The 576,716-nt window shown below is 40.7% G+C and overlaps 1 long non-coding RNA gene across 1 annotated transcript; it reads right to left on the reverse strand.

Annotated features, from left to right (window-relative positions):
• Positions 1-17,701: 17,701 nt before the first annotated feature.
• Positions 17,702-22,049, reverse strand: LOC140128964 (uncharacterized). The gene is made up of 3 exons (XR_011855215.1): positions 21,953-22,049; positions 19,488-19,592; positions 17,702-18,608 (listed from the first exon to the last, which is right to left on the reverse strand). It is a non-coding gene; the product is annotated as an uncharacterized lncRNA (long non-coding RNA).
• Between the last annotated feature and the right edge of the window lie 554,667 nt (positions 22,050-576,716).

Consider the following 576,716-nt stretch of genomic DNA (forward strand, 5'->3'; position numbering starts at 1 on the left):
ACATCCTTGTACTGCCCATTCAGGTCTTTTTTCTGAGGTGAATAACCCCAAGTTCAGTAATCTATCATTGTTCTCCCATTCCCCTAATAATCCTGGTTGCTCTCCTCTGCACCCGTTCCAGCTCTACTATGTCCTTTGTATACTCTGGTGCCCAAAATTGTACACAATATTCCATGTGTGGTCAGACCAGGGATTTGTGTAAGGGCAAAACTATGGGGCACATTTACTAAGAGTGGTGAAAACTGCACTAAAAGTGGGTTTGCCTATGTATAATGCAAGGTTCCCCAGATTAAGGAAGAATGGGTGCCAGAAATCATTAATCTGGCGCTTTCTGCACTGGCCCGAGAGAGTTCTCCAACCTTTTTGTGGTGCACCTTTAACATAGGGCTTGTAACATACATATGTCTAAATTAGCATGATAAATCTGGCACATGGTCACAATAAGCTCTGGAATGCCCTTAATTTGTGTCTCAAGTGCAGCTGTGACACAAAATGGTCATGTGCGATACAAAAGTGTCTCAGACACTTCTTATATACCTGTGCGAGCAGTTTGCACTAGAAAGAATGTGCAAGGTCAGATAGAGGCCATTAGTAAATGTGCCCCTATGTCCTTAATCATGAGAATCTATCCCTCTCTTGATACATACCATAATCACGATGTCTGCAATTTTTCTAATAGAATATTGAGTCACAATGGAATACCCCCCACAAACCACGCACTGTACCTTTTAGATGTCAATGCATGTTACACTGATCTCTTTATCCATGGGATTAGATCCACCATTCTTCTTTTATGGATTATTGATCTAAGTCTGTAGTGTGAACAAGTAGGGGCACATTTACTAAGGCCAGTTTTCTGTCGGACTTTGAATGTTCATTCTAGTGCAAACTGCTTGCACAGCTATTTAGGAAGTGTCTGCACCACATTTGTGTCAAACATGATGCTTTTGTGCCACAGCTGCACTAGTCTTCATGAAACACAACACAAATTTCTTCACTCAAATTGGCATTCCGGTGCTCAGAAGAACTGTGCACCAGATTTGATTTGCAAAGTCTGACAGAATTCACCAAAGGTTCACCCCCCCAAAAAAGGAGTGCTGGGGCAGTGCAGTGGGTGCACGATTCATGCAGAACGTGCACCAGAAATACGGTATCTGGTGCTCTCTGCACACTACACAGGCATACTGCACATAGCACAGTTTGAACTGTTCTTAGTAAATGTGCCCTGAAGTGTGTATTTTCCAAACTAAAGTTATACATGTTATAACTGGTATTGCATAGCTACAAAGGCATTATCACCCTAAGTTTGTATACTTATTACTTATTACTGATTATTTCTTAATTGCTGAGTGTTGTTGGGGCACTGGGTTTCCTACCCCAGGCCATTTAAAGATTCTTAGCCAATTCTTAATCTTTCCATTATTCTTCTACCCTATACCAGTGGTGGCGAATCTATGGCATGGGTGCCAGAGGTGGCACTCAGAGTCCTCTCTAAGGGCACCCATGTCTCCAGGCACCCTCAGCATAGAGTTTATAAGAAAGGACCCATTGCCTCCTTCTGCAGTCCAAGCCCAAAAAGGACATTGTGCACTCAGTACTATTTTAAACCAACACCTTGGCTGCCTACAACTGAAAAGATGTGCACAGGGCTGGATTATAATTTAAGCTCCTGCCATGGGCCCTGCAATTCTTCCTGTACAGTGGACCCTGGAGGGAAGCTACAATAATAATCTTAATTTCTCCGCTTTCTGTTGTATTGATGTCCTCAGGACCCCAATGCGATTGAAAGATTTGAAAAAGCAGTAAGCAATAAGTTGTTGTGTAAATTGCCATGTTGGCACTTAGAAATAAAAAAACGAGTTTTTTTGTTGTAGTTTGGGCACTTGCTCTCTAAAAGGTTCGCCATCACTGCCCTATACTTATTGTCTGAATATTTGTATTGCAATATAGTCTGTTTAACCCCTTAACGCCAACCCCTTTTCACATCCCTGTGTGTGGGCTTGTTTTCTGTGTAATAAATTGTGCTTCATAGTGACAGTATTTAATATTCTATACCTTGTACTGGGAAGCAGGAAAAATAATTCAAATTCAGTAAAATTGGTGTATAAAATACATTTGCGCCATTTTCTTGTGGGATTGGATTTTACGGCTTTCATTGTGCACCCCAAATTACATGTCTTCTTTATTCTTTGAGTTGGTACAATCATGGGGATACAAAATTTATACAGGTTTTATGCTTTCATATATTAACCAAAATTAAAACCTCCTATACAAAAGCAGAATTCTTCATTTTGCCACATTCTGGGGATAATAACTTTTTCATACTTCATTGTACAGAGATGTGGGTGGTGTCATTTTTTTGCAAGATAAAATGCTTTAGATCACTTTTTATTACATTTTTAGAAAGATGAAAAAGTTATTTGAATTTTTAATTGTATAATGGCTGTACTTGGAAATATCTTATGGTCTATGGGTTGCTAATAAAGTTTGATTAGATGATGATGACATTTTTTTTGTGCACTATTTAGAACTGAAAGTGTACTTAAGTGGGGGAAAATACATTGGAAACTTCAAACTGTATTATTTGCAGAGAAGGTCCTTTTTTATTTTTTTATTATATAACTATAAGAATACTATAGAGGTTGCTTTATGATGAATATTCACAGATTTTTTTTGTTTGCATATTGTTCTAATGAACACATAATCACTGATTCAATGCTAAAGTTTTTATTCAGTATTTTTTTAAAATTACATCTTGACATATACATATTACTTTATATAAAAGTAAATCAATGGATGACCTTCAATGTCTGATACTTTCATTTGGAATTGTATTTTTTAAGTGCCATTAGTGTACTTTTTACTTTGTTTTATGCTGATCCAACTACAAATACTATAATTGGTCTTTCTAAACTCTTACATGCATACCATTAAAAGGTGTAAACTTCCATCTGACATTTTTATCTTCTTATTGTAAATAAATGAATCACAATAGGTTTAATTAGTCTGTTTTATATTGTTCAGTCTAAAAACAAAATGCAAGATGTAATTGTGAAAAGAAATCTCTACAAAGTGATCAGAATTCATTAAAACTATCAAATACTAATTAATTAAAAGCTTTCAGCTTCACCTCAGATCACTACACTTAATTTTCACTCTAAATCATCAGAAGAGCCAATGGGGTCATGTTTTTTTGCGGAGGGGGTGGGTTGAGCTTGTTTAAGTTATCTTGGAGGGCAATAAATTAGCCATTTGGGTTTGTTCCTTTTTTCTAACTTTTTAAAAACATATTTGACTTAATAGTACTGCATGGGGGAGGTTCGTTCTCGCATTTTGCAATACTATTACATCATGCTTCTAACGCAGTAGCTCAGTGTGTTACATAACACAGTTTAATGCATCTGTATTACACTGTGTTAGGTGAAGAAGAGCTTGATCAGAGGATCACTTGTTCAAGGCAAACTGTAAAAGTAAAGAAAAAAAGTTAAAAACACTTAATAAAAACCCTTTTTAATAAAAAGAATTAATGAAATGAAGTTAAAGTCCCCTAAACATAAACATTCCCTATACACATCTAATAAAAAAAACAGAAAATCGCCAAAAAAACCCCACATATTTGGTACCACTGAAAGACAACTCAACACATAACAAATGAGCCCTAAACCAGCTCTGTCAACCAAAAAATATTAAAGTATAAAGATGAAGATAAAGAAAAGATGACGATACAAAAACAAATGAGATTCTCTTTATATTAGTTTTTCCAGTAAAAGTTTAAAAATATAGAAAAAAACTATATTATTAGAAATACCACTGGTGCTTCAGGAGAGTATGGTAGACCATGACTAAGCTTTCATAAGCAAAACACGTAGGTCGATCTCCTGGGATGCCGTGTCTTGTACACCTATGCACTATGTCATAATGGAAAGATATGCTTTTACTGGAATATAATAAAGAAGGAATTTTGCTGCACCATACTCTCCTGAAGCGCCTGTGGTATTTCTAACAGTTCATGTTCGTGCCTGGAGTCTGTGGGGCTTTTCCGATCCGAGCAAGGGGGTGAATTGGCATGGAGGTGAGCTGATCTTTGGACTTTTGCTTTCTTATTAGTAAAAACGATATAAATGAGATCTCACCATAATCATAGTGATCTATAGAATAAAGATAATATAGTATTTAGTATATCGTATAATATAATATAGCTAATGACCCACTAAAATGAAGTATTTGTAAAGTGCATCTCATGTCGCAAAAAATAAGCCCTTATATGTCCAAATTGCCAAAAAATAAAGATTGTATAGCCTTTATAAAGGGACAATGCATAATCTGCTGTGAATGGGGCAGCTTCCCTTCAATGCCCTGGCATGTGCACATACGGCAGGGTACCACCACATGTGGGGTATTATTATACTCGGGAGAGATTGGGTATCAAACTTCGTGGAGCATTTTGGTATTTTATTCACTGAGAACATTTAGCCAAAAAAAATGTAATTTCAAAATTGCATCCGATTTTGTTTTAACCCTGTAAAACAATTGAAGGGTTAACAAACTTTACAAAAGTTGTTATACGTTCCTTGAGGGGTGTCGTCTCTATAATGGGGTGATTTATGGGGTTTAAATTTTATTTAGGCCTCTCAAAGTTGAAACCTGAGCAGATACCTCAATACACATGATTTTGCATTTTTTATGAAAATGTGAAAAATCGCACCTAACGTTCAAAGCCCCATATCATACTACAAAAATGAGAGAATGAATACACTCACATGCTCAATACCTACCCCTGGTATCGAGGGTAAAAACTAAATCAAATAAGTGAATAAATAAAATAGTAAAGCACCTATTGAGAGTACCAAAAAAGTATTTAGTAAAACAACAATAAAGAGAATAAAAGATACTGGCAATGCTGCATCGCATATAATTATATTAAATATAGAGTGTATAGAATATACATCATAATTCCTGAGGATATATGGTAAAGGATATCCATATACATGACATTTTAGTATTGTAACCTTTACAACATATCGTATTTGTAATACTCCAATACCATGACACCTTTCTGATAACATGAAATACTAGTATTCATTCAAGTACCCTTGCTAAAATAAAAATTGAAAATCGGATAAAAAAACTTGTCCTGTAGAAGTATGGGTATATGCAGTCTTAATAATAAAAGTTGTCAGCGCTCCAACTTTATATACAATGAAAATGATATTGAAAGGTTACTCACCGTACTGATGGTATCTTTCAGTTGTCACAAGCCAACTTGATAAACTAACCCCAATTTTTACCTCTTTGTAGAGCTCCAACCACTCTTTACTTCTCCATTATAATTTCAGACCTGCATGTAGGCCTCATGTCTCTCCAACAGTAGTGCTCATATGAGAAGAATAAGTGTATAATTTCCCTGTTTTGTATTTTATAAGCAGTGATTTCCTTAAGTAAATTGCACATTATAGCATTTTCAATTATTATGGGCTCTATGGTATGTAATATGATGCCATTAATTTTCTCTTTTAGTAATACATATGACTACAGTGGGTTTCCATTAAGTCCCTACAAAAATAGCCTGCAGCACCACAACATTATAGTATGCAATGGTGCACAAAGGGGTTAAAAATAATTGACACCAGTTTGGGATCTTTATCTGGTGTCTTTGTCAATTTTTTTGTAGCAATAGGTTGATCTTGAGGATCCACTGTACTTACTTTTTCCAGGAGAATGTCTGGCAGTACCACATTGGCGTCTTTCTGATTTGGAACCTATTTAATCAAATGAAATAAATGATAGTGGCCATTGCACTTCTTGGGGGTCTAAGGAAACATTTACACCGGTTTTGGATGTTTATTAGAATTCATATTATTTGAATGGATGGTCTGTCTGCTTATGCCTCTACTATCAAGAATTGAGCCTGAAGTTTCTGTATGATGTGTCTGAGTAGGTTCCATTCAATTTCATATTTAACGTTACAAAAATGAGTGAGTTGATGGCTTCTGCAATTATCAGAAACCTAACCTAGCCATATGCACTAAGGTAGTGTAGCAGTAGTATCTTAAGAGTAGTAATGAGCAGGTTGTTCAAAGTTTGGTTTGACAGATTCGTCCGAATTTCAAGTTGAATTTCAACACAAACCCCAGTGAAGTCGAAAAGGATTCGGATTTAAACACACAAAAAGAATAATAATAATAACAATGATTCTTTATATAGCACCTACAGATTATGCAGCGCTCCACAGAGCTTGCCAAATCAAAATGGCTGTAAAATGTTTGTAGTAAATGCTAGAGAGCTAAAAAATGGAGGGAGTAAAAGGGCAGTTACCCTGCCCAAAATAGGCTAAGTAAAGCATTTAAAATAATAATAAAAAAAATTATAAAAGAAAAAATAAAAAAAGAATATTATAAAAGGAAACCTAACATTTGTTTTCATGCGTTGTGAACAAAACATATCTTGATAATGCTGTAGCTACAATGATACAGAAACATATCTTGTTTTAATTCTAAATTGAGTGATTTTGCTGAAAAAACTATTTTAAAATGATAATGAGGCTATGTCTCTACTGTGGCTGGCTCAGGGCTTCCCCTCTTACACTAAATATGCACTGCTCAAGAGAATGATGTAATCACTCTGTTGACAGGAAGAAGTAATCAATCACTGAACCAACCCCCAGCTGCTATGAGTCATCGAACTCAGGTCGATTAGTCCTGTCTGGACAGTTCAGGAAGCTCAGTGTAATGTGTTTGCGAACGGCAGCCAGAATGCAACCCAGCTTTCCCAAGGTCCTCAATTTTATAATAGTTTTTTGAGCAAAATAAACACGGATCAGAGCTTAAACAACATATGTTTGGTCAGTGTAGCTACAGCATTCTCTAGGTATGTTTGGTCTCACAGTGCATGTAAACAAATGGTAGAGTTGCTTTAAATACTATTTCACATAGGTTGAAGGTGCTCTCAGTGTTCCAACCCAGTTATTTACATAGAGGATTAAAGAAGTAATGTAACAAACTTACTCTCATTGCAGGCAGGTCTGTATAGTTATCCAGAAAACTTTACACCACCAAATAAAGCACAAGTGCAATACATGTGACTGCATCAACTTGACTCGGCTTAAAGCGGCTACAAAGTTTCAGCCAGTGTCACACACAACCTTCCCAAGTTTGAGGTTCATTGGCAGCAACCACTACTCTTCCTACTTCTGGATTCCAGTCCACAGCTCCCTGTTAGTTTGTCCTCTTTTGCCCAGACAGATGAGGTGCTGTGCTTACTGGATAATGAAGTGGGAGAGGAGGAAGTTGACTAGGAGGCAACTGGAGGCATGGTATGTTGTCTGGAAATTCTCGGTTGGGGCGGAATGTGAGTCAGAGCACCTCCTGTCTTGGGATCAGCCACCGCTACATTAACCCAGTGGGTAGATGCAACACCTCTGACCGTGCCCACTGGTCCACATGTAAGTATTGAGGTGCATGTCGGGAATAATAGCATTGAAAAGTGCACATTAGATTTTGTCCTTAATCTTTTGGTGAAGGGCAAGTTATGCCTGCCGGAAAAGGTAGTGATTGCTAGGAACTTCATATTGTGTGAAAGCTGCAGCCATCAGATCTCTAAAGCTGTCCATCTCCGCCAGACAGACTGGGTGCATTGAAAAGGCCAGCAATTTGGAATGGAACTTTTGCTCTCTCTCCATTATTTAGGGAATGGAGAGATGAACAGATGGTGTAGACAGGCATGATGATGGAGGTGCTCAGATTAAGGCAATAGCCACGCTTTATGGAATGGTGACACAGCATGCAAATTACACATTTTCAGTCTTCTGCATTATGTGAAAAAATGGAAAGTTGCAAACATCCTGTGGGATGGCCTGGGTCACTGGGAGGAGGCAGTGGCAGTCAAAAACTTGGCTATGGACTGACCACTGTGCCTTGGCACCCTTTTACTTTATCTATCGACTGCCAGTGGATTCTTGGCCAGCACCTCTTCCTCAAAAGTATCACCAACTTCTACCATTGTTGGTCCTACCAGGTGTAGGACCTCATCAGCACTCCTCACTTTCTCTAGCACTTAGCCCTCACCAATACCCTCCGCCTCCGTCTGTACATGGCAGAAAGTCAATCATTGGTTTCATTATCATTATATGTCTCTCCTGAAAGTTGGGAATCTTGGAACTCTAGCTCTGCTACTGGGGCAGGTGGATAAGCTTTGGAATTCCAGCAAGTAGAGTCATTGTACAGCAGTCTACTGTGGAGAGGGCATTTATTATATAATACATTTTTAGATACTTACCATGCAGGTGTTTTCATTATACAACTGAAAAACTTGATGTGGCAGCAACATTTTGTGCTATATAGTTTCCATTTTTGCAATACATCTCTGCATTGCATAATTTCTATTAGTATACCTCTTTGGGAGGACTGATGTCTATATTATGCCATGATTAGCACGTGCTGAAGGAAAAGAGCTGGGAAGAGATGCATTCAGCTGCCCACATGATACAGGTGATATTGGTTTGGAAGATGAGTGCTACACACGGAACACAACTGATGTGATTCACCCCTTCTACTGTTTGCTCCTGGACATCAACATATCACTGTACTATTATCTTGCTTGTATTAGCACATTGGAGGTCTCCCTTGTTTTTTAGAATTGTATATTGTTCATCATGTCATTTGTGATCATCAGGTAGTTGCTTCTTTCTATCCACTTATTCTAACATTATGTGGGATGTTTATTTGTAGTTTTTGTCTTCTAGTTAACAAATTCAATAAAAAATGCTTGATTTAAAAAAGGAAAATTTCAACCAAATATTAATGATTGTTTTGAGTTTTGGGTGAACTTTGAATTTCAGGATACATAATTCAGTGTAATATTAATCTCTTAAAGACTTGGATCTTTTCTCTTGTCGCATTTCTGTTTTCGACTTTCTACCTTCTACTTGTTATCAAAGGTACACTTTTTACTTTCTAGGCACCATTAAATATTCAGTGAAACATACAATGAAACTGGAAATATTTCATATATAGCAGAAAAAAAGGTGTGCCATTATCTTACTGTTCTAACAATTTTTTATTATGCACCTTAATACTTTTGGTCAGTATGATCATGAAGATACCGATTTTTGTTATGCATTATTTTTTTTTTCAAAAATAAAAAAAAAATTGTTAAAATTATTATTTTCCATATTTTGACATTTTATATACCTGTGTATGGAGCTTTGTAAGTTGTCATTTTTTTACAAGCCATGCTATAGCTTGATATACTTAATTGATATACTTTTGGGGAATATATAAACATTTTCTCACTTTTTGTGCAATTTGCATAAGTAACAAGATGTTGTAGAAGCCACAATTCAAACATTTTGACTTTAAACATATGGAATATTTCATATTCATTAGATTTGATGTATGTTCAGATGCTGGATAACTAATATATCAGAACCTCTGAGATGTGCCTGCTGCCCCCATTGAGGCTCAGCTTTAGTATGTTAATGCTATGTTAATGTCTGCGATGGATTTGCTGAAAAGTCGCATTAAAGGGACTATTTTTTTCGTATTCAGGGAAAATTTGTGCCAAATTACATTTTAAAAACCTATTAAAAACATGCATATTCACTTGATAAATCAGGTGTACCTAGCAAAATGTGAAATGTGTGGTAGGTTGACCAATGTCACTAATTTTTCACAAATTGACAGTTTAGATAACTCGAATACATTTGTGTAGCAAAAAACTGATATAACTACAAAGATAAATATCTCCTCGGGTGTCTGGAAAGGGCTCAGCTCCCAATTGTACATGTTGTTAAGTAGTTCATTTTAGTGTATTGCAATATATCCCTTTTAATAAGTAAGTCTCGCTAAGTATGAATAATACTGATGAGAAAATAATAATGTCCTTTTAAATATCAAACAGATGTGTCTTGCATTGAGCCCTCCAGGTTAAGAACCTCTAGATAACTATTTCTATTCTGGGGCACAGAGATGGGTCATCATTAAAAATGCTTAATATATTGTTTAATATATTGTACACCCTGCCCCCAAATCTACTGGGTATTCTACTATTAAAAAGCTTGAGTAATTTACTGATGTCCAAAGGACAAACAGTGCCAAAACTGCTGAACTTTTTTGCTAAACTTAAGCATCAACTTAATTATGAGACACAAACCATACAGTAAAATAACACATACCATACAGTAAATGAAACACATTCTCACATGAAATGCATTTTCAAGCTATTTTCTGCACAAATTAGCCATGAGTTTCTAGATGTAAGACAAGTTATTTAATTGAATCAAAAATACCCAAGAGAAACACAAGGTGGAAAAGAGGGAAATCCACTTCATCTACAAAAGCGTCTCTTTTGATTCTTCGTTTGACTAAACAAATTGAAATCTTTTTCATTAATTACTCACCTTGTTCCCACCGCATTCCTCTTGATTTGCCCTTCAGATGCTTTTAAATGCAGCCCTGAAATATCATTTTATGTTTAATAATGAAAATGGTAGATACAATCTTTAATAAAGCAGAGGTATCAAAAGGTGACCCACGTGTATTCATAGAACTTCATAGAACTTTTGGACATTCGTTTTTTCCATATTACATTTTATTTTGAGATCTTAACAATTATATTAGTTGTTTAATGTTACAACTGGCTTAATTCTATAATAAAACATTTATAATGTTAGTAATACTAAAAGCACGACTAACTTTTCAACAGACTTCACATAAGTTATTAGAACAGTGTGTGAGAAATGATACCATTAGAGCATGTAAATTTAGATTTTTCATGCTCTAGAATTCTTAGTTGTCGCAGAAATTGTAGTTGGTGAATAGATGTTATAGCTTCCATACTGTACATGGGACATACTACATAGAGTGGAATTTACTAATTCAGATCACACTTTCATTTTGAGACATTATCAGTTTAATATTTAACATTCAGTAGAAGTAGTGGACAACATTGAGAAAAGCACATGGAATAAAAAGTTTCCTATTAGCGCAATAGCCTTTTTGTCCATTTTGGTGGCCCTGTGACTTTCAGCTTAGAACCAAGCTAGGAGGCCATGAACTTCCTCTTCCCAGATGTGAATCGTTGGTCAGCAGCCACTATATTATTTTTATCTGTGATCCACATATAGATGAAACTAAGGAGGGTACTTATCGGGATTTTTTTGCCACAAAAGTGGCAGGCTACTACACCACAAAAGTGCACGCCAGATACATTAAGAGACCATACACCAGCACATGAGTGCTAACCATGATAAATAACCCTATAGTCTTCATATTATGCCAGGACAGCTTTTCTTAGCACTGTGACCCATTAGTTTAGTGCTCAAATCGGCTAGTGCAGGCAAATCTAGTACTAAGCATCAATTGTCTTAAACCCTTATCTGCGTTCCTGTTTTACATGTTGATGTCCAGGACATTTTTCAGCTTCTTGCGTCATTGTCATCACCAAACTATAACTTTTGTATTTTGTCACTTTGGTTGCATGTAGTCTTGTTTTTGGGGACAAAATGTCATTTTTAATTGTTTTTCTACCTTTATCATTGCACATAAATAACCTTAAAAAATAGGTATCTGGGTTAATACGCATGCAGCAATACAAATTTATAGGGTTTTTTTTTTAATAACCTTCCTTTGCAAAATGAAATACTTTTGGGTAGAAAAAAAATATTTTGCATTGCTACATTCCAAGTGGCATAACTTTTGAAGCTTTTTCTCAGTGGGGCTTTGTGAGGGCTTATTTTTTGCAAAAAAAAAAAACCTTTACATCTTATTTGACATACAAGGGGTTCATAAAGTATTTTGATTGCAATAAATATAATTTTTTTGTGAGAAGGATGACTAAAAAATGTGAATTCGAGCATTGTTTTTTGTTTAATGGTAAACATCCCATATAACATAAAATAGTTTTGTAGCCTCGGTTGAAACAGGTATGAAGGTACAAAATGTACATAATTTTACTTATGTAGTGCTGTGCATTATATTCTATCTAACAAGGGGACACTCACAATCTCTTATATAATGCACTGCACTATTTATGCAGTTCATTATATTATACCTAACAGGTTTCTGGTTTGCCTTAAAAGTTTACTATTCTGAGCAGCCCTGGGGTCTTCAACTGAACCCCTGGCTGCTGTGAAACACCTTCGGCACCCTGCACAGTGTGCTCCATCTTCAGCCAGTTAGACAGTTGGTCCATTTTCAACCATGGTGTTTAAGGGGTGAAACACCCGGAATACGATCCTGGGTATTAATGCCAGGTTAACACATAACCTCCTACTAAATTATATTGTATACAATTACCCCCTTAAATGATTAATGCTCTATATAGAGCCCTGTTTGAAATTATGAAGGGAAGATATTGTGAACAGTAGGAAAAATATTATATTCAATGCACCCCATTTAATGACAATAATAGCTTTAACATATCTATGGTATTTTAACCCCTTAACGCTCTGCGCCGTAGCTCTATGGCGCAGAGGTATAAGGGATGTATGAAGAGGGCTCACGCGCTGAGTCCTCTTCATACAAAGGTGGGGGTTTTTGCATAATGCATAAAACCCCCACCGCGGCATTTAAAAGACGGCAGCGCGCGGCGATCGGTTGCCATGGTAGCCTCATGTCTTCTTTTGACACGAGGCTATCTGGCATCTGCAGATTCATTACAATGAGCCACTGGCTGCAAAAATGTGCTGCAAAAATGCCATATATTGCAATACAGAAGTATTGCAGTATATGGTAGCAGCGATCTGACCATCTAGGGTTAATGTACCCTAGATGGTCTAAAAGATAGTGAAAAAAAAAAGAAAAAAAAGTTTAAAAAATAAAAAAAATTAATAAAATATTAAAAATTCAAATCACCCCCCTTTCCCTAGAACTGATATAAAACATAATAAACAGTAAAAATCACAAACATATTAGGTATCGCCGCGTCTCAAAATGCCCGATCTATCAAAATATAAAAACGGTTACAGCCGGCGGTGACCTCCGAGGCGGGAAATGGCGCCCAAATGTCCGAAATGCGACTTTTACACCTTTTTACATAACATAAAAAATGAAATAAAAAATTATAAAAATGTCGAACAGACCTCAAAATGGTAGCAATGAAAACGTCGCTTCATTTCGCAAAAAATGACCCCTCACACATTTCCGTGCGCCAAAGTATGAAAAAGTTATTAGCGTCAGAAGATGGCAAAAATTTTTTTTTCTTTTTTGTACACATTCGTTTAATTTTTGAAAATGTATTAAAACACAATAAAACCTATATAAATTTGGTATCACCGCGATCACACCGAACCAAAGAATAAAGTAGGCATGTTATTTGGAGCGAAGAGTGAAAGTCGTAAAAACTGAGCCCACAAGAACGTGACGCACGTGCGTTTTTTTTTTCAGCTTCGCAGTACATGGCATGTTAAAATAAATAACATTACAGGAAAGTAAAATTTGTTACGCACAAAATAAGCCCTCACACAGGTCTGTACACGGAAAAATTAAAAAGTTATGGATTTTTGAAGTTGGAGAGCGAGAAATGAGCCGAAAAACCCTCCGTCCTTAAGGGGTTAAGATTGTTTTCTTGTGACATATTTTAACTTCAAAGTAGTTGAAAAATTTGGATGATATCTTTTGTGTTTAGCTATAAAAAAATGAAAATGAGGCAGAAATTTCTGAAAAATTCTTCATTTTCAAAGTTCTACAATTTTTATTTTTCAGGCAGATAGTCACCTGCAGTGAAATTGGTAATTTTTTACGATTTTTACTGTGCACCCAAAATGACATGTCTACCTTATTCTTTGGGTCGGTGCCAAATTTGTATAGTTTTCATAATGATTTCATACATTTACAAAAATTAAAACCTCCTGTACAAAAAAATTCATCAATTGATCCTACCATTTAATGGTATACTACTATATGGCAGTTTATTGGGATTTTCCTCTTTCTCCATTACAATGTGCTCCTCGATTGTGTCATAGAGCAGCGATCTTCACAAAGATGGCGGCGCCCAGGGCATGGACGGGATAACATCGGGTTAACACAGATGGCGGGTGTTACTGGTAAGTGTTTGCTGCAATATGCAGCAAAGACTTACCGGCTATGGAAAGTGAGCCCTCTCCATTCACCCGTACCCAACGCATTGCATAGTAGTACGTCACGTGTTGGTAAGGCGTTAAAAATCTTTTTCACAGCATTCATCATATGGTTCCAATTATAATTTCATTTCATTCTATGGTTTTTACAGATGTGGTGATACCCAATATGTAGTGTTTTGTGGTGATTTTTACATTTTGTATGTAAAATTTGATTTGTATATTTCATGGGGCATTAGAAGATCTTTATTATTTTAAAAAAATATGTTTGGACTGTTTTACATTGTCCCAGTATGGGCATGAATAAGGGATCATTTCATGACTTGTTCAATGTAATATACTCCAATACTAATGTATTACAGTATATTACTTTCGAGATCCTATGCATTCTGCATAGCCTAATAGGCACAGTGTTAGATTGTTTTGAAAGCACAATCTAACAGGCACCTACTGTTGACAGTCCTGAGGACCTTCATAGGACCCCAGGGCTGCTATGAAAGCAGTCGGCAGCTAAGTGCTTTACACGAAAGATGCAGAGCGGCTGGTAGAGCAACCAGAACTGCCCAATAGACGTCGCAGTCACCATGATCACAGCCTCTGTAGGGTTATACTTTTTTATTTATGATGGTTTTAAAGATACCAAATATATAGACTGCTATAGAGCACACCAATCAGGACACAGAATTAAAATCAAAATGAATTAGATAGAACTACTGCTAGTAGTTCTAGGGAGTATTACGAATAATAAAGGTCTGTTTTTGTTTTGTAACTAAGTAAGCTTTGTTGATGTGTGGAGAAAATTCAAGGGTACAATCCCACCATTTTCATGTTATATTAGAACCCACAAATCCTCATCATGTATAGATATAGTATTAGCTAATAGGTTTTTTTGTTGATCATATTATAAGGTATGATAATAGAAAAATCTGACCACCCTCTAGTGGTTATAGACTTTAGAGTTACCCTTTTTATTAAGAATGCATGGCAGGGATGGAAACTTAATCCACACTAGCTTGGGCTTATTGGAAACAAAGATAAAATTATTTGCGAACTTAAGGAATTTGTCGATAGGAATGTTTTCTATTCAAATCCTTTGATGATTTGGGATTCTGTAAAATCTTTTCTTAGGGGCATTCTTTCAAAGCAAATATTCACTACTCGTAAGAGGTTCCATGCAAAAGAACTTTGCTAAAACTTATAGTGGAGGAAAAATAAATGGTGTTAGGTTAAAGGATCCATTTTACCACCTAGAAATTTAGAAAGCTCAATTAGCATATGAAGCTCAACAGAAGTTATTCGCTATTTAACTATTAATCCCACTGTGAGAATAACACAGCAAGAGAAAATAAGAATAGATACGATTTATAATGATAAAGGAGAAGTAATAAGACATATGAAAGGTGTGTACACATATACCATTTTGGACTATACTCTTTGAATCTTGTGGCCACTGACAATGATATTTGATCATATCTAAATACAATGGAATCTTCAAGTATCTGTATGGTAGATAGGGAGAAGTTGCAAGCTCCCCTACATTTCTCAGAACTGTAAAAGACAGTTCATTTGTCTAGTATTGGCACCTCTCCCTGAAAAGATGGACTGCCATTGGACATATATAAGAGATTTGGGAAAGTATTGCTTCCTCTATTAGTTAAAGTCTGGAAAAGGTTTCAAGATATTGGTGTATTTCCTAGTTCCCTGTATGAGACTGATATATATTTTAATAATGAAAAAGAATAAAGATTCATTGGGAAAATAGAGTTACTGCCCGATCACATTCAGATGTGAAAATTTTGGCTAAGGCTATTGCACATCAGATGAAGAAAATTATACCAGAGCTTATTCATATAGATCAATAGTTTCATACAGGGTCGAAATACTAGGATGAACCTGTAATGGCTTTTTGCTAATACCATTGGACCACTACATTCTTTCTATAGATGCCTTAAAGGCATTCGACAGGGTGGAGTGGATCTTCCTCTGGGAAATACTTAAGAGATTTGGACTAGGAGATAGATTTGTGGAGGGGTTAAAGATATTATGTGGTGATCTAAGAGCTTGTACTAAGATTAATGGAGAATTTCCTTTGTCCCAGGGGACCAGACAGGGCTATCCCCTATCACCTCTGCTGTTTGATCCTAATAACCAAAGGTTCGATAAAAAACACAAACAGGGATAGTGGGTAGTGGCTGTGGGCAACCCCGGGACAAGATGATGTTGTACGCAATTGATATTCTGCTATGCTTAAGGGAATCTCGGTCCCCAAGGCTATTAATGTTATAAAGGAGTTTGGTGCTCTGTCAGAGACAGAAATAAACTGCCAAGTGTCAATTATTTGCCCTATTGATAGTTGTGAATCACTGAAAGTGCAGGATTTTTACATTTTAGAAAGGGGCCGAACCTTTAAATATCTGGTGATAACCACAAATACAAAAGTAGGAGATTACACTAAATTAAATATTGATACTTTAATTGGGAAAATTAGACCAAAAATAAATATTTGAATTAGATTACCCTTGTCAAAGGATAAAAGAATGTTATGGAAAATGATAATTTAACCACAATATTTATATGTACTATCTTAATATATAGAGCTAAAAAAGATGCAAGTCCTTCAAATTCAAATTTTAAGAATTAAACAAAAGTTCTTTCCCCATTAACCTGTGATGTTTTTGCTCTCCAGAAAGGCATCCAGGCCTCTTTTAAACATGTATAAAGTAGCCGCCGTAACAACCTCCTTCCATAGTCTCACTGCTCTCACATTAATGAACCTTTGTCTATGGTGATGGTAGAAGTGCCTCTCCATCAGGCGTAAAGGAATTGCCACTTGTCCTGATAACAGTCCTAGATATAAAAATATCTTTGGAGAGATACTTGTATTGTCCGGTCAGGAGGTATTTGTACATTGAAAACTTCCCAACAGTCTGAAGATGTATCCGGAGTTCAATGTGTCATTGCTCAAACCATTTAATGAAAACCCCTTTTCAAGAAGAAATAAGCCACCTTCAACCAGAAAATAACATTCATGCCCCTATGCTTAAAAATAGTTTTCATCCGAGAAATCCAGAAAAAACATCCCAATAGATGTCCAGAGGAAATCATGGAAGGAGGAGACTACAGTCAGACTACTGGATAGATCCTGTCCTGAACTTTAGCCTAGTTCCTGATCCTCCAGTTTTCAGTTCCTGTTACCCTGTTTTGCTTTACCCCTTCCTTTATTCAACACCTAGACTTAAACCCAGACTTGTACTTTCTTTCTTGCAAGATTATTGTTGTCCCAGCCTGTAATGTAGCTTGTGTCTCCTCCCCTTCTGCTATTGACTTCTATTGTGCAATGAGTACTGGCTTCTTCCTGACTCCAATATCTGCCTCCTTCCCGAAAACTGACACCGTTCTTCTATACAACAACCACTGACTTCCTCCTGACTACCATACCCTCCTTTGAAACCAAGCTCCTCATGTGTACAGACTAACCTATGACTACTGACCACGTTTCCTGTCTGCCATTACCCAAGTAAGGAGTTGCAATTCTAGAAAACCCTCCATAGAACCCAGTAAGTCAGCTCTAGACCGTTGTTGCCTATGGGTGCCACAATGTATATAAATGCTGTTACTAGAGCACAAACAAGATGGCAGCCCCCAGGATAGTGGTCAGAAAACAAATTTAAATAAGGATCTATTTAAGTGGTATAAATAAGACAAAACAAACAATGATGACATGTGTCCTTTAAAACAATAACATTCTGGTTGGAAGACTAATTGGGGTGTGGGTGGGGACTTTAATCTATACCATTTACACTGTTAACTTCACAAAATGTGTAACTTCTGAAAAATACTTTAGAAAGAGGTTTTAGTTTTGTTCCACTTCATTTAAAAACTTGATATAAATAGATATGAACCACTGTTTGAATTCTCATCCTCATCATCTTAATGAAAGAAATTTAGTTAATTCTTGTACTTGCAGTTATCTATGATTTGCATTTGAATTACGCTGGATATTCATCAGCAGTAAAATAACAGTAATCTATAAGGTACATGTCAATAAAATCTGAATAGTTAAGTTAGAATTCTGCAGACATTATACCACTAGGTATTTTCCTCCATATACAACGGTTCTGGGCATTACTTTAATTAGCACTTTAAATACGTCATGCCTTCTGCACATTCTAACTACCAACCTAAATTTCTATTAAAATACAGTTATTAATCTGATTGTGAAAATTGCTTTCAAGCTCAATTAATCCAATCAACTAAAACTAAAGTTGAAGTGATAGCAACTGTTCAGCAACTGGTAAAATCAATACGCAGAATTGACAAATATCATATCATGTTCATTTTCCTTCAGCTAATCACTTTCTTTAAGCTGTTGGGTGGCAAAGCTATAGTGATAAGTAACAAAATAGATGAAAGCTTTGAAACTCCTTTTGTGCTTCTTGTAATTTGGCATTGACAAGTCTCATATGTAAATATACGTTGAACATCCATGTCAAACAGCTTCCACTATTCCTTTCATTGGAATCTTTTGGAATGCCTATTAGAAAAAAACATTTAATACCTGGCAAGCACTGGTAGAGGGAATATTTTGTAAATTATTATTTTATTGTACATTGGGTTAATACTGTACATTAAATGTACATACTGTAAAATAGGTGATGAACTTATACTAGAAAGATGCCACTTGAGCACTGGATTTGGTTACCTTGTACTAAATATAAAAAAATATCTGAACAACAATCCACAATCTTTACACACTATTTAATAACACACAAAGAACCCAAGATCAATAAGGTTTAATATAATATTTGAAATCAAGCCAAATGCAATGGGCTTTAGCACTTGGTTAAAACATTCCCTCCCTTTAAAGGGCGCATTTTTTACACTTATAAGAAAAAAACAATTGTTTAATCTTATAGTTTGGATTGATGGATCTGTGTTTTTTTCCAACCTTATATTCTATGATACTATTAACACAGGCCCCTTGAAGATTATAATTGGTTGCAAGGCAAGTCTAACCTCCATAACACTTCAATCACACTTACCCCATTGCTTACTTCAATTCAGCTGAATCCAATGGATATTGAATTTAGTGGTGCCCTTTCCCAATGAAGCTTTACAGTTCTATATTGATCACTGGTCAGGACTTGGCAGAGACCATATTTATAACTAATGTAGCTGGGAAGAATCCCTCATCACATGCCTCTGCAGCACCTGTGGCTATGCTGTATGCCAGCTTCTGTCACAAGATCTTTTTTTTTTTTTAAATAATTTACAAACCTTGAGTTCCGCTCAAATTTAGCATACAGCACAATTATAATTGTGGGTGCTTTTACATGCAAGAAGGTAGCATAAGTAAGTTATCATTGTCAAAATTATGTAAGTTTGAGGTAAGGAAAGAAAGAGCGGCACTCACCATTACGTGTGGGAATCCTTTATTGTAGGTGCATAGTACAGGGAAGGAGCGGGGCCTGGAGACAGTCCGTTACGCGCTTCCTAGCGCTTTCTCAAGCCGTTGACGCTGGCGGATGTCGTCAAGGAAACAGTGTAAATATATCAACATACAACGTGCGATATATCTGAACACATTAAAATCGTAATCAGTGCAGAATAAAAACAACAACAGCAGATTACATCCAGGGAACATCTATCAATATATGTATTAATGATGACATTACTAAGCATATGGTACCGGTTTGTTTCACATATTTACCTACATCGATCTAATAGACTTAATAACCAAGGGAGGGAAATATTCAAAGAAAAACATTCAATCCCAGATACCCTGTTCCATCAAATCCCGATTCCTGTCTCCTCCAAGGGGATCCATTTTGACCTGTTGGATCCCGGCAAACCTCAACACCTCAGGGTTCCCTTCATGACAACTTCTGACATGTTCAATGAGTTGGGGACAGCCATGTCCTGAACTGATAGATTTAAAATGCTCCCTAAATCTAATATATAGTCTGCGTGTGGTCCTCCCAATGTAAAAAAATCTACAGGGGAAAACACCATGTGCACTACATAAGTTGATTTACAGGAGATAGAGGAGTCTACTTTTTGTGTCACTCCACCAAACTGGATAAATTTGAGTTGACTATTATATGTATAAAATTTAGGGAACTGGTTACGAAACACCCTTGTGTGTCATTTAGACGTTGCCTTACAGTCAGAAAGAGCATTAATACAGAGCAGATTCTCCACTCCACACTCGACTTGGTTGGACAAGGGTGTCCCTAAATGCAACTTTAAATGCGGAGCATGTAAATTTTGAACATATAATAGTCAAGTCAAATTTAACCAGTTTGGTGGTGTGAAATTTTTTTCAAATTAGGGCATTTGTAGAATTGGATTAATTCCTCCATTCTATGTTCTTTTAGTTTGATGCAAGAATCGTAATATAAAATGTAATTGTGTCATAAACTTTATGTATCACCAATACTAGAAAGGAAATACAAATAATAAAGTAGAATAAGACAGTATAATAAAGTTTATATATTTAATTAATATAATCAAAGGATCTTTTGGTGTTATACTATCTCTATATATAATATCTGCTACATGTGAAAAGTGTAGATTTAATATTCTAATTGATGAATCTTCAAAATGAAAACTAAAAAGGCTATGAGGCTAAATTGTGTAATCTCTTGAGTCTTTTGAGTACTTTATACTGCTGACTGTCTCCTTGTAAACATTTCAAGCCCCCAAAATTATTCAAAATATTAATTTGAAAAAGAAATTGTGAAGTGATTTTAGTAACTGACGCAGACTGACCAACTTCAAAGATTTTTTCAAAAGGGAAATACTTTGTGATGGAAATATCTTCCCTTTGGGGGTTTTCAATCGCATTTGATATTTTCAAATAGTTTTCCCTAAATGTTTTGTCTGTCAAATTAACAGCTTTATTGCTGTGAATTTATTCTGAGTGGAATTAAATTATTACAACTAAATTATATCTTTCGGAATATAATTTTGTCTAAGTTTAAAATAAAATCTGTATTAATACCAATGGATCTTTAACATCTCAAATGACAAATCAACTTTATTGTAGAGGGTCAGTATATTCATGGAGATTTGAAATTTATACAGATTTGTTGTGTCTTTTTTTTTACAGGAGGCATTTTCAATTAACCGCTATGGAACCAGGAGCCCCTTAGGCTCATTTGCATAATTTGAAAGCATATTTTTTGTAATAACAAGGGTATAAGAAGCTAAAAAAAGAGAGGATCCTGCCAGAGGGGGCACACACCAGTATGTCAGCTTGCTTGGTTTACAATCCTTGATCCTAGTGGTAGATTTCCTTAAATCTTAAAAAAAAATACTGTTTTGAACTGTCACTTTTAAATTGTTATGGATGACAAAACGGCTTTCTAAGTATGAGCTAAACTGTAACATTTTTACAGTTTGTAGTTTTTGATATTAAATATCAAATATATCAAATATGATCTCGATTTTATTTATATTTACATGTCTTCAGGTAACTGGGAAAGGTATTTTCCTTTTTTATTTTTTTCCTTTAATTTAAAGTTTATTAAATTTTTTGCACTTTACGAAACCTTTAAAAGAACTCAAGTGACCATTATAGCAACCTCTATGCAAAAATACATAAGTGTCCAGCAGTCAATAGCATTACAGCAGACACCTGCATTTTTAACAGTACCAGATATACAGTTATAGTGTGTCATTTAAAGGGTAAGAAAAAAATCTAGGTTTTGCTTAATTTTACAATCACAGTTAGGGCCATGCAAAGTATATAAAAATCAGGGAAGCTGTACAAAAGAAACACAATAGTTTTTCTCTGAATTTCTATCTACATTGCAAATACATGAGGGGTTCAAAAATATGGAAAACAAATTTCTACAGTACTTCTTTAAAGGATACTTCACCTGTGTACCTCAGATCAACTTGCCTTTTAATTTATTCACTCCCCCTTATGATACAGGTCCTGCCATCCACAGGGCATAGAGCAGGTGATGCCAGTGACCTATATCATGAGAAAACCCATACACTTGAGATCAGATCTGTGTGAGTGAATTGGTCTTGAGCGTTGATACAGACCAAGACCAAGAATCTATCAACAGGATCTAGAAAGCAACCATCCATAATCATCAGTACTTTAGGGTTCAAAGCTACTTGATGAAACTTTGTTTCTGGTGTTGAATCCTAACAAAAACAGACCCAAGACTAGACATAAAATATATACCTGTACCCCAACTTTCCTCACAACAGCTCTAGAAGCCATGCTGTAGTGATGTGTTTGGAGCAATCGAGGATTGGGGAGCAATGAATATTGGCCACACACATTAATTGCTCCTGTTTCACCCATCGTTCACATAGTTATGGGAGACCCTATTGGCTACTATTGACAATAAGAATGTTATTTGAGTTGTGTCCAGGAGACTTAGTGGGAAGGGGTTCTAAAGAGGACTTTTGTATCAGGAAACAAGTCTTACAAATGATCCATCACAGTTGAGGGCCTGATTGGTAAGAACGTTGTGTGCTAAAATTGGTGGGAGCACATGCTGCTTGTGAATAGTGCAGTAAAGGATGTACAGTATGAGATGGTTTTAAACATTCCTACAGGTTTCATAAAGTGCTCTTTGCTGAATGATAAATTACTTAACTATTGGAATGGTTAATACCCAAAAGAAGCAGTTACCCTTCTTGACCCCTTATTTGTCAAGTTCAAAGTAGTTAAATTAAAAGTTCAAGTTTTTTATATGGTTGTATGATAATGTATTTTTTGTTCAAATGTGCAAAATGGTCAAATCAATAATTCTGTAATAATTTGCAACATACCTTATGTACTGGCACAGCTACATAAATGAAATGCCAGTGTGATGTGATAATATGTATAGAGCGTAAAAGAAAAACAAAATGGTATCTTTCTGTAAGAAGAACAAAGCTAAAGAGAGAAAAAAACTACTTAACAAGACAACTATTTTTTTTTCTCTTACTAAATCTCCAGGGAAATTAGACAGTCTAAAGTGATGTTCTCTGAATGTGTAAGTGTACAGTAGTTAGAAGATGACTGACTATGCAGAAAAGATGTAATTTGGACCAATTAGTTTCTTCGAAACTACCGTCCCAGATCAGAAGCATGAAACATCAAAAAGGAATGGATTTGCAATATCACAAATAGTACAGAATTACCCATTGTTACTTCAACATTGTTTCTTAACAAAAGGATCTTTGTAAGGGCTGAACATTATTGGCAAAAGTTGATTTTTTTTAATGAAAAAAATGAATCTTACAGTGTAAACTAACTTTGTGTTGTAGTAAAAAAGGAAACTGTTATGGCAATTTGGGAAAGTAACCCAAACATAGGTCCTTAGGGACCAGTGGTTTAGTGTCCCAAATCGCCCTGTGTGATTTTTTTTTCAAGCAGGCGTTACAAAACCAATTATCCCAGCCTCACTTGCAGCATCATGAGTGCTGGCATGGGATTTTAAGATGTGAGTTTGATGTGCCTAATTAGATTCACAAGTAGGTGAGTATAAAGGTTCGTTTTTTTTTAAGTTCCTTCCTCCTACAGATCGATCTGGGATTCTAAACCCCAGGGTAGGTATTCCAGGGTTTTCTCAATTCTGAAACTACAAACACAGTCTGCAGCTCCCTTAACCGAAAGAGGAAAGTTCCGGTTCCCAACACGGTGGGCTGGTTGCGTATAAGACTTAAAAATACAGACTATAACTTGGGCGTTGACCACCGGATTAGAGTATCCACGACAGAAGGCACTGGCTCAACTCCAAAAAAGAATAAGTTTATTTATTTACATACAATGGGTAAGATTGTCCACAGGGGGTGAGTTTTCCACTGCTTATGCATTCTGACAGCTTGCACCGAGTTTGGTTATGGTTGCATTGCTTGATGGACAGGTATCTGATAATAATAGTGCCTTTAAATAAAAAAATAAAATAGTGACAAATTGTTAAAAAAAAAAAAGAAGTTTAATTTCATTGGTCATAAGACAGGGATTCAAGAAATATATCTATTATGTTCACCTTGTGCATTTAACAATATATAAATAATTAGTTATGTCTTCAAAGTGCATAGAAGACAAACCTAAAAACTTTGCATGCCCATAAAGAAGCAAACCACGTTTCCTCTATTAGTTCTTTGTAGATGACACATGATGTCCAGCTTCAGTACGCTTGCCTTTGAAGCATAGTTGAGAGGAATTCAGCTCATACAATCTCAGCAGGTTTTAAAACTAGAAGATTCACAATAACAATGAATTCTCCTTGCAAGTATTTTATAAAATGAAAAGTATCAGACTGGATAAATACCAATAGTTACTGGCTTTCCCACAGTAAACAAAAATTATTTTTAATGTTCCCTTCCTTAGCTTCTCAATGTGTGTGCATTATCCAGCATTGCAGTAAATTATATTTGTATATCTTAAGCAACTCTTTCTCTTCATGGATTTGTGTAAGCCCCAGTAATTACTATTATTTCATTTTTGAATGCTAAATACATTTTCTCATAGCTTAGTTTAAATAATGTTTGCCTTTTGACTTCAAAACTCACCAACCATAGTTTCCATTCTCTAAAACACAGAGTTCAATTATCATTTTAGTAAATGCTTATCTCTCTGAAAGCTGCTTTACATTGCTTGGTTTGATTTGAAACTTTAATGTCATGATAGTTAGAGCTACAGTAAATCTCTATTCTTCTGTAAATATGTATGCATGTATAAAGAATGTGGATTAAATTTCTCTACTAAGTGAGTAAATTGAGGGCAATTTTAGAAGAAATTAAAACTGGGGGCATTTAAGTAATATCCATTACCTACTTATTTTGTGGCATTCAGGGAATGCTCATTTTTTAAATCATAGCAGTATGGTAAATAATATACAGCATAGGAAACAAATTGGTTTCTGAACTCTCATGTCAAAGAAACCTTGGTAATCTAAGTTAGGCCTTATGTACACGACTTTTCAATTTTCAGTCTCTGGTATCAAGAGTTGATATGAAAAATCCAGGCAGGAAGACAAGCTATAATTTTCACTACGGTCAACTGGTATGTTCACAGTGTGGTAAGATAGTGCATTACACTGTGAACTTGCACAATACAAATGCAGGCAGTCTGCAGGTTACGTACAAGATAGTTTCTTTAGGTTTGTACTTAAGTTGAATTTCTAAGTAAGTCGGAACAAGTATATTTTCTTATTGTAACTGCAGACAAATTTTTTTATTTTTGACCCAGTTGTATTTTCAAAATTTTGTGCTGTCATGGGACAAAGGATTATCAATAAAACTTCATTGCAGACACCTTATTTTATTGATCCCCAGGTGAGAAATTGATTTGAACTAGTAGTCCATGTAAGATTATCGCAGCCTCAGACTAAAGTAAAGCAACTAGAGAGCTTCACCAGAGGTCACAGTGGGCAGATAGGTCTGTCTATAACTAGGGGTTGTCTGTAAGTCAGGTGTCCTTAAATTGAGGACTGCCTGTACATTGTCCAATGAATTAGCTGGCTAATTCCATAAGTATCTTTTTCTATTATTTCAATACTTAACTATTTACAAGGTGATAGTTAAAGACAATTCAACATACAGCACTCACTTTGGTATATATTAGCCAGAAATTAGCCAGAAGTCCTCAATCCACATAAGAAAATATTCACCACAACTTCAAGCTACTTAGAAAAATTCTTATTCACATTTATTTGGAATCCTTCATTTAGTACAAACAACAATAAAAGCTGAAGTAGTACCTATCTTAAGTCATCTTGACCAGCATTTCAGTGTTCATTTCTGTAGACACACATGTAAGTCTTTCACTGAGAATTCAGCATCCTGTGACATTTTGGAGGTCACGCCTCCTGTTTCCAAATCACACATTGTAGTAGATGGGCTAAAATGAGACAGCCTCGGGTGTCATTTCATTTGTGTTTATTGGTTTGTCTTAAATTGTCACAACATCAGGATGCTTTGTTAAAAACTTGTAATACAAATATCTGGTTTTGTCCAGAATAACACATCTCCACTGCACTACATGTCCAATGCTTTACAATGCAAACTGCACATGTAAGTAAAGAGACTCCATGACTAAGCAAGCCAAGGTTACATGAAGCATATGCCAGTTCTGGTTGTAGCACTTTTAAGATAATACAATTATTGTGTAGAAAATGGTAATGGGAACTACACTATGTAATCCTTAGAGCTTGTTCACATGTTTACACAGAGCTGTATTTTAATGTAAATTGATGGAAATACAAAATAGTAACCTAAAAGAATGCTCTTGCACCAAGCATTACATTGGAAGGACAATTAAAACACTGGAAGAAAGAGTGGGAGATCCCCTATGAAACATCAAAAATGGTGTTGAAAGCCTCTCTTTATTCAATCAATTTCTGGTAAAGCATAACAAAGATTCCTGGCAGCTCCTTTTTACCAGTAACCAACATTTAACAGAAAATTTACTACTCATTTTGCTCAATTGAAAATTTTAGGGTCAGTGTTGCAGTAATTTTTTCTAATTCAATGGCCTATTTCTATGATATACAGCATCTGTGGGGACAAAATGCTCACTATAATAATTATAATTCCTTATATAGTGCACACAGACTTTACAGCGCTACATAGAGCTTGCCAAATCAGTTTCTGTCCCCATGGAGCCCACAATCTAATCAATCTACCAGTATGTTTTGGAGTGCGGGACTAAAGCGGAGGACCCGGAGAAAACTCAAGCAAACCTTGTTTAATTCCTACTTGTGAGTAGTTTACAAAGTTGTGTCACTTGTTGAGGGGTTTTCATTCTCCTGAGACCTCAGGGGCTTCTCATATAGATCCAGGCACCAGAAAACTATTTCAGCATCCCAAAAGCAAAATGGTGCGCAATATATGGTGGCATATGTGGGGGCTAAATACTTCATAAAAGTGTAAATAAATGAAAAATATTTTGAGGGGTGCAGTTTCAAAAGTGAGGTGATATATTAGGGTTTTCTACTACATAGACCTTTCAAGGTCACTTCTAACCAAAGTACTCCCTTAGCTTAACATTTAGAAGGTGAGGGTCAAAAAAATGACAAAAAGTTCTGGACACTCAACACAAAAACAATATTACAATGGTTGTTTAGGGGTTAAGCACAATTTCTATTTCGAAATATGAAGACTATATATGCTTAATTGTATGAAACCTAATTTTATTAATCTATTACCACACATACTTCTATTGAGCTTCTCTGTATGCGGCAAGCTAGTATTAAAAACCAGAGCGCACAAATTGCAAATCAAAATTGGAGATATAGTCTCCAGAAGCCAATTTAAAAAGAACAAGCATGTCCAATTATTACATGTCCAACTGTTCTTGAAAATTCTGTGAGGGCTTTGCTTTGCACCGGCATGAGAGCATTGGGACTTTGCAATTCCTTTTTTAATTGCTCACCATAAGGCAAATTAAACTTTACGATTTAATATATGAGAAATTATCTATGTAATGAAGTTGTTTATTTTATGTTCATTTTCAGTTTATCCTTGAACATACAGTAATTTGCCTACAGGAACATTCAAGGCCACATATTGCACATTGCTGGAAGGTTATGAAAAGGAGCACGGGAACTGTAGCTAGATATTGTGAACCACCTAATGCATTCCTCTCTCGGTATTTTAAATAAACAAGCATTTTCTTTTAGATTTTTGTATAATTCTCAAATAGATGAATAGAAGGAGTGCTTTTACTTTTTGATTGCATTCTATTAACAACCGTAGGAACTCTATTCTCTGCTTACTGCTGTTCTCTACTAACTGATCTTCAATTATTGAATAATTGATTTACCTCTCTAGACATGTAGTCTTTTCTACATGAATCAAAAGCAGAACATAACAGACTCTAAAGGGGTCCAGTAAAATAATAAATGTTTACTCACCACTTCACAATAACTGATGCTCTTGGACCATGCTGCACTTGACTTCCTGAATTTCTCCTGACACCACTCAGCAATTCAGAGACAGGTCACCTCCAGACACTAATTACCTAAGCATCTACTTGGACTTCCCCCCATACTTGAAGGTTTAAAAACCTGTAAAGGTACGAAACCCAGACCCTAATCAGTGACACCTGTGATCATTGCTGGCAAAGTCACCAGCACTATTGAAAGTATTGCAGCCACCATAAGCTGCTATTTTGATACTCCTGATCAGGGTGCGACAAACCTCCCCAAATGGTGCCACCCTGCGATTTTGCCAGGCCGATATAAAGAGTTTACCACTCAACACTAACAGCCAGAGTTAAAAGGGATTTTCTGGGACTTAAAAAGATGGCTGCTTTCTTTAAAAAAAAACAGCAACACATATGATAATGGATAGTGCATATTAGGGTGGAATACTTAGTAATAGAGTTGAGTGAGCACTAAAATGCTCAAGTGCTTGTTACTCAAGTCAAACTTTTCCCGATGCTCGAGTGCTCGTATCGAATAACGAACCCCATTGAAGTCAATGGGAGACTCGAGCATTTTTCAAGGGGACCAAGGCTCTGCAATAAAATGTGTAATTTTATTGAGAAATAAGGAAGTCAGTCCTGTTTCTTCATTTTTTTTATTCAATGGAATATTCATGGAACTTCAAAAAGGAGAATGACCCATGTTAAACATCTGCAATGTCTTCTTTACACATATTGTTCTTCACATACTAATGTGAAGAATACCGTTCGGCACTAATGTCTTCTGATAAGTTAACAGATGTACGGAAACATCTGCAATGTGTTCTTCACACATATTGTTCTTCACATACTAATGTGAAGAACACCGTTCAGCATGCGTGTCTTCGATAAGTTAGCAGATGTACGGAAACATCTGCAATGTGTTCTTCACTTAAATGATCCTGTGTTCACTGTGTTCACTGTTTCACCATGTTCTTCACTGTTCTTTACTGTGTTTCCTTAAGTAAAAGCTCGATCTCAAGCAGGCTAAATACTCGTCCGAGCAACGAGCCATTTCGAGTACGCTAATACTCGAACGAGGATCAAGCTCGGATGAGTATGCTCACTCATCTCTACTTAGTAGTGTTGAATTTATCTTTAATTTGTATCCCTTAATTAAGTAAAAACCATAAGCATAGGGGATGTGGCTTCACTGCCTGACTGAATAAGCACGTAGAGAGCTATCTGCGGCACTGACCTTTTCATAAAGCAACTAACACCACAGAAGACCCATAGCTGCCCCCCACCACTGACTTCAAATATAAAAAAGAAAGAACATCTGAATCCCTGTAAATTTATTTAGATGACTTGATTTCACATGTCTGTCCCGAAGTTTTATACAATCAAAGATTTCTACCAATGCCTTATCAGGATATATTGTACAAAGACCTATTTACTGCAACACTGAGTCTGAGACATCAAATGCAAACTGTAACAACGGTGCTCAGTGAAAACAAATCACCTGTTAAAGGGGATTCCCAGTAAAGTTCCTAATAACGTGCAATGGTAATGCACAGAGAAAAGGGCTATCATTGTTCTCAATGTCCATTGTCTTATAACATCTGGACTGATAACCAAGTGTCTGAACTGTTAACAATACTCCAAATTGTCATGGTGCAAGGGGTGTGAACCCACTGTGCCCCGAGATCTGCCTCCTCAGATGGCAATATCTAAGTAGATATTCTTCACAGAGCTCCTGATGGCAGAGATGACTGAGCCAAGGGGAACACTAGGTGCACCTCCAAGAATAAAGGATCCATTACACAGCTGATCCAGGTGGACTAGCAGACACCAAAACTGATGCAAGGTGCATATTACCATAAGTAAATTTGATTTGCCGAGTTTACAGAATTAGAAAATTTGATTCGGCCCAAATTGAATCATGATGAGTTTAAGATTAAGTTAAAAAACAGGTATTCCCTTCCTGCAGAGAGCCTGGATGTTGTAGAACATTGTGCCATGCATAGGGAGCATGGTTTGGTCTTCAAACAATGCTGTGTTTTAGTATGACACACACATGACAGCTGCCACTATTAGAATGTCTTCACTCTTCAATTCCATGAGCACTTACAGGGCCAACTTCCCCAAATAAGCAAAGCGGGAACGCAGCCTGACAAGGTAACGTCTGTGCCAGCTCGAAAGAACTAAGCTGGGGCCAAGATACCACTATAACATAGTTCACTCTTTTTCCAGGGACATCAAATGATTCCATAGGTGACGAGAGAACCTTTTCTCTTAAACGTGGATACATGTAGAACCCCCCAAAAAAGAGTGCAGAGGTTGTCGACAGTAACTTTGCAGCGCTGTCATTGATCATTTTGCCCTTCTTTTCATCTGTCAGTGTCCGCTTTCGGTCACTAATCCATCAGTATTGCTAAAGCGGATCCAGAACAGAGATGAACAGTAAATGTGATATTTGCATGTCCTCTGTGTTCTGTATCCCCTCCTGCTTTTGGCTTTCAATCCTGAAGCTTTTAATTCCTTCTGACCGATGAAATGAAGGGGAAACCAAACATAGTGGCATAGTGGCACTCCCTGGAGTGTTCCAGGGAGACAGCGGTCAGTTGGCAGCAGCATGAGTAGGCCAAAATTAACACATTATGAAGGTGGCAGCAACATCGTAGGACACAGGGTGGCAAAATGAATTTGAAGTTGAAATTTTTAATTTAAATTGGAAGATTAGAGATGCCACATGCATCATCCATTACAATTTCCCTGAAAATATTATGTTTTTGCCAAAAAAAAGAACTTCAAAGGTGACAGTGGCAGCAGAAACAGCTGCGGCATGAGGTCAGAGAGTGGCACGATGACAAATTTTTTAGGTGGCAGCAACATGGTAGGCCACAGTGTGGCATAATGTTAGAGTGTGGTGGCGGCAATGGCAGCAGCAGCATCATGAGGTCAGAGAATGGCACAATAAAAAATTCGGGAGGTGGCAGCAACATGGTAGTTCACAGTGTGGCACAATGTTAGAGCGTGCAGGTGGCAGTGGCAGCAGCAGCATGAGGTCAGAGAGTGGCACAATAAAAATTTGTGAGGTAGCAGCAACATGGTAGGCCACAGTGTAGCACAATGTTAGGAGTGTGGAGGCGGCAGTGGCAGCAGGAGGTCAGAGAGTGGCACAATGACACATTCTAGAAAGTAGCAGCAACATGGTAGGCCACAGAGTGGCAAAATAATAGACTGTGGAAATGCCAGAAGCAGCAGGAGGAGGTTAGAAAGTAGTACAATGACAGAGTGTGGAGGTGGTTGACAATTACAGTCCCTAGTAAAGATGGTGGGAGGCAGATGGAGCAACTGGCAGAAGATGTGTGGCATCAAGCTGTTGGCAGCATCAGAATAGTTGCCAAGGCAGGTAGTTAGAATCCAGACTCATTTCTCACCGTTTGGGGGAGGCGTCATGGCTGATCTAATCTGCCGCATAAGGCATTGGTGTGTTGAAATCCTGGACGATCCACGCCTGATTTATCGTGTCAAAGGTCAATCTCTCCACATTACGGGTGTACAAGAGGGTTCTCCTTGGGGTAATGATGGCCCCCGCTGCACTGAACACCCACTCTGATTTCCACTACTGGACGGGCAGGACAGCTTCTCTGATGCAAGTTGCGGCCAAACATCAAGTTTGGCTGCCCAGTAGTCCAGGGGAGACTCTACCTGGGTTGGTAGAGTACTGTACAAGTAGGCCACCACCTGCTGGGGCAGGGTCTGCTCCATGTTCTGCTGCTCCTGCTGGTGGTGGCCACCCTCCTCACTAGAAGGGTGAAGAAAGCTGCTTATTAAGGACTCCAGACTTAAGCTGCTGCTGATGGAGCTGCTACTGCTCGTACCCCCCAATCTCCCCACAGCCGCTGGTTGCTTGAAATTTGGGTTTGACAGGCTTGTCGTGACAATATTCACTTCTTGGCCCTGACTTTGGGCAGCTAAACTTTGACCAGAACATGAACCCCATTAAATGGCTGTAAAATGGGAGTAGGTAATAAAAAAACAAAAAAAAAATATATATATCATATATGTCACAGTGGTAAAAGGCGATTTGGTGGTTTAGACCCAATTATTCTCTCTGCAGTAAAAAGAGAAAATCATAAACCATTCCTCTTACTTTGGATAAAGGTGCTTTGGATGTTTAGACCCTGTTATTCTCTCTGTGATAAATGATGTAATGGAAAACCACAAACCCTTCCTCTGGTTGAAGATGCTCTTGGTGTTCAGACTTAAGGATTTCCTCCTCATGCTGTCAATTGATTCTCAATGTGGGATGGGAACTCATCCAGTAGTGCCTGCAATAAGTGCGTCTGAAAGACTCTACACAACTTATACGAGAGATCACTACTATCAAGTGATCTCTCACGCATGATCCTGCATGATTTTGCCCTACAAGCTATTTCTGGCTCCCTAAAGAGAGACACGACTTTACCAGACAACCAATTAGAATTCCTCCTGAAATCTATACACTTCATTTTAACCCACAAAGTGTTCACCTTTGAAGGAAAATACTTTTAATAATTATGGGAGATGGCAATGGGAACACACTTTGCAAATCTTTTTATGCACTCATTCAAAGCCATTTACGTCAGTGTGGACATCCCCTTCAAAAATCATGTTGTGTATTACAATCACATCAATGATTTGTTTCTTATATGGTATGCAAGCAAAACAGAGGCTGAAAAATTAATATAATTTTTGAATTAAAAAAAAAAAAATCTTTCCTTAAACCACACCATCTCTGTTAAAAAAGTTGACTACCTGGACCAAGTCATTTATAAAACAAGCAAAGAGATCAAAATAAAAACTCACTTCAAAAAGGTCGACACCAACAGTTACATCAATTTCAGAAGTGCACATAGCAAACCCTGGCTCACAAACATACCATTCAACCAATTCTTAAGACTAGAAAAAACTGCACAAACACAGAAGACTTCAAGGACCAATCCAAGGTACTAAGAGACAGCTTCGAGCTAAAAGGCTATCGTCCTAAACTACTAGAAGAATCTTTGAAGAAAAAAAAACAAATCTACTTGCACAAAAAAATTTAGTGAACCCACTGACCTCAGCAAAGACCAAAAGAAAAGAAACAAAAAACTGCAATTTCATTACTCAATACAATGCAGCACATCCCCAGATCTGCCATATACTAGCCGTGCATTGGCACATTTTATAGGCCGAGCCGAACCTCCTGAACTTACCACCAAGACCACAGATCACATACAGAAGAAACAAAAATCTCAATACCTTTCTTGCACCAAGTAGGCTTAAAGGGGTATTCCCATCTGGCCATTTACATTTAATTAAATTCATTTGCCTTATGTAAATATTTCTTCAATTGGATGTTAATTAAAAAAAATGTTCCTGTGTGAAGATAATTTCTCATAAATGTACTCATGTTGTCCCTTAGAAACCAGATGGCTTCCTCGGATACGACCACGTCACACTCTGGCAGCGTTGGCCGGACTTGCGCTATAGAGTCCTGCCTGACCACCAGGATTCAGCAATCATTACCACTGGACGGCTGTGCGACATGTAGTAACTCCCAGACATTTTATATACAATAACCTTTTGTTTCTTGGTACACTCAATCCATCAGAGGTGGCCGTATCCGAGGAACCAATCTCGTTTCTAAGGGACCATATCACTACGTATATGAGAAATTATCTTCACACAGGAACATTTTTTTTAATAACATCTAATTAAAGAAATATTTACATATGGCAGATTAATGAAACTGAATGTAAGTGCCCAGATGAGAATATCCCTTTAAGGGGACAAAAAAAACCTTAATGGGAGTAAACCTGAGAAAAATTTGAAAACACTATAGATGCTCCAACAAATGCCTTTGTTGCTTAGACCTAACTCATGGAACGAAGGAGGTACAAAGTAATATAACAGGGGGAGGTCTTCGGAATCAAAAACCACATGACCTATGTCATTTACCCACTTAAAGGATCCGTGTGGCATCCAGTATAGGGGAAGAATTATACAAATGCTATCACAGAATCCTACTGGATTTATAAATTCAAAATTCTGATCCCCCCAGGTCTGGATTAAATGGTTGAATCTATCACTTAACCCATTCTATCTTTTCCTCCCCCATATGCATTTTCAAAAATCAAACCTCACACCATGGCCCTAAGCAACCATACCAAACACACTCCTTCCAGCTCCATCAAAGACTACTCACCTTATAATTACATCCATAAACACACAGCTTTATCAATCATCCTACTAACACTACATATACAAACAATATACACCATACACCTCCATCCAATCCACAAAACATATTTGAACAATGACTAAATATTCCTAAATTCCATTCAACACTAAATTATATCCTCTATTTTTCAACATCCCATCCTACAATCCCTACCCAATTGTAATTTAGTCCTTTCCCAACAATATATAACCCCATATATGCTAACAATCAATCCTCAATCAATCTACCCCACTCACTGAAATATAATATTTTTTCCAAGAACAGTAATTTGCCAACATGGCAACAGACGTAATCCTTGAATCCCCACATCAATTCAATTATCAATATATAGCACACATATAAACAAGCATTCCCCAAATTCAAGCAATTCCATATAAACACCTATCCATACCTCCAAAATAAAACCTTAGATTTTATCATCAACTTACCAAGCAGCCAACAAATCTCCATCAAAACATAATTTCACATTACAAAGAATCCTGGCCAATTTTCAGCACCACAGCCTTGGACAGCTCACCCGAGCCGCCCAGTCTCTGCATTTAATCAGCTCACTCTGATGCCAACAGCACCATCCTTGAAGCAAGTGCAATTCACCATTGCGCCTCTTCCCTGAATCTCCTGCGCAACCAGACATTAAATTCCTGGGAACTAGGAGCAAACACTGACTGTCCACCCCCACAGCAGCACTCCAGCTTCTGGAGAGCAAGTAAAACAATAAATTACACATTCAGCAAACTACTGGACCAAGAGCTAACATTTATTTAATTGTTCCTTTTTTTCATTCATCTATTTGTCATTTATTGAATTATTCCTTAATTTGCTATCAAGTTATCCATGGTTTTGTTTATTTAATCATTATTTTATATTTACTTATCTATTCCTCACTATTGCAAACTATTATATACCAGAAAAACTTGTTACATTTATCTCTACTGCCACCAAGTGGCATTTGACTGCCCCCCCCCCTTTAACTAATATTTATATTTATTATTTGTCATTTAATGTGTGTCCTCTTATTTTATTTTTGTATTATTATTTTTATGTGATGTTTTATAATTATTTTTAAAGCATACTATAACCTTGCATTATAACTTTAGATCTGCAAAACGTGTCTTCCTAATAAACTAACTTTAACCAAACAAGCTATTGTGTGGACTCAGTTTATATTTCCTATGATCCCTTGGTGCTGTTCCAGCCACAATTCACTGGCACTCTCAACACTGAACCCAACCAAAGACTGTTGGTCAGCTGTTTCAAGGTGACGATGGTATAGTATTTTATACGTTGGTCTACATTAGAGGGCGCTTCCTTGCTTTGGATTTTCTATTTACCTAGTTGGTATATCATTTATGAGGCAGTAAGTCAGTAGGTATTGTGAAAACAACATGTTAACCAAGCCTAAGTAGGTATTCGGAGACTGATCCATAGATTATTCTGTGTTGACAGTTAAACACCAATTGGCATCTGAAGATACATATTATGTATACAATTAATGTATATACTCATATCATAATCATAAGGCGGGTTTTTCAGCACAAAAAAATGTCCTGAAAAACTCAAACTCGGCTTATACTCGAGTGGGAAAAAAAAGAAATCAGTATCTTTCCTACACCCCCCACCCCAGGTACTTTTCTTTCTTCCAGCAGCGGCAGGTAAATGCATGCTGGTGGCATACACACTATGACGTCAGCGGCTACTGACATCTAGTGTGTGTGCAGCCAGCGCAAGAGCTATCATGGCCAGCACACACACTATGATGTAAGCAAATGGCTGTCAGTGTGTACCAACCTGCCGCTACTGGAGCACAGGAAGAAAGAATAGGACCCTTTGTTGGAAAGGTTAGTATTGAGTTTACATTTTTTATGTACTGGCTGACAACATATTGGGGTCAGGCTGGCTATACTGTAAAATGGGGTAAGCTGGATGGCTATATACTTGGGGAAGGCTGGATAGTTATATTGTAATAGCAGGACACAAACAAGAACGGTGAGCCCTGACACTGAGACCCCCAATCTATCCCTACCTACTTATTGGGTCCCCCGCTAAATGGAGGCCAATAGCTGAGCGACATTCCCTCCCTGGGTAAGGTGTGAACAAGTAACAATACAGACAAACACAATAAGGCAAGGTATACAATCCGAGTTGGCAGCAGCGAGGAATAACAATGACCAAATCACAATCCAAATAGAGTAGTCGAGACACAAGCAAGAAATCAGAAACCAGAAATCAGAGAATACAGGAGAAGCTAGTGAACACAGCAAGATAGCAGTTTGACCAGCAAGAAGTCAAAGCTAAGCTGGACACTTATAGGGAACCTGCCACAGGTGGAAGGAGTAAGCAATTACAGGTCCACAGTGTTAACCGTTGCAAGACAGAATTAGAGAAGGGTGTGGCAAACATCAGGTCAGACAGCCATAGAACCTAATTCAGACTGCAGGAAGATGACAGACTCAGTGTCTCCTAATCCTACCAGCACGGAAAGAGGAGCGAGCAGGCGCAGACATGACATATATACTGAGGGCTGGCTGACTAGTTATAGACTGGGGGTTGACTGACAAGCTATATACTGGAGGCTGGATGACTACTGGGGGCCAGATGACTGTCTAATTATTGGGGGCCGGCTAACTGTTATACTGGGGGCTGGCTAACTGGGTATATACTGTGGGTTGGGTGACTAGCCATATACTGGGGCTGGCAGGATATATACTGGGGGCAGGTAGGCTGGCAGGCTATATACTGGTGGCAGGGTGCTGGCTGCCTATTTACTGGGGCAGCGACCGGCTTTTTACTGAGACTGGCTGGCTATATACTAGGAGGCAGGGGGCTGGATGGCTATGTACTGGGGGCAGGCTGGCTGGCTATATAGTGGGGGCGGGTTGAATAGCTGAATACTGGGGGTGGGTTGAATAGCTATATACTGGGGTGGGCTTAATAGCTGTGGGCTGGTAGACTATATACTGGTGGCAGGTAGGCTGGGTGATGGCTTATATTCGAGTCAATAGGTTTTCCCTGTTTTTTTTTTTTTTTTTAATAAAATTAGGAACCTTCGGCTTATACTTGAGTATATATGATTAGTGTTTCTACATGCTGGAAGTTATGATTCAGTTATCAACATTAGTGCACATTACTATGAAATTACATTCAAAGAAAAGAAAGAAGAAACTGCACACTCAAGAAGCTATTTTTATTTATTTTTTTCACAGTGTTTCTCCATTGTATCTAATAGTAAGATTTTATAGCCACTGTGTATTCATTTAATCACTGCTTGTATCCCTTGACTATTTCACATTCTTAATTTTCCACTTTCACAGAACCTGCTGTATTTAGTTGTTTTAATTGGATTACTCTTCTGTTTAAAAATTGAAGGAATTAGCATTTATTTTCAACTCTTTTTGAATTACTGATGTGTCCAATATGTACTTTGTCTCATTCTATAACAAAATCCAAGTTCATTTGCATGTAGTGGTTGATTTTCATTTGTAATTTAAGCAGATTGACAAATAAGCATTAATAGCTTATAATACAAGATGGAAGCATATTATTTAGGCATCTGTGTTTGTGTAAAGTGAATCAATTTTCTAGCAATGTAATGGATTTTTTCATCCTCAATCAAAGGCAGGCTTGTTCTAAATTTTGAATATAGCTACAATAATTCTGCAACGGCAATTCTTTTTTCATTTATAGCTATTGTTTTTTTAAAGCATGAACATAATACAGTATTTGCTCATATAAAGCATATTGAAAGATTAGTAAAAATAATATGAACAGGATCTAAATAGACAATGTTGAGGCGAATAACTGCACTAGTTTTTTAATATTCTGACACATATCAAAAATTTACTGCATAATCACCTAAGTAAGGGGTATTTTATTCTAGGCCAAAATTACTCTCTTGATCAACAATATCAGAATATGAGGGATCAAACACCCATTCAGCTGCCCTCAGCAGCTGATAGACAGGGAATGGAACACAAAGCAGATGGTTCTGTTTTTTTTGAGTTGGTGTCATTGAGTCACTGCAGCTTAGTTGCCTGTAAAATGAATGTGAACTTACCTGCAGTAACCTGGTTTGACCACTTCACAGTAAATGGAGATATCTACTTCCTGTTTCATTCTCTGATTTGGAGATGCTTAGAACAGCTGATTTGTGGTGGTACTGGGCGCTTACCCCCCCCCCCATTCTGCTTTGATAGCAAAAGAAGTCAGAATTAGAGATGAGCGAGCACTAAAATGCTCATGTACTCAATATTCGAGACAAACTTTTCCCATTTTTCAAGGGGACCAAGGATCTGCACAGGGAAGCTTGGCCAAGCACCTGGGAACCTCAGAAAAGGATGGAAACACCACGGAAATGGACAGGAAAAAGCACCAAAACTATGGGCAACAGCATGGCAATGACAGAGTGACCGAATGAGGCTAGATAGCATCTAAAACATCCAATAATTGACCCTGACACTATAGGGGACTATGCAGAGGCAGCGGCAGCAGCGGCAGGCAAGAGAGTGTCTTGGCAACATACCCCAAATGGACTCAGGTTTAAAACCAATGGGTGGCAGAGAGGAACCAAAGGAGGTAAAATGATAAAATCGGTAAATGATAAAAGTTTGCCAGTATATTTTGTGGATTACACAGCAGGGTGGCGACAAAGTTAACAAGTTTGATGAGGAAGCCATGAAAACAACCCAAAATTCTGCCCGACACAGCTCGTTTGATTAGGGGACCATGTATGGAGGCAGTGAACTAGTAGTAGATTAAAGGTGCTGCAGTTAAAACTATGTTAGTTGGATTTTGGGATGGAGCTGGCGCTCCGCTGCCAGGCGAGCTTTCGCCAATCCAAGCCCCTGTCTCTAGGCTACTCCCCAAACAGCACTTCTAAGAACCTTTTGTATAAGATCAAGTGTGGTAGCGTTCTTATAAGTTTAGGATATGGCGGGTGAGGGGAATGTAAACAGATGCGCAAGAAGCGCTGAAATAATATTGGTAAATGATAAAAGTTTGCCAGTATATTTTGTGGATTACACAGCAGGGTGGCGACAAAGTTAACATGGAAGCCATGAAAACAACCCAAAATTCTGCCTGACACAGCTCGTTTGATAAGGGGACCATGTATGGAGGCAGCTATATGGACTACTTTTGGAGGCAGCTATGGCGATGACGTGTGGAGGTAGCAATGGAGACAACGTGTGAAGGCAGCTAAAAAGACGATGTGTGGAGGCTGCTATGGAGACAATTTAATTTGGATAGTGCCTGTATGTGGCAGTCCAAAAAGTTTTCAAACCAGAGGAGCAGGTAGCTGGTCCTCCAGAAAAATTACATAGATTGAGTGCCTGTATGTGGCAGTCCAAAAAAGTTTTCAAACCAGAGGAGCAGGTAGCTGGTCCTCCAAAAAGATTAAATAAATTGAGTGCCTATATGTGGCAGTCCAAAAAAGTTTTCAAACCAGAGGAGCAGGTAGCTGGTCCTCCAGAAAAATATTATATAGATTGTGTGCCTGTATGTGGCACTCCCAAAAATTGTTTAAAACAGAGGACAGGGTAGTTGGCCCTCCAGAAAAATTAAATGCATAGAGTACTATAGCCAGAGCCAGTTGGCCCTGGCAAAAAAATAGCCAGTTTCCTCTGCTTTAGTGTACAAAGAGGAGGAGAAGGAGGACAATGAGGAGGAGGAGTGCATATATTATTCAGGTTCAGCTTCTTTCACCTGGTGGAGAATGGAAATGCGGGGAAATCCAGGCTTTATTCATCTTGATAAGCGTCAGCCTGTCAGCGCTGTCAGTCGACAGGCGTGTACGCTTATCGGTGATGATGCCACCAGCTGCACTAAAAACCCGCTCGGACAACACGCTAGCGGCAGGGCAGGCAAGAACCTCCAAGGCGTACAGCGCCAGTTCGTGCCACATGTCCAGCTTTGTAACCCAGTAGTTGTAGGGAGCTGTGTGATCATTTAGGACGATGGTATGGTCAGCTACGTACTCCCTCACCATCTTTCTGTAAAGATCAGCCCTACTCTGCCGAGACTGGGGACAGGTGACAGTGTCTTGCTGGGGTGACATAAAAATGGCAAAGGCCTTGTAAAGCGTACCCCTGCCAGTGCTGGACAAGCTGCCTGGTCGCCTACTCTCCCTCGCTACTTGTCCCGCAGAACTACGCACTCTGCCGCTAGCGCTGTCAGAAGGGAAATACTGTTTCAGCTTGTGCACCAGGGCCTGCTGGTATTCATGCATTCTCACACTCCTTTCCTCTCCAGGGATGAGAGTGGAAAGATTTTGCTTGTACCGTGGGTCCAGGAGAGTGAATACCCAGTAATCGGTGCTGGAATAAATTCTTTGAACGCGAGGTTCACGGGATAGGCAGCTTAGCATGAAATCTGCCATATGCGCCAGAGTCCCAATGCGCAAGAATTCACTCCCCTCACTGGCCTGACTGTCCATTTGCTCCTCCTCCAACTCCTCCAACTCCTCTTCTTCTGCCCATACACGCTGAACAGTGAAGGACTGAACAAAGGTCCCCTCTTCTGTCTCGCCAACATTCTCCTCCTCATCCTCCTCCACCTCCTCCGATATGCACTGAGAAACAGACCTAAGGGTGCTTTGGCTATCAACAAGGGAATCTTCTTCCCCCGTCTATTGTGACAAGCGCAAAGCTTCCGACTTCATGCTGACCAGAGAGTTTTTCAACAGGCCAAGCAGCGGGATGGTGAGGCTGATGATGGCGGCATCACCACTGACCATCTGTGTTGACTCCTCAAAGTTACTCAGCACCTGACAGATATCAGACATCCATGTCCACTCCTCATTGTAGACTTGAGGAAGCTGACTGACCTGACTACCAGTTCTGGTGGAAGTTGACATCTGGCAGTCTACAATCGCTCTGCGCTGCTGGTAAACTCTGGATAACATGGTTAGTGTTGAATTCCACCTCGTGGGCACGTCGCACAATAGTCGGTGAGCGGGCAGTTGGAGGCGGTGCTGCGCTGCCCTGAGAGTGGCAGCATCTGTGCTGGACTTCCTGAAATGCGCACAGATGCGGCGCACCTTGAGCTATGTCCTTGAGGTATGTCTTGAGTAAACGCTGAACTATGAGATCTAACACATGGGCCAGGCATGGCACATGTGTCAGTCTGCCGAGTTGCAGAGCCGCCACCAGGTTACGGCCATTGTCACACACAACCATGCCTGGCTTCAGGTTCAGCGGTGCCAGCCACAGATCAGTCTGCGCCGTGATGCCCTGTAATAACTCTTGGGCGGCGTGCCTTTTATCGCCTAGGCTCAGCAGTTTGAGCACCGCCTGCTGTCGCTTAGCAATGGCACTGCTGCTGTGCCTAGAGCTACCGACTGATGGCGCCATGCCCACGGATGGTAATTCAGAGGAGGAGGTGGAGGAGGGGTGGGAGGAGGAGGAGGCATAGTAGGCCTCTGAGACCTGGACCGAGGTAGGCCCCGCAATCCTCGGCGTCGGCAGTATATGACCAGCCCCAGGGTCAGACTCGGTCCCAGCCTCCACCAAGTTAACCCAATGTGCCGTCAGCGATATATAGTGGCCCTTCCCGGCAGCACTCGTCCACGTGTCCGTGGTCTGGTGGACCTTGTCAGAAACGGCGTTGGTCAGGGCACGGAGGATGTTCTCTGACACGTGCTTGTGCAGGGCTGGGACGGCACATCGGGAAAAGTAGTGGCGGCTGGGGACCGAATACCGAGGGGCGGCCGCCGCCATGAGGTTTCGAAAGGCCTCGGTCTCTACCAGCCTATAGGGCAGCATCTCCAGGCTAAGCAACTTGGAGATGTGGACGTTGAGGGCTTGGGAGTGTGGGTGGGTTGCGCTATACCTCCTTTTGCGCTCCAGCGTCTGGGGTATAAAGAGCTGAACGCTGGTGGATGCTTTGGAGGATCGTGGAGGCGAAGATGGGGTTTTCGCACGGGAGGTGTTTGGGCCGGGGTCCTGGGCAGGGGGCTGACTAGCAGATGACACAGGGGAAGGAGCAGTGGTGTGCCCAGCCAGAGGTGAACGGGCTTGGTGCCATTGAGTGGGGTGTTTAGCATTCAGATGCCTGCGCATACTGATGGTAGTTAAGCTAGTAGTGGTGGAACCCCTGCTGATCCTGGTTTGGCAAAGGTTGCACACCACAGTCCGTCGGTCATCCGGTGTTTCTTTAAAGAACCTCCAGACTTCTGAAAATCTAGCCCTCGCCACGGGAGCTTGACTACGGGCAACATTTGGCGCTGATGCACCAGCTCTGGCCCTGCCTCTGCGTCTTCCAACCTGTTCTGCTATAGGACTCGCCTCCGTCTCAGAAGCACTGTGTTCACCCGGCCTATCAACCCAGCTTGGGTCTGTCACCTCATCATCCTCCAATCCCTCAGTCTGCTCCCCCCTCGGACTTCCTGCCCTGACAACAACTTCACCACTGTCTGACAACTGTGTCTCCTCATTGTCCGACACCTCTTTACACACTTCTTCCACTACGTGAATAATGTCATCATCACCCACAGACTGCGACTGGTGGAAAACCTGGGCATCGGAAAATAGCTCAGCAGCAGCAGGACAAGTGGTTTGTGACTGTGGGAAGGGTCCAGAAAACAGTTCCTCAGAGTATGCCGGTTCAAATGCCAAATTTTGGTGGGAGGGGGCAGACTGGGGGGAAGGAGGCTGAGGTGGAGGAGCTGGAGGAGTGCCGATTTCGGTGACATGGGTGGACTGCGTGGAAGACTGACTGGTGGACAAATGGCTAGAAGCATTGTCCGCAATCCACGACATCACCTCTTCGCACTGTTCTGGCCTCAACAGTGCTCTACCACGAGTCCCAGTAACTTGAGACATGATGAACCTAGGGAGTGTACCTCTGCGGCGTTCCCCTGCTCCCCCATCAGCAGGTGGTGTCTCACCCCGCCCAGGACCACGGCCTCTGACCCCTGCAGTAGTTGGACGCCCACGTCCACGCCCTCGTCCTCTACCCCTAGCCCTCGGGTTAAACATTTTTTTTTTACAAAACGATGCTATCCTATTGCTATGGCTAGTTTCTAACCTACACTGACAACACACAACTGGATTTTGTGCTTTGAAAGATGAGTTTGAGCTATAAAATGAAATAAAGGTAAAAAAAATAAAATAAATCAGCAGGCTCTGCCTAATTCTAATCAAACCCCTAATAAATTGTCCCACTTCCGTGTTTGAGGTGGATATGCGTGTCACTAAGAGCTAAACACAACGGTCGCAGGTCTCCCAGCAAATTCCTCACAGTATGGTACTAGCTGCACTACTAGTGCCAGCAAGCCCAGCCACAAGCAAACAAAAAAAAGGAAAATATAACGCTATTGTAGGTCTAAGTAAGCCGTTGAGGTTCTCCTATGGCTATTTTGTAGCCTACAATGAGAGCACACTGCTTTGCAAGAGGAGTTTGAGCTATAAAATGAAATACAGAAAAAAAAAAAAAAATCAGCAGACTCTGCCTAATTCTACTCAAACCCCTAATAAATTGTCCCACTTTGGTGTTTGAGGTGGATATGCGTGTCACTAAGAGCTAAACACAACGGTCGCAGGTCTCCCAGCAAATTCCTCACAGTATGGTACTAGCTGCACTACTAGTGCCAGCAAGCCCAGCCACAAGCAAACAAAAAAAAGGAAAATATAACGCTATTGTAGGTCTAAGTAAGCAGTTGGGGTTCTCCTATGGCTATTTTGTAGCCTACAATGAGAGCACACTACTTTGCAAGATGAGTTTGAGCTATAAAATGAAATAAAGGTAAAAAAAAAATAAATCAGCAGAATCTGCCTAATTCTAATCAAACCCCTAATAAATTGTCCCACTTTGGTGTTTGAGGTGGATATGCGTGTCACTAAGAGCTAAACACAACGGTCACAGGTCTCCCAGCAAATTCCTCACAATATGCTACTAGCTGCACTAATTGTGCCAGCAAGCCCAGCCACAAGCAAATTAAAAAAAAAAAAGTATAACGTTATTGTAGCCCTAAGAAGGGCTGTTGGGTTCTTGTAGAATCACTCCTGCCTAACACTTTTAGGTTAAAGGAAAACTTTGCTTCTTACTTTCTTTACCTATGTCCAGCAGTTGCTTTGCATTCTCCGGATGCATTCTCCTGTAGTGGCAGTTCTCTACGGTCTAAAAGACATAAGCAGCACAGTCAGAGAGTTTAGACAAGAATCTGGACAGATTTTTTTTAGTGCTGGAGGGGTGGGGCTGCTGATGTTCTCTAAGGGTGGTGCTATATTTTTCAGTGGGATGTAAGTTTGTGGTGCAAGAGATTAATAAATTGGCAAATGGACTAAAGAGTGCACCAAAAAACAAGCCACAAACAAACGGCGCCCAAATTTTAAACCTCAAAAAAGTTGAGAACGTTGGAAAACACCAATATTGTGGCACTGATACTTCACCAATTTAGGAACAAGAGGCTAAGAAAGGAAAAAGAGAAAAAAAGACACTGCTAGTTTTCTGTTTGAAAGGCCATAATGAATTGACTCCTTATATTTGTAGCTAGAAAAAGAGCCTTGTGCCTGTCCATGGATGCAGTAGACTCCTATACAGAATAGTGAGATACAAGATCTCCCCTTTTCCATACCAGTCGATACCATCTCCGTCTGTGATGCTGTATAGCTTTATCTGTCTCTCCCTAAACCTTCTCTGCCCCCACACACCCAGCTTCTTCACAGGGAGTCTGTTAACCCTTAGTGCTCACACAACACAGACTACTTCATGAAACTGTTTCACTGCTAGTTTCTTATGCTTATTATAGGGTACATGCTCCTGCATTTGATGAAAGCTGCTAGACTAGTCACTATAAAGATCCAGTACCATACTGTGCAGTGTTTAGTGGATTTACATGTTAGAGTCTTACTGGATTTGGTAATATGTTCATTCCTGACAGAGCATAAAATATCCTTTTACATGCCCTCATTTATGTGAAATGTAGCGCTTAAAGCTTTTAGCACTTCAACCTCTTAGACCTAGTTGTTAACTCTTCTATTTCCTTTGGCTGCATTTAAAAGACAGTGGCACTTGGGTGTCGCCATCTCTTTTGCGATCCTCGATTGGGCAGCAGAGACTGGTTTCTGAACATTTATTTTAGAGATACTGTCAGTTAAATGGGTGGGAACTGGATTGATCTTAGTGGTGAGATTTTTATCTAAGACATGAGTATCTGAAGTGATACTCCTTCTTCAGCCTCTAAATTAAACTATTCTCAGATAAAATATAACTTTCTATACTGATTTTCACATGACTTTGGCGGAGATTTAAAGGTAAATGGGTGAAACCTTGCACAAATGAAGGAATTCTAGGAAAGATATTTCATACCTTACCTGAGGGTACAAGTAGTTTAATGGGGTAAAATTATATGATCGATAGATTACAAATATTTTCAATTTAATTAAAAAAAAGGAAAGATGTGATGCTGAAAAATATGATATTGAGAAATAGAAGTAAGTTAGAATTTTGATGCATTTATACTAATGAAATCTTAAAAAAAAATACTAAAAATACCATTTGTTGTGATTTGACCCTCAAATCTAGAAATTGAATTAATAATTGAAGGTAGAAAATTAGTCACCTTTGTCTAATTTCTCAAATCATAAAAGGAGGACTCCTCATGACAGTGATAGCACACATGCAGCTCTGCAATTATAGGGAATTCAAAAGAAAATGATCACATGCAAATCACATGAAAATAGGCTCCATTGTCTCAGAGATCCCGTTGAAGGTCAAGCTGCTAGAAAGGCAATTTTCATCAGTCCTTTCAGAACTTTTCACTAATTCAAAACAAAGTGACAAACTAAATGATCAAAATGTTTAGCTTCTGTACTGCAGAAGGAAAATATTATACTGTAAGTTACATAGACAGATGATGTGTACAGTTTTTGAATTCTCTGATTTAAAGTATCAGGACAACACAACAAAAATGCAACAGATTCCACTGTGCCATTATTTAACAGGACCCAATTTATTAAAACATTTGTGCCAGTTTTCTGTCTGACTGTGCACATTTGTGTTACGGATGTACTATGCCCGTCGCAACACAAAATTCGGCACATAAAGGGACGCTCCTGTGCACAGTTGAACCGTGTGCCACATTTAGCATGCAGTGTTTTGCATGCCCTATGTTAAAGGTGGACCAAAAAAAGTTGGCACACTCTGTCGGAGCAGTGCAGGGGGCGCCATATTCATAAAGAACATACACCACAATGCCTGAATCTGACGCTACCCGCACACACCAAAGGCAATTTGCATAGTTTGCAGTATTTTTGATAAATCTGGGCCAATGTCTAATAATATTACATCTATTCTCATTTACATATCCGCTTTGGACACAATTAAAGATTTGCAGAATTATGACATCTATATCTGTATGTGTACGTGTAAAACTGAATTTAACATAGCAAAACACAATGCAAAGATAATTTCAAGCTGTAATATGCAAATATGTATTCACATCAACAAGTGTAAAGAATGAATTCGAAAGAATGTAATTAACAACACACAAATTTATGGTAGTTTTAGATTATTTTTCAGGGCTTTGTTTTACATCCCATCATTCCAGGTCATTTATAATACATTTACAGTACTCAAATTATGTATTTGGTGCCAATCGCCACTATGTTATGAATAGTGCAGACGTAGATGTACAGTGGGTATTAGTTATATCTATAGATAGATAGATAATAAATTTCAAGAAGATTAAAAACTTGTTTAATGCTTTATATTTAAAGTTTTTGGTCCGGCCTTCATTACATTTTTTTTTAACGTTAAGATAGATGTGCAACTAAACTTGCCTCAACAGAGGTTTCCTTAGGCCCAGAAAGTAGAAAGTTGGGTGACAGCATAATGACACATTATGGAGAGACACGGGAGCAATTGTTGTGCATATGTTTAGCAATATATTTCATCCATGACATGCAGTAGGTTGTGAGGTTGTAGGTTTGTTTCAGTTACTAATACTTTTGGTTGTATATAAAACAATTAAAGATTTAACTCAACATTTGTCAATTTCACAGTTCTCAGGATATTCACCTGCTGTCATTGATAGGAACTATTTACTTCCAGAGCATTAAAATATATCTTGTTCATGTGTTGGACATACAAGTACTCTTTATCCCTTGGAATTAGACCATGAAAAAGAAATCTTAACTATACCAACATTTGGAGAGTGAAAGATCAAAACCGAGCATCCAACCATTATAAAATGATCTATTGCCGGTAAGCAGCATTGACAAAATGAAGTCAAGGTTCTTAAATTACATTTTAATCAAATTGCATAAGCCCTCAATTTAGTGGGTCCCTACACCATTGGTTGCAGCATCATATGGTGTCCACCCTCACTGCCACCACACCAACAGAGCAGCAGGAGGGACCAGAGACCCAGCAGCTCCCCAGCACCCAGGTCCTCATCAGAACCGCACCACAGAAAGAACAGATCCTGAACTGATCCTGTGTGAGCAGGTCTTGAATGCTTACCATGCCATGTGGTCTCTATTTGAGAGCAAATTGGTGACCATTATATGTAGTGTCCTGCAAATTATACTCACCTGTATTTTCATTGATTGCTAAATTTCCAACTTTTGTCTGGTTTTTTTTAGCTATTTTCTTGTTTGTTGATTGTGTACCTCATCTCCACCTTGATTCTTACCAGTTTGTTTGATATTGCCTTTGTTGTCTGTCTTTATCATTGTGCAAGTGCAGTACTCAGCTATCAATGACAATGAATGAAGGGATGATTTTTCTAGTGCTCCATTCAGATTCATTACACATTACTCTCTTTGCAAATCCCTGTTCTGGTATTCAAAGGAACACTCTACTAAAGGCTAGAGCCTGCTCCTCTGTTCATGTGCTGCACAATATATAATTCAAAGAATCAGTTGTGACTGGAGTGTTCCTTTATAGAGAACCTGTCACCAGTTTTTACTCCATTTAATTACTAACACTACCAGATACTGAATGAAATGTCCTTTCTAGAATTCCCTTTTTCATTGCATTTAAAAATGTGATGAGAAGAGTCATATTTGCCTGACTTTGGGGGAGATTTGTTTAGAGGTTAACAGTTGAGATTTAATATAAAAGAATTAATTCTAGAAAAAATATCTCATAGGACACATAGTTTAAGTGGGGTAAAACCTGGGATAGTAACAGGTTAAACAGTGTTTAAACATTTCTGGGTAGAATGAATAATGTACCTGTACAACAAGAGTTCACCCCTTTTGGAATCCTATTAGCGGAAGTGGGCTTATCTGATATTTGGCGGCTGCAGCACCCAGAGGACCGGGTGTACTCTTGTTGCTCCTCCACTTACTCTTCCTTGTCCAGGATAGACCTAGCCCTAGGTAACTCGGGTATCCTACCTTGGGTAAGGGAAATAGAATATCTTGCTAGATCCCTGTCTGATCACTCTCCACTAGTTGTCCCACTTAAAATATATGAGGACCCACGGGCTCAGAATAGAATATGGAAACTTAATCCTTTTTGGCTAGCGACACCAGCAGTGGCCACAGGGGTGGAAATAGCGCGGACACGGCAGTACACTTGGAAATGAGGCAAGCGGAGGAGGCGTTTATTAATAATCCCACTCCACAGACTCAGAACCGTATACATAAAGCTCAAAACACATTGAACTCTCACCTGTTAGAGGTGGCGAATAGAAAGAGGGCATTCGCTAAAGGGCGCTATTTTGAGGAAGGGGAAAAAGTTGGATACCTGTTGTCAGTAATTACTAAAGCCCAGCAAGGGACCTCACATATCCCAATGTTGAAAGATAATGGGGGGCAACAGAGGTTAGATACAGATGGTATACTGGAAGTCTTGGAGGACTTCTATTCCTCACTATACAAGTCCCACGCAAATCCGTCAGATGACGAGATACTAGAGTTTATATCTGAATTAGACCTGCCAAGGTTATCAGAGACTGACAGAATTGCACTAGATGCCCCATTGACGGTAGAGGAATTAGAAGAGGCGGTAGGGTCAATGGCTAATGAGAAGGCTCCCGGGATAGACGGATTGCCAGCTGAAATATATAAAAAGTATAGTGATGTACTCCTTCCTGAACTGTTACAGGTATTCACAGACTCCTTAGAAAAGGGGATATTACCCCCCACGATGCGGGAGGCCACCATAGTGGTAATCCCAAAGGAAGACAAAGATCCCACATCACCGGATTCATACAGACCCATATCCCTTGTTCCTGCAGATGTGAAGATCCTCGCTAAGGCCCTCTCAAACCGATTAGTGAAGGTCATAACGTCCATCATACACTCGGACCAGACGGGTTTTATGCCCAAAAAGTCCACTTCCATCAATATTAGACGGCTCTTTCTGAGTCTCCAGATTCCCTCTGACAATACCGGAAATAGGGCTATATTGTCGTTCGACACAGCCAAGGCGTTCGACAGCACAGAATGGCATTTTTTATGGCTTACAATGCAGAGTATGGGTTTTGGCCATGGTTTTATATCATGGGTCAAGGTACTATATTCTAACCCTATGGCTCGTGTGCAGGCAAATGGGGCACTGACAAAACCATTCAGGCTATACCGTGGGACAAGGCAGGGATACCCCCTGTCGCCATTGCTATTTGCAATAGCTGTCGAACCCTTGACTGCAGCGATATGCATCGAGCCTGATGTGGTGGGTTTTAAGTATGGTGTACTGCACAGTAAAATTGCACTACATGCGGGTGACGCCTTGTTGTTTCTAGGAGACACAGGTCCATCTCTACGTGCAGTACTGCAATTGTTGAAGAGATTCGGGAGTCTGTCTGGGCTCACCATAAACTGGCATAAGTCGGCTATCTTACCTGTGGATCCGTTGGAGGGGGCCTTGGAGGAGAATCTTTCAGTTATCCCTGTGGTTCGTCAGTTTTGGTACCTAGGCATACAGGTTACAGCTAAGGTTGGGGACTTTGAGGAATTAAACCTTTCCCCCCTGGTTCAAAAATTTAAGTCTAAAATTGTAGCTTGGTGTAAACTTTCTATAACAGTAATAGGCCGTACAAACCTAATTAAAATGGTAGCAATGCCACAACTGTTGTATATACTACACAACTCCCCGGTTTGGTTTCCGCTTGCCAGATTCCATAGGATCAATGCCCTGTTTAGAGATTTGATTTGGGGAAAGGGACAACCAAGGATCAGGCTGGAGACTCTGCAGAGGCCCAAAACAGATGGGGGGTTGGCACTCCCAAACCCATGGTTGTACTATTTAGCAGCCCAGGGACAACACCTCCAAGGATGGGGCGAAGATGGGGCACGGTCTATTGCAGCCGGTATGATAGGTCACCATTTGAGTGCTGGGAACCTGCTGTTGGCATTGGAGGGTGGTAAATTTAAGAGAGGACAAAACCTTATTCCTACACTCTCCATGATATATAATGTCTGGGGGAAGGTGAAACAATTGAGGGGGGTTCAAGGACTCACTGAATATTCACCCCTGTGGCACAACCCCTCTCTAAAAGAGTTCCAAAACTTAGAAGGGTTGGTCTTTTGGGAAAGAGTAGGTATGGTACGAGTGACCCAACTAATATCTGAAGCCATAAAGTCCTTTCAACAAATTCAAGAGGACATCCCAGTGGGGAACAGAGATTTCTTTAGATATCTACAGCTAAAACATGCTTTTGAAAAGCAGTCCCAATCTGTTGTTATGACACCTCAAAGGGATGCACTATTACTGAACATAGCTAAGAATGATTATGCGACTGGGCTCATTTCGTTATTGTACCAATTACTGCTGTGTAAATTTCTTGATGGCTTTCCGCTTCGGGTTCGCAATAGGTGGACCACAGATATAGGAGATATTTCTGATGAGCAATGGCAATCAGTGCTTGAGGCTATTCCACAATGCTCTCTAGGGAAGCAACATGGCTGTCACAAGTTTATATTGTGCACAGGGTGTACAGGACACCCAAATTCTTATGTAAAATAGGGGCACGCCAGGAAGCGGAATGCCCCAAGTGTAGAGAGGAACTGGCGGATATGCTCCATATGATGTGGACATGTCCAAGGATTCAAGGGTTCTGGGCAACCGTTCTAGACATTATTGACAGAGTGTATGAGGTAACACTTCCCCGAAATGCTTTAGTCTGCATCCTGGGGTGTATGGATGAGATGCCGATGATGGGGCGGGGAAATTAGCGGTACATAGGCTCCTCTATATGGCACGCAAAACAATAGCAGCAAGGTGGATACAGCCGATAGCCCCTACCAGGAAAGAATTCCTAAATATAGTAGAAGGATGCTATTAAACGAGAATGTGGTTTACACGCGGCGCAACACAGCGGTTAAGTTTGAAAATGGGAGTTGTGGGTGTGCGTTGTTTGTTTTTGAAAAACCCCAATAAAAAAAGATCTGATTTAAAAAAAAATTTCTGGGTGATTCAGACTTTTTTTCTATTTCAAATTATTACTGTCCTAGTGAAAGAAGCCAACACATGTAAAAATACTAAAATGGATACCTTTTAAGGGCTAAAATAAGCTCTGAATTTAAGACAAAAAGATGCAGTTTACAGATAATATAATTCACTGTATATACTTGAATATAAGCCAACCAGAGTATAAGTCGAGGCACCCATATTTACCAAAAAAACTAGGAAAACATATTGGATCAAGTATAAGCCTCGGATGGTAAATGCAGCCGCTAATCTTTAATAAAATATTCATTAGTAGCCTCCTTCACTAATAAGAAGTACAGCAGCCTCCCCTCATCAATGAAATGTCCAGAAGCCTCCACTCATTAGTAAAATGTCCAGCAGAGCCCCCTCAATAATGAAATGCCCTGCAGCCATGGCCCTCTCAATAATGAAATGCCCAACAGCCATGGCCCCCCACACTATTGAATTGCCCTGCAGGCATGACCCCCACACTAATGAAATGCACAGCAGCCATGCCTCTGCACTAATAAAATGCCCAATAGCTATGGACCTCACACTGATGAAATACCCAACAGCTATGCCCCAGTAAAATTATAAACATATATACTTTCCTGCGTCGCACTCTGCAGCTCCTCTTCTCCTCCTGGCAATGTGGACCAAGATACTTCTATGTGCTCTGCCTGCACACACATTATGACCTGGTGGTGGCGACTCCTGCTAACATTATAGTCATGGACGGGTCTCTACCCGCACTGCCGAGAGGAGCTAGGAGATGCCAGGATGCTTTGTTCTGTACAAAGTTGAATGTGCTGTTAACAAAATCACAAAAAAATCATCAATGGAAATCAAATATAACCAATGGTGTCTGGATTTTGAGTCACCCACGAAATTGAAGTAGAAAAACACACTTCAGGCTGATGATTAGTGATGTAATGTCTATAAAGGCAAAATGAGACTCAGTATTGTGTGTGGCGTCCACATGCCAAAAGTGCCACGCCGTGCTCCTGATAAGGTTGACGGTATCCTGAGGGATCTCCTCCCAGACCTGGACTAAAGCATCCATTAACTTCTGGAAAGTCTGTAGTGCAATGAAGCAACACATGATGTCCCAGATGTGCTTATTTGTATTCAGCTCTTGGGAGCGAGTGGGCCAGTCTATAGCTGCAGTGCCTTCATCTTGCAGGAACTGATGACACACTCCAACCACATGAGGTCTAGCAATGTCCTCCACTAGTAGGAACCCAGGGCCAATTGCACCAGAATTTGGTCTCACAAGGGGTCTGAGGATCTCATCTTGGTATCTAATGATACTCAGGCTACCTCTGGCAAGCTCATGGAGGGCTTTACGGCCCTCCAAAGAAATGCCACCCCACACCATTACTGATCCACTGGCAAGCCAGTTATCCTGAAGGATATTGCAGGCAGCAGATTGCTCACCATGGCGTCTACATACTCTGTTTTGTCTGTCACATGTGCTCAGTGTGAACCTACTTTAATCTGTGAAGGGTACAGGGTGCCAGTGGCAAATTTGCCAATCCTAGTGTTCTCTGGCAAATGCTAAGCATGGTCCTGCATGGTGTTGGGCTGTGAGCACAACCCCAATTTGTTGATGTGGGGCCCTCATACCATCCTCATGGAGTCGGTTTCTAACCGTGCAGACACATGCACATAAGTGGCCTGCTTGAGGTCATTTTGCAGGGCTCTGGCGGTGCTGTTCCTCCTTGCACAAAGGCAGAGGTAGCGGTTTTACTGTTGGGTAGTTGCCCTCCTATATTTCATTCATTCAGATCTAGGATGTGTTATTTCAGTGTTCCCTTCATTTTTTTGAGCAGTGTATATAAGTTTATATACCAGTGGGGCTTTTTTAGTACAAAAATTGTGCTGAAAAACTCAACCTATACACAAGTCTATACAGTACTTTGATTTAGCATTCATGTGAACAAATGAATATATACTTTTTCAACACAGATTTCCATACCTATTGAAAGAACAAATAAGGATTCCAAATATGCTCTATTCTGTATGGTATTTGTTTATAATTTGACTAAAATTTAGTTGTGTTCTTTATTTTATTTAGTTTTCTTTAATGTAACAGTGAAGCAAATTGGTAGGGATTTTCTTAACTAATTGGTCCACAACATTGATACAGCTCCTGCAGAGCTTTTGGTCTTTGCTATTGGCCAGTCTGTGACCGACTACTACAGCAAATTGCAAGACCCTAATATCAGAAAAAATAATGCTGATGGTGAAACTGAAAAATGGGCAATTTAGATTATTTTTAAAAAGTAAAGATACTTTCTGCAGTCCAGGATTTCCTTGCAAAATACTCTGTATAGTTGTATACCTGAGGAGTTTTTGCAGCTGTAAAGGTTAAGAAATTTTTAAAATATGGGCTTACAAAACTCTTTGAGAGGAAGGCTGCTATTTGTAGCAATATTTTTTCTAGTTCATAGCTAAGCTAATCTGAAATTTTGCATTATTTCATAGTTTTGTACTTTCAAGAGATGCAAATAAAATGCTCCTCTGACACAACTAGGACCCGTTATAACAGGATGCATATTTCAATAGTTTTTCTTTTTTCTTTTTATCTTAATAAAGTGTACAAAGTCATAGGGAACTATAAAGAAAGTGCTGTATTTAATGCTATAATCTCTGGATTCTCTATTGACTATTAATAGTTTAGAAAGACAATAGCGATTTTGTTTATGACATTGGTAGAGTTGCCTTGGGCAAAATACCAAGCTTTAATTCCAGCAGGTAGTTCACAGCGGAATCTAGATTTACATCAGAGTTAGACATTGATACAGAATTACAGATGCCTCATGAAAGAGATCAAAATGTTGTCAGCTGCTATAACGAAAGGAAATGCAAGCTACCAGATAGACTTGACTTTTCACTTGACCTTTTCTTTTTCGTTATTCTGCAGTTTTTTTGTTGTAAAGGTTTCATCTCCGGCTTATAGACAATTGACTATGATAAGAGTAAAGAAAAATAAAATGTCTATCACCAAGAATGAATCCCGGTTTGTTAGAATGGTTAAGCTTATCATTTGATTATTTTCTCTCTTGATTTTTATTCAAAAATCTTTACATACAATTTTTTTCAATGCTCACAATAAAAGCCTTAATATTCATAGGTCAATACTTTCCTTCAGAAACATATGACTTTAGAAAAATGACAAGTACCTATGATATATATTTATAATTCCATTTAAAGTACAAAATATATAATGATCTCTTTTGTGATAGAATATTGTCGGATGTGTCTGACCTGTGGTAACAATGAATCCTTCCACTTCCTCTGAATGAGATGAATTTGTGTTATCTGTTATCTGAATTACATTCGGCCATTGTTGGTCCTACCATTAATTGTGATTATTAACCTTGTCAAAATCTGCAACATACATGTCTGGCGCAGAGGTGTGGAGGGTATATGGAGAAGAGATCAGGGGCTGAGCCCTTTTCATACCTCGTCAGACCCGAGGCTCTCTTGTTTCTGCAGTTTCATTACAATGAGCCAGTGTACAAAAATGCCAGCATTGGAGTAGTATTGCAATATTGCAACATATGGTAGGAACAATCAGATCCTTTAGGGTTAAAGTACCCTACAGGGTCTAAGAAATTGTAAATAAAAAAAAAAGTTTTTAAAAAGTAAAAAAAAATACAAAAACTAAAAACTCTAATGACTCTCCTATCACTTGAACTGATATAAAATGTAACAAACCAGGTCTCAAAATGGGCAATCTATCAAAATATAAAAATGGATATTGGCGGCAATGAACTCCATAATGGAAAATATCACCAAAATGCCAGAAACGCCACTTTAACACCATTTTACGTCACATAAAAAAATGTAATGAAGGTGATCAAAATGTTACTTCACACAAGTCAGAACACCAAAGTATCAGAAAATATCAAGAAGATGCCGGATTATTTTTTTCCGTACACATTCGTTTAATTTTTGAACATGCCATTTTTAACCCTTACCCTTTGCTCAGAATTGAGTAGTGGCACCTTTTAAGCTTATACAGCCATAAGTCTTCTTGGGAATGATGCATAAAGTATTTCACACCTAGGTTTAGGGATCATCTGCCATTATTCCTTGCACATACTCTCCAGTTCCCTCAGGTTTGATGGTGAACATTGGTGGAAGCCATTTTCAAGTCTCACCAGCGATGCTCAATTGGGGTTAGTTCAGGGCTCTGGTTGAGCCAGTCAAGAATGGTCACAGAGTTGTTCTGAAGCCACTGTTTTGTTATTTTCGCCTGGTGTTTAGTGTGCTTAGGGTCATTGTCTTGTTGGAAGATGAATCCTCAGCCTAGGTTCAGAGGTCCATAGAAAATCTGAAAGAGGTTTTCATCCAGGATAGCTCTGTACTTGGCAACCAGTCATCCTGTCCATACAGCTGAAAAACAACCCCATAGCATGACGCTGATACCACCATGTTTCACTGTTAGGGTTGTTTTTGGTGATCATATCACTTATAATTAACACCAAAAAGTTCAATCTTTCTCTTATCAGACTAGACAATGTTATTTCTTATAGTCTGGAAGTCTTTTTATGTGTTTTTTGCAAACTGTATGCAGGCATTCATATGTCTTGCACTTGGCATAGGCTTCTGTCACCACACTGTGCTATAAATCTCTGACTGGTGGAGAGCTGCGGTGAGAATTAACTTCGGGGAACTTTTTCCCATCTCACTGGTACATCTCTGGAGTTCTGCCACAGTGATCTTGGGGTTCTTCTTTACCTCTCTCACCAAGGTTCTTCTCCAATTATTTCTTAGTTTGGCTGGACTGCCAGGTCAAAAAGTTCTGGAGGCCTCATTGCCCTTAGGTACCCTGAGGTCAGAAGTTATCCTTTTGTACCCTTGGGCAGATCTGTGCATTGTCTCAATTCTGTCTCTGAGCTCCTTGGGCAGTTCCTTAGACCTCATGTGCACTGTGAGTTGTGGGGTTTTATATAGACTGGTGTGTTCCTTTCATAATTAAGTCCATTCAGTTAAATTAAACACAGCTGGACTCCAATAAAGGAGTAGAACCATCTCATGGAGGATCAGAAGGAAATGGACAACATATGTGTTAAATATAAGTATATTTCAGCTTTCCTTGTCTAATAAATTAGCAAACACATCTACATTTCTGTAGATAGAAATGTCAGGATAGAGTGTACATTAATGAGCAAAAAAAGAACTGCTTTTATCTTACCTACTGGCTGCAATGAAACAAAGAGTGTAAAATTTAAAGGGGTCTGAATATTTTCTATATCTACTGTAGGTGGGTTTGATTCTCACCCTTATGTTCCTCTGATTGTAAAACCTTTCAATGTATTAAGCTTTGTTGGTATCCTATGGCTGTCCTATGTCCTAATGGAGAACAGTGTAGTTTGCACTGTTTTTAGTAAAATGTGCCACAGTGTGATAAATCCACACTAGGGTTAAATAAATATTACACAAGCTAAACCCATTTCCATCCCCATCTTAAGTGGCAATAGTGTTTATTGAAGTGTATATTGAAATGAAGTAAAATGATATAATCATGTTAGTGGCACACAATTGTGGAATTCTTTAAAGGAAAAAGATATCAATAACACTCCCAAATTACCAAAACATTTCTCTTACAGAGAAAGAATCAGGGTATGCTAAAGTTATGATAATGATGCTAATTTACTCAAAGCATTGTACCTAACAATGTACAGTATGTATGGATCTTCAGAATTTTATGTGTACATAATTGAGTGCCATATAAATGCTCTCATTCCTACCTCGACCTTGTACCCAATGTCTTGTTTGTTACGTTGGAAAAACGTGGGGAGGTGTTTACAAGAGGTGACAAGCACATTTTCGTTAACATTGTGTACATAGAACAAACCTTTAGGCACTTGTCATCTTGACTCCAAATGTTCTACTGATTTAAGGCACGGCTGCAGATGTGACGTCCTGAATTAGCTTTATTTAAAAAATGTTTGTGTTCCTTGTCAAATGTAATAAAACACAGGTTCTGCTTAAAGAGGCAAAAAAATTGAGATGCTCCAACATGAGCGCAGTAGATTTCAGCCTAATGCATTTGTCAGGAGAGTAATGCATTCACATTAAATTTAAATCGAATAACATGCTTTGTGATCTTTGTGTAGTAGCAAAAAAGATGAAACTGTTGTGTTAGAACTGATCATTTATGGAATTTCATTTCAATGCAATTTAATATTTCTTATGTATTTCTATTAATACCCACACAGGAAAATGAGCCGCATAAGTCACCTGTGACTTGTTCATTGTTCAGATTATCACTTATTTCCTACTAGGTTTTCAGTAAAATTAAGATCTGTGTTGGGAAACTACTGGAAAGCAACTTAATAAATTGGGTATAATAAAGGAGATTAGAAGGTTTACAATTTAGGCATGGAGTCACCTGACTTTTTTAATAAATTCATTTTCAAATAACTTTTGGATTGTGAATTTAAAAGATGTAATGTGAGAATTTTATATTTGTCTCTGGGCAGATTTTGTTTTTAAAATTTAATGTGCTCCTGTGAAGGACATACTTAAGGAAAGGCTTGATGGTTAGCACCACATGCAGCACCGATGCTGTAGGTACAATTAAGTGCAAAGGGAAGATATGCATACATTTTCTGGGGCACTTGTAAACTTTTTTTCTTGCCTCTTTCTTTATTTTTGTGACTTTTCAAGGGGCATGTGGTAATTTGAGAATTTTCTTTTAAAATGTTGCGCATTCACTAATCATCACGTATATCATTAGGGAAAAACTGCTAAAATACATCTGACCCCCCCCCCTCCCAAAAAAAAATAAAGGGACCAAGTCAGACTTATGATAATGTACCCCTCTCTATTTTGCCCATGTTTCTGTGGGATTCTATTACCCCATTAATATCAGAAATGTTACCAGAATATTTTACACTGTTCGACATATCTGACGTGTCCTAGTGCTGACTTTTAACTTCATCCGTGACCTTTGGAAAAAGATGATGTTTAGTTCTAAGTCATGTCTAGGGCAAAGCTTTTATGGGAAACTCAAGTTGAGTGGCATGTTGAGTGACTAAACTGAAATACATAAGGATTTTGTGAAATACAAATAGTGAGTAGACTAAAATGAAAGCTATTATTTTAAATCTACAGGCTATGCTATGTGCTCCTGTTAAATTTTAAGCTAAAGAAGATTTAAAGGATAAAAGAAGAAAACGCATGATTGCCTGAATGGTGGCCTGCTTTCTGCAATTTATCTTGGTGTTGGAACCATTATGCAAAAGCTTGGAAAGAGAATTGTTGGATATTTGAGCTGCAGTATTGAAGTTCTATTTCTTCATCTTCTGCAATACATCACTGTGACCCTTTGTATCAGGCCAAAAACTGCCATGAGCTCCGCCAAACGGTACCGGAAGTGCATATACTGATATATTTATTCTTAAGTCATATTGTGTTATGGGGTTAATTATTTAAAGTACAAACAATCTTGCATTATATAATTTATTATAACTTTACCATCATTATTTTGGCATAGGCTACAGACCTACAATGACCAACAGACCTGCAATGGAGTATTTCCATTCCTTAAGGGAACAAGGATAAGGGATTCAATACTTTTATTATATATTGAGTACTATTCATGTATTGGGTGAAGGCTACTGATTTGAAGCAATCTTTTGAGTGGGAGCACTAAGAGGAACTATTACTTAAATGGGTTGTCCCAACTTATGAAGTTATCCCCAATCCACAGTATAGGGCATAACTTCCTAATAAGTGAGTGTCTAACACTGATCACGAGGATGACACCCATGAAACAGGAAAACAGGGATCCCATTCCCACTAATGTGCCCTGTCACTCCATTCAATTGAGAGCGGCAAAAGGTTGCTGAGCACAGCATTGAGGGCACAGCTTTTGAAGCTTCTCCGATTCAGAAGTTACTCCCTATGCTTTTAATTGAGGATAACTTCTGATGTCTGGACAGCCCCTTCAATTCATGAGTGAGGGAACAAGGCATAACTATTACTAAGTGGGGCACACTATAACTGGTTGATGGTATCTAATTGGGGGCCCAAAATGCTCAGGCATGTAGTTTTCACAAGGACTAAGAGTGGGCTATTTATGTGTGAGAGGGCATAGATAGCACTGTTAGTGTATTAGATCACACATAAATATGGTTGGGGGGATAATCATGTGCAATTGTTACTCTGTAGTTCCAAATAAATATGTAAGGTAAGTTATAAATGTCAGGTCATTCTGTAGGGGCTGCTACACAGATTCACGGGCACTTTGAATTTTCCTTCTAGTCCACACGGTTCCGGAGTTATTAGTCCCGAGATCTGATGATTATAATCTATGTTTTGTCAGAGAGGAGGAGTTGGGGCTGGGGGGCGTGTGTTATGCTAATCTTGTCTCATACTGTCAGTAGTGAGATGTAATTTCTCTATGTGCATCTAAAGGCTTTGTTCACACACATTCTAATATTCTGTTGACATTGCGTTGTAACAAAATGACAAATTGCAACACGCATTGTAAACACGCATGCAATATAAACGCAAACGCTATTTAAACGTAAGTGCAAACAAGACATTAATTCATATACCACATAAGCGTAAAAGTGATGCAAACAAGACATAAATGCAAACGGCATGTAAATGTAAGTGTAAATGCAAATGTGATGGACAGGGAAGTGTAAATCCACTGTAAACGCAAGCGCCATTTATGTAAGCATAAACACTATTCAAACTCAACATAAACACAAATGCTGCATAAGCGTAAACATGACGCAAAGGCAAATATCACTTAAGCTTAAACACAATGCAACAACTCGACATATAAAGAGTTTGAGGTGTATTTACGCATACACAGATTTTCTGTTTAAGTATAAACGTGCCACAAATGGTGCAAACATAAATGTAAATGTGAGGCAAGTGAATGCAACGCAAATGTAAAAGTGTAATACAAATGCTGCAAAAGTGTAACACAAACACTGTACAAGCATAAACTTCAATCAAATGCAGCGAAAATGCTGCGTAAACATACATTTGATGCAAATCCGCAAAAGCGTAACGCAAGCGCTGCATAAATGTAACTATGAAGCAAATTCCATGCAAGCGTCAATGTGACACAAACGCCATGGAAGCGTCAGTGTGAAGCTAACACGACAAAAGCAAACACCACATAAGTGCAAATTCAATTCAAATGGCCCAAAACTCTATACAAACACCATGTAAAATGCAAATGACACATAAATGTGATATTAGCACAAACACCATGTAAAGGTTACTTTTAAATCATGTTTTATGTTTGCATTTACATTGCGTCTATGGCATTTGCTATCAAAACTTATTTGCGATGTAAACGGAATGTCCACGCAATGTGAATGCATTGAGATTATGTAAACGCAGTGTCAACAGAATATTAGCAGAATGTGTGTAAACACAGATGAACATGGAAAAAAATTGCAGCTCTGACATAATAGCTTTTCTGACATTTCCTGCCACTGATTGGACAGTATGAGAGATAAGTAGCATAACACACGCCCCCAGCCCCAGCTCCTCCTCTTTGACCAAACACAGATTAAAATGGTCAGAAACTGGGAATAAACGAATAGCATCCAGGAAGGGTGCGTTGCTCTCCTATTTGGAACGTTTTTAAAGGAATCGGCGCTGGCTTGCTCAAAAGACCTCTATATATTCTAAGACTGTATATACAATCACATGAATCTGATGAAGCGCTCAGAACGCGTCATTCCTTTTATTGTTTTAATTTTTTTATATTTTATTGCCATAATTGGCTTAAATAAAAGAAACTTTTAAAAAAAAAAAAACGTCCTTTTTGAGCAAGCCAGCGCCGATTCCTTTACAAACGTTCCAAATAGGAGAGCAACGCACCCTTCCTGGATGCTATTTTATTCTTCAAGTTTATTCTTCAAGTTACTGCACATGGACCTTTGGGGAGCCAGCAGCGGAACGAGGCAGCGGCATTGAGTCTCATACCAAGCATCAATAGGAGTTGTGCCCTACCTGCACAACTCCAAAAGGTGAGTGTATCACTACATCACAATAAATCCAAATATAATGAGGGTAACACACTATTGGAGTGCTCTTTTGTCTCTCCTAGAAGGATGGTATGATAATCTTCACATGTGCAATATGGTGAAAGGTCCTCTTTAAGAATTTTCTGTTACCTATTCATTTAATTATTAATTTGACATATTTTACAGAGTCAGAAGTTTCACTTATGATGGTAACATCATTTGGTAATAAAATGTTCTTAAACGAGGAGTGTCAAGGATGAAAAACGGCTATACATACTGAACAGATATTGCCTCAGCTTCCTTAATTGGATGTGAGTGATATCAATACACTGCAATGTCAAAGTGCTGTTTAAAGTTGGTCTGGCCGGCTCATCTAACAGTTTTATATCACTTTGATGTTGTGGGTGTCTGCTGGCCCAGTATTCCTAGCATACTCTGTTGAAGCCGCTCTGAATTTACACTAATGGGGATACAAAGAAGGGAAATGAGAAATGAAGCAAATAACTTAACAGAAGATATAACTTGTTCGGATGCAGCTGCAAATCATTCAAACTTGTTCAAAATGCCACATATTAATATGCATTTTATTACATTTTAAATCAAAATCTTTTATGATGTCTTCATATCTCAAGAAGGGATGCTGCTTATAAGATGAAGTATTGTTAACATTTTAAACTGATCGCTTTCTTGAAGGTGGTTTCAGGGGCACATACGGAATTAGAGAGACCTTTTGTGAATTAATTCAATGTCATAGTGTTGTTTTTTAGTAAACATATATCTTCTCATTATGTTACTACTTTAGTTAGTGTTCAGAACTGTTCATAAGCAAGGCAAACAAGATTTTGATTTTAACTAAGACATGAAAAGGAGATAGGTGAAGTGAATATCACTGGGTAAAAGAAGATCATTTAAAAAATGGGGTAAGGAGTAATTTTTGTAATGCCTGACCATGAGAGTGATAATTAAGGTGGTCATACACATTAAAGGAAATTCACCATCAAAATCAACCATTATAAAACACAAAGATCTAAAGGCATTTCAACCATAAAATACTTCCACTATGGGAAAATTTAATCTAAAATTAGATTATGGTAGCTCGTAATAATATTATGCACTAGCAACAACAACTATAGTCTTAACCCCTTAAGGTCACTGTTATTTTCTAACTTAATGCTAAGCCCCTTTTTTGGTAATCTTACATCTGTCACTTTGAACTTTTGAATACTTTAACTTACCAAAGTGATTTTGGTAATTAAAACATACTGGAAGTGAAATTTTGAATGGTCTCATGGACTCATTTTTCCAGTAGTATATTCATTTACCCATACACATTCACAAAAGAAAAAACCCTCGTAAAATGTGACATTTTTTAGTGAGTACGGGGATATATAGGCACACAGCAAAGCCCATAAGGAAAGGGAAGTTTTACCCTACAGGATTGGGTGGCTTTTAATTTTTTTTTCAATGGGTACTTTTGTGAGCTATAAAGTATTTTTCTGTCAATCTGGCCATTTGTAGTCTTATTTTTTATGGGATGGAATCTTTTTTGCGGAGATACTATTTTGGGGTAGCTGCACCTTATTGATAGAAATGTATTAACTTTTTGGGGACACTTATTGATTTTTGACATTTTGTTTTTATGTTCAATGTATAGTCAAAGGAACATTTATCCTTCTATGTGTCAGATTATGCCAATATAAATTTCTATGTTTTATTAATTTTGCAGAATAAACTTAAAGAACATCTATAGGTAGAGTGTCATAATCAGACTTCTTTAACACCTTTTCTGTCTTCTTTATTAATGAAATAATAGCTTTTTAAAACAGCCTGACGCGCTCATGCTTATGGCGCTCAAGCGCCTCTCAGCTTGCCCGGCTTTTAATTTGTGTTTGCTGCTGCAAGCCTCCTCCTGCTTCTGTCTGGGAAATTAAGATCCGGCCGGTGACATCAGAGGGCATGGAGATAACAGGGCTCGTGCTCTTTCCTATTTCTCCGGCCAGGAGCAGGCGGAGGCTTGCAGTGGGGGTGTGCAGAAAATAAAAGTCTTCATCAGCCTGGGCACCACCGACTGTCATGAAAAGTTATTATTTTGTTAATAAGGAATTCAGAAAACATGCAAACAATGGTCCCCCAAAGCCCTAGACTGAACGAGCATTCTAATTGGGGCACTCTACCACCAGTAAACTGTAGGAAAAAATAATTTTTGCATCACTACCTTCCAAGAGGCATAACACTTTTATTTTTTTGTTCATTGAGCTGGTTGTGGGCTTGTTTGCTGTGAGACATAATGTACTTTACACAAGTGCCAATTTGGAACAATACATTATTTTGATCATTTTTGACCATAGGGCATTTTATTGATTTATTTCTTTTCTTTTTATTTTAAATTTTTTTGGGAGGGGGAGCTATGCCTTATTGATAAAAATGTATTAATGTTTTGGGGACACTGTTATTGATTTTTGACATTTTGTTTTGCTGTTCAACATATAGTCAAAGGAACATTTTATCCTTTTTCTATGGGTCAGTAAGACTATGTCAATATATTTTTTCTATAATTCTTGTGTTTTATTAATTTGGAAGAATAAATGTTAATGTAGGGAAAAAAATATTTTTTTATCACTACCTTCCAGGTGGCATAACAGATTATTTTTTTTGTACATGGACCTGGTTGTGGGCTTGTTTGCTGTCAAACATAATGGGGCAGATTTATCAAGCTGTCTGAAAGTCATAATATTTCTAGTTGCCCATGGCAACCACACAGCACAGCTTTCATGAATCATGAATATTTTAAAGGGGAGCTGTGATCGGTTGCCATCGGCAACTAGAAATATTCTGACTTTCAGACAGCTTGATAAATCTGCCCCAATGTACTTTACACCAGTGCCATGTTGGAACAGATGCATTCTTTTGATCACTTTTTATTGCTTTTTATGTGGGATGAAATGGTAATAAATATAATTTTTAGTGTTTTTTAATTATTTTTACATTATTCAATGTGCAGGTTCAATAATGATTTAATTTTTGCTGCAGATTCAGCAATAGCATTTATGTGGAGTTTGTATGGGGATTTTTACTTTATGTCATTGTATGACCGTTTTATGATGTAAAAACTCTTATCTTTATCTTAATTCCACTTTGAAATGTAGTTGTTGTATATGAATGGCTACTTTTCAGTTAGGTCTACTTTAGTTAAAATTTCTTATTTGTCCAACATACAAAAGAACCAAGAATAGAACTCGGATAGCATAATAAATATAACGATGTCTCACGGTAATTGCATTCTTTTTTGTGAAGAATAATTCATTTGTAATGGACTTAGGTCTTAGGAACCCCTATATTTTCTCGATAAGGAAACATTTTTCCCCCTTTTTTCATAGGGAGAGTTAGGTAATATGTGTTTAAATCACAATATTTTTTGCAATGACCCTTACACTTAATTGCATTTTCCAATCTTTTCCATAAAACACTTTAACAATTATGCAAGATTATGCAAATTTAACTGACCACAAGAATTTCATTGGTCTCATGCCCTTAGCTGGTGGGCAAAGGCAGTTTCATACAAAATAAGACAAAGCAGTGAGTTACCTGTGGGTGCTTTTCTGTTTATAAACCTCTGTGGATTTTACAAGAAACAGAACCACCCACAAATACCACAAGACTAAAGACTTTAAAGAAATATAATAATAATTCCTTTATTTATTTAGCGTACACAGATTACTCAGTGCTGCACATAGCATGCAAAATCAGCCCCTGTCCCCAATGGGGCTCACAACCTAACCAACCTACCAGCATGTTTTGGAGTGTGTGAGTAAATTGGAGGACACGGAGGAACCCCATGAAGACACAGAGAGAACATACAATCTCTTTGAAGATGTTGACCTGGATGGGACTTGAACCCAGGACCCCAGCGCTGCAAGACTGTAGTGCTAACCACTTAGCCGCCCATGTTTTGCTCATATCTACCATTTTATGTTGGATTAAGGTGAAATTATTTTGAAAGAAGAATAAAAGATCATATTAGCAACAAATCCGAAGTAAAATCAAATATTATGTTAATTTTAATGCATGGATTGTGAAAAGCCCATCTTTAACTAAAACTGTTTTCTCACAACATAAAAGAAGTTACACATTAGAAAGAAAAGAATAAAAGGATCAAAGTAGCAAGGCAATGTTGGGCCTCCGAAAAGAGATAATTGGGAAGTATGCAGTTACTGTATATCAATGCGAGATGATTAGACAAGAAGCATTTTCAAGTAGTTTGTATACCTTGACAGTTAAATCAATGTTGTTAAGAAACATGGTGCTACTTTTTGCATGATTTCTTTTGTGAAGGCAATTATAACAGCTGGATTTCTGTGGAACATTCTTAATGCGAATGTTTTCTAGTAGCGCTTTTTGTGATTAAACTGGAATTTACAAAGCCATTAATTTCTTCATGAAAACATTTGCCAAGGTAACAGATGGACTCTATAACTCAGCCACCTTGACCTTATGGTCTCCCATGCTGTCAGTCAGATTGTCTGTTTCATCTTAAAAGAGAAAAGCCTATCTCAAAACCTGTTCAAAAGAGGTATATCTCACATAAGACACATATTGTGTACAGGACATGTAAATGATCTATTCAGAGATGTTATATCAAATAAAATAGACACTGTCAATCGGTTAAATATACCTGAAGTCTAGTCCTGTCTGACCATTTTCTATTCTATAAGACGTGGTTTTTGTTAGAATTTCTTCCATACTAATTATATTCAACCTCAAAACAATACAAAGAACTTATCAAAGGCTATTATTTTCTAAATTTTACCACTAGTTTCTGTTACCATCACAAGTTGAAGCCTGCAATCACTATAGTAACACTTCTGCTTGATTTATTATATGCATGAATATGAAAATGGAACACATTATCTGTTGACTAAAATGAGAAATAAATGAAAGAAAAAATGATTGTCTTATGAGTATCTTAGATTTCATTAGATATCCAAAACATGAAAATATATCCCTATACCAATCTCTCTCTATTTATCTCTGATTATTCTTTCAATTGAAAATAAACTTGAAATTAAAAAGTCCAATTAACATTTACTTTTCTCCTTGGTCCCTCCCTACTGACGTCCCACAATGCCATCTTTCCGTTCCATGTAAACAAACGTTCAGTTACGCTCAGCTTCCAGCCGGCCAAGGTGGCCCGTCCCTATTCCCAGCATTGCATATGCAGGATGGGAGGGTATTATATGCTTTATTTATAAAAAAGAATTTATCTATTAAAACCATAATGTGAATAGTGTCCAAAGTTGTGTGATGCATAGTGGGTTAATGTGCAGTTAAAGATGCCCAAATCTAGACTCTAGACGTTTCTTCAGCATATAGTAAATGGCACACCGCCATGCAGCCATGGTGTTCCTCTCCCCCATTTGCTCCTGTATAACAGACACAGGCAGTAAATGAGAGATAGTGGAATGATGTGTGTGTAGCAACAGTCCTTTCCTATTTACCATGTGTGTACGGCTATTACTAAGAATTGCACATCAGTGTGACATCATTTGGTCTTCCGTCCCTAGACCATTTATTAGCACTTGCGGGGGGGGAGGTTGTGAGACAGTAGACACTATACCTACGTGTCTCTGTAACGGAGAGCCCTCATTCAATATTTTGTGTCCAAACATGACACCCACCATCAGAGTGCTTCTCCTATATACACCTCCCACTTAGGTTACACAGTCACTTGACCTCAAGGGATTAGTGACTATATGATGACCAGAGGAGCTGAACACCATGGTGTGGACACAGCATATAAAAATACTCAAAAAAAACCAACAAACCAATGACATGCCAGAAAAATATTCATATTATATGGAGAATGCTTCCGGCCAGTGGGAATTTTCTCAGGCATAGGACAGGAATGGCGCAATCGCAAAATAATTCTAATTTCTTGCAGTGCAATTATTTTGTTGTACCTACGCCAGAGAACTGTTGTAGAAGCACTGATAAATGTCCAAGACAAACTACAGGTTCAGGCATAGAAAATGAGAAAGACTAATATTTTATACTATTTAAACTACATTTTGTACTTAAAAAGATTCTCCTAGCCCAACTTTGTACGTTCTTTCATAGGATGTTAAGATTAAAGATGAAATTATGGGATGTTTCCTATAAACCACTGAAGTTGTTTCATATCAAGAGTTTCATCTTGTATATACATAGAAATAATTACACTTTTAACTGAAACTATAACTGTACAGTATCTACCTATATTTAGGCATATTAAAAGACTTAAGTTGAAAGCAGGCCAAAGCTATTATAATATTCATTGCTGACAAGCTAATTCATGTTAAGCACAAGGTCCTTTTTTGTTTCTCGAAATTATTTTCATTTTGTTCTTGGAAATGACAGACTAAGAAATAGTATCACATAAAAGGTTCCGCTGATATCTTTCCTTAAATATTGTAAATTGGGAAAGGTCTATAACAAAATGTGTGTCATATATATATATATAATCTTCCAAAAAAACGGCAGCACTCCAAAGGCTTGTGTAAAAAGAAGTGTAGTTTATTCCAACATGTGCCAAGCTACGTTTCGGCTCCCATGGCCTGGAGCCTTTCTCAAGCCATGAGAAGGGCTCCAGGCCATGGGAGCCGAAACGTAGCTTGGCACATGTTGGAATAAACTACACTTCTTTTTACACAAGCCTTTGGAGTGCTGCCGTTTTTTTGGAAGATTAAGTATTTTTGGGACCTCTCGTCCTGGCCCCTGGATGTGCACCCATACCTAAAATTTATTTGAGTGCTGCGACTATTTCTTCTATACTTATATATATATATATATATATTGTGAGACAGTGACTGGTAGAAATCATATAGGCTGCCAAGGGATTTTGGTACATCCTTTTTTCAGGATCCTGGATTTTTGGAATGATTGGCAGGCTGTAACCAGTGGGGATGGTCATTTCCTTCCTGTTGAAGAATTTCTGCAGAATTCAAGGTTTTTTAAGAGCACAGTGGCCTCCATAATCCATGAATGGAAGGAGCCTTGATGAGAAATGTAAAGAAGAACCCCAAGATCACTATGGCAGAGCTCCACAGATGCAGGAGGAGATGGGAAAAAGTTTCACAAAGTCAACTATCACTGCAGCCCTCCACCAGTCAGGGATTTATGGCAGAGTGTGCCAACAGAAACCTCTACTCAGTGCAAGACACTTGCAAGCCAGCATTCCGTTTGTGAAAAAAAAAACAAAACAAAAAAAAAAAAACATGAAGGACTCCCAGACTATGATAAATAAGATTCTCTGATGAAATGAAACTTTTTTGTATCAATTTTAAGTGATATGTGTGGAGAAAATAAGGCACTGCTCCTCACCTGCCAAATACAATCCCAATCATGGTGGTTGCAGCATTTTGCTATGAGGGTGTTTTTTTGGCTGCAGGGACAGGATGAATGGTTGCAATTGAAGGAAAGATGAATGTGGCCAAGTACAGAAATATCCCGGATAAAAACCTCTTTTAGAGTGCTCTAGACCTCTAAACCTGGACTGAAGGTTCACCTTCCACCAAGACAATGACACTAAGGACACAGCTAAAATAACAAAGCATTGGCTTCAGAACAACCCAGGCCCAGGCAGAACCCTGACCTAAACGCAAATAAGCATCTCTATAGAGACATGAAAATGGCTTCCACCAATGTCCACCATCAAGCCTGAGGGAACTGGAGAGGATCTGCAAGGAAGTATGGCATAGGATCCCCAAATCTAGGTGTGAAACACTTGCTGCATCATTTCCAAGACGACTCATGGCTGTACTAGCTCAAAAGGTGCTTCTACTCAATACTGCACAAAGATTCATGTGATATGATATAATATGATGATATGATCATGTGATCTTCCGGTTTCTCTTGTTTGACCCCTAAGTAACCAAGCTCATTTGCGCCTTGATGACCAAGGCCTATTTTTCAAAACCAGCATGTGCCACTTTATCAGGTTATAAATTTAAAAGGCTTTAATTTACCCAAGTGTTTTTGAGTTTTCTTTCCGTTACATTTTGTTCTTCAAAATAGTTGGAAATTTTGGTTCATATATTTAACATTTATTTATGACAAAAGGTGAATTCGGTAAACCTTTTGAAAAAAATTTGCTATTTTCAAACTTCAAAATGTTCTGTTTTTCTTTTTTAGAGAAATCAGATGTGGTTTTACCAGATGTGGTTCTGCGCTGCTGGTCGGGTAAAGCTTTGTAAAACGAACATATATTCTATTATACACAATCAAGTGTGTGTCAATACATAAAACACTGATTTTTAGCAAACATTTATTGATCAGTGCATATGTTAGGTACAGGTCAACAGTATAGGGACAACGCGTTTCGGGAAGGATTTCCCCTTCTTCGGGTTTAAAAATAAAATTCTGAAAGTGCGTAAAAATAGTGTGTAAGTATGAGGTAAGCATAGTGATCAGCTTATAAAACCATGCATTACAGGGTACATTGATAAATGCACATATTCAAACAATACTTGTCATAAGAAACTATTCATAAAATACATTCAAAACAGTGGCCATGTGTGGTCCATTTACTTTTAAATGAACAGCAACAATGAATGTAATGCTTTTTGATGGAATGATTTACACAGCCATGTTTTTATCAGTATGTGGGAATGTTTTGGTAAAAAGTAGAACACATACATGTTTAAACCAATTTTTAAGAATGTCTCTTGGGGGGTATTCCTTTCCCCTCCTTCCATGCCGAATTTGAGTTTCTGATATTGTAAATAAACAATATTCGAAAAATCACACACTTGGAACAAACAACTTCTCTTGCTATGGTTGATTAGGTCACCACTTTCGCATTCTTTTGAACAACCTGGAATTTTCATGCATGGCATTACATAAAAAGAGTCCTGATCCATACCCAATATATTTCTATATATTATTCTTTGTGACCAAATTATGGCCAAGAAACCCAAAACAGTCACAGAACTGTAGAAGTGCCTGGAAGAAGAGAGGACAAAAATCGCACCAGAGCAGTGGGAGAGACCACTGATGTCCTGTGGCTGACGTCATTCAAAGCAGAAGCCTGAATGCAGCCATCAACACTCAATTTGACCTGTCTCCCCAAAATGGCAGCACATTGGTGCCTGTGCACATGCGCAGCATCGATTTGAGTGACGCTATTGACTTTGCCAATGCCATTTAAACACTTAACACCCACTATATTTGATGCTAGCACTGATTGCAGCTGTTACTGGGGGTGTGCTCCTGCTCCAGGTCAGGGTTCTAGTAGCATTGTGTACCCCTTACAAAATATCCTTCAAATGTTGATCAATGGAGTTTACATTAATTCTTAAAAAAAAAAAAATTATCATAAAAAGTTATCATTCATTGTTCATTTATTTTGATCTCCAGTGTGTGTATGTATATTTAATGTATGTGTGTATATACATATATAATCTGTGTCCACACTATGTTTCATGAGGTCCCTCTATATCCTATATTCAGTCAATAGATCTGTATGGTTTATTTTACAACACTGTAAAATATTTATTAAGCTAAAATATTACCACAAATATCCCCTTCTATATCTGTGAATACAAATTCTGGGAATCTTAGGGCTCACCTCATGTGTTACCCTCATTACCTGATGCAGATTCTGTCCATTACCATAAACCTTTATTTTAGCAATCAATGTAAGAGAAAATTGCTTTTACCAGTAAGGATAATTCATATTTAAAATGAGTTATGTTCTTTTCCCTGCACTGAAATGAATTATAAATCATGCTTCTTTTGGTGATATTGTACAACTACTTGATGGAGTAAGAAGTCTCATTTTAAAACTTTTCTTTGTTTAATGACAGGGAATATTTATATGGGAAGCCGTAAATCATCACCTAAAACAATAAACTATGTAATAAGAAATTGCATTGAATAATTTAATAATTACCCCAATTCACATCAGACAGGCAGAAGATTGTGACCTTGTGAACGTCACTATTTCAGTTGCATACGTAAGGCATTACTCTTTACTTTTCTGTAACTGGGACTGTAAAATATTAAGCAAGTAATGTTGTAGCCATGTCATTGCAATGAAGAACCCTGTGACTACTATAACATATTTCTTGCTTACAGGTAAGTGTAGACTTACAGTTTAGTACTTTGGAATGTCAGAGTCGGATGACTACATTCATTTATAAACACTGCATCTAAAGTATTTACTAGTGCATTCTTGCAACAGCAGGGGCGTAAATAGAAGTGGCTGGGCCCCATAGCAGATTTCTGCATGTCACCCTCATTATCCTTAAAAAATATATACATATTTGTAGACACATGTTCAGACAATCACACAGATTTATACACTCATATATACACACATGTACATACTTACACAAAGCTCTAAACATACATACATGTACACACTCATATGCACACATTTAAGTACATTTAAACACTGTTCTAGTATATAAGAACTCTTACAGTATATACACATCATAAACACACATACTGTATACACATTATATACATACATATAGTATGCATATGTCATACACTTAGACATGCTGTATACACTCACCATATATACACACATACAGACCTAGGGGGATGTTTATCATACGCTGGCGCTCGTGCGCCAGCATATGATCGCACCGCCGCTGCGAACTCGCAGCCCGATACGTCAAGAGGCTTCTGCCTCTTGATGTATCGGGATGGCATTTGCGCAGCGTTTATCCTACGCCAGGCAGGGCGTAGAAAAAAAACGCAGCCGGTGACTTCTCACCTATGAAAAGTCGCCGACAGCAGCGAGTGCGCAGGCACGGGGACAGTAACGCCCCACGCCGGCCCACTCCCGTCCGGCCGCGCCTCCCGCTCGGCCGGCCGCGCCCCCCCCTTCACGCCCCACTGGCGTGAAGGTGGCGGATTGGGGAAAATAATCGCAAAAGCTAGCAATAAGCTAGCATTTGCGATTATTTCAGGGCCTCTGCGCCACTGGCGGTGCGCAGAGGTCCTGATAAATATGCCCCATACAGTATATACAGCTTATACACACAAACGGCAAACAAACACATACAGTATATACTACATATACACACATACAACAAATATGCATACTATACATACATATAAAGGTATGTGCTTTTTGGGTGGACGACTGTGTGGGTATGTGGCAGGGCAGGTGGTCGGGCATCTGTGCTGGCAAACTGAGCCTACAAGAAAGTAATGCAAATGCATTTTTTCACCACTTTCATCACATTTGGAATTTTTTTCCAGCTTCCCAGAACATGGCATGGAATAATAAATAATGTCACTGCAAAGTACAATTTGTTAAGCCAAAAATATGCCCTCACACAGCTCTCTACATAGAAAAGTGAATAAGATTTTTGATGATGGGGAGCAAAATATGACCAAAAAAGTCTACAAAGCGAGAGGATTGAAAAAAAAAAAAAAAAGAGCCCAAACTGTGACCCAAAACACACTTAATTATTACAAAGTGGCAACTACAACAACAGAGCCAATGATGTGATTGTATAAAATAGTGCTCAGTGTGCCAATTCCTAGGCTTCCTGGGGTGCTGGACAATATCTTGACTAGTAAATCTTGTGTTGGAGCAACAGCCGTTGGCCAACAGTGAGGGCTTGAGTGCCATAGGTTCACCATCAGTGACCTATGACATCCTCGATTGTCAGTGATTTTACTATAGGATATTTATAGTGACACTAAAAATGTTTGTAAACAACAAAAATATGTATATATGCACATTCCTATAATATAAAGCATTCTAATTCTAATTCTGAATCTGTTATATATGTTATTACATATAATATAAATCCCTTCCATGGTCCAGTTTATCTAAAAAAAAAATTTAAAAATGTAATTATGCTAATGAACCAGAGGGGCTCTAGGGTGCATCACCAGTATTGCTTCGGACTCTGTTGTCTAATAATTATTCAAGCCCCTAGCAAGCTTAGTCCCTGCCTCCATTTTTCTTCAAGCCAGCCAGAGAGCTGTAGATAACCATATCCTCTTGTCAGTAATGATGCCACCAGCAGTGGGGAACCCAGAAATTAAATGGGCCCATCCTTCAGTATGAGGAGACCTGTGAACAGAGAATCTTCCCCCCATGCTAGTCACAGTGTGCCTCCTGGTACTACATGCCATATTGGATGTTGGTGGAGGTGAAGAGATTTGAACATGACAATCATCATTGTGGTCATGCTCACTCTCCATGCTTGTGTTACTGTTGCATTCCTGTTTCATCAGATGAGAGCTCTGTCCAGTAGTGCCTGCATCAATGTGTGCTGGTGCTTTCAATACTAGTGGAATAAAGGATGATCTGCTGTAGCATGGATTCAGCATGGTGTCATTGCGCAGGCACTGGAGAATATGGTGGCTCATGTGGGCCAGACTTCCCAGAGGCAAGGACAAGCTGTCCTCAGTGGGAGGTCTCTCCTTATCCTCCTCCTCCGATATACTGAATATCTCCAGCCAGGGTCTATTGAGACCAGAAAGCTACTCCAAGTTTCACCCTACTCTGAGGAAAACTCTCCCTCATCATCCTCCTCTTCCTCCTTCAAAAGCATCCTCTAGCTGGTCACTGCCGTGTCTGACGACTGGTCCAGCAACCCAAGTGGAGGGCCACATGTGGATTGGTCAGACACTTGTTCCTTTTCTTCTTTCTCCTGTGCCACCATTAGATTCTCTCTTATGGTCAGAAGAGCATTTTAGAGCAGGTGAAAGATAGGGATAGTAGTGATGATGATGGTGTCATCAGCACTGACCATTTTAGTGGCACAGGTTAAATCAAAAGACATGGGGCTATTCTTCCGTCAGGCCCCTTATAGCAGCCCAGGCATCGGTGCTGTTGGTCACTACTTTTACTCACCCAGGCATTCTGGATCGGGAAATCAACAATTGGCTGCTGCTTACACACCATTTTCAGCATAAGCAAAATGAAATTTCACTTATAAAATAGTGTCTGTTTGTTCCTATCTAATCCCTGTTCACAGCTCTTGTGTGGTCTTTAGCCCAGCGTTTCAACATGACTTGCAATAGTAGAGAAATCGAATAGAACTCACCCCTTTGTAGTTTCTTCCCTAAAGTGACATTTATTTAAAACATTCTTACATACAAGAATATACCGTATATACTCGAGTATAAGCCAAGTTATTCAGCACAAAAAATGTGCTGAAAAACTAAAACTTGGCTTAACTCGAGACAAGAAAAAAAAAAAATAGTCAATAAACTCTTTGGCAATCTGTACACTATTCTCTATGTCCTGATGACAGGTTCCCTTTAAGGAGAAGTAGCATGCCCAGCCTCAGTAATCTTAGTGTTGCATAGTGCACACCTGATTTTTTCTAAAACCTGTTGTTGCAGGGTGAGAATGACCTGCTGGGAAATCTATTGGTGGCTGGGAACTTCATACTGAGGGACAGCTGCCATGATTCAATATTTAAATCTGTCCATCTCCCCCAGACTGAATGGGAACATTTCAAAGGCCAGCAACTTGGAAATGCTCTTATTCAGGACCACAACTTGAGCTTAAATAAATAACATGAATTTCACAGCACTCCTTGTGTAGTAGATAGTGCCAAACTAGGGTCCCAGCCCCATTCATGCATAAATAATGGAAGATGGCACTCAATCAAATTTGAATAAAAATTGCTTTTTATTTTTGTACAAATCCACAGAATAGCATGACGTTTCGGTCAAAAATGACCTGATTCAGATGCTGTGAATAATACAGACAGTATGATTACTAAGTGTACAAAGATTAGACATGGTACAATATGATCAGATATGTAAATACAGGAAATACAAAGGGTGTCAAAAAACATAGGAAAATAATCTTGTTCAAATGTGCAGAAAGGACTTCTTTGTAGACATCTGATGTCCTATGAGATTAGCACTGTGCAAAATAGTTGTTTGCATCACATAGGCAGAAACTGAAAACATAAATACAGAGTGGTTAATCATCTAGTAATGGTAGATAGGAGGATACAGATATGTAGCAGTGGTTAGTTACCCTCTGTCTGGGAGCTGATCTAAGTCTGATATATGCTATATAGGTAGGAGGCAGCAAGCTACTATAAGTCTCTGGGTCTACCAGAAAAGACTTACCAGATTGTACTTGTAAAAAGTGCTTGTTAGGTTGGAGGAGAGGACCTCAGCTGTATGGCATCCACGTTCTGGTCTCAGTGTGAGACTCAGACATGGCTCCAGTTATGGCTATGTTATCTATCTAATAAAATGTCCTTGCGGTCTCGCCTACGTCGGGGAAACTACCCAGCACGTACGCAAATGCATCTCAAAACATAACTCCACCATACGGACATCAAACCTCTGGTTGCCCGTCCCCGCCCACTTTGCAAGCACCGGACATTCAGTCAATCAACTGAAATTCCAGGTGATTGACAGAGTGGACACCCCAAGGCGAGGGGGTGATCGCATCACCCTACTGAAGAAGAAATAATCCTTCTTGATTCACACTCTACAGACTCTGGCCCCTGATGGTTTGAACATCATACAGCATGAATTGAACATAAATATGTCAAAGGCTCACCTCAGGTCAAAGTAATGCGTCAAGGCTTTGACGTCAGAAGCTAAAAAGGAAGTGTATAGCTTTGGCACTTGGTGTAGAATAGAACACTAATTGAAAAACTGTTGGGGCATCGTGATTCATACAGTACACTCTCAGGAGATCCAACTGTTCCTTATTCTAAACTCAAGTTTTGGAAGATGGGGTGGCTTTGGGTGTAATTTCACAAAAAACTTAGAAATATCTTAAAATATCACATCCTAGCTTCCCTATACTCGCACCTTATCAAAAATACATAAATGTATGGTTCCAACCCCAATGAGCCCCATTATATTGGGTATATAGTCGATTAATGTGGGAGCCTGTGAATGGCTAGAGGACACCTGGTTACCTACAATATCCCGCGGATATCCTCAGGTCTATGGATACAATGACCTGGTCATCTAATTTTAGATGGATAGGATGTGATGCAACATCTTTATATACTAGTATTCCACACACAGTAGCAATTGAGATGCTGTATTATAATTTAAACTAAAACACAAAGAAAAAGGACATATGGGAACACATTGTTACATGCTTGTAGCTCCCACCCAAACCACACGATCAAAGCTATCCCCGTGGGGGAATTAACTAGGGCCAAAAAAAACTGCAGCAACCCCCATGATTACAATATAAAAGTAAACAGAATTGTATAACGCTTAGAGAGGAAATATCCAAATTGGACAACATAATTGACAAAAAGGAGAGAGATGTGCTCCTGTATAAAAATAAACATAAAAATAAGAACAAAAGTCCCCTGACAGAGATAAAAAAATAAACAAAAGATCAAAGCTCCTCAGATTAAAACCATTGTAGAAAAATACTTACCAATTCTTATAGAGGACAAAAAATTAGCTAACATCCTACAAAATGGTTGTAAAATAGTGTCTAAGAAACTGCCCACGATAGGCAACCTTATTTCTCCCAGTGTGTTTCTGAATAAATCTGAACACAGAATTACATGGTTTACTACCAAGGGATTATTCACATGTGGTACTCATCTGTGCATTATTACATTGTTTACTTTATTTGCTGAAAAATCTGTAAATGAATGTATGTGGGTTGCACCATACATAAATTCAAAGAACATTTAACTGAACATCTTAGAGACATTGCTAATAGCAAAAAAAGAAGGATTTAATAAGAGGAATGTATCTGGAGCAGTAAAACATTTTTGTGGAGATACATAATTGCAATGTTTCTAGCTTTAAAACATATGCAATAGAACAGGTGTATACAGATAAAAGAGGGGAAAATAAACAAGCAGTGTTACGAAACAGGGAGGCATTTTGGATCTTCCATCTAAATACAAGAATTCCAAATGCCCTCAACTATAAACATGAATTCTTATTTCATTGTTAAAGCCCCTTCGTGCATAATTTGGAAATACTAAATATAACATTGAATGCAATTAGAGATGAGCGAGTATACTCGTCCGAGCTTGATGCTCGTTCGAGTATTAAGGTACTCGTAACGGCTCGTTGCTCGGACGAGTATTTCTCCTGCTCGAGATCGAGCATTTAATTAAAAAAACACAGTGAAGAACAATGAAGAATAGAATAAAAACAGTGAACACAGTGACCACAGGATCATTTAAGTGAAAAACAAAGTGAAAAACACAGTGAAGAATAGATTACAGATGTTCGGCACATCTGCTTACTTGTCGGGAGATACGCGCGGAACGGTGCGAACAAAATAGTGTGTGAAGAACAATATATGTGTGTGAAGAACACATTGCAGAACACGGTGAGCAGGACAGAGACAACGAGGAGCAGCACAGAGACACCGGGGAGCAGCACAGAGACACCGTGGAGCAGCACGGAGACATGGGGCAGCGGCAGCACGAAGACATGGGGCAGCGGCAGCATGGAGACATCAGGCAGCGGCACGGAGCGGCACGGAGACATCGGGGCACGGAGACATCGGGGCACGGAGACATCAGGGCACGGAGACATCAGGGCACGGAGACAGCGGGGCACGGAGACATCGGGGCACGGAGACAGCGGGGCACGGAGACAGCGGGGCACGGAGACAGCGGGGCACGGAGACAGCGGGGCACAGAGACAGCGGGGCACGGAGACAGCGGGGCACGGAGACAGCGGGGCACGGAGACAGCGGAGCACGGAGACATCGGGGAGCGGCGGGGAGCCGCACGGAGACATCGTTGCACGGAGACATCGGGGAGCGGCACGGAGCGGCACGGAGACATCGGGGCACGGAGACATCGGGGCACGGAGACATCAGGGCACGGAGACAGCGGGGCACGGAGACAGCGGGGCACGGAGACAGCGGGGCACGGAGACAGCGGGGCACGGAGACATCGGGGCACGGAGACAGCGGGGCACGGAGACAGCGGGGCACGGAGACAGCGGGGCACGGAGACAGCGGGGCACGGAGACAGCGTATCTCCCGACAAGTAAGCAGATGTGCCGAACATCTGCAATCTATTCTTCACTGTGTTTTTCACTTAAATGATCCTGTGTTCACTGTTCTTCACATCTGCTAACTTGTCGGGAGATAATATACGCGCGGAACAGTGAAGAATAGATTGCAGATGTTTGCATACATCTGCTAACTTATCAGAAGACATTCTTTTTCAATTAATTAACACATTTTATTCCCGAACCATGGTCCCTTTGAAAAATGCTTGAGTCTCCCATTGACTTCAATGGGGCTCGTTATTCGAGACGAGCACTCGAGCATCTGGAAAAGTTCGTCTCGAATAACGAGCACCCGAGCATTTTAGTGCTCGCTCATCTCTAAATGCAATATATAAGTTAACCCTTCACCCTAAAGTAACGCAATATGAAAGCAGCCCATGTCTCACTACAAAATTGGAGACAGGGAATGCTGAAACCTGTAGTTAACATAGCATCCCAAATACACATATCGTGCTGTTTGTTTTTTCTTACTATGAATGTGGAATGGTGTTTCCAATGCCGCACATGCACAAACTTGCTTTGATATGAAGGCGCTGAACAGATAACAGATAGTAGCGTCTGTGTTTACACCTAGGTCTCAATATGCAGGCAGACTTAATTGTGTTCTTTGTATAGTAACAACAGTATACTGCAAAATATATATATTTCTGTATATGAAATTGTCTATTTTCATATATATATATCTAAACTTATTTAGATGTATTTGTATTTTATTGCTTTTATTGATCATGACAACATTACGGTTAAATCCTGTAGATTTTTTGCATGGTTGTTCCCTGAAAAACACATTCCACATCAACCTCCCCACTAATATATGCTCTTCATGCCATGACTAAGAGTGTTAAGTACACTCTAAACAATTAAAAAAATTTCCATCACCACCATCACCAGCAGCAGCACCAAGGCCATGTCCCTGTCGGTTTTCTTCCTACACCATAGCACTCTAAAGTAGCTTAATGAAGTTCTTTACAGTGTCCTAAAATGGGTAATTATTTCAGATTTCCACAGCTCCCTAATCACAGCCAGCTCCTACTGCATCTGAGCGGCATGGTGAATTATTATGCCAGCCTCCGTGGCATGTGTTCCTAATTGCTTCTACTTACCAGGTGTGTATTACGTCTGCCATTGGTTCTCCTGTCTTTTTATATCTGTGACTATGTGTTAGCCCTTTCCCCATGGAAGAAGCAGTTTATCCTAATCTTTCCATTCTCCTGAACGCCATATTGGTCATAGCACCACATTCTTCTCATATCTTCCCATATGTACATTGCAACCTGTTAAGTATAGCCCATATCATATGTCTGATCCTCCTTCTACAATATAATTATCTGTTCCTGTATATGAAAAATATTTTTCATATCTAGTCTGTATCCTGGTTTCTTCATGCATAATGTATGCATATACTCACAATTTCTCCGGGATGTCACGAGTTGGTCCTGTTAAAAATAGATCCTGCTTTCTATATGTATTTGGATTTATCCACTGGGCATTGTTGAAGAGCCTTTGGACCCACATGAAAATACCAATATTATCACAGCATTCCAGATACTTACTGTCCTTGTTCCCCTGGTTTGTAACACCTACCTCTGTTTTCTTTGCAACTTTACCGCCAAATCAATAGCAATACATGTTCATTTGCAGCTACATGAATACTACCAAACCAGCTGATTGTTCATGTCACTGTATACCTGTGCATCACATTATTGGCCTTTAATTTATATTAAGTATTTGTTGTCTTTGTTTAGTGCCTAATGAAGGTCTGATTTGTTAAAGACCGCAATGTTGCATATACTATTTGGATTGCTACACTATTTTCACCTGAAAAAAAAGAGATAATACTCCAATCTTCTCTCTTACGGAGTACCAACTTTTTTCTACATGAATAAGTATGTTGTGGTAGCCTACTTGGGCTCCCAATTTTACTAATGCCGAGTGACAAGTATTTTACATTTTTTCCAGTCTGGCTGACCCTATGTAGAGCAACAACCTCTCCCTAGCTCTGTCTCCTTTCTGAAATGGTGTCTGGACATGTGACTCTGCTCTTATACATCACAGTCACATATGCCTTCTGGACATTAACAGCCGTGCCCACAGAGGAAATACTTGTGGTTGTTTAGGGGCTGAGAACTGGCTGCTCAGTATTCAATCAACCAGCTTGGTTATTTTTCCCAAAACACGATCCCACAGCACAAATGGTGACCGCTATTCAGCTTCAGGGGTCGTGGCACCAAATTCAGTACTGACCCAAGTTTGGCAGTTTTAACCCACTCAACACTACTTATGATGTAACCTGGCTCTCAGCAATCCCCCCACATGCGCGGTTGTTCATTCAATATGCAGCTGGCTGCACTCCAATGTAGCGACAGCTTGGATGCTGTTAAACACGCAAAGAAGGATTAGCTTCAATCCTAGGGTATACACAATGATACCTACTGCATTATTGTCCTGTGCAGTAACAATAGGTAGAAAATGATTGCCTGGGCTCATTGAACAGGGGTAGAATCAATGCTACTATAGACTGTAGTGCAAATTGAAAGACATGATCTTGCTAATAGAGAATCACCCGAGAATATTTCCAGAAGAATCAATCTGAAAATGCTCAATAAACAAGGGCTATTTTCTGGTAACGGGTTGCTGTATACAAATACTGTAATTTATGTTTAACCCCTTAAGGACGGAGGGTTTTTCGGCTCATTTCTCGCTCTCCAACTTCAAAAATCCATAACTTTTTCATTTTTCCGTGTACAGACCTGTGTGAGGGCTTATTTTGTGCGTAACAAATTTTAGTTTCCCGTAATGTTATTTATTTTAACATGCCGTGTACTGCGAAGCTGAAAAAAAATTCCAAATGTGGAAAAATTGAAAAAAAACCGCACGTGCGTCACGTTCTTGTGGGCTCAGTTTTTACGACTTTCACTCTTCGCTCCAAATAACACGCCTACTTTATTCTTTGGTTTGGTGCGATCGCGGTGATACCAAATTTGTATAGGTTTTATTGTGTTTTAATACATTTTCAAAAATTAAACGAATGTGTACAAAAAAGAAAAAAAATTTTTTGCCATCTTCTAACGCTAATAACTTTTTCATACTTTGGCGCACGGAAATATGTGAGGGGTCATTTTTTGCGAAATGAAGCGACGTTTTCATTGCTACCATTTTGAGGTCTGTGCGACATTTTGATCATTTTTTATTTCATTTTTTATGTGATGTAAAAAGGTGTAAAAGTCGCATTTCGGACATTTGGGCGCCATTTCCCGCCTCGGAGGTCACCGCCGGCCATAACCGTTTTTATATTTTGATAGATCGGGCATTTTGGGACGCGTTGATACCTAATATGTTTGTGATTTTTACTGTTTATTATGTTTTATATCAGTTCTAGGGAAAGGGGGGTGATTTGAACTTTTAATATTTTATTAATTTTTTTTATTTTTTAAACTTTTTTTTTTTATTTTTTTTTTCACTGTCTTTTAGACCATCTAGGGTACATTAACCCTAGATGGTCAGATCGCTGCTACCATATACTGCAATACTTCTGTATTGCAATATATGGCATTTTTGCAGCACATTCATTACAATGAGCCACTGGCTCATTGTAACGAATCTGCAGCTGCCAGATAGCCTTGTGTCAAAAGAAGACACGAGGCTACCATGGTAACCGATCACCGCCCCCCGATGACGTTCGGGGGCGTGGCGATCGAAAAAAAGATGGCGGCGCCCGCGCGCCGCCGTCTTTTAAATGCCGCCGGCAAAGTCGGGGGGGGGGGGGTTAATAGCCGCGATCGGTGCTAGCACCGACCGCGGTTATTAGCGGTGGGGGTTTTATGCATTATGCAAAAGCCCGTGAGCCCTCAGCCCGTGAGCCCTCTTCATACATCCCTTATACCTCTGCGCCGTAGAGCTACGGCGCAGAGCGTTAAGGGGTTAAAAACATAAACACATTTGACATCAGTGGTGAAAATGTGATAGAATGATCCACACTCAAAACTATATGTACCCTTTATACATAAACCGATATGTACCATTTACTGGGATATAAAACGTCAACTTAATGTAATCTTTAATCCAGTGGAATCACACATAAAGAGAAATACATCATTAAAAAAACCTATAAGTAATCTGTCAACTTAGATTTTCTTGGTAAATGCCATTTTTGCAAATGTTTGTCATGCAATCACTAACACATATTTTATATAACTGTCATATTAACTGTGTAAACATGTCAGTCTCACTCTGAAACTAGTAATTTGCTGAACTGATGCTGAAGTTAATGTCAAGAAAAATAATGCACTAGAATGACAGGTCTCTTATTTATTATTACTTTTTTTTATTTGGTTTCTTGTTTACTTTTAGAACTTATGATTCTTTCTTCTACTCGTGATCTATTTTACAATACACCTAGGTATCATAATTGATTACAGCTGTATATTTTTTTAGCCTTAAGTTGTGATAACATAAATAGTATGACGAGATACAATAAGCTGTTTGTTTATTTTTTTTCTATTTAGAGACACTTTATATATTGTGAATGCAGTGCTCAAATTCTTTTTATGTCTCTATATTTAAAAAACAAAGTAAAAAAAAAACTATTTTTACATTAGCCAATGAACTTAACGATAGGCCAATCCTAATATTATGTTCGAAGTTACACAACAAAAATGTAGAAAATTGTACATCTGTATAGTTTTTCTTAAAAGTAGTTTGTTTGAAATGAGTTTAGGGTTGGTCTGGTTTCACATGGAATAGATTAGAAATTTTTTGATTGCATTTATAATTAGAAACAAAGACATTCTCCTTAGGTTGCCAGACTTCCAAGTCACCTGTGTCGTCCCAACTGGCCTAGAGCACGCCAGCCTGCCTGCCAATTTTTAAAGGGCTACTTTGCATCATTAATAAACTTCCCCAGACAACTCTGTACTTCCCACTGTGACCTACTGTTTGAACTGAAACAAAACTTTTCTAAAACTCTTCTTGCTCTTGCATGAATTTCCTGAACATTCTTTGTAAAACTCTGTGCTGTTTATGTACCAGTACCTCTACACCGACCTTCAGCTGCTACCTAAGTATAACACACTTACTCAAAAGGGAAGTAACCTGCAAAGCAATGTCGAGTTATAGGGGGTTAAACTAATTCGCTTGGACAACACTTTGGAGTGGCACTAAGCTAAGTGATTTTGGTGACACGGTGGGTCTAAAAACCTTTGCCCATTGAAATTATGATGTAAAGGTTCTGCTTGTGCTACCAGAATAGATTGAACTATTGGACTGAAAATACCCTCTTAAGATATTTAGATGTAGATTTACAAGTTTTAAATAGGGTTGCTTATACATCCTACTGCCTAGAAAGGACCCATTGCGGCAGAAAGTAATTGGCACTTACAGAACTTCACTTATGAGTGGTGACGAAATAATGACGAAATAATGTCTACATGTTCAATGCATAATTTAAGATTTTGAAGTTTAAAAGACAAAAATTACATTAATAGTTAATGGTATTATTAGAATAACCTCTTTTAGTAGTGGCAACAATCAGATAAGAATATACACGATTGTAGAGAATTTTAAACTGGATACAGTTAGAAAAATTGTAAAACTGTTAAGATGAAACTGTCTCCAAATGGTTGGTTCTGGTTTGGCTGACTACCCAAGTCATGTTTCAAGTTGTCTATCTATATGTAAAATAAGGTGGATTGGTTTGTATTATATTTGTATTTATAAGTATATACTTTAGAATTTTGCTTTTCCCTTTACCAACATGAAATTTTAAGATATGCTTTGAAGAGATGGAAGAAAGGAAAAAAAATAAAACAACAAAATGAAGGTCTTAGCCAAGGATCTAAAAGTTAGAGAAATGCATTGTGAACATTGTGTTCAATTATTGTTCTGGCAGCTAAGCTTTGAACGAGCTGTAATCTGTGCAGGCCTCCTTCTGGCAAATCTGCCAACAGTAATTTAAAGAATTCAAGCCAAAATAAAATAAGTATTAGAAAGACCAACTTTGCTACTGCCGGTTGCTATCTGCAATCCTGAAATACTGCTTGTACTTATTTGTACATAATTATTTGTGTAAATATTCTGTTCACATTCTAAATAAAAATAAAAAGCCAAGAATTCCATATAAACTAGAAACCATGTTCATCTTTCATATCGGTGCGCATTGAATTGTTAGGGTTACGGACTTTAAAGTTTTCATGCCTGAGAAACATAAAGGCACAGTATTTGTGCGTTAGTTGCTTAGTAACATGAATGCTATGAGTCAGTGAACTTGGAAATGGCAACATTTAATGACTTACAGACAGAAAATTACATTAAATGGTTTTTATACCACAGGTACAGTGCTAGGTTTTTAACAAGCTTGTTTAGCTTGCTTTCTTGTTACCTACGGTATATTGATACAATTAAATGATCCATGGTAGAAATGTAGAGTTCATATCAGGTAGTTGCAAAAAATACTTTTTTAAAATCCCAATGCCAAAAAGTTACTTTTTTAAAATTGATATGAATTATTTATATAAAAAAATTACTTTTTTATGAATTTAAGGGCAAGTTCACATCTTCCTTATGTCCTCAGTTATTTTCTTCAGTTACTTTAAGCTAAATCCAGGAGAGGTCAAATACACAAAGCAGGTGCTTTCCAGTGATTTTTGGTTCTGTGTGTTTGACAGCACCTGCTTTTGGCTCTAAAACAAACTTAAGGAAATAACAGAAGTCCTATCAGAGATGTGAGATGTCCCTAACAAGTTTTAATTTACCATATAAGATATATAAAGAGCAATCTTAGTGAGTACAGTATATTGGAGAACCAATTAATAGTTTGGTGATTTAGTGATAAATACAATGGTAGAAAGGTCAAATGGGATCAACCATTTAGGAAAAACATTTTTTTCCATATTAGTGATATCATAGGTGAAGCCATTGGAGAAAGGAGTAGATGTATTACAGTTATACATACATGGGGTGTTAGATAGCAGACATTCCAGGACTGAGGAGGCCAACCTTAATATTCCCTATGACAAAAGCTATTGAACCCTAAAGGCCTCAACTTGGAGCCTCAGCCCAAAATGGCCACTATATATATAAATGGGGGGAACATGATCCAGGCAGTTATGCTTGAGGCCCTAAACTTATGGATTTGGGCAGTTGAAAGGAACATAGACTTAAGAGCTCATTATGTTCCAGGAAAATCCAATTAGATTGCAGACACCTTCTCCAGACACAATTATCGCTAGCAACAATAGCACTCACTCCCAATACTCAGAAATGATCCATCAGTTGAGTCAGAAGTGTTTGCAGAGAGAATGTGTTCTCCAAGGGCATTGAAAGTGTATGCACTATCCTTTCTGGGGCAGGGTCTCCGGGACCTATATGTCTTCCCTCACTCAAACTTAATTCCACAAATACTACAAAGATACATTCGTAAAGCATTATTGCGGTGTTTCCTAATCTACCAATTAGCTGGTGCTGGGTGGCTGCCTCCCGAAAAACAAAGCTCAGTGTGCAGGAATCTCTGCATTTGTTTTAGGGAATAGGTCAGCCACCCAGCAACAGCTCCAACCCTCCCATCCCTATAGAAGTTTAAGATATAAAGTAGTGTCTCTGAGGGAACATAATCATTAAAATTCCATTCCAATGGTAAAATCATTCAGAAATCATCTTCGCAACTGGATGCAACAGAAGTTAATAAATAACCTTGCGAGAGCAGAGTAGCAAGCATCCATCTCTTCTGTGACTGGACTTTGTATCAGTTCCAGTTATATGTTGCTGTTCCTTAAAAAAAAAAAAAACATACATCAAGTAGAGTGATGACAAGTGGAATGCTTGAAAACTCAGTAAAGAGATATTGCATGAGATTTTGCAATCTTGATTTCTTTACCCCCCAAAAAACGGAAAGGGTGACAGAAAGAAACAAACACTTCTATGCCTCTCGTGACGGTATGCAGGTCTGACAAGTCTTAGTATCTGAAACATGTTCTTAGGGAAAACGTTAGGCCACCGAGCCTTCTGGGAAAAAATTCTGAGGTGGAGCGTGCATGAGTAGAGAGCTCACTTTTTAGTTCACCGACAGAATTTACAGAAGGCAGCCGCTAGCACCCATTAGTTGTTGCTGGGTGGCTGACCCATTCCCTAGAACATATACAGTTTACAATTCGTAGATTCCTACAAACTGAGCTTTTAGCTGTGTTTTTATCATTGCATTTTAGCTCCTTTGTAAACCACACAAAATCATTCCTAAATCTACGTTGATGCCACATCTAACCCTTTATAACTTTTCAGGGCATTTATACTAGCATTTTTCTTTATATACCATAACTTTAAAATACACAACTTGCTTAGCTCAACGCATTTCCAAATAATACCTAAAAATGAGCTAATTAGCATTCATACATGTCTATGCATTTAGTCCCTATTTATAAAAGCTATTCTGTTATTCACAAACAAAAATGAAATGCAGCTGTTTAACAAATTGATCATTTTCATTAGTTCTAAAGAGCCTCAATAGAATTTCACATTTCTTTCATTATGCTTCAATAATGTTGGGCATATGAACTGAAGGTGACCTTAACTCTCTTTTTTTATTGATGAAAGGGGAAGAAATGCAAAGTAAAGGGAAATGATATAAAGACTCAAAGAATAATACACAATAAAATGCATTGAAAATGAGTGATTAGAAAATAAAGAGCATGTTGTACTGTAAAAAACCTCAATAAAGACATCTGGAACTAATCTTAGCAAGGGGATTCTGGATCTTAAACGTTAATCATGGTTTAATTACCAATTATCTGGAGTTTTAACATAGCCATATTCTTCATGTCTATCATACACAATGTGACTATAATAAGCCAGCTCTTAAAACTCCCCAGCAAATTTGATTCCTACTATAAATGTGACCACTCATAAAAAGGAAATTCAAAGGAATAAACTAGATTTGCTTCTTTGTGAAATGAATAAAGCTTGATAGTGATCTATTGCCACTGAATGCAATCAGTCTGTTTGTCCTTTGTTTTAAGGTTAAATCATTTTACTTCTTAGCCTATTCCAATCTACACTACATAAAACTGATAAATTTATGCAAATAGGTAAGAATAAAGCTTTAACCTACAAGACGTGTGACTGCAATTCAACTTCTCTGCTGACTTCATGCATATCACTTTGTGATGCACATTGTTTGGTCTTTTCTGCTTTTTGTTCCTCTTTAATAGTCTTTTCTGTAAGTATAAATAAACCATTGACAAGAATAATGGTATTTAATTACCTCCATGCCTATCCTCATGATAATATTATTGCTGTCTAATTGTAAAGTGCTCTCTTTTACAAAGGTTACTTTGAATGTTTTTAACCTTTCTTTTGTATCTTGTACACTAGAAATGTTTTAAAACTCAATTTACTGCATATAAATGAAAGTTTAAACGGATATAATTTGTTAGATTAATGAGTGTAATGAATTTAAATGATGTGTCCTTATGTATCCTTATCATGGTAACGGCTGTTTTTACAAGAGTAGTTTGTCATTTTAAAATGAAAGAGACACACTGGCCCATACTTATTAATGTGTCTGCGCCAGTTTTCTGTCTGACTTTGCACTGAAAAGAAAGTACAAACTGCTTGTACATGTATTTGTAAAGTGTCTGCGCCAAAAAGTGCACCTAACGGGGTGTTTTAGTGCTTAGTTGAAGTTTGCGCCACATTTATTACTGACGTGCATTACAATTCTGTCTGTGGCACAATTCTGCAACATGAACACAGTCACAATCATCCAAATTCAATGGCTGAGGTCCACATTCATAGACCCAAACCATCAATGTTCAGGCCCGCTTATCACTAGCCATGGTGCCTTAAAGAGAACCTACCACCACGAATCTACCTATAAAGGTAGATCGGGTGGTAGGTGGATGTAAGGGACGTGAGGAGAGCTCTTTTTAGAGCTAATCCTCACGTCCCCGCTAACTTTTGGGAAACTTTATTAACCTAATATGTAAATTTAGTTATGCGGCTACTGGGGCGTGGAGTAGCCGGTACGAGGCTACACAGCGCGGCTACTCCACGCCCCAGTAGCCACATTACTCCTCCTACCCTGTTGTGTCCGGCGCGCAGCTCCTCGTAGCTGCGCGCCCTCGTCCGATATGATGGCGTTCTGCGCATGCGCAGAACGCCGGCTGAGCAGTCCCAGATCCGAGGCCGGAGCTACTGCGCATGCGCATTAGCTGGCTTGTCAGACGAGGGCGTGCAGCTACGAGGAGCTGCGCGCCGCACACAACAGGGTAGGCGGAGTAATATGGCGAGCGGCGGCGTGGAGTAGCCGCGCTGTGTAGCTTCGTGCCGGCTACTCCACGCCCAAGTAGCCGCATAACTAAATTTACATATTAGGTTAATAAAGTTTCCCAAAAGTTAGCGGGGACGTGAGGATTAGCTCTAAAAAGAGCTCTCCTCACGTCCCTTACATCCACCTACCACCCGATCTACCTTTATAGGTAGATTCGTGGTGGTAGGTTCCCTTTAAGGGATTAATTATACAATTATGAAACAGTACCACTTCACATGCAACCAATTCAAATACTGTGGTTAAAACACACACAAGATTATCAAACAAACCACCTTGAAATGGACAGATAATGCTACCACGTCATGATCCCATGTTACCACCACATGGTAAGTATATGTTACAGAATTTAAAAAATTCCAAAAAGTCATATGTAGGTTATGTAAGTGTTTACAGTTCCTTTCAATCTATTGATACTTTTGTATTCATTACCAGGAATACTTTCTCTAGCCAGAATTTGCCATTTTTGTTTCCCATAACTTCTACACTTGGCTCATACAGTGGCACATCCTGTCACTGCAATCATTGTCACTGCAATTGTATAGGGCACATGTAGCACCTTATAATATTTTTAATGTATTTTACGTATCTATGACCTAAGTATATAAATTTATAGTGTAGATGTTAAAATAAACTTTTGTCTGGATGACCTACATTTTAATACATGGGGAACAGAATGAATCATGGGAAATGAACAATTAAAATACACTGTTAACAATTTTATAAAATTTAATCCCTTTTGCTTCAGAACCAGGCTATGAGTGATAACAATTATAATTATCTGGAGATGAACTAATTGATTCTACATACTTTGCTACAAATTAAACCATTCCTTGCATTTCCAAAAATCAAAAATTAAAATATTACTGACTTGACAATAATTGTAAGAGTCGTGAATTTACTATGTGACAGATTTATGATTAGTATCAAAGAACCACTCGGACACTTTCTCTTTTATAACAAGTAATGTCCTCTGGTCTGAGAAGGCCAGAACCCATGGATTTTTGCCAATGTTATGTTGAGGTGTCGAGGATCAGAGTGATTAGAGGACTTGGTAAGATGCAAGAGCAGGAAACTATATTTTTCTTTTTGGCCCCTCTGCCCAGTCCCACACTGGAATTTTTCACAATTCATTGAGAATCCCTTTAAATTATTTCACACGAGATATGCTTTACATTTTTTTCATTATGCTTATGATATAGAATATAACATTTTTACATTGTAAGCTACAAACATATAGTAGTTACAGTTGTAAAAGTTGTACCTTAAAGTTTTCCCCTGTTGCAATACCATAAATATCTGTAAGCCCTGCAGATACAGTAGTACACGGACTCACTCAAGCTAAGCCTATCAAGGACATTGGGGCTCATTTACTAAGGGTCCGCAGTTCGCACTATTATCAGAATACCTGACGATTTCCGAGGTGCACTGCATTTAGAAAGGGTTTTTGGCAAATGCGAACAGATTTTGGCGCCTCAGGGCCGGCTTTCACACAACACAAAACATGGGGCGGGCCATTGGACGATCCGACGGATTCGGACTACGCGCGGGTTTTAACAAAGCAATTTGTGTCGCAAGCCATGCACTTACATGCACCGGGAAGAAGAAGGTGAACTCCGGTGGACCTCAGCGGGGAAGTGACACATGCAGGAACTCGGGCGCACGATCTTCATGAATAGCAGCAGATGCAGACAACGCACCTCCGGGATTGTGCAGGGACCAGGTAAGTAAATGTGCCCCATTGTCTTACACCCAAAAACAACAAAACTTCATGAAGATTCTAAAAGGGAATAGAAACTATCAACAAAACTTTCCTTTTTGCCTGCTTGTTTTAAATAATTTTTTCAACTGAAGTCAAAGTATAAAAGAAGGAATAATATACAAGAAATATAAAGAGAAGTAAGCTGACCTTATTATATTATATTTTCCGGGCCCTTTTGCAGTTATTTGTAGTTGCAATCACATTTGAAAATTCACACAAAATTTCAAGACAAAGAATTAATCAATTAATTCCCAGTATATCAAGCTAAACATTTTATCACACACAAATCTGTTACGTCTAAAGCCAAAGGATACATGTTATTGGTGTGCCACAATTTTTTTTTTCTGTAGAGGGATTGTTGTGATAGAAATTTTCACTGCATGTCAAGCCAAATCCATAAAATACTTCATAGTGTTCCCAACCATTTATAGAGTTATGACAGCATTCTTGTTACATTATTATTTCTTTGAGTTTGCCAGTTATTAAACATTAGGAATATGGTACAATATGTACAATAAAATTCTTTTTAACATCTAATGGAAAGAGATTTTCCCTATTGTCATAGAAGGATTCTTTAATGTAAGAGGGGTAAGACTTTGAAATTCTCTGTCATAGCAAACACAGTAAAAAATAAAAAAAATAAAAAACAGATTCCTCTCTTGAAAGTAATAATGATACAAGTATTAGTTATAAGAATTTTGAAGACACTTTGTCAATCTAAGTAGTTAAACATTCTCATGTCCTTTTCACCAAATTTATTAAGCGCATTAGACACTTTTCTGACTAGTATGGCAAAGAGAAGCATTTATTGGGGGAAATTTATCTTTATTTTTCTTTCAAACTTTTCCATATTTGCACTACAACTTATGGTGCAAAGCTTTTGGGTGGATTCACAATTTTTGCAGCTTTTTTGGGCAAAAATTAGCAACTTTTTATTTTTTAAAAAAGTCTCATCCTCCACACTAGGCAGATATGTTAGACTGAGGAAGATCCAACTAAGACAAATTTGACTGATAAAAAAGACAAAAAAGAAATAAGACTGTCTTGAAAAGCAGAAAGAGAGAATATAAATCTCCCCAATGGTTTCAAAGATGAAGCAATTGTTTAAAGGACATCTTTAATCAGATTTACTGATGGTAAATGTCTCAAACTTACCTGCTCGCCCCAGGGGCGTTGCTAGGGTGGAAAAAAATCCGGGGCACGGGCCCCAATGCATGTGTATCAGACTTTTAGTAATGCCCCCCCTGTACATAACCCCCTCACATGTGCTTGTGCCAATAACAACCTGACAGTGTATACAGCTACAGAAACCACAGGAGAAACCCCTACTTTTTCCCTCCAGTGACTGCAGGTGACACGTCCTCCATCTTCTCCATTAGACATCACCACATCTTATGTTCCCCATTGTCCCTACATCTTGGACAGTGTTATCCTGCTGCTGCCCCCAACAATCTCCCCCAAATACTGTAAGGCTTGCATTTAAACCCCAGGAGCTTGTTACCCATCACACTGGTCTCACTAGAAACGCAAATGAGATCAAACTGAGGCCTGTTCTAGTGCCACGTGTGAACACGCCCCAAGAAATGTCCCCCACACAGCCACAAAGCAATGACCCCCATACATCTACCACCCCCAAAATGTTCTCCACACAGCTACCCTCAGTAGCTAATGTGCCCCCACACAGCTACCCTCAGTAGCTAATGTGCCCCCACACAGCTACCCTCAGTAGCTAATGTGCCCCCACACAGCTACCCTCAGTAGCTAATGTGCCCCCACACAGCTACCCTCAGTAGCTAATGTGCCCCCACACAGCTACCCTCAGTAGCTAATGTGCCCCCACACAGCTACCCTCAGTAGCTAATTTGCCCCCACACAGCTACCCTCAGTAGCTAATGTGCCCCCACACAGCTACCCTCAGTAGCTAATGTGCCCCCACACAGCTACCCTCAGTAGCTAATGTGCCCCCACACAGCCACCCCAGTAGGTAATGTCCCCCACACAGCCCCCCAGTAGCTAATGTCCCCCACTCAGCCCCCCCCCCCAGTAAGTAATGTGCCCACACACAGCCCCCCCCCCAGTAAGTAATGTGCCCACACACAGCCCCCCCCCCAGTAAGTAATGTCTCCCACACAGGACCCACAGTAAGTAATGTCCCCCACACAGCCCCCCCCCAGTAAGTAATGTCTCCCACAAAGCCCCCACAGTAGCTAATGTGCCCCCACACAGCCCCCCCCTTGTAGGTAATGTCCCCCACACAGCCCCACTTACCTCAATGATGCAGGTCTATGTGTTCACTGTGTGTTTCCCCGGCAGGTCATGTGACCATAACATCATCACAGGTCCTTCAGAGTATTATTCCTCCAGAGGCTGCAGCCCCTGCTGGGGAAAACAGTGACTGCACTCCTTCTCATCACGATCTGTGGAGATCGTGATGAGAGAGAGGAGGATGCGCAGGGGAGATCCGGGGCTCGAGCCAAAAGATCCGGGGCAACTTTTGACCTAGCGACGCCCCTAGCTCGCCCCATCTGACTGCAAAGATAAGGTATGATGAAAATATTTGCATATGCTCTTAGTTTTTTTAACCCACTTCTGGAATTTACTCACCATAGCCAATGCAAATCACTGACCAAAACAAAGTCCTAATTTTAGGTCCTATTCACTCAGAAGATTTCAAGATGGTAAAATCCTGCAAGAACTTTGTTTTTATCTAGCTGATTTTTCTTCTTCTTTAAGAGAAGTAACACAACCTATACAGTATTCTAATACTAATAGAATACTGGATTATGTGCGCTCATACACACAGTTCAAATTGGCTCCACTTTTTCTTCTCAAAAAAATTCTCCATGTGAGCATAAAAATATGTGTTTTACTTTAACATGTAGAAAAAGACATGTCATGGTTGAGTTTTGCTCAAATCTGTGCAGCTTCTGCACAATATTGTGTTTTTTTGTTTAAAGATGAATATATATTGAAAAGTGCTATTATTGTTTTTATATAAATGTATTTCTTTTAGTTCATAACATGTCGGATATATTAAGCCTTTGTAACATTGCAAAACATTGAAGTATAAAGAAATAAATTTGTTCTATGGGCTTGACTTACTTTGAAAAACATTCTGAAAGCTTTATAACATACTTTTACCTATTTATTGAAATGCCTTTTGAAAATAGCACGTGCTGTAAGACTGCATTCACATTGACATTTCAATACTTGAATTACCCATAGTTTAACCTGCCTCATAAAAATATGTTTGCAGAGGTTTCTGCCCTTTTGTTGACATATTTGCAATCTAGCTGTCTTATTGAGACATTACAGAGAAGACTGGTTACGCTTCAACATATGCTTTACTTATTATTTTTATTTTCTTTCTGACACTTGTATTGAGCTTGCATTACATGTGTCTTAGTTTTAAGATATTAGCATTTCTTTCTATTATTCAAAAGCTTTACATTTTAATACAATGCTGCATAATCATTGAAAGGGAATCTACCATCAAAATCAAGCATGAATAAAGTAGGAGCACTTACTCATATTCCCATGCATTGTGACAGTGGTAATCTTCTTATATTTGTTATACATGGCGTCCTTCCTTCTAAAATCAACTTTTATAATAATGCTAATGAGCCAGAAGGACTCTGGTTGGCATTACCAGAGCCTCTCATTGCTGTAGTTTCACAGGCTGTTACACTACACATTCTCCCCCCCCCAACCACCATGTGAAAGTACAAAAAGAACAGAGAGGAGGAAGTCCCGAGGCACCAGAGAGAGGGTGATATGTGCTCCTGCACAGTGTAACATCCTGTGAAGCTACAGCATGGAGATGGTATGGTAACCACCACAGGGCGCTGTCCTTGAAACCCTGCTCTTCACCACCTACACCTCTGGCCTGGGACACCTAATTATGTCCCATGGCTTCCAATACCATTCTTATGCAGACGACACACACAGATCTATATTTCTGGTACACATAACTCCTCTCTTCCAGCAAGAATTCCAGATTGTCTGTCAGCCATAACCTCCTTTTTCTCTTCCCATTTTCTAAAACTTATGGACAAAACAATAAAAACAACAATTTTTGAAACAACAGGTTGGTTGCAAAATACACTATGACAGCGCAAGAGAAGGGGGCAAATGGAATAGAGGTCCAATATTCCATTTTAGTCAAGAATATACTACAAGGTTTTTTTTCTCTGCATCCACGTCCTTCAGAAGTACTCTCGATATATAAAACAGTCAATGAGAACAGTACCTTTCTATCTCACAGGTCATGCACCTAGGTCGAGGTAGAAGACTTTTCTGTGTGCCTGTTCCCACGGTGTATCGTTCCGGCAGGTGGACTTGCTGGTTTGATCGCGCAGTGCTAGGCAGATAGCAGTGCAGGTCTCCGGGCTTCCGGCTCGGAAACCACACTGCTTCACTATCGTTCCGCTTGAATCCACACGTACACCAATAGGAAACAGGGAAAAAGGGGAAAAGATTAGACAGAGAGATCTTTCAATTAAAGACGTTACTTTTGGCCTCAATGCAGACTTTGAAATCAAATGTTTTCTATAGCAATTCCATAAAAATCATCACTTGATTAAGACTGTAAGTATACAGTAGGAAATTAGCGGGGAATAAAATAGATCCAAATATTGAAGGACATGGAGACATAATTACGTACCGTATATACTCGAGTATAAGCCGACCCGAGTATAAGCCAAGACCCCTAATTTTACCTTATGACTCGAGTATAATCCGAGGGAGGGAAATGCATTGGTCACAGACCACCCTAGTATATAGCCAGCAAGTCCCCAGTAGTATATAGCCAACCCCCTATAGTATACAGCCAACCCAGCCTGTCCCCAGTAGTATACAGCCAGCAGCCTGTAGTATACAGCCTTCCCCCTGTAGTATTCAGCCAGCCCAGCCTGCCCCCTGTAGTATACCGCCAGCGCAGCTTGCCCCTTGTAGTATACAGCAAGCCCAGCCTTCCTCCTGTTGTATACAGCCAGCCCAGCCTGCCCTCTGTAGTATACCGCCAGCGCAGCTTGCCCCTTGTAGTATACAGCAAGCCCAGCCTTCCTCCTGTTGTATACAGCCAGCCCAGCCTGCCCTCTGTAGTATAAAGCCAGCCCAGCCTGCACCCTGTAGTATCCAGCCAGTCCAGCCTGCCCCCTGTAGTATACAGCCAGCCAAGCTAGCCCCCTGTAGTATACAGCCAGCCCAGCCTGCCCCGTGTAGTATACAGCCAGCCCAGCCTGCCCTCAGTGGTATACAGCCAGCTCAGCCGGCCCCCAGTAGTATACAGCCAGCCCAGCCTGCCCTGTGTAGTATACAGCCAGCGCAGCTTGCCCCCAGTAGTATACAGCCAGCCCAGCACTAAAAAAAAAAAAAACTTATATACTCACCATCCGGCAGCCCCGATGCGCAGGGCGGCTCCCCAGATGTCAGTGCGGCTGCTCTTCTGTCTTCCTTGCCTGTCTTCTTTCTTCTGTATCAGGCTGCAGAGCGCGGCCATGTTTGTTCCCGGACGGCAGGCACATACTATGACGTGGCCGCTGCTGACGTCATACTCTGCACTGGCCGAGAAGAAACATGGCCACGCCCTGCAGCCTGATGCAGAAGAAAGAAGACAGGCGCAGAAGACAGAAGAGGAGCTGCGCTGACATCGGGGCCACCGGAGGGTGAGTATATAAGTTTTTTTTTTAGTACTGGGCTCGTGTGTTGACTCGTGTATAAGCGGAGTTGAGGATTTTCAGTACATTTTTTTGTACTGAAAAACTCGGCTTAAACATGTTTGGTTTTTTTTCTATGTTTTTTTGTTATTATTTTTATTTTTATTGTCATCTCTATGGATATTTCTTTCAAATAAACATAATATAAATTTGATATAGCCAGGTTTTATAAGTAACATGAAGTATGATGTCGTAGGGGTTAATTATAGGTTGAATGGAGCTATAAAAAGTGATACTGTATGCATGTTGAAAAGCCCCGGAAGCGCCGGACGTGCAAATCTTTGTTTTTACGAGGCCTATTTTAAATAGAATTTTTGTGAGTATGTCCATTAAAAAGATTTTTTAATAGTTTAAAAAACCCTGTTGCACTATTTGCCCTTTGTCTGTTTCCTATTGGGGTCCATGTGGATTTGAGCGGAACGATAGTGGAGCAGTGTGGTTTCCGAGCCTGAAGACCAGAAACCTGCACTGCAATCCACCTAGCACTGCGCGATCAAACCAGCAAGTCCATCCTGCCAGAACGCTACACCGTGGGAACACTGTGAGAACAGGCACGCAGAAAAGTCTTCTACCTTGACGTAGGTGAGATAGAAAGGTACTGTTCTCATTGTCTGTTTGATATATTGAGAGTACTTCTAAAGGACGTGGATGCAAGGAGGAAAACCCTTGTTCTATATTATTGACAAAATAGAATTTATAATCTTTCCTCCACCTAACACATCCCTCCCACCTGACTTAACCATCACAATTCATGGCTCCACACTCTCCCCGTTCCCTAAAGTCTGTTGCCTTGGAGAAGGGTCGGATTATAGGGGGGGGGGGAAGCCCTGTGCCCCCACCACATTGCCCTTTAAAGGGGCCCCCTGGGCCATATCCAGCCGATGTGCCCCGACTTAAGTCTACAACAGAACGAGGGAACAATATGTTCCCTGCTCTGCCATAGACGATGGGAGGTATGCAAAGATGGTGGCACCCTGCTGCTGCTGCCGCCATCTTGGTACGCCTCCAGTCGGCGCACATCGGGGGTATGATGAAAGTTGAGTACAATTTTATTATTTTACCTAGGACTGTATATAGTTATTATAGAGGGATTGTATATATATCTATCTATATATATATATAATAGGAGTCTGTAAATAGTTATCATAAGGAGGCTATAAATAGTTATTAAAGGGGGACTTTATATAGTTATAGGGGGCTGTATATAGTTATCATAGGGAGGCTCTATAAAGTTATTATAGGGGACTGTATATAGTTATTGTAGGGGAACAGTACATAGTTATAGGGAGGCTGTATATAATTTTTATAGGGGAGTTGTATATAGATAATATTGGGGGGTTCTATATAGGTATTGCTGGGGGACTGTATACAGCAATTGCTGGGGGAGCTGTATATAGTCGTTTCCGGGGAGGCTGTATATATTGGTTACTGGGAGTTGTATACAGGGATTGCTGGGAGAGCTGTATATAGGTAATGTTGGGGGCTGTATATAGTGATTGCTGGGGGAGCTGTATATAGTAATTACTTGGAGCTGTATATAGTGAATACTGGGCGCTGTATATAGTGAATACTAGGCGCTGAATATAGGGAACACTCTGTGCTGTATATAGTGATTGCTGGGAAGCAGTATATAGTGATTGCTGTTCACTGTCTGGACTACATTCAATGGGGGCCCCCACTATATTTTGCACCAACCTTAATCTGGCCCTGCCTTGGAGCCACCGTTGACTCTGCCCTATCCTTTAAGCCTCACACATGGTCCCTTAATATAACCTGCCACCTCCATCTCTAGAACATCTCTCGCATTTGACCCTTCCTCAATCCAGAGTCTACAAAATTACTAGTCCATGCCCTAATCTTCTCTCGCTTGGACTACTGCAATACTCTTCTCTGTGGTCTCCAAGCTAACTCTCTAATAACCCTCCTATCCTTTACTCTGCAGCCCGGCTAATCCATCTGTCTCCTTGAATTTCCTCTGCATCTGCATCTCTCTCTGCGCAGCTAATTCAATTTAAAATACTAACCATGACCTGCAAAGGCATCCACAGCATGTCCCCTCCATATATCTCTGAACTCATCAGGCAATAACACCCCACACGTAATATCTGTTCCTCACGGGACCTTCAGCTTCACTCCATCACCATCTGCTCTTCTCACAACAGCATCCAGGACATCTCCCTCGCATCTCCCATACTCTGCAACTCTCTAGCAAAATGTGTCAGATTGCTCCCCCTTTCCAAACGTAACCTGAAAACCCACCAGTTCAAGTTCCCTTACAATGCACATTAACTGCACTGCTCCCTTACCTCATGTCTCCACCCTCATGGGCAGGATCCTCATCCATCTTGTCTCCTGATCAATGTAGTTTTGTATTTTGTACCTGTTTTTGTCTTAATGTATTGTATGTGAACCCCTTACTGATTGTACAACACCCCTGGAATTAACCCCTTCCTGCTCCACGGCGGATATATCCGCCACTGTGGACAGTGACTTAGTGCTCAGCGGTTGATATATCTGACTCGGAGCTGTTGCTGGCTCAGCTCGAGATCGAACCGAGGCGGCATTGGGATACATTGGATGTCAGCTGGAGCCAGTAGCAGATAACGCATTGTAATACCCGCGGTTGGATTGGGCTCCGATCGCAGGAGTTTAATTCACATGCCAGGGGTCTTTCCTTCAAGATCGGCCCCACGCACCATCTGGGGGGCCATCACTCCTATGGCAGGTCCTGAGGTCGGATCACCCATCTGATGAAGTAGCTGATGAGAAATGAGTAAACAAAAATCCTGGCAGCTGCAGGGCCCTCCCTCCCTCCCTTCTGCGCCTCACTGTGTGCCCTTAAAACAAGTAACGGCCCTGTACTCAGGAGAAATTATAGAACAAATTTTTAAGATTCATTTTTCTCTTTTATCTTTTGGAAATGTGTACATTTTAGGGTTAAATGGACATATGACCAACAAAATATGACCATTCTAAATTTGACCTTAATTTTGATTTAATTACTATGAAGACCTCAAGCGGTTCAAAATCTTCCTAAAAGTTGTTTCTGATAGCTTGAGGGATGCAGATTTGAAAATGGGTTGATATATTAAAGGTTTTTTAATGCTAATTTTTTTTAAAATTTCATTCAAAATAGTAATTATCCCCAAAATAGTAAATTCGAAAAATACAAAAAACCAATATTAAATTTGTAAGCCACATGACATCAAAATTATTCTGACATTTCAAAAATTATGAAAATGAAAATTAAACATATGGGAAATTGTCACAGGTGCCCCTGAGACCCAAATCGTCACAGACACACGTTAAATGTGCCTTGCAGTGCCCCAGCTCTCCCAGCTCCAGCGGTGGTCTCCTCGCTCCCCGCAGTCCGGCATGCATGATCCAATCTCCTAGGGCACATGTGCCAGCTCTGTAAGATTTAAAGGACTAGTGCATCGATAATTGGCGCCGAAAAAAAAGGCAAAACTTGAATCATATGTCTTCAAAGAGATGCTGATTTTATATTTTGAAAGGCCTATTTTAATGCTCATTTTGTGAGTAGAATAAAAAAACTTTTCTTTTAAAATTTCTCTTTTGGCGGTATCACACTGTTGCAGTTTTATTTCTAACAGTGCTGAATACCTGACCAAGTGGACCTTCCTAGGTTGATCATTGTTTCCTGAAGGTATCCTGATGTGGATGCACCAAGGCTGGGATTGCAAGGAAGAATTTCAGCTGTCTGTGTTCGTTGCTGCTCTGTGAAGCACACATTGGGGCACATTTACTTACCTGTCCTGTTGCGATCCCCGAGGTGAGTTGTCCAACGAGAATTTGGAGCTGCCGCGATTCATTAAGATTTGTGCGTCCAATTTCCTGCATGTGTCGCTCCCCGGTCAGGTCCACCATCTTCTTCCCGGTGCATGTAAGTGCCTGGCTTGTAACACAATTTTTAATGTTAAATCCGGTGCTTAGTCCGAATCAGTCGTGTTGTCCGACGGCCACGCCCCTGATTTGTGTCGCGAAATAACACAATAACACAATAAGAGAAAAATCTTATTTGTGATATTGTTTCTTAAATTTTCCATTTTAGTTTAGATTTGGTTTTAACAAGGATATTTTGTAGCCCATATCACCATGTTATTCATTAAATTGCTATAAAGTGCATCAAAATCTATTGCCATAAAATGATTGTAAAAATAAGAAACATTTTAATTGCAAATAAAAAAATAAATCATAAGTAAAATAGTCCAATGTTTAACTGGAACCACATACTAAAGTGGGTCTATTACTGCATAGCATAGATCACTTTGATCCTTTAAACTCTGAGTAAACAAGTCACTAGTGAAAAGCTCATAATTTGGCTCTGCCAGTTCTATGTTTTGTCTCTCCATTATGCTGAGATTCACATTAAAGATAAGTATTTTCATACAAAAAATTCATCATACAGCAATGCTACCTCATCTGTATAGAGATGTATGCACTTATATGTGTATACACATATTCAAATAGAAATATATGTATATATGAAAAATGTTTAAATTGAAATCCCTTAACTAGATGACTGATGCTGTATTTAACAATGATATTAAAAATAATAAGCTTGTTTTCTTCTGCACAGAGGATATGTTTGTTCAAAAAGAGATGAATAAACAGAAAGCTTGCCAAATTGTATTATTTTGACAAACATGTTTTTAGAGAGATAAGGGTAATGGTGTAGTATAACATTGTGAATTTTTTCTCAATTTCAAACATTGGCAAGTTTTCAGATGAAACAGAAGGAACCTTACATTTAAGTTAACATTAGAATAATTGTACACTGGCCATAAATATATGCCATTATAAAAAACATAAAAAGCTTAGGGTTTATAAATTTAAATCCAAAATAATATCTTTTTGCTGTAAAAGAGCCAGAGACATGAGAGATAAATAAATATGCTCGAAATAGATGGATCGATAGCTAGATAGATCCAGGTGATCTGAGCCTCAATGTTAAAATAAACTCACTGAATGGGAACCTGTCCCCAGCGTGCTGTTGTTATCAACGGACAGGTTTCTATAGACAAAGTACTGTATATGCCAAATATGTTTTCAATGGTGTTTGAAATAAATTATGTGAAACCTTACCTAGCTCAAAGGCAAATTCTTCAGCCGAGTCCAAAAGAGGAAAATATCAAATGATAACTTCCGGCTGCTCTATAATATATTCACTGCTCTGCTTGTAACTCCTAGATCCTGCCCCTCCATTCCCCTGATGATGTATCATCTCACTGCAGACAATCTCTCCCTTTGGCATCTCGCTGCCAGCAAAGGATATGGGGGAAGGGGGGTGCAGGAGCCAGGAGTCCAGTGAATATATTACAAAGCAGACAAAAGTTGTCTATTTTATAACTTATTTGATATATACAGTGGTTTATCTAAAGCAACCTGTCTCCTGATAAATATAGCATTCGGGTGACAGGTTCCCTTTAAAGTAGATCTGTGAGACCTACTGCAAGATAAGCTCTGTAGATTAGTTCTCTGGGCTGAGAAGGTGAAGGCTCTGTGGGTGATAAGTCAGTAATCTCTCTCTCACAAGTCCCAGTTAGAGTGATGGATGTCCAAACAAAGCACCTCCCGGGGCTTCATCCAGGCACTGCATAAATACTCACCTGTGATGAAATGTTGTGCCTGTTAATTAGTTTGTCTTTCTGGCTTGTGTGATTCTGATATATGTTGTTGTATATTGCTGAGATTCTGACCTTTTGCCTAAACCTTACCATTAGTCTGCCTTAGTTGTCTGTACATTGCCACAATCTTTACCCAGCTTGTCTGAATTTTCCCAATTGTCTGTCTTATGTTTATTTGTCTCTCCTACTCTTCTTTGTATGTACCTAGAGTAAGAAACAGTGTTTGGTTGTAGCCTACAATTTTGCGCTTGCCCAGCAAGTAGGCAGGGAAAGAGGACTTTTCAACATTTCTATGACAATTCTCAGGGGTTAGGTGGGTTGGAGGGCAAAATTGAAACTGCATACATTTGGTCTCAGATCTTACAGATTGAAAATCTAAAGGTAATCTGTTATTTGATATGTATATGCAAGGAAATGTGTAAATAGTCCAATTTTTCCTGCAGACGACAAGCCCTAATTTATTTCGGTAAATGAAAAAAAGTTATGTTTTAGTAGGTTGGAAGTAATGCAAAGATCGGAAAAAAGGCATCAGCGCTAACCTTTTCATGACTGATTTACTCATCATTAAGAGTATATAGAAAGGCTGTGTTTTACAGCAAGCAACTGTTGCAACAGCACTGACCTTGTCTCCAGTGACATCATTGGTGGCTGCGGGTCAGCTGACATGACAGCTGGGAGCCTGTAAGAGTCTCCCATGCCTGTTAATTGGTAGTCTCTACAGTCAATTACATGCCTTGTACAGTATACATGTCCTAATCATTTGACACCAAGCAGTTTCTCAAGCAAGTCCATGTTAATGTATTTTATTCATGTAAGATTGTGGTCCTCTACAAATTTAAAGTCCTTCTAACATACTGTATATACTGGCAGCCAAGACATATTTCCAAGTCGGACAAGAAAAGGAGTCTTAAGATGACATGAAAGCCATAAGCATGTAGCCGAGGGATATCCACTTGCACATATAGTATCAGACAATCTGGTATTCTCTCCAACAGAATTATGTAATATTTCACCTGAGATTTATCACTTTTTCCTTTTGCTCTAGGAGTGTATCTTAAGAGCGAAGTATAATGGAAAAAGGAATCTAAACAAATAACAGGCTTATACTCCTTTTTAATTTAATTTTATTAAAGATCAAAATGCACTTCCCATAGGCACATTAAGTCTATAGACATGTATTAAGGAGAAAGCCTTGCCCCTGAACTCTCTTATATTGCTCCCTTTAGGATTACTGTTTTTTACAGAAAACAAGATTTCAGTGTTGAGCTGTGACCCCATCGGGACTCCTAGCACCACATATGAGATTTTAGGTACCTGTGCAGTCTAGTAAACACACCTATGGCATATGCTCCTACATACCATGCAAAGAGGGCATTGGAAGATTTAATGATTGAAAATATTGCCCAAAAGATCAGCATTGGAATACACATGAATATAGGCAAATGTCTCATAGCATAGGGGAAATGCATTAAACTGCTGCAAATACAAAATTACCCCCCCCCCCTAGAACTTTTTAGGTACATTCCTGACTATAGACAACTATGTAAATGCTACAAAATTTTAGTACAGTTTCCTGCCGGAAAGCAAATAATAGGAGATGCTAAGTATGACTCCACAGCCTTATACTACATCAGAGTGTCTAGTCTAACTTTGCTCTTTCTAGATCTCCGCCAGTATGCCAGGTCATAACTGAAAAATCAAAACCAGGATTAGAGAATGCACAGACATAAGGGGTAATTATCAGATTTGCACCTGTTTTGTGTTTTTAACCCAGAGGGGGAGACATGGGATGGAAGTGGTGTTAATATCTACAAGAAAAATTTAGCAGGGGATTCCGTTTAACGTTGCTGTGGCAAATACCATCCAAAAGTGGCTGATGGTTTCTGCTATATTTATCACTGCTGATAGGCCACAGACTTAAACTCTTGCTTTGGAAACTTTCTGCAGTAAATTATTTGTTGCTGGCTTTAAACTTTGATCACTGGAACTTGTAGATGTAGATAAAATTTTTAGCAAACCAATCTCAGGTACTAGACTGGTAATTTACATGCCCCACTTTTCTGCAGCCTTATCATAGAACTTGTGGAACATTTCAGTTCTTCATGGCGGTCCCATGTGGACATCCCTGTAGACCAGCTTCACACAACAGAAATAGATGCTGCACAGCCGGCCTCCCAATTCAGCCTCTTGATGCTGAATCGGAGGGGTCGCAACATTATCATGGAGCAGCAAATACCAAACATCACATAAATAGGCGCTAATGCTTTTGTTTAATGATTGTGCTTTAAGACATACAAGGCATGTTCTATGGCCGTCTTCAGCTTCTCTGATGTTCTGGCAGGTCTACAGTCTGGTTAAGCATGTCACGTCTCTGAGGACTAGAAAAACCTGTGCCACCATTGGCAAGAAGACTTCCTCTGCTGTTCAGTTTCACAATTATGGGGAGCTTATCTTTCCTATTCAATCTTATGGTGATTATTTCATTGCACAACTATTTCTGAGTAACATGCTGACTTTTTGTCTTTTTGGAAGTGATTTGCTTTCAGTTCTGAATGTTATTCCTTAATGTATTGGTAGGTATCGCTTATCTTTCTCAGTCTTCCCATGTCTGTCTTTTTCTGACTGTGAGGTATTTGTTGCAGAGTATCAAATAATAATAATAAAAAAGATATGTATTCTGTAGCTCTAATCACTACTAATCCTGTTTGAAATGAGAAAGATGATACACTCATCGGCCACTTTATTAGGTACACCATGCTAGTAACGGGTTGAACACCCTTTTGCCTTCAGAACTGCCTCAATTCTTCGTGGCATAGATTCAACAAGGTGCTGGAAGCATTCCTCAGAGATTTTGGTCCATATTGACATGATGGCATTACACAGTTGCGGCAGATTTGTCGGCTGCACATCCATGATGCAAATCTCCCGTTCCACCACATCCCAAAGATGCTCTATTGGATTGAGATCTGGTGACTGTGGAGGCCATTTGAGTACAGTGAACTCATTGTCATGTTCAAGAAACCAGTCTGAGATGATTCCAGCTTTATGACATGGCGCATTATCCTGCTGAAAGTAGCCATCAGATGTTGGGTACATTGTGGTCATAAAGGGATGGACATGGTCAGCAACAATACTCAGATAGGCTGTGGCGTTGTAACGATACTCAATTGGTACCAAGGGGCCCAAAGAGTGCCAAGAAAATATTCCCAACACCATGACACCACCACCACCAGCCTGAACTGTTGATACAAGGCAGGATAGATCCATGCTTTCATGTTGTTGATGCCAAATTCTGACCCTACCATCCGAATGTCGCAGCAGAAATCGAGACTCATCAGACCAGGCAACGTTTTTCCAATCTTCTACTGTCCAATTTCGATGAGCTTGTGCAAATTGTAGCCTCAGTTTCCTGTTCTTAGCTGAAAGGAGTGGCACCCGGTGTGGTCTTCTGCTGCTGTAGCCCATCTGCCTCAAAGTTGGACATACTGTGCTTTCAGAGATGCTCTTCTGCCTACCTTGGTTGTAACGGGTGGCGATTTGAGTCACTGTTGCCTTTCTATCAGCTCAAACCAGTCTGCCCATTCTCCTCTGACCTCTGGCATCAACAAGGCATTTCCACCCACAGAACTGCCACTCACTGGATGTTTTTTCTTTTTTGGACCATTCTCTGTAAACCCTAGAGATGGTTGTGCGTGAAAATCCCAGTAGATCAGCAGTTTCTGAAATACTCAGACCAGCCCTTCTGGCACCAACAACCATGCCATAGTTCATAGTTTGAGTTCAAAGGCACTCAAATCACCTTTCTTCCCCATACTGATGCTCGGTTTGAACTGCAGGAGATTGTCTTGACCATGTCTACATGCCTAAATGCACTGAGTTGCCGCCATGTGATTGGCTGATTAGAAATTAAATGTTAACGAGCAGTTGGACAGGTGTACCTAATAAAGTGGCCGGTGAGTGTATATAAGTTGAAAGTCTCAATTTGTTGGAAAAATCATCTTTAGAAATCTTAAAAACAGCTGAAATGTATGAATGTACTACTCCAGTGGACGATTTCATCACTTACTATTTATGTACAGATAAAAGGGCATTCAGTAAATTTAAAAATATATAAACCCTTTAATACTGCCAACATAGCTTTGGGGCAGCAGGTGACAAATGCCTACAGCTATGGAAGATTGCAGTCCCAACTCAGCAGGACTCTTGTCCCACTGCCCGGGCAGGTCACTCCATGCTCACCTCTATCTGTATCTGAGTACGTCAGCTCTGTGCACACCTGAATAGAGCACATTAATGTCATTACACTGCACCTCCTGCTCAAAGCAGATTGGTACAGCTGCCGGGAGCAGGAGGCCCGGTATAATGTGGTTACCACCCTATCCTGCACACAGAAAAGAGGAGAAGAGGCAAAAATGAAAAGGAATGACAGTTGAGTATTGGTGTTTATTTTTTTTTTTACATTGTGAGAGGTAAAGCACAGAGCAAATCGGACTGTGGATGTGGGTCACATTTTATATGCTGGAGGCTATGGGGGAAGAACTTACTGGGGGCTGTGAGGGACATTATATGTGAGGGGCTGTGGCTCAGAATACTTACTGGGAGCTGTGGGGGCATCATATACTAGTGAGTGACATTATACACTAGTGTTGTGGGGAATTTACTTACTGGGAGCTGTAGGGACATTGCTGGGGGTTGTGGGGGCATTATACACTGGGGAGACTTAAGTAGTATGGGAGAATTATTCAGTAGGGGAGGCATTATTTAGTAGGACCTAGAATGGGGGGCTGGGGCTTTTGATACATGTTATTCGATGAAGCATTCATTATTTGTGTATTTTCAGGAGGACTTTCTGTGTAGGTCTATTAAAGAATTTGGTGGAGAGTGTTAGAACAAGCAGAAGGATAACATTTTTATGGAATCAAGATCTAGGGTCAATGAAGAACATAAAATGTCTGTATGGTAAACACTAGAGGGAAGACACATGGCTGGAAGAGGACACATGGCGATGCTGGGTCTAATGGAGGAGATAGAGTACAACTTCTATCTGAGAACACATTGGGGCTCATTTACTAAGGGTCTGCACAGCGCATTTTCACCAAGTTTCCGGCGATTTCTGTTTGCATGCGACAGAAATCTGGGGGGGAGTGTGGCCGTTGGACAACCCGACTAATTCGGACTACACGCAAGATTTGACATTTAGAATTGTGTCGCAAGACACACACTTACAAGCACCGGGAACAAGAAGGTGAACTCCGGCAGACCTCGGCGCGGAAGCGTCACATTCAGGAAATTGGACGCACGACCTTAATGAATCGCAGACCCGAATCCTCGTCAGACAATGCAGTGCGGGATCGCGACAGGACCTGGTAAGTAAATTTGCCCCAGTCATTTGATGGAGTATGTAGAGTTTTATCCTGTGTTTTCTGTAGTTGTATAATTGTTTTTGGCATAAGCATGTGTTAGGGGGGTTTTGTACAGAAGTGGAAACTACTGAAAATGCAGTACATATGCATTTGAACCTGTGCCTTGGATCTTGAACAACCCTAGCAATGCCCCTGGCTATACTTGGGAAAGAGAAACAAAATCTTGCTCCTGTCACATTCCAGTAAATAGCTCCAAGTGTGTAGATTTAAAGGGAACATAGAAATTGACCTTATAACCACTACCAGCATGTTGTCAAACAGCTTAACATCTTCCAGATTATGTTACTTTCATAGCCCAGCATGGTTGCATCATCCAAAGTGGTGGATACGTTTTAATATATCTGCTTTGTGCTGTCTTGCTTTGCACTAGATCTCTGTACAAGCAGTAACACTAATTCTGTGTTTTGAGAGGCTGTGCTGCTTGTGCACATTCACGTGCATGCCCTCATTGCTCTGGCCTCAATGCTCTTGGCTGATGTCACAACCAGGAAGTGCCCGGCCACTTCAATAGAAGGAGAGAGGATTTTATATAGAATCAGGCTATATCTCACGATAGGAAGCATGATATAAGTATTGTTGAAATTGTTGTCAAAGGCTATGTCCAGCTGTACTAAAACTATTTTTTGTCATGTAACTTTACAGTTACACATTAAGTTCTGAGTTTAAATGCTAAACTCTCTGTCTCACTTTATGTCTATATAGTTAAAGCATATATTTTTTAATTATTTTCCTGGTATTAGAGTTTGTTGGTCAGGACAGAATTTATATTAAAGAGTACATGTCATACTCTATATTTACCATTATGAGTTTTTAAGAAGAAAGTCACTCAAACATTGTGCACTCTATTAGTTTGATGCACTCCATGGCAATGTACACTGCAGTAACACTGATTTATCCTGATTTTGGTCATTTAATAATTCTGTTACATCACTTGCAGCAGAATTATTTTCTAGACTTCAGCTTTAACCTGTGCTGGTTTTCTGGTACAGTTTATAATAAATCGAACAGAATGTGGCATTCTGTCCTGGTCCACCTTGTTTTCACATGTCCCACAATTTTTCCTATGATCCAATTTTTTTCTACAGCACAGAAACCCAAATAAACCACTTTTTTTTAGCACCAGTAATTAAAGTTTCTTTTTTAATCATGGACTCTGATTCTCTTGCCCAATTATCTTATATCACCAGCAATTAGATTTGGCTCATAACTTTAGGAGTAAGACACCTTTTTTATTGACCATACTTCTTTACTGAACCAGCCCTATCCTGTAGCAGAAATAAATATTCAAACTGATATATAAGATTGTTAATAATTGTTGACCAGCTGTCATAAAAACTAAGCGAGGTAATCCTCGCTTCTCAGTGTTATGCCTTTTGCCCACAAGTTAGTGCAGTCAGTGAAAATCTACCAACCCCCGACCTCTGATCACAGGATTGAACTCAGCATGTCTGTTAATTCCAGTGATCTGAAGTTTGGGTCAAAAGATCCCTTCTGCACATGAAGCGATTTTTGCACTCGCTCATGGGCAAGAAGTCTTAAGCTACATATCTTTCTATTTTTGTATATGTTCTTGTCTTAATATAATGTTCAGCACCATTGAATTAATTGTGCTCTATAAATAAATAATAATAACAAAGTGTCAGAAAATGGTCTAAAACTTTTTATAAATACACAAGGCATTTCAGATATTATTGCAGATTACTCCAGAATTCTGGTTTAGACAGCTTGATACATCTAAATCTGTTGCCTGTTAATGGATTGTGTTGATTATGTTGCACAATGAAACATGCACATGTGATAACATAATATACTGTACATGGTTAAGCTCTATTTCACCATGTCATGTGCTTGGTGCATGTGTGTGTCTGTGTGTGAGTAGGCGGCTATATATGGTCAGCAACTAAACTGGATCCTTGTGACTACATTCCATATACTTTTATATTAATCAGAATTCTTCTATAAAACATAATTTTTACAGTGGAAATTTACAGAGTCTGTACAGAGGCGCCTCAGGTTATATCCTATATATTACAGTGCATTGTATAATGCTACCTTTCCAATTGCATTATATGCCTATTTTTATACAGTAGCATATCTGAAAATGAGCCTACTAAAAGAGTGAGATGTAAACATTTTTAACGGTAAAAAGAGACCCATTCAGCATTGTGAGGTTTAATGAAATATGAAGGAGCTCCGAAAGGAAATGCAGCAAAAACACTAAATTTCAAGTCTCTGCAGATTATGGCCTTAGTTGTTGATGGTGATTGATAAACAAAATACTAATGCCTAGATATATATGCTAGTTATGAAGGGGCTACAATAAAAACAAAATAAACCTAAAAAGTTTCTATGTTAATCTTTATAAATATATTTCTGTAAAGACTAAAAAATTTTAATGCTAAGATTGTTACTTATTCTTACATGACCTTTAAAAAAACGGAATTGGAAATTTAGCACCAAGTTGGATGTAACAAAGTCTGACAGCTGTAAAGCTAAAGATTTTTTTTTCTGGCTTTTCACCAAACTCTCAAACAATGTGCATATCCTTTGAGTATTAGACTGGATGTCAGCCAAAAGAAAATTCTGAATTTTGATCAGCACTTAACTAAGGCAACAGTGTTCATTCTGAATTTTCTAACAATTCACTCTACTGAAAACTATGTCCTGTATTTGTCAATGAGTCAATCCATATTATTAAGCCATGCAAAATGATAACATTATTGTGCAATTGGAAATATTTCCATTTGGGTCAAAAGAAACAGTTAAGTATGCTGTAGTAGGAGCAAGGCCAGACTAAAATGAAACACTGGCACAACTACCAGGAAACACCCACAAGCATGAACAATTGCAAAATCTTGTACAATGTCCTTGTCGAGATAGATTACAATAATACACTAAAAGATAACACAACTATAGAAAACACCATCCATAATTGACAATTTTTTGTCACAGGCAGCCCCTCTCCGCTGCCCCAGCCCCGCTCCTATCATTCTGTGGATCTTCAAGCCATTTCCCTGAAGAGAAAGCCCTCCTGTGTATCCTGCGTTCCTGTGTATCCTGCGTTCCTGTGTGTCCGGCATTCTTGTGTATCCTGCGTTCCAGTCCATTCCTGTGTTCCTGATCTGTGTGCCAGCTCCTGTGATTCCTGATGTGAGTCCTTGTGTGAGTCTTCCGCCATCACCCTGGGTACAGACAGTCGCCTGAATTACTATCTTGGCTGCCACCGTGGGCTAGTCGCACCTGTGAAACAACCTGGTGGCACCCGTGTCTCTCCCCTGGCAGCGCTTACCTCCCCTGGCTCCAGTGACGATATCCGCTGCTCCCGTGGCTCGGGGCGCGCCAGCTCGCTAAGATTTAAAGGGCCAGCGCGCCAATAATTGGCGCTGGCCTGATATAAATTCCTGCTTCTTCCTGTGACCCTTGATGGATCTTCAAACTTCCCCTGAAGAGAAAGCTCCCTTGTGATTCCTGTGATTCTTGCGTCCTGCGATTTCTGCGTTCCTGTGTGCCAGTCTGTTCCTGTGTTTCTGCACGACTGTGTGCCAGTCCATTCCTGTGTTCCTGCATTCCTGTGTGCCAATCCGTTCCTATCCTGCGTTCCTGTGTGCCAGTCCATTCCTGTGTTCCTGATCTGTGTGCCAGCTCCTGCGATTCCTGACGTGAATCCTAGTGTGTCTTCCTGTGCTATTCTCCTGCCGTCACACCGGGTACAGACTGTCTCCTGTATTACTACCTTGGCAGCCACCACGGGCTAGTCGCACCTGTGGAACAACCTGGTGGTATCCCGCCGCAGCAAGCCCATCCCGCTTTGCGGCGGGCTCTGGTGAAGACCAAGTGCCGCTTAGACTCCGGTCCCAGGTGCTAGTACAATCTCCCACAGTGGTCCAGAGGGTCCACAGACTGACAGCCCTGACAGTAAGATCCAGCCCTATGAACTGTGACAGTAAGATCCGGCCATGGACCCCGCCAAGGAGCCATGTCAGATACTGGCTGAACTTTTCAGTGTTGTCGCCTGGCAGTCGCAGCAGATTGAGGCCCAAGGAGAACTATTAGGCCTCATCCTCAGGCTCCTGTGACCACTCCTGTGGCAGTTCCAGCATCTACCCCTGCGACTTCTCCTGTCATCCTGGCTTGTTCATCGGCACCAGAACCTTGGCTCTATATATGCCTGATAAGTACTCCTCTGTGGGACAGGAACGATCCAGTTACGGCCACCCAAACTACTTTCCTGGCTGAGTTCTGGTCCGTGTTTGAGGAACCCGCATGTGCCTCCACAGCAGAATTGGCGCAACTGAACCTATATACCAAAGAGACTCATCTGTGCGTGAATACATGGTCAAGTTCTGCACCTTGGCATCTGAACTTTCTTGGAATGACGCGGCCTTATCTGCAACCTTTAAAAAGGGACTGTCTTCACAGGTCAAAGATACATTGGCCGCCCGTGAGCTGCCGGCTACTCTGAGTGGTCTTATACTCTGCGCTCCAAATAACACATCTGATTTATTCTTTGGTTTGGTAAGATTTGGTTTGATACCAAATTTATATATTAAATACATTTTCAAAAATTAAACAAATGTTGTAATGGCAGGACACAAACAAGGACAGTGAGCCCTGACACTGAGACCCCCAATCTGTCCCTACCTACTTATTGGGTCCCCCCTAAACGGAGGCCAATAACTGGGCGATGTTCCCTCCCTGGGTAAGGTGTGAACACGTAACAATACAGACAAACAAACACAATAAGGCGAGGTAAACAATCCGAATCGGCAACAGCGGGAATATCAATAACCAAATCACAATCCAAATAGACTAGTCAATAAACAGGCAATAATTCAGAAACCAGAAGTCAGAAATACAAGAGAGCTAGAAATACAGCAAGATAGCAGTTTGACCAGCAAGGAGTCAAAGCAACACTGGAGACTTATAGGGAACTTAGCCCTGCCACAGGTGGAAGGAGCAACAATTACAGATCACAGTATTAACTCTTGCAAGACAGACTCAGTGAGGGGAGTGGCAGACATCAGGTCAGACAGCATAGGACCTAGTTCACTCTGCAGAATGATGATAAACTCAGTGTCTCCTAATCCTACCAGCACGGTTAGAGGAGACAGCAGGCGCAGACGTGACACATGTGTACAAAAAGGAAAAATTTGTCATCTTCTGATGCTAATAACTTTTTCATACTTTGGTGTACAGAGCTGCATGATATGTAATTTTTTGCAAAATTAGCTGATGTTTTCATTGCTACCATTTTGAGGACTGTGATAACTTTTTATTACATTTTATATGTCATGTAAAGGGAAAGGGGGGTGATTTGAATTTTTAATATTCATAATTTTTTTTTTTACTGTTTTTTTTAGACCCTCTAGGGTACATTAACCCTGGATTGTCAGATCCTTCCTACCATATACTGCAATATAACTGTATCATACTCTCCTCCAGAGGTTTCTTGGGACCAAGAAGAAGAGGAGGAGGCCTACTGGGGAGGGGGGTACTGTCACGGGCACCCCTGCGATCCATACCTTGGATCGTGGGTGCACCCTTGCCCCTCTCGACTGCCCCAACCCCGCTCCCGTGGACTCACCTCTCCACGCTCCTGCTCACATCCAGACTAGGGCGTGCTTGCAGCAGTACTGCAAGATTTAAAAGGCCAGCGCACCTTTGATTGCTGCTGGCCACTTCCGGGGCTGCATTTAATCCGGTGGCTCCCATCATTCCCCGCCGGATCTTCAAACCATTTCCCTAAAGAGAAAGCCCTCCTGTGTATCCTGTGTTCCTGTGTATCCTGTGTTCCTGTGTATTCTGTGTTCCTGTGTTCCTGTGTATCCTGCATTCCTGTGTATCCTGCGTTCCAGTCCGTTCCTTTGTTCCAACCTGAGGAGATTTTTGAGGGACGACAGTCGATCAGAAAAATTCATGTGGTGAATGGTTAGATGCCACAAAAGTATTTAGCAAAACGTCATGTGCATTCCTTGCCCAGCGTGGGTTTAGCAATGTCTTTCAAGATTTTATAAAATTGACCCACGATTAGGCTTCCACTGTGCTAACTATTAATGGCATGAACAACCCTTCGACTGCTATCTTCAGGGGGAGAAACAGGGCTGCTATAATTTGCCTCTGACCTATTACTTCACCATCTAGCCAACTTTCCAATTTTTAAGGGTTTCTGGATTTATAAAGAGGAGAGTAAGGTGTTGGAATCCCTGGACTCACCTTAGCACCCCTACAACGATTGAAAAAAGATTTGGATAGTGGGATTTATTATTAAGGTCTCTCCCATTAGAGAGCCACACAAACCTATCTGGGCTACAGAAATTCCCCTAAATTGGTAACCTTAGTCTATATATTACCTGGAAATCATATTCACACGCTATACTTCACAATTATATAACAAGAATTTGTCTCCTTATACATTAAGCTGGAAAACAGTCTGAATTTAAGGAAAAAATCAACCCTGACTTTCCTGGGCAGAGCCCATTTATTGAAGGTGGTGGAGATATAACACTTGGTATACCTTCTCCTGAACTTAACCTCCATAGACAAATGCACAGTAGACTTACCACTAAACTAGCAAAATAACCCTATTTACAGCACCCCCCCTCTATTGCGGCCTAAATTCCCCAAAACTAATGGCCCTTACAGGGATTGAATCAGTCTTGGTAAGGAAATCCTCACACCAAACAAACCACAGGATTTCTTTATCTTCTTTCTTTGGATTACTTGATTGTACGCAATCAGGATCTAAAATATTATTCCATAAAACTGTATTAAGGTTATTAACATTCTTCTGTTGAAGAGATTTAGCTAATACAAGTTTCCAAGCCTGGATAACATAGTTCGGGAGATTTATGCCACCTCCACCCAAGTGGGCTTCAAGGGGCATTGAGTAGGGCATGCTGGACTTTGTAGTGGGCTGGCGGAGGACATTCCAGGCCCATGCCGCTGCACTTGCTATTATTTTTCAATTCTATGTATCGATAGGCTAGTGCCTATTGATTAATCTGGTGCAATGGAAAGCACAGAAGTAGACATCAAGCACTGGCGCCAGCGCTTAATAAATCTCCCCCGGTATGTTTTTCTAAACATAATGCAGAGCTTATTGAGGAAAATCTTATGTTAGTTTTATAAAGTACAACTTTCAAAAAGTAGGCACAAATCCACCCCATTCCCTCAGCAGCATAGGAAAAATCTTTAGTTAGTTGAAACAAATGTGTGCCTTTTTAGTTTAAATCTTTAGTTAATATCCACACCAAGCAATAAAACCTCATGTGCCACATTTATGAAGCTGTCACTATGATCGATCTAAAATGCACAAGACCTCTAAAAAGCTTATGATGCTAATGTGCCTAATGATAAATATGCCCCATTATGTAAAGTGTTTCATCACATGACTGTAAAAAGAACAACTGAACAAAATATTCTGATAACATTTTATTATTACTACTGTAGAGCATTAATATAATTGTACCTTTACATTTACAGGCTGAAAAAAATCAATAGAACCATCATTTTAATCTGTTTGGGTTTTCTAAGGGTCTTGAGTGTGCAAAAATCTAAATAAAAATATCAATCAAAAACAATGATAGCATGTTTTACATATAACATATATTAACATGTCCATTTTTAGCTGATATTTGTTTTTAACATTTTAACTTATCTGCTGTATTTTTATATGGTTTCTACACCTTGCAAAGTACTATTTTGTCAAAATGTTTTACCAAAACACTTTATTTTCGAAGACTTTTCAGAGATTATCAAAGAAAATAGCTATAATCAACCTCAAATAACTATCTTTAAAGAAAACTGTTAGGTTTGGACTCCAAATACTGGATGAATTACAAGAGTGGATTAGCTGAGTCGTCAGAACTCACAGTTCTTTCACTAGAATATGTAGATAAGTGTGTACATAAATCAAATACAAAGACCAGATCCAGAAAAACTAGGAGAATGGGTTAGGAAATGGTAGAATATACTTTCAGGGTTCATGTTTAATGATATATAAGAAGTATTTCTCAATCGATAGACCAAAGTACCAGAATGTTGAGCTTCACTTCATGCTGTTGACATCAATATCCTCGGTCTGCATTGTTCCATTGTTGTTGAAATGAATGCAAGATGATCTCTTGTTCTGTACTGCACAGATTATAAGCAAAGTTTTTACTTCCTTACTGGATCCTCATTGGATCCTCACATTTGTTTTTTTCCCTTTATTTACTTCTTTTTGTGGAATAGAGAGTTACCAAATCATATATTAAGGGATGCCTGGCTTGCTGATATGGTTATGCTGCATCCAAATTCCAGAATTTCTAAATTGTCAAAGTTTAACTAATAACTACACAGAAACAGAAGGCAACAATACATTATGCAGAGGATGGGTAAGGAACAAGACACAGGCAGTTCTATACATGGTTTATGAGATTTTGAGATCCAAGCCTTTCTACTGCTTACTACTGTCCCTGTAGATATACCACAAACATGCCGTTGGATGGATTTAAGTTAGACTCGAACCACAAAGTTTGGGTCAAATTTTGTCTCAACTTCCCTGCCAATCATCAAAAGTTGGGTCTGGATTGGCTCAACAACCTTACCTGTTAGAGATGTCACTGATCGCGGGCATTAAATCAAATCAATGTTGCATGTGTCCATTTTGGTGATGATTGTCACTCCCTGATGACATTACCGGGAACAACAAGCCTCCCAAACATGGCGGCAGTTAGTGCCACTGTCATATTAAAGCCAGTGCACAGGCATTACATGGACTAAAATAAAGCTGGTGGCTTTGCCAACAGTATTTAAAAAGTTAACACCAGCGATCGGTGCCAGCACTGATCATGGTGCTACTTGTGGGGGTTCAGGTCAGTGTCTGATCATCACTACTGTTGAATTTACCCCAGAGCCCACAAGTAAAATGAGCAAGAATATATGTGAACATGGTGCTTGAAGAAACGATGTGCAAATATTGGAACACATACTTAAATTTGCTTTTATGACATCCGACATGGCCAGATAAAGAAGCATGCTTTGCCATTTTACAGAACACGTTGCCACTCTAGAGTCCAGTGGTGGCATCTTAAGTTGACATCTTGGTGCTTGGTGATGTCCTGTAAGATTTGCACACAGATGTTTGGACATTGAATGGTATTTGTGTTTATGCACCTTCAGAATTAACCCCTTCAGGACTATTTTAGCCTCAAGGACATGGCCCCATTTTTCAAATCTGTCCTGTGTCACTATAAGTGGTTATAGCTTTGGGACACTATTACAAATTCAGGGGATTTTGAGATTGTTTTCCCATGTGGCTTTTTTATGTTGGCATGTTTTTTTTTATAAGATTCCACATATTTCACTAGAATGTTATGAGGCTTAGTATTTGGCTACCATTTTCCACATTGCCAAAACTTGTATTTATAGGGACATGACAAACTTTCTATTGACTACGAAAGGCCTAAATAATAGCATGACTCGTAAATTACCCCATTATGGAAACTACACCCCTCAACGTATGAAGTTGTTAACTCTTAAGGTGTTTTATAGGGGTCAAAACAAAATGGAGGCCTGGTCTATAAATTGTAATATTTTTGGACAAAATATTAATTTTGGATGGAAAATTAGATATTCACAATGGATTGAATGACAAAAAACTCCACAAAGTTTGATACCCAATTCCTCCTGAAAGTACCTATACCCTATATGTGGTGGTAAACTGCTTTATTTTACCACCCATGACATACTAAGTGTCCATAAGCTGTTCCCTCCATATACCTCTGAGCTCATCAGTCAATACAGCCCCACATATAATCTTGCAGATCGTACAACACCATGAAATTAATGGTGCTCTATAAATTAATAATAATAATTTGTTATTTATATTCTGTGGGTTGCCACGATTACAGACATACTGCACTTATATGGCTTTTTAAAAAAAAATTCTTCACAATTTTACTTAATATAAAATAATTTGGAGACAATCTTTTATTTTAAATCTTTTAAAATTGTATTATCTTTTCACTGAGGGGAGATACAGGGAGTATAGATTGGTTAAAACTTAACCTTTATTAAATTAGATTATTAAAATGTTAATGTTAAAGATACATAGATAGTGTAACCACAGTGTTAACCTGACACCATTGAGTGTACAAAACAGGCGAAATTTAAAAACCCAGACTGCAGGTAAATAGTCACTGTTCCAGTCTGGGACCAGTTAGATATGCAGAGGAGGCTGCAAACTTGTGGATAATATGGGTAGTCTGAGTTGCCAACCTAACAGTCCATTAGTATTTTCATGTCTGGACTGTATAGTGCTGCTCTGATAGACTAACTATCTCTCCTATAAACAATTTATTTGATCCGACGCGTTTCCTGATTACATTCAACAGGGATCATGATACACTAAGTTAATAGTAGACTAGACTAAGATATTCATGTTCAGTCAGTCTATCTAAACACTGATACAGGGTCTCCCCGCATTGATGACAGATGGCCGCTGACATGAAAATACTAATGGACTGTTAGGTTGGTGTCAGGGTCCGTGAGGTTGTGGATCCTCTGAACCACTGCAGACGATGGCACAAGCCACTACCTGGGACCAAAGTCTAAGTGGTACCCGGTTTTCACCAGAGCCCGCCGCAAAGCGGGTTAGACAAGCTGCGGCGTGGTACCACCAGGTCGTTCCACAGGCGTGAATTGTCCGCAGTGGCAGCCAAGGTCGAGGTACAGAAACGACAGGCAATCTCGTAGTCGGGGACAGGCAGGAGGTCAGGACAGGCAGCACAGGTTCGGAGTCAGAGACGTAGCAACAGGTCAGGGCAGGCGGCAAAGGAGCAATGTCAGAAACGGAACCAGGGTCACAACGGGAATTCACAAGAAGAGCATAAGGCATCAGAAAAGCTTTCTCTAGGGCGCTAGGCACGAAGATCCGGCAGGGGCTAGCAGGAAGAGGCAGGCTTAAATAGATTCTGCAAAATGGCCAGCGCCAATTAATGGCGCGCTGGCCCTTTAAATTTTGAGAAGTTACCGCGCGCCCTAGCATAAATATTTAAAAATATAAACTTTGGAAAATAAAATATTTATGAAAAAATGGAAATTTAGCAAAATTGATGCCATTTCCAAAATTGGAAATTGCTGCTTTCAAGACAGCGATACCACCCCAATCAATAAAAAAATTTAAAATTATCATATGATTTGTGTTAACATAATTTTTAAAACATCCTTTAAATTTTAGGGTGTTAGAAGTGTTATAATGAATGTTACTGAGAAGTTTGGATTCAGCCAAACCCAAACTTGAAAATTCTGTATGGGTCTTTGTTTGTACTAGAACCTCTGTCAGCAGTGATCGCAGGCATCAAGCCACAAAATGGCATTTAGTCTTCGCCGGTGCATGTGAGCTGTCATTTTGGGGAGGATCATTGCTCCTCATGACAATCTTCCCCAAAATGGTAGTGTGTATATGTCGCACCATTTGTAGCAGCAGTTGAGGGTTTTATTTGCAGGGTATATAAGCTGCACCTAGATCCGAAATTCTGACTTGAGTTTCAGTTGTGTGTGCTCTATGTGAACATATTGCACCAGTCACATGTATGTTTAACATCTGCTCAATTTTTGCGATGTTTTTGCACATTAAATTTTCAGATAACTCAAACATAATATTTGAGCAAAAACTTTGAAATTGAGCAAAAACTTAAAATTGTGCAAGTTTGAGATAGACCCACATGCACCACCTCCTATGTGGTGTAGTTTTGCAATAAAATTTGCTTTATTTTGAAAATTCTCAGTTGATAAATGCGGTGTTGCACACTCTGTGGTGTATTTTTTCCACCATTGCGTGACTTTAGAGTTGCGTTTTTTTGCTTGCAAAAAACCCTGCAAAAACGCTTGCGCAAAAATTTGCGACAATTATACCCCAAGAAGCTACATAGGACTAAAGATAAATCTCCTCCTATAACTTTAAGAGCAATTTGTTAGATTTTCATGAAAATCCCCAAAATCTACTTCTTGAGGGATCAGTGTAGTTGGAAGTGACTTTTGATAGGACTATATAATAAAAAGTCCCCATTATAAACTACTTTTTAGAAACTTTATTTATCAAAATATACAAAACTGCATTTAGGAAGTTAAATAACCCCTAAAGTTTTTCAATGAAAGATATGTTGATGTTATTTCATAAAATAATACAGTCATTTAGTTCCAAAATTTGAACATGGCAAAACCCCAAAGATGGTGGTAAAATGCCACTAGGTTACATTTACAAAACAAACTTGAGAATCTTAGTTCTATTTTGATCAAATTGCATTAGGCCAATAACCATTTCACAGTGACCTCATTCTAGTGGGTCCCTATGTTATTAGGTGCGGTATCACATGGCGTCCACCACCACTGCAACACAACACCAGCAGGGACCAAGACCCAGTTGCCCCCCAGCACCCATACTGGCCGGCATATCCCCTGGGCCCCGGGTCCCCATCAGCAAATGCTCACAATATGTAAACAGGTCTTGAATACTCACTATTCCATGTGGTCAAAGACACTGGCTGAGAGGAAGTAGACGGCCACTATATACAGTTTCCTGCTAATTTAAAAACACGGTGGAATGGGGCAAACAAAAAAGAAAAAAATGAAGGGATACAATAGAACTAAGCCAACATTGGGAGAGAAAAAATAACTGGACAACACATTTTACAATGATTTGTTGTCACTCTTCTACATTTACAAAACAAACTAGAGCTTTTTAGTTACTTTTTGATCAAATTGTTTTTAATTTGCAGTATAATGTATCCTGGAGATCAAAACTGTGCTCCTAAATAACACATACTTCTTAAACCACAACTGACCAAACTGCACCTGCATATATTGACCAATACCATCCCTTTGAATATAAATTATACACTTTAAACTAAAGGTCTATATAATCTGTAATTAATTATACTATCCATTGAATAATTTGAAATATATATAGTTTCCACCAGAGAACCCCTAGTTAATCATGTGATATATGTGCCTCCACACAAATAAATTATAACAGCTTTCACTGTGAGCTCTAAATAACACCTCTACTTTATTCTTTGGGTAAGTATGATCACGAGAATATCAAATTTACATGGGTTTTATAAGGTTTTAATAGATTTTTTAAAAAAATATTAAAACCCTTGAAAGGAAACAAATTTCTGTGTTTCACCTTATTCTGATGCCAATAACATTACTGTAATAGTATACTACTGTATTGTAGTATATTGTAAAATTACTGGATCTTTGAAAGAGTCTGCTAATGGCAGGCTCCTTTACAAATCCTACTATGGCAGCCATGGTACCCTCGATTAGGATTCTGGCTGACATAGCAACAAACAACGAGCTCCCATGTGATGGCATAGGCTGATTGCTATGGCCGCCAGGACCCTAACCAAGGGTTCCATGGCTGTCATAGAAGGATCTGAGATGGCAGCATGCATGTGTGCCATTGCTTATGTGCCACAATCAAGTTTAAATGTGGCAGTAAATAGTTGCCAACACTGATTGTGAGTTTCGGACATGGGTATTACAATAGATGCATAATGTAGCTTTCACCCACTATACATGGAGTGGGCTCATAGACTCATGGTACATCACATGAGACTCCTGGTACATCACATGTCATTAAGGTGCTAAACAAATTGCACCCCCCTCCCCAAATGAATTGTATTATATATAATCTGTGTTTATTTGATGCAGGGGCTGGAGATATAATTCAGCTACTGTACTCTACTTTACATGATTTAGGTTATTCATGTTGTGGCTGTATTATATTTATAAATTAACAAATAAGAGATACTCCACTAGAAATAAAATGATAGACAGGGCCCCCCTTAAAAGAAATATAAAATACGACCAACTAAGAAATTTTATTATAGAAGCCCCCAATGAAATACAATCCTCCCTCAATGAGCTACAGGTCTGGAGGCCAGAATTTTGGGTCAGATAGGAAGTTTGGTTGGCCAGGGAATCCAAACCCTGCTTATCCATTTTATAAAAGTGGTGTTTAAGCCTCCAAAATTTTCAAAACCAGCGGCAAAATACATGCAGAACACAATGGCCTTAACACATACAACTCTAAGCTGTCTGTGTTCATGAATACCTAACAACTGAGATGTATCACTCTTGTTCTTCCTACCCTGGTAATTGGCTTCTTAAAGACAGATGTGTCATTCTTTTATTATGGCCGCTGAGCCAGTCAGAAAGTGAGAAAACACTAAAAAGTGTCAATTTATTAGAGGCGTATTCTCTGCATGGGCAACACTCTCCATCTGCTTTTATGGGAGTTTTAAAAATAGCTAAGTATGATAGAGAGATATATTGCTGCTTATATCTAAAGTAAGCACATGGTCACAATTCAAAAAGATGTTAACACTGCAGGATAAAGGGGAATTGTAGTGATTTTCCAACTAATTAGTTGCTCTTATTAAAAAGAACAAGATAATTGATTTTAGAATACACTACCTCTTATTATGTCCCCATTAAGCTGTATATCAAGACTAATTAAATGGCATTATTCTATATCCTTCTTGTTAAAGAATTGAATAGATTTGGTTGGTGCTTTTATTACGACAAGCCATACAACCAAAGGTTCTTTAGATACTAAATGTGTTGATTATGTTCCTTTTATTTGTGAAACAGATGGCAATGAATTTAGCATTTTGTATTTTATACATTTAACACTGGGAATGTCTTCATGTTTTTTAATTTTCAGTATGTGGTAAGGCAAAGAAAAATAGTTGTCTCTGTTCTAATATTGTAAGTGTATGAAATGCTGCTGTGTTTCAATGCAGGATTCTTTACACACAATCTACTGCTGCTGTTCTGTAATCTGGCTATACATATGACTTAGTTATGAGCCAAATATGTGTTTATTTGACAGATGTGTTCCGTGACTCCCCCACAAACATATACACGGTGATCAACTGAATGTGCACAGAGAGCGTGGGAGGAAACAAGATCTAAGACTTATTCCATGAATTTCTACCTAATGGGGACCTTAACTCTATTCCTGATTTACTCTACTAACTACCACTCTGTCTCCAGCCTCATTGTTTCTTCTAAGGCTTTGTTATGGTTAATTACATTTTTTTCTATTTAAACAAAAATTTGATGTAGTCTTTTACAAAACCTGTCATATATGTGACACCTCCATAAATACCTTTTCCAATATCTGTAAAAGCTATCCTTGTTTAAAGTTAACCCTAGCTGATTCCTGTCCTGAGTGGGACCTTCCAATGATAATCTTACCTTACATTTGTCATAAAAGATTCAAAACAAATTAAGTAGACAGTTCTCTTATAAGACTTCCCATAAAACGTGTTTTTTTTTTCTGCATATCCCTTTTATGCAAATCAAGCAGCAACTATAAGATTAGGGGTTAAGCTTTCTCTGTCCAGGCCAACAGGACTAGGTTGAAGAACCTAGGCTGCTTTTATCTATTATCAAAACCAATCTTGCCTACAGGATTGTTGTGAATCTTTGGAATTCTTTACTGAACATATCAGTCTGCTTATGAAAACACTATAAAATCATAACCTGTAAAAATACAAACTGAAACATTTAATAATTTAGCCAATCTGTTTTTGTAATTCCTTTCATCCCATAACATTCTTTACATTCTAAAAATCCAAAGCAAGAATTCATGAATTCCTTTTCTTCCACCAGGTAAGAGTTAATAAAATCTCATAAATAGTCTCTGTAAAGAGCAACTCGTGCCACAACAAATAAGAACTCAAATATCCAAATTTCCAAAATATAAAGATTGTATTGCATTGTATTGCTCCTAAGGCCTCTTCCACACTTGCGTTTTTTCACGAGCGTGTTCTGCGCATGCTTCTGATGCGCAGAACTTGCATTGCACTCAGACCCATGGTGATCATCAGGCTTTTTCAGACTTGCATTTTTTTCACGCACACACGTGCATTTTTTTAAAGGCGCGTTTAAATCTCAGCATGCTCTACTTTTGCAAGTCACGTGCGTGAAAAACGCACCATACAAGTCTATGGAGATGCATCAAAAACGCATTGCACTCTGAGACACCTGCAAGTCCAACGCAAGTGCAATGCGTTTTTAAAAACTGATTGAACTCTGATGCAAAATGTCAGTTTTTCACTGACCAAACTATGATCACGACTCTGACGTGATCTGCAACGCAATTGTGGAAGGGGCCTAAGGCAGACATAGAACTATCACAAAGAGCCGACCTAATGATAAATCTCCCCCATAGATAGGCTATAATTTTATATGCATAGATGTACAGTAAGCTAGGCTTTAGAATAAATTCAATTATAGATTATTATAGGAATATATGTGTACCGAGCACAAATCTAGTACCGTATATAGAAATGACTTACTCTGTAATCCTCAGCAAGGAATATGATGACATAACTTACTGCATCGGCAATGGACTACAAAAGCAGACATCTGTTGTAGCTGTACATTGTTACACAGAATCTAAAATCATTTTGCCAAGCAAGAAGCTTTTTCAACAATGTTATTTATGATGCCCATGCTGTCATTCCTCAGGATTACCTTGGAGAAGAGTGTCAGCAGGGGATGCACTCTGTAAACCTCTTACATAGATGTTTTTGGTCTGTAGGTCTTTGTTGAATTTGAAAAGAGAAATCACTGGTTGAAGCCATCAGATTTATGACACTTCCCAGGAACCAGAAAAAAATATACGAAAACATCCACACTAAACCTTTACTTTATAAATAGCGAATGCATCAGAAAGAGAGGTAGATTAGTGGATTTATCTGAGTAGTGACAGTTTTCTATACTTCAGAAGTGGCACGATGGAAAGGATTTTTGTAAGGGATTATATTTGAGGAAAGGAACTCCATGTATATTTCATTGGCACACAAAATATTTCCGGGATTTTTACAAAATTCAAATGCACGATTTTGGAAAGAAAATTTTAAGTAAAAAAAAATACATAGTATAGAAAATATATTTGCAGAAAATGTTATAAAGTGAACAAATAAGGTAAATGTAAGATATTTCGTTATGCCATGATCTATAGTACTTGTATCAAATGTAAGGTGAATTTATTATAGAATATCTGCTGTCTGATGATATTATGTGAATATTTTCCCCATAAACATGCACATAGATAAGGCTTTGCACTGTAAGCTTCTCATTTTATATTCTATTTGATGGCTACATATTCATTTCATTCATCATTCGAAGACAGATAATCAGGAAGTCATTACCTTGCCAAGACTGGGCTCCTTATGAATGAGGTGTAATTCAGCACCTCAATATGCAAATATTACAGATAATAAAGTTTAAAATTGTTTGCAGTATTGGACTTGTCCTTTTACTGCATTGTGGTGTCAGATTCAATTAGTGTCAGAAATAGTAAAAGCCTGTTTTGAAGGTCACTTTTTGAAATGTATTTGGAGGATGCTCTGCATACTGGGAATTATCCAAGATCTTGATTTTAATCTACATTAAAAAAAGAGGATGATATTAATGAGATTGTTGAATATGACAGCCATAATTTGCTTGTGTTTAAAAATGGCAGCTTCATTAAGAATTTATAGTAAATAAATAAAACGAGGTCAAATTTTATGATTGCAATGCATTCCCATCATCATAAATTATTTTTACCTTTTTAGAAGAATACATTCATTTTAACTTTTATTTGTTGTAGCCACATATTTGTGAATAAGTTTGAATAATAATGAAGTTCTTGGTAGAGACAAATGGACTTAATGGGGCACATTTACAAGTCAAAGGTGCATCAAAAAAAAAGTTGTGCACTCTGTTGGAGCATTGCAGAGGGCACCTGATTGATGAAGAAAGTGCGCCAGCAATCCTGAATCTGGTGCCCACTGCACATTACACATGCAGTTTGCACTGTTTTTAGTAAATGTGCCCCAATATGTCTGTAAGAACCCGGACATATAATCGGAATGGCTGTAGAACAGCCAATCCAGCATATTAATGCCCCTAGCAAGTGTTCCCTTGGCCAATCACAGCTAAGGCTAGTAGCTAGGAGTGTTAATTTTTCAGATTGGCTGTTCAGTTGACAATCAGGCAATATGTCTGGGTCTTGTGAGCATAACCCAAATGGGAAGTTCAGGTCCGCTCATCTCTACTTTTAAGAATGCTGAAATTAGATTAAAAAAATGATATTTGAAACATAATATTTATTTATAAGTTTGCCAAGATTTATAGACTTAAAGAATTAAAAATAAATTAGAGTGTGTTTACAAATACCTAATGCTTATATTAGTTTTCCTGTGATGTGGGTAAGAAATGCTGAAGGAAAACTGATGCCAGATGGATCCAACATTTTTTTTCTGACAAAGGCTCAGGTATTGAGCCGAAAAACGTAGTGTGAATAAAATAGAGTTTTTAAAGATAAACAGATGCAGTGCCTTCCTTGTGCTGCCCACCATTTCTGTATGTTTGCTCCAGGTTTTTTTTCTGAAACATTCTATCAAGGGCTCCATCACATGTTGTTTGGTACAGATTTATACCATTTCAGAAACAATTTGTGATCAGTAAATATGGGCTACATATATTTATAGATACATGTATAGCACCTGGTCCACTATAAGGTTGTCAGTACCTGTCCAACAACCACGAAACCACAACCAGGCTTGGCACTAGCTGTCAGACTAGGTACATGGGGGTGAACTCACCCTGCAACGTCCCTGCAGGCTAAGGCTCTGCCTGCAGAAGATAAACCACTCTGACAAGGGCGAACCCGCTATCTGGAACCTAACTAAGGGTTCCTGAATTACCCTACAAGAATACAGAGACCTACTTAATCTGGCAAGAACCGCAAGAGCACTAAAGATCACAGGAGACTTCTATCACTCAGACCGCAGCTGCAGACAAAACAAGTTCAAAGACACATCCAGCTTTCCCCAGAGCAGAAATGGAGCTGTCAATCACAGACAGCTCTGGGTGTGGTTTTCCGGCAAAAAAGCCTGAAACCTGATCCCATCAGAACAATTCTGAGAAAGGTTGACAATTGTGTCTAGCTTCTAATTTATATTGTTTTCTTTTCTAATGGTACTAGGTTTTCTAATAACAATTTATTAGTTTTGAGAAACATGACCACACATTTTAGGTGTTAACTACTTTATTCAGACCACAATTTTGTTTGTAGTTACAGCTGGGATGCCCATACCATAGCTGAAATCTGTCAAGCATGGATCCAGTGAGTAGAGAAGAGGCAGTATCTCTGTCTTCCTACAGATTATATGTAAATGAGTCAAAGAAGCAGATTTATCGTGCCTTGTACACCAGTTTTCTGTCATTGACTGAATGAAAAAGTTCTAGGCACATAATGAGGCAGTTGCAACATTTTGATGGTTTACTGCCCCTGACACCAATTTTGTAAAAAGTGGGCAGGGTGGTGCAAAGGAATCTACAATATCTTGTGCAGGTTATATATCTAGAGCAGTTTAATATAGATCAGGTTGATTGCTATAAAACATTTATCAAAAGGCCGAACTTCTACATTTATTTTACTGTCATGTACTAGCGAGGAGAATATTAAGGAAGGCAAATAATTTTTATTTATTTATTTTTTATTCCCCCAAATTAATTTTATGGCTAAAAAGTACTAATAAATTATTTCAGACCTTTAAAAATAGGGCTTTATATCCTGGCTCCTCCTCCTACTGCTGGAGATCATGTGGAGGGAATGGTTCTCTCTACCATATAATGTGGGGTTGCCCTAAGATACAAAGATTTTGGGAGGAGGTATATAAGATTCTAAAACAAATGTTCTCGCATCTGCCTACACTTAATGCAGCGCAAGCCCTTCTCCACCTAGGGATAACAGAATTCCCCTTTCCGGCAAGAATCCTACTATGTAAACTATTTACAATTGCAAGGGTAATTATCACCCGACACTGGAAAGAGGAGGAGCCTCCAAAAATAACCTAAGGGAAATCAACACTATATTCAATTACGAGAAGTGTTTGGCTTATGGCTTATTAAAACACCAGCCAATATCATGCATTTGGGAACCATGGATTTCACACCCATCTTTTGAGACAATAATAATGTAAGGTATATAAGGGATTGGGAATTTGTATCTTAACTCCCTTGCACAGATCTTTAATTCATGTCTACGCTAATTTATACCCAGCACCACAATCATATGAACCCTGTGAAACACTTGTTAATTTATGTTGTTTAGTCTCTGTTGAGACGTGTTAGTAACAGTAAAGACAGAATGCTTAGATACTTTGGTACATCGGTACTACTTGAACGGTAGTCTAATCCGAACGTATTAACAAGTATGGAATATGGATAATTGCATGAACAACATTATATTCAGAGTAGCATGTTTGCATGCAGACGAAATGACTCAAAGACAAATTATAATTGTATTAAAGCATTTATTGAGGGTGAATGGAATGCTACACAACACTATTGTAACATGTAATACCGACTTTATTGCATTACTGGTCATATATGTGTTTAAATTGAAAACCCCAATAAAAATGATTGAAACAAAAATAGGGCTTTATGATAAGATTCAAGACATAAAGTAATGCTATATTACACTTAGATCTCCATAAAGATGTACATCAAATATCCAAATTATGTAACTCCTTTTACACTATCAGGGTTTTTATTATGTTCTGGCTCATGGTGTGTCAGTGTAACATGAAACCTCATCCCTCCTGCAGCAACATATATTTTTATAGGCTCCATCTTCCTCATATATGTGGTGGCCAGCATAATGTCAGGTAATTCTACACCAGGCCCAGCCTATATATAGTGTCTAGGGCAGGAGCAGCCCACAGCTGAGCACTGCCCCTTCATGCATGCCCACTTTGCATGAAGTTAGTGTAAGAGTTAAAATAGTTGCAATTCCTGGTCATGCACCAGGAATTGTGACTATTTAGGACCTTCTATGCTAAAAAAAAATGGATCCCTTTATTGGTTATAACTTGGTAGTGATGTCCACATGTTATCTTAGTGGTTTGATAGAATAGAGCAGATTATTCTGTTCCCTGAATTGTTCTGTAAGATACCATGGCAGCTAGAGGTAAAATAAATGCTATGCAATATGCTTTATAGTATCACACTGCATTATAAAAGCTATCAAATCCCATACTCAACAACTAATACAATGTTTAGTCTAGTCAACGCGTGTCTAGTCTAGTCATCCATGCTGCCAGGATTGGGGCAGTTGACCTGTTAAGCTCCGTAGGCAAAACCCAAACATGACACTTAACAGTGCAGCTCATGGACACTCCTGGTTTTAGGTGATGTAGCCAAACATGACCATGGCATCTACAGGCCTTCCTCACCTGCCCCTGCACGCTAGGTTTCCGAGAGGGGCGTGCATATAGACTCCATGGCAGCCCCAGGGTCTGATCAAGGACCCCCAATCTGTCTTCAACTGTTGAGTGACCAATCATGTTTTCAACAGGATCTGTCACTGTGCATGCCATCCTATGCATCTGCATAGACTGACTACTCTAATACACCACCATACATCAGTATTGAAGTGTATTAGTTTGAACAAGTGATCAGATGATCGCTTGTTCAATGGCAAACACATTTTGCAAGAGATTTTCTCTCCAAATGCTTTCTTATCCTACCAAATATTCAAACATAAAAATGCTATGTAAATAGGATATTTTCGTAATCGTACCAACATAAACATAAATAACATGATATCTACGATATATGATGTATAACAAAATCCACAGTTATCCTAACTGAATGGTATGGGCAACAGATAATAAAATTACCACTAGTTATACACTGTCAGACAGCAAAAAGCTTGGCAAACCACCAGGCAAGTTGTTTGAGGTCTATACGGTGTATAAGACAAAAATAAAAGTAAAAAATCAGCATCAGAATAGATTTGTGTTTGCATTCCCACCAAGGAAGTTAATGTAATCAATGGGGTATAGCCACACCAAAATAGTGTTACTATACTGATGGAGGGGTTAAGTTTTCAAATAGGGTCACTTTTTAGGGGCTTCTCTTGTTCTGGTATATTATAAGCTCAGCAAATGCCACATAGAGCCTGCTATTTGTTTTAGCAAAATTTGCCCTCCAAAAGAATGATAGTGCTCCTTCTCTTCTGCGCACTCTTATGGGACCACTTCCACATGTTTGCCATGTATTGCCATGCTCGAGAGAAACTGCACAACAAAATCTGAGATATGTTTTCTCATTTTGCTTTATATCATGTCGGATGCTTAAACGGTTAGCAAGCTTAACAAGGACTGTTTTGAATAGTTAAAGGGATACAAATTAAAAATTTGGTTCTTTGTGGGGAGTTTATAATAAATAGAGTTTTTAAAACCTCTATAAATATAATTAAGCCTCTAAAATAATGAAATCTTAAATTTTCTAAAATAACATAAAAAAATATGTCAAAATAAAGCAGACACATGGTTAGTGTTGGTTGGTAACATATTTTGGAAGTTAACTGAACTGAATGATGAGTATAACATTGAGAAATCTGAAAGTTGCCAATTTTTCAAAATTTTCCCTCAATTTTTAACTTTCATAAATAAATTCAAAACATTTTAACCAAAATAGAAGTACAACAAGTCACAAAAAACAGAAAAATCTGAAAATCACCTTGGTAAGTTAAAGCGTTCTAAAGTTATGGTTGCATAAAGTGACACATGGCAGATTTGAAAAATCGGACTGGGTCCTTGAGGGGAAATTGTGCTGGGTTCTTAAGGGGTTACTGACTAGAAATATAAAATATTACCTTGTATGGGTGAATGTTCACCAAATTTTGGCAGGAGTTCTAATATCCGATCACACAACATGCTGATGCTACATAAGCTGTGGCTTAGGGAATTCTTGATCCATTGTCTACAGGAATAAATCAGCAAACTGAAGAAGCAATAGCTTTGGGAATAGTGCATACCCATCAAATGCAAAATAGCAAGGTGGCAATGTCACACTGTGTTCTTCATTGACAAGTTCATATTCAGCACATTTACCTCTTTGAAGAAGTATAAATAAACTTTTATGCAAAGCATCACTACGACCAAGCACAATAAACACAGTAGTGTGAGTCAGATCTGCAGTCTAAAAATGTGGATAAATACATCCAAATAAAATTAGTTTTTAAGGTTGTAAATATTTATCTTCATTTAACACAATCTTGGATATTAACAGAGGATTTCATATTTGTTCATATTTCAGTACATCCCAACTGCAGTTTAAAAAGTAAATATTGTGTAATTTTATGATTGTTGCAGTATTATATTCATAAGTGTTTTCCACAAGGAGAAGCTAGGAGCTAACATGGATCCCATTCTATTTGTCAGACTGACAGGCTCTCGTGAGGTATTAGATGCCCTCCTGTGGCATGCTTGCTCTCATAATGTTGTCAGCACAACAATGTGGTAATCCTGTATTGTGCATAGTTACTCGATAGCAGTTTTGAATCTGGGGTACCAACAGGATGTGATATCTGGCACAAGTATGTATCTATTAAGGAGCATTCCCATCAAGGCATACACATGTAAAGTGTACTGCTTAAGTTATAGTGAATTTACTAAATTGGCATTTATTATCCCCTCTTTAAAAACAAATAGAGCAATGCCCATATTGTGTTACTTGCCCTTTCCTTTCCAAAGTATTTTCTATCTCTGATCTTCAAGTGTTCAACAAAAATCTTTCTGTTGAACTAACCTCTTCCTGTATCTGCCCTTAAGTTGAGTCCAATTCTTTCTTCCCAAAGTAACCATGATATTTTGGGGCTCATTTAATAAGGGTCCACGGAGCGCATTTTCCGTTGGGTTTCCCAACGATTTCCGTTTTGCGCCAAATTGCCCCGGGATTTTGTCACACATGATTGGATTTTGGCGCATCGGCGGCAGCTTGCACACAACAGGAATCGGGGGAAGCGATGGATGCAGGAACTCAGGCGCACGATCTTAGTGATTCATGGCAGACCTGAATCCTCATCAGACAATGCACCACGGGATCATGACAGGACCGGATAAGTAAATCTGCCCCATTGTGTTTTCTCAGTTAGCAATTTAGCAGTAAAGCCAGTGAGATCCCTACAAGTAAATCAACTGAACGCTGCACAATGTACATTAACTAGCCTTTCATCACATGGAGGAGCATGGGACATGTAATAAATGGTAGAAATCAGAAGTAAAACAGTTACTTGAAGTGTATAGTCTGTGCTGTGTGTGTTCTATGGGTTAATAGCTTTGATGCACAAAGTGCCAAGTACAAAGTGGGGGAGGGGGATCAGCATGAGGTGAAGAGAGAGAGACAGAGAAAGGTCTGTACAATTACAGACTGGGATGGGGGGAATGATAGGGAACAGGGGAGATCTTTTATCTCACTAATCTATGTAGGAGACATCTGTAGCCACAGCACTGAACACATTCAGCTCTTCTAGATACATAGACAGAGCTTTTTCATATGACCTCACTCTCATTCCCCCTAGATATGACTACCAAAGAACCCAGCAGCGGGTTCTGTACTATAAAATGAGCATTTTTTACTATTTTGGCCTCAGTGCAATGCATATGGATCCTGTCTTTTTTTAGCAGTATTATAACATCATTAATGTTGTGAAGGTACTTACTGATGAGACACTCAGGTCTGTGGCTCTGAAGTTTTGCTTTTTATAGATTACTAGCTTTATAATAGGCTAAAATAGGGACAGTTATGTTAAAGTCCCTCTGTTTTCCCTAACACTAGCCACATCCTGCACAAAACTATTTCCAATAATTTAGGCACACATACTATAGAAACAAGGTGCCAGTAGTACATTTGCATGAAAACACTGTAAAAGAAAAATTAATTTTTCCACTTTCCAATCACATATATAATGTCCCTCTCCCCTTAATTGTGTTGTTATATCCTATGGTACATAGTTGTTCAAAAATAGATACTTAAAAAAGATATCAGGCTAACAGGACCTTTAATATTTTACATTTTTGGCAGGGTTTTTTCCAACTACATTAAGATACAGATGAGATCTGCATCCAGTCAATATCACTGGTTAAGATGCACCCAAAAAAGTGATAGAATATGTGAAGCAGACTACCTCAAACATCCTGTTGGTACTTTAGAAAATGTGTAGTCACAGATCACATCATTTTTCTAAAGGGCGCAAATATGTGGCTGGATATGGTTTGAAGCCCCCGACTTAAATTACAACAAAATAATCAATAGCTTTTGGGGTGTTGATCAACTTTGCACATGCTAAGTGGCTGCAAAGAGCTTGATTGGCAGTCAATCAAGCAGCTTGATACTTTTTCGTCAACTCAGATCTCAACCCACAGCGCTTGTCCATTTTTGCGGGTGCCAAACCCACCAAATTCGGTATGGACCCAAACTGTGAAGTTTGGATTCACACATCACTACTATTAACCCTTAGTGCTTACACAGAACAGACTATAAACTTCATGTAACTATTTCACTCATAGATGGTTTCTACTATTTATTAAATTATCTGTTATCTTCCATGTGATGAAAGCTAACAAGTTACTCACTATTTAAATCCTGTTTGCTCACTATGCAGTGCTCAGTTGATTTGCATGTTGGTTTCTTACTGTATTTACTGCTAAATTACTTAAAACCCAAATCATCCTTTGAAGACTAAATTTAACTAAGCTTTGGGGCAGATACAGGAAGAGTTTAGTCTCCACTCACTTAACTATGGCTGAAGAAGATTTTTGAAACACAAAATTAAATAAATCTGGAAAGGAAAAGATAAGGAACACAATATTGGCTTTGTTCTGGTCATATTTAAAGAGGCAATCATCCCTTTAAAGATGAACAGAACAAAGCCAATATTGTGACACTTTGGTAAAAGTCATTATGACATCCGAGCTATGATTTAACATTATTATTTACTGTTTATTATAACAACTTACATACTTTTTGTACATTTCCATTTATTTTGTTTATAACATATCAAATATATACAAAAATATAAGAATTGGGGAATTTGGCACTTGTTCGAAGCATAAAAACTAAAAGTTAATCATTTATCTGCTATGCTGCATAGTGTACAAATCACTTCAGATAGGATTTAATGTAAATCCCCTTAGTGATGTTTATGACATACTTAACCAGTCGTACAAGAAACTAGAATTATTTCAAATGGACAGAAATACTTATAGCGAGAGAAAAGGATTAAACACATGCTTAAGGATGATAAATGGAAAGTTACATTCAAGTGAATTCTATTTCGAGTTCTGTGTATGTGTGTGTGTGTTATGTATGCCACGGAAAATATGTTTGGCTCCGAGAACATTATTTATAAAACAAATTTTAATGCATAATATGGGGTTTTAGGAATCAGATTGATCTGAAACATAGATGAGCAAAACTCATTTGTCAAAGATACAACAAAAGGATCAGGCTGCGGGCACTTGTGTCTTGCACTGGAAACTTGTTCACTATGTACTAATATGGTAAATTGGGTATTGTTTTACAAAAGCTTATCTGTGACATACAGTAGTTACATAGTATGGTTAAAAAAAAAACAACGTATGTCAAGTTTAACCAAAGAAGACTGGATGTGCTGAGGGAAAGGCATATATAGTACATCTATAGTACATATTTTCACGTTATGTAAAAAGATAACATTCAGTACATATTTTCTAAATTTTTGTTTATAAATGTGCATCATTTTTATGTTGCACAAGAGAATAATCTCTAGTTGACTAGATTGCTGATAAGAAGAAGCATTAGTCATTTGTTGTTATAGAGCTGGGCTCATGTAAGAGCAGACCACATCAGATATCTTCAGTAATTTGGCTATAATCACACTGCTAATTTTAGAAACCTCCCATCATCTTACTATATATGGGCCAATTAGAAAGATTAAAAAAGTTATTTTCCTTTGCTTATTAATGTAGACTCTGCCCCTTGGAGAAAAAAAACAGAAATATAGATATTTTTGCTAATTTATTAAACAAGAAAAACTGAAATATCACATGGTCATAAGTATTCAGACTCTTTGCTCAGTATTAAGAAGAAGAGTCTTCTTGGGATTGATGCTACAAGTTTTTCACACCTTGATTTGGGGATCCTCTGCTATTCTTCTGTGCAAATCTGGGTATTCATCCCAGATATCTCTGTACTTGGCCACATTGACCTTTCCTTCAATTGCAACCAGTCATCCAGCTTAAAAACCTCCCCATAGCATGAAGCTGCCATCACCATGTTTCACTTTTGGGATTGTATTTGGCAGGTGATGAGCAGTGCCTGGTTTTCTCCACAAATACCGCTTAGAATTAACACTAAATGGTTCCATCTCCATCAGATCAGACCAGAGAATCTTATTTCTTGTAGTCTGGGAGTCCTTCATGCGTTTTTTCCCACGCAGAGGCATGGAGTGGGTAGAGAAAATTGAGTGAAAGACGAAGGGGTTATTTGCCAGCATGAGGCACAGTTATCTGCCTGGAGGAGGTGGGGTTGGATGATTGTCATCTGATTGCTTCTCACGAAAGTATAAAAGATTATTTATTGTTTACGGTGCAACATAGAAATTTGTTAAAAATACCTCCAGGGGACATACATATTGTATGAGAAAGTACTGTTTGTGCGCTTGGGTGGGGAGGTTAGTGTGTTGGTATCAAAAAGCAAACGATCTCTGTTAGTAATGAGTTAAGACATGTAGAAAGGGGTAAGGTTGCATGTCAGGGACTTTGCTGTTAGCAAATCTTTACATTCTGCATTACACTTTTAGATATAGATTGGGAGTCTCAAATTATCAAACATCACCATTATTGTATACAATATTTATTTAATTATCACTTAATTATGATCCACATCCACTATGTTTCGTTTTATCAAAAGTACAGCAGTTAAAGTGTTAAGATGCTGTGCAGTTAAGCAATATAAAAATTAGTCTGGAGTCAGGGGAAATACTTTAAACTGACTTGTTCCTATGCGGCCATATGCTGTTCATCTAACCGTGTTCTACATTGTTTAACTAAATCACTTGTTAGATTTGACAGGAGTCAATGTTTACATGAAGTCAAAGCCCAATGCTATATTATGAAGAAGTCTTTAGAGAAATCTTAGCCAAAACTCAATTTCTTAAAAACAAGACTGGAAAGCAAATGCAAGACACTTCTGTCATTTAAATGAGAACAATACAAAGTAACAAGGGGTGTTTGTTTTTATTGATATTTCAGTTTCCACTTTTTTCCAAATTATTCTGAAATGGATACATTTGGAAACAAAAACAAAAAATATAACCTTTAATACGGTTTAAGAAAAGCCATATACATGTGAAATAAATATAATTATAATGGCTGAAAATTATTCTAAATAACTGTTAATTAGCTTAAACATAGATTTTTGTGTTATACAAGCATCTGGAATCTACATTTGTTTTTATTTTTTTTTTATTTTAACAGATGGTTGTTATGAAGTCACGGGTTGCAGGTAGTAGCTCTAATGACTAATGTGCTACAATGTCTTTTCATTGTTATAAAAATATCCCCTAGCATAAAAATAACACCTGCAAATAATTCAGAGAAAATACTTCAGAGAGAACCAAAAAATTAAGCCCCAAAAATGGTTGGCATCTCAATATTAATACCTGAGCACAAAACTTTGATTTACCTGTTTTAAAAAAACTCCTCGAGCTACTTTATGTATATGACCAATTTCTATTTGCATCTATTCTCTGGTTTAAGCACAGGTTCTCAAAGCTTGGCTGAGAAGTCATCAATGCCGGCTTCTGTTTCTAAACAGAGGTCTGTGGTGCTCTCTCACACACGGCTTAGGTAGGAACACCCCCATGGGATGAGCAAAGGGCGAATGGAAGTACAGAGAGAGGGGATTATGAGAGGTTTGTTGTTTTCTACACCCAGTCCCCCAGCCATACATAATTTTTTATTCCTGGACAAATTGGATCTAATCAGGAGTGTCATTTGGTCAAAAGATTTGGGGCACAAGCTCCTGAATGTTGTCTGCTGGCTTTCTCCGCTGTCATCTATTTTTACATTTTTGGATGCTTATAGAAAGGATTACTGTAGTGGGAGTGCTTTTAGCGTTCTGCTCCACTACAGAGCCCACACGGCATTATAAAAGAACAATGAGCGCTGCAAGAAGCAATGGCATTCCAACGTGTCCAACGTGTCTCCTGCTTCAAGCAGCCTGGAGCAGGAGGCGCTGTGCAGATGGAGGAAAAGAGGAAATCACGAGGGAAGAGAGGGAAGTTTTTTTTAACTATACAGTGTGCATATGGGGTTTTGGGGAAAGTGGAGGCTATTTCTGAGTGTTGTCGGGCTATCCCTTAGTAGGTAGAGGCAATAAGTTGCTTATATTACTGAGTGTGTTTGTGGCTATTAGTGAGGGGGCTATGTGGTGTCTTTTAGTGAGTGAAAGGGGACTATCACTGAGTGGGGGAGTTATAAGGTAGTGTGGGGGACTATTTTTAAATGTATGGAGGCTATTAGAAAGTGGAGGGATATTAGCAAGTGGAGAGCTATTACTGAATTTGGGGGGCTATTAGTGTGTAGGGGGCGGTCATTGAGTGTAGAGGATTATTAGCAATTGGAGGGCTACTACTGAGTGTGGGACTCTTATTAAATTTGGGGGCTATTAATGAGTGTGAGGGGTCTATTCTGAATGTGGAGGTGATAAGTGGTTGTTTGGCTATTAGTGGGTGTAGGGGGTTAATAGTGAGGTGGCTATTACTGAATGAGAGACAAATTGTGAGTATGGAAGGGCTATTACTAAGAGTGGGAGCTATTACTAAATGTGGGAAATTGAGTGTGGGGGGCTATTTATAAGTGTGTAGGGGGCTATTAGTGAGTATAGGGAGCACTTACTGTGTGTGGCTCTATTACTAAGAGTGGATGGCATTGTTACATGTAAGCCCATATTTAAGGATCATTATGGGTGACACACTGTGGGGGCTTTATTAAGTGTCACAAGAAATGGGTGTGGACCACAAGAAAGGGGTGTGGAACCCAGTTTGGTGACCTACACTGTGTGGGGCCATCACAATTGTGGCTTAATTGTAAAATGGGTGGTATACAACTGAAGATTTTATAACGTGTTACACTAGGGAGCATTATTTGTGTGTTACTAGATTTTTAGGAGGACTTTATGTGTGGCTCTAATATATTATTTAGTTGAAGAGTTAGGGGACAAAGATTTAGGGACAATATAAAATTGCAGAACATGTCTGTGTGGTAATCTACATTGGGACAGCACATGGCTGGAAGGAGAGAAATAGTGATGGTGGTCTTAATGGAGAATATGAACAACTACTTCTCTGGATATAATAGGTAAGCATTTCTACAGTGTTATGTAGCTGTACAGTTCCGTTTAAGTACAGTTGTTTTAGGGGCAAGTGCATGGGGGGTATGTACAAAAGGGGATGCAACTGAGAATTTGGTATGTATGCATTGGGGTCCGTTCCCCAGATATTTTGTGACCCTAGCAACGCCCCTGGGTATAATATTTACTGATCGCACCCTCATCAGACTCTTACATGATCTGCAACGCAAGTGTGAAAGAGGCCTTAGGCTACATTGACACTGCCGTATGGGGGACGTATATACGGCCGATATATGTCCCCCATAGACAGCAATGGCCGCACGGCGCCGTACCGCTCCATGCCCCGGAAAAAGATAGGACATGTCCTATCTTTCTACGTAGTACGGCGCCGTGCGCCATAACTTCCTATGGAGAGGGGCGGGGGTGAGTCGCGCTCTCCTTCTCTCCCCATGCACTGCCGTTGCCCGGTACGGTACGGCAGGCAACGGCAGTGTGAATGCAGCCTTAGATTGTGTCTCTCACAAGTGGAGTGTTACTATGATAAAATAAAGTTCCAGACCTCTTCTGTGAAATCTGTATCGGCATCTTCCTCTGTCTGTGATTGACAAGACACAAATTTTCTTTGCATTTATTTTGCAATACAAATACCACGTGTGAACACGGCCTTAGACCAGTGGAGGTTTTAGTTTATCTTTACCTGCTCATTTGTTTGTGACTCTTAGGTTTATGCTGGCATTTTGATCTAGGCAATCTAGACCACCCTTTTTCTTCTGCAGGAAGTTTCAGAAAACTTGAAAAAGTGGCAGCCGAAAAACTATGATACAGGTGCCCCACTGTGTACCTACAGTGCTTGTGCAGTGAAGACAGGATGTACTACTCCAGATTCACTGACAGCATCAAGGGCCCCATACCAAGGTGTATATAAACTTTATTTTTAAAATATGGTAACAAACAGTAATTATATAGGGCAATTTGAAACACCAGTCCAAAAAGACTTGTGGGTGACAGGTTCTCTTTAAGTTTACAACAGGGTGTTTTTTGTGAAACACTTCGATTTATATCAATCAACTTAGCTTTTTTATTACTAGTACTGAGATGGGCTCATATATACAGTATAGGGATAGTAGTAATGAGCTGTGCCCATATATAGAGGATATGAATAGTAGTACTGAGCTGTGTCCTTATATACCGGATAGGGGTAGTAGTACTGAGCTGTGCCCATATATACAATATAGGGGTAGTAGTAAGGAGCTGTGCCCATATATACAGGATACAGTTTAAAAAGCTATGTTATGCTCTTGTTTAACTGTATTGCTTTACTACACTTAGTTTCTCCAGTCATGTCATATTTTAAATTTTTTTTTCTGAACTCGATTGCTATGCAACACAATACTAATTCCTAGGATGCTTGAATTAAGACAACACGGCTGGGGAGAGACTCCTTACATTAAAAATATATGATGCAAGGAGTTCCTGTTTCTTCACTAAACAGCAGACATTGTACACATGACTACAGTGTAGGTGCTGCTTGCAGAATCTCCTTGCATTATATATCACAGTTATATATCACCTGTTGCAAAAAAATAGGTTCTATATTCAAGATATGAATGGAGTAATGGGTCATGCAGGAATCAAATTATAGTATTTATGGGAATGCTTAAGCTGCCTAAGCACAGCACTTTACTACTTTTTGTAGAGGCATGTTGGATAAGTAAAGTAGCAGCACTCCTCCATGACTTATTAAAACCCAGTAGTTATTATTGTTTGGGGTTTCAGGAATTGAAGTCTGAATAATCAGCTTTTGTCCCCTTTCCTTTAGATTGCAAAGAGCTTGAGCAATGCTAATTTGAGGTACTTTATATTAATATATTGCAACACAAATATTTGAAGTCATATAGAATCCACCATTTAGAACCAGAAAATAAAACTTCAATTTAAAAAAAAGATGGCCTATCTTTAGTATACGGTAGGTCCTCAATGTTGGATGAATCAGGTTCATAATTTGGCGGCCCAACCGATCATCTGCTCAAAGCAGCAGTAGTGCTTCAGTAAGCCTGTGTTATCACTTCCAATGGTAGCATAGCCTATAAGCAATACAACCTCACTCAATGGGGCACATTTATTTACCCGGCCACTTGAGTTCACGAGGTCCGGAGTGTCCGCCGATCAGGCAGTCTGGTGCGATTCACTAAGATCGTGCGCCCAATATCTTGCATGTGTCGCTCCCCCGCTCTGGTCCGCCGGAGTTCACCATCTTTCTCCTGGTGCATGTCATTGCTTGGCTTACGACACAATTTTGAAGTTAAATCCTGCAGTTTGTCAGAATCCGTCAGACCATTCCACAGCCCGCCCCCCAATTTGTGTCGCATCAAAGCCAGCACAATTGTGACATAATCTGATCACATGCGTCACACAATCACGATCCCCAAAAATCACGTGATCCCCAAAAACATCGGAAAACCCAATGGAAATGTGGCCGCGGGACCCTTAGTAAATAAGCCCTAATGTGTTCCTAGGAATGAATAACCCCATACACATAGCAGCAGCACATCTAATCCTGCATGACACTATAGTACATAAGGGCTCTGTTTCCAACCTTACTAGTTTGTGCTGCTTTGTATGTGATACAGCATGTGTCTTGACCAAACACAATTTTAAAATCAAAAGCAAAATGCTAAATACTCTGCATGTTTAGTGAATACAGAGAAAAGGAAATCTTTGCTTGCCATTTTTGGGAATATTCTATGTATTTTGACCTTGGAAAATCATTTTTGTCACTTAAACACACTGCACCGCTTTCAATTGCAACTATTTCTATAAATATGCCCTATTGTCTTAAAGGGATTAAAGTGTTAATTAAAGCAACACAAATATACAAGTTGGAGGAAAGAAAAAGGAGCAACTGTGAATTTTAATCTTTAGTACAAGAGGGTTAATATCACATTTCTAAAGAGTGCTTGACATCTATTCAAATTTTGTACCAACCTAAAAGTCTTAGATGAGGTGATGAATCATACAGGTAATTGCTGCTAATTTGCAAAATCATTTGTGTCACATGAATGCAAATTTTGCAAACTGGTATGCTAATCCCACCTTGTGCCCTACTCATTTCATCTAAACTGCTCTACCTCCAGACAGTTTTTGCAACTCTAAACTTTGCAAATTCTTTCTTTTCTCAAATATTTTTAATGTATTTATTTAAAAATAAAATATTCTATGCAGTTACATTTTCTCCATCTGATCTGCATTATCCCATATTGTAATAAAACACTGATGGTAAAAAGGAAGGAAGTTATACATTGTTTATTATCTTAAAGTCAACCATGAAGAAAGCAACAATGATGCTTGCATTCCCTGTGAAAGAATCTATCAATGAAACATATGATGAAAATAAATATACAGTAATACTGTAGTGTAATGTTTTTTCTTCAAATACTGTCCAACTTAGTAATTATTGGATGTCTTCTTAAAAAATAGTTTAAAGGAATTTTATTAAATACTGTAGATTAAAAAATTGAAATCTTTAAAATGTATTGCAAATATATTTTTGTATTGTATGCCACCATTATTTTTTTTAAAAATCCTACTTAATCATGCCTTGTAGCAGGGAAAGTCTTCTGCCTTCTCATCTTACAGTCTTCATCTTTCCGATCAATTAAAAATAATAATACTAACTAAAATCTACCATGAAAATCAGGCATGATAAAGAAGGGACACTTACTCATCGATCAAGGCATTGGGACTGTGCTAGTCTTCTTATACCTATCTATGGCCTCCTTACCTCTTTAATGTTAAAATTGTGCTAATGAGCCAGAATAGCCCACTGGAAGATGCTCGAGAGATAAAGTTCTTGGCTTGTCAGTTCTATGCAAAGGAGTGTACTTTGCTTTGAACTTGATTTCTATTGGTGGCTTCGACTTATATTCGGATTAAGATTGGACTCCGCTCCAGTTCACACTTAAACCACCTGCTCCAAGTGAAGTCTATATTTCTGTTAAGAGGGTAAAAGGGTGAACACTTGGGGGAAGGTTACAGGGAAATGCTCTTAGAGGTTGCCCAAGGGGATATCACTTGAATATATGTCTGTAAAACCCACACTTGGGAAAAAATACCAAAACATCAGCCATCAGCACCCTGTAAGAGTGTTGCTTTTGATCCTTATCTCCCTGGCACTTGAATCACTAGCTTCATTGTTCTGTAATTTTAATAGTATGTGCAGCATCTTGTCCTGTCGGCACTAAAGACTCCCCAAGTTCTCTAATCTATTTTTGAGTGTCATTAAATCACATAAGTCATTAATCAGTTCAGAGGGCTTTGGAGCTGTAGTGCAGAATAGGCAGGTGACTGCGCCTTAAATCACTTGCTCCTTGATAATTGCAGGACCAAGATCTAACAGATTTACTAGGGTAATGCCTCTATCGTTTGTTCATCAGTAGAGGGTAAAAACTAGAAGTCAAGGTCTGCAGTATTTGTTTTATAGGAAGGCATTCAAATGTAATGCAACTGTTTAGTGAAAGGAAATCTACAGTAATAGTTACTCATAGATCCAGGCACTGTGACTGTGGTAACTTTCTTGTATTTGTTATTCATTGCCACCTTCTTTCTAAAATCAACTTTTAAAATTAAGCTAATGAGCCAGAAGAGCTATGAGGGATGTTACCAAAGCCCCTGTGTTCTTTAGCTTTACAAGCTTTTACTTCATACTACCACCCCTACACTACCTACCTATGTCTATCCCCACTCCCCCACTACCTAAGAACTTCATTCCCCTCTGTGCCTCCTGCAATACAAAAATTTTGGCATACTTTTTTGTGAATAACTCTATATATTTTTTACAATTACAGCCCAAAATAACAGTTCAGTTTGAATTAGAAATGTAATGAATTACAGTTTCATTTCATCCTAACACGTTCTTCAATATTAAATCACATTTCCAAAACCTCAAAAGGAGTGGTTTGTATTGTCTGATTTAGGTCACTTATTCTTATTCCAAATGTACCCTAACATCCTGTTTTGTGTCTCCAAAATCCCAAAGCAAATTACTTTTTTGATCTTTAATCTATGGAAGATGATAAATGCAATAGGCACAGCAGGATATTCTGTGTTCTACGTTATTATCTTGTTACTCTATGGGCAGATGATCCTGTAACTGTAAGAAATGCTGATCATTGACATTGTAAAGTGGTTTAGAACTTTTTCAAATAGGTTGTGTTGAACATTGTTTCACTATATTGAGCTACGTACTTGAATTAATTTGCTTTCCAGTGGACTTTAATATAAAATTATTTTATATTCTTTTGCTTTATAGAAAGTGAAGACAAAAAGTATGTTTTGTTTCACTCTATGTAAATCATTCCATTTCCAACTATTTTATATTATGGATTTTTATGTTGGCTGACATAATTTACATGTTTTTTATTAGATCAGTAAAAGTATGAATATTTATGCACGGCACTTTAACTGTATTATTTTTTTGTTCAGTAAACTGCAGTGGTGTATATATCAATGAAAGAAAATGGTTTATACTGAGACCTGATTCTCAGCCCCCAAAACTGTCCATGTCTACTTAATGGATCCACCCTTAACAATGGCTAATAACTGGGCATTGTTCCCATTCTGTACCAAGGTGAAAACATGTAACAAGACAAACTAGATGGCAGGTAAAGTACAGAATCGAATAGAAGGGAGAATAGCCAAGGATGTAGCCAGTATAAAAAAAACAGAATGACACAGAATAGCAAAATCACTGAACAGAAGCTAGCAGACAAACAGTTTGACCAGCAAGGGAAGATGGTGCACATAGAGCTTAAATTAGAATGCCCAGAGCGAGGGTTACAGATTTTCAGTAGTCCAAAAATAGAAATGGAGGTCATCTGGCACTGTTAAACATATCCAACTTTATTCTTCAAAAATAAAAACTTTTTTCAAACAGATAAGTGCATGGAGGCCCTTACATGGCCCTTAGTCATAGCATGTGATTTTATGGTAATCAATTAACTAACAAACAAACACAGGTCCCTATTGATAGATTGCATTTCCAATGTATCTGTGACTTATCACTTTACATAATTTGTAAAAATCTTAACTAGAGTTAAAGAAATATTGTAACTGAACTGGACTCTTATACTCATCTCTACTTTTTACATTAAAAAAACATATATGTTATGTTATAATATAGAATTACTTTCTTTAAGTCCCTTCCTCATCCAATACCTTCTGCTTCTTGGTTGAATTTCATAAACATAAACATAAAGCATGTGAGTTAAATATGAGTGTCACAGCAAAGGGTCTGAATGTTTATGTACATGTGATATTTTAGTTATTCTTGTTAGATAAATTAGCAAAAATATCTACATTTCAGTTGTTTCTGTCAAGATGGGTTGCAGAGTGTACATTAATTTATATATTTGTATACATGTATGTATGTATATATATATATAGGTTATTTTGTAAATGAACACAACCTATTATGTAATTTTAATTTTGTTATAAGTTTGTATGATATATCCCAGTCATAAAATATAAAAATAATTCTACATACTGTTTATACATGAATGTAAGTGACATACACTCTTACAGATGTCATTAATCCAAAAAATTGTAGTTGTACATAAAACACAATTTCAATATTCATTTCAAATTATAAAGAGTTGTATGTTTTTTTCCCTTGAATTTGAATGTATTACATTATTTTATGGAGTTGGTTCTTCATTTTCTTGTGCCAGTGATCATTTCTCTATAAACAATCAAAAAGTTATTGCAATTGCTGACACAAATCTTTTTTTTCATGTACTGTAATTGAGAACAAATATGGTCTAATGGATAATAAGTATATAATGCAAATAGAAGTATCACAAGAAAATTATAGTACTGTATTGTAACTAGAGGATTTCTGATATCTTATTCCCATCGATGCTGTGTGTTACATGTCTTTTATGTTAAGCTTAAAGTCAATGATGCTTAAACCCTTTAATTTCAATAGGTTTTTGAGATTTTTTTTTTAAAACAACTTAATAACAATCTAACAATGCATACATTACTGCTTTATATGTTTGTTACAAAACCAGTATCCAACACAAGCTGAGAGTAAGCAGAGACAGCAAATATATGTGTATCTTACACAGTAGGACTTAAAGGAAATCTAGCACCAAACGGCCGCAAGGTATACAAAACCCGTTTCGCAGGTCCAAGTGAGCAGTGGCACAGGGGCTCAGTGAGGCAGCGGCGTTCCTAGTCACTCAGTGCAGTGTAGTCACTCAGTGTGGCATCAGAGCGGGTGTTCTGTGGGGCGGGGCCCTCGTTAACCCAAGGAGAACCCGCTTGTCCACCCGTAATGTGGAGAGGCCGACCTTTGACAAGATGAATCAGGCGTGGATCGGCCCGGGCTTCAACACACCAATGCCTCATGCATCAGATTAGATCAGCCATGACATCTTCCCCAAACATTGAGAAATGAGTCTACAATCTAACCACCTGCCTCAGCCACTATTCTGATTCTGCCACCCACCTGATGCCACACATCTGCTACCAGTTGCTCCATCTGCTTTGCACCATCTTTACCAGGGACTCGAACTGTCACCCACCTCCACAATCTGTCATTGCTACTGCTGCCGTCCACCTACACACACTGTTATTGTGCCACTCTCTGACCTCCTGCTGCTGCCGCCAGCTCCACACTTTGTCAATGTGCCACTCTGTGGCCTACCATGTTGCTGCCACCTCCAGAATTTGTCATTATGCCACTCTCTGACCTCCTGCTGCTGCCACCACCTCCACACTTTGTCATTGTGCCACACTGTGGCCTACCATGTTGCTGACAGCTCCAGAATTTGTCATTGTGCACTCTCTGACCTCATTATGCTGCTGCTGCCACCTCCACTCTCTTTCATTCTGACACTCTGTGGCCTACGATGTTTCTTCCACCTCAATTATTTCTCATTGTGCCACTCATGCTGCTGCCAACTAACTGCTGTCTCCCTGGAACACCCTGTGATTTCCATAATTCTGTTTTCACTCTCCACCACTCTATGATGTTGCCACTAGGTTTTGTTTTCCCCTTCATTTCATCTGTCAGAAGGAATGAAATCCCATCTATGATCAACTCCTGTTTGTTTTTGGCTTTAGCAATACTGATGGATTATTGACCGCTTGAAAGTGGACACTGATGGATGAAAAGAAGGGCAAAATGATCAGCGACATCAATGCAAAATTACTGCCGACACCCTCTACACTCTTTTGGGTATTTCTACATGTCTTGGTGTATAATAGATAGGTTCTGTTGTAATCTATGGAATCATCTGATGTCAGTGTAAAAAGAGTGCACTCCTTGATGCATAGTCAGATCATGGGCCTCAGCTCAGTTCTTTTGAGCTGGCACAGATGTTACGTTGTCAGGCTGTGTTCCCGCTTCACTTTTTTGGTCAAGTTGGCCCTTGTAAATGCCCATTCAATTGAAGAGTGAAGCGATTCTAAGAGTGGCGGCTGTCATGTGCATGTCATACTAAAACACAGCATTGTTTGAAGACCAAACCACACTCCCTATGCAGATTTGAGCATAGCACAACGTTCTACAATACCCTACAAGCTTTCTGCAGCCAGGAAATACCTGGTTTTTAAAGTGATTTGTCATGATTCAGTTCAGGTCGAATCGAATTTAGTCAGAAAATTTGTCAATCTCGTTGAATCGAAAAATTCGCCCATCTCTTCCCATAACATTAATTCAGTATTTTGTATGTCTTGTATATATTACATACATATTTTGTAAATACAATTTTACTGTATATATTTTTTATAGTTTGACAAAGGTAAGAGTTTTGCTGAAACGTTAGAAGATTTTCTGGCCGACACTAATATACAAGCAATTTTTCACCTGATGAAAACCTACGATTACATTCATTAATGGATGGAGTAGGATACCTTCTAGTGCACCTACAGTGAAAGTGCATGTACAGGACCAACTTTTACCCAGAAAGACTGGATCACTGGGCATTCCCACCTTATGTGCAGTAGGTTTCCTATGGCACCACAATTACTCCAGCAAAGATAGGAAGATGAAGTGTATGCCTTCTGGATTTGCTTTTGAGTGCCATATTGGTAAGTTTCAATGTGGAAGATCATGTGATCCGATAGATGTACATAAAAGAGTTTAAGCTCCCTACTTTCTAATGAAACAATAGAGACTAATTTGGCATCAAATTTCACCGAAGTGTGAAAGACAGATATCCCTACTCGAAGTGTTGAAATTAGCACATATTTCAGTGAAAGGACACACAGTACCACCTGAGCACAAATTAGCCGTTGTAGTTATACCCTTCTCCTTCCATTGTAATAACTTATGATCCTCAAGTGCCTGTTCTATAATCTTGATAGGAAGATCTTCTAAATTAGGAGGGAATCAATGCTCACAACGTTTATGTGTAAATTTCCCTTCTGTTAGTGTGGGAAGTGTGATCTTAAGTGAGGTATTCCATATGTTGTTGCGTATTAGTGATTGTTCAGTTTGCACCCATGGGAGTTCAGTATTACCCTGCCACCATTGCACTACTTTAGCAAGGTTTGAAGCCCTATAGTAGTTTCTAATGTCAAGGACCCCCAGCCCTTCAGCCGTCCTGTGTATATAGAGAATCTTTTTTGCCAGCTTGGGTTTTCTGCCTCCCCACACACACAATTTGGGAAACATATTGACACTGTATAAAAAAAAGATATAACAAATTAGATAGAGGCATATCTAGCAGGGCTCTGTAGCAAACTTCTGAATGGGGCCCCCCTTCCTGCTTAAAAATATACATAATACACATCACAAGCAGTCACCTATAATATCAGGTGGCTGGTGAGCTCACCCCCGCTTAAGTCTAGGTCAAGACAAAATAGGGACATATTGGCAACAGATACAGATGTGCAGGTAACAACAAATAGTAGTAAGTAAACCATATAACATCACCAATGTGTTCAGACTGGGGGGAGCCACTGCCCCACGTGTATCACTACCTCTCTGTGGCTTCGACCCCTGACGAGTTGCCATAGCAATGATAATTCCCCTCCCTGAGAACGCTGCAAGGGGTTGTCAATCGGTTGTCAATCTGATCACAGGTGCTAACCTGTTAAATCGCATTTAACAGGTTAGCACCTGTGATCAGAGTTGTTGTTACCCCAGATGTCCAATGTCTCCGGCGATGAGCAGTTTATTGATATTGAGGACTTATCATGTTTATGTGTAAATTTCCAGCTAAAGAGAATAACTTCTGTTAGTGTGGGGAGTGTGATCTTCAGTTTGGTAGTCTATATGTTGTTGCGAATTAGTGATTGTTCAGCAAGTAAAAGATACTTTAGCTCTTAAATATAGTTGATTAGTTATTAGTAGGTAAAATGTTATTGAATATATTCTAGTATTCACCAATGCAATGTTTTAGCTCAACTGTGACTTTCTCCAGCAGAAAGCAATTGGGAAAATGTGCAGAATAAGTATCTCTTAGAAAATGCATAAGGTTATGTGGCAACAGATGTAGGAATGGGCTAAAAATTGATGTGCTGCAAGAAGTGCAAACAAGGGATAGGCTATAATCCACAATATATGTCATAACCCTCTGTTGGCAACATAACCCTCTGTAACCCTCTGTAACCAACCGTTCTGCACGGGTGTCTCCAGAGCAGATCGCAGATGTCCCGGAGACACGCGTGCAGAACGGTGTTCTCCGCAATAGTATTTGAAGAACAATATGTGTGAAGAACAACTTGCAGATGTTTCCAAACATCTGCAAGTTGTTCTTCACACATATTGTTCTTCAAATACTATTGCGGAGAACACTGTTCTGCACGCGTGTCTCCGGAACAGATCGCAGATGTTCCCGAACATCTGCAATCTGTTCTGCACTGTGTTCTTTCACTGTGCTCGTTCAGTTTGTAATTTTACAGAAAAATGCTCTGGTCTCCCATTGATTTCAATGGGGCTCGTTACTCGAAACGAGCACTCGAGCATCAGGAAATGTTCGGCTCGAGTAACGAGCACCCGAGCATTTTAGTGCTCGCTCATCTCTAGTCTTATCTCATTCTGGTGGTTCTTTATCCATATGCTTGCTGTGACCCCTACATAGTAAAAGGGACTCCCTACTCTAAATGGCACTTCTACTCTTCCATAACTACCCGATTTGTGCAGTACCTGACTAACAGATTTTGCCATGTGAGATGTGGACCTATGCAGCTCCTCAAAAAGGTTAGTTAGTGTTCTTCTGTAGTTGGTGCTCTGAAAAAGAAAGTTTAACTCTATGGTGTTAAAAAGAAGATAAAAAAAACTACTGTAGTATAGCGTCATCACATATTAATTAAATTATATAATTATCATACATATTACTTTGCAAGAACCCACTTGTTTTTTTTTCTGCTAATAAATATTTACTAGTATTGTATTGTATATTAAAAGAAAACAGGATAAATGCCATAATGGGCACATAAGGTAGAGCATCAATAGAATGTACTTTTATTTATATATTAGATATACTAGCAGTGCTTTTCAGGCAATAGATTCCAGGAATCAGTACACTGAAAACAGCAAGGCTTAGTAAAATATATGAAAAATGTGAAACGGAGTCTGTCTCCTAAGCAAAGATAAACATATTAAATACAAAGCGATGGCTGAAGAAATACAATTTTAAATCCAGAAAACACTGCCAGAGCTTTGAATTGCCAATGAATATTTTGAGCTTCCAAATGTAAAAACTCTAGAGAGCAATTCCAGTGATATCAAATTATCTTTATATATTACATCAGATCCTAGTGCTTTACTTGACACTGAATCAATTTAAAAATCACATCCATAGGGCGAATGAGATATGAATGCAGTTGTCTGCCAGCTGTAGTCCTAAAGCAACTCTTACATAAAGTGACTAAAATAACTAGTCTCACGGGTTGTTTCACTGTATTTACTGCATGTACAATATTGGACAAATGTGTTTGTCTTCATAACACATCATAATATGATGTGCCATTTTCAAATATTGTAGCAAACTAGGTGGGAAAAGAAGTTAGTAAATGTAACAGTAAAACAAAGCAAATTGGAGAATATACTTTGCCTTGTCTACCAGTTCTCTGGCCTTTCGAACAGTCTTCTTGGAATTCCTCCGGGCATGGCATTTTGGCCAATATTTATCAGTCTTTACCAGAAATCCCATGGTGACTGTAGCTGAACCTCCCCCTTAGGTAAGACCCAGTCTAAACTAGTCTGACCTAGCTTCCAGATCTACTAAGAGGCAGGTGTTTCTTAGTAGATTTGAGCTGCAGAGCGTCGGTGGGAGGAAAATATTAAGACTCGTGTTCAATATATTCCTTCCATTGGATTCATAAGGTTCATCAATAACCACTGTGAGACACTGAAGGGGTTAACTGTGGATGGGCGGTATGTTTCCCCTAGGTTTTGCTATTATGCAAGGCCTTAGTGCTGCGGTTGGGTGTCCAGCACCTTGGACACAGGTGATGGGAGCAGCCCAATCAGTCTTTTTTTTTAAACCGCTCAGCAGAGCTGGAAGTGTTGTCTCTCTCTGGAAGGAGGCTGGAGAGCACACAGCCCTGACCTCTGTGCCTGGAGCAGCCAAGTGATTTTGTTAGTGGTGAGTTAGTGAACACCTGTATAGTTAGCACCCTGACGGGTAGGATTTTGTTTGTTTAATGCCTGAATGTAAAGGCTGTTTTATTTTGCTGCTACAATAAACGCAGGCGAGACCTGTTTTGGACTGTACTTTGGTGTCACTGTCTTGAACTGCATCACAGCACCCCGCTACCACGGTCTCTACTGGGCCAAATCTCCCACATATGGTGCTTCGGATTGCGGGCAGTTCAAAAAGACACACACCTGAAAGGCTCGCTACATCCTGCAACATTGCATGGCCTGGGTGAAAGCAGCAGGCAAATTGCAGGATAAAGCCAAGATGGAGGACTTTATTAAAGCCATGCTCCAGCAGCAGGAGGAGAGATCCCGCCAGCAGCAGGAGGAGGCCAGAGCTTATCGGCAGCAGCAGCAGGAAGAGTCCCAGGCTAATCGACAGCTGCAGCAAGCCATGCTCCAGCAGCAGGAGGAGAGGTCCCGCCAGCAGCAAGCCATGCTCCAGCAGCAGGAGGAGAGGTTCCGCCAGCAGCAAGCCATGCTACAGCAACAGCAGGCAGAGTCCCGAGCCATGTTCCAGCTGATGATGGAGAAGTTTTCTGGCGTTATGGCAGCACAGCAAGCGACGACTACTGAGGGGTCCCATACTGGTTTGCAAGGGTACCCGGTTGTCCAGCGCTCCGCACGGGCTGCAGTGCAGAAGGCTTTACAAAAGATGAGGGCGACCGACGACGTGGAGGCTTATCTCACTGTGTTTGAGCGAGTAGCTGAGCGAGAGGAGTTACCAGCTGAGCAGTGGGCAGATGTCCTGGCACCGTTCCTGACCGGCGAATCGCAGAAGGCCTACTACGACCTGAGTGAAACGGAGGCCCGTGAGTACCCCCAGCTAAAGGCGGAGATTCTGGCTCGTCTTGGGGTCACCGTTCAAGTTCGTTCCAGCCGGGTCCACCAGTGGGCATACTCTGAAAAACTACCCCCGCGCTCCCAAATGCATGACCTGATCCATCTTGTCCAGAAGTGGCTACAACCCGATGACTGCACCCCAGCACAGATGGTCGAGAGAGTGGTTCTTGACAAGTTCACCCGTTCTCTGCCCTCTCGGCTCCAGCGGTGGGTTGGACAGGCCGGTCCCACAAATGCTGAGGAACTCGTGTCCCTAGTAGAGAGATATCGGGCTACGGAGGATCTTCTACTTATCCCTCCCACACGAAGCAGTGCCAGTGACAAGGCCATTAAAACATCTGGTAGGACTGCTACTGCAGAAAAAGGGAAACAGGTCAGGTTGGGAGGGGGTACACTGGGGGGCTTGGATACACAGAAACCCAGTGAGGCTCGTGACCGAGGTCATAGCCGTATCCAGTGCTGGCGATGCCATGAAATGGGCCATATTGCTGCCAACTGTCCCCTGTCAGTGGAGCCAATGGACTGCAACCAGACCCGGCGAATGTCACTGTTTGCCCGGCCGGTTCTGGCTGCCGAGTCAGTCACGGATGCAGAACCCCAAGTGTGTATGGTCACAATCGGTGGTCACACGGTGGAAGCCTTGCTAGACTCAGGGAGTCTGGTTACCCTGGTGCGGGGAACTTTGGTTGATCCTGGACTGTACAGTGGGGGTAAAGTGGGAGTGTTGTGTATACATGGGGACACTCGCGAATATCCCACTGCTGTCATCAACCTACATACACCTTGTGGTACTATTACCCATGAAGTGGGGGTGGTGGGGACCCTGTTTCATGAGGCTATTATCGGCAGAGACTTACCGGTGTTTTGGGACCTCTGGAGACGAAGACCCACCTCAGGTGCTGTTGCAGATAATGGACGTCAGGTATGTCCGGCCTTGGCCCCTGAACCCTTTGAGGCCGATGTACCCACACCAGCAGTAGGGGTGACCCCATGTGATGAATTCTCTCCCCTAGAGGTCCTAGCTGGTGAGGTCGAGGGCCACGAGGAGGTGGCCGACATGCCGGACCTTGAGTTTTCCCGTGAGAATTTTGGGGCTGCACAGCTACAGGACCCTACCTTGTTTAAAGCACGGGAGAATGTTAAGGTGATAAATGGGGTACTCCAAATACCAGGGGCTGACAAAATATACCCCCGAATGGTGATTGTTGGGGAGCTGTTATACAGGGTTGACCAGATACGGGGTGAGGAGGTTGAGCAACTTGTAGTACCCCAATCTCACCGTAGGCTGGTGCTAGAGTTGGCATACAAACATGTGCTGGGAGGGCACTTAGGTGCTGAGAAGACCCGGGAGAGGATCCTGCAGAGATTTTTCTGGCCCAGGGTGTGGGAGGAGGTAAACCGGTATTGTAGCTCCTGCCCTGAGTGTCAACTTACTGCCCCGGGGTGTCCCACTTCAGGAGTCCTTTGGTCCCGCTACCAATCATAGAGGTGCCATTTGAGCGGATTGCAATGGATCTGGTTGGCCCGATAGTCAAATTCTCAAGGGGGCACCAATACATCCTGGTTATCCTGGACTACGCTACGCGGTATCCCGAGGCGATTCCATTAAGGAACACCTCCTCCAAAAATATTGCTAGGGAGCTGTTCCAGGTATTCTCACGCACAGGCCTCCCCAAGGAAATCTTGACTGACCAGGGTACCCCATTCATGTCTAGGGTAATGAAGGAGATGTGTAAGTTACTGCAGGTTAAACAGCTCCGCACCTCTGTGTATCATCCTCAGACAGATGGCCTAGTCGAGAGGTTTAACAAGACCTTGAAGGGGATGCTAAAGAGGGTGGTCAGCAAGGATGGGAAGGACTGGGATTGTTTGTTGCCCTATTTGATGTTTGCCATACGTGAAGTTCCCCAGTCCTCCACGGGTTTCTCACCCTTTGAGCTGTTATATGGCCGTTCCCCACGTGGGCTTTTGGATATAGCCAAGGAGACCTGGGAACAGGAGAGGACCCCCCACCGTAGTGTGATAGAACACGTCTCCCTTATGCAGGACCGCATAGCGGCGGTAATGCCCTTTGTAAAGGAGCACATGACAACGGCACAAGAGGCCCAGTCTAGGGTCTACAATAGGTCAGCCAGACTCAGGACCTTTAACCCAGGCGACAGAGTGCTAGTTCTGGTGCCCACCGTTGAGAGCAAGTTCTTGGCAAAATGGCAAGGACCATATGAGGTCATGGAGAAAGTGGGGGAGGTTAACTACAAGGTATCTCAGCCGGGGAGGAGGAAACCCGAACAGATATACCACGTGAACCTCCTAAAGCCATGGAGGGAAAGAGAGTCCCTGATAGCCGTGGGAGTAGAAAAAGCGTCTGTCCCCAAGAAGGTGACACCGAAGGTAGGTGTACCCGATGCCAAGGTGCCTGAAGTACAGATCCCGGAGTCCCTCTCCAGGGCCCAGATTCAGGAAGCGAAGGAGTTTGTGCTCCGAAATGTGGATGTGTTCTCTAAGTTACCGGGACGTACTTCAGTCATCAAGCATGACATCGTAACCGAACCCCACATCCGGGTACACCAAAAACCCTACCGGGTCCCGGAAGCGCGCCGGAAAGCCATATCCGAAGAAGTCAGGCAGATGTTAGACCTGGGGGTTATCGAGGAGTCTAAAAGTGACTGGTCGAGTCCTATTGTGTTGATTCCCAAACCTGATGGTTCCCTACGGTTCTGCAATGACTTTAGGAAGTTGAACGAGGTGTCCAAATTTGATTCTTATCCCATGCCCAGGGTTGACGAGTTGATAGAACGACTTGGACAGGCTAGGTTCTTCTCCACCCTTGACCTGACGAAAGGGTATTGGCAGGTACCCCTTACTGACAGGGCCAAAGAGAAGACCGCTTTTGTTACCCCTGATGGGCTTTTTCAGTACGTGGTACTCCCCTTTGGGCTACATGGGGCTCCCGCCACATTCCAGAGGTTAATGGATCTCGTGCTAAAACCTCACCGGAGATATGCCTCGGCCTATCTGGATGACATCATAGTTTATAGTAACGATTGGGAGAGTCACCTGGCCAAGGTGCAAGCAGTGGTAGACTCCCTGAGGGCAGCAGGGTTGACAGCGAACCCCCCAAAATGTGCTCTGGGTCTGAAAGAGGCCCGTTACCTGGGGTACCGTATTGGGCGAGGTGTCATCAAACCCCAAGTAAATAAAGTGGAGGCGATCCAGCAGTGGCCACGACCTATGAGCAAGAAGCAAGTGAGGGCTTTCCTAGGCATAGTGGGCTATTATCGCCGATTTATCCCCGATTTTGCTACCATAGCGGCACCCCTGACTGACCTGACCAAGGGTAGCAGGGCGGTGATGGTAAAGTGGAGTGAAGAGGCTGAGGGGGCGTTTCAGCGACTTAAGATGGTTTTGTGCAAGGGACCGGTACTAATCACCCCTGACTTCACCAAGACCTTTATTGTGCAGACTGACGCTTCTGACGTGGGCTTAGGGGCTGTCCTGTCCCAAGTAGTTGAGGGTGAGGAACATCCCGTGACATTCCTGAGCCGCAAGCTCACACCTCCTGAGAAGAACTACAGTATAGTTGAGAGGGAGTGCTTGGCGATCAAATGGGCTCTGGAATCCCTGAGGTATTACTTGATAGGGCGACTGTTTACACTAGTGACCGATCACTCTCCCCTCACCTGGATGAGTCAGGCCAAAGAGAGGAACGCCAGGGTCACAAGGTGGTTCCTAATGTTGCAGAATTTCAAATTCACGGTAGAACATCGGGAAAGCTGCATGGGAATGCCGATGCCCTATCCCGTACCCACTGTCTGATGGCCAAAAGTGTTCGCCCCCACAGGGTCAAACAGAGGGGGAGGGTATGTGAGACACTGAAGGGGTTAACTGTGGATGGGCGGTATGTTTCCCCTAGGTTTTGCTATTATGCAAGGCCTTAGTGCTGCGGTTGGGTGTCCAGCACCTTGGACACAGGTGATGGGAGCAGCCCAATCAGTCTTTTTTTTTAAACCGCTCAGCAGAGCTGGAAGTGTTGTCTCTCTCTGGAAGGAGGCTGGAGAGCACACAGCCCTGACCTCTGTGCCTGGAGCAGCCAAGTGATTTTGTTAGTGGTGAGTTAGTGAACACCTGTATAGTTAGCACCCTGACGGGTAGGATTTTGTTTGTTTAATGCCTGAATGTAAAGGCTGTTTTATTTTGTTCCTGCTACAATAAACGCAGGCGAGACCTGTTTTGGACTGTACTTTGGTGTCACTGTCTTGAACTGCATCACAGCACCCCGCTACCACGGTCTCTACTGGGCCAAATCTCCCACACCACCTATGAATCTAACAGTGTTGACTTAGAGGAAGGGAAAAAAACAAACTTACATGGCTACATTCTTTGGTTTATAAAAAATATAATTAGAAAAGAAAAAGTTACGGTAATTTAAAATTCTAAACTTCCCTTGTCCCTAATTTAAACATAAAATAAAGAAACCTAGACATTGAGGAACAAAAATCTACAGCTGCCCCCAAAAACGAGCCCTTACATGGCTTCATTGATGAGAATGCTGTATAAAAGGTGTCTGAATAAGGCATTCCAAATTACATCATAAGAAATAACTCCATAAATGTCATATTGTTGTACAGTACTCACCCATTATAAAAATGTAGCATTTTATTTTTTTCTGCATTGTGAACACTGTTACAACCCTAACCCCAAAAAACAATTTAATATTTTGCACATTTCTTTTTGACAATTTGTGTTGATATCATTACTTGGGCCTTTGATTGGTTTAGAGGTATCTGCTATGGGGATGTGCCCGATTTAGGAAAGTTCCATTGATATACACCTTTAGCCATTTGAAACGGACCCTTACATTGTTTCGATCCCACAAATTGCACACATTGCCCAGGATGGGAGTCCTTGCAACAAACAGAAATATGATGTGAGGACTCTTTGTCTGGCTGAGGGTGGATTCACACTATTGCATGTCCATTGCGCATCTGGTGCGCCGCACAGCTTCTATGCATCCATATGTCTCTGATGACACAGCTCCCTAATAGAGGGGCTGCAGAAACGCGTCAGACATAGGGTATATTAGGCAGAATAGGCAGGCTAGCATGGTCCACAACAGGACCTAAACCATAACCTTGCATTTATCCTCTTTTTAATGTTCAAGTGCAGTGCCTATCAATTTACAAGGGCGAGAACTTGTTAAACTGTCTATATCCAAGTCTCGCCGATTGCTGCACTAGCTCTGAACATATCACTTTTTCACATCAGCACTTTAGTCCAGTGAGGGGGCAACAACGTGACATAACACTGGGTTTACCAGCCTTAGCAGTAAAAAAATGTATGTGTTATCAGGTTTTTTTGGCATTCCATAGACTTCTATCTCCTTCTGTAATCTGCATCCACAGGTCTCTAAATGTTTTTCACTAATCAGTAGAAAACAACTGGAATGTTAAAGCACACATGGAAAATGATGGCTCAGCAAGGGATATGTGCAAATCACTGAACAACTAGATTCCTAATACAGTATCAATGTTGTCGTTTTACCGGCTCAAGGGAGTCCTTGCATCATATTTCTGGATGATGCAAGCACTTTTTTCCCGTGCAATGTGTGGGATCGGACAAATATATGGATCTGTTTCTACCTGCTGTAGACATTTTTATTATTCATTCAGGCAGTAAGAAAAACAAACTTTTCAATGCTATTAATTAATAGTAATATGATACATTTTTTGCATTATCTTCCCCATTAACCTTAGCCCGAACCAGACAAAAACACAAGTATGCTGTTCCTAAATTCTACATCATATATAGCAAAAAGTAACTACAGCAAATTAGCTCTTTAATTAGTAAAAGTTTAGATTGGTCATTGAGGGACCAAAACCTTGAAAAAATTAAGAATCTATGAGTACATGTCACACCTGTCTACTATCACCTGTGGGGTTATGTAACAGGTGGGATCATCACTAAAAATGCATCACCTGAAATAAATTGTATATATTTTTTACCATTTCAAAACAACGTCCATAAGGTCCAAAGACTTTTTTTTCCTGCAACCTTTACTCTTTCCCCACTGTGAAAGGTTAATTAAGAAGTGACAGGTCTTCATTTGACAGCTGTGACATAAACTGAATGCCTGGAATATTATTTGGCTAAATTATCAGTTGTACTATCGGAATATAAATTAAAACTGAGAAAGTGTATCCAAGGCTTGTTAATATAAGAAACCTGAAACCAGAGTATAAAAATTTTAGAATGCAGGTTTCCTTTAAATTAAATCGTTCTTCACAATCCAGCATGAAAAACCAGGGGCATTTACTTATAGATCCAATTACTATGACTGTAATAATCTTCATATATTTGTTATCCATGGCCTCCTTCTAAAAATCTACTTTTTCATAATGCTAATGAGCCAGAAGTACTATGGGGGACATTGCCTGGCTTCACAGGCTGTTATACTGTCTCACTCTCCCCCCTGCTTTCCCAGCACTTCCCCATCCCATGCCTGCTGTCATCTCATGGGCAGCAAAGGAAGATTCAGCACACCGTTGGGGCGGTGAGCGTAAGCATCATTTTAAAATTTGATTTTAGGAGGAAGGAGGCCGTGAATAACACAAATCAGAATATTACCACAGTCACGGTGACTGGATTTTATGGTAGATGTCTTTCAACTTAAAGGGGTATTCCCTTTAAGTTGCCCACGTTATACTTGCCCACGTTGCCAACTGATTCTTATCCTGACTTTCCTTTTCAAGCTCAATTTTTAGTGTTACAACATCTGCAAAGAGAGATGCTTAACTCCTTATTCTATCCTCAAGATTATTAACCCCTTCGCGCTCCGCGGCGGATATATCCGCCACGGAGCGCAGTGACTTAGCGCTCAGTGGCGGATATATCCGCCACGGCTCCTATGCCGGCTCGGCTCTGGATCAGAGCCGAACCGGCATCGGGAAACACGGGGTGCCGGCTGTAACTAATAGCCGGCACCCCAGTGTAACACCCGCGATCGGAGTTGTCTCCGATCGCGGGTGCTTAACCCGTTAGATGCCGCGGTCAGCGCGACCGCGGCATCTAACAAGTATCTGGGGGGTCTTTCCCCCACGATCGGCCCCCCCGAACCGTTTTCGGGGGGCGCCGATCGTTGCTATAGTAACTCTGGGGTCCGATCTGGACCCCAGAGTTACTAGCAAGAATTGCCAGTAAGATGGCGTCTGTGACGTCATCTTACTGGCAAAGTGCCAGCCTATGCAAGTGCATAGGCTGACACTGATAATACTCTGCAATACATGAGTATTGCAGAATATTATCATGAAGAAGCAATCAGAAGATTGCTTCTTCATGTCCCATGGTATAAAAGTGAAAAAGTAAAAAAAAAAGTTATTCAATAAAAAAATAAAGTCATAAATCACTAAAAATGCCCCAAACCCCCAAAACATATAAAGAGACATATAACTCAAAAAAAAAGTCTAAATCATAACACAAACCCCACATATATAGTATCACCGCGTCCGTAACAACCCGTAGAATAAAAGTAAATCATTATTGAACCCCCACGATAAACGCCGTAAAAAAAAACTGTTATAAACCCTCCAAAAATTATGATTTTTACCTTTTCAATCCCACAAAAAATGATATAAAATGCGACCAAAAAACCATATGTACTCAGACATGATACCGGTGCAAAGTACAACATGTCCCGCAAAAAACAAGCCATCAACCAGCTCCGTAGCCAAAAACGTAACAAAGTTATGCCACTTGGAAGATGGCAATACAAAAATTATAGATTTTTCCCCACATTAGGGTTTTGTTTGACAAATTTAGTAAAACGTAAGAAAATATATTCATGTCTGGTATCCCCGTAATCGTATCAACCCATAGAATAAAGATAACATGACTATTAGTCTATACGGTGAACACCAAAAAAAAAAAAGTCAAAAATCCAGTACAGAATTGATGCTTTTCTACTCCTGCCCTCAAAAAAAGTTCCTAAATTTTCAACAATAGGTGATACCAACCCCAAAATGGTAACAATGGAAAAAGCATCTTATCCCGCAAAAAAAATGCCGTCACATGGCCCCAATAACGCAAAAGCGAAAATTTTATAGCCTTCAAAAGGGGCCAATGAGGAAACTAAAATCCTGGCAGCTGCAGGGCGCTCCTTCCATTCTGCGCCTCGCTGTGCCCCCATAAAACAAGTAACGGCCACATGTGGGGGGTCTTTGTACTCAGGAGAAATTGCAGAACAAATTGTATGGTGGGTTTTCTCTTTTTATATTTTGGAAATGTGTAAATTTTGGTGCTAAATGAACGTATAAGGGAACAATATGACCATTCTAAATTTCACCTCCATTTTGATTCAATTACTATGAAGATCTCAAGGGGTTAACAATCTTCGTAAAAGCTGTTTCTGATAGCTTGAGGGGTGCAGATTTGAAAATGGGTTGGTTATATAGGGGGTTTTGATGCTAAATATGTAAAATTTCATTCAAAACTGTATTTATCCCCAAAATAGTCAATTCTGAAAATCCGGAAAAGCGATATTCTATTTGCAAGCCGCGTGACGTCAAAATAAATTATCCAGACATTTCAGAAATTATGAAAACGTAAAGTAGACAAATGGGAAATGTTATTCAGCAACTTATTTAGCTGGTAAATCTATCTGCCTGAAAACGTGATGATTTAGAATTTCGAAAATGGCAAATTTTTCAAAAAATTCATCACATTTTCTTTTTTTTGTAAATAAACGCAAAACTTATCTGCCAAAATTTACCACTAAAATGAAGTACAACATGTGGGGAAAAAACAATCTCAGAATCGTTTTGATAAGTAACAGTGTTCAAAAGTTATAACCATATAAAGCGAAGCAAGTCAGAATCCAAAAAATCGGGCTGAGCCTTAAGCTGTAAAATGGCTGCGTCCTTAAGGGGTTAACCCCTTAAGGACGCAGCCATTTTGCAGGTTAAGGCTCAGCCCGATTTTTTTGGATTCTGACTTGCGTCGCTTTATATGGTTATAACTTTTGAACACTGTTACTTATCAAAACGATTCTGAGATTGTTTTTTCCCCACATGTTGTACTTCATTTTAGTGGTAAATTTTGGCTGATAAGTTTTGCGTTTATTTACAAAAAAAAAGAAAATATGATAAATTTTTTGAAAAATTTGCCATTTTCGAAATTCAAAATCATTGCGTTTCCAGACAGATAGATTTACCACCTAAATAAGTTGCTGAATAACATTTCCCATTTGTCTACTTTACATTTTCATAATTTTTGAAATGTCTGGATAATTTATTTTGATGTCACGCGGCTTACAAAAAGAATATCGCTTTTCCGGATTTTCAGAATTGACTATTTTGGGGATAAATACAGTTTGGAATGAAATTTTACATATTTAGCATCAAAACCCCCTATATAATCTACCCATTTTCAAATCTGCACCCCTCAAGCTATCAGAAACAGCTTTTACGAAGATTGTTAACCCCTTGAGATCTTCATAGTAATTGAATCAAAATGGAGGTGAAATTTAGAATGGTCAAATTGTTCCCTTATACGTTCATTTAGCCCTAAAATTTACACATTTCCAAAATATAAAAAGAGAAAACCCACCATACAATTTGTTCTGCAATTTCTCCTGAGTACAAAGACCCCCCACATGTGGCCGTTACTTGTTTTATGGGCGCACAGCGAGACGCAGAATGGAAGGAGCGCCCTGCAGCTGCCAGGATTTTAGTTTCCTCATTGGCCCCTTTTGAAGGCTATAAAATTTTCGCTTTTGCGTTATTGGGGCCATGTGATGCCATTTTTTTTGCGCGATGAGATGCTTTTTCCATTGTTACCATTTTGGGGTTGGTATCACCTATTGTTGAAAATTTAGGAACTTTTTTTGAGGGCAGGAGTAGAAAAGCATCAATTCTGTACTGGATTTTTTACTCTTTTTTTTTTGGTGTTCACCGTATAGACTAATAATCATGTTATCTTTATTCTATGGGTCGATACGATTACGGGGATACCAGACTTGAATATATTTTCTTACGTTTTACTAAATTTGTCAAACAAAACCCTAATGTGGGGAAAAATCTATCATTTATGTATTGCCGTCTTCCAAGTGGCATAACATTGTTACTTTTTTGGCTACGGAGCTGGTTGATGGCTTATTTTTTGCGGGACATGTTGTAATTTGCAACAGTATCATGTTGGAGTACACATGGTTTTTTGATCGCATTTTATAGCATTTTTTGTGGGATTGAATAGCTAAAAATCATAATTTTTGGAAGGTTTATAGCAGTTTTTTTTACGGCGTTTATCGTGGGGGTTCAATAATGATTTACTTTTATTCTACGGGTTGTTACGGACGCGGTGATACTATATATGTGGGGTTTGTGTTATGATTTAGACTTTTTTTTTAGTTATATGTCTCTTTATATGTTTTGGGGGTTTGGGGCATTTTTAGTGATTTATTACTTTATTTTTTTATTGAATAACATTTTTTTTTTTACTTTTTCACTTTTATACCATGGGACATGAAGAAGCAATCTTCTGATTGCTTCTTCATGATAATATTCTGCAATACTCATGTATTGCAGAGTATTATCAGTGTCAGCCTATACACTTGCATAGGCTGGCACTGTGCCAGTAAGATGACGTCACAGACGCCATCTTACTGGCAATTCTAGCAAGTAACTCTGGGGTCCAGATCGGACCCCAGAGTTACTATAGCATCGATCGGCGCCCCCCGAAAACGGTTCGGGGGGGCCGATCGTGGGGGAAAGACCCCCCAGAGGCATGTTAGATGCCGCGGTCGCGCTGACCGCGGCATTTAACGGGTTAAGCACCCGCGATCGGAGTCAACTCCGATCGCGGGTGTTACACTGGGGTGCCGGCTATTAGTTACAGCCGGCACCCCGTGTTTCCCGATGCCGGTTCGGCTCAGATCTTGAGCTGAACCGGCATGGGCTCAGCGTCCGATATATCGGACGCTGAGCGCTAAGTCATTGAGCTCAGCGTCCGATATATCGGACGCTGAGCGTTAAGGGGTTAATTAAGGTCATGTAATCTGCCAGGGAACCTTTCATCAAGAACAGGCACAAGAACCTTGCTCACCCCTTCCCCACCCGCCACTGTGCCTTTGTTGAAAAGTGCAGCACACTTTTCTTTGCTTAAATCTTCCACCTCCCTCCAGTAAAATCATTCAAACTTTTTTTCTCCTTTGTCTATGTGGGCTCCACCCACTAGCATGTAGTTCCATCAGCCACCACTTGGCCCTGTGAAATCCTGTGTTTGTGAAATGGTGAGAAGATCTGTACTGTCCGACACAGTGCTCACTGCTAAATGCACCAAGCAAGTGAGAGAGACAGCATTCTGGTAAGGAGAGGAAGGTGGACTTCCTGTCTGCTCAGGTTGAGATTTGAAGACACACTAAGCTGTCAGTCAAAACAAGGAGGCGTGGCTCAATGGCTGCTTGGGAAAAAACTTGTTTATTCTCGTCAAAAGTTGAATTATGTCTACTAATTTGCATATAACACAAAATAAAGGAAAACAAACTATCAATTTTAAACAAATCCATTAAAAAGAAAACATACACAGAAAAAGTCCACCAATGGTCAAATAACTAAATGTCACGGGTGTCCCCACGATCTATGTCGCGGATGACGGGTACACCCGCGCTCTGCTGTGTGGCGTTTCCCCGGCACCCCTGAGGACGCTATCGTCTTGGCAAAACATGTCTGGGGGGGGGGGGGGCTATAATCTAACTTTTTAGATAGCAATGAGATGGCTGTTAGGGATGAGTCTTCCTGTCTTTTATTAGTTAGTAAGTGAGGAGTGTGTACAAAAGACTTTATAGATTGGGAGGTCCTTCCGTTGGGCACCAGCAAGCATTGGCTTTGAATTCTTTCAGCAGTAGTACATTATAGTACCTATGAACACAGTCGCAACAACAATGTTGCAGATTTAATAAGTAATGTTACGGTGTTACATACCTAACACATAGGTGAACTAGAACTATACCTCTGGCGACCCCTGGTGGTTCTCCCTGCATTTGGATTAACACAAAAGCTAACTCCTACTTGGACTTGTTGACAATTAATAATACATTCCAACGCCATTGATTTGTAGAATTTTAAGTGTGTGTCTTTAATAGGTTTAAGCAATCAAATAAAACCTTTTATTGTTCTTTAATAATATTAAAAGTTAAGTTTCAGACCAATGGGTCTCAGTGAGGTCCCTAGGGACCTTTTTTGTAAATAACTTTTCCCCCCTAGCCCGTACTTACTCTCCAGGCTCCAGGGTGTGGTCCCGTCCAGGCCACACGCCTCCTACATCTTGGCTGCGCACTTTCGCTGCAAAGGCGCGTGCACCGACTCCTCCTGACTTAAAGGGCTAGCGCCCTCCTAATTGGCGCTGGCTAATCCGGCGCACCCTTATAATCCGGCAACTCAATACTATATATCAATCCTACAAATCAATACATATCAATATTACAAATCAAGTATAATTCGCTGAAATACCACAGGAGTATTAAAATACATGTAGTTTACAGTAATAGTCTATTAGCGAAAAATTCTACACAATGGCAAAAGCCCTAGCAACCCCTTCCCAACATAGACATAGAACTCTAACTATCTTGGTCGAGTCAAATACATAGAGAATAAAAGTTCAAGGAAGAATAAGTTTGTAAATAAATGATTAAAAAATTAAGCACCTGCACAAATAGAAATACTGCCAGGCAACATACACAACATAATATAAATAAGCTACCCACCATAGAATAAAGAATATTCAGTTACGGAAATCATTGAAAAGAAAGAAGGTCTGGGAGCACCTCTCTAAAACTGCGAAAGTTAAACCCCTTTCTGTCTCGGCCCTTTTTCGTTTTTGCGTTTTCATTTTTCACTCCCCACCTTCAAAAATCTATATTTTTTTAATTTTTCCATTTACAGAGCTCTGTGATAGTTTGTCCTCTGCGTAACAAATTGAACTTCATAGTGGTGGAATTTCGTATTAGATGCCATGTACTGGGAAGCAAGAAAAACAATTCAAATGCAGTGAAATCGGTGTGGGCTTGGATTTTATGGATTCATAAAAAAACATCTATGTATTTTGCCAGCTTCTGGCACTAATAACTTTTTCATACTTTGGTGTATGTAGCTGTGGGTGGTGTCATTTTTTTAGGGTAATACCCAATAGGCACCAGAAATTGAGCTCATGTTTTCTCTCCTATCTCCCCTAATTGTCCTTGGGCATTTTATAATTTGTCATCATCATTTGGCTCACATTGGTGTTTTTATCGGATATAAACAAAAGTTTTATTGGTATTCTGGTGGTATTCTCTGTTTTGTTCTTGTTATTTGGTTTGACCAACTCAAATCTGTGTAAGATTCAGTCTGTCTATTCCTTTCCTTTGCTTATGCACAACCTTCTCCTACAAGCTCCAGTTTGCCAGGATACCCCTTTCCCTCAGCCCACCCCTCCCATGTCACAGATACAGAATGAAGTGATTCTTCCATTTCTTATTCATTCTTAATTTCTTATATTTAAGGTTGTTTTAGTTCAAAGTATGAATAAATAAAACAGTAAAACACTTTTCAATGTGTTATTTTAATTTAAAAATTGTAAAAGTTTCTCGTGCACATCAATTTATCTGCTGTGTACTCCATTAATCAGATTAGCAAGCCATCAATTCTTGGATGTGTAATGTGCGGAAAATTAAATGTATGTTTGTCAGAACAATTGAAAAAAGTCTAGTTGTAAAGATCATCATGACAAGCTAAACTTTTTGAACTAGCTATATGGTAGCTTGACTTCAAAAACAATTAGTAATGACACTGCTTAATTGAGGTACCCAAGGTTCAGTGGGAAATAGTACAGGCTGGCAGTTTTAAGATTAAAAAAGTAATGATTCTGCCATTAAGCCACATTTGTACCAATCAATAGCAGAAATCATCCAGATTTCATTAGATTCACTTAGTAGACAGAAATAGAACACTTTGTTACAGGATAGATTGAACCTAGTTTGCATGTTATTAAATGAGTACATTAAATAAAAATATACGTATTCTACAGAAAACTGCATGCCTGCTTGTCTAGTAAGTCAATTTGTGAAGTTATTCTTAAATCCCACTAAACTACATAAGATAAAGGGTTTTTTTTTTTTCATTTTTTATGATTGCTTGATTTTGTTGCTTGCTTTGGAAACCATTATTTAGGTAATAGGTTGCCAACTGTCTTAAAATTTCTGGATAGTCAATAAAAATAGAATATCAAAGGACATAGATTAACATTTTTTGTTGTTGTTTTCATTGTACTTTTTATCCTTTTACAGGTCATAGTATTTATTGCTAATGTGTTTTTAGATGCACTACCTATAGACTAGTGTTAAAGGGGTTGGCCACTTTTCAATAAATCTGTTCCATTAGACATATTTCTGTATTTGTAGGTATCTTTGCCTAGTTTGAGAGCTTCAGCCTTTTCCTGTTATCACCATACTGTTCTCGTATATCCTGCATAAATGCACAACATCCTGTTTCTCCTTCAGTCTATTGTACTGGCGAGCTCCACTGTGTCTTTTTTTCCCACAATCCATCTCACTGACCTACACAGGGAAAGATGGGAAGCAAGATGCGCAGTCCTGCTGCAGGTCCTTCCTATTTATCAGTGCAGAGACATGTAAACAAAGATTTACTGAACGTTTACAGACAGGACTAAAGTAAATATCAGTGAGGTTGAATCAATTGATGAACATACAGGGATTATTATTAAGGCAGACACGCAATTCATGTTAAATAGTGGCCTAACCATTTAATTACATTCTATATAATTTATTCTGGCTTGTAAAAATATTTAGTGCCTATAATTTTTGGTTAAGTTAAAAAAATATCCTTAGTATATGCGGCCGCATATACTTCCCCATAGACCTCAATGGTGGCCCTGGTGGCGGTACGGTGCCACACCGTACACGGAAAAAAGATAGAGCATTCTCTATCTATCCCCATGTGTGCACCCTATTAAGGGTGGAGGGGTCACCTCCTCGTCCTCTCCAACGCAAGCAGTATGCATGCCCGACTGGAAAGGCGGTGAATGTACCCCTAATTTGTGACATTTATAAACAGAGGTCCTTTGCTGGTGTTCGTAAGATTGGCATATACATACAAGGTCATAATCTTATCATTTGTGATGGGTCCCAACCCCAATCTTGATCCTTGCTGTGGAATAAAAGTCATAATGTCAGCTTTATTCTCTGTTACGTTATATAATTGCAATCTCATTTTATTGAATTTTTTTTGTAACAATGCTTTAATGTCACACATGCCTTTACAACAGCAGTCACACAGATGGGGTTCCTTTTGTTCTTGTGATTGCCAGACAGCTACTCTAACAGCCAGGATCAAAGGAAGATCCTATTCAGGCTGTTTAACCCATTAGATCCTGTTGTCATTGATATTCACTGGGTTCTAAACACATTCTGATGAAGATTGTAGAAACCAACAAAAAATTTTTTTGCATGGTGCTGCACCTTCCCTCTTATGAGCTGTCCTTAACGGTCCTAGATGGATCCAGCAAACATCCACTATTCAATAATCCAGTAGAAGAAACTCTTTTGTGACCGGAGCTCAAAAACGAAAAAGACGATCCATGCAGGTTTCCTCCTTATTTGTGCACCAAACACAAGGGATCACTTTCAGGGATAAGTCACCATCAGACCAGAAACCGTCAATATTTTCACTCCTGTCCTAGTCTCCTCCACTCACTGCATATAAGAGACATATCCAGACATAGTGTAGACAGTTTCAAACTTTTAAAACATTTGTGATATGCGCATTTTTTATCTACATATGTGAGTAGATAACTGGAAATAAAAGTTTTAAAAGTTTGAAACTGTCTACACTATGGGGCACATTTACTTACCCGGTCCAGTCGCGATCCAGCGGCGCGTTCTCTGCTCTGGATTCGGGTCCGGCCGGGATTTATGAATGTAGTTCTTCCGCCGTCCACCAGGTGGCGCTGCTGCGCTGAAAGTCATCTCATCGCGCCAGAATGCACCACCTCGGACCAGGTGAAGGTAAGCGCTCCCCAAGCGACACTTTTTCGGTTTTTAAATGCGGCGGTTTTTCCGAATACGTCGGGTTTCCGTTCGGCCACGCCCCCGATTTCCGTCGCGCGCATGCCGGCGCCGATGCGCCACAATCCGATCGCGTGCGCCACAATCCCTGGGCAATTCAGGTACAATCGGCGCAAATCGGAAATATTCGGGTAACACGTCGGGAAAACGCGAATCGGGCCCTTAGTAAATGACCCCCTATGTCTGGATATGTCTCTCATATGCAGTGAGTGGAGGAGACTAGGACAGGAGTGAAAATATTGACGGTTTCTGGTCTGAATGGTGACTTATCCCTGAAAGTGATCCCTTGTGTTTGGTGCACAAATAAGGAGGAAACCTGCATGGATCGTCTTTTTCGTTTTTGAGCTCCGGTCACAAAAGAGTTTCTTCTACTGGACATTCTGATGAAGATGGCTTCGTTTTTCATCCTATCGGAACCCAAAGATCATGTGTGCCAATAAATTCCATGACAACCACATGATTTTCTACTGCCCCCAGGTCTGCAATATTGCTAAGGCCCTAATTAAGATGACTTGTCTAATAGGCTACCTGTCAGTGATAATACAATGCAATGTAAAAGTATCTCAGTTTATTATGGAAGAGATCAATTTATTGCATGTGAAAGCCACAAATTACAGTAGGTTTAACTTAATGACTATTACAAAGTTACTACCATCATCTGCACTATTCATTCCTCTGTTTAAAAAAATTGTTCCAAAGGTTTACTTATGTGTTAAATATATTTCTCACATACCTCAGTATTCATATTCCACTTAAGTTAATAAGGAGCATTACATTTAGAATTGATATAAATGTCTGGCTGAAAATAAGTCATTCCAAGTAAAGAATAAAATCTACATAGAAAGTAAAGTTCTACAGTATCATGTTCTTCTCTCAGGATTAACTGTGTATTGCATTACATTTTATCTTATCTATTGCCTTTGCACTTATTATTCTTGGCTTAAACTTTAAATACTTTGAAGGTTTGTTAAAGAAATGTACAATATAATGTACTATTACTATAATCATCAAGTCATTCTTCTTGTAAATGTTGCTTGATAAGAAAGAAAAGGATTAAAATTGGAATTTGCTTTCATTAAACATGATACGCTATAAAGTATTATGGAGATTTCCTTCATAATTCTTACTAGCAATGAAAATATCTTGCTACTCAGGCTTCTAAATGGAAATATTATGCTGTTTGATATTTTTAAATGCTCCATATAAAAAGCAACAATAATGCTTTGATATTTCCGCAGTAGACCTCAGTTTTTATTACAATTTGAATAATTTACTCAAGGATAGTGTATGTAGATCAACCATCATGTTACATCTTTGACTTCTTGGTCTTCTGCACCATCCTTTACCCGTAACTTAAGTCAGAAGGTGAGCAGCTGCTGAATGTGATTTTGTAGTAAGTTTTCATTCTGTCCTTCACTAGTCTGAGAAAGTCCTTACTTTTCTCGCTAACATAATTGATTTCCACCACATCTATATGTCTCCTGTTTGGTTTTGTCTCCTGGTTAAGCTATATGTAATGCTTCATCCACTTTTTTTACTCTCCTCTTCTAGTCTGGTTTGTTTGGCAATCAGGGTAACGGTCCAATCACTCTCTGGACTGGGTCTCTGATATCTCATGAGAGAATTATCTGCCCATTTCCCAGTTATTCTCATCCCTGCTTGGTTTATAACCTTCAGTCCGTATCTTGATCCTTTACTACTGTAGATTTTCCTCTTGGGTTTGACCTATACTTGTAAGACTATTCTTCATTTTGTTTGTTTGTCCTGTTCAAAAAGTAGTCACCATCTAGGGTAGGAAAGGCAAACAGGTGGAGACAGCTGGTGGGTCTAGTTTTAGGGATCACCGTCTGTGTGTCCTTTCCATTTCCATATCATCCATTTCCAAAACAGCAGTCTTAAACATCAATGTTTAATGTTGTGTTTTTGAACATATTGCCATTATAGAAGATTTTTGAAAGGTTTTAATGTATTATTGGGTACAGAGTTGACTCCCAGAGGCGATCAATCTATTTTGTCTATATATTTACAAGAGCTAAATAAAGGTAGTAAATAGAGGAAGTAAGAAGTAATTTTGACCAAAAATACTGTCCTAAATGCAGTGTCCCATGTTTTTAATGGCTGTGTACAGTTTTTACACCTTTTTTTTACTACTACCAATTGAAAAGGATGTGATCCTTAAACAGGGGCGTGACTTTTGGCTACAGTGCATAAAAAGTAAAAACAAAAGTAAACTAAGCCAAATTAAAGGAGATTTGAAGTAAGGCTAGACAGTTTTGAACTACTCAAGATTTAGTAACTTTGTCTTTGTTATTTTTCCTCCTACTAAAACATAGAAAGGTGGGGACATGTATTCATAAGGCAGCCACTTTAAATCCGTCAGTGGTTTATTGGGTGGTATCGATGTTGAAGAGCAGGAACTGGGGGAGGGTTGCTGCAAAGGAGTGAGGAGTCTATGATAAAGCTTGAGGTGCATAGAGAGATTGACAGAGAAAATTCTATAGGATAACAGTCTTGGATGGAGGGACTGAGAACAAGGGAGACCTTTTACCTCAATATTATTTAACTTTGACTTTCACCAATCTACACAGACACAAGGCTCTTTACTTAGCTGTACACAGAGAGCAAAATCATGTGACTTTCCCTTTCTACAGAGTGAGTACAGAAAAGTAGTCCCTCCCCTAACCCTAGTTAGAATCTATAGAGTTTCTTGAGTACACAAATTATGGTTTTAAAAGTAGCACAGGCAGAAGAGACAGCTACCGCATGGACATGCTCAACTGAGAACGATAGTAAAGAAACTACTGGGCATATATAATAAACATAATAGAAAAAGTTGGCCTACATCTCAAAAGCTATTGATTTCTGGGAAAAAAATATTATTGGACTTTCACTTTAAATCAAAGAATTGACTCCTAAATGTTTTGGAACACTGAATTGAGGTTTAAATAACTCTATATTCAGAGCTAAAAGAAAATGACATTTTATTATACTGTAGCAACAATGTACAGTACTGTAGTACTCTCAAGGTCCAGAAAAATGCCTTTTTGCATGTGATGCACAAGTTGCAGATTGTCATCTGTGCGATCATCTAGGCACTAAATATACTCTTGACAGTTGAATATATCCATCAACTTTTCTCATTTCACAGTGAAACCGAACCAAAACAGTGAAATTTATAACAGTTTCCAGTTTTGCATATATTTTTATATATTTTTTTAACATTGCAAATCGAAATGTTAAAGCCTAAGATTATCTGTTTTTCCATCGTTGCATTGAAATGGTGCAGTAAACCTAATATAAACATCCAGTTGATTAAAAATATGACACATCCAACCCTCTTAAAGTTCTGCCTGACTGGTTTATGCTAGTCATTAAAGTCAGAATAATGTTTCATGTATAGTTTAACATCTGCTATTTGCAATTCGAAAAGGCCGTCATATTTAAATCATACTAAGTGGAAATGGCCATGCTAGTTATTTGCTTTACCACTAAATGCTAATGTAGCTATTTACTTGCTTCTCTTTAGCATCATTGAGAGGAAATAATTCATGAAATTGTTGTAATGCTCAGTGCCCCAATGGGAAAATAACAAGCAGAGTCAACATTTTTACCACTGTTAATTCCATATTCTACAGATTGGTCGTTACTTTTCTGGACAAAGGACATTAAAATGCTTGGTCAAATAGTATTAATGGTATTATATTACACATTAGTAACCTTTACCTGGACATTTGGAAAACATTTCGATATTGATGGTGCATAAAATCATTAAAAAAATTTTCTTATCCAAGACATTTTACAGTAGATAGCCAAAGATGTTGGGTATCATAATGTGCTTTGGAATATCCACATATTTCCAGTTATAAAACTTGGTTCAGGGACCTGGAAATGAACCAAACTGCAACCCAAATCGAAACCCCATTGAAATCAATGGGACTGGCACTTAAAGACCCAAAAATATTTATATAATGGGAGTAAAAGGGAAACAGGGCTGCAAAATTAGGCTAATAACAGGACAATTGCTCTTCCAGAAATGGGCCAGAGAAAGTACCTTATATACTCGAGTATAAGCCTAATTTTTCAACACAAGATTTGTGCTCAAAAACCCTAACTCGGCTTATACTCGAGTCAACTAAAAAATAAAGTCAAAACTCACCTTTCTGACATCACCTGTAGGTCCTCTTCTGTCTGAGACAGTCTGAGACAGAAGAGGACCTATGGGGGATGTCGGAAAGATGAGTACAGTGTTATTTTTTTCCTACTACAGGGGCTGGGCAGGCTGTATGCTACAGGGGTTGGGCATGCTGTATGCTACAGGTGCTGGCAGACTATATACTGGGAGGCCGTAACCAATGCATTTCCCACCCTCGGCTTATACTCGAGTCAATAGGTTTTCCCATTTTTTTGTGTTGAAATTAGGGGTTTCGGCTTATACTCGGGTCGGCTTATACTCGAGTATATACGGTACTTAATATAGTAGCAAAAAATAATAAAGTAAAGCAATAAGTAATTAAACAATTAAATACAACTAAAATGCTGTTAATGTTACTGTGCTAGAAGACGCTATGGTATCAATACTAAATAATTCTTACTGTGCTATAAGATGCTGTTGGTATCAATACATAGAAATTGTCACTCATTGACAAGTACTTAATATAGTAGCAAAAAATAATAAAGTAAAGCAATAAGTAATTAAACAATTAAATACAACTAAAATGCTGTTAATGTCACTGTGCTAGAAGATGCTATTGGTATCAATACATAGAAATTGTCACTCATTGACAAGACACGCTGGGAAAAAAATATGTCCCTCGTCACACTCACCTTTCCCTGACTGATGCAGTTATTGTCACTGTGGTAGAAGACGCAATGGGAAATTGTATTGATTAAGATGGAGATAGGAGTGTGGAAGAGAGTGAAAAAACATTTTTCTTTTAATCTTAACAATATCTTAAAAGGACACCTACCACCAGGATGAAGGATTGTAAACCAAGCACACTGACATACTAAAAATGTTTTTATTATTTTGTATACAAGTAATACCCACTTGACGACGTTTGTTACTGTCAAGTGACTAGCACGGAGTAGATATGATGCAATACAACTTTATTGATCCCCGTGGTGGGGGAATTATTTTGTACTTAGTGGCCAGCATGTAGTTACATATGTTTGACAATACAATACATTTATAGAACAGACATTTACGAATTACTAGGCTGGCTTGCTGTTTTGTTAGATTCTTCCTTACTTGTTGCTTGTTTCTAAAATGCATGCATAGCTGCATACATGCATATTTGGATTACACAATACAGGGTTTCATACATATTTAGAAAGACCAGCTCTTCAGGAGACAGTCTTAGTATTAAAAATCATCCATTTTATTTGTTCCTCTTAAAAGCATATCACACGGCAGAGTGCACAGAAGTACATGGTAACACGGGGTAAAAAAAATACGCGTTTCGCTCAGATGAGCTTAATAATGGTTCATCTACACAAGAGCTCTTAGCTCTTGAAAACCGCGCTCCCTCACGGCGTGTGACGTCAGGATCACGTGGCAAAGGTCACGGGATAGCAACAGCCACACCCCCAGTGGAGAGCCCTACCGGACTTACATCTAAAAACATGTTTTAATAGCTAAAAACATACCTAAATCGGATCAGCACAGGAGAGACAGGTAAGTAGCAAAATACTTTTGTTCTTAACAGACTTAAGTTTTGAACACATTCCTACAGGGGCATTTAGAAGAAAACCGAAAGGATCATAATTAGCCCATATAATTACTTGAAACATATTGTAATCAATTTTATGTAAAGAAAATGGATACATGGTCCTAAGTGGCATTCTAAAAAAGCAAAACAAACCCTTAACAATGGCAACAATAAGAAACAATGATATCTCAAAACCCTATTGAGATCCCATATTGTACAGTGTACTCACTGGAGAATGTAGCATCACATGTGAGCCAGGCTGCAAAGAGGCAAGGACAAGCTGTTTTTGGTGTTAGGTGTCTTTTCATTTGCGTCGCCCAGAGCCATGTTCCAGTGACACCCTCGAGCTATGTTGAGTGCTACCCTGCTGAAAAGAGAACTCCTCTTCTCTCCTGTGCCCCAATTATATCCTCCTTATGGATTGAAGATTAGGATGGTAGCATTGACAATGGCGTCATCAGTGCTGACCATAATGATGGATTATTGAAAGCCCTGCAGAACGGAATAAATGTCACTTATGGAGGCCCACTCATTGGCAGTGAAGTCTTGATGGTCACTACTTTTGATTCACCCAGGCATTCTATAGCTGGAATTTAACTATTACCTACTTTCTCTCTCACACCCTTTCCAGCATATGTAAAGTGTCATTCCATCTAGACTGTATACAAGGTTGTGGGTGGTTATGTTATTTTCAGTGCAAAAAGGCAATCAGCACCACAAAGATGAGCAAATGGGCCAAGCAAGAGATGTGTATAAATTTGTCTAGGCCCAAGGCTGCTACTAGGTTCCACCCATTGTCACACACCACCTCTATCCGCTCCTGGAACCTTGTCCACAGCTCCTGGGAGGTGGGTGGTCTTTTGCCCAGACAGATGAGTTTTAGTACGACCTAATGCATTTTCCTCATGTATTAAATATTAAGAGTGTGAAAAAAATCAAAAAGGGAGCTACAACAAAATGCCAAGTTCAAAAGCATAACAGTTCAAATTACAGTTTTCTTTGTGTCAAGCTTCAATCTTAGAAGCAGATTAGAAACGGATACGGCAATGGCCTCACCACACTTTTCACAGTTGGGAAAAAAAGTTTTCAAAGAGAGCTTTAAATGTTTGCTATGTTCCCTGGTACACAAAGCTTGAGGCCCATTCACTTTATCACGGGGATCACAAATGTGTTTTCCTCCACTAAAGTATAAAATCACAGCACTTTTCATAAAACATAAAAGTAGTAGACAATACATTAACTCAGTGGGCAGTTAAGAAGATGCCCTCCAAGACAACTTTTTGGGCATCTGCCAACTCTATGTCTGCAACTCGGGCAGGGGCAGATGGATGGTCCACAGAATCCCAGATGAGCGAGTCACCATAGAGCATTAATGACTGCTCCATAATTTGTTGCTGAGACAACCACGCCATTATGAATGGGAGTGAGGTGGAGAGCTGCACGGATGGAGAGGCTTGAAGACATTCTGATTCAACTTGAGGCACTGTTTGCCATGTGATTTACCAATGCAACTACTCCATATGGCCTCTCCATTCTGAAAGTGCTATTGTGGCCTTAAGGATTGCTGCAAACCCTGTATCTGATTGTATCAGAGGAAGTTGTAGCCGGCAAAGATGTGATACTCGCTCTCCCTGCAACACCAGCTCTATCACCAACAGCAAAACCCTGCTCCTTATTTCCTGTTTTACACCTTTTAACACACCTGCAGTTCTTCACACTCTACTTGAAGAGCATATGAATATAGGTAGGCTATAATATAGGTGCATATATAGGAGGATATAGGTACAATTGGTTATAACACTGGCACTCCAACCAGGGGCATCGCTAGGTCCTCAGAGCGATGAGCACTGTAGTGGTTAGGGAGCCATCAGCTCCGTTCCCCACTACATGGAGCAGGAGATGTGATCACACAGCGTCTCCTGCTTCAAGCAACTCACTACAGCTGCCGGGAGACGCAAGGTGATGACGTCAACGCTCCTGTGTCTTACAGTGAACAGGGAGAAGCTAGGAGATCTAGGGGTGAATATAATTGTTTTTTTTTTAATTATGCAAGGGGGGCACACTGAGGGAAGTTGGCATTACTAGTGGCTCTATGGAACATGACAAGGGGTGGTGACATTTGAGGTGGCTCTGTGAGGACATTATTGGGGGCTTAGGGGACATTACTGGGTGCTGTGAATACATAGGAGGAGTTGTTGTGGACATTAAATATGGCTTTAGGGACATTACTGTGGGTTGCAAAACTTTGGGGAGATGTTGGGGACATTACTGGGGGCTGTGGGGGCCATTACAGACGACCATGGGAATATCACTGCCGGCTGTGGGAACATTATTGGGTGCTGTGGGGAACATTACAGGGGGCTGTGAATACTTTTGGGGGACTGTTGGGCACATTACTGGGGGCTGTGGGGAACATTACAGGGGGCTGTGAAGACATTGAGGGGATATGGGGGACATTACAGGGAGTTTTGGGCACAATACTGGTTGCTGTGAAGACTTTTGGGAGGCTGTGGAGACATTAAAGGGGGCTGAGGGAAACATTACAGTGGGCTCTGGGGGTCATTACAGGGGGCTCTGGGGATTATTACAGAGGGCTGTGGCGGACATCGGGGCTGTGAAGACATTTGGGGGGCTGTGAGGACATTTGTAGGGCTATAGAAACATTATTGGGGGCTGAGGGGGACATTACAAGGAGCACTGGGGAGATTACATTGGGCTGTGAGGACATTAGGGGGCTGTGGGGGCATCACTGGGCACTGTGGGGGATTTCTTAGTCAGGGCTGTGGGGAACATTATAGAGGTCTCTGGGGGACTTCTTAATGGGGGCTGTGGGGGATATTACTGGACGCTTTGGGGACTTTACTTAGTGTAGGTATTATTAGGTGAGGAGATTCTTTATGTGGGCATGATTAGGCAAGGCATTACTGGCACTGTATGAAGATAAAGATGAAATTAATACTATCACTGGCCATTCACTGTAGCAGCCTATCAATGTAAACATACAGTTCTTCAGACTGCCCTAAAAGGGCAATTATTTAAGAATTTTAACTGTTCCTCAGTATAGTAGACTTCTACCATCTACCTGCTACCTGTTACCTACTATCTTCTTGCCCTGCAAAGGGTATTTGCTAGTTTTTATGAAGTCCCTGGCTGTCTGACTGCCCTAACTTGAGTGGCCTTTCCCTAGATCTGTCGCTACTCTCTAATGGTATCAAGACATGTCACCCTACCTCTTATACAGGCAGGGTCAGGCCCTCGTCAATCACAGCCATGCTCATAGTGGTCATGTCTGTGGTTGCAAGGGGCTAAATTCTGGCTGATTGGATGCTTAGAAACCCATCACCCAACTTTGGTCGTGAGTCTGTACCTGTCATTTATGGCACAGACCCAAATTTGGCGGTTCAGATTGACTCATTACTAATCAGGAACTAGACTTTATGTTACCAAAATTTTGTCTTTAATTCCAAAAATATTTTAACTTTATAACAAGGAACTGTTCCTTGCATGGGATATTTGAAAGAATATTTGACGATTGTAACTAACAGTACATGAAGCACTGTGGAAGCAAGTTTTATCACTAAATGTATGTTGTGTAAAATGTAAAAGGTTACAGTTTTAAATTGTCTCTTGATATTCTTCAAACACTATGATGGGACAGGATTTTCATAGTCTCTAGTTTAAAAAGTCAATATATGTAACAAAATTTGACTTGATAATATTCCAAAAATAAAGGTATTGCCTAGCTCTGTTTACACTTTGGAAGAGGATTGTACCATTATCTTATCTTTGAAGATCCTTCCTCTCCAGACTATTCACACTAACCGTACTGGAGGCTTTGCCAGGTGCTCAGCAATTCTGTTCATTATCCCAGGATGCAAACATCAAGTGTCTACAATCTGCATTTCTATTTTACTTCAAGCAAACTCTTCTAATTATCAACTGATTTACTTAACTTTCAACTTCTGGCTTTGAATTTTGCACTGCGGTAAATGTACGTAAATGTGTAACTCAACATCTGGGAGTCCTCTTTTAAGGAATTCCTACAGCTGCAATCATAATGACTTATATACCTTCCAAAGGCTTCTTTCTGATGTTAATTGTTAAACCATCTGAGTATCATGAAGTATAAAATATTGACTTATTAATATTATTTTTTTATTAGACATGGAAAAGCCCAACCTCCTGCCAGCGCCGTCACAATGCAAAATATAGGATATTTCCTATATCTCACTGAGCACTGTGTGCGGCAAATGGAACAGCTGCATATTGGTCCCAGTTACGTTCGTGTGAATGAGCGCTTACATGTAGATGCATGGTTTTAAAGCTGATGTGTCCTCAGCATACAAGGATAAAGTTCCATAGCAGGAATTATACCAGCTAATCCTAGTCATTCAGACTCAGGATCATAGATAGTTGTAAACTACTTTAGTACATTTGTTTATGCCAAACTCTGAAGCCTTTGAACATTTGGTAGTGGGAGCGGTCTCCTGGCCGCTGCGCTCACCAGCAACATCAGCAACATACCTGTGATTGCCCATTCACTGCACAATGGAGAAAGTCGGAAGTTTGCCTTAAGATAAAAGGAGGGAAACCATTCTAAGCATCACAAAATACTTGTCTTGTAAAATAAATTATGTTGTTGGATTATAAAATACATTTAAAAGATATCAAAATCATATGAATATCATATGTTAATATTTTAAAAGTAAAGGAAACTATGATTCGACCGAGTGGTGAGCACAGAATACATGAAGACTGCTCTCCTATATGAACCTGGAGCTAGAATGTTCTTACCCTGCCCACTCCACCCATAGCCCTGAGGTTTTTCCTAGGATTCCTGGAAAATCCCTTTAAACTAGGAAGGGACAGAGAATCTCTTTAGCAACAGAACTTGCCACTATACAGTAGAATAATATGTATCATATACAAGCTATGTACAGGCGGTCCCCTACTTAAGAACACCCTACTTACAGACGACCCCTAGTTTCAAACGGCCCTCTGGATATTGATAATTTACTATACTTTAGCCTTAGGATCTAATAAACAGCTATAACAGTTATCAAATGTGTCTGCAATGAACATTTATTGTTAATCCTGGTTCTTATGACAACCCAACATTTTTAAAATCTAATTGTCACATACACCCAAAAAATTTGTCTCGGGTTACAATTATAAAATATACAGTTCCGACTTACTTACAAATTCAACTTAAGAACAAACCTACAGAACCTATCCTGTACGTAACCCGGGGACCGCCTGTATTTGCCAAATCGGAACATGGGATTTCCTTATTGACAATGAATTTTGATCAGCATATTTATTTTCTTTAAAAAAATATTCACATATTAAACCCCAGAAAAATCTTCAGCACTGCCGTGCAGCAGCGTGGATCTTGACTTTATGAGCAGTGCATAAATGTAACCATGTCTGACAAATTCTAACCACTTCAATTTTAAAACTCATTATGTCATAAAATAACTGCCACATAAAGAGGATTTTCATGGCAGCTTAAGAAGGTGCCTGGTAATTATTGTCAACCTGACAGACTTAGTTCTCATCACAGTAACTTTACTGTATGTAGGAATATTGATACACACAGTACATTTTGTAGTTATCACATTTGTTTTTCAGGAGCACAAGGCGTAAGAGAAAAGATTATACAAGAGAAAAACGACAATTTTCCTGAAAATAACAGACATACAACACAAAATAACAACAGCATGAAAATGCGGATAAAAATGGACTAAAAAATAAGAATGGTCAATTTAACATAACAGGCTCTTTATATCATTAAGTCATCATGCACAGGAATATAGAACTAGGAACTGGAAGAGGAAGTAGAACATCTAGAGGTGAACAGAGGCAAATGTCTGCATCAATAATTATTAGACTAGAAGAATGGGGCAACATGACCTGTTTTGTACCGCAAGTTAAACTAGATGTCTCATACCAAACGCTGGAGGGGAGTGATCATATTCATTTCTTTTTTTTTTTGCTATTTTTTGGTGCTCATTTACCACCAGTAGGTTGTATGAGTTTCCCAGTGTTTTGCCTAATATATCTTTAGATTCAAGATGTTGATGATTAAAAATGTCACAAATGTTTTGCCAAAAGTTTCTTTACAAAAAATAACTCCATTCCCCTGCTGGTATAGGATTCGAATGGGTTGATTAACACCTTCATGACTGCCATATGGCTATATATGTCCTATTTGCACATGCCCTGTGCAGAAAGAAGGTTTATAAACATCATGACAGTGACCAAATTCAAACATCCATATTTCCTGAAACTTGGCACCTAGAAACACAATAGTTGTGTCATTTTAAACAGAAGAATCCCCCATTTAATATGGTGTATAGTGCGTGGATGCATGACAGAACCATATCTACCCACCCTTAAAGTTGTACTAAAAAAATGTTTTTTTATATGTACAGCTTTCTATTCCTGATTGTAAGAGTGGATATCACCGATTATTGTAAGCATCCATGCACAATCCATATATGAAAGGGGAGACTCTACTGTTTAATATGACAAAACAATTTTGTTCCTAGTTACAAGGGTTCAGGTGATATAGGCGTTCGTGCCACCTCCAGCCTGTCAGCTGAAGGCAGAATGTAGAAGGAGCAGCTGGAGACTTTCACTTTTACTTTGCACCCTCTGCATCTGTAGCTGTATCTGGGTAAGGGTGATGCTTAACATAATTATAACATATTTTGATAAAAAAATTCAAAAAAGATTCTTTTTTCCTAGTTCTTTTTTCCTAGTTCCTATTGAGAAATTTTATAAAGAAAGGAATAAGTAATTAATAAAGCTATCCTATCACGTTAAAGTCTTACATTTCATGAAAAAAGCTAGGAGAAAATAGTTTTTATATGTAAAGCTTTTCTAGTGATATCATTATTTAAAGAAGCGCATAGCAGAACGTCAAAATCCATGATTATTGGTCACGAAGTGGTTAAAAATGTACAAATTTTTGGTGACTTTTTAGACAAAAGTTGTAAAAAAAACAACATACATAAAGGGGGAGATTTATCAGAAGCGTCTGAGGTAAAACTGTTCTAGTTGACCATGGGAACCAATCAGAGCTCGGCTTTCATTTTATAAACAGCTGTGGGAAAGTAAAAGTTGAGTTCTGCTCACTTTTGATAAGTCTAAACACTCTTTACTAAAAGTTAAACAAGCCCCCCTTCTCCCCCCACCACAAAAAAAAGACAGGTACAAACGAATGACCTTTACTGTCTACACAAACCATTGTAAGGCACTTCACAATATTAATCTATAATCCAGACATCAACCTTCAAGTGTATTATTGACATCTTCTAGCTGTTCTGAACAGTATTATAGTGTAGAGCAAGATGGCAATGGAGGATGTAATGGAGGTCTGTACTCCACAGTGATGAGACTCACTTTTGTCTCAGATAAAATGATAGCCATTAGGGTAGATTTATTAAGCTGTCTTATAAAAAAGAATGGTCTTGATAGAGTTAACTTAGTGGGGAACATTTACTTACCTGTCCGGCAAAGTTCCCCGATAGTGCATTGTCTGACGTTAATGCACAATACCGCGATTCACTAAGGCAGTTCCCTTTCTTCTTTGTGGTGCATGTTAGTGCATTGCCTTGCAACACAATTTGAAAGTTGAATCCCCCTTTCAGTTGAATCATCCAATGGCACGCCCCCGATTTATGTCGCATGAAAGCCAGCCCAGCTGCGCCAAAATCCAATTGCGTGCGACACAATGCTAGTGCAGACCCCTGTTAAATACCTGTCACAGCTGTTCAAAACCCGAATACGTTGGAAAGTCCGTCGAAAGAGCATGCACGGTCCCTTAGTAAATAAGCACCTGTGTGTCTTATTGCCTGCTCCATCCACCTGGGGAAGGCCATGTCCTCCCTATAAATCTGTAAACACAGACTACAATTATTGCTGGTCAAATTTCTGTCCTAGCTTTGTTTTCTTGTGCTATAATATTTGCTGGCCTTCTGGTATCTGATCTCTGATCTGTATTTCTGAATTTTGTCCGTGTTTGATCTGTTGTTGGAGACTCCAAATTATTGTGCTTTTTGTTTGTTTGTCATGTTCTGTGTATTAACTGAGACCTAAGGAAAGATTGTCTTGTTGTTTACCACCTTCCTACTTAGCATGGGCTGGGCAATAAGAAGGGACAGTTGGGACGTGGGTAATTGGGTTTAGTATCAGGGCCCATAGCCATCTGCCCCATCTGCCCCAGGGCCTGTCTTACATGTAAATGTGGCTGCTGATTTTCTTCATTTCTCAGCAAAACAATAAATATACACATCAAGGAATGGTAATATTTTCTTGTGTGGTTTTATTGTACTTGCTTTTGTTTATCCAGAAAAATATAAATTAACATATCTATACATATTAATTTAAACTATACAAACTCTTATAAAATAAATCTGTAAAATATGATTTCAGAGGCATAAAGAAAGAGCCTATTATCACTTTTTATTGTTTCTACTTAGTGACAAAATTGAACTTTTGGGTTTCTTTATTAGGAGACCGTGCTAATCAAAATTAGCTTGCTTTAGGCCTTTTCTTCTCAGCACTTCAGTACTGTAATATGAAATGTGCTAAGCATATACTAAGCATTGGCAGAATATAGAAAACAAAAAAAAAATCCATAATACATTTTTTCATATGGGTATTGGTTATAAACAGAATTTTAGTGGGTGATTATCATGAGGCTACATTGTAAAGTTTGTTATATCTCCAGTACATGGCTCAGCAATCATTTTAATATCCCATGATTTACTCCCCTATAAGTTTTGTGCTGGCTTTAGAAAATAAAATCAATTAAAGTTTCATAGTCTGAATGTATCTGAATTTGGCAGTATTTATTTTGTAATCTCAATAGCATATTTTTAAACATTTAAATATGTTGTACATAATCTTGAGGATATTGTCACAATTGTGACATTGGCTAAACACGATCTCAGTATTGTGCACTGCGGAACACTGTGGGCCATTACTAAGGTTCTTGCACCAGTTTTCAGTCAGACTTTGCACATTCTTTTCTGTGCATATTTAAGAAGTGTCTGCGCTCGCATGCCCATGTTAAAGGTGCACATAAAAAAAAATGCAATCTGTCGGAGCAGTGCAGAGGGCACCAAATTTATGAAGAATGGGTGACAGAAATTCAGAAATACCCAATATGTGGCTGAAACCGCTGTTGGGGCAGTAAGAAGGGAAAGGGCACGACTTGGCTTTTTGCATATTTTACTGTAATAGTTTTCCGGGGCTATGTTGCATTTGCACAGCACCTGAGAAAGTATTGATGAAACCCCCTTAGAGCAACTCTATTTTGAAATATATACCCTTAAAGATGTTTATCAAAGTATATAGTGAGGATACTGCCCCAAAGGTGCTTTCCGAAAATGAATGACAGTTAACATTGCAATTGTTGATTTACATAGGTGTCCTTCATTTGGTTCTAAACTTTTATATGAAAATACTTGGTTCAGAAAGCAAAAGAACAGTATGGGCATTTGAGGTCTAATTTGTTGAATTGCACAACATTTTCTGACAAATACAGAGACTCGGAATATAAATAAAAATATAACACCTCAACAAGTTAACCCATATTACAAACACCGCTAAAGTCATTAAGCAGGGGATATATTCAGCATTATTTACCCCATTATGAAATATACCATTTCGGTGTCCAATATGTTTTGACACACTTGTGCCCACAAAGACGCACACTAAAAATACTGTTACACAGGTTATCCCCAGTGAACACCTCGGACAATTTATCTCAGTTAAAATAAACTGGGGTAACAAATAGGGTACTGAAATTACTTATTCTTGGAAATTGCCATTTTCATTACACTTGCAGCTGTGTTTTCATTACTTGAAATTGAAATTCATACAAATGTATACACATTTTAAAATTCATTCAAATGCTTACCACACCCCTAGGTATAAATTGTAAGGGTGCCGTTTCCAAAATGAGTTACCTTCCAGGTATTCCACTACACTGGTAACTATGAGGTTTTTCAAAAGTGATATGGTATTCACAAACCAAGGCGTTTATGATCCAAAAGCTAAATAGCGTTCCTTCCAATCTGTGTCCTGCTGTGAACCCAAACAATGGTTCATAACACAAGATTTTGCATTAATAGAGTTATCCTGGGTACAAAACTGTCATGTATTTGGGCATTGTCAGCTGTTTGGACTGCCATCAGGGCTCAGATTGTAGGGAGTGTAATCCAGAGGTAAAACAATCCAGCTCAAATTGACCTCCAATCTATACTATTAGAGCAGATATTCTTCCCTGGATGAGAGACCAGTACAAGAGGTAGAAACCCATTAGCCTTGTCGAAGACCACTTAGTGACTAATGTTAAAACATGTATGGATGGTCACTGAGGGGTTAAATTGACACAGGCTTTGGCTTCCTATAAACTTGAATGTTACATACCTGAAGGCTTAAATAATGTAGAAAACCAGTGTTATCTTGAGTCTAAATTTAGGAAACACTCTAAAAAGCAGTGGGTTGTGAACCCACTGTGCTATCCAACTGGTTTGATTTTGGGATACACTCATTAAGGGCATTATTCCAGGACCTCTCCGGTATTCACAGTTTTACCTCTATGCAGGGATCTGGACCTTGCTGTCCGCTATCTCTTGTGGTGGTCCTATTATGGATAGCAGCTGGCCCAGTGGAGACACGGAGACACCAGTACGTGGTACCAGGCAAGGCAAGGTGGGTAGTCAGTAACAGTATGTAGTCAAGACAGGCAGTGTTCAATCAGAATCCAAGGACAGACAGAGGGTCGTAGCAGGCAGCACATGTTCAAGAGACAAGCCGGGGTCGTATGCCAGGGAGCTCAGATCAAATCAGAGTCAGGAACAAGCTGAGGGTCACATACGGCAGTAGACAGAGACAAACACCGTACAGCAGGTCTAGCAGGCTCAGAACTTTTGCTCAGGCATGGAGAACAGGGCATGCTGGGGTATATGGCTGAAGGTGAATGCTGAATGGTGAAGGCTGTGACAGCCTAAATGGGAAACGCTATATTCCTTTAAGAAGGAGAGAGAGATACCGCCCACATTCAAAGGGAGCTGGAGCATGGCTGGACACAATGGCTGAAGGTAAGTCTGTGACGGGGAATGCAACCAAAGGCCGAAACCGTCAGCAGCGTTACACACATAATATTTTGTAAAAAAATAATGCAACTACGATGTTATGTTATTAATTTTAGTGGTTAAGATATACTTCTGTATAGTTAAATTTAAAAAGACTATCAATAAATATGATAATTACTATAAATCCCTCTTAGTATCAGTAGGTTTATAAACAAATACCTCATAACTGTATTATTAGATTTCACTGAAAAAAATAATAATAACTTTGCCCAAAGGAACATATTAAACTATTTAGAACTCTAAGCGTTAATCCAGTTATAAACAGAAATGCATGCAGACCCCATTGGTGTAATCACTGTGTATAATGAAAATACTTTATTATGTTCATTGTAAGTGTATTGCACTCTAACCTCATAATATCAGCACCGGAGCACTGGGGATATATTTTTACTTTAAAAAGGCAGCTTGCTATACAAGTATCGCACTGAGCTACTGTGTATTCATGTCAATTAATGCAATTAATTAGTAATAACCCTTTCATAACTATAGGGAATAGAAATTTACAAGAATTTTAATTTAGACATATGTTCAACTGGGCCTCTGGGCCTCTAAAATAATTACCCCCTTCTTTGGGGAGGGCAAAGATTAAATCAATGAGGGAACTTAAAAAAAGCAAATGTAGCAGAAAAGTGAGAAGGATGAATGGAAAGTGCTATTGTTGCATTGTCAATAGCTGGAAAACATGTTTTGATTTTTCTGTCCATTCAAATAATCAGGAAACCTTGATATACCATTAGTAATTTATTGGAGGGGAACATCAGACATTTAATGTTGGGTGACTTATTTCGTTGTTCTGAATGATTTTCATTCATTTCAATTTAATACAGTTTATAAAGCTATTTAGTCTAATAAATGAACACATTCATCAATAGACAAATGTAATAGACATTGTTTAACTTAAACTTTTACATGAAATTACCAATTTTAACAATGCAACTCAATGGAAGACAAATAATCTAAATAGCTACATTGACTACATCATTACCACTGGCGTAACTTGAAGCTGATGGGCCCCAGTGCAAAGTCTGTGCCAGGGCCCGACTATAATGTATGTTTTATAGTACTAGTTTTATCATATAGGAAAGTGACACCTTATGGGCCCCCAAAGCTTCTTGGGCCCAGTTGCTACCGCACACTCTGCACCCCCTTAAGTTGCACCCCTGATCATTACGATGGCAGCTTCAATGGTGGAATGTTTTAGACTTCAATCAAAAAGTATGTTAGTGAAGGGAATGTATTAGAAGCAGGAAATATGGCTAAGCATAAGGACCAAACCCACTTTAAGAACTAAATGACTTGGTATTAGTACTAAAGTACAGAAACAAAGTGACAATGATTATAGGTTTTTGGATACTCAAGGTTACATGATGCACCTGGAGAGTTAAAGTCAGCATAACTCATTTGACTTGTGGTAATAGCTGCAAAGGCCTTTGCATTGAAGTGTCAGGCAGCACTTTTTTTTGCATACATACTGTAGCTGTAGACTTGCAGTCTAGTTATTGTGCCCATAATGAATCATTTCTTTTACTTAACGCTGCTATAATCATGTACAGTACAGGCAGCATCCTGCCATTTATGTGAATCGGACAAATTGGGCAGGAAAAAATAGCTATAAGTCATCTTGAATAATAAAGATATAAACAGGTATATTTAAAAGAAGAGTGGTCACTGAAAGAAGTAATGAATGTACATGTAATCTAGGTATGTAAGTCCTAGGTGTGCAGCTGCTTAGCTTCCTGAGGAAGGGGCCATAGTGCTATCCCAGGTGCAACATGGAAGTAGTGGAGTAAAAATAAAAGAAAAATGTTGGTACACTTTCCTGTGTGGAACCCAATAAGAAGAACAGTACCAAAGTATAAGTGGATACTGTTTTCTATGGATTGGAGCACCCATATACATATTTAAATACATATGTTGTAGAAACCTTTGATAAATATCTTTTACTAGTTCTCAATGTAAAGACAATAAGGACACTGGAAGTACCACTATAATTTCTATTTTTACACTATAAGTATTCAGGACAGACCCCTTTTCAAAAACAATATAAATGAATATATTTCTAGAAGCATCCACTTTCCTCTTAACATGGATACTGGAGAATAGACATTTTTTTAAATTTCTGAACCTGAATAGGCCTCCAGTGTGAGTCTTTGCTACATTGCAAAATATAACTCTGTGGGGACATGTATCCAACTTTTGGGTGTCTTTTTCTTTAATTTTTCAGCTTTCATTTTACCAGTGCTCATGAATATTTTAAAGGGGAGTTGTGATTGATTGCCATGGGCAACTAGAAATCTTATGACTTTCAGACAGCTTGATAAATCTGCCCCATTGTGTCTTTAGGAGACTTTTGTCATAAAAAGTCCTAAATTCACTAAAGACCATACTCCACATGTATCAATAAGGAAAAAAATAAGCTTTAGGAACAAAAAGGAATTGAAAGTTGGGGTATACAAATCCCCCAAAACGGACTCCCTGGACTTAGAACAAAAATCACTCCATCAGCTACTGCGTACAAGCAGCTAGATGCTAGAGACAGCACATGCAGCGTGAAATGACGGGATTGCAAATGGTCGTCTGTTAATATAGGGCTGTGACATCACATAAGCCTGCTGGTCGCTGATTGACTTACATGTCTGCACATGTGATTGAGAGTGTTCCTTTCTTCTTCCCAGAGTTTTCTGCTCCATGTAATACACAATGTGGCATATTGCTAATAAAGAGAAAAAAAATATTTTTCCTGCAAATCTCAGTAAACTTCAGATTCGTGCAGAACCGACGTTTTCCTTAAATTCTAAATGAATTCCACTTTGTTAGAATTGATTCGCCCATCTCTAATCATAACCTTATATGTAATGAATGAAAATGTAAATATGCAGATATATAGATCCACAAATATGAAATTAAAATGTATACATACATTCCATATATATCAAAACATCTGTAGCCTTAAACGCTCACACCAATTCCTATTGAGCAAATGTTTAAGATCCATCCTGATAGACTTCAATTTACAGCAAATTAATTTACATTTTAGATTAATACTAGAGATAAGTAAGCACTAAAATGCTCGAGTGCTCGTTACTCGAGTCCAACTTTTCCCGCTGCACGAGTGCTCGTATCGAATAACGAACCCCATTGAAGTCAATGGGAGACTCGAGCATTTTTCAAGGGGACCAAGGCTCTGCAATAAAATGTGTCATTTTCTTAAAAAATAAGGAAGTCAGTCCTGTTTCTTCGTTTTTTTTATTCAATGGAATATTCGTGGAACTTCAAAAAAGAGAATGACTCGTGCAAAACATCTGCAATGTGTTCTTCACACATATTGTTCTTCATCTGTCTGCTCTAATTTCTTCTAATAAGTTAGCAGATATATGGAAACATCTGCAATGTGTTCTTCACTGAAGAACACATTGCAGATGTTTCTGTAAATCTGCTAACTTATCCGAAGACACGAGTGCAGAATGGTTTTCTTCACAATAGTATGTGAAGAACAATATGTGTGAAGATTCTTCACACATATTGTTCTTCACATACTATTGTGAAGAACACCGTTCTGCACTAATGTCTTCTGATAAGTTAGCAGATGTACGGAAACATCTGCAATGTGTTCTTCACTGTGTTCTTCACTTAAATGATCCTTAATGATCCTGTGTTCACTGTGCTCACTGTGTTCACTGTGCTCACTGTGTTCTTTGTGTTCTTCAATGTTCTTCACTGTGTTTCCTTAAGTGAAAGCTCGTTATCAAGCAGGTGAAATACTCGTCTGAGCAACGAGCCATTTCAAGTACGCTAATACTCAAACGAGCATCAAGCTGGGACGAGTATACTCGCTCATCTCTAATTAATACAATCTGCCCCACTAGTCCAAAAAAATGTATTGGAGAGGAACTACTTAAAATTCATTCAGCCCCCTTCCCCACGCTCCATAAATGGAGAATGCTTCCTTTTAATTTTATATGAGTGGTATGAATTCTGTATTGAGCACTCATTACATTTTCTCCTAACATATATTTTACTTCCCGTACCCTTTTGGTCTCTGGATTCTGTCATACAATAGTGAATTTCTGTGTGTATCACCAAAATACTATAAAATCTCCCCATAGTTACATCTTTTAATTTGCCAAATTGCCCCTAAACACTCAATCCATCTGCAGGACTTGCTGTCAGAGACACAACTCCTATCAATCCAGAGCAGCAAGCAACTGTACTATGCATGCGCACATTGCCAGCAAGGAGCCCATAGAATGATTGGCTCATTCATTTCACTGTAACTTCCTTCACCAGCCTTACTGAGTACCTGATTTTTTTAAAATTTCCTCCAATGAATTTCAAATATTTTTATTTAATTATTTTAATACTTAAAACAAATTTTCTTATTTAGTTATGGACCTTCTGAATACTTAATTTTTGTTATATTTAAAACATCCATGCCAGCATCTTTTTCTGTCCGCTGAATGCGGCTTAGGATGCTTTGACTTTCCTTTGTGGATTTTGCTTAAAATTCCAGTGTGAGCTGTGGCTTATGTTGCTGATTGTATTAGGACTAAGTGAACCATACCCAGTTCCTCTACAACTGTGCTCTGGTTCAGAAACAGTTAACTTGCTGTGATAGACAGACCTCTGCTCCAGTCATTTGGGGCAGAGGATCTTTGGACACTCCCATAGATTCCATCTACAGCTATTCCCCCGCTGGTTATATTTCTAGCTAGCTTTCCCCTTTGTTATTCACTTGCTATAATTCTGATATTTCTGATATTCTGATCTTGGCTTTGGACTAAAACTTTTGATGCCAATTTTGTGGTATATTTTCTATCTCTATTGTGTCCTGGACCTCTGACCTTTTTTGTTTCATTGTAAACATTAGATACCAAAACTTATGATTTTGCCATATCAATATTTGATCAATACATGAAAAATGCAGTTAATTCACTTTTTTTTACCATTTAAACTAATATGTAGATATCAATCATATGCAGATATGGATCACTATTCCATATATATATTCTATTTATTTTTTGGACTATAAGGCGCACAAAAAATCCTTTGATTTTCTAAGAAATCAAATGTGCGCTTAATAATCCAGTGCGCCTTATACATGAACCCAGACGTTTTAGCAGACATTTTTTGATGGTGCACCTTATAATCCAGTGTGCCTTATAGTCCGGAAAATACTGTATATGTATACTAATTGGACCTGAAGAAAAGTCTGTTCTCGAAACTCGTTCTACAATCTTTCTTCCCTAGTCATCTGTTTTGTCTGTGATTCCTGAAGACTTGCCAGAGACATATTACAGTACATTAAAAATTATAAAATTGCAGCTCTTATCTTAACTACATTACAATCTTTAAAATAACATATTGTATAAGGTGCGCCTTATAGTCCATTGCGCCTTATATATGAACCGCACTTAGAGACAACAGCTGCCTTGAACTGTGAACAGGTCTGCCACCTGCTGGTCATTCATCCGTTATAATCAGGTGCGCTTAATAATCCAGTGTGCCTTATGCATGAACCCAGACGTTTTAGCAGGCATTTATTGATGGTGTGCCATATAATCCGGTGCGCCTTATATTCCTAAAAATACTGTATATGTATACTAATTGGACATGAAGAAAAGTCTGTTCTCGTAACTCGTTCTACAATCTTTCTTCCCCAGTCATTTGTTTTGTCTGTGATTCCTGAAGACTTGCCAGAGACATCTTACAGTACATTAAAAATTATAAAATTGCAGCTCTTATCTTAACTACTTTACAGTCTTTAAAATAACATCTTGTAGAGGATTAGAATGTTATCTTTAGGTTAAATTACTGCATGTCAAGTTAGCACGCCATATTCAATTTAATTTTCAGATATTCTTTTGCTTTTTACAGTATACTGTTATTTTTCTGATACCTTGTTTTCAGGAGGTTAAATAGATGTGCGTCTTATATTATTTGAAATCACGCAATGATATTCTTCTAAAACAATTGATCTTTCACTTTCAGTTTTTTGCTCCCTTCTGCGTGATACTCCACTGTCTTTCTCTAAATATATTAACAACCGGGCCCTTCATTTTTGTATTTCCATTTTTCACTCCCCACCTTCAAGAATCTATCATGTTTGAATTTTTTCCATGTAGAGAGCTCTGTGAGGGCTGGTTTCTGGTTTCTATTCTAAAAAACCTGGCACCTTAAATCACTTCGAAAACTTAGATTCTCTAAGGCTACAAGCAGAAGCTTAGTAAGGTTAAACTACACAGAGGTACAATACACTCATAAAAAATATAGACCTGTCAGATAAGAAGAAGGTTACAAACAATAAACATATAACACATAAATGTGATGAAAATTAAATGGGATATGAAATAGTTAAAAATACTTTTGATTGGAAAATGACATAACCATGCCACTGCTTCCATTCATTGGGGTACCTCACTACCTCTTACCCTATACCATAATTAAGGTGGCTAGGCGTAAATAAGGAGTGTGTCACAATTTGAATGGGTTCCCACCCACTTAGGTTCTTAAAATTTGGGATATGGCACACCTCAACCCCTTAACCCACTCCTGTAAATGAGAACCCATAATGATAAGCTATGTCCACAGTATGGAACAAATATGATTTTCTTTTGTGTCCATTTGTGTTTTGCATGCAAACATTTCCCTCCTTTTATTGCTCAGGAGATGTGCCAGGAAAAGGTGTTACTGTTCACACTGCCCGTACAAACCGCCTGAGGGCAAGGACCCACCGGGTTATCAGGTACCTAATAAAGTATCCTTTCCTAACTACAAAAGGGTCAGTTTATAGCTGCTGTGACTAACAGGGGTTGTAATGGACTGGAGACAGCTGTTTATGGCTAATTTCATATTTTTTACACTAAAACATTGGATTCCACCCATACAATAAAAAGCAAACCCCCTATTATGTAGTAAAAACTAATTTTCTAAATGTTCCAGCGGGAAGGAGGACAGCATGTAGAGCAAAATGGTCAACACCTGTGCTACCCTTCATTGCTCTACTTCAGGCCCCTACAATACTGGTATCTGGCAGTAAACTCATGGTGCATTGAAGCCATCTACAAAATAGGACAGAAAAGTTATGTTTGATCTATTTTACTATATACTGTAAGTTCTATAGTAGTTAAGTTACATTCAAATGTTTTGCCATTTTCTCAGTATTTCCTGTTGTTTCTATAAAGCATGCTGCTGGTTTATCTTATATAGTTTTTCAGATGTGTTATAATTGTACATAACCAGATGCTGTTTTAGCAGGCATTTTGCTTCAAATTCCTCATATTTTTAATACCCCATGTAAGCTTTTTGGCTTTCACAAAAAACAGACCTTGTAAGTGGGAGGAAGGTTTGGAACAATTTAGAAAAGAGAAACATGGCACAGTATGTAGGACAAAATAACAGTTTTTAACATTCTAATTTAATGCAAGCAATGTACACTTGATGGAACAAAGTGATCATTATTGCTTCTGTAATGTAATAAAATAAATTGTAAAAGTTTTCTTGATGGAATATAGTGATTAGTTTGGGTTTGTAACAAAATTAACTGAACTAACACAGGAAAAGTAAAATTTTTGTAACATGGTCAGTTCTGATTAGATCATGTAAGTTAGCTAATTATCACTAATTAATTGTAACCATCCCTCCCTTCCTTAAAAATACAAAACTATATATTTACATTTACTACTCATCCAAAATTAGAAATAGTTGAATATGGTATAAAAGTACCTATCCAGGCAACACTTTTTTTCTTCTTGACTGAAACTATGGTGTGAAGGGAAAGCATGTCTAGAAGCCTGGATATTTGGGGAGGTTTATCATAGGACAGTGCTTCATGCGATGGTGTATAATTAAATCTCACTGGTTACATCAGGAAGTTCGAGTCTCTCGATATATTTGATGTGGTGGCTGTGGCAAATGTGGTCCCTATAAAGAGTGAATCTCAAAACATGTAAAGAAAAATAAACAATAATATATAATGGTAAGTAAAGATCTAAGTAAGAAAAAATTCACACTGTGTGGCTTTTAAATCCAATATGTAGCTGTTATCCAGAATTTATAGTAATCCTAATGTTGATCAAGGTTTGAGCATCGCATTAAAATATTACATAAAAGGGGTTTTCCCATGAAGGAAGTTAAGCCCTATCCACAAGATAGGGCCTAACCTGCTGATTGGTGGGTTCTCAGTGATGGGACCCCCACAGATCCCTAGAAGGGGATCTGATGGAGTCTGATGTACCCCCATTGCACCCATTATAGCACCACCGAGATGTACAGAACAGCCGGTCATGCATGACCTGTTTACCCTTTTCATCTCTATGGAGCAGATGGAGATTGCAGAGTACAGAGGATTTTTTCAGATAAATATATTTCCCTTTTACTTATAACACACACACCTTCTGACTAAGCCGCAGGGTTCAACATGTTTCAATACACTAACAGGAAGATGCAATCCTGATGTCTCATCAGTTGCATTTTGTATCTTTCTATTTTAGGGAGAGACTTAGTTCTAGGATGTTTTTTTTTGTTCTAGGCCCCCTGCGCATTATCTCAGTATTTGTATGTGACTGTATATATAGTCTTTTAGATACATTGGTTTCCATGCAATCTAGTTTATCCTGACACCCAGATGTATATTGCTATTATACAGATAGTTCTGGAGGTATATTTATGGAGACATGTTATATTGCCTCCATTTATTTATTTATACCTTGATCATCACTCAGTAATTGGTTCACGCTTAGGAAGCTTTGTGTCTACCCACTTTTTAGTCGGTCATTATTTTGTTCTTTATATTCTAACTTGTTCTCCATAAATGTCTCACTATTTATTTTGTATTATATTATGATGAATTAAAGTATTTACTTTTATTAAGTTGTTCTGTAGTTGTCATGTACTCTTGCCTTGTTTTGGTGGATATGTATTGACCCTATGGTCGAGTCAGTGGTACAATATTTGGGTACAATTCCCAACTTTTTTGAGGTTTGTGTAGGTCATTAAGAAAGATAAAACCCTTGCTGGTGGCCCAAAGTTAATTAATTGGATAGCACTGGGTTCAAAACCTGCCATTCGTTACATCAAGAAAGTCAGTTTTTACTATGCCCTCATAAGGATCTATAAAGACATTAGTTATTCTCTCATGTATTTTGTTCACACAGCTTTTAATAGATCTGATCACAATGACACAGGTTTTTTATTCAAAGGGGGTAAAGTATCTATAGTCTAGACATGTAGGCCCGTTTTTTATTTTGGGTGGGTTGGGCTTTTTTTTTTACTGATATTAGAGGGTATTTAATCTGGCGTCTTGACACTTAAAGGAAATCTAACATTTAGAAAAGCATGTAGTGCAAGCACACTGTCATGGGTGACCCCGCGATCCATATCTCAGATCGCGGGGGCACCCGTGTCCTGCTGTGCCACACAGCCCCCTGTCTGGTTCTTGTCATGGTTGTCCCCGCGATCCATGTTGCAGATCGCGGGTGCACCCGTGCTCTGCTGTCCTGCCCTGCTCCCCCTCCTCTTCACTCACATCTCCAGGCTCCTGGCTCCGCTCTGGTCCCAGCGTGTGGTCCGTGCATCTCCTTCCTTCCCGGGCCGCACGCTCCCGCTGCTAGGGCCGCGCGCGTGCCTCTTCAAGAATTTAAAGGGCCAGCGTCCTCCTTATTGGCGCTGGCATTCCCAGCTCGGCTATATAGTCTGGCTACTCCAAGCATCCCCTGCCGGATCTTCAGCTCATTCTTCTGAGGAGAAATCCTTCTTGAGCATTTCCAGATGCCTCTGAGTTCCCGTGTTCCTGGTTTCCTGTGTTCCGTAGTGTTCCCTTGTTCCATGTTATCATGTGGCGGTCCTGATATCCTGTGGCAGTCCTGTTATCCTGTGGCGGTCCTGGTATCCTGTGGCGGTCCTGGTATCCTGTGGTGGTCCTGGTATCCTACCAGCCATCCGAGGTTCTGCCAGCCATCCGAGGTCCTGCCAGCCATCCAAGGTCCTGACAGCTATCCGAGGTCCTGCCAGCCATCCGTGGTCCTGCCAGCCATCCGTGGTCCTGCCAGCCATCCGAGGTCCTGCCTGCCATCCGTGGTCCTGCCTGCCATCCGTGGTTCCCGTGTCCCTACCTTGGCTGCCACCACGGGCCTAGTCTCACCCACGGAGAGATCTGGTGACTCCTGCCGCAGGAAGACCATGCCGCTTTGTGGCGGGCTCTGACGAAGACCAGGAGATCACTTAGACTCCGTTCCCGGGTGCGGCTAAGGTTGTTATCTCCCGCGGTGGTCCAGGGAGTCCACTGTTTATCCCCTGAGATTGTGACAGTAAGACCCAGCCATGGACTCCGCCAAGGTCTTGTATCCTGCAAAAGCCATGGACTGTGTCGAGGATCCATACCTGCTACTGGGTGACCTCCCTGGCACCATCGCCTGGCAGTCCCAAGAGATTGCTGTCCAAAAGGAACTCTTGGACAAACTTGCTGCTACTCTTCGGATGATTACCTCCCAGCAGCAGGCTTCCACATCTCCTCCCGTTGTTTGAGTCACCTTGCAATGTTTTTTGGCAGTAGAGACTGGACCCGAAATTTTTTTGCCGGACAAATTTGATGGCAACCCCAAATTGTGTCGGAGATTTATTTCGCAGTGCTCGCAGCACCTTGAACTGTTATCCTCCCAGTACCCCACCCAATGCTGCAAGGTGGTGTTCATCCACTGTCTGTAGAGGCCCTGACCTGGGCTACCCCCCTATTGGATAGTGGTGACCCGGAAATGGTCTCCCATACCAAGTTCCTGGATTAAATCCGGTCCAGGTTTGAACCACCTCAAGTTCGGCAACCTCGCCTGCTCCAGCGACGCCCAAGCCTCCACAGCTTCCCAGAGCTGCTCCAGCGGCGCCCAAGCCTCAGCAGCTTCCCAGAGCTGCTCCAGCGGTGCCCAAGCCTCCACAGCTTCCCGCAACTGCTCCAGTGTCTCCGCAGCTTCCCGCAGCTGCTCCAGTGTCTCTGCAGCTTCCCGTAGCTGCTCCCGTGGCCCCGCAGCCTCCCGCAGCTGCTCCCGTGGCCCCGCAGCCTCCCGCAGCTGCTCCCGTGGCCCTGCAACCTCCCGCAGCTACTCCCGTGGCCCCGCAACCTCCCGCAGCTGCTCCCATGGCCCCGCAGCCTCCCGCAGGTGCTCCCGTGGCCCCCCAGCTCCCCGCAGCTGCTCCAGTGGCTACGCAGCTCCCCACAGTCATGGGTGTCCCCACAGAACCATCCGTGGTTCCCGTGTCCCTACCTTGGCTGCCACCGCGGGCCTAGTCGCACCCGCGGAGCGACCTGGTGACTCCTGTCGCAGCAAGACCATACCGCTTTGCGGCGGGCTCTGGCGAAGACCAGGATATCACTTAGACTCCGGGTGCGGCTAAGGTTGCTATCTCCCGCGGTGGTCCAGGGAGTCCACTGTTTATCTCCCGAGATTTTGACACACACTCACATTTAGCAGTATGCTTGCTGATTCAGGGACTTATCTTCTTTATCCATAAAACAATGTCAATTCATCAAAATGTGTCTTTTGAATGTATACAAATTAGTGCCAGGCGCTCCTGTGCATATCACACAATGTACCCGACGCTTTTCTTCTCTGGAATACAGATCCACCACTGTATGATTTTCACTACACATATTGAGTCTTTTTTTTCTCTCTTTCATAATCCGATTCACTCTTCAAGCTTGTAGAATGTATCTCTATATGACTTTTGTTTTTGCATGATTTTACAGTGCCAATATCTAATATACTTCCTTCCTTTACTGCCAAACTTAGAACAATATTGTATGCCACCAGCATAAAACATCATAATGAAAGTTTCTAGCTTTTCAGTCCCTTCTGTCATACATGCTTCAGAACCGTGTGGACAATAAAATCATTCATCTGGCAGGTGAAAGTTAATCTCTTTGCAGCCATGCCACCCAGATATTAAAATTACATGGACATTTGAAAGCATGCAAATCTGTTGTATTTGCTATGCAGCTCAGCTGAAAAGAGATGGGAAATATAAGCAATCATGATGAATATGGAAATGGCATTTTCCCTTAAGGTTACAACAAGGTCAGGTTTTAAAAAATGATCTATTTTGCCCTCTTTTTTTATTACAGTTTTATTTATTGCTTGAGTTTGAACGTATTTGTGAAGAATAATTATAGAATTTGCATTTTGTTCATAAAACTCACATGCTTCTTTCATTCCTTTCCTGTGAGCACGCAGCTCTCATTGTTAAAATTCAGCTGCCAACTAAAAGTATTCTACCACCATACCTAAAGAATGTCGTGCTTTGTTCATTATAAGACAGAAGTTTTGGGAACCGTAATTCCTTGCTATAAAAGCTAAAACTTGCTTTTATCAAGCTTCTTCTATAGAGAAGATGATGAAAGGAAAGCCAGTTTGATTACTAAGATGTTCAGCAAGTATATTTGAGCTTGATTCATATGATTAATATAAGTCTATATGACCCTCATTGCTAATCAATTTGTAATTTTATCTCTATCAAAGTCATGCAACATTTTACAAAGCAATCTATGAAGTTTTAAAGCGCTTTCATGTATAGTATATGGATGTTCTTTCCACCGACTGGAGAGAAAAATGTACTATATAATTGGCCCAGAATGTGAATTATAAAACCATGCTCAGTATCCAAGGAACCGAGACACTGTGTTCACACATGAGACTTGGCATTGTGAAATTTAGTGCTGTTTCATACTTATTTGACACATGTTGGTCCATCAGGTCTATCGGTTTCATATCTTGCATCTTTAGAAGTGTAAATGGACTCAAATTATGTATTTTATAGATGGACAAATACTTTACAAATTTTATGAATGGTGTATATTTTGAGTTATTGAGTTTTGCTAGAACCTCATCAAAAGAGTATAAAGTTTGCAAAGTTCATTCCACATCCACAGCCATTTAACATTAATCTTAAGCAACATGCAATGGTCAAGGATGCTATACACCATTATCTCTGAGATAATGTTACCTCAATTATCTTAGGAAAGCACCAGTTGCCCAATGTGGTCTAAATCACTTCATTGTGAAGAAATATCTGATCATAAATAAACGTATGCCTAGTCTAGTAGTGGTCATGTTAGATCTGTGCTGCTCAGGCTTCGGAGCGATCCTCGTCCAGGGTATAAAGTATGGTAGAAGATGTCCTGCTGACTGTGATTTTGTACATAGTTAAGACTCTGTCCTGCACTAGTCTATACACTACTTTATGTTACTCCTGTCTTAATTGGCTCTTTTAACCCCTTAATGACCGCCCTATCGTCTTTTTATGGCGGTCATTATGGGTACTTCTTCTGGGGCAACGCCTTTCTACAGTGGCATGTCAGAAGAAGATTCAGGGACACCGGGTCACGCTGGTGCCAGTGTCGGGCTGTGATGTCACAGCCTAGACCCGGCACTAACACCCTGGATTGGAAAAACTCTGATCCTGGGTGTTTAACCCCTTACACACTGCGGTCAAGCATGATCGCGCCATGTAAGTATGCCCCTCGTGGATCGCCCCCCCCTGTGTGTTTTCCGGGGGATCCGATCCCTCCTGCTGCTGCCCTGGGGTCTGGCGAGTGCTCCGAGGCTTCCGGCTTCTCTTCTCACTGGGTTCCGCCTTCCCGGCATGCTCAGTTACTTGCATAGTACACTGCAATACAAGTGTAATGCAGTGTAAGGGCTTGGACAAGCAATCGATTAAATGCTTGTTCAAGCCCAAATATGAAATGTGTGAGAAATGTAAAAAAAAAGTAAAATAATTTTATAATAATAATTAAATAAATAAGTAAAACAAAAGTCCCATTTTCTCCCCAGTTGCACATAAAATGCTAATAAAGTATAGAAATTGCAAAAACACCAAAAAGGTACACATTTGGTATCAAACTGTACAATAAATCGAAATCAATATTGAACCCGCTCCGTGAACGACATAAAAAAAACATTAAAAACTTCCGTAATATACAATTTTTAATCAAACACCATCACAAAAAATGTTCTAAAAAGTGATCAACAAAAAGTTATGCACTTTAATATGATGCAACTGAAAAGAACAACTGTTTTCGCAAAAAAATAAGCCCTCAACCAGATCTGAAAACAGAAAAATACAGAATTTATGGCCCTGAAAAGTTGTCGATAGTAAAAACAATGCGATTTTCTAAAATATTGGTTTTGCTCGGTAAAATTGAGAAAAGATAAGAAAAACTATAAAAACTATATAAATGAGGTATGACCGCAATCGTAGTGAACCAGAGAATAAAGATATAATATTAGTTTTACATTACGATCAGCAGGGGGGAAAAAAGTGCTTAAAAACCAAAATAAAAATGATTTTGTTTGTGTCCCCCTTTTAATAGTTAATAAAATCTCATGAATAAGCTATAGACTCCCAAAATGAATAATTTTTACAAGTGTTTCTCACCCTGCAAATAATAAGCCTAATATGTTCACATTACTAAAAAAATGTAAAATTTATAGCCTGTACAATGTGACAATACAATTCTGCTGTGAATGGCGCTGCTTCTATTCTTTGCCCAGCCTCTCACCAGTACAGAAGTTTATCACCACATATGGGGTATCGCTACACTCAGGAGAACTTTGCATAGTGTTTCATCATTTTATTAATTATTAAACTGTCAGTTTTGACCTAAATTAATGTATTTTCCCCAAAATGTCTAAAGTTTCCAAATCGCAGGTTCATATTGTTAAAACCCATGTGAAACACTTAAAGGGTTAATAGACTTAAAAGAAGTTGTTTTACATACATTGAGGGGTGAAGTTTCTAAAGTGGGGTAATTTATGGGGTTGTACTATTATTTAAGCCTTTCAAAGTCATTTGAAAGCCGAGTTGTCCCTCAAAATGTGAGTTTCATGAAAATGAGAAAATTGCACCTTAACTTCTACGCCTTATAACATCCTAAAAAAAGGAGAGGACGCATAAAATATCATCCCATAATAAAGAAAAAATTCCGTAAATGTTAATTATAAAGCTTTTTGGGTAGTTTTATTTCCTCTCTGGAAAGTGAAACATTTTAAACTTTGAAAATGAAGAATTTTTCCAAACTTTTGGCAATTTTTTTTTCCAGAACGAAACGCAAAACTTATCACTTAAATTTTACAACTAACGTGAAGTACAATCTCAAAATCACCTGGATATGTTAAAGCATTCGGAAGTTCTAACCAATTATCGTGATACATGTCAGATTCGAAAAATTGAGTCTGGTCATTGAGCTGAAAACTAATGTCGGTGATAAGGGGTTAATTGATTTCAACCACACCTATATGTCTTTGTTTATCTTTGTTCTGGGCTGTTCAGATTCCTCCTTTACCCACATTCCTACCCTGCTATTCTGGTTTGTATGGATGTCAGGAGACTGGTCTAATCAAGTTCTGGACTGGGACTTTGATATCCCATAAGAAAAAATTATTTGCCCATTTTCCAGTGCTTGCTTCTTCTGAGGTTTCTAGTGATTTTTTGAACTTCCATAGGTTTTGATCTTCTGATCCAGGAAGGGAACATCAACCAGTTGTCACCTGCTATCTAAGGAAGGAAAGGCAAGTTGGTAGGGACAACTGGGTGGGTCTTGCTTTAGGGCTCACTTTTCGTGTCTCTTTTTGTCTGTTTTAAAGCATCAGAATTGGAAATTGTTATTCTTTTAATTTATTATAATACTCATTTCATTAGCAACAAAACGAATGTAGCAAAATAATTTTCCCTATTTTGAAGTTAATTTTTAACTCACATTGGAATAAAAGTTCTGTTCTCTGGTGCATGGATTGCCAATTAACATGCGTGTGTCAGCAGTATCTTCCAGCAAAACATATGTTTTTCAGATCAGTCTGTTGGAACCATTATAAATAGAAAACTTATTTTACAATGGGCTAGTAAACTTTAAAAAAAAGAAATTGTATTGCAGCACTTTGCAATTTAGGGGACCACACTAATTGTTGCTTAAAATAACAATGAATGCAAATTATTGAAACCATTATGAGGTTTTTAAACATCTATGAAAATTTGAGATCTGATAGAATAGTCTAGAGAGATCTGATAGAAAAATCTAGAGAGTTATTGGTAGAGATGAGCGAGCACTAAAATGCTTGAGTGCTCGTTATTCAAAACAAACTTTTCCCGATGCTCGAGTGCTCATCTCGAATAACGAGCCCCATTGAAGTCAATGGGAGACTCGAGCATTTTTCAAAGGGACCATGGTCCGGGAATAAAATGTGTTATTTAATTGAAAAAGAATGTCTTCTGATAAGTTAGCAGATGTATGCAAACATCTTCAATCTATTCTTCACTGTTCCGCATGTATATTATCTCCCGACAAGTTAGCAGATGTGAAGAACAGTGAAGAATAGAATAAAAACAGTGAAAACAGTGAACACAGGATCATTTAAGTGAAAAACACAGTGAAAAACACAGTGAAGAATAGATTGCAGATATTCGGCACATCTGCTTACTTGTTGAGAGATACGCGCGGAACGGTGCGAACAAAATAGCATGTGAAGAACAATATATATGTGTGTGTAGAACACATTGCAGATGTTTCCATACCTCACCCTCTATGCCCTTCCCCCCTCTCCTGGTGAACCCCTCTTCTAACTTGTCCTGTCATCTCTTATCTGCAACTTTCTCTCTGAGCTTTCAGCAAGTGTCTGAGACCTCAGGATCTTCTCCTGTGAGACCCCCATTCACACACAGCGGATTTACCTGATTGCAGGGTCTGGAGTCTCCCTGATGACTTTGTCCTGTTCCCTGATTTCTCTGTCTTCCTCCCCGATGTCTATGTTCTGTTTCCCGATGTCTCTGTCCCGCTCCCCAATTTCTCTGTGCTGCTCCCCGATGTCTCTGTCCTGTTCCCCGATGTCTCTGTCCTTCTCCCCGATGTCTCTGTGCTGCTCCCCGATGTCTCTCTGCTGCTCCCCGATGTCTCTGTCCTGCTCACCATGTTCTTCTATGTGTTCTTCACACATATATATTGTTCTTCACATACTATTTTGTTTGCACCGTTCTGTGCGTATCTTCCGACAAGTAAGCAGATCTGCCGAACATCTGTAATCTATTCTTCACTGTGTTTTTCACTGTGTTTTTCCCTTAAATGATCCTGTGTTCACTGTTTTTATTCTATTCTTCACTGTTCTTCACTGTGTTTTTTTAATTAAATGCTCGATCTCGAGCCGGCGAAATACTCGTCCTGTATTCGCTCATCTCTAGTTATTGGCTTTTGGAACAAATGTACTGTAATCACAGTATTGACAACATTTGTTACAATTAAGGTTCCCTCTAGAACTGGCATATTCTAATTTATTAATGCCTTAAAGAAACTGCAGTTTTTCAATTTATAGATGTCTGAATCGATTTACAGTGGTGCAAGCCACCAATATTTACCCCTAAAGGATGCAGCCTGTTTGTGCGTTAAGGCTCAGTCCTTTTTTTTTTTTTTTTATTTGACCAGTGTCTCTTCCTGTGGTAATAACTTTTCAACACTTTAAGATATCGCTGTGATTTTGAGTTTGTTTTCTCGTGAGACATTTTAGTTTATGTTAGTATCATCATTTCGGTGATCAGTTTCTTAATTTAGGAAAAATTTGAAAAAATTACAATTTTCAAAGTTTCAAATTTTCAACTTTTTAGACAAAGTAACACCACATTTTTTTTTTATTAGAAACTTTGCTATTGGTCTTATTTTTATTTCCATAATTTGTTTTACGTTTCCATTTTAGAGATTTGAAAAATGCAAAATTTTTGGTGACCAATTTAGTTTGGAAGTGCCCTATAAAGACTTATGTACTATAAACCCCCACAAGTAACACTTTATAAACCTAACATCTCAAACTATTCAAATCAGCATCAGAAGGCTGTAACCCTTTAATTCTTTCTCTGTAAGCAAACAAAAATGTATTGGAAATTTTAACATTTAAATTTTTGATTAAGATTATACTCATTTAGCCCTAAGCTCTGGACACATTCAGAAGGAATTTGAGGTAAATATCCTTCTTCTTCCAAGTACGGCAATTCCAGATATGTGGATGTCAACTGCTGTTTTGTTGCACAGCGGAAGTCCAGAATAGAGTTTGTGCTATTGGATTTTTGGCAGGCCAATTTGGCTGCAAATGTTTTGTGGTGCACATGGAAGAGGCTCAAAAAGGTGTCTGGTGACAGGTTCCCTTTGAGGTAAAAATGAGTAAATCTTTTTCCTGAAACAAAAAATATTTAAAACAATTAAATGGCCAGTCCAGAGTCCTGATCTAAACCCAATGGAGAACCTCTGGAAAATCCTTGTTATAGCCAAGAAACCCATAACAGTAACAGAACTGTGGAAGAGACTAGTAAAAAATTGGATCAAAATCCTCTCAGAGCAGTGTGAGAGACTAGTGACGTCCTGTGGCTGGTGCTGAAGGCATTATGAAGGCCTGTGCATTACCTACTGAATAGTGACTGTTGTGACCTTTAGAAAATGTAATTTTTCTCTGTGCTACATTGTTGTTCTCCGACAATCATCATGTTTGTCGTAAAATAAACATTTTAGGGCACATTACACGTCCTGTTGTGATCCCTGAGGTGCGTTGTCCGACGAGGATTCAGAGCTGCCGCGATTCACTAAGTTCGTGCATCCAATTTCCTGCATGTGTCGCTACCCTCCTGAGGTCCACCGGAGTTCACTTTCTTCTTCCCAGTGCATGTAAGTGCATGTCTTGTGACACAATTTTGAATGTTAAATCCCACGCGTTGTCCGAATCCGTTAGATCGTCCGAAGGCCTGCCCCCCGATTTGTGTCGCATGAAAGCCGCTGCTGATGTGCCAAAATACGATCGTGTGCGACAAAAAGCCCTTCTAAATGCGGCACACATCAGAAATCGTCAGATCCTTAGTAAATGAGCCCCTTTTTTGTTGAAATGCATTAGGTATTTTGTAAAACATTGTTCTAGTGGTATGGTATACCCCTTACACAAAATCTATCAAATGCTGATCAATGAATATTATATAATTTCTGAAAAAAATCAAGTGATCATGCATTGTTCTCTAGTTTTGCTTCCAGTGTATGTCCAATATGCACAGAGAGGGGATGATGAAAACTAGCTAAACAAAGACATGAAAGAAGCCAATAAGAAAGATTTCTCTTTGGTATATAAATCAGTATTGGGAATCGTTTGCTTATTATTTTACTACAAGGTTATTTTTGTAATTTTCAGGTCTGTATCTTTGTTTCATATTTGTTTGCTATTTTCAATAGCTGGTTGCCATCTGGCAATCTTTTCTCAAACATTTTTTTTTTATTTTTTCCTTTGTGGACATCAGATGAATGCTTTCAATAACAGACAGGTTGACAAGAAGAACATGCTAAGAAATTCTGTGTGCATTTTGGTTTTCCTTTAACAACAATCAATTTGTGGGATAGACGAAAACATGCAATCTGATGTATTTTCAGAGATACAGAAAGCATAAAAGTTTTCTCTTTTTTTTTCTGTTATAAGCAAAGCCATTGTTCCAAGAATAATAAGCAGACATTCCCAGCGATACTTTAAAGCCATTTTCTTTTTATCATGAGAGACAAATAAGTTCTGTAATATGCATGCATTTTTCTTCTACTTTTCTGAAAGACTTTATGCATGGAGGAGAAAATATATTGTATTTTAACAATTTGTGATTTATTGAAGCTATTGGTTATATAACAATAACAATTTTCATGTCAGTGTATTAAAAATATAAAAATATTTCTATAAACTATAATTTTTCTGGGATTATTTACCCTTCATTCACAGAATATTACATCATAAGTGTATGATTTCTAGGTCAAACTGCAAAGAAGCTAACAGAGCATCAGATCAAAGGATCCTACAACCATTCTTTAAACCCCTTGCAGCCATTTGACATTTTCCATTTGGTTTTTGCCCCACGCCTTCAAAAATCCATACACAGAGTAGTTTTCCATGTTTTTCCATGCACAGTAGTTTGAGGGCTTGTTTTCTGTGTAAAAATTATACTTCCTAGTGATGGTATTTAATCTTCAATGAGTATGTACAATCATGAGAATACCACATCCCAAGAAGTAGCAAAATGTATTTGTTTCTTAATATTCTTACGTGAAAAGCATTTTCATAGTATAGAATGTGAACTTGTACAAAGCTTTATTTTATGTGGGATGAGCTAAAGTTTTCATTGCTATCATTGTGGAAATTGTAAAACAATTTTATTACTTTTCATTCATATATTTATGTGGGTGTTGGGAAATAGCAATAACAATGTGTGATTTACTATTACAGAGCACGTCGGGAAGGGATTAACATCTGTGATCAGTGCTTGCATTATGCAGCTAACACCCACTGTGGAAGTTCCTGAGTCTGCTCCAAACTCCCTTAATAGACATGTGACGAGCAGTTTGTCACATGTTGTTAATGTGTTAAATGTAGAGGCAATAATCAATGTTTTATTCACTTCTTTGCAACAAGTAGAGACTCATACTCTAACACTCTCCAAAATCACTTAATAGAGTGAAACATATTGCCAGCAATAAAAAAAAATCGCAATACCCTACTCAATCGGGGATCACGCAACACTACCAGTGATACATCTAAAAATGTACTGGTACTTTCTCTCCAGTACAGTTTCCAATTCCGTGATATCAAACAAATAGTTTTAAGACATCTTCCTCTTTTACTCGATGATAATAAGATGGAACACATCCTCAAGGACGGCTGTAAATTTGCTGCACGGAGAGGTTGCACTCTTGGCAACATTCTTTCCCCCTCAATGGTCAGGGAACGATACCCCAAAAAAACTTGGCTACATAATCAGGGTTTCTTTGGTTGTAGTTCAAAAGGCTGCAAATGCTGCACTTACATTAAACCCACTAAAATATTTCATAACACTTCACACAACAATATTTATCACATTAAACAACATCTAAAATGCAATAGTTACAATGTTGTATATGTGATACAATGTAGTGAGTGCAACATTCTCTATGTTGGCTGCACTGTATGCAGACTCAAAACCAGGCTCTTGGAGCACCTGAACGACATCACAGGACCTGATTCCCGCAATATAAGTGGAGCTTCGGCCCATTTCAGAAATACCCATCAAAAACGCACTTGTAATTTCTTAGCGTTTGCAATAGAAAGGGTAACAGTCTCAAGAAGAGGGGGTGATATCAGGAGATTACTGTTGGACCGAGAGGCTTTCTGGATTATGCAATTAAATACTATGTCACCATCTGGTATGAACATCAGGAATGAAATCATGCTACATTACTAACATCTTTATTCCATTTCATGTCCGCTAATGTGATTGTATCGTATCTCAGCATGTAATGATTGTTGTTATTATTATTTACATTACATATGTTTGTTTTAAAACTCTTTCTATATGTATGTATTCATACAATGCATCATTGACCCCGCATCGCATGCGGCAGTTTTGCAATTCAAGCTTGATTATACATACCTTGGTCTTACTTTCTATTGAGACCATAATTACATTTATTTTTACTGCCCATGCGTTTTTCCGTCATTAGATCCTCAAATTGATCTTTGATTTTTTGTATACTTTGGAGCAGCTTCCGGTTGCCGTGGCGACGCTGTCTGGCTTCAGATTTGGCATCCTCAAAACACCCCCTGGAGGTGTTGGTTGGCCGGTCAGCTGCGTGGTGTTGCCATGTCAACCCCAGCTGCTTGTCCAGCTACGCTAAATACACTTCCTCTTCCTATGTAGGAGGGTTTGTTTGTCACATGGAATGTTTTTCTTATTTAAATACTTGGACTGTCAAGTTATTTGTTATCCATGACTAAGGACGCGCTTAGCATCTAAAACGCGTTGGAATTTCTGATGTCTTCCCATGTCTTTTAAAATGGACTAAATAAAGAAGTTATTTTATGCTGTGATCAACTTGGATTCGAGCTGGATCGTTTGCTTGTTCTACTCTCCAAAATCACCAGAATAACAAAATTGTACCATGCTTGTCTTCAAAATAGAGGTGAGCTCTTCATTAACCTCAACAGAGAAGACCGGGTTTCTCCCAGGCAGCATTTGCGATTTCAGGGCTTTATGAGGGCCTTTGATGTTGTGCAGAGGCCCTGATAAATATGCCCCAATGCTTCTCTATAATGAAGACAATTTCAATTATTAAATTACATTTTTTGGTGATTGACAAAGCACGCGCTGGGTATAACATAGTAGACACCGAAATGGCCTCTAAATAGAATTGTAATTTTCACTTTCACTATTTAAAAGTACCTCTGGCGTCAAAATGCTCACTAAATCCCTCAATAAATTCCTAAATAGGGGTTTACAAAATAGGATCACTTGTTTCGTGTTTATTTTTTTACTTTATTTCAGGGCCTCCACATTGGTCAGCCACTGCTGTGTAAGTCAGCAAATTAGACCTTGAATGCACATAGTGCTCATTTTTTATAATAAAATGACATCTAAAAATATGTGAAGTACAACATTTCATATAAAAAGTCTGAAAATTGATTAGGTAATTTAAAGCATATTCAAAGTGATATTCACATATAGTGACAAGTCAGATTTGAAAAATTGGTGTGCTTGTGCTTTGCCCTTAAGGGGTTAGTGCAAAACAAAATAGAAACAAAAATAATTGTGAATGGTTTTCTTTCTTTATACTCTCCTTTCATATATAGAAATGTTACTCGATAAAAGCAAAAAAAAAATCTCTTTTTGATTGATATAAAGTGACTGTCTCACAAATTTTTTATACAATATGCTAAATGTTGCTAAATATCATATGCTACAGTTTATAGCAAAGTTTAGATTTGAAAATCAGTCATTGTTTTACAAAAAAAACTATTTTTCCCTTCTTCATATAATATATTTTAATGTGACTTTTCATTTAATATAGAATTCACATGGAGGATTTTCAAGAGGATTTAATATGTATACAGTAAGTTGTTTCTTATTATACATACTGAAATGCTTCTATTGTTAAAGCACTTTCAATGCTTTAAGTCGATTGCTTTTGATTGCCTTAACAATGCAGTGCTGTCCATAAAGAAATCAAAAGAAGCCATATCTTAAAGATCATATCTTTCTGACAGCTTTGCCTCCCTCTACTGCTCTGTAATGAAAGCTGGCCAACACCTGACAATTGAACTCCAGATAAATATTTCAAATGTATCATGCAAGAAGTTCACCAATCAATCCCCATCTCCAGGAAACCATCAGACTGAGACGGAATGCCATTTTGAATCGGTTCAGCAAAGCAGAACACAGTTCTATATCTTACTTTTTTGTGCTATAGGGAAAAAAAATTGAGTACATTTTAAGACTTTAATCTAAAAATAGTGCTGTGCTTAACAATCTGTTTCATATCATTCGTTGTTTTGAAGTACACATATTCTAAGTGTAAACAGACACATTTGTTATTGTTTTAATAGTAAACCCTTTCTTTCTAATGCTTAGTAAAATTATACATTTTCATGAGATTGTACCTTTAATATTCCACTGCTAGTTTAAAAAACACTCACTTATAAAATAATAAAAATGTAAGTTTAAAAAGATCCTCTTGAAAACCCAAGCAGAATTCATGTCTCATTATAAACATTCCCACAGGGCTGTGAAGTAAAAAAAATACCAACATTTCAACATTTCCTCATGCAAACTGTATACTTGAGTAAAACACAAGGATTAAAAGTGCAATACTTCTGACCACACAACCTTGAAGGTTATATTAAAATAAAATTCTGGTACACAGAGATCTAAGAGCTCTCATACACTAGAATGCAAGGACTCTCTGTTATATAGTCACACAAACGTTGACAAAGTCACAATTCCTGCCGATGCCTCATTTCCCTGTTTATGTGCTCAGATTACTTAGTACCACGGGCCTTGCCTGCCACAACCTCAGCTAAACCACAGGCTACCAATTGGTCAACATTCCTTGTGCTCAGTACAGATGACAAATGAACAGGGAGACAGACAGATATAAGGAAGTCAGGATAACAGTGCCAGAACCAAATGGGCATCGTGGTACAGATTTGTTATCCAGAGAATAGTCAAGAAAATAGCACGGGTCAGAATACATTCCAATATCAGAACAGTAGAAGAACTATGTATAACAAATGCAAGTTCCACCAACACCTAAGTGAAGACAGGAGCAGGTGTATGTGGAGTTCCACCCAAGACGCTGATTGGTTCAGCCATCAATCACTCAACTATACTTGACACATATACTAAGTTGTAACAAGACACCACCCAGCTTTCCACAGAACACAGACCGGAGCTCATCTAAAGGAATAAACTCTGCAGGGCGGGGCAAGCTGTCAATCACAGACTTGCAGAACGAACCCATTTAACCCATGTAACAAAACTGTTACACAGTTTAGTAGTGGTTAATTTTTATGTCTATGGGAGACTAGTATTATTATTTTTAGAATTATTTTTGGAGAAATCTTTACAACATTGTGTTTTGAATAGTAGTGTGTACAAAAAAGAAGGCATTTTAAACTGTGGAATAATTAACTTTGTAATAGACCAACTAGTGAAACATTGAGTTAATGGTACAATGAGAACAAAACAAAATAAAAAAAGAAAAAAGGAAAATACATCTTTTGTAGCTTCTAGATGAACAATAATTTGAAAGGGTTCAGTTCAGAAACAATTTTGCTGTGCAATCGGTCTCACAAAAAGAGTGTTTTTTATAGTATGCTTTTCTTAGAGAAATGTTTGATTGCAGCACTCACAATGCAAGAAGCACATATTTGCAATCCTTTTTGTAGTGAAGTGCTTTAAGAGCTTTCATAGCAACTGTAGAATTTATTTTTTTCTGGCATATCTTCTATGGCAATACTGTTCTGACCAACAGTTTCTGTTTTATATATTTATTTGTCCCGAAATGAAAACCTTCTGTAAACATTGTTAAATAAAAGTGCCATTGCAAATAAATGTAAGAGGTGTATAAAATGCATTACTAATCCGCAAAAATATCAGAAAATATATTGTAAGTCATATGAATAAGCAGCTTTTTTATTGTTCATATCTTACTAATAAACACAAAGAATAAATACTTTAGAATAATAAGTATTTTTTAGGATAAAATGTTAAGTATTTTGTTTACTACCTATGACAAAAATTTCTAATTAAAGAGTTACAGAATACAGGCAGTCACTGACTTAAAAAACATCTATCACGACTAGAGGGATGTTAAACTGTCCTATAACTCATGCTTGTTACCTGTAGGGGATGATCTTGCTTATTTCAGCTAGTTCCCAGGCTCCAGAATCACCAATAAAACAACTTTATAAACTTAGCAAATAGTACTGGAGGCTCTCCTGGTCGCGTCATCTAAGCTCTTCCATTCAGTAATTTATGCACGTCCTCCATCTAATTGATATGCATAACTCCTCTCCTTCGCAGTTCCCTGGCCTCCTGTGACAGCAGCCGGCTTGTAAGAAATCTCCTGCAGGTGCAGGAACATGTCCCTTGAGCAGCTGCGCTGGTGACTGTGCAGGCCGCACAAGGGACAAGTTCTCGCGCCTGCACAAGATTTTCTACAAGCTGGCTGATGTCACGGGAAGCCCAGGAACTATGACGATTTCAGATGCCTAACACCTTGATTGCCTAATTCACCATTGGGCGGGTTGTGTAGAGCTCTTGTACAGAGGGCAAAAAGTTTTGGCTGCAAGAAAGATTTACCTGTCTAGTGGAGGAGAGTTAGGACATAAACTCTGGATGAGAGAGCCGCTTATAGTCCAGAATGGGCAGATCTAATTGCATTCCCACCAAAGATGTACAAGCCTTTACAGCTGAGGCATCTCCAGCATTTGTCTGAGATATTAGCATCATAATGATGTCAGTTACATCAAACGGAGGGGGAGCCAAGGATGCGGGCACTTAACATCAAGTGCAACTGTATAATCCTATGCTCCAATAGCAACAAATCCAAACGCTTTGACCCAAATAAATACTATATACATTAGGTAATTATGAATATTTAATTTATTAAATTTATTATTCACAAATTCATAAAAAGGTAGTTATACAATGGGAACACTAGATTAAAAACAGTGCATAGGCAAAGAATAAAGCAATGTCAAAAGGGAAAAGACAGATTGTGTATGGGACACATAATAGCATGATCTAAATGTAGGATAGCTGTATACAAGCATAAATTGTTACAAAGAATCATAAACCAAGTTTCCATACCAGGGAACAAGGTACACACTGTGTAGCCCCGACACATGTTTCGCCCACTGGCTTTCTCAAGGGGAGTGTCAGGTTTAGAGTGTGCTATCCACCAATAAGAAACTGAAGGTGATTGCAGGACTACCAATCAGATGAGTAGCATCATGAAGGGGAAGAACACGTCTGGATCGCCCTGAGGCGCATCACCACCGGTGATTGCGAGAGCCTCGGGCCACTGCCTATTGCGCACGCGTGCGGCATAAAATAACGGTCGTCGTGAGAGGACGGAGTAAGTCTGTACTGCGCATGTGCGAGGCCATAAGATAGAGTATCAACTATCGCAAGACAGCCGCAGTAAAAAGACAAGGTGGCGCACATGTGCTAGTACATAGAATTAATAGGAAGACGAGGTATATGGGCACCAGGACATGACGTGAGGATAGGACTCAAAACAGAGGGGACAATGATATTAAGAGAAGAGCAGACGGTATCTGGGCAGATAAAATACAGTGAATGAGCAAGAATAACCCGGTGGAACAATTTAAAAATACTGAAGCTCCAATACATATATAAAATGCAAAAAATAATAAATAAGAAATAGGAAATATACAAAACTCATGTATGTGTAATGTACAATATGCAGTTAATTCATAAACAATCCAATAAATAAGCTTACAATAAAGTGCAATGTGCTACTGTGCAAATAATTGCATTATTATGGATTTTCGGGCAAGAGAGTCCAATTGGTGTTCAGAAGCGGATGCTGTCTTTGGTAATAACAATGGTGACACTGAGAACGCACAAACAAGACATAATAAGGAGGTAAGAAATAACCTTAGAAACTTCGGAGAACAAGATTATGATGAAAATCGCCTATCCTTAGAAAACTACATTACAAAGAAATGATCCCAAGGGGATTGCGGATCCAGATAAGTCCCTCTTTTGGTCTGGATGACCTCACCTTTTGCCCCAGATGGGAGGAAATATGTAACAAAAGTTCCTTAGCCCTGATGCCATTAATTGTGGAACAAAATACCAAACAATTGGAGACATTAGACTCAGAAATCAACACTGTTCAGCTGGAAATACAACAATCTTTTCCAAGCACGGAGAGTTTGAACTCCGAACTTGATGAATCCTTTAAAGTCTGGGAAAAACAAATTAAGGGTCAAAAGGCTAAGAAAATCCAAAGAGATACCCAAGATACAGCTCTAGGGAAAGTATACAGAAGAATACAAAAATTCCCTTCCGCAGCCGCATTCTGTCTCTATCATCCCAGGCATCCACAGGTGGACTGTCTCAGACCTCTCTAGATGGTCCAGACACTAGACCGATTCGAGCCAATAAGAGGCGATATGAGCCATACCAGAGATAACAACCGAAACGCTGGGCACGCAGAGACAATGGAGAGGATACAAGGACATCTATACTGAAGGTAATAAACCTAACGGACAAGTTGTTATCCAAAGCTCAAATAGAAGTGTTAAGTTTAGGCTTATCATTTGCACCTGATGATCATTTTAATTGCTTTCTAGCAATAAAGGATCTACACCTCTTTGTTCAAAAATTGGCATTCAAAAAAATCTTTCACGATAAGGAAATACTGAACTCACTTGGAACAAGAACATCTGGCTTTAGAGGCCCTTGAAGATCTTCTGGAAGAACAAGATGGGACAAAGAAAAAAGGTACATAACTAGAGATGAGCGAACACTAAAATGCTCGGGTACTCGTTATTCGAGACGAACTTTTCCCGATGCTCGAGTGCTCGTCTCGAATAACGAACCCCATTGAAGTCAATGGGAGACTCGAGCATTTTTCAAGGGGACCAAGGCTCTGCACAGGGAAGCTTGGCCAAACACCTGGGAACCTCAGAAAAGGATGGAAACACCACGGAAATGGACAGGAAACAGCAGGGGCAGCATGCATGGATGCCTCTGAGGCTGCTTAATCGCACCATTATGCCGAAATTATGGGCAACAGCATGGCCATGACAGAGTGACAGAATGAAGCTAGATAGCATGTAAAACATCCAATAATTGACCCTGACACTATAGGGGACGGCATGCAGAGGCAGAGGCAGCGGCAGCAGGCTAGAGAGTGGCATGGCGACATACCCTAATTGGACTCAGGCTTCAAACCAATGGGTGTCAGAGAGGAACCAAAGGAGGTGAGCAAGAAGCGCTCAAATAATATCGGTACATGATAAAAGTTTGCCAGTATATTTTGTGGATTACACAGCAGGGTGGCGACAAAGTTAACATGGAAGCCATGAAAACAACCCAAAATTCTGCCTGACACAGCTCGTTTGATAAGGGGACCATGTATGCTTACAGTTCATGCCAGTCGCTGCACTGGCTGCCAGTCTCCTTTCGAATACAGTTTAAAATAATAATAACCCTCATCCATAAAGCTCTGTATAATGCTGCACCCCCCTACCTCTCCTCTCTTATCTCAGTCTATCGCCCAACCCGTGCTCTTAGATCCGCCAGTGATCTTAGATTAACCTCTACCCTAGTGCGGACCTCCCACTCGCGTCTCCAAGACTTCTCTAGAGCTGCACCAATTCTATGGAATGCTCTGCCCTGGACTATCAGACTAATACCTAACCTCCAAAGTTTCAAACGTGCTCTTAAAACCCATTTCTTTAGGCAAGCCTATAACACTCATTAACTGCATGAAGTTTTAACTCTTCTACTAACCCGTCCTGTGTCGTCCTCCCATCTGTTATCCAGCAACCAACAGGCACCAGACTTCTCTGCAGTCCCATTCACCCTGGACCTGGTATATAAGATGACGGCTGAGTGGTTCAAGCGACAGCAATTCCATTTATTATATTTTGTTCTATTCCCTAAGAAGAATGGCTTGACCGTTAAATATTCTTTTACCTCGTGTTACCCCATCATCTTCATAAACCGTAAGCTCTGGTGAGCAGGGACCTCACTCCTGTTGTTCCATACAAATGTTGTGCTCTGTTACAATACATTTGTATTTGTTTCCTATGATTTGTAAAGCGCTACGGAATATGATGGCGCTATATAAATAAAGATTATTATTATTATTATTATGGAGGCAGTGAACTAGTAGTAGATTAAAGGTGCTGCAACTATGTTAGTTGGATCTTGGGATGGAGCTGGCGCTCTGCAGCCAGGCGAGCTTTTGCCAATCCAAGCCCCTGTCTCTAGGCTACTCCCCAAACAGCACTTCTAAGAACCTTTTGTATAAGATCAAGTGTAGTAGCGTTCTTATAAGTTTAGGATATGGCGGGTGAGGGGAATGTAAACAGATGCGCAAGAAGCGCTGAAATAATATCCCTAAATGGTAAAAGTTTGCAAGTATATTTTGTGGATTACACAGCAGGGTGGCGACAAAGTTAACAACTTTGATGTGGAATGCCCTGTAATAGCTCTTGGGCGGTGTGCCTTTTATCGCCTAGGCTCAGCAGTTTCAGCACCGCCTGCTGTCGCTTAGCGACGGCACTGCTGCTGTGCCTAGAGCTACCGACTGATGGCGCCATGCCCACGGATGGTAATTCGGAGGAGGAGGAGGTGGAGGAGGGGTGGGAGGAGGTATAGTAGGCCTTTGAGACCTGGACCGAGGTAGGCCCCGCAATTCTCTGCGTCGGCAGTATATGACCAGCCCCAGGGTCAGACTCGGTCCCAGCCTGCACCAAGTTAAGTGTAGTAGCGTTCTTATAAGTTTGGGATATGGCGGGTGAGGGGAATGTAAACAGATGCGCAAGAAGCGCATGATGCGCATGGAGCTGGCGCTCCGCTGCCAGGCGAGCTTTCGCCAATTCAAGCCCCTGTCTCTAGGCTACTCCCCAAACAGCACTTCTAAGAACCTTTTGTATAAGATCAAGTGTAGTAGCGTTCTTATAAGTTTAGGATATGGCGGGTGAGGGGAATGTAAACAGATGCGCAAGAAGCGCTGAAATAATATCCCTAAATGGTAAAAGTTTGCCAGTATATTTTGTGGATAACACAGCAGGGTGGCGACAAAGTTAACAACTTTGATGTGGAATCCATGAAAACAACCCAAATTTCGGCCTGACACACCTCGTTTGATAAAGGGACGATGTATGGAGGCAGCTATATGGACGACTTTTGGAGGTAGCAATGGAGACAACGTGTGGAGGCTGCTATGGAGACAATTTAATTTGGATAGTGCCTGTATGTGGCAGTCCCAAACATTTTTCAAACCAGAGGAGCAGGTAGGTGGCCCTCCAGTAAAATGGAATAGATTGAGTGCCTGTATGTGGCAGTCCCAAACATTTTTCAAACCAGAGGAGCAGGTAGGTGGCCCTCCAGTAAAATGGAATAGATTGAGTGCCTGTATGTGGCAGTCCCAAAAATGTTTCAAACCAGAGGAGCAGGTAGGTGGCCCTGCAGTAAAATGGAATAGATTGAGTGCCTGTATGTGGCAGTCCCAAAAATTTTTCAAACCAGAGGAGCAGGTAGGTGGCCCTCCAGTAAAATGGAATAGATTGAGTGCCTGTATGTGGCAGTCCCAAAAATGTTTCAAACCAGAGGAGCAGGTAGGTGGCCCTGCAGTAAAATGGAATAGATTGAGTGCCTGTATGTGGCAGTCCCAAAAATGTTTCAAACCAGAGGAGCAGGTAGGTGGCCCTGCAGTAAAATGGAATAGATTGAGTGCCTGTATGTGGCAGTCCCAAAAATGTTTCAAACCAGAGGAGCAGGTAGGTGGCCCTGCAGTAAAATGGAATAGATTGAGTGCCTGTATGTGGCAGTCCCAAAAATTTTTCAAACCAGAGGAGCAGGTAGGTGGCCCTCCAGTAAAATGGAATAGATTGAGTGCCTGTATGTGGCAGTCCCAAAAATGTTTCAAACCAGAGGAGCAGGTAGGTGGCCCTGCAGTAAAATGGAATAGATTGAGTGCCTGTATGTGGCAGTCCCAAAAATTTTTCAAACCAGAGGAGCAGGTAGGTGGCCCTCCAGTAAAATGGAATAGATTGAGTGCCTGTATGTGGCAGTCCCAAAAATGTTTCAAACCAGAGGAGCAGGTAGGTGGCCCTGCAGTAAAATGGAATAGATTGAGTGCCTGTATGTGGCACTCACAAAAATTGTTTCAAACAGAGGACCGGGTAGGTGGCCCTCCAGAAAAATTAAATGCATGAAGTACTATAGCAAGAGCCAGTGGGCCCTGTCAAAAAATAGCCATTTTCCTCTGCTTTACTGTACAAAGAGGAGGAGAAGGAGGAAAATGAGGAGGAGGAGGAGTGGATCAATTATTCAGGTTGAGCTTCCTTCACCTGGTGGAGATTGGAAATTCTGAGAAATCCAGCCTTTATTCATTTTAATAAGCGTCAGCCTGTCAGCGCTGTCAGTCGACAGGCGTGTACGCTTATCGGTGATGATGCCACCAGCTGCACTGAAAACCCGCTCGGACAAGACGCTAGCGGCAGGGCAGGCAAGAACCTCCAAGGCGTACAGCGCCAGTTCGTGCCACATGTCCAGCTTTGAAACCCAGTAGTTGTAGGGAGCTGTGTGATCATTTAGGACGATGGTATGGTCAGCTACGTACTCCCTCACCATCTTTCTGTAAAGATCAGCCCTACTCTGCCGAGACTGGGGACAGGTGACAGTGTCTTGCTGGGGTGACATAAAGCTGGCAAAAGCCTTGTAAAGCGTACCCTTGCCAGTGCTGGACAAGCTGCCTGCTCGCCTACTCTCCCTCGCTACTTGTCCCGCAGAACTACGCACTCTGCCGCTAGCGCTGTCAGAAGGGAAATACTGTTTCAGCTTGTGCACCAGGGCCTGCTGGTATTCATGCATTCTCACACTCCTTTCCTCTGCAGGGATGAGAGTGGAAAGATTTTGCTTGTACCGTGGGTCCAGGAGAGTGAACACCCAGTAATCGGTGCTGGAATAAATTCTTTGAACGCGAGGGTCACGGGATAGGCAGCCTAGCATGAAATCTGCCATATGCGCCAGAGTACCAACGCGTAAGAATTCACTCCCCTCACTGGCCTGACTGTCCATTTCCTCCTCCTCCAACTCCTCCAACTCCTCTTCTTCTGCCCATACACGCTGAACAGTAAAGGACTCAACAATGGTCCCCTCTTGTGTCTCACCAACATTCTCCTCCTCTTCCTCCTCATCCACCTCCACCTCCTCCGATATGCGCTGAGAAACAGACCTAAGGGTGCTTTGGCTATCAACAAGGGAATCTTCTTCCCCCGTCTCTTGTGAGGAGCGCAAAGCTTCCGACTTCATGCTGACCAGAGAGTTTTTCAACAGGCCAAGCAGCGGGATGGTGAGGCTGATGATGGCGGCATCGCCACTGACCATCTGTGTTGACTCCTCAAAGTTACTCAGCACCTGACAGATATCAGACATCCACGTCCACTCCTCATTGTAGACTTGAGGAAGCTGACTGACCTGACTACCAGTTCTGGTGGAAGTTGACATCTGGCAGTCTACAATCGCTCTGCGCTGCTGGTAAACTCTGGATAACATGGTCAGTGTTGAATTCCACCTCGTGGGCACGTCGCACAACAGTCGGTGAGCGGGCAGTTGGAGGCGGCGCTGCGCTGCCCTGAGAGTGGCAGCATCTGGGCTGGACTTCCTGAAATGCGCACAGATGCGGCGCACCTTCGTGAGCAAATCAGACAGATTGGGGTATGTCTTGAGGAAACGCTGAACTATCAGATTTAACACATGGGCCAGGCATGGCACATGTGTCAGTCTGCCGAGTTGCAGAGCCGCCACCAGGTTACGGCCGTTGTCACACACAACCATTCCCGGCTTGAGGTTCAGCGGTGCCAGCCACAGATCAGTCTGCGCCGTGATGCCCTGTAATAGCTCTTGGGCGGTGTGCCTTTTGTCGCCTAGGCTCAGCAGTTTGAGCACCGCCTGCTGTCGCTTAGCGACGGCACTGCTGCTGTGCCTAGAGCTACCGACTGATGGCGCCGTGCCCACGGATGGTAGTTCGGAGGAGGAGGTGGAGGAGGGGTGGGAGGAGGAGGAGGCATAGTAGGCCTGAAACACCTGGACCGAGGTAGGCCCCGCAATCCTCGGCGTCGGCAGTATATGAGCAGCCCCAGTGTCAGGCTCGGTCCCAGCCTCCACCAAGTTAACCCAATGTGCCGTCAGCGATATATAGTGGCCCTGCCCGGCAGCACTCGTCCACGTGTCCGTGGTCAGGTGGACCTTGTCAGAAACGGCGTTGGTCAGGGCACGGATGATGTTGTCTGACACGTGCTGGTGCAGGGCTGGGACGGCACATCGGGAAAAGTAGTGGCGGCTGGGGACCGAATACCGAGGGGCGGCCGCCGCCATGAGGTTGCGAAAGGCCTCGGTCTCTACTAGCCTATAGGGCAGCATCTCCAGGCTAAGCAATCTGGAGATGTGCACATTAAGGGCTTGGGCGTGCGGGTGGGTTGCACTATATTTGCGTTTCCGCTCCAGCGTCTGGGGTATGGAGAGCTGAACGCTGGTGGATGCTGTGGAGGATCGTGGAGGCGACGATGGGGTTTTTGTGGCAGGGTCCTGGGCAGGGGGCTGACTAGCAGCTGACACAGGGGAAGGAGCAGTGGTGTGCACGGCCGGAGGTGAACGGGCTTGTTGCCACTGAGTGGGGTGTTTAGCATTCATATGCCTGCGCATACTGGTGGTAGTTAAGCTAGTAGTGGTGGAACCCCTGCTGAGCCTGGTTTGGCAAATGTTGCACACCACAGTCCGTCGGTCATCCGGTGTTTCCTTAAAGAACCTCCAGACTTCTGAAGATCTAGCCCTCGCCGCAGGAGCCCTCGCCACGGGAGCTTCACTAGTTGACACATTTGGCGCTGATGCACCAGCTCTGGCCCTGCCTCTCCGTCTGGCCCCACCACTGCCTCTTCCAACCTGTTCTGGTCGAGGACTCTCCTCCGTCTCAGAAGCACTGTGTTCACCCGGCCTCTCAACCCAGCTTGGGTCTGTCACCTCATCATCCTCCGATCCCTCAGTCTGCTCCCCCCTCGGACTTCCTGCCCTGACAACAACTTCCCCACTGTCTGACAACCGTGTCTCCTCATCGTCGGACACCTCTTTACACACTTCCACTACGTCAAGAAGGTCATCATCACCCACAGACTGTGACTGTTGGAAAACCTGGGCATCGGAAAATTGCTCAGCAGCAACCGGACAAGTGGTTTGTGACTGTGGGAAGGGTCCAGAAAACAGTTCCTCAGAGTATGCCGGTTCAAATGCCAAATTTTCCTGGGAGGGGGCAGACTGGGGGGGAGGAGGCTGAGGTGCAGGAGCTGGAGGAGTGGCGATTTCGGTGACATGGGTGGACTGCGTGGAAGACTGACTGGTGGTGGACAAATTGCTCGAAGCATTGTCAGCAATCCACGACATCACCTGTTCGCACTGTTCTGGCCTCAACAGTGCTCTACCACGAGTCCCAGTAACTTCAGACATGAACCTAGGGAGTGTAGCTCTGCGGCGTTCCCCTGCTCCCTCATCAGCAGGTGGTGTCTCACCCCGCCCAGGACCACGGCCTCTGACCCCTGCAGTAGTTGGACGCCCACGTCCCCGCCCTCGTCCTCTACCCCTAGCCCTCGGGTTAAACATTTTTAAAATGAGAGTTATAACTTTATTTTTTTTTTTACTTTTTTTTGTTTTTTTTTGTGTTTTTTTTTTTTTTTTGTGTTTTTTTTTTTTTTTTGAGTTTTTAAAACCAAACAATGCTATCCTATTGCTATGGCTATTTTCTAGCCAAGTATCAAAGCACACTACTATGCCAGATGAGATGACACTGAGTTAGTGCCTAATTGAAATCCAACCCCTACTAAATTTTCCCACTTCGGTCTTTGCTATGGATATGTGCGTCACTAAGCGCAGAACACAGCGGTCGCAAGTCTCACTACAAATTGCTCAGAATTGGCTAGTACATGCACTGCAGAAAGTACAGCCACCAGCAGATCAACCAGAAATCAAATATATAGAACGCTACTGTATGCGTAAGTAAGCTCTTTGTATTCTCCTATGGCTATTTTCTAGCCAAGTATCAAAGCACACTACTATGCCAGATGAGATGACACTGAGTTAGTGCCTAATTGAAATCCAACCCCTACTAAATTTTCCCACTTCGGTCTTTGCTATGGATATGTGCGTCACTAAGCGCAGAACACAGCGGTCGCAAGTCTCACTACAAATTGCTCAGAATTGGCTAGTACATGCACTGCAGAAAGTACAGCCACCAGCAGATCAACCAGAAATCAAATATATAGAACGCTACTGTATGCGTAAGTAAGCTCTTTGTATTCTCCTATGGCTATTTTCTAGCCAAGTATCAAAGCACACTACTATGCCAGATGAGATGACACTGAGTTAGTGCCTAATTGAAATCCAACCCCTACTAAATTTTCCCACTTCGGTCTTTGCTATGGATATGTGCGTCACTAAGCGCAGAACACAGCGGTCGCAAGTCTCACTACAAATTGCTCAGAATTGGCTAGTACATGCACTGCAGAAAGTACAGCCACCAGCAGATCAACCAGAAATCAAATATATAGAACGCTACTGTATGCGTAAGTAAGCTCTTTGTATTCTCCTATGGCTATTTTCTAGCCAAGTATCAAAGCACACTACTATGCCAGATGAGATGACACTGAGTTAGTGCCTAATTGAAATCCAACCCCTACTAAATTTTCCCACTTCGGTCTTTGCTATGGATATGTGCGTCACTAAGCGCAGAACACAGCGGTCGCAAGTCTCACTACAAATTGCTCAGAATTGGCTAGTACATGCACTGCAGAAAGTACAGCCACCAGCAGATCAACCAGAAATCAAATATATAGAACGCTACTGTATGCGTAAGTAAGCTCTTTGTATTCTCCTATGGCTATTTTCTAGCCAAGTATCAAAGCACACTACTATGCCAGATGAGATGACACTGAGTTAGTGCCTAATTGAAATCCAACCCCTACTAAATTTTCCCACTTCGGTCTTTGCTATGGATATGTGCGTCACTAAGCGCAGAACACAGCGGTCGCAAGTCTCACTACAAATTGCTCAGAATTGGCTAGTACATGCACTGCAGAAAGTACAGCCACCAGCAGATCAACCAGAAATCAAATATATAGAACGCTACTGTATGCGTAAGTAAGCTCTTTGTATTCTCCTATGGCTATTTTCTAGCCAAGTATCAAAGCACACTACTGTCAGATGAGATGACACTGAGTTAGTGCCTAATTGAAATCCAACCCCTACTAAATTTTCCCACTTCGGTCTTTGCTATGGATATGTGCGTCACTAAGCGCAGAACACAGCGGTCGCAAGTCTCACTACAAATTGCTCAGAATTGGCTAGTACATGCACTGCAGAAAGTACAGCCACCAGCAGATCAACCAGAAATCAAATATATAGAACGCTACTGTATGCGTAAGTAAGCTCTTTGTATTCTCCTATGGCTATTTTCTAGCCAAGTATCAAAGCACACTACTGTCAGATGAGATGACACTGAGTTAGTGCCTAATTGAAATCCAACCCCTACTAAATTTTCCCACTTCGGTCTTTGCTATGGATATGTGCGTCACTAAGCGCAGAACACAGCGGTCGCAAGTCTCACTACAAATTGCTCAGAATTGGCTAGTACATGCACTGCAGAAAGTACAGCCACCAGCAGATCAACCAGAAATCAAATATATAGAACGCTACTGTATGCGTAAGTAAGCTCTTTGTATTCTCCTATGGCTATTTTCTAGCCAAGTATCAAAGCACACTACTGTCAGATGAGATGACACTGAGTTAGTGCCTAATTGAAATCCAACCCCTACTAAATTTTCCCACTTCGGTCTTTGCTATGGATATGTGCGTCACTAAGCGCAGAACACAGCGGTCGCAAGTCTCACTACAAATTGCTCAGAATTGGCTAGTACATGCACTGCAGAAAGTACAGCCACCAGCAGATCAACCAGAAATCAAATATATAGAACGCTACTGTATGCGTAAGTAAGCTCTTTGTATTCTCCTATGGCTATTTTCTAGCCAAGTATCAAAGCACACTACTGTCAGATGAGATGACACTGAGTTAGTGCCTAATTGAAATCCAACCCCTACTAAATTTTCCCACTTCGGTCTTTGCTATGGATATGTGTGCCACTAAGAGCTAAACACAACGGTAGCAAGTCCCCCTGCTAATTCCTCACAAAATGGTACTAGATGCAAATTAAAATAAAAAAAGTAGAACGTTATTGTAGCCCTAAGAAGGGCTGTTGGGTTCTTTGAGAATCACTCCTGCCTAACAGTAAGCTAATAGAACACCCTAACGCTTTCCCTGACCAGCAGCAGCTCTCTCCCTAGCGGCATCCAGACACAGAATGATCCGAGCAGCGCGGGCAGCGGCTAGTCTATCCCAGGGTCACCTGATCTGGCCAGCCAACCACTGCTATCGACGTGTAAGGGTACCACGTCATGCTGGGTGGAGTGCAGAGTCTCCTGGCTTGTGATTGGCTCTGTTTCTGGCCGCCAAAAAGCAAAACGGCGGGAGCTGCCATTTTCTCGAGCGGGCGAAGTATTCGTCCGAGCAACGAGCAGTTTCGAGTACCCTAATGCTCGACCGAGCATCAAGCTCGGACGAGCATGTTCGCTCATCTCTATACATAACCTCTTTTTTATTGCCTAAATCGAAGAAATTTCTGATTTTATCTCAATATCCGAATATAGATTTATTTGTAATGCTCATGTCACAAGATCTTAAAAAGGTATCCAGAACTGGACAGATGAATAATAGTACCATAGTCGAACAAAGAGCTATTAGGGAATTAAGTCAAATGAGGGATGTAGTGATTAAACCATCGGATAAGGGGGGGGGGGGGGAATGTGGTGCTGTGCTCCGTAAAGGATTATGAAAAGGAGGCCTTTAGGCAATTACATGTTATTACATGTTATAAAAAAATTGACATTTAATCCTGCACAAAAATTCAAAGATGAATTCATATCTATTCTTTCCACAGCAGTGGACAACAATGTGCTGACAAAAAACCAAATGAACGGCCTTGTACCGAAATCTCCCTGTACCTCCTCTGGGGGGTTGCACAAATGATTGGACAACCCCCCAGGCCGTCCAATCGTATCAGGAATTAACAGATGTGCTGAGGAAATTTGAGGGGCTCCACCTGGATCAGGACATGTATATTGTCACTTGTGATGTAGAATCCCCTTATACCTCCATTCGATGCAAGGATGGCCTCTCAGCGGTAAGATTTTTTCTGGGGTCTTCAGATATCAAACCCAATTTTGCAAATTTATTGGTGCAATTATTGGAGTTCGCCCGCTCTCATAATTTCTTCTTATTTAAGGAGAATTTATTCCTATAGCTCCAGGGAACGGCGATGGGGGCAGCATGTACACCCTCATATGCAAACCTTTTCCTGGGGCTGTGGGAAAGGGAGATTTTAATCAACAATCTAGACAAATATGTAGATAATGTGCAACTCTATGCCAGATACATAGATGACATCATCATGATCTGGAAGGGACAAGAAAATTAATTGCAGGAATTCATTTCACATCTCAACAATAATGATTTAAATATCAAACTGATGTTTAAAATAGGATGCCAGAACATTGAGTTCCTAGACGTAAATTTAATGAAGATAATGATGGCAACATTTCTTCTAATGTATTTAGAAAAGAGACCTCCAGCAACACCCTTCTCCACGCATGATCATCACATTCAAGAAAACTCATTGAAAGTATTCCCATAGGACAATTCTTAAGTATTAGAGCTCCAGTGATCCACTCTTTGAACATCAGGCTAAGGACTTATGACACCGATTTCAGGAACAAGGGTATCCACAACACTCTATACAGAAGGGATACTTAAAAGCCAAAAAAAACAACAGGCAGGACCTCCTTGTAACAAAAGATGTGATAATGCAGATACGGTAAGATTCATTACAACATTCAATTCCCAAAGGGGGAAAATTCTCTCAAGACATTGGCAACTCTTGAGAATTGATAGTACCTTACAACAATTCATACCCCCACATCCATCCATTACTTACCGACAATCCAGAAATCTTTGCAATCACCTAGTGAAACGTATACACAGAGACCAAGTCAATAATGTATTTGGAACAAAAGGCCGCAGATGAGGAAGTCACCCATGCAGGAATTGTGTTGCATGCGAGAATATGGAAACCGTTTTTGTTTTTTTTCAATTCCAACAGGCAGAAGCAGTACCAAATTACTCAGTCAGTCAATCACATGCAACACTACCGTGGTTATTTATTTTGCTGTATGTCCCCGCAGATTAATCTATGTAGGACTGACTACACGAGAACTTCGATGCCGAGTCCATGACCTAGACAACCAATCGAGAACCTTTGGGTTGTTCATCAACACACTGTGGCTAGATTATACCGGCATTTCTGGCCTCACAGAGTCTGCTGCGACGTCCCCTTACTGTGCTGCAACCTTTACCTGCTCCACCTTTCACCTCTCTGACTGACATATTGGTTAATCAACTATGTTGATTTGACACGGATTTCTTGATATCAACTTTTGAAACACAAAAGAATTAATATTTGGGGAATACAGAACCCCAAAAACTGACACCCTAGACTTTGAGAAAAAAAATCACTCCATTAGCTACTGAGTACAAGCAGCTATATAGCACATGCAGTGTGAAATGACAAGATTGCAAATGGTCATCTGTTTTTATAGGGCTGTGACAACACATAAGCCTGACGGTCGCTGATTGGCTTACATGTCTGAACATGTGATTGAGGGTGTTCCTTTCTTCTTCACAGAGTTCCCTGCCCCATGTAACACATTGTGCTCGTGGGCATTTTGCTAATAAAGAGGAAAAAAATTGTTCCTACGAATTGCCATAAGCTTCAAAATTGTGCCAAACCAAAGTTTTCTAGAAATTCTAAACAAATTCCACTTAGTTAGAATCAATTCACCCATCTATAGTCTTTACCTTCCTTAGGAATTACTGTCACTTGGACATACACAACATTAGTTTATATACGTATAACTGATAAGTAGTACTATTATATGGATATTGATGTTTTTCTTATTACCTGAGTAACTATTACTTGTGGTGATCACTCGATTTTGAAGGTGATTAATTCCAGTGTACAGATTGGTTTTGTGAGGCTGGCGGCATTAGACACCAAGCCATTGTGAATGAAAATAAATTAATAAATGAAATATGTATATGAACACAGTTATTGCCATGTGCTGGCTGTCTTTGGTCATTGTACAAGTCTTTGAATGACAGCTGTATCTGGACTCTTTAAGACTCACTCAAGACTATCTTTATAATTAGTTAAACATTCTAACTTTATCATTAGTAGAGATGGACGAATTTGTTAAAATTCGTTTCGTCCCGATTCGCCGAATTTTTCGAAAAAATTCGATTCGACCTGAATTGAATCAAAACGAATCACGTAAAAAAAAACAGGCATTTTCTGGCTGCAGAGAGCCTTAGGGTGTTGTAGAACGTTGTGCCATGCTTAAATAGGGTTTGGTCTTCAAACAATGCTGTGTTTTAGTATGACACACACATGATAGCCGCGGCTCTTAGAATCGCTTCACTCTTCACTTCCATGTGCACTTACATAGGCCAACTTCCCCAAATAAGCGAAGCGGGAACGCAGCCTGACAAGGTAACGTCTGTGCCAGTTCGAAAGGCCGGAGCAGAGGGCCAAGATCCCACTATAACATCAAAGAGTGCACTCTTTTTACACTGACATCAGATGATTCCATAAATTACGACAGAACCTGTTCTGTTAAACGTGGATACATGTGGAAAGCCCCCACGAAAGAGTGCAGAGGATGTCGGCAGTAATTTTGAATTGACGTCACTGATCATTTTACCCTTCTTTTCACGCGTCAGTGTCCTCTTTCAGTGTCCTCGGTCAATAATCCATCAGTATTGCTAAAGCCAAAAACAAACAGGAGTTGATCCAGAATAGACATGAGCAGCAAATGGGATACTTGCATGTCCTCTGTGTTCTGTATCCACTCCTGCTTGTGGCTATCAATCCTGAAGCTTTTCATCCTTCTGACAGATGAAATGAAGGGGAAAACCAAACATAGTGGCAACGTCATAGAGTGAAAACAGCATTATGGAAATCACAGGGTGTTCCAGGGAGACAGTGGTCAGTTGGCAGCAGCATTTGTAGGCTGCAGAGTGGCACAATAACAAATTATGGAGGTGGCGGAAACATGGTAGGCCACAAAGTGGCACAATGATAAGAGTGTGGAGGTGGCGGCAGAAGAAGCAGCAGCAGGAGCCCACAGGTGGCAGAAACATGGTGGAAGCAACAGGGATAGCCACAGAGTGGCACAATGATTTGGTGTGGAGATCGCATCAGCAGCAGGATCCCACAGGTGACAGCAACATGGTGGCAGTAACAGGGAAACCCAGAGTGGCACAATGATATAGTGTGAAAGTGGCATCAGTAGCAGCAGGAGGATCCCGCAGAGTGGCACAATGATATAGTGTGAAGGCGGCATCAGAAGCAGCAGCAGCCCGCAGAGTGGCACAATCATATAGTGTGAAGGTGGCATCAGAAGCAGCAGCAGGAGCCTGCAGAGTGGCACAATGATATAGTGTGAAGGCGGCATCAGAAGCAGCAGCAGCAGGAGCCCGCAGATTGGCACAATGATATAGTGTGAAGGTGGCATCAGAAGCAGCAGGAGCCTGCAGAGTGGCACCATGATATAGTGTAGAGGTGGCGGACAATTCCAGTCCCTGGTAAAGATGGTAGGAGGCAGATGGTGCAGCTAGCAGCAGATGTGTGGCATCAGGCGGGTGGCAGCATCAGAATAGTAGCTGAGGCAGGTAGTTAGAACCCCGACTCATTTCTCAATGTTTGGAGGAGGCGTCATGGCTGATCTAATCTGATGCATTAGGCATTGGTGAGTTGAAATCCTGGCCGATCCAAGCCTGATTCATCTTGACAAAGGTCAGTCTCTCCACATTACAGGTGGACAAGCGGGTACTCCTGGGGGTAATTATGAGCCCGCCGCACTGAACACCCGCTCTGATGCCACACTACTGGCCGGGCAGGACAGCTTCTCTACTGTAAACTCTGCAAGTTGCAGCCACACATCAAGTTTGGCTGCCCAGTAGTCCATGGGATCCTCTATCTCAGGTGGTAAAGTGCTGTCCAAGAAGGCCACCACTTGCTGGTGCAGGGTCTGCTTCATGTTCTGCTGCTGCTGCTGGTGGTGGCTACCCTCCTCACTAGGCAAGTGAAGTAAATTGTTCATTAAAAAAATCCAAACTTAAGCGACTGTTGATGAAACTGCTACTGCTCCTAACCCGCAGCTCCTCATAGCAGCCGTGGTAGTAGTACGTGAGCAATGACTGCCAGGAATCCCCCGGTCAGAACTGACAGAGGATGGACAATGGCGCACATTGCCAGCAGTCAACTGCGTGCTCTGTATTTCTCTATAGTATGTCAGTTGCTCCTTCCTCTCAGCAGCAGGAAAAAAGTCACCCACTTTGGACCGGTAGCGAGGGTCCAAGAGAGTGGAGAGCCAAAAGTCATCCCTATGCCGGATGTTGACTATTCGGCTGTCACTAGTTAGGCAAAGCAGCATGCTGCGGGCCATCTGCACAAGTATCTCTGAGGGATGATGTCAAAGACAAACAGCTCCCTTCGGCAGAAGTGCCTTGACTTGCTGAAACAGCATGTGTGCCACTAGGTGCTGCTGCTGTTGATGGACCACATCTGACACCCGCATGTGTTGGCGCAGGGGCGTGGTACCAAGGTTAGTTCCCTGGCCACACTTCATTTTTTTGCCCACAGATACCCACGCTCGGCTCCTCTGGTGTCTATACAAAAAATGGGCACACCGCTGCGGTGGTAATTTTACCACCAACGCTCTGCACTGAGCGCCTACTACCACGGCTGCCTCACTGAACCCCTGTGCCACTGCTTGTTTGGGCCTGCGAATCAGGATTTTTACCCCGCGGACGTTTGGCTCCCGTCCTCGCACTGCTGCCACCCTGCTGACTCACAGCCACAGTAGCGACTTGCTGTCTGCTCCGCAAGCTGACACTCTCTTCGCCCGACGATGATGAATCCCCTACTACACCCGGCTCCTAAGTGAGATCGGCCACATCATCGTATTTTGTGTTTCCCGGTCACTGCTACTCTCCTCACCATTGTCAGTATGCACAGCCTGCCTACTGCAGGAAGCAGCGGAAGTCTGCCCCACCTCTTCACTGCAAAGCAGCTACTGACTGTCCTCAAACACTTCGTCCTTGCTGAATAGTGGCACTGAGCCCAGACCACCTAGTAGCTTTCTGGCTGCGAGAAAGGAACAGGACAGAGCCTGGTTGAGGACAGGTGAGGGCGCTGACCTGCTCCTGGGCCATGCCAACTAATTGTTGTATCAGAGGAACCCACGGACTCTTGGCTGGGGTTGTCAGATGTTATATTTGAGGAATTGGATGACCTAGTCAACCATTCAACAACCTTTGGGTTGTTGATCAACACACTGCCACTAGATGACAACGGCAGTTCTGGCCTCACAGAGTCACCCCTGCTGCGACATCCCCTTACTGTGCTGCCACCTCTGCCTGCTCCACCTGCCACCTTTCTGTCTGACATAGTGGTTTATAAACTGCGTGGATTTGACACGTAAATCTGGCTGTAAACTAGAGCCCCCAAAAGCTATTGCAATGTGCGTTATACAGATACCCCACAACTGAGAGTGTAATTTCAGCGAAAATCACTGTATAAACTACGTGGATTTGACACGTAAATCTGGCTGTAAACTACAGCCCCCAAAAAGTATTAAAATGTGCGTTATACAGATACCCTACAGCTCACTACTGCAGATGCATGAATGTCAAACAGATTTCTTCCTATTAGATTTTGTCACTAAATAGAACTGCTATTTGGGGTATATAGAACCCCCTTAGAGAGCAGCAAGGGATTGCAGCAAAAATCACAAAGTACAATAGCAGCAGCTGGAAGCTACAACATGAAGTATGAAGTGCCGAGATAGAAAATGGCTGGGTTTTATAGGGCTGTGTGACAATACATAAGCCTGCTGGTCGCTGATTGGCTTACAGGTCTGCAGATGTCATCGGGGGTGTTCCTTTCTCCTTCCCAGAGTTCTCTGCCCCATGTAACACGATGTTCTCATGCCCATTTAGCAGAAACATGAGGGGAAAAAAAACAACTTCGTTCCCGGGAATCAGCATAAACTTCGGCTTTGTGACGAATCAAATTTTTCCTGAAATTCTAACCGAAGTTGGAATCATTAGAATCGATTTGCCCATCTCTAATCATTAGCTTTATGTAAAGGACATATATGGCATCTTGTGTTGTATTATGTCATCAGTCACATGTGTATGTAGATTGTGAGGGGCAGTCCCAGGATTTCACTATAAATAATAAAGTCTATGTGAATGCTGAAGGAATGAGATGGAGCACTAAGCAACCCATGTCTCTGTCTATAACCCCAAGCGAGGGGGGGGGTGGATGTGTTCTCCCTGTGTGTCAGTCTGGCTGTCTGTCAGTCTGTTTGTCTCAATCTCACACCCACAGATAGTTACTGTTAGCCATTGCAAAAACACCATGAATAAGATCATTAATCAAAATGCGTAGGCTTTGTCTGCCTTTGTCTTTTTTTTTGTCAATCCATGCTAGATATATGCTTATGATGGATTTTGGATTTTGAATTTAGCATTTTTTAAGAAGATTTGTCTTTAGAACTGGATATTGCAAACATCAAGTACTTTGCTATAGAATCTCCCTTTGTAGCTTATATTCCAGGAGTTATTAACTTAACCACTTAGACTAACTTAGACTCTGGGCCTGGGTTCCAGCTAGTACCATCATCCCCCGCAGTGGTCCAGAGGGTCCACAGACTCTTCCCATAGACTTTTCCCTACACTTGTCCCCACAAGTGTGACATTAAGATCTTGCCATGAACTCCGCTAAGGTCATGAGTCCTGCCAAAGCCATGGACAGTGCCAAGGATCCATACCAGCTACTGGCAGACCTTCCGAGCAGTATTGCCCAGCAGTGTCAAGCGATTGCTTTCCAAAAAGAACTTCTAGACAAACTCGATGCCACTAGTCGACAGATGATTGCCGGATCTTCAAGTCATTTAACCTGAAATGAAAGCCCTCCTGTGTTTCCAAGTGTTCCATCGTGTTCCAGCGTTTCCAGGATTCCTCTGTGTGTCTATACTCCAGTCCTCCATATTCCTGGGTTTCCTGTGGAGTTTCTGTATCCCTGGGGCCGTCCTGTATCCCTGGGGCCGTCCTGTATCCCTGGGGCCGTCCTGTATCCCTGGGGCCGTCCTGTATCCCTGGGGCCGTCCTGTATCCCTGGGGCCGTCCTGTATCCCTGGGGCCGTCCTGTATCCCTGGGGCCGTCCTGAATCCCTGTGGCCGTCCTGAATCCCTGTGGCCGTCCTGAGGTCCTGCCATCCTACCGAGGTCCTGCCATCCTACCGAGGTCCTGCCATCCTACCGAGGTCCTGCCATCCTGAGGTCTCTTCCTGTGTCCAGCTCTGGTGGTCCTGTGGACCGGTGGTCAGTCCGTGTGTTTCCTACTCCAGTGATCCATTCCTGTGCTACCTTGTGGTTCCTGTTTCATGCTTTCCTACCTTGGCTGCCACCGTGGGCCTAGTCGCACCCATGGAACGACCTGGTAGCATTCTGCCGCAGCAAGACCCTCCCTCTTTACAGGGGGCTCTGGCGAAGACCAGGGGCCACTTAGACTCTAGTTTTGGGTTGGGGATAGTATCATCATCCCCCGCGGTGGTCCAGAGGGTCCACAGACTCTTCCCATAGAGACTTTTCTCTACACTTGTCCCCACCAGTGTGACATACTTCATTACTGTATGTAAACATTATGAAACAGTTCAATTATGCTATAAAAAAGCACAAAAAATATTATTTTAACTTAGCAGTCAACGATTGTTATGTACTGGCTCATATTAAAACACGAATATACATACAGCTACTGGTTTGGGTCTAAAGCTTATTTATGACACACGGTATTACAGGGTCCTGTACATACTGAAATTATTACTTCAATATACAATTTGTATTGTAGATATCACTGTGTGATAAATTAGAACCCCTCCAATTTCATGATAGCAAATGGATTTTACTGCTGATTATATTGCTTTATAATAACTGTTCTATTTGTGAATCTTCCTATGATACAAAATCCTGATAATACAAAATGCTTTTAATTGCATTAGTAAATCATTAATTTAAGCTTCTATATTTAGAAGATTAATTTTCCAATATTTAATAATTAATCTCATTACCTGGAAAGAACAAGTATTAAACATACCTTCCCGCTTAGGGAACTAAGAATGAAATTTAATTGTTTGGTGATATGGTGGAGAATCCACTGAGGAATACTTTATGACTGTTTTAGGAGCATTTTATGTTCTTTAGAGATACAACTGTCTTCCTCTGGAGACTCATTTTATCAGTGCAATGGTTGGGAAAATGTAATCTATTATTTGATTAGCAAGGCTCTTAAAGGGTAATAAAAATCTATCAATCTTAGCATGCAAAAGATATGTATGCATGGATATTTGTACGCATTATGTTTTTTGCTAAAAAAAAGGGGTACTCCCCCAGTTTTACTTATTTTACCTCTGAATGGAAGAGCCAAATGCTGGACAAAGTTTTTACTTGCAAGAAATTTTTTTACAAGTTGTTTTATTTTAGTTGCATGGATAAGAATTGTGTCGATAATAGTGGATACAGCACATGTGTTCATAGGATTATCACTACATATTAAAATAGCAAAGATGTAAAACTGGCAAACATGACTAAAAATGTGTTAAAGGGGTTGCAATTCTTCACATTCAAATTTTGAAAATGCTTCCACACATTCACCAAACTTTCATAGTCCATAAATTCTTTGTGCTGTACTTTTAACATGGAGTGAGCGCGGGATTTAATATTCATATTGCGTCGCATCCAATGCACTTTCATACTCCAGGAAGAAGAAGGTGAACTTAGGCGGACCTGAGTGGTGAAGTGACACAGGCAGGATATCGGCGCACAATCTTTGTGAATCACCGCACAGTGCATTGTCCGAGTGTGCATTGGAGTCGGACAATGCACTTTCAGGATCTCCAGCGGCCGGGTAAGTAAATTTCTCCCATTGTGTTAACATGTCTTGTTTAAGGGTTATGCCAGTCATGCTAACCAATGCTAGATTAGCACATCATGAGACCATGTGGTTCGAAACCCCAGATCGCATCATAATGTACCGCTGCTATTTCAATATGGAGCAATAAAATTGAGATTAAATCCTATGCACAAGTATGTTGGATCCACTGATCAGTTCTTCAATTTACTGGCAAAGCTAAGATGGATCTGCTGTACTGTGATATATAGGCTAAATAGAAACCACGTCAAGTACCAGTGGTGAGCTGACTATTCTATTTTTTTCTATAATTACCATATTCCACATGTGAGCAGGCCGAATATCATCAGTCGAATGGCCAAGATTTCCAGGGATTTCCAAGGCAAGCATCAAAATAAAAATGAAAAAAAAATTATACACTATGTAATAAATGGTTGGGACCAAAATCCATTATGGCAAGAGATAGTGAGTACAATTTTAATTGAGCCTGATCATGTACCATAATATTCTGTTTTCTACATCTTCAAGTGGAGCTCGTAAATCTCATGTCTTATGGACATTATAACAAGCTCAAATATATGTCAGTTGTGGTTTATTATGGCATAGAGGTCTAATAATAATAATAAATATTATTATCATTATTTATTGTCCCCAACAAGAGGAAAAGAAGATGTCAGAACCGGTTTGACAGACAACATAGATATTCAATACAATAAAAACATAAAAAATATAAAAATCAAAACATAAATATAAAATTCGGAAAATAAAAACACTTATAACCAGAACCTGTAACCTGTACCTGGAACCTGTAATAAATACTCTGCAGTATAAAAAACTGCTTAGAAGAGAGAGACAGGTTAGATTTCTCTGAAGAGTCAACATGAGGAGAGAAAAAGAACTGGATCTACTGCCGCTAGGCTAATTATATATAACAAACTCGAGGTTCTTAGTTACATTTTGATCAAATTGTATAAGCCCACCAACCACTTCAAGGTGACCTCTTTTTGGTGGGTCCCTACGCGTCCACCACCACCGCAGCACAGCGCCAGCAGGGACCAAGACCTGGTTGCCCCCCAGCACCCGTACTGGCAGGCATAGCCCCAATGGCTCCAGGCCCAGGTCCATACCAGCACCGCACAACAGAAGCAGCGGACGCCATGCAATACTGCACCATGTGAACAGGAAAAAGGCTCACCATGTGTGAACAGGTGTTGAATACTCACTGTTCCATGTAGTCTCAGGCACTAGCTGAGAAGAAGTAGGTGGCCCCTATATTAAGTCTCCGCTAATTTAAAATCACCTGGGTTGGGTGGGGTGGAGTGCTGGTACCAGGCAAAAAACAAAATAAATGAAGGGATAGAATATACTAAACCAACATGGGGAGAGAAAAAGAACTGGACCGCACATCCACACATCATCTACGGCCGCTAGGCTAAAGAGTTATTCAATTTGCTTGTTGAGCTGTTTAACTTCAGCCTGAACTGCTAAACTGTATAAAACATCTGGGAAGCATCATGCATAAGCCCACTACAGAAAACCAAAAGAGAACTTTGGTGACTTTAGACCATAACATTACACATAATGAAGTCTTTCTAAAAGTTCCTTCTACCCCGCCTGAAGGAGGCCGTCAGTGGGAGCATCGATTCTCTACACCTTGCATATAGCAATAACATTAGTGCGGACAATGCCATTCTTTTCCTTCTCCACAAGAAGTACTTATGTCTGGACGATAATGGTACTACTGTTGGGATCACCTATTTCTGTTTTTTGAGCAAGTCTCATACCATCAACTCTGCTCTAAGGAGGGATAAATTGTCAAATCTGAACAACAATAAATCCTTCACTAGCTGGATATACAACTACCAAACTGTAAGACCTCAATATGTCCTAATGGCCAATGAATAGAGATGAGCGAGCACTAAAATGCTCGGGTACTCGTTATTCGAGACAAACTTTTCCCGATGCTCGAGTGCTCGTTTCGAGTAACGAGCCCCATTGAAGTCAATGGGAGACTCGAGCATTTTTCAAGGGGACCAAGGCTCTGCACAGGGAAGCTTGGCCAAACACCTGGGAACCTCAGAAAAGGATGGAAACACCACGGAAATGGACAGGAAACAGCAGGGGCAGCATGCATGGATGCCTCTGAGGCTGCTTAATCGCACCATTATGGCAAAATTATGGGCAACAGCATGGCCATGACAGAGTGACAGAATGAAGCTAGATAGCATCTAAAACATCCAATAATTGACCCTGACACTATAGGGGACGGCATGCAGAGGCAGCGGCAGCAGCGGCAGGCTAGAGAGTGGCATGGCGACATACCCTAAATGGACTCAGGCTTCCAACCAATGGGTGGCAGAGAGGAACCAAAGGAGGTGAGCAAGAAGCGCTCAAATAATATCGGTACATGATAAAAGTTTGCCAGTATATTTTGTGGATTACACAGCAGGGTGGCGACAAAGTTAACAAGTTTGATGTGGAAGCCATGAAAACAACCCAAAATTCTGCCTGACACAGCTCGTTTGATAAGGGGACCATGTATGGAGGCAGTGAACCAGTAGTAGATTAAAGGTGCTGCAGTTAAAACTATGTTAGTTGGATCTTGGCATGGAGCTGGCGCACCGCTGCCAGGTGAGCTTTCGCCAATCCAAGCCCCTGTCTCTAGGCTACTCCCCAAACAGCACTTCTAAGAACCTTTTGTATAAGATCAAGTGTAGTAGCGTTCTTATAAGTTTGGGATATGGCGGGTGAGGGGAATGTAAACAGATGCGCAAGAAGCGCTGAAATAATATCCGTAAATGAAAAAAGTTTGCCAGTATATTTTGTGGCTTACACAGCACGGTGGCGACAAAGTTAACAAGTTTGATGTGGAATGCCCTGTAATAGCTCTTGGGCGGTGTGCCTTTTATCACCTAGGCTCAGCAGTTTGAGCACCGCCTGCTGTCGCTTAGCGACGGCATTGCTGCTGTGCCTAGAGCTACCGACTGATGGCGCCATGCCCACGGATGGTAATTCGGAGGAGGAGGAGGTGGAGGAGGGGTGGGAGGAGGAGGAGGCATAGTAGGCCTGAAACACCTGGACCGAGGTAGGCCCCGCAATCCTCTGCGTCGGCAGTATATGACCAGCCCCAGGGTCAGACTCGGTCCCAGCCTGCACCAAGTTAAGTGTAGTAGCGTTCTTATAAGTTGGGAATATGGCGGGTGAGGGGAATGTAAACAGATGCGCAAGAAGCGCTGAAATAATATCCGTAAATGGTAAAAGTTTGCCAGTATATTTTGAGGATTACACAGCAGGGTGGCGACAAAGTTAACATGGAAGCCATGAAAACAATCCAAAATTCTGCCTGACACAGCTCGTTTGATAAGGGGACCATGTATGGAGGCAGTGAACTAGTAGTAGATTAAAGGTGCTGCAGTTAAAACTATGTTAGTTGGATCTTGGCATGGAGCTGGCGCTCCGCTGCCAGGCGAGCTTTCGCCAATCCAAGCCCCTGTCTCTAGGCTACTCCCCAAACAGCACTTCTAAGAACCTTTTGTATAAGATCAAGTGTAGTAGCGTTCTTATAAGTTTAGGATATGGCGGGTGAGGGGAATGTAAACAGATGCGCAAGAAGCGCTGAAATAATATCCGTAAATGGTAAAAGTTTGCCAGTGTATTTTGTGGATAACACAGCAGGGTGGCGACAAAGTTAACAACTTTGATGTGGAATCCATGAAAACAACCCAAATTTCGGCCTGACACACCTCGTTTGATAAAGGGACGATGTATGGAGGCAGCTATATGGACGACTTTTGGAGGTAGCAATGGAGACAACGTGTGGAGGCTGCTATGGAGACAATTCAATTTGGATAGTGCCTGTATGTGGCAGTCCAAAAAAGTTTTCAAACCAGAGGAGGAGGTAGGTGGCCCTCCATAAAAATGGAATAGATTGAGTGCCTGTATGTGGCAGTCCAAAAAAGTTTTCAAACCAGAGGAGCAGGTAGGTGGCCCTCCATAAAAATGGAATAGATTGAGTGCCTGTATGTGGCAGTCCAAAAAAGTTTTCAAACCAGAGGAGCAGGTAGGTGGCCCTCCATAAAAATGGAATAGATTGAGTGCCTGTATGTGGCAGTCCAAAAAAGTTTTCAAACCAGAGGAGGAGGTAGGTGGCCCCCCATAAAAATGGAATAGATTGAGTGCCTGTATGTGGCAGTCCAAAAAAGTTTTCAAACCAGAGGAGCAGGTAGGTGGCCCTCCATAAAAATGGAATAGATTGAGTGCCTGTATGTGGCAGTCCAAAAAAGTTTTCAAACCAGAGGAGGAGGTAGGTGGCCCTCCATTAAAATGGAATAGATTGAGTGCCTGTATGTGGCAGTCCAAAAAAGTTTTCAAAACAGAGGAGCAGGTAGGTGGCCCTCCATAAAAATGGAATAGATTGAGTGCCTGTATGTGGCAGTCCAAAAAAGTTTTCAAACCAGAGGAGGAGGTAGGTGGCCCTCCATTAAAATGGAATAGATTGAGTGCCTGTATGTGGCAGTCCAAAAAAGTTTTCAAACCAGAGGAGCAGGTAGGTGGCCCTCCATAAAAATGGAATAGATTGAGTGCCTGTATGTGGCAGTCCAAAAAATTGTTTAAAACAGAGGACCGGGTCGGTGGCCCTCCAGAAAAATTAAATGCATAAAGTACTATAGCTAGAGCCAGTGGGCCCTGTCAAAAAATAGCCAGTTTCCTCTGCTTTACTGTACAAAGAGGAGGAGAAGGAGGAAAATGAGGAGGAGGAGGAGTGGATAAATTATTCAGGTTGAGCTTCCTTCACCTGGTGGAGATTGGAAATTAGGAGAAATCCAGGCTTTATTCATCTTGATAAGCGTCAGCCTGTCAGCGCTGTCAGTCGACAGGCGTGTACGCTTATCGGTGATGATGCCACCAGCTTCACTGAAAACCCGCTCGGACAAGACGCTAGCGGCAGGGCAGGCAAGAACCTCCAAGGCGTACAGCGCCAGTTCGTGCCACATGTCCAGCTTTGAAACCCAGTAGTTGTAGGGAGCTGTGTGATCATTTAGGACAATGGTATGGTCAGCTACGTACTCCCTCACCATCTTTCTGTTAAGATCAGCCCTACTCTGCCGAGACTGGGGACAGGTGACAGTGTCTTGCTGGGGTGACATAAAGCTGGCAAAAGCCTTGTAAAGCGTACCCTTGCCAGTGCTGGACAAGCTGCCTGCTCGCCTACTCTCCCTCGCTACTTGTCCCGCAGAACTACGCACTCTGCCGCTAGCGCTGTCAGAAGGGAAATACTGTTTCAGCTTGTGCACCAGGGCCTGCTGGTATTCATGCATTCTCACACTTCTTTCCTCTCCAGGGATGAGAGTGGAAAGATTTTGCTTGTACCGTGGGTCCAGGAGAGTGAACACCCAGTAATCGGTGCTGGAATAAATTCTTTGAACGCGAGGGTCACGGGATAGGCAGCCTAGCATGAAATCTGCCATATGCGCCAGAGTACCAACGCGTAAGAATTCACTCCCCTCACTGGCCTGACTGTCCATTTCCTCCTCCTCCAACTCCTCCAACTCCTCTTCTTCTGCCCATACACGCTCAACAGTGAAGGACTCAACAATGGTCCCCTCTTGTGTCTCGCCAACATTCTCCTCCTCTTCCTCCTCATCCTCCTCCACCTCCTCCGATATGCGCTGAGAAACAGACCTAAGGGTGCTTTGGCTATCAACAAGGGAATCTTCTTCCCCCGTCTCTTGTGAGGAGCGCAAAGCTTCCGACTTCATGCTGACCAGAGAGTTTTTCAACAGGCCAAGCAGCGGGATGGTGAGGCTGATGATGGCGGCATCGCCACTGACCATCTGTGTTGACTCCTCAAAGTTACTCAGCACCTGACAGATATCAGACATCCACGTCCACTCCTCATTGTAGACTTGAGGAAGCTGACTGACCTGACTACCAGTTCTGGTGGAAGTTGACATCTGGCAGTCTACAATCGCTCGGCGCTGCTGGTAAACTCTGGATAACATGGTCAGTGTTGAATTCCACCTCGTGGGCACGTCGCACAACGTGAGCGGGCAGTTGGAGGCGGCGCTGCGCTGCCCTGAGAGTGGCAGCATCTGTGCTGGACTTCCTGAAATGCGCACAGATGCGGCGCACCTTCGTGAGCAAATCAGACAGATTGGGGTATGTCTTGAGGAAACGCTGAACTATCAGATTTAACACATGGGCCAGGCATGGCACATGTGTCAGTCTGCCGAGTTGCAGAGCCGCCACCAGGTTACGGCCGTTGTCACACACAACCATGCCTGGCTTCAGGTTCAGCGGTGCCAGCCACAGATCAGTCTGCGCCGTGATGCCCTGTAATAGTTCTTGGGCGGTGTGCCTTTTATCGCCTAGGCTCAGCAGTTTCAGCACCGCCTGCTGTCGCTTAGCGACGGCACTGCTGCTGTGCCTAGAGCTACCAACTGATGGCGCCATGCCCACGGATGGTCGTTCGGAGGAGGAGGTGGAGGAGGGGTGGGAGGAGGAGGAGGCATAGTAGGCCTGAAACACCTGGACCGAGGTAGGCCCCGCAATCCTCGGCGTCGGCAGTATATGACCAGCCGCAGGGTCAGACTCGGTCCCAGCCTCCACCAAGTTAACCCAATGTGCCGTCAGCGATATATAGTGGTCCTGCCCGGCAGCACTCGTCCACGTGTCCGTGGTCAGGTGGACCTTGTCAGAAACGGCGTTGGTCAGGGCACGGATTATGTTGTCTGACACGTGCTGGTGCAGGGCTGGGACGGCACATCGGGAAAAGTAGTGGCGGCTGGGGACCGAATACGGAGGGGCGGCCGCCGCCATGAGGCTGCGAAAGGCCTCGGTCTTTACTAGCCTATAGGGCAGCATCTCCAGGCTTAGCAATCTGGAGATGTGCACATTAAGGGCTTGGGCGTACGGGTGGGTTGCACTATATTTGCGTTTCCGCTCCAGCGTCTGGGGTATGGAGAGCTGAACGCTGGTGGATGCTGTGGAGGATCGTGGAGGCGACGATGGGGTTTTTGTGGCAGGGTCCTGGGCAGGGGGCTGACTATCAGCTGACACAGGGGAAGGAGCAGTGGTGTGCACGGCCGGAGGTGAACGCGTTTATTGCCACTGAGTGGGGTGTTTAGCAATCATATGCCTGCGCATACTGGTGGTAGTTAAGCTAGTAGTGGTGGAACCCCTGCTGATCCTGGTTTGGCAAATGTGGCACACCACAGTCCGTCGGTCATCCGGTGTTTCCTTAAAGAACCTCCAGACTTCTGAAAATCTAGCCCTCGCCGCAGGAGCCCTCGCCACGGGAGCTTCACTAGTTAACACATTTGGCGCTGATGCACCAGCTCTGGCCCTGCCTCTCCGTCTGGCCCCACCACTGCCTCTTCCAACCTGTTCTGGTCGAGGACTCTCCTCCGTCTCAGAAGCACTGTGTTCACCCGGCCTCTCAACCCAGCTTGGGTCTGTCACCTCATCATCCTCCGATCCCTCAGTCTGCTCCCCCCTCGGACTTCCTGCCCTGACAACAACTTCCCCACTGTCTGACAACCGTGTCTCCTCATCGTCGGACACCTCTTTACACACTTCTTCCAGTACGTCAACAAGGTCATCATCACCCACAGACTGCGACTGGTGGAAAACCTGGGCATCGGAAAATTGCTCATCAGCAACCGGACAAGTGGTTTGTGACTGTGGGAAGGGTCCAGAAAACAGTTCCTCAGAGTATGCCGGTTCAAATGGCAAATTTTGCTGGGAGGGGGCAGACTGGGGGGGAGGAGGCTGAGGTGCAGGAGCTGGAGGAGTGCCGATTTCGGTGACATGGGTGGACTGCGTGGAAGACTGACTGGTGGACAAATTGCTCGAAGCATTGTCGGCAATCCACGACATCACCTGTTCGCACTGTTCTGGCCTCAACAGTGCTCTACCACGAGTCCCAGTAACTTCAGACATGAACCTAGGGAGTGTAGCTCTGCGGCGTTCCCCTGCTCCCTCATAAGCAGGTGGTGTCTCACCCCGCCCAGGACCACGGCCTCTGACCCCTGCAGTAGTTGGACGCCCACGTCCCCGCCCTCGTCCTCTACCCCTAGCCCTCGGGTTAAACATTTTGAAAATGAGAGTTATAACTTTAATTTTTTTTTTAACTTTTTTTTGTGTTTTTTTTTTGTGTGTGTTTTTTAGTTTTTAAAACCAAACGATGCTATCCTATTGCTATGGCTATTTTCTAGCCAAGTATGAAAGCACACTACTATGCCAGATGAGATGACGCTGAGTTATGAAAAAAATAAACGTAAAATACAAAAGGAAATGGCAGACTGTGCCTAATTGAAATGCAACCCTGGGCCTTAATAAATTTTCCCACTTCGGTCTTTGCGATGGATATGTGCGTCACTAAGCGCAAAACACAGTGGTCGCAAGTCTCACTACAAATTGCTCACAATTTGCTAGTAGATGCACTGCAGCAACTACAGCCACCAGCAGATCAACCAGAAATCAAATATATATAACGCTACTGTAGGCGTAAGTAAGACGTTTGGATTCTCCTATGGCTATTTTCTAGCCAAGTATTAAAGCACACTGCTATGCCAGATGAGATGACGCTGAGTTATGAAAAAAATAAACGTAAAATAAAAAAGGAAATGGCAGACTTTGCCTAATTGAAATACAACCCCGGGCCCTAATAAATTTTCCCACTTCGGTCTTTGCGATGGATATGTGCGTCACTAAGCGCAAAACACAGTGGTCGCAAGTCTCACTACAAATTGCTCACAATTTCCTAGTAGATGCACTGCAGCAACTACAGCCACCAGCAGATCAACCAGAAATCAAATATATATAACGCTACTGTAGGCGTAAGTAAGACGTTTGGATTCTCCTATGGCGATTTTCTAGCCAAGTATGAAAGCACACTACTATGCAAGATGAGATGACGCTGAGTTATGAAAAAAATAAACGTAAAATAAAAAAGGAAATGGCAGACTGTGCCTAATTGAAATACAACCCTGGGCCCAAATAAATTTTCCCACTTCGGTCTTTGCGATGGATATGTGCGTCACTAAGCGCAAAACACAGTGGTCGCAAGTCTCACTACAAATTGCTCACAATTTGCTAGTAGATGCACTGCAGCAACTACAGCCACCAGCAGATCAACCAGAAATCAAATATATATAACACTACTGTAGGCGTAAGTAAGACGTTTGGATTCTCCTATGGCTATTTTCTAGCCAAGTATTAAAGCACACTACTATGCCAGATGAGATGACGCTGAGTTATGAAAAAAATAAACGTAAAATAAAAAAGGAAATGGCAGACTGTGCCTAATTGAAATACAACCCCGGGCCCTAATAAATTTTCCCACTTCGGTCTTTGCGATGGATATGTGCGTCACTAAGCGCAAAACACAGTGGTCGCAAGTCTCACTACAAATTGCTCACAATTTCCTAGTAGATGCACTGCAGCAACTACAGCCACCAGCAGATCAACCAGAAATCAAATATATATAACGCTACTGTAGGCGTAAGTAAGACGTTTGGATTCTCCTATGGCGATTTTCTAGCCAAGTATGAAAGCACACTACTATGCAAGATGAGATGACGCTGAGTTATGAAAAAAATAAACGTAAAATAAAAAAGGAAATGGCAGACTGTGCCTAATTGAAATACAACCCTGGGCCCAAATAAATTTTCCCACTTCGGTCTTTGCGATGGATATGTGCGTCACTAAGCGCAAAACACAGTGGTCGCAAGTCTCACTACAAATTGCTCACAATTTCCTAGTAGATGCACTGCAGCAACTACAGCCACCAGCAGATCAACCAGAAATCAAATATATATAACACTACTGTAGGCGTAAGTAAGACGTTTGGATTCTCCTATGGCTATTTTCTAGCCAAGTATTAAAGCACACTACTATGCCAGATGAAATGACGCTGAGTTATGAAAAAAATAAACGTAAAATAAAAAAGGAAATGGCAGACTGTGCCTAATTGAAATACAACCCCGGGCCCTAATAAATTTTCCCACTTCGGTCTTTGCGATGGATATGTGCGTCACTAAGCGCAAAACACAGTGGTCGCAAGTCTCACTACAAATTGCTCACAATTTCCTAGTAGATGCACTGCAGCAACTACAGCCACCAGCAGATCAACCAGAAATCAAATATATATAACGCTACTGTAGGCGTAAGTAAGACGTTTGGATTCTCCTATGGCTATTTTCTAGCCAAGTATGAAAGCACACTACTATGCAAGATGAGATGACGCTGAGTTATGAAAAAAATAAACGTAAAATAAAAAAGGAAATGGCAGACTGTGCCTAATTGAAATACAACCCCGGGCCCTAATAAATTTTCCCACTTCGGTCTTTGCGGTGGATATGTGCGTCACTAAGCGCAAAACACAGTGGTCGCAAGTCTCACTACAAATTTGCTCACAATTTCCTAGTAGATGCACTGCAGCAACTACAGCCACCAGCAGATCAACCAGAAATCAAATATATATAACGCTACTGTAGGCGTAAGTAAGACGTTTGGATTCTCCTATGGCTATTTTCTAGCCAAGTATTAAAGCACACTACTATGCCAGATGAGATGACGCTCAGTTATGAAAAAAATAAACGTAAAATAAAAAAGGAAATGGCAGACTGTGCCTAATTGAAATACAACCCCTAATAAATTGTCCCACTTTGGTGTTTGAGGTGGATATGTGTGTCACTAAAAGCTAAACACAACGGTAGGAAGTCCCCCTGCTAATTCCTCACAATATGGTACTAGCTTCACTACTAGTGCCAGCAAGCCCAGCCACAAGCAAATAAAAAAAAAAAGTATAACGTTATTGTAGCCCTAAGAAGGGCTGTTGGGTTGTTGTAGAATCACTCCGGCCTAACAGTAAGCTAATAGAACACCCTAACGCTTTCCCTGACCAGCAGCAGCTCTCTCCCTAGCGGCATCCAGACAGAGAATGATCCGAGCAGCGCGGGCAGCGGCTAGTCTATCCCAGGGTCACCTGATCTGGCCAGCCAACCACTGCTATCTACGTGTAAGGGTACCACGTCATGCTGGGTGGAGTGCAGAGTCTCCTGGCTTGTGATTGGCTCTGTTTCTGGCCGCCAAAAAGCAAAACGGCGGGAGCTGCCATTTTCTCGAGCGGGCAAAATACTCGTCCGAGCAACGAGCAGTTACGAGTACGCTAATGTTCGATCGAGCATCAAGCTCGGACGAGTATGTTCGCTCATCTCTACCAATGAACAATCAAAAACTCCAGTCAGTAACCAGGTGACACCATGCTTTCTCCAATATTGTTTACTTTATACACTTCTGATTTCCGCTATCATTTGACACCTGTCAAATTCAGTGACTTTTGGATGATTCAGTCATTGTTAGCTGGATCTGCTAGAGTGATTAAAAAACCTAAAGGGAAGTCACAAACAATTTTTTGGAATGGATAGGAGTTAATTACCCCCTTCTAAATATAGAAAAAAAAACAAAAGAAGTGTCATATACCTACGAATGGAAAAAAACTGCCCAATGTCTAATCTTAATCATAGGTAGGGCCATTGACCAGGCCCATACATTTAAATATGTTTGTGTACTAATCAATGATATGCGAGAATGGACACCAAACAGTAACATGGCACTCAGAATAGCCTCTTATAGAATGTTCTTCCTCAGGATACTTAAGTCATATGCAACAAAATCCTAAACATGTTCTATGAATTTACCTTTGAAGTCATTATATGCTATGCCATTTTAGGGAATCCTACTGGTCTCAAGTCGACCTAAAGGTGTCAAGGGAATTGTTCAACATTGCTGTCAAGTATTCAAAAGTGTGCACCTCCTTCAACTGGAGTTAAAATTTACCTACCAGAGTTTTGTCAGAAGTCAATATATACAAGAACAATTTGGCAGATTTCTTAGTAACAAGATGTGTAGATTTGTAATGGATGGACCCTTAAGCAATTTAAGCAAAGATGCGGATCTGTGTTTGATTGACTATACAGGCAGCCAATCAAGGAGCCTGCAGCCTCTAAGCATCTACAAGCATGTCCTCTGTAGGCATACTTGTGATTGGCAAGGCTTATATGTAATTGTCTTTATTATATTGTATAAGGGTAAGGTCACTTGTCCATTTGCCATTCCGCACAAGAGACAGGGCTAGGGAGAGGTTGCTGCTCAAAAGTAATTAACTGCCCTTTACAGGGTACTTAGGGGTAAAGTGGAGGCTGCTCTTATTGGTGACAGGTAGACATCTGAAGTAATTGCCTTTTTTGGCAATTTAAAGAACTGCATTAGGCTACTTATATCCTTTGAAAGACCAGACAGGAATATTAGCATCTACTGCATCATCTATCAAAATCTTGAAGGTCCTGTCTGTATAGTTTTCAGCTCAAGAAAAATCATAAAGGTGCTCCTGTCAGTGAATATCAAGCATTAATAGCAAGATTGTAAAGATGCTCCTGTTATTATATAGTGTGCACACATACTAAGATTGTGAAGGTGCTCCTGTCAGTGAATAGCAGGCATACTTACCATGATTGTAATGGTGCTTCTGTCAGTGATTAGTGTGCACTAATACCTAGATTGTAAAGCATGAGCTGCAGGGGCTGACACCAAACAATACTGGAAACACCTAAAGCTCCCCCTTATGCTTCAGTTGGCACAGCATGTACCACCACCTTCAAAGCCACAAGGCCTGTCCACACCATCCATTCAGCTCCCCATCCCCCAAATAATGGAGGGAAAGCAGAAGTTTGGACCTTTCGATTGCACAAGCTCTGGTTCTGAATTGGATCATTTCCAGTTAAATGACCTTTGAAATTCTAAAATTCAGGATGGTTGAGATGGACAGCTTTAAAGATCTCAAAGTGGCAGCTGTACCAGAGTATAAAGTTTCCTGAATTTTAACTTGAAATTATGACTTTCCGCAATTTCAGAACTTCAACTTGAATTTTTTTGAATTCTGTTTTTCCTGAACATCAACTTAGAAAATTTCAGTTCTACAATGCTTGAACTTGAACTTAAAATTTTTCAATTCACCATTCCTGAAACTTGAAATGTTGCTTTCCCATATTGTCAGAACTTTAACTTGAAATAATGACAATCTGTATTGCCAGATTTTAAAAACATTGAGCGGGAGGGTGTCTGACATTTCCATTAGCACTTAAATGCTCTTTGAAAATAACTAGGACTGAACACCCAGTGTGCCTTTAACTGCATACAGAGAAGGGGTTTGTGATGTCTCACTGCTTCTTTTACCGCAGAGGCAATAACTGGTTCTGAACACCCAGAGCACTTTTGACTGCAGTGAGAGGAAAGTTTTGTGGTTTTTATATTGCTTAATTTACTGCTGAGAGAATAACTGGGCCTGACTACCCAAAGACTATTATTATTATATTATTTTTTTAGGGTTAAGATCTGAGTTTCCACTCACTTCAATAGGGTTTGTGTTTGGGTCAAAGTACAGCCCAAAGTACAGCCCAAATGTTGTCGAAAAATTCAGACAAACCCATTGAACTCAAATTCCCACCAACCCACTTATCCCTAGCAAAGATAAATTCAGTAGGTAGACCAAGGAAATCAGGGTTTTTCTTGATACACAAGTCACAAGTCAGGAGCCACACTTCCAAAACAGCAGGGGATTTCCTGAAAATTGGATAAGAACAAACTTTTCTGGCCTGGCAATTTCAAAATAAGCAGCAGTTTGATACCAAGTCAATAGATAAGTTGGTTGTTGGTTTTTTACTCCACTCCACCAGACCCATACAAGAAAACATTTCTGAAGAAAAATCAAAAGGTGTCTGAAAGCTTCTATAATGCAGTGTAGAACAGAAAAAGGTCACGGTCCAGCCAAGTATCTCCAACTTCACATATCTTTATTTAGCAAATCTCCATTAAAAAGTTCCAAGACATGGGTAACGTCTACGCGTATCGCATTTTTCATATGTTTGTCATGATTAAGAGCGGGGTCTCCGCTCAAAACGCGTAGACGTTACCCATGTCTTGGAACTTTTTCATGGAGATTTGCTAAATAAAAAGGAAAGGTGAGCTGGTGAATCATTTTTCAGTGTAGAACAGAACTAGAGATGAGCGAACACTAAAATGCTCGGGTACTCGTTATTCGAGACGAACTTTTCCCGATGCTCGAGTGCTCGTCTCGAATAACGAACCCCATTGAAGTCAATGGGAGACTCGAGCATTTTTCAAGGGGACCAAGGCTCTGCACAGGGAAGCTTGGCCAAACACCTGGGAACCTCAGAAAAGGATGGAAACACCACGGAAATGGACAGGAAACAGCAGGGGCAGCATGCATGGATGCCTCTGAGGCTGCATAATCGCACCATTATGCCAAAATTATGGGCAACAGCATGGCCATGACAGAGTGACAGAATGAAGCTAGATAGCATCTAAAACATCCAATAATTGACCCTGACACTATAGGGGACGGCATGCAGAGGCAGCGGCAGCAGGCTAGAGAGTGGCATGGCGACATACCCTAAATGGACTCAGGCTTCAAACCAATGGGTGGCAGAGAGGAACCAAAGGAGGTGAGCAAGAAGCGCTCAAATAATATCGGTACATGATAAAAGTTTGCCAGTATATTTTGTGGATTACACAGCAGGGTGGCGACAAAGTTAACATGGAAGCCATGAAAACAACCCAAAATTCTGCCTGACACAGCTCGTTTGATAAGGGGACCATGTATGGAGGCAGTGAACTAGTAGTAGATTAAAGGTGCTGCAGTTAAAACTATGTTAGTTGGATCTTGGCATGGAGCTGGCGCTCCGCTGCCAGGCGAGCTTTCGCCAATCCAAGCCCCTGTCTCTAGGCTACTCCCCAAACAGCACTTCTAAGAACCTTTTGTATAAGATCAAGTGTAGTAGCGTTCTTATAAGTTTAGGATATGCCGGGTGAGGGGAATGTAAACAGATGCGCAAGAAGCGCTGAAATAATATCCCTAAATGGTAAAAGTTTGCAAGTATATTTTGGGGATTACACAGCAGGGTGGCGACAAAGTTAACAACTTTGATGTGGAATGCCCTGTAATAGCTCTTGGGCGGTGTGCCTTTTATCGCCTAGGCTCAGCAGTTTCAGCACCGCCTGCTGTCGCTTAGCGACGGCACTGCTGCTGTGCCTAGAGCTACCGACTGATGGCGCCATGCCCACGGATGGTAATTCGGAGGAGGAGGAGGTGGAGGAGGGGTGGGAGGAGGTATAGTAGGCCTTTGAGACCTGGACCGAGGTAGGCCCCGCAATTCTCTGCGTCGGCAGTATATGACCAGCCCCAGGGTCAGACTCGGTCCCAGCCTGCACCAAGTTAAGTGTAGTAGCGTTCTTATAAGTTTGGGATATGGCGGGTGAGGGGAATGTAAACAGATGCGCAAGAAGCGCATGATGCGCATGGAGCTGGCGTTCCGCTGCCAGGCGAGCTTTCGCCAATCCAAGCCCCTGTCTCTAGGCTACTCCCCAAACAGCACTTCTAAGAACCTTTTGTATAAGATCAAGTGTAGTAGCGTTCTTATAAGTTTAGGATATGCCGGGTGAGGGGAATGTAAACAGATGCGCAAGAAGCGCTGAAATAATATCCCTAAATGGTAAAAGTTTGCCAGTATATTTTGGGGATTACACAGCAGGGTGGCGACAAAGTTAACAACTTTGATGTGGAATCCATGAAAACAACCCAAATTTCTGCCTGACACACCTCGTTTGATAAAGGGACGATGTATGGAGGCAGCTATATGGACGACTTTTGGAGGTAGCAATGGAGACAACGTGTGGAGGCTGCTATGGAGACAATTTAATTTGGATAGTGCCTGTATGTGGCAGTCCCAAACATTTTTCAAACCAGAGGAGCAGGTAGGTGGCCCTCCAGTAAAATGGGATAGATTGAGTGCCTGTATGTGGCAGTCCCAAAAATGTTTCAAACCAGAGGAGCAGGTAGGTGGCCCTCCAGTAAAATGGAATAGATTGAGTGCCTGTATGTGGCAGTCCCAAAAATTGTTCAAACCAGAGGAGCAGGTAGGTGGCCCTGCAGTAAAATGGAATAGATTGAGTGCCTGTATGTGGCAGTCCCAAAAATTGTTCAAACCAGAGGAGCAGGTAGGTGGCCCTGCAGTAAAATGGAATAGATTGAGTGCCTGTATGTGGCAGTCCCAAAAATTGTTCAAACCAGAGGAGCAGGTAGGTGGCCCTGCAGTAAAATGGAATAGATTGAGTGCCTGTATGTGGCAGTCCCAAAAATTGTTCAAACCAGAGGAGCAGGTAGGTGGCCCTGCAGTAAAATGGAATAGATTGAGTGCCTGTATGTGGCAGTCCCAAAAATGTTTCAAACCAGAGGAGCAGGTAGGTGGCCCTCCAGTAAAATGGAATAGATTGAGTGCCTGTATGTGGCAGTCCCAAAAATTGTTCAAACCAGAGGAGCAGGTAGGTGGCCCTGCAGTAAAATGGAATAGATTGAGTGCCTGTATGTGGCAGTCCCAAAAATGTTTCAAACCAGAGGAGCAGGTAGGTGGCCCTCCAGTAAAATGGAATAGATTGAGTGCCTGTATGTGGCAGTCCCAAAAATTGTTCAAACCAGAGGAGCAGGTAGGTGGCCCTGCAGTAAAATGGAATAGATTGAGTGCCTGTATGTGGCAGTCCCAAAAATGTTTCAAACCAGAGGAGCAGGTAGGTGGCCCTCCAGTAAAATGGAATAGATTGAGTGCCTGTATGTGGCAGTCCCAAAAATTTTTTAAAACAGAGGACCGGGTAGGTGGCCCTCCAGAAAAATGGAATAGATTGAGTGCCTGTATGTGGCACTCACAAAAATTGTTTCAAACAGAGGACCGGGTAGGTGGCCCTCCAGAAAAATTAAATGCATGAAGTACTATAGCAAGAGCCAGTGGGCCCTGTCAAAAAATAGCCATTTTCCTCTGCTTTACTGTACAAAGAGGAGGAGAAGGAGGAAAATGAGGAGGAGGAGGAGGAGTGGATCAATTATTCAGGTTGAGCTTCCTTCACCTGGTGGAGATTGGAAATTCTGAGAAATCCAGCCTTTATTCATTTTAATAAGCGTCAGCCTGTCAGCGCTGTCAGTCGACAGGCGTGTACGCTTATCGGTGATGATGCCACCAGCTGCACTGAAAACCCGCTCGGACAAGACGCTAGCGGCAGGGCAGGCAAGAACCTCCAAGGCGTACAGCGCCAGTTCGTGCCACATGTCCAGCTTTGAAACCCAGTAGTTGTAGGGAGCTGTGTGATCATTTAGGACGATGGTATGGTCAGCTACGTACTCCCTCACCATCTTTCTGTAAAGATCAGCCCTACTCTGCCGAGACTGGGGACAGGTGACAGTGTCTTGCTGGGGTGACATAAAGCTGGCAAAAGCCTTGTAAAGCGTACCCTTGCCAGTGCTGGACAAGCTGCCTGCTCGCCTACTCTCCCTCGCTACTTGTCCCGCAGAACTACGCACTCTGCCGCTAGCGCTGTCAGAAGGGAAATACTGTTTCAGCTTGTGCACCAGGGCCTGCTGGTATTCATGCATTCTCACACTCCTTTCCTCTCCAGGGATGAGAGTGGGAAGATTTTGCTTGTACCGTGGGTCCAGGAGAGTGAACACCCAGTAATCGGTGCTGGAATAAATTCTTTGAACGCGAGGGTCACGGGATAGGCAGCCTAGCATGAAATCTGCCATATGCGCCAGAGTACCAACGCGTAAGAATTCACTCCCCTCACTGGCCTGACTGTCCATTTCCTCCTCCTCCAACTCCTCCAACTCCTCTTCTTCTGCCCATACACGCTGAACAGTGAAGGACTCAACAATGGTCCCCTCTTGTGTCTCGCCAACATTCTCCTCCTCTTCCTCCTCATCCTCCTCCACCTCCACCTCCTCCGATATGCGCTGAGAAACAGACCTCAGGGTGCTTTGGCTATCAACAAGGGAATATTCTTCCCCCGTCTCTTGTGACGAGCGCAAAGCTTCCGACTTCATGCTGACCAGAGAGTTTTTCAACAGGCCAAGCAGCGGGATGGTGAGGCTGATGATGGCGGCATCGCCACTGACCATCTGTGTTGACTCCTCAAAGTTACTCAGCACCTGACAGATATCAGACATCCACGTCCACTCCTCATTGTAGACTTGAGGAAGCTGACTGACCTGACTACCAGTTCTGGTGGAAGTTGACATCTGGCAGTCTACAATCGCTCTGCGCTGCTGGTAAACTCTGGATAACATGGTCAGTGTTGAATTCCACCTCGTGGGCACGTCGCACAACAGTCGGTGAGCGGGCAGTTGGAGGCGGCGCTGCGCTGCCCTGAGAGTGGCAGCATCTGGGCTGGACTTCCTGAAATGCGCACAGATGCGGCGCACCTTCGTGAGCAAATCAGACAGATTGGGGTATGTCTTGAGGAAACGCTGCACTATCAGATTTAACACATGGGCCAGGCATGGCACATGTGTCAGTCTGCCGAGTTGCAGAGCCGCCACCAGGTTACGGCCGTTGTCACACACAACCATTCCCGGCTTGAGGTTCAGCGGTGCCAGCCACAGATCAGTCTGCGCCGTGATGCCCTGTAATAGCTCTTGGGCGGTGTGCCTTTTGTCGCCTAGGCTCAGCAGTTTGAGCACCGCCTGCTGTCGCTTAGCGACGGCACTGCTGCTGTGCCTAGAGCTACCGACTGATGGCGCCGTGCCCACGGATGGTAGTTCGGAGGAGGAGGTGGAGGAGGGGTGGGAGGAGGAGGAGGCATAGTAGGCCTGAAACACCTGGACCGAGGTAGGCCCCGCAATCCTCGGCGTCGGCAGTATATGAGCAGCCCCAGGGTCAGACTCGGTCCCAGCCTCCACCAAGTTAACCCAATGTGCCGTCAGCGATATATAGTGGCCCTGCCCGGCAGCACTCGTCCACGTGTCCGTGGTCAGGTGGACCTTGTCAGAAACGGCGTTGGTCAGGGCACGGATGATGTTGTCTGACACGTGCTGGTGCAGGGCTGGGACGGCACATCGGGAAAAGTAGTGGCGGCTGGGGACCGAATACCGAGGGGCGGCCGCCGCCATGAGGTTGCGAAAGGCCTCGGTCTCTACTAGCCTATAGGGCAGCATCTCCAGGCTAAGCAATCTGGAGATGTGCACATTAAGGGCTTGGGCGTGCGGGTGGGTTGCACTATATTTGCGTTTCCGCTCCAGCGTCTGGGGTATGGAGAGCTGAACGCTGGTGGATGCTGTGGAGGATCGTGGAGGCGACGATGGGGTTTTTGTGCCAGGGTCCTGGGCAGGGGGCTGACTAGCAGCTGACACAGGGGAAGGAGCAGTGGTGTGCACGGCCGGAGGTGAACGGGCTTGTTGCCACTGAGTGGGGTGCTTAGCATTCATATGCCTGCGCATACTGGTGGTAGTTAAGCTAGTAGTGGTGGAACCCCTGCTGAGCCTGGTTTGGCAAATGTTGCACACCACAGTCCGTCGGTCATCCGGTGTTTCCTTAAAGAACCTCCACACTTCTGAAGATCTAGCCCTCGCCGCAAGAGCCCTCACCACGGGAGCTTCACTAGTTGACAGTGGCGCTGATGCACCAGCTCTGGCCCTGCCTCTCCGTCTGGCCCCACCACTGCCTCTTCCAACCTGTTCAGGTCGAGGACTCTCCTCCGTCTCAGAAGCACTGTGTTCACCCGGCCTCTCAACCCAGCTTGGGTCTGTCACCTCATCATCCTCCGATCCCTCAGTCTGCTCCCCCCTCGGACTTCCTGCCCTGACAACAACTTCCCCACTGTCTGACAACCGTGTCTCCTCATCGTCGGACACCTCTTTACACACTTCCACTACGTCAAGAAGGTCATCATCACCCACAGACTGTGACTGGTGGAAAACCTGGGCATCGGAAAATTGCTCAGCAGCAACCGGACAAGTGGTTTGTGACTGTGGGAAGGGTCCAGAAAACAGTTCCTCAGAGTATGCCGGTTCAAATGCCAAATTTTCCTGGGAGGGGGCAGACTGGGGGGGAGGAGGCTGAGGTGCAGGAGCTGGAGGAGTGGCGATTTCGGTGACATGGGTGGACTGCGTGGAAGACTGACTGGTGGTGGACAAATTGCTCGAAGCATTGTCAGCAATCCACGACATCACCTGTTCGCACTGTTCTGGCCTCAACAGTGCTCTACCACGAGTCCCAGTAACTTCAGACATGAACCTAGGGAGTGTAGCTCTGCGGCGTTCCCCTGCTCCCTCATCAGCAGGTGGTGTCTCACCCCGCCCAGGACCACGGCCTCTGACCCCTGCAGTAGTTGGACGCCCACGTCCCCGCCCTCGTCCTCTACCCCTAGCCCTCGGGTTAAACATTTTTAAAATGAGAGTTATAACTTTATTTTTTTTTTTACTTTTTTTTGTTTTTTTTTGTGTTTTTTTTTTTTTTGTGTTTTTTGTTTTTTTTTGAGTTTTTAAAACCAAACAATGCTATCCTATTGCTATGGCTATTTTCTAGCCAAGTATCAAAGCACACTACTATGCCAGATGAGATGACACTGAGTTAGTGCCTAATTGAAATCCAACCCCTACTAAATTTTCCCACTTCGGTCTTTGCTATGGATATGTGCGTCACTAAGCGCAGAACACAGCGGTCGCAAGTCTCACTACAAATTGCTCAGAATTGGCAAGTACATGCACTGCAGAAACTACAGCCACCAGCAGATCAACCAGAAATCAAATATATAGAACGCTACTGTAGGCTTCAAGATCAAGAAGCTGTTTGTATTCTCCTATGGCTATTTTCTAGCCAAGTATCAAAGGAAGCACAGTACTATGCCAGATGAGATGACACTGAGTTATTGCCTAATAGAAATCCAACCCCTACTGAATTTTGCCACTTCAGCCTTTGCTATGGATATGTGCGCCACTAAGCGCAGAACACAGCGGTCGCAAGTCTCACTACAAATTGCTCAGAATTGGCAAGTACATGCACTGCAGAAACTACAGCCACCAGCAGATCAACCAGAAATCAAATATATAGAACGCTACTGTAGGCTTCAAGAAGCTGTTTGTATTCTCCTATGGCTATTTTCTAGCCAAGTATCAAAGGAAGCACAGTACTATGCCAGATGAGATGACACTGAGTTATTGCCTAATAGAAATCCAACCCCTACTGAATTTTGCCACTTCAGCCTTTGCTATGGATATGTGCGCCACTAAGCGCAGAACACAGCGGTCGCAAGTCTCACTACAAATTGCTCAGAATTGGCAAGTACATGCACTGCAGAAACTACAGCCACCAGCAGATCAACCAGAAATCAAATATATAGAACGCTACTGTAGGCTTCAAGAAGCTGTTTGTATTCTCCTATGGCTATTTTCTAGCCAAGTATCAAAGGAAGCACAGTACTATGCCAGATGAGATGACACTGAGTTATTGCCTAATAGAAATCCAACCCCTACTGAATTTTGCCACTTCAGCCTTTGCTATGGATATGTGCGCCACTAAGCGCAGAACACAGCGGTCGCAAGTCTCACTACAAATTGCTCAGAATTGGCAAGTACATGCACTGCAGAAACTACAGCCACCAGCAAATCAACCAGAAATCAAATATATAGAACGCTACTGTAGGCTTCAAGAAGCTGTTTGTATTCTCCTATGGCTATTTTCTAGCCAAGTATCAAAGGAAGCACAGTACTATGCCAGATGAGATGACACTGAGTTATTGCCTAATAGAAATCCAACCCCTACTGAATTTTGCCACTTCAGCCTTTGCTATGGATATGTGCGCCACTAAGCGCAGAACACAGCGGTCGCAAGTCTCACTACAAATTGCTCAGAATTGGCAAGTACATGCACTGCAGAAACTACAGCCACCAGCAGATCAACCAGAAATCAAATATATAGAACGCTACTGTAGGCTTCAAGAAGCTGTTTGTATTCTCCTATGGCTATTTTCTAGCCAAGTATCAAAGGAAACACAGTACAATGCCAGATGAGATGACACTGAGTTATTGCCTAATAGAAATCCAACCCCTACTGAATTTTGCCACTTCAGCCTTTGCTATGGATATGTGCGCCACTAAGCGCAGAACACAGCGGTCGCAAGTCTCACTACAAATTGCTCAGAATTGGCAAGTACATGCACTGCAGAAACTACAGCCACCAGCAGATCAACCAGAAATCAAATATATAGAACGCTACTGTAGGCTTCAAGAAGCTGTTTGTATTCTCCTATGGCTATTTTCTAGCCAAGTATCAAAGGAAGCACAGTACTATGCCAGATGAGATGACACTGAGTTATTGCCTAATAGAAATCCAACCCCTACTGAATTTTCCCACTTCGGTCTTTGCTATGGATATGTGTGCCACTAAGAGCTAAACACAACGGTAGCAAGTCCCCCTGCTAATTCCTCACAAAATGGTAAAATATGCAAATTAAAATAAAAAAGTAGAACGTTATTGTAGCCCTAAGAAGGGCTGTTGGGTTCTTTGAGAATCACTCCTGCCTAACAGTAAGCTAATAGAACACCCTAACGCTTTCCCTGAGCAGCAGCAGCTCTCTCCCTAGCGGCATCCAGAGACAGAATGATCCGAGCAGCGCGGCCAGCGGCTAGTCTATCCCAGGGTCACCTGATCTGGCCAGCCAACCACTGCTATCGACGTGTAAGGGTACCACGTCATGTTGGGTGGAGTGCAGAGTCTCCTGGCTTGTGATTGGCTCTGTTTCTGGCCGCCAAAAAGCAAAACGGCGGGAGCTGCCATTTTCTCGAGCGGGCGAAGTATTCGTCCGAGTAACGAGCAGTTTCGAGTACCCTAATGCTCGACCGAGCATCAAGCTCGGACGAGCATGTTCGCTCATCTCTAAACAGAACCAAGAATCTAACTACAGGCAGTCCCCTACTTAAAGACACCCGACTTACTGACAACCCATAGTTACAGACAGACCCCTCTAACCTCTGATGAAGCTCTCTGAATGCTTTACTATAGTCCCAGATTGCAATTATCAGCTGTAATCTGTCTGTAATGAAGCTTTATTGATAATCCTTGGTCCCATTACAGCAAAAAATGTTTAAACTCCAATTGTCACTGGGGTCAAAAATTTTTTTGTCTGGATCTACAATTATAAAATATACAGTTTCGACTTACATACAAATTTAACTTAAGAACAAACCTCCGGACCCTATCTTGTACGTAACCTGGGGACTGCCGGTATTTAAAAACTTTTTTGAAAATTGGAAAAAATAAAAACATTCTATGGGACTATAGAAGAATATGTACAGTAAATGCAAAAAAAAAAATCCATGATTGCTGCACTTAATGCATTCTGACAATGTGGAGTTCAAAAAGACCAATATTTTAATATGTATACACAGATATACCTTGAAACATGGAGCACAAACACGTGCAAAAACAAGTGCAATTGAAACGTACAAAAAGCCACACTTTTGGGCTCTTTCACCTACAGATTAATAAATTGCCAAGGCAGTATGATTATAAAGTTTATACCCCAAAAAAACGGACATGACATGTTTTGGGATTATAAACCCTTCCTTAGATAATCTGACAGAAGGGTTTGTAAACCTAAAACATGGCATGGTTGTCTTTTCCATTTAATTTAATATGGAATAAACTTCTCATAGGAATGTGTCCATAAGTGCCCTCCCTTTTATTGCACTATTAGTTTGTGAAACAACTATTGACATGGGTAATGTCAGTGGGCCTGCATTCTGATTTAGTGGTGCTATGAGAGGATATTATCAATTGTTATAAAAAATGTCAGCATTTTTGATCAGGTTGTAGATGCTTTTTTAAAAATGTAGAATTTGGGTTACCTTTTGGGTCATTCATAGTGCATTATTATTAACCATAATTATTTTTGTATAAACATTCATACATGTCCCGCCAAACTTACAAAAAATGAAGTAGAAAAAGCTTTAAGCTATTTTGCCAACTGTTATCTCATATTTTTGATTATGAATAAATTCAGCTTGATGAAAATCTGCAATTTTTTATGCGTTGTGAACAAAACATACCTTGAGAACGCTGTAGCCACGCTGATGCAGAAAAATATTTTGTTTAATCCCTGAACCAAGTGATTTTGCTCAAAAACAATAATAATATTCAGGACATTGGGAAAATACATTAAACAAAGCTTCCTGAAATATCCAGACAGAACTAATCAACTTGAGCTGGATGACTCATACACAGCAGCTGGGGAATGATGCAGTGATTGATTACATCTGCCTGTCAGGGACAACACAGTGATAGCATATTCTCGGCTTATGCTGGGCAGGACAAGGCTGGAACAGTGCATAATTAGGGTAAGAGGAGAAACCCGATGCAGCCACAGGAATGACAGAGCCTCATTGTCATAATTTTATAATTTTAAAACCTCTTAGTCCAGGGATTAAACAAGATATGTTTCTGAATCAGTGTAGCTACAGCATTCTCAAGATATGTATGGTTCATCATAATGCATAAAAGCAAATGATAGGCTTCCTTTAATATTCTTTCTTACAAAAAAAATGAGAGTATAGTAAATGAAAATGCAGCTTGGGAGTTAGATAAAAAAATATTTTCTTTACATTCTGATTTACAATTTTTTTTTTGTTAATGAGCCTTCCTCATTACCTAATTTTGCTTTCAAGATAACTAGAATAAGGACAGGCTTAATCGGTATATCTCTACATGCACTGTTATAACAAAATGAACATGAACTCAAACTATTAACATGATACTTTATTTTATATTATGGTCATGTTTTTATTTTGAGATTAAAATTAACCTGCACAGACTTGTCTAAGATATGGGGCCTTAGGGAAATTAGGAAACAAACTGAAAAGATAACTGACTGAACAAATAAATTGTTCTTATAAAGAAACACATCATTTTGCAGTGCTTAAAGAATACTGTACCTCAAGGGAGAGAATGGTGAGTAAATCTCTCAGTAAGGGTATTTAAATGTTGAGTTAAAGAAATTCATTAGGTATGAAATGAAAGCTCTGCAGAATTGTAATCAGAGGATAAATGCTTGTCTTCAGGACACTGGAAAGAGCTAAAGAAAATGAAAATAAATGAAGCAAATAAAAATGTTGTAGTTCAAGAAATCATTTTCTGATATAATTAGATTGTCACTAGTTGGTTTTACATATCAGTATTCAGGTCTTCCCAGCAATTTTGAGCACCTCCCCCTCCCCCCAAATCTCCCACAATAAAATTCACATAGTGTTGTCTTGCCAAAATAAACTATGGCACCAATATATAAAACTATTTTTGACGCAGTCTACTACATTTTGAAACACACGGTACTACACTGATTTTAAGGTGATGAACCACTTGCAAGAATCCAGTCCTGTCTATTGTCAATAAAGATCCAGACAAAGACACAAAATTCAATTAGGCATAAGCCAAAATTTGAACAGATAATGTGAATAATTCTTGCAAAATTTAGGATCAATTATTAATCAATGGATTAATGGTTAGTCTGTACCAGATGTTTAGATGTTTAGAGCATTATCCAAATGATCCTGTTGGTATTCACTCTTCAACCGCCATGCCGGGATCTGGACTTTGCTGTGATAGGATCACAAGGTTACATCCTCTTGATGTCATCTGATACAGACTAGTCATAAGAAACTAGTATTAAGTAGTAGAAAAAATAGTCAGCAAGAGAGTAAGGTCAGGCAGAAATCAGGGTCCAAAGGTCTGGCAATAAAGGATTTGTGTTGGGTCAAGTCAAGGTTTTTGTCAGTTTGCAGAATCAAAAAGTGTAAACAGAGTTGTGGTTTTGAATTCAGGACCCTAACGCTAAATAATGGGCATATTGTATCAAACTTTCATCCAGTATATAAATCTTATGATATTAATAGACACAACATCTGATGACAGACCCCAGTCATGTCCATAACATTTTCTGACAGGATTGATGTATCATAAATCTGTGCTAATGCTAATACGTTTTTGATCATTTTCACTTTGATGATCCAAAGTAATTTCTTTTAGAAATCCTTTAAGCATTTTACTCTCAGAAGAGTTTAACATTATAGGACTATTATACCAGGATTACGCTACATTATATAAAGTCTTATTGAACAGACCAAGTTATTATAGATATTATTAATTATAAATTGAATTGCAAATTAATTTTATATTAACTTCCTATTGTATTGATGTAAAAATGTAATATACTTTATAAAAATTAATTCTAATAATATTGCCATTACATAACCACCACCATGACTCCTACACAATGGCTTGTTTATTTTATCATGCTATAGAAAGAACAATGTAACACCCACACAATGACCCATCTACTATATAATGCAATATTACTGCTACAATCTCAGGCAAGAGATGAACAAGTCAAAATGGACCCTAATAGCCATCCATTAAAGGGATATTCTACCCTATTAATGTTTTTCAATTGCAATTCAAGCAATGTGGTATATTTGCTGAAATATATGTAAGGCAGACCACTCGCCCGCTTAAATTAAAGGAGTATTCTCCTCTGGTCATTCACATTCTGTTTCATTAATGTTTATTAAAAAAAAAAAATTAACCATGTGAAGATAACTTCTCATTAATGTAGTCATAAGGTCCCTTAGAAACAAGACTGAGTCCTTGGATACAGCCACCTCTGCTGGACGGATTGCACAAAGAAACAAAAGTTTTTTGTATATGAAATGTCTGAGAGTTACTGCATGACCCACAGCCATCCTGCGGTAATGATTGCTGAAGCCAGATGGTCAGGCAGAGCTCAAAAGTGAATGTCTGGCCACCGCTGCCAAAATGTGAGGTGCTCGTATCCGAGGAAGCTATCTTGTTTCTAAGGGACAACATGAATACATTTATGAGAAATTATCTTCACACAGGAACATTTTTTTTAATAGCATCCACATACTTAAGTATGTCTGCAAGGTCCATTTGCACGCTTGCTAAATGGAGTTGGTTGCTGTACAGTCTAATGGACATTTGAAGGACTACTAAAGGACTTTAGATTCATGCACAGTATCAGTTTTTGATATGTGTCATTTTGTATACAAATGCTTTGATAAAGAAAGATATTTTGCATCACATACTGTGCTTTTGGTGATATCTGACTATCTGCATGTGTGGTGGAGAAGCGGGAAGGACCTCCTTATCCTATTCTGAATCCACTTTAGTGTCCTATTCATTTGTACAAATACTTTTTTCATTTGCATTTTGTTTTTTTTTAATCTTGTTTCTCTTCAAACATGAGGCTGCTATTTTAACAACAGGCTTGGTAGAATGGGGGTGAGCTGGGCAAATCCTAGATCTCCATACAAACTGGAGCCTCATATTGGATATGTATATAAAGCCATAGAAATCAAAACTATTATTAAAAGTTTTTGGAAACAAATTATATCAAATTACAAAAGCAAAAGGATGAAATTAGAAAAAATAGTTACAGTATTGAGATCTTAAAACTTATATTTCCAGCTTTTTTTTCCACAAAGTAATCCAAATTTAGCACAAATAGTTGTAAGCATTTCAAAGAGCAGTAACAATCTTGCAGAAGTCTCATCAATAGGAAGAATATGGCATCTTATAAGAATCATTTAAAGTTTTAAGAGTACAAGTGTCAGGAACTAATGTTACTGCAAGCAAAACTGTTGGGCCTGCAAGGCTAGCTTACAAACATATGGTCGCACAGCATGATCTGGCAGTTTGGCTTTCTGGAAGGATATACTCAGAGTGTTACAGTTTCTTCAATGGAATATCAAGCCAACACTGATCATTTCAGATGCAAACTAAGCAATGTACAATTTTATTTTTACTTTACAACTTTTGTATTGGTTTTCATAAGATTCCAATGCTCTATTTTATAGTTATACTAATATATTATACAGCTCTGGGACAATGTTATGTGAGGTTTTATTTTCTTTAAAGCCAAACGGGCAATTGTTTGCAAGTGTTAATTGAAACATTGTTTCCTTACCATAATTACACTTCAGTTTATTGACTGATTAATGGATTATTATTAGAGATGAGCGAGCACTAAAATGCTCGAGTGCTCGTTACTCGAGTCGAACTTTTCCCGATGCTTCAGTGCTCGTATCGAATCACTGAAAGAACACATTGAAAGAACACTGAAGAACACATTGCAGATGTTTGCAGATGTTTTCACTGAAAGAACAGTTTGAAAGAACACTGAAAAACACATTGCAGAGGTTTCCATACATCTGCTAACTTATCCGAAGACACACGTGCCGAACGGTAATTCTTCACAATAGTATGTGAAGAACAATATGTGTGAAGAACACATTGCAGATGTTTACATCTTCACATAATATTGTGAAGAACACCGTTCGGCACTCGTGTCTTCGGATAAGTTAGCAGATGTACAGAAACATCTGCAATGTGTTCTTCACTGCTTTCTTCACTGTGTTCTTCACTTAAATGATCCTGTGTTCACTGTGTTCACTGTGTTCACTGTTTTCACTGTGCTCTTCATTGTTCTTCACTGTGTTTCCTTAAGTGAAAGCTCGTTATCGAGCAGGCGAGATACTCGTCCGAACAACGAGCCGTTTCGAGTATGCTAATACTCGAACGAGCATCAAGCTCAGACGCTCATCTCTAATTATCATCAAATATCAATCAAAGAATCCTGGTGAGTTTTTAAATTATGTCATTCTTATTAGTTTGTAAAATATCAGGCTCCAAAGCTCCCTCCTATAGAGGTCCATATTCCAGCCTGAATAGTATATGTGACTATGAGCTTCCATCTAATCTCCCTATGTGTGTTTAGCCCTTTCATGACTGACCAACGTAAATATACATAGGCCAGTCGCGAAGGGGTGTATGGAACCCGGCCGAGCCACCTAAAAGTACTGTATAAGGGTGGCGCCCTTTTGGATGGCCTATTGGTGCCCCTCTGTGAGGTTAATAAATTGTCATCCAGTATTCCAGTCTCTGGGAGAGTAATTGTAATACAGGAGCAGTATATTCACTATATAGTCCAATATAATAATATTACAGTATATAGTGATTTGAATATATTGTGTAAGTGATGTGTCTCTTAAGGTACAAGTACCCTAGGGGCCTGAAGTAATAGTAAAAAAAATAAAAAAATATAGGTTAAAAAAATTCAAATACCCTCCTTTTCTTAGAACACAAATAAAAAAAACAAACATGTAAGGCAGTGATGGCAAACCTTTTAGGGACTGGATGCCGAAACTACAAGCAAAAGCCAGATATTTTTCACAAAGTGCCAAATGCCAATTTAAATTAACTCACAGGTTTCAAAAGTATTGGCGTCTTGAGGACACTGATACAGTAGAAAGAAGGAGAAATTCAGATTATTATTGTACTTTCCCGCTAAGGTTCCCTTAACAGGATGGATCACAGGTCCGGAGAAGGGACTACAATGATAATCCAGCTCTTTCCACACCTAGTGAGTCCTGAATGGTGACCTTTGTATTGGGTGATGGCCTGGGTGCCCACATTGAGGGCTCGGAGTGCCACCTCTGGCACCCATGCCATAGATTCGCCACCACTGATGCAAGGTATCACCACAAATATCTAATCTATCAAAGAAACCAATTATTTATCTTTAACATCTATTAATCTATAAAAACATTAATTCCCAGCAGTGAACCCCATCACGGAAAATAGCTCCCAAATTTCCTAATCACCACTTTTTCACAATTTTTCCTCCAATAAAAAAGGGTGTACCATTTTCAAAATATAAAAGAAAATGTAATTCCATCATGGAAACCATGACACCGTACACAACTCCGTACTGAAGTAGAAAAATGTTACGGGTGGCAACACAAGGAGTTTTTGTAATTGTTTTAAAGGTATTACGACGTAACTAAACTAAATAAATTTGGAATCTTTGAGATCGTACTGATTCAAAGAATAATTGAGAGGTGTCATCTTGACTGTGCTTTGAAAGCTGCAAAAATAAAGCCAAGCAGAATATAGTGAAAGAGTATTAATTTGCCAACTACACCACATTTGGAATTTTGGAATCTTCCTAGTTTATAGCAAATGGTGGCACTAAATCGTACACTTAGCCCTGCAAATAAAAAATACCCTCATATATTTTCATAAATCAAAAAAATATAACGGTTCGGCTTATCAAGGAAAGGAGTAAAAATTGGAAACACAAAAAACTGAAAAACTTGGTTTTGAAAGGGTTTAAAAGCTCTGAGAAAGGAGGATTATCCCACTTTAAGCTTGGTCTTAAAAAAATGCTCATATCATACTACAGCCAAAAATCTACAAAGATAATTACTCTTTAAAGCAGATATGATCAGAATAATACTCTTGTAGTCCATTTCATTCTTATGGGAAGGTTTTAATGGAAAGAGACTTGGATTGAATTTGGATTTGCAAGGCTGTATCAAGAAATTGATCGTTCAAAGATTTATTAATCTTTCATGGCCAGGAGTGTATTGAGACTCCATGACCAAAGGAAAATCCCACCTTCAGAATGATGCAGTTTACTTAGAACAGCATTGCTCACATTTATTAGAACCCCTTAAGCCACCAAGATGTTGGAGAAAGTCATGGTAAGCTTGTATTTCGGCCACCAAGACGTTCCCTATTTTTATGTGGATTGCACAGGCTCAGATCCAGGTCAATCTGCGCAGGAGGCCGGCTGTATAAGATACCCAAGCCTTTGAAAGAGCAGCCAGGATTGAAATAAGTCCCCATAAATGCTCCATATAGTGTAAAACTCCCAAACACAATAAACCGTGAAAATCGCCACACATACAACACATACATTGGGTATTGCCACGTTTGTAACAACTCGTACAAAAAAAATTTAATCACTACTGAATCTGTATGGTGAACACCTTAGAAAACATTAAAAACACAGCAAAAATTAGGATTTTTGTGCATCCAACCAAACAAAAAACCACATAAAAAGTGATCAAAAAGTCAAATTTGCCCCTGCATGATACCATTATAAAATACAAAGAATAAGCCCTAAGACAACTTAATCAGCAATATAATAAAACAGTTATGATGCCTAGTAGACGGCAATGCAAAATCAAGGATTTTTTTTTCTCAAATGAGTTTTTATTCTGTAGTACAAGTCAAACATAAAAGCTATATGAATGGGATATCATACTAACCCATAGAACATAAGAAACATGTTAGCTATGCTATTTGGTGTTAGCTATCTTATTTGGTGTATAAAACACAAAAAAAACTCATACAAATCAATTATAGAATATACATTTTTTGCCCCCCCCCCAAAGAAAAAAAAATGCTAATCAAGGTTAAACAATGGGGTATTGTGCCTCCAAATATAGTGTTACTGCAATCCTTGAGGAGTCTAGATTTTAAAATAGGCTCACTCTTTGAAGGTTAAAATTTCTGTGCAAGTTTTGAGACAAAATAGAAAAAATGGTCACCTAAAGAGTCGTGTTGGTTCTTAATCTGAGTCAGTTGGAATTTGCGCCACATTTATTTTTGTCTGCGCCACAATTTTGCAGCAAGAACAAAGTGCACCAAAAAAATGGTAGGGCGCCAGATTAATAAAGACCATGCCCCTGTTTTGATGAATCTGGTGCACTTAGCACACTTCACAGGCAAACTGCACATAGTACAGACTGCACTAGTATTGATAAATGTGGGCCTATGTGAGGTTTTCTTCTTTATATACCTAAAGGATGAACTGCTTCCAATATTATTAACTTTGCTTTGTCTTTGTCAATTTTTTAGACAGTGGACCACATCTATCAAAGAACCTGGCACTCTCTGCCCTGATGTGACACCAAATTATTTTTTTGTGCCCCTTTAACATAGAGCTGCGACACAATTCTGTCAGACACTGCACGATAAATGTGGTGCACGGTCCGACTGTGCACCGGAACTACTCTTTCAGTGAAGAATTTTGTGTTACGTTAGGTATAGTGCAGCCACAACACTTTATAATTACAGTTTTTACTGAAAAGAATGTGCAAAGTCAGACAAAAAAAAAACTGGTGCAGAGGCTTTAACCCCTTAACATTCTGCGCTGTACATGACAAGCACAGAGATGCAGGGGGGCGTATGAAAAGGGCTCACCCCGTGAGCCCTCTCCATAAAGAGGTGGGGTTTGCTGCATATTGCATATTAACTCTTATAATGCCGCTGGCAAAGCTGCAGGTGGCATTTAAAAGACGGCTTTAGGAGACATCATCGGGGGATGGCAATTGGTTGCTAGGACAGCCTTGGGACTTTGTCTGGTTTCTGCAGCTTCAATACAATGAGCCAGTGGTATTCATACTGTGAATACTGTGCAAAAGTGCCATATACTTCAATACAGTTATACTGCAGTATATGGTAGGAACGATCAGACCACCTAGGGTTAATGTATTCTAGAGGGCCTAAAAAATAGTAAAAAGTTTCAAAAAAGTTTCAAAAATAATAAAAAAGTAAAAAACCTAAAAGTTCAAATCACCCCCTTTTCCTTAGAACTGATATAAAATGTAATAAGCAGTAAAAAAAATCACAAAATCACAGAAACAATAAGTATCACCACTTCTTAAGATGCCTGATCTATGAAAATATAAAAATGGTTATTGCCGGCGGTGACCCCCATACCGAAAAAAGCACCCAAAAATTTTTACACCATTTTACATCACATAAAAAATAAAATAAAAAGCGACCAAAATGTTGCACAGATCTAAAAATGGAAGCAATGAAAACTTTGGCTCATTTCTCACACAGCTCTGTACACCGAAGTATGAAAAAGCTATTAGCGTCAGACTATGGCAAAACATTTTTTCCCTTTTCGTACACATTTGTTTAAATTTTGAAAATGTATTAAAATACAATAAAACCTATATAAATTGTGTATCGCCCTGATCATACCAAACTAAAGAATAAAGCAGAGGTGTTATTTGGGGCGCAGTGAAACAAATGCTTTTTTTTCTTTGTTTTTCAGGTTTACCAGTACAAGACATGGAAAAATAAATAAAACCACGGAAAACTAAAATTTGTTACACACAAAATAAGCATTCTTTGGATTCTTTGCAGATGTTGACCCTGGGGTTTGAACCCCATCGCTGCAAGGCTGTACAGCTAACCACTAAGCCACCATGCTGCCATATACTGCCGGGCATGAGCAGGCTTGCTGTATACTGAGGGGCATAGGATGTCAGGCTTTATACTGTGGGCCTTAGCTGGCAGGTTATATACTGGGGGGCTGGCAGGCTGTGCACTGGGCGGGCATGGGCTGGCTACATACTGGGGGTGCATGAACGGGTTGGCTATATACTGGGGTGCATGGGCAGGCTATATACTGGGGGCATGGACTGGCTGGATATATACTAAAGGGCAGGGGTGTGGTTGGCTATATACTGGGGGTAATTGTCTTGCTATATACTGGGAGCAGCGCATGGCTATATAATAGGGGGTATGGGCTGACTGGCTATATACTAGGGGGCATGGACTGGCTATATACCAGGGGGGGGGGGGCTAGCTGGCTATACACTGGGGTGTCAGGGGGCTATCTAGCTATATACCAGAGGGTATGGGCTGGATGGCTATACACTGGGGAAATTGGTGGGCTAGGGCTGTGAGCATTACATTTCCCACCCTAGAATTATACACGAGTCAATAGGCTTAACAGTTTTTTGGTGTTAAAATAAGATATCTTGGCTTATATATATATGGTATATAAAATATATTGAAAACAATGGAGGTCTTAGTATACAGAGCAGTATTTGTGCCAATAATGCAGTATTTGCGCCAACAATGGCACCTTCAACAGGGTCCAGTGCTGCCCAGGTCTTCCATTGTGTTTATTTCCTGGTGCACAGAAAATGACTGTATGGGCATTGTTAGCTGACTGAGATGTGTAGAAACTGCACCCAGCAGTCAGCTGAATGTTTATTTTATTTCCGGTGGACAGCTAAGGAGAAGTGGAAATGCACAGGCATGGAAATCTGTGAAAGTGGGTGCCATTTTTGTATGTTAACAGCTTTGAATTTGAAGTTTATTTTATTGATAGAAAACCACTAAATTGTGACACAGGGGTGCACCTTTGCTTTGGTGGAAATAAGGCTTTTTCTACATTTTTATTTTTTTATTTTCTTATTTCCTGAAATTATAATTTCAATATAATAGAGCACAGATTAGAAAGAACACATAGGAGGTAGTAGGCGTTTGGACTAGAGGGTATAAGGAGGAAAAGACCAGCGCGAAAAGACTCAAGTACAGGAGTAGGTACAACCAATTTAGTAAAGGAGTAGTAGAATGCTCACCTTTATGATTGAGATAATAGGCATATAAGTAGTATCTTTTTTGCGGTAGGAAGCAGCTCACAGTGGATTTGGAGTAGTCCACAGCTTTAGCCCGTTTGGAGATCAGAGATTTTTTGCAAGAAAGGGTTAAACCACTGTAGAGTGGTTTAACCCTTTCTTGCAAAAAAAACAAACATAGGAGGTAGGTTAGACTTCATTGTCTTAAAAAACAACCAATTTATAAAAGTGGCTAATAATGATAAAGGAGGTAAAAGCTAAAACAAACATAATTTTAATTAACATTTCAGTAAATTGTCCAGTTAATGTATATACTATCATTTACTGTTAACCTGTTCAAAGGGTCTTCATGGCGCCAAGATAATCATATTTTTACTAGAGATGAGCGAACATGCTCGTCCGAGCTTGATGCTCGGTCGAGCATTAGGGTACTCGAAACTGCTCGTTGCTCGGACGAATACTTCGCCCGCTCGAGAAAATGGCAGCTCCCGCCGTTTTGCTTTTTGGCGGCCAGAAACAGAGCCAATCACAAGCCAGGAGACTCTGCACTCCACCCAGCATGACGTGGTACCCTTACACGTCGATAGCAGTGGTTGGCTGGCCAGATCAGGTGACCCTGGGATAGACTAGCCGCTGCCCGCGCTGCTCGGATCATTCTGTGTCTGGATGCCGCTAGGGAGAGAGCTGCTGCTGGTCAGGGAAAGCGTTAGGGTGTTCTATTAGCTTACTGTTAGGCAGGAGTGATTCTCAAAGAACCCAACAGCCCTTCTTAGGGCTACAATAACGTTCTACTTTTTTTATTTTAATTTGCATCTAGTACCATTTTGTGAGGAATTAGCAGGGGGACTTGCTACCGTTGTGTTTAGCTCTTAGTGGCACACATATCCATAGCAAAGACCGAAGTGGGAAAATTTAGTAGGGGTTGGATTTCAATTAGGCACTAACTCAGTGTCATCTCATCTGGCATAGTAGTGTGCTTTGATACTTGGCTAGAAAATAGCCATAGGAGAATACAAAGAGCTTACTTACGCATACAGTAGCGTTCTATATATTTGATTTCTGGTTGATCTGCTGGTGGCTGTACTTTCTGCAGTGCATGTACTAGCCAATTCTGAGCAATTTGTAGTGAGACTTGCGACCGCTGTGTTCTGCGCTTAGTGACGCACATATCCATAGCAAAGACCGAAGTGGGAAAATTTAGTAGGGGTTGGATTTCAATTAGGCACTAACTCAGTGTCATCTCATCTGGCATAGTAGTGTGCTTTGATACTTGGCTAGAAAATAGCCATAGGAGAATACAAAGAGCTTACTTACGCATACAGTAGCGTTCTATATATTTGATTTCTGGTTGATCTTTTATCATGTACCGATATTATTTGAGCGCTTCTTGCTCACCTCCTTTGGTTCCTCTCTGACACCCATTGGTTTGAAGCCTGAGTCCAATTAGGGTATGTCGCCATGCCACTCTCTAGCCTGCTGCCGCTGCCTCTGCCTCTGCATGCCGTCCCCTATAGTGTCAGGGTCAATTATTGGATGTTTTACATGCTATCTAGCTTCATTCTGTCACTCTGTCATGGCCATGCTGTTGCCCATAATTTCGGCATAATGGTGCGATTAAGCAGCCTCAGAGGCATCCATGCATGCTGCCCCTGCTGTTTCCTGTCCATTTCCGTGGTGTTTCCATCCTTTTCTGAGGTTCCCAGGTGTTTGGCCAAGCTTCCCTGTGCAGAGCCTTGGTCCCCTTGAAAAATGCTCGAGTCTCCCATTGACTTCAATGGGGTTCGTTATTCGAGACGAGCACTCGAGCATCGGGAAAAGTTCGTCTCGAATAACGAGTACCCGAGCATTTTAGTGTTCGCTCATCTCTAATTTTTACTAATTTCATAATTTTGATTCGCCACAGTGACGGTATATGAGCCACTAAATTCTTCCTTGAGTCCTCAGACCTTGACCCTGATTTAGTGAAGTTCTTGGTAAAACTTTTGGAATTTGCCCTCTCACATAATTTTTTTACTTTCAAAGGGAATTTTTACCTAGAGCTCCAGGGTACAGCTATGGGGACGCCTTGTGCGCCCTCATATGCTAACTTATTCCTGGGGCTGTGGGAGAGGGAGATATTTTTGACTAACCCCCCTTGCCACATCGACAAAGTTCATCTTTTTGCACGTTATATTGATGATATTGTTATGATTTGGCAGGGGCAAGAGACCGAACTTCGATGGTACTGTGTCATCTGATGTTTTTAGGAAGAAGACCTCAAGTAACACATTTCTTCATGCCAGCTCTTCACATCCACGAAAACTTATTGATAGTATTCCGACAGGCCAGTTCCTCAGAATCCGGCGGATTTGTTCCAAAGAGACAGATTTCGAAAGACAGGCTGCTGATTTACAACAACGCTACATTCTAACCGCTCTATCAAAAATGGATATCTTAGAGCAAAAAGAAGCAAAAGGGAGGATCTACTCACCCCAAAACATGACAAAGAAGCAAGATATGGTAAGGTTTATAACTACCTATAATCCCCAGTGGGATAAAGTGAGAGAAATTCTGGCTAGATAAAGGCCACTGTTGACAAGTGACCACACATTACAACAATACTTACCCAAAAATCCATCCATTACATACCGTAGATCTAAAAATCTGAAAGATCATCTGGTTAGAAGCCTTTACAATGGCAAAACACCACAAGAGACTTTTGGATCTCGAGGTCCGAGATGGGGTAGTCGTCCATGTGGCAACTGCGTCGCCTGTCCCAATGTCGAGAATACTACTACTTTTTTTTAACTCCAACAGGCAACGACAGTATAACATCACTCATACCATCACATGTACTACGATAGGAGTAATCTACTTTGCGACCTGCCCATGTGATTTGATTTACATCGGACTTACCTCCAGAGAGCTTTGCCGCAGAGTGAGAGAGCATGTTTTGGGTATTGAGGCAGCCAAAAATGAGCATGACACAAGCACCTTGAAGACAATTCCATGACATTTCAAAGAGCACCACAACTGTGATGGGTCCAAATTAAAGGTAAGGGGAATAGATAGGGTTCTGGTTGATTCCACTAGAGGGGGAAATTGGAAAAAGAATTTTGCCCAGAGGGAGGCCAGATGGATATACATACTGGATACGGTGGCCCCTAAGGGACTGAATGAGCAAATAAGTTATGCTCCATTCCTATAAATAGCTTGTTATATAAAAATCGGATCTTTTATAAATGTTTTAACTTTTTTGTTGCAGTGTTTGGTATTTATTAACTATGTTCTTTTGTTGTTTTTGTTGTTTTCATCTTTCTTTTTTCCTCCTCCAGTTCCCCCCCCAAAATTTTTCCAGCCATCTCTTCGATTCCTAGGACATATTCCAGGCGAACCTATATCTACTTGCACATAAAGGGCCACCATTTTCTTTGGCCATTACTACGTTGTACATTATTTTCATCACAAATTTTTTTTTTTGTTTCACCTCACTATTTCACGTGTGTTGCACTCTCACTTGCATTTGTTGTCACTTGTCACTTATGATATGTATTTATTTATTTATAAATGCTGCTATTTTTGGGATTTATGCAATATACTCTAGGCAGTTTTAATGGTTTACACATGGGAATTGTGCAATAGACTTGATTGATTATGTTCCAGTTGTTTACACATAAACACATCACTTTTATAGACTTTTTCTGCAATATGTCATTTTTAGGTATTCCTAGATGCTTTAGTATTGGATGGTATTTCAACTTTTGTGCCTTTAGCGCCACCTGCTGTATATAACGTGCACCACATTTTTACGATTTGGTCTGATCGGGTCCCGTGTAACTTTGTTTTCTGGCGCGAGTGGTTTCTTTTACTTCCGGTCTTCGTCATTTCCTGACTGATAAAGCATCTGACGTAGGTAAATTTTCTTACATACTGATTGGCTGTAGGTGGTTTAAATAGGAGGAGAATACTAGGGACCAGACACTCCCCCCAGAGGAAGCTTATTGCGAAACACGTGTCGGGGCTGGCTGGTGTGGTGTCCTATTTACTGGTATGATTTATCCCATTGTTTTCTATGTATGAATTCTGTTGTTATTAGTATAATACAATTAAATTTAGAGTGATTAGGTCTGTTCTGTTGGAATATGCTTTGTACCATATTTATACTTTGGGTTAATTAGTGATATGGATTATAACACACACCTTTTTAATTTTGTTGGCTTTCTTTGCCAATGGCTACATTTTAAACATGTTTTGTGAACTAAATAAAGATTTAAAGTTGAATTATGCTTTTTGGTGTAAATTTTTTTTTTTTTCTGACTTACAAACTTTTGGTTATCAGTTAATGTATATACTATCATTTACTGTTAACCTGTTCAAAGGGTCTTCATGGCGCCAAGATAATCATATTTTTACTAATTTCATAGGGGTGTCCTGTAGTTTTATTTTTTTTTAAATGTCTCTAAGCAATTCATCAACATGAATAACTTCTTTTTCAAACTGTGTATAAATTTAACTAAAGTATTTTGCAGAAAAATGTCAACCTCTTATTTGCATTGGGGGTTTGCCAAGATACTTAACTGACTATTCAGGCATTAAAATAAACACATTGTGCACTTTAAAATACATCTAAATTGCATTTTCTATGCTACAATACCAAACTGTGAATTTGCTGCCAAACATTTTCAGACTTTTCTTTACTCCTAGTAAGTGTTAGTGTGGGCATAACAAAAGTGATTTTAGCACTCCTCTACCAAGAAAAAATGTAAATGTTTTTAACAGGTCTTCTTAGAATGTTCATAAAAATTACATTAATGCATATTAAATATGCATTAAAAATATAGTGTTGATTAACACATCAAGTTCTCTGGCTATACAGGCAGGCCCTGTGTTACGTACAGGTTCTGTAGCTTTGTTCTTAAGTTGAATTTGTATGTAATTATGTGGAAAAAGCCAAATGCCACAGTTACCGTTTAGGTTATCAAGGGCTGTAAGCTGTACCTACCACCAATATGGAATCAATATCTTACAGTAAGGTGGGTAAAATATAACTTTTATTTAAACAATCTTTGAAAAACTCAATGTTCTGTTACAGTATGGACGTATACTATCATTTTATGCTTAAAAACTCTATAACATCAAATTTCATCAGAAGGGATACAGGACATGAAATGATTAAATATCCTGAAATAGTTGGAGAGCTATCTGTACATTATAGGGTCACCAGGTCCAATAGGTGCATTGCATAGTGTTAGTGACACTTAAATGGAGGTGCACCGTGGGTACAATATCAATATGGGCACATACAGTAAGATATAAAATGGCAAGTTCTTACCGTCCGCCAATCTGTGTTTGGAAGGATGAAAAAGGTATAGAGTAATCTTACCAGTTCTTGATGATCTCAAGTAGTCGGCTCCTACAGTTCATGCAGAGACCCTGTATGGCCCTAACACTTAGATTACCCTCAGGGTGCCCAGACTCCCGTCCTAACAAGGACGGTCCACAGCTATCCCTTATCCAATAAATTGCCCTAACTAGATAGTCTCCAAATGGCAACAGTCCCAACGCGTTTCCTCTGCAGTGATGCAGATTCATCAGGGGATAAAGATAAAGATTAAGCTAATCCTTTTCTGAGAAAAGATACACGATGTAGACTAATCTTGGAGAGACAGAGCAGTGGCTCTATTCCAAATGCAGACCGGCATAGTGAATACCGGATGCTCGGCTTGCCGCTTGTAACTAGGGGACGTCTGTTAGTCGGGTGTTCTTAAGTCGGGCACTACCTGTACTAACAAAAGATCTGTCAACACTACTCATGTCCATCATGTAGGAATTTTATTTCACTAGTAAAAAAATAAACATGTACAATAGTGATTCAGATAACATATAATATTGTTAATGGCCAAAACTTAGCATACTCAAAGGGGTTGGTCACTTTACCTCATGTTTTGTGTAATGTGTGTGTAAGTGTGGGGGGGGGGGGGTTATTAGGTAATTTACCAATACACATCTATTAAATGTTCTGCAACGCTTTTTAAATATGTGAAGTGAAGCCTCATGTGTTTTAACTCGTCAGCCAGAGGTTATTTGATCTCTAACTGTCTTATGAATAATATGGACATTTGCTATTTGAGATGCTGGTATCTAGTTTTCTCAAATATTGCAACTGGTTAAAATGGAAAATTTCTATCATTGAAAAAAATTGTGAACAGTGAATTGTAATGTTATATCTGTGTCTTACACGGTCTTCTACTGTTTGGCTATGAATGTGCTGAATTCTATTTAGTGTCTTGCTGTCAGCAGTCTGAACTAGGCTCTGCTGCTGGATTACTGGAAAGCTGCCTCTCCTTCACCTGGTGAATTTTGATTTCAGATATGTTTTCTGCTATTTTCCATTACAGGTCAAAAAGTTTGTCTACCCATCTGTGTTATTCTCTGCTTTTTGTACTCTTCTATTCTTACTCCTCCTGGTTTCTAAGTATTTTCTACATCCTCGACTATCCTACTGTCTATTTGATTCTGTACTGCATTTGCTATCTAGTTGGGACTTGGATTGTTGACCTTCTGTCAGTACCTGTCCACCAACTGTGCAACGACAACCATGCTTGGCGCCATCTGTCAGACTAGGTGACTGACGGTCCCTGAGCGACCCTACAAGACTTACTTCGTCTGGCAGCTGCTGGATGGTGAAGCGGACAGGCAACAGGAATTTTGAGATAGACACAGAATGCACAGAAATCGAGCACAAATCTGAGACAGGAAAGTGGGGTCACATTGGGAAAGACAACAACACTGAGGGACAAACCACAGATACTGACAGGCAAGAGGAGTCAGACGGACCAGGGCCAAGATGGCAGCAAAGGTACAGAATCTTATAGCAAAAAGAATGGTCGGTAGGCAAAGCAGAAGTCAGTACACAGAATAGCAAACAAGATAGCAGGAGCACTAGATACACAGATTAGACTGAATAACCAGCACCCAGTCAAGGAGCTGGGCAGAATATAAGGCAGTAATGGACACTAACTCCAGCACTGACTGGCTCAGCCGTCCATCACTCAAACCGCAGCTGTAGACAAAACGAGTTCAAAGACACACCTAGCTTTCCCAAAATCAGAAATGAAGCTGTCAATCATGGGCAGTTCAGGGTGTGGTTTTCCGGCAAGAAGCCTGAAACCTGATCCCATCAGAACAATTTGTGAGTTCTGACACCTCCCCCTTATGTTTTTTGTCTGTCCTGTTACATAGTCCTACTTGGCATAGGAAGGGAATGTTGTCCAGTTATTGGCCACCATTTAGGGTGGACCTAATGACCAGGCAGGTAAAAGTTTGGGGCTCAGTATAAGGATTCACTGCCCATGTTTGTGTCCTGCTGTTGCAGGCAAGACATACAAGGATGAGATATAAGACCACTGAAATCCTTAGGATTCTGTGTCATTTGCATGTCACTTTAGAAAATTAATTTGAGGCCTTGAAATGGATCTTGCCCACATTTATAGATTTATAGATAGATATTTAGAGATATATGTATTTAATAAGTATTCTTTTACAACAAAAGTCTGTAGCAATTTGCTTTAGAAAACTGTCTAAAATGCTTTTCCCTACCAGCTAGCATAAATTTGCAAATGTATGCAAATATGCCAACCTTTTGGTGCATTTTATGGATGAAACTAAACCAAATAATAGGAGGTGTTAATTTATACTAATTCTAATAATGGGACAGATTTATCCTCCAGTAACTAATTTTCCAAAGTTTAAACTGTGTTTACCAATCCCCCAAATTTTAGACCAAATGGTAAATCTGCCCCATTATTTGTCCTAAGCACAGACTGATTTTGTTATTGTTGCAATTGTGAATTAATCAAAGTAATTATTGTTGGATATAATAAAGTGGTAAATAGCAGTTACAGTAGTTAATGCAAATGGATTACAAATCATTTATATTTATATATTTACTTTGATATATGATGTCAAAGTGACTAAGTGCAATATGTAAGTTTTACTGTATTTTATTTTTGAAGATTGAAAGTTGCACTGTTTACTGAATGTTAACTTTGATATCCATTTCTCCAATAGAATAATGACAAACCCTAAAATGAAAATTCGTTTCATGTGTCTATAACCACCTTAACTGTTTTATTTCAACACTCTATAAAATACTAATTTCAAGCTACATATCCTTTTGCTGTGGCTGAGATCAAAAGTTTGTAGTCCTAATCTAGGAAAATTATTGTACTTCTGTTTGTGAATAGATTTCAATTCAGATCTAGGAAGTGATATAAAACTTGGTCCTGCAGAAAATAACACTTTTTAAATATGAAAGCTGCAAAGTGTCTTTTTATCTTTAGTTGATATCCGTCGTAGAAACTTGAGTTTCTTTTTATTAAAGGGAATGTCTCACCAGAAAATGACCTATATTAAACTCAGTTTTTATGTTTAACATATTATTTCAAGAAATGAATGGTATTTTTAAAAATAATTTTCAAACATAAAACATGTCAGACAGCAATGGAGTAGTTGACACGTAGAACAGTAGTGACCGCATACTGGTGCTCAATGTGGGATTCACAGTCTGCCTTAATCCAAATAGAGAACATGGCACTCACTAGAATTAATTTTTTATGATTTTATTTCAGGGAATATTTCACACGGCATAGCCTTTACCGTAGTATTAAATTAGAAGATCTAGTTAAACCACCATTGGTTTCTCATTACTATCAAAGCTCATGTACACAATTTTTCTAATCAATGACTTATTTATAGATAAAACCATTGCCCTATTAATGTACCCCCTATTGCCAGCATAGATGTACTATAAACTACCCTTCGCATCTCTGCCAAGCTGGAGAACTCTCCCATGGACCTCAATTGATCACCCCTAATTAATTGCTGACTATAACCATGCGGTTATTGTAAAGTGTATCAATTAATAGCAGTTAAAAAATATAGGATTAGATGCATTCAATAACAGTGTACAGAAAAAAATTAAAATATTTAAAAATCAGAAAATACAGAATGGAAAGTCAACAGTCTGACAGATATATAAGGCATTTTATTACAATGTCTGAAGAACTTTTTATGCTGTTTTTTATATGTTATAGGATCATAGTAGAGAAGCTTAAAAATATAGATTAAGGTCTGTCAGTTCCAACCTATAAACATATGGTGTTCCAGAGGAATAGAAAAAACACCCTCAAAATTCTTCTCACCCACAATATGGCATTCAGAATTACTCCCATGATTAACAGCACTCTAATTGCATAACATATGATGTTTTCTTTATCTCTAGACAGGCATCCATGCTACTCTTTCATATGTACAATTGATCATCCATCACAACATCAAGTGGCTTAGACACCTTGATAAATCTGTCACACAGCCAATGGGACCTATTCTGATTTTTCAGTTTCAGCTTTTAACTGCATATTTTTTGAGTCCTATAACCTTTTTTCTGTAAAGTTTTCTGCTTACAGGGTTGGATAAGGACATGTTTTCTACAAGACCAATTGCATTTACTAATGGCTGCATCTTACGTTCTGCACAATTTACAAACAAGCCAGGAAGAAATTCAATAGAATTGGAAAACAGCAGCTTAACCGTTATTCCTTACCTTGTAAAAAAATACCCAATGCCTTCATTCTTCAGGTCACTACATTTATGGTTAAGCCCAATTCATACAGTTGTGTTATGTCTATTACCTAAAAACTATTTTGAGGGGGCATGGCCTGTGCACGCATGAGGACAGAGCTGTAAGCCTGCAGCACCATTGTCTCACCCGCTAATTAGCTATATTAGCATACCTCCACTGGCCTGCTAATGGGCAAAAGTTGACAGAGAAGCCTCATGACACCTACTTCAGGTTATGGACTCTGGTGACAGGCAGTGGTGGTATGGAGCACTTCCTCACACGCTCCACGATGTCAGCATGTGGGCCACCACCATCTCCCCTACCAAGGCGCCCGGCACTCCAGCCTCTCCACAAGCCCTGCAGCAGAGCTCAAATGCCGCAAATAGACTCTTTGTTCAGGAGACACACTTTGACCAGACAGGGACTTTTATATTTGTCTGCCACCATTCCTGCATGCCTATTTAGCCACCCAGGACCGCAAAAGGGGGGAATAGCAATATTGCTAACACGAACCTGCCCCATTACAGCATCCTTGTCCCAATTAGATCCTCAGGGAAGATATGTAATTTTAGAGGGCTCCATGAGGGGACATCCCGTCATTCTATGCACCAGACTGTCTCTATTGGGCAACCCTACCTCTGGCACCTTAGAGCACATGGCAAGGGAATTCTGTAAACTGATAAGGTCCTATTCCTTGTTTGATCTATGATGGGTGGATCACCCAGGCGATAGGTCCTTCTACTTTTTCTCGCACCCACATAGCTGTGACACACGTATTGACTATTGCAACTTCTCCACTCATCAGAGATTGGGTCGATATCTTAGTCAGACCATGCGCCCCTCTCAGTAGCCTTATCACGATCTCTATTGCCAACTAAACTATGCAGATGGAGGCTAAATGAATCCCTTATTAAAGACCCTACACTCCGGGAGAACCTTAGGACTGTGATGCATACCTTCTTCACGAGGGTCCATCTGTCTCCTCAGAAATGGCTTTGTTGGAAGCTCATAAGGTAATGTTAAGAGGTGAGTGTATGGCCCTGTCCTCAGGAGTTAACTTAATCAGCCTACTACCAGAAACTAGCAGCGACAAAACAACTTTGAGAGTGTTGATAGCTGTTTGGCATTTCTTCTTAGCCTAGATGTAGAGAAGGCCTTTGACAGGCTAGATTGGTCTTTTATGTATGAGGCCTTGGAATCATACAGAATTACAGGTCGGTTTTTGACAGCTATACGAAGACTCTACAATACATCTACGGCGGTAGTCTGCCTCCCACTTGCCATGTTCAACCCCCTGCCTATTCTTAATGGCACCAGACAGAGGTGCCCCCTTTCCTCACATATATTTGTCCTCTGCATCAAACAGCTGGTGGCCAAAATACAGATATGACAAGATATTAAGGGAGTTCAGGTTAGGGATAAGCAATTTAAAATCTCAATGTTTGCTGATGATATGCTGCTCACTCTAACCTCCCCACATACTTTCCTCCCAGTCTTGCATACAGTCATTCTGGATTATGGCAGCATGGAAAGCTACAAAGTTAACAACTCCAAAACGGAAGCCATTTCTATAAACGTTCAACAAAGGGAACTGTCCTTGTTCCCTTTTCATTTTCAATGGAAATCTGCTTCTCTCAACTATCTTGGGGTACAGTTAACTGCTTCATACTCCTCGTTATACCCTGTTTAAAGACTTAAAATCTATGTTGCATAGGTGGCAAACTCACCACATATCTTTCCTTGGTCGGGTGGCGGCAGTTAAGATGACCTGGCTATGCTCTTTGCAGGGAGCTAACAAAGGGAGTTAACATTTTTTGTGACAATAGATGTCACAGAATGCCCAAGTCAGTCGTGCTTGTCCCCAAAGCCCAGGGAGGCCTGTCAGTGCCGAATTAAACTTAACATTATTGGGCAACGCATTTGTGCCGCTTGCCATTTTAGAGTGTTTCAGCTGCCTACACAAAATTGGTTGAAATCAATGGCACTGGTTCACCCTAACACATACCTTTGGGGGCCTAAACCCCCTCCCCCAAGCCTTCTACTGTATTACTGGGCCCTATGGCCTTTTTCGCTGTCAGTATGTAAGAAGTGCTTCAATTTATCCTCCCAATGCTCTCCCAACATAAAGGCACCTATGGTGCACAATTGGTCCAGGGCACGGTGTTTCATCTGGCAGAGATGGTGGATCCCCTTATGTTAGAGTTGTGACAGTTTCTATACCTACAGCAAGATTGCTATAGAGGAATGGTACAGGTATTGCCAGGTACAACATTTTTTTATTGAGCAATTTGGGTCTGTTGCAGTATCTAAGCCAACTGAATTTGAAAGACTGTGTAGAGGGGGCAACTCAGCAAAGCACACCATATTTATCAGATTCTATCCACCCTGCCAGAGGAATCTACCTCCTTTCATAAATACATGACAAAGTGGGAGTCGACTCTTAATAGAACAATCACCCCTGACATGTGGCAGATTATATGAAATATAACCAGCAAATCATCTATTTGTACTACTTATAAAGAGACTCAATACAAGGTATTAATGCACTGATACCACAGCACTAGTCTAGACATTTAACCCTACAATACCAGCTACCTGATGAAGGTGCTTACCAGTAGTAGGTATGTTATACCATATATTCTGGACCTGCCCACTTATTACCCCTTTCTGGGAGGAGGTAGCATCCCTCATGGGAGAATAGTTTGGTTCTAAGATACAGCTAGATTCCATCTCATATCTTCTTAATTTACCTCTAGCGAATGTGCAGAAGCATTTGGCTAAACTGTAGCGGCCAAATGCTTGATTTCTAGGGCCTGGAAAAAAATTGCTCCCCCATCCAAAACGGATCGGTTTGTCCGAATATAGGAGATTTACTCTTTGGAGTAGATGACTGCCTCCCTGAACAATACGATAGACACCTTTAGCAGAATCTGTAAACCATGGGATTCTTACTGCATTCGTGTTTCTCCAGGAAATGATCATAGCCTCCTTGGGATGGATAACCACATGCCTCTAATCTTAAAGCAGAGAGATAATCCCATAAAGCCTCTCTTGTTTCCTGTTAGTCTGTTATGTTATGTGTGATGTTATGTCTAGTCTTGTGTTAGATTTTATGTTCTCAAAGTAATATTTCTGTTCTACACCTCTGGACATAATCCTGTGGACTCTCTGTGACGGGTTAGAGTTCTTTCTTTCATGTTTATTGGTTGCCTCATGCAATGGATGCGCAAACACAACTGATGTAGCTCCATAAAAAATATACAACAGGCTAGTTTGTTGCTGGCCTTGGGCCTCCATCTTGGCCTTACAAAGCCTTATAATACAAAAATGAGATTGTATAAATGCTGAGATGTTCATATATTGTCTGTTGTGTCATGAGCCTTACTAATTATTTATTTTTTCTTTCTGTAACAAGTTAAAAATTAATATACATTTACAGTTTAAAAAAATAAATATTTTGGACCAAACAATTCTTGCATCACAATTTCTATAACGGCAGTAGTTTAAGTCATTCATTTTTTGGAGAAAATTTGGAGAGAAAAAATGTAACATTTAGTTTTTTTCTGTTCATTTGTTATTACATAAGATTATTGTACTTATGTTTTAATAATATAGGCATTGTTGTAAGCTACATCAACTAATGGGTTTTAAAAATTTTTTAATGATCTTTGATTATATTTTGTAATTGATGGAAAAAATAGCTTTCTAATTTTATATATTCTTTTTAAAATAACAAACAAAAGTTCAAGGTGCATCGGTAAACATCCACCAAAATCATTTTGGGAACAGTTTCACGGTTGATGTTTACAGCTTACATATGGTGCACCTGGCACTTTTGTTTGTTATCTGTTAAAATGATATAGTATCCTAAATACCCAGGATAGCAACATTGCACATTTGTTTTCCTCCCAAATCCTATGATGACGCCCCACTAGGTATAATTCTACAGCTACATTCATTTTAAAATGTTTTTTGTTTTTCTCTTACCCCACTCCATCTTTAAGGTGACAACATTTGAATTATAAAATTACAACAGATGTTGGTAATGAATTTAGAAATGAATTTTAAAAAGTCTTGTAATAAGTTAAGCGTTATAAAAATGTAGTGATGCCTGTGGAGTTAAAAATACTATTAAGAAAACTATACCTATGTTTTGACTAAAAACACTATTTACCTAATTGTACCATAGACACTTATCAGAGATCTCTGCGTGGATTTTGTAGTGTCCTGGGCTCGAGAGCACACCCTCATATGCTCTGTTTGAGTCTGTGATTGACTCTTTGCTGCCTTGGGGTGTGTTACAGGTGCCTTTTGAAGTGACAGACCATTCAGCTAAGGAGGGCGTGCAGTATCCCCATTAATTCTCTATGGTGTGTTCAATCAGGGCTTTATATTAATTCTTCTGGCTCACTTGAGTTCTCCTGGCCTTAAATTCTGGTTACCTTGTCTTTAGCCTGTTTCTAAACTATTCTCTTGCTTACAAATGTTGTACCTCGCAGCCTTCTTGGTTGTTTGTTGACATTGTTTTTAAGTTGTCTGTCTTGTGTCTGTTTGTATTTCCCTTACTAGTGCAGGGAACTTTCGCCCAGTTTCTCTACCTAAAATTTAACACATGCCCTGGCAAGTAGGCAGAGAGAATCCCCCACACCCCCCATGTCATTATAGAAATAGTGTATTTTAATAAAATAAGTAGTTGTGAAGCCTCTTACACCAGTATATAAATATTTAAATACTTGAAATGGTCACAGCAGAAATAGTTTGGCAGCATAGCATTGTTTAGTTTTTTTCTAAGTTTGCCTGTCACTTCATAATGCATTTTATAAACACAAGTGATATGAAAAGAAGGAAACATGCTGTATGAACAAAACAGCAATTCATCAGTAATTTGAACAATTCAATTGCTTCTAATTTGCCTGAAAGCAGTCTTGGTTTGAAATAAAATCTTTGTCACACAGCCAGCAAAGCAATAACTGAATCTATTGTCAAAACCAATTCATTTATTGGCTCATTCACAGGTAAGTGCTTAAAGTTCTAACAAGAGACTTGACGGTGTTGTTTCAAAAAGTTGCTTGTGGGTAATTTTGTTGGATTACATTTATCTTTCTGCTGATGTAATTTCAAATGATTTAAAGACTTGTTGATGCTTTTTTCTCTTGCATGAAAATAAGCATTTTCAAAATTTGCATGTAGTATGAGTAGCTAAAGACCTCGGTAAAACTTACATAGGTACATAGTTACATTAGATTATGTGTTTAAAAAAAGACACATTTTCATCAAATTCAAGCAAGGAAGGAAAGGGATTGGATGAGGAAGGGATTCAAGGATTAAATTCTATATAACATAACCATCAATGTTATTTAAGAGTAAAAAGCCATCTAGGCCCTTCTTAAAGCTCTCCGCTGTCGCTACTGTGACCAGCACCTGAGGCAGGCTATTCCACAGATTGACAGTTCTTATAGTAAAAAAAGCCTTGTTGCCTCTGGTGATTAAACCTTGTTTTCTCCAGATGCAGATAATGCTCCATTTTCTTTTTATTTGTTTTAACATGAAACAACTTTCCACTATATTCAGTTTTTACCCTTAAAGACATTACTAATATGAAATGAAATACCATTTGTTGAAATACTATATCTAGTCTGTTATATTAAAAAAAATCAACTCCAAAGTGAAATGTAAATGAGCATAGAAGCGTAATTTTTTATGTGATATCAGTCACTTGCAGGTGCAGAAAGAGGAACTTGGGCTTTATAGTACAATATACAAACAAATGGAACAAGTAATTGTGATAATTCTGTGTTTTAGAGGACTAGAGGTGGTTATATACAAATTTATAGAACAATTTGAGCAAACTCAATTCAATCCAGATAGAAACCAAATCTAATGAAAAATTTGACAAAGCTTCCATGAATTGGATTATTCATGCTTTTCTAACTAGCACCAAGGACAGAAAAATGTGAAATATTTGTCAGTAATATAATTCTAGTGGCAAATGACCTATTACTAGTTGGTTCTGTGGATAATTATGTCCTTATAAAAGGTAATATTTACTTTCCATGTTTTCCCAAACTTCTACTCCATATTTTTCCCCTTTTTCTTATTCCTCTATAGTTTTCATAGTTTGTCTAATTACTATGGACAATGTAAATGACAATACAGTTCTGCAGAGATGACATGAAACATCAATACAGTCTGCAGGTGTGTCTCGCCTGCATTATTTGTGCAAGTGCTGGAATTGTCTCGTTATCAGTGAAATATTTGTATAGATGCGCTTCCAAATAGCTGAAAGATGAAGAAAAAATTGTCCATTGTTGAAAATTTTAATGTTTTTGTTTTCATTTCCCTGATTTGGCCCTCACCTTTAACTTCAAAATATTCTTCTTCGTTAAACACTCAGACAATCTATAAAATGAATAGCGCTGATTAGGTTTTTTTTAGGCCGACTGTTTCCTGTTCTTGATTATCACTTTGAAAAAGCAAATAATGAGCTGCTAGTATATCATACACGGTAATTATTGAAATATTCTTTGTAGTGAGACATATTTCTAAACATTGCTGGTTCTTTTCTATATAAGAATAAGAAAATCAGGACAATAATGTAAATACTAGGCAGACTCATTTCCTACAATAATGAGAATTTATACTTTGTTCTTGCTCTATGTGTATAGATATTAATACTTTAAGGTTTAAGTATTTCAGTTGTATGCAGTCAGATAATCCTTGGGACTCAGAAGTTGTTGATTAATTCAGTGAAAATGTATTAATATCTCTGAAATCTATCTATCTATCTAGTTCACAAGAAACCCAAATCAGCAGAGTGAATGCATATAGCAAAAGAAAATCCATACTGTGCAAAGCTGTAAAAGTTCGGGCAATAGGATCCTTTAAGTAGTTTGAAGAAAAGTTAGCACACAAAAAAAGTAAAATTGAAAAAAAAAAAATTTTCAATCCATATATAACAACTTTTCGGCTCTTACAAAAACTGAGTGTCACGGGAGCCCCTGCGACCCATGTCTCTTGTCACAGGTGCACCCGTGTGCCTCTCTGTGCCCCCAGCCTCAGACTCACTTACCTCTCTGCGCTCCAGCGGTGTCTCCAGCGGCTCAGTGCATGCTTCCCTGCCTCCTATGGCACACGCACAAGGGCTCTGTAAAGTTTAAAGGGCCAGTGCGCCACTAATTGGCACTGGTCAACCGCTGACCTATTAAATAACTGGTATCTTCCTGTGACCTCTGCCGTATCTTTGTGCCTCATGCCTTAGTGAAAAGCTGTCTTTCGTTCCCTGTGCCTTTACTGAATTTCTGTTGTGACCCCGATTCCTTTCTTGACTCTGCTCCTCTGCTTGCCAGCCCTGACTTTCTGGTTCACTTTTGACTATGATCCCGCTCTGCCTATACTCGTCTTCTGTCTGTCCCCGACTATGATTCTGCTCTACAACCCTGTACTCTGCCTTGGCCACCACTGCCAGCAAGTCGTGCATGTGCAGCAACCTGGTGGTACCACGTCGCAGCAAGTCGAACCCGCTTTGTGGCAGGCTCTGGTGAAAATTGGGTGCCACTTAGACTCCGCTCCCAGGTCTTGGCTTACATCATCGCTCGCGGTGGTACAATGAGTCCACTGCCCCCTGATCCTGACACTGAGCCTTGCTTAAGGCTATGTTTTTGTAAGAGCCGAAACATCACCTATGGATTTAAAAAAACAGTTTTTTCTTTGTTTAACTTATTTGTGTGCTACCTTTTCTTCTACTATCTATGTATTTATCTTTCATCCATCTTTCTATTTAATTAAAGAGAAGTTCCAAGCAGCACAGAATAGCTTACTCTAACAGCTCCATATGGGTATAGAGAGCCACATGAGTCAGGACAATAGGCCACTTAAAGTATTTCAAGAAAAGGCAGGACAACAAAAAAATTCAAATGCAAAATTGGTGGTTTAATCCATAAGGTGGTGACTTGTCAAAGTGTTGATCCTTAGGGGGTGAAATGTTGCTACCTTATGTTTTAAACCAGCAATTTTGCATTTGAATTTTTTTGGTGTGCTGCCTTTTCTTGAAATTATCATCTATATATCTATTTATCTTAACTACAGATGACCTACCTAACTACTTATATCGTATGTCCATAGTATTCAGCATCACAAATAGGATTTGTCAATTTGTTACAGGAGGAGATGACAGAGGCGGTTAAGGGTTCCTATCACAAGGTACAAAATCCTTTTTTTCTTTTCCTCTAATTAATTTTTTTTGTCTGTATGCCCATTCACAATCTCTAGTCCCCACAATTTATATGTGAATAAGCTTATACTCACCAGATTGGATAACAGTCTTGGAAAAGGGTAAAGGAAAGAGGTATTATCTCTTTACTAAACTCCATTATGCCTCTAAAAAATTACTTAAAATTGTTTCCCTTTCTGTCATGGATAATATGTAGCAGATGCATTGTTTGTTTCACGGAGGTAGGGCCCAAAGTTTGAAGGTACCTGTCAGCACAAATTGACCTAATAGACCACTATCAATTTGTTAACAGGCAGCTTAACACCTTGCAGATGATTTTTCTTTCATGGCCCAGTGTGGTGGCATGATCCATAAAATGAACTTTGAAGTGAGATGTAAAATGATTGTAAAATGTCATGGAGCAATGAAGTCAAGCTCTCCCCTTCTTAGATTGCATCCTCTGCTGCACAAGACTTCTGTAGAGCCTTATAGTGATGTCCATGTAGGCTGGACCATCAAGTACAAAGAAGGGACCATTCTTAGACAGGGAAACCTTTAGACTTTAATGCTAACCTCTCCTTGACTTTATAAACCTATTTACAGTTTACTGGAATGTAGATTTGCCAGATGTCTCCATATTAGCCTGTGAAAGAAACATGACCTGAAAAGGTGTTAACCTGTTTGACCTCACCGGCCACTTTATTAGGTACACCATGCTAGTAATGGGTTGGACCCCCTTTTGCCTTCAGAACTGCCTCAATTCTTCGTGGCATAGATTCAAAAAGGTGCTGGAAGCATTCCTCAGAGATTTTGGTCCATATTGACATGATGGCATCACACAGTTGCCGCAGATTTGTCGGCTGCACATCCATGATGCGAATCTCCCATTCCAATTCTCACATCCCAAAGGTGCTCTATTGGATTGAGATCTGGTGACTGTGGAGGCCATTTGAGTACAGTGAACTCATTGTCATGTTCAAGAAACCAGTCTGAGATGATTCCAGCTTTATGACATGGCGCATTATCCTGCTGAAAGTAGCCATCAGATGTTGGGTACATTGTGGTCATAAAGGGATGGACATGGTCAGCAACAATACTCAGGTAGGCTATGGCGTTGCAACGATTCTCAATTGGTACCAAGGGGCCCAAAGAGTGCCAAGAAAATATTCCCCACACCATGACACCACCACCACCAGCCTGAACCGTTGATACAAGGCAGGATGGATCCATGCTTTCATGTTGTTGACGCCAAATTCTGACCCTACCATCCGAATGTTGCAGCAGAAATCGAGACTCATCAGACCAGGCAATGTTTTTCCATTGTCTACTGTCCAATTTCGATGAGCTTGTGCAAATTGTAGCCTCAGTTTCCTGTTCTTAGCTGAAAGGAGTGGCACCCGGTGTGGTCTTCTGCTGCTGTAGCCCATCTGCCTCAAAGTTCAACGTACTGTGAGTTCAGAGATGCTCTTCTGCCTATCTTGGTTGTAACGGGTGGCGATTTGAGTCACTGTTGCCTTTCTATCAGCTCGAACCAGTCTGCCCATTCTCCTCTTACCTTTGGCATCAACAAGGCCTTTCCGCCCACAGAACTGCCGCTCACTGGATGTGTTTTTTGGACCATTCTCTGTAAACCCTAGAGATGGTTGTGCGTGAAAATCCCAGTAGATCAGCAGTTTCTGAAATACTCAGACCAGCCCTTCTGGCACCAACAACCATGCCACGTTCAAAGGCACTCAAATCACCTTTCTTCCCCATACTGATGCTCGGGTTGAACTGCAGGAGATTGTCTTGACCATGTCTACATGCACTGAGTTGCCGCCATGTGATTGGCTGATTAGAAATTAAGTGTTAACGAGCAGTTGGACAGGTGGACCTAATAAAGTGGCCGGTGAGTGTATATTATATTATATATCTATTTATACAGCACTCATTGAGGCACTTTGGTTTTGAAGTTTAGCTTAGAGACTGTAGTTTTGTTGTTAACTTGATTTATGACCTTCTTTTGCATTTTTTTTATAGTTTGTTTAGTAGATGGAGAAGGGTCATTGGAATCACCCATCCCCCTTTCGTTGGTAAGTACTGTTAGTTTTACTCTAGGTTCCTATATTATGTTATTTTGGTAATTGACTTTAACTCTGTCTACCGAGTGCCAAGACTCACCAAAGCTTGACGTGACTGTATGATTTTGAAACTACTTACCTTCTGTAACCTTCTGATTACAATTTGTCATCCAATGTCCGTGGATGACTACTGCTATCTGTGTCATCACTAGAACACTGTATCTTTTCATCACTGTATGTGATCATTTCCACTTTTTATGTATGTGTGTATGTAATTAAATTAATAAAGGTTGTTGCATTTTTACTATACCTTCGTGTTTTAGTCTTGCCTTTTGTCTCCTCTTTGAGGGGCAAAAATTGGTTCTTTAGATGGAGAAGGGGCTAATTTGTTCATCAATATTCCACCACATTTATTATTTATCACTTTCCACATAATTTTTTGCACAAGACTTCTTCATAAACTAACAAAAATGTGTCAAAGGACTTTGCCTCCTTTGTGCCAATGATCTGCACCGAATGACAATTTATGTAATTTTAATAATAAACTTGCACCTTCTTAATAAATAGCTAACCACTAGAGGCAAAAAATTAACAAAACAATGAAAACATAGGAATAAAATGTTGCAGATGATAAATAGTGCTGAGTTGTAATAAGCCCTCATTGCTTTCTTTGTGTAAATCCACCTGGTAGTGACACTATCTACATGCTTGCAGACTCTATTAACACCTATGACACCCTGGAGCCCCTCAGGCTCATTTGCATATAACCCTTCCTCCTGGTGGTAGATTCCCTTTAACTTGTCAGATAGTAATACAGAAGATACATTTTAAAACAGATACAAAATATTTACAGCATTTTCAGTCTTGGGCCACAGACAGATGAGGTGAGTGGTTGCAATATAGATCAGCCTCCACTTTTTCAATACATTGTGCATAACCCAGCTTCCTGTGTTTGGCCACAGGGCAAGTTCTGGGTTAATCAAAGCTGAATCATTTACAGCTAACCTGCATGGTAACTAGCAGCGTAGAACAAAGGATTTTGGCCTCAAGCAGATGGATGTATATTTTGCTTGTTAGCTAACTGCCATCGTTTACTTACATTATGCATGGTGTATATAGATGGGCGAATCAATAATTCTAACAATTCTAAATTCATTTAGAATTTTAGGAAAACTTCAATACGTCATGAATGCAAAGTTTACAGTGATTTGTGGGATCGAATTTTGTTTTTTTTAAACAAAATAATTAATTTTTTTCCTCTTTTATTAGCAAAATGGCCGCAAGCACTATATGTTACATAGGGCAAAGAACTCTGGGAAGAAGAAAGGAACACAGCGGTCCTGTTCCTCACTGTATGGGGGTAGTGTTCCTCACTGTATGGCTGTATTACTCACTGTGTGGTGGTAGTATTCTTCACTGTTTGGCGGTAGTGTTCCTCACTGTATGGTGGTAGTGTTCCTCACTGTATGGGGGTAGTGTTCCTCACTGTATGGCTGTATTACTCACTGTGTGGTGGTAGTATTCTTCACTGTTTGGCGGTAGTGTTCCTCACTGTATGTGGGTAGTGTTCCTCACTGTATGGCGGTAGCGTTCCTCATTGTATGGTGGTAGTGTTCTTCACTGTATGGCAGTAGTGTTCCTCACTGTATAGGAGTAGTGTTCCTCACGGTATGGCAGTAGTGTTCCTCACTGTATAGGAGTAGTGTTCCTCACGGTATGGCAGTAGTGTTCCTCTCTGTATGGCGGTAGTGTTCTTCAATTTTTGGTGGTAGTGTTCCTCACTGTATGGAGGTAGTGTTCCTCACTGTATGGGGGTACTGTCCCTCACTGTATGGCGGTAGTGTTCCTCACTGTATAGTGGTAGTATTCTTCACTGTATGGCTGTAGTGTCCCTCACTGTATTGCAGTAGTGTTCCTCACTGTATGGCTGTATTCTTCATTGTATAGAGGTAGTGTTCCTTACTGTATGGCGGTAGTATTCTGCACTGTATGGGGGTAGTATTCCTCACTGTATTGGGGTAGTGTGCCTCAATGTATGCCGGTAGTATTTCTCACTGTATGGCGGTAGTGTCCCTCACTGTATGGCGGTAGTGTCCCTCACTGTATGGCGGTAGTGTTCCTCACTGTTTGGCGGTAGTATTCCTCACTGTATGGTGGTAGTGTCCCTCATTGTGTGGCAGTAGTGTTCTTCACTGTATGGCGGTAGTGTCCCTCAATGTATGGCGGTAGTGTTCCTCACTGTATGGTGGAAGTAATCCTCACTGTATGGTGGAAGTAATCCTCACTGTATGGTGGAAGTAATCCTCACTGTATGGTGGAAGTAATCCTCACTGTATGGGGGTAGTATTCCTCACTGTATGGGGGTAGTATTCCTCACTGTATGGTGGTAGTTTTCCTCACTGTATGGTGGAAGTAATCCTCACTGTATGGGGGTAGTGTTCCTCACTGTATGGCGGTAGTATTCCTCACTGTATGGGGGTAGTGTTCCTCACTGTATGGCGGTAGTGTTCCTCACTGTATGGCGGTAGTATTCCTCACTGTATGGGGGTAGTGTTCCTTAATGTATGTCGGTTTTGTCCCTCACTGTATGGCCGTATTTCTCACTGTATGTTGGTAGTGTCCCTCACTGTATGGTGATCGGGATGCAAAATTTGTGTAGGTTTTATAGTGTTTTCATACTTTTTCAAAAATGATATCTTCCTGTACAAAAAAAAACTGTAAGCCGGTAGTTTCCCTCAATGTATGCCGGTAGTATTTCTCACTGTATGGAGGTAGTGTCCCTCACTGTATGGCGGTAGTGTTCCTCACTGTATGGTAGAAGTAATCCTCACTGTATGGTGGAAGTAATCCTCACTGTATGGCGGTAGTATTCCTCACTGTATGGCGGTAGTATTCCTCACTGTATTGTGGTAGTATTCCTCACTGTATGGCGGTAGTGTTCCTCACTGTATGGCGGTAGTATTCCTCACTGTATGGCGGTAGTATTCCTCACTGTATGGCGGTAGTGTTCCTCACTGTATTGGGGTAGTGTTCCTTACTGTATGGCGGTAGTGTCCCTCACTGTATGGGGGTAGTGTTCCTCACTGTATGGCAATAGTGTTCCTCACTTTATAGGGGTAGTGTTCCTCCCTGTATGGGGGTAGTGTTCCTCGCTGTGTGGGGGTAGTGTTTCTCACTGTATGGCGGTAGTTTTCCTCACTGTATGGCTGTATTCTTCACTGTATGGCGGTAGTGTACTTCACTGTATGGCGGTAGTGTACTTCACTGTATGGGGGTAGTGTTCCTCACTGTATTGGGTAGTGTCCCTCACTGTAAGACGGTAGTATTCCTCACTGTATGGCAGTAGTGTTGCTCACGGTATGGATGTATTCTTCACTGTATGGCAGTAGTGTTCCTCACTGTATGGCGGTAGGGTCCCTCACTGTATGGGGGTAGTGTTCCTCGCTGTATGGCAATAATGTTCCTCACTGTATGGGGGTAGTGTTCCTCACTGTATGTCGGTAGTGTCCCTCACTGTATGGCCGTATTTCTCACTGTATGTCGGTAGTGTCCCTCACTGTATGGTGGTCGGGATACAAAATTTGTGTAGGTTTTATAATGTTTTCATACTTTTTCAAAAATGATAACTTCCTGTACAAAAAAAAAAAATTATTTTGCCATCTTCTGCCGCTAATAACTTTTTTATACTTTGCTGTACAGAGCGGTCTATGGTGTCTTTTTCCGCGACTTTTGATGAAGTTTTAATTGCTATCATTTTAAAGACTTTACAACCTTTTCATCACTTTTTATTAAATTTCTTATTTTTTTCAAACTGGCAAAAAAGTGCCATTTTGGTCTTTGGGCGCTGTTTGCCAGGGTTAGACGCAGTGAAAAATTGTTATTATATTTTGATAGTTTGGGCATTTTTGGACGCGGCAATACCTAATGTTTTTATGATTTTTACTGTTTATTTATTTTTATCAGTTCTAGGGAAAGGGGGGTGATTTGAATTTTTGGGTTTTTTTTATTATAATTTCTTTTAACTTTTTTTTAAAGGGGTTAAACCGGGGCAGCCTCGTGTCATCTTTTTGAAGCAGACGGCCATCCGTGGGAAAACACCGATCGTTGGTGTTACCGCTAAGTCTTTGCTGCAATATGCAACAAAGACTTACCGGCTATGGAGAATGCTCAGCCATGACTTACCATTATGTCACATGCCGCGATTCATTTCGAATTTTCTCTGAAAATTCGTCAAACCAGGTCGAATAGAATTTTGATAAATTTGCACATCTCTAATGGTGTCTCGCTGCATCACCCAAGTCTGGTGGCCACAATGCTTTTGAGCAGGTCCCATTCCTGCCCCTATTGAATTGCAATGCAGAATGGAAATTTTGCAATGCAAATGTTGAACTACCCTTAACCCCTTACCGCCAAAGCCACTTTTCACCTTGTTGACACGGCAGATTTTTTCAAATCTGACATGTGTCACTATAAGTGGTTATAACTTCGGAACGCTTTAACATATCCAAGTGATTTTTAAATAGTTTTCTCGTGACACTTTGTACTTCAGTGACACTTTGACACTTTGTCAATTGAAAAATGTTGGTCGTCTTTTATGCATTTATTTAGGAAAAAAACAGATATTTGGTGAAAATTCTTGATTTTCGAAATTCAAAATGTTCTACTTTTATCATACATAGTCATAACAGTAAAAATCTGATAACTAATATTTACTAAATGTTTGCTTTTGTTAACATAGGGCCACATTTATCATTTTTGTGCGCCTAAGTGTAGTAGTTGCGCCTAAATTCTGGCGCACTGTTTTGCCAGATTTATCACAAGCTACAACCATCTGTGATAAGTTAATTTCCTGACTCTTATTATTCACTTTACTTTAACACAGTTTAGGCATAATTTTGGCGCAGTTAAGGTGCAATGTTAGATTCAGGCACTTACATGTGATCCTCCTCTCTGCTTTTCCCACATCCCAGAATGAAGATAATATTCACAGCAGAGCCCAGGTGTGTAACACCCAGCACCCAGTGATCTCATCAGCAGGGGCTTCTCCTAGAGGGGATCCCCCAGTACTGGTCTCCTGCTGCCCCCCTGTAATTCCAGTGTGTCTGAGGGGGATACTGTGCAGAATTACACGGGGGACACTTGCCTGTACTATCTACAACATTCTGCAAATTTCTCAGCTCTTGCTCTGAGCTGAGGATTTTGCAGGATGTTTTGTAAATAGAATATGATGAACTTTAACCCCTTAATGACCGCCCTATCGGGATTCTACGACGGTCATTAAAGGTACTTCTTCTGACGCGACGCCTTTCTACGGCGCCGCGTCAGAAGAAGATTTTGGGACATCGGGTCAGTTTAGTGCCGGTGTCGGGCTGTGATATCACAGCCCAGACCCGGCACTAACACCCGGGATTGGAAAAACTCAGATCCCGGGCGTTTAACCCCTTACACGCCGCGGTCAAGCATGACCGCGGCGTGCAAGTGTGTCCCCCGTGGATCGGACCCCCCCGGTGTGCTTACCGGGGGATCGGATCCCTCCTGCCACTGCAACGGGTCCCGACGAGTGACCCGAGGCTGTCGGCTCCTCTTCTCGCCGGGTCCTGCCTCCCTGGCAGGACCCGGCTGTAAGTAACTGAGCATGCGCAGCATGCTCAGTTACTTACACTATACACTGCAATACAAGTGTATTGCAATGTAAAGGCTTGAATAAGCGATCGGATGATCGCTTATTCAAGCCAAGAAGTAGAAAATGGAAAAAGTTAAAAAAAATTAAAACTTTTTTTAATATAATTAAATAAATAAATAAAATAAAAGTCCCATAATCTCCCCAGTAACACATAAAATGCATATACAGTAAATAAAACACAAAAACATACATATTTTGTATCACCGCATCCGTATTAATCTGTACAATAAATCTAAATCAATATTGAACCCGCTCGGTGAACTACGAAAAAAAAAACTTGGAAAACTTCCCATAATATACAATTTTTCATCAAACGCCATCACAAAAAATGTTCTAAAAAGTGATCAAAAAAAGTTACATTCCCTAATATGATACGACTGAAAAGAACAACTGTTTTCGCAAAAAATAAGCCCTCAACCAGATCTGACAACAGAAAAATACAGAAGTTATGGCCCTGAAAAGTTGTCAATAGTAAAAACAATGCGATTTTCTCCAATATTGGTTTTGCTCAGGAAAATTAAGCAAAAATAAGAAAAACTATATAAATAAGGTATCACCGCAATCGTAGTGAACCAGAGAATAAAGATAAAATATTATTTTTACATTACGGTGAGCGGGGGAAAAAAAATGCTAACAATCCATAATAAAAATTGATGATTTTGTTTGTGTCCCCCTTGAAATAGTTAATAAAATCTCAAGAATAAGCTTTGGACTCCCAAAATAAATTATCTATACATTGTATCTCATCCCATAAAAAATAAGCCCTCATATGTTTGTATTACCAAAAAAAAATAAAAATTTATAAGTCGTACAATGTGACAATACAAATCTGCTGTGAATGGCGCCTCCATTCATTCTATACTTGGCCGTGCGCCTGTACAGAAGTTTACCACCACATATGGGGTATCAGTACACTCGGGAGGAATTGGGCATCAAGCGTTGCAGTGCGTTTCATCATTTAATTTATTCTGAAAATTTCAGTTTTGGCCTAAATGAATGTATTTTCCAAAAAAATTCAATAGTTTCTAAATCGCAGGTCCATATTTTTTAACCCATGTGAAACACTTAAAGGGTTAATAGACTTAATAGAAGTTGTTTTACATACATTGAGGGGTGAAGTTTCTATAGTGAGGTAATTTATGAGGTTTTACTATTATTTAGGCCTCTCAAAGTCACTTGAAAGCTGAGTTGTCCCTCAAAATGTGAGTTTTGCCAATTTTCATGAAAATAAGAAAAATCGCACCTAAAGTTCTGCACCTCATAACATCCTAGAAAAATGACCGGAAGCATAAATTATCATCCCAACATAAAGCAGATATTCTGTAAATGTTAATTATCAAACTTTTTGGGTAGTTTTACATCTTGTCTGAAAACATTCTCAAAATCACCCAGATATGTTAAAGCGTTCCGAAGTTATAACCAATTATCGTGAGACTTGTCAGATTTGAAAAATCGAGTCTGGTCATTGAGCTGAAAACTAGTGTCGGTGATAAGGGGTTAAATAGAGTCTGCAGGGTATGTAGTGTCTGCAGTGTATGTAGTGTCTGTATTATCTGTTCTAGTGTCTGGCTGATCTTTGCTGCTGGGAATTAGCTGCTCTGCAAAGGGGCTCAGTGCTTACTCCTCAGTTTATGCCACCTTCGGGCTGGAGTGTTTTTATGCCCGTTTTTGCGCCTAAATGAAAAGTCGCAAGTGATGAATATCATTAGGCGCAGCAAAACATTTGGATTGGTAGGATAAATGAGGGAAAGCTGGTTATTTTTGCTGCATGGCTAGTTTGACATTTAATCGCAAAAATGGCGCAAAAACAGTCGTTTTGGTTGACGAAGCTGGTTTTGTTTTTAACATGTTGAGTTGTCCTCTTCAGTGGTATGATTTTGGCACACATATCTTTTTTTGATTAATTTTTGGGACATTTTAGGAAAGGGATTTTATGAAAAATTTAAATTTTTTTTGCAAGGTTTTGGGTCTAATATTGTCACTGATTCATTTGAGGGCTTATTCTCTGAGTAACAAATGTAACTTCTCAGTGATGTTGTTTATTACCATATATACTCGAGTATAAGCCTAGTTTTTCAGCACAAAATTTGGCTTGCACAAACTCGGCTTGTACTGGAGTCAACTAAAAAAATAAAGTCAAAACTCAACTTTCTGACATCACCCGTAGCTCCTCGTCTGTCTCCGATGCTCCGGTGCCACATTGGGTCCTTCGGATACTCTTCGGGTTCTTCCGCTCCTCTTCGGCTCCTCTTCGGGAAGTTCCACTCCTCTCCGGGTCCCCTCGCGATACCATCGTCTCGCAAACAAAACATCGGCAAGCGGCTGACGTCATTCTGTGTGCCGGCCGAGCGCAAGAACCGAAGAGGAGTGGAAGAATCCGATGAGGACCGAAGGACCCGAGGCGGCACCGGAGCATCGGAGACAGAAGAGGACCTACAGGAAACGTTGGAAAGGTGAGAACAGTTATTATTTTTCTTACTACAGGGGCTGGGCAGGATGTATACTACAGGGGATGGACATTCTGTATCCTACAGGGGCTGGGCAGGCTGTATGCTACATGGCCTGGGCAGGCTGTACGCTACAGGGGCTTGGCAGGCTGTACGCTACAGGGGCTTGGCAGGCTGTACGCTACAGGGGCTGGGCAGGCTGTATGCTACAGGGACTGGGCAGGCTGTATGCTACAGGGGCTGGGCAGGCTGTATGCTACAGGGGCTTGGCAGACTATATACTGGGAGGCTGTGACCAATGCATTTCCCACCCTCGGCTTATACTCGAGTCAATAGGTTTTCACACTTTTTTGTGTTGAAATTAGTGGTCTCGGCTTATACCCGGGTCTGCTTATACTCGAGTATATACGTTATTTCATGCTGTGTACAGGGAAGCTGGATACAAATTCAAAATGTGGTGAAATTGGCGAAAAAAACACATTTGTGTCACTTTTTTGTGGGCTTCATTTTATTAATTACATTGTGCGCTCCAAATAACACCTCAGATTAATTGTTTAATTCAGTACGATCATGGTGATCTCAAATTTATATAGGTTTTTATGGTGTTTTAATACATTTTTAAAAATGTCTACGAAAAAAAAATAGTTTAGCCATTTTCTGACGCTATGGGCGCTTTTTTCTGTTGTAGGGTTGACTCCCAGGAATTACCTTTTTTATATTTTGATAGATCTGGCATTTTGGGATGCGGCGATACCTAACATGTTTGTGATTTTTACAGTTTATTTAGTTTTATATCAGTTCTAGAGAAAAGGGAGTGATTTGAGTGTTTACTTTTTTAACTTTTTTTTTTCCTATTTTTTTAGTCCATCTAGGGCAGTAGTGGCGAACCTATGGCACGGGTGCCAGAGGCGGAACTCAGAGCCCTTTCTGTGGGCACCCGGGCCATCGTCCCAGCACACCAGACAGGACTCTTCCTGCAGTTCCAAGCAACTTAAAAGATGCTGCTTTCAGTCATATTTTGATACTAACCTCACTACTTGGGACTTTAGGAAGAGGGAGAATGAGTAGAGAGGGCCGAATTATCTTTGGAGGTCCTCCTGGTGGCCCCACGATTTTCACTGCGTACAGAGGGAGAATGGAAAGTAAGGAAATAAGGTGGGCTATGGGTTGCAGTTTGGGCACTCAGCCACTAAAAGGTTTGCCATCACTGATCTAGGGCTTTTTTAACTCTGGATCATCTGATCGTTCCTACCATATACTGCAATACTTTTGTATTGCAGTATATGGTATATTTACATAGGATACATTACAATGGGCTACTGGTGCTTGTAATGAATCTCCAGAAGCCGAACAGCCTTGGGTCTGATGAATACCTGAGGCTGTCAGGGCAATTGATTGCCACTGCCGAACAACATCATGGGGAGCGGCGATCTCAACAGAGATGGTGGCGCCCACGTCTTTTAAATCAAGAGGTTTGCACCCGCAATCAGTGCTACCATCGATCAGGGGTATTAGGGTTGGGCGTTTGCTGCAATATGCAGCAAACCCCACCTCTGTTTGATGAGGGCTCACCTCGTGAGCACTCTTCCTACACCCTTCGTGGCTCTGTGCCGTACATGTATGGTGCAAAGCGTGAAGGAGTTAAATAAGATGCTGCACAGGATAACTTTGGCGCTGCAATTTTTTCATTGAGACAGTCTGAGGCACAAAAAAGAACAGGTCTGTTACTTACTCAAAAAAGTAGCAAAAATTTGAGAAAAAGGAAAATGTAAAGGCTATGATGCTGCAAAAACAAAAGCATTTTGATTTATAAAATCTATTTTTTTTCTATTTCCTTCTAGAACATTTAAATAAAAGTAGGGAAACAAGTACATAAATGTAGTTGGTGTATAACTATATATTACTGTGCAACATATCAGATGCATACAGTTTTCCAGAATCTAGAGCATTTTCAGAAAATTTTTACTGCTTTTTATTTAAAAAATGAACGCCCCAGTCACACTTTATTTAAAGGAAATTGCACTTACAGGAAGACGCATGAGAAGCTTTAGTTTCATTTTTATAAATAACTGTGAGTTGTAGAAAACGTGGCTGTGGCTTTTCAGATGTGACAGACAGAATAATAATATAGGACATTTTGTTTTACACATTATTCTCTATAATCAGGGTGTCATGAGAGGTGGGCAGGAAGTCTCTGAGCTCTTAAGTTTGACAAGGTCATGAGAAGGCGCACAAAACTATTGTTTTGAAACTCCATAGCCGTTATTAAGTGTATGAGCAAGGAAGCACCTATCATCTATCAGAGGAAGACCATGCATTTTATTTCATATATTTCAATATAAGCTGCTTCATGTTGGTTATGTTGATGGCATTTACTATAAATCTTGTTATACATTTTCCTGGCTATGCAGTACAGAGGGTCATAAACTCCCTATATGATACATGCTAAAAGGGCTGTGGACAATTGGTGCAGAGCCTCGCTGGTGAGGGACAGCTATTCCACCAGGCATTCCCAGGACTATGGACATAGAAAACTTCCCATACAAATAAGGTGAAAGAAGCTGGGATGTGTAGGCTATATTTTGAGGTTCTGCATCAGCTGTGTCATGCATTGAGATTATGCTGCAGCTAAGGTTTTCATCATGAGATTTTGCAGCCTAGCTGTGGCGTACATAATGTTCTGCAGAAGCTGAGGTGTGTATTATGAGGTCATGCAGCAACTGTGAGTTTGCCACAGCTCAGGTGTGTGTTATAAGGGGTTGTGTCAGATGAAGTGTGCATTGTGATGTTCTGCAGCTGCTAAGGTATTCTATTGTATAAATTGCAATGGTAAACTCTCCACAGTGTCTCCCAGGTATCAATAGTAGATCCAGTAATATAAACAATAGTAGAGAAAACAAAAAAGCACAAATTTAGTGTAGCAATTTTAAGAAGTTATAAATAAATATAGGTGGGTGCTCAGATGAAATAGTCACAACCAGCTAATTTCATTCTGTTATCTATGGGTCAGCCTATGGTGACCGATGGGCACCTTCAAATAGTCAATTTTTCTTTTTAGAGTGTACATTCACTCTGTAGTTCATTTATATATAAAAATTATAAAACTGTAAACGAGGAAAGTTATCTTGAGTTTAAAAGCACTACTTTATGTAATTTCATGTGGGATTTCATACAGCGTGGAGTTATTTTAAACTTGAGATACCGTATATACTCGAGTATAAGCCGACCCGAGTATAAGTCGAGACCCCTAATTTTAACACAAAAAATGAAAAAAAAAAAAAAAAAACCTATTGACTCGAGTATAAGCCGAGGGTGGAAAATGCATTGGTCACAGCCCCAGTATATAGCTAACCCTCTGTAGTATATAGCTTGCCATATGCCTGCCAGCCCCATGTATCAGCCTGCCAGCCCCCTAGATCAGCCTGCCAGGCCCCTGTATCAGCCTGCCAGCCCCCTGTATCAGCCTGCCAGCCCCCTGTAACAGCCTGCCAGTCCCCTATAACAGCCTGCCAGCCCCCTTTATCTGCCTGCCAGACCCTTGTATCAGCGTGCCAGCCCCCTGTAACAGCCTGCCAGTTCCCTGTTGATGCTTGCCCGTGAAAAAAAAAACTCTGTACTCACCATTCCGATGGCCCGGGCGGTGGCAGGTCCGCGGCAGCTCCTCCTGAAGTGCCTCTCCATACTTCAAGCCGGCGCCAGGTCCGGGACGGCTCCTTGCACATGACCCGACCGGCGCACAACTATGATGTCAGCCGCTGCTGACATCACAGAGTGTGCCGGTTGGGCCGCGCAGGGAGCTGTCCTGGCCTTGGTGCCGGCTTGAAGTAAGAAGAGGCACTGCAGGAGGAGCTGCCACGGACCTGCCGCTGCCCGGGCCGTCGGAATGGTGAGTACAGAGGTTTTTTTTCTTTCTTTTTTAAATATACCCGAGTATAAGCCGAGTGGGGAATTTTCAGCACAAAAATTGTGCTGATAAACTCGGCTTATACTCGAGTATATACGGTAATTCTTCTTGTATAGAGTTTTATTACTTTTATATATAAAGTGTTGAAAAATTTAAGCCAAGGTTTAAGGCTAAAATGGTATTTTTAGAGTGAATCTACGCTCTAAGGCTACATTCACACAATGTGAACCATCGGCGCTGGGGAGAGGAGGAGGGGGTCAGTGCTCCACTCCATAGTGATATAAGGCACACCCATACGGCACTGTGTGCCCATTGTCGTCCATGGGGACTTATATACGATGTATATACGTCGGCCATATATACGCCCCCCCCCCAAAAAAAAAAAAAAAAAAATTGACAATTTGAAGGTATCCATTGAGCCATAAAAATGCTCCAGTTCTGACAAATTTTGAATACTGCCCAAATGTGTCAATGGTATGAATGACCACAAGGAGTTAATGGATGCATCTTCTAGGAAGCTTTCATCAGCATATACTGTTGTCTTCTCATCTTTGTTTCTCCTCCACAGTTCAATGCTAACTTTCTGCTACCTTATATTTAAAAGATGGATGTCATTTGTTCTTGATTCAGCCAAAGGCCTAATTCACACAAACTATGGCCGCAATGGCCGCACAGAGCTATACAGTGCCATACTGCTCCATATATGGGATAGGACATGTCTTCTCTTTCCTCTAGTGCACGTTTGTCACCCATCCTCCTCTCCATTGCGCCAGATGTATGCCCGCCCATCCGTAGTGGGCATAGATTTGTGTAAATGCAGGTTAACACCTTAGGGACATGGCCCTTTTTCATTTTTGCATTTTAATTTTTCACTCCCCACCTTCAAAAATCTGTAACTTTTTTATTTTTCCATGTACAGAGCTCTGTTTAGGCTTGTTTTTGGCGTAACAAATTGCACTTCATAGTAATGGTATTTATCATTCCATGCCGTGTACTGGGAAGCAGTAAAAAAAATCAGAATGAAGTGAAGATGAGGAAAAACCGCATTTGCGCCATTTTTTTGTGGGCCTGGATTTTACAGCTTTCACTGAGCACCCTACATGTCTATTTTATTCTTTGGTTCGGTACGATCTTGAGAATACCAAATGTGTACAGGTTTTATAATGTTTTCATACATTTAAAAAATTTAAACCTTCTGTACAATAAAAATAATCTTCATTTTGCCATGTTCTGGTACTACCGGTAATAACCTTTTCAAACTTTAGTGTACGGAGCTGTGGGTGGTGTCAATTTTTGCATCTTTTGATGACGTTTTTAATGCTATCATTTTGAGGACTGTACAGCCTTTTGATCACTTTTTATAGAATTTTTTATATTTTTCAAAATGGAAAAAAGTGGCATTTTCGACTTTGGGCGCCAATTTCCATTATGAGGTTAAACGCCGGGAAAAATCGCTAATATATTTTGATAGATCGAACATTTTGGGACGCGATGATACCTAAAGTGTTTATGATTTTTACTTTTTATTTATATTTATATCAGTTCTCTGCTGGCTATTAGACCGCGGCAGTGACAGGTGGGTGTTGGCTGTTTAATACAGCCATTACCTGGTGTGTATGGAGAGAGCTCATGAGCTCTTTCCATATACCCTTTGCCACATGAGGATGATATATTTCGTCTGATCGAGCGCCATATTTAACTTGCAAATTGTATCACATACCCTATGTTACCACCTTCCTGATGTGCGGTAAGTAATAGTACAGGCTGAGCCCTCTCCATGGCCAGTAAGTCTGTGCTGCATATTGCTGCAAATCTTCCAAAGACCTGAGGCTCGATTTTACCCATTCATTACATTGTGCAATTTGCACATTTTAATGAATGAGGTAGAAAATACCCATATACTGCCATCCTCTAGTATGGCAGTATATGGTAGGATCGATCAGACAACCTAGGGTTAAAGTACCCTAGGGAGTGTGAAAAATAGTCAAAGTAAAAAGTAAAAAAAAGTAAAAAAAAATATAATAAAAAAAATGCTAAAAATGCAAATCACCCCCCTTTACTTAGAACTGATATAAATATAAATAAGCAGTAAAAATCATAAACACATTAGGTATCAGTGTGTCCAAAAATGCCCGAACCATCAAAATATAATAACGGTTTTTCACTGAGTTTCATCCTGTAACGGAAAATAGCGCCCAAAGTAAAAAAATGGCACTTTTTGGCATTTTGAAAAATATGAAAAAATCAATAAAAAGTGATCAAAAGGTCAAACAGTTCTTAAAATGGTAGCATTGAAAACATCATCAAAAGTCACCCGCAGCTCCATACACCTATATGAAAAAGTTTTTAGCACCAGATGGCAAAATTAAAAAAAATAATAATTTTTGTAAATGTATGAAAATATTATAAAACCTATACAAAATTGTGATCCCTGTTATTGTACCAACCCAAAGAATAAAGTAGACATGTCATTTGGGGTGAAAAGCTGTAAAATCCAAGCCCACAACAAAGCAGCCCAAATAAGTTTTTTCACCATTTTGACTGCAATAGGAATTTTTTCCTGCTTCCCAGCACAAGGCATGGAATATTCTATACCATTACTATGAAGTGCAATTTGTTACACAGCAAACAAGCCTTCATAGAGCTCTTTACATGTAAAAATAAAAAAAAGTTATAGATTTTTGAAGGTGCAGAGTGAAAATTGGAATTAAAAAACAAAAAAGGGCCAGGTCGTCAAGGGTTAAATAAAAAAGTGGTTGTCACGGGTGCTCCCGTGACCCATATTTTGGGTCGCAGGCTCACCCTTGACCCTCTGAAAATGCTATTGCAGCACTCGTGCCTCTTACCAGCCCCTGCTCATGATCCTGGTCTTCGAGCTGTGCCCGCGCGTCAGCTTCAGAAAATTTAAAGGGCCAGTGGACCATTAATTTGGCGCTGGCCATTTTCCAGAATTCTGTATAATTCTGCCTCTTCCTACACACCCTGCCAAATCTTCATGCCTTGCGCCATAGAGAAAGGTTGTCTGATGCCCTGCGCTGTTATCGTGATTTCCCATTGTGACCCTGTTCCATTCCTGACTACACTCCTCCGCTGCCTGCTTGACCTATTGCTACATCCCCGACTCTGATCCTGTGCTGCCCGTCTTGACCTCCTACCTTTCTCAAACTACGATTTTGCTCAACGTCTTTGTACCTCGCCTTGGCTGCCACTGCGGACAAAGTCGCACCTGTGGAACGACCTGGTGCTACCACGCCGCAGCAATCCAATCCGCTTTGTGGCGGGTTCTGGTGAAAACCGGATACCACTTAGATTCCGGTCCCAGTGGCCGGCTTATGTCATCATCCGCGGTGGTCCAGTGTGTCCACTACACCAGTAGCCTGACAATGGTGAACTCTGTCGGATCTGTGCGGGGAAGTGATACATTCATGATTTCTGTCGTACAATTTAAGTGAATCGCCGCACGCAGCATTATAGATGGACAATGCACTATTAGTGAACTCTAGTGACTTTGCAAGTCAATGCGCCCCATTAAATTTACTTTAAATCGATATGAATCAATGAATAGTGCTGCTTCTTTGTTCTGTTCTAAAAAATTATATTCTTAAAAAATTTGAAAGCGACACCCCCTCCCAATTAAGTTAGCATACCCACTTGCTTCCTATGGCTAAACTGGCTGCGGGGAAGGCTACTTCATGTATAAATCGTATCAAAAGATATTCTTTCCTCTAAAATAACTCTACTTTGGTATGACATCCCACAGAAACCAAGTGAAGAGAGAGCTCAAAATATCAGATAAAAAGGTTCATGTTCAGAAAAAAGGTTTGGGGAAACAGTACTCAATTAAATGCCCCATAGTGAGTAGTAGCTGAAAAACAAAGTGATTTAGCAGGTTGGGAGGGATCTGGGAGTACTAGAGTCAAAAAGCCATATCATGTAATGCATTGAAGTAAAATATATTGGCAGCCAGTTTGCCAGTTTCAAAGCAAATATTTCAGTATTCTGTGTCAGGGAAGAAATGAAACAGGATGATCAGATGGTCTAGTTTCTACTTTTAATACATTATTATGTCAGACTACAGTCAGAATATGTATTGTAAGGATGGCAAAAAATCCTGGGAATACATTTTTTTTTGTTGGATTAAGTTGCTTTAAGAAAGACAAGTTTCTTAAATGTACTCAGGAAAACAACATTTTCTAATTCACTGTCATTAAATAAAATGCAGCATTTCACAGATATAATTCCAACCTGCCTCTATCAGTCCTGGTATACACAATTTCAGTTGCCCATGGTTTCTGACCCTGGATCTTCTGACTTTGGGGTCGGCGGACGTCTTGTCTGATGATGCGGAGCTGAGCTCTTCTCTGCTGTCTGCCTCTAGCCCCTCCCCCTGCATTCCAGGACAAGCTCATACACTGACCTCCTGCCAGCAAACAACACATCACAGCAGGAGGACAGCTACAAGCTACAGGCAGATAAGTTCTTTATCTGGTGGAAGGGGGAGGGGGTCACTGCATATCTGATAGTGTGAGAGCAGAGATGTAGCAGAGCTGGAGAGTGTCTGTTCTGAAGTTAAATGAAAGTGTATGTAAACCTGTACCCTGATCTAATCTAAGCACCTTTTCAGCATACTGTATCTCACAGCACTACAGGGATCATAATAATGTTCCTGTTTAGAGAGTCCCCATCCACACTCTGGAATTTTACACTGACCATCACTGAGTGATAGGAGCTAAAACAGCAACAAAACTAAGTAAAATTGTAAATTAAGGGTTTAAAATTATATTTGTTGTATAAATATCACTAGATGATTGAAATTTAACAACTTTCGTGGGCAAAACCCTTTAAGTAGGCTTCAATATGATAATATATTATCTAATAATGTTATCTTATAAAGTGGGAGAACAGGCATATTATGTTTTTTTAAATTCAATTGCAGAACAAAAAACTATTTATGACATAATGTATCATTTATATAAAAACTGGGTTCACAATTTTCTTGTGAATCAAACTAGGGTCGCCAAAAGACTCTTTAGTGAGATTTGCTGAATTCACTGGTGGTTGTAAACTTGATACATATTGGGGCATTTACTTACTCTGCCGAAATACATGGTGTCCGACGATCATGCACGCAGGCGTGATTCACAAAGATGGTGTGCCCGATTTTCTGAATTTGTCGCTTCCCCGCTCAGGTTCACCGGAGTTCACCATCCACCAGAGTTCACCCACCCCCCGCATCTTCTTCCGCATGAAAGCTGGCGTGATTGCGCCAAAATCCAATCGCATCTGCTATAATCCCCTTCTAAATATATATCCCAGCCGTGCGAAACCCGAAAACATTGGAATATCCAACAAAAGTGCGGTCCGCGTACCCTTAGTAAATAAGCCCTATTGTAATGCTTGCGGTGGATTCCGCTGTGTCTGGCCATGCTTCAGCTCCCTTAGGGTTCGGGTGGCGCCTCTTACCCAGCTAGGCAGTCTCAGCCTATCAGCGTGCCCCTGCGGCCACATAGTCCAGCATGTCCTGCTCTCCGCACCTGAGCAAAGGTCTCCCGCTGTATGGTGTTTGTTTCTGCTGCTTTCCTGTGTATGACCTCTGGCTTGTCCTTGACTCTGTTTCTGTTCTGTGCTCCCTGGTATATTGACCCAGTAGAACCTGTGCTGCCTGCCACAATCCTCTGCCTGTTTACGTGTCCGCTTGTTTGCTGCCTGCCTTGACTTCGGACCAACTTTCACTACCTGCTTTGCCTGAACCCTTAGTATCACATGCTGGTGTCTCTTTGCCCGCTGGGCCAGCTGCTATCTATTTTGGAACCATTGCGATCTCTCTGCAGCAAAGTCCAGATCCCTGTATAGGAGTAAAAGTGTGAATACCGGAAAGTTTAAGGGATAATGCCCTTAGTGTGTGGCCCAAGGCCAAACCAGTTAGATAGCACAGTGGGTTCACAACCCAATGTTAATTCTCCAATGAGGACAACATATTAAAGGAAACCTAGCATTATGTATTTATCTTATAAGATGTTCCTCTAACATATTGCAGCCCTAGCCTTTTTTCAGCTAATTATTTAGTGCCCCACCCTCACTCACGCTCACTTGTCTGCAAAGTCGTCTATGCAGTAAGCGCGTTCTTGGCTCTGTGCATAGGCTTATGTCCGGCTTTGCAGATGAGTGGGCCCAGTGCACTGAAGACAGGAGGGTAGGAGGTATTCAAAGAGGCTACTGGGGTGTGGAGTATCCGTAGCTTCTACTCCACAGCACCACTACTCCATGCCCCAGTAGCCTCTTAAGAAAATTTGCATATTGATCAGATAAAAGATTTTTAATATTATGGGGCACTAAATTATAAGCTGAAAAGGGTTACGGCTGCAATATGTTACCTTTCTAGGTATATCTGTAATAGTAGTAACTTTTTCATTGGTCTCATAAATTGTAAGCTCTTGCGAACAGAGCCCTGTATATGTACTCAATGCATATGTACTCAACCCTGCAGAATATGATGACATTATACAGATAAAAATGTATTACTATTAGTTCTGATGTTTTTTTCTTCTTTTATTTTACTTTGCTAAACTAAAGTTATCACAAAAGGATACATTTTAAAATGTCACAGGTTGACACTTACCTCGAGCTGAATATTTATGGAACCGTTGGGTCAGTAGTTCCTTCTTTAAGTATAATGTATATTTCTTTGGTATTTACATGAATTTATCGTCATCAGTATTTCTCTATGTGTTGCAGATCCAAATAAAGAAATATTCTGATTTTGACAATGAGGGTAGAGCATTGACATGAGTATTATTCTTGTATAATGACTGTCATTGTAAGAAACACTTTTCATCTTGTGCTGTGCATACAAAAGAAAAGGTCAAAAGATATCTGCTCATTAAGCCTACAGTTAGATAAGACAGGATCATGCAATTTACAATCCTGTAGGTGGAAGAGATAGTTCATTTACTTTTCCTTTTAATCCTTTTCCTATCCTTGGGATATTGTAGAATCCACTATTAGGGTGTAAATACACAATGCAGCTCATGTGTAAGCATCCACAGTTACGATGAGGCTGGCCACAATCAATTAATTAATTTTGCCAATAATTCATTAAAAAATAATTAGTTAGTGACTAACATATACTGTTAACATGATACAGCCAATAAATAAAAATTTAATAATGAATTATTTGCAAAATTTAAAGTTAACGGGAATCTATCATTTGCTTGTATGCATTATGAAGCAAACATACATGAGAATTCTGTAGCTACACTGATGCAGAAAAATATCTTGTTTAATACCTGAACTGAGTGGTTTTGCTGAAAAAACTATTATAAAATCATAATAATGAGGTTCTGTCGCTACTCTGGCTACCTTGGCGCTTCTCCACTTTCCCTAATTTTACACTGCTCCAGCCTTGTGCTGCCCAGCAAAAAAGCCTAGAATACGTCATCACTGTGGTGTCCCGGACAGGCAGAAGTAATCATTTGCTGCACCGTTCCCCAGCTGCTGTGTATGATTTACCCAGTTCAGGTTGATTAGTCCTGTCTTGACAGTTCAGGAAGCTCCGTGTATTGTGCTTATGTTGGCAGCCTGCATGCAAAACAGATTTCCCAAGGTTCTGAATTTTATCATTGGTTTTTAAACAAAACAACTTGGTTCAGGGATTAAACAAGATATGTTTATGCATCAGTGTCGATATAGCATTCTCAGGGTACGTTTGGTTCACAATGCATTAAACAAATGGTAGATTTCCTTTAGCTGGGTGTGGCTGTTTGCATCACTTTGCAGCAGTTCGCGGGTGTCTTCCGCTAAGTTAGGAGATGTGCACGAACATCTGGAATGTGAAGAATAGTGTTCTTTCAATATTTTCTGCACTTAAATGGTCCTGTGTTCACTGTTTTCACAGTTTTTATTCTATTCTTCACTTTGCAGATGTGTGCGTGGAAGACAAGCGCAAACACCTGCAATGTGAAGAATAAAATAAAAACAGTGAAAACAGTGAACACAGGACCATTTAAGTGCAGAACACATTGAAAGAACACTATTCTTCACATTCCAGATGTGCGCACATCTCCTAACTTAGCGGAATACACGCGAACACCGGCAAAGTGAAGAATAGTGTTATTTCAATGTGTTCTAACAAGGAAAACATCTGTAAACATCTGTAATGTGTTATTCTGCACTGTTCTTTTAATGTTTTTTTTTTTCAGTGAAAAAATGCTCGGGTCTCCCAATGACTTTAATGGGGTTCGTTATTCGATACGAGGACTCGAGCATCGGGAAAAGTTCGTATCGAATAACGAGCACCCAAGCATTTTAGTGCCCGCTCATCTCTAATCTTTGGCTGTACAATGTATTTCTACCCTTAAGGAAAGATTCTCCATTTGTATTTAAACACTTATATTGTGTAAGGAAATCATCTCACAGGTAAAGACTACACTTGAACTGTAGGTCCATCACATCAGGTTATGTGTAATTTAGGGTTTGCCACACCCAAAGGACACTTTAGAAAATGCTTACCTTTTGCCAGTGAGTTTCAGCTGTACGGTCCTACATGTAGATTTCTGTATGTGTAAAAAATTGCAGTATGAATGATCCTACAAAATGAAATCCTGCATGTTTTTTGTGACTGTCATAGTCACATGTATAAAGATATGGCACATATAAGATACAGTAGGGAAATATCAAAAATTACAGTGCAACATTATGGTTGTTCTATTTTCATCTGAAACAATTACATACTTCTATATCTGTTTAAAATAATGTATTAAAATAGATACAGTTTAAATTGAGATTAAATGTGAACATCTTCCTATTTTATAGCTGCAATAACCTACATAATCTGAGAAATGAAAAACACAGTAACACAGAAATTAGAAACAACACATTTTTTTTCATGAAGTTAAAGTATAAAAAGCATGAAGAGAGTTTGCAGCCATCTGTATGGTTCTCATTAATTACTGCAATCTAACTAATCATGTAGTCCACTAGATGTCATTGTTCCTATTTCTTTCAAGTAAAACTTTACCTTAATAACCTTGTAAATGAAGAAGCATTCTGTTTTTGAGACAAGGTCATGTGTATATCAACTGATACAGCCCTTAGATTGTATTAAGAATAAGAGTTATAGACATAGATTGTGTATAATGTCTAAAGAATATATATACATATATACAAAATAAAACCAGTGATCTGTGCTTCATGGCAAAAAATGTTTGCTCTTTGGCATTTACAACCTTAAATGGTTATAGTAAATTAATAGTTCTAAACAAATCTATTTTCAGTAACACAAAAGAAGATTCTGGCAAACTGTACTTTCAGTCACATGTCTTGCAAAATATTGCATTTACTTAGCATTTCAGAGAATATTTTTTGCTCTGTTGGCCAAGTGGGAAAGGACTTTAAAGGGAATATGTCAGCAAAAATTGACAAAAAAATGTTCTCAAGAGGCTGAAGTCCTTCCAGATTGTGTTTCTTTCATGGTCCAGCTTGGTGGCATTTGAAGTGTGATGAAAATTGGTAGCATGAAGTCACGGAGGCGGAGATTACTGAATCAAGCTCTCTTTTCCTCAGAAATCCCCCTTTACTGTAATTAACGGTCCTTCATCCAGAGACATGAATAACCAGATCTCCTGAAGTCCAATGAATGAAGTCAATCATAGAGGAGGAGGTGTTCAGAGCTCCTGACCTGGACTCCAGTGTGGAACTCTCCATCTCCTTGACTTTATACAACCAACTTACATCTCACTTCAAAGTTGATTTTCTGGATGATTCCACCACACTGGACTATGAAAGAAACAAAAACTAGAAGGTGTTACATTGCTTGACAATATTCTCGTAGTGGTTTATTAGGCAAATTGCCTAAAGGTTCCCTATAGAAAAGTTAGCGTCAACCAAATTTATGCCAACACTTTACTGAAGCTAACAAAGCTAACTTATTCCTCAAACTAATACTTTTGTCTTTAAAAATATGATTTGAGTTGCAAGTTTATGTGAAGGTTTTTGCCAAGTTTCAGGTATTTGCGAAAGTCCTGGCTTTATACCACCCAACAAATTGGAGTTATAAAATAACTTGAGAAAATGAAAATTATAATTATGATTCAAATGGTCAATTTCTTGGTAAAACTGATATAGAAAAAGACTTGGGGGTATTGGTGGTTGGCAAACTCAATTTTAGTGACCAGAGCCAGGCAGCTGTTAATAAGGCAAATCAAATTATGGGATGTATCAAGAGAGGAATAGATTCTCATGATAAGGACATATTTTTGCCTCTATATAAATCAATGGTTAGAACACACATCACACAGTGCGTACAGTCTAAAAAGGACATAGTAGAACTAGAATGGTTGAAGGGGAGAAAAAAACAGATTATTAGGTGAATAGGTGGACTATAATACAAAGATAGATTACAAAACTTGGAGTTATTCATCTCTCTGCTACTGGAGGTTGTAATGGCTGATAATTTAAACATGTTCAAGAGACGCCTGGATGCCTTTCTGTAGAGCAACAATATCGCATCTTATGAGAATAAAACTTTCTGTAAGTAGTTTCTTTTAATTTAGGAAGTTATTCTGACCACCATATTTGGGGTCAAGACGGAATTTCCTCTTGCTGTGGGACAATTAACATCATCCTTGCTAGGTTTTTTTTTTTTAGCTTATACACAGTATAGTTTAAAAAAAAAAAAGTTTGGACCCGATGGACTGATGTCTTTTCTCACATTATTTACTATGATAATAAGATGTTTATGATACTGTGATACTTATATATAGTGTCACAGGTGCTTCCGCGATCCATGTCATGGCTGGCTGTTCCCATCATTCCCCACTGGACCTTTGAGCTACCTAGCGATTAGAGAAAGCTTTCCTGTGTGTTCCAGTTCCCTGCGTTTGTTCCTGTCCTATTCTGCCTAGATCTCCTGTTGCTGACCCTGGATCTGAACTCTGACCTTTTCATCTCTGCCACCTGCCCTAATTAATTGCCTGTGTCTGACCTAGAACCTGGACTGTGATTCTGTACTTCTAACTTGGCTGCCACAGCAGGCTAGTCCCACCTATGGCACGACCTGGTGGCATCCTGCCGCAGCATGACCATCCCGCTTTGCGGCAGACTCTGGAGAAGACCAGGTGCCACTTAGATTCCAGTCCCAGGTGTCGGCTAGTACCATCTCCCATGGTAGTCCAGAGGGTCCACTGACCCCGAACCCTGATAGTAAGATTCGGCCATGCACCCACTAAGGTGGCTGATAATTCCAGCGTTGTCGCCCAACAGTCCCAGCAGATTGCTTCACAAGGAGAACTGCATGGGCAAGTTACCACCGTACTGCAACACCCTCTAAGCACCATCATCAGGCTCTAGTGACTACCTCTATGGCAGTTCCTGTGACTTCTCCAGTCACTCAGTCTTGTCTACCAGCTTTAGAACCTAGGCTCAGACTCTCGATGCCTGATAAGTATGATGGCAACCCCAAGCTATGCAGGGGCATCATTAAAGTGCTTGCTGCACATAGAACTGATGCCTTCCCAGTTTGTCACTGAATGCTCCAAGGTGGAATTTATTGTTAGTCTCCTCTCTGGGAAAGCCCTGGCCTGGGCTACCCCTCTATGGGACAGAGGCAGTCCAGTCACGGTCACCCATCCGGCATTCCTGGCTGAATTCCGCTCCGTGTTTGAGGAACCCGCATGAGCCTCCTCAGTTGAAATGGTGCTGCTGAACCTAGGCCAAGGAGACTAATCCGTGGGCGAGTATGCCATCAAGTTCTGTAACCTGTCTTCCGAGCAATCCTGGAACGTTGCAGTGCTGTCTGCAACATTCAAAAAAGGACTGTCTTCTCAGGTCAAAGTCATATTGGCCGCCTGTGAACTGCAAAAGTACGATATCCAGAACAAGGGATTAAAGGTCCAGAAGAGACAATGTCCAGGCATACTCCCAAAAGGCATTGACCGCCAATGTCCTGCTGGCTTCTCTGCGTGGTCTCATCACCCTTGCCGCTCAGATTGATGTACGGGTTATGGAGCATGCTGAGGAGTTGTGTTATGAGCAACTGCAAGTCCGGCTTCCATGTCTACCTCGCTTGTCTCTGGTTTTTCAAAGGCCACTCAGTCTGCAAAAAGGGCCCATATAAGTGGACCGAGCCTGAATCACCATCAAGGAACGTTCCGAACGTTGTCAAGAAAACTTTTACCTGTACTGTGCCAGTCCCAAGTACTTCATTTGGGCTTGTCCTTTCCATCCCCAAAGTCAGGGAAAGGCCAGCACCTAGGGTTCCTGGGAGAAGCATCCTGAGGTGTGGATACAGATTCTCCATGCCTGACAGTTCCTGTGTTCTACAGTGTCGGTACCAGCACTCCAGGCAAGTCTCAGCATACTTGGACTCTGGTTCTGCAGGGAACTTTGTGGATGCCACTCTAGTCTCCTGGCATCCCAGTGAGGTGGCTCCTCTCAAGCAACCTCTAGTCATTTCCTTAGTCAGCGGGCAGCTTCTCTCTAATTCTGTCCAGTACCGCACTGAACCTGTCAGTCTTCAAGTGGAAGCTCTTCACAAAGAAAAACTTTACTTCTTTCTGTTGCCATGTTCAACTTCATCTTTCCTCCTGGGTCTTCCATGGTTGCAACTCCATGCTCCAGTCCTCAACTGGAATATGGGAGAGATCCTGTATTGGGGTCCATAATGTCACTCTTGCTGCATGGTGGTACCTGTCCTCAATTCCTCTGTGACCCCCAAGTCCTTGGAGGGTCTACCTGCATGCTACCAGGAATTTGGGGATGTTTTTTCCAAAAAACAAGCAGTGATTTTGTCACTGCACTGTCCCTATGATTGTCCTGTGGATCTCCTGGCAGGTGCCTACCCTCTTTCCATTCCTCAGATGTCTGCCATGTCCGAGTACATCAAAGAGAACTTGCAGAGAGGTTTCATATGCAAGTCCTCCTATCCAGCTGGCGCTGGGTTCTTTATTGTAACCAAGAAGGACGGCTCCTTGCGACCCTGCATAGACTATTGCGGGCTGAACAAGGTCACGGTTAAAAACCACTACCCCCTGCCATTGATTATTGAACTCTTTGATCGGCTGCACAGTTCCAGGTTGTTCTCCAAGCAGGATCTTCAGGGTGCCTACAATCTCATTCGGATCCACAAAGGTGATGAGTGGAAGACAGTGTTAAACACTCATGACAGGCACTTAGAGTTACTAGTGATGCCCTTTGGACTATGTAATGCTCCAGCTGTCTTCCAGGAGTTCGTGAATAACATTTTCAGGGATCTGCTGTACACTTGTGTCCTGGCCTACCTTGGTGTTTTCCCCAGACCTCGAGACCCATCAGTCCCATGTACAGCAAGCTCTTGGTTGCCTCCGGGCCAACCTTCTCTACGCATAGCTGGAAAAATGTCAGTTTCACCTATATAGCCTTCCTTTCCTTGGCTACATAATCTCCGACAGAGGCCTCCAGATGAATCCTGCTAAACTGTCTGCAGTTCTTCAGTGGCCACATCCAGAAGGTTTCCGAGCCATACAAAGGTTCCTGGGTTTTGCAAATTATTACCGGCAGTCTATCCCATCGTGGCACTCACCATGAAGGGTGTCAATGGCCCCATCTCGCCCTCGGCGGCTGAAGGGGCCTTCCCAAGGTTGAATTCCGCTCTTGTGGTTATTTTCCAGGACTTCTCCTGCAGAGAGAAATAACTCTAGTGGAGTTTGAGAACTGTTAGCCATCAAACTTGCTCTGAAGGAATGGCGATATCTACTGGAAGGAGCCCATCATTCGGTTTGTGTTTATACAGACCATAGGAACCTCCTGTATCTCCAGACAGCTCAGTGCCTGAATCCCAGACAACCCCAATGGTCGTTGTTCTTCTCTCACTTCAACCTGTTGATCCATTTCCATCCAGCGGATAAGAATGTTAAGGCTAATGCTCTGTCCCGTGCTTCTGACATCATTGGAGAAGAGCCGGCCCCTCAGCATATCATCTCTCCTGAACAACTCGTTGTTGCTGCTCAATTAAATCTTTGGCAGCTTCCTCCCGACAAGATGTGTGTTTGACCTCCACTCTGGAAGAGGATTCTGTCTTGGGGACATTCTTTGCGATTGGTTGGGCACCCAGAGGTGCAACGTTCCGTGTCCCTCATCTCCTGCTATTACTGGTGGCCAGATCTGGTCAAAGATGTTCGTGATTTTGTGGGATCCTGCCTGTAACAAAGCCTCTCCTCTAAAACCGGCTGGACTGTTACTTCTGTTGCCAATACCCAGTCGCCCGTGGTCTCACGTGTCTATGGACTTTGTCACTGATCTTCCTCTGTCCTTTGACAATACCGTCATCTGGGTGGTGACTGAATGGTTTTCCAAGATGTCCAATTTTGTTCCCCTGATTGCCAGTTTGTTCTTCCAGCATATCTTCTGGCTGCATGGACTTCCGCAACACATCGAGTCCGACCGAGGGATCCAGTTTGTATCGAAGTTCTGGCGTTCCTTGTGTAACCAGCTGCAAGTTAATCTAGACCCACAGTCGAATGGTCAAATAGAAAGGGTGAATCAGAATTTGGGGTGTTACCTCCGCAACTTCGTCTCTGCCGTCAGGATAACTGGTACAATCTGTTACCATGGGCTGAGTTTTCATATAATTCCCTGGACTATGGGTCTGCTGGGGCTGTTCCTTTCTATGTGGTTTATGGACATATCCTTGTCCTCCGCTTCCTCTGTCCACTCCTTCAGATGTTCCTGTGGTAGAGAGACTAGTACAGGACCTCATATCCACCTGGGAAAAGACCCGTCAGTCTCTTCTCCGGGCCGCTGACCGCACCAAGACCCATGCTGATAAGAAACGTAGGACTCCGCCTGTCTTCTCTCTGGGTGACAAGGTGTGGTTATCCTCCAGCTACGTCCGCCTGAAAATTCCCAGTTGCCAGTTTGGTCCTTGCTTTTTTGGTCCCTTCCAGGTAATTCAGCACATCAATCCTGTGGCATACAAACTCCGCCTTCATACCACTATGCACATCCCGAACTCCTTCCATGTCTTCCTCCTGAAAACCGTTATCTTGAACTGCTTCTCTCAGCAATCTGCTCCTCCTGCTCCTGAGGCTGACTACACTGATATCTACCAGGCTAAGGAGCTACTCACTGTTCCCATCAACCCCCACCAGATCTTTGAGCTCATTACCTTAGTGAAAGTCTCCCAGCATTATTGTTCCTTGTTCTGTTCGTATTCTTCGTTGATCTCATATCGTGATCCCGGACCTGACCTTAGACCTTGCATCTCTGCAGCCTGCCCTGACTGCCTGTTGCTGACCTCAAGGCTCGATTATGACTCTGTACTTCGACCTTGGCTGCCACCACAGGCTGGTCGCACCTGTGGAACTACCCGGTGGCACCACACCGCAGCAAGACCATCCTGCTTTGCGGTGGCCTCTGGTGAAGATTGGGTGCCACTTAGATTCCGGTCCCAGGTGTCGGCTATTGTCATCTCCTGCGGTGGTCAAGGGCGTTCACTGACCCCGAGTACTAACACTCGGCTTATACTCGGGTTGGCTTATATTGGAGTATATAACCCAATTTTATAAAAATCGCATATCATAAATTTGGCATTGCACCAGCAGTGGTTCTATGTTTAAGCCACCATTTATGGAAAATGCCCTTGTGATTTTTTTATTTCAAAAATTGCGAAAAAAATCCTTTACAATATTTTTGTTACTTTTTTTACTCCAAAAGTCAGTGATAAACAACCCCAATGTGTCATAACCCCAGCTGTATTGTAAAGATTTCAAATTGCAACATGAAAACCATTTCCTTTTGCAAAAACATCTGTAAGGGACATAACATACATATAGAAGAAGGAGCTCTGGTAACATTAGACCAGATTAAAGCTTTTTGGTCTCAATGCCAAATGATTTTTGTGAATGAAAGCAGTTAGTCCAGACTGTCAGGATCAGTGGTAGTGGATCCTCTGGACTACCGACGACAATGACGTAAGCCGACAACTGGGACCAGAGCCCGCCGCAAAGCGGGTTGGACTTGCTGCGGCGTGGTACCACCAGGTCGTTCCACAGGCGTGACTTTGTCCAGGGTGGCAGCCAAGGTGAAGTACAGAATTGCGAGGCAGAAACATAGTCAGTGACAGGCAGAAGGTTGAGACAAACATCACAGTATCACATCGGGGATGTAGAGGAAGGTCAGGACGGCCAGCACAGGAGAGAGGTCAGGAACGGAATCGAGGTCACAAGGGGAAATCAGGATAATTGCACAAGGCATCAGGAAAGCTTTCTCTAAGGTTATGAGGCACAAATATCCAGTTTATTAATTGATGAGCACATTTTAATGAAATTTCTAAAAATAGCCCCTCTGCTCTATATTGCATTGTGAGTGGTTATTTAATTTGTTCCCCTGGGTTAGTTCCTATTTCAGTCTTTTGGTGACTTAGTAGATATACAGTAATTTTTTTTTTTACAGATCCTCTTTTTTATCCCTTTTCTTCAAACTTCCTCAGAAATAAAAGGGCTTGTTTTTTCATATATTTTTGATTCTTAGAATTTCATATTTAATTAAATAAACTGATCCTTAGGGATATTACCTAACCATACCGTAACATGGAAATTGGACTTTAATATACATTTGTTACTCTTAATTTACATGGTTTCTCTACAATAGCCTTCTTTTTCAATAAGAAAATATTAGATCAAGAGAATAAGTGCATATTTTAATTAGAATAAATACTGTATTTTGTAAATATGAAAACAATAAAGCTCTATGCATAAAGGGGTTTGAAATTTTCCCTCTACTTCTGCTTTTTTTATTTATATCACCTGTCACCTGTTAGAACTCGCAAATTGTTCTGAATGGGATCAGATTCAGGCTTTTGTACTTGTAACCATGCCCAGAACTGCCTGTGATTGACAGCTAACTTTCTGGTATTTCCTTGGGAAAGCTGTGTGTGTGAGATTGAGCTCATTTTGTCTGCAGCTGTGCTTTGCGCGATGGACAGCTGAACCAGTCAGTGCTGGGGGCAGTGTCCATTACTCCCTTTCTGCCCAGTTCCTTCAGAGAGGGCAGGTTATTCAGCAGGATCCCTGCTGTCTAGTGCTCTTGCTATCTTGTTTGCTATTCTGTCCATGTGCTATTACTGACCATTCTATGACTATGCTATTTTACCTTTGCTGTCACCTTGGTTTTGACTCAGTTCAGACTCTGCTTGTCTGCCTGTAAATGTTGTTTGTCCTTCAGTGTGGCATATGTCTTAGTTCCCAAGACATTCCGCTTCGTTTGACCCAGGTTTGTTTGGTTCTGGCTTGACACCTTTCTGTAGACTTGTGTGAACTCTCAGTATTCTGGTTAGCTGTCCGCTTCATCATCCAGCAGTTGCCAGAGAAAGTCTTCCCTGTCACCTTGTGGGTCACCCGAGACCATTAGCTAGGTTCCTGTCAGCGGGTTCACCTTGTCAGGGTATATTTTTCTGCTGCAGGCAGGGCCCTAGCCTGCATGGACGTTGCAGGGTGAGTTTGCCACCATTAGGATAGTCTGACAGCTAGCGCAAAGTCTGGCCGTGGTTGCACTGTTGTTGGATAGGTTCATAATTAGAGATGAGCGAACATGCTCGTCCGAGCTTGATGCTCGGTCGAGCATTAGGGTACTCGAAACTGCTCGTTACTCGGACGAATACTTCGCCCGCTCGAGAAAATGGCAGCTCCCGCCGTTTTGCTTTTTGGCGGCCAGAAACAGAGCCAATCACAAGCCAGGAGACTCTGCACTCCACCCAGCATGACGTGGTACCCTTACACGTCGATAGCAGTGGTTGGCTGGCCAGATCAGGTGACCCTGGGATAGACTAGCCGCTGGCCGCGCTGCTCGGATCATTCTGTCTCTGGATGCCGCTAGGGAGAGAGCTGCTGCTGCTCAGGGAAAGCGTTAGGGTGTTCTATTAGCTTACTGTTAGGCAGGAGTGATTCTCAAAGAACCCAACAGCCCTTCTTAGGGCTACAATAACGTTCTACTTTTTTTATTTTAATTTGCATCTTTTACCATTTTGTGAGGAATTAGCAGGGGGACTTGCTACCGTTGTGTTTAGCTCTTAGTGGCACACATATCCATAGCAAAGACCGAAGTGGGAAAATTCAGTAGGGGTTGGATTTCTATTAGGCAATAACTCAGTGTCATCTCATCTGGCATAGTACTGTGCTTCCTTTGATACTTGGCTAGAAAATAGCCATAGGAGAATACAAACAGCTTCTTGAAGCCTACAGTAGCGTTCTATATATTTGATTTCTGGTTGATCTGCTGGTGGCTGTAGTTTCTGCAGTGCATGTACTTGCCAATTCTGAGCAATTTGTAGTGAGACTTGCGACCGCTGTGTTCTGCGCTTAGTGGCGCACATATCCATAGCAAAGGCTGAAGTGGCAAAATTCAGTAGGGGTTGGATTTCTATTAGGCAATAACTCAGTGTCATCTCATCTGGCATAGTACTGTGCTTCCTTTGATACTTGGCTAGAAAATAGCCATAGGAGAATACAAACAGCTTCTTGAAGCCTACAGTAGCGTTCTATATATTTGATTTCTGGTTGATCTGCTGGTGGCTGTAGTTTCTGCAGTGCATGTACTTGCCAATTCTGAGCAATTTGTAGTGAGACTTGCGACCGCTGTGTTCTGCGCTTAGTGGCGCACATATCCATAGCAAAGGCTGAAGTGGCAAAATTCAGTAGGGGTTGGATTTCTATTAGGCAATAACTCAGTGTCATCTCATCTGGCATAGTACTGTGCTTCCTTTGATACTTGGCTAGAAAATAGCCATAGGAGAATACAAACAGCTTCTTGAAGCCTACAGTAGCGTTCTATATATTTGATTTCTGGTTGATCTGCTGGTGGCTGTAGTTTCTGCAGTGCATGTACTTGCCAATTCTGAGCAATTTGTAGTGAGACTTGCGACCGCTGTGTTCTGCGCTTAGTGGCGCACATATCCATAGCAAAGGCTGAAGTGGCAAAATTCAGTAGGGGTTGGATTTCTATTAGGCAATAACTCAGTGTCATCTCATCCGGCATAGTACTGTGCTTCCTTTGATACTTGGCTAGAAAATAGCCATAGGAGAATACAAACAGCTTCTTGATCTTGAAGCCTACAGTAGCGTTCTATATATTTGATTTCTGGTTGATCTGCTGGTGGCTGTAGTTTCTGCAGTGCATGTACTTGCCAATTCTGAGCAATTTGTAGTGGGACTTGCGACCGCTGTGTTCTGCGCTTAGTGGCGCACATATCCATAGCAAAGGCCGAAGTGGCAAAATTCAGTAGGGGTTGGATTTCTATTAGGCAATAACTCAGTGTCATCTCATCCGGCATAGTACTGTGCTTCCTTTGATACTTGGCTAGAAAATAGCCATAGGAGAATACAAACAGCTTCTTGAAGCCTACAGTAGCGTTCTATATATTTGATTTCTGGTTGATCTGCTGGTGGCTGTAGTTTCTGCAGTGCATGTACTTGCCAATTCTGAGCAATTTGTAGTGAGACTTGCGACCGCTGTGTTCTGCGCTTAGTGGCGCACATATCCATAGCAAAGGCTGAAGTGGCAAAATTCAGTAGGGGTTGGATTTCTATTAGGCAATAACTCAGTGTCATCTCATCCGGCATAGTACTGTGCTTCCTTTGATACTTGGCTAGAAAATAGCCATAGGAGAATACAAACAGCTTCTTGATCTTGAAGCCTACAGTAGCGTTCTATATATTTGATTTCTGGTTGATCTGCTGGTGGCTGTAGTTTCTGCAGTGCATGTACTTGCCAATTCTGAGCAATTTGTAGTGGGACTTGCGACCGCTGTGTTCTGCGCTTAGTGGCGCACATATCCATAGCAAAGGCCGAAGTGGCAAAATTCAGTAGGGGTTGGATTTCTATTAGGCAATAACTCAGTGTCATCTCATCCGGCATAGTACTGTGCTTCCTTTGATACTTGGCTAGAAAATAGCCATAGGAGAATACAAACAGCTTCTTGAAGCCTACAGTAGCGTTCTATATATTTGATTTCTGGTTGATCTGCTGGTGGCTGTAGTTTCTGCAGTGCATGTACTTGCCAATTCTGAGCAATTTGTAGTGAGACTTGCGACCGCTGTGTTCTGCGCTTAGTGGCGCACATATCCATAGCAAAGGCTGAAGTGGCAAAATTCAGTAGGGGTTGGATTTCTATTAGGCAATAACTCAGTGTCATCTCATCCGGCATAGTACTGTGCTTCCTTTGATACTTGGCTAGAAAATAGCCATAGGAGAATACAAACAGCTTCTTGATCTTGAAGCCTACAGTAGCGTTCTATATATTTGATTTCTGGTTGATCTGCTGGTGGCTGTAGTTTCTGCAGTGCATGTACTTGCCAATTCTGAGCAATTTGTAGTGGGACTTGCGACCGCTGTGTTCTGCGCTTAGTGGCGCACATATCCATAGCAAAGGCCGAAGTGGCAAAATTCAGTAGGGGTTGGATTTCTATTAGGCAATAACTCAGTGTCATCTCATCCGGCATAGTACTGTGCTTCCTTTGATACTTGGCTAGAAAATAGCCATAGGAGAATACAAACAGCTTCTTGATCTTGAAGCCTACAGTAGCGTTCTATATATTTGATTTCTGGTTGATCTGCTGGTGGCTGTAGTTTCTGCAGTGCATGTACTTGCCAATTCTGAGCAATTTGTAGTGGGACTTGCGACCGCTGTGTTCTGCGCTTAGTGGCGCACATATCCATAGCAAAGGCCGAAGTGGCAAAATTCAGTAGGGGTTGGATTTCTATTAGGCAATAACTCAGTGTCATCTCATCTGGCATAGTACTGTGCTTCCTTTGATACTTGGCTAGAAAATAGCCATAGCAATAGGATAGCATTGTTTGGTTTTAAAAACTCAAAAAAAAACAAAAAACACAAAAAAAAAAAAAAAAACACAAAAAAAAACAAAAAAAAGTAAAAAAAAAAATAAAGTTATAACTCTCATTTTAAAAATGTTTAACCCGAGGGCTAGGGGTAGAGGACGAGGGCGGGGACGTGGGCGTCCAACTACTGCAGGGGTCAGAGGCCGTGGTCCTGGGCGGGGTGAGACACCACCTGCTGATGAGGGAGCAGGGGAACGCCGCAGAGCTACACTCCCTAGGTTCATGTCTGAAGTTACTGGGACTCGTGGTAGAGCACTGTTGAGGCCAGAACAGTGCGAACAGGTGATGTCGTGGATTGCTGACAATGCTTCGAGCAATTTGTCCACCACCAGTCAGTCTTCCACGCAGTCCACCCATGTCACCGAAATCGCCACTCCTCCAGCTCCTGCACCTCAGCCTCCTCCCCCCCAGTCTGCCCCCTCCCAGGAAAATTTGGCATTTGAACCGGCATACTCTGAGGAACTGTTTTCTGGACCCTTCCCACAGTCACAAACCACTTGTCCGGTTGCTGCTGAGCAATTTTCCGATGCCCAGGTTTTCCACCAGTCACAGTCTGTGGGTGATGATGACCTTCTTGACGTAGTGGAAGTGTGTAAAGAGGTGTCCGACGATGAGGAGACACGGTTGTCAGACAGTGGGGAAGTTGTTGTCAGGGCAGGAAGTCCGAGGGGGGAGCAGACTGAGGGATCGGAGGATGATGAGGTGACAGACCCAAGCTGGGTTGAGAGGCCGGGTGAACACAGTGCTTCTGAGACGGAGGAGAGTCCTCGACCTGAACAGGTTGGAAGAGGCAGTGGTGGGGCCAGACGGAGAGGCAGGGCCAGAGCTGGTGCATCAGCGCCACTGTCAACTAGTGAAGCTCCCGTGGTGAGGGCTCTTGCGGCGAGGGCTAGATCTTCAGAAGTGTGGAGGTTCTTTAAGGAAACACCGGATGACCGACGGACTGTGGTGTGCAACATTTGCCAAACCAGGCTCAGCAGGGGTTCCACCACTACTAGCTTAACTACCACCAGTATGCGCAGGCATATGAATGCTAAGCACCCCACTCAGTGGCAACAAGCCCGTTCACCTCCGGCCGTGCACACCACTGCTCCTTCCCCTGTGTCAGCTGCTAGTCAGCCCCCTGCCCAGGACCCTGGCACAAAAACCCCATCGTCGCCTCCACGATCCTCCACAGCATCCACCAGCGTTCAGCTCTCCATACCCCAGACGCTGGAGCGGAAACGCAAATATAGTGCAACCCACCCGCACGCCCAAGCCCTTAATGTGCACATCTCCAGATTGCTTAGCCTGGAGATGCTGCCCTATAGGCTAGTAGAGACCGAGGCCTTTCGCAACCTCATGGCGGCGGCCGCCCCTCGGTATTCGGTCCCCAGCCGCCACTACTTTTCCCGATGTGCCGTCCCAGCCCTGCACCAGCACGTGTCAGACAACATCATCCGTGCCCTGACCAACGCCGTTTCTGACAAGGTCCACCTGACCACGGACACGTGGACGAGTGCTGCCGGGCAGGGCCACTATATATCGCTGACGGCACATTGGGTTAACTTGGTGGAGGCTGGGACCGAGTCTGACCCTGGGGCTGCTCATATACTGCCGACGCCGAGGATTGCGGGGCCTACCTCGGTCCAGGTGTTTCAGGCCTACTATGCCTCCTCCTCCTCCCACCCCTCCTCCACCTCCTCCTCCGAACTACCATCCGTGGGCACGGCGCCATCAGTCGGTAGCTCTAGGCACAGCAGCAGTGCCGTCGCTAAGCGACAGCAGGCGGTGCTCAAACTGCTGAGCCTAGGCGACAAAAGGCACACCGCCCAAGAGCTATTACAGGGCATCACGGCGCAGACTGATCTGTGGCTGGCACCGCTGAACCTCAAGCCGGGAATGGTTGTGTGTGACAACGGCCGTAACCTGGTGGCGGCTCTGCAACTCGGCAGACTGACACATGTGCCATGCCTGGCCCATGTGTTAAATCTGATAGTGCAGCGTTTCCTCAAGACATACCCCAATCTGTCTGATTTGCTCACGAAGGTGCGCCGCATCTGTGCGCATTTCAGGAAGTCCAGCCCAGATGCTGCCACTCTCAGGGCAGCGCAGCGCCGCCTCCAACTGCCCGCTCACCGACTGTTGTGCGACGTGCCCACGAGGTGGAATTCAACACTGACCATGTTATCCAGAGTTTACCAGCAGCGCAGAGCGATTGTAGACTGCCAGATGTCAACTTCCACCAGAACTGGTAGTCAGGTCAGTCAGCTTCCTCAAGTCTACAATGAGGAGTGGACGTGGATGTCTGATATCTGTCAGGTGCTGAGTAACTTTGAGGAGTCAACACAGATGGTCAGTGGCGATGCCGCCATCATCAGCCTCACCATCCCGCTGCTTGGCCTGTTGAAAAACTCTCTGGTCAGCATGAAGTCGGAAGCTTTGCGCTCGTCACAAGAGACGGGGGAAGAATATTCCCTTGTTGATAGCCAAAGCACCCTGAGGTCTGTTTCTCAGCGCATATCGGAGGAGGTGGAGGTGGAGGAGGATGAGGAGGAAGAGGAGGAGAATGTTGGCGAGACACAAGAGGGGACCATTGTTGAGTCCTTCACTGTTCAGCGTGTATGGGCAGAAGAAGAGGAGTTGGAGGAGTTGGAGGAGGAGGAAATGGACAGTCAGGCCAGTGAGGGGAGTGAATTCTTACGCGTTGGTACTCTGGCGCATATGGCAGATTTCATGCTAGGCTGCCTATCCCGTGACCCTCGCGTTCAAAGAATTTATTCCAGCACCGATTACTGGGTGTTCACTCTCCTGGACCCACGGTACAAGCAAAATCTTCCCACTCTCATCCCTGGAGAGGAAAGGAGTGTGAGAATGCATGAATACCAGCAGGCCCTGGTGCACAAGCTGAAACAGTATTTCCCTTCTGACAGCGCTAGCGGCAGAGTGCGTAGTTCTGCGGGACAAGTAGCGAGGGAGAGTAGGCGAGCAGGCAGCTTGTCCAGCACTGGCAAGGGTACGCTTTACAAGGCTTTTGCCAGCTTTATGTCACCCCAGCAAGACACTGTCACCTGTCCCCAGTCTCGGCAGAGTAGGGCTGATCTTTACAGAAAGATGGTGAGGGAGTACGTAGCTGACCATACCATCGTCCTAAATGATCACACAGCTCCCTACAACTACTGGGTTTCAAAGCTGGACATGTGGCACGAACTGGCGCTGTACGCCTTGGAGGTTCTTGCCTGCCCTGCCGCTAGCGTCTTGTCCGAGCGGGTTTTCAGTGCAGCTGGTGGCATCATCACCGATAAGCGTACACGCCTGTCGACTGACAGCGCTGACAGGCTGACGCTTATTAAAATGAATAAAGGCTGGATTTCTCAGAATTTCCAATCTCCACCAGGTGAAGGAAGCTCAACCTGAATAATTGATCCACTCCTCCTCCTCCTCCTCATTTTCCTCCTTCTCCTCCTCTTTGTACAGTAAAGCAGAGGAAAATGGCTATTTTTTGACAGGGCCCACTGGCTCTTGCTATAGTACTTCATGCATTTAATTTTTCTGGAGGGCCACCTACCCGGTCCTCTGTTTGAAACAATTTTTGTGAGTGCCACATACAGGCACTCAATCTATTCCATTTTTCTGGAGGGCCACCTACCCGGTCCTCTGTTTTAAAAAATTTTTGGGACTGCCACATACAGGCACTCAATCTATTCCATTTTACTGCAGGGCCACCTACCTGCTCCTCTGGTTTGAACAATTTTTGGGACTGCCACATACAGGCACTCAATCTATTCCATTTTACTGGAGGGCCACCTACCTGCTCCTCTGGTTTGAAACATTTTTGGGACTGCCACATACAGGCACTCAATCTATTCCATTTTACTGCAGGGCCACCTACCTGCTCCTCTGGTTTGAACAATTTTTGGGACTGCCACATACAGGCACTCAATCTATTCCATTTTACTGGAGGGCCACCTACCTGCTCCTCTGGTTTGAAACATTTTTGGGACTGCCACATACAGGCACTCAATCTATTCCATTTTACTGCAGGGCCACCTACCTGCTCCTCTGGTTTGAACAATTTTTGGGACTGCCACATACAGGCACTCAATCTATTCCATTTTACTGGAGGGCCACCTACCTGCTCCTCTGGTTTGAAACATTTTTGGGACTGCCACATACAGGCACTCAATCTATTCCATTTTACTGCAGGGCCACCTACCTGCTCCTCTGGTTTGAACAATTTTTGGGACTGCCACATACAGGCACTCAATCTATTCCATTTTACTGGAGGGCCACCTACCTGCTCCTCTGGTTTGAAACATTTTTGGGACTGCCACATACAGGCACTCAATCTATTCCATTTTACTGCAGGGCCACCTACCTGCTCCTCTGGTTTGAACAATTTTTGGGACTGCCACATACAGGCACTCAATCTATTCCATTTTACTGCAGGGCCACCTACCTGCTCCTCTGGTTTGAACAATTTTTGGGACTGCCACATACAGGCACTCAATCTATTCCATTTTACTGCAGGGCCACCTACCTGCTCCTCTGGTTTGAACAATTTTTGGGACTGCCACATACAGGCACTCAATCTATTCCATTTTACTGCAGGGCCACCTACCTGCTCCTCTGGTTTGAACAATTTTTGGGACTGCCACATACAGGCACTCAATCTATTCCATTTTACTGCAGGGCCACCTACCTGCTCCTCTGGTTTGAACAATTTTTGGGACTGCCACATACAGGCACTCAATCTATTCCATTTTACTGGAGGGCCACCTACCTGCTCCTCTGGTTTGAAACATTTTTGGGACTGCCACATACAGGCACTCAATCTATCCCATTTTACTGGAGGGCCACCTACCTGCTCCTCTGGTTTGAAAAATGTTTGGGACTGCCACATACAGGCACTATCCAAATTAAATTGTCTCCATAGCAGCCTCCACATGTTGTCTCCATTGCTACCTCCAAAAGTCGTCCATATAGCTGCCTCCATACATCGTCCCTTTATCAAACGAGGTGTGTCAGGCAGAAATTTGGGTTGTTTTCATGGATTCCACATCAAAGTTGTTAACTTTGTCACCACCCTGCTGTGTAATCCCCAAAATATACTGGCAAACTTTTACCATTTAGGGATATTATTTCAGCGCTTCTTGCGCATCTGTTTACATTCCCCTCACCCGGCATATCCTAAACTTATAAGAACGCTACTACACTTGATCTTATACAAAAGGTTCTTAGAAGTGCTGTTTGGGGAGTAGCCTAGAGACAGGGGCTTGGATTGGCGAAAGCTCGCCTGGCAGCGGAACGCCAGCTCCATGCGCATCATGCGCTTCTTGCGCATCTGTTTACATTCCCCTCACCCGCCATATCCCAAACTTATAAGAACGCTACTACACTTAACTTGGTGCAGGCTGGGACCGAGTCTGACCCTGGGGCTGGTCATATACTGCCGACGCAGAGAATTGCAGGGCCTACCTCGGTCCAGGTCTCAAAGGCCTACTATACCTCCTCCCACCCCTCCTCCACCTCCTCCTCCTCCGAATTACCATCCGTGGGCATGGCGCCATCAGTCGGTAGCTCTAGGCACAGCAGCAGTGCCGTCGCTAAGCGACAGCAGGCGGTGCTGAAACTGCTGAGCCTAGGCGATAAAAGGCACACCGCCCAAGAGCTATTACAGGGCATTCCACATCAAAGTTGTTAACTTTGTCGCCACCCTGCTGTGTAATCCCCAAAATATACTTGCAAACTTTTACCATTTAGGGATATTATTTCAGCGCTTCTTGCGCATCTGTTTACATTCCCCTCACCCGGCATATCCTAAACTTATAAGAACGCTACTACACTTGATCTTATACAAAAGGTTCTTAGAAGTGCTGTTTGGGGAGTAGCCTAGAGACAGGGGCTTGGATTGGCGAAAGCTCGCCTGGCAGCGGAGCGCCAGCTCCATGCCAAGATCCAACTAACATAGTTTTAACTGCAGCACCTTTAATCTACTACTAGTTCACTGCCTCCATACATGGTCCCCTTATCAAACGAGCTGTGTCAGGCAGAATTTTGGGTTGTTTTCATGGCTTCCATGTTAACTTTGTCGCCACCCTGCTGTGTAATCCACAAAATATACTGGCAAACTTTTATCATGTACCGATATTATTTGAGCGCTTCTTGCTCACCTCCTTTGGTTCCTCTCTGCCACCCATTGGTTTGAAGCCTGAGTCCATTTAGGGTATGTCGCCATGCCACTCTCTAGCCTGCTGCCGCTGCCTCTGCATGCCGTCCCCTATAGTGTCAGGGTCAATTATTGGATGTTTTAGATGCTATCTAGCTTCATTCTGTCACTCTGTCATGGCCATGCTGTTGCCCATAATTTTGGCATAATGGTGCGATTATGCAGCCTCAGAGGCATCCATGCATGCTGCCCCTGCTGTTTCCTGTCCATTTCCGTGGTGTTTCCATCCTTTTCTGAGGTTCCCAGGTGTTTGGCCAAGCTTCCCTGTGCAGAGCCTTGGTCCCCTTGAAAAATGCTCGAGTCTCCCATTGACTTCAATGGGGTTCGTTATTCGAGACGAGCACTCGAGCATCGGGAAAAGTTCGTCTCGAATAACGAGTACCCGAGCATTTTAGTGTTCGCTCATCTCTATTCATAATCCCTGTAAGTTTTTTATTAGAGGCTTACTTGTTCCTTTTTTTTGTTCATACATATAAATGCATCCAAATTTTAATTGTGGGAGTGTTTTTATACAAAAAAAATATATTTTATACATGCTGTGTATTTTATATTCTTAATATTTTTATATTGTTCTTTTGTTTACTTACTAATTCTACCCTCCTCGTGACGGCACTTACCTCATCTATGTCCCCTTTTTATATCCTCACTGCTGTTTTAATCTCTTTTTGCAGTGTTTCAGCTTGTAATGTTGCTGTAACTTATTATTCCTTAAGAAAAAACTGTATAAGCACAATTGTCAGGTATATGGTTTAAGATTTCATGAATAGGGCACAATAGAACAGAGTCAAAAAGCAAATTACTTTGTCACACAACATAATAAGAATGCAGCAGTTTGGCTACTGGGATTTTGAGATTTACTGACCTGAGAGTTACAGGACTTTTTGTTTTTTTGTATTCTTGGATACCGTATATCAAAAAGTGTCTACCATGTCTAAATCATTTGTTATTGTTATTTATCAGGTATTAACAAAAACTTGTTAGACATAATGGGGGTCATTTACTAAGGGCCCGATTCGCGTTTTCCCGACGTGTTACCCGAATATTTCCGATTTGCGCCGATTGTACCTGAATTGCCCCGGGATTGTGGCGCACGCGATCGGATTGTGGCGCATCGGCGCCGGCATGCGCGCGACGGAAATCGGGGGGCGTGGCCGAACGAAAACCCGACGTATTCGGAAAAACCGCCGCATTTAAAAACCGAAAAAGTGTCGCTTGGGGAGCGCTTACCTTCACCTGGTCCGAGGTGGTGCATTCCGGCGCGATGAGATGACTTTCAGCGCAGCAGCGCCACCTGGTGGACGGCGGAAGAACTACATTCATAAATCCCGGCCGGACCCGAATCCAGAGCAGAGAACGCGCCGCTGGATCGCGACTGGACCGGGTAAGTAAATGTGCCCCAATGTGTTTTATAAAAGGTCTTGTCGCTTTGCAGGGTAAGGGCTTTTGCTATATATTTTTTTTAATTACTAGCTCCTGGTTGTGTAAAAATAAGACTGATCTAACCTGGGCCTTACTGCTATTCCTGCAAAGTTCCTGAGTCTTTTTTCAGCTAAATGTTGATACGTTGTACAGTAACTTTAAACTTAATGTTCATTCTTAACTTGAATAGAATGTAAAAGACCATATATTATTGGGAGCCCAATTATACCTAAATAATGCAGAAAAATACTGTATTTCTCAAAATTTCTTTTATTATGAGTTACATTTTAGCTGTTCAGAGAACAAAAAAAGATTGTGTCCTTAAAACTCAGAGCAGAAATTATTTATTGTGGTGTGTGAATTTCAGAACAATAGGGCTAACTGGCATATTTAACATAGCAAAAATGCATATGCTTTGACTTCTGGAAACCGAAAGCCTTGATTGTGTGACAGTTAAGACACTTAAAATGGATAGTAAATGCTGCAATGTCATTTTCCTGTCTTTGAAGTCAAGGCTGAAGCCTGTCTTTTTGTGTTCAGCTTTAAAAGTCTTTTGCAAAAGTCAAATAACCCTAAAAATATCAGAATCTTTAAAGGCTGGATGTCAAAAATAATGAAAAAAAAATGTTTTCCTAAAATGGATGACATGAAGTTTGATTCTGCAAGCACCATTTTGAAATAATAGGTCTTTAGAATGACACACAAAGGACATGTTCAACTTTTCTTTAACTTCCAATTTATTATAAAGAAAAAAGTTTACCCAAGAGAATGTAAAATTGCATTACATTATCCTGGAAAATAAAGGACACAAAAAAACCTTTGTTCCTCTTAACATATGCAGTACAATGCAATGGATTTTGCAAATGAAACCACCAATGTTGAGTTTGGCGGGACCATTAACACAACAAGAGAAGAAAATCACAACGGAAAAAGGAATGACACTGAGCAATGTCCCTTATCAGCTACATTCTTGCAGAAAAGTACTTATGTGGCAAGATTTTATTATTAAAGCCTAAGTATGTTCCACTATTAGCATAGATTTTACTCTAATAAGTATATAATTTACAGCCGGCAAAAAAAGTACTACATTTTTAAATAAATATAATAATAAATATATTTCTAAAGAGGCTACTGATATAACAACTCCTCCAATCCACACTGGCAAAGAAATCAGACCGTAGATTCCATAAATGAACATACAACTCATGAGAAATGATGCAGAGAAACCGTATTGAACGCGCATTACAACATATTAAAATGTATTTAATACTTTGTGGTTGATAGCTTCAATACAACTCATGTTTAGAAAAACTTGTTGCATGCATTGCTTAGGTGGGGTTTTTGTCTCATTCTTCTACGTAAGAAATTATGAAGGTTTAATCGATGCGGTACAAATATGACATTTTTCCAGCACCTAATCTAAATACTCTCTGCTTCACTATAGGAAAATCTTGTAAAATAATGCTTCATTCATCCCAGAGTGAGAGGAACGGCCATAGAAAATTTTTAATAAATCATGCAAAAATTAACTGATCAACATAGGAGTTTCAATGAAAAAGCTGTGTTTTGGGACTAGCAGCTGTTGTATACCAATTTCCAAGACAAATTGGAGCAACATTGTTTCAGACTGAATAAATTACCGTATTTTTCGGACTATAAGGCGCACCAAAAATCCTTTGATTTTCTCAGAAATCAAAGGTGCGCCTTATAGTCCGGTGCGCTTTATATATGAACCGTACTTACAGACAACAGCTGCCTTGAACTGTGCACAGGTCTGCTACCTGCTGGACATTCATCCTTATAATCAGGTGCGCCTTATACTCCGGTGCGCCTTATATATGAACCTAGATGTTTTAGCAGGCATTTATTGATGGTGCGCCTTAAACTCCAGTGCGCCTTACAGTCCGAAAAGTACTGTAGCTCTAAACCAAATCTTTTGAAAATGTTGGCAAAGTTTTCAGGAATCAAATCTTCAATGGTTCACTCATCTCTACTTTTGCCACGTTTTCAAACACGGTGTTACATTCTGCAGTTTGGTTGCAAAAGTGCTGAATTCCATCTAGTGCTTTTCACCTGAATGGTGTTCTAATTGCTTGCTTCTAGCTCTCTGTAAATCTTGCTCTGAGCCAGCAAGGGTTAAAACTTGCATACCTTAAGAGCCCTACTTCTCACCTGGTGCAGGCTGATTTCAACCCCATGTGCACCATCCCTCTTTTCGGCTCTTTTCTGCTAGGTTCCGTTCAGTGGTATTAATATTCTTTGTTAGTCTGTTTTTTTCCATATTGGCTTTTGTTGTTGACTATTCACCCATCCACTTTATTTTGTACTTTAATTTTGTATTTTATTTGTGGTGACCAAGATTTGCAGCCTTACACAGGAAGGGAACGATGTCCAGTTACTGGCTACTTATTATGATGATGCCAGTCAGCAGGCAGGCACAGATTTGGGTTTCAGAATTAGGACTCACTGGGGCACATTTATCAAACTGTGTAGGAGTAAGAATGTCCTTAGTTGCCCATGGCAACCAATTACCTCTCCCCTTTAAAATATTCATGAGAACTGGTTAAATTAAAACTGAGCTTTAATTGGTTGCCATGGGCAACTAAGAACATTCTTACTCTTAGACAGCTTGATGAATCTGCACCACTGTCCTTGTCCTGCCCATACACATGCTCTATATTTTGACATCCAAAGAGTGTGGTGAGGTTGAGTGCATTATTTATTATTTTCTTTTAAATTGTTGCTTTCTCTTTCTGTATCACTCTGCAGGTGGCTATTTACTGTTTGACATTGCTTCTAATAATTGTTTTCACTCCTCTGTGTCAGTATCAATCTTGGTCCATGTTATATACCACTGAGAAGAGTGATTTTTGTTTCTTTACTTTTTTGTTTTCGTTTGTGTGAATGTGGTCTTGGCTTGCTAGATTTTTAGGTGTTTATTGCACCACATCATTCTCCTCCTGCAGTGAGATTAGAGCAAGGGGGTGGGGGGATCAGGTTTCCCATAAGTGTTCTGCTCACATTTACTCTCATGTATCTCTCATTTTCTCTCTCATGTATAGTTTTGCTTAACCTGCTCCTTACCTAATAACTTGGGTAGACCAAGGACGGGTTACTGGAACAGTACTAGTTGGATGGTAATCATTCAGGAAAGGTGCCCACACTTCATAAGCATTAGTTTAAATGTTGCTTTATTGATGACGAGTTTCAGAGACGCAACATCTCCTTCTTCAGATCAATGTGGGTAGGAAGTGTTGCTGTGAGAGGCAGAATGACTTTACCTAATGAGAAAGATTGCCTTTTTTTTCCTATTTATGGTATTTTAACTTGGCTCCCGTTTAGACCACACTCTTGACCACTCTCCTTTAGTGATTTCTCTACTGTATTGCTATCTCTCTTGTGATCTGGATAGTTGACCATTCTTTTGTGCTTGTGTTGTCTGTCCTGTTTCATGTTTGCATTTTGGCTTAGGGAGGAAACATCTTCAAGTTTTCTACCCCCAATAGGAAGGGACATTTTGGAAGTGGGTTACCATTATGGTCTGTGTCACATGTCCATTCCCAGTGCCAGCTTTACACTTTGTCTAAAATGTTGTAAGGAATACCTTATACAGGCGGTCCCCTACTTAAGAACACTCGACTTACATACGACCCATAGTTACAAACGGACCTCTGGATATTGGTAATTTATTGTACTTTAGTCCCAGGCTACAATAAACATCTATAACTGTTATCACAGGTGTCTGTAATGAAGATTTAGTGTTAATATTGATTCTTATGACAACCCAACATTTTTAAAATCAAATTGTCACAGAGACCAAAAAGTTCTGGCTGGGATTACAATGATAAAGTATACAGTTCCGACTTACATACAAATCCAACTTAAGAACAAACCTACAGACCCTATCTTGTATGTAACCTGGGGACTGACTGTATTGCTAATAGTGAAATTGTGGCCTCAATAGTGCTTATTGGAACCTATGTTAGTTTAAAAGTTGTGCTGTTATCCAGGGGCGCACCTGCCATGAGGCGAGTTGAGCATCTCGTCTCAGGCGGCACGCCTCCTGCTCGACGAGGGGGCGGCACCGTGAGTCTGGCAACATGCTCCCCACCGCCGGCGCCACCGTGCTTCCGCCTCCCGGCACAGAACTCCCGCGTTCCTTTTGGTGGGCGACTCTGTCTTCCCACCCGCACTCCCCGCATATCTGTGCTCCCGGCTCAACCCCCCTCTGCTCCTGTCTCCCGTCCGGCACCATGCTCCTGCTCCCGGCTCAACCCGTCCTCCGTGCATCATGCTCCGCGCCAGCAGCGTGCGCCCGCCCCCTCGCTCTCCGGCATCGAACTCCCGCCTGCCGTTTCAGTGCTCCGGCCGGCACCTTGTTCCCACTCCCCACATACCTTCGCTCCTGTCTTCCAGCAAAGGCTCCGGCTCCCAGCCCGACCACAACCCACCCCCGCTCCCAGCCCGACCACAACCCACCCCCGCTCCCAGCCCGACCACAACCCACCCCCGCTCCCAGCCCGACCACAACCCACCCCCGCTCCCAGCCCGACCACAACCCACCCCCGCTCCCAGCCCGACCACAACCCACCCCCGTTCCCAGCCCAACCATAATCCACCCCCGTTCCCAGCCCAACCATAATCCACCCCCGCTCCCGGACCGTCCCGCCCCGCTCCAGGAACGTCCGGCCCCCGCCCCCAACAACGCGCTCCCTGGCCAGCCGCCTCCCCCCACCTCCCTACCGCCGCAGGAGAAGACCAAACTTACCAAGACCCTGAAAGGAAGGTAAGGTTATCTTATGTATGCATATATGTGTGTATGTATATATGTGTGTGTTTATATTTATGTGTGTATATGTATAAATGTATATGTATGTGTGTGTGTATATATATATATATGTGTGTGTGTGTGTGTGTGTGTGTGTATATATATATAGTATGTGTGTGTGTGTGTATATATATATATAGTATGTGTGTGTGTGTATAAACAGTATGTGTGTGTATATATAGTATGTGTGTATATTTGCTGTATGTACAGTGTGTGTATATGGTGTATCTACTGTTTGTATATGTGTACATATATGCTGTATATATATATATATATATATATGCTGTATTTGTGATATTCATAAGAGCTTCTATTTTGTACTATATAGTGGTACACTGTATGCATTTTATACTACATGGCAATCTGCTGTATGCATTTTATACTACATGGCTGTACACTGTATGTATTTTATACTACATGGCGGTACTCTGTATGCATTTTATACTACATGGCAATCTGCTGTATGCATTTTATACTACATGGCTGTACACTGTATGTATTTTATACTATATGGCGGTACGCTGTATGCATTTTATACTACATGGCTGTATGCTGTATGCATTTATACTACATGGCGGTACTCTGTATGCATTTTATACTATATGGCGGTACGCTGTATGTATTTTATACTACATGGCGGTACTTTGTATGTATTTTATACTGCATTGCGGCACGCTGAATATATTTTAGACTACATGGCGGTACTCTGTATGTATTTTAGACTACATGGCGGTACTCTGTATGTATTTTAGACTACATGGCGGTACTCTGTATGCATTTTATACTACATGGCTGTATGCTGTATGCATTTTATACTACATGGCTGTATGCTGTATGCATTTTATACTACATGGCGACACGCTGTATGCATTTTATACTACAAGGTGATAAGCTGTATGCATTTTATACTACATGGCGATACGCTGTATGCATTTTATACTACATGGCGGTACTCTGTATGCATTTTATACTACATGGTGGTACGCTGTATGTATTTTATACTACATGGCGGTACTCTGTATGCATTTTGTACTACATGGTGGTATGCTTTATCTATCTTATACTATATAAGGCACAAAGTAAAGGAAAAGTTGTAGGAGTAGCACAATGGTATACTGGATTAAGATCCGTGTGGGTGCACGCTTCAGGGACTCTGGCTCAAAGAGACCCCTACACAAGTAAATCCAACAGTGAGGAAGCAGCACTCCAAGTTTCAGTAGTGGTATTTATTTCACCAGTGGAAAAAGATACAACGTTTCAGCTATCTCTATGTAGCCATTTTCAAGTACTTGAAAATGGCTACATAGAGATAGCTGAAACGTTGTACTTGAAAATGGCTACATAGAGATAGCTGAAACGTTGTACTTGAAAATGGCTACATAGAGATAGCTGAAACGTTGTACTTGAAAATGGCTACATAGAGATAGCTGAAACGTTGTATCTTTTTCCACTGGTGAAATAAATACCACTACTGAAACTTGGAGTGCTGCTTCCTCGCTGTTGGATTTATCTTATACTATATGGTGGCACGCTGTGTGCATTTTATACTACATGGTGGTGAGGTGTATGCATTTTGCATTGCTTTATTTTCACACCAAACCAATATGAAGGATCTGGTCCTGACACTCCATGATATATTACATATATGTGCACGGGGGGGGGGGGGGGGGCGTCTCTCTATGTCTCGCCTCAGGCAGCAGACAGGCTTGGTACACCCCTGCTGTTATCCTGGAAAAAGGTACCTTGTACACCAATAAGATTGCAAGGTCTTGTTTTTATTCATTATCAGATGTTTGTTGTGTGGCATCTTGTGTCATTTCTCATTATTACATATAACTTAAGTTATAGACATCTATGGTATGATTTCTTTGCCAGTATGGATTGGATGGATGTTCACTGACATCTAGTGAGAATTTCATGTCAAAAGCATTTTTAGAAAATAATTTAATGTAAACTTTAAAAATTCAATACCTATTTTACCTGCTGTATGTACATGCACTTTTTGTGCATTAATTTGGACTATAATGTAAAGGGGTTGTCTGTGGAGAAAAGATAAATATCTGTGGTGTGCTTAAAAAGCAATAAACTACTTATACTCACCTCCTCTGATGTTCCCATTCTTCTACAGCAACACCTTTTACTGCCAAGTGCCTGCTACTATTGTAACAGACAAGCACCAGTGGGCACCACTGCATCGGTAACCTCTGTAAACAGCAGTTGAACCCCGCTCTTCCTCGGTTGTGAGATATTAAATTCCCATAAGACTACCTTTCATTTCTGTGACCCCTGGTGACTCTTCCATCTAAACAGTAGGGAATATGCCTACTTTCCACATGTGCATAGTATATAATTCTATATAATCATATTATTCCACTGATTTTGGATCAGTGTTGCTGCCTCTTAGATTTTGAAAAGAAGAATTTGTAAATTCTCATCCTACCTTATCTCATCCCTGGAGTTTTGGGCAAACGTGAAGTTACACTGGGTGAACTTAATAGACAATAATATAGCAAGCAGTGATGAATGGCCATATATTTACACATGCCTCTAAAAATAAAGCTATATAGTGAAAACACTGCACAATGGCTGCTAGATGGTTCAGCAAGAATACATTAAAAACCCTATGATACATTCTAAGTATGACCTACAAAAGGCCAAATCGCTGTTATTCTCTTTTATGCAAAATGAAACATTCTTTCAATGCCTCAATTTCGGAAGTAGATGCCATAGCATATATCATACATGCTCACATTGAGCACCTATATAAGGCCTCTCCGATAGATGACCTGATGATACATGACTTTTGATTCACATACAATTCGGATTCAGAAACTGAAAAGGAACTTACCCTACCTCCACCACATCACCTAATCCTGTTGAATCAAGATTACAAGCTCCTAGCTAAAATCATTACAAAGCATTTGCAAGTACAGGCGGTCCCCTACTTAAGAACACTCGACTTACATACGATCCATAGTTACAAACGGACCACTGGATATTGATAATTTATTGTACTTTAGTCCTAGGCTACAATGATCAGCTATAACAGTCATCACAGGTGTCTGCAATGAAGCTTTATTGTTAATCCTGATTCTTATGACAACCAAACATTTTTAAAATCCAATTGTCACAGAGACCAAAAAAGTTCTGGCTGGGATTACAATGATAAAATATACAGTTCCGACTTGCATACAAATTCAACTTAAGAACAAACCTACAGACCCTATCTTGTATGTAACCCGGGGACTGCCTGTACTTCTCCATTCACTCCTCACAGCTGCACAACAGGGACCAATAGGCACTTGGTTAATACATATAATATACAGTAGCAGCCACTATCGGTGCCACATACACCTGTAGACTACCCTCCATGCTTTTTAAAACATAAAATGTAATTTTTTTTAAATATTTCATAAGAAAAACTAGATAGGAGAAACAACAAGGGTGAGTTCCGACTGGTAGTCAAAAGGACAAAAAAATAGTAGAAGAGTAGAAAAAATTAGAAAAATATAATGGGTAAAGAGAGGAAAAAGAACTCCAATCCTCACCCAACAAGGGAAAACCACTGAATCAGTAAGTTAGTGACCTGAGTTAGCCACTGAGAGTCACGGTCTTGTTCAGCCACTGAGAGATACAAATGTCTTATAGGCAGCAGATTGTTCCTCATTGATTCTTTGCCTTGATGCAGATGAGGCAGTTGATAAGACATTTTAGTTAAAGTGTCTTGGCCCTTCCTATACCTAACGTTTTAAAATGGAAATCTGGCTCCATGCTCCTGGGGTTCCTTCATTATCACCATAATGCCACTACGGTCCAGACTGTCGATACGATAAACAGCCTACTATCAGATGTGGGGGTTGGGAAAGGTTTGGAAGAAGATCATTTATACACTCTTTTCCGTATTTAAAGGGGTTATCCAGGTTTAAAAAAATTTTTATGGCCGGGCTGGGGAGGGCTATTTAAACATAATAAACATGTACTTACCTCCTCCGGTGTTGCCGATGTCCCTCGCTGCGGCCCGTCTTCTCCGTGCGCCGGTTTCATTAAACCGGCGCACAGGGAGCTTCCGGCCGGTCGGATGCTCCCATGCGCACCATCTCCCAGCGCTTACAACGCTGAGAGATAGGGACGGATGGGAGGAGCCGTCCACAACGCGGACTGGAAGCTCCCTGTGCGCGGCTTCCATGCCCCTGTTTGTTTACAGGGGCACGGATCGAAGTGACCGCGGCGCGGGACATCGGCGGCGCCGGAGGAGGTAAGTCCATGTTTATTATGTTTAACTATCCCTCCCCAGCCCGGCCATAAAAAGATTTTTAAACCCGGATAACCCCTTTAATGTATCTTAGTTTCAATCATTAAATCCACATAATATTAATGTATTGGTACTTCATCAACACATTGGTAAACAAATTGGTAAAGTCCACTTTTGTAGAAAAAGCCATATACTTTTCAAAGCATGCTGGCAAGAGATTCAGTAATTTGCTAGCTTTCTATTCTTCAACACTACTGACAACCCCTTTCAGTTTGACTTAAAACATGCCCTTCCTACAAAGGAATACCTGTAGCTTACAGGGAAACAAATGTAATAGCTTTACAAAAATAATCTTTGGACAGCATTCTATCGGCCCTCTTCAATCTAAAGCAATCTAAAGCATACCCGCTGAAGAAGCGTGTGCGAAACGCGTTGGGAAGTCTGAGAGGCAACCACAGACTGCAAGAAATGGGTCTTTCATTTATAAGCTTAATGTCTAGGTGCACATCTTACATTTACCTTTACTGTGAACTATTGTGGAAATAATACTACCTGTTGATGTGTCACTTAAGGAACAGAGCAACATACCCTATAATGCGGTCATGTGTTTTTGTCTGATCTGACTTATTTTTGGATTTCCTCTGTTACACTAATTATTTCATGACAATACATTTGTGTGTTGTTTTATATATTAAATAAAGATATACATTTTTTGGTTTTACTAAAGAACGCTGCTACTCCGTTTTTTGTGGTAGTATATTCGTTATGGCGGAGTAGTTCTATATTTTGAATGTGGAAGGCTGTATGCCGAGTCCCTAATCTCACCAACATGAAGATAAGGCATTTAAGCATAGAACAAAGTAAGTAGTGGGTCCAAAGGCAAAGTAAAGATGAACTTTTCCAAAGTCAAAAACACTATCTCTTAGGTGTTAAACCAATGGACAAGACTTTATGCAATGATGTCCCAGGGACTTTACATTGTGAACACGTGAGGCATTCAGATTGGCATTCAAAACAATCTGAGGCATTCAGATTGGGATGGGGGGGGGGGGTATTAAACCCATATATTGTTCTGTATATTAACCTAAAATATTACCACATTGGAGGTACACGCAACCCATCCAATATCCCCGATGCAAAGTCTTCTCCCTCTAGAACTCTCTCCCATGGCTGGAAAATACACTGTTCCGCTCATACGTAATGTGGTATATAAGAATGAGCTTGAGTAAGCCATAATTGTGGTAGTAGTAGCATCTATGAAGTTATCTTTTTGTTTTTGAGGCAGACAAGCTCTATAATATTCTAATGCACTTGTTGATATTTTCTGTCTCTACATGAACTGGTTGCTGGTTTTGAACTCATTAGTTTTAGCTACATGAATAGTGGATCCACTGTGCTTTTTAATTTTGTTGTGCACTACCTGCTACACTACTGGTTTACCTATTATTTTACTTTTCAGCCCTTATTTGAATGTGCTAGAAATTGCCAAGGCAGAATGGAGAGTGTTAATGGGCAGCTGCAAGTTTGTGCTAGCACCGATCATAACAGTTAACCTGTTAGGCGCTACAGTCAAATCTGCCCAAATCACCAAAACTACCTACAAAATAAACAATAATAAAAAGTGGGATCTTCAGCCCTGAAATCCTCAAACATGCATGCTACCTTTCAACGCATATGATTACATGATCCCTATTTGAACCTCCAAACAAATTAACCTCATGACTGAAAGTGGACAGAGAGCTTGGACCATTGTACTTTTGGGCAGTAAATATCAAATCATTAACACAAATTGGATTTGTGGGGGCCTTAGAAATTTGAATTTCTCCAATAGTTGCATTGCATAGTTAGATGCAAGAAAGTTGACTTGTGTCTATCACAGTTTATAACTTATATTGTTACTTTATTATAACTGATATTGTAACTGATTATAACTGGCATTCTAGAATAGGTCAACTGTCTCTATCCCCTTCTCTCTCTCCTATAACTATAATGAACATGTTTATTTCTACCTAACTTATGTTTCTATGCATAAAAACATAGGCAGTTTAGTAAGAACTACCGTACAAAGCAAATAAAAGTAGCAGTCAACACCTCAAACTACAGCAGTTTACAAATAATTTGTATTTTTAGAACATACCTTTTAGATCCTAAGGCAGCATTATAGGTTCTACTGAAAGAAATGTTTTATCTTTTCTTTCCTCAGATTTTTCTGAAATACGCAGGATGGTTTGTGGTTTTATTTTCCTTTTACTTAGTTGACAAGTTTTGTTTATCTCTTTTCACTTGTTCATTCCAGTGGAACAAATTGGCTAGATTAGGTGTCCTCATATGACTTCTACAAGAAATACATGTTTGCAGAATGTATTTGGGAAGCTATTCTACAGTTGCTACACTTTACAGTATGACAAAATTGGAAGCTGCAATATCAAGAGGTTAATCAAGAAGTATAGTTTGTTGAGTTTGACAATTAAAATATATATTTAGAATTAGTGTATATACAGTACTGTAATTTTTTAAAACAACCATATATTTTCAATCTCTATTTAACCCCTTGACTCTGCAGCTAGTTTTTGATTTAATGATCATGCCTCATTTTTCATGTGTCTTACAAGTTTCTCATCATCCGCTAATAACTTTGAAACACTTTAACTCATCCAAGTGATTTGAGATTGTTTGTTTGTTTTGTACCTCATGTTTATGATATATTTTAGTTGATATGCTTTGCATTTATTTTTTTTTTAAAACTGAAAACTTGATGAAAACTTTGAGAAAGTTTTCTTAATGTTATGGTTATCATGCAGCTAGTCTATTCACCAAATAGGCTGCACTAGTTTTGAAAATTTTGGGCCAATGGCCCACATTTACTAAGAACAGTGCAAACTGTACTATGTGCAGTTTGCCCGTGTAGTGTGCAGAGGGCACCAGATCCAGGATTTCTGGCGCACGTTCTTCAGGAATCTGGTTCTGCCTCACTGCTCCAGCAGAGTGCACTATTTTCTTGGTGCACATTTAACAAGGGGCGTGCAAAAAACTTCTGTCAGACTCTGCATGTGGTGCACGGTCCAACTGAGCACAGGATATAGTGCGGCTTGCGCCAAAATTGTTTCTTTTGTCTCAAACACATTATTATTACATGTGTAAGTAGTTTGCACTAAAAAGAATGTCAGACAGAAAACTGGTTCTGACTGATCCTAGATTATGAGTGCCATGGTGCATCTGAGATACAAGAACAATGAAAACCCCAAAGAGTGATCGCCTTTTTGGAAACCAAACCCCTCAAGTATTTTATCAAGGTCTATAAGGATAATTTTGAAGTACCATTCATTTATGGTAATCGTTGCAAATTACTCTCCCTACCTGGGCCAGTTTTTCTCTATAGAAAGTGGGTATTTTTTTTTTGGGGGGGGGGGTTGACAGGTGCACTTAACAAGCTAGAATATTTTTATTTCTTTGAAATACTTACCATATGAGGGTTTATTTTTTACAGAATAAGTTTATTTTTACAGGAACACTATTTATGGGGTGGCAATACACCATTGTTTATATTTTGTTAATTATTTTGGGGGGATAATGATTTTTTTTTGTTTTGTAAACTTTATGGTATTGATAACATGTTACCTTTATTCTATGGGGCAGCAAAATAATGATGGTAACCAATTTCTTTTAGCTTGTATGACTTGTTTTGAAAAATAAAAATTCATTTGTGGTGAAAAATAATTGTTTTTGCATACTCTTCTAAGATGCATAAAATTTTTATTTTTTGTTGACGGAGCATGTTTTTGTTTTGGGGCTTGAGTAGTACTTTTTATTGTCAGCGTAAAAGCGACTTTTTAATCACTTTTTATCCTGTTTTGTGCCATTGGAGCGGGGGCTGAAGCAGGCATCACGGAGCGGGCATCAGGTAGCGGAACGGAGGCTGGAGTGGGCATCCCGAAGTGGAGCAGGGGCTGGAGCAGGCATCACGGAATGGGCATCACGGGCAGGAGCTGGCATCACGGAGTGGGCATCAGGTAGCAGAACATAGGCTGGAGCAGGCATCACGGAGCGGGGGCTGGAGCAGACATCACAGAGCAGGCATCACGGAGCAGGCATCATGGAGGAGAGCGGGGGCTGGAGCAGGCATCACGGAGTGGGCATCAGGTAGCGGAACGGGGGCTGGAGCAGGCATCACGGAGGGGGCATGGAGGAGCGGAACGGGCATCAATCACAGAGCGGGGGCTGGAGCAGGAGTCACGGAGGGGGCATGGTGGAGGGGAGCAGGCATCATGAAGCGGAGCGGGGGCTGGAGTGGGCATGGAGGAGGGGGGGCTGGAGCGGGCATGGAGGAGCAGAGCGGGCATCACGGAGCGATGGCTGGAGCGGCATGGGGGAGTGAAGCGGGGGCTGGAGCGGACATGGGGGAGCGGAGCAGGGGCTGGAGCGAAATGGAGCAGCATGGAGGAGAAGAGCGGGGGCTGAAGTGGAGGCTGGAGCGGAGCAGGCTGGAGCAGGACCAACAGCACAGAAAGAACACAGTGAAGAACACATTGCAGATGTTCCGAACATCTGCTAACTTATCGGAAGACACGCGCGCCGAACTGTGTTCTTCACAGTAGTATGTGAAGAACATTATCTGTGAAAAACACATTGCAGATGTGTGGAAACATCTGCAAGGTGTTCTTCACACATATTGTTCTACATATACTATTGTATATCTGCAATGTGTTCTTCACTGTGTTCTTTCAATGTTTTCTTTCAGTGACAACATCTGCAAACATCTGCAATGTGTTCTTCTTTAGTGTTCTTTCAATGTGTCCTTTCAGTGAAAAATGCTTGAGTCTCCCATTGACTTCAATGGGGTTCGTTATTCGATACGAGCACTCGAACATCGGGAAAAGTTTGACCCGAGTAACGAGCTCTCGAGTATTTCAGTGCTCGCTCATCTCTAATCACAGCATCTAAAAACATATTCAGCATAGATCACTAATTATGATCTCAGCTACTAGGGCAGGAGCCCAACTGTCACATACAGCCGTGATCACACGGTGGTAACAAAGGCCCTGCTTTGGAGCCTGTACAGTGATCAGGATGTAACTGTACATCATCAAATGTGTTTTTGTTGAATTTATTTTAAAGAAAAGAAAGAAAAAAGCATGATAACTGATGTTACTGGTGGAGGTTCAAAAAAGAACCCAAACAAAGTTTTTAAGTCTGGGTTTGGCTAACCTTGACTGAACCCACACTTTCTTGGGTCTGATCATCACTACTTAAGAGTGAGGTGGAGACTGGGTGGGACAAATATATATTTCATATGCATGAATCAAAATTTCATGAGAGTAAATCTCAATCTCAACATGGACATTGTAGAACAACATTGTATAATATTTACTTAAATATGACTTAACGAAGGGTAAGAAGTCATAGAGCGGTTCTCACTGTGACATAAATTTTTTAAAAAACAAATAGAATAAGCTTCTAATATTTTGATTGTATTAGTCCTTTCGTTCTTTGAAATGATCTTTTCTTTAACATTCACCTCATGGAACATTCAGTAGAGAAAATGTATGAAAAAGAACAAAAGGTTTCACCTATTCTGTATCACGCAGAAAGTAAAGTAAAGTGAAATTACAGTCAGTAAATTAAAAACAAAAGTTGATTGCTAAAATGATACAAATAACAAGGTCAATGTTGTTTCAGTATTGTAGATGACATTTTTTACTACAGAAATGAGAAAAACATGTCATTAAATATCTAGCATTTAAACTCAATAAAATTAAATATTGAAAGGAACTACAAAGACAACATATTACAGTTATACATTTTAAAATATGTTACCTGTCAAATGACAGGAATCCACTGTGCCATCATGAGGTTAGAATTGTGTTGTGGTCCGTCAGGTATGACCCTGACATGAGTACTCTAAACCTGCCTCCAGATTGCTTTCTTTTGGTGGGAAGATCAATCCCTTAATAATTTACTCATTACTGATTTTGCTAAAAGGGGTTGTCCATAGGTTGAAAAACATGGCTGCTTTCTTCCGAAACACAATGGAATGCAAAGCACAAGAATACCGCCGGAGTCCTGGATAAAAGGCGCTTGAAACTAGCATTAAAAAAGAACCACGCCTCGGGCTGCCCTCTCCATGTATCACGCACAACCCGCTCTGTCCGCATTTTTCATAAGTAAACATTTTACAGGCTCTCCTGTACTGATTTTGTTTAAAGGGGTTGTCCAGAGGCTGAAAAACATGGCTGCCTTCTTCTGAAACACAATGCCACACCTGATGAAAGAAATAAATCAAACTTAACTGTTACCCATGGTCAGGACAGGAGCTGTTTTGAATGTGTTCCAGATCTGGACAACCCCTTCTATGTCCAATTAGCTAAATTGTACTAATCGGAAACTATACAACTCTATAGCAGACGGATTCTTGGTAGTGTGGCTTTGAAAGCAGTCCATGCATCCTTCAACTATGAATAGCCATTTTAGAGTCCACACGGCTAGACAATTACCTATGTTATCGTTTAGTAGAGTATATTTTACATGGTGTAGGTCCCAGAGAGGTGCCTGCGGTTGCAGCAGTGAAGGAATTCTTATTGCTGGGGCATAGATTAAGCTCTCACATGTTTTATTCCATTCCATTGATTGTACCCTCGGCAATCACTTTCAACCTCATCTCTTTATTTCATCTCTTTTTCTGTGTTACTACAACTTATTCAGAGTGGGTTATTATGATTATGTGGTATATGTCACTGCTTCAGTCCTAATGATTAATAAAACGGTAAAGCAGGACCTTGTGTGGCAGATTTATCATTATGAAGGATATTACTCTTTATTACAAATTGGTCACAAATAGTTTGTGGTAAATAAAGATGGGGAAACATCAAAATTATGTCAGTTTGCTGCCTTGAAACCTCTCTACTTCTCTTTAAACTATGCCAGGTTGCTTGTGTCATAAAACCAGCACCAACCAGGTCGTATCAGAAAACCTAATGGTCTAATGAGGTGGGGATGCTATCAACTTTCATTAGGTCAGCAAAATGTGATGAGGTCACACCTAAAAACTCCATCTTGCTATATACATCAAAGAAATATGTAGCATAATTCATATTTCAGCTAGATATTTTCCATGATAACTCCAGCCAAGTCTTTGCTGTTCAAAGGCCACTAAATGGCACCCCAGCAACAGGGAGAAATTAACCCCTTAACAACCTAACCCCTTTTGGTTTTTTTGCATTTCCATTTTTCACTCCCCACCATCAAAAATCTATAACTTTTTTATTTTTACACTTAAAGAGCTATGTGATGGCTTGATTTCTGCATAACAAATTGCACTTAGGGATGGTATTTAACATTCCATGTTGCGTACTGGGAAGCGGGAAAAAAATTCCAAATGCAGTGAAAATGGTGAAAAAATGCATTTGTGCCATTTTCTTCTGGACTTGGATTTTACAGCTTTCACTGGGTGCCCCAAATAACATGTCTATTTTATTATTTGGGTCAGTGAGATCACTGGGATAACAAATTTGTATAGGTTTTATAATCTTTCTTTACATTTACAAAAATTAAAACCTCCTGTACAATTTTTTTTTTTAATTTTGGCATCTTCTGGACCGGAGTGAAGTTGGCCCTCCCACCCTGTTGATTGGTGTCAAACGTTTGTGCTGGTTTGTCCAGTAGAAATTTTGGTTTGTGCAGCTATCATTTCTAAGATATTAACAAAAGTTTACGGAGGTCATCAGAGGTCAACCAGCAGAAATATTTGTTTGAGCCCTCATTGTTTTTAAGATATTAATAAAACAAAACTGGTGCCAATCAACTGTGCTGCTCAAATTTGTGTTTGTGCTGCTTTTGTTTTGAATATACAAAAATTTGAGCAGCACAAACCAGCACAAATGTAGCACAAATGACTGGTACCAGTTTTGTTTGATTTGTGCAATGTGGGGGTGTTGGTTGACCTGAAAACATTTATTAATATCTTAAAAACGATGAGGGCTCAAACAAATATTTCTGCTGCACAAACATAGCACAAACGTTTGACACCAATTTCGTTTGATTTGAACAAGATGGGGGGGGGGGGCAACTTCACACAGGTCCCTCCTGGCACTAATAACTTTTTCTTACTTTGGTGCATGGAGTTGCTGGTGGTGTAATTTTTTGCAACTTTTGTTGATGTTGTCAATGCTACCAATTTTAGCAAGGTACAACCTTTTGATTCATTTTTTTTTTTTATTTTATATTTTCAAAGTGGCAAAAAGTGCCATTTTCAACTTTGGGAGCTATTTTCCATTACGGGGTTAAACTCGGTGAAAAATTATTATATTTTGACAGGTCAGTTAATTTCAGATGTGGCGATACCTAATGTGTTTATGATTTTTACTGTTTATTTATATTTATATGAATTCTAGGGAAAGGGGGCGATTTAATTTTTTTTGTTTTTTTAATATGCCGACCAAGACGAAACCCCTAATTTTAAAACAAAAAAAACTGGAAAAACCTATTGACTTGTATAAGCAGAGGGTGGGAAATGCATTGGTCACATTCTCCCCATTATATAGCCAGCAAACCCCCTGTAGTATATAGCCTGCCAGCTCCCTGAAGTATATAGCCTCCCAGCTCCCTGTAGTATATAGCCTGCCAGCTCCCTGTAGTATATAGCCTGCCAGCCCCCTGTAGTATATAGCCTGCCAGCTCCCTGTAGTATATAGCCTGCCAGCACCCTGTAGTATATAGCCTGTCAGCCCCTGTAGTATATAGCCTGCCAGCCCCTGTAGTATATAGCCTGCCATCTCCTGTAGTATTAAGCCTGCAAGCCCCCTGTAGTATATAGCCTGCCAGCCATTACAATGTGCAAATCAGAACACCGAAGGCTGTCATGGCAACCAATCGCCACCCATCCAATCTTCACCATCTTTTTGAAGTCACCAGTAGTTTTGATTGGAGCGATGGACAGAATAACACCCGCGCAATAAGCATCACAGACGTAATGGCTATGGAGAGGGCTCAGCCCATAAGCCCTCTCCATGCACCCGATGCATGCCATATTATTACAGCGAGCATCCTTAAGGGGTTGAAGAATTCTCAAATTATTACTACATTTTTAGTATGCATGTGTACTGGACATTAAGAGGGTGTAAAACTAAGCTATCAGGATGCCAGCATGACAAGATAACATCATATAAAGATTCTGAGGCATAAAGGTGTATTAAAACACTTGATCACAAAAGGACATTAACATACACCTAGCCTTCCTCATGTTATCAAAGGCTAGAGGGAATGTTGGAAAAGTGTCACCATAGTAAGTTATTGTTATTTGGGATCCTTGGCGGATAGATTTATCACTTATTTCTGCTTCCCCAGGCATAAGACTTATTATTAGAAACAAAAAAAAATCCAACTACAGGGTAAATATTAAATTACTCATCAATTCTGCTCACAGTAAGAAGGACCACAAAAACTGAATGTATCCCTACCAAACCTTCATGAAAGAGCACACATATAAATTGAATCAAAAAAATATCACATCTTTATTTCAAAATTCATATTTCAGTACATCAGAACATATGGTTAAAAGAACCCCATTAAAAAGGACACATTAAAAAGACAAAAATCTCGGACAGTGTGGAAAACACTAAGAGGGCCTGTTGTAACTAGTATATAAATAAAGTTTCAAAAACTGGCAGCACTCCGGATTGGTGTCAAAAAGGTGACGGGGTGTCTTTTATTCCATGTAGTATATAAATAAGTTATGGACGATGGTGAAACTCTTCAAATGCCTCAAAACAAAGTGAGTCCAAGGACAGCATAACACTATATCAAAATATAGACACCAATCATTCCAAGTATAAGTCTCATATAATGAACACCTCAAGGCAACAAATCAATACCCACCAGACACCATTGGACAATACAAATAATGAAATTAATTTTCATGGATGAATGATTTTCTCAAAATCAACAGTTCATTTTCAAATCAAAAAGTTTAAAAGGAAAGATTTGAATATATATTCTGTGATTTGCTACTGTTCCTGGATTTCACTTACAACTACTAATGTAAAATTGTGTGCAGAATAATGCAACAAGAAGAATTTTACGATGATACAAACAGGCTGAATTCTGTTCATAGAAACGCATGGAAGCTTGGGTCATACTAATTAGTATGTTATTTGATTAAATGTTATATTTACTAGATAAAATCACTATCCTCTAAAGAGAAAAAAAAATAATGTTAAGTAAGAAAAAAGTATACGTAGAGAGGTAAAGTTAATCCAACACATGCCGTTGCTTAGTAACTAATAATAAATTATTTTTAAAAGTAATCCATTTAGGAACAAAAATGTGTGTTTTATGGTAATGGACATGTTTTTCCACATTAAATGCTCATTTTACAGAATCTATTTTAACAAATATACTTTTGTATTTGAAAGACTACTTACAGTATTGTATTTTATAAAAGCAATCAATTTAGACGGTTCTATTTTTCTTTTTGTTGGCTGACAGGAAAAAATGCATGTGTGGATTTGTCACAGTATGGAAATTATTGTATATTAGACTAGTTGGTGCTGAAAAAATTCATAGCAGTCAGTAATAAAGAAAAGTCTAGTGAAAAACCATAACTTGTAATATATTAATTGCTTTACATTGAAAATGTTTATATTTTCTAAACATAGATATATGGGTCTGGTGATGGTTCCCATTCCCCATAGACTTAAAGTAAAAGTATATTTTGATTCCAAGTAATTTCTGTATATAGTAATTGAAGTATCTGGTGAAACAGAAGTTTGAAGCGTGTGAAGAAGAAGAATATTCACCAAGTAATGATTTTTATAAAGTAATTAAGGGCATATGCAGTACTTACCATATATATTTATATGCAGAAGAAAAAGACACCCAGGACTCTTTCCATGAGCATAATACACAAGTTGTTACATAAAGGACTGTCAGGGTTCATGGTCAGTGGGCCCTCTGGACCACCGCTGGAGATGTCACTAGCCGACACTTGGGACAGGAATCTAAGTGGCCTTGACCAGAGCACGCCGCAAAGCGGGTTGGTCTTTCTGCAGCAGAAGGGAAGGGAACAGAAAGCTCACAGGAATAATGCAGAAGCTTTCTCTGAGACTAGGTAGCTCAAAGATTTAGCAGGGAATGATGGGAACAGCCTGCCTTTAAGGAAAACCTGGAAGTGGCCAGCGCCAATCAGATCTCTTCTCAGACCTGAACCCCTTCCAGTCTACAAGGAAGAACTGCTTACCCCTCATGGTCTTCATGTCCAACACCTCCTTCACTTCATCAACATCAGTAGAGTCAGCCTCAGGAGCAGGAGAAGTCGAGAGAAGCGGTTCAGGATGACAGGCTTCAGGAGGGAGACATGGAAGGAGTTTGGGATGCGCATAGACGGAGGAAAGCATAGTTTGTAGGCCACTGGATTGATGCACTGAAACGCCTCCTGGGACCAAGGGACCAAGGAAGCGGGAGATGAGTGCCACGGGTGCCACGGGTGCAAAGAATGTCCCCAAGACAGAAGACTCCTCTCAACGACATCCAAAGCAGGGAACAGTGCATCAGTTCTGACATTCTTGTCTGCAGGATGGAAATGGTTCAGCAGATTCAAACTAGAGGAGAACAGTGACCAACAGGCTTGCCTGGAATGTAGGCGTTGGGCTGTCTGGAGGTACAAAAGATTCTAGTGATCTGTGTACACATCAACAGAATGGAGAGCTCCCTCCAGTAGATACTGCACTCCTCTAGAGCAAGTTTGACGGCCAACAGTTCTCTGTCCCCAATAGAATAATTTCTCTCTGCAAAAGAAAAGTCCTAGAAAAGAAGCCGCATGTGAGAGTTCGTCCCTTAGGCCCTTTCTGGGTAAGCATGGCTCCAGCTCCAACGGAGGATGCATCCACGTCAAGATAAAAGGGTCTCTCTGTGTCAGGCCTACTGAACAAGAGTCGAGGCAAAAGCGGACTGCAGCCTGGTGAATACCTCTTCAGCCGCAGGGGGCCAGGCATGGGGCTTGGCATTTTTCTTGGTAAGTGCCACAATGAGAGACACCAGAATTGAAAAATGCAGAATAAACTGCCGATAATAGTTTGCAAAACCAAGGAACTTCTATATGGCTCGTAGACCTTCTGGGCATGCCCACTGTAGAACTGCAGACAGCTTATCAGGATCCATCAGGAGGCTTCTGTCGGAAATTATATAGCTGAGGAATGAGAGACTGCATTGGTGAAATTGACATTTCTTTAGCTTAGAGTAGAGATGATTGGCCCAGAGGCAGCCAAGAACTTGCAGTACATGTGACTGATGGTTCTCGAGGTCTTGAGAGAAGACCAAGATATCGTTTAGGTAGACCAAACTCCTATAAGACAGCAGAAGCATTACACAGTCCAAATGGCATTGCTAGATATTCAAAATGGCCATCACAGGTGTTAAACACCATCTTTCACTCGTTACCCTTGCGAATTCGGATGAGATTATAAGCACCATGGAGGTCCATATTGGAGAAAACTCTGGAACCGCGCAGCCGATAAAAAGAGTTCTGTAATCAATGGCAGGGGGTAGCGTTTTTTAACCGTGACCTTGTTTAGCCCACGATAGTCTATGCAGGGACGCAGAGAGCCGTCTTTTTGGTGACAAAAAAGAATCCTGCATCAGGTGGAGAGGAGGACTTGCTTGTGAAACCTCTTTATGGGTTCTCTTTGATGTACTCGGACATGGCAGCCATCTCAGGAACAGAGAGAGGGTAGACACGGCCTCTAGGGGATGGGGTTACAGGCAGCAGGTCCACAGGGCAATCATAGGGATGATGCTGTGGCAAAGTCTCTGCCTGCTTCTGGAAAAAGCATAGGCAAAGTCCCAGTGGCATGCTGGCAGACCCTTCAGAGACTAGGGAGACACAGAAGAAGTCAGGACAGGTAGAAGTGTCACTATGCAGCATGGGTGGCATTCTGATCCCCAACCCAGGACCTTCCCAGTCTACCAGTCGAGGACCGGGGCATGAAGTTGCAGCCATGGAAGGCGCAGGAGAAGAGATGAGGTGGAGCATGGCAAAACATAAAAATATGTGAATAGCTCCAACTTGAAGAGAAACAGGTTCAGTGCGGTACCGGACCGGATTCAACAAGATTTGTCCACTGACAGAAGATATGGATAGGGGATTCTTGAGAGGAACCACCTGAATGCAATGCCGGGAGACCAGAGTGGCATCCATAAAGTTCCCCACAGAACCAGAGTCCAAAAAGGCTGAGACTTGCACAGGAGTCCGGGTACCAACACTGAGGAGCACAGGAACTGCCAGGCGTGGAGAAACTGTATTCACACCTAGGGATGCTTCTCCCAGGAGCTCTAGGTGCTGGCTTCTCCTGGATGTGGGGGAACAGACAGGACAAGCCCCAATGAAGTGCTTGGGACTGGGACAGTCTGGAACGTTCCTTACCGGTGAGTTGGCTCTGTCGACTTCCATAGCTCCACTTATGACTGTGCGTCTGGAGGCTGGAGCAGCTTTTGGGAGACTGGAAAGGTAGCCACCAGGTCATTCCACAGGTGCGACTAGCCCGCGGTGGCAGCCAGGGTAGCAGTAAAGAATTGAAATCCAGGCTCATGGTCAGAAGCAGGCTGTAGTCAGGGCAGATGGCAGCGATTCAGAGGTCAGGTCCGAGGTCACAACAGGAGATCAACGCAGAAAGGAACAGGATGGTCACAGGAACAATGCAGAAAATTTTCTAAGGCTAGGTAACTCAAATATCCGGGAACAGCCGCCCCTTAAGAAAAACCTGCAAGTGGCCAGCGCCAATCAGTGTGTTTAAATTCCCGAGTGCCAGCGTGCACACCTTAGGAAGCGGGGCCGCGCACGTGGCCTAGCCAGGACAGGAGCAGGAACGTGAAGAGGTGAGTCCAGACCGGGGACCGGGGAAGAGCCCCCACGGAGAGGGGCAGGGGGGTGCCTGCAATCTGAGGCATGGATCGCAGGACACCTGTGACAAGGACCTAATTTGACTTTTATAACAATAACCTATTTACATATTTTATAGTTGACAACAAACAGTTTTGTTCATGGGATCGGTTGAAGAAATGGGATCTTCTAGCTATCTAAAGCGATAATGTACAGTGTTTAAACATTAAAAGGTGGATGAATTGGTAATATATTTATGCATTTAGATAAATAATTTGAGAAAGTGAGGGGTGTAGTTTGAAAGAACTGTCATACAGGCAGTTGAAGGGTGTTTGATAAAAGCCGCATTCTACCTAAGGCCTAAAGCAGATATGTGGTAAGCACGAGTAGTCTAATTGTTCATGTTGGCTTAAGCACCATAAGCCTTTTGAAAAAGTCTGTATTGGGCCTGCTTAATAGGGAATTGGCATAGGCGGGGGACGTCTACTCCATCCGTGCTTTGATCTTGGATTTTTGGATAGCCCACAGATGGTAGTGGCTACTGACTGAAGATGTGGTAGAGGTACCTGGCCCTTCTGCCCGCAACATTTTGTATGTTTTCTCCGTGTTTGCGTGGGTTTCCTCCGGGTCCTCCGGTTTCTTCCCACACTCCAAAAACATACTGGTAGGTTGATAAGATTGTGAGCCCCATAGGGACAGGGACTGATTTCCCATCCGGCACTAAGAGCTCAGTGGTGACATGAGAAGAAGGAATAAGTCTCCAACGCAGAAAAAAGACCACCATGACCACAGTGTGGAATGCCATGTTGAGTTCCAACAGTTAAGGCAAATAGTACCAAGAGACAGAATGTGACTCACATGGTGGAGGATTGTCTCTCCACCTTTCTCCTCATACTGAAGGATGGGTCCTTCCCGCTTAAGTTTTAGGTGGGACAATTAGACACGTGGCCAGAGTTTGCCTTTTATTCCTTGCGGCAAGAGTGCTGTTAAAGTGTGTGTTCACCACCATCTGCCCTTATGCATCTAACATTCATTAAGATGAATAAAGCAAAGATCCTACACAACTTGGTTTTGCCACTGTGTGAATAAGTTTTGCATTTCAACTTGAAAATTTTAACTTGAAAATTTTCAATTCCACATTCCTGGAACTTCAAATTATTTTTTTTTAGATTCAGCATTCCTAGATCTTCAACTTTAACCGGTTCGCGACCGCCCGCCGTGTATTCACGGCGGCGGTCGCGTCGCGCTGCATGGAGAGGGCTCACGGGCTGAGCCCTCTCCATAGACGGTAAGTCTTTGCTGCATATTGCAGCAAAGGCTTACCGGTAACATCCGCGATCGGTGCTAGCATCTAGCATGGGCGCCGCCATCTTACCTGGGATCGCCGCTCCCCGTGACGTCATCGGGGGGCGGCGATCCGTCTCCATGGTAGCCTCGGGTCTTCCGAAGACCCGAGGCTATTTCGTTTTAACCCCTTCACATAGCACATTGTAATGAATGAGGAGGAAAATCCCCATATACTGCCATACTGTAGTATGGCAGTATATGATAGGATCGATCAGACAACCTAGGGTTAAAGTACCCTAGGGAGTCTGAAAAATAGTATAAATAAAAATAAAAAAAAGTTTAAAAAAAAAAATTATAATAAAAAAACCTAAAATTTCAAATCACCCCACTTTCCCTAGAACTGACATAAATATAAATAAACAGTAAAAATCATAAACACATCGGGTATCAACGCGTCCGAAAATGCCCGATCTATCAAAATATGATAACGGTTTTTCAATGCATTTAACCCCGTAACGGAAAATAGCACCCAAAGTCGAAAATGGCACTTTTTTGCCATTTTGAAAAATCTAAAAAAATCTATAAAAAGTGATCAAAAGGTCGTACAGTCCTAAAAATGATATCATTGAAAATATTATCAAATTTCGCAAAAAATTACACCACCCACTGCTCCGTACACCAAACTATAAAAAAGTTATTAGCGCCAGAAGTTGGCAAAATCCCAAAAAAATTTTTTGTACAGGAGGTTTTAATTTTTGTAAATGTATGAAAACATTATAAAACCTATACAAATTTGGTATCCTCTTAATCGTACCGACCCAAAGAATAAAGTAGACATGTCATTTGGGGCGCTCAGTGAAAGACGTAATATCCAAGCCCACAAGAAGGTGGCACAAATGCGTTTTTTCACCATTTTCATTGCATTTGGATTTTTTTTCCCGCTTCCGAGTACATGGCATGGAATATTTAATACCATCATTATGAAGTGCAATTTGTTACGCAGAAAACAAGCCATCACACAGCTCTTTACGTGTAAAAATAAAAAAGTTATCGATTTTTGAAGGTGGGGAGTGAAAAATGGACATGAAAAAACGGGAAAGGGCCCGGTCCTTAACCGGTTAAAATATTGAGTCTGAACACCCAAGCGCACTTTTATCTGCACAGCGAGGAAGGGTTTGTGGTTTTATCATTGCTTCTTTTACCGCAAAGAGAATAACTGGAAATGAACACCCAGAGCACCTTTAACCGCAGTGAGAGTTAGAGAGAATTCTGTGTTTCTCACAAAGTAAGTATAACCACAATCATTACAAACAGTTTTCCAGTATGTTTCAAACAAAGGTATAAAAAGATGAATCTTAGCACCTTTGTGCCGGAGAAAGGCGAAAGGGAGGAATTCCTCTATGGCAGTGATGGCGAACCTTTTAGCGGCCTAGTGCCCAAAAAGACACCCAAAACCCCCCTTATTTATCGCGAGGTGCCAACCAAAAAGGAACTTACTGATCCCTGTTCTTCAACAATCATATTGGCCTCCTGAGGACAGTAACACAGTAGAAGATGGAAAATTTGCATCATTTTAGCTTCTTTCCAGTGTCCCTCTGTAGACCTGCAGGGGCCAGCAGGAGGCCCCCCAAAGATAATTCGGCCCTGTCTATTTATTCTCCCTCTTCCTGCAGTCCCAAGTAGTGAAGTAAGTATCAAAATATGACTGAAAGCAGCATCTTTTAAGTTGCTTGGAACTGCAGGAAGATTCTTTGAGTCCTGTGTGGTGTGCTGGGGCGATGGCTCGGGTGCCCACAGAAAGGCCTCTGAGTGCCACCTCTGGCACCCGTGCCATAGGTTCGCCACCACTGCTCTATGGGAAGCAGTCTCACAATGCTAGGTGGGTCGATAGAAGTTGAGTACGTTTTTTTTTTTTTCAATGGGGGCAATGGGAGGCTTCTTCTGACTTCCACTGGCCTTGCGCCTAAGGCCTTTGCCTGGTCTGCCTGGTAGAAGAAATGGGCCTGCGTGCATTTAATGGTCGAAAGTCCTAGTGCATGGCCAGTAAATTGTGTCATTTTTTCCCCCTTGTTTTGAAACACGAGCACCACTTTTTTGAAAACATGGAGTAGGGGGTATGCCCTGGTCTGCCAAATTTACCATAGCCTGCAACAAAATTTTGTCATGGGTGATAACTAAAATCTATTCTGGAAGATAATGGGGGCCAAAATTACTAAGAGGTTGAAACCTCTCTCTGCCATGTTTGGGAGCAGGGATTATAAAGACTGCAACACAATGGGAATGATTTATCAAGCACTGGTGTGCCTAATATATACCTCTTGAAATATCCTGATATATCCACTGTTGAGTGGCAAATTTCTACACTAGGTCCTGCCTGGCGTGTATCTGCATTATAGCCTGTGCCTTAACCTTGCACTGGCAGCTTGTACATCAGTATTAAGATGTGATAATTTCCTCCCAATATGCCGGTCATAATAAATTCCACCCTCTGTATTCTAAGGTTCTGTGATTTTAGAATAAACTAGCCCCATCCTATAACTGCATGAATTAAACATAGGTTTTGGTCAAATTATCATGGCACAAAACATGTCACAATACATAGTATTTCAATGTATTGAGATTTTATTTTCCATTATGTTAGGCCTGTGAACTATTATTGGGGGACATGTATCATAAGTCTGGTTTTGTACATGTGTTTTTTTCTGCTGAACAGATGTATTTGTGTTTTTCCTTATTGAAACATGTGATGTTTGGTCTTTAGTCACCACCAGCTCTATTCTAATTTCTAGGCCTGGACAAGTGAAGCCGTAGATTGGCACCAAAATTTGCAACTTTTGTGAGACCATTAAAAAAGTCGCAACTTTCACATCTGGATTCAGGTGATAACTCAGGAAATACTGCAAAAAACTAGACAGTGGAGTATTTTGAAAGTAGACTGTTTAAGGCACAAAAAAATTGCAAATGAGCACGTGTCATGCATGGAGTTGCAAAAAATAAAGAAAAAGGCAAACAAAAAGTTTGATACATGAAATCTGATGCATTTAAGATTTTACCATATTTGCTTAGACTGCTTGATAAGATGTATATTAGATGTCTACAATCAAAATCAAGCATGATTAACCAGGTGATAGAGCCAGGCACTGTGACTGTGGTCATTTTATATTTGTTATCCAGGTCCTCTTTCCTTTTAAAATCAACTTCTATGGTTGTCAGAAAGACGCAGGAGGGCATTATCAGAGCACCTTTGAGCTTTAGCTGTATGGGCTACAGTGACATTGTGCAAGAACACTTAACTCCTCCCACTGTTTTACATCAAACAGAGAAAGGGGTGAAAGGGAGCAGGGTGGACAATGAAGCAGTGTAACAACCTGTAAAGCTGGAGCACAAAGAGGCTCTGCTAAACCACTTCCAGTTCAATAGTATAATTTTAAAGCTTGATTTTAGAAGAAAGGAGGCCAAGCATAACAAAGATATATGAGTACCGTATATACTTGAGTATAAGCCGACCCGAGTATAAGCCGAAACCCCTAATTTTACCAACAAAACCTGGGAAAAACTACTGACTCGAGTATAAGCCGAGGGTGGGAAATGCATTGGTCACCCCCCCAATAGTATACAGCCTGCCAGCTCCCAGTAGTATACAGCCTGCCAGCCCCTAGTAGTATACAGCCTGTCAGCCCCCAGTACTATACAGCCTGCCAGCCGCCATGTAGTATTTAGCAGCCCCTAGTACTATACAGCAGCCCCTAGTAGTATACAGCAAGCCCCTAGTACTATACATCAGCCACCAGTAGTATACGGCAGCCCCTAGTAGTATACAGCAGCCCCTAGTAGTACACAGCAGCCCCTAGTGGTATACAGCAAGCCCCTAGTGGTATACAGCAAGCCCCTAGTGGTATAAAGCAGCCCCTAGTAGTATACAGCCTGCCCCTAGTAGTATACAGCCTGCCAGCCCCCATGTAGTATACAGCAGCCCCTAGTAGTATACAGCAGCCCCTAGTAGTATACAGCAAGCCCCTAGTAGTATACAGCAGCCCCCAGTAGTATACAGCAAGCCCCTAGTAGTATAGAGCAGCCCCTAGTAGTATACAGCCTGCCCTTTGTAGTATACAGCAGCCCCTAGTAGTATACAGCCTGCCCCCACCGACCTTAAAAAAATAAACTTAAATACTCACCCTCTGATGTCGGCGCGGCTTCCCGATGTCGGCGCGGCTTACCGATGTCCCCGATGTCAGCGCCTCCCGTCTTCTTTCTTCTCCGCAGCTCCCCTTCATTCTTCCGGCATGGACGCAACCATCTTTTCTTCTAGCAGGCGCATACTATGACGCGGCCGCTGCTGACGTCATAGTATGCGCGGCCATGAAGGAAACATGGCCGCGTCAATGCCAGAAGAAAGAAGAGAGAAGAGGAGCCGCGGAGAAGAAAGAAGACAGGACGCGCTGACATCGGGGACATCGGTAAGCCGCGCCGACATCGGGGAGCCGCGCTGACGTCGGAGGGTGAGTATTTAAGTTTATTTTTTTTAACTGGGTAATTTTTTTTTATAATAGACTCGTGTATAAGCCGAGGGGACGTTTTTCAGCAATTTTTTTGTGCTGAAAAACTCGGCTTATACACGAGTATATACGGTAAGTGTTTCTGGTTTATAAAGCTTGTTTTTGATGGTATATTTCCTTTTAAGGTCTTCAATGCATTTGTGACTTCTCTGCTGAATAGTCAAAAATTTAGGTTTAACTGGTTGTAAACTATTTTCTATGTCAGAAAGTTGCTGGTGGATGGATTTATGCCAAAATATTTGTCTTTTAACATTTTTGCATGTTATATATAACTTGCACATCTGTATTGCTTTGATAAATCTGATGTTAATTGTTCTAAAGTAGGGAAGGAAAAGTTGCAGAAAAGTCATAAATATGGTGCAATGAGACTATTCTGTGACCATCAAACTTGAGAAAACATTACAATGATATGTTCCCCCATTAGTAGGCATACTATGAAGAGCTTAAATTGGCTTCATGCCACAAAAAGCTGGAGATATGAAAAATCTACTGTCTTGAAAGAACCTGGGAAAAAAAAATAATTACCTTAACATTTTTTTATTTTAATTTGTTTCTATTCTAATATTTTTTTATCATGTGCTAGTTGTCTTTTTTATTTATTTTTTTCTATTCATCATGCAATGTTGTTTTTTTGTATTACGGTATTTCCTGGCTCTCAGTCCTTCTCTTGTCATCACATCTTTTTAAAAAAAATTAATGAAATTGAGGTTCCAAACTTATAAAAAAAACACTTATATAAAGTACAAAAAGTAACTAAAGGAATATTATCCAGCTGTTTGTAAACATGTTCAAATAGATGCAGGAAAATGGTTTCCTAAGAGAAAAACAAAAAAAAATCAGATTCTTAGATTAAATTAGGTCTCCAAAGACATTTGAATATTAAGTTGCAGCCCTTAGCAGAGCCCGGTGGTCCCGATAGAATTTTATAAATTGTTTGCTTTAAACAAGGAAGTCAAATAATGCTTGCTCATTCTGATTTTTAAAGAAGCTAATGTGACAATATAAATAACAGAGCTGTAATTAGTATTCCTAAACTCCCACAGATGCCAAAATTATTAAAGTGGAAGTATAGAACATTCATAGTGTAAAACAATTAACAGTACCAGTGAAAAGCATGTGTGAGCACTGCCTCTAAGACCTCAGCAGGGAACTGCGTGGCAGCTGTGTCATATGCTCCTTCAGGTACACAATGGGGGTCATTTACTAAGGGCCCGATTCGCGTTTTCCCGACGTGTTACCCGAATATTTCCGATTTGCGTCGATTGTACCTGAATTGCCCCGGGTTTTTGGCGCACACGATCGCAATTTGGCGCATCGGCGCCGGTATGCATGCGACGGAAATCGGGGGGCGTGGCCGAACGAAAACCCAACGTATTCGGAAAAACCGCCGCATTTAAAAAAAAAATTGTGTCGCGAAAATTTCACTCACCATCATCCTGGATAGGCCGGTGTATTTCGAGGCACTCCAGCGGACTTCAGTGCAGCAGCGCCACCTGGTGGACGTCGGAGGAACTGCTTTGATGAATCCCGGCCGGACCCAAATCCAGTGCAGAGAACGCGCCGCTGGATCGCGAACGGACCGGGTAAGTAAATCTGCCCCAATATGTTGGTTGCATTTCACATAGGAGAGAGTAAGTATATGAATAAATGTCTCTTTCATTAAGAAGAAATTACATGGTAAGTAAAAATATATGATTTTATCCACAAAACAATCAAGGATATAACAATCTTGGTTGTAGGGAGTGGGACTGCGACCGGGCCTGGTGATGGAGCAGACAGCAAGACTATAGGTTCCTCAAAGGGGAAGAGAAACAATTATACTCTTGATACAATTGTACAATAGTGGCAAAGGTATGTTTCTGTGGACAAATCATTATTCAGGAGGCTGCTGGATATTTCATTATTTAGGGGGTTGCTGTGGACATATCATTATAAAGGGATCTGCTACTGGATATTTAATCATTGAGGGGGCTGACGCTGGACACTACATACATTTACCGGCCACTTTATTAGGTACACCTGTCCAACTGCTCGTTAACACTTAATTTCTAATCAGCCAATCACATGGCGGCAACTCAGTGCATTTAGGCATGTAGACATGGTCAAGACAATCTCCTGCAGTTCAAACCGAGTATCAGTATGTGGAAGAAAGGTGATTTGAGTGCCTTTGAACGTGGCATGGTTGTTGGTGCCAGAAGGGCTGGTCTGAGTATTTCAGAAACTGCTGATCTACTGGGATTTTCACGCACAACCATCTCTAGGGTTTACAGAGAATGGTCCAAAAAAGAAAAAACATCCAGTGAGCGGCAGTTCTGTGGGCGGAAATGCCTTGTTGATGCCAGAGGTCAGAGGAGAATGGGCAGACTGGTTCGAGCTGATAGAAAGGCAACAGTGACTCAAATCACCACCCGTTACAACCAAGGTAGGCAGAAGAGCATCTCTGAACGCACAGTACGTCGAACTTTGAGGCAGATGGGCTACAGCAGCAGAAGACCACACCGGGTGCCACTCCTTTCAGCTAAGAACAGGAAACTGAGGCTACAATTTGCACAAGCTCATCGAAATTGGACAGTAGAAGATCGGAAAAACGTTGCCTGGTCTGATGAGTCTCGATTTCTGCTGCGACATTCGGATGGTAGGGTCAGAATTTGGCGTCAACAACATGAAAGCATGGATCCATCCTGCCTTGTATCAATGGTTCAGGCTGGTGGTGGTGGTGTCAGGTTCAGGCTGGTGGTGGTGTGGGGAATATTTTCTTGGCACTCTTTGGGCCCCTTGGTACCAATTGAGCATTGTTGCAACGCGACAGCCTACCTGAGTATTGTTGCTGACCATTTCCATCCCTTTATGACTACAATGTACCCAACATCTGATCCCTACTTTCAGCAGGATAATGCGCCATGTCATAAAGCTGGAATCATCTCAGACTGGTTTCTTGAACATGACAATGAGTTCACTGTACTCAAATGGCCTCCACAGTCACCAGATCTCAATCCAATAGAGCAGTGATGGCGAACCTTTTAGAGCCTCAGTGCCCAAACTTCAACCAAAAGCTACTTATTTATTGCAAAGTGCCAGCACAGCAATTTAAGCAGTAACTTATTTCTCCTTGTTCTTTGACAACTTTCAATCGTTCAGCCTCCTAAAGACACCAACGCAGTTGAAAGGAGGAGGGCAAATTCGCCTATTATTGTAGGAAGATTCTGCAGGAAGATTCTTTGAGTCCTGTCTGGTGAACTTCATGCTGGGTTGATGGCCTGGGTGCCCACAGAAAGGGCTCAGAGTGCCGCCTCTGGCACTAGTGCCATAGGTTCGCCACCACTGCAATAGAGCATCTTTGGGATGTGGTGGAACGGGAGATTCGCATCATGGATGTGCAGCCGACAAATCTGCGGCAACTGTGTGATGCCATCATGTCAATATGGACCAAAACCTCTGAGGAATGCTTCCAGCACCTTGTTGAATCTATGCCACAAAGAATTGAGGCAGTTCTGAAGGCAAAAGGGGGTCCAACCCGTTACTAGCATGGTGTACCTAATAAAGTGGCCGGTGAGTGTGTAATGTATAGATGATATGAGCATATGTCTGTGCAGCATTATATATTTATTCTCAAGTGTAGTCCAGAGGGTGGGGGAGCAATGTGAATTTAGGAGGTTCACACTGGAGGCCTGTGGAGTCTTGTTAAGTCACTGGTTACAATAAAGGCCTCATACATATCTTGAGTTGTTCTACGTTCTGTTCATCAAGGAGTAACATTAAAGTTGTATGCAAAAAACACAGTCAAAGGTGTCTAAACAAAAAGGTTCCCAGAATTACTGCAAACATAATTAAGATTTATGACCATTTTGTGTTTACCCTTATCATAACTTCTACCACCTCCTGAGACTTTCTCTGTTTACTATATGTAAAACTTTTCTGCCTGTTTTGAACTCTACCTCTCCTTTCTTTACATGGGACTTAATATTAAAGAGTTTTCAGGATATGCCCAGGGATGAGCTGCCAACTAAAGCTTCCATAAAGATACATGCCAAGACAATAGCAGTAGATAGCATGCACTGCTTAAATCCTTAAAAATATTTACAAATGATGCAGTCCATATGGGTTCACCCATCATCCATGTCTCATTCATAGTTTCAGATTACTTGCTGTATAATAATCTTCCCCACTTCTTATGTTAAAAACAGGGCATTGCAAATAAAAAATATAGTCCATTACTGGCTTATGAAGAGAAGTTATGTGATTGTTTCTGGGTAGCGGACCTGGACCTGAAACCACAAAAGTAATACCCTTGATTGATTCTGGCATTGGTCACTGGTGTTAGCCCTTTAAAGGAGTTTGCCCATGAAAGAAAGTTCTCAAATATCAATCCCCTAGTAATGTTAACACAATTGACCCCAAAGATCAATTGGCCCCTTACTTTACAATTTTACTCATTTTCATTGCTGTTTTAGCCCCTATAACTCAGTGATGCTCAGTGTAAAATTCATGAAGCAGACACTTCATGATCCCTCTAGTGCTATGAGATGCTGTGTGCTGACAATGTGCTTAGATCATAAGTGTACAGTGTTTCTCTATGATTTTATTCAGCTTCTGAATATTCTACTAGTATCTGACACAAAGAAAAAGAGAGATGAGACAGATCCAAGATGAGAAATGATCACAGTCAGAGATGATAATAATTAGCTCTGCTATATGCCTCAGGGATTAAGACCTTATCTTGCCTGCAGCTTTTAGTGTAAGTCTCTCCATGCTGCTGCTTGCCTGCAGGATGTGTCTGAGCTGCCCCTGTAATGCAGTGGGGAGGTACAGGAGGCAGGGAGCACTGCAGTCATGCACGCATGAGAAGCTATTCATGAGAAGAATCCGACTATAGTCAGATGATGTTCGGTCGGATTCAGGGGCAACCAGATTACAAACACCAGGACAGACAGAGACAGGTTGGAATTTTATCAGTGAAATGCTGTATTATTGTTAAAAACAGTCAATTAGAGAATGTGCTATTTCATTATCCTATATTTAAGACTCTTGTCTTCATGGGAATACCTCTTGAAATGCTGCTGACAGCATTCCAATTAATGTAACACATGAGCCCTGGTACTATCATGTTTCAGAGGATCAGTGCTCTTTATGACATCATTGCGAAGCTATGATCATACCCAGTTTTGCGGCACCCTACAGCACCGGCATGTTAGTGCTGGCGTACATGCGCAACATTGAACTAAATGTCTTGAGATCATTGAACACCCAGAAGCAGTACAATCACAAACATTGAGAAGGTTAAGCTGAACACAAATTTCTGAGGAAGGACCTGAATTGGCGAGGTTCGCCACGAACCCCAACTTTGCAGTTAGGGTCCCTAGTAAGGAGTAGAAAGTAAAATAATGTGTGTTTTTTAATATATATATATATATATATATATATATATATATATATATATATATATATAAAGTAAAAAGCGGGCAGCACTCCATGGTTCAAAGTTTCAAAATAAAAGGTGAACTTTATTGAACAAGTGGCGACGTTTCGGTGTGTAACACCTTCATCAAGCTTGATGAAGGTGTTACACACCGAAACGTCGCCACTCGAAATAATAATTATATCATGTTTGCAAATAAATGAGAATTTACAGTTAAATCCTCCCAGTGTTTTTGCGATTTATTCTATTTTAGTCTAATAGAATTTCTTTACCGCAGATATGTTCTCCCAGGTAAAATTGCAGTCAGTTCCTGTTGACTATTCTGACCTTTATTAATTCAAAGTTGTCCAGTAGTGAACACTGATCTGTCAAAGCTGACACTTTGTCACAGTAGGATTTTGCTAGGAGAATTTTGAAAGAGTCGCAAGGAACCACACTGAGTTTTCTTAATACCAGCAGGGTGCTTAAGAACTTGGAACTTTACTCTAAAAACTATGTTTTTATCCTATGGTTTGTCTGTAAGTAAAATAACTGTCACCAGAAATTCACAGCATGGAAAAAAACTTTAGTCTTTTCAGTGAAACTTGAATTCTCTTTTATACTACATTTTTTTGTAAGATTCTTAATTAAATAACTGGACAAAGGAAATGCTAGATAGTATGACTGCACCAAACTGAGTTGTCATGCCCTGCAAAGATAAACTTAACTTTAAATATGTTAAGTATATTTCACTTTGACTATACTTTAATTTAAACAGATAATATTGTAATGAATGGTTGCAAATTACTAACTACTGAGCGATTAACTTCCATCCTGAGACTCATACTTTATTAGACAACAGGGCTGTGTAAAAGTGCTACTTATGGCTAAAAGTAATATAATATGCTCAATAAATTCCAACAGAAATACTTTAAATAGAGGAAATTATAGCCCAACACATTTTACTTTAACTAATTTTAACAACCACACTTTAATTTCAGCAATCCATATGGAGCAGTTAACCAATCCTTAATTGTTTATAAACAGAAATAGTTTTATTATTCTACTTTTTATTAAAATGTAAAAAAGATATACATAAAAATAAATGTTGTCCAACAACAAAATTCATATGCCCAGAACTTCTCATTCCACTATTATAAATAAGCTACAAATGAATTTTTCAGTATGTTATAACCACAGAAAAATCTGCAGACACAGACCCGGATCAGTCCACATTAATACTTTTTAGAAAGGAAGGCTACATACACTGAGATAGGATACCTGTAATGTCCCATTCAACTTTATTTGTATACATCTATGGGCAGGGCCAGTGCCACCGCTGGGCATACCTGGGCAAGTGCCAAGGCTCAGGGTTCCTCAAGGCCCCACATAAGACTGTACATAAGGAATCCATGGGATGAAGGGGAGTTTATGTAAAATAACCAGAAGGGGGCTGTGTATAAAATAACTATGAGGGGGCTGTTTGTGTTGATAAACTAGGGAATATTTTAGGGAACATAAGACTGTTTTAGTTTCTGAATATTTAATGCCGCCATGTGAGTTCACTGCAAAGGGGCCTCCTGAAACCTGGAGCCGACCCTGTCTATGGTAATTTACATCTACATGGAGGAGACTGCAGATAGAGGGGGCATAGGTGAGTAGAATGGAGAAAGAGGGGCTATTGAAATTTCATGCAAAACAAAGAGCGGAGGACGAGGTGTAGACAAGAGAAAAAGGTAAACGTGGACATGCAGGCTGGAGGAAGAGGGAAGTTACATCACTTGTGGAAAAAAGTAGGAAGCATGGTGGTGCAGGCAGATGAAAGAAGGAAAACAAAAAAGAGTAGAAAGAGGTGAACAAGGTTATGCTTCAGAAAGATGGAACATGGGGTGCTGGCTGTTAAAAGGAGGAAACAAGAATGGCTAGTAAAAGGGGAGAACATGGAGGTGCAGCATGAAAAATATGGGTTGAAAAGAGGCCAGAAAAAGAGTGTGACATGAGTTCAGGCAGAATAAAGAGAGATATAAGTATTCTGGCTTTTTAAAAAGGGGACATTGTGGTCCAGGCTGGAGAACATGGGGTTTCAGGTTTGAGAAAGATGGACTATGGGTGTGCACGCTGTGAAATAGAGACAGATTACTTGCATTAAAGGAAATCTACCACTTTAAAACACCCATTGTAACCTAAACATACCTTTAGATATGTGTTTTTAAGCTGATGCAGTTGCAGAGATTGATTAGTCAAAGACATTTTTAGATGGTTCAGATGAAAGATGACTCAAGTGATTGGGGTTCCTATGTTTGCATAGAGCAATGGTGGTACATACACATTTCCTTCCTTTCCACCTCTACCTGACAGCTGGAGAAAGTTGTGTGCTGTATATGTCTAGAATAAGTGTATTCAAATACTTCTAAATGGTATTGCAGTACATATGATCAACTACCATGCTATTCTGATGGCCAACCCATCCCCCTACCCTTTAAGATTTTAATTCCATCTTACTGAGGCCTCTTTATGCCATCCTTGACATCCATACTAAGCCAGCCTTTCACCCTACTTGATATATATTTCATAAAGTGATCGTAATATTATATTGTTAAGGATCCTTCTAAAAAATACCATTTAAATATTTTAATCAAATCTTATTTCTTTCTTCAAATTCATAGAACACTGTGTTACAGTCTGCATCATAAAATGCTTCAGTGGTTAAGCCATAAATCAAAATACTGAGTGTCTGTGCTTGACCATTAAGACCCCAGTCAGAAAGAGGTGAAGTCATGTCTTTTAGCACAGTTTATAAATGCCGTGATCCACAGTCTTCTCTGTAGTGTGATGACAGTGTTATGTTGCCTGACACTTGTTAAAGCCAAAAATAACACATTGCAACTTTCAATTCATGAAGAGACCCAGAATCTTAACACTTATTAAGGTTCACTATGTGAATGCAGAATGAAAGTAATATTATGTCTTGGTTGTGACAACCGAATGCAAACAATGTTAAAAAAACTGTTCAACGTCTGTCCTTCCAGAGGTCATTTTTAAGTATATCTTACCTGACTTATTGTCATATATGAAATAACTGTGATCTAGTGACAGTAATGAGACAACTATGTATTATCTTCATGCCTGAAAAAAACGGTAGGGCCCCCAGTGATTCTGTGACATTCTAAAACTGTTTTCAATTTCCCTGGGCACTCAAAGCAGTATGAAAAAAGAGGAAGACAAGAATAAGCTGACATTACAGACAGGAGAGCGAGTCTGTTTTAACCAAATCTTGTTCCTGCCTTTACATTTCATGAAACAAATATTTTGCCATATTAGTGCCATAAATTTTATTTTCAAAGGAGACTGCATTTATGGCAAGTGTAAAACACAATATTATTATTTATTATAATTACATGGGACATAAGATGATCGCCATTGACCAGAAATGAACTGCTGTTACAAAAGGAATTATTATTATTGTTATTATTATCATTATTTATAATAAACTTTGGAATAAACATGGGACGACAATGAGATGATCGTCATTGATCTGACTTCAGATACCCCCAGTAATTAACTGCTGCTGCCATTGAAACTATTATTGGGATTAAACATGAATGAGTGACACATTCAACATTTGATTTGCAAATATTTTGCCATATTTTTTCAAAAGATTCAGTTAGGATTAGCAATAAATCATTCCAAGCTGATGTTACTTCAATTGTTGTGTAAGTTTGTACATAACCCCCTCTCGTCCTCTTAGACATAATTTGATTTTAATTAAAAAAAAAGGTTCTATCTTGTTTCATTCATTTTCTACTAGCTTTTTGATTAGGGTTAGTGTTAGGGATAACCATTAGAAATTGAAAATTAGCAAAATGAGATAGGGCTTATTCATAAAACTCAGTGGGGGTAATTTATTATTGGAGTTTTTTGGTCTATGTTTGGTGCTGTTTTGGCCGAATTGTAAGGCCCCTTCTACTCTTGCGAGTGTGATGCGATGAACTCGCATCACACTCGCAATGCATGCTGCCCGGATCTCATGGCCCGAACGCTGTACACTGGGACTGAACTTACATGCTGAGCTTAGATTCGGGCAGCATTCGGGCCGTGCGATCTGAGCAGCATGCGATGCGAGTGTGATGCCAGTGTAGAAGGGGCCTAATTCTAATGCTGTTTTGAGACTTTCGATTGCACCAAATGAACATTGGACAGTGCAAAGTCTGCTTGCACCAGATTCATGATGTGATTTGGTGCAAATTTCCTTTTAGGAGCTTCTGATGGTTTTTGCGTCTTTCATGAGACTGTCACAAACAACCCACTGAGCACAGGACACTGCCGTAAGATTTATCACGGGTCAAAGCCACTGCCGAATCTAACTACAGGGGAATTTCAAAGACAGACATATAACTGTCATGAGTGACCGGTTTAATGGTAAATTACCCCCAGTGGGAGAGTTGCAGCAGACCAGAGTAGAAACTGGTCAATTTGTGCGTAAACAATTAGTTTATTGTGAAAACCCGGCTTTGCAAATAATGAATTTGGGTAAGCAGGGTCTCTGCAAAAGTGACTTTGCATTGTCCTATGTTCAGTTGGCACAATGGAAAGTTACAAAACAGTATTTGCACTACAACTGCACCAAAAGAACACCAAACATAGACAAAAAACCCAATAATACATAATTCCCAGAGTTTTTACAGGAAAAATGGATTTGATTTGGTGCCGCAAAACTGGCAGTATATTCCATATTAGAACAAAGCTTAGTTTGAGGTTGGGAAATCATGGGTTACTAAGTAAGGATTACATGTCTTATACAATGACAAATGAATTGAGATTTACCCAATGAAAAAAAGAAACATTTATACAAAAATTTTAAAAAAAACTTTATTAATGAAAAAAGAAAATCTTTACTAAATGGGGGTTTCCAAGTTACACAGAGCATTTAGCTTCTCTTTAGATGAAGGGAAAACGGCGCTATACATCTTTAGTTAAAAGGTAAGCTTTAAAATAGATATTTTGACAGGTATCCTTCCAGGGAAAACACTGAGAAGTACAACATCAATTTAACCTGTTTCTTCTTTTCCTAATTTCCCTTAAGGCCCATTAGCTGAAGCAGTGGTACTTATTCTGTTTCCTTTCACAATATAATTTCACAGGTTTATTTACAAGACATTGCAAAAGAGTTTGCTCGGTGGGAACATAGAACATAGAAGAATAATACTACTGTATGTCATAGTGCCAGATTTTATAACTGAAACCTACTTTTTCTAAGGAGCTTTGAGAATATTGTATAACAATGGAGAATAAAATGCTATAAAGTTACAGGATTTCTGGTAAAATAAATGGTAGAGTATAGAATGCACTGAAACTATATATCTTAGGCTGGCTTCACATCACAATTTTGTACATGTTGTAAGGACATGGAGTGTGGATTCCCAATTTGTCCTTACAACAGACGTATGTTTATACAGTAGGATATGTTGCCCTTGACTCCTGAATGCGGGGGGAGGAGTAAACAGCCGGTGATAGATATGGACATTACCAGTGTAATTGCTCGTCGGAGGCTGGCATCTGCTCCCCAAAAGTTTTTGTTGCTTGCACTGAGCGTATTATGATGCTCAACAGAATGGAACTAGAAGGAGAGATGTAGCTTGCTTTATCTTTCCATCCTGTCTTTTTAACAGTCAATATGATATACTAGGCAGCAACTATGCCTCCATCTGCCAGTATATATCAATGGGTATGCTCGGGATATACGTATGGAACTTCCCCTGCGTATACACTGAGCAGTGGCGTAACTAGGAGAGGCAGAACCCCATAGCAGATTTCTGAAGGGGACCCCCTGCCAGCTTAAAAATATACATATATTACATTCCTATATACATAAACATACAGTTCATCACTCATACACATTTATACACGGTCACATACATATAGAGCATATACTACTCACATATACACACGCAGTGCCATATACACACATAATGTGCTGTATTTATACACACCATATACACATAGAGCATATACAGATACACACACAAAAACAATATATATAACACAATGTGCAGCGTAATATGTATAAAATGGTGCACATTCTTTAATTTTAGGTTGGATGATGGGGGGCCCCCTGACACTGTGGACCCCCTTTGCGGCTGCTACCTCTGTAGTTACACCCCTGACACTGAGCATACGCTGTCCATGTTTATTTACTTGTTGCTCTTCCTTTTTATGCTCTTCTCATGCTCCTACATTTTACCAAATTGCAACTTATTTTCATATGAATATACAATTTTTTTTATGCAATGACAAATCGTATTGGACTTGAACTTAATTATTCAGACATGCGTTTCTGTCATGCTGTGCATCTGCATTGTAAACCATGAAAAGTAGATCATGTCTTACTCTGATGCAAGATGTGTAGTGATAAACACCCATTGATGTCCTAATTGCATGAAAAAAAGACTGATAACACCTGGATGTGGACAGTCTCTCCTGTGCAACAGCTATGATTAGGCCTGAAAAGACATAACCCAAAGAAGGGGTAAAGAATTACCATGGCAATAACAAATCCACACTTCCATATAGGTAATGAACACATTAAGACAAAAGATGTATATATAAAAAATATATTTTATCAAAGAAATGAACAAAGGTTAAAAATACTTAAAAATGCCCCAAATCTGGGGGATATACAAACCTCATCCAAGCTGCATACATAAAACGGGTATTATCACAATTAAATAGAAATAAGCACCCTTTACACTCTGCGGACTAACATTCGTGATCAATGGGTATGCAGCTGAAACCCGCTCTTTGTGATGGAGGTTCCTATCAAGAGCCGTCACCATAAAACATTCCATAGTTGGCAACTACCTTCCTGCTGCACTGTACTATTATGGCACATGTCAGGAAGATGTTAACAAAACCTTACATTGGTACAAAAATTTGCAACACTACTGAAATTCAGTATTTGTTTTTAACTCTATACTCTCAGGCTTTAATAAATATAGCAGCCAGAAAGCAAGGAAGCTGGTACAGGGATTTAGACTTTCTGAAAAGAGGAACATCTCTTCCAATCTCCAGATGGGCCAACAGTCGCCATAATGGGCTAAAATAGCTCCTGGTTTAGCTTCCCTCTGGTACTACCTATGGTGACATTCTTAAAGAGAACCTGCCATTTCAATTAACACACCTAAAATAAATACTTAATTGAAAACTATGATTAAAAACCATTGCCTTTATCCCTAAATGGTTCTTTTCCATGACTGTAATGTAAAAAAAAAAAAAAATCAGCTTGCAATCTTATATGCAACTTACCTGAGTTTGCATAGTAAATTTTACTTGCACTGCCCTGCTTCCTTAGTACACAGGTCTCACTGCTAGGACATTCTGCTGTGTGGAACATTCCGAACAAGCTCTGGTATATCTTTGTGCATTTAGTGTCATGTGACCAGGGAGATGTCATCTAAGGTCTTTTACCCAATTACATTCATGAGGTAGACATTGCAAATGTGTCTAAATCACATGAAATCACAGCATGCCTCCATGGATGCATGAGGAGGATTAGAAGTGCATGGGGCATTCATGTGATCAGATACATACATGGGGTAAACGTTGAAAATGTAACTGGGTTAAAAAACCTTAGATTACATCACCTGGGTAAAATTACATTAAGTGATGAATCCATGGGGCATGGGGAAGAGTGGATGAGAGGGCGTAGAAGAGCAGGAAACACCCTCTCTGATGCCAGGTAATATAAGATAAAGTTGATTTATGTGGATGTAAGGTAAACAAATTTTATCTAAAAGAAGGGTGTCAGTTAGTTAATATGGCTCTATGGGAACTAGCAGTTTTTGTGAAAATGTGGTGACAGGTTCCCTTAAAAACACAAAACAGAACCATAACATACCTATTACCCTTAACTGGACCAAAATATATGGAGAGAAAGATCAACAACCACTGATGATAGTCAAAGATTGGAAAAGCTGGATCTGCTGATCATTAAAACCTACATTAAAAGGGGATAGACTTTATTGGCTATCACGTGTAATATTTGAGTTTCATTCGTTCATATTGAATGCTATTAAGTTAATTTATTGGGAAATGTAAATTATTATGGTTAGCATGGTTATTATTAAATAATAAATTATGCTATTTCTCTTTTGTGACCATTTTTTCCCTCTGTTTTGAATAAACATCAGAAATCTGTATTATTCTTTATATTGTAAAGCTAAGGTTTTATTTTCAGCAAATAGAAAAGTGTAATCTATCTATTGTGTATTGCAGCAAAAAATAATTTATTGATGTGGAAGATGCTTTATGCATTGTGACAAACGAGGCAAGCTTCAGGGTACTCTTCAGCTATGGAGCTCATTTCAGATTTCAGCTCATGAACATGACTTGAAATCCATTCTGCATTGTTACAAATGCTTCACTCAATTAGAAACATTTTAACAGCTTGGAAAGATGCGATGTATGAATAGTGACAAAAATTACAGCTCTGTGATTTTAAAGCAAATATCTTTAAAAGAAAATAGAGCTAGAAATTATATATAGTGTAAGGGGATATATTAAATTAGATGCATACAAATTCTATAAAACTTTGTTATTCAAATAACTCACAATAGATCTGTATGACTGCTCAAGTTATCTGAGAGAAAGAGGAACATCAATCATCTATCTGCATTTGTAAAGTCTAAAATGAGAGACAATTATACTTGTATATGTGCACGTATAATAAAACGAGATTTGACTGTATCAACATAGAAAACAGTAAGCAGTACAATTCTTTAAGTTCTTATATGAAACAGCATTTTTTTGGTTTAGAAAATTATTTTTAACCATTCCCTTACAAAGAATGGTTGGACCATTACACAAGATCTTATACCCTGTGTCAACCCTTCATCAAGGGGTGTATATAGGCGAAGCAGGGCCACGTAGCGGACTTATGAATGGCACCCCTCTCCCTTCAGAAAATACACATTTTTGTGTACCCACACAATTATACACTTTTACACATATACACACATGAGAGAAGTACATGGCAGAAATTAGAGTTGAGAGATCCCCAGACCTATCAATCTGCTTTCCCTTTCCTCTACCCCAACATCAGAGCTGCTGATTCATGCTGTGTACTGTGGAAGATGTGCATTGTTATATACATACTATGCTGTACAATGTGTAGCATGATATGTATACTACTATAGAAATAAATATTATTATTATGGAGCAAGTCTGGTAGTAATAAAGCCAGACCAATTATTATTAATAACATGCGTTTAAAGACATATCTTAAATATTAAGATCAAAATAATTAAACCTTTTCCTTCATGGCCCTTTTTTTGGTTTCCATTTCTCACTTTTTATCTAATTTTTATTTTTCTGTTACATGAGGACTTGATTTTTTGTGGGATGGATTGTACTTTTTACTGGTGCTATTAAGTATTTTGTGCACTGTTCCAGGGAACTGGAAAGAAATTCCCAATGCAGTAGAAAACAAACTGATGCTCCACATTCACGTGGTTTTGAGCGCTCAAGGATACTCTGGACTCCCGATATATCCGGGATATACCCGGAGTATCCTTGAGCGCTCAAAACCACGTGAATGTAGAGCATCAGTTTGTTTACTATGATCGAAATACCAACGCCGGCGACCCTGGAACTCGGAGGACGGGTTATAATTCTAGTCAAGCTGCCGGATACGTGGGACAAAAACTGCTATACGCTGATACTGATCACCAAATAGGTGAGGGTCCAATTGGACAAATCTTCATTTTAATTTGATTGTCTTGTGTAATGCACTAGGAGAGTGCTCCTGTCTGTTTTTCTCTTTTTGTCTCTCTTCTATCGATCTGGAGGGAGATTTCATTGTGTGCACGGTCCACTCTGCTCCCAGGTTTAATATATTTCCCATTTTGGACATGTATTTGATCACTTTCACATTCTCTTTATAAATCCTTGGGACTCTTTCACACGAGTGAGACAGGTCAATGTTCTTAAAAATCTCATCCATTGGCAGTCTATGGGGGTCATTTATCTAATTTTCCCCTTCTCTGAGCTTTTTTCACACCTTTTATGGGTCTATTTTTTGCACCTAATTTGTCAATAAGGCGCAAACCAGGATCACTGCTACACAGCAAATACAGGCAAACTGCTGGAAAAAGATGCAAAAAATTGCTTTCTAAAAAGGCGCATCAGACTAAGATAAATTACCCCCTATGTGTTATCATTTGGTTGTCTGTGTTGTATTTGTATCTGTTTTTATGCTTTCCATCATCGGGGCACAAGTCGGGGCAGCCGATTCATTCATTATTTTGTTGCTCCCCCGCACTGGCCCGACAAAGTTCACCAACTTTTTTGTGGTAAACCATTAAAATGGGGTGTGCAATACAATTTGCATGTTAAATACAGCGCCCTGTCCGAATCAATCGGACCGCCAGCATGCCCCCTAATTTGTGTTGCATGGAGGCCAGCGCAGCTAGGCCACAAAAGGTTCACCTGCGAGACAGTATCAGAGCAGACACTTCTTAAATACCTGTGCAAGCTGTTTTAGCCTAGAAGAATGTGCACGGTCCGACGAAAGTGTGGCGCAAAGCCCTTTGTAAATGTGCCCCATTATGCCATCTGTTTTTTCACATCTGCCAAAAAATGGATGGTTTGCTAAAATTAGGTAAAACATCTAGCTCTCCAGCATCAGTTGAGAAAAAAAATGCAGCTTGCAGCCTGTGGACTACAGCAGTCATGTATTTGCAAAAATAAATAAATAAATAAATAAAAAGCAAATGATGCCATCCATGTGCAGTCTGCTCTTGGTAGAAACAGGTGTTTTGGATAAATGGCTAAACACATGGATGACACATGGACTGCCAATTTTTTATATCGGAAACATTTTTTTAGTTAAATATTCTAAAAAGACAATATAACCTGGTGCATATGGATGAAAACTAGAGAAGAGCGAGCACTAAAATGCTCGAGTGCTCGTTATTCGAGTCGAAGTTTGCCCGATGCTTGAGTGCTCGTCTCGAATAACGAGCCCCATTGAAGTCAATGGGAGACTCAAGCATTTTTCAAGGGGACCAAGGCTCTGCACATGGAAGCTTGGCCAAACACCTGGGAACCTCAGAAAAGGATGGAAACACCACGGAAATGGACAGGAAACAGCAGGGGCAGCATGCATGGATGCCTCTGAGGCTGCCTCATCGCACCATTATGTTAAAATGGTGAACGTGTGGAGGCTGCTATGGAGACAATTAAATTTGGATAGTGCCTATATGTGGCAGACCAAAAAAGTTTTCAAAACAGAGCACTGGGTAGGTGGCCCTCCAGAAAAATTAACCCCTTAACGCCGAAGCCACTTTTCACCTTCCTGACACGGCCCATTTTTTCAAATCTGCCCTGTGTCACTATAAATGGTTATAACTTTGAAACGCTTTAACATATCCAAGTGATTTTAAAATTGTTTTCTCGAGACACATTGTACTTCATGTTAGTTGAAAAATTTTGGTGGTATGTTTTGCATTTATTCATGAAAAAAACAGATATTTTGGTGAAAATTTGGAAAAATTATCAATTTTTGAACTTCAAAATGTTCCACACATAGTCATAACAGCAAAAAAACGTAATAATTAACATTCACCGAATGTCTTCTTTATGTGGGCATGGTTTTTTATGCATACTCTTATTTTTGTACGATGTTATGGGCCTTTGAACGTTAGGTGCGATTTTCACATTTTCATAAAAAAAGCAAAATCCTGCTATTGAGGGACCAGCTCAGGTTTCAAGTCACTTTGAGAGGCCTAAATAAAAGTAAAACCCCATAAATTACCCCATTATAGAAACTATACCCCTCAACGTACGTAAAACAACTTTGAAGTTTGTTAACCCTTTAATTGTTTTACAGTGGTTAAAACAAAATTTGATACCCAATCCCTCCTGCGTATAACAATACCCCATATGTGGTGGTAACCTGCTGTATGGGCACACACCAGGGCATCGAAGGGAAGCTGCGCCATTCAGAGCAGATTATGCATTGTCACTTTTTATTGGCTATAACATCTTTATTTTTTTGGCAATTTGGACATATAAGGGCTTATTTTTTGCGACATGAGATGCACTTTACAAATATTTCATTTTAGTGGGTCATTAACTTATTGATGAGATTGTATTAACTCTTGAATGTATGGGTGAAAAGATAATTGTCAATTTTGGTTTCCTTTCTTTTTGTATTTTTTGGGTGTCGTACACCGTACACTTAAAATACTATATTGTCTTTATTCTACAGATCACTACGATTATGGTGATACCTCATTTATATAGTTTTTCATTTATTTTTACAATTTTACTGTAAAAAAGCTAATATAGAGGAAATCTCATTTGTTTTTGCATCACCATATATTTTCGGAGAAGTAACTGTAATATTTTTTGGTTGAAAGAGCTGGTTTAGGGCTTATTTTTTACGTGTTGAGTTGCCCTTTCAAGTGGTACCATTTTAGCACACATAACTTTTTTTGATCACTTTTTAGAACATTTTTGTGAAGAGATTCCATGAAAAAAGTACATTTTTGGCAAGTTTTTCTTGTTTTGTTTTTACGGCGTTCTCCGAGCGGGCCCAATAATGTTTCAAAGTTATTGTACGGATTGTTACGGATGCAGAGATTCCAAATATGTGTTTTTTTTTTGCGATTTTGTGTTTTTTTCACTTTATTGCATGTGTATTAGGAATATTTGTGTTTAGGGGACTTTAACTTCATTTAATTTATTATTTTTATAAAAAAAATGTTTTTATTTAATGTTTTTAACTTTTTTTATTTACTTTTTCATTTTAACTTGAACAAGCGATCCACTGTTCGCTTGTTCAAGCTATTCTTCACCTTACGCAGGTGCGCATGCTCAGTGTGTTACAGCCGGGACCCGGCACACAGAAGAGGATCGCACAGCCCCGGGACTGATTGGAGCAGTCAGATTGGAGCAGTGGACCCCCCGCGGTGCAATTCTTGTGAGATGCCCCTAACACCCGCGATCGGAGAAATCTCCAATTGCGGGTTATAATATATAGCCGACACCCGCAGCTTCTGGCCCGGCTCCGTTCAGGCTTCTGGCCCCAGGGATGGCATCGCCACTGACCATTTTGTGTTGATTCCTCAAAGTTACTCAGCACCTGACAGATATCAGACATCCAAGTCCACTCCTCATTGTAGACTTGAGGAAGCTGACTGACCTGACTACCAGTTCTGGTGGAAGTTGACATCTGGCAGTCTACAATCGCTTTGCGCTGCTGGTAAACTCTGGATAACATGGTTAATGTGGAATTCCATCTCGTGGGCACGTCGCACAACAGTCGTTGAGCGGGCAGTTGGTGGTGGCACTGCGCTGCCCTGAGAGTGGCAGCATCTGCGTTCGACTTTCTGAAATGCGCACAGATGCGGCGCACCTTTGTGAGCAAATCAGACAGATTGGGGTATGTCTTGAGGAACCGCTTAACTATGAGATTTAACACATGGGCCAGGCATGGTCCATGTGTCAGTCTGCCGAGTTGCAGAGCCGCCACCAGGTTACAGCCGTCACACACAACCATGCCTGGCTTCAGGTTCAACAGTGCCAGCCACAGATCGGTCTGTACCGTGATGCCCTGTAATAGCTCTTCGGTGGTGTGCCTTTTATCGCCTAGGTAAAGCTAGGGTAACATGGGTAACATGGGTAACATGGGTGGACTGCGTGGACAAATGACTGAAGCATTGTCCACAATCCACGACATCACCTGTTCGCACTGTTGTGGCCTCAACAGTGCTCTACCACGAGTCCCAGTAAGTTGAGACATAAAGCTCGGAAGTGTTGCTCTGCGGCATTCCCCTGCTCCCTCATCAGCAGGTAGTGTCTCACCCCGCCCAGGACCACGGCCTCTGACCCCTGCAGTAATTGGATGCCCATGTCCTCGTCCTTAGCCCTTGGGCTCAACATTTTCCAAATTAAAGTCTATTTTATAGACAAAAGAGAAATATAAACCGTAATTTTTTTTGGTAATTTTTTTTTATGTTTTTTTTTTTTGATTTATAGAAGAACAAAATGTGCAGAAAAAAATCAGAAGATGATTGCTATGGCTAGTTTCCAACCAACACTGACAGCACACAAAAAGATTTTGTGCTGTGACTTTCACTTTCACTTTGAAAAAAAAACAAAATCGGCAGACTGTGCCTAATTCAATCAACCCCCCAATAAATTATCCCACTTAGCTGTTTGAAATGGATATGTGTGTGACTAAGAGCCAAAAATAACGTTCGCAAGTCTCCCTGCAAATTTGTCACAATATGGTAGTAGCTGCACTGCTAGTGCCAGCAAGCCCAGCCACAAGCAAATAAAAAATAATGCTATTGTAGCCCTAACAAGGGCTGTTGGGTTCTTATAGAATCACTCCTGCCTAACACTATTCTAATAGAACACCCTAACGCTTTCCCTGACCAGCAGCAGCTCTCTCCCTAGCGGCATCCAGACACAGAATGATCCGAGCAGCGCAGGCAGGGGCTAGTCTATTCCAGGGTCACCTGATCAGGCCAGCCAACCACTGCTATCGACGTGTAAGGGTACCACGTCATGCTGGGTGGAGTGCAGAGTCTCCTGGCTTGTGATTGGCTCTGTTTCTACCCGCCAAAAAGCAAAACGGCGGGAGATGCCATTTTCTGCAAGTACGCTAATGCTCGAGCTTTCTCACCTTCCTGATTTATCATTTTAATGTACAATTCTATTTATGGCATAACTTTTCTTCATTAATAAGATTTCATTTCCTTCTGCCTCAGACTTTCTGAATCCTACAACTCACTGTGAGCACTAACAAAAAGTATCAAACAAAGTGTTGTTGTCCCAAATGAAGTAATCCATTTCTGTCAAGCATTGGACAGCGATTTTAAGCTCTGATAGCAGATGACTGATATGGTGAAACAGAAGAGTTTGGCCACATTAATAGCCCATCTGTAGGCATGTAAAGTAGTCGCTGCAAGTCTTTTATACGTGTCAAAGAAAATACTTTCAGCATAAAGATCTAAAGCATTGTTATTGTAAATAGTCAGGTGTGTACTTCAAATATTTGGATATGTAATGCATTATATATGAGAAATATATCATATAAGTGAGAATGTTACATGGTGTTACATAAATTATCTGCAGATTTCAATTAAAAGTTAAAATCCCCAGAAAAATAGACATATTGCAGATTTGGGGCTTATTCACACAGGCTTGTCCGTTAAAAATGTGTCCGTTTTAATTTCAATTTTTTTTGTCTCTTCTCACATCCATATGACAACTGTTGTAACGTTATTTATTTCACCTGCAGAAAAATGTAAAAAAAATGGAGGAATTAACATTGCTAAAAAGGCATAACACCTGGTTTTAGTGCACATCAGTTATGTTTTTTTTTTTTACGAATCCATGATATTCTATTGTTGTCCATGATCTGCAAAAAACACATAAATAACGGGTCAGTATGTTATACTTGAAAATCATAGATAGTATGCTTAGAAAAAAAATGCTGATGTGCGAAGGTTTGGGGCTTGTTTTATATACTGTATCTTAGTGATTGATACATGAGGCAGATGAGTCTGTTGGATTTGTGAGACTTTTGTCTGAAACGTGGCACAAAAGTCTGAGGGCGCGTTCACACGTTCCGCTAGCGCAGCGTTCATAACGCGACGCTAGCGCACAGGGGGCGGAGTTTGTGGCGATCGCTTATGCGTTTCCAGAGAAACGCATGCGATCGGGTTATTAATCGCATGCGTTTCCCGGGAAACGCATATGCGATCGGCCAGAGCCCCGCCCACTGTGCGCTAGCGTCACGTTATGAACGCGACGATAGCGGAACGCGTGAACGCACCCTGAGGGTGCAGTCACAAGTCACGTTTACTGCATGCGTTTAAAAATGCATTGCTACAGCTGAAGGGAGATTTGCCTAATTAAACAGTTGTTAACGCTTGCGTTTACAAAACACAAGTGTTAACACATTGTTAACGCGTGTCTTAACATCACGGTTAACACATGTGGTTGTTAACGCATTGTTAACTCATGTGTTAATATCGCGGTTAAGACATGCGTTTTGTAAACGCAAGTGTTAACAGCTGTTTCATTAGGCAAATCTCCCTTCAGCTGTAGCAATGCGTTTTTAAACACATGCAGTAAACACGACGTGTGACCGCACCCTCAAATGATTAAGCAACCCCTTGTCTACAAAATGCTACTTTTTACTTCATTTGCATAAAAATGTACAACTTTTTCAGATGTCAACAGCTGGATGTAAAACTCAGTGGTGGCGAAATTTGCAAAACATGTGTTAAAGGCTCAAATTTAGGCGAAATTATGCTAAAAAGTTGCAAAACAGAGAGAACTAAAATGTATTCATTTTTAAAACAAGAACGCACTGTGTGACCACAGAGGGTGGACGCACGGCAGAGTCATCATTCACTGATGCGTACATTCCAGGCCCCCTTCCTCTGTGACCAGGCCCCTCCCTCTGTGCTGGATGAATTGCTGCCCCCAGGTACACTCGCAAGAACGCCGGCCCGAAGCTGGCCTGCCCGAACACCTGATACCCTGCCCACCCGATCACACACATTTGAAACGACACCTGTCCGCCAGATCACCTGAAGTCCGCCACCTTCATACATACCGTACTTTTCGGACTATAAAGCGCACAAAAAATCCTTTGATTTTCTCAGAAATCAAAGGTGCGCCTTATAGTCCAGTGCGCCTTATATATGAACTGTACTTATAGACAACAGCTGCCTTGAACTGTGCACAGGTCTACCACCTGCTGGTCATTTATCCTTATAATCAGGTGCGCCTTATAATCCTGTGCACCTTATATATGAACCTAGACATTTTAGCAGGCATAAATTGATCCGGTATATATAGTACTGTATGTGTGTTTTTCTATATGGTGTGTATGCGCTGTATGAGTGCAAATTTGAGGTGTCTATACTCTGAGTATAAGTGTATACATGTGGGTGCGAGTATAGAAAAGTGAGTGCATGAGTGTAGAACTTTGTGTGTATTTAATCCCTTAAGAACGCAGGTATTTTGTGTTCATATTTCTCTCTCTGCTTTCAAAAATCTATAACTTTTTCATTTTTCCGTGTACAGAGCTGTGTTAAGGCTTATTTTCTGCGTAACAAATTTTACTTCTCAGTTATTTATTATTCCATGCAGTGTACTGGGAAGCTTAAAAAGTGGGGAAATTGGCAGAAAAACACATTTGCAGCACTGTCTTGTGGGCTCAGATTATTTTTATCCAGTTTTTTTAGCGTTATATCAGTTCTAAGGAAAGGGGGTAATTTGTAATGTGTGGCATTTTTACATGGGATTCATTACAGTGAGCAACAAGCGCATTGTAATGAATCTCCAGAAGACAATGATGTCACGGGGAGCAGCGATCTCAACAAACATGGCGGCGCCCACGAAATCAATGCTAGCATTGGGTATTAGCAGTGGGTGTTTGCTGCAATATGCAGTAGACCAAACCTCTGTATGAAGAGGGCTCACCCAGTGAGCCCTCTTCATACACCCTTTGTAGCTCTGTGCGGTGCAGAGCGTGAAGGAGATATTAGTATATAAATGTGTGTAATTGTATAAATATGTTTGTATAAACATTTTCAGGGGAAGGGGGGAACCAGGCAGAAGTTTGTCATGGGGCCCAGCCTCTCTTAGTTATACAACTGGCCACACATGGCATTTTTTTGTCCTTTTTTAAGCATGCTTTTTCAGTCCGTTTAAAAACGCATGCATTTTTCAAACGCCATTTTTGACCGTTTTTCCCAATTATCTTAATAGACAATTAGGTTGTAAAAATTGCCAAAAATGAATGAGTTTTAAAAAAACAGATGTGTTTAAAAAAAAGGGATGCATTTAAAAAAAAGGGATGCATTTTAAAAAACAGACTTAAAACGCAAGCTTAAGAACGGACCAAAAAAGCCATGTGTGGCATCACTCTTATGGCGTGTCATAATGCGACGCTAGCGGACAGGTGGCGGGGCTCGGGTCGATCGCATATGCGCTTGCCGGGAAACGCGTGCGATTGGTAACATGATCGCATGTATTTCTCTGGAAACGCATATGCGATTGACCCGAGCGCACCCCCTATGCGCTACCCTCGCGTTATGAACACGACGCTAGCGGAACGTGTGAGCGCACCACCAGGGCATATTCCAAAGGCTTTAACCTGGATCACATGCTAAGGCATAGCTCGAAAGCGTGCCGCCATTTTGTCACTCTTTCTCTTCCAGAAAAGTTGGGAGGTATGGCTAAGGTTACATTGTTTTTCCGCTGCATCTGCTTAAAAGTAGTGTAACCTCAGCATGTGGTGAAGCCTTTGAACTTGTATCTAAGCATGGCCTGCATGGAGAGGAGTAGAAGTCCATGCAGGCTGCTAATATTAAGTAGCTTAAGGACCTTTGATGATGTCACCGTGGTCACATGACATTAGGCCATTAGACATAACAGCAAAAAAAAACTAGATAACTAACATTAACTCAATGTCTGCTTCATGTCTCCATGGTTTTGTAATGCATTACATAACATGTAAGATGTTATGGGGCTTTGAACTTTAGGTGCGATTTCTCATATTTTCATAAAAAACCCAAAATCATGGTTTTGCGGGACCTGCTCAGATTTCAAGTCCCTTTAAGAGGCCTAAATAAAAGTAAAACCCCATAAATTACCCCATTATAGAAACTACACCCCTTAACGTATATAAAACATCAAATTCAGGGATATTTTCACGTTTGATGGAAGTAAACATTAGGTCTCATTCATACAAGTGTTTCCACAAATGACAGATTTATTGTATCTGCATTTTTCCTTTTTCTTATGCCAGTATATCATTCATTGATCCTTTTTTTTCACATCAGCAAAATAAACAAAATGACTCAGTTTTCATTTTTTGTTTTTTTGCAGATTAATTTACTTCTATTGAGGTCCAAGGTCTGCAAATGTAAAATAAATACTGTAGAGGTCATGAAAACAAATAAACTGACATGGGAAAATTGACAATAAATGTTCAGCATGTTATCCAGTGAAATATGTCTATTTCCCCATCCATTTTCCAAAACTTGAGGGAGTATTCCTAAAAGGCCTTTCTTAAGGAACTTTAAGCCCAACATAAACCAAAGTTGAACAAAATTTCTTGCATTCACTGCCCAATCCCCAATCTATTTTCTTCCTTTCCATTATGAATCTATTGAACACTATTAGCATAAAAACACAATAGTTTCTGTATTGTGTTTTCTGCAGTTAATAAGTAAAAGTGAAGTGAATGTGAAAAGCAGATGTGAATTTAACCGGTTAAGGACCCTTTCCTGTTTTTTCATTTCCATTTTTCACTCCCCACCTTCAAAAATCTATAACTTTTTATTTTTACACGAAAAGAGCTTTGTGATGGCTTGTTTTCTGCGTAACAAATTGCACTTCATAGTGATGGTATTAAATATTCCATGCCATGTACTGGGAAGCGGGACAAAAATTCCAAATGCAGTGAAAATGGTGAAAAAACGCATTTGCGACATTTTCTTGTGGGCTTGGATATTACGGCTTTCACAGTGCACCCCAAATGACATGTCTACTTTATTCTTTGGGTTGGTACGATTACGGGGATACCAAATTTGTATAGGTTTTATAATGTTTTCATACATTTTCTGCTGCCGCTAATAACTTTTTTTATACTTTGGTGTACGGAGCTTTGGATGGTGTCATTTTTTGCGACATTTGATAATATTTTTAATGATATCATTTTTAGGACTGTACGACCTTTTGATCACTTTTTATAGATTTTTTAAAATATTTTTCAAAATGGCAAAAAAGCGCTATTTTCTGTTACAGGGTTAAATGCATTGAAAAACTGTTAATATATTTTGATAGATCGGGCATTTTCGGACACGTTGATACCTAATGTGTTTATGATTTTTACTGTTTATTTATATTTATGTCAGTTCTAGGGAAAGGGGGTGGATTTAAATTTTAAGGTTTTTTTATTATAATTTTTTTTTTATCCTTTTTTTTTATTTTTACTATTTTTCAGACTCCCTAGGGTACTTTAAACCTATGTTGTCTGATCAATCCTATCATATACTGCCATACTACAGTATGGCAGTATATGGGGATTTTCCTCCACGTTCATTACAATGTGCTATCAGCACATAGCTCTGTACATGGAAAGATGAAAGAGTTATGGATTTTTGGTCAATAAACAGAGTTATGGATTTTTGAAGGTGGAGAGCAAGAAATGAGCAAAAAAAACCCTGCATCCTTAAGGGGTTAAAGGACATCTACCACCAGGATAAAGGATTGTAGACCAAGAAGACTGGTGTGTCTCCCCTCTGGCAGGATCTGTTCTTCTTTTAGCTTCCTATGCCCTTGTTTTTAAGAATAAAAGGCTTTAAACATTATGCAAATGAACCTGAGGGTCCCCAGTCTCCATTAAAACCTATTGAGCCTGGAGCCCCTTAGGCTCATTTGCATAATATAAAAATCCTTTTTTTGTTAAAAAATAAGAAGCTAAAATAACCACACATTTGCTAGTAGATGTCACAGTGACTCACAGTAAAAAGCAATGGGACAATCCGACTCATCATTAACCTATAGATCAGGTAAACAATCACGATTCCTCTCTTAGCCTTTCCTGTGACTGGCGCTGTGAATTAGCATAGTAATTGATCGCTTTTTTAATGAGAAAAAGTATCTTTAATTCACTATCACGTCTATCAATGCAGTATTTGTCATTATAGTTTTCAGTTTAGCAAATTGGTGTTAATTTAGAAATGAGCTCATATCCTAATCTTTTCCTATATAAACTTTATTCTGCAAATACAATGAACTCAGAAGATGAAAATCTTCCTTATTTGATTCTCTGAACTGAGTTTTTCATTCATAGGAATCAAGGTGTACTGTATATTTGCATAATTCACAGACAACGGACATAAATGAATGTCTGGACAACAGACCTACCCATCTACTTTTTACAAAACATCCAGATGGTATTAATTTTACTGTAGTCTTTGATTATTAAGAAAAAGGATCAGACTAGGACAAAGTCTACTTCATGTTCATGTGAATTCATCCATCAAAAGGCATTGGATTTAGCATAGCCATGTTCTGTCCAGGAGCTAATGATTTTGACAAAAGACAATGGGCAGTGTGGGTCCTAAGTCTCCATCCTCCTCTCGCATTGATTATAGATGCAGGATGGATCTCTGACTGTCCAAAACCAGAGACTTTGGATAAAGGACAAAAGTGGCTTATTAGTACTTCTGCCTTCTCCTTTCCTCACTACATAGTGGCCAACATTTACTGAGAACTGTGCAAACTGCAATGTGTAGTGAGCAGAGTGAGCCAGATTCATAATTTGTGTCTAACATTCTTCATGAATCTGGTACTCCTTGCACTGCTACGACATCACGAGTTTTTTGCACCTTTAACATAGGGCGTGCTACACAATTCTATCAGACTTTATATGATAACTCTGGCGCACGGATCGACTGAGCACTGAAATGCCCAATTCAGTGCCGAATCGTGTCGCATTGGGTATAGTTCAGTGTGCGCCACAAAATGTTGCATGCACCACAATTGTTCCACATGCTCCAGAAATGTGTCTCGGACACTTCTTAAATACATGTGCAAGTAGTTTGCACTAAAAAGAGAGTGCAAAGTCCGACAGAAAACTGGTGCACAGTCTTTAGTAAATGTGGACCAGTTAATTGAGGCAGTGGCACTGTTGACAGGTCACAACATGGGGGGTTGTTTTCTCCAGTGTTTGTGGGTCTAATAGTTTCATTCTATTTTTTTATACATCTATAAGGGGGCTGGGACTCAAGAAGACAAACATGACAGTGAGCCCTAAGCTAAGTCCCCCAATGCTATCACCTGCTTCACCCTAATGTCCTGGGACAACCTTAAGACAATACCTCCTTAGGTCTCTGTGCACACACAGATCTAGATGAATAAACTAAATGAACAGGGTGAACGCTGTAAGCAAAGAAGACACAAAGAAGAGTGCAGAGAGAGGGTGTGTGATAGAAATCAGGCCAGCCAGCCACTAGAGCCCAGTTCAGGCTGATGGACAAGTCAATAACAGAAAAACTCCACGTCTTTACAACCTACTAGCACAGATTGAGGAAGACACTGATACAGACATGACAGAAACTTGTGAAAAAATAAATTAAAAAAAGGTTTGCTTCCATCTCATTGGCAGTTAAATTCAGCAGAAAACCTATCAGCAGATAATGACCTAGTAAGCCACTGCCATTATGTTGTCAAACAGATTAATATATTCCAGATAATTAATATATAGTCATAGAGACTAAGCAATGAAGTCCAACTCTAACCACCTCACAATTTCCTCTTTTCTGTAATTAACAGTCCTGGATCTAAGGACATCATAACTGACTCTCCAAAAGCTTGAATGATTGATTTCAGTCATGGCAGGAAGAGCTTGACATCATTGGTAAACGTTCCCCCTTTATGACTTTATACAATCAATTAGCATTTTTTCAAGTATTTTTCTAGAAGGCCACCTAGGCCAGTGGTGGCAAACCTATGGCACAGGTGCCAGAGGTGGCACTCAGAGTCCTCTCTGTGGGCACCCAAACCATTTTTGGAGGTCCTCCTGCTGGCCCCACATTTCTTCCTTGTACAGGGGGACCCTGAAGAGAAGCTACAATGACAGTCCAATAGCCTTTCTTCTTTTAACTGTTGGTGTCGTCAAGAGGCGGAAACGATTGAAGGTTGTGGCAGAACAGCTAGTAATAACTTACTACTCAAACTACTTTGATGGCACTTTGTGATAAATAATTGGGTTTTGGTTGAAATTTGGGCACTTGGTCTATAAAAGGTTCGCCATCAGCGACCTAGGCCATCAAAGCTGATCTTGAAGCTGCTAAGTTACTTAACATAAAAAGTAAGTTAACATCTTACTTTTTCTCTGAAATATCCAAAGCCATGAAACTATGGGGGACATTGATCCTATTTTTTTGGGTCACTCTTGGTGTTTTTGTGCTGCATTTAAGAGATTTCTTTTTTTTTTTTTTTTGGTGCAGGTAAACTTTGTCACTTAGTGGTTTTGACCCTCTGTGCCTTATTTGACATAGTGAATGGGTGTTCTACAGAAATATATATGTATCTTTTAACTTTCAGTCTATATACTAAGAACAAAATGTAGTCTGGACATTGCACATGCATTTTCCTATTTTTGTGCAAAAATTAAGCTAGGAATCTTCTTCATTATCGGTCACAAATGAGATTTATTTTGTTGGGGAAAAAATTAGTGCAAAATTGGGTGCAAAATTAGGCGCAATTCAAAAGGCATTTAATAAGGCAAAACAACAACTAAAATAAATTACAAGACAGGAAAAGGTACGAACCAGGCCAGAAAAAGACAAACCCGAGACAGTGTAATTAACGTCCCCCATTTTGAGCTATCCACAATAATATAATTTATTAAATATAAATTATATTTAAATAACAAACATACTCTAGTATAGTTTAAAACTATTAAGTAGAAATCTTACTGAAAACATAGATTCTAAATATTTTCCAAAGGGATAAAAAACAATATAAACAATTCTGCAGAAAGAATATATATTTGTGCTAATAAAATGTTTCTATGAAATAAGCTTTTGTTAATCTTTGTGTCCAGCTGTTGTGTAATCTTTGTAAATAAGGAAAGGAAGAAATCTTCTCTGCATGCTTTTTGTTAATTTATTAAAATAACCTTTGCATACTTTGCGCGCATAACCAAAAAATGGATATATTTACATAAACGGGGTATATTTGAAAATTCTTATATTTAACTTATTTTTACATTTATATTTAAAGAGGTCTCAGAAAATAAAGGTTACTCCACAACTTTATAAGCTCCTCATTTAATTGGAGTTAATTTAAATGGAAGATAATATATCAATTTTGTGAATTTTTTATTATCATGTGGAAAGGACACTTATGAATTTTGTGGTTAAATGCACACGGAAGCCAAAATATACATATGGTTCTGTGGTGGTGATCTGTAATTTTTGGCAATATGCAGTTGCCAGTTGGGTAGCTTTAGGGCACTGTGGCTTTATACCTGTGTGTAGTGTATTGGCACATGTATATGGTTATTGTGATTATTACCATGGCAAACTATTTGTTTTGCTTTCGTTTACCACCAACGTCATATGCATGTTTAGTTTTTTTTTCCCTAGATGGCATTTATGTGTTGAAGCTCAGTTAGGTTTTTTGACTTCTATGGAAGCTTGTTGATTTGTTCGATATCCTGATTCCTAGTAGTCTCTAGTCACATATGTAATTATCTAGGGTAAAGCAGTATAGTTGTAACAGTGGTGACAAGTTCTGTTCCTGGTAGTTTATTTACATCTGCTTTACTTGGCAATGGACCCAGCAAACCCCTGCTCATGGCCACTCATGGCTCCATAGCCTAGCATGCCCTGTTCCCCAGAACAGAAAAGGTTCCTATTTCTAATAGTCCTGATGGCTGTACCCCTGTTTATGCTGATAACTAGTGTTTCACCCTTGGCTTTTTTTCTTCACCACATTCCTGATATTCTCTGAGTACGGCCCCAGCTTGTTTCTCAGCCTGTTTGTCCGCTCACAATTTTTTTTATTTTTAAGCTTCTGGCTCTGGGTTCAAACTGTTCCTAACCATTCTGTTGTCTGAACCCTCAGTAGTTGGCACCGCTGTCTTTGTGCCCACTGGGTGCCCACTGCTACTGGGACCAGTGTTGTCTCAATCTCAAACTGGTAGTACAGCAGAGTGGGTTTACTGTTTTACATTTTTGTATTCATTCTTTAGAAAAAAAAACAAAACTGGATTGTGTCATCACATTGCCCGTGTCTCTGTGCTAAAGTATGGATAGATTATAATGGCAGGAGAAGGCATGGGATTCCATGTAGTTAATATGTATTGACTTTTTTCCTTTGAAGGTGCGGTCACACGTCGCGTCTAACGCGCATGCATTTAAAAACGCATTGCAACAGCTGAAGAGATGAACAGCTGTTAACACATGTGTTAACAAACACATGCATTAACCTGATGTTTACGAATGCATTAATGCGTTAACAGTAGCATTTTGTAAACACAAGTGTTAACTGCTGTTTAATTAGGCAAACCATTCTTCAGCTGTTGCAATGCGTTTTTAAACGCATGTGTTAAACGCAGGAGGAAGTAGGGAATTAGATGGGTTGTTTATAAATTAAATGTTTGGCACTTTATACAAATTTATTATAGGTTACAATATATACATTTATTCAGTGATGCTGGATACTTGTTAGTGGTGTTGTAAAAAAATGTATTAGGGGGTAAAGTGTAATAAACTTCTTGTAAATACAATAGGGAAATTGTGTATACAAGTTTTATAGTAAACACTTTAAATTTACTAGGTGGTCACAATATATGTTACAGGCGGTCCCCTACTTAAGGACCCCTCTGACCTCTGGTGAAGCTCTCTGAATGCTTTACTATAGTCCCAAACTGCAATAATCATCTGTAAGATGTCTGTAATGAAACTTTTTTGATAATCCTTGGTTCCATTACAGCAAAAAATGTTTAAACTCCAATTGTCACGGGCCAACATTTTTTTTGTCTGGGTCTACAATTATAAATATACAGTTCCGACTTGCATACAAATTCAACTTAAGAACAAACCTCCGGACCCTATCTTGTACGTAACCTGGGGACTGCCTGTATGTATATCATTGCTGGAACATGTGGTCAATAAATTCTGCAGAGGTACATTAAAGGCTGGGGGTGTCCATATGAAATTGTTCGCCTGATGCAGTCCAATCCTGATAAACTTAAAAAAAAATACTATACAAGAGAGAAACCTAAGAAGGCTAGAGTGAAAACAACAGTAGAAAGTAAACATGTTACTTCAACACATCAATTAGAGATTCTGTAAAAAATTGGTCTCTTATTTTTTTTTTTTTCACATGTATAAGCTGCTTAAAAAAAAAAAAAGGGAACACTAAAGTACCACCTCCAGGATCTCACTGAATGAAATATTCTAAGTGCCAGCCTCTGGACACTACGCTGACAGACACGGCAAACCTTTTTGCCACAGATCGCATTGATATTCCATCCTGGATGATCTGCATAACCTCAGGCACTTCTGTGAGTTGTAGACACCCCCTTATGATACCTCCTAGGGGTGAGAACAATAACAAGATTTAAAAGTGACCAAAACAACCAAAAAGGATGAGAACCACCTCCAGAACACTTCCATTATAGGGGTTGTATTTCAGTGTTTCTACCTTTTATCTGTTCCAACAGCAGTAGAAAATTGATTCACAATTGGGGTTGTTTTTTAAATGGACAGGTTGATATCACTTCAAGTTACATTGTGTTTAAGGTTTCCCTTTATTTAATTGTTTACATATTGTTTTTAACTGGTATTATTCAGCAATGACATAATGTCAATGGTAGAGGTTAAAGGTTTGGTAGTGTTATACAGAAGCAGAATGCCGGTATTGAGTAATTATGTAGTGGTAATGTTAGGTAGGTGTCCTAGTGTGGCAATATTATCGGGGACATGTATGTGTATTCATTATCACTTTTTCAGCATATTTTAATAATATAAATATATTTTTATATTATTTTTAATTACGTTTAGCCTACCTTTTACAGTGGGACCCCATGATTTTTATGTAGGTTTGTGCTCATCATCCTCCCTCTTTCCTTTTATATTCTACTTTTCACTCTGAAATATCTGTAATTACTGTCTTGCAAACAGAAAGAGAGAAGCTCATTGAGGTGTCGGATTATGTACAAGTTTAGTGGAAGAAAGTCTTCTACCAGGAGCTGGAATTGCTCTATAAACCCAAGGTCAAATCTGCAGAGATCAACATTGCTTGAAAGCCACTTAGACACATAATGAGCAAAAAAAGTGTTGCTTCTCATGTACACATAATGCAAATAGATTACTGATTGCTGCAAAGTGAAGAAACTCTTTATGGTTTGTGGCAAAGCTTTATTAAGGTCTTGCCATATTTTATAGTCTAGACTTTGTGTGACTTTGACTGGTCTGTGCCTTTGCTAGTGTGTTTGGGAATATTTTCTTGATGCATAATCCAGTGCTAAGCTTTTGCATTGATGAAGGGTATGTAGAGTATCAAGACTGGCATTGTTTACACTGCTTGTAATACCCCCTTTCTCCAGTGCAGGGCACAAAGAAAACTAATGTGAAAATCCAGAGGAGCACAATAGCTATGCCTTTTTCCATTCCCACCAAGCCACCTTTTTCAGAAAGCATTTAGGACAGGGTGGGATTACTGTGGTGCATGAATTACTCCATTCCAATTTAGGTAAAGAAGTATTATTTACAATAATAATACTTTTTGCTTGTTTGAATTAATAATTTAAGAAGGAAAATGCTCTTTGACCTAAAACCCCCAATTAGGACAAACGAAAATCTAATATCCTATGCCTTTTAGCGGCAGCGACATTTAAAAAAATAAACACACACAATTGTTCCTAGCACAGATTGCTGGCATTATTGTAGGGGTAGTTCAGAGTGTGCTCCAGGGGACCCAAACTGGCAAAGTTTGGTACAAACTTTACAGTTTAGTTCTGCTCAACACTAGTTTTTTCGCTTGTTTTGGGTAAAAGTTGGTATATAAAATACACCTTGTTAATGTTTATCACATAGGACTCTTTAATATCTATCAAATACCATCCTCTTGTCACCGTAAGTTCGTTAATATTTTAAAATGCTTATTAGTATGTTAAGTTTAAAGGACATCTACCACAAGGATGAAGGATTGTAAACCAAGCACACTGACATACTGGTGTATGTCTTCTCTGGAAGGATCTGTTCTTCTTTTAGTCTTTTATGTCCTGACTTTTAGAATTATGCAAATGAGCCTGAGGAACTTCAGGCTCCATAGGTGTTAATGTAGCCAGAACCTTCGTGGGCTCATTTGCATAATTTTTAAACCAAACTTCCCAGAGAAGATGAATTTGGTACCACAATTAAACATTGACCTTGGGCAATCATATTTGATGTAGTTTGCACATCCCTGATAGCTGGTTGATTTAGTACCCCACAAACAGCAAGCAGACATGGTCCCTACCAGGGAGATGATATAATTTGATGTGAATTCTACAGATCCTTCTTTGAATTGGAGGAGCTTTGCTTGTAGCAGTTGCATAGACTACTGAGGAAGGAGGTACTACCATCCAAATAGCATCTAGCCACTGTATTACATAACTATATATATAATCAGTTGGTCTGGATAATTTTTGTAGGCCTAAGAACTTGCTAACAGCAAAACTACTCAATTTAAATGAAGGAGGAACAAGTTCTACTTGTTGATCTTGATACCTCAACCACATTTAGTATGCATGCACAAGGACATTGTTCAATTGAGGCGCTGCATTAATCTCCTTGATGCTGGAGAAACTCAAGGCAGCACTGCCTTGACTTATTGAAGCTCTTGCAGTAAGTGTGCCTGCATTCCCCTTCCATGTAGTGCTCATGCTTTTCTGAGGTATGCAACGCAACGCAACAACACAGGAATATACAGTTGACACCCACAGCTTTTGGCACCAGCTCTGCCTTTTGAGCAATGGTAATAGCACCACATGGGTTGCTAAGTCATTGGCACCTGTGCAGTTCTGTTATGTTGCCTGTCAGAAGGGGTTAAAATAATAAAAACATGGCTTACTGCTAAAATTTAACAGCAACTTGGCATCCGAGAAGTTGTCAGGGTCTGAATGAATGCTGTGGCATTTATTTCAATTTTGATTTGAACACAGTTTCTGCCCAGGAACAAGTTCCATATCCAGCAGCTTTTCCTACCAAACTTCTACAAAATGCATTTTAGCATGTTTACATTTTGGGCACATATGTGGATTTTCTTTGGGCTTCTAAGAACAACTACTTTAGCAGAATTGTCTAATTGTTCACTTTATCCAAAGGTAATGGAATAACAGATCATGGGTGTTCGAATGCTGGATCCTCCATTATTCATGATAGTGGGGTACCCATTTCTGCTCATTGATGAAGTTGCATGACAAGTATGCATTCTGTCGCTCCATACAATGTCTGAGTGCTGAAAATAGAAGAACACAGCTCACTGCTATTTCCAGTACTTGCATAAATGGTGCATAGGGCGGCAGGAGGTTTGTTGATTTATCAATTCAAAGAAAATAAGACTCCTATTCACAATTTTGGAAGGTTTTTCAGCAGGCCAAGACCATTTAAATTGTTATACCCTATCCTTTAAATGTGGGATAACATTTATTTTTTACTTGGGGTCCATAAGAAATGCAGATTAATAATTTGAATAACTTTTTCTTTGCATAGTTATCGTATATATATACTCACCCTACTCACCCTACATTGTCCTCGATGTTCGTTGCGGCTACTATTCTATCTTCTCTTTGCAATAGCCGACAGAGTCACGTCCATATGAACAGCTAGCCGGTGCACAGTATGATGCGGCGGTGTCGCCGCTGATGACGTCATCAGCGGTGACACTGCCGCATCATAATGTGCGCCAACTGGCAGATCGCATGGACGCGACTCTGCTGGCTATTGCAAAGAAAAGATAGAAGAGGAGCCGCAGCGGGGATCAGGAGCCACAACAAACATCGAGGACGACGAAGGGTGAGTATTAAGTTTGTTTTATCTGTTTGCCAAACTGCGTGGGGCAGGCTGTATGCTACGTGGGGCAGGCTGTATGCTACGGGGGGCTGGCTGTATACTACGGGGGGCTGGCTGTATACTACATGCTTGCTGGCTGGCTGTATACTACATGGAGGCTGGCTGGCTGTATACTACATGGAGGCTGGCTGGCTGTATACTACATGGGGGCTGGCTGGCTGTACAAATGCATTTCCCACCCTCGGCTTATACTCTAGTCAATAGGTTTTCCCAGTTTTTGGTGTTAAAATTAGGGGTCTCGGCTTATACTTGGATTGGCTTATACTCAAGTATATATGGTACTTACAAATTCAACATGTGGTCATATAATAAATATATTCAAGAATTAAACTATCCTTCAATGTTACAACAATATTTTTTCTGTGTGAGGCTTAATCACATTTTTCTATGTATGAGAGTGATATGTGCTAAATTAATGAAATTGATGCTTCTACACACAGCTCTTGTAACAACGATGCTTCTTGTAAGATTCAATTATACATCCCAAATAGCCATATAATTCCAATTCACTGTATAGTATAGTTACCCTGACCCTTAATGTCAAAATGCCTTTGAACAAAAAAGGACTGGGCATACACTGAGTTTAAAACTAAAAATTGAAATATTTTATAGATAATCTCTTTTTAATAAAATTTGGCAAGCTTGAAAGATACAGAATATTCTGTAACACAAAAATCTTTGATGTTGGCTCATCTTTTACATCATAGAAGGAGCTCAAAGGGTTAATTAAAATTTAATGATTTAGCCAGTACTTTGAAAAAGTTATAAACTTAGAAGAGATCAATCATTTTCTTGGACTGCCTGACTTCAAAGTAGACATTATGCAAAAAAAAAAAAAAAAGACAAAAAAGGGGAAAAAAATCTTTTCTGTACTGAATACATAAGTAAATATTTTCTTATTAATCTGCAGCACACAGTGAGAAAGCTCATAGTTGAGTTGATACATTAACAAAGTTGCTAAATGCATTTACTATGGTTCCATATAAATTTACACTTAATGTAATTACTATGTGTAAACGATTCCAAGCAAATTTTACCATTTGACCAAATGATATTGAAAAAGGACAAACAAATAACAACATACAAAAATAATAAACATGTAAAAATGGGTATTCACCTGGTGGACATATCGACATTCTCCTGTCCTTCCTAGTGGGTATCAGGAGGGGAAAGAATAGAGGTGTGGCCATGCATGTGTATATCTCACTTTTCACATTTGCGTGTATTTCAGAGAAATAGTCACATTATTGGCAATAAATGTAGAACAGCTCCTGTTAAAAGTAGTTGCAAAGTTAATTGGACTAAAAAGTCCTACCTATAGGACTGCATTAATTCTAAAGCCATATATGCTTTATTTGATGCATCATTAACAGAAACTTTCTTGCACTTCTAATAATCCATGTTCCTTTTCAGTGTAGCTTTAACATGTATCTCACTATGTAACCCCTTTGCGTAGCAGCCTTTTTTGTTTGTTTGCTCCCCACTGTCAGGATGCAGGGGTAGTGGATCCACTGAACCACTACAGATGGCGATGTAAGCTGACACCTGGGAGCAGAGTCTAAGTGGTACCCAGTTTTCACTAGAGTCTGCCGTAAAGCAGCATGGACTTGCTGCGCCGTGGTACCACGGTACCAGGCAAAGACAGTCGTGGGCAGGCAGCGTGGGATCAGAGTCGGGGACATAGCGGAAGGTCAGGACAGGCAGCACGGGAGCGAAGTCAGGAACGCAATCGAGGCCACAACGGGAAATCACTATAAACACACGGGACATGGGGAACAAGCTTTTTCTATGGTACAAGGCTAAAAGATAGGGCAGAGGACACAGGAAGGGACTGGCAACTTATCAGGGCAGGCGTCCGGCCAGTGCCAATTAATGGCCCTTTAAATATTACAGAGTCAGGGCGTGCACACTAGGAAGCGGGGGCTTTGCCTTTTTATGATGCTAATAACTTTTTTATACTTCAGTGTATGGAGCTGTTTAAGATGTCTTTTTGTGAGATAAGCTGTTTTCATTGCTATCATTTGCAGGGCGATTTTATTACTTTTTATTTAATGTTTTAATTTTTCACGAGGGCTATTCTCACATAGACGAATTCCTTAAGTGTACTCTGGATAGCAAAATAACTATAAATAAAAATTCTCTAATTCACTGTTATTAAAAAAAATACACCACTTAACAGATATAATTCCAACCTTTCTCTATAAGTCCTGTTGTGCACAATTTCAGTTCCCCATGGTTTCCGACCCTGGATCTTCTGACTATAGGATCGGCAGCCATCTTGTCTGATGCTATGGAACTTAGCTGTTCTCTGCTCCCTGCAGCGGCCCTCACCATTGCATTCCAGGACAAGCTGACACACACACAGACTTCCTGCCAGCAAACAACACATCACAGCGTGATCAGAGCTACAGACACTTTCATTATCCAGGGAGGGAGGCACATCACATCTTAAAGTGAGTGTGTGTGTGTGGGGCAGAGCAGAGATGTAGCAAAGCTGACTGTGTCATAGTGTGTAATATGCATCCCGTGGATCTCCTGTTCTGTCTCATCTCTTTCTATGTGTTCAGAATGTAAATGAAAGTGTATATTAATCTTGCACCCTGATAATCCAACCACATTTTCAGCACATCACAGCACTACAGTCCTCACCCACACTCTGGATTCTTACACGGACCATCACTGAGTTATAGGAGCTAAAACAGCAAAAAAAAACTGAATAAAATTGTAAAAGTTAGGGGTTATTTATTTTTTTTTAATCTTTTTATTAGAGCCATCAATGATACAGAGATGAGAAGTCCTTTTTGCAGGTTAAATGATTATATACACATTAGGCTCTAGTTTTATACATTTAGCAAAAACAAACAATCAACTTGTACAGTGATCTCTATGTACAATTAAATTCTCCTTGACTTTGCACTAAAGGAAATAATTTATTCACCAATTTACTCTAATACAGACTCTATAAACAAATATTGGGGAGATGCTTTATAGTAAATCGATTCCAGCCAGTGGTCCTAGATTTTATAGAATTTATGTTGAAGGCTATGGATCTTTCTAACACAAAATTATTATTAACTTTCCTAGCTAGTTCAGTAAAGTTCAGGATTTTTTCACATTTCCACAATGCTGCAATTAAAGTGACCGCTGTAACTGTGAAATGAAATCCAATTTGCCTTTTGCTTGGTGAGAGTACTGCTAGGCCTACACCCAGTAGTGCCAGGGAGGGCGTAAGAGACACTGGAGTATTTAATATTATGCCTAATATTTTCTCCACCTGGTGTCAGAATTTAACTAAAATTAGACATTCCAGGGGGCGTGGCTAGCAGCCTACTATTATCCTGCAATTGATCCTGAGGGGACCTTGCCTGTACCCCCCGGAAAACCCCCGTGTGGACTGAGATACAGCTAGAGCAGGTCCCGGAGCAGTACGTGAATCACATACTGAATCAGGCACGGAGCATGAGGCGCTGAGAGAAACGAGGCCGTGCCACGTGTCGGAGCTGCAGCGCTGTGTGGACACTGCGACATAATACAGAGCGGGACACTACCGGTGAGCAGGGTGTGAAATACACACCATATTTGTGCACTATACCTCCCTCGTGGATTATTTCTTGGATATACAACTACAACTTTGGGTAGTGTTCGGAAAAGCTCCAGTGTAGTGAAACATTAGAGGGAGAATACCTACTCCACTGTATTCAGAGGCTTCTACTAACTTGACTCTCTACGGGAGAGGGGAAAGGATTATTTGGAGAGACTATTCAAGCCGCAATCATACCTACCTCAACTGCAGTCAAACGGGGGAACAGGGGTCCACTGAAAATGAGCCGGAAGACCCATCCCTCCGCATCAGAACGATTAAAGGAGTTCGCCAGAACGCCTGAAAGGGATGCTGATGAGCCTAGGGCCTCTGCTTCCTCCCGATCCCAGCAGCGGGAAGAGAATAATACAGAGTCGGAACCTACTCTTAGCCAAGTGTCAGCCCAGCTATTAGAGGCAATCCAGACCAGTACAGACTCTCTAACTGGGAAAATTGAGGAGGTTAAAATAGATGTCAGTCTACTCCGTCATGACCTACAGAATTTGAGAGGGCGAGTAAGGGAGGCTGAAGACCGTGTGTCTCAAGTGGAGGACACAATTGCTCCCATACCGGATAAAGTAGCTGAGCTGGAGAAGGCGGCAGGCTTCCGCACAAAGGGCGGACGATTTAGAAAATACACTGCGCCGGAACAATCTTCGTATTCTTGGTCTACCCGAAAAATCAGAAGGCCAGAACCCTTGCGCCTTTGTGGAGCGATGGCTTAGAGAGGCACTCTCGGATGCATCCTTTTCTGGCGCCTTTGCGATAGAACAGGCCCATAGGGTCCCAGCGAGACCGCCACCTTCGGGTAGTGCTCCTAGGCCTTTATTGACCAGATTGCTTAGTAGCCGGGATAGAGATGCTGCGTTACAAGCTGCCAGATGCCTTGGAGAGATCAAGTATAATGGTGCTCCAGTCTCCTTGTTCCCAGATTTTTCAGCTGCTCTTAAGAAAACACGAGCGGGTTTTGTCGGAGTAAAGAGACGCTTAAGGGAGGCTGGCATTACATACTCGATGGCCTATCCGGCTAGGTTGCGAGTCGTCCATAATGAGAGAGCTATGTTCTTTAATACACCTAGTGAAGTAGAGGACTGGCTTAATTTGCTTCCTAGATCTCCGAGATGTTAAGATGGACTGATGGGGCTAAGTATACTGCTAATGTGGGCATCTGAATGTTCTCCTCCCCATAACCTTTTGTTTCTTCCTATATAGTCAGGATATTATAAATGTTTACTTGCATGGGTTCACAGCATTACAGGACATGATAAATAGCTGGAGTGTGTGGTTAAATGTGGTATGTGCTCCCTGATCAAGAGGGAGCTCAGGGGGGTGGGGATGAGGCTTCTCCCCACTTCTAGGTGAGATGTTGGCCGCTGGAGGTTAAATCCTCTTTTGTCTTGATCTTTTCCTTCTGTTCTTCTTTTAACAGTCCAGGTTAGTGAAAATTGGACTGGTTGGTGGGCAGGGAGAGTGGCCGTTGAACCCCCCTATGCCTGCTACCCCCTTTAAAGATATAACATCTGCCATGTGAATAGAGAAATGATTTGTGGAGGAGGTATTGGGTGGCTACAGTTTATTATGTTACAGTTAGTTAATGGGCTTAGTTGTTAGTAGCCCATGGTTTATTGGAATTGTTGCTTATACTGGAGAGTGTTGATGCGAAGCTGCTGGTACGAGGGAATGGAGAATTGCTTGGCACCCCGCGATTATGGGGACAGCAACTTCATTGCCTGGTCAGAATGGGGGATTATTATTATTTATGAGCGAAGATGGAAGAAATTAGAGCTCTATCTTGAAATGTTAGAGGCCTAGGAGAAGTCAGAAAACGCAATATGGTGTTTTCCCAAATCACACGACCCACATCTCATATGTTTACAGGAAACGCATCTTACCTCAGAGTAAAAACAATTGCTTAATAAGTCATGGGTACAGTGGTCCATTCATTCATACCACACATCCTACTCTAGAGGGGTTTCCTTATTGGTGCATAAAAGGATCAGATGGGAGGTGGGCCAGACAGTGGCGGATTCGAAGGGCAGATTTATTTTTGTACAAGCTTGGATGGAATCTAGACATTTGGTGTTTATAGGTCTCTATTCCCCTCTGCACTCAGACCTGTCAATTTTACATCAAACAGCACAATTTGCTGCTAAGTTTCCGGGAGCAGCCACATTGCCCCATTGCCTCAAGCCCTCCAGATGGCGACCCAGCTAGCTCAATTAATGACTGAATTGGGATGGTATGATTTGTGGCGTATTCGCCACCCATTGGAGATGGTGTATTCCTGTCATAATACTGGTAGGCAAACCCTGTCACGAATTGATTATGCTTTTGGCAATACTGTGGTTAATTAATTGGGTGACGGGGGTCAGCTATCTTTCTAGAGCGGTTTCCGATCACTTTCCAATATGTGTAACGCTTAATTACTCGGAAACTATCAGACGTCCCCATGGATGGAGGATAAATCCTTTTTGGCTTAAATTGTTTAAACCTCTAGATAGAATACCTGACCAGCTCAGAGAGTTCTTAACTCTCCATAACCCAGATACACCCCCATTAGAACTATGGGAAACTCTAAAAGTATATCTTCGAGGATGTGTAAAGTCCTCTATTTCTTATGTAAAGAGGGAAGCAGCTAGACAGGAGTTAGATCTGGCCCAGAGATGTCAGCAGTTGGAAGCAGCTTTTATTGCTAACCCGACTGAGGATAACAAAACTATGTGGTTACAAGTAGGCAGACAATATCTGCATGCTTTACAAGAAAAGGCTAAGAGGGCACAGTTCTTTCAGCAACAATGTTTTTTTGAACAAGGAAATCAATCCAGTAATATGTTGGCGAACCTTGTACACCAAAATACAGCATCACCAGCTATATTGAGAATCACATCTGAAGCTGGGGAGGTGCTAACTGAAAGTGGTGCAATAAGGGACAGATTCTATGATTTCTATAGTTCCCTATATGAGTCACAGCTTAATTGTACTGCTCAGGATATTGCCGACTACTTAGATAACATACCCTTTCCTACTCTAGATTCCATACAGCGAGAGGCCCTTGATTCTCCAATTACATTGGAAGAACTTACTGAGGCAATGAAAGATATGCAAAGGAGAAAATCTCCGGGCACGGATGGTATTCCGGTGGAAGTTTATGACCAATATCAAGAAGCTCTATTGCCGGTTTTACTGCAGTGTTTTACAGAGGCCTTTAGCCAGGGAGCACTTGATAAGCTATACTGTAGATGTCCCTTTTAGTTCTTCTTACTGGATGGAAGAACTTTAACTCAATGGCACTTTTGTTTCCCAGGAGGCTATTGGGTAGCTCTCCTAAGAATTGTCTAATTCTTATAGAATTCATATAGATAATTTCTGGGCACTTTAAATTTGTCACAGATGTCTGAAAATGTCATTAGGTGTTTTTTCTCCCAAATGTCAGCAATTGTTGTTATCTCCAATTCGATCTAATTGGCAATACCTAGGTCCCCAACCAAGTGTGGAAGCAATGCACAAGCTAAATCTGTCACTTTTAATGAGAATAAGTGTTTATTTTTTTGTGTATTTCACCCATATTTTATAACCATTCTTTGCTATTGTCAGTCTAGGAGCAGAAAGGGCTTGGCCAAAGTTTAACTGGAAGTAAAGTGCGGGGGAGGACATCATTCTCTATTTGTACCCAGAGTTTAGATTCCCCGTATGCTAACCATTGTCTAGTTTGGTCCAAAATAGCAGCCTCATAATAGATGCTGGGTTTTGGTAATCCAAGCCCTCCATTATTTTGGGGTCTATATAATACTCAGGCTGCTGTTCTAATTTTTTTGTTGAGCCAAACGTATCTGTTTAACAATTTTTGAATCTGCACCATGAAATGATTTGGGTCAGCAATAGGGATATTTCTGAAAATGTTTGTTATTTTGGGAGAATCATCATTTTTATAGCAATATTGTGCCTATTCAGGATACCCATAATTTAGAGTATTCTTCCAGTTCTACTTCTATTTGGGTTAGCATTGGGGGGTTATCAAGTTGGAATAGCTTACTACTTGAGTACACCAGTTGGATACCTAAGTATGTGATTTGTCCTTCGGACCAAACATAAGGGTAGTTGCATTGGAGATATATTTTATCCTCTATTGGAATATTTATGCCTAAAATAAGGAATTTGCCAGCATTTAATTTATAATACCAATTTTTACTAAACTGGTCCAGTAACAGTAAGACCCCCACTAGAGACTTCTAAGGCTTGGGAAGTGTAATTATTCCGTTATCCATGAACAAGCCTACTTTGTGGTTCACTTTCCCCACCTCAATACCTGATACAGCTTTCAACGGCTCCTGCAGCTTTCTGCAAGCGGCTCCATCACCAGCATAAAAATCAAGGGGGATAAGGGACACCCCTGCCCTGTACCATTTGTAATTAGAAATGGTTGAGAGGAATATCCTGACATGGAGACACATGCCGAGGGGATTGTATACAATGCCATAATACATTTGGCCACTTCTGTTTTTCTAAAATGGCCTTTAAATACCCCAATAAACCCGGTCGAATGCCTTCTCTTCATCCAATGATCCAAGGAGCAGAGAAGGCGTCCGACCCAACTCCACCACCTCCACCAGGTCCATAAATCGCATAGTGCCGTCTGAGGAGACCCTGCCCCTGACGAAGCCCAACTGATCTTGGTGTATGAGCCCCGGCAGGAGCAGAGCCAACATATCGGCTATGATTTTGGAATAGATCGTCAGATCTGTGTTGAATAATGATATTGGCAGGCCTTTCAGGAGTCTTGCCCGGTTTGGGAAGGGTAACTGTATTGGCGGCTAACATTTCTTTAGGCGTTTGCCCTGTATATTGAATCTCATTGAAAACTGTGACTAGATGAGGGAATAGTTGTGGTGAAAAGGTTTTGTAATAATCATTTGTTACCTCGTAAAAGCCAGGGGCTTTATTATTTCTTAAGGCTTTGATGGCTATTTTTATTTCATCAGGGGAGATAAGGGAAGCTATTGTGCCTGATTGCTCTTTAGAGCACGTTGGCAAGTTAATTAACCTTAGAAAATCTGAGATACCCTTCTCAGATGGTTGTGTAGTACGATGATACTTTTCTAAGATTGTATAATGCTGAATAATAGGATGCTAAAACTTCTGTTATTTGCTGAGGATCGTATACTTTCTCATTCTTATTATTCAAGATAAATGGCAGCCTACTTTGTGAAGCCCTTTTTATAGTGTATTGGCCAATAGTTTACTGACTGTGTTACCCAAAGTATATTGCTTAGCTTTTAGCCTTCTCAGTGCTTGTTCATATTTATATGAATCTGGTTGATTCAAATGATGTTGTACCATATTTATCATTTCCGCTCTATAAGGGCAGTAGGTGCTTTTATTATTTGTACTTAATACTGCCAAGCTGGACATTAAGTGTTAGGCCCCTTCCACACTAGCGTTGCATTTCACGTCAGGGTGCAATTCGTGAAAAACTGACATTTTTGGCTGCGATTTTGCTCCATTTTTCCTTGGAGTCATTAGCGTTTTTGCGTTTTTTCCCGCGCGTTTTCGGTGCGTTTTTCACGCGTGTTTTTTAAGTCAATGGGAGCATTTTTCAAGGGGACCATAGTTCGGGAATAAAATGTGTTATTTAATTGAAAAAGAATGTCTTCTGATAAGTTAGCAGATGTATGCAAACATCTGCAATCTATTCTTCACTGTTCCGCGCGTATATTATCTCCCGACAAGTTAGCAGATGTGAAGAACAGTGAAGAATAGAATAAAAACAGTGAACACAGGATCATTCAAGTAAAAGACACAGTGAAAAACACAGTGAAGAATAGATTGCAGATGTTCGGCACATCTGCTTACTTGTCGGGAGATACGCGTGGAGCCGTGCGAACAAAATAGCATGTGAAGAACAATATATATGTGTGTGAAGAACACATTGCAGATGTTTCCATACATCTGCAATGTGTTCTTCACACATATATAGTGTTCTTCACATGCTATTTTGTTCGCACCGTTCCGCGCGTATCTCCCGACAAGTAAGCAGATGTGCTGAACATCTGCAATCTATTCTTCACTGTGTTTTTCACTGTGTCTTTCACTTAAATGATCCTGTGTTCAGTGTTCACAGTTTTTATTCTATTCTTCACTGTTCTTCATTGTGTTTTTTTAATTAAATGCTCGATCTCGAGCAGGGGAATTATTCATGTCACCTAGCAACCCATCCGTTTAAAACGCATTGCACTCGCATTGCACTTGCAATGATTGCGAGTGCAATGCGTTTTTGATGCGTCTCCATAGACTTGAATGGGACGGGAAAAACGTGCGTGAAACGCAAATGTGGAGCATGCTGCAATTTTGATGCGCATCAAAACAAACGCAAGCACGCGTGTGAAAAAAAACGCAAATGAGGAAAGGCCCATTGGAAACAATGGGACAGAGTGCAATGCAAGTTCTGCGCGTCAAAAGCATGCGCAGAACTCGCGCGTGAAAAATGCTAGTGTGGAAGGGGCCTTAGCCATCTGCCTTTTTATTAGCTGCTGCAACATTGATAAAATGACACACCATAAACATTTTATGAGCACACCATAGTTTAGATGTTTTTTAACTCATGGAAGGTATTATTTGCAAAAAGTTGGGTAGTTCATTTTGTGCCCAAGTACTGTACTTTGGTAAATGCAATATAACATTTTTTTTAGCCTCCATGGAGTGAATCGGGGCATGATCTGACCATTCGATAATATGAAATTTCGGAAGTTATAATCTGGCCAAAAAGCGATTGATCTGCTAGGAACATATCAATTCTGGATTATACCTTATGAAGAAAAATCTTTTTCATTGTGGTGCTGTAATCTCCACAGATCTAAGTATGCTTCGTGGTGGGATAGGTTAAAGAGTTCAGAAGATCTATCCTGGTGAGTGGACTTAGAGGTGTCAACCAAAGGCCACATTGGCATATTGTAATCGCCCACCATAAGGAATGACCCTTTTTTACATTCATCCACTAATGAAAACAATTTCAGTATATGCACCCAATAAGAAACAAGTTAAAGTATATGTAAAATTGTTAAGTAGGCATATTATCATTACATAACACCCCATGGGGTCTACTATGCTTTGCATAAGAGTGAAGGCAATTGAACTTTTTATAGCAATAATCAGACCTCTTATCTACAGCTGGAGCTGCAATTATAACAGGAAATTGTTTGTGGTGGAGACGGTGCATATCCGCTTGATTGAGATGTGTCTCCTGTGCACAAAATATGTCTGCTTTAGAGCTCACCACCTCTTTTCACATTCTGGACCTTTTTAAAGGGCTGTTAAGGCCCTTTACATTTATAAAGATGACCATAATTACCATGTTGTGGGTTTAGGATTAGCTTAACATATGTTCTTGTTATCTGAGCTTTCCCTAGCGCTTGTAGAGTACCATTAGTTTTGTACCTGACAACGTAAGTTACTGTCTTAACAAGAAAACAATATAAAACATAACATAAGAAATGAACATAGGTAACGAGCATTACCAAACTTACAAAGGGTTTGATCCTGCCAGAGTATCAACATGAGGGTGAGACATATGTTGGATTAGCATAACACCGTAACCTGACCCCTCTTGGCATATGTGGGATTTGCCATCAGTGGTCCCTTCTCAATACTGAAGGAGAGATATGCATTGTGTAATGTTCATGTGTTTTTCACTACTTGCCATTCTTCCTCCAAGCAAGTAACGGTCTTGGACCCCAATGCGTCAGGATTTTCATTTGTTGCTAACAGATTCTTTACAGTCCTTTAGTAGCTGGTACAGCTGGTTCGGGAAGGAAACTACTGTTTGTTTACCCTCCCTGGTGACAATCATTTTAACTGGGAACAGCCATTTATTGGGGATATTATGGAGGCGTAAATTATCTGCTGCTTCTTGGAACTCCTTCCTTATTGTCAATGTAGTCACAGATAGATCCGCATACAGGTATATGATTTTAAACCATTCTGGTAGTTCGGTGTTGTTCCTGGTTTGTTTCATAAGTTTCTCGTTGAAATGGAAGAAATGTAAGCGTGCTATCAGATCCCTAGGTATTGATGCTGGGTTTGGGTAACTTATGCACCCTGTCAATCAACGGGTCTGCCTGAGGTGTTTCAGGCAATAGTGTCACAAAAAAGTCAGTCAAAAACTCAGCAAGCATATATTGTTTAATTGACTCAGGGATCCCGCAGAACCTCACATTGTTCCTGTGGGAACGCTCCTCCCTGTCAGCCAATTTAAGTCAGAGCTCTCTCACCTCCTCCTCTAAATTGTTACTTGCGTCCAGTTCATTGTGGGCCACAGTGAATTCCGCCATCTTGGATTCGACATGGGATGTGCGATCCCCTAAAGCACTACATTCATTTTGAAATGCCTGTAAGGCTACTTGAATATCACTTTGCAGGGAAGCTTGCAAGTACCCTAATAAAGACTTTAACACCTCTTCTGAGACTGCTACAGAAACCGGCTGTTGCACTAGGTGCTGTTGACCCACCTGTGTATGTGTCACTTGCATGGGGTTGATTCCTCCTGGGCTGCAGAGAGGGTAATTAAGCTCACTGGGTGCATGGCTTTGAAATAAGCTCAAGCTTTGTGCTGTGAGCATGGCTGGAGCTGGGGACAACTGTGCCAAAGACTGCTGCAACAGAGTTGGAGAGCCTGCATGTTGTGAGGAGGAGGGCAGATCTTCCACGCTGCTTCCACCATTCTGTGATGTCGTGGAGGGAAAGAATTCTGTTAATTTCGTTGGTGCAGCTCTTCTTCCTGCCTTGCCCATGGTGATCAGGTGACTCTAGGATGTCCCACGGGTAAGATGATCCAGTTTTATACCGAGGAATAGCCACTTGGTGCTGCTTATGAGGTGAGGTCTCACAGAGCTGAGAGAAGCGTCTCTCACACCATGAACTGCAGGCCTCCAAGCCCCCAAAATGTGTAAATATCACTAGGGTCTTTTATGGACATCTGGGTTCCATTTTCTGCTATGGGGTTCACCACTAGGAATACGTTTTTAAAATTTGATCTGGCGTTTTGGGATGCAGCAATATCTAACATGTTTTATATCAGTTCAGGGGTGGGGGATTTTCCTTTTCTTCATTTTTTTTTTTTTTTTTAGAACCTCTAGGGGACTTTAACCCTAGACAGTCTGTTCTACCATATACAGCAATGCTGCTGTATTTCAGTATATGGCGTTTCTACACATGATTTATTACAATGTTCCAGCCTCTTAAATTGTAAAATATGACAAGCCGGATTTACAGGTTAGAAAACCACCAAAACTGGTGGAAATGGGGCTGTATACATCCATTTTACACCAGAAAACTGGTATGTATCATTAAAGACCACCTTCTCAGTTCCTGTACCAATTGGTTGTTAACCTACTTTCCCTTAGTCCCCACATCTAGTACAGTACCAACCTTTGATGCTGTAGAACAACACATACTTTGTTTTTCTGTTAGAGATGGATGGCAACCCGTAGAGAGGCTCAGAAATGTTCTGCCTTTTTGATCATTATCTACACGATGGATGAAGCAAGAGCATCACCATCTCTGTTGGTTTTTGTCATCATGTGATCACTGGGACAACTGTTAGGTGACAGATGCAAAATCATCTAGAGCTAGCAGAGCTCTGGCTGCTACAGTTGTCACTCTTCCAGGCTGTTTTCTTGGCAGATCCAGTTACTGGAGAAATATGTAGTGGAAACTTTTATTTATGTTCTTAGAACATGATATAAGCCCTTGTTTGAGACTGCGTTTAATTAAAAAAAATATTAAAAAATGCCAGTAACACACTATAAAACAAGTTCACAAATGGTAGAATTTTTGGAGATTGTTTAACAAATCGAATATCGATGGCATACATTGGATTTGCTGTTCTTGAAATGCCCTAAAATATTTGCAATTGACTTATGTTGTACTGGACTTTTTCCATCACATTAAATCTTGTTTCCAGTTGGGCTCCCAATCATATTTAACACAAATATATACAGAACAATAATATACAGTATTTAATAAATGAGTATGTTTTTGGGAGAACATGGGACATAAAGATAGTCGTTTAAATTGAAAATAATAGGTTCAAAAGAATTAGTGTCAACAATTACACATTGGTGAGAGAGTCATCTTAGTTGGCCATGTATAGGAGATGAAGCTGTGGTGTGGGTTTTTGGCCTTCAAGGGATATTCTGTTAGGCCCCTTGCACACAATTTGTGTCCATATATCGGTCCCCATATGACAGGGCCCACGTGCTGCCCTGTGACTGTACTTGGAAAAATATAGGAACATTATATAAATTGAAAGATCTTTCCTTCCGCTAATTGCATTACCAATTGCATCACCAATCACCAAGTTTTGGTTGAGATTGAGATCAGTCTTAGTTTGCTGTGTATAAAGAGTCATTCTCTACAAAATTTGTATAAATGATTAGTAAAAGTAAACACGAAAAACCCTGCGTTGAATCTAATCAACAAATTCTTATTTTTCTCTTTAACAATTGCTGCTCATTTCTGTCTGCAACAAGGCAGAACCTCACAGGGGGGGGGGGGGTCATTGAAGATATAACATATAATTTGTATGTAGAGAGGAGGGGGAGAAGTAACAGGAGCAAAGTCTCTCATAACAGAAAAATATGATTACACATAATGAAAAGAAACCTCATTTTCTTTATGTGCACCCCAGACTAATAATTTTTCCAAGGTTTCTTTGAAAAGTTAGCTATATTATTTATCAGAAAGCTATATTTTTCATATATATTAGATTTGCATTAAATACACAGATGCACCTATTGCACAATCTTATTTGGCTTCATGTTGAATAACTTTCTAAACTTATTATCTTAAATGATTTTTTTTTTCCATTTTTAAAAACGGCAAAGTTCATATAAAATTATATTTGATTGATGCAAAATATTCAGTCAACACAGCAGAAAATAGACCTTTAAAAAGGATAACTTAAAATCAGTAATTTAAAAGTCTTACAATGTATCTTTTTACTATGCAAAAAAATAAGTGTGATCAAAGAAAAAGCAGGATCTGCATGAGGTCTAATGTTTTCCTCTTTGTAAGCTTAATCCTTGTGCATAAACCCATAGACATGAAATGTATATGAAATACGAGGAAACTGTTAATAGAAGTAAGCTAATGTGACGGTATTTAATATTCCATGGCGTGTACTGGGAAGCGGGAAAAAATCCCAAATGCAGTGAAAATGGTGAAAAAACACATTTGCAACGTTTTCTTGTGGGCTTGGATTTTACAGCTTTCACTGTGTGCCCCAAATGACAGGTCTACTTTATTCTTTGGGTTGCTATGATTACGAGGATACCAAATTTGTATAGGTTTTATAATGTTTTCATACATTTAAAAAAATTAAAACCTCCTGTACAAATTTTTTTTTTGATTTTGCCATCTTCTGGCGACAATAATTTTTTCATACTATGGTGAACGGAGCTGTAGGTGGTGTCATTTTTTTGCGAATTTTGATGGCGTGTTCATTGCTATAATATTTAGGACTGTGCGACCTTTTGATCACTTTTTATACATTTTTTTATATTTTCCAAACTGGCAAAAAAATTTCATTTTTGACTTTGGACGCTATTTTCCGTTACGAGGTTAAACGCAGTGAAAAACTGTTATTATATTCTGATAGATCGGACATTTGTAGACGCGGCGATGCCTAATGTGTTTAGATTTTTACTGTTTATTAATATTAATATCAGTTCTAGGGAAAGGGGGGCGATTTGAATTTTTAGGGTTTTTTTATTTAATTTTTTTTTTTAACTTTTTTTTACTTTTACTATTTTTCAGCCTCCCTAGGGTACTTTAACCCTAGGTTGTCTGATCGATCCTACCATATACTGCCATACTGCAATATGGCAGTATATGGGGATTTTACTCCTCATTCATTACAATGTGCTGATAGCACATTGTAATGAATGGGTTAAAACGAGACAGCTTCGGGCCTTCGTGAGACCCGAAGCTGTCATAGCAACGGATCACCGCTCCCCGTGACGTCATCGAGGAGCGAAGATCCGCGGCAAGATAGCGGCGCCATGCGGCGCCTTCTTTTTGAAGCCTCCGGTGGCGGTCGCCGTGAAAGCACCCGCTATCGGTGCTAGCATCGGGACCCGGCGCGCGCCGTACTAGTACAGCGCACGTTGGGAAGGGGTTAACTGGCTGGTCCCTGCCATGATAGTGTTTTTGAATATAAGATCAAGACCCTGGCAGGGTGATTGTTCATGGACTGATAAAAATTGCATGACCCTCTATCTGTGGTCATTTTATGGTCAGTAATGTCTGGCAGGAAAAATACAGGATTCTTCACTTTACATATCAAGAAAGCAGTGACAAACTTTTTTGATAGATGTATATTGGTAAAATACCATATATATTAAAGTATAAGCTGAGGTACCGGATTTTAACACACAAAAATCAGGGAAAACCAATTGACTTGTATTTCCCACCCTAGGTTTATATTCATTAGTCCTAGCCTCCACCCAGTTTATAGCCAACCAGCGTCTGCCCCCAAGTATATAGACTGCCAGCCCCTACCCCCAAAGTATATAGCCAGCCAGTCCCCCCAATATATAGGCAGTCACCCCCCCTAATAAATAGCTTACCAGCCCCAGCCCATACCTTCCCAGTATATATCCAGCCAGCCCCCCCCCCTTAATTAAAAAAAAAAAATGAACACTATACTCGCCTTTCTGACTCCCTGCAGGTCCTTCACTCGCTTTGGATGCTCCGGTGCCTCTATGGGTCCTCTTCGGGTTCTTTGACTCCTTTTCAGGTCCTTTTGCTCATCTTTGTCTCCATGTGCACGGTTGGCACACACAATAATGTCAGCTTGCTGATTGTTTGTGCACCACTGGCATCATGCTGGGATCTGAAGCGGAACCGAAACATCCAAAGCAAAAAGAGGACTTGCTGGGGGTGTTCGACACGTGAGTGCAGTGTTCATAGTTTTTTTTGTATAGACTGGAGTATAAGCAAAGTTAGGGTTTTTCAGCACAATTTTTGTGCTGAAAAACTAGCCTTATACTCGAGTACATATGTTGCTTTATGTCCTGCCCCCTAAACTTACACAAGTAAACATAAAAAACTAAACATAATTATAAAATACAATGAAAAAGGTCACCACTTTTTGATTTATTGGACTTGTGAATTATTAAGAGCAAAAGGAAACAGAGATACTCTGTGTATATGCCGATAACTCAATTAAAAATTATCTGAGAAAAAGAGACACTCTGGTGAAAATTATTTACAAATTAAGTGAAAAGCAATTAAATAATTAACTGTTATCTGTTATTAACAGTATGGTATAAAAGAAGTATTTGTTTAGTACTGAAAACATCCAAATATATCAACTGTCCTCTAAACAGCTCATGTTGAGATGTTTATGCTACTTGAATGTGGTCAATCTATTTATTTGACCTCTAATTATAGGTTTATTGTACAACCGCTCAAACAATACTTATCTTGTGCAGCACGGGAGACTTCTGGTCTTCGTGTCCTGTGGTGATCCTTACAAAATCCAGTTTCATCAAAGAAATTTTGTTGTTTTCCAGTAACCTTGAAAAAACTATTTTTTGAGACAGACTGACCTTCATTCAAGTAATTATACATTTCTGTTTATCATATTTATCTTCTTTTGCCATATGTTTGCCATATTATTAATTAGTTTTACTCCAATAATGTACTAAATATGCAAAAATATATGAAATTGAAGTAGAATCTTAGCTCCTAGGATACTTGTACAAAGTGCACATTGTAGCCGAAGAGAGTCCTGGCATCATAGTTACACGTAATGAATTAGACTTACAATAAGAGCAGCTCTGACTCTATAATGGGCAGATCAGAGAAGAAAGAATGAGACACTACACTAAAAACACACCTTTCAAATATTGTAACTGATAATGCATGTTATGCATGTGCAGTATGAATAGAAAAGTTTTACTTGATGGACAGGTTTGTGAGCCCAGAAGTGATCCATGAACCATTATGTGACTGCCCACAGAAATCATTATGGATAAGCGAACCCAAACCGCACTTTTCAGGTCCATGGCAAATATCATAGGTTCGGATCTGTGAACCCGAACACATGTTTCATCTTTTCTTTGTTTGGTTATTTGATTCTAAAATCCAAAAGAAAATGAGTGTTTCCTATAAAAGATAGACTTAAGGCAATTATATCAGATGAATGGCATGACCCTGAGAGAAAGCTGTTAATCTCTAAAGAGTTTAAGAAACATTTGTTATCTGATCCAGAGGAAACTACACATTGGAAACTAAACATTGCAGCAAAATAGATATGCAAGCGACTAAAGTTGTCAAAAGGTCTGGCCCACCGTTAAAGGATGCTAGCCAGCAAAAAAAAAATCGTTGGAAGCAGCAATGTTCAATATGAAGACAAATATAGCAGCCACATTTGGCCAGAGCTCTTTTTACCGGGGTGTTTGAACTGAACACTCACCTCAAAGAAGGTTTAATCAGTGAAGTTTTAAAGTTAAGTCTAATTCAAAATTATGCATTATCCCCTTTTCTGCAGAAGATGTATTCGGGTCTGAACTGGACACTATTCTAGAGAATGCTGCCAAAAGAAGGGGTTTCCCAAAAACAAGACAACCCAGAAGTAATCTTGCTTTTGGAATTTAAGAGAAAACAAAGAAACCATCAAGAATCAAGGTAAACTGACTCAATGGAGCTACCAGAAAGGGGGGAAAGCAAGGATGTCTCCTCAACCCAAATGGCAACAAGATTAAATGACAGTGAGACCAAGGTTTTGGGGAAACTATTAAAGTTGTGGAATCAGTGGTCCAGAATCAATTCATATCCTTGGGTATGATTGGGTCTAATCCAACAGATACAAAAAAGAATTCTACCACATCTCCCAATTAAAGTCTTTTCAGACTGTTACACAATCTCTAAGGAGTCATTAACCAATCTGGGAAGAACTGCAGGCAATATTAAAGATGGCGATAATAATTCCCGCACCTTCTATCTAAAAAGATGATTCTATTTCCCTCTCTTCCTACTGTTAAAACCCAGCAGAACTTTCAGACTGATGGTATCAAGTTTAAAAGTTTTCAATTGCCAAGTTTCCTACAGAAAGTTCAGGATGGCCTTGGTGAGATTCACCATTCCATGAACTTTTTAAGGACAGTTTATAGCTTAAGGCTCAGCCCCATTTTTTGCATTCTGACATGCGTCGCTTTATAAGGTTATAAATACCATATTTTTTGCTGGTAAGTTTAGCGTTTGAAATTGCAAGTGGCATAACATATTTTGGCAATTAAGCTGGTTGATGGCTTGTTTTTTGCGGGGCATGTTGCACTTTGAAACAGTATCATTCTGGAGTACATATGTTTTTTTAAACAATTTTTATCGCATTTTTTGTCGTATTAAATAGGTAAAAATCATAATTTTTGGCAGGTTTTTTACAGCATTCATGGTGCGGGTTCAATAACTATTTACTTTTATTCTACAGGTTGTTACGGACACGATGATACTATATATATGGGTTTGTGTTATGATTTAGACTTGTTTGTCGATTATATGTCTCTTTATATGTTATGGGGCTTATGGCCATTTTTATTGATTTAATTTTTTTAAACTTTTTTTACTAGTTCCACCATGGGGGCAATCATGGAGGAAAGATCCACTGAAGGCAGTTTAAATGCCATTTAATGGGTTAAACACCCACGATCAGAGACCACGGCTATTACACCGGAATGTCAGCTACTGGCTGCAACTGGCATCCAGTGTATCCCGATGCCGGCTCAGCTCTGATCTCGAGCTGGGCTGGCATCAGCTCTGCATCCATATATAGCAAACTGAGCATTAATTTGTTGCACTCAGGGTCTGATATATCTAAGAGGTTAATACGCAAAGATGTTTATATGTGCACTATAGATCTAAAATATCCATATTACCATGGTCTGATGTATGCTTCATCACATAAATTTCTAAGAAGGGCAATTTCTTTCAGCATAGGGCACATATGTATTTTTTTTCACAAAAGTTATGATGGAGGCAGTAGCATACTTATGAAACTTTTGCCCCACTTCCTATAATGCCAAAGGTTCTTCAAAAGACTGCTCAGTATCATTTAACAGTAATGATTGTTCCCAATTGGACAACAATTGGATGACTATTGATTTTACCACTTACAAAAGATCTCCTATTCCATTGACCAGTCACACATCCAGGTCCAGGGAAATTGCAACTCTTGGCTTGGATCCTGAGCCCTGCAAGCCTATCATCTCATGTAATTAACACAAAAGGCAAGAAAAAAACCTGTTTCTTCTGCCATTTATATGAAAATTTTAAAAAGATCCCATGATTATGTACAAGTACTCTGATGGTCCATTTCAGCCCATAGTGCCTTCTTCAAGAACTACATGTCTGAACACCGCTAGGTAAAGAGATTTATCAAAGCCTCATCTTGTTTAAGATCAGAGATGCTGAATACCCTAGGGATCTTACCTTTCAATCATTAGATCTAGCCTCTTTAACATATCTGACTCTAAAATCTTCCTTCTTGCTGCAGTGTTCTGAGTTAATGCCACACACAGAGCTGTTTGCTGGAAACTGCCCTGCTGTTATTTTAGACAGGGGGGAGCATCCAGGCTCTCTTTAAAATATCTGCCCAGTCCCATTACACATTATTGGGCTTTTCTAGTCTCCTAAACCTGTTGTTTAAAGCTTTGTTATTTGACAACTTTCTTGCTTTTCAATTCTATGCTAAAACGCAACCTTGGATTTGACAAAGTAATTTATTGTTTGTCACTGTGTCTTGTTGGTCAGCGCAGGGGTTGTTAATCAGAATTCCCTAACAGGGTTTGGTAAGCTTTTTAGGTAGGTGACAGGGGTTGCGGGGCCTGAAACCCTTGTCTCTATTGTGACAGAAGGTTAGGTGAGATTCAGGCTCTCTCTATCAGAGTCTTACCTTGTAATGGGTATAATCATACAATCCAGAGGCCATGGCCCATAGTTGGATTCCAAACTAACAACAATAGAAAATAGGCATCAAAGACTTTGATTGCTAGATAGTTAAATATTACTATTACTACCTGATATGAACTACAAGAGAGTTCCTACAAACCTATGAGCATATTCAAGTCTGGCAATGGCAACCTCCTTGACAGAAAGATGGGCTAAACTGGAGTAGATATGCAGAGCAGCTTCTTCAACAATTTCAATGCATTATAGATTTGAAATGATACAGAGCTGTCCTTTGGGAGAAACATTCTGCAGGCCATCACCCCTCTCTAATCTAGTTATTGGTTATTTCTCTAGGTGGCCATCATGGTGGAAAATATGGAGTTAGACCTGCCAGTAAGTCAGTTTGCATTGATCCCCCATGACGGCCCATTTATTCCCCTCCCATTAATGTAGTTCTATGCAGTGCTATTTTTTTTTAGCATAGATATTTGGTAGTCACTGGTGGACTGATGCTGGGAGGGGCCTCTCATCTTGTCAAAGGGGCATCCACAAGGTTTCTTCATGGTGGACTAATATAAACAGAGTTACCATAGGTCTAATTCCATGTTTTATTTATTTGTGTCTAATTTTTTTTTGTTTGTTTCTTTGTATCTTATAAAAGATGCCTCATTTACAGTTTACTTATATAAGAAAGAAAAAGATTTGGTCTTGGGGTCTTTTGTGACCTTATAAGGGACAAATAAAATACAAATATATGCAAAAAAATGTATATATATTATGAAATAAACATTAATATTTCCTAATAAAATACACTATAAAAACATGACCATTGACATATATCAATATCAAAATGATTGACACACTATGGAATGCATTAATATTGGTCATTTTGAGTTAATTTTAAAATCGAAACAATACTGAAATAACCTTTACAAAAAGAAAATCTTTTTCTCCCGGTTTTGTAACTTTAAACTCCTCCATGTTACAGATGAAGCTATGGAGGGAAAATTCGGGATTGGGAAATGCTGGCTTGCACATTTATGCAGGGAGGGTTGTAAAGCAAATTTTTTTTTATAATGCAGATGTGAGTACAATGAAATACAAAATAGTTTTAAGTTCATGAAAGGGCTATGCTATATGCATTTGTTTTCTGTAGAAAGGATGGCAGGGATCTGGGGTATAGGTGGAGATGGTGGAGAGTAAAGTAATGCATAGTGAAGTGGTCTGAGTGGTGACTTATTCCCGTGCTGTGTTTTTGATTCTTGTGTTTCTGAAGAAGGATATTTTGAACACTGGGTGTAGAGCATCAGTAAGCAGCTACTTTGTTGATGTGAATCTATTTTTAATAATGGGGATCTATCTTAAAGATAGGCCATCAGTTTGAATCTAAACTATTTACAATCATCTGTGTGGTTGTATTGGGTCCCATCTTGCTTACCAAATCATGTTCAATTCTCTGGCTTGTTCTCTGAATATATTCCTGGATCCTTCCTTTTTTGATCTGCTGTTCTCCCTGAACAATCTGAATTCCATTTGCTGTCCTCTGTGGCCTTCAGCATATTTATTAACGCTACTGTCTTAACACTATTTGGAGTGTTAATGTACTGTACCTTCAATGCAACTGTAATTTCAACTATAATGCAAAACTGAAAAGTCATATTTATGCTCTGTTCATTAATTTCCAACAAACACTCATGCCCAATCTGACAATGTGTAACAGTAGATGAACAATAAGTATTGTGCCCAGTTTATAGCAATTGGAATTTTAATAAAAAGGATAAACCATAGCCTGAGGATGGCTCTTCAGTCAGCAATTTTATTAAGCCTCTGAACATATTACTAGTATCTAATAAATAGAAAAAGAGAGATAAGACAGATCAGATATGAGATATCAGTGAGATGCATATAACAAACAATGACACACTTAAGCTCTGAAACATATCAGCTATAACACACACTGTCAGCTCTCATACATTCCAGCTATAACACACACACAAAGTGCCTCCCTCCGCTGGATAAAGACCTTATCTGTAGTTTGAAGGGCTAACTCTGCATGCTGCTTGCCAGGAGAATGTGTCTGTGTATAAGCTTGTCTTATGATGGAGGGGGAAGTGACTGGATGCAAAGACTAATGCAGTGTGCAGATAGGAGAAGCTATTCATGAGAAGTATCTGTCCGACCGTAGTTGCAAGATTTATGATCAGATCCCTGGGCAACCAAAATTGTATACACCAGGACTGGTAGAGACAGGTTTGAGTTAAAGCTGTGAAATGCTGTATTTTTGCTAATAATATTTAATTAGAGAACGTGTGTAAATCCTGAGTATATTTTAAGAATCTTGTCTTCATGGAAATACCCCTTTTAAATAGTTACTTTTATTTTATAGACTGATCTACCACACATTACTTTCAGTGAAGTGGTAAAATACAGATCTTGCTACATCTTGAGGCTTAATAATAATGTATTGAAAATAATATATTAGATTTGTTGGTTTTTAGGTTCTGTATGTATCAAACATGAGGAAATCAGAAATTCTAGCCAGCAAGTTAGAATTCACTTTAACGAGCTAAGTTTCAGATTTCCATTACTTAGAACAATTAGCCCCAACTAATGATGTTTATATTTATATGCAAATGTATCTGCAAGTAATAAGATCTTTGGTAGAAGTGCTATGCAAATACGTCTAGGAGATCTGAACATCCCATCTGTCACTACCAAATATTTTCCATTAGCTCTACATGCCTTCTATTTTTTTGTTCTAAGGACTTTTTATTCTTAAGTACTCTAATTAATTCATCATGCTATGTTTTTCAATTACATTGCAACTTTTTTGTCAATTGCTTAATGGTGTTGGTTATGTGTTTTATAACTAATGCATGTGATGAACAAAAATATAAATTAAAAGTATTATAATGCATGAATGCTGACTAGTTTAGATAATCTAATTTAATAATTAAAGATAAATATACATTGGCCCGGTTCATGATTTAAATAGAAGTTCAAAAGTAGCTTAATACAACCATTTTTACAGTTTATTGTCAACTAAAGTCCTCATACAAAAGAAACAAAAACTTTAGTTAAAGGGGTATTCCCGCAAAGTACTCAGTATAATAAAATAACACACTCTCTAATTCACTGAAATACAGCATTTAACAGATTTAAGTCCAACCTGTCTCTATCAGTCCTGATTTTAGTTGCCCCTAGACACAACCCTGTAACTTCTTAGGCTGGGGTTGGGTGGCTTCCATCTTGGATTTCTGTGTGACATTGTGTAGATGAGATTTGTCTCCCTCTGCTGTGTGCCTGTAGCCTCACACCCTGCACGGAGCTCAGACACTCACATTCTGTCAGCACATGGTGAGTAGAGAGAGAGGCTACGAACTACAAAGAGTTAAGTGATCTGGGGGAATGTATCTGTGAGATGTAGCAGGCTCACAGTTTAATAGTGTAAAAGTCTGTCCACCTCTGTCTGTCATACCTCTGTGTAATAGGCATCTCATGCATCTCTGATCTGTTTAATCTCTCTTTCTGTGTGGCAGTGTGTTAGTACAATGTTAGAAGCCAGACGAAAGTGTATATACACCTGCACCCTGATAATCTAACCACACTGTCACCCAACAGAACTAGGTGGGTCATGCAGTGTCTAAGAAAGTCCCCGCCCACACCCTGAAATTTTGCACTGAGCAGCCAAGGGAGTGATAGGAGCTAAAACGGCAATAACACTGAGTAACATTGTAAAAAAGTAGTTAAAATGATCTTTATTGTACTAACATCACTAGGGGATTGAAATGTAGGGAAATTGAAATTTCTTTCATGGGAAAACCCCTTTTAAGCACCTATGAACTTGTAGAATGAATGCACCAGTCCTCTCATGTTCAAACTTCTCATCTCAACACTACCTTACTTGTCATTAATTAAAATTCTTAATAAATACATTTTTAATTTAATTTTTTTTAATCAGAGAGGTATCGCTTTAGAAATATTTTGGTGCATGAAGTCCACTTTTAACCAGATATTGCTTGCAAATTAACATTATAGATGTGGTACCTTAATAACCAATACTTAATCCAGAAGATCAGGGCTGACTGGGAATTTAAAGTGGCCTTGGAAAAAACTGTAAAAGTGGCTCCATTCTGTGGGCGGAGTCAAAACAAGTGGGCATGGTCATGCAATGTAGGTGGGGTTCCCAAACTCCACACAAACTGTTGATAGATGGTCTAAATTAACATTGCAGCGAAAGAGACTCATACTCCTTCCTTATACAGTAATAAAGCTCAGTTTTTTTAAGAACACAACTTAATTCTGACATATATGTATGTATATATGTGTATATATATATATATATATATATATATATATATATATATATAATATATATATATATATATATATATATATATATATATATATATATATATATATATATATTATATATATATATATTGTGAGACACTGAAGGGGGTTAACTGTGGATGGGCGGTATGTTTCCCCTAGGTTTTCATACTATGCAAGGCCTGAGTGCTGAGTTTGTGTTGTCCAGCACCTTGGACACAGGTGGTGGGAGCAGCCTAATCAGTCTACATAAAGCCGCTGAGCAGTGCTGAAAGTGTTGTCTCTCTGACAGGAGGCTGGAGAGCACACAGCCCTGACTTCTGTGCCTGGAGCAGCAACTTATTTTATGTACTAGTGGTGAGTTAGAGAAACTCTGTTTAGTTAGCACCCTGACGGGTAGGATTTTGTTTGTTTAATGCCTGAATGTAAAGGCTGTTTTATTTTGCTGCTACAATAAACGCAGGCGAGACCTGTTTTGGACTGTACTTTGGTGTCACTGTCTTGAACTGCATCACAGCACCCCGCTACCACGGTCTCTACTGGGCCAAATCTCCCACATATGGTGCTTCGGATTGCGGGCAGTTCAAAAAGACACACACCTGAAAGGCTCGCTACATCCTGCAACATTGCATGGCCTGGGTGAAAGCAGCAGGCAAGTTGCAGGATAAAGCCAAGATGGAGGACTTTATTAAATACCTGCAAGAGGAGGCCAGAGCTAATCGGCAGCAGCAGCAGGAAGAGTCCCAGGCTAATCGACAGCTGCAGCAAGCCATGCTCCAGCAGCAGGAGGAGAGGTCCCGCCAGCAGCAAGCCATGTTCCAGCAGCAGGAGGAGAGGTCCCGACAGCAGCAAGCCATGCTCCAGCAACAGCAGGAAGAGTCCCGAGCCATGTTCCAGCTGATGATGGAAAAGTTTTCTGGCGTTATGGCAGCACCGCAAGCGACGACTACTGAGGGGTCCCATACTGGTTTGCAAGGGTACCCGGTTGTCCAGCATTCCGCACGGGCTGCAGTGCAGAAGGCTTTACAAAAGATGGCGGCGACCGACGACGTGGAGGCGTATCTCACTGTGTTTTCGAGCGAGTAGCTGAGCGAGAGGAGTTACGAGCTGAGCAGTGGGCAGATGTCCTGGCGCCGTTCCTGACAGGCGAATCGCAAAAGGCCTACTACGACCTGAGTGAAACAGAGGCCCGTGAGTACCCCCAGCTAAAGGCGGAGATTCTGGCTCGTCTTGGGGTCACCATACAAGTTCGTTCCAGCCGGGTCCACCAGTGGGCATACTCTAAAAAACTTCCCCCGCGCTCCCAAATGCATGACCTGATCCATCTTGTCCGGAAGTGGCTACAACCAGAGGACTGCACCCCAGCACAGATGGTCGAGAGAGTGGTTCTGGACAAGTTCACCCGTTCTCTGCCCTCTCGGCTCCAGCGATGGGTTGGACAGGCCGGTCCCACTAATGCTGAGGAACTCGTGTCCCTAGTAGAGAGATATTGGGCTACGGAGGATCTTCTACTTATCTCTCCCACACGAAGCAGTGCCAGTGACAAGGCCATTAAACCATCTGGTAAGACTGCTACTGCAGAAAAAGGGAAACAGGTCAGGTTGGGAGGGGGTCCACTGGGGGGCTTGGATACACAGAAACCCAGTGAGGCTCATGACAGAGGTCATAGCCGTATCCAGTGCTGGCGATGCCATGAAATGGGCCATATTGCTGCCAACTGTCCCCTGTCAGTGGAGCCAATGTACTGCAACCAGACTCGGCGAATGTCACTGTTTGCCCGGCCGGTTCTGGCAGCCGAGTCGGTCACGGATGCAGAACCCCAAGTGTGTATGATCACAATCGGTCACACGGTGGAAGCCTTGCTAGACTCAGGGAGTCTGGTCACCCTGGTGCGGGGAACTTTGGTTGATCCTGGACTGTACAGTGGGCGTAAAGTGGGAGTGTTATGCATACATGGGGACACTCGCGAATATCCCACTGCCGTCATCAACCTACATACACCTTGTGGTACTGTCACCCATGAAGTGGGGGTGGTGGGGTCCCTGTTTCATGAGGCTATTATCGGCAGAGACTTACCGGTGTTTTGGGACCTCTGGAGACGAAGACCCACCTCAGGTGCTATTACAGATAATGGACCTCGGATATGCCTGGCCTTGGCCCCTGAACCCTTCGAGGCCAATGTACCCACACCAGCAGTAGGGGTGACCCCAGGTGATGAATTCTCTCCCCTAGAGGTCCTAGCTGGTGAGGTCGAGGGTCAGGAGGAGGGGGCCGACATGCCGGACCTTGAGATTTCCCGTGAAAATTTTGGGGTTGCACAGCTACAGGACCCTACCTTATTTAAAGCACGGGAGAATGTTAAAGTGATAAATGGGGTACTCCAAATACCAGGGGCTGACAAAATATACCCCCGAATGGTGATTGTTGGGGAACTGTTGTACAGGGTTGACCAGATACGGGGTGAGGAGGTTGAGCAACTTGTAGTACCCCAATCTCACCGTAGGCTGGTGCTAGATTTGGCACACAAACATGTGCTGGGAGGGCACTTAGGTGCTGAGAAGACCCGAGAGAGGATCCTGCAGAGATTTTTCTGGCCCGGGGTGTGGGAGGAGGTAAACCGGTATTGTAGCTCCTGCCCTGAGTGTCAACTTACTGCCCCGGTGTCCCACTTCAGGAGTCCTCTGGTCCCATTACCAATCATAGAGGTGCCGTTTGAACGGATTGCAATGGATTTGGTTGGCCCCATAGTCAAATCCACAAGGGGGCACCAGTCCATCCTGGTTATCCTGGACTACGCTACGCGGTATCCAGAGGCGATTCCATTAAGGAACACCTCCTCCAAAAACATTGCTAGGGAGCTGTTCCAGGTATTCTCCCGCACAGGCCTCCCTAAGGAAATCTTGACTGACCAGGGTACTCCATTCATGTCTAGAGTAATGAAGGAGATGTGTAAATTACTGCAGGTTAAACAGCTCCGCACCTCAGTATATCACCCCCAGACAGATGGCCTGGTCGAGAGGTTTAACAAGACTTTGAAGGGGATGCTAAAGAGGGTGGTCAGCAAAGATGGGAAGGACTGGGATTGTTTGTTGCCTTATCTGATGTTTGCCATACGTGAGGTACACCAGTCTTCCACAGGTTTCTCACCGTTTGAGCTATTATATGGCCGTTCCCCGCGTGGACTCCTGGACGTAGCTAAAGAGACCTGGGAACAGGAAAGGACCCCCCACCGTAGTGGGATTGAACACGCCTCCCTTATGCAGGACCGCATAGCGGCGGCAATGCCCCTTGTAAAGAAGCACATGACAAGGGCACAAGAGGCCCAGTCTAGGGTCTACAATAGATCAGCCAGACTCAGGACCTTTAACCCAGGCGACAGAGTGTTAGTTCTTGTGCCCACCGTAGAGAGTAATTTCTTGGCGAAATGGCAAGGTCCATATGAGGTCATGGAGAAAGTAGGGGAGGTTAACTACAAGGTATATCAGCCGGGGAGGAGGAAACCTGAACAGATATACCACGTGAACCTCCTAAAGCCATGGAGGGAAAGAGAGTCCCTGATAGCTGTGGGAGTAGAAAAAGCGTCTGTCCCCAAGAAGGTGACACCCGAGGTAGGTGTACCCGATGCCAAGGTGCCTGAAGTATGGATCTCGGAGTCCCTCTCCAGGGCCCAGATTCAGGAAGCGAAAGAGTTTGTGCTCCGAAACGTTGATGTGTTCTCTAAGTTACCGGGTCGTACTTCAGTCATCAAGCATGACATCATAACCAAACCCCACATCCGGGTACACCAAAAACCCTACCGGGTCCCTGAAGCGTGCCGGCAAGCCATAACCGAAGAAGTCAGGCAGATGTTAGACCTGGGGGTTATCGAGGAGTCTAAAAGTGACTGGTCGAGTCCTATTGTGTTAATTCCCAAGCCTGATGGTTTCCTACGGTTCTGCAATGACTTTAGGAAGTTGAACGAGGTGTCCAAATTTGATTCTTACCCTATGCCTAGAGTTGACGAGTTGATAGAACGACTTGGACAGGCTAGGTTCTTCTCCACCCTTGACCTGACGAAAGGGTATTGGCAGGTACCCCTTACTGACAGGGCTAGAGAGAAGACAGCTTTTGTTACTCCTGATGGGCTATTTCAGTATGTGGTACTCCCCTTTGGGCTACACAGGGCTCCTGCCACATTCCAGAGGTTAATGGATCTTGTGCTAAAACCTCACCGGGGATATGCCTCGGCCTACCTGGATGACATCATAGTCTATAGTAACGATTGGGAGAGTCATCTAGCCAAGGTACAAGCAGTGGTAGACTCCCTGAGGGCAGCAGGGTTGACAGCGAACCCCCAAAAATGTGCGCTTGGTCTGGAAGAGGCCCGTTACCTGGGGTATCGTATTGGGCGAGGTGTCATCAAACCCCAAGTAAATAAAGTGGAGGCGATCCAGCAGTGGCCACGACCTGTGAGCAAGAAGCAAGTGAGAGCTTTCCTAGGCATAGTGGGCTATTAACGCCGATTTATTCCCGATTTTGCTACAATAGCGGCACCCCTGACTGACCTGACCAAGGGTAGCGGGTCGGTAATGGTAAAGTGGAGTAAAGAGGCTGAGGGGGCGTTTCAGCGACTTAAGACGGTTTTGTGCGAGGGACCGGTACTGATCACCCCTAACTTCACCAAGACCTTTATTGTGCAGACTGACGCTTCTGACGTGGGCTTAGGGGCTGTCCTGTCCCAAGTAGTGGAGGGTGAGGAACATGGTCATGCAATGTAGGTGGGGTTCCTAAACTCCACACAAACTGTTGATAGATGGTTTAAATTAACATCGCAGCGAAAGAGACTCATACTCCTTTCTTATACAGTAATAAAGCTTAGTTTTTTTAAGAACACAATTTAATTCTGACATGTATGTATATATATGTGTGTGTATATATATATATATATATATATATATATATATATATATTGTGAGACACTGAAGGGGTTAACTGTGGATGGGTGGTATGTTTCCCCTAGGTTTTCATACTATGCAAGGCCTGAGTGCTGAGTTTGTGTTGTCCAGCACCTTGGACACAGGTGGTGGGAGCAGCCTAATCAGTCCGCATAAAGTCGCTGAGCAGTGCTGAAAGTGTTGTCTCTCTGACAGGAGGCTGGAGAGCACACAGCCCTGACCTCTGTGCCTGGAGCAGCAACTTATTTTATGTACTAGTGGTGAGTTAGAGAAACTCTGTTTAGTTAGCACCCTGACGGGTAGGATTTTGTTTGTTTAATGCCTGAATGCAAAGGCTGTTTTATTTTGCTGCTGCAATAAATGTTTTGGACTGTACTTTGGTGTCACTGTCTTGAACTGCATCCCAACACCCCGCTACCTCAGACTCTACTGGGGCAAATCTTCCACAATATATATATATATATATATATATATATATATATATATATATATATACAATACCTTCTGTGATAAATGAGAATGCTTGCTGCTGTCATGGTCGGCCGGACTACATCAGTGAAGCTTCCGAGGAGCGTCGGAAAGGTGAGTTCATCATTTATTTCTTTTAGACCAGCCCCAAAAGTCCCAAACAGGCCCCACACCAGCCCAAAGCCAGTCGGCCCAATGGGATTTCCCCCGGCGGTGGGTTCAGTGGCCAGTCCGCCCCCGGAAGAAAATAATAATAACAGATTGTGATCTAATACTAGTGTCTCTTGGAGAACACCTTAAACTCCATGTAGAACAACTTGATGTAATACCTGGCCAGAAAATATATTGTACAAATGTGTCAGTTTTTCATGTTTAGGCATGTAGACATGAGATATAAATGTATTTTTTTTTTTTTCAAATAGGCGGCATTCAGTCATGTAATGATGCAAACTGCATTAAGTTATCGCTGAAAGGAAATCTAACTTTCCTCTTTATTACCATAAACACTGCTGGATAGCTGTCAGCAGTTTGATTAGAACTATTTTTTTTAGCTGTGCTCCTGTACTTTTAATTTATTTTTATGCTAATGAAGAATAAGTTCATCGGGGTGATACCGGAGTTCCTCTCTAGCTTTGAAAAAAACCCTGAAGCACTTCTTACTGGCTACCTGAGCTCACTGCTCCCTCCCCCTTGCTCTGTGACAGAAATATTTGAAGAGGGAGGATGACCAGTGCTTCAAGGGGGCATGTAGTAGCCAGAGACCCCAGAACTCAAAGGTGCTCTGGTGATGCCCCCCAAGCACTGGTGCTTCATTAAAATAAAAATAAGTTTCATTTTTATAATTAAAGTAAAAGAGCAGATCACCTAATAAAACATATTGCTGTAATCCTGTTTCTGGGATCTACCCAGAAGAGTTACTGGTTAAAGGACAAATTCCATCTGGATCAAGTATTGTAAACCAAGCACAAATACTGGTGTGTGCCCACTATGGCAGGATCCCCTATTCTTTAAATTCCCTATTTCCTTGTTTTAAAGATTAAAAAGAAATCTTTAAAAATTATGCAGATAAGCCAGAGGGGTTCCAAGCTCCATTAACACCTATGGAGCCTGTCTGTCTAATTTGCATAATTTTCATTGTATCATAGTTTATAGGGTTGAAAAAAGACACTTGTCCATCAAGTTCATTCAAGGAGGGGAAGGGATTGCATGAGGAAGGGATTTAGGGGAAACAATTCTAAATAACAGAACTATCAATGTTTCTTAGGTGTAAAAAGGCATCTAGACCCTTCTTGAAGCTCTCTGCTGTCCCTGCTGTTTCCAATGCCTGAGGCATGCTATTCCACAGATTGGCAGTTCTCATAATAAAAAAAACCTGTCACCTCTGGTGATTAAACCTTGATTTCCACTTTGTCCCCCATGACGGCCCACCTGGAGGTTGCCCCTTGACCTCTGTAGGGACAGGAAAAAGAGAGGTTAAATTCCCCTCCCCGCATTCTCCTGCCAGTGTTCTTCCTGTCCCTAGCGAGGCAGGTCATAGAGAGGTGCCCTCTCTCCCCTAGGGGGGGTGGACGAAGTATACTTACGGGTAAAGCCGACCAGGGCGAAATCCCGCCGCACTGCTATTCAGAATTACACACATGCGCGGCCGAAGAAAACTACATTTCCCGGCAGCCCGAGGACCGATGCCGACTTCCGGCCGCGACCGGAAGTGGAGCGCAAAGTAGCGCAATGCATTACTGGGAGCCAGAATACGCGGCCACAGCCACTTATTTAAGCAGGTAGATCACTATGATCTGAGGTCTAAGTTACTCTGGTGACGATGGCTCCGCTATTTGCGGCAAAACCTTCTATTGTCATGACTGACTAAGTTAACACGATTTTCCTGCACCCTCCAGTCTCTGTAAGTGGGGTGGAATTGCAGGGGATATCTTGCCATTATGTATTCAATGCTAGTGGGTTATTAGTCTCCTGTATTTGCCTTTTAGGACAAAAGACCTGGGGTCTAGGGGGGAAGGCAAAGAGGAGAAGGGGGATAAGGCTAACAGGCCTGAAAGACCCGAGAAATCGGATAAACCCAGAGCCAAAAAATGCAACATGTGTAGTCATTCTATGCCCTATTCGTATAAAAAGCCAATTTGTAAAGTTTGTATCGACAACTTTATGAGAGAGCTGAAAACATCCTTTCTGGATGAACTAAAAGGCTTCATAGAAGAGAAAGTGGTCTCATCTATAGCAGCGGCTACGTCTAGGGCTCCTCCCTGTAAAAGGTCCAGACTCGAACCCGAAACATCACCAACAGAGGTGGGAAGTGATTCGGAGACACCATCTTGTTCTGTAGTAGAGACAGATGATTCAATAAACCCTCAGGATTTTGTTAATACTGTGGAATCAAGACATTTATTTCAGATAGATGAATTAGATAATCTGTTGTAAGTCATCAGACAAACCTTGGAAATTGAAGATGTTGTTGTACCCAAATCCAAGGAAGATGAGTTTTTTGGGGGATTAAAAGCGAAACGTCAAAGAGTGGTAGGAACCTGAAAAAAGAATTCTCATATCAAAGAATTTCAGGAAAAGATTGTTTTTTTGAGCCAGAAGACTCTACGCTATGGGATTCCTGCCCCAAGGTGGACGTGCAGGTTACTAAGATAGTGAGGAAAACAGACCTTCCCTTTGAGGACACAGCACAGCTTAGAGACCCCATGCACAGAAAATCCGATTCTCTGTTAAGGAAAGCCTGGGAGACATCCATGTGGAGTTTAAAATGTAACCTAACAGCTACTTCAGTTGCAAGGAATCTTCTGTACTGGCTGAACGAGCTAGAATCGCATATCAAGGAGGGAACTCCTAGAATGACAATCTTAGAAAATTTTCCTCTACTAAAATTGGCAACGGCTTTCTTAGCAGATGGTGCAGCTGAGGGTGTCCGTTTCTCATCCAAAGAGGGGGCTCTGACGAACGCATCAAAAAGGGCGTTGTGGCTAAAACAGTGGAATGGGGATATCCGTTCAAAAAAAAAATTATGTGGCCTTCCTTTTTCAGGATAATTTGTTTTCGGCCCCGAACTTGATAGCATTCTGGAAAGGGCATCAGACAAGAAGAAGGGCTTTCCAGAAAACAAGCCAGCACCCAGGAAGCAGCCCTTTCAGGACTTCAAAAGCCATAGGGATGAATATAAAGACAAAGGGAAAAGGGGTCACTGGAGCTACCCGAAAGGTGGAAAACGTAAAGGGTTTCTTTTCTCAGCATCATCTGACCCAAGTAGAAACAAGAAGCAATGACGTCATAATAGGAGGAATATTGTTGACCTTCAGAGAGGAATGGCTAAAAATTACCTCAAATCCCTGGGTATTACACATCCTTCTTCAGGGATACAAGATAGATTTAAAGAAACTTCCTCCTACAAAATACCTGTCACCTTCTCCCCATATGTCAAAAATGTCTCAGTCTTATCTGGCAAGAAATCTCCTCCTTATTGTATTCTGGAGTAATTACCCAGGTGCCACGGGAACAAGGAAAACAAGGTTTCTATTCTTCTCTTTTTCTTGTAAAGAAGTCAAACGGATCGAACCGCCTGAGAATCAACTTGAAGCGACTCAACGACTTCATCGTCTACAAGAAGTTCAGGATGGAGTCGGAAAAAGTACTCACATCAAGGAAGAGATAAGAAGATTCAGAAGGAAGTCTCTTATCTCCATCAGGAATGCCATGAAGGTCCTAGGACTCTTAACAGCTTGCATCTCTTCAGTGGCCTGGTGTCAAGCCCATACCCGAGTCCTTCAGAAATGGATTCTAAAATCCTGGAACAGGAGTTCGGAGGGACTGGACAAGAAAGTGACGATTCCTTCTACAGTCAAAGACAATCTCAGGTGGTTGGCAGTCGCAAACCTAAACAAGGGAATTTTCTGGAAGAACAGTCCGTATATCCCTATACAAACAGATGAAAGCAAGAGCGGCTGGGGAGCAGTACTTCCTAAAAACTGGCGCAGGGTTCTTGGACGGAGGAGATCTCGAGAAGATAATCCAACTACCGGGAGCTGAGAGCAGTTTGGGAGGTACTCAGCACAAACACTACTCAACTGGCTCAACACCACCTGTTAATACTGTCAGACAATACCACGACAGTGTCCTACCTGAAGAGACAAGGGGGAACCAGGTCTCCATTACTGATGTCTCTAACACAGCAAATATATGCTGCCGCCCCGATGTCACTCCGTGCTGCCACCCCGATGTCACTCTGCGCTGCCGCCCCGATGTCACTCTGCGCTGCCGCCCCGATGTCTCTCCGCGCTGCCGCCCCGGTGTCTCTCTGCGCTGCCGCCCCGGTGTCTCTCCGCGCTGCCGCCCCGGTGTCTCCGTGCTGCTGCTCCCCGGTGTCTCCGTGCTGCTGCTCCCCGGTGTCTCCGTGCTGCTGCTCCCCGGTGTCTCCGTGCTGCTGCTCCCCGGTATCTCCGTGGTGCTGCTCCCCGGTATCTCCATGCTGCTGCTCCCCGGTATCTCCATGCTGCTGCTCCCCAGTATCTCCATGCTGCTGCTCCCCGGTGTCTCTGTGCTGCTCCCCGGTGTCTCCGTGCTGCTTTGCTTTAATCTAACAACTTTCCACCATATTTTTTGTGTGGACTATTTATATATTTAAATAAATTAATCATGACCCCTCGTAGATGTCTCGTTTACAGACTACATGAATTTAGTTGTTTTAATCTTTCCTCATAACTAAGACCCTCCATACCCATCTAATATTTTAAAAGCTTTTTTTTGTTTAAAAAACCCAGGGCATAAGAAGCTAAAAGAAGAGTGGATCCTCCCAGAGGGGGGACACACCAGTATGTCAGTGTGCTTGGTCTACAATCCTTCATCCTGGTGGTAGATGTCGTTTAATAAAGAGGAAATCTACTAGTTCATTTGCTTTAATCTCTACACAATATGCTGACTATAAAGCCATCTGAACAGCATAGTTGATATACCCCTAACCCTTGTCCTGTTTGGAACCACAGAGCGCTTCCTAGAGAACCAGCTAGTTCACTCCTGACCTGTAAGGTCTTCCGTTAAAAGGTCGTTTTGAGAGCATCAAATGCTGATCTGCCAGATTAACATACAGATAATACTGTATTAGTTTTAAATATTAAGAATTATTGAGAAATTGCACAATCTTGACATTTGTCAATCGGCACCCGCTCATTATAAGCTAATTTTAGAAGCGCCACAATCGCTCTAAGTGTTTGAGTAGCTAAGTGAAAAGGATGCCTGCATGCTAATTAATAAGTAATGGTTTTGTTAGTCTTTCACCCAAATGTCATTTGCTCATCACCATTGTTAAAAGTGAATGAACATAATTTTCTGTTATAGCTCATATGTTAATATTAGACTGTTCATGCATTTAAATATCTACTGTGAAGACAACATTCATTAGGATGATAATTGCTATGCTAACTGAAGTTTACAATTTAATTAAATGTAATTGTGCTAACATTCGTCTTCAGTGCCATTCCATACACTTCAGAAAAAAAAGCTACATTTACATTTGTTGGAATTGTTACTGTTCTTCTTGTGATATACACATATGAATATTACAAGAATAATTAAGGTGTGGATGTGTCCTTCCTTCTCCTTCCTCTTGGCAGGATATGTGCCTAAAGTTGACTATCATTTGGTTTATTAGTGTAGCATGCAGCCTTTTGACTAAATTTAAATTGTATTCCTTAAAGGAAATCTACCTGACGGTAGATGGGTATAACTTGCCTTGCCGCCCCGTCCTCGGTAGCGTGGATCTTCTTTCATTATAACTGAGAATGGCCACATTTTGGCGAAATTTTATAAAATATTCAAACAGAATGAGGCACCCTGCAGAGCACTGGAAGACTCTTACACAATCTAATTTATTCTGCAAATCTTGGGCATACGCGAGAATAGCTTTCCTTGTGCTGTCGTCAGTGCAAGGAAGGCTATTCTTGCGCAAGGTTTGCAGAGCTCTCCGATTAGTCGATTGGTGATGCCAGCAGCCACCGGGGCATGAATGAATTGGATTGTAGAGTGACTCAGAGTGATTTGAATATTTTTTAAAATGTTATTTTGCCAAAATGCAGACATTCTCAGTTATAATACAAGATTCCAGTAACTGGTGACTTGATGGGGAAGTAAGTAATACACAGCTACCAGCAGATAAACTAATGGTAGATGTCCTTAAACTAATTTTGAGTTGAGATAAAGGTGTGTACACTATTTTATTCCTTTACAAGAAATAATATATTTAAGGGGCTGGACAGTAAAAGAAAGCTTACTAGAGTGAGTACAATACCCTAAAAGGTTCACACACACAATTCACCTGGTTACTATCCATTTCAGCCCCTGGGTCCAGTGACCCACTTGAACCAGAATTTGGGATTCCTGTAACGTCAAGGGGGCTAAGCACTCCTTACTAAAAACCACTCCCCTGTCAGTGGTTGGAGTGGCATGCAAATAGCTCTGTTGGCTTCTGAGATATGTTATCATGTAACATTCCTTAACATAATGTTTCGCTCTTTCTGTACCATCAATGATATAAAAAATTTTACAACATTTTTACATCCTTTTTTAGTACATAATAGCCACTTAAATTCATCATTGTGTGCTATTATTTCACAAGTTTCTGAATTTCTTTAACTTAAAACATGATACTGATATGACCTCTTTCCAAAATGACAACATGTTTACTGTAAATGCTTGAACCATGATATCACTGGAACACAGCAAGTACTGTTTATATTATCTCACTTTGGACTTCAGTTACTTTTGCACATAGAAAGTCATTGTTTTATTTGTCTTTTGCCCATAAAATGGAAAATGTATTCACAGTGTAACAAAGATGGTAACCTTAGCTTTTCATCCCTTTACTATCTCCCTTTTATTAAAAAGCATCTTAGAATGAATATTTCGTAACAAAGTTCAAAACACAATCAAAATACAAGTCTCTGTATCTTAAATAATATTAATTATTATTATTACTATTTTCTAATATTATTATTTCTTGCTATTTTCTGCCAGTTGCATTTAAATTGTTAGATTTCCATAAGACAATCTATTTTTATAACTACAATACATTTGCCAGTAGCATGAGGACATTACATTCCCTTTATAAAAGAATGTGCACATATGCCCCATAAATAATAGTCTTTGATGTTGATATTTAGCAACAAAATTTGAAAGATATAAGGTGGCAAACACTCCACCAAATCCTATTTTCAATCTCATCTTATTTTTGCAGTACATCTGGCAATAGATGCACTATGTGACCTTTTGCTGCATGTTGTAAACCATACTACAAACTTCAATCTTGCAAACCTTTTTTTAAGTTTTTGAATTTAATACACTTTGTGATGCTTTCAAGTACAGTCAGGAGAGGCCATTAAAAAGTTTCCTGTGACTTCTCCGTTATCATCTAAAGGGTGTTTAAACTATACTAATCTTTAGCTACCATATGTGTCTAGGGATCAGATTAATATTACATTACTTTTTTTTTCTAGAGTCTACTGTAAAGTATTATACAGTAACTTCTGTAGCTCTGATAAAATTATAAAATGTTGCAATTCAAAGGTATTCAATACTTATTAACTCATTATTATTCTCATTACTATTATATAATCTGATCTCATGATATTTTATTCTTATTGTGAACTAGCTGTTTTAATGGTAATAATGTATAATGTACAGAAACGCCCAAATAAAGTCAATGCTTTAGTATTGGTCCATTTAAAATTCAAGTGAAATGCCTATCCTATAGTATATATTGCCCTAGTTGTTATGTGTGTGTATGTATATAATATATACTGTATTTCTACTAAAGATTTCATGCCCACTGTGGAGTGCTTCTGGCATAAAAGTACTGAAATATCACAATTTCTTGCACACTGCAGCTACTCCCCACCAGTGAGTCCGTAGAGTTGTTTACAGTATTGTCTCCAGGACTTCTCAGCACAAGCAGGGGAAGGACCTACTTCTGCTCTGTCCTAAACTGAAGAATACAGCAAATGAAAGAACTATTATTTGTGAAAATAAAAAAAATGACAGTTGTGCTATAAGGGCTTTTCCTTCTGTACACATAGTGCCCTTAAATCTAGAATAAAATTGATAAGTGTAAATAATGGGTTTGATCTTTCCCGACAATCTGATGGAAATTAGTAGTGCAGGGGCATGTCACTCAGGGATCCAAATGGGTGAAGTCTAGACCCTGGCGTGATACTTGCCTGGTGGGGTGATGCAATAGCTCCTGTCCTTACAAGGGCAATCCCAGCTACTATGTCCCTTATTTACTAGAATTACCCTATGATCTCCCTATGAAACATCCCAACACATTTATGGAGCATTTAAAGGTCGCTATCTCATCATGGGATTGTAAAGGATGGCTAAAGAACTACAGTAACTAATATCTGTGGACATAAAAACACAATGGGCTGAAAATTGCACACTTGATGGCAGTAAATTTCTCTTAAAAACCTGATGGTAAATCCCATCCATGCACTTTCCCCACTGGGGGTTGACCAGGGGAGGGATTTGCAAATGTTATGGAAAATGCAGTTAGCCTATTGATCTAGATTCATAAGATTGAAGCCGTTTGCCATTTGCTGACCAGGGCTCTAAGTAGGCTTTATTCCAACCAGTCCTATGTGCCAGGATAAAGTGGGAAAATAATACAGAGCAAAGATGGATAGAGATGTAATAGAACACACATAATGGGGCAAATTTACTTACCCGGTCCATTCGCGTTCCAGCGGCGGCTTCTCCGCTCTGGATTCGGGTCCGGCCGGGATTTAATAAGGTAGTTCTTCCGCCGTCCACCAGGTGGCGCTGCTGCGCTGAAAGTAAACTCATCGCGCCGGAATGCACCGAGCTGGACCAGGTGAAGGTAAGCGGTCCTTATGCGACACATTTTCGGTTTTTAAATGCGGCGGTTTTTCCGAATACGTCGGGTTTTCGTTCGGCCACGCCCCCCGATTTCCGTCGCGCGCATGCCAGCGCCGATGCGCCACAATCCGATCGCGTGCGCCAAAATCTCGGGGCAATTTAAGTACAAGCGGCGCAAAACGGAAATATTCGGGTAACACGTCGGGAAAACGCGAATCGGGCCCTTAATAAATGACCCCCAATATGTCACTTGAGGAAGAAAAATCAGTGGAGGTCTATTACAAGGGTTTCACAATTAGTTTGGCCCAACAATTAAAGCCAGCAAGTACAATTAGCCAGTTAGCTTAAAGGGGTATTCCAGGAATATGAATGTCTGATACAAAAACCCATGATGCTATAATTAAATGAATGTAACAAAACTCAATGTCGTTAGTCACAATATGGAGCTTAAATCGTCTGATTTCATGATTCACAAAATGTTATGGCCTCTCTAAAGTTACCAACAAGATGGCCGCCACTAGAAACTACAAGTCCCAAGATCCTTTAGTTCTCAGTAACTCCTCCTACCTCTTATGCTCTGCTCCCAGTGATGATCCAACATGGTTTCTTGCTCTGTTACCATAGTAATGATGTGTAACTGCCATCTCCAAAACTCTGGCCATACTGGATGCACTGCAACCAGCCGATTACAGCCAAACTTAGTGGTGATCACATGACCTTCCTAGGCAGCTGCAGGACATGTGATGTGAACATGTGACCAGCGGCCATATTCTGTCCTGTGTATGCTCTGCAACGGACCACGCGGAGGAAATCAACGGACTGATTAAAGGGCCGACAGAATTTTAATTCTTCATTACATTGTATGTTCACAGCATTTTTCTGCTAAGGGGAGCAAAATGTTAAATAACAACTAATTACATATTTTCTTATATTTTGAGGACCCACTTGTATATGAATTATGCTGATTCCTGGAATACCCTTTAACGGCTTTAATAGGTTTATCGTATATATCAAATGTGACTATTGAATGGGAAGGAGAACATTGTGACAACTAAGCACAAAAAAGAAGAGGACTAGAGATGAGCGAACATGCTCGTCCGAGCTTGATGCTCGGTCGAGCATTAGGGTACTCGAAACTGCTCGTTGCTCGGACGAATACTTTGCCCGCTCGAGAAAATGGCAGCTCCCGCCGTTTTGCTTTTTGGCGGCCAGAAACAGAGCCAATCACAAGCCAGGAGACTCTGCACTCCACCCAGCATGACGTGGTACCCTTACACGTCGATAGCAGTGGTTGGCTGGCCAGATCAGGTGACCCTGGGATAGACTAGCCGCTGGCCGCGCTGCTCGGATCATTCTGTCTCTGGATGCCGCTAGGGAGAGAGCTGCTGCTGGTCAGGGAAAGCGTTAGGGTGTTCTATTAGCTTACTGTTAGGCAGGAGTGATTCTCAAAGAACTCAACAGCCCTTCTTAGGGCTACAATAACGTTCTACTTTTTTTATTTTAATTTGCATCTTTTACCATTTTGTGAGGAATTAGCAGGGGGACTTGCTACCGTTGTGTTTAGCTCTTAGTGGCACACATATCCATAGCAAAGACCGAAGTGGGAAAATTCAGTAGGGGTTGGATTTCTATTAGGCAATAACTCAGTGTCATCTCATCTGGCATAGTAGTGTGCTTCCTTTGATACTTGGCTAGAAAATAGCCATAGGAGAATACAAATAGCTTCTTGAAGCCTACAGTAGCGTTCTATATATTTGATTTCTGGTTGATCTGCTGGTGGCTGTAGTTTCTGCAGTGCATGTACTTGCCAATTCTGAGCAATTTGTAGTGAGACTTGCGACCGCTGTGTTCTGCGCTTAGTGGCGCACATATCCATAGCAAAGGCTGAAGTGGGAAAATTCAGTAGGGGTTGGATTTCTATTAGGCAATAACTCAGTGTCATCTCATCTGGCATAGTAGTGTGCTTCCTTTGATACTTGGCTAGAAAATAGCCATAGGAGAATACAAATAGCTTCTTGAAGCCTACAGTAGCGTTCTATATATTTGATTTCTGGTTGATCTGCTGGTGGCTGTAGTTTCTGCAGTGCATGTACTTGCCAATTCTGAGCAATTTGTAGTGAGACTTGCGACCGCTGTGTTCTGCGCTTAGTGGCGCACATATCCATAGCAAAGGCTGAAGTGGGAAAATTCAGTAGGGGTTGGATTTCTATTAGGCAATAACTCAGTGTCATCTCATCTGGCATAGTAGTGTGCTTCCTTTGATACTTGGCTAGAAAATAGCCATAGGAGAATACAAATAGCTTCTTGAAGCCTACAGTAGCGTTCTATATATTTGATTTCTGGTTGATCTGCTGGTGGCTGTAGTTTCTGCAGTGCATGTACTTGCCAATTCTGAGCAATTTGTAGTGAGACTTGCGACCGCTGTGTTCTGCGCTTAGTGGCGCACATATCCATAGCAAAGGCTGAAGTGGGAAAATTCAGTAGGGGTTGGATTTCTATTAGGCAATAACTCAGTGTCATCTCATCTGGCATAGTAGTGTGCTTCCTTTGATACTTGGCTAGAAAATAGCCATAGGAGAATACAAATAGCTTCTTGAAGCCTACAGTAGCGTTCTATATATTTGATTTCTGGTTGATCTGCTGGTGGCTGTAGTTTCTGCAGTGCATGTACTTGCCAATTCTGAGCAATTTGTAGTGAGACTTGCGACCGCTGTGTTCTGCGCTTAGTGGCGCACATATCCATAGCAAAGGCTGAAGTGGGAAAATTCAGTAGGGGTTGGATTTCTATTAGGCAATAACTCAGTGTCATCTCATCTGGCATAGTAGTGTGCTTCCTTTGATACTTGGCTAGAAAATAGCCATAGGAGAATACAAATAGCTTCTTGAAGCCTACAGTAGCGTTCTATATATTTGATTTCTGGTTGATCTGCTGGTGGCTGTAGTTTCTGCAGTGCATGTACTTGCCAATTCTGAGCAATTTGTAGTGAGACTTGCGACCGCTGTGTTCTGCGCTTAGTGGCGCACATATCCATAGCAAAGGCTGAAGTGGGAAAATTCAGTAGGGGTTGGATTTCTATTAGGCAATAACTCAGTGTCATCTCATCTGGCATAGTAGTGTGCTTCCTTTGATACTTGGCTAGAAAATAGCCATAGGAGAATACAAATAGCTTCTTGAAGCCTACAGTAGCGTTCTATATATTTGATTTCTGGTTGATCTGCTGGTGGCTGTAGTTTCTGCAGTGCATGTACTTGCCAATTCTGAGCAATTTGTAGTGAGACTTGCGACCGCTGTGTTCTGCGCTTAGTGGCGCACATATCCATAGCAAAGGCTGAAGTGGCAAAATTCAGTAGGGGTTGGATTTCTATTAGGCAATAACTCAGTGTCATCTCATCTGGCATAGTAGTGTGCTTCCTTTGATACTTGGCTAGAAAATAGCCATAGCAATAGGATAGGATTGTTTGGTTCTAAAAACTCAAAAAAAAACAAAAAACACAAAAAAAAACAAAAAACACAAAAAAAACACACAAAAAAAAAAAAAAAAAGTAAAAAAAAAAAAAAAGTTATAACTCTCATTTTAAAAATGTTTAACCCCAGGGCTAGGGGTAGAGGACGAGGGCGGGGACGTGGGCGTCCAACTACTGCAGGGGTCAGAGGCCGTGGTCCTGGGCGGGGTGAGACACCACCTGCTGATGAGGGAGCAGGGGAACGCCGCAGAGCTACACTCCCTAGGTTCATGTCTGAAGTTACTGGGACTCGTGGTAGAGCACTGTTGAGGCCAGAACAGTGCGAACAGGTGATGTCGTGGATTGCTGACAATGCTTCGAGCAATTTGTCCACCACCAGTCAGTCTTCCACGCAGTCCACCCATGTCACCGAAATCCCCACTCCTCCAGCTCCTGCACCTCAGCCTCCTCCCCCCCAGTCTGCCCCCTCCCAGGAAAATTTGCCATTTGAACCGGCATACTCTGAGGAACTGTTTTCTGGACCCTTCCCACAGTCACAAACCACTTGTCCGGTTGCTGCTGAGCAATTTTCCGATGCCCAGGTTTTCCACCAGTCACAGTCTGTGGGTGATGATGACCTTCTTGACGTAGTGGAAGTGTGTAAAGAGGTGTCCGACGATGAGGAGACACGGTTGTCAGACAGTGGGGAAGTTGTTGTCAGGGCAGGAAGTCCGAGGGGGGAGCAGACTGAGGGATCGGAGGATGATGAGGTGACAGACCCAAGCTGGGTTGAGAGGCCGGGTGAACACAGTGCTTCTGAGACGGAGGAGAGTCCTCGACCTGAACAGGTTGGAAGAGGCAGTGGTGGGGCCAGACGGAGAGGCAGGGCCAGAGCTGGTGCATCAGCGCCACTGTCAACTAGTGAAGCTCCCGTGGTGAGGGCTCTTGCGGCGAGGGCTAGATCTTCAGAAGTGTGGAGGTTCTTTAAGGAAACACCGGATGACCGACGGACTGTGGTGTGCAACATTTGCCAAACCAGGCTCAGCAGGGGTTCCACCACTACTAGCTTAACTACCACCAGTATGCGCAGGCATATGAATGCTAAGCACCCCACTCAGTGGCAACAAGCCCGTTCACCTCCGGCCGTGCACACCACTGCTCCTTCCCCTGTGTCAGCTGCTAGTCAGCCCCCTGCCCAGGACCCTGGCCCAAAAACCCCATCGTCGCCTCCACGATCCTCCACAGCATCCACCAGCGTTCAGCTCTCCATACCCCAGACGCTGGAGCGGAAACGCAAATATAGTGCAACCCACCCGCACGCCCAAGCCCTTAATGTGCACATCTCCAGATTGCTTAGCCTGGAGATGCTGCCCTATAGGCTAGTAGAGACCGAGGCCTTTCGCAACCTCATGGCGGCGGCCGCCCCTCGGTATTCGGTCCCCAGCCGCCACTACTTTTCCCGATGTGCCGTCCCAGCCCTGCACCAGCACGTGTCAGACAACATCATCCGTGCCCTGACCAACGCCGTTTCTGACAAGGTCCACCTGACCACGGACACGTGGACGAGTGCTGCCGGGCAGGGCCACTATATATCGCTGACGGCACATTGGGTTAACTTGGTGGAGGCTGGGACCGAGACTGACCCTGGGGCTGCTCATATACTGCCGACGCCGAGGATTGCGGGGCCTACCTCGGTCCAGGTGTTTCAGGCCTACTATGCCTCCTCCTCCTCCCACCCCTCCTCCACCTCCTCCTCCGAACTACCATCCGTGGGCACGGCGCCATCAGTCGGTAGCTCTAGGCACAGCAGCAGTGCCGTCGCTAAGCGACAGCAGGCGGTGCTCAAACTGCTGAGCCTAGGCGACAAAAGGCACACCGCCCAAGAGCTATTACAGGGCATCACGGCGCAGACTGATCTGTGGCTGGCACCGCTGAACCTCAAGCCGGGAATGGTTGTGTGTGACAACGGCCGTAACCTGGTGGCGGCTCTGCAACTCGGCAGACTGACACATGTGCCATGCCTGGCCCATGTGTTAAATCTGATAGTGCAGCGTTTCCTCAAGACATACCCCAATCTGTCTGATTTGCTCACGAAGGTGCGCCGCATCTGTGCGCATTTCAGGAAGTCCAGCCCAGATGCTGCCACTCTCAGGGCAGCGCAGCGCCGCCTCCAACTGCCCGCTCACCGACTGTTGTGCGACGTGCCCACGAGGTGGAATTCAACACTGACCATGTTATCCAGAGTTTACCAGCAGCGCAGAGCGATTGTAGACTGCCAGATGTCAACTTCCACCAGAACTGGTAGTCAGGTCAGTCAGCTTCCTCAAGTCTACAATGAGGAGTGGACGTGGATGTCTGATATCTGTCAGGTGCTGAGTAACTTTGAGGAGTCAACACAGATGGTCAGTGGCGATGCCGCCATCATCAGCCTCACCATCCCGCTGCTTGGCCTGTTGAAAAACTCTCTGGTCAGCATGAAGTCGGAAGCTTTGCGCTCGTCACAAGAGACGGGGGAAGAATATTCCCTTGTTGATAGCCAAAGCACCCTGAGGTCTGTTTCTCAGCGCATATCGGAGGAGGTGGAGGTGGAGGAGGATGAGGAGGAAGAGGAGGAGAATGTTGGCGAGACACAAGAGGGGACCATTGTTGAGTCCTTCACTGTTCAGCGTGTATGGGCAGAAGAAGAGGAGTTGGAGGAGTTGGAGGAGGAGGAAATGGACAGTCAGGCCAGTGAGGGGAGTGAATTCTTACGCGTTGGTACTCTGGCGCATATGGCAGATTTCATGCTAGGCTGCCTATCCCGTGACCCTCGCGTTCAAAGAATTTATTCCAGCACCGATTACTGGGTGTTCACTCTCCTGGACCCACGGTACAAGCAAAATCTTGCCACTCTCATCCCTGCAGAGGAAAGGAGTGTGAGAATGCATGAATACCAGCAGGCCCTGGTGCACAAGCTGAAACAGTATTTCCCTTCTGACAGCGCTAGCGGCAGAGTGCGTAGTTCTGCGGGACAAGTAGCGAGGGAGAGTAGGCGAGCAGGCAGCTTGTCCAGCACTGGCAAGGGTACGCTTTACAAGGCTTTTGCCAGCTTTATGTCACCCCAGCAAGACACTGTCACCTGTCCCCAGTCTCGGCAGAGTAGGGCTGATCTTTACAGAAAGATGGTGAGGGAGTACGTAGCTGACCATACCATCGTCCTAAATGATCACACAGCTCCCTACAACTACTGGGTTTCAAAGCTGGACATGTGGCACGAACTGGCGCTGTACGCCTTGGAGGTTCTTGCCTGCCCTGCCGCTAGCGTCTTGTCCGAGCGGGTTTTCAGTGCAGCTGGTGGCATCATCACCGATAAGCGTACACGCCTGTCGACTGACAGCGCTGACAGGCTGACGCTTATTAAAATGAATAAAGGCTGGATTTCTCAGAATTTCCAATCTCCACCAGGTGAAGGAAGCTCAACCTGAATAATTGATCCACTCCTCCTCCTCCTCCTCATTTTCCTCCTTCTCCTCCTCTTTGTACAGTAAAGCAGAGGAAAATGGCTATTTTTTGACAGGGCCCACTGGCTCTTGCTATACTTCATGCATTTAATTTTTCTGGAGGGCCACCTACCCGGTCCTCTGTTTGAAACAATTTTTGTGAGTGCCACATACAGGCACTCAATCTATTCCATTTTTCTGGAGGGCCACCTACCCGGTCCTCTGGTTTGAACAATTTTTGGGACTGCCACATACAGGCACTCAATCTATTCCATTTTACTGGAGGGCCACCTACCTGCTCCTCTGGTTTGAAGAATTTTTGGGACTGCCACATACAGGCACTCAATCTATTCCATTTTACTGGAGGGCCACCTACCTGCTCCTCTGGTTTGAAACATTTTTGGGACTGCCACATACAGGCACTCAATCTATCCCATTTTACTGGAGGGCCACCTACCTGCTCCTCTGGTTTGAAGAATTTTTGGGACTGCCACATACAGGCACTCAATCTATTCCATTTTACTGGAGGGCCACCTACCTGCTCCTCTGGTTTGAAACATTTTTGGGACTGCCACATACAGGCACTCAATCTATCCCATTTTACTGGAGGGCCACCTACCTGCTCCTCTGGTTTGAAACATTTTTGGGACTGCCACATACAGGCACTCAATCTATCCCATTTTACTGGAGGGCCACCTACCTGCTCCTCTGGTTTGAAACATTTTTGGGACTGCCACATACAGGCACTCAATCTATTCCATTTTACTGCAGGGCCACCTACCTGCTCCTCTGGTTTGAACAATTTTTGGGACTGCCACATACAGGCACTCAATCTATTCCATTTTACTGGAGGGCCACCTACCTGCTCCTCTGGTTTGAACAATTTTTGGGACTGCCACATACAGGCACTCAATCTATCCCATTTTACTGGAGGGCCACCTACCTGCTCCTCTGGTTTGAAAAATGTTTGGGACTGCCACATACAGGCACTATCCAAATTAAATTGTCTCCATAGCAGCCTCCACACGTTGTCTCCATTCCTACCTCCAAAAGTCGTCCATATAGCTGCCTCCATACATCGTCCCTTTATCAAACGAGGTGTGTCAGGCAGAAATTTGGGTTGTTTTCATGGATTCCACATCAAAGTTGTTAACTTTGTCGCCACCCTGCTGTGTAATCCACAAAATATACTTGCAAACTTTTACCATTTAGGGATATTATTTCAGCGCTTCTTGCGCATCTGTTTACATTCCCCTCACCCGCCATATCCTAAACTTATAAGAACGCTACTACACTTGATCTTATACAAAAGTGCTGTTTGGGGAGTAGCCTAGAGACAGGGGCTTGGATTTGCGAAAGCTCGCCTGGCAGCGGAGCGCCAGCTCCATGCGCATCATGCGCTTCTTGCGCATCTGTTTACATTCCCCTCACCCGGCATATCCTAAACTTATAAGAACGCTACTACACTTGATCTTATACAAAAGGTTCTTAGAAGTGCTGTTTGGGGAGTAGCCTAGAGACAGGGGCTTGGATTGGCGAAAGCTCGCCTGGCAGCGGAGCGCCAGCTCCATGCCAAGATCCAACTAACATAGTTTTAACTGCAGCACCTTTAATCTACTACTAGTTCACTGCCTCCATACATGGTCCCCTTATCAAACGAGCTGTGTCAGGCAGAATTTTGGGTTGTTTTAATGGCTTCCATGTTAACTTTGTCGCCACCCTGCTGTGTAATCCACAAAATATACTGGCAAACTTTTATCATGTACCGATATTATTTGAGCACTTCTTGCTCACCTCCTTTGGTTCCTCTCTGCCACCCATTGGTTTGAAGCCTGAGTCCATTTAGGGTATGTCGCCATGACACTCTCTAGCCTGCTGCCGCTGCCTCTGCATGCCGTCCCCTATAGTGTCAGGGTCAATTATTGCATGTTTTAGATGCTATCTAGCTTCATTCTGTCACTCTGTCATGGCCATGCTGTTGCCCATAATTTTGGCATAATGGTGCGTTTAAGCAGCCTCAGAGGCATCCATGCATGCTGCCCCTGCTGTTTCCTGTCCATTTCCGTGGTGTTTCCATCCTTTTCTGAGGTTCCCAGGTGTTTGGCCAAGCTTCCCTGTGCAGAGCCTTGGTCCCCTTGAAAAATGCTCGAGTCTCCCATTGACTTCAATGGGGTTCGTTATTCGAGACGAGCACTCGAGCATCGGGAAAAGTTCGTCTCGAATAACGAGTACCCGAGCATTTTAGTGTTCGCTCATCTCTAAAGAGGACACTTAAATTATTTAATGAAACAGCTAAAGATTATATTCTCTAATTCATTCAGGGTGACTGTCACGGGTGGTCCTGTGACCCATATCGCGGGTCGCGGGCTCACCCGTGCTCCCCGAGGCTCGCAGGCGCGGTGCCGGCGCGACTCACCTCTCCCCGCTCCGGAATCGCTGCCAGGTTCCGGCCGCGCGCGTCCCCGCCTCCTAGGGCGCGAGCGCGGCATCTTCAGGAAATTTAAAGGGCCAGTGCACCGCTAATTGGTGCACTGGCTGATCACTTCCCCTTTAAAAACCCTGCACCTTCCTCACACTCTTGCCGGATCTTTGTGCCTCACAGCCTGAGAGAAAGCTATTCTGCGATTTGCCTGCGATTCCTGCGTTCCTGTGTCTCCTGTGTACCTGACCTCCTCCATGTTCCCGTGTGCCGGTGTTCCTCCGTGTTGCTGTCCTGTGTGCTGTGTTCCCGTACCCTTCTGCTTGGACCCCCTGTTGCTGACTCTGGACCGGATTCTGACATTGCACCTCTGCCGCCTGCCCTGACCTTGTGCCTGGACTTCTACCACGAGATTGTCAGCCGTCTCTGTATCTCTACCTTGGCCGCCACTGCGGACAAGTCACGCCTGCGGAACGACCTGGTGGTACCACGCCGCAGCTTGTCTAACCCGCCTTGCGGTGGGCTCTGGTGAAAACCGGGTACCACTTAGACTCCGGTCCCAGGTAGTGGCTTGTGTCATAGTCTGCAGTGGTCCAGAGGATCCACACCTGCTAGCCTGACAGTGACTTTGTTAGGATGGAAGTTCCATCCGGCTTCTCTATGAATTTACATTTAGTCTTCCTGACATATTCAAAACCACCATTGGCTGACAGGTCTGTAGATTGCTCCCATTAATCTACAATTAATAAAATAAGTGATGACACAAGTCCTACAAGTCTCAACAGAAAATGTATGGGACTGGCGCTACCAAAGTCTTAAAGTGTTTATAAGCCAACGCGTCCCAATGGCTATGCAATCCAAACACAACAAGAAAGAGGTGGGACGCGTACACAAGGCTAGGCGAAAATACAACACAAATTTTATTAATTAAATACAAAGCAAACAAAATCAAAACAGGACAACAATAAATATAAAAACCCTTAAAAAGTACACCAGAGGGGTGTACATGGCTGCCAAGGGCCAAATTGCCCTAAAAACCCCTACTGCAGACTGCCAAAAAGTAGTAGAAATAAGTGACCAAAAGGTGGCCATATAGAGCTAAAGTGCAAAGATGGTGCATAAAGGTGCAAATGACCAATATAACAAGGCTCAAAAATATTGATCCTTACATGCCCAGTGTATACAATACCAATACGTCGTAGGGTAGGTCAATAGAGGGAGGCAGGCAGGTATAGGCAGAGAGAGAGGAGGGTAGGCAGACCCCACGCATATCGTCACCTGCTAGGTGACTTCCTCAGGGGTAAGTGTGAGATTCCTATAGTGTCCCGACTATATATAGGAGCTCACACCCCCATCGTCATTCGCCCAAAGGTGACAATAAAACAATCAAATTAATTAGTACCTACAGAAGTCTATCAGGCAGTGTGTCCCAGCGTGTGGATCGCTGCATTACACGTTAGAGGAAGTGTCAGTGAACTATTGTTATCCTGTTATTGTTATTGTTGTCCTGTTTTGATTTTGTTTGCATTGTATTTAATTAATAAAATTTGTGTTGTATTTTCGCCTAGCCTTGTGTACAAGTCCTGCAAGTGACAGGGGACAAAAACATATGCCTTTGCTTAAAACTCGGCAGGTGACACATCCGATATATTTTAAAATGTTGAGTGAATGTGATACCTGGGCCAGACTGGCTGGTCACAAACCTCAATTTGACTTTTAAAAAATATTTTTACACTAAAAAAGCCCAGCAAAACCAATGATAAATATTGTTTTTACATATAAAATGGCCAGAAGTTTCTGCATGTCAAAAGTTCATGTGTGGACACTGCTGCCAGGGTATCTAAGGAAGCATTTTATGTTTCTAAGGAGCAACATAGCAACTGTATATATGGAAGATAAATTATATTCAATGTAAATTCCTAGGTAGGAATACCCCTTTAACAGCTGCAATCATGGACAGCATAGACCACGGATGTGACTGGTGGATGTTTTATTGCAATATAATTCAAACAACCACTCTGCATTGAGAGGGCTTTTCCCCATCCATACACACTACGTTAACCTGTGCCACCTTAATACGTTTAAAGTTGAGGAAAGCGTTAAAGAAAACTAATGTGTCATATGTTGCCATATTCTAGGAGCAATCAATTTTTAATTTCTTGATCAAAAGAACACCATTAGGACTTATCCTTTAAAATTTTATCAAATGCCACAAAAATATCTCCTACCAGGATTAAGGAATGTAAACCAAGCATACGGACATACTGCTGTGTGCCCCCTCTGGCAGGATCATCTATTTGTTAAGCATCCTATGAAATTTTCCAATTGAGACCAAGACACTCCAGGTGTTAATGGAGACTGGAACCCCTTAGGCTCATTTGCATAATTCTAAAGCCTTTTTTTCTTAAAAAAACATAAGAAGCTATAAGAAGGGTGCACATACCAGTATGTCAGTGTGTTTGGTTTACAATCTTTCATCCTGGGGGTAGAAGTATTTTATTTTTTGAGTAAATCAATCTTTCCCACTACATTCCCCCATGAAGGCAATCTGGGGAATGCCCTTTGACCTCTGTGCAAACAGGAGGTAGAAAGGTTAAAAGTCCCCTGCTGCATCATTTTGCATCCTTCCACCAGTGTCTTTCCTGTTCTCCCAGCAATCAACTTGGAGAGAACTCTCTCTTTCTTATCATCCAGGTGTGGGGGAGGGGAGAAGTTAATTCTTACCACCTGCAACGTTCTCAGGGAATTAGCCTGCTGAGGCAGTCTATTGGTCAGCCACCTTACCTCACCTAAGAGTATCCACTACCTCACCTCCGATCCTCTCCTAAGGGAACCCAGTGTCTAATGCAGACAGTTTGCCCTGACTTCTTCCGGCATTGCCCAGAGCTTGAGTTTCTACTTATGTCTGCAACTGGAAGTGAAGTTTCAGGCATGGGAAGGGCTCCTCTCCAGGTATTTAAACTCAGTTCGTCAGGTCTCACATTGACCTGAGGTCTGAATTTAACATTTGGCTATAAGATCAACTGCGGCATCTGCATTCGTATGTTGCCTGAATTCACAGTCACAAAGCCATGTCTGATGAGGCAGAATTGGGGACCCTCCACCTGCTGGTACCCGTAAGTAAGCTGGAGGTGTCTACCTCACCCAATCTATGTTTTTAATGCTTTATATTGGGATTAAACTTTTTCCTCCTTCCTTTTTTGGCAAAATCCAGGGATAAAAGGAAAAGAAAGAATCCGAAACAGGAAAAACAACCAGAAAACATAACAAAGTCTAAGACTTCAGATTCACAAAACATTAGAAGGTGTAATATGTGCATTAACAAACTATCAGAAATGTATAAAAAAATCAAGTGCAAGTGGTATATAGACAAGTTAATACGGGATGAGAAAACATCATTTATGGATGAACTCAAAACCTTTATTGAAGACAAGTTGGCATCCGCAACACCTGCCACTCAGGCACAGGGATCATGTATAAATATTCAGATGTTACCGTCTCCTCCAAAGAGACCTAGCATTAAACCCACTACTTGCATTCTGGTATCGGATTCAAAGAACTCTGACTCCCCGTTTTGTTCATATCGAGACACGGTGATAAGGAAACTATCTCTGACGGTTTTGAAACCAGATAGCTATTTCCAATTGATGTAATGGATAGATTTTTCCAAATTGAAAAGAGTGTTTCCTGTGAATAACACACTCAAGGAACTCTTAGCAGACAAGTGGCAGTATCTAGAGAAGAAAAGCGACCTCTCAAAAAATTCCAGAAAACATCTTCTATTTGATGTGGAAGTCTCTAAAGTATGGGACTCCTGTCCTAAAGTGGATGTCCAAGTGGCGAAAGTAACAAAGAAAATGGACAAATCATTTGAGGACGCTGCTCGGCTACGAGATTTAATGAACCATAAGTCAGAGTCCTTGTTCAAAAAGGTCAGGGATGCTTTCATACTGAACCTTAAAACCAATATCATAGCCACATTCATGCTAGGACTCTCCTATTCTGGATATACATATTCTTAGAAACTCATATTAAGGAACACACGCCTAGAGAAGTCATCTTTGAAAATATTACTCTCCTAAAACTAGCAACTGCCTATCTCTCTGATACTTTCGGAAGAAAGATTCTCTGCAAAAGAAGGAGCTCTCTCCAAGCCTCCAGAAAAAAACCTTTGGCTCAAGCAGTTGTTGAGGAGATATTTATAGCATAAGCCATGTAGAATTGGATAACATTTTGGAAGAAGTGGCAAAAAAAGGAGGATTTTTTTGTGAAAAAGGCGAAACTAGGCTTCTGGAGTTGCCCCAAAGGAAGCAAAGTTCCAAGTCTCTTTTCTTGAAAGAATACAGATACTTTCAAAAAGTAAGAAACAATGACGCCAGGGTCTGGGTCTGGGAAAGACAGCTTATATTTAGTGGGCAGAAATAACATAAAATTTCTGGGTCCTGGATATCATCCAGAATGGATAAAGAACAGAATTCTTCAGTCTTGCTCCTTCAAAATTTCTTTCTTTCTTTTCTTTCTTTCTTTCCTTTCTTTTTTTTCTTTTCTTCCCTTCCTTCCCAATGGCGAGTTCTACACCACAGATCAGACCCTTCAGGAAAAAATACCAGGAATTCTGTGAGATCAGTGATGAGTCTACTCCATTCCTGCGGTTGCCTGGTGTCAAAGCAACATTGGAATCTTCAACACTGAAATCTATCTACATAGGACAAAACTCCTTTGGGTCTAGGGATAGAAAATTGTGATTCCCACGTCAGTAAATGGACACATTCGCTGGTGGCTCCAGGAATCAAATTTAGCCAGAGGAGTGACTTGGATCCATCATTCTCAGATAACAATTAGGAAAGATGCAAGTTTATCAGGCTGGGGGCCCATATTTCAGGGTTACCTTCTTCAGGGGCTATGTCTTCAAAAGATCAGAATGCAATCCTTCAACTACAGAGAAATACAAGCAGCATGGGAGGCTCTGGTCACAAGCAGCTCTCACCTAAAAGATGCATATCTCCTAATTCTATCAGGAAGTTGACGAAGGTCCTTATTAAGCTGTGGATTTATTAAGCAGGAAGACACTACTTTCCAATGAGTAGTGCCTGAAACAAGAGATCTTCAATCAAATCTCCCTATGAGGTTATCTGACATTAGATCTTTTTGCCAGCAGGGAAAATACCAAATGTCAGAATTTCTTTTCTCCCAAACCAAGAGAACCTCATCAGGTACTGAATGCCTTCAGTCACACTTGGAAGCAAACTCTAGATTAAGTTTTTCCCCTTATTCCCATGCATTTCAATGATACTGCAGAAAATATACTTGGACAGAGTCAGAGTAATTCTAATCTGCCAGAACTGGAGGAGAAGGAGCTGGTATCCGCTTCTCAGATCCATGGCTCTTCAGGATCCCATAAGCTTACCACTAGAAGGGGATTTACTCTTCCAATGTCAAATTCTACATCCAGGGCTGGATCATCGAAGTCTGGCAGCATGGATCCTGAGAGGGAATTCCTGATGTCAAATGGTCTCTCCTCAATGGTGGTAGACACACTAAAGGTAATTAGAAAACCTGTGCCATCTATCAAATATATCTATCTATTTGGGACAAGTATGTGTCTTTTTGTGGTGATAAAGTTCCTTCTCAAAATAAACATATTATCTTGCAGGTTCTAGAGCTATTACAAGCTGGCCTAGAGATAGGACTTTCTACAAGCACCCTGAAGGTTAAGGTTTCTGTCCTGAGTGCTCTCCATGACTGCTGCCTGATGGAAACAGGCCTCACGTACTTAACCATACACCTACCTGGGATCTTATTCTAGTTCTTGATGACCTATCCAAAGGGCTCTTTGAACCAGTGGAAGAATTTAGCATAAAAAATCTGACCCTAAAAACTTTATTTCTAATTGCTATAACATCAGCCCCAAGATTAGGAGAACTCCAGGCTATCTCTATCCAGAAGCCGTACCTCAGAATTTTTGATGATAGGCTTATAGTAACCTTTGATCCTACCTTTCTTCCTAAGGTAGTCTCAGAATTCCACAAGAGCTAAGAAATTATTCTGTATAATGTTTTATAGGTCTCCACGTAGCCGGCATGGGGGACATAGTAGGAAATGTAGATTTAGAACCTACCAGTAAATCGGTTTCCACTAGTCCACCATGATGGTCGATATATATATATACCCTCCCATTTTTTTTAGTGTGTCAAGTTAACATACTGAATAAATTATATTTTTGCATCCATTCCCGGTTTGCTTATTTGGTAGTCACATGCGGGAGGGGACTTTTAACCGCTCACCTTCCTGTACCCACATAGGTCAAAGGGCCTCCTCCAGGTGACTTTCATGGTTTACTGGCAGTTAAGAAATCTACATTTTCAATAGTGTTTTTTAAACACTTTTTTTAGAGGCAGTTTTTTTTTTACACGATACATACAGTATTTTACATATTGTATAAATTGTTTTGTGAAAGTCATTTCCTTGGTGTTTTATTTTTGTTATAACTTTTGTTCTTCAGTTTAAAATGTGTTTAAAAAAATAAAGTAATTTCCCATTTAACAATTTTCACGTTAAGGGATGGGAACAACAAAAATTACCTCTTTCCCTCTGTCTAACTCTTTACCCACTGTAATCATATACAGCAGGAGCCAGGATGTGTACAACAGCCTCTTGCTGCTTATCTCATACATACTCTACCTGATGTACAAAGTAGTAGTTAATCAGGATGAGCATGCTTGTCTACAAACTAAGACTAGACCTTTTAATATGTACAGTATTTATCATTGAGTCTAATGCTATATGGTATGAGTTTATATCTCTTGTAAGTAAGCTTTGTTTCTGACCAAAAATATGCTAACATTTTGGGGAACAGTTTTACAATAAGGCCATGGCCTATTTTGTGAAGCGCTATTTTTCTCGATCATCCACACATTTTGTCAATATACCGAAAGTGACTACAATAATTGTGGTCCAAGGATTGAAGTCACTATTAGGGACTAAGTCTCATTATTTCATTGTGCATTTAGACATGCTTGCTTAATTTCCCTTTTCAACACTGAATAACCTAGTGTAAAGGTGATTACGGAGTATTCATTTTACATTAAACAGAATATCTGAAACATTATTTTCCTAATTCCTTTGGGATGGATATCTGAGTTAGAATATGTCACTTTAGAAAGGAACCTTTTCTGTCAAGATAACAAATATCATTGCAAAATGAACAAATTGAACCACATGGGGATGGTACAAAGAGAGAACTTCAAATAAATGCCATTCATATCATTACAAAGCAAAGTAAATCTACTGACTCTGATTCAGTAACTCACCAAATACTTTAGTTTTCTCTTACTGCTAATGATTAGGTGACTTTTCGCTTTGTTTTAATGGCTTTCATATAATTGGGAAGTAGCTGAAACTTTTCTTAAGGTTTACTATATACTTAAAATAGAAAGACACACAGATATAGGAAAATAAAGAGACAGACATGTCTAACACATAGACAGAAATTTACTACAATGCACAAACTGGAGCTGAAAAAGGATGGCCAAGGAGAGTCTTAATTACAGTATGTAACCTATGTCCCTCTATTTTAGCAATGCCTTAGGCTTGTTTCAGATGACTATATTTGGGCTATAAGACACAGATTGTGTGGTGGCTGCATTATATAGACAGAAAATTGCCCAAGGGAAGGGGCTCCAAGCATCCTAGTTATATGTGATGCATGAAGTCTGTGCATTCCTATGGGACTTCAGCACCACATTGTAATAATGTTCTCAGCACAGTGCCATTGTCCTAAGGATGCAAAGAAAGACAGTCTTATACTGAGCCAGGTTCAACAAAGTCACGCATACTCGGACGTAAATCCGTCTAACACTGTTTAGTTTCGCTTTATACATAATGGGGCACATTTTTTTAAACAGTCCACAGTACAGAATTCTCTAATAACTAATCCGAAAGCATACTGGTACACCAAATTTTGGTGTATCTTTTGTAAAATGGACATGATGGATGAAAATGGTAGGTATTGGAGAAAAATTGAAAAAAAAATGGAAATGCAAAAACAAAAGAGGAGTTAGTGGTTATTGCTATATTGAAGAAGTAAAACCCTTTCTTGTAATATTTTGGCATTGTTTGTCATTTAGGTGAAGTTTCTCATAACACATGAAATGACATATGATGAGAAAAAGGTCAAAATTATTACACAATCCCCACAAATTTAGTATCAACGTGTCTGTAACAACCCATAGAATAAAAGTAAATATTTATTGAACTCGCACAATGAAAGCTGTAAAAAAACTTTTGAAACCCCACCAAAAATTATGATTTTTACCTATTCAATCCCACGAAAAAAGCAATAAATAGTGATCAAAAAAACATATGTACTCCAGAATTATACTGTTGCAAATTACAACATGTCCCGCAAAAAACAAGCCATCAACAAGCTGTGTAGCCAAAAAAGTAAAAATGTTGGAAGACAGCGATGCACAAATGATAGATTTTTTCCCCACACAAGGGTTTTATTTGGAAAATTTTGTAAAACATAAGAAAAAATATGGTATCCCATTGATCGTACTGACTAAAGATGGACAAATTTTAAAAAAATGTGATTCTCTGAGTTCACCAAATTTTCGCAAAATTTTCGCAAAATTTGTTTCGACCCGAATTGAATCATGTCGAATCACATTAAAAAGGTATTTCCTGGCTGCAGAGAGCCTGCAGGGTGTAGAAGAACATTGTGCCATCCTCAAATATGCATAGGGAGCATGGTTTGGTCTTCAAACAATGCTGTGTTTTAGTATGACACGCACATGACAGCTGCCACTTTTAGAATCGCTTAACTCTTCAATTCCATGGGAAATTACAGAGGCCAACTTCACCAAATAAGTGAAGCGGGAATGCAACCTGACAAGGTAACGTCTGTGCCAGCTCAAAAAGACTGAGCTGAGGGCCAAGATCCCACTATAACGTCAAAGAGTGCACTCTTTTTACACTGACATCAGATGATTCCATAGATTACGACAGAACCTGTTCTGTTAAACGCGGATACATGTAGAAACCCCCCAAAAGAGCAAAGATGGTGTTGACAGTAATTTTGCATTGACGTCACTGATCATTTTGCCCTTCTTTTCATCCGTCAGTGTCCGCTTTCATTCGGTCAATAATCCATCACTATTGCTAAAGCCAAAAACAAACAAGAGTTGATCCAGAATATGATACAGAGATGAGCAGCAAATGGAATACTTGTATGTCCTGTGTGTTCTGTATCCACTCCTGCTTTTGGCTATCAATCCTGAAGCTTTTCATTCCTTCTGACAGATGAAATGAAAGGGGAAAACCAAACATAGTGGCAATGCCAAAGAGTGGTGGAGGGTAAAAACAGCATTCTGGAAATCACAGGGTGTTCCAGGGAGACAGCGATTGGCAGCAACATGAGTAGGCCGCAGGGTGGCACAATGACAAGTTATGGAGATGGCAGCAAAATCATAGGTCACCAAGTGGCACAATGACAGAGTGTGAAGGTGGGCAGCAGTAGCAGCAGCATGAGGCCAGAGAGAGGCACAATGACAAATTATAGTGGTGGCAGCAATGTGGTAGGCCACAGTGTGGCACAATGACAGTGTGGAGGTGGCAGCAGCACCAAGAGGTCTGAAAGTGGCACAATGACAGAGTGGGTGACAATTCCAGTCCCTGGTAAAGATGGTGGGAGACAGATGGAGCAACTGGCAACAGATGTGTGGCATCAGGTGGGTGGCAGCATCAGAATAGTGGCTGAGGCAGGTAGTTAGAATCTAGACTCATTTCTTAACATTTGGGGGGTGGCATCATGGCTGATCTAATCTGATGCTTAAGGCATTGGTGTGTTAAAATCCTGGCAAATCGACTCCTGATTCATCTTGACAAAGGTCAGTCTCTCCACATTACAGGTGGACGAGCGGGTTGTCCTTGGAGTAGCCAGGTACCCACTGCACTGAACACCCGCTCAGATGCCACACTACTTATCTACTGCACACATCAAGTTTGGCTGCCCAGTAGTCCAGGGGATCCTCTATCTGGTGTAGTAGAGTGCTGTCCTACTGCCCCCCCCGTCTCTCCACAGCAGCCGTTGGGAGTAGTACGTGAGCAATGACTGCCAGGAATCCCCAGGTCAGAGCTGACAGAGGATGGACAATGGCACACTTAGGCAGTGGCCAACTGTCTGCACAGTATTTCTCTATAGTACTTCAATTGTTCTCCCCTCTCGGCAATTAGAAAAAATGGCATCCATTTTGGACCGGTAGCGAGGGTCCAAGAGGGTGGAGAGCCAAAAGTCATCCCTATGCTTGATTTTGACTATTCGGCTGTCTCTAGTAAGGCAAAAAAGCATGCTGTAGGCCATCTGCGTAAGCGACTCTGAGGGACTCCCAGCCTCCATCTCCACTGTATACTGCCACGGTGCTTCTGGGTCATCTGCCTCGTCTTCTACCTCCTCTGGATGCTCCTGCTCCTCTTCTCCGGTCAATTCAGTAGAAAAAAAACAGTAATTTCACCAGACTCTGCTTGTGATCCAATGTCCTCCTCCTCCAGTTCAGCCCCCACTAGACTCATGTGGCCATGAGATATAGTCACCATTTCTCTAGTGCCCTGACCAGACAGATTTTGCAGCATCTGTTCCAGGACATGAGCTGTGGAATGATGTTATTCATCCCGTAGTCCTGGCTACTGACAAATAACGTGGCCTCTTCAAAGGGCCTGAGCTAATGGTAGGTGTCACGCATGATCTGCCAGTGGGTCTGCGAAGAGGGTTTTGTACCCCATGGCCATTTGATTCCTATCCTTGTACTGCTGCCACCCTGCTGATTCACGGCCACAGTAGCGACTGCCTTACGCGTAAGCTGGCACCCTCTTCTCTCGTGGATGATAATGAAGCCATTGCTTGACAGAGTGCGATCGGTTACATCATCACCGATTTGTGTTTTCCTGTCACTGCTATTCTCCTCAACGGTCTTAGTATGCACAGCCTGATTACTTGAAAGTGCAACATAACCTCCCGTGCCACTCTCCACATCTCTACTTTCCCGTGTAGTACACGAAGCAGTGGATGTCTTCCCCACCTCTTCACTGCCAAGCAGCTGCTGACTGTCCTCAAACACTTCATCCTCGCTGTATAGTGGCTCTGAGCCCAGACCACCTAGTACCTCTCTGGCTGATGTAAATGAACAGGATAGGGGCTTGTTGAGGACAGGTGAGGGCTGCTGACCTGCTCCTGGGCCATGCCAACTAAGGTTTGTATCTGACCAACCCAGGGATTCTTTGCTGGGGTTGTCAGATGTCATTTGGGAGGAAGTGGATGACTTAGTCCACCAATTGAGAACCTTTGGGTTTTTCATCAACACACTGCCGCTAGATGACACCGGCATTTCTGGTCTCACAGAATCACCCCCTTACTGTGCTGCAACCTGTGCCTGCTCCACCTGCCAGCTCTCTGTCTGACATATTGGTTAATCAACTATGTTAATTTGACACGGATTTGTTGATATCTACTTCAGCAACAAAAGAAAAAATGAAATTTGGGGAATACAGAACCTCAAAAACTGATACCTTAGACTTTAAGCAAAAATCACTCCAGCAATTATGTTGATTTGACACAGATTTCTTGACATCAACTTTAGCAACAAAAAATAATTGAAATTTGGGGTATACAGATCCCCAAAACGGACACACTGGACTTTGAGCAAAAATCACTCCATCAGCTACAAGCAGCTAGAAGCTAGAAACAGCACATGCAGTGTGAAATGACGGGATTGCAAATGGTCGTCTGTTTTTATAGGGCTGTAACATCACATAAGCCTGCCGGTCGCTGATTGGCTTACATGTCTACACATGTGATCAAGGGTGTTCCTTTCTTCTTCCCAGAGTTCTCAGCCCCATGTAACACGTAAACTTTGGATTAGTGCCGAACCAAAGTTTTCCTAAAATTTGAAACTAATTCCACTTCGTCAGAATTGATTTGCCCATCTCCAATTGTGACATTTTGTAAAAATTAATCAAAAAGTCCCCTAAAAGTCACAAATACTTTTCCTATGCCTGACTGTTTGGAGGCAAAACTGTTTGGAGACATCTGACCCAGTAATCTTTATATTACATATTTATTTCTATGGTGAATGTTGGGTGTGAAAGTTTTTAGCATTTTTTATCAGAAATTAGGCTACTATTATACATTTAGGAATTTATTAGGACAGAGTTTTGATACTATTTATATTTTCCTGGGAGTTCATTACAGAACTAAATAGATTTCAGTCTGTACATTCTATTTACAACACTGCTTTCATAACCTTTTTTAATTAACACGTATGTGAGAAATATAATTGATGTGTATATTTAAATTTAGCTTACCATTCTAATTTCTCATCACTGTGCATTCATGGTTATCTGCTTTATAATATAGTAGATTTTTTTCGAAGAAGGTGTGAAACATTTTGAATCAATTTATATTCTGTTGCGGAAGATGGGTACAAAAACCTTCTCTTCTGCTCATTAACCAGAGGTGAGTGAAATCTTTTGGCAATTGACATTCCCTCTGGGATCTTATGGTTATTCTTGACATGCCAGGTCAAATACATTTTCCACTTGATTTAACTATCAAAGGTGCTAAAATTGAAACTGAAATTATTTGCATCATATAGAGAGTAAGATTTTCTGGTCTCAGGCAACACGAACAAATACGATATTAAAGCAACTTCCATGATATTCCAGTCTGTCAAAAGTTGTATCAGTTTCTATCCAATTGGATGCTTTAAAGCAAATGTTTCATCTTTGCCCGATAAATAAGATAATGAAATATAGGGGTCATTTATTTTTTAGTCTAGGAATCTAGCCTATCAAACTTTTACTTTTTGTGTTCTTTTTTGGCTTGTTTATTTTATCTTAGAGCAGGATATATTTGGCTTATGAGTGTGTTTTATTTGGGGGAGGGGGACTTTTTAAAAACCAAAGTAGCGCAAGAGTCTTAAACTACCCATACTATTCTATTGCCTATGCCTGCTCATGACTGCAGTTTATCTGCACAAAAAATTGCTACTTTTTACTTTGAATATTGACTTCTTTTATACATCCACCTCTGGATTTTACATATATATTGGGTGCAAAAGAAAAGGTTGCAGAATTTTTTGTCGGGTACGTAAAAAAAATCGCAAATTTTTAAATCCAAAAATAAGAGGTGCAAAAATAAAAGTAAAAAACAAAGATAAATGACTTCCATAGATTTTATAAGTTATATTTTTTTATTTTATATTTTGTATTTGTATCTCTCAACACAAATATGTAAAAAAAAGCAAGCAACAGTCAACCGATCCAAGCTTTTGCCTCTCAGTTTCTTCCGGGGCAGCTGAGAGGCAAAACCCTGACTGCCGTCTTCGTGGAATGATTTACAATATGCACATTTTTATCCTATTTTATGTGAGTAGAACCAAAAATAAAAGTTTTATAACAGTTGAAACTGTCTACGCTATGTCCGCATATCTTTTTTGTATAGCAAGCTTAGCTACAGAGGGGATTTGAGGAAAAAGGAATTACAGCGGTTTTGTGTCTGAATGGTGACTTATTCCTATTGATGTCTTTGGTATGAATATTTTTATCAAGCTAAAAGAAGTTTTGGATATCGAACCAGAAGACCTGAGGATGATTTGTGGGCTCCGGTCAGATTGAGTTTTAAAACATTGTATATTGGATGACTTTTGGATCCATCCAGGACCGTTTTTTGTAGCTCTTATTTTAGAAGGTGCAACATCTTAAATTGTTTTATGAGTAAATTGGATCTTTTGGTAAAACAATGGACAAAACTTTTTGAAAATGTTCCATTCCTTTCACCAGGTCCAATTAACACAGTGTGGATCACAAGTCACATAGCATGCATCTAATCCACAGGCCAGACAGTCTATATGTTAATCAGACCTGAAAAATGGAACAGTACATTACAGAAATGGGTTGTTCCTTGTTTTACTAATAAATCAGTTTTCCCCCAGAAATTCTGTTTAGCGTGTGAACATTGAACATGGTTTTTGTTTTGACATAAATATGCTGAACATCTCCCATTTGGAATATAAACAACAATCACCTGGACATTTTTATTTATGTCTATACAACAGTAGACAAGTTCAGTGATCTGTATATCTGCCATTATGGAAGACGAGAAAGCTCAGTTAGGACCAGTAGAGATCAATACTGATCTTCTTAAGATGCTTTTAAATATATTTTTAGGTAGCTACTAGGGGGCACTCTCTACAAGGAGAACTTTACAGATTTCATTAAGTTTTAAAGAAACTGTATTATATCCTATGCACTGAGCTCCACCCAGTGGTACTGAATGTAGTTTGATCGATGTTATAAAGCAAATTTATTATTATGAGCAGTCTGGTATTAAGGAATGCAATCATCTATTGTTGACTTGCTTGTAAAGAGAAGAAATTGACTTCTGAAAAGTGAACAAAAGGATCTGCAGAAGAAGCAGCATCACAATGTACGAATACATTGAAGGACAGTACAAAGATCTTTCTAAAGATCTCTTTATATCTAGGTCTGTAACTATGTCAATGGGGCAACTTCCATACTCTGAGGAAAGATGGTCTAATCATTGTTCTAGATAGTACTGAGACTTGAGACTATGGAACTCACTGTTGTGATGGTAGAGACGCATTGCAGCGGACCCTTAATGCAAGCCTTAATTGAAAGCAAACATATTACATGTAAAGCTGGGTTCATATCACATTTTTTGGCCTTACTTTGTAAGGACATGTCGTGGAGGGATTCTGATGTGTCCTTACAACGTATGGCACCAACCTATCCCCCTTATGCTTATACAGTGGTATACATTGCCCAGGACACCTCTTCCCCCCTGAATATGTGAGGAGGAGTATACATTGGAAGGAGCCAGCGATTGTATGCTGCTGATGTACGATGGTGTTTCCACACGGATGTCACTGTCCTTATGTGGACAGTGACATCACCAGGTCCCCCCTCCTGCTGACCGACTTATGGGCCCAGCCGCCTTGAGGAGGGATGCAGTATGCTGTATCTTCTCTCCATGGGCTTCTTTTGCCTCTGCTGAGCATATACATCATGCAGCTATGATCACTGACATTTACAAAAAAAAAAAAAGCCTGGTCATTAAGGTGGAAAACTTTTTATTTTAAATAATAACTTTGGTTACACAATCGTATTTACGGACCTGTGTTTGTGGATAACTTTCTATTTTGTTTAATGATTCTATTCTCTCTGACAGCTATTCCTAGTGCTGTGTTTGCATGGCCATAATCTAAGGTCCTATTTTTGTTATGTTTTTAGGGATTGCATTCCAGTTTGTTTGTTTGTTACAGACCACTTTTTGTTCCATTGTTTAGATACATTGCACATGTTCAGAAAATCATTACACGACCAAGTTGAAATAGAGGCAAAAAGCCAATTATATAATTTAAATAAGCCTCCCATTTTTGTGGATCCACAAAAACGGATGACAGTTAGTTAGTTTTTGGACCTAGGAAAAAAAAACATTTTTGTGAAAGTGCCCTAAAAATCAACAAGAGCACCTACTGGACTTGGAACATTGCCCAGAAAGTAACTTGCAGATCCAAGTAAATTTTTTCTGCAAAGGTATCTTAGTTATGGAAGGTTAATTATAAATGGATTGGCATCCTTTAATTAATGCCTGATGAATGTGTTTAATAATAAAGCTTTTTAAACTGCCACACGTCGAAAATGAGATATATTTGATAAATAGGGCACAAGTTAATTAAGAATTAACATAACAGCTGATGCGACAAATATGTAACTGTAATACACAAGTAAATGGGTGCAACTGCAAAGATAGATCAATAATAAACATTGATAAGTATGTAAAGATCCCTTAAAGGATATATACTATTAAAAATAAAGCATGATAAACTAGGGACACTTACTAGCTATCCATGTCCTCCTTCCAAATCCACTGTTAAATTTATGCAAATAAGTTTGAATGGATTCTTCGGATGTTAACATAGCCAATCCATGTTTCAGCTTCACAGACTGTTACTTTGCCTCACCCTCCTCCTCTGCTCTCTCAGCACTCTACCCCCTCTTTCCTGATCTAGTCTTACTGCAGCAGTGAGGGGGAAGTGCTTCTTGCACAAAAGTCTGTACATCTAGAGCATGTATATAACAAATATAATATGATTACCACTGGGATGGTACCTGTACCTATGAGTTATTGTCCCTGGCTTAACATGCTTGATTTTGATGGTAAATTTCCTTTTGAGGATTTGAAAGGATAGGATTTTACTATTACAAAGGTTTGATGGTTTTATGGTAGTCCATATAGGCTTAAATGTCAGCTGTCAATTGTTGTTTCCACTCTCAAGTAGCCACAATATATCCAGCAGCAAGTAATGTTCTTTTTGCATTGCACATCACTAACTGTTCTGTTGTTGGATAGTCAGGATTTAAACTTTAAAGCACATCTCAGTTTCTTTTCTATCCTTGTTTGGGTCTTTGTGTCTGTAGCTCTATTAATTCAAAAGTCTACTTCAAAGGATAGTGATGCAGAAGGGCTCCTTTGCTGTCTACAAGTCCCAAAAACCCAGTCTGTAATTTCTACATAACTTTTTGTCTCTCTCTGCACCTCAGGCTATGTCATATATTCATCTGTAACCCCCTCCCAACCAATAGCTTCTGCTCCAGGACATTATCATCATAGTGAGGAAGCTGCTTACCCTTAGTACTCACACAGCACAGACTATATGCTTCATGTAACTTTTTCACTGCTGGTTTCTACTACTTATTAAATGTGATGAAAGCTGCCAGTGAACATACTTTATAGATTCTGTATGTACACACTATACTGAGCTTAAACATTTACCTGTAGGAATTTCACTGGATTTGCACAAGAGCACAAAGCATCATGGAACGTGAGGGCACATTATAATTGGCTTAGCTCCACCAACTTTACTGCTGCTGAGGAGGAGGATTTCTTAAAATTAGTTTAGAACAATAAAATGCAATAACCATGGAAAGAAAATTGCGGAAATAAATGTGCATTGTTTTATTTGTTTTGAAAGGAGTGGATGGGGTTACAAATGATTTTAGAGAGAAAATTATTATGAAATTGGAGTTGTTGTTTAAGAAAGCCTTAGATTAGTATGAGGTAAGGGTAATGAGTGGCTTGATCTCATTATGCAGTCATGATGCCTAGTTATTCCCTATGAAAAGGCAATGTGTGACTGACCTTCTACTATCTGAGAGCAGCCTGATGTCCTCCCCAACAGCATGTCTTATATTGTGAGAATTAGCACAGTGACATTACTAGTTGTAGCTGCTCCCTTTGACTAGTTAAGGCATACATATAGCACTCAGAAATGTTCTTGAAACCCAGAAAATTCAGTGTGGGGCACTATAAGAATGGTCATTAGTTCATGCCTTACATGCTATATTATGAAAAAAACAACCTAACAGGTTCCCTTTAATTGCAACCCCCTGTTAGCTGACCTATATCCTGTGCTAGGTAAGAACTTGAAAATGATTTGCTCCTATGTGGTACAAGGACCATAACGCCCTAGGAGACATTATTATTTAGGTGGAGCCTTCATTAATTTTTTTGATGTTTTTTTAGTTTCACATCACTCCAAAATTTGCTTTGTGAAAAATCTAAAGGATAAGGAGGATTAGTAATATAAAACATGCTGATATTTTCAATAACAAATTTATTGAAATGCTGTGCATTTAATTGAGACATCAAGACTTACAGTTAAATACCTTTTTTCTATTAAATGTATGCATTGAAAACAGTAAAGCATTACAATAATTGGCAGTTTCTTAAGTAAGATCAGATTTTGTGCTGGTAATTGTTCTTGGTAAGGTGTATTAATTATTTCCAAAAGTTTAATATTAGAAAATGTGCATTAAAACATATACAATATTATAGAGCCTCATGGTGGGAAATTAAATGGAGAATCTCCATTGCTTGATGTTGATTAAACATTATTCATAAGTAACAGTGAATAATTAAAATAATGCTCTGTATGATATATGTGTGTGTGTGTGTTTTAACAATTATTAGTTAGATTTTTAAACTTTTACAAAGAAAACCTACATAATGTATTATGTATTGTGAACACATATCCTCAGATGTAATGTATTACATATTGTCTTGGGTCTTATAAGTGCTGTAGAAAACATAAAGAGGAATAAAATGATCTTTCAGTCTTGTACAGCTGAACAAATAAGCAAAGTAATTTAAGAATTAGTGAATGCCATGTAGTCAGTTCTTAACTTTTTTCAATTTCTTAATCTCTTATGTGTAAGAGTTATCCTGTACGTATCTCATTGCATGTGCATGCAATAGCAAACAACTTTTTTGTTACTATGTTCATAAAATTGCAATCTTATATATTGTTTCCTCATATTTTATAGGACTTAATAATTCTACCAAAACCAAAATAACAAACAAACCATTTTTTACCAAATAAAGCAAAACAATATAAGCAAAGCCTTCTACTTTATCATTATTTTCTAAAAAAGGGAAGATCTGTTCAAAGTAACATCTGATTCTGTTTCTGTTTTAATATTTTTTTGCTGGGTGTGAGGAAATATAAAATACTATAACAAAATAAAATGACAGATAGTTACAAGGACTGTGCAAATTGTGAATACAGGTTGTGTTTAACACTTGATTGTGTCTATACACACATGTTTTTCAGTCATCACATGCAAATGAAGGTTTGGAAAAGAAGGAATAGTAGTAAAATATAGTGGTATATTACACAGGCAAAGCTAGAAGTGTATGTTGATCTGTTTAAGGAACATGCTAGGTGTGAGGTTTCCATATCTCTTGAACGGGTGGAACTGACAATAAGCTGTATGCTAGAGTCAGTTCAAAGGATAGGATAGGAACAGGGGTAAGGAGCCGGAACCCTCCCTCCTACCCTCCCCTCATTGATCTGCAGTGCCAACAGATATCTATCATGTAGAGGAATAGTTTGTGCAGAAGGGACAGGGTATGATACCAGTGTAACATCAGTTTGTACTGGCTTTTCCTAATGCGTAGTGCATAAGGTGGTCTGAGTTGTCCTTCACAAGATCAATTGCCAAGTCTCCTGGGTTATTGGTTCCCCTACTATCTGTTTTCATTTTGCAATGTATGGATACGACTCATGTTTGAGTAGGTCAGGGTGGAATAGTATCATAAAGATATCAGAGATGAGGCCTGAAGTGTGTCAAACATAGTAGTTGTTGAGACTTTCTCAGTGCTATTCAACGACTACAGCAAGTGTCTGATGCGCACATAGTGGAAACTTGCTCCTATAGAGCAGCAAAAGAAGGGATTTTCTTATCCCGCTAATATACAAAGTCTGCAAATCTGAACAATCCCTTATCATGCCAAGACTTGATTTTCTTCCCTGTTCCTGTGTGTTGCATAGAATGGGGTATGCAGAAAAGACTGCATAGGGGAACATTCCAACACCAAAGGGAATCTATCCAGACATGTTCTCCAAAGCTTCATCTTGAAGAAGATAGAACCCAGTAGAGAACCAGGATGTGGTGGGAGTGTATAATTAGACCAGATGTTTGGATGGAAAGGGGCACGCCACAATTTCTCTACACAGTTATAGAATGTTAATAGACGCCACAGACGTCACTGGTAGGTTGCCCCATAGTATGTCCCTAATGGTACAGATAGTGGAAGGGTTTTGAAGCAGCAAAGGTAATTTAGTAATTTTGATGGCCACTATTCTACCAAAGAGGCATAGGGGTAAGTCTGTTCCAGTTATTGAGCAAAGTCCTGATTTCCCAGATAAGACTGGGGAAATTTTGTGCATACAGGCAGTTGCAGGATGAGGTTAGAGAAACACGTAGATACGCAAAGGGGTATTCCAGGAATCAGCATAATTCATATAGAAATATAAGCTAATTGTGTCACTTTTCCATTTGTATTTGGATGTTGTTTTAAGATTCCACCAGTTCTTGTGGGAGATTGAGTGGCAAAGCCTCAGTCTTGGAGATGCTTACTTTATAACCAGAAAGCTGGCCATACTGCAACAGTAGCGCTTGCAAATTGGGCAGGTAGATTAAGGGTTGAGTCAGGGTAAGCAGTATATCATTGGCAGATAGGGCCAACTTAAATTGCAGATTATGAACAAGAGAGGAGAAAGTGGGTATCCCTGCTGCATGCCATTACTAATCTGGAAAGGGAATGAGGACGCATGGGTAAGTTTAATTTCTACAGTGGGGTTCAAGTATAACCCCTTCATTGTTTGGAGGAACCTTGTATTTCTAGCACCTGGAACATAAAGGGCCAGATGAGAGATCAAATGCCTTCTCAGCATATAAACTGAGAATAAGGGCCTTATCATCCTTCTTATTAACTAAATCTATAAGATCCTTTAATTCCCAAGTGTTGTCGCCTCCCTGATGGCATTGTACGAACTCTACCTGGTTTTTATGGATCAGCTGCGGGATCCATTGCAGTAGTAGTTTTGTAAATATTTTTAAATAGGTATTTAAAAGAGCAATTGGCCTGTAATTGACAAAAACAGTCATATGTTTCCAGGTTTAGGAATAAGAGGGAATATGACATAGGAATGGATGAGGGTTGGGGAGTATAGGTTCGTCTCATAAAAAAGCATTATATACTTTCGTCATACCGAGGAAGGACATTAAGAAATTCTTAATCAGTTGGAAACTCCCTACCTAGTTTCAAGGCCAAGTTTTTAAATTACTTGTAGTATTGAAATTTGTTTCCTGCATAAATATCACATCTGCAATACTTCTTTTTAACTCATTGTGCATGAGGTAGCTCTTCCAAGCCAAATTAAACCCCATGACGTTCGATATCAAAATCATATGAGTCCCGGGAAGAAGCTCTTGTTCAAGGTCTTTGTCTCTTCTGCTGCGGTTGACTCCTGTTCTGCGGCTGCAGCAGTGGTGGGACGAGCAAATCCCAGTTGTCTTTCCTTGGGATTGGCAAATTCCAGACATTGCAGAAAGCCTGCAGGCCCTCAAGCGTGCAGTGTGTTGCTGTTTTCCCATCTTTGCTAGTAGACAAAGCAAAAAGAAATGTTGTTGTTGCGGAGCACTTTCAGTATCGGTGGTATAAGTCTTGATAAAACTGCACCTCACAGCTGTTAAATGTAAAGCCTCTATGCCTCCTGGCAGCAGACATAATTCTCTCTTTTTTCAGTCGAAATTGTGCATTTAGCAGATAATGTCCCGTGGATTTGTCATGAAGGATTTAGGTCTCGGAGCTTGATGGGCTCTATCGAGCTTAACTTGTGTCCCTGGTTCCTCCAGTATTGTTGAAAATCAGGTTTGGAGCGTGAATCACACATCCTTTTTACCTTATATGTCGGGCAGACCACTCATCTGGTTATCATTATGTCTGATTCGGTTGTCTAGGTCCTAGTGGATTGGAAATGTAAAGCATTCTGCATTTGTGAAATTTGACATCTTGAGTCCACCCTGCTCCACCTCCAGGGTGTCTAATCACTGCGCCATATGTTGAATATCGACTTTCGCTTTTTGAATTTATTTGGATTTAAAAGTCTCTTCAGCTTGACTTCAGCAATTAAAGACTTAAAGTACTCCTTAGTGGGGAGATTTTGAAGGTGAACATGCCAGTAGTGGTCAAACGCATTTGTGCGGTGCTGTGAAGCTCAGTGGAGGACGCCCACTCTGGGAACCCTTCAAGTAAATTCCCTTGGTTGTGGCTGCTCCAGTTCTTGAGGGGAGGCAACCTTAGATGGGCACTGATGGACGGACGGGGAGGCCTGTTGTTGCTCATGTGGCCTCTGAAGATGGCACAATGCATTTCTGCTCAGGTGCCGATTCATGGCACTTGGTGGTAATGAGCAGAGTGGTTTTACCCAGAGAGGTCCGCTTACCAGCTGCTGCAGTGGGTGACATTGCATCTACTCATGTGGAGTGGAGGCCAGGCGGTGGAATGTACTGTGAGTCCACAGTGCGTGAGCTGCCGGATGAGAGGATGTGGGTGAGAGTCGCTATGCTCTGGGGATCTTTGTTCCCCTCTTGGATGTCTCTCTAATTTTGGGGGCAAGGGTAAAATCCCTCTTTCAACACTGATTTAGCACCAGTGTGACTGAACTCCCTCAGTGTGCTGGTTCCTGGGTTCTAGCCATGCCTCCCGCCCTGTGTTAATGTTAACTCACAGGATTGAATGAAATTGTATGCAATATATTGCACACTGTGGATACTAAAACAGTACATATAAAACATTTACTCTGACTCTGATTAGTTCTGGAACACTCTACTATCCTGAGATGCATGGAAATATGTCCCAAAACAGGTGCCTTAATAAAATACAGGTAAAAATCCTACGGCACTCCGCTTGACTGTATAAAATTACTTTAATTTCAAAAGATAAATTGTGCATACACACACGGCACCCTTAAAACATTGTGTTTCATCTAAACATAGTTTTAATCATGGTCATGAGTAGGACACGTCGGTTTAAGGGCACCATCTGTCCCAATAGGGCTCTTTCACATTAAAACTTTGATGAGTTTTATAATACAATGCAATACATCTGTGGTGCAGGAAGTTCAAAAGAATAGAAGGCAAGGCAGCACTCCTGTAGTATTTAAGGTGTTTTTTATTCTCCCAGAGTGAAAGGTGCGATGTCTCAGACCCTAAATGGAGCTATTTTCAAGCATACAGATGAAGGTTGCAAATGGAGTATATATACACTCCCAGGAAGTTACATAATCAATTACAAACAGGTGTAAATCAATACATGTTAATATAAAGGTATGAAATTTTAATTTCAGCATGTGGGGAATGAAAAAACAGGTGTGTGACAACATATAAAACATAAATATTATAAATGGATATAAATAATGGACTGATCCACTATCACACATCGTGACCGTTTTGTGGTATACATGGATTTAACAGGCTAGCATCACTTGCTAAAATACCACATGACGCTATAAGCTTAAAGAAAACATACAGGTAAATGGACCAGGAAATGCTACTGCAATGAATTGGCTATTTTAGCAATCATACCTGGCAACATGCTAGACTGGTGAAGCGTCTACTGACGCTAAGCGTCGACCAGCTTCCCAAGCTACACTCAGATCAGTGACGTCACCTGATCGTCATATAGACCTTTATATGTGTGCCAAAATATTAATATAGAATAGTATGTAATAGCAATACAGCTGCTTTAAGTCTGTTAACTGGCTCTTATAAATTAAGATTGCTTTATTTTAGAAGTTGCAGATAGTTGCAGTATTTTGCAGGCCTTACCAAATTTAAAAATGACACCAAAAAATTTGAACAGCACAAAAAATGCATCAATCCAGAAATGTATGAAACATGTACATCTTTATTGAAAAACAACAATAAAATTGCATGTGCACAAGGCAATGCTAGACGAACTACAATGGATTAAAAGTATTTGAGTCCGGGGGGGGCGTGACCAGCGCGCAGCATGGAAGGACGCACTTAAGCGGAGCTCAGTGCCAGCGGCCGAAACTCTGTCATTAATCCTGACTTCCAGTCGCTCAACATACCCCTCAACAGCAGCAGATTGTCCCGAACTGCCAAGAACCCGGTAGGATGCATAAAACCCGCAACTCTTCCGCGGCAGATAAGCTAAAGGCCTTTGCCAGGCCAGACAGCAATGGCGCCGGCCAGTCGCCAGTGGCACGGGCCTCACCACATGCTCCCGCGCAAACTGGAAAGGGCCGACCATCACAGCCAGAGGAAGCGGAGGGCGAACCCACACTACGGGAAGTGTCTCAACAACTACTTGCCGCCATCCAAGAATCTACCACCTCTCTTACCTGAAGATGAAGTTAAGGTGGATGTGGGCCTCCTCCACCACGACATGCAGAAGTTAAGAGATAGAGTCCGGGAGACGGAAGACCGTATATCTCAAATAGAGGACAGAAATGCTCCGGTCCCGGAACAACTGCGCACGTTGGAGCGAGCGGCACAGCAGTGGTCCCAGCGGGCAGACGACCTGGAGAACCGCCTCTGTAGAAACAACTTGCGGATACTGGGGCTGCCGGAGCGGGCCGAGGGCCGCGACCCCGTAGCATTCATGGAAGCATGGCTCAGAGAAATTCTCCCGGATGCGCCTCTGTCCTCAATCTATGCCGTAGAGCGGGCACACCGGGTTCCTGCAAAGCCCCCGCCACCGGGCTCACGTCCGAGACCCATGCTGGCTCGCCTCATCAGCAGCAAAGACCAGGACTTAATCTTACAGGCGGCCCGGAAAAAAGGCTCCATCGTATTCCAGAATGCCACCATTTCCATCTTTCCGGACTTTTCTGCGGCACTCCAGAAAATGAGAGCCTCCTTCGTAGGTGTCAAGGCACGCCTGAGAGACCTGCAAATATCCTACAGCATGATTTTTCCATCCAGGCTCCGAGTGATCCATGCGGAGAGATCACATTTCTTTGATAACCCGGTCGAAGCCGAGGCCTGGCTGGACTCTCTACGCAGATCTCCACGACGCTGATCCACTGATGAAGCTTCATCTTCCGAGTACTGTCTTCGTTGATAAAACGCAGTGAGAGTGAACTTTACAGTTTAAGTTTATGCTCCTTACCAATGTTTCTGTTCTGTGCGACCCTTACCTGTCCCCTATGCACCCACATAATGCAAATGTCGGGGCGACCCCCCCCTTCAGGGGCTCTTATATGATATATTATATGCATAGATGTTAAGGAATGTTTATATATGTAATAGTTCGGGACACATACCGCGATAGTATAATACAGAGTTGAAGGTCAACTGACTGCGGCGCAATAGTCTGTTGTTCTTGTGACCTTAGCACAGGCTACCCCTGTTGTATAACCTATATGTGGAGCCGGGCCCCCACCCGCACCACATATACATGTGTCTGAACCACTGATACACTAAAGTTTGCAAGTTGATTGTTTAACCCCCTTTTACCCCCCCTCCCTCTTTTTTTTCTTAGCCCCTTTTTTGTTCTTTTGAGTGAAGGATCTGATCTCCCCTTACTGCCACTACACCGCCCTTACAAATCAAAATGTCTCTCCGGGTTCTTTCCTGGAATGTTCGGGGGTTGGGCAGCCCGGATAAACGAAACGCAGTTTTTGCCTTTCTCTGGAGACACTCTCCCCATATAGTTTGCTTGCAGGAGACGCATCTTACGCCACAGTCTCAGAGATATCTTATTAAGCCATGGCTGCAATGGTCAACTCACTCCACCCACAATTCTCCCTCCCGTGGAGTGTCGTTGCTTATACATAAATCTGTAAGATGGGAAGTGGAAAGATCTAAAGGTGATCCTGAGGGGCGTTATGTGTTTGTAGTTGCATGGATTGATTGTAAACAATATGTACTGTTAGGAATATATGTTCCCCCTGCGGAGTCCCTGGCGGTGTTGTATGAGGTGGCACATTTTGCGGCATCGTATCCTCACGCCATAGTTCTCTGCACGGGAGATTTCAACACTCTGCTTGACCCCACAGTGGATAAGTTCCATAATGCAGATCCCCCACCCCCATCCCAACAGTGCTCTCCCCTAGCTGCCTTACTAAAGGAAATGGGATGGTTAGACTTATGGCGATCCCGCCATCCTACGACTAGAGAATATACTTGCTACAACACTGGAAGACAAACACTCTCTTGCATTGACTTCCTCTGTGGGAACCCTATCACCAACTCAGTTCTCTACTCCATTTCTCACCTCCCCAGAGCCCTCTCGGATCATTCCCCAATCCTAGCCGAACTAAGTCATGGGTCCCCCTCACCTCAGGTGGGTTTCCGCAAGATACATCCATTTTGGTTATCCTTAATCACAAAAGGGGACACGATACCTGCCCTCCTGCAAGCCTTCATAACCGCCAACCTTGGAGAACCCCTAGCTAATTGCCGTTGGGAAGCCCTTAAAGCTTACCTCAGAGGGTGCCTCCAATCCTCCATTAAACACGTAAAAAGAATAACTGCTCAACAAGAATCAGACTTGGCCTCCCTCACCTCCCAGCTAGAAGCCACATTTATAGCGCACCCTACAGATGACAATAGATCCGCCTGGTTACAAACGGGTAGGCAATATTTACACTGCCTCTATGATAAGCAAAAAAGGCGCTCATTCTTTGCGAAGCAGAGGTACTTCGAGCTGGGCAATCAGTCCAGTGCACTCTTGGCACATTTGATCCACCAAAATAATGCCTCCCCAGCGATATTGAAAATTCGGTCGCAAGACGGCACTATGCTTGTTGACAATAAAGATATTCTACTATCTTTTACCAACTTTTACCAAACCCTATATAATTCCACGTATGTTAAGACGCCGCAGGACATAGACAACTACTTATCAGACTTAAACTTTCCTGTCCTGTCTGATGCACAGCGGGACATTTTAGATGCCCCCATGGCATGTGGGATATGGCGTGTGGGAAAGCGGCCGGGCCAGATGGGTTTCCGATTGAAACATACACCCAATACCAAGATTACCTTTTTCCAGCTCTTTTACAAACACTAACCTTGGCACATACAAACAACTCCCTACCCCCCTCATTTTATGATGCCACGATAGTGGTGATTCTGAAACCAGACAAGGACCCCCTAGAGTGTGGGTCTTATAGACCCATATCTCTCTTAAATTCCGACTATAAATTGCTCACAAAAGTATTGCCCGTCGACTGAATACGGTTATCACAAGCCTGATTAACTCGGACCAATCTGGATTCATTCCGAGCCGTAACACTTCCAACAATTTGAGAAGGGCACAGATAATAATGCAGATAGGAGAGGCAGCTTGAGAAGACTGGGCCTTGGCATCATTAGATGCGGCCAAGGCCTTCGATTCCATTGAATGGCCCTTTCTGATTTCAACCCTGGGGAGATTCGGTATTGGCCCAGCTTTTATCAAATGGGTCTCCCTATTATATGCGGCCCCTCGTGCAGCAGTAGCTTTAAACGGAATATGTTCCTCCTACTTTCCCCTTCAACGGGGCACTCGGCAGGGATGCCCCCTGTCGCCTCTCCTGTTCGATTTGGCTATCGAACCGCTGGCCATGCGCATTAGAGCAGACCCACTGTACAAGGGAATTAAAATATCTGAGCAAGAAGACCGTTTAGCTTTATATGCAGACGACTTACTTTTATTTCTCTCCGCCCCAGAAACTTCACTCCCTAGAGCGATTCAATTGATAGACACCTTTGGCTCCTTCTCTGGCTTGACGATCAACTGGGGCAAATCCCACCTTATGTATCTAGACCCATCTCGTCCCAATGCAGACCAAACACTATGTAATTTGAAACCCACTGACAGCTTTCGATACTTGGGTGTGACTCTTACAAGCTCCCCTACAAATATATTAGCGGCCGTTGTCCACGCCGGGTAGAATAAACCTAGTTAAAATGGTTGCCCAGCCAAAGTGCCTCTACGTCCTCCAAAATGTTTTCGTCCCCATACCACGCGCCTTCTTTGAGGCTCTAGACTCCCTACTTATCTCATTCATATGGGGCTCCTCTAGGTCCAAATTACAATTAGCGAAACTGCAGCGTCCTAAAGATATGGCAGGTATGGCCCTACCGAACATATATTTATACTACCTCTCAGGCCAACTAAAATATTTGGGAGAATGGCTATCCCCCAAACCACCCACTAGTCCGGAATCCTATCTGGCCTCCTACCTGAACATTCCCACCCTCTGGCAGATCCTACAAGGCAATTCTACACATAGGGGCAGATTACTACCCATACACTTAACCGCTAGGAAAGTATGGCAAGCAGCCAAAAAGATCTCACCGGCCCCAGCTATTATAGCTGAGACACCGCTATGGGACAACCCCACCTTACCTCACATCACCCAGTTACAAGACATACACATATGGAAATCGTCTGGAGTGCTCACCCTAGCAGACTTATATGAAGATAACATTCTAATGTCCTTCGAGCAAGTCAAGGGGAAATACGACATGCCAAATAACCGGTTTTATAACTATCTGCAGCTAAGACATGCCCTTGCAACACAATTCCCTGAACCCCATCTCCCCATCTCAAACTACCCACTCATTGGAGTTATACGCTCACAGGGCCCAGGGGGACTGGTCTCCATGATCTACTCTCACCTCATCCGCAGCAGAGCAGAGGCGACGCCTCTCAAGGCTGTCTCCAGTTGGAAAGCACTGATACCCGCTTTAGACGAGGAAACTGTGGCAGATATTTTATGTTCTCATCTACAAGTTTCACCAGCAGTGAACAATAAAATGATACAGCTACACATTATCCATCAGAGCTATCTTACCCCCCTGAGACTTGCTAAGATGCACCGCATCCCTTCCCCGGAATGCCACAGATGCCGATTTGCCCCTGCCGCATTCTGGCACATGATTTGGGACTGCCCTGTGCTACAGTCATTCTGGTCAGAGGTGATCTCCCTGCTTTCTGACATCCTAAATCTCCCAGTCCCATTGCGACCAGAGATATGCTTATTCGCAATTTTGGATGAGGAACTATGGCCAAAATATGTTAAAATTTTACTAACATCCACCCTCTTCCTAGCTAGGAAAACCATAGTCCTTAGATGGATGGACCCAAGACCCCCCCACAGTGGACATGTGGAAGGGCCTTGTTAACAACATTATTCCATATGAAAAAGTAGTATATAAGAACAGGAAGTGTCCTGACAAATTCCACAAAATTTGGGATTGGTGGTGCTCATCCGACCTAACTGCCTATACCTCTAATGACTTATCTGATGCCCTTCAGGCCTTAGGCTAACTCCCCCCTACACCAAGACAGATCCTCCCTCATGTATAGTTTCAATGTCTGTTTTACTTGTTTGTCCCCTTTATTGGGATATATGTTAGGATTGTTATTCCTTACTAATGTACACATCTGTTTGTCTTTCGCATATACAAATGTTTAGCACAACTGGATTCAATATCTATTATAATGATATGCGATTCTAATGCTTCCAACAACTTGCTTGTATGACGGATGTAACGCTTTTATCTGTAATCCATTGTTACAATAAAACTAAGTTTAAAAAAAAAGTATTTGAGTCCAAAGTAGTGTCTGGTAGAGGCCTAACGGTAGGTTTTGCAATACTGAAAATAAACCCTGCTGTATAAAAAAACTGTTAACTGCCTAAAATGTTGCAAAAATGCTGCATAAATTGTATGTAAATTAGTAAAATTTACATTTTATAAATTATTATAAATAATGTATCAATAGCTGAGTGGCTTATGATGGGAGAAGTGCTTTCAGGAGGATACTTCAAATAGCAAGCTGTGAGACGGATATATATTTAGTAATAATGCTCCCATGATCCAGATTGTGAGCCTTTAATTTGAAATTTAACTGGCATCTCTAACATCAGGATGGGAAAGCAAGTACAATACCAATTTATCTAAAGGCTTATCTTTTACATCAGAAAGGCTGTGAGGATTTAATTCAAAGTTTATCCAAAAAGATCAAAGAGGTCAATGCCAAATAGATACATATTATTAATTTTGAGCATTCTAAAAGCAGAACTCATTAAATAGTCTGATAGAAAGAAAATTTCAGTTTACCCCAAAAAAAAAGTTACAGTAACTTCTTTTTCAACATATGAATATACCTCTCAAATATAGAGCTGGACAAAATGTTTTATATCTGAAATAACACATTCTTATACTATAGAGCAGTGATGGCGAACCTTTTAGAGACCAAGTGCCCAAACTGAAACGGAAAATGTACCTACTTATCGCAAAGTGCCAATAAGGGAATTCAAACTCGGGGCTAGTTCCTGATCAGTAGTAACTCCTCTCTAGTGCTTTTAAATTGAATTGCACTTTAAAATGCAAACTGCCCAATAATGCCATAGATAACTAGAAAATCTGCAGCAGTCCTAAGTTAGTAATAAATAAATAAAAAAAATAGATCACTACATACATAGGGAGCTACTGGGCTTAACAGTCCAGTGTTAAGATTACACAGAACTGCTGGGATACTAGACCGGATATATTACATTCTTTTCTTGCATAGGACTGCTACCTTATACATGGCTGCTTTACATGAAGGAAGAGGCAGCAATCCTATGTAATGAAAAAAAGCTGTCTAGCTACAGAAGTCCTGTGTAACTTATTGTTCAATAAGATGCAGCAGTCTGTTAATCAAATGGCTTTTGCACCATGCAGTGCTGTATTTTACGCAGGACTGCTGCAGCCTATTGCCCCATAGTTTACTTAGGACTGTACAGGGCAAAATGTTTTTTTACTTTTTACAGGACTGCCTGAGAGAGGGTGAGGCAGCAGTCCTATGCATGTAACTTACGTAGGACTGCTGCTTTTCCCTCCATGTAAAGGAGACAGTCCTGTGTAAGTAGAATAGTGCAGTGCTATACATGGGAAAGTCTGATAGGGATTGGGATTCTTCAGTATGTACACTATACAATGAGTGAATAAGCATCAGGGCTGACATAGGAGGCTAAATGTAAGTGGAATGAGCAGAACTGAGAGCTCACCCAGCAGCCATCACCCAGCAGCCATCACCCAGAAGCGATCACCCAGAAGCCATCTCCCATCACTCAGCAGCCATCTCCCATCACTCAGCAGCCATCTCCCATCACCCAGTAGCCATCACCCAGCAGCCATCTCCCATCACCCAGCACCCATCTCCCATCACCCAGCACCCATCTCCCATCACCCAGCAAACATCACCCAGCACCCAGCAGCTACCTCCCAGCCTGGACTCCTGTGCTGCATCGTTCTCTTATCTTCAGGTCTTCCTGAAGACAGGCAGGAAGAGAGCAGGGGCTGAGGCAGGAGACACTGTGTGAGTGTCCAGCGTCAGTGACTCTGCCCACATGCAACCTCTGACCTCTGTGGTCGGCTCTGTGCTGCTGCCTGCTGAAGTATGTGTAAGGCTGTGAGCAGACAGCAGTGCTGGAAACCACATAGAGACCTGACACCTTCACAGCAGGAACATAGGCTGAGCAGGGTCAGTTTTGGTAAGCCTGCGGCAGTGGTTCAGGCATCGGTGCGCGTGCCCACAGAGAGGGCTCTGCGTGCCCTCTCTGGCACGCGTGCCATAGGTTCACCACCACTGCTATAGAGCCACTGTCTCCAACATTGTCTCCCCTGGCGTGTGTGTGCAGTCACCCACATGCTTGCCGCAGCGAGGGTCCCCTCTGGCTATGGAGTTTAACCTTTCCTGTTTTTTTTTTCTTCTCCTATTTGCCTCAAAGGGGTTGGTCACTATTTTTTAAATAAAATGCCCATGTGCTTCTATTGCCTTGATAATAATCCCTGAATGCTCACCAATTGATTTATCATTCCTGATACTTCCTTTTTTTCTGTGTGCAGACTCTCTGTGCACTCTACATAGACATGTAAACCTACACTGATCAATAGGAGGGACCTGCAGCAGGAGATTGACTCATCCTGCTGTTCCCCCTCACACCTTCCTGTGTAAGTCAGTAAGACGGACTGAGAGAAAAAAAAACTCACTGGAGGCTGCCATTACGGACGGACTAGAGGAGTAAGAAACAGGAAGTTGTGTAGAAATGCAAAGTGCAGCATGTGGATAACAGGGAAATGCTGAAGTTCTCAGAGGAGACAAAGGTACAGAAACATATACATGCAGAGAGATTAATTGAAAAGTGGCCAACCCCTTTAATGAAATCTTTTATAATGTGTTAAACCATCCTTTACCAGCAATAGTTTGCCTCTTAGAGTCACATTTAGTGGAGGTTAATGTGTATTGATTTAGGAAAAAATTGTTAGATCTGAATATAACTTAAATACTCTAGAGGAGTTTCTGTGTTTATACATCAACATGAAGGTTTATTGAGTTTTTTTTTATCTAATAGATGAAGATGGTAAATCTTGTTTTCCTTCATGGTGTTTTGAATGGGATAAGAGTTATACTGGCATGTGTGCATAACCCCTACTGTAATTGAAAACTTTGTATAGACTAATGAAGTTTGTTGAGGAATATGACAATTTTCCACTTATGATCACCAGTGCCAGTAATGGGGGGGGGGGGGAACACATTTTCCATCCATGTGAGGGAATGGGTTGGGTGGACATATTTCGTAAATTATATGGGAATCGTAGAGCATCTTCATGTGTCTTGGTCTTATCAGACCTTGTCACAGATTGATCTCTGCTCTACAAATTTCTTTTTTCAATTTAGCTCAGGAAAGGGTGTATGAAAATATTGTGATCTCAGATCCTGATCCTGTGCTGATTACTTTGAAGCATGACTACAGGCCGTTCGGGCTGAACCCCTATTGGCTTTCAATACTTTACTCTAAGATCGATGTGGAGACTATTGTTTCTTCAGACATATTTTTGGTATGGGATTCTTGGCAGTGGATTAAAGGGAAAAAAGTGAAGTTTCCTCAGTGCGCTGCTACATTGATTTCAGGTTCAACCAATGTTTGATCACAAAATCATTTTATTCAACAAAGTGTCAATGAACAACGCATTTTGGGGGCGGACCGCTCCCTTTGTCAGGTTCTTAAATATTCGTGATCTAGTTGGAGGAGGAATATAGCTGATTGAAAAGCAGTGGTTATCTCGTTCCACTGCAGCAGCAAACCATCTCTCTCCAAGGCCATGGTATGGGATTCTTAAGGTATTTCTGAAGGGGCTATATATATAGAACATTAAAAGAGAGAGAACACTTTGGGTGCCTTGAACAGAGTCTATGTAAAGAAATAGGGACATAGTGGTTAAGTTAAGGAATGAAGTAGATAAGTTGATGTCCCAGAAAGACCAGCATAAAGTATTCTTCCAAGGAGAAAAACATTTTGTAGAAGGTGGCGACCCAGGGAACTTATTGAGAATTGTGCAGAATTCAAAAAGTGCTAATTTTATTACTGCTATAAAGAGTCAGGATGGCAGAGTGATTAGATAACCAGTCCAGATTTTACAAGCTCAAAGTTGATACTACTCTTATTAATATAAATATTAGGCTACTATATCAACAAGGGATGTGGTTGAGTATTTGGGGCACATTCCATGAGTTTACACAGGACTACAGAGTCTTGGAGGCCAAAATAAGTCTTCTCTTGTTCTATGTATTAAAAATTCTATCCCAGGACCTGAAAGGCTTCCCTTAAGCTTTTATATGCCCTACCACATAGTGTTATTGCCAGAACTATGGGAAGTTTGTAATATAGAAATTGATTTGGGGGTACCTTATATACTCGAGTATAAGCCTAGTTTTTCAGCACAAAAAATGTGCTGAAAAACCCAAACTCGGCTTATACTCGAGTCAAAAAAATAAATATATCTAAACTCACCTTTCCGGCGACCCCTGTATATCTTCGGTGCAATCTGTCCGGCAGCGGCGGCAGGCTATATGCACTGGGGCAGGGTCTGGCAGGCTATATGCACTGGGGCAGGGTCTGGCAGGCTATATACACTGGGGCAGGGTCTGGCAGGCTATATACACTGGGGCAGGGTCTGGCTGGCTATATACACTGGGGCAGGGTCTGGCAGGCTATTTACACTGGGGCAGGGTCTGGCTGGCTATATACACTGGGGCAGGGTCTGGCAGGCTATATACACTGGGGCAGGGGCTGGCTGGCTATATACACTAGGGCAGGGGCTGGCTGGCTATATACTGGGGAGGCTGTGACCAGTGCATTTTCCACCCTCGGCTTATACTCGAGTCAATAGGTTTTCCCAGTATTTTGTAGTAAAATTAGGGGCCTCGGCTTATACTCGGGTCGGCTTATACTCGAGTATATACGGTAGTTACTGACTAAATGGCTGAAGCAGGTATTATTTTGACTTTAAAACAAGACAAAAATCCTCTAGATGTTGGGTCCTATTTTATCACACATCATTAGTAAATATAGGCATAAAAATATTGGTTAGGATTCTAGCTTTAGGTTTTAAAAAAGTAATTAATAATGATAATATTATGGGGATTGTATTCAGAGATTGTATTTGGCCATTGAGTTGCGTGAGGGGAGTTTCTTTATTGTAAAAAATAAAGAAATATGTCTACCATTGTAATTTTGTTGATTTAGTGCAATTAAAAAAGTGAGGCCTGCCTTCTTTGTCAGAAATTGTTTCATTATTACCTACCTACATGTGGCATAATATTAAGACACATGGCAGTTGCAGGGGGTATGGAGAGGGCTCACGGGCAAACACCCACAGGTAAAACCTGGTAACACTGATCACAGGTGTTAATATTGTAGTTGCCACTGACAAAGCTGCCGGAGGCATTTAAGTCCTGGTGGGGCATGGGCTCCGCCATCTTGGATCCATTCACCGCCCCCCTGTGACATCAGGGAGCGGTGATTGGTTGCCATGACTTGGGTCTTCGGTCAGACCTGAGGCTGTCTACTTTCTGCAGATCTGTTACAATGAGCCAGTGGCTTATTGTAATGAATGCAGTGCAAAAATGCTATATGCTGCAATACAGCAGTATTGCAGTATATAGTAGGAACAATCAGATCATCTAGTTTAATGTACCTTAGAGGGTCTAAAAAATAGCAAAAAAAAAAACATAATTATAATTTAAAAACCCAATAACAGAAAATAGCGTCCAAACTACCACTTTTTTGCCTTTTTGAAAAATATAAAAAATTCATTAAAAAGTGATCAAAAGGCTTTACAGTCCTATAAATCATAGCATTGAAGAGTTCATCAAAAGTCACAAAAAATTACACCACACACGGCTCTGTACACTGAAGTATTAAAAAAGTTTTTATCTCCAGAAGTTGGCGAAATGAAGATTTTTTTTTTCGTACAGAAGGTTTTAATTTTTGTGAATGTATGAAAAAATAAAACCTATACAAATTTAGTATTTGCCTTGATCCCAGTGACCCAGAGAATGAAGTAAACATGGTACACAGTGAAAGCTGTAAAATCCAAGCCCATAATGAAACGCTGCAAACACTTTTTTCCCCATTTTCACAGCATTTGGATTTTTTTTCTAGCTTCCCAGTACACAGCATGAAATATTACATACCGTCATTATGAAGTGCAATTGGTTACACAGAAAACAAGCCCTGACACAGCTCTTTACATGGAAAAACAAAAATGGTAAAGATTTTTGAAGGTGGGGAATGAAAAATGAAAACGCAAAAAACGAAAAATGGCCTCGGTGGGAAGGGATTAAGGGTTATCAAACACATATTTGGAAAACGGATATTGTCATCATTTTACTAACAGAAATGAGCATGAGAAAAACAAGTATTTCTGCGGGAGACTTCCTCTTTGTGATAAATCAAAGTCGTTGAGAAAGCTAGTTCAGTTGGAGAACTCATTATGAGTAAATTGAGTAATAAATTAAACATTTGTGATTGATATTACATTTCTAATATTTAATTTTTTTTAAGCTCTATATAGCAAGGGATGGTATAGTAAACTGAATAGTTATGGGGCAAATTGAAATTGCATCAACCCTACTTATTAGTGCCAGTCATTTGAGGTAACATCTAGTGACTTGCTCTCTTTAAGGCTACATGCACACTAACATGGGCATTATTGGACTGGCCCATGTGTCATCAAGGTGAGGTTCACACAAATACTTATGACAATAGAAAATCATGCCATGGCAGAAATTGTAATTGATTCTGAAAAATGAGTCCAATACAGTGTTCGGTTAACACCTATAAAGGTAGAACGGGTGGTAGGTGGATGAATGGGACATAAGGATAGCCCTTTTTGGTCTAATCCTTACGTCCCGGCTATCCTTTTGTAAACTTTAATGTCTTTATATGCTAATTTTTTTAAGTGGCTACTGGGGCGTGGAGTAGCCGGACATGAGGCTACTAGTTTCGGCTACTCCACGCCCCAGTAGCCTCAATCCTCCGCCTACCAGGTAATCTTCGGCGTGCAGCTCCTCGTAGCTGTGCGTCCTCGTCTGAGTACCCGGCGTTATTCGCATGAGGGCACGCAGTTACAAGGAGCTGCGTGCCGAAGATTACCTGGTAGGCGGAGGAACGAGGCTACTGGGGCGTGGAGTAGCCACGACTAGTATCCTCATGTCCGGCTACTCCACACCCCAGTAGCCGCTTAAAAAAATTAGCATATAAAGACATTAAAGTTCACAAAAGGATAGCTGGGACGTAAGGATTAGCCCAAAAAGTCTAATCCTTACGTCCCATTCATCCACCTACCACCCGTTCTACCTTTATAGGTAGAATTGTGGTGGTAGGTGCCCTTTAAGACCTTTTATTGATAAAGCTACACGTTTGATGTAAAATAAAGGTTAACTTAAATGGAGGGGTTTTAGTATCTAAAGGGATAGTAAGTTGTATTGAAGACGCCAAAAAATGGTAGTTAGAAATTGCTGTCAGAAAGAGAGGTTATTGGTAGGTAGAACAAAGTTGGGTTGCTTACCAGTATACTGAGACTGAGCGATGTGTTTGGTGAGCCTTGTTAAGTGCCATTGGTCTCATTGGGAGAAAGATTGGATTGTGCATCTGCAGCACAAAGAGAGGAACGGAGTGAGGCGAGTCAGCACGAGCAGAGCACAGACATACTTTTTTGGCATGGAGACGGAGGGTAAACAAATGGGGTTGAGAGGTGTGAAGCAGCAAATTCAGTGCATAGCAGATATAAAATACATAAAGCACATCACAAAGCAAAATAGGCAAACATATCTCTTCTTTAGGTCAACTGTTAATTGGGTGGTGAGACACTGTTTGTTGCAGAGATGTGTTTGACAGAAAACATCTCAAATGATGTTTTTACAACATACAGGGTAAGGGTCTCCAACTTAAAGTGTAACCGTCATTTCAAAAAAACTTTTGATAAGTTGTAGTGCAGGTAATTTTAAACCCTTTTGCAATTGGATTAGTTACCCGACTCTTGCTCCTTCCTCTTGTATTCTGCAGACTTCCCCTAGATGTCAGCAATCTCACATATGTCTGTTACTATGGACATTCCGTCTTCAGAAAGAAGCTGAAAGACATCCCCCATCCCCCTCCCTGCACACAGCTGATTACCTCATTATAGTAGTCATGTGCTGACAGGAACACTGACTAATGTAATAACCAAACTCCTACACTTATCTTTACCTAAACCTGTATACTGTATAAACACATAATCCACACAGACACAAGCTGCAGCCCCCCTCCCCCATCACCTCACACTCTGCAGGAAATGGCAGGAGAGAAGAGACTCCAAGCTGTGCCCTCTTGTGCTGTGCTGAAGTTTTACTTAGATAGGTAGGTACATAGATAGATAGATAGATATGAGCTAGATATTAGATACACAGATAGGAAGATAGATAGATAGATAGATAGATAGATAGATAGATAGATAGATAGATAGATAGATAGATAGATACTGTAGCTAGATAGGTTCAGTGAAGAGGCAGCACTCCTTGAAGTAGTGAAAGGGGTGAAGTTTTATTCCATAAAAAGCAACATTTCGGTGTATCATTACACCTTTATCAAGCATAGTGTGAGTAACAAACAGCCAACTATTTAAGGACCAACAGACCTGCTGATTGGTCAATGGTGAGTGACAGTAATTCAGTGTACATCATACAGAAAAGTGACAAACAAGTAATAACATTATTCATATACATGTTATAAAGTGACCGGTAGTGCCAATATATTATTATAAAGTGTGCCATCATCATAAAGTGACATAGTGCAAAAGTAAACACAGTAAAACACGCCTATCGGTTTGTAGACCTCCTACATGTCTCCTCCTACTCATTCATGAAAAACAAATTGTTTCAGCTTGGCCACCTGTTGTATCACGCCGTGTTCAGTGCCAAACAGGAAGTGTATACTTTGACCTCCAGGAAACCGGAAGTGAGGTAATCGGCTTGGATAGTGCATGTGTATACTCGTGCATACTCGTCCCCAGTATGCAGAGGACTCACCCGTGCCAAGTACCTCCCTAGTGTATACAAAAAACATGGAAATTTGAGTATATTGTGAAATCAATCATGTAGCCAACACACCCTATACAACATTAGATCAAAACCAAAGAACAAGTTGGTGTGTAAAGGCTAAATAGTATACAAATTTTATTAGAAAATATGGGACACAATGAAAGATGCCATGCATCACATTGCATAAAAACATTTAAAAAGTGTATAAAATACACATAACAAGTGGAACGGTGCCAATCCAACCGATCCACACACCGCCACCAGTCACCATTAAATAAGAAAGGTAACCCCCATGCAAGGTTGAAAAAAACATATAGCCAACAATGAATACAGATTAATGGTCCATCAAATTTTTAAGGATATGGGCAAACTCCTAAATAGAAGCGGTAAAACCTAAGTAATGGTCAAAGAGGAGTCAGCCAGTAAAAAGTAAATGGACCAGCCAAAAAAAGTGAATGACTAGAAAGGTACAAAATAAGCCATGGGGGAAAAAAGGTGAAAAAGCGGAGGACGAGTGGCCGGAGGCACCCCACGCGTTATGTCGCGAGCCTGTTTTTATGCAATGTGATGCATGGCATCTTTCATATGTGTGTCCCATATTTTCTAATAAAATTTGTATACTATTTAGCCTTTACACACCAACTTGTTCTTTGGTTTTGAAGTACCTCCCTAGTGCAGCAGGATCCATCGGACGACAGACCTGAAGCAAAATGGGGATATAGTACCATTGTCCCGAACATGTAATCGCCAATTGGGATGACAATCCCACCTCATAGAGTCGTGGATGAAGGTCTGGGGAGTTGTTAGAGGGTTATGCCGGGCCAATCGAATTTGAATGCTAGACGTGGGAAAAACAGTCCATCCGATGGGGGTTTTCAATATATGTCTTGAATTCTGTAGATATAAAGACATAGGTATTAGTTGGATGTAAAGAACAATCTAGCGTTACACAATACAAGAGATGGTAGGGACAAAAAATACATTCAGTCCAAGGTACCAACACTCCACCATGTCTGCTCCTGTGTTAGATTATGCTAGTTAGATTAAATTCAATATTCAAACCATATGGATGGAGTGTGTTTAATCGATGGATCCATTTTAATTCACATTTTCTGAGAAGTTGTGCCCTGTCACCACCCCTTCTCAATGGAGGAATGTGGTCAATGAGGATAAAGCGCAATTCTGAATCGTTATGTCCTTTTTCAAAAAAGTGTCGACTGACGGGAAGATCCCATCTCTTTTTACATATCGTATATTTATGCTCTGTAATCCTGACCTTGAATTCGTTTGTGGTTACATGGTCACTAGTACACGTTAAATAATGTCGTATTTTGTAAGAAACTCCTTCATGTATAAAAGACTTGCCTTTTGCATCAGTGAGCAGTTGATGCATGATCTGCATGGGAGACTCCCAGTGCGTGTAATTCCCATTAGACCCGTTTGTATAGACGATCTTAATGGTCCCACATCTGACCTCACAATACAGTCACCAATATTCTTGGTCCGCCTGTATGAGAAGAGGGGGGGATTATGGAATTCAGGCACACCGGTGGATTGATTCGCTAGTGTATTCCAGTGTTTTTTTTTATTATGTAAGATATTCGGTGACTTTTATCGGAAAAGGTGCAAATAAATGGAATTTGACTGGAGTTGTGCCTTTTATTTTTAGGTCTAAGTAAATCCTTCCTATTGTAAGTGATTGCAAGATTCCTATTTTTGTCAATATTTTTTTTTTTTTTTAGGGTAACCCCTTTCCAAGAATTTTTTTGACATTTTCTCCATGTTGGACATACACTTATTGTCGTCACTGGAAATTCTTTTTACCCGAAGAAATTGACTTAGAGGTACTTTTTTTTAGATAGATAGATATATAAATAGATGGATATGCATAGATAGATAGATAGGATATCTATGTCATTGGTCTGGTGTCATTGGTCAGCAGCAGGCGCTTGTGATAAGGCGACAGGAGGCAGGCTACGCCCCTCCATCTTGCTGATTGTAGTTTTTTTGAGGGCTGGAAACCCTGGTTGCTATGGGCCAAAAAATGAACTAAATGAGGGCCGAGAGGCAAAATATTTTGAGGAATGATTCCCAGGGACCCCTGGAGCAGAATTATGTATTTTAGGTTTTTTTTGCTCAGAATGACGGTTACACTTTAAAGATCCAATAGGACTCTCACTGATGGATGTTGGAATATGTTCAATTGGCAGAAGTGGTTGACATTACGTTGATGTTATAGGGCAAAATGGCGGGAGACTCTGCTTTAAAAAAAGTTTGTAACCTTTGACTGGTAGCCATTCATTTTCATCTGAAGGGGCTGAATTATGCTGCCAACGTACTGCAGGTTAGTATCATAGTATCATAGTTTATACATTTGAAAAAAGACACTAGTCCATCAATTTCAACCACGGAAGGGAAGGGATTGCATGAGGAAGGGACATAACCATCAACGTTATTAACGTGAATCGCCGCACACAGCATTATAAATGGATAATGCACTTTTAGTGAACTCGACTGACCAGGTAAGTAAATGTGCCCCTATGAGTCAGAGTGTGCTGTATGGCAATGATGCCACAGCAAAGCATATTAATAAATTCTGCAACTAGAGCATAGACAGGATTGCAACCACATTAATCATATAAAGGGCCCCACATCACATTATCAGGATTCTTGACATCCATGTTTGCTGTTAAGAGGGTATCCAAAGGAGGCAAAGTTATCCTTAACCCATTCTGGAAAAATTTATTTGCATATAATCCATAATCATATAATTATATGAGGAAGGCTCCAGCTACGTTGCTGTTATAGACACGTAAATAAGGTACCTTAAAGGGGCTGGCCCATGAAAGTAAGATCTAAAATTTTAATCCCCTAGTGATGTTAAGACAATAAAGATTATTTTTAATCCTTCCTTGTTTTAGCGCCTATAATAAAGTGATGTTCAGTGTAAGATTCAAGGGTGTGGGCGTGGACTCTCTAAGCAGACACTTGATGATTCCTCTAGTGCTGTGAGATGCTGACAAAGTGCTTAGATTATCAGGGTACAAGGTTTATCTACATTTTTATTTAGCTTATGAACATTCTATTATTTTATCAGACACATAAAAAAGAGATTAGACAGATGACAGTCATTAAATGGATATAAAACCTGCTATTTCCTCTATAACACATGCAGTCAGGTCTCCCGACAATTTCTGTTTTGCGCCGCATTTTGTCGCACGCGATTGGATTGTGTCGCAATCCTGCCGGCTTTCACGCGACAAATCGGGGGGGGGGGGGGTCGGATGATCCAATGGATTCGGACACACGGCGAGATTAAACTTTAAAATTGCGTTACATTGGTGAACTCCAGCGGACCTGATCGGGAGGAATCTGACTATAAGAGATTTATGGTTTGATCCAGGGACAATCAAAATTGTGTACACCGATAATGATAAAGACAGGTTGGACTTATATCTTTGTAATGTTGTATTTTTGGTAACACATTCTACAATTCACAGCTATTATTTTGTTATCCTGAGTATAGTTAACAATCTCTTCTTGGTTGGAATACCCCTTTAAACCTATTCCACTTTAGAGTGCTGGCATTTCCCTTTTTATTGTGTGTGTATATATATATATATATATATATATATATATATATATATATATATATATATATATATATATATGTGATACATTGGTTTAATATGTGATTTTAAAACTAAAATTGGTGATAAAGTCTATTTAAAAGTTCTATCTTGCAAGTGTGCTGAGACTTTAAAGCTGTTATTCAAATGTCATGTGAATATATTTAGTGTTCTATGCCTGAAACTTTGTACTTACAAGTCATTTTCAGTAAATTTCAAATTATCAATTCTTCATTAGAAAACTTAAATTTTAAAAAGGAATATTAGAAAATAGACCGCTGAAAGCACATCAGTAGAGAACATTAAACCTTTGCTTTGGGCAAAAGCATTAAGAACTAAATTGCAATAATTGTATTAGGAGCACTTTATGTTACCTTTCAAAAAACTTAGTTCAGTAAAGGATTATTTTAATTTTTAAATTTTTAGACGTATCTCAAGTAGGCATTTTGGCATTTACTGATAAATGACTTAATTTTGATGGACAACTAATCAAGTTATTCAGCTTTGTAAATGCTCAAATGGCTGTAATGTAATTTTTTATGAACATGTTGAAATATGTCCCGTTCGGTAGTATTTTTTTTTGTTCTAAAGTGCATCATTTTATCACATTCCCTCTGTATTATTATTTCTATATATGCTGGTGCATTAAAGGAGCTTGCTTATTTATTCAACAATATTGTGACAAAATTAGGTTGTTTATAGATATTTTGAGTTATCGGAAGTAGCAATAACTTTTATGTGCAGATTAAGAATAAACCCTTTCTGAAGATTAGCTATAGGGTTTTATCATATCCACCCAATACTTCCAATGCCAAAAGTGCATGTGGCAGTGACTGAGAGAAAATGCTCAAAAAAATTCTAAAACAATGGATCCCTGCAGCAGCATATTATATCCATCCAGTAAACTATGGATATCTGCTCTTTCCACTATTAAGGAGGAGACAGCTTTTTAAGGAATTTGCGTTTTGAATACCTTAAGAGTAACAGATCACCAGAACTTTACTGCTCTGCTTGTTGGGTTCTCTTGCTTAAGAATTAGTCCGGTGATTTAAGCTACATGTACAAGTTTATGCCTTGTGTTTTTAAGACACTGTGTAGGATGTCCTTGAAGATCTACTAAAGAAAAAATGTTGATCCATTTCAAAGATCTTCCTCTTCAAAATTTGATTCAACCCAGTTTGCCAAATAAGAGAGAAGATTCGATTTGAACCGAATTGAATCAAGGCATGTGACGTAATGGTATGTCACAGGTGGGTGCGGGTGCATGGAGAGGGCTCACGGGGTGTTTTCCCTCCGATGGCTGCAGGCTTTACTCAGATTAACCCCTTCATTACAATGTGCGATCAGCACATTGTAATGAATGAATGAGGGAAATCCCTATATACTGCCATACTGTAGTAAGGCAGTATATGATAGGATCCATCAGACAACCTAGGGTTAAAGAGTCTTAAAAATAGTAAAAATAAAAATAATAAATAGTATAAAAAAAATAATAAATAGTATAATAAAAAAAACAAAAAATTCAAACTGCCCACCTTTCGCTAAAAATATATAAATAGTAAAAATCATAAAAACATTAGCTATCAACGCATCCGAAAATGCCCGATCTATCAAGATATAATAATGTTTTTTCACTGCGGTTGACCCTTAACAAAAACTACCTCCCAAAGTCGAAAATGACACTTTTTTACCATTTTGAAATATATAATAAAAGTCTATAAAAAGTGATAAAAAAGATGTACAGTCTTTAAAATGATAGCAATGAAAATGTCATCGAAAGTCGCAAATAAAGACACCACCCACAGCTCCATACATCAAAGTATAAAAAAGTTATTAGCCCCAAAATATTGCAAAATAAAAAAAAATTGTTTTAATTTTTGTTAATGTAGGAAAACATTAAAAAAACATATACAAATTTGGTATCCCTACCGCCAAACAGTGAGGAACACTACCGCCAAACAGTGGGGAACACTACCGCCATACATTGAGGGACACTACCACCATACAATGAGGAATACTACCTCCATAGAGTGAGGAACACTACCCCCTTACAGTGAGGAATAATACCGCCATACAGCGAGGGACACTGGCACCATACATTGAGGAACACAACTGCCATACATTGAGCGACCCCACCGCCACACAGTGAGGGACACTACCCCCATACAGTTAGAAATACTACCTCCATACAGTGAGGAACACTACCGCCATACAGAATGGAAAACACTACCTCCATACAGTGAGGAACACTACCATGACATCCTCGGGTCTTCCGAAGACCTGAGGCTTCCTCAGATTAACCCCTTCATTACAATGTGCGATCAGCACATTGTAATGAATGAATGAGGGAAATCCCTATATACTGCCATACTGCAGTATGGCAGTATATGATAGGATCCATCAGACAACCTAGGGTTAAAGAGTCTGAAAAATAGTAAAAATAAAAAGAATAAATAGTATAAAAAAAGAATAAATAGTATAATAAAAAAAACAAAAAATTCAAACTGCCCACCTTTTGCTAAAAATATATAAATAGTAAAAATCATAAAAACATTAGCTATCACCGCATCCGAAAATGCCCGATCTATCAAGATATAATAACGTTTTTTCACTGCGGTTAACCCGTAACAGAAACTAGCTCCCAAAGTCGAAAATGGCACTTTTTTACCATTTTGAAATATATAATAAAAGTCTATAAAAAGTGATAAAAAAGATGTACAGTCTTTAAAATGATAGCAATGAAAATGTCATCGAAAGTCGCAAATAAAGACACCACCCACAGCTCAATTCATCAAAGTATAAAAAAGTTATTAGCGCCAGAATATTGCAAAATAAAAAAAAATTGTTTTAATTTTTGTTAATGTAGGAAAACATTAAAAAAACATATACAAATTTGGTATCCCTACCGCCAAACAGTGAGGAACACTACCGCCAAACAGTGGGGAACACTACCGCCATACATTGAGGGACACTACTACCATACAATGAGGAATACTACCCCCATACAGTGAGGAATAATACCGCCATACAGTGAGGGACACTGGCACCATACATTGAGGAACACAACTGCCATACATTGAGCGACACCACCGCCACACAGTGAAGGACACTACCCCCATACAGTGAGAAATACTACCTCCATACCGTGAGGAACACTACTGCCATACAGAATGGAAAACACTACCTCCATATAGTGAGGAACACTACCATGACACACTGAGGAACACTATCGCCATACAGTATGGAAAACACAACCACCATACAGTGAGGAACACTACCGCCGTTGAGTGAGGAACGCTGTCCCCATTCAGTCAGGAATGCTGTACCTATTCAGTGAGGAATGCTGTCCCCATTCAGTGAGGAACGCTAGCAGTTGTGGAACACTACTCCCATACCTTGAGGAACACTACCGCCATACAGTGAGGAACACTACCCCCATACAGTAAGGGACACTACTGCCATACAGCGAGGGACACCACCCCCATACAGTGAGCGACACTACCCCCATACAGTGAGTAACACTACCCCTATACAGTGAGGGACAGTACCTTCATACAGTGAGGAATACTACCCCATACAGTGAGTACCACTACCGCCGTACAGTGAGGAACACTACCGCCGTACAGTGAGGAACACTACCGCCGTACAGTGAGGAACACTACCTCCATACAGTGAAGAAGTGAGCAACACTGCCGCCATGTTCCTTTTTTCTTCCCAGAGTTCTTTGCCCCATGTAACACGTTGTGCTCTCGGACATTTTGCTAATAAAGTGGAAAAAAAAAATTGAAACTAGATTTCACAAATCACTGTAAACTTCAGATTTGTGGTGAATCGAAGTTTTCCTGAAATACTAAGCAAATTTTGAATTGTTAGAATCGATTCGCTAATCTCTACTAATGACGAAAGGGGATAATATTGTCTCATTTTTAACCGCAATGGGGATTAGCAGGAACAAGAGGGTTCAGGTAATCAAGGAGGGCTTGAAATTAGAGTTCCAAATTCTAAAAGCAATTATACTGCCATGTCCTTTCTTTATTAGACAAAGGGATATACAGGTTCCACTAAAGAAAGAGGAGGGGAAGTTTATTCAACCCTTTTCTGGGTTAAGAATCCATCTGGAAAACTGAGGGCCATTGCAAATTTAAAGCCCCACAACAAGTTCTTAGCGACGCCAAAGATCAAGCAGGAAACCCTGAAGTTGACTATGAATCTCTTTTTTACAAACTGTTACATGGTGTTCACTGATTTGGTGGACAGTTATTATGATGTCACATTTCACCTATAGTTTGGAAACTTTCAAAGGGCGGCCATCCAGATAGGAAGTGTCATTCCCTTTTACTTTAACGCCCACCCTTTGTTATAGCCATAACAAAAAGGTATTCAAGAAAATGGTGTCAGACCATTTAAGAGAAGATCAGGGGTTCTTTGACCACTAGCTGGATGACTTCCTAGTGGAATGGCATTTTGTGAGGCAGCCAACCAGTTGGATTGAGTGGCCAGATTCTAGGGTGGCTCACAAATTTTGCTAATTTCCCCTGTCACTGTACAAGCTCTTTCTGGGCATTCAGTTACTCTAAATCTCTGGAAGACCTTCATTCTTCCAGAAAATGTATAGAAAATTCTAAGGTCAGTAGACTGGTGCAGCAACGCTCCAAACGTCACTTTCCATCTAGCAATGTCCCGTCTAGGTCTAAGCCCAGTGGTTATTTGGGCTAAGTTTTATTCAAGGCGCCTGCAGTTTTGTATTCTAGGTCTGGGACGAATCGGACACTGCTCCTGCCACAGGACCTACGTCCAAATGCTGCCTGAAATCCTGAGGGTGCACCCTTCTTTCCTTTCTAACGTAGTGTCTAGTTTCTATCAATCTCTAGAGATTACTGTTCCTTCTTTTTTGTGTAAGTTCCAAAATCAAAGGAGATCTTTTCCATGAGTTGGATTTTAGATTAATTAATACCTTAACTGCTGCCTAAGATACCTAAGAAGTCTGATAACTTATGTGTTCTGTGCACCTGCGCTAATAAAGTTGCTAAAGCCTCGTCTTTTACAATATATGGTTTGATAAGACCATTCATTGCCTTGGACTATAGTTCTTTGGGTCAACCTGCCCCATTTCCAGGCCCGCTTGGACAGGCTCCTTGGCACATCTTGGGCCAGGTTAAGAGAGCCCTTGATTTAGCAAATCTGCATGCCAGAAACATGGTGTTGCATACACATCTTTTAGACACTATTGCGGGTGCTGGTGATTTGGCTTTTCATATAAAAGCCCTCTCTTTTACCTTCCCTCCCTTGGTATTATCTATGCTATTGTCTTGGGTTGTGCTGTCGTGGTGAAGGGGAAAACATTAATTACTCCTACCAATAGTGTTGTTTCCTCGAGTCGTGACTACACAGTTTTTTCCCCCTAACTGCAGTCTTTTATATATGGTTATCATGGGTGAAGGATTAAAGCTATAGAAGTATGTTTATATCTTTTTTTTTTTTTTGGTGGTAAGATTTCTCATATTAACTAAATGCTCTCTTCAAGCCTCTGTTAACCCTTGAGGCATGTATGGAGGGGCATATTTTTTATGCTCACGTTTCCTGTCCTGGGGGTGAATTCACCGCTAGAGACTATATTTTGGTATGGATTTTCTGTTGGGCATACATCATATCTGCAACTGGCCTAGGATGGAATATTCAGGAAACAAAAGAGGCAGCTAATTGTATTCTCAATGCCAGGCTGCACCTTCGAAAGCAAATAGGATGTTGGAGTATATTTAAAGAGCACAACAAACCAGAAATCACTATGTATCATTCCTCCCTCATAATTCTATTGTAATACTACACCAGGAATATGTCATCTGGGCTTCACATTTCAAAAGGATATAGAAGAGTTTAGGAGGCTTCAAAGATGAAGGACCCAAATATTAATATTAAAGGTTTTTACTTATAATGAAAGACAAGCAAAATTAGAATGCACCAAAACGTCATAACTCCCTTATGGACCATTTCTCTGCAGAGTCAATCCAATACGTGAAAATCTAGTCTTTGAGGCTAGACCTCCAGAAGAAGTAGGTGTCCTCAGCAAGATTGCAAGTAAGGTCGTATTTCCTGCCCTGACCTGCAACTATACTGTAATATTTTTCACCCAGAATTTGAAAAAAGTGGTTTTGTTGATTTTCTTGCTGCAAGCGATGGGATTGGGATGTGGTATTTACTTTTCCTCTCTGTTATTCATATCTTTTATTTTATGAAGACTAAAGTTTTGAACATTATAGGTTTGTTAAAATATTTTATATGTAACTTTGATACAGTGTGTCTACATTCATGTAGCATTCGTATCCAACAGTGCTGAACTTGAGGGATGCTAAAATAAATAGCATTTAACAGCTATTCTATTTTCTCAAACAGTGCTAAAAATGTCAATACATTTCACATTTTATATGAGGTTTCTCCTTTTAACAAAGATAAATGTGTTTAAGATTGAAGGTTTTAGTGGTTTCCGAAAAAAGTTTATGTGCTGGAGGTCTGCCACAATTTGAAATATACTTTAAACCTCACTATTATGCAAATAACAATTTGGCACACAGATCTGAGATTTTCCTCTAGAGACAATCACATATTTCAACCTTCCCCAGCAAAATCATATTTGACATTTAATTTTACCCTGACTTTCTATATCTTTAAGATGCAAGATACCACTTTGGTGCTTCTGCTGATTAAGTATGCACCTTCCTTGTCAATTTTAGTAATTTGATCATTTACAGTACAGTTTATATATTTGTTTTCATTTTCAGCTGACAAATTGCAAAATTACTCTTTGTTCTACTAGGCTTCATTTAAGTAAACATGGCATAATAAAATAGTTAGACAAGAACACCAAGTAGTTATTTTAATCTTTAAAATTAATGTATTCATGCAAGATTAATTCATTTTAACAAAATAACATTGACAAGTGTGCATGCATTCAACCATGTTATACAGGGAATTAATTTTGAAAAATTGCATACGAAACATAATTATGTTAAAAGTGAGAGATTATACTAGTTGTAAAGCTAATTTTTCTAAAAGCATTTTAAACATAACCTTTATATTAGATGGTGATTGTGCTTATCCTGTTACACTGTTAGATTATAGTATTGTGAAATTTAAATTCTGTTGTACTGTCAACAAAAACAACTAATACATCTGTAAAACCTTTGCAATTATTTGCCTACTGCATGAAGCAGCGCATGTCTGCCCCACCTCTTCACTGACAAGCAGCTGGTGACTGTCCTCAAGGTCTTCCTCAATGCTGTATAGTGGTGCTGAGCCCAGAACACCTAGTAGCTCTCTGGCTGAGGGAAATGAACAGGACAGAGGCTGGTTGAGGACAGGTGAGGGCCGCTGACCTGCTCCTTGGCCATGCTAATTAACTGTTGTATCTGACGAGCCCACAAAACCTTTGCTGGGGTTGTCAGATTTTATATTTGAGGAATTGGGTGACCCAGTCAACCAATTGAGAATCTTTGGGTTGTTGATCAACACACTGCCGCTAGATGACAACGGTAGTTCTGGCCTCAGAGTCACCCCTGCTATGACTTCCCCTTACTGTGCTGCAACCTCTGCCTGCTCCACCTGACACCTTTCTGTCCGAAATAGTGGTTAATCAACTATGTGGATTTGACATGTATTTCTTGCTCTCAACTTTAGCAACACAAAAAGTATGGGAATTTGCTTTGTACAGATACTCCACGTTGGAGCAATTGGAGCAAAAATCACTCCATAAACAACGTTGATTTGACACCCATTTCTTGCTCTCAACTTTAGCAACACAAAATGTATGGGAATTTGCATATTACAGATACCCCACAGAAGAAACCCTGGGAGATGAGCAGAAATCACTACAGCACAGTACAGTAGAAGCAGCTGGACGCTACAGACAGCACATGCATTGTGAAATGCTGAAATTGCAAACGGCTGACAGTTTCTATAGGACTGTGTGACATCACATAATCCTGTCGGTCACTGATTGGCTTACAGGTCTGCACATGTCATTGGGGGTGTTCCTTTCTCCTTCCCAGAGTTCTTTGCCCCATGTAACACATTGTGCTCACGGCCATTTTGCTAAAAAAAACGGGGAAAAAACTTTGTTCCCACGAATCAGCGTAAACTTAAGATTTGTGACCAATCAAATTTGAAGTGAAATTCGTATCAAATTTCACTTTGTCCGAATCGATTCGCCCATCTCTAATAATCAAACATCTTGTTGATGAAACCAATGTAACTAAACAACTTGCACTAGATAGCTATTTATTTTCCAATGCAAATGGAAGAAATCTAAATCTGGATTATTTCTTCATTTTTTTTTACAAAGATGCTAATGAGGTAAAATATTCTTTTTTATAAAAATACTTAAAAATTATTTAGAAAAGTTTAAAGTTTGTTTTGGTTTCAGAATCTTAAAAAATTTATCTTGTTAGAAACGAGCTTGAGACCTTAACTACATCAACAGTATTGCATCAGTACAATTTAATGTGTCACAAACTGTAGATAAAATTTACTCTTCTGTAATATGTGAACATTTTATAATGAATTTTCATCCAACAGTGCAAACAACATATTGTCAGAAACAAACAGTAATTATATTTGTCTCTTTCTGTTCAGATATTACTCTGGAACATGTTCCTGAAATGAATAATTACCTGCAAAATAATTAAATGTTGCTTGTATGGTCTAGTCTTACACATTAATAGTAATCCTGTTTTCCCAGAAATCTATCTCCGTCATGTTGGATAAGCTTACTGTCTATCACTAAGCTGGCATCGATCCTCACTTAATTATAAAAGAACATAGCGCCATATTAAAATACAAATAAGGTTTAATTTTAATTGCGGCTGTTCATAAGTCCGCATTCTATTATAGATTAAAAGAACCAATTATGTTAAAAAAAAAAAGTAAAGCTTTAATGGGAGATTTTAGTTCATCAAAATGGCCCGTTAAGGTGAAACTGAAAGCCTTGGCAAATGAGACCTCGTTTAATACAGTCAAATTTGGAACTATTTGAAAACAACCGGTTTCTATGTGGTTTTTTTTTCTGCCTGATGGTTGAGTACTGAGACTAGAATATGTGATGTCGAGAATTGCACCAGGTTATATAAAACAATGAAAAATTAAACATTATTTTTGTTTTATAATGCTTAAATTATATAGATAGATGATTGAATTATAATGAGACAAATGACCCATCCTTCACCTGGTCCAGCATGGCATCATTGTACTATACCATATTATATAGAGAAAATAAATTTGCTCTTTTTTAGTACTGCTTATTAACAGTCAGGAATTTTTCTTTATTAAAAGTTGGTATTTTTGCATTTATAAAACTATTATGATATGCATAATGCCAGGGAAAACAATAGCAATAATGTCATATGTGCATATCAAATGACAAGAGTGAAGTGACCATATGACAGCTATATTACATGCAGTATTATAAAGAATTATCTTAATTTACTTAATGTTTTACCACCTAAGTTAGATGACAAACTATTTCACTTTTGGGGTACTATTGTTTACATTTAGTGAGACAGCTTTTCTTTCTGACTTTTAATTTTTCTTTATGCCACTTAAGGAAAATCTACCATTTGATTTCATGCATTATGAATAGAGATGAGCGAACACTAAAATGCTCGGGTACTCGTTATTCGAGACGAACTTTTCCCGATGCTCGAGTGCTCGTCTCGAATAACGAACCCCATTGAAGTCAATGGGAGACTCGAGCATTTTTCAAGGGGACCAAGGCTCTGCACAGGGAAGCTTGGCCAAACACCTGGGAACCTCAGAAAAGGATGGAAACACCACGGAAATGGACAGGAAACAGCAGGGGCAGCATGCATGGATGCCTCTGAGGCTGCATAATCGCACCATTATGCCAAAATTATGGGCAACAGCATGGCCATGACAGAGTGACAGAATGAAGCTAGATAGCATCTAAAACATCCAATAATTGACCCTGACACTATAGGGGACGGCATGCAGAGGCAGCGGCAGCAGGCTAGAGAGTGTCATGGCGACATACCCTAAATGGACTCAGGCTTCAAACCAATGGGTGGCAGAGAGGAACCAAAGGAGGTGAGCAAGAAGCGCTCAAATAATATCGGTACATGATAAAAGTTTGCCAGTATATTTTGTGGATTACACAGCAGGGTGGCGACAAAGTTAACATGGAAGCCATGAAAACAACCCAAAATTCTGCCTGACACAGCTCGTTTGATAAGGGGACGATGTATGGAGGCAGTGAACTAGTAGTAGATTAAAGGTGCTGCAGTTAAAACTATGTTAGTTGGATCTTGGCATGGAGCTGGCGCTCCGCTGCCAGGCGAGCTTTCGCCAATCCAAGCCCCTGTCTATAGGCTACTCCCCAAACAGCACTTCTAAGAACCTTTTGTATAAGATCAAGTGTAGTAGCGTTCTTATAAGTTTAGGATATGGCGGGTGAGGGGAATGTAAACAGATGCGCAAGAAGCGCTGAAATAATATCCCTAAATGGTAAAAGTTTGCAAGTATATTTTGGGGATTACACAGCAGGGTGGCGACAAAGTTAACAACTTTGATGTGGAATGCCCTGTAATAGCTCTTGGGCGGTGTGCCTTTTATCGCCTAGGCTCAGCAGTTTCAGCACCGCCTGCTGTCGCTTAGCGACGGCACTGCTGCTGTGCCTAGAGCTACCGACTGATGGCGCCATGCCCACGGATGGTAATTCGGAGGAGGAGGAGGTGGAGGAGGGGTGGGAGGAGGTATAGTAGGCCTTTGAGACCTGGACCGAGGTAGGCCCCGCAATTCTCTGCGTCGGCAGTATATGACCAGCCCCAGGGTCAGACTCGGTCCCAGCCTGCACCAAGTTAAGTGTAGTAGCGTTCTCATAAGTTTGGGATATGGCGGGTGAGGGGAATGTAAACAGATGCGCAAGAAGCGCATGATGCGCATGGAGCTGGCGTTCCGCTGCCAGGCGAGCTTTCGCCAATCCAAGCCCCTGTCTCTAGGCTACTCCCCAAACAGCACTTCTAAGAACCTTTTGTATAAGATCAAGTGTAGTAGCGTTCTTATAAGTTTAGGATATGCCGGGTGAGGGGAATGTAAACAGATGCGCAAGAAGCGCTGAAATAATATCCCTAAATGGTAAAAGTTTGCCAGTATATTTTGTGGATAACACAGCAGGGTGGCGACAAAGTTAACAACTTTGATGTGGAATCCATGAAAACAACCCAAATTTCTGCCTGACACACCTCGTTTGATAAAGGGACGATGTATGGAGGCAGCTATATGGACGACTTTTGGAGGTAGCAATGGAGACAACGTGTGGAGGCTGCTATGGAGACAATTTAATTTGGATAGTGCCTGTATGTGGCAGTCCCAAACATTTTTCAAACCAGAGGAGCAGGTAGGTGGCCCTCCAGTAAAATGGGATAGATTGAGTGCCTGTATGTGGCAGTCCCAAAAATGTTTCAAACCAGAGGAGCAGGTAGGTGGCCCTCCAGTAAAATGGAATAGATTGAGTGCCTGTATGTGGCAGTCCCAAAAATTGTTCAAACCAGAGGAGCAGGTAGGTGGCCCTGCAGTAAAATGGAATAGATTGAGTGCCTGTATGTGGCAGTCCCAAAAATTGTTCAAACCAGAGGAGCAGGTAGGTGGCCCTGCAGTAAAATGGAATAGATTGAGTGCCTGTATGTGGCAGTCCCAAAAATGTTTCAAACCAGAGGAGCAGGTAGGTGGCCCTCCAGTAAAATGGGATAGATTGAGTGCCTGTATGTGGCAGTCCCAAAAATGTTTCAAACCAGAGGAGCAGGTAGGTGGCCCTCCAGTAAAATGGAATAGATTGAGTGCCTGTATGTGGCAGTCCCAAAAATTGTTCAAACCAGAGGAGCAGGTAGGTGGCCCTGCAGTAAAATGGAATAGATTGAGTGCCTGTATGTGGCAGTCCCAAAAATTGTTCAAACCAGAGGAGCAGGTAGGTGGCCCTGCAGTAAAATGGAATAGATTGAGTGCCTGTATGTGGCAGTCCCAAAAATGTTTCAAACCAGAGGAGCAGGTAGGTGGCCCTGCAGTAAAATGGAATAGATTGAGTGCCTGTATGTGGCAGTCCCAAAAATTGTTCAAACCAGAGGAGCAGGTAGGTGGCCCTGCAGTAAAATGGAATAGATTGAGTGCCTGTATGTGGCAGTCCCAAAAATGTTTCAAACCAGAGGAGCAGGTAGGTGGCCCTCCAGTAAAATGGAATAGATTGAGTGCCTGTATGTGGCAGTCCCAAAAATTGTTCAAACCAGAGGAGCAGGTAGGTGGCCCTGCAGTAAAATGGAATAGATTGAGTGCCTGTATGTGGCAGTCCCAAAAATTGTTCAAACCAGAGGAGCAGGTAGGTGGCCCTGCAGTAAAATGGAATAGATTGAGTGCCTGTATGTGGCAGTCCCAAAAATTGTTCAAACCAGAGGAGCAGGTAGGTGGCCCTGCAGTAAAATGGAATAGATTGAGTGCCTGTATGTGGCAGTCCCAAAAATTGTTCAAACCAGAGGAGCAGGTAGGTGGCCCTGCAGTAAAATGGAATAGATTGAGTGCCTGTATGTGGCAGTCCCAAAAATTGTTCAAACCAGAGGAGCAGGTAGGTGGCCCTGCAGTAAAATGGAATAGATTGAGTGCCTGTATGTGGCAGTCCCAAAAATTGTTCAAACCAGAGGAGCAGATAGGTGGCCCTGCAGTAAAATGGAATAGATTGAGTGCCTGTATGTGGCAGTCCCAAAAATGTTTCAAACCAGAGGAGCAGGTAGGTGGCCCTGCAGTAAAATGGAATAGATTGAGTGCCTGTATGTGGCACTCACAAAAATTGTTTCAAACAGAGGACCGGGTAGGTGGCCCTCCAGAAAAATTAAATGCATGAAGTACTATAGCAAGAGCCAGTGGGCCCTGTCAAAAAATAGCCAGTTTCCTCTGCTTTACTGTACAAAGAGGAGGAGAAGGAGGAAAATGAGGAGGAGGAGGAGGAGTGGATCAATTATTCAGGTTGAGCTTCCTTCACCTGGTGGAGATTGGAAATTCTGAGAAATCCAGCCTTTATTCATTTTAATAAGCGTCAGCCTGTCAGCGCTGTCAGTCGACAGGAGTGTACGCTTATCGGTGATGATGCCACCAGCTGCACTGAAAACCCGCTCGGACAAGACGCTAGCGGCAGGGCAGGCAAGAACCTCCAAGGCGTAGAGCGCCAGTTCGTGCCACATGTCCAGCTTTGAAACCCAGTAGTTGTAGGGAGCTGTGTGATCATTTAGGACGATGGTATGGTCAGCTACGTACTCCCTCACCATCTTTCTGTAAAGATCAGCCCTACTCTGCCGGGACTGGGGACAGGTGACAGTGTCTTGCTGGGGTGACATAAAGCTGGCAAAAGCCTTGTAAAGCGTACCCTTGCCAGTGCTGGACAAGCTGCCTGCTCGCCTACTCTCCCTCGCTACTTGTCCCGCAGAACTACGCACTCTGCCGCTAGCGCTGTCAGAAGGGAAATACTGTTTCAGCTTGTGCACCAGGGCCTGCTGGTATTCATGCATTCTCACACTCCTTTCCTCTCCAGGGATGAGAGTGGGAAGATTTTGCTTGTACCGTGGGTCCAGGAGAGTGAACACCCAGTAATCGGTGCTGGAATAAATTCTTTGAACGCGAGGGTCACGGGATAGGCAGCCTAGCATGAAATCTGCCATATGCGCCAGAGTACCAACGCGTAAGAATTCACTCCCCTCACTGGCCTGACTGTCCATTTCCTCCTCCTCCAACTCCTCCAACTCCTCTTCTTCTGCCCATACACGCTGAACAGTGAAGGACTCAACAATGGTCCCCTCTTGTGTCTCGCCAACATTCTCCTCCTCTTCCTCCTCATCCTCCTCCACCTCCACCTCCTCCGATATGCGCTGAGAAACAGACCTCAGGGTGCTTTGGCTATCAACAAGGGAATATTCTTCCCCCGTCTCTTGTGACGAGCGCAAAGCTTCCGACTTCATGCTGACCAGAGAGTTTTTCAACAGGCCAAGCAGCGGGATGGTGAGGCTGATGATGGCGGCATCGCCACTGACCATCTGTGTTGACTCCTCAAAGTTACTCAGCACCTGACAGATATCAGACATCCACGTCCACTCCTCATTGTAGACTTGAGGAAGCTGACTGACCTGACTACCAGTTCTGGTGGAAGTTGACATCTGGCAGTCTACAATCGCTCTGCGCTGCTGGTAAACTCTGGATAACATGGTCAGTGTTGAATTCCACCTCGTGGGCACGTCGCACAACAGTCGGTGAGCGGGCAGTTGGAGGCGGCGCTGCGCTGCCCTGAGAGTGGCAGCATCTGGGCTGGACTTCCTGAAATGCGCACAGATGCGGCGCACCTTCGTGAGCAAATCAGACAGATTGGGGTATGTCTTGAGGAAACGCTGCACTATCAGATTTAACACATGGGCCAGGCATGGCACATGTGTCAGTCTGCCGAGTTGCAGAGCCGCCACCAGGTTACGGCCGTTGTCACACACAACCATTCCCGGCTTGAGGTTCAGCGGTGCCAGCCACAGATCAGTCTGCGCCGTGATGCCCTGTAATAGCTCTTGGGCGGTGTGCCTTTTGTCGCCTAGGCTCAGCAGTTTGAGCACCGCCTGCTGTCGCTTAGCGACGGCACTGCTGCTGTGCCTAGAGCTACCGACTGATGGCGCCGTGCCCACGGATGGTAGTTCGGAGGAGGAGGTGGAGGAGGGGTGGGAGGAGGAGGAGGCATAGTAGGCCTGAAACACCTGGACCGAGGTAGGCCCCGCAATCCTCGGCGTCGGCAGTATATGAGCAGCCCCAGGGTCAGACTCGGTCCCAGCCTCCACCAAGTTAACCCAATGTGCCGTCAGCGATATATAGTGGCCCTGCCCGGCAGCACTCGTCCACGTGTCCGTGGTCAGGTGGACCTTGTCAGAAACGGCGTTGGTCAGGGCACGGATGATGTTGTCTGACACGTGCTGGTGCAGGGCTGGGACGGCACATCGGGAAAAGTAGTGGCGGCTGGGGACCGAATACCGAGGGGCGGCCGCCGCCATGAGGTTGCGAAAGGCCTCGGTCTCTACTAGCCTATAGGGCAGCATCTCCAGGCTAAGCAATCTGGAGATGTGCACATTAAGGGCTTGGGCGTGCGGGTGGGTTGCACTATATTTGCGTTTCCGCTCCAGCGTCTGGGGTATGGAGAGCTGAACGCTGGTGGATGCTGTGGAGGATCGTGGAGGCGACGATGGGGTTTTTGTGCCAGGGTCCTGGGCAGGGGGCTGACTAGCAGCTGACACAGGGGAAGGAGCAGTGGTGTGCACGGCCGGAGGTGAACGGGCTTGTTGCCACTGAGTGGGGTGCTTAGCATTCATATGCCTGCGCATACTGGTGGTAGTTAAGCTAGTAGTGGTGGAACCCCTGCTGAGCCTGGTTTGGCAAATGTTGCACACCACAGTCCGTCGGTCATCCGGTGTTTCCTTAAAGAACCTCCACACTTCTGAAGATCTAGCCCTCGCCGCAAGAGCCCTCACCACGGGAGCTTCACTAGTTGACAGTGGCGCTGATGCACCAGCTCTGGCCCTGCCTCTCCGTCTGGCCCCACCACTGCCTCTTCCAACCTGTTCAGGTCGAGGACTCTCCTCCGTCTCAGAAGCACTGTGTTCACCCGGCCTCTCAACCCAGCTTGGGTCTGTCACCTCATCATCCTCCGATCCCTCAGTCTGCTCCCCCCTCGGACTTCCTGCCCTGACAACAACTTCCCCACTGTCTGACAACCGTGTCTCCTCATCGTCGGACACCTCTTTACACACTTCCACTACGTCAAGAAGGTCATCATCACCCACAGACTGTGACTGGTGGAAAACCTGGGCATCGGAAAATTGCTCAGCAGCAACCGGACAAGTGGTTTGTGACTGTGGGAAGGGTCCAGAAAACAGTTCCTCAGAGTATGCCGGTTCAAATGCCAAATTTTCCTGGGAGGGGGCAGACTGGGGGGGAGGAGGCTGAGGTGCAGGAGCTGGAGGAGTGGCGATTTCGGTGACATGGGTGGACTGCGTGGAAGACTGACTGGTGGTGGACAAATTGCTCGAAGCATTGTCAGCAATCCACGACATCACCTGTTCGCACTGTTCTGGCCTCAACAGTGCTCTACCACGAGTCCCAGTAACTTCAGACATGAACCTAGGGAGTGTAGCTCTGCGGCGTTCCCCTGCTCCCTCATCAGCAGGTGGTGTCTCACCCCGCCCAGGACCACGGCCTCTGACCCCTGCAGTAGTTGGACGCCCACGTCCCCGCCCTCGTCCTCTACCCCTAGCCCTCGGGTTAAACATTTTTAAAATGAGAGTTATAACTTTATTTTTTTTTTTTTACTTTTTTTTGTTTTTTTTTTTGTTTTTTTTTTTTTTTGTGTTTTTTGTTTTTTTTTGAGTTTTTAAAACCAAACAATGCTATCCTATTACTATGGCTATTTTCTAGCCAAGTATCAAAGCACACTACTATGCCAGATGAGATGACACTGAGTTATTGGCTAATAGAAATCCAACCCCTACTGAATTTTGCCACTTCGGCCTTTGCTATGGATATGTGCGCCACTAAGCGCAGAACACAGCGGTCGCAAGTCTCACTACAAATTGCTCAGAATTGGCAAGTACATGCACTGCAGAAACTACAGCCACCAGCAGATCAACCAGAAATCAAATATATAGAACGCTACTGTAGGCTTCAAGAAGCTGTTTGTATTCTCCTATGGCTATTTTCTAGCCAAGTATCAAAGGAAGCACAGTACTATGCCAGATGAGATGACACTGAGTTATTGCCTAATAGAAATCCAACCCCTACTGAATTTTGCCACTTTGGCCTTTGCTATGGATATGTGCGCCACTAAGCGCAGAACACAGCGGTCGCAAGTCTCACTACAAATTGCTCAGAATTGGCAAGTACATGCACTGCAGAAACTACAGCCACCAGCAGATCAACCAGAAATCAAATATATAGAACGCTACTGTAGGCTTCAAGAAGCTGTTTGTATTCTCCTATGGCTATTTTCTAGCCAAATATCAAAGGTAGCACAGTACTATGCCAGATGAGATGACACTGAGTTATTGCCTAATAGAAATCCAACCCCTACTGAATTTTGCCACTTCGGCCTTTGCTATGGATATGTGCGCCACTAAGCGCAGAACACAGCGGTCGCAAGTCTCACTACAAATTGCTCAGAATTGGCAAGTACATGCACTGCAGAAACTACAGCCACCAGCAGATCAACCAGAAATCAAATATATAGAACGCTACTGTAGGCTTCAAGAAGCTGTTTGTATTCTCCTATGGCTATTTTCTAGCCAAGTATCAAAGGAAGCACAGTACTATGCCAGATGAGATGACACTGAGTTATTGCCTAATAGAAATCCAACCCCTACTGAATTTTGCCACTTCGGCCTTTGCTATGGATATGTGCGCCACTAAGCGCAGAACACAGCGGTCGCAAGTCTCACTACAAATTGCTCAGAATTGGCAAGTACATGCACTGCAGAAACTACAGCCACCAGCAGATCAACCAGAAATCAAATATATAGAACGCTACTGTAGGCTTCAAGAAGCTGTTTGTATTCTCCTATGGCTATTTTCTAGCCAAGTATCAAAGGAAGCACAGTACTATGCCAGATGAGATGACACTGAGTTATTGGCTAATAGAAATCCAACCCCTACTGAATTTTGCCACTTCGGCCTTTGCTATGGATATGTGCGCCACTAAGCGCAGAACACAGCGGTCGCAAGTCTCACTACAAATTGCTCAGAATTGGCAAGTACATGCACTGCAGAAACTACAGCCACCAGCAGATCAACCAGAAATCAAATATATAGAACGCTACTGTAGGCTTCAAGAAGCTGTTTGTATTCTCCTATGGCTATTTTCTAGCCAAGTATCAAAGGAAGCACAGTACTATGCCAGATGAGATGACACTGAGTTATTGCCTAATAGAAATCCAACCCCTACTGAATTTTGCCACTTCGGCCTTTGCTATGGATATGTGCGCCACTAAGCGCAGAACACAGCGGTCGCAAGTCTCACTACAAATTGCTCAGAATTGGCAAGTACATGCACTGCAGAAACTACAGCCACCAGCAGATCAACCAGAAATCAAATATATAGAACGCTACTGTAGGCTTCAAGAAGCTGTTTGTATTCTCCTATGGCTATTTTCTAGCCAAGTATCAAAGGAAGCACAGTACTATGCCAGATGAGATGACACTGAGTTATTGCCTAATAGAAATCCAACCCCTACTGAATTTTGCCACTTCGGCCTTTGCTATGGATATGTGCGCCACTAAGCGCAGAACACAGCGGTCGCAAGTCTCACTACAAATTGCTCAGAATTGGCAAGTACATGCACTGCAGAAACTACAGCCACCAGCAGATCAACCAGAAATCAAATATATAGAACGCTACTGTAGGCTTCAAGAAGCTGTTTGTATTCTCCTATGGCTATTTTCTAGCCAAGTATCAAAGGAAGCACACTACTATGCCAGATGAGATGACACTGAGTTATTGCCTAATAGAAATCCAACCCCTACTGAATTTTCCCACTTCGGTCTTTGCTATGGATATGTGTGCCACTAAGAGCTAAACACAACGGTAGCAAGTCCCCCTGCTAATTCCTCACAAAATGGTAAAAGATGCAAATTAAAATAAAAAAAGTAGAACGTTATTGTAGCCCTAAGAAGGGCTGTTGGGTTCTTTGAGAATCACTCCTGCCTAACAGTAAGCTAATAGAACACCCTAACGCTTTCCCTGACCAGCAGCAGCTCTCTCCCTAGCGGCATCCAGAGACAGAATGATCCGAGCAGCGCAGCCAGCGGCTAGTCTATCCCAGGGTCACCTGATCTGGCCAGCCAACCACTGCTATCGACGTGTAAGGGTACCACGTCATGCTGGGTGGAGTGCAGAGTCTCCTGGCTTGTGATTGGCTCTGTTTCTGGCCGCCAAAAAGCAAAACGGCGGGAGCTGCCATTTTCTCGAGCGGGCGAAGTATTCGTCCGAGTAACGAGCAGTTTCGAGTACCCTAATGCTCGACCGAGCATCAAGCTCGGACGAGCATGTTCGCTCATCTCTAATTATGAACCAAACATACCTTGAAATTGCTGTAGTTACACTGATGCAGGCACATATCTTATTTAATCCTTGGGCTGAGTGGTTTTGCTGAAAATAACAATTATAACATTCAGGACTTTGGGAAAGCTTACACTGAGCTTTTTCAACAGTCCAGACAGGACTAATCAACCTGAGCTGGATCACTTACACATCAGCTGGGGATGGTGCAGCAATTGTTTACTTCTGCCTCTGGGAAAATACAGAGAGCACTTCATTCTCTGGTGCAGTGCATAACTTATGTGAGAGGAAAAGCACTGAGCCAGGCTAAGGAGCAAGAGGGCTTCATTATCATAATTTTACACAAAACCACTCAACTCAGGGATTAAACGAGATATGTGCCTGCATGAGTGTAGCTACAGCATTCTCAAGGTATGTTTGGTTCATAATGCATGAAATCAAATGGTAGATTTTCTTTTAAATCTCTAAAAAGCTGCAATAGAACCTTAGATTATGAGCATAATTCATTCCAGGAACATGATTGTAACCCAAATCACTTGTATATCAAAACGAATGTTCCGCTAGGAAACTCCAAACATATTTATTCATGTGCAGTACAACATCTAGCCCCTCTAACCCCTTTACTACTTCAACTTATTCAATATTATATTATACGATTTTATGATAAAAGGAGGAACAGTGGAGGATGGGGAGGGCTCACATAATGCTTGTATGATGAAATTATGCTTTTAAACCAAGTTACAATTTTTTGTGAAATGCAAGTCTTGCAGAATGCTTGCAGACCAAGCTATTTGTAATTCAAGGTTCCACTGTATTTATTTGGAATTTTTCTACTTTTTTATTTGCATATCGAACTTCAAATGGGTAGTATTCAGAAAGTAAAGTCAGGGGATATGTTACAAATTATGTCCCCTCTACTTTGGAATTTAGGAAATGTTTTGTAAATTTCATAGTTTCATAGTTTATACGGTTGAAAAAAGACACTTGTCCATCAAGTTCAACCAATTATATCATTTAATTTCTCAGCTTATACATTTTCACATAAATTACATTATTTCTTTAATAAATATGTTGAAGAAATATATTTCTACTTCCCATCTTGTTTTCCATTACAGTAAAAGTCATGCTGCCATCACAAAATGTTTTTATAACCGGAAGAATATTTTTTGTATTTTCTATGTCATCTACAGTGAAGCCATAAGCCATAACATTATGCATTGTTTTTCAGATAATAAACGCTAAAGACCTTGAAAGTGCATCTAATAAATATGATAATTGTAATTGAAGATTAGTGGTAAGGGGCAGTCTGTCTTCAAATGTCATTGCTCATACAGGTCAGAATGAGGAATCTAAAATGATGAAGGAGCTGTCTGTTTAGTTTGAAAGGCATTTAATTTTTTCTTGAGTCAACTAGAGTGAACTTTAAGTTCAAGCCAAACTTAAGTGTCCCTCCCTGGAAGGAAAATTAAAATCTGAAATAGCAATTACTGCTCCTATTCCAGGACAAAAAAAGGGAAAACAGCTTTCCTCAAAGAGACGTTTAAATGGTATTTTAGAGGATAGATTTTCCTGTGGTGAATAAAATAATTCCTGTGGAATACTTAGCAGGGGTCTCCTGCCAACCAAAATGCTTTTGAAAATACTTTGTATTGTCTTCTTCTTTAATGCTGTACCTCCACCGCGTTAAGAAAAATAGTTTTAATGTTTTTTTTTTGTAGAATAATAGTGCATTAATGTAAAGTACAATAAGTCCCTCTATAGGTTCTTAAAATGGAATGTCAGCATGACATTGACCGAGGTATCTCATGAGTGGAAGGTTATCAAAGTGGTCACACAGGGTGTTAATGTTTGCAGTGGATATGCAAAATTTTAGTCAAAAAAGCTGCAGAAAAGTGGCTACAAGTTTTTTCTATATCACTTAGACACAAGTGAAGTTAGCATAAATATGTGACTTTTTGAAAAGTTGGTAGATTGGTCTAGCAACCTGGATTCATAAACAGACTGGAAGAGGGAATGTGTTTCATAGCAGTTGCAACACTTTTTTGTTTTCAAAATTTCTCACAATTGTCTGATCTGCTGATTTCTGACTTTTTCCAACCCAATGCTTACTACAGATGTATCAGGTGAATCCAGATTTCAGGTATAAATGTTAACTCAGACCAAGCCTAAAAACCTTTCCAACCTAAACCTTTACCAGAATCGGGGTGCACCACTGGCTTTATCCATACTATATAAAGCTACTTATGGGTTTGTGTGCATAATTGCACACAAAGATTACAGGAATTTTTGGTTTTGCTAACATATTACACTACAGATGTGCTTGAACTCTCTGTCCATTTTATTTCATATATTGTGAATCCAGAATTGCCAGACAGATTTACCAATTGTGACTTTTCATAAAACCACATATTTTTGCTAAATCCACTTCAATCCCTCAATGGCCTAAAAAAAAAAAAACCTTGTAACCACCTTTGTGCAACTTTTTTGACTAAAACTTATCCACTGCAAACATTAACACCTTGTGTGATACATTAATCAGGTTGTTTAAGCCACTTTGATAAAATGCCATACAGAAGACCTCTATGTCAATGCCATGCTGACAAATAAGTTAAAAAAGATACAATTGTAACCCCTTCCTGACATGTGACATACTATAATGTCAAACGTCGGGTGCAGATGCATGGAGATATGCATATTTCACCAAAGGCTTACCGGTAACACCCGCGATCTGTGCTAGCTTCGATCACGGGTGTTAACTGATCGCCGCCCGCAAAGCTGCCGGTGGCTTCAATAAAATGGTGGTGCATGGGTGTCGCCATCTTGGTGAGGATCGCTGCTCCCTGTGACGTCATTAGGTCGTCATGACAGCCTCCAGTCTTCTCGTTTTAACCCTTTCATTACAATGTGCGATTATGAGGAGAAAAATCCCCATATTCTGACATACTGTTGTATGACAGTATATGGCCGGATTGATCAGACAACCTAATGTTAAAGTACCCTAGGCGGTTTGAAAAATAGTAAAAAATATATAAAAAGTAAAAAAATATATAATAAAAAAACCTAAAAATTCGAATCACCCCCCCTAATCCCTAGAACCGATATAAATATAAACAGTAAAAATCATACAAATTAGGTATTGCCGCATCCCACGCTGCCCAATCTATCAAGATATAATAACATTTTTTCACTGCATTTAACCCCATAACAGAAAATAGCACCCAAAGTCGCAAATGACACTTTTTGCCATTTTGAAAAACATTAAAAATTCAATAAAAAGTGATCGTCCAGGTCCTAAAAATGGTAGCAAATTTTTTAATTTTTGTAAAATTGTAGTATTTTTCAAAATGGTATCCAGTAATCCAATATACACACTCACATATATTCCCCCTTATTGCTAGTTCTGAGGAGGGAAAAATGAATTAAAGAAGTTACCTCATACTAACCTACTCCCCCTACATGGTTATTCCAACTATTCTTATTACTGTTGTTGCTTCCTTACTATGTTTAATTTTAAGTTTCTTCATTTTCTTATATTGGTTTTCTCTTCTGAGATGCACTTTCTTGTCATGACCTGTTTTGAATGGCAGCTTATATAGCTTCTCCCTATCCACTTTATTTCTTATATATTCAGGCATGCATTCTTTCCATATTCTATTTTACAGTTTATATATCTCCTCTGTTTAATAACCCATGTATTTCAAAATAACAGGTGTAACTCGGTTTGACCACATTTGTTTCTGAAATTTGTTTGATTTCCTGTTACTTCTGTTCATTTTATTAGTCGGATAGTCGGACCCATATAGCTTGAATATGAAATGTGACCTTTGATAACATTTCTATCTTAAAAAAAATCTATACTATAAGGCACACCTTTACAATAACGAAGCCCTCAACTATCACATTGTATCATTAAAAAATAAATACATTTTGGCTTTTAAAAGTTTCTTTATACCAAAATTAATGTTTGTTTTAATGGAGTTGATCATCTTATGAGCCTTCTTATCTAATGTCACGAAAAGTAAAATATATAGATTACCTATATAAATTAATTATAATTTCTGTATCGTTTTCTTGATCTGAATAACCATGTTGTATAACTCAAAAGCAAACCCTATTCTCCTGTTGACTAGCTGCTAACTCATAAATATTCAGGTAGTCAGCTAGCTGTAGTTATACATTCACTACAAACTTAGCCTCCCGAGGAAGCTAATTTTCTGAAGCAGTCAGTGATTTCATTGACAGCCTTTGGCACTGACTATATACCGAAATGCCTATGTGGGGTGCTTCTGGCATAACAACTCAATATGAGGAATGCCAGCAGTCAATGTTTATTTCAAAGTATTACGAATTGTAATACGTATGTATAGTTAAAATATATATGATAGTGATTTTATTTTATTATACAAAACATATTTTCCCTGTTAATTTTGTTTTGGTAATAGATAACCCTTTTTACCACAATTTTTTACCAAATTAATCACTTCACTGTTCATGATACCAATGACACTTTTTAACAATTATAGAAGAAACAGAACTAATACATGAAAGAAATATGCAGTTCTTTGTAAACCTTTGGGTTTTCATTATCATATTAGATCTTATGCTACTTCATATGCGATGCTATATATTATCTACAGAATTGGCTACATACTAAACCCATAGTAGGGGCAGATTTAAGTAAAATGCTACATTCAAGACGGAGGGTTAACATTTCTTCCCAGTTTTATGCCACTAGGTTTTTTCAATGTGACACAAATGGACAAATAGATACCCTTTTTTATAGCTTTTTCTCCAAATTAATAAACCAGTTATGCATGTCCTTATTGAATCAAAAAAACACATACCCTACTCTTCAACCTATTGGGGGAAATGATATAGTCAAAATTCCTGGCACGCAACCAGAAATTAAACTTACCCCTTGTGCCGCCTCCATGGCAGATGGACATGGAAGGGCTGGAGTGGGCCATGCTGGGCCTTATAATAGTGCAATATCTGTAGCCTGTGAGCATTCCTGAACTGGTGCGGAAGACCCGATTTTGATGATTCCATTGCTCCAAACCCAACCTAGAACTTTCAGGTCCAGGATAGTCTCAACCTCCTTTTGGTAAGGGCCGTGGCAACAATTAAATCATAGTTGTGTGTGTGCATCAGCATTTTGTCACTCCCCAACAATCTCATCAAGAGCAACAGTGTTTCAAAACATGGTGTCACTGCACACTGCCAGCAAGTGGGTGCAAGTGCACACACACTACATTAATTTAAATGCCATCAGTTTTGCGACAGGGGACTGGTGGGTGTGCCAGGCGCTTGGAATCAGTGAGGTGCTGTTTCCCTGTAAACAAATGGCAGCATGGCACTGAAGGACGGCAGCATGGGAGACCAGGAGTGCCAGTGTGTAAGTACAGCTTTATTTTATTTATTTTAACACAGCCCCCTAGCCCACCTCTACAGTTTTTATCTAAGTCTGACAACCCCTTTAATTACATCTTTAGTTCTGAAGTCCCTCTTGTTGTTTATTACCCTTAAGAGAAGACAAATGTTTCCATATAGCATTTTGGATACTTACAAACTTAAACTTATATTTGTCTACCAATTCCCTTATCAATTGCTGAAGAGTTGACACATACTACATAATAGATGTCTGTACTACCTAGGGTTTTTGTTAACTAGCAAAATATCTAACTTATGATGCAAAGTACAAACCATAAAACTCAGCTGGCACAAATATTTCATGGTTTTGCTTATTCCATAAGTTGAAAACTTTGTGAGCTGTCAAATTTTGTGTTGAAGCTTGATCTCCGTCAAAATGTCTGTGTGTGTATATACATATATGATATATATGCTGTATATATTATTGGAGATGTCAGTAAGAAGTCGTACATGTGGAAAATATTTTTTTGTTTGCAGGAAGTAAAACGAGTTACCATGTAGAATGATAAGGTAATGTTGATTTGAATAATTATTAAAATTTAAAAATGAACAAAATCCTCTGTGGTTTTGCTGAACACGTATCCGTCTTTGCCTAATATTAAAGGTGATGCTAGGCAATATTTGTTCTGTTTGTTAATCTTTCTATTTCTTACTGTAGATTTTAGAATTTCTTTCGGTGTAGTTCATTCACTTATGAGGATAGGGACAATTATTTGCTGACTGAGATTTAAACTAAATCCCCAAATAATTATCTGTGTAATTTCTCTTTCTATTATAGCAAATTGCCTTGTGACTCTAAATGTCCCAATGAGAGACATGTCTGATTAGATGTATTTTATTTATGAGTAGCTTTATGGGTAAACAAACAGGTTAAATCACTGCAGTTAGTTTGGAAACACATACTGCAGAGGATCTTAAGAGAAATGTCTTTCTAACAAGAATGTTTGAGACACTTGAAATGTGAATGAGGATAATTGCAATAGATTTGTAAAAAATCATTATTTTGCACAATTATAAAAAATACAGTGGGGGGGATTTATTACGGCTTGTACGCCTGAAAACGGGTGTGCAAGCTGCAATTTAGTCCCAATTCCCGATGCAGCACAACTACTTGGTCTTCTACACTGGATGGATAGCGAGAGGGGTTACGGGCCATGCAGTCGTGCAAACCATGGTTTGGGGCACCATCATATACTGGCTCATTTAGCTCCAGCATATAGTAAACATGTCCAAGAATTTGGATATAGATGGCTGTCTCTTCTATTTCAAGGCAATAAACCACCAAATTCACTGATAGCAAACTACTTTTACTCACATGTGCATTTCTAAATTTGTTATTGTTATGTAGTGGAATTGGCTGAATTTGAAGATAGTTTATCTACACAGATAAATAGAATGTAGATGCACGTGAGATCAATAGAAGAGACAGAGATGAAATATAGATTGAACTGTCATAATTTTTTAAAACTTACAGTAACTGACATATACTGCATTCATTTATGTTTACTTTTATGTTTAGTTTACTTTGCTTCAGTTTATTTATTATTCTTTTCTTTTTTAGCTGAGATAAATAACCTGAAATGCTGGCGGTAGTATGATCTCAGCCCCAGACTTATTAAAACAAATTTCTTCCTCAAGTGTGTATATATACTTAGAATGTAGGTAGAACAGTCTTTTACCTCGTAGCAGACATATTGGGGCAGATTTATCAAGCTGTCTGAAAGTCAGAATATTTCCAGTTGCCCATGGCAACCAATCACAGCTCAGCTTTCATTTTACCAGTGCTCAAGAATATTTTAAAGGGGAGCTGTGATTGGTTGCCATGGGCAACTAGAAATATTCTGACTTTCAGACAGCTTGATAAATCTGCCCCATTGATTTCTCTCTTTCTTAAATCTATAGGGATCTTTGCTAAAACTCTATCCTATTATTCTTCTCACTCTAGTTTACTTAGTAAACCCTTTGCTCCTTTAGGTCTCAAGACCTTGTTCTTCTTATTCTCTCTAACATTTACCCCAAGATTCTAGTCTTCCCTGCTCTCTCAAAATCTTAGCTTTCCTCTTTATTCCTCTTCTTATTTGGCAGTTATTCCACAGGGGACTAGCAATGAGCATGAACAAGTTTGACAGCACTTGTTAGCTACGCTTGGTTGTGATGTGCTGAAATATAACCCATTAACTTGATGCCGATTGCCCACAATGGATGTCAACTAGTGCAGGGCATGCAAAAAAAAAAGTTATGGCCCTTAAACCACTATGTGCAAACATTTGCAAAAAATGCTTGGTCATTAAAGTGTTTTCAGGACTTGCTATTATTAATGTGTTTAAACATTTTACAAAGATGAATAAACTCAATAAGCAGGTACACAGAAGCATTATATACATATAAGGGGAACATGCAAGGTACAAACAAATTAGTTCAGAATAGAAAAAGAAATACTGTTTAAAATGGGGGCACTCAAGGGTTCTGTGACTATTTATAGGGTTCCTCTACCGGGACACATGTCATCCTCGTTTATTAGCATATATGCCAATTTAAAGGGTCAGCTGGGGATTGGGATTTGCATCCATGCAGATACCAAATTGACAGCAAATGTTAAACCAATGAGAGTTTCATTTAGCTGAGGGAACCCTGATGCAGGGACTTCTCTTTTTTCCATAAAACATTGTCATTTCTTCAAAATCATCTTTACATTTTATGCAAATTAGCACTAAAGGCTAATGCAGGGCACTCGGCTATCCTCTGTTAATCATTTATTCACACCTCTGGTCTGGTTCTATTCCAACCTCTCTCTTGGATTCAGCAGTTCCTGAGAATAATGGTCCTGTGAACCTTTTACCAGGGTACAGACAAACTTAGCACTCAATGAAAGGAGATAGAAGACAGACTGGATGTACCGTTTCTTTAACATAAGAAAGTTAAAGGCTTTTTTTTCACTATTACTTATCCTGATACTAACAACAGAGGTAAAAAAGACATTTGAACAAGGATGTTATCTGCCCTCCATGGGGAGGGCTCAGCCAAAGAGCCCTTTCTATCTAAAGGTCTAACATCAGAGGTCAAAATAGGCTACATATTGTATTATGATTAATAATTAATAATTTGGTATCTACCAGTCAAGATAAAATAAAAATGGAACAATATCAGCAGTGATGTGTTGCATATCTATTTTTATTTCATGTATTTTTTAGCTAGTCAGGTCAAAGAGCAAAAAAAAAGCATTACGTTTATTTTCCAAGACCAGGCAGATAAGCATTCAGCAACCTAGCATTTTCGTGAAGGAAAAGTAAAAAAAAAAAAAAGTGTTTTTAACCCCTTAAGGACGGAGGGTTTTTCGGCTAATTTCTCGCTCTCCAACTTCAAAAATCCATAACTTTTTCATTTTTACGTGTACAGACCTGTGTGAGGGCTTATTTTGTGCGTAACAAATTTTACTTTCCCGTAATGTTATTTATTTTAACATGCCTTGTACTGCGAAGCTGAAAAAAAATTCCAAATGTGGAAAAATTAAAAAAAAACCGCATGTGCGTCACGTTCTTGTGGGCTCAGTTTTTACGACTTTCACTCTTCGCTCCAAATAACATGCCTACTTTATTCTTTGGTTCGGTGCGATCGCGGTGATACCAAATTTATATAGGTTTTATTGTGTTTTAATACATTTTCAAAAATTAAACGAATGTGTACAAAAAAGAAAAAACATTTTTTGCCATCTTCTGACGCTAATAACTTTTTCATACTTTGGCGCACGGAAATGTGTGAGGGGTCATTTTTTGCGAAATGAGGCGATGTTTTCATTGCTAGCATTTTGAGGTCTGTGCGACATTTTGATCATTTTTTATTTCATTTTTTATGTTATGTAAAAAGGTGTAAAAGTCGCATTTCGGACATTTGGGCGCCATTTCCCGCCTCGGAGGTCACCGCCGGCCGTAACCGTTTTTATATTTTGATAGATCGGGCATTTTGGGACGCGGCGATACCTAATATGTCTGTGATTTTTACTGTTTGTTATGTTTTATATCCGTTCTAGGGAAAGGGGGGTGATTTGAACTTTTAATATTTTATTAATTTTTTTTATTTTTTAAACTTTTTTTTTTCTTTTTTTTTTCACATTTTTTTAGACCATCTAGGGTACATTAAACCTAGATGATCAGATCGTTCCTACCATATACTGCAATACTACAGTATTGCAATATATGGCGTTTTTGCAGGTCTTACATTACAATGAGCCACTGGCTCATTGTAACGAACCTGCATAAACCATGTAGCCTCGTGTCAAGAGAAGATCCGAGGCTACCATGGTAACCGATCGCCGCCCCCCCGATGACGTTAGGGGGCGTGGCGCACGAAAAAAAGATGGCGGCGCCCGCGCGCCGCCGTCTTTTAAACGCCGCCCGCGACTTTGCGGGCGGCGTTTAGAGGGTTAATAGCCGCGATCGGTGCAAGCACGGACCGCGGTTATTAGCGGTGGGGGTTTTGTGCAAAATGCAAAAAACCCCACCTCTGTATGAAGAGGACTCAGCCCGTGAGCCCTCTTCATACATCCCTTATACCTCTGCGCCGTAGAGCTACGGCGCAGAGCGTTAAGGGGTTAAATGCCAATCTTAAAATTCCTGCCCCCCCCCCCTTTACTCTGAGTATGTGGAGTCTATTGGTATATTCAGGCACAGTATCCAGAAGTTTTGGATCTGTTTAGACTATGTCTGACCTGGCAGTAGTGTAATGGACAACCAGTAGTCAATGCCCCTTCCTGCTCTGTTCCCCACGTTGAAAACTGGCAGTGATGAGATTTATTCGCCTTCTAAAAAAAACTAAAATATCACATGGACAAGTAAGTAAGTAAGTAAGACCCATTACTCTGACACTCATATTTAACTCCTCATTGAGATGGCTTTACTCCTTCAATGCAGTCCAACTGTGTTTAATAAAATGTATTGGACAGGATTAGGAAAGGCAAACACCTGTCTATTTAAGACCTCACAGTACATGTCAGAGCACATTAGAATCATAAAGAATCAGAATAAGAAACTGCTCAGAGACAGAATTGTGGCAAGGTACAGAACTGGCCAAGGTTACAGAAGAATTTGAGCAGCACTAAAAGGTTCCTAAGAGCACAGTGGCCTCCATAAGCCTTAAATGAAGTTTGGGATGACCACAACTTTTTCTCAACCTTGCCATGCAGCCAAACTAAGCATTCACTGGAGAAGAGCCTTGGTAAGAGTGGTAAAGAAGAAACTCAAGATCACTGTGGCTGAGGTCCAGAAATGCAGTAGGGAAATGGGAGAAAGTTCCACATAGTGAGCGGAAGCATCTCCTCAGTGCAAGACATGAAAATCTTCATACAATTTGCAAAAAAACACACAAGACTATGAGCAATAAGATTCTCTGGTCTGATCAGATGAAGATTAAACATTTTAGTGTAAATTCTAAGTGGTGTGCCATGGTGGTGGCAGGAACATGCTATGGAGGATTGGTTTCAATCAAAGGAAAGATGAATGTTGCCAAGTACTGAGATGTCCTGGATTTAAACCTCTTCCAGAGTGCTCTAGACCTCAGACTGGCCAAAGGTTCAATTTGCAACAAGACAATGGCCCTAAGGACACAGCTAAAATAACAAAGCATTGGCTTCAAAATAACCTGACTGGCCCGGCCAGAGCCCTGACCTAAACCCATTTGAGCATTTTTGAAGAGACTTGAAAATGGCTGTCGACCAACTTTCACCATCCAACCTGAGGGAACTGGAGAGGTTCTGAACAGAAGAATAGCAGAGGATCCCCAAATCCAGGTGTGAAAAATTTGTTGCATAATTCTCAAGAAGACTCATGGCTGTACTAGCTCCAAAGATGCTTCTGAACACTTAGGACCATGTGATATATCAGTTTTTCTTGTTTAATAAATTAGCATATCTACATTTCACTTATTTTCTATGAGATGAGGTACAGAGTGTACACTGAGCGGGAAAAAAAAACTTTTTTGATATTGCCAGTTGGCTGCAATGAAACAATTTAACCCTTTAAGCAAGCAGGAATTTTGTAGCTTAAGGCTCAGCCCGGTTTTTTGTATTCTGACTTGCAACGCTTTGTATGGTTATAACTTTTGAACACTGTTACTTATCAAAATGATTATGATAGTGTTTTTCCCCACATGTTGTACTTCATTTTAGTGGTAAATGTTGGCTAATAAGTTTTACGTTTATTTACTGAAAAAAGTATGATTTTTTTTTTGAAAAATAAGCTATATTTGAAATTCAAAATCATTGTGTTTTCAGGCAGATAGATTTACCATCTAAATAAGTTGCTAAATAACATTTCCCATATGTCTACTTTACATTTACTTTATATAATCAACCCATTTGCAAATCTGCACCCCTCAAACAATCAGAAACAGTTTTTAGGAAAAATGTACACATTTTCAAAACATAAAAAAAGAAAACCCATCTAAAAATTTGTTATAGAATTTCTCTCGAGTACAGAGACCCCTCATATGTGGCTGTTACTTATTTTATGGGTGCACAGTAAGGCTCAGAAGATGAGGGACCTCTACCTGCTTTAGCTTTTCCGTTATTGGGGCCATTTGATGGCATTTCTTTGTGAGATGAGATGCTTTTTCCAGTGTTACCATTTTGAGGTTGGTATCTCCTATTGTTGAAAATTTAGGATTTTTTTTTTGAGGGCAGGAGTAGAAAAGCATCAATTCTGTGCTGGATTTTTTACTTTTTTTTTGTGTTCACTGTATAGCCTAATAATCATGTTGTCTTTATTCTATGCGTCGATACGATTACAGAGATACCATACTTGAATATTTTTTCTTACGTTTTACTAACTTTGCCATATAAAACCCTAATGTGTGGAGAAATCTATCATTTTTGCATTGCCATCTTCCAAGTGGCATAACATTTTACATTTTTTGTCTACGGAGCTGGTTGATGGCTTGTTTTTTGTGGGACGTGTTGTGCTTTGCAACATTATCATTCTGGCATACATATGTTTTTTGATCACTTTTTATTTGGGATTAAATAGGTAAATGGGATTAAATAGGTTTTTAATTTTTATATTGGACCCAGAGCGCTAAAGGGTTAAAGGGCTCTAAAGGCTTTCCATTCCTACTGTATACTTAACTTCTGGCACGAAAAAAAAAAAAAATCACACCAGCATTGCACCAGCATCTGTAAATCCGTAAGTCTGCTCACACATCATATGTCATTTTTAATATTGGTGTTTTCTTACGTAATGCAAGGTCCATCGGGAAACAAGACTTAAGATAAAAAAATTTTTTATGTCAACTTGACATAGAAAACATGAAGATATTCAATGGATATGCGCTTAAGAGATATGCATTCTTTGAAGCGGTTTGTGTAGCTCTATTATGGTTTTTGTTTTTTTTATATTTTCCTTGGAATAAGAATTTTTACGGTAGCGTCCTGCTTCTTGGTTCTTAAATTGCTTTAGTGGTTACTGAAGTGCGTTTGCAAATTAACTAAGTGAAAAGCTTATTTTTATTCTTAAATGATGTTTTCAGAGCATTGTTCATTAGTTACTCAAAAGTGAGATTGATTTTAATTGTTGTGTCTGTTTTATTCTGCACCTGGTGCAATTTATATTAAAATATTGAGTAAATCATAGCAAATGATGTTTAAAAATTAATTATGTGGGAAGGTAGCTCATTTCAAAAGGGAAAATATACAGGAGCACACTTAAGTTTTTATGTAATCAGATATTTTTTCAGGATAAATCCTTCAGAGCTATGCCTGATAAGATGATTGAAGAACAAAGCATCCAAAGACAATGCAACAGTTACTGTTTTAACGTACTTCAGCATAAAAAAAATGATAACTTGGTTGATTTGTCCAAGAAATACACCAAACTGTCAAATGGTAAATCATTGCTGAGGTTAGTCAGTGATGCACCAAGGGTCAAGAGGTCACACACGAGGATACTGTTTGGCACCTAAATGAAACATTCAGATGACAGAGCATGGGCAATAAATGATGATAGTTATGTGGCAGTCTTGTGGGAATTCATCTTGTGTCCTATTAACTCAATTACACCTTTCTACTTATTAACTAAAAATGTTATGTTATTTTACCTTGCTACATAGGTGTGTGTCCTGCTTATCTGGCTTTTGCCATCTACTCCCCCAATGCCTTATGCCTCACAATGTCATTTGACCGGGATGATTTCATCTAGGTTCTTTACCCAGTAACATTAACACCTACCTCATGTATTCATAACATTGAAATGTAAAACATTTGACACAGCTTTTTCTACCTTTAATAATAAGTGAACAGAGCTGTATCTGTCTATGGTCCCAAAGTGCTTGTTCCATGCAGCAGCATTTCCTTGCAGAGAGACCTGTCAATCAGGAAGAAGGAGGCAGGGCAATGCAAGTAAAATTTAATATGCAGGACTCGATTAACCTCTTGGTGCCAAGCGTCCTATATATCGGATGCTGAGCGCAGTGACCTAGCGCTCAGCGTCTGATATATCGGACGCAGAGCTGATGCCGGTTCAATTCAAGATCTGAGCCGAACCAGCATCGGGATGCATGGGTTGCCAGCTGTATCTAACAGCTGACACTACAGTGTACCACCTGCGGTCAGAATGGGCTCCAATCGCGGGTGTTTAACCTGTTAAATGCTGCAATCATTGCAACCGCGATATTTAACCTGCCTTTGGGAGGGTCTTTTCCCCATGATCGCCCTCTCCCTCCCACCATCCGGGGGAGCCGAACAGTGCCGGAAGTGCCTGAGATATCACGCCGATGACGTCATCTTAAAAGGCAGTGCTAATATCCTGCAATTCATCAGTATAGCAGAGTATTATCATGAATACGCAATCATATGATTGCTTGTTCATGTACAATAGTGGAAATAGTAAAAAAAAAAAAATTTCAATAAAAAATAAAGCAATAAAAATGCCCATAAGCCCTATAACATATAAAGAGACATATAACGCCAAAAAAAGTCTAAATCATTATACAAACCCCATATATATAGTATCACCACGTCCTTAACAACCCCTAGAATAAAAGTAAATAATTATTGAACCTGCATAATGAAGGCCATTTAAAAAAAATGTTAAAACCCTGCCAAAAATTATGATTTTTAATCCCACAAAAAATGAAATAAAAAGTAATCAAAAAAATATGTGTAATCCATAATGATATTGTTGCAAAGTACAACATGTCCCACAAAAAACAAGCCATCAACCAGCTCTGTAGCCAAAAAAGCAAAAATGTTATGCCGCTTGGAAGACAACAATACAAAAATGATAGATTTTTTCCCCACAGGGTTTTATCTGGCAAATTTAGTAAAGCATAAAATGTATGGTATCCCCATAAACGTATTGACCCATAGAATAAAGATAACATGATTATTAGGCTATATGGTAAACACCAAAAAAAAAAAAGGAAAATATCCAGTACAGAATTGATGCTTTTCTACTCCTGCCCTCAAAAAAATAGGGAATACTTACCCCAAAATGGTAACACTGGAAAAAGCATCTCATCCCGCCAAAAAAAAGCCATAGAATATAAAAGAGGCCAATGAGGAAACTAAAATCTTGGCAGCTGCAGGGCGCTCCCTCCCTCCTGCGCCTCACTGTGCACCCATAAAACAAGTCACGGCCACATGTGGGGGGTCTCTGTACTGAGGAGAAATTGTATAACAAATTGTAAGGTGGGCTTTTTTTTTTTTTGGAAACGTGTACATTTTAGGGATAAATGAATGTATAACTAACACAATTTAACCATTCGGAATTTCACCTCCATTTTGATGTAATTACTATGATAATCTCAAGAGGCTAACAATCTTCCTAAAAGATGTTTCTGATAGCTTGAGGGGTGTAGATTTGAAAATGGGTTGTTTATATAGGGATTTCTATGTCAAATATGTAAAATTTCATTCAAAACAGTATTTATGAACAAAATACTCAAAAAATTATCCCCAAATTTTTCAAAAAATTATCATGTTTGTTTGACGGGTTAATCCAATCATATTATTTAGTGCTACATGTACTATTTTTAATATAATTTGATTGAACCTGGTGTACAGAAGATATAAAGTCAGCTCTTCTAGTGAGATATTAAAATTCATAAGATTTTATTCGATATGCAACTGATCTGGATGACCAAATTAGCAACGGGACCATACATAAGAGCCCAGGTACCAAGGTTTTTGGTCTACTTTCAGACACATATATAAAATTAAACAGTTGTGTCTTACCCCTCTTGCTGATGTCTGTACACCGTACCTGGTAATCAAAAGGGACAGAGTGAAGTCTTGCTCCTGGGGAGGGTCAAACGTAAAAGAAAATCAGTGTGATCACTACACTCTATCTCCCCGGGATTAACTCACACCCTTAGAAGGGCAGTACCATCCAGTAATGCCCTATTTCAAGGATTCTTCAAAGGGTCTGTACCAGTGAAATGCGGACTTAAGACTCACAGCTAGCTGCCCCTAACATGGGGCTACTATGGGGTATACAGAGTGCATATTACAGTGATACCCACACTCCACAGTAGGCCCAAGTGAAGAAGCCACTCTTATGATCCCCATCTGGAGCAGGACTTCACTCCCGTCCCTTTTGAGTACCAGGTACAGTTGTACAGACATCAGCAAGAGAGGTAAGACACAACTGTTTAATTTTATATATGTGTCTGAAAGTAGGCCAGTAACCTTGGTACCTGGGCTCTTATGTATGGTCCCGTTGCTAATTTGGTCATCGGGATCAGTTGTTATGGGTTACATATTGTTTTTTGTTTGAATAATGGTGACGTTTGCTTTTTAATGCATATCCAATAAAATATTATGAATTTTAATATCTCACTAGAAGAGCTGGCTGTATGTTGACATTTATGTAGTGAGAACAACATTGGCCTTTTTTGTCTATCTAAGCTACCTTTGAATTGTATTGTTTCTTTGTATCTTTTGCTACTTGTATTTGATGTATTCTTCAACTATGCAGTACACAAAATCTCAAATATTAGTATAATTAAAAATATCACAAATAACAAACACAGGTTCCTTTATAAAAGCACTATTGTTCAGCTACAAGTTTTAACAAACACAGATTTCTGTCTTGCTCATGTTGTATATATAATGTGGGTAAGAAAGTGGTCTTTGACTTTATTATGGGTTGTGCTCAGGGCCTCGGAGTCTGTTTGTTGAGATGCTATACTATTAGTTTTTTGTTAAGAAGGAGGAACTATTAGTTGTATTGGTTGTGGTGGACCTACTAACTTGTATATTTACTTCTATTCACATTACACCATAACAACAATTATGCAAGTATTAAAAGTTATATGTTAAACGTGTAACGGGACAGTAGTGTTTTTGCATTGGAATCTTTGTAGGTAGTTCCCCAATTTTTTGCAGTCATCAAAATAGTTGCCACTTCTTAAAAAAGTGACAAATTACAGAGCTTCGTAAGATAAAGTGAGAAAACATTATGGGTGTCAGAAAATGCAAAGACAATTTTGTTTTCAAAGGTTTTCGAACATAACAAAACAACTTAAATGTGATAACTGTGACATTTGGACTGTCATCTAGTGAATACTGTAAAATCAAATCCTGCTAGAAAATAGTTGAAATTCAGACCTACCGTACATACTCGAGTATAAACCGACCCAAGTATAAGCCAAGGCCCCTAATTTTACCACATAAACCCGGAAAAACCTATATCTTTTTTACTTGAGTATAAGCAGAGTTTGGGTTTTCAGCACTTTGTTGTGCTGAATAACTAGGCTTATACTCGAGTATATATGGTATTTAAAATTTGTGGGATAATTGCACACACAGTTAAATGGCCCAATGGCCCTCAATTTCTCATCTGAGGTTTTTACCCTGAGACTTGTACTCGAAAACCCTGAATAAGCCACATTTATTTTTATAATCTGTAGCTCTTAATCAATCTGTGTGCAAATAATCTTAGTCTTATGTATAAGTATTACATTTTAGTCAATTTAATGTAAAAAAATAGCAAAATTAATATTAAAAATATCTTCTTTAGAAAAAATATATACACCAAAAAGTATTCTTTTTTTATACAAAAAAATGGAAACATATTTTCTTCTATTCAATAATTCATAGATTCCATCGATTTTCATAAATCAACCAGAGAAAAAGAAAAAGGTCTAAAAACTGAGAAAATGCAAAGCTCTACCAAGATTACTAAAAAGTAGATGGACAAATGAATGTAGACAGAGACCTATAAATCAGCACAGTAACAAGATTTCAATTCAATTTGTTAAGTTCGGAGTCAAGATTCAACTCATCACCCAACAATTTTCTCTCAATTTTCTCAAGCAGGTCCTCAGCTGGTTTGCAGTCTCAAAATAAATACATTTTCTCAGTTTGTCAGTAGTGCAATAATCTAAGGCTGGATTCTGTGGAATCATCATTCCTTTTAATATGCCGGGGTCATCTCTTACCTAGACTAGGCCGTTTGTTAGTTCCTACTTTCCATAAGCCCCACAAAATAGTATATTTGTTTTAATGTAAGCTATAGAGTATATATATACGGTACTCAATATGCACAATTGGATTTAATCTGCTTAAAATGAACATATGCCTGTTTTAACACTGTTAGTCCTCTGTCTCAGCAGAAAAAGCTTTGTTTTGTACAATTACTGTATTTTGGCAGGAGGATGGACACACGTTGTAACAAATGATTTATGTAACGCCAGTGAATTGCATTGGTAAGAAATGTTAAATTGTTAACCCCTGTAGTTAAAGAATTTTACAAACAAACAACCCCCCACCTGTCTCTCACCGCAGCAAGGGCACACTTATCCCGCAGAGCAGGACCCTGAAGGTAGCTTTCATCAGTCGGCACGGAGGTACTCCGGTCCCACGCTGCTGCAGTGCGTGCCGCAGTAGGATCTCCCTGGCGACTATCCAGGAAGGCCACCAGCCAGCGAAATAGTCGAGGAGCCAGGAAAGGGGCCGCTGGTGAGACACGCTCCCTGTTGCATCGGGGTCTCTGAGCAGCTGGCGCCTGGAGGTCCCCAACCCGAAGAAGCTGGCCAGTTGGGGAGAGAGTCCCGATTCCGCGATCCGGGGAGACTGCTGGACTAAGACTGGAGCAGCCTCTTCCTTCATGCCTGTGTCTGGTGCCTGTTTCTGATGATCGGGTGGAGGAGAGGAGAGGCATAAGAGGTCATTTCACGCTCCTTGAAATTCTGGATTTACGGCGCTTGATATCAGCGGGAGGTCTGTATCTGTCTTTCTTACCACTGGACTTAGCGGACTCTATCCTTGCCTTGGTTCCTGCACAGAGGTGGTGAGATAAGATACCCCTACTATGATATTGGCTTAATGCTTGCAGCTTTGCTTTCGGGACAAGATTTCGGGACAAGATCCTCTTCTTCAGTGATCTAAAAAACTGCTTGCTCCTCAGCTTTATCGCATCACCAACGCTGCCTTATGCCTAAACTTCTTCTCAAGCTTCAGTACTAACAGTGACATCAGCTCTAACATTTTCTCTGCTGGCCTTCTCTACTCTATATGTGCTACTAACACTGGCCTTGACGGAGCACCGGTTTTTTTTTTTGGTATTTTTTTTTGTCTTTTTTTGTTCCTCTCTTATTGGTGTATTTTTTCAAAGATTGTTTATATTGATAGATCTGCGTTATCCCAGTCTGATTTGATTGTTTCAATTTGTAGCTTCGAATACAGTTGTTCAACTGGGAGGTATTGCCACTTGATCAGTGTTTGGGTATACAAATCGTTGTGCTGAAAGATGAGCCCAAAGGGTGCTGGAGCGGGTAGGAAATCCCTTGGCCCCTCTCCACAGAAGGAAAAAATAGTGGCAAAGGGGACGGGCAGAACAAGATAGATAGTCCCCCCCCCCAGAAAAATCAGAGCAGGCCAGAAAGGTGGGGCCAATGAGGCGGCTCCAACCAACACAAAGACCCCCAGATCTAGGTTTTCCCCTTTGGTTACCGAAGATATTAAAAAATAGTGAGCCTGGAGAAGGGAATGCGATTCTTAAGGAAATTCTAGACTCTATAAAGAAGTGCAACCTTGATCTGGCTGACCAGGTGGGGGCAGTAAGAGGGGACATCTCTCTGTTAAGAGAAGATTTGGACAGAATCAGGAAGCACCAGAAAATCATAGATTATAGGGTTAGCAAATTAGAAAAAGATAATGCAAACCTTAGAAGTTCCCAACAAAAGCTAATGTCGGATAATAGGGGATTAAAAGAGAAAGTGCAAGATCTGGAGGATCGCTCCAGATGTAATAACCTCTGCATTATAGGTGTACCAGAAAAGGCTGAGGGGGAGGACATGGTTCGTTTTGTGAACGATTGGCTCATGGAGAATGTAGGGAAGGAAAAACTGTCCCCCCACTTTTGTGTGGAAAGAGCACATCGACTCTCTTAGAAAAGGAAATCCCCCAGGTGCCCCACCACATACAATCTTATGCAAATTATTACTATCGAGAGACAGGGATACTGTTATGAAATGGAATCGTACAGCTCCAGAAACCTCTATTAATGGGTCAAGGGTGTTTATATACCCTGATTACTCAGGACCTACCATGAAAAAAAGAATGAGCTTTGATGAGATAAAAAAAAGATTGAGGGCTGCTGAAATTGTATATTCTACGCTTTTTTCCTGCTCACCTTTAAATTTTGTATCAAGGACAATCCCACTTTTTTGACACCTCAGAGTCAGCAGTGGAATGGCTTGACTCTAAGGGTCTCCAACTGTAACCCGTTGGCATTGTTGATGTGTCCTTAAATATATCATGCTGCGGTTTAGTAGACAGGGAGTACAGAGGCTGCTTCCTTAGGTGTGAGTTCTGGTATGTTTTTTAATATTGGGGGGGGGTATGGGACTGAGTACACTAGTTTTTTTTTTTCCCTTTCTTCTTTGTTAATATGCCATGTCGGTAAAACTGTTTGTTAGGAACACTAGGGGTCTTAATGAAAAAAGAAAGAGATGTATACTAACCAATATTGTTAAGAAGCAGCTACTGGCGATCGTGGTTCTTCTTGAGACCCACCTTACTCGGGACAAAACACACCTAGTCAAGAAGGGCTGGTACTCACAGGAATTCCACTCAGTGTTCTCACAGTATTCACGGGGTGTTTCAGTTCTCATACACAGATCAGTGAATTTTCAGATTGAGAGATATCTCTTCCTAGAGGGTTCTCTTTTTGGTGTACAAACTACACTAGCCTTTGTATATATCCCGCCTCCGTTCAGTTTCTATGTTCTGAATAAGCTTCTGGCATTTGTGGATGATGGAATGGAACGCCCCGTGTTTGTAGTAGGGGATTTCAACAGTGTATTGGTAAATGAACTAGATTGTGAATCAGTGCAACATCTGGGGAAGGGCGAGTTCTGCCACACCAAATTGGCTAGTTTCTGTAAGGGGTGGGGCTAAGGGACGTCTGGAGGTTCCTGCACGGTAATAAAATCATCTACTCCTGTTTTAGCCAGACACACTAGACCAGATCTCGAATTGACCTAGCCCTAGCTAACGAGAAGGCCTGCTTACTAATCCAAAATGTGAAATATGGGATTAGAACCATCTCGGATCATTCTCCGATTATCTTAGAACTCCGAATGAAAGAGGTAGCGCAGAAGGTAACCCAATGGAAGTTTAACCCTAACTGGTTTAACCTATTAGGAGTTCTAGAACATATTAGAAATAACTTAAAAGTATTCATTGAAATCAATTTGGGGTCTGTGCCAGTGTCAATTGTATGGGACACTGTTAAAATGTACCTTAGGAATTACCTTTCAAGTGAAATAAAAAAACGTTGCAGGCAGTTTCACTTAGAGGGGAATGCGTTGGAAAAAAGGGTCATCGAGCTAGAAAGGGAAAGTATAAACGATAAATCAGGAGAACTAAATAAGAAGCTGGAAGCAGCACAACAAAAATACAATTCATATCTACGTAGTAAACAAAGCACAACAACACACCTTTTTTGGGGGACAAAAGAATTTCTGTGAGGGGCATAAGCTGGGAAAGAGGCTCGCGGATAAAATTAAGTCCATCATCTCTAGCCCAGTAATTAACTCAATACCAAAAAGTATTGGGGGAGGTGACCAGAGACGAGGACGAAATTATCAAAGAATTTGAGAAATTTTTCCAGGAATTACCATATATACTCGAGTATAAGCCTAGTTTTTTAGCACAAAAAATGTGCTAAAAACCCAAACTCGGCTTATACTCAAGTAAAAAAAATATAGGTTTTACCAGGTTTTTGTGGTAAAATTAGGGGCCTATGCTTATACTTGGGTCGGCTTATACTCGAGTATATACGGTATATACAACAGAATCGCAAAGCTCAGCTAGTCAAATGCAGGAATTTTTGGGGAAAATCACTCTACCTAAAATATCCGACCAGCAGAGGGCTATGCTCGAGTCCCCAATTTCCATACAGGAATTAGAATAGGCACTTAGTACCTGCATTGGAAATTCGTCTCCAGGCTCATCTGTGTTCACTTCTGAACACAGATGTGAAGCTGTTTGCTAAATTGTTGGCAAACTGTTTAAAAAAGGTAATACCTAATATAGTGCACGAGGATCAAACCGGGTTAATTCCCGGGCGATGTATTAAAACCAATCTGCGCAGATTGTATGGTACTATCCAGCTTGGACGGGGGGAGAGCCGCATGGAGACTTAAAGCCATAGATGCTCCACTAGGCTTAAAGTCTCCACATGCCTTTAAGGTGGCCTTAATTGGCATTGTCTCCTTAAGGAGACAGCTACTGTCTGATCCTAGTCAATAGCCTCTCACATCTCACTGAGGAGACCCAACCGGGTCGAAACAGTGCTGTGTACAGTTGGGAGTCTGTTCCTTATGGAATAGATATACTGGTTTGGCTTAATCCCACATCATGTTTTTAGACTTCTTGTAGGTCATACTTGATGTTAAGGGGTCTGCCTTTCAAGGTAGCAAAAGGAGGTATTGTTTTCCATTTAACACCTTGGAAAACTTATTTGCATTCTTCCCAGAATTCCCTAGTGGAGCATCTATGGCTTTAAGTCTCCACATGCCTTTAAGGTGGCCTTAATTGGCATTGTCTCCTTAAGGAGAACACCTACTGTCTGATCCTAGTTGAGTAAAGGAGATAGATTGATCAAAATGGTGGTTCTCCCACAAGTCCTGTACATCATTACTAACTGCCCCTGCTAGATTGAGGACAAATGGTTTAGAACACTGAGAGCAATCGTGAATAAACTACTATGGGGGAGATCAAGAGTCCCGATCAAGCAAAATTTCGTATGGAAAAGTATTATAAACGGTGGAGTTGCATTACCATCCTTCTTCCGCTATTTTATTGCCGCGCAGGTTCAGTATGTTGGGGAGTGCAGGGACTCGCCCTTCTTCAAAAGGATATTAGAGGAATCGGGTCCCCACAGCAGTTATGTTGCACAGAGTATGGCACAAATATGAGACTTTTTTAGGAGTGTATGGTACAATTGAATGGACTCCCCTATGGGGCAATTATTGGTTGAAAGAATTTATTAATTTGGAAGGGATGGATTTTTGGAAAAGAAAAGGACTGAATTATGTTATACACTTGTTTCACAGGGGGGAAAATGAAATATTTTCAAGAATTGAAACACAATTTAGCATTTAAAGACACAGACTATTTTAGATTTGCACAATTAAAACACGAGGTTGGAGCCGAACGCAATCAAAACTTTTTCTCACACACGGTACACAGCAATCTTACTAAATTATATGACATGAAATATGCAAAGAAAAATTTACCAAGAATATATAAAGGTATAATGGATGAAATTAATAAAGGGATAGTACACCCAAGTCAGGTGAAATGGGGAAACAGCATAAGGGGGTTAAGCAAAGAACATTGGGATACGATTTATTGGGGAATTAAAGGGATATCTTTGAATGATAATTATAAGTTTATACAATTAAATATTTTATACAGGGTATGCTATTAACCATACATATTGTTTAAAGCTGGTCTGAAAGCAGATGCAAAATGCCACCGTTGCAAACAAGATTCTGCTGACATCACACACATCCTTTGGTTTTGCCCCGTCATAACTGAGTTCTGGCAGAAAATCTTCGCAGAGATTCAGAGTGGCTTAAATATCACCCTTCCTTTTGATCCCATTTTGGGAATCCTGAGATATACTTCAGAAATAGCTACGACCAAAAACTTGAAAACCTTAGTTTCAAAATTACTATTTCTGGGTCGTCTGATTATCATCAAGGACTGGAATGGGGCAAAAAAACAGAGTTTAACAATTGGCGAAATCTAGTGGGGATAGTTAGTAGGTATGAATCTGGTATTAGAATAGATGGTAACTAAGCTGAAATATGGAAAGAATGGAAGGTCTAAGAGCTTTTTTTCTTCTTCTTTTCTTTCGTAGTGTACTCGGCATTGGGGGGAGGGGGGTTTAAGATTTGGATTAGTAGATAGCTTAACTATGTACCGTAATAGGCGCTTATACTCAAAATGTGAGTTAGGCTATATGACTCCTATATGTGTGATGTATTACTATTATGTCATGTTACTCTTTTAGTCAAGTAATTTTGTACAGTTTTTCACAGTTGTACTTTTTCCAGATAATTCACTGCAATGCACTGCAGTCATAACTGTCTATCCACGATCATGCATTTGCTGACTGTGACATGGACAAATCCGGACAGACCGCTTGATCAGTAACAGTAAACAAGAAAGTGCAAGATGCAACTACCCGCTGCTCACCAGTGAGATATATGGGGTATAGCGTTGCTGATTTCCTTCTTGTGTGAACGATGCCCGGAACAGCATTAAATCCTTTGCCGATTCAGGTAGACAATCCAAAGAAGTTGTAGTGATTGTCCAGCGCTCATGTACTTCAATGAAAAATAAAATATTTATTTCATTCCATTAAAATAATACCATAAGTATTCCAAAGTTCCAAAATGACTAAACATAGAGCATGCATGTTCATGGTTAATAACACAGAGCAGTTAACCTAAGGGTTTCTGATGTTATGTAGTATGATCCTTAGTCAATCTTTTTATTTATAATACACAAATACAAAATATTCACACATGATACACAAGACAATTATAAGACTTTACAACAATCCACAAGGCCGGCCTGCTGGACAATATTACTCAGATAAGTCTCATCAAGTCTCATGTCTCAGCCGATAGAGCGGTCACTATTACTAGAGCGGTCACCATCACCAGAGCGGTCACTATTACTAGAGCTGTTACCATCACCAGAGCAGTCACTTTTACTAGAGCGGTCACTATTATTAGAGCCGTCACCATCACTAGAGCGGTCACTATTACCAGATACACAATTAAAGTCCCCACACAACACTTTAGCTGTTTCAAAGCTCCACCGATCTTCATACTCATGCAGGCCACTTAGATTTCCTGGTCTTCTTTCTTTTACCACTAGTATGATCCTTAGTCATGGTCCTTAGAAATACATGAGTGCTGGAATATAGCTATAACTTCTTTTGAACATTTGATTAGACCTAGGGCTGATCAGGGTCAGATCAGCAATATGTTAACCGGTTAAGGACCAGGCCCTTTCCCGTTTTTTCATTTCCATTTTTCACTCCCCACCTTCAAAAATCTATAACTTTTTTATTTTTACACGTAAAAAGCTATGTGATGACTCGTTTTTTGCGTAACAAATTGCACTTTATAGTGATTGTATTGAATATTTCATGCCATGTACTGGGAAGCGGGAAAAAAATTCCAAATGCAGTGAAAATGGTGAAAAAACGCATTTGTGTCGTATTCTTGTGGGCTTGGATATTACGGCTTTCACTTCACCCCACAAATGACACATCTAATTTATTCTTTGGGTCAGTACGATTACAGGGATACCAAATTTGTATAGGTTTTATAATTTTTTCATACATTTACAAAAATTAAAACCTCATGAACAAAATTTTTTTTTTATTTTGCCGTCTTCTTGTGCTTATAACTTTTCCATACTTCATTGTATGGAGTTGAGGGTGGTGTCATCTTTTGCGACTTTTGATGATGTTTTCAATGATATTATTTTTAGGACTGTATGACCTTTTGATCACTTTTTATAGAATTAAAAAAAAAATTTTTAATGGCAAAAAAGTGCCAGTTTTGCCTTTGGACGCGATTTTCCGTTACGGGGTTAAACGCAGTGAAAAACCGTTATTATATTTTGATAGATCAGGCATTTTCAGACGCGGCAATACCTAATGTGTTTATGATTTTTACTGTTTATTTATATTTATATCAGTTCTAGGGAAAGGGGGGTGATTTGAATTTTTAGGTTTTTTTATTATAATTTTTTTTTTACTTTTTTTTATATTTATTTTTACTATTTTTCAGACTCCCTAGGGTACTTTAACCCTAGGTTGTCTGATCGATCCTACCATATACTGCCATACTACAGTATGGCAGTATATGGGGATTTTACTCCTCATACATTACAATGTGCTGATAGCACATTGTAATGAATGGTTTAACCCGAAGTAGCTTCGGGTCTTCGTGAGACCTGAAGCTACCATGGCGACGGATCACCTCTCCCCGATGACGTCACGGGGAGCGGCGATCCTCGGAAAGATGGCGGCGCCCATGCGCCGCCATCTTTTTGAAGCCGCTGGCAGCTTTGCCGGCGGCGATCAGCAAGAAAACACCCGTGATCGGTGCCGGCACCGATCGCGGGTGTTACCGGTAAGCCTTTTTTGCAATATGCAGCAGAGACTTACCGGCTTTGGAGAGGGCTCGGCCCTCTCCATGCATAGGAATGCGACCGCCGCCGTGAATACACGGCGGGCGGTCGCGAACAGGTTAAAGTGCCATGGTCAAACTGCAGCACCTAACAGGTTTGCTGCCACAATCAGTGCCAGCACCAATCATGGCAGTTAATAGGAGGTATCTACTGTATAATACTTAAGAACATGTGAACTAATGTTAGCTTTCTCTTTTATATATTGTAAGGGGTCTCAAAGCATTTAGCATTTACAATCTGGAGGAGTACAACAGCTATTTTCTTGTGAAAGCATTGTTTCCCTGTATTCACTTCTCACGTACTGGTTACAGCATTCAGCAAAGAGCGCAGTAACCCAGCAGTGTCATTAGTTTTCACATTTCATGTTCTTTAAGCATCAGGCAGTGCAGGCTTAAAGGGGTTTTCCCACAAAAGAAAATTCTCACATTTCAATCCTGTAGTGATGTTAACACAATAAAGATCATTTTAACCGCTTCACAATACTTCACAATTTTACTCAGTATTATTGCTGTTTTAGCTCCTGTCACTCTCTATGGTGCTCAGAGGATTCGGAGCTGGCGCGATTCACTAAGATTGTGCGTCCAATTTCCTGCATGTGTTGCTTCCCTAATGAGGTCCGCTGGAGTTCACCATCTTCTTCCCAGTGCATGTAAGTGCATGGCTTGCGATACAATTTTGAATGTTAAATCCCGCTCTTAGTCCAAATAAGTCGGGTTATCCGATAGCCACGGCCCAATTTGCGCCGCATCAAAGTCGGCACGACTGCGCCATAATCCAACTGCATGCTCCAAAAACCCCAGTTAAATGCGGCGCAAATCGGAAAAAGTTGGGAAACCGGATTAAAATTTGGTCCGCTGACGATTAGTAAATGTGCTCCATTATGATCCATGTAGTTCTGTGGGATGACAATATGGTTACATTATCAGTGTACAGGTGTATATACACTATCATCTGGCTTGTGACATTGTACTAACACACTGACACATAGAAAGAGAGATGAGACAGATGAGAGATGCATGAGATTACACAGAGGGATGACAGACAGAGGGTGACAGACTTTTACACAATGAGCTCAGCCACATTTCACAGATACATGCCTGCCTCCCCCTCCCCTGGATCACTTATCTCCTTGTAGTTTGCAGCCTCTCTCTGCTCACGATGTCCTGGCAGGAGGTGAATCATGGAGTGTCTCTGAGCTTGGTGCATGTGGCAGGGGTACAGGCACACAGCAGAGAGACACAGAAATCTCATCTGCACAATCTCCCACAGAAATCCAAGATGGCGGCCGACCCTAAGTTGAAAGTTACAGGGTCGAGCTCTTCAGTGATGTCTTTGCACTGGTTGTTACAATGAGCAGAACATGTCTAATCTAGCAACAGCAGGATGTGCAGTGGGAGGGGAGACCTTCTCTGATCATTGTAACATCCAGAGGAAAGACATTACAGAGGGGCTCTGAGAACAACCACATGAGCCCCTCAAACTCAACAGCATGATGTTATTTTAGAAGGAAGCCATGTATATTATTACTATTTATTATTCTATGACGTGTACTAGAAAAAATCCTTAATGTGTTCAAATTGGCAAAAAAAACTATTTTTTTTCTCCAAAGGAAACTCCCTTTGTGCCTTGGGTTGAAAGGATCATGGATATACCAAATTTATATTGGTTGCTATTATATATTATATTATTATAAATAGATTTTTAAGAATGAAAACCTTTTATATGAAGAAAAAAATACTTCCTTTTGCCATTTTCTGATGAGTAACTTATTCATACTATGGCATAAAAGGCTGTATAAGGTGTTGTTTACATTAATACTATTTATGGAATGGTATGACATTTGATCACTTTTTATTAAAACTTTTATGCAAAATTACAACATTTTTGTGCTATTTTCCATTGCAGGTTAGCTGCTGGGAATAACTGTTTTTACATATTCATTCATGTTTATGATTGTTACTATTTATTTTTATATTGATTCTAGGAAAAAGGGGGTTGATTTCAACCTTTAGGTTTTTCTAAAAAAAAAAATGTTTGTTTACAATTTTTGTCTCCCTAAGGTATTTTATCAAATACTGCAATGTTTTACAAAGCTCAAAGACAGTCATGGCGATGAAATAACAGAAAGCGACTATCACAGCCAAGATGATGGCACCCATCTGCCCTTGGATGTTGGCTGTCAGCTTTTCTGGTGGCATGGAAAAGTTAACACCCGTGATTGCTGCAAGCACTGATTGTAGGTGTTAACAATGGATGTTTGCTGCTATATGCAGCAATCACCCACCCTGTATGTAGCAGGCTCTGCCCGTGAGTCCTCTCCATACACCCAACCCAACACTGTAATAGCATGGCGCATGTTGGGGGAAGGAGTTAAAGATGTAGCTGATTATTTTGTGGAATTCACAATATACCATTTGCAGCATTTGGGCCCCTTCACCTCAGTGCCCAATCAACATGCCCCTGCTCTTTAGTTATGCAAGGGGTAAATTTTTAGCTAACTGCTTTGTATGGACTTGCAAAGCCTTTCAGAAATGCTGTGGAAAAAGGGAGCACAACATGAATCAGAGAATCTCTTCTTTTTCCTTCCCTTCAGTATATTATAAGGTTTCAGTTTAAGTCCTATAGAAAAGTTTTTATTGATCAGACCAATGCTTAAGCTCCTACTGCTATACCCAAAGAAGCCTATTTTAAATAAATACCAGCATGCCACACATAAATGTATACCAGTAGTGAATATACTACACATAGAGTAAATAAATGTAACAGCAATAGAAGCTATCGTCAATCGGATATTAAATGTGTATAGAGTCAATCATTGCTAATGATTTTGCTTTTCCATGGCATTCTGATGATGCCTACTTGCATGTACCTGACCAGCAATTTCCTTTGTACTTGCCTGCTACTTACTTTCTTGATCCATATATAAGAAGCACTCATGTATCTTCATTTACATATGCTTAAAAATTTTGGGTAGAGTTTTTGGTAACTAATGGCATAAAGGGAAATTTATAAACTAGTCCAGTGGTGGCGAACCGGTGGCACACGGAGGCCTTTTTGTGGGCACCCAGGCCATCACCCCAGCACACCAGACAGGACTCAAAGAATCTTCCTCTAGTTTCAAGCAACTTAAAAGATGCTGCTTTCAGACATATTTTGATACTTACTTTGCTACTTGGGACTGTAGGAAGAGGGAGAATGAGTAGACAGGGCCGAATTATCTATGGAGGACCTCCTGTTGACCCCAGAGGGACACTGGAAATAAGCTAAAATGATGAAAATGTTCCATCTTTCTACTGTGTTGGTGTCGTCAGGAGGCAAAGTTGTTGAACAGGGAGCAATAACTTACTGCTTTCATTTTTGGTTGGCACCTCGTTATAAATAAGGTGGGTTTTGGGTTCAGTTTGGGCACTCGGTCACTAAAAGGTTAGCCATCATTGAACTAGTCTATGCCAGGATTCTAGAGTAATTTGTGCCACAATTATTTTTACAACTTTTATTTATGGTCACTTTAAGTCACTTTTCTGACTGTTCCAAAGTGGTATGTAAAGTCTCTGAAATAGGGAATGGCTTCACTACAAAAAGTAAATGCACCAAAAAGTCACAGCCTAGATTTAACTATTATTAATATTCTTATTGAACTAGACCAACTAACAGATGGTGCAAAACATGATGCAGTGTCCCAGAGTCACTGTACTATACCATAGGGTTGGGTAGTGGAGGGTTGGGGTTGGGTAGTAACTCAGCCAAAAGCAATAGGTTTCACGGCCACTGTTGTGTTTTTTTTTTAACTCAAAATCTATTTACTTATTGGTACACTTTTTATTATGAATTCATAGAGGGTGTACTTTCATTTTGTAATTCCTGTATAGTAAATATATGGAAAAAAGACCTTGTTGACAATGTGTTGTATATCTCTTGCCGCACTGCCTAATGATTTTTGACAAAGAAACAGTGCTTTAACCAAAAGTGGTGCACTTTTGTGAAATATATGAAAAATGATTATTGTTTAATAGCCAAATTTTTATGTCTGCCGCTTTGCATTTGTCTCTTTTCGCACAAGTCTACCTAACTATATGACCAGTTTATACTGCGTCTTTTATATTCAGCTACAGATTTTTTTGTAATGTATGAAGCACCATGAGATTGGAATAATAAAACAACTGTATCATTTCTGTCTCCTTTTGTTAGCTGAAGCTGAACAATAGAGGCTGGTGTCTGGAAAGCAAATTTACTTTGTCCTGCACATTCTGTGTTTCTTGTTCACATATATCCACTGAACTCAGCAGGGATTTATCCAAGACAGCTGGATCATTCCTCCCAGAAAAAAACACTATTAAGTCTTTCAGGCTTTACTATTTGTACAAGATCTGAAAGCAGCTTTCAGAATGTGCCAGAGGAGTCTTGTATAGCCATGAGTAAGGAGATTATGTAAACTACTGAGAGAGTTGATATTGTTTATTTTGGGAATACAGTTTACCAAGCTAATCCGCTAGATACCTTGCTAACAAGGAAGAAAGAGCTTTCCTGCTTTGTTGCTTCCTTGTGGCATGCATGATATCAGTTCAATGGCTTAAGCAATGATCCAATTATAAAAACATGGATGGATTTCACATTCAAAGACAAACTATAATATCAAAGCAAACATTATATATTTCTTATATTTTTATCCTATGGTAGATCTTGGCTTATTATTGTTTGCCACAAATGTATGTTCTAGGTCATGCTGACTTCTTTAAAATTCTTCTAAATCATTTTCCAAACATGTATTACTAAATGAGTGACCTAGAAATTGGTATCAGTTTTTTTCTGAAATGAAATGGATGCAAACACATTTATCTTCCAGATTCCATTTTAAAAATACGTTAAGAATTTATAGGATTATGTTTTCATTGATGATGTGAAAAATACACAACTAGTAGGTCTAAGTAATTCAATTTCTTGGGTTATGTCACTGTTTGAGAAAATAGGAAGTCAAGAGTAAGTTCACATTTAAACGTTATTACATGGAGTGCAGAGATGCTCACCAATTAAATATGTGAAGATAATTGGGTGCAAAGAACAAACCATGATATCACAGTATATTAGTAACTAAGAAAAAACTAATGTATTTTGATACATCAAAAATCACAAGGCAATACCTGATCATGAAGTTAGGAGTGGCATAATATGAAACTAGTGTCCAGGTACAGACACTCCCACCTGAAGGTAATCCGATATCCATCCTTACCTCCTTCATGAACTGGATTTCCATATATAACATGCAATATTATTTCTAAAAAAACTTATTTCAGCATAAGCAATATACAATACCGATATTGAATAGTCTGTCCGTCCGCCAGAACTCCTAAAACAATATCAAAGCACCGCACGTGCCTTTCTTATTGTGTTTGGTGAAGATAGAAATGAGGCGGAGGCTCGCACGTGCACTTTAGGAGTTTATCGGTTTACTGGGACTTGTAGTTTGATGCGTTATGAGGTTCGCATAGATTAACATCTAAGGAGCCTGGAGCCCCTCGGGCTCATTTGCCCGAGGAGTTCCATGTGTTAGACCCACCATGATGTAATATTGTTAACCTAATGTCAGATAGTCAATCATTCATTCATTTTTATCTACCCTCATTTTTCAATATTGTCTGGTCATCCTGCCAGATGCTGCAACAATTCCTCTTGGCACATTAGCAGAGCTCAGACACTCAGATTCATCTACTATTCTCTTCAACAACACTTAATGATGGGGAACATTTACTCACCTGAAAGTGCTATTTTGCGATAATAGCCGTGATTCAATAAGATTGTGCGCTTGATATCCTGCATGTTTCGCTTCCCTGCTCAGGTCCGATAAAGTTCAACATCTTTTCAATGGTGCTTCTAAGTTCTTGGGCATGCATCAAAATATGAAAGTTAAATCCTGTGCTCAGTCTGAATCAGCCGGATCATCTGACAGCATGCCCACTAAATTCTGTTGCATGGTAGCCATTTCAGCTGCACCAAAATCCCAGTGCACACACTTCTCAAATACCTGTGCAAGCCATGTAATCCCCGAAAAAGGTGCACAGTCCGACAAAAGTGAGCAGGACGGCACTTAGTAAATGAGCCCTGATATGTCAAATATAGTTCCCTGCCATAATATATAGATCCCAGTTACTCACCAATACTTGCTTTTGTATTATCAGGGTACCACATAAGTACATCTGCCTTGTTCCTATTGCTACCTTCTAGAATTCCTGACAGCACTTCGGTTTTAACACCTCACTGTCAATACCTTTCAAGTTTCATTTTTAGATTTTTTACTTCTTTGTCTTGCAATCATATAACCAACTACTTACATTTTATTCACTTCTCCTATTTCAGATTATGCAGATATCCAATAACCATTGAAATCAGAGGACCAAAGTGCTGGGTGAAAAGGAGTGTTCAACACTGCATAAAAAGAATGCTGTAGGCACTAGAAGCCCCTTAAAGTTCCCACTGGGGCATGATTAATGAAGACCTTCCTGTATATAATCTCACCTATGCTGCTATTGTTTTTCCCTCCTCTGGGACTTCCAGCCCAGACTGCTTTAAATTATAGTATCATAGTATATAAGGCTGGAAAAAGACACAAGTCCATCAAGTCCAACCCCATATACTAAATATGGGGGTGGGCGAGTTTCCTTCCTGCTGCCATCTGTGTGTTGGGAGAATGTGAGTCTTGCGTTGGCCTCTTAGTGGTGAGACAACCTTATTTGAATCCATAATATCTGTGGGTCTTATTCCCATGTGCCTCACCAAACAGATTCTAGGGCAGGGTACAGTCTCTGCATATACTTCCCATTCAGTCATATACTAGTGCATGATAGACAAGTCTTCTTGCTACTTGTGATCTTTATACACTCTGTGTTGTTTTTCTGTTATACTGACCTTTGCTTGTAGGTAGACTATTCTTTTGTCTCAAGATTTTTTACCTTACCTCCATCCTAGTTCTTTGTCTTGTGTCTCATTTTTCTGTCTGCTGTACACATTCCCAGAGTAAGGAATGTTAACCAGTCGTCGCTTGTCATTTATCGTTGGGCTGGCAAGTGGGAAGGGAGAGAAGTTGCATCAACCCAGTTTTTGCTTGTACTTTGTTTTAGTAAATATGTGAAAAATATAACATTAATGACCAGAGTACTGTATATTAGCATTTCTTCATGCTTTATAGCCCCACTCTTACATAACCTCTGTACAGGTCAAAGATTTTTCTGTGGATTATAAATTCAGAAAATTTAGTTTTCACTAAATTTTTTTACAGTTTTTGCACTGTGTAAAGCATAAGTAATGACTAATTGTCCAATGACAAAATACATTTACTTACCCATTATTATAAGAAAAGTGGGAAAAAAAATCTGTAAACAATATTTGATATGTTATTTAAAATATAAAGGTGCAATACAATATTTTAAGTTGAAGAAGTCAGACCATGTACACAACACATTTATAAATTAGATAGAAAACATAAAATTACATTGTAAGTTGTTGTTGTATGCGCAGTTTATTGCTGAATATGCTAAAGTGTTGCAAATCTCATGTCTCTGGTGACAGTTTTCTCAAACACCATTATTAATTATTTAAGACTTGAATGCAGTGTTTTGAAAGCTAATTGACTGTTAATGATAATGCGCGTTAATGATACTCATTTAAAATACAATAGAAGTACAAGGAAACTGAGAGAGAGCTTCTAGTTGCAATGCATTAAACCTTCAATCTACAAACACGCATAAATTATATTCCTAGTCCTACTGCAGATGTTTTTAAAGGAACTTCAGTTCAAATAATTATTATTAGTAATAGCTATGAGCAAAAATGATAAAACTAAATAAAACATGCATCACTCCGATTTGCTATATTTCTAAAACCCAGTGAGCCATCTGTAATTATTCTAATTGTTATTATAGTTATTACTATTATTGCTAAATGGACCTTTTTTTATTAAGCAGAGACTTCTTTTTTTGTCCAGTTATGAATAGTTCCTTTAATAATGTCCATTCATAATTTTCATGTAAATATGAATATTAGGATATAAGTGACTTTCAAAAATGAAAAAAAAATTTAGGTTTTCTCTTATTAATAGAGATGAGCGAACATACTCGTCCGAGCTTGATGCTCGATCGAGCATTAGCGTACTCGTAACTGCTCGTTGCTCGGACGAGTATTTCGCCCGCTCGAGAAAATGGCAGCTCCCGCCGTTTTGCTTTTTGGCGGCCAGAAACAGAGCCAATCACAAGCCAGGAGACTCTGCACTCCACCCAGCATGACGTGGTACCCTTACAAGTAGATAGCAGTGGTTGGCTGGCCAGATCAGGTGACCCTGGGATAGACTAGCCGCTGCCCGCGCTGCTCGGATCATTCTCTGTCTGGATGCCGCTAGGGAGAGAGCTGCTGCTGCTCAGGGAAAGCGTTAGGCTGTTCTATTAGCTTACTGTTAGGCAGGAGTGATTCTAAAAGAACCCAACAGCCCTTCTTAGGGCTACAATAACGTTATAATTTTTTTTTTTTTTTATTTGCAGCTAGTACCATATTGTGAGGAATTAGCAGGGGGACTTGCTACCGTTGTGTTTAGCTCTTAGTGACACACATATCCACCTCAAACACCAAAGTGGGAAAATTTATTAGGGGTTTGAGTAGAATTAGGCACAGTCTGCCAGTTTCTTTTTATTTTACGTTTATTGTTTTAATAACTCAGCGTCATCTCATCTGGCATAGTAGTGTGCTGTAATACTTGGCTAGAAAACAGCCATAGGAGAATACAAACGGCTTAATTACGCCTACAGTAGCGTTATATATATTTGTTTTCTGGTTGATCTGCTGGTGGCTGTAGTTGTTGCAGTGCATCTACTAGTAAATTGGGAGCAATTTGGAGTCAGACTTGCGACCACTGTGTTTTAGTGACGCACATATCCATCGCAAAGACCGAAGTGGGAAAATTTATTAGGGCCCGGGGTTGTATTTCAATTAGGCACAGTCTGCCATTTCCTTTTTTATTTTACGTTTATTTTTTTCATAACTCAGCGTCATCTCATCTGGCATAGTAGTGTGCTGTAATACTTGGCTAGAAAATAGCCATAGGAGAATACAAACGGCTTAATTACGCCTACAGTAGCGTTATATATATTTGATTTCTGGTTGATCTGCTGGTGGCTGTACTTGCTGCAGTGCATCTACTGTCAAATTGGGAGCAATTTGGAGTCAGACTTGCGACCACTGTGTTTTAGTGACGCACATATCCATCGCAAAGACCGAAGTGGGAAAATTTATTAGGGCCCGGGGTTGTATTTCAATTAGGCACAGTCTGCCATTTCCTTTTTTATTTTACGTTTATTTTTTTTCATAACTCAGCGTCATCTCATCTGGCATAGTAGTGTGCTGTAATACTTGGCTAGAAAATAGCCATAGGAGAATACAAACGTCTTAATTACGCCTACAGTAGCGTTATATATATTTGATTTCTGGTTGATCTGCTGGTGGCTGTACTTGCTGCAGTGCATCTACTATCAAATTGGGAGCAATTTGGAGTCAGACTTGCGACCACTGTGTTTTAGTGACGCACATATCCATCGCAAAGACCGAAGTGGGAAAATTTATTAGGGCCCGGGGTTGTATTTCAATTAGGCACAGTCTGCCATTTCCTTTTTTATTTTACGTTTATTTTTTTCATAACTCAGCGTCATCTCATCTGGCATAGTAGTGTGCTGTAATACTTGGCTAGAAAATAGCCATAGGAGAATACAAACGGCTTAATTACGCCTACAGTAGCGTTATATATATTTGATTTCTGGTTGATCTGCTGGTGGCTGTACTTGCTGCAGTGCATCTACTATCAAATTGGGAGCAATTTGGAGTCAGACTTGCGACCACTGTGTTTTAGTGACGCACATATCCATCGCAAAGACCGAAGTGGGAAAATTTATTAGGGCCCGGGGTTGTATTTCAATTAGGCACAGTCTGCCATTTCCTTTTTTATTTTACGTTTATTTTTTTCATAACTCAGCGTCATCTCATCTGGCATAGTAGTGTGCTGTAATACTTGGCTAGAAAATAGCCATAGGAGAATACAAACGGCTTAATTACGCCTACAGTAGCGTTATATATATTTGATTTCTGGTTGATCTGCTGGTGGCTGTACTTGCTGCAGTGCATCTACTATCAAATTGGGAGCAATTTGGAGTCAGACTTGCGACCACTGTGTTTTAGTGACGCACATATCCATCGCAAAGACCGAAGTGGGAAAATTTATTAGGCCCGGGGTTGTATTTCAATTAGGCACAGTCTGCCATTTCCTTTTTTATTTTACGTTTATTTTTTTCATAACTCAGCGTCATCTCATCTGGCATAGTAGTGTGCTGTAATACTTGGCTAGAAAATAGCCATAGCAATAGGATAGCATCGTTTGGTTTTAAAAACTAAAAAACACAAAAAAAAAAAAAAAAAAAAAAAAAGTTAAAAAAAAAATTCAAGTTATAACTCTCATTTTCAAAATGTTTAACCCGAGGGCTAGGGGTAGAGGACGAGGGCGGGGACGTGGGCGTCCAACTACTGCAGGGGTCAGAGGCCGTGGTCCTGGGCGGGGTGAGACACCACCTGCTTATGAGGGAGCAGGGGAACGCCGCAGAGCTACACTCCCTAGGTTCATGTCTGAAGTTACTGGGAATCATGGTAGAGCACTGTTGAGGCCAGAACAGTGCGAACAGGTGATGTCGTGGATTGCCGACAATGCTTCGAGCAATTTGTCCACCAGTCAGTCTTCCACGCAGTCCACCCATGTCACCGAAATCGGCACTCCTCCAGCTCCTGCACCTCAGCCTCCTCCCCCCCAGTCTGCCCCCTCCCAGCAAAATTTGCCATTTGAACCGGCATACTCTGAGGAACTGTTTTCTGGACCCTTCCCACAGTCACAAACCACTTGTCCGGTTGCTGATGAGCAATTTTCCGATGCCCAGGTTTTCCACCAGTCGCAGTCTGTGGGTGATGATGACCTTGTTGACGTACTGGAAGAAGTGTGTAAAGAGGTGTCCGACGATGAGGAGACACGGTTGTCAGACAGTGGGGAAGTTGTTGTCAGGGCAGGAAGTCCGAGGGGGGAGCAGACTGAGGGATCGGAGGATGATGAGGTGACAGACCCAAGCTGGGTTGAGAGGCCGGGTGAACACAGTGCTTCTGAGACGGAGGAGAGTCCTCGACCAGAACAGGTTGGAAGAGGCAGTGGTGGGGCCAGACGGAGAGGCAGGGCCAGAGCTGGTGCATCAGCGCCAAATGTGTCAACTAGTGAAGCTCCCGTGGCAAGGGCTCCTGCGGCGAGGGCTAGATTTTCAGAAGTCTGGAGGTTCTTTAAGGAAACACCGGATGACCGACGGACTGTGGTGTGCCACATTTGCCAAACCAGGATCAGCAGGGGTTCCACCACTACTAGCTTAACTACCACCAGTATGCGCAGGCATATGAATGCTAAACACCCCACTCAGTGGCAACAAGCGCGTTCACCTCCGGCCGTGCACACCACTGCTCCTTCCCCTGTGTCAGCTGATAGTCAGCCCCCTGCCCAGGACCCTGCCACAAAAACCCCATTGTCACCTCCACGATCCTCCACAGCATCCACCAGCGTTCAGCTCTCCATACCCCAGACGCTGGAGCGGAAACGCAAATATAGTGCAACCCACCCGCACGCCCAAGCCCTTAATGTGCACATCTCCAGATTGCTAAGCCTGGAGATGCTGCCCTATAGGCTAGTAGAGACCGAGGCCTTTCGCAGCCTCATGGCGGCGGCCGCCCCTCAGTATTCGGTCCCCAGCCGCCACTACTTTTCCCGATGTGCCGTCCCAGCCCTGCACCAGCACGTGTCAGACAACATAATCCGTGCCCTGACCAACGCCGTTTCTGACAAGGTCCACCTGACCACGGACACGTGGACGAGTGCTGCCGGGCAGGGCCACTATATATCTCTGACGGCACATTGGGTTAACTTGGTGGAGGCTGGGACCGAGTGTGACCCTGCTGCTGGTCATATACTGCCGACGCCGAGGATTGCGGGGCCTACCTCGGTCCAGGTGTTTGAGGCCTACTATGCCTCCTCCTCCTCCCACCCCTCCTCCACCTCCTCCTCCGAACGACCATCCGTGGGCATGGCGCCATCAGTCGGTAGCTCTAGGCACAGCAGCAGTGCCGTCGCTAAGCGACAGCAGGCGGTGCTCAAACTGCTGAGCCTAGGCGATAAAAGGCACACCGCCCAAGAACTATTACAGGGAATCACGGCGCAGACTGATCTGTGGCTGGCACCGCTGAACCTGAAGCCAGGCATGGTTGTGTGTGACAACGGCCGTAACCTGGTGGCGGCTCTGCAACTCGGCAGACTGACACATGTGCCATGCCTGGCCCATGTGTTAAATCTCATAGTTCAGCGTTTCCTCAAGACATACCCCAATCTGTCTGATTTGCTCACGAAGGTGCGCCGCATCTGTGCGCATTTCAGGAAGTCCAGCACAGATGCTGCCACTCTCAGGGCAGCGCAGCGCCGCCTCCAACTGCCCGCTCACCGACTGTTGTGCGACGTGCCCACGAGGTGGAATTCAACACTGACCATGTTATCCAGAGTTTACCAGCAGCGCCGAGCGATTGTAGACTGCCAGATGTCAACTTCCACCAGAACTGGTAGTCAGGTCAGTCAGCTTCCTCAAGTCTACAATGAGGAGTGGACGTGGATGTCTGATATCTGTCAGGTGCTGAGTAACTTTGAGGAGTCAACACAGATGGTCAGTGGCGATGCCGCCATCATCAGCCTCACCATCCCGCTGCTTGGCCTGTTGAAAAACTCTCTGGTCAGCATGAAGTCGGAAGCTTTGCGCTCCTCACAAGAGACGGGGGAAGAAGATTCCCTTGTTGATAGCCAAAGCACCCTTAGGTCTGTTTCTCAGCGCATATCGGAGGAGGTGGAGGAGGATGAGGAGGAAGAGGAGGAGAATGTTGGCGAGACACAAGAGGGGACCATTGTTGAGTCCTTCACTGTTGAGCGTGTATGGGCAGAAGAAGAGGAATTGGAGGAGTTGGAGGAGGAGGAAATGGACAGTCAGGCCAGTGAGGGGAGCGAATTCTTACGCGTTGGTACTCTGGCGCATATGGCAGATTTCATGCTAGGCTGCCTATCCCGTGACCCTCGCGTTCAAAGAATTTATTCCAGCACCGATTACTGGGTGTTCACTCTCCTGGACCCACGGTACAAGCAAAATCTTTCCACTCTCATCCCTGGAGAGGAAAGGAGTGTGAGAATGCATGAATACCAGCAGGCCCTGGTGCACAAGCTGAAACAGTATTTCCCTTCTGACAGCGCTAGCGGCAGAGTGCGTAGTTCTGCGGGACAAGTAGCGAGGGAGAGTAGGCGAGCAGGCAGCTTGTCCAGCACTGGCAAGGGTACGCTTTACAAGGCTTTTGCCAGCTTTATGTCACCCCAGCAAGACACTGTCACCTGTCCCCAGTCTCGGCTGAGTAGGGCTGATCTTTACAGAAAGATGGTGAGGGAGTACGTAGCTGACCATACCATCGTCCTAAATGATCACACAGCTCCCTACAACTACTGGGTTTCAAAGCTGGACATGTGGCACGAACTGGCGCTCTACGCCTTGGAGGTTCTTGCCTGCCCTGCCGCTAGCGTCTTGTCAGAGCGGGTTTTCAGTGCAGCTGGTGGCATCATCACCGATAAGCGTACACGCCTGTCGACTGACAGCGCTGACAGGCTGACGCTTATCAAGATGAATAAAGCATGGATTTCTCCTAATTTCAAATCTCCACCAGGTGAAGGAAGCTCAACCTGAATAATTTATCCACTCCTCCTCCTCCTCATTTTCCTCCTTCTCCTCCTCTTTCTACAGTAAAGCAGAGGAAACTGGCTGTTTTTTGACCGGGCCCACTGGCTCTAGGTATAGTACTGTATGCATTTAATTTTTCTGGAGGGCCACCGACACGGTCCTCTGTTTTAAACAATTTTTGGGAGTGCCACATACAGGCACTCAATCTATTCAATTTTTCTGGAGGGCCACCTTTCCGGTCCTCTGTTTTAAACAATTTTTTGGGACTGCCACATACAGGCACTCAATCTATTCCATTTTTCTGGAGGGCCACCTACCTGCTCCTCTGGTTTAAAAACTTTTTTGGACTGCCACATACAGGCACTCAATCTATTCCATTTTTCTGGAGGGCCACCTACCTGCTCCTCTGGTTTGAAAACATTTTTGGACTGCCACATACAGGCACTCAATCTATTCCATTTTTCTGGAGGGCCACCTACCTGCTCCTCTGGTTTAAAAACTTTTTTGGACTGCCACATACAGGCACTCAATCTATTCCATTTTTCTGGAGGGCCACCTACCTGCTCCTCTGGTTTGAAAATTTTTTTGGACTGCCACATACAGGCACTATCCAAATTGAATTGTCTCCATAGCAGCCTCCACACGTTGTCTCCATTGCTACCTCCAAAAGTCGTCCATATAGCTGCCTCCATACATCGTCCCTTTATCAAACGAGGTTTGTCAGGCCGAAATTTGGGTTGTTTTCATGGATTCCACATCAAAGTTGTTAACTTTGTCGCCACCCTGCTGTGTTATCCACAAAATACACTGGCAAACTTTTACCATTTACGAATATTATTTCAGCGCTTCTTGCGCATCTGTTTACATTCCCCTCACCCGCCATATCCTAAACTTATAAGAACGCTACTACACTTGATCTTATACAAAAGGTTCTTAGAAGTGCTGTTTGGGGAGTAGCCTAGAGACAGGGGCTTGGATTGGCGAAAGCTCACCTGGCAGCGGAGCGCCAGCTCCATGCCAAGAACCAACTAACATAGTTTTAACTGCAGCACCTTTAATCTACTACTAGTTCACTGCCTCCATACATGCCCGCCTTATCAAACGTGCTGTGTCAGGCAGAATTTTGGGTTGTTTTCATGGCTTCCATGTTAACTTTGTCGCCACCCTGCTGTGTAATCCACAAAATATACTGGCAAACTTTTATCATGTACCAATATTATTTGAGCGCTTCTTGCTCACCTCCTTTGGTTCCTCTCTGCTACCCATTGGTTTGAAGCCTGAGTCCATTTAGGGTATGTCGCCATGCCACTCTCTAGCCTTCCGCTGCTGCCGCTGCCTCTGCATGCCGTCCCCTATAGTGTCAGGGTCAATTATTGGATGTTTTAGATGCTATCTAGCTTCATTCTGTCACTCTGTCATGGCCATGCTGTTGCCCATAATTTTGGCATAATGGTGCATTTAAGCAGCCTCAGAGGCATCCATGCATGCTGCCCCTGCTGTTTCCTGTCCATTTCCGTGGTGTTTCCATCCTTTTCTGAGGTTCCCAGGTGTTTGGCCAAGCTTCCCTGTGCAGAGCCTTGGTCCCCTTGAAAAATGCTCGAGTCTCCCATTGACTTCAATGGGGCTCGTTACTCGAAACGAGCACTCGAGCATCGGGAAAAGTTTGTCTCGAATAACGAGTACCCGAGCATTTTAGTGCTCGCTCATCTCTACTTATTAACCATTTTTTCTTCGTACTTTCCTGTAGTTCTCTAGTTTCACTTGCAGTTTGTACAAATACATGAATAGTAGGGATAGGAAGTGATATCTGCAACTTAATCATTAGTGACATTTTTATTAGACTGTGTTAAAAAACATATTATGGGGTCAATTATCAAGGTATATGAGCCAGAAAACTGAAATAATCCTGAAATTAAAGTTACTTGCGATATGCTAGTAATTGTGTTCATTTCCCCTTTCACGCCATCTCCACACCAAGTGAGTATAAAGGGGACATGGCTGGTGGCAGAGTGGTCGAGTGAGTGGTGTTCTTGCCTTGTGCCTGCACACTACCTAGATTATGGGAATGCAAACTTGAATATTTGCATGCTTTTTGCATAAAACTACCTTGGCGACCGGTGTAGCCACCAACTAGATACATCAAGAGGCCTAAGCAAGGGCTGCATCAAAAACTGACACTCAAGTGTCAGTGTATGATAAATCTCCCCTGTCAACTTTTACATAAAAGAAATGGCATCAAGAATGATACAGAGTGGCTCGAGTTAGCATAATGGAGGTTTGTGAATGAGTTTTTCTAATTTTTGAACTAATTATTTAAACTGGTTAGTAAGTATATAGCTATGAGAAATATTTTCCCATTGGTTACTTGTTTATTACATGTCTATTTAAGGTTATCCTTGTTTGTAGTTTTGCTAAATTTGCATCAATGTCCATTCAATTACTTGGACATAGTATTAGTAAATTAGTTTAGAAAAAGATGCAGCCATGTCAAGTACATTGGAAGATATACACAAGAATGTGCCTCTGATTTTATAGTCCTGTCGTGTAATAGATGTACTTAAAGAGCTATTCCCACGAAGACAAGATTCTTAATTATACTTGGGATAAACAAAATAACACATTCTATAATTCACTGTTAACAAAAATACAGCAATTCACAGATATAATTCCAGTCTGTCTTTATCGGTCTTTGTGTAAACATCACTAGGGGGTTAAAATTTTTACATTTTCATTTGCAAACTCCTTTAATTATAAGACATGGTAACAGTCAAGCATTTTTAACGGCTGCATGAAAAACTGTCCATCTTTTAAAGTGATAGGGAAATACTTTTTAAAAGGATATTTCTCAAGTTTGGTAATTATTTATATGAAAGAATTTGTATACATGTGAAATTTAGAAGAAAAGAAAGGTAGGCACTCACCACGTTTTCTTAAAATTCTTCATTTATTCGTACATCTTTAAAAATGGCATACACAGGGAGAGGAGAACATCATGCTAAGTAGAGTTCCAGGGACGAGTCGTTTCGCGTTACTGTCAACGCTTCATCTTGCCTGAAGCGTTGACAGTAACGCGAAACGACCAGTAATACGATCATGGAGTTTATGTGTTGTTCTGCCTATGTATTGCAGACCATATGGACATTCGATCATATAAATTACATAGCTTGTCTGGCATGTCATATTTGTTTTAATCTGAAACCTCTCTAGAGTGGTGTTGGATATAAAATGGGTGGCACAATGATTAATGTTTGGGCAACACAGGCATAGTTTATGGCCGCATCTCTTTATCGTCGGCATAATGCTTATGGCATTCGTTGTACCTTTTGGCTTTGTGTTATTATGTTGTTTGGTTTGGCTGGGAGCCAAAATGTTCTTTAAAGTAGAGGCTCGTTGGTATGTCATTATGGGCTGGGTGGGAATAATGGTTTTGAGGATCTGGTCTTTTTGTAAAATGTGCCAGTGCTTTCTCAATATATTGGATATTTCTCTAAAGTTATCGTTGTATCTTGTTATGAAGTTTAATGGGTATTAATTTTTCTTAGTATCCTTTTTGGTGTTAAAGATAGGGTTTATTTCAGCTGGGGAATTTTTTGATAGGCACTCCTGCTGGGTCAACCCACTAGTTTTCTGGTAGGCTTGTTTTAGAATTCTTAGTGGGTAACCCTTTTCTATATTTTTTTTTTTTCAGGACAGCGCCTTGTTCCCTAAAAACGTGGGGATCTGTACAGTTCTTTCTAATTCTCTTATATTGACTGTAGGGGATGTTGTTTTTCCACTTTTTATAATGCACGCTCTCGTATTTCAGGTAGCTATTTGTATCTACCTTTTTGAAAAATGTAGAAGTGGAAATCGAGTTATTCCTGATATATATTGTGAGGTCCAAAAAAGTAATCGAGGTTTCCTGATGTTTGGAGGAGAAAGAGATTCCCCAATTGTTGGAATTGAGATATTCAGTAAATAATTTTACATCATCCGAAGTACCTGTCCAGATTATGAACAGATCATCAATGTAGCGCTGGTAATAGTATATGAACTGTTTAAAGGGGTGGTCAGATAGCAAATATTGGGTTTCAAAGTTACCCATGAACAGGTTGGCATACGCAGGTGCTAGTTTAGTCCCCATTGCGGTCCCGCAATTCTGGTGATACAGGGTGGTATTATACATAAAGTAATTGTTTTCTAACACTAGAGATAGCAATAGGATGAGAAAATTCTTAAAGTCCTCTGGGAGAGATTTGTCATTATTTAAAAAATACTTTACACTGCGAATCCCTTTCTCATGTTGAATGTTAGAATATAGTGAGGTCACATCTAATGTTACAAAAGAAAAGGTATTTGGCAGATGTAGCTTGCTTATCTCATTGATGAGCTGATCGGAGTCTGTAAGGAAGCTTGGAAGTTGGGTCACATAAGGCTGAAGATACAGGTCAACAAAGTGGGAAATATTACTGGTGATAGACCCAATCCCTGATATAATTGGGTGTCCGGGTGGTTTTTTCTCATTTTTGTGAATCTTGGGAAGAAAGTAAAAGTGCGACATGGATGGGAATGGTATGAAAAGGAATTTGGCTTAGTTTTTAGTGATGATGCCTGATTTCTCGGCTTGATCTAATATTGTTTTTATATTTCTCTTGAGTTGGGGTATAATAGTCGTGGTCCGATAGGATGTGGAGTGATTCTTGCTCATAGTATGAATATGAGAGGATTACCAGACCACCCCCTTTGTCTGCAGGGCGGAATACTAAGTCTCTATTTGATGAAAGATCTTTGAGAGCCCGAGTCTCTCTTACTGTAAGGTTCCTACGTGGTCTACAGTTTTCCTTTGCATTTTGTTTTTTACTATTATTTTTTATGAGAGATAGGCACTCTTCTTGGATTAGATCATGGAACATTCTTATGTAGTGCCCTTGATTGTATAATGGGTAAAATCTAGATTTGTTCTGGACTTTTACTTTGCGTCCGTTTTTTCTAGGGGGGTTTCAGTTTTTGGAGTCCGAGCGTGCAGGGTTGGAGGGGTTTCGATCAGATAGTCTGTTTGTAAGCGCAAAATGTCGCTTAATGGTCAATTTCCTTATAAAGACGTTAATGTCTAAGAATAACTCAAAGTCATTAGGTGTTTGGTTCGGACAAAAAGATAGACCTTTCGATAGCAAGGATATCTTGTCGGGATTAAGCATGTAGTTTGTTAGATTAAAAATTTTTACTGTGGTTTTTTCGGGGAGTGTTGGTTCCTTCTTTCCACGTTTCTTCCATCCTCCTTGTGTCCCCCGTTTGTTTTTTTTCATTTTCTTTGGGGGTGGAGGGGCCGAAAAGAAAGACGCAATGTTCTTTGTTCTTATTGGTACGGGTAGAGTAGACCTTATATTAGTTTGTGTATTCGTGGCTGGACCGATTTCTTCATGTTGTGTATGTATAGGGTTGTGACTAGAGCTTGATGGACTTGGTATACAAGAATGGACACTAATGTCCAAACCTAGGATTTCTTCTTGTGGAGTCGTAGGATGAGTGCTGTATGGGGGGGGGGTGTCTATTTCTTACTAATCGCCCTAAAGTGTTAAGATTATCTCTAATCTTATTTGGGGTGTTATTTGGAGATCTTGGGTCCGACAGGCTACTGATGTCAAGTTTTAGCTGACGGACTGTGTCTGTAAATAGTAGATCTCTATCTTTTCTGGTTAGTGGAGATGGGTAAATTGTTAAAGGGGTATTGGGTTTTTCTAAAGGCTGCATTCTATCCAACAGCGCTGGAACCGCTGTCTCAATGACGTTGGTGTTGGGTTCTAATAATGCATACCTATTAGTGTGTAAGATATCATCTTTAGATTTTTGCGCCAGTACCGATGTAGTGCGTGTATCTTTTTGGTGCCCAGATCGTGTCTTGTTCCGTTTTTCTGTGGTATTGGAGGTTATTCTACGTATTTTCTGGATTTGTAGTGTGTCTTTTTTTATTTGTGGGTGATCTATTTCTATCAGGTTTCAAAGGATGAGAGGAGGTATTTTTTATTATTGGGTTTGGAACTAAATTGTTCCTTGTAGTTTTATGCCAGGTTCTGTAACTAGAATTGAGTTTATCATTCCTGTCTCAGTTTAATTTGCTAGCCTTCCTATAGATCAGTTCATTTTCCATTTTGTGTAATCTTTCACTGATATTCCTATTAATTTTGATGTAATCTCTATGTGTTTTAATGTCCTCTAAACTCGCGGGAATGGTATGTATTTTCTTTAGTGAATTGTGACATAGTGCACTTCTTTTATCTTTAATTAAACAGATGATGTTTTCGGAGAATTTGTTAAGTAGAGACTCCCAACAACGGGAGTAGTCAGGGTCATCTGGGAAGGTGGATAGGAAAGTTGGTCTTAAACCCTGTGGAGCTAAATCTTCCTGCATATACATCTCTAAAAAGTGGTGGTCTCAAAATGTCTCAAAAGTGGTGGTCCATCCTGCCACCGCAGCAACAGCAGCAGCATTTAGTGGCACACATGCCGTTTCAGCCAGTCAAGGCTCTAGCACCTCTGCCAAAGGGAGCTGTTTGTCTTTGACATCATTTCCCTGTCCAGATGCTCCTGCTCCTTGCTACAAATGGAGTCAGCAGTCCTTGAACGAGGCGATTACAAATAGACAAAGTGACAGACAATGTGAGTAATATGGTGTTCACGCTGCACCAAGGAGGGATGGTCCATGCGCCCTGCATGGCGCACGTGTTCAATTAGGTTGTCAGAAGGGTCCTGAAGCCACCCATGCAAGACATTCTAAAAATGGCCAGGAAACTGTGCATGCACTTCATCCATTCTTACAAAGCCAAGCACACCCTCCATAGGCTGATATGCAATCTTTCCAACCGTTGGATTTGCAGACTCCATATGTTAGACCACCTCTATGAACAGAGAAAAGCCATTATTGAATTTTTGATGATGCAAGCAGACAGGAGTACTCCCCTATGAAACTTTGATGTCAGTCACTGGCAGCCCATGCGTGACACCTACCGTTTGCTCAGGCCCTTTGAAGATGCCATGTAATTTTTCAGTCGCCAGGACTACGGGATGATGCTGATAAATCTGTCTGGTCAGGGCATTGGAGAAGTGGAGACTACATCTCATGGCCACATGAGTCCAGTGGGGGCTGAACTGGAGAAGGACATTGGAGCACAAGCAGAGTCTGGTGAAATTAGTGTTTTTCTACTCATGTGACAGGAGAGGAGGAGCAGGAGCATCAGGAGGAGGGAAAAAATGATGCAGATGATCCAGAAATACTGTGGCAGTATACAGTGAAGATGGAGGCCGGGAGTTCCTCAGAGTCACTTGCGCAGATGGCCGTAGCATGCTGCTTTGCCTAACTAGTGACAGACAAATAGTCAACATCCGGCATAGTGATGACTTTTGACTCTCCCCCCTTTTGGACCCTCGCTACCGATGCAAAATGGGTGCCTTTTTTCCAACTACCGAGAGGAAGGAACAACTGGCGTACTATAGAGAAATACTGTGCAGACAGTTGGCCGCTGCCTATGTGCGCCATTGTCCATCCTCGGTCAGGTCTGATCAGGGGAGTCCTGGCAGTGATACATGACTGCATGGTAGGTAGGATATAAAAACCTACACGTTTCAGCTCAACAGAGCCTTACTCATAGCATAAAAAAGGTTTGCCTTTTAATATTCACATGTGTGCTCCTTTTAATATTCACATGTGTGCTGTGATTTTTTTAATTCCATGACTTAGGTTCGGTTTAGCGTAAACCTGTAGGTTTTTCCATCCTACCTAGCATGCTGTCATGTATTCTATGAAATTTTTATGGATTCCTGAATAAAGAAAAAGTTTTTTATCTTTTCATTGGGATGTGCTACAAAATTTCTTCTATATTTTGTGGATTGTAGAATTGTAGGTTTTGTGCATAAACAGGTCACACAACATCTGTGATTATGGCAGTACTGTATAAGACTTTTGAACTAACATTTCTGTTAAAATTAGCAGATTTAAAGTGTTGAAATTAAGAACACACTAACACACTTCAAAGAGTATAGTGTAAGATTGTTGAAAAGACCTGATTTGAATAGAATGACCTAAAGGTAATGGATGTTTGGCAAGTCTGAAACTAAATAGTAGACTGAAAATTAGGGCAATGATCATAGTTTGAATAGAGTATTGATATCTATTCTGGGTCACAGATGCATTCACTTCTATAAGACTTATTGAATATTTATTTTCAGAATTCCCTTTAAAGTGAATGGAGTTTTAGTCATGGTGAGGTACTAATTCTCCGTGAATATGTGGCTCTTGTGGGACATTCTGGATATCAATTGCACCAATCAAGGCTATTTTCACAAAAATGTGTATGCACTACTTTTTACACCAATCATCGAAAGCACTTGAGGGGGGGGAGTAGTTAAAGGGAACCTGTCACCAGGAGACCCATTTTAAGCACTCCCCCAGTCCCCACAGAGCATAGTACATACACTGCCAAAGTGTTTTTGTATAAAAAAATAGGTTTTACAGAAAAAACATATGTTATATTGTCCCTTTCATTATCATCTGCTGTGTGAATAGGCACTCATCCCTTGGGAGTGTCTGGAAAGATGCAGTTCCCCCCCACCCCTGGGAAACTGCTCCTCCATGTATCCTTTCGAAATATATGAAAACACCCATCACTTGGCTTAGCGACATCCCCTGCTCCTCTACAGCCAATCCCGAGTGAGTGAAGTTATTCATATATTTGAAAAGAACACGTGGAGGAGCAGTTTCCCAAGGGTGGGAGGGAACTGCTCCTTTCCTGCCACTCCCAGGGGAGTACCTATTCACACAGCAGATGCTAATTAAAGGTACTATATAACATATCTTTTTTTCTGTAAAACCTATTTTTTATACAAAAACACTTTGGCAGCGTATGTACTATGCTCTGTGAGGACTGGGTGAGTGCTAAAAATGGGTCTCCTGGTGACAGGTTCCCTTTAAGACTATACATTTTAAAGTAGCCATATGGATTGTGTTTTAGTAAGAAAAGATGCTCCAGTCTTCAGTGAATTCCTACTCTAGTTAACCACTCCCATTATTAGGGATGATTGTGAATAATTAACTATAACAATAACGTGAGCTTTAAAAATGCAGAATTCTCACAAGGTGAGTGCTCCCTGCTTCTGGGAAAACTTTAGTGGGTTGCCAGTTGCTGTGTGTTGTGTGTGGCTGTGCAGTAAAGATAAGTGAATGATCTAAGATTAGATCCAATGTTTCTTCAGTATTACTAGAAATTTGTATATAATCCCCTCTTGCCCTGCAGAGCTCAGATATTTCATAAAAAAGCCTCATATCTAATTTTATTTTTTTATGAATGTCTTAATTTTACAACCTCTAAGCTCTGGGAGGAATTCCAGTATTTTCTAGCCACCATATTAAAAGATTCACTGAAGCAAATCAGAAAAGATTTGCATTTGATTCAATGCCTTAAAAATGCCGGTTTTGAACTGTTTCAATGAATCATAGATACAGTACATATTTTCATCTCTACTGAGCAGTTTCTCTCTTTAGGATAACTTATTGTATTGGTTGTGGCTGAAAAGCTAAGGATATTATTTTTGTATTGTTTTTCTTTAATTGTTTTCTCTATATAGTCATTTGAACTATAATTGTTTGAAGCCAACTGATGTCTTAAAGAGCACTTGTCTTTTCAAAGAGATGGTGATCCCAAGAAAAATGTTCCCTTCCTACATCAAAGTGAAACACAAAACAAAATGGACAACACAAACATGGAAGAATTGTCAACCAGGCCAGTCACAGCAGAGATGGCAATAAATAACCAAATCACAGAAGAAGGGTGTTCTGCACAATAGACTAGATCAAAATACTACAATGCAGCAAATAATGTCTCTCTTACAAGCAAGGAAACAGGTCAAACTAAAACCAGCACTGGACTGAATGTTAACCAAACACTTATAGAAGACTACAATATCTGCATTAGGCATTTGGAACTGAGCTCTATCAATCACAACAATTAATGGTTGCTAGACCAGCGTATACTGCAGGAGGATAAGGGTTTTGGTGCAATCAACTCCAATTCAGCCAACGGGCTAAGTGCATGTTCACATATTCAAAATACTCGAGGATGACACTTACACAGATGTTAGATCAAGGTAGCACATTCAAGAAAATAGTTGAAGCTTGGGAGAAGTCCTGGAGACTTGATCGGGAGGTTAAAATTAAGAAAGAAAGTAATGTTAGATCACTGGAAGATTGAAGAGCATGGGCTGTGTGATAGACTGACTTGATGGCAAAGATGGAAAGTGCGGCACTATGTAGAGGCTTGTGGAGGATGAAGATTAATTTAAGTTGAAAACAAAAGCTGCTGCTGACCGAGTTAGGTATCTGTGTAGCATCAGGATAGGCCATTTTGGCTGCTGCATTAAGAATATATTGTAGAGAAGAGAGTTTTGTAAGTGAAAGACAGATTAGAAGGGAGTTTCAGTAGTTGAGTGAATCAAAGCGACAATTAGGGTTTTAGAGGTTTATATTGTCAGGAAAGAAAATATTTTGGAAATTTTTATTGTGGTGCATATTTTTTGTTTTGGCTTTGGTACAGTCCATGAACACTCCCTCTGGGGAGAGAGTGGGCTAGGCCAAATCCTCTTCTTCCTCATTGTAGTCTCTCTGGGCCTCCCAGATGGTGTAGTCCCTCAGGGATCTGAGTACCATTTGGTGGCAGTCGGCTGTGGTAAGGGTCTCCTGCTGCCACGTGAGGCATCTCCTGGCGTACTAGATGGCTTCCTTGAAGCAGTTAACAAAGCACCAGGCATCCTGGATGGCTCCCACAGTGTGTGTCCCTTGAAACAAACCATAAAGCACCATGTGGTGGGTCATGGTGTTCTTGGGCACAAAAGAGGCAAAATCCTGCTCCAGGGCATCCAACAAACGCTTAGGAAAAGGGCACTCCCAAAACCGGTGCATGGGTGTTTCCACCCTCCTGGGGCACCTGGGACAGAAGCACATCTTACTCAGCCTCCAGGCGTTCATGAAGGCCCTCAGGGACAGTCCCCCCATGATGGCCATCCACGATAGGTCCTTGTGTTTGTTGCAAAGCAGTCTTGGCCGTGTCGGGGGCGACTCCTGGAAGCTGTTCTGTGGTGTCTTTGGCTCTGATGAGCTTGTGGATGGTCTTGGGCTTCCACAGGTCCGGTTTAAGTCCCTCCAGATGGTGATCCCTGACGAAGTCCACAGCCCCAGCATAGTACGAGGGAGCGTCCCAGTTGAAAGGGAAGGAGCTGTCCCACATGTCCCACCCCAGCTTGTGCCAGAGAAGCAGGAGGAAGTAGCGGGACATGGACTTTCTCAGCGAGCTTGCGGTGGTCCTTAGGGTTCTGCGGCCGCAGTAGCAAACAAAAGTGATCCAGAGCAAAGTGGGGATGTCAGAGATGCCTTTCCCCCCCTTGAGTGGTACCTTGTACATGATGCTCCGCTTGACTTGTCCATTTTGCCCCAACCAACCTTTAAAAGTGTCCTGGTAATTTCGGCGCTCACCTCGGCCGGGGGCGGCCACGCCTGTGCGGTGTACTGTAGCACAGGCAACACCTCGTTATACAAAACAACAGCTTTCCCCTCCAGAGAGAGATGTCTCAGGCTCCACAACATAGTCCTGTTCTTGACCTTGGCCAGGTGTTCTTCCCAAGTCTTTAGGGCTGCTCCTTCCTTTCCGAACCAAACCCCCAGAACCTTGATAAAGTCCTGCTGGATGGTGAACGGGAAGGGGGCAGAAGAAGAGAGGTGCCAGTTCCCAAAGAGCATGGCTTCTGACTTCTTGCAGTTGACCTTTGCCCCTGAAGCTTGTTCGAAGTTGTCGCAGGTCTGGACGAGCGCCGTCACCGAACGCTGGTCCATGCAGAAAACGGTCACGTTGTCCATATACAGCGAACACTTGACCTCGTCGCAATCCATTCCTGGTGCGGTGATCCCTCTGATCTCTGGATTTTGCCGGATAGATTCTGCGAGCAGCTCTATAACACAAACAAAAAGAAGAGGTGAGAGAGGGCAGCCTTACCTGACCCCTGAAAGCACAGGAAAGGGGTCAGTCTTCCAGCCGTTCACCAGCACCGTGCTGAGGATGACAAAGTATATGAGGTTAACATAGCCACAGAACATCTTACCCAGCCTGAATTTATGCAGGGCCTGGCCCATGAGTTTGTGCGAGACCCGGTCGAACGCCTTCTCCTGGTCGAGGCTGACCAGGGCCACCTGGATCCGGCGACTTTCGGCGTACGGAACCGAGTCCCTCACAAGGGCCAGGCTGTTGTCTGCGATCCTGCGGCCGGGGATGCCACAGGTCTGGTCCGGGTGGTCGATCTGGTCGATGACTGCCTTCAGCCTGTTCTCCAGCACTTTCGCTCTTCCACTTGTACAAGATTGTGATCATGCCTAGCCTCAGGGATGGTGGCATCCTGCCCTCCACCACGATCTCCTCGAAGCGCTCCAGCAGGTCCAGGTAGATGAGGTCCCCCAGCTCTATGTAGAGCTCGGCCGGGAGACCTCCGGGTCTCCGGAGTCCTGCCGGGTCTGAAGGATTTAGCAGCAGAGAGCAGCTCTTCCACCGTCAGAGGGGTGTCAATGGCTTCGGCACCTGCAGGATCGAGGGTGTTAGTAATACCTGACAGGAACCTCTCGGTGGCTTCGTCGTCTGTGGGTTTTGGAGAGTAGAGGCCGCTGTAGAAGTCCTTGGAGACTCCCATGATGGCCTCCTTCCCCCTCTGCATGCTTCCGTTCTCATCTCGCGCTCGTTCAAGGGCATGTGGTCGGCGTGGACCTTCCTGAAAAAGAAAGAGTTGCATTTCTCACCCTTCTCCAGGTTTTTGAGGTGCATATGGCAGGAGCGTGCAAGTGATAGTATGTATGATCCAAAAGGGTGGTCTTCGAAAAACACAACCACAATACAAGCCTGCTGTCTTGGAGTTATGGTTATCCCTCCAATGCACAGAGCATGCTGGGTAGACCCATAGACATCAATCAATTCATTGCTGTCCTATAGTTATGAGGTTGAGGTAAATCACTAAATGCTTTGACTAAAAGTAGGCATTTATAGAAAGTAACGGCAGAAAGAATTGAAAAAAATCCAAACAAATGTTTCACTATATAGCTCTAATAAGTTAAAAATACAATTGTCAATGCATCCTCCTCTAAAACAATAAGAGGAATTAAGAAAAAGTAAGGCTTCCTAAAAGCATTGTCATGTAGACTGAAGTTTTTAGCTTTCATTATGTTTGTCTTAATGGCAGACTTAAATTTCAGTTCATATCTGGCAGGTTTTATAAATGCCAGAAGATGAGAGCGCGAGAGACCGGGGGATGGAAGAAGAAAAATGTCATTAAATCACTCGAAACTTTAAAAAGCAGGAACTAAATTGTGATGTAGCTAATACATCTTTTCGATCCCTTGTTAAACATCACTGTGAAGATGTAGCCAGATATTCTGCAATTTGACTTAAATTAAACCAGGAACAAAGCCAGTACTTTTAATTAAAATAGGTTTGGAGCCTTGCAGAGACAAACAGCTTGCACAGGTGGTTGATTGACTTGAATGACAACAATCAACACAACTGTCTGATGTTTTCTAGGGTTATTATTATACAGAAAGATCCACTGTCACTGTTTATCCACTAGTCAGCTCATCTATATAATCAAACATAACAGAAAGGATAGCATGTCTCTCACATCAGCCATCTAATGAATTATTATGTTCCTCTTCTCTCTGTTCTTTGAAATGAAAGAACATTCACTCACACAGAGGTTGGGAAGTTTTATCTTATTTTTTTTTTTTCGTTTCTGTATTGAATGTCCTTGATATTTTTATGACATGAAGTTGCAAAAAAAGGTGATTGTAGAGGAAATGTATTCCCTGTGATTTACACACCCTCTACAAATTTCTAGTTGTGAGAGTATGCGGGCAAACATTTTTCAAAAAAGGCAGATGACAGTTATGTATTAATCAGGTAGCATAAAAATATTAGGGATTACAGGCAGTCCCCTACTTAAGGACACCCAATTTACAGACGACCCCTCTCTTCGCACTGTGACCTCTGTTGAAGCTCTCTGAAAGCTTTGCTTTAGTCCCAAGCTGCACTCTTCAGCTGTAAGGTGTGTAATGAAGTTTTATTGATAATCCTTTGTCCCATTACAGCAAAAAAAAAAAACTTTAGTTACAGTTATAAAATATACAGTTTCAACTTACATACAAATTCAACTTAAGAACAAACCTATCGAACCTATCTTGTATGTAACCCAGGGAATGTCTGTATTGACTTTTTAAAGTGGACAATCAAATATGATTTAATTCATTACTATATATACATTTCTTCAATTGGATGTTATTAAATAATGTAACTGGGCGAAGATAAAATTTCTCCTAAATGTAGCCATGTAGTACCTTAGAAATTAATGAGCTGGCCTTGTATACGACCATTGCTGCTGAAATGATACAAAGAAACACATTGGTTTTGCATATAAAATGGCAAGCAGTTACTGCACATCTCACTGTTGTTCCAAACGCTGAATCCAGGGAGCCAGGCAGGGCTCAAAAGTACATGTGTGGCCACCACAGCCAGGGTGCAGGATTGGTCATTTCCATGGATGATAACCTTGTTTCTAAGCTCTTTAAAAAGTTTAAAAGTTTAAAAAAAACCTCCCCATTTTCTGTTTTTCCTTTTGTTATGCCCTCCATTGTGCATTAGCCCCCCCACCCCACCCGCACAGGTGTATTCTGTTAGAAGTAGTGCATGCGGTGTCTAGAGGAGGTAGTAGTGCACTTCCTAACATTTGTAAAAAATTGAAAAAGTATGCAAATAAAAAAAGGCAAATGGTAAACCAATCAGCAAAATTATATTCATCTAAACTACAGTGTGTCACAAGAAAACAGTCTCAAAATCAGTAAGATAAGTTAGTGTTGAATTATGACACAAAGAGACACTGGTGGTCAGATTTAAAAAAAAAAAAAAAGGGCTGAGCCTTAACATATAACCCGTCTGCGTTCTTAAGGGTCAATAACCAAATTAGAATACCCATTAAAATGTAATGCTGCTGCTACTGTTACTACTCAAACTACTACAAAAATATTAGACTGAGCCACTTGGATAGGCTAAGCTAGGATATTTTTGGAACTCAGTTAAGGTCAATTCATATCGTAGTAATTTAATTTGGGTTGTGCATCAGTTTCTAGACATGAGTGAAGTTATTCAATGGTTTGTTGATTTCGAACAAATCTGGCTTTTATGAGGCACCAAAGTGAATCCATATAGTTTTAGCTTCTCTTTGCACAAACCTTTTAAAATGAAATGAAAAATTTTAAATCGTTCAAAAGTTAAGAAATAATATAGGAGCCTTTTTAATGCAAAATCTGTGATTTTGAGGGCTAGAGGGGGTATATGCCAATATCTAAGATAATGGAGAATCATTGATTTGGATCCAAAACAAACCTTTTGAAGAATTCGACAAAGCTTCAGCAACTCATATCTTGGATCATTCACTTATGACTATTTTTTTAAGTTAAACCAGGAGTGGTTAATCTCACAGAATAGAACGGGTATAAGTTACTATCTTGTTCTTTATCTCTGTGGAGTCTTTCCAACTGGTTTTAACCCTTAACAAAAAAAATGTCTATCATCACTACTGAAATGTCTGATTATGAATACAATTATTAACCAAAACAATTCTGTAGTATATTATCTTATAGCTCTCTATTTTACTCCAAAAAATAGAGCCTGAGAAATGAACCGGCACTACCTGTCACTGAAAAAAAGCTTGCACACTCTTCACCTGTGTGCGACAGCGCTGGTATCAGTACGAGGTTAAAAAGAAGGCTCCGTATCTTCAGGGGTGCAGCATTCCGTAAGTACAACAAGGTGCAAATAGAGAAGAAGGGGGTGGCACTCACTTTGTTAAATCCACACTTTTTTATTATGCAATTAGAACGGGCAAGAACAGCAGGATTCAAGATGTCATCAAGGTAACCGTCTGTTTCACATGAGGCACTAAAACTGCTACACAATAAGTGCTACACACATGAAACAGCCTGTTATCCCGAGGACCTCCATTGTCATGCTTACCTAGCTTGCTTTAACTGCCTTTGGATTGAACCATTTAAGTGAAGGCCTCTCCTTTTTTATCTATATTTTATTGTTCCCCCTAGAAATGCATAAGTAAATTGACAATGGATGCAGAATGGCTGCAACCAGCCCGAATATCAGCCCGAATCTGCTTGTTTCTGTTGTAGTTTTGTATATAATATTTTTTGTTGTATCAAGAGGGAAAGAAACTGCAACGACATGTCTCCAACTGATAGCAAACTGTTTTCAAATCAAACTGGCACAAATCACCGTTTTAAGAAAATATGCTTCAGAATTGGTATATTATAGGGAAAACTCTTTAATATCCCTAAAACCAAGCCAGCATAATGGGCTATCCTCCTCGTGCTTCTCTTGTTGATTTAATGCTCAATCCATGACAAAGAGTTTGGGCTTGAAAACAACCTTTTTTTTACTATACAGGCGGTCCCCTACTTAAGAACACCCGACTTACATATGACCCCTAGTTACAAACGGACCTCTGGATATTGGTAAATTATTGTACTTTAGTCCTAGGCTACAATGATCAGCTGTAACAGTTATCAAATGTGTCTGTAATGAAGCTTTACTGTTAATATTGATTCTTATGACAACCCAACATTTTTAAAATCCAATTGTCACAGAGACCAAAAAAGTTCTGGCTGGGATTACAATGATAAAATATACAGTTCCGACTTACATAGAAATTCAACATAATAACAAACCTACAGACCCTATCTTGTATGTAACCCGGGGACTGCCTGTATATTAATGTCTTTAAATAGAATCCCTCACCAGTTTTGACCATATAAAACTGCACAAGTGCTAGAAGGGGCCCCTGGAAAGCTGAGCTACCATACATTTCTACCAAAGCCATCCAGCTTCTCCTCTGTTATTTCTGTAGTATCCAACCAGAATCCTGTATAGCTCCTACTACAGCAAGGAGGGGCTATGGAACTTCTCAGTAGAAAGAGCACAAAGCTCTTTAAGCTGAAATACCCACCTTGAACACTTTCAGGAGCTGAAAACCTGTATTACATATTATATAATTTCACATTTCACAATTTTGCTGCTAATAATAACACATACAAAGTGGCTTCTGCTGACAGGTTAGGCGGGTGTATGGAGTATGCCTTAACCTGATTTCTAAGAGAGTAGAAATTGAAATGTTTATAAAGGTATACTGAACTGTTCATACAAGTGGTAAAGGTTAAATTATTGAGCCAATATAACTCATGTTTTTTGTAATGTGTGTTTAAGTGTTGGGGGGGCAGGATGTTGGGTAATTACGATAAACCTTTATTAATAGTTCTGCTCTGCTTTCTTGATATGTAAAGTAAAGCCTCCTATCTTTTACCTCATCAGACATTCCTGATGATACCAGGGCCGTGGGATCTGTAATGTCCATGAGCAATCGCCCTGCCAGGACTTTGATCTTTTACTCATGAATGCTGTCATACTATACACTCACCGGCCACTTTATTAGGTACACCATGCTAGTAATGGGTTGGACCCCCTTTTGCCTTCAGAACTGCCTCAATTCTTCATGGCATAGATTCAACAAGCTGCTGGAAGCATTCCTCAGAGATTTTGGCCCATATTGACATGATGGCATCACACAGTTGCCGCAGATTTGTCAGCTGCACATCCATGATGCGAATCTCCCGTTCCACCACATCCCAAAGATGCTCTATTGGATTGAGATCTGGTGACTGTGGAGGCCATTTGAGTACAGTGAACTCATTGTCATGTTCAAGAAACCAGTCTGAGATGATTCCAGCTTTATGACATGGCACATTATCCTGCTGAAAGTAGCCATCAGATGTTGGGTACATTGTGGTCATAAAGGGATGGACATGGTCAGCAACAATACTCAGGTAGGCTGTGGAGTTGCAACGATGCTCAATTGGTACCAAGGGGCCCAAAGAGTGCCAGGAAAATATTCCCCACACCATGACACCACCACCACCAGCCTGAACCATTGATACAATGCAGGATGGATCCATGCTTTCATGTTGTTGACACCAAATTCTGACCATCCGAATGTCACAGCAGAAATCGAGACTCATCAGACCAGGCAACGTTTTTCCAATCTTCTACTGTCAATTTCGATGAGCTTGTGCAAATTGTAGCCTCAGTTTCCTGTTCTTAGCTGAAAGGAGTGGCACCCGGTGTGGTCTTCTGCTGCTGTAGCCCATCTGCCTAAAAGTTCAACGTACTGTGCGTTCAGAGATGCTCTTCTGCCTACCTTGGTTGTAACGGGTGGCGATTTGAGTCACTGTTGCCTTTCTATCAGCTCGAACCAGTCCGCCCATTCTCCTATGACCTCTGGCATCAACAAGGCATTTCCGCCCACAGAACTGCTGCTCACTGGATGTTTTTTTCTTTTTTGGACCATTCTCTGTAAACCCTAGAGATGGTTGTGCGTGAAAATCCCAGTAGATCAGCAGTTTCTGAAATACTCAGACCAGCCCTTCTGGCACCAACAACCATGCCATGTTCAAAGGCACTCAAATCACCTTTCTTCCCCATACTGATGCTCGGTTTGAACTGCAGGAGATTGTCTTGACCATGTCTACATGCCTAAATGCACTGAGTTGCCGCCATGTGATTGGCTGATTAGAAATTAAGTGTTAACGAGCAGTTGGACAAGTGAACCTAATAAAGTGGCCGGTGAGTGTGTGTATATATATATATATATATATATATATATATATATATATATATATATATATAATATTATATATCTTGTGTGGCACCAGTTAACTGTATTTTAATTTTTGGATTACTAGGATTATTTGGTTAGTGTTAGCATTTACATTTATGATGACAGTTCCTGTTAATGAACTGGACAACACTAAAGGAAAACCTAGTGCACCTCATTCTCAATTAAGGGACTGCATAGGAAAGTAATGCCCTCAATGGTCTTCCAATGTGTCAAAATAATGCCACATCTAGGGATATCACAGAATAGGCAAAAAGGTAGATAAAGATTGATCTATCAGTAACCCAAAGTTTATTAAGAGAACTGTCAGCATCTTCTCTTTTATTCTTCTACTGTACAATATCAATTTTTAAATAGCTTTGTAGTGTTATATGATTTTGAATACTTTTTTGGCAAGATTGTGGTATTTCTTTGTAATATCCAAAACAAATATTAAGTAATTAATAAATCTTTACAGTTTATTCCTTCCTTTTTCTGGACTTGTTTATATTGTTTATACTGTGCATATGGCAGGCTAATGGGTTTCATGCAAAATCGCTTGAGGTCATTTTTAATTGCTGTCTTTTCAAATTATCCTTACATTACAGATAATCATTCTTTGACCTACAAATCTCTATCAATATATATTCCTGTTAAATGGAAATGTGTATAAATGAAAAAAAAACAGCCAGTTTTGAGGCCTCATGCATACATAATACATTTTGTTGTCTAGTTTAAAGAGTCAAAGTTAAACTTTCCCCTTAACAATAAGACCATGTTTTTGGTATCCATCAGAAGCATAAATAATAAATATATACATATATATAAAGATGTATACATATTCTCTGTAAAACATGTCTTCTTTCTTTTACTTCTTGGTTTCCTGAAAGAGATGCCAACTTGTACAAAATCATAAAATATATGTTTGTTAAATAGGGTAGCTTATGTTTTAAGAGTGCTAAATCATGGCATCCTTAACCTATAGGCCACCAAGCTTAGAAATCCTGTCCATTGGGGCAGATTTATCAAATGTGTCTCAAAGTAAGACAAGGGGGAAGTGTCGCGATACTCGGCAGTGTCGCGATCCCGCACTGCATTGTCCGATGAGGATTCAGGTCTGAACCATTATTTCAAATATGATGAATTGCATTTTAGTTTTAGGTGCAAATTATGAGAATATTCTGTGATTAATACATCACATGATAATATTTGTTATACAAAACTTATAATACAGGTACAGAAAGTATTCAGACCTCTTTAAATTGCTGCCAGTTGAAAAGGTCAACAAAGTTCTTATTTTGCTCAAATCTGTACACTCTGCACCCCATCTTGCCAAAAAAAACCCAGAGATGTAGATATTTTTGCTAATTTATTACAAGGAAAACTGAAATATTACATGTCGCACCTGGATTTGGGGATCCTCTGCCATTCTTTATTGCAAGATCCTTTCCAGTTCCCTCATGCTTGATGGTGAACATTGGTGTAAGTCATTTTCAAGTCTCTCCAGAGATGCTCAATTGGGTTTAGGTCAGGGATCTGGCGGGGTCCGTTGAGAATGGTCACAGAGTTGTTCTGAAGCCGATGCTTTGTTATTTTATCTGTGAGTTTAGGGTCATTGCCTTGTTGAAAGATGAGCCTTTAGCCTAGTCTGCGGTCCACAGCACTCGGGAAGAGGTTTTCATATAGGATATATCTGTTTTTTGGCCGCAGTAATTTTTCCTTCAATTGTAACCAGTTGTCCTGTTCCTGTAGCTGAATAACACCCCCATAGCATGATGCTTCCACCACCATGTTTAACTGTTAGGATTGTATTTGGCAGGTGATGAGCAGTGCCTGGTTTTCTCCACACATACCGCTTAGAATTAACACCAAAAAGTTTAATCTTTGTTTCATCAGACCCGAGAATCTTATTTCTCATAGCCTGGGAGTCCTTTGTGTGTTATCTTTTTTTACAAACTGTATGCAGGTTTTCATATGTCTTGCACTGAGAAGAGGCTTTTTTCGGCACATTCTGCCATAGAGCCCCAATTGGTGGAGGACTACAGTGATAGTTGTCTTTGTGGAACTTTCTCCCATCTTTCTCCTGCATCCCTGGAGCTCAGCCACATTGATTTGGGGGTTCTTCTTTGCCTCAAGGCTCTAATCCCACAATTACAGAGTTTGGCTGGAAGCGAGGTAGAGGAAAAGTTGCGGTTGTCCCAAACCTTTTCCATGTAACTATTATGGAAAGACCTTTGAGTGCTGCATCAATTCTTTTAAACCTTGGCTAGATCTGTGCCTTGCCACAATTCTGTCTGAGCTCCTTGAACAATTAGATCTCATGATTCTCATGGGCTCTGACATGCAATGTGACCTGTGAGGGCTTATATAGATTAGTGTGTGTCTTTCCTAATCAAGTCCAAGTGGTTTATTTAAATACATCAATGTAGGAGTAGAATCATCTCAAGGAGAATCTGAATGAAATGGACAACATGCAAGTTAAATATGGGTGTCACAGCAAAACGGTCTAAATGCATATGGCCATGTTTTTCAGTTTTTCTTGTTTAATAAATTAGCAAAAATATCTGTTTCAGTTTTTTTTCTGTAAAGATGGGGTGCAGAATCTACATTAATAAGCAAAATAAATGTTCCTGTGTCTCAGAAGCTAATCAGAGATTTGTGTAGAGAGCCGCCATATTAAGTCAGGGTAAACTGTCCACAAACATTCTGTTAGAAATACACATGTTTATAAGAGGCCTTGGCTGTAGAAGTGTTCAATACACTAATACACTAGCCATGGACACTTCTTAATATGTTTTTTAGTGTATTGAACACTTCTACAGTCATAAGCCCTTCTAAATATGTGTATTTCTAATGGGTATGTTTGTGGGCAGTTTACCCTTCCCTAATATGGCAGCTCTGTACACACCACTCTGACCGGCTTCTGAGACACAGGAATAGGTGATGTCATCAGGCTGTGCAAACTATGTAAATAGGCTGACCGTTCCGGAGCTCATTCTATGATCATGGCTTCACTGGGGCAGCAGCGCACCACTTGTATATCCTGTTAGAAGCCTGGTATTTCTTTTATTTTATTGATATGGATTTTATGTCTAAGCTCTACCTAGTTCGATTTTCTTTTTTTTCTACCAACCTGTGTACGACAGTGTCCTAGTAACGGGTTTCCACATGTGTGGTAGCTCTGTTTACAAACTACAGATGGTTCCCAGAGAATGATGATGATGTATTTACGCATTGTATCAGCATCACTATGTGCATTAAGGAAAACATATTATATCTTATTTGTATGTGCTCACTTCTATACCATTTAAAATATAAAATGCAACTTTGCAATTTATTTCACATTTGTTGGAATCGATGATGTAATTGTTGATGTCACTTCCTGGGTGTATATATGTCCTTTTGTAACACTACTGCCTATAATGTTGAACCTTCACTTTGGGTGAATACATGCTTCACCTGGAGTGCTGCCTCCTTACAATTTTTTCCTGGGGTCACAAAGCATTATACTATAGATGTCTATGAAGGGCCACCCAGCAAAGGTGTTATGTTAAGAAATTGTCTTTAGTACAAAGTTTAGCTGCATTACATTTAAATTAAATATTTAAATTTTTGTTTTTCACCAAGAAAACAAATTATTATTTAAAATATAATTTTGTATGTTTTATATCCATATGTGGATAAGACATTCAGTCATTATTTCGAAAGAAATGTGTGGTACAGTATGTTGTATTTCTCCTTCTATACTTCCCTATGTCATACTGATACAAAGAAAATGAGATGGATACTTATCACAAGATCTTGTCTTTTTCTATTGACACTGCTGAGCAGTGAATGAGAAGGAAAGAGGTGTGGCTAAAGAAAGGATTGTTCTATATTAGACTGAGCTGTCTGCTGTGAGATGGGAGAGGCATGGCTGAGCTTCCTGGCTAGATCTAATAGAATAGAAGGGCAGCTGTGCTTTGTTAAAGGAAATTTACCATCCAAACACAGCAGGATAAACCAGGGATACTTATAGATCCATCCACTGTGACTGTATTAATCTTCTTATATTTGTTATCCATGGCCTTCTTCCTTCTAAAATCAACATAAAAAAATTATGCAAATTACACAGTTTTACCCTCCCCACTGCTCCCTCAGCATTTGTGCAGAGAGCACTTCCTACTGTAATCTCAGTGCTGAAAGTGCAAGGGGTAGGGGGGACAGTTTAATGGTCCATTACAGGGGTTGTCCAGGACTAAACTTTCCCCAACTATTCTACATCTACCTGCAATATAACTAACTGCGCCTTCTGCTTTCTCCACTTCCTCTGACGTCATGGCCACATCGCTCTCAATTCCTGTGGGACGGATGGGCAGGGTCCTCTTGGTCCTCTTCAGAGTCTGGGGGCAGGTGGGGCATGCACAGTGGGGGTGACACTTCGCTCCATCTACTGCGCATGCCCGCCTTCCCAGCAAAACACCGCAGGTCACGAAAGTCACTGTGAATGCCGGCAAATTCACATGCACCGCAAACCACAGCAGGTGTCGGTGCGCGGATTGGACAGAAACTTTAGTAGTAGTGTAATCACTTATAGCCACATTCGATAAAAATATGTATATATACCTTTGTGAACTCGTGTGTTCACATATGTTATGGGGCAATGGTCACATAAGAGCTTCCTACAATTAATGTGTGACCAATACTATGACATATGTGAACACACCTACATACATGTGCCATAACATATGTGGTGGGGGAGGTGGGGTATGTTTGTTACATTTTAGGTCCTCATATGTGACAATTCTCTCCACTACATATGTGACCACCCACAGCTCAAGACAAATGTCATCACCACCCCATTATGGCATACGAACTTGTGGTATGGCCGCAGGGAGGTGATCACATATGATCACATATCTAAGAACCCCCCCCCCCCCCCAATAACATATGTGACCTATTTATTTTTCCATGTAAAGAGCTCTCTGATGGTTTGTTTTCTGCGTAACAAATTGCACTTCATAGTGATGGTAGATAATATTCCATGCCGTGTACTGGGAAGCAGGAACAAAATTCTAAATGCAGTGAAAATGGTGAAAAACGCATTTGAGACGTTCTTTGTGGACTTGGATTTTACAGCTTTCACTGTGTGTGCCCCAAATGACATGCCTACTTTATTCTTGAGGTCAGCACAATCAACAAGATACCTATTTATATAGGTTTTTTAATTTTTGTATATGTATGAAAACATTATAACTCTGTCGGACCTGATACTTTCATGAAATCGGGTGCACGATCTTAGTGAATCACAGCACATTGCATTGGAGTCGGACAATACACTTTCGGTGAACTCCGTGGATGGGGTAACTAACTGTGCACTAGGCATAAATCAGGAAGGTGTAGTGGGCTGGGAAAAACAGAGGCTGGAAAGTGTAGTGCTTTGGGTTTCAAGCACCGTGTAGGCTGGAATGGGTGGGTACTCTCCCTGCTTTGTTTACAGTATAATGCACTGTGCGGAGTGTAGTTTCTGCAGCACAAAAAAGTCTATACAGGAAGTTGAGATTGAATCCTCCCTGCATATATGGTTACACATCAGCCTGCAAATTTACAAAGTTTGAATCAAGGTAAAGCATGTTCATTAGGATGATGAACTATGAATACGGGAGCATCTGGAGAATTTTAATGGTCCTGGATAACCCCTTTAAACCAGATCATATATAGGCTAAAGTATAGCCGCAAACTCGTAAGCATAATTTTAAAAGTTGATCTTAGAAGAAAGGAGGGCATGGGTAATACATTTAAGATACTGCAGTCACAGTGTGTGGTGATTCTGCACTGATTCTTTCAGCATTCTGGCTCCCTCTAATGAACGCCCTCTGGTGGCGTAACCAGGATTACGCAACTGTTTGTGACCCTGACCTAAGTGATGCCATTTGCTCTGCTATCTGCTAGAACTCCTGTCCTCCTCTTGATCCAGTCACTACATATCCAGCTTTCCACCACCTGCTACTTCCTATTGGTTTAGTGACCTGAAATTCACTGGCAACCAAATCCATCCTACCTCTCCACACGCCAGTATTGGTGGAAGCTGGTGAAACGAAATTACATCCAACCAGCAAGGTTAGAGACTGTGGCGACACAGTGCCTGCATCTATCAGAAAGGTTCATCATGCTCGATTTTGAAGGTAGATTTCCTTTTTAAATATATATCTAATTTAAATATATATTTAATTTAAAGGATATTATTGATAACTGTTGCGTCATGCCTCATTTGCCTCACAGAAATGTATTTAGTGCTACGGCTTTGTTAAAGGGATGTGTTGCTGACATTGTAAGTTTGTGTACTGACAACCCTCCAAAAATTCATGAGCTTTCAAACTTTGACTCCAATTTCATAATGATCTTTGCCAAATTGTTATATGTGATCCCCGCTTTCAAAACAAAAAGAACAAAGTCCGGATTGTATTGAAGGTTTTTAATTGGATTTTTTGTTCTGTATCTAGTTGTCAGAAAGTGAGTGGAGTCTTACCTTTTCCCATATTTGACTTAAAACTGGGTCAATTTCGTCCTGCCCATAGTTGCCATTATGCTTTGTGTTCTCGTGTGAAGCAACTTTGCAGTATTATACTCAGGCCCACTTCACACTTTCGTTTTTCACGCACGTTTTCTGTGCGTGCTTTTGACGCGTAGAACTTGCATTGCACTCTGATCCATTGTAATCAATGGGTTTTTTCAAACTTGCATTATTTTTCACGCACCCATGCACCCTTTTTTTTAATGCATGTATAAATCTCAGCATGCTCTACTTTTGCAAGTCACGCACGAGAAAAACGCACCATACAAGTCTATGGAGACGCATCAAAAATGAGACACTCTGAGACACATGCAAGTGCAATGCGTTTTTCAAGCAGCAATTGCCATAGAAAAGATAGAGCTCAGTCCTGAGTCCTTTTAACGCGCGTTATCTGCGCATGAAATTGCATTGAAAATGGGCATAAAAAAACTGAGACACTGAAAACCAATTGAAAAATGATGAAAAATGTACAGTTTTTCACTGACCAAACCCTGATCGCACCCTGATCAGACTCTGACGTGATCTGCAACGCAAATGTAGAAGAGGTCTCAGATGTTAACAAATAAATCAACTGAGAACTGCATAGTCTCTATATAGTGACTAGTCTGGGAACTTTCATCACATGGAAAAGCATGGATTTGGAAACTAAACACCAGCAGTGTTTCAATAGCACAGTGAGAATAGCAGTGTCTGGATACTCATGGCATCTAAGAGTACATTTTCATTAAAAACATTATTTGGGGCTTTAATATCATTTATTTCATCATCATTTATTTCCTTACTTTTTTTATTTTCTGTTATTTTAAGTACTTTGTCTTGTCCACTTTTGGCAGAGCAATTGCTCTTACCCCCATTTTAAAGCCATCTACCCCTTACTACACACAGTTAACATCCATGTATTAAAATTCAGGTCGCTTTTGATTTTAATGGGATTCAGATTTAGGGTCAAGTCCAGGTACCAAATTGAACTCTTTCTTGAACATTGAAAGAACTTGTTGGAGGAGCTATGAATGCTGGAGACACAGGAGCATAGGAACGCTGGAGAATGGCTTTCTCTTCCACAGGAACAGCTTTGGGAAGCTTGGTTAGGAAACCATGGGAGCTCCTAGGACAGTGATGGCAAACCTTTTAGAGACCGAGTACCCAAACTACAACAAAGACCTGCTTATTTATCGCAAAGTGCCAACACAGAAATTTAATTTGTGATTTATGCTCCCTTCTCTGTCACAGTTTTCATTGATACCAGCACCCTGAGGACACCAATAAAGCAGAAAATAGTCCCAGGGCGAGCTGTCACTTTAAAATAGCTCTGTGCACAGCAAGTCCTGGGCTGTCTGGGACTGCAGGAATATACCTGGAGTCATCTCTTGTGATGGCCTGATTGCCAACAGAGAGGGCTCTGAGTGCCACCTTTGGCACCAGTGTCATAGGTTAGCCATCACTGTCCTAGGAGAAGGTCTGACGAGACAGGAAGGGAGGTTCCCAGATTATAAAGCAGAGCCGGATTAGCCGGCACCAATCAGGAGGACGCTGGCCCTTCAAGTCCTGAAGAGCCGTCACATTCGCCCTAGAAGTGGGGACACGCGCGGCCTAGTCGTACGGGAAACAAGCTGGTGGAGAGGTAAGTCCAGGCCAGGTGCGCCATGACACACAAGGAGGCACAGGTGTGCCCGCGATCTGTGCCAAGGATCGAGGGTGCATCCGTCACCGGCATTTTTAGCAAATTTTCGTGCTGTGAGGAGTGTAGAAGGGAGAGGTGGGAATTAACCACCTCTCTCTTCTCCCTAGGGTCTCCGGGTGTCGGAGACCGGAGACCTGGTCCTGCTTCCATGGCTAGTGTCTAAAGATGTCACTGCAGACTGTGGTCAGGGAGAGGTTAAAGTAAATTTTCAGGGGTCATAGATTGTAACATGCAACTTTAAAATAAATATACTTCCTTTGTTTAAAGTATGTTTCAGAAAGTCAGAAAATTGGCTAAACAAATGTTGTAACGTAGAGATGTATTTAACTTTTAACCCGGCGTTCTGCATTGTGACATCACAATGTGTCACCACTACATGTTGTAGCAGCTCACAAGGATTCCATCCCAGCCTTTATCTAGGTCATTTATACGTTAATTATTCTAAAATCATCTTTTCTGTATTATGTAAATGAGGCTGGGCACATGGAGAGAAAAAGTAATGTCTCCGCTGTTACTCTCCTCTTCCTGCTCATGCTCTGTTCTCCTATACACATGTGAGAGACACAGACATCAGCTACACAAGTACCTGACATCTCTTTTCCCCCCATACAACTGGCTGCATACTGTAACAGTTGTATTGCTCATACACACACAGTCTGCAGGGGGTGCAGCCGCCAGTACCAGGAAGTATAGAGAGGAGCCAGCACCAGCAGTGTCACATCAATATACAGGCTGCCAGTCATGTGTATAGAAGTATCTCGTATACACACAGACTGCAGGGAGCACCAGGAAGCACATAGAGGAGCCAGCACCAGGAGTATCACATCATTTACAGGCTGTCAGTCGTGTGTATAGGAGTATCTCCTATACACGGGCTGCAGGGGGTGTGGCCACCAGTACCAAGAAGCACATAGAGAAGCCAGCACCAGGAGTGTCACATCATTATACAGTCTGTCATTCATGTATATAGGAGTATCTTATAAACGTACAGGCTGCAGGGGGCGCTAGCCCCAGGAAGCACATAGAGGAGCCAGCACCAGGAGTGTCACATCATTATACAGGCTTTCAGTCATGTGTATAGGAGTATCTCATACACACACAGGCTGCAGGGGGTACCAGCACCAGAAGTGTCACATCATTATGCAAGCTGTCAGTCATATGTATAAGTGTATCTCATACACACAGGCTGCAGTTGCCAGCACCAGGAAGGACTAAGAGGAGCCAACACCAGGTGTGACATCATTATACAGACTGACAGTTAAGCACTGGGGGTTGTGGCTGTGCCTTCAACTCATGAATAAGCTGGACAGCTAAATATGAAAATGTCTCATTGGACCCAACTCTAGGTCATTTGCATACAGATTTAGATTCTTTAAGCTTCAAGATTTTTACAGGGACAATGTAAGGATTTGGGTCATTCTTTCAAATGTTATTTTCTGAAAATATATTTAGTTTTGGGGTTAAGTTTGCCTGAGAGGTTCTCTTTTAAATAAGTATATGAAATCTAACCATGCATAATTTTGGATTATTGCACCACCTACAAATGATCCTGACTTAAGTTAAAATAGCATTTTAAAGAGAAGGTCAATTTGTTGGCTGTTACATATGTGTCTGAGTTATTATTTTCAATCTATTCAGTATCCATATTAACTTGCAAGACTTATGAAGGTGTTTTACAGTAATGGAAAATCTATTTGTTTTTATTGCTCTTAAAACTACTGAAATGGCAAGGGCTGTATTGTTAAAGGCAGGAGGTTTTTTTTGCAGCTGCTTAAACCTTTTTATTATGATTTAAGAACATTTTATTTACATTTTATAGTGATTTGGTTTCTTTAAGTAGTAAAACAACTGATCGGTGGACGTGACTAAAAATTTCAGCAAATGTCCACTTGCAAATTGCAAATCAACTGCGAGTAAAACATTTTAAACACATAACATATACACAACAGGGCTAAGATATGTGGACATCATTTCAGGAGCATAAATATAAAGTCTTTTCTTTTAGAATGGCTTTCCATTTTGTTAACTTTACCACCTACAACCATGCTTCTGCTGCATAGGGTGCCTGTACAGAAAGGGAAAATATGCAAAGTTTTCCAGGATGGGATAAGGAAAACCGCACCTCTTTTAACTCCCAAGACATCTTCTGAAATGGATATACTGGTTTGGCTTTAATCTCGCATCATGTCATAAGGCTTCCTGAAGGTCATGCTTGATGTCAAGAGAGATGCCTTAAAAGGTAGCCAAAAAAGTCGTGATTTTCCTTATCCCTGTCTGGAAAACTTTGAATATTTTTCCAGAATCCCCCTACTGGACAGAGAGGCTAAAGTCTGCTGAGTGGCAGCCATGCTATAAACTGTAACAAACTGTAAGCTATCCATGCTGTTCATATATATATCCAAAAAGCAGCTTCTTCCTGTACACATAGTAAGATGGCATCTTGTGATGTTCCCCATCCAGCCTCTCAGGACTGTTTTGACATGCCAACAAAAGATTGGAAAAGCTGAAATTGATATGCGCTTAATGGGGCTCATTTACTTACCCGGTCCAGTCACAATCCAGCGGCGCGTTCTCCGACGAGGATTCGGGTTCTGCCAGGATTCACTAAGGTCATGCACCCCATGTCCACCAGGTGTCGCTGCTGCACCAAGGTCCGCAGGAGGTTACCTGCTTCTCTTCGGTGCATGTAATTGCGTGTCAAGCGACACAAATTCTTTTTTAAATACTGAGTTTTTTCCAAATCCGTCATGCCCCCCGATTTACGTCGCGTCCAAGCTGGTGCCGATGCAACACAATCCGATTGTGTAGGCCAAAAACCCGGGGCAATTCAGGGAAAAACTGCGCAAATGAGCCCCAATGTGAAAAATTCAGTGGGACATAAAAAAAATTATATCATAACTTGTGCAATAGTCCAAATTTTATGCATTTAGTCATGACCCTGCCATGACCCGATAAAATTATTGCAAAAAGTAAAAATTAGAACACAGAAACACCTGTTCAAAAAGTCAAGAAAATATGTAACTTGCTCTCTCAACCATTTGCAGGTGTTATGTTGCTTTCCTATAAAAATACAAAGAAGTTATACCAAACATGACAACATAATATTTTTTGTGGGATTAATGGGTGCCTATGAATACATTAAACATATAAATTAATGTAAGCTCATATTCAATGGTGAAGATTCATTAGGCCTTCTCTGTCAGTTTTCTGATGGAGAAAGCACATGAATCTCCCCCTCCACACCAGTTTACTAACTACTCTGATGCACACGTCATTTAGGGCATATCGGGACAGGGAGTAGTTTATGGACCAACCTGAGAAGCTCCCATAACCATCAATAAGCTCTACTGTTCTGTTTAGAGATCTCTCTGGTTCTTAGAGAAAGAGAAGGACGTTATCCACAGTTTGCTACACATCGGGCAAACTAAGAAGGAACGAGCTCTGGCGCCATGTGGTGGTGGTTTGGCTGGGACACGATGAGCCCTCTCTACCGTGTATGCGGCCGATAGTGCAGCATTAGTTATTACATCTTTGAGCCACTGTTCAATAAAGTAAACGGGGTCATTCCCCTCTACCCGATCTGGGAGTCCCAATATGCACACATTATTGCGGCAGATTCGGTTTTCAAGGTCGTCTGATTTGAGGGCCCATAGAGCTGCCGCCTTTTCCAGGGACTGTAGGCGTACTGGCACAGGGAGTTTAATAATTAAAACACTACTGGCAAATGCATTTAATGTAAAACAAGTGTGTTACATATAATTACATCATTTTGGAATCTCCCTTAAAAAATAATTCACCATAAATCAATACTTTTAGTGATTATTAAAATTGATGTGTGTTGAATTTGGAAATATATGTTTGGGAATATCATCTGATCAGAATGCTGAATAAATTATGCATTGACTGTAAAAATAACAATGTGCTTTGCGAAACAAAGCAAATTAGTAGGAAGCCACAAGGGATGGAATTTACACATCAGGATAATGAAGAAAGAAAACAACCTGCTTTGCTCAAAGACAACCAATATGTCCTTCTCGTAGATCAATTTAAGTTAAATCACTGTTTCTGAAGCACAACTGTGATGCTGATTACAAACTCAATTGGTAATTTTAAATAAAACAAGGACAAAACTTGTATAAAGTGTGTAAATTGTGTTCAACTATAATTATTTGATGACATTGAACCAAATCCTTATGCTTAGAAGATAAAAATCTTTTATTTATTTTTATTATTGATTTTCCATTTTATTGAAAATGGTATACATTACAGCAGTGATGAGCAGAGCCAAACTGCACAGTTCAGGTCTATACCGAATTTAGCGGGCTTGGCACTCCCCCCGAAAGATGATTGAGATGGTGCTGCAGGAAGAGGACTTGTTCTGTCTATCTTTGCTCCAAGTTCCACTGTTGCAAGTACGCACCAGGTTTTTCAGCGTGTACTGTAGGCCCCAACAGCTAAACACACGCTGACATTAATGTCTCTACGTTTACACCGTTGTACTGCATGCTTTTAAAGGAATAAAGGATTGAAATGGTATTTTCCTGTGAGTGCAGGATACCTTTCGTGGTTCATATTTGACTGGAGGTTTTAGGAGTGACGTTTCCATGCATCAGGAGATATCTGGGGAGGTGAGCTGGACTCCTTCTTTGCTTTTATTAAGATGAACCAGGCTTGGATCCCACTAAATTGGTCTTGGTCTGAATAAGTTCCACATTCCCAGAAAGTTAACTTGAATTTTTTCAATTCATCATACCAGGAACTTCAACTTGAAATTCTTCTTTTCCACATTTCTCAGAATTTCAATTTTAAGTTTTTCAAATATGCATCCCCAGAACTGCAATTACAAAATGTTTCAATTGCTTCTTTTGCGGCAGAGAGAATAACTGGGTCTGAACACCCAGAGCGTCTCTTTCCCATAATGGTAATATTTGGGCATCACAGCCTCCATATGATGACCACATTAGTCAGTCTTCCTTTTGTTGGGCTCACAATAAGTGCTGAACTACCATTCATAGAACGAAGGCTGACTGCATATGAACATGTTCAGCCTTTGGAAAAGGACCTGTATGTTGTTTCATTCCCACAGACTGCACACATTGCACAGGGTAAAAGTTTCTGCATGATACAATATTTTGTAAAGACTCCCTGTCTACTAGTCAAACTGCAACTTTGCCTGTCATAATGTATACGTGCATAAAATAATGTATGCATCTATTTGCGGGATGAGGTTACTATTGTTTGATGCTCATTCATGTTAACTTGAAGCCAATGTCCTATGAAACATCTTCTTCAGTTCAAAACTTATTTTAATAACAGTGTTTTTACGAGTGAAATAAAAATAGTAAATAAAATTGTAGCAACAAAAAAATCCACAAATTCCCTGAGGATATAACTATTGTAGCTTTATTTCTGTATTCCTAAATCTTAGAAAAAAACATAACTATTTGACATAAACCTGATAAAAAATAGGATATAAGTATAAAATAACAAAGAATTTCTATGGGTCAATCTAATTATAATACAATCACGTTTTATCTACTTGATGAAGTTGGATGCACTGCTCGGGAAACGGCCTTTACCTCGATTCAAGAATATGATATTGTGTGTGAGCAGCTGTTTACTTCTCCTGTTATATTGCTAAAAAGAAATTGAGCTATATATACACCTTTTATTGGCTTCAGATAGCCATCTTCTAGGTGAAATGACTTCCATTTTCACATCCATTATACGAATAGGAAGTGGAAACTGTAGTTTCAGGTTTTTTGTATTATCTGCACACTAATGTATATAGTGTGGACTCAACATTCATTGGAAATAATGGCACTAGATCATTCACACCATTATGTTTGATGCATTGGACGTATTATCTTCACACTGTGATCTCCATGCTCAGCTTTCTGAGCCTTTTCCTTAATGTTGCAGTTCTTGGTGATAGTTCACCTTTACTTAATCATAATAGATGTGGTATTCCAGCCCGATAGTCTCCCAAGAGTAAAGTGAGAAACAACATGATTTTTATAAAAGATTTGCTGATCCCATCTAAACAAAGCAGGCAGTCTCTTTACTCCCAGTGATAGCAATCTTGGTGATAAAATGTATTTATTGGTAATTTCTTAGAGCAGTGGATTTTTCTGCAAATGGTATTTTCAAATATGCGTTTGCAGTTCTTCTAAGTACAATGTAAGATCTGAGGTTGCTATTTTAGACCAGTTTATACTATTTCTTTATTCAAAAATATATGCAAAAATCTTACTTCTTGAAATTTTACATGATTTGATTATATTTGTCTTACAGGATGCCTCAAAAAACGTTCTACCTTTTACTACTAAATACAATTTGCTCATTCACATCTATGGAGCAAATCTATGCAATAATGTGTTATATGTAGGTTTATTATTATCATTACTATTATTATTATTATTATCATCAATAATAATAGTAATGTTGCTGCTGTTTTTGCTGCTGTTGTTATTATTTTAGTTATAGTTGCACAAAATTTACTAATATTATGTTTATTATAAAGAGATTGTGCTCTGATCTTCAGTTGATTAGCATCATTGAACCTCCAGGAAGCATATTGTGCATGTAGCATGTTATACAGCAAGATGAGCTGAGCAGCATATAGGTTGCAATCTTAATTTGTGTATTATAAAGGATGAGTAGCTGAGCAGATTGCAGATGTTGTCCTTTCTACAAGCAATGTTATAGATCAGGAGAAGCTAAACCGATTGTACATAGAATCTGATCTGTAGGCGATGGGATGTAGAGCAGGAGAAGCTGGGTATAATGTACACTGTGAGACAATCCTATAAAAAGAAAAATAATGTCAAACCATTAAAAACAGACTTGTGGAAGGCCCACAATTTTTATACAGCCCTTGGCTGTCTTAATCTGATCATGAGCATGATATAGGGCAGTGATGGCGAACCTTTTGGAGACAGAGTGCCCAAACTACAACCGAAATCCACTTTTTTACCATGAAGTGCCAACATTGCATTTTAAGCAGTAACTTATTGCTACCTGTTCTTCCACATCTTTCAATCGTATCGGACCCTGAGGTCACCAATACAGTTGAAAGAAGGAGAGCAAATCAGACTCTCGTTGTAACTTCTCTCCAGGGTCTCTCTGTAGAGGAAGAATGGTTGGCCCAGAATGAGAACCTCTAAACATTTGCAGTTCTGTCCACACCTTCTCACTTTTCCTGCAGTTCCAAACAGTTAATGAAGTGTTGCTTTAAAATAGCGTTGAGAGCCGCACCTCTTAAGTTGCCTGGGACTGCAGGAACATTTGGTGGATTTGGTCCTATTTGGTGAACTCTGTCCTGGAGAGATGGTCTGAGTGCCCACAGAAATGGTTCTGAGTGCCACCTCTGGCACCCGTGCCATAGGTTCGCCACCACTGATATAGGGTAAGGGGAAATGAGCAAAATTTCTAAAGTATCCTGTATGCTGGCCATATATCTCTTAAAGTAAAAGGATCTGAAATAGTATATAGTTTTTTTTGAAAAAAATTTTTTGTATAACCTCAATCATTCAGTGTATAGAGTTGTACAATAATATATACAACTAATGTAGTTGGCAGACAAACATCATTTTCAAAATCATTTTGCTGGATTGTTGCTGTATTTATAAAATAATAATCAAATGGCATTGGAAATTCTCTTCATGGGACAGCTATCTAGGTTGCTGCGTGTCATGGAAGGACTTATATTCAGTGTGTAGAATTGTTGAAATATATGACAACTGGCATCTTTTGAAGTGTCTCGGTAGTTTTTTTGCCATCCTGGAGTTTTTACAGCCACATGAACTCTGACCTGAAGTCTGGTCTGTGTAGACCCCAAGGGACACTTGGTCACCCATCCTCCTGTATCAGGACTGGGAAACAAATAAATTGCTTAAATATTCCTGGACTCTCCCCCTCATTAACACTTTCTCCAATTTTGAATGACCCTGTGAACTAATTGATCAATGGGAGGTTCTGAAACCTGAACCAAATAGAAAATGTATAAAACATTGTGAGATGCCGGTAAACTTGGTTTACTCTATGGAGGCTGCTGGACAAGCTGGGGTGGCCCATATTTCTCCCACCTCCAGTGAATCAAGGATTCAACATCTTTGAGAAGCACTGAACAACTTTTTTTGTATTAAAGACGTCACTTTAATTTTGTATGCTCTGCGAACTCATAGCCTTGTAATGTGTGGTTAGCTGTGTGATTGCTAGAGAACTTAGCATGAATGTCTAGTGGTGTGACGAGGTGACTGCTTTAGAGGCAAGAGCGGTTGTAGAGTGGAAAACTTATTGGTCCCAGTTTAAATTGAATTGCAGTGGTTGCAGATGATCTCTAATTGTAGTGTGGGAATTGTATGAGGTGTGATTTATCCTCCATTTGTGTCCTGAGTGAAAGGTGAGCGCAAGTTTGAGTGGGTTAAAGCAACCCGTACAGTCGCACTCCAAGTCACCTGACGAGGCGTCGTTGTCGTCTTTGTGACACTGCAAATATGTGCATATTGTTTACTGTGGCTTTTTCTCATAACTTAATAACATTACTGGGGTGACAATGTGATGTCTATAGCACCAATCCAATGACCTTTAGCCAACCAGATGCTAATGTCTCTTCACACCATGGCACATGCGCTATTACTTTTACTTTGAGAGGATATGCAACAGAACAACCCCAGTGTCTGGAGAGCAGAACAAAATGATATCCAGAAGCCTTATAAAAGCTCAGGAGCATAATTATCATTTATTACCTAAATTGAGCAAGGAGTACTGTCAGTACATTATAAATAGGTACCAAAATAACATAATTTTTCAGGGTAACTTCTCTTCCAGCATCTAATTTATGCCATGCATATGGAGCAACATCGAATCTGTTTCCAAGAGTATTTGCACTTTTAGTTTAGTATAGTTGTGAATAGTTATATAGGAAAGAACTTTACTTTCTAGTCTGTATTTAGACATCCAAAATTTGTCAGCTCCGAATGTGATAAACATGCATTGATGTATAATTTGTTAGATAATTATTTTGATACCTACTTCATGATAAAGAACTTAAGGTTTTGATTTGTACTGAATGAATTCTTCCCAAGGAGTATCAGGTTTCCCCCTTTTCTAATGGAAGACATGATTTATAGTTGAAAGGGAATTTTAAATTCTGTTGTACCATTAACTGCTTCAATCTGTGATTAGGCATGCACACTTCTGCAATAACAGAGCGAGGAGACGCTGCAGTACTTCTGGCTCAGACACAGTCAAGATTTTTGGTGAATAATTTAAAACATTTGCATATATATTTTTATATTTATTGATTAATCACAACTTTTTTTTCCCCTTTGAATAGTAAGTGGAATATAAAGAAGATGCAACTCACAAGTATATATGTCTAGACAAATTACATGCATTAGATATAAATTATAAATAGTAATCGCAATCGGTTATGTGATGTATTTTGTGGAGATATTTTATATTTAGTACTTACCGCCATACATACTATTTAAATAAAAAAGTGAATAGATTGTCAATATGGTGTATAGAAGTCTTAGTCTGTAGTGATATAACCCCTTTTGTAAATTAAAACTGTCATTTCAATAAGTTCAGTTAATACTAAGCAGTTCTTTATCTGTACTTCAGGTTTACCCCATTGCAGCAAACGCCTTTGACTAACACCTGTTATTGTTGCTAGCAGGTGGTGCATGGTCTTCGCCATATTACATATTATCTTAGAGAGATGATCAGTAACCATGACAGCCTGGAGTCTATATAAGACTCTAGGACCTGTCTTTATACAGATCTCTAACAATGTGGTGGTGACACATTATTAGAGATGCATAGCAAAACTGCCATATATTGCAATACAGTAGTATTGCAGTGTATGGTAAGAACATTCAGACCCACCAGGTTTAAAGTATCCTAGGGTACTTGTAATCGCTCTAAACATAAACAAAAAAGTAAGGATGCCGTATTTTTTGGACTATAAGGCGCACAAAAAAGATTCTCTCAGAAATCAAAGCTGCGCCTTATAATCCAGTGCACCTTATATATGAACCGTACTTACAGACAACAGCTGCCTTGAACTGTGCACAGGTCTGCCACCTGCTGGTCATTCATCCTTATAATCAGGTGTGCCTTATAATCTGGTGTGCCTTATATATTAATCTAGACATTTTAGCAGGCATTTATTGATGGTGCGCCTTATAATTCGGTGCGCTTTATAGTCCAAAAAATACTGTAAATCAAATAATCATAAACTTGGCTATTGCTTTTTCCCAAAAGTGTCAATCTATCAAAATATAAAAATTGTTATTCCCGGCACTGAGCCTCCAAACATAAAATAGCGCCCATATGTTTTTTTCCACCAATTTTTGGCCATTTTGCAAGAATTTATTTGCCATTTTGCTATTTATACAAAAGTGATTTAATAGATCATACAGTCCCCAAGATGGTAGCAATGAAAATGACATCTTGTCCCTCTAAAAAATTACTTTCATAGCTCTTTACGTATGTTTTTGTACAAAAGGTTTTAATTTTTTTTAATCCATTAAAATGAACAAAACTTAGACGTTTGATATCCCTGTGATCGCACCAATGCAAAAAATAAAGCATAAGTGTCATTTTGAGCAAACTTATAATAGCAGAGCCCACAAGAAAATGATGCAAATATTTTTTTTTTGTCCAAGTCAATGGCAACACTGTCATCAGGCAGCAAAATGTGTTATGTAGAAAACAAATCCTCAAACAACTCTGTCCACAGAAAAATAAAAAATGTATGGACTTTACCCCCTTAAAGACACAGCTCTGCCATATTTCAATATATGTGGTTTTGACTTTCGAACACTTTACTTTAGAAACTTACCTAGGTGATCATGTTGTAATTCACAACAATGGTATATTTTAGTTGAAATGTTTTCTATCTGTTTATAAAAAATGGAAATTTGCATCCA

The sequence above is a fragment of the Engystomops pustulosus genome, chromosome 4 (assembly GCF_040894005.1).
Source record: "Engystomops pustulosus chromosome 4, aEngPut4.maternal, whole genome shotgun sequence".
Lineage (NCBI taxonomy): Eukaryota > Metazoa > Chordata > Amphibia > Anura > Leptodactylidae > Engystomops > Engystomops pustulosus.